A 576,716-nucleotide genomic window follows, 5' to 3' on the forward strand; every position below is an offset into this window, starting at 1 on the left:
GTCAAAGGCAGGTAGAGCATAGGTCAAAGGCTCAAACAATGGCAAATCGCGAGTGGAGGGGGCGGGGGGTCACGCGGGGATGGGGTGGGTGATTCATTTAATTACCAATTTTTTTTTAAATGACCTATTCCTCCAGTGCCTGACTCCCGTGTCTCACCTCCTGCTCTCTGTTCAGAGGAAGCAGAAGCAGGCAGCCTCCCTCTCTTCCCCTAAGACAAGCACCACGCTGCAATGGCATTGTTGTGATTGGCTAGGATGCCATCTTTAGCGGCATCTATGGGGAGGCCATTTTCTTCATGCAGGCTGCGCAGCAGCCTACATGAAGAAAACGGAGAGTGCGATGACTGGTTTGGTCGGCCCTGGGGCCGACCAAACAGTCAGCGCCCATGACATTGGGCTAGCCACTCCTTCCCGACCCGCCCACCCTCAACTAGGCATACCATTCTTCTGCTTTCTCTCAGTGCGAGAAGCAGAAACGTAAAATTGTATTTATACCATTTTACGTTTCTGCTTTTCACACTGCGAGAAAACAGTGGGGCGATGCTCCGACGCCCACATGGAGTAGCCGTCCCTGCTAGGGACTGTCTTCTCTTCTAGCAGGAGGTTTAAAGGAGTGGGAGAGGCGGAAACACTGGTCAGAGTCTGTGGCCTCTTCGTACTACAAAAAATAATAGTTACGCACTTGGCATTCATTTAGATGCAAGTACTTTATTTTCGGAATTTGTTGTAGGCGGACCTGAGAAAATGTCTGGATGGCGTTGTAGAACATGATTTAAATTGAAACATAAGCTCATCTCTGCAATCTGGAAATGTCCTTTCTGTTGTACCAGCCTTTCTTAATATGAAGCTTGTACTAAGTGGATGCCCTGTAGAGGTCTGAGAGCTGGTGGGCAGTCATGGTGGAAGAAGACGATATTGTGTAAAAGATGCGGCAGAGTTTGCAAAGCCAACTTACTAGGAGATCGTGTCCTGAACATGGCTTGCAAGGGATCAAAAATAGTAGATAAATATGTCAAAAATGTAACAAGGTGTGGACGTTATCATCAACTTTGCAGACGATGTTTGGAATTGTTCATCTACTGAACAATAAAGACTATGTAAGATGGTTAAAGCACAACCATATAGCTGCAACTTATCTATTTTCTGTTATGAGTTTTTCTGGAGCGCCACAAACATTACTATTGCTTTATTAGATCTAAATTTCCAAGTAGCTTTCTTTTCAAGAATGACCACTACCTTGGGAGTGACTGCAAACATAAGAATATGTGGACTCTAGGCTTTTCCAAACATACCCTGGATAGAATAGCAAAATAGATGACAGCCTAGGTTTGCAATGGTGGACATCCTCAATGGGTGTACTGAGCAGGTTCACCGTCCAGTGCATGCGCTAACTCTCTAAGTTAGTCCCTGCACTGGAGGTTGCACAGCAGGAAAGCATAGAGGGGGTTTTCCTTAAGGATGACCTTAACCTTTCTTTGGGACCCCAAAGGCCCCACTAGGGTACAACCACTCACAGACCGAGTCTAGGAAAGAGATTGAGACACAAACACTTAAGGTACATTTAAGTAAGCAGTTGGTTTTCCGATTATGAAAATCCACCTTTGTAGAGTAAAATGGAAACCTATGATTTTGGAGATTTCCAAACAGAGCTCTGGGTGTTTGGCAATTTCCAAAAGGTAGTAATATTAAGTAACTCATAAAGTAACTACTTTCTTTTGTGAAAAGCTTACCATGAGTAATTCTAGAGGAATAATATGATGTTCTACACTTCTCCATTCTGAAAAGAATCTGAACATAATCCAGAAAGCCCTGAGATTCACTTTTTGCTACAAACCTTTTGGGTCAGCATGCTCTTAAATATGCTGGAAATGTGTAAATGCTCACACCTAATGTGTCTACTTCTATTCTCTTTGCTGATCTGTGTTTCTAAGAGCTGGAAAAGCGTTTGCGTGTAGCTGACTTGTCCTTCAGCTCTCCAATTCTTCTCCACTTCCACCTCTCTCCCTCTGAATCAGCAACCGCGAGGCCATATTTGAAAACACTTTGTGTTACTTTTTAATGCAAACCTAATGCAAAGTGTTCAGGTGGGATTTATTATTGGATAGGAAGCCAAAGCAACGCAAAGTTGCTCACTGCCATGTGTCACTTTGCGTTGAGGCGTTGTATTGGTGGTGCATGGACACTATGCACTCTGGCACCAGAATGTCTACTGTGGCTCCTGGCTGTCTGAAGTGCACCAGCGCAGGGAGAGAGTGGAACAGCGCCGCATCTTAGTAGATATGACCAGGGCCGGACTGGGACCCTAAACCGGCCCTGGCAAAGTGCTGGGCCAGCTCTCTGGGGCGTTGGGGGAGCGGCGGAGCAGATTGCAAAGGCTGGTTTTGGCCGATTTCGTTACAGCGGCCAATATTACAGCTATGCTGCAAAAATGGCCCTGTAACAACATCGGCCCCAGGGGCTTAAAACCGGCCCCAACCCTGGCTGCCCACCCGGGAAATGACGGGTGCCCGCTATGGCCAGTCCGGCCCTTGATATTACGCTGTTCTGCTCTCCCTTTCACGCAACGCAGCTCAGCAGCTTAACTTGCTGCTTTGTCTTGAATGCCTACTTGATAAATCTGGGGCTTCGTTTGTATGCTTCTTATGTTAGAATGAAAAGAATGGCGTCTCCAACAAAAGCTTTTATCATATGCTTTCATTTTTTTTTTTTACAACAATTCCAGGTTGTCTCGGTGAACAGAACCTTGGGGTGATTGTATACTGGCATTATAGTTGCTGGTTCCGACTATAAATTGGGGGCAATTTCCTTTTTCAGTTTGTCAGCCACCATGGTCGTTTGTAAGGGGTTAAATTAGGTAAAACACCACATTCAAATTTGAGTCTTTGGTGCCTGTTGACTTTGATGGCTTCATTATCAATGTCTACAGAGGTTTGGCACATTTAGACTAAAATGAGATGGATGGCGTTTGTTCTGAAGAGTTACGGGTTGGGTGCAGACCAAAAAACTAGTAAGCATTTGTACCTATCAACTTACATAACATAATTCATCATAATCAGTTATCCAGATGCATAAGACTTGTGCTTCTGAAACATTACTTCCTGATTATCACCTTCCCCTTCATAGGCAGCTGAACACCTTCTGTTTCTTTGGTTTCTGTCATGAAGCCCATGGGGTTTTTATCAGCACATTAAAAATACATGTAAGCAAATAATTGCATTTATGAATATTTCACAACTTCTGAAAGTTGAGTGTCATCGGCCATAGAAAGGCAAATGACAAACATGGTAAAAAATGATGTCACCAATAACTTGCTGCTGATTGGACTTCTGCATTTCCAGGGGATATTTTATAGACACAATGTAAACATTAAAGACCACAATGCATAAGAAAGTAACATGTAGAAATGTAACATAATGATGTGGTCTTTTGCTTAGAATGCACTTTCTTTTGTTCAAACCCTCATACTGTGTTTACTCATAGTTTTCCTTATATGTGAATGTTCTTTAGCCTGTGGGCTCGTATAAGGAGTCCGCCCCCCCTTTGTGCGATTGTTTATCAGAGACAGGAGAGGTTTGCCTTTTGGATTTGATCGTCCCTCAGGGATGGGATCAGATGACAGAACTCCATTAGGTTTAGCCATACGCCCCTATTAAAAGGATTCACAAATTGTCCATTTTCGTCCTTGAGGTAGCTGTATCTGGGGTAGTTCATACGCTCATTGGTTGTTATATTGCATGCTGCCATGTATACCTGCAATCAAAGCAATCAAAGAACATTAGATCAGATAAATCAAAGGACATTAGATCAGATAAATCAAAAGACATTAGAACAGATGAGCTGACCGTTTTCCTAAAAAAGGAATCTTCAAAACAAAGTCTTACAACTTCCAGGAAAGTGAATACGTCTGTGTCAAATATTTTTTTCTTTCTCTTTTGGCCTGTGGCGGCTCCTCCACTAAGGCGGAGGAGCGTTGCCCCACTGCGCAAAAAGTAAAAGTAAAATGACAATCATGTGCCGTTATTGGTATTTTATTTCTCCTATTGCATGCAGTCAGCGGCCTGTGTGAGGCGGAGCTGGCCAGAGTGGTTTGCACAGCAAAAGTGCGCATGAACTGTTTGGTCGTCCATCTTGGGGCGACCAAACAGTTCATGCGCACTTTGCATGTTCCTACCAGGCTGCTCTACACAGCCTGGGCAGGAACATGCACAGGCCCCCTATTCCAGTCTGCTGGTGACCCTACCTGCTTCATTGAGGTGTTCACTGTTGATAGGCTTCAATGCTGCAGCCACCCAATATAATCTTGCATGATGTTGTCACTATTACAACGCTAATAATACTAGTAGCTCAGGAAGATTTCCAGCAAATATAAGTAGCTCTTACTACAGCAAAGGTTGGAGACTCCTGGTTTACTCCCATGTCTGATAGGCAATACTCCAGAATCCCAGAACCTTGCAATAGTATTTTTATGGTAATTTAGAGTGACTGCATTAGTATCAGAGGTGGCAATACCAGCTTAGTTTAGCATGCAGCCCAAGTGAGAATATAAGCATTGTGGATGCGGTCTAGGAGTTTTATGTTCTGCACAGTCAGTCTTGAGATATCTGGTTAGTTTTCTGTAAATAGGTATGCGAAGGCCGCTAGATGTCACGGGGATGAGAATGAGATGCCGGCGGCTGCAACTGTGCACACAGTTCGCTAGTGGTGTCACAAAAAGTTAGGCTTTTAAGCCACTGTGCCGTGGTAGGCGCCAGCATATCACAATCTCATGCTTTACGAAGAGAAGGGCAATCCTTTGGGACATTGTGTATGTAGCCCAGCAGGGCCAATAGAGGGTCAGGTGCAAATGCTATTTCAATCATCTGGGAGATTAAGGAGAACATATCCACCCAATATCGGCCTATATGGGGGAAAATCCAAGCAAAGCGCATAAAGTCTGCATCCTTCAAATTAATTAACTTTTAAAGCATAGTAAATGACCTGATAGTGCACCAGGATATTCAGTCACACCCACAGACATTCTTGCAGAGAATACAAAAAATAAGATAGACCAGTCTCCATATGGTGGGTGGGGAGTGAGTGAGCAGTTAGCAAGCCATACCACTGCATGGGGGTCCGTGGGGCTCTCCCCAACACGTTTTTTTTAATGGCATAAATAGTGCACTTTGCAACACATTTCTAATTATATATTCAAATGTAGTACATTTCAAAGCATAGTGAATGATGACCTTATGGTGCACCAGGCTGTCCAGTCATAGCCATAGACATTCTTGCAGAGAGCACAAAAGAAAGACAGCGGGGAGGTGAGATCAACTCCAACATAATTGCATCACTTATGGGCTATTTAACACGCATACCAGTTTTACTTCTTCTAAAAGTAAGTATATTTTTCAATGTTGTGCAATGACCTTACACAAGATTTGGTGATCCAACAGATTGAGAGAAATGCAACAAAGCACCAGGGGCGGCTCTAGGCTCATGGCATCCCTGGGCAGGGAGCGTAGGTAGGGGGCCCCCTGAGGAACACAGGCGCGGAGGCCAGTGAAGGGGGGGGGTTAGTGTGTTTGGAAGTGGAACAGAGCCGGAGGGCGCCAAATCCCTGCCAGGGGCCGCCACGCAAATATGTACCCATCCTCAGAGGATTATTATATTAAGGATATATATTGGTGTTGTGGCCCCTGGGGTCTGGCGGCCTTGTGCAGGTGCACAGCTTGCACATGCCTAAGGCCGCCTATGAAAACACCTCCCACTTCCCACCTTCCAAAACCAAAAACAACTCAAACAATGACCAATATATTCAACAGGTGCCAAGGGCTGGCCAGTAACTATCACCAATTGAACCCTGCTACATATTTGTAATGGCGAATACAAAACTAGCTCTACTTATAATGTCTCCGATTGCTGCACTCAGGCATTAAATGGGGGTGATGATGCTCCTTGGATAGCTTCAGACATTGCATTTGTGAAATATTAATATCTACGAAAGTTCAGCATATTTTTTTTTTGTGGCACAGCTTGCCAGTTCTGATACATCTTTTGGACCTCAATTGCCATATAATTCCAGTGGCCCAGATAATAATGCACCAAGACTGTAGAAGTAAACCTAGACATATCGAAATGTATTGATATTTGTAATGGCATTTCATACTTGCCAAGGCAACAGGATGATTGTGGAGGCACTGTGATTGGTTCCCCGTGAAAATGTCATAAGGGGCTCCCGATTCTCCCCTACCTTTCGAGTGTGAAAAGAATGCTGGCAGGGAAGGGGCTCAAAGGATTTGCAGGGGCTTTAACTACACTTCTTGGAGATTCAGCATGTCAAATAGACACATGATGCCTCTGTACAGGAGACGATGCCCAAGATGGCAGAGCCCTCTTTTCTTAGCTGTGTCTCACGGATCAGGTATGCCATGAATATTAAAACAGAGAAATTAAAAGTAAAGACAGGCATACTAAGCATTCAGGAAACATAAAGCAACTAGCAAAAACAGCAAATAGAAAATAACGGAAAAAGGGATATTACAAAGTAGAATCAGGTTAATAAAAAGTAACATATGACGTAAAATGACAAATGGAAAGGAGTAAATGCAAAAATTGCAAAGGAGATCATAGGAACTAAACAACTGTAAATGGGAATGCAAAAAACCAAATGTTGTATAAAAAAAATCTAAGGACGTTAAATGAATGTAGAGTAAATAAAAAATGTTGTAAAAAGCTAAGAGATAAATGGAAATACAATCAAAATAATATATAAAATAGGGAAAAAATGTGCAAAGGGAAAACGAAAAAAAAAAGAAAAGGATGTGAAGAAAGATGGCAAAATATGGCACCAAGAAGCAAAATGAAAATAACAAAACACAGTGATCACTGAAGGAATTTAACTATGGAAATAAGCAAAATGCTGAGCATTAAATTGGGCAGTTAGGTTTAACAGACATGGCATAAAATAAAAGACGGAAATAACCAGATGACAAATAAAGAGGTGGAAGCAAGGGCTAGGAGGAATACAGGACAATAAAACAGTAAACAGCAATAAATTGAGAAATATTTAGGTAAATTAAATAAAAACGAGAAACTAATATTAGGAGAGATGAAAAGGGTACTGGAATCCTGGTTGCCCAAATTCATTTCATGGTGGGGAAGGATAGACACTATAAAGATGATGATCACTCCAGTGGTCAACTACCTGGCGGTAATGCTCCCCCTCACACTCACAGACGAATTCCATCGCAAGACAGACCAAATGATAAACAAGTTCCTATGGCAAGACAAGAAACCAAGAATAAGCCTCAAAAAAACAAAAACTAGTGAAGAGACTAGGAGGTCTAAACCTGGCAGATTTCAGGACATTCCAGACGGCTTTCATAGTAAGACAGGGAATGTACAGCTCAGCATTGAGAATGCCATACTAGGCAATATCGACCCAATAACACTTCTCACCGCGAACAAACAGACACAAAAGAATAGCCCTATGCTTAAAAACACTAGATACGCACTGCTTAAAGTAGACCAAAAACTGGAACACAGCATTAAAAACTCTAGCTGGGAATCTCTGTGGGCAAATTCCAAGATAAAATATGGGGGGAAACCCCTAGCCATAGAATCCTGGAAAAGACTAGGGTTCTCATACCCAGCCCAGCTGGAAGACGGGGGTAAACCATTCACCTTCAAAATGTAAAACCATCAGAAGCAACCTTTCCCTCCTGAGGCGGAAGCCGGGAGGTCTCTGTCTTTACTTTTGCACATTTTAATCATTTCCTCTGTAATTTTACCTCGTGTGTTTGACTGCGCTTGATTAAGAAGCGCTAGAGATTAGAGACTCCCTCAGCGCTCCTAAGCGCTTTTTGCTCCTCCCCCCCCACCCCCCCACCTCCGGACCGCCCTCGGCCGAGCATCGACGCCGAGGGCTGGGAATTCGATCTTGGCGGCCATATTGGGTGTGGGCCAGGCGGATCACGCGCTCTAGCAGCGCTATAAAAAGGAAATAGGGCACTTTCCTAGTGATAACCATCAGAAGCAACCTTTCCCTCCTGAGGCGGAAGCCGGGAGGTCTGTGTCTGTTACTTTTGCACATTTTAATCATTTCCTCTGTAATTTTACCTCGTGTGTTTGACTGCGCTTGATTAAGAAGCGCTAGAGATTAGAGACTCCCTCAGCGCTCCTAAGCGCTTTTTGCTCCCCCCCCCCCTACCTCCGGACCGCCCTCGGCCGAGCATCGACGCCGAGGGCTGGGAATTCGATCTTGGCGGCCATATTGGGTGTGGGCCAGGCGGATCACGGGCTCTAGCAGCGCTATAAAAAGGAAATAGGGCACTTTCCTAGTGATAACCATCAGAAGCAACCTTTCCCTCCTGAGGCGGAAGCCGGGAGGTCTTTGTCTTTACTTTTGCACATTTTAATAATTTCCTCTGTAATTTTACCTCGTGTGTTTGACTGCGCTTGATTAAGAAGCGCTAGAGATTAGAGACTCCCTCAGCGCTCCTAAGCGCTTTTTGCTCCTCCCCCCCCGCCCCCCCTACCTCCGGACCGCCCTCGGCCGAGCATCGACGCCGAGGGCTGGGAATTCGATCTTGGCGGCCATATTGGGTGTGGGCCAGGCGGATCACGCGCTCTAGCAGCGCTATAAAAAGGAAATAGGGCAATTTCCTAGTGATAACCATCAGAAGCAACCTTTCCCTCCTGAGGCGGAAGCCGGGAGGTCTCTGTCTTTACTTTTGCACATTTTAATCATTTCCTCTGTGATTTTACCTCGTGTGTTTGACTGCGCTTGATTAAGAAGCGCTAGAGATTAGAGACTCCCTCAGCGCTCCTAAGCGCTTTTTGCTCCTCCCCCCCCCTACCTCCGGACCGCCCTCGGCCGAGCATCGACGCCGAGGGCTGGGAATTCGATCTTGGCGGCCATATTGGGTGTGGGCCAGGCGGATCACGTGCTCTAGCAGCGCTATAAAAAGAATGGTCATGACTCCGCGCAGCGGACGCGTACTGCGGACGTTGCGGATCTGCGCCGGAGTCGCGCCAGAGTCCTGCCCGTCTGCGCCCGTCCGCGACAGGACGGGGCAAGGGGCCAGGCATTCTGGCCGACGTCAGGTCTTTACTTCCAAGGATTTGCGTGACATGGATACGGGCAGGCAGTTGTTGGATCCCATTATTGTGACTAGATTAAATGATCTAAATATTCTTCTACCTGACAAGGGTCCATCTGAATCAGTTCCACCTCCTCTGAAATTAACCTGTTTAAATACTAGGTCCCTCCAGAAACACCACCTTGAGGTTTTTACTCTCCTCCAAGATGATGTCATTGACATTCTAACACTCACGGAGACTTGGCTGGGAGATAATTCCCTGCCAGATATCATAGCTGCTCTTCCTAGCAACTATGACGCGGTATTGCACAACCGCGCTGGAAATGCTCGAGGCGGGGGAGTAGCAATTTTGTTTAAGAAAAACTTAAAAGTTGTCAAAATAATTGCTGAAACTATAGAACTAGCTGATATATTGGGAGTAAAGATTATGTTGAATAATGTATGTTTAGTGATCTTAACTGTGTATCGTCCCCCAAGTTCCACGTCAATCTTTAATGATTTGTTTGCGCCAATTATGTCGGATTTAGGTACCAGATATCAAAAAATTGTGGTGACAGGAGATTTTAACCTGCATTGGGATAAAGCTGATAAAGATCTGCTATCCAGACATCTAGAAATCACCATGTCCTCTCTGGGGATTAGACAGTTGGTGGACGCCCCTACCCATATTAAGGGGCATACCCTAGATCTCATCTGGACATCAGACCCAAGGGTAAACCTTGTGGACATTACACCTTGTATTTGGTTAGACCATTATTTGGTGAATTGTGAGATTCCGGTTGAAAGCTACGGCTCTCAAAAACCCTCTAAATTTAAAAAAGTCTGGCAGTGGACAAAAGTTGATTTACAAGCTTTGACCTGTAGGCTTCCAGATCGTATTTTAACACTAGCTTTAAAAGGAGACCTGGATCAGGACTATAAAGATCTAATGCAGAATCTGAGTCAAGTTATTGACCAGATAGCTCCGGAGAAATTACAAAAAGTAAAAGGAACAGAAAAAGGCGCCCCATGGTTTACCCCGCTTTTGAGGGACCATAAAAAGAAACTCCGGTGCTCAGAAAGATCATGGAGGAGAACTAAGGATGGGATAGATAGGGAACACTATAGAACTGCACTTAAGCTATATAAGAAATTGATCATCACAACAAAAGCAGATTTCTACGAAAGTCGTATAAGTCAAGCAGTTAATGTGCAGAAGGAAACTTTTAAAATCCTAACTGAGTTAAGTAAAAAATCAGAAACATCGGAAACAACAATAACTGCCGATACCTTTCAAAGTTTCTTTCTTGAGAAGGTGGATACCATCCTCTCTGAAATCAAGAGCAGTACTTTGAAGGGCCCCTGCCCTTCACAGGAGGCTCAATTCTCCCCTGAAGCATATATTTCTAAGCTTCCTGTACTAGACTCGCTAAGTCTTGAACAGATTATGAATAATATTAAATCAGGCTCCCCAGCAGATCCATGTCCCCCTAAGGTATTTCGTTTAGCATGCCCTATTTTGGAAAATCACATTATCTCCATTCTTAACAACTCAATGGAGACTGGCCAACTACCATCAAGCCTCAAGGAGGCGCGGGTGAGGCCTTTGTTAAAGAAACCTGGAGCCGATCCGGCCAATTTAAAGAACTACAGGCCGATCTCCCAGCTGCCCTTTCTGTCCAAAATTTTAGAGCAACATGTGCTGAAATCCCTTTCCTCTTTCCTGGAGTCTCACCATCTTCTCCAGGAGCGGCAGGCGGGATTTCGGGCACATCACAGCACTGAGTTGGTGATGCTCTCGGTGCTGGATGAGCTAAGAGGAATGGCTGACAGGAAGAAACCGAGCGCCCTGATACTTTTAGATCTATCAGCGGCGTTCGATACTGTCAGCCACTCCCTGCTATTGGACAGATTGGGTGCGTTTGGGATAAGGGGCCAAGTCCATCTGTGGCTCCAATCCTTTCTGACGGGTAGGACCCAGAGAATACAACTGGGGGATGTTACTTCCAGAGTGGGCTTTCTGGAGTGCGGAGTCCCGCAGGGCTCTGCACTATCCCCACTCCTTTTTAATTTGTACCTTCAGCCATTGATTGACTCGCTAGTTAAAATGGGTTGCCGTGTATTTAACTACGCGGACGACACCCAGTTATTGCTGAGTATTGATAATACAATCTCTGCACAAATTAGTGCCCAGAACATACTCAGACACACGGTTGGCTGGATGACGGCCAATCTGCTGAAAATAAACCCGGAAAAAACTGAGGTATTAGTGATCTCTACTCTAGTCTCGCCGTGGAGTGACCTCTACTGGCCTCAGGAACTAGGTCCCTCACCGATACCGAGTGACAATGTAAAAAGCCTCGGAATTAAGATTGACAACGAATTGTCTATGACTAGTCAGATTTCATCAGTGGTAGGGATGTGTACTGGCCTGATTCGACAGCTACGGAAGCTGGCCCCTCTGCTCGCCTCTTCCGCACTCCGTATGGTAGTCTCGGCTACTATTGTGTCGAGACTAGATTACGGGAATGCCCTCTACCTTGGTCTACCTAAATTTTTGATTAACCAACTACAGGTGGTCCTAAATGACGCGGCCTGTTTGATCTTCAAGGTACCTAGAAGATCTCATGCCTCTGCCCTACTACTCAAATTACATTGGCTCCCCATTGAACAGAGGGTGGAGTTCAAGAGCCTGTGTACTGCCCATAAGGCCATCTATGGACAAGCTCCTGCGTACATCAAAGAACGCTTGGAGCTATATACTCCCAAACGAGCTCTACGGTCCGCAGAATCCCAGCTTTTGGTATGCCCCCGCTATAAGTTAAAAACCAAAGGTGGTAGATCCTTTTCGCTTTTGGTCCCACAGATCTGGAACAACCTTCCAGAGTCACTCCGGAAAGAAGCAAATCTTTTGAGGTTTAGGAAGCAGTTAAAAACTCTGTTATTCAAGAAGGCACTAGATCTAGTTAAATAAATTTATCTTAAGTTTCGGATCATCTTAGTTTCACGTATTGTTGCTCTGTTTGTTTCAAGCGCCTAGAGACCTGGTGGTGAGTTGGCGCTATAAAAGACTAAGTTAACAATAGCAATAACAACAATAAAAAATACGACATAACCTACCAGACATAGAACTTTACAACTTCCTCATAGTCAAAACAGCCCTAACCAAATCAAAAATAACAAGACACAAACCCTAAATTATTCAGTATATGGAGAAGCTGAACAAAGTGGGCCACCAGGTGTCCCACTTATACAAACTACTCCGCCTCAGCTCCTCTAAGCTTACCAACAAGACAACCAGTTACTGGGAATCACAACTAGACTCCACACTCAGCGAGCAGGAGAGACACACCCTCTGGTTGCCCATCGAAAAATATGATCTCCCCGGCGACAGCTCAGACAAAATTCTGCTACTGCACAAGACATACTGGACCCCAGCGTGTTTAGCGACCCTAGGACTGAGTGAAAACACCTCATCTTCCACTGTATAAAGGTCAAAACATTCTGGAAAAAAGTCTTTACCTTCGTAAATTAAGCCTTAGGCTGCACACTAAAAGAAGAGTTTGCCTCACTCACCACTGCATTCATAACAGCGGATATTGACACACAACACAACAGAAACAGTACTCACCAAGTGGAAAGACACCTCCAAAGCCACCTTCAGGGGTTGGATGAACTGGGTGACATATATGAGGGGAGCGACATCATGGTCCTAAGAAACACGCCATGGAGAAATCCCAACAGGGGGATGTGGGCAACCTTGGAAAAATTCCTAGGACCCTACGAGCCCCCATGAAAAGGATCAGCCAGAGATAACCAGAGGGCACACCTCTGCAAGAACCACTAGCACAGGACACCCCCCCACCTCTTAACTCTTCTCTCTTCCCTCTATATCTTCTCATGTCAGAGTAGACAACTAGACAGGGGGGCCGGTCAGGCATTCGACTTGTTTCACTCCTGCCAGGCTGACGGTTACCCCTAGCACGAGCACCAATGGATATATGTTTTGTGTTATATGTTGTACGGTAGAGAGGCAGGGACGTTCAGGCATATATGCCCTACAAAAAAACTGTACAACCAGCAGCTAAGCCACATGGGCTGGGACCCCTGTATGAGCAAACGCGATGAGGATTACTTGTTACATGTCATATGTTGTAAGTGTGAAAAACACCAATACAAATATTTTTTTTTTTTAAAAGAAAGAGAGAAAAAAGGGGAATGCTAAAGAAACCTGAGAAAAATCAGAATATAGAAAGAATCTCAGATATTGTTTTTAAAAACAAGGAAGTGTGAACACGAGAGAATGTAAAACATAAATAAAGGGTGAAAAAGAACTAAAGAAGATCCAAAGAGAAAGGAGGAAAAAGAGGAGGACTGAGGAAAACAGAGAGTGTTAAAGAGAGTGGAAAAGAGGGATGGAATACGAGAAAGAAAATGAGAAACACAGATAAAGTAATGAAAGAGACAACAAAAGAAAAAAACGCAGAGGAAGGACACTTGAAACTAGAATGTTTAAGGTAACGGCAATGAGATGAGGAAAATGAATGTAAAAGAAAAAATACAAATACGTTGCCACTCTTGGCAAAAGGAGCTACATTTTTCTCTCAGAAAATATGCTTATGGGAAGCTGCGTGTGAGCCCTCTGCCTCGTTTCACCGAGAATACACCAGAATACAGCAAAGTGGCGACACCTGTGGGTCGATGTTGTGAACATGGAAACAGTCCTAAACAGTGCTTGAAAAGGAAATATCGAAGTGCAGGTACTTCTTTTCCCATAGTACCTGTTTACTGCTGAGAATTACTAGTACTTTCCAATTAAAAGTATTGGAGCAATGCTGAGAATTGCTGCTACTCTTTGAGAACGCAACACAAGCATTTCATTCAAATCTGAATGATAAAAGGCTGAGTGAACCAGCATAAACTTGAAAGCGAACCAGTGACGTGTAGGTTGTTGCACGGATTTCCGCCCTGCAGACTCCTGTCATTGGATCATTTAACGTGCTCATGTAGGTGTGTTCCTCATCATGGTAGCCAGGAGCGCATGTGGAGGTGGGTGTTGTGTGGTAGGCCTGGGGTCAAGAAATGGGTATTTTAATCACACAACAGAACAGTCCTTTTGCCTTCAATTTAAAAGATCGCTAACTCGGCCAAGATTCCGATTAGCTTCACCTCCGGGGAGCCATCACGCAGTGTGTCAGATGGAGCTCCATTGGCCATGAGTAGGAAGCCTTGATGGACTCTTCATTTAGATATTGTCTCACGTATTTCTTGACATAAGACGTTGCCTCAAAGAGATTGGTGACACACATGAACACATGAGTTAGCGATCTTTTAAATTGAAGGGAAAAGGACTGTTCTGTTTTGTAATCAAAATACCCATTTCTTGTCATCAGACATGTTATACAACAAATTGGAGAATGCTGAGAGTTCACTAAAAAATAAAACTGGTGGTACAGCGGATCATATCAAAAGGGTGTCAGTGAAGAAGGATTGTGAGTCTCCCCTGGGTGGAGCAACCTTGGTCTGATATCTGGCAGATCCTGAGGAAGGTGGTTCCTATTTACACTCCAAGCCACCGAAACGTGTCGACCAATGCTATTCAGATCCTGCTGTATGCAGTAGCCTCAAATGGTTGGAGACCAAAAAACAATCTATTGTCTCCTACTTTCCAGATGTATGTAGTTATGAGTGTGATGTAGCGGAAGGGGTGTGAATGCACGAAAGTCTGTTGAAATGGTGGTTTCTGTCTCTCTACCTGGGGGTATTTATTGTGGATGTATGAAACGTCATTATTCTGTAATAATATACATAGATGTCAATCAGAATAATTTTATGTGTAAAGTGGATAAAAGAAATGACAAAAACAATTTTGATAAAAGGAATAAAATAATAAAAAAACAATGTTAAGACAGATGAAGATGTTGATGTTTTTGCACTTTGTTGCTATTTAAATTTCATATTTAGCCCATGTTGAATTTGTGCTGAATTTGTGAAAAGTACTGTAGGTCCCGAGGGAGCTCCTTCCTTTGTATTGATGATTTTCTCCTCTTCTCCCTGACCTTGAAAGTACCTTCTTAGAGGGGGTCCCCTTCTTTTTGCACAACCTTGGAAGTTATCCTTAGAATTACATGCAACACACTACAGTTCAGAAAAAAATCTTTCAGTATTAACCTCAAAAGACACATTACCAGAATCCCCCTCAGAACCTTTGCTGTTATCGGATGATGTGATTCTTCCCAGTTCTCCCTTCTACTCCCTCCTTACCTCCTCTAACCTTCCTTCATCTTCCTACTGTTATGGACCCCATTTTGTCTGGCTTGGTTTCTTAGAAAAGTGAAACAAATTACTGAATGGAAGTGAAGGAACATACACAAATTGCAGTCATTCCTCCTGAAATGACAACGATGACACAGAGAAATAGGAATCCCATTCCAAGGAAGAGGCTGCGTCCAACTATATCAAACCAGTCCCAGCACATGTATGCCCCAATCGTGCCGTTCATGCACATAGTAGCCAGAAATGCAACAAAGCAGGCCCTGCAAAATAAACAAACAACTAAAAATGATGATAGTTATAGAGTACATCAAATACGTTTACATTAAAGCGAGCTTTGTCAAACTTTAAGTTCAACTGTGAAACCTCAAGTTTGTGAGAAGCAAGCAAAAATGGCTGCATGTGAATATTCTGAATAGCAGACATGGCAAATTCATTTACAATATAAGGAGAACACAAAAAATTGATGTAGGTGACACAGTAAATTTGATTTCCCTTTCTTCCATGCAGCATCTATCTACCCTTAAAAAGACAAGAGCCCGGTTCCCAACAAAGAATCAAGTAGTAATGGAACATAGTACCACATAGTGCTACGAAGACAGAGAATTTCTCTGAAAGACTACAATAATATTGGCTACATGCTAGCAAGTTGTCGATGAAATCCACAGATATATATAATTTCCTACCTACATATTCTGGCATTGAAGAAGCAAAGCAACAATTCACTTCGCTCTATTACAACGGTAATATTCAATTAAGCATGTAGGTTTAGAATATAATTTATTGTAGAACAATGCACTTACAGTAAGCTAATACATTGAAAACTTTTGGCATAAGTATATTTTACTTGGTATTCTACAAAGAGAATATGATCTTAAGCAGCTTAGTGAATAACAGTAGTATCAATGCTATCCGATATTAGGTAATAAGCATTACCACATCTGAAACTGCCCTTGCATAGATGATAACAAAACTACTTCTCATTATATATACACCTTATGTCTAGGAAGGTAATACAACATTACGATTGTGATAAAATTAATACGGTTCCATAAATTGATTTAAATATTTAAACATGTGATACTAGAAGGAGGGCATAAGAAAACTGAAGAGCTAGTTTAGGATTATTAGCACTAATTCCTAAAAACATAGGTCCTTATATATCAAAGCATTTCCCTAGAATGTGACCATTGCCTTTTTAAAGTATGTTTAACTACATTTCTTTCATTTATGGTTTATAACATACTAAAAACACCAATGGCTGGATGCTGATTAGCATCAGACAACACATGGAAGGGGGGGTGGGCTCTCAGCAGGATGGAAAAGTTAATTTAGACCAAATGCTTGGTGGAGGATGTAGGCCTTCTGTAATTTGAAAACATGATCTGATGTTAATTATGGTGATGAGGCAATGGGATATAATTCCAATGAAAGGAGCCTTGGTGGTGCATAGGCCTGCCCACAACCTGCCTGTATCTCAATGGGAATTTTGTTAGAGAATGTTTGGTGTCCATTCTTAGCCAACTGTATGGTCTGTATGTGTTTCCCCTGAGGCCAACGAGGCCCTCTCCCCAAACTACTGAACTTTGGACTTTGCATCATACAGAGATTTCTGAGAAGGTTATATCAATGATTTCCTATTTGTTTCAAGTTCATAGAGGAAGAGATTTGAATTTTTTATATATCAGAATCACATTTCAAGTAGTCATAGATATAAAAGGATTAGTTGTAATGGCCAATAGGATAGGTAAGCAGTGTGCAAAGTGGAAGGAGCTGCTGCTCAAGTATCCCAAGTTATATACACCTGACTCAAAATACCAATATGAATGTGGAGAATGACACTGAACTCAACCAACTGAAACCTGACTCATTTTTGTAAGGATTCAAATGTGGAAGTGGTTGGGCGAGGAAGAGACCTTTAAGGTGAGGTACATGGGCGAGATGGATCATCTTTTGCTTACCCACACTGAATTTACAACAAAAGTATTTTTGTTTTCCAAACAAGCACAAACTCAGGATGCTGCTACTGAAATCTATCTGTTGAAAGAAGCTGCAGAATCCTGACTATTATGGATTCTGGCTGACCTGAGTATTTTTTCTGTTATAATATTTAGTCTGCTCTCGCACTTTTACTAAGGGCGATGTACTCAATTTTCAAGAAAACGTGTTGCCTACAGCACCAGCGGACGGTCAGCAAATCTGAGTTGGTGCCTCTATTCGATCAACCCAGCTTGGGAATACTGGAAGCAACTTTGGCTATTTCCAGGACTTGAAGCGACTAAAAGGGCGCACAGTCACAAGCAAATAAATGGCCCGCAACAGCAAGCAGCACTGCACGTATAGTTCGCTGCATAACTAGAGGTGGCAGATAGTAGGTTTTGTTTTGTAACCCTAATTAAATGGCTCTCATTGAAAGATCTTTGAAGATGATTCTGAAGACTTAAGGTTAGATTCCATCAAATCCCTGATAGTCTTAAGGTATTCTGATTACCTTATACCTTACAGTGGTGCCCACAAAGTGCCGTCTTCTCCTGACAAAAGTTTGTCCTCGTGAAAAATCCCTTAAAGAATGTCTATCTACCAAGAAAAGAAGTCGCTTCTCACAACCCAGACTTGACATTGCAAACCATTGTAAGCCTGCATGCTATACGTACGCGTGAACTCCTATGCACAAATGTAGCTAAATCCCTATTAAGTGGATTTGTGAGTGCCTGTGTACAGAAATGGCCCTATAGAATGTATATATGTTGTGTCTGTACACTCTTCCTCTCAGACTCTGCCATAAATGTAATGCTTTTAGTGGCACTCATTTTGAACATCAGGTAAAACTTTAGCATTATGTCACCACAACCAAATCCTTTGTTAAGTGTAAGGTTCGTTGCCTTTTGTTCAAGGCAATATTCAAATGGCGCAAGAGTACAAGCAGTGTACATTCAGGAAATATAGCATTTTTCCATCACTTAAATTAAATGAAAGGTGAAAGATACTGAGACTTGACAAGCAGACAGTGATTTTAATTACATCACAATCTCCTAAACAACACAGTGAAGGGCTGCCAGAGAGTTGTCACAGGTACAACGAGGAAATTATTAAAGTATGGGAGGGAAGCAAAGCAACAGAGTGAAAGATAAAAATGTATGGAAGGAAAAGTAAAGGGGGAGTAAGTAAGATGGAAAGAAAGAGAGAAATAGGAGAAGAAATGGAAGAAAGGAAAAAGAAAGAAACAGAGGAGGAAACAAAGTAAGAAAAGGGAGAAAAGAACAAAAGAATAAAAGAATAAAAGAGCGACTGAAGCAATAAAGGAGAATGGAACAAAGGATAGAAATATTAAAAGAGAAAGAAAAAGGGGAAAAGAAACAAATTCAAAATTCATAGTAACAATAGAATAAGGGAGAATAATAAAAGCAATAAATGGGAAGAAAAAATGGTAAAGAACAGAGATTAAACAAAAAAAGCAGGCAAGAAAAAGGGAAACGATGAACTAAAGAAGAAACAATGGAAATAGTGCAAAGAAAGAAGTAAGAAGTAAGAAACTGAGAAAAGGGAAAGGAGAAAGAAAAATAAAGTGCAAATCGGAGGAAAGAAATGCAAAGAAGCCAGCAAATAGGGAAAACAGAGTGATTGATGGAAACAGTAGAAACAAAGAGTAGAAAGAAATATGAAACAGAAACAAAGGCAGAAATTATGTAAGAGGTGAAGAAATAAGAAAAATTTAAAAAACAGAATATAACAAAAAAAAAGGAATCCGGGTAGCTGAAAATAATGTATTGGCACACAAGCCCCTTCATTATTTATTTTATGTCTAGAGCCCTTTTTGGAAAAAAATAACATAACTACTTAAATGAGGGTTTTAAATTTTAAAATGGGAGTGCTCAGATTTCAGCATACCCTAAGGATATATTACTATATATGTCTGACCCAACAGCTTCTCTTGTTTTATCCTTTTCTTAATGACTGTCATTATTATTCACAAGTTTCTGGATATAGACTAAATTTTAACAAACTCGGGGCCATATTATCAAGAAAGGGCGATACATTATCGCCGCTTTTATCGGCAGGAAACTGCCGCTAAAGCGACGATAACGGGCTTGATAATATGCCCTTGTGAATTCCCATAAAAGCCCAGGTTAACACCAGAACCCATCAAGCCCATTATCGCCACTTTAGCGGCAGTTTCCTGCCGATAAAAGCGGCGATAATGTATCGCCCTTTCTTGATAATATGGGCCGAGAACTCTTCCTATAATTAAACACTGTATGAGTTACAAGTTTGAATGTTCTTATTTTCAATGAACAAGAGACACATCACCACTATCACCCCATATATTTGTTGAAACTTTAGAGATCTGGTACCTGTTTCTGTAACCAACATTATTGTAGACATAAGGGCAGTAGTGATCAAAACAGGCGACACATCTGTTGGTGACGCGGCAGTGCTTGGAACGAAGAGGCTTGACAAGGTGGCAGGTGTGACACAGTCCACTCAGTGGGCTCTTGCCCTTTTTCCAATCATTAAAATTGCTCACCTAAAATGAAAACCATTCAAGAATTATTTAGGTTCTGTCGTTTCAAAGCAAAGTTGATTATTAATTTTTTTCATATAAAAATATTTTAATGAATTCCACCCTAACTGGGGAAACAAAATATTGGGCAACAATAAATACAGTTCTCCTCATTTAGTTAGTAGAATACAAAGGCGAGGACAGCAAAAAACACTCAAAACCACCCTGGACAATTGCTCCTTGCTCCTCTACTCTTTTCTGATTGATGACTGAAGGAACAATCCATCAAATTAACTGAATGAACTGGATGCCATTATGAATAGCTAACCATCAACAAGAGGCATTGGCAACTTTTCAAACATCAAATATAACTATAAGGCATGGAGAACCGTAAGATTAGCTGTATCCCCTCATATTTCACTGCTACCTTCAGTCTCTGGAGGCCCTACTTAATGATTATCATATGATAATGTGTATGTTTAATGACGACATACAAGCTTTCTTAATGAATTTTAAGCCTTCTTAATGTGTCATCGGCTGAGCAAATATTGGGGTCGATAGCTGCTTTGTGGTCAATCAGCTCTTTGATGTTAAACGCAGGGAAATGATAGATTTATATCATCAATCCCAAATCCCTATTCTGGGTTTCTTGTCTTTGGCTAATTACCATGGGTCACTGGCCATAACCTACAATGGTTGTTAGCAACTTGAGCAGAATCACTGACTCAGATTGACTTGGAACACCACTACAGAAGCTGTTTATGGCAGAAAATTGTTTTCTTATGTATCCTTAACTATGTCTAGTACCTGCGTACTGTCAGCAGTGTGTCTGACTTCCGAAATATGATCATAGCTCCATTAACTACCAGTGGGCTATCTCATAAAACTCATTAAATTCAAGGCACTTTGTTTGACTTATTGGCCTTTTGTTTTTTTAAATCAAGGCACAGGTTTTCTCTCGCACATCTTTTCCACAATACGTTGATGATACCTAAATGTAAAAGCTCTCACATTCATGGTAGAACCTTCTGGCCACAAGCAGCAAAGCTTTGGAATTCCATGCTAAAAGTTTAGAAACATTTAAAGACAATAATCTGAAATTCTGCAAGATACTATGAACTTCTATGCTAATCCTGTGAGCAGTTTGAGCAGTTCTCTGGACACGCATCTCTATAGCAATAGTGGCAAAAAGCCTTTTTGTGTTGGATGCACTATATGAATTTCTTCCAAAAATACAAGTACAAATAATGTTATGTCCACTCAGCAGTAATATCATTTTCTTTGTACTTGACGAGCAAGTCAGGCCGACTACTAAGTAGCGTTGGACATAACTTAACAATGTATGTCTTCATTCATGTAATTTATAAGACACTTATGAGTTTTATATCAGTCAAATGACAAACTTAATTGTCTTTGGAAATGGAGAAAGAATTGCAAGCCAAGAAAGAAAGAACAAAGTGACTGAGATCTTCTTGAATTACAGCAGAAGTCGAAGGGTCACAATATGAAGAGGGAGCTAGTTCCAGATCTTTACAGCCACTTCAGAGGAAAGATGATCAATGGTTCATGAGCTGTCAGACCATAAACTGGTGGGGGCAAGGGGGTTGGGGTTTTCGGCAAAAGATAATAGGCTATTTTGGAGAATGAACCAAATATGTCTGTGTAGAATTCAGAGCAAACCTTTGGGTTGAAGATTGTAGGGTACGTAATAAGAAGTGGGAGATTAAATGATAGTATTGTACTTAGGCCAGGGTGGAGAGCCCTCCACCTTGGCTATGAGGGTAGAGAGGTATGTCGGGTATGGATAGGTCCTCCTGAATTAAATCACTAACCACTAAAGGTATCCCACCCAATGTATTCAGGGCTCAGCGCTAAACTCTTGTGGCGTAACCCGCTCAGCGCGGTAAAGGTAGCAATTCCTTTTTGTCTAGTAACCCTCACACACCGTAGTGGTGTCATGCTTCATCATCGGGTACACCCTGAGTGGTGGATTGCATGTATCTCGTGGCGCCGTGAAAGCCGGGAGATGCGGACCCAAGTAGGTGGAATTGAGGGGCAGGACCTTTGAGGAAAGTGTGACTAAAAGGCTACCCCTACTACCGCTCCCCTTGATATACATGCAATCCACCACAATTGGGCGGATATAAGACATAAGAAAAAAACGAAAGGGAGATAAGTATACCTTCCATATCAATGTTGTGTATGCAGCTTTCTGTACCCTCCAAATAAAAAAATAGGTAATACCTATTTGTATAACCAGGGAGGGAACTTCTATTTGCCCTGAAGAAAGCCCAAGACCCAAGAGGGCATTCCTAAGGGCTGAAACATGTTGGCAAGATACTAGGCAAAGACACTAGGGTCATAGGATCATCACCTCCCGAAGACCCCTTGTATATATCATTTTAATATCCTCTACGCCTCCGCATATAAAGGGATACCTGGAGACGGAGGAGGATTTTTACTGTAAGACCCCCCCGGCCTATCTCTCCAAAGAGCTCCCTGGAATATGGTTGAACCCACCCTGACCTTTAGGAGTCAGGGTGAACCCGATGATGAAGCATGACACCACTAGGGTGTGTGAGGATTACTAAACAAAAAGGAATTGCTTCCTTTCCCGCGCTGACATTTGGTGGGATACCTTTAGTAGTTAGTAGATTAAATGACAGCCCAATATATTCGAGGCAGATTTTAAATTTTACCCTCAATCGGACTGGATGTCTATGAGAAAAGGGGCCCAATGGGCCTCTTTTCACCAATCGGATATCAGCCCACAAGTTACATTAGACTTTCGGCAAGCAGTTATTCCGAAAGGCGAGGATAATCAGTGTTGACTTAGCTGATTGTGTGGCTAGAGTGCAAGATACTGCAAGAGGATTGCAGGAAGGGAGTACTTGTAGGGGATATCTAAGATTGTGGAGCAAAATACATACTCCTTAGGTGACTACATTTTTCCGATAATCAACTCTCAGTTGAAGGCCAAGCAAAAATGTAACTTTTTATTTTCAACAGCATGTCACTGTACAGTTTCTAACAACCCCCTGCACTTTGCCTTTTTGGAATCACTTATCTACCTATCCATTACAGGATGATCAAACCCTAAATTCAAAAATTTCTGTTGAGGAACATTTTCCCTCAATTCCTCTAACAGGATTGGTCAATGGTTTGGGAGTCTGAGAGGTTTTAATTGCTGTTGGTCAACTCTTGTTTGTGCACGCAGACAAGGACTTTGGCAGAAAATTGATTTCAGTAACACTATTGCAGTCCTTCTTGTCTTGTACACCTCCCCTCAGGTACTGCTTTGAACAGGTGAGGTAAACAGGTGAGATAATAGTGAATTTATTGCTCTTTTATATGTAGGTCATGTGCCCTGACTATCAGCTCAGGAGGAACCAGGAACACTTTGAGGACAGGAAGTTCTGTTCCACACAGATCATCACAAACATAGGGCAGTAAAGAGTGGATAAGGGCAATCAAACCCCAAATACAACGTCTACAACTGTATCCTAGTAAAACATATGTTGAGACATAACGCTAAGGATTTGGAAATACAACGGATTGTCAAGCCAAGACTGTACAGACAACCTGTACCTGCTATCGTTTGCAACGCCCCATAATGAAGGCCTCAAGTATACATTCTGGTTTAAGTTTACTACTTCTAGGGTAAAATGAACTGCTGCTTTTCCATGCATCGATGTCTCAAAGCAGTGTGGGAAATACTTGTTCTGTGTGTAACATTCAATATGAATCAAAGTCTGCAGAGGGGCAGGTGTGCTGAAAAGGGTAATCATTCCAGGACCACTGTCCAATCAGCTATAGCAGTACACAGAAATCAAGGCACTGCTATGGAAAATATACACCTAGTGATTAAGCAGGGGCTGAAACTTTAGAAAAGGGGCTGCTAAAGGTCCAGATAAAAAGGACCCTATTAATCTGTGTTACTGATACATTGTCTTCACTTTAGTAGATCAGTGCTGGGCCAAAATAGATGGCTATACCTAACATTGAAGCTGGAGCACAATCTCTTCTGCCCCAGCTGACAAAGAAAGTCAGAGTTATGTTTCCTGTGACGTGTCTCCACAGAATCACTTAAACGTGTATTTGGTGATGAAAACTAGGAGCAAAGTTCGCAATGATCAGTCTTACCACCAGTCGTTAATTTGTAAAAAAAATAAGTCCCAGGGCCCTCGTCAGGATCTACTCACTGCAGCTTGCACCACCCATTGTCCCTGCCGGCGTTGCCAATGAAAGAAACCAACACAACTACTAACCTTCATACCCAACAAGTGTTACAGTTCAAACTATTCCATGCCCCCAAAGCTATAGGAATGACTTGGGTGGTAAGCATTAGTCATGTTTAATGTATATTGAATTAATAAACTACTATTGTTGTATTATTGTCTACTTTGGACAAACACCACCACCATGTGACAGGCTGTCATACGTACCGGTACTGACAAATAAGTGCCGGCAAAGCACCGGAAACCACCGGCTCAAATTAAGCGTTGCCTACTGCACATATTTCGGAGCAAAACAAAGTTGAAAAGCACGGTTTCAAGCATTCAACAAGCTACTGAATTTAGAGAGGGCTCTCTTACCCTTTCACAGTAATAGGGCATTAGGTAGAATGCTTCCCAAACACAAAATATTATTTGTGAAATATATCTTGAATTATAATTAGCAAACCTCTTGCACCTAAGTCGACCCAAAAGGAAATCAAGGATATTTTCTTATAATGTACACACATTGATTGGTATGTCGATGTCGTGCCCTGGACAAGGGCACTAGGACCCTGGGCAGAGGGCAGAGGGCAGAGGCCAAGGGACACTGGACACCACGTCCGGTATAGGGGAGGGGCCAGGAGGGGACAAGGCAGAACGGGGCGTGACCTCGGGGCAAGAGGTCATAGGACAATGCAGCTGTAACCAAGAGATAATAAATGCTTACCTGAAACCATTATCGTGTCCAGCGTATTTGTGGGCAGGAGAACACGACAACTGGCGACCAAGGGTGTGTGATCGTGAACCCGAAATCATAGAGAAAAGGAGCTACGGTGCGTCGCGAGAGACGACGACGACACCATCGAGACCAGGAGCCCACCCTGTCTCGAGGATACAGGAAGAAGCGGCGCGGGAGCCCAACCCAACCGCCATGGAGGAAAACAGCACGTCTGCATTCACCGGGTAAGCAGACTAAAAGGGGAGAGAAAGCGCGAGCTAGAAACAAAGAAAACGGGAGATATCGCGAGAAGAGCGGCGGCCATCTTAGAATCAGGCGGCCAGAACCAATCACAGCGAAGGAAACGCCGGTGGCCATTTTGGAACCAGACAGAGCGCTGATTGGCTGCGAAGTCTCGCGAGACACCGGCGGCCATTTTAAGGTCAGGCGAATCAGCCAATAGCAAGAGAGAATAGCGAGGCGGCCATTTTGGAGTCAGGCAAACACGAGGAAAGACAAAAAGTGCCGATTTAAGCAGAGAAAAGAATAACAAGCACAGGCAAAGGCAACAATAAGGCCTGAAAGCAACCTAAAAGAGAAAGAATAAGAAAAAGAGGACATAAATAAAAGAAAAATAGAGAAAATAACAAAAGAGTGCCAGGAAGAGCACAGGAAAAAAGAAATGGCAGACCCCAAGCCAGAAAGACAAAGTGCACAATACAGACAACCACTACCATTCAACTTGTCTGAACCGCAAGTAGGAATTAGATGGGAAAAGTGGATCAGACGTTTTGAGAGGTACATGGAAGCGACCGACGTGATAGATGCAAAGCGACTGGGCCTGTTCCTAAATCTGGTAGGGGATGATATTGAAGACCTTCTAGTAACACTGCCAAATGAGGAAACGGCCACCTATGCCAGACTAAAAAAATGCTTAACAGCAAAGTTTGACCCGCAGAGAAATGTTGATTTTGAACGATACACGTTCACAATCGCGTTTCAACAACTGGATGAAACGCTAGATGACTTTGCGACAAGATTGAGAAAGCTAGTGACTCACTGTGAGTTTAATAAATTGGACAACGAACAAGCAATCAGGCTGCGCATCATTGAGGGCTGCCGCGACACGGAGTTCCGTGCAAGGATCTTGAAAGAGCCAACATCATTAGAGAATATCTTGTCACTAGCAAGAGCGGAGGCAAGAGTGGCAGCACACGCAAAGGAAATGGAACGAGGAAAAGACAAGCGAGTGGAACAGGCTCACTGCATAACAAACAACAATTGAGCAGGCGGCTGGAAAAAAGACAGAAGTGAACAGGCAGTGAGGAAGCAACCTGAGGGAACCTGCTACAGGTGTGGACTTGAATTTCCACATCGAGGCCCATGCCCAGCATTTGGCCAGACGTGCAGGAAATGCCATGGGAGAAATCACTACGCCAGTGTATGTCAAGGAGTGCAGTTCTGGAACGACAGGGGAAGAACAGGAAGACCACGAATGTCGACAACCAGGCATGTCAGACATGTTGAAACAGGAACAAGAAGCTCATCACTAGAATCAGGCGAGGAAGAGGAAGAAGAAAAGACTGGACGACTATATCTTATGTCGGATGTCACCACCGAATATACTGATGAAGATGACAAAGAAGAAAGGATATGCCTGGTAGACAAAAGCAAGGTGAAGAAGACAGAGTCTGTGACCATAGGAGTAGGACCACACAAAACAAAGTTTGTCCTAGACAGCGGTGCAACATGTAACATCATGTGCGTATCAGAATATGAAATGATGAAGACAAAGCCCACATTGAGGCCGTCCAGAGTTGAGGTTTTCACCTGGGGGTCACGGAAACCAGTGACAAACATGGGGAAATTTACAGAAGAACTGTTGTACAAAGACCAAAGGATCAAAGAAGACATCCATGTGCTGAAGGGCGACATCCCAGCACCATGCCTATTGAGCAACATCTCAGCTCAGATAATGGGTCTCATGGCCATGACATACAACATGTCAGAAAAAAGAAGCATTCTGAAGGAGTTCCCCAAGCTGTTACAGGGACTAGGGAAATTGAAAGGACCGCAAATAATGCTACACATTGACGAAACAGTCAGACCAATAGCGCAACACCATCGGAGAGTACCAATACACCTGCAGCCACAAGTAGAGGAAGAACTTGAAGCACTTCTCAAGCAAGACATCATAGAACCAGCAGAAGGACCAACACCATGGGTGTCACCGATCGTGGCCGTACCAAAGAAGGACACAACAAAGATAAGAATATGTGTCGACATGAGGATACTAAACAAGGCAATTGAACGTGAAAGACATCCCGGACCACATCTCGATGATATGATCAGCTGCCTAACAGGCACAAGACGGTTTTCAAAACTAGACTTATGCAAGGGATACCACCAGCTAGAACTAGATCCCCAGTCACGATACATAACAACGTTTTCCACGCACCTAGGTCTCTTCAGGTATAAACGGTTGAGTTTTGGAATCTCGTCCACAGCAGAAATATTTCAGGAAACTATAAGACAGATAATAAGACCAGTGAAAAACAGTCTCAACTACAGTGATGACATTCTAGTTTTTGGAAAATCAGACGAGGAACATGACAAAGCACTGAGGGATGTATGCTCGCACCTAGAGCAGGCAGGTCTGACACTAAAAGAGGACAAATGTGAGCTGGAGAGGGACGAACTAGTATTCTTTGGCCACATCTTCTCCAAGAAAGGAATGCGGCCCGATCGCAACAAAGTCAGGACACTGGAAAAGGCGAACAAACCGAGGGACGTGGCAGAAGTCAGGTCATTCCTCGGCCTTGCAAGCTACTGCGCAAGATATATCCAAGACTTTGCCACTGTAAGCGCACCACTGAGGGAGCTGACAAAACAAGGAAAAAGCTTCACCTGGAACGAAGTCTGCAGCAAAGCCTTCAAAGAGATTAGATATGCCGTGACGGCCGTAGAGCACCTGGCATACTTCGACCCGAGGCTATGCACTGAACTGACTGTAGATGCCAGCCCAGTGGGGCTAGGAGCAATATTAGCACAACATCAACCAGGAAAAGACTCCCCAAGACAGGTAGTGGCATATGGAAGCAAAAGCCTATCGGACATAGAAAAAGGATACTCCCAGCCGGAAAAAGAGAGTTTGGCGGTAGTATGGGCGTGTGAACACTACCACATGTTCATCTACAGAAAGCCATTCACAATAATAACGGATCACCAAGCACTGATAACGATATATGGAAACGCAAATGCAAAAATACCGCCCAGGATAGAAAGGTGGGGGATAAGACTGATGGACTACAACTTCAAGATAATACACAAGCCCGGGAAGGAACACAATCCCGCGGACTATGTGTCAAGGCACCCCCTACCAATAGCATCCCAAATGACAACTATGGCAGAGGAATATCTAAATTTTGCACTCAAACACAAAACACCGGCAACCATAACGATGGAAGAGCTAGAACAAGAGACAAAACAAGACCTCACCATGCAAACAATAATGAGAGTGACCAAGCAGCAAAGGTGGAGGCACGTAAACAGCAACAGCAACTGGGAAGACGGAGTACTGAAGGAAGAGCTGTTAGCATTTAAAAAAATCAGTGAGGAACTGTCAGAAAGCGAGAACGGAATAGTGATGAGAGGCACCCGAATAGTAATGCCCAGAACACTGAGAAGAAGGACAGTAGAACTAGCACATGAATCACATCGAGGGATTGTAGTGACAAAAAAAATGCTACGTGAAAAAATATGGTTCCGGGACTAGACAACATGGTAGAGGAAGTGGTGATACACTGTCACATCTGCCAAATAACAGGGCCACCATCAAAACCAGAGCCACTGCAAATGTCCACCCTTCCAAAAGCAGTGTGGACAGAATTGGCAGCAGATTTCTATGGGCCTTTGGAAACCGGAAATTACCTACTGGTAATAATAGATGAATTCTCCAGATTCCCGATAGTGAGACAAGTAGCGTCAACATCAGCAAACGCAACTCTACCAGTTCTGGATGACATTTTCGCAGCATGGGGCTCACCGCAGACACTGAAGACCGACAATGGCCCACCATTTTCTGGGGAAGAATTCAAAAGGTTCATGGGAACAATCAAGAAGGCAATACAGAGAGCAAAGCTAACACAGATCTCGATTGGGCAAGCACTATGCCAAGTGCTGAGAGATTATAGGAACACACTTGACTGCTCCACGGGAAAGTGCCCTGCAGAACTGGTGCTGGGGCGATCAAGCAGAACGAGGTTGCCGCAAGTGAAAGAAGCAGAAAGGGTGGATCAAAAAGACATAGCCAAGAGGGACAAGGAAGCAAAAGCAAAAATGAAGGCGTATGCTGATCGGAGGAGATATGCAACAGACGCGAAAGTGAAAGAAGGAGACTCTGTGGTAGTACGACAAAGACAACTACGAAAGTCAGACAGTGTTTTCTCAAAAGACCTATTGACGGTGACAGAAGTGAAGGGGCCAATGATAACAGCATCAGCGGGACAATATTGAATCACCAGAAACAGCTCACACTTCAGAGAACTGAAAACCAAAGAAGAAGAGCTACCGACACATGGGCTGAAGGAAGACGCCCAAGAGAAAGCAGCACAAGAGGACCTCAGAGAACAACGACCAAGTAGAGAATGCAAGAAGACCAAAAGACTGATTGAAGAGATGTAAAGAGTGGGAGGCCGTGGAATATCTCTCTCTCTCTCTCTCTCTCTCTCTCTCTCTCTATAGCTATAAATCTATCAACGACCATAAGCAACGTAAAGCAAAATGTTTGTTTCGTAACAAGGGGGGAGATGTCGTGCCCTGGACAAGGGCACTAGGACCCTGGGCAGAGGCCAAGGGACACTGGACACCACGTCCAGTGTAGGGGAGGGGCCAGGAGGGGACAAGGCAGATCGGAGGAGGACCTCGGGGCAAGGGGTCATAGGACAATGCAGCTGTAACCAAGAGATAATAAATGCCTACCAGAACCCATTATCGTGTCCAGCGTATTTGTGGGCAGGAGAACACGACAGTCAACTTAAGATAAACCTGATTTGTGTGACTTATAAAGGGGCAACACGTCAACAGACCCAAAAACAAAAGCCTGCAAAATATTGCACTTAATGTCTTTTGAACAACATAATATACCGTCTTCATTGCTCGGACACAAGAACAGGGTAACTAACCAAGGAATTTTTTTTTCAGAAAAGCACAACCATTTCAGACAGTCACCTCTGCTAGAGCTGACCCGGCGGACTGGTGAGAGAGATCCACTTTAGATGCAATCCTAAATATTCTGGAGAATAATTATTGAATTCGATTGGATATCATTTCTCTATCACACCAAAAACCAGCCTGTGTGAGGTAATCAAAAGCGATGGGAAGTAAACACGAAAGACTTCCTACAGGAGAAAGAGACTTTAGTGCTGGAGTCTCATAAAGCCTTATAGCAGCTACTCTGTGAGCTGCTGGTAAATGGAGGATAGTGGCCTTTATATGTGGCCTGCCTACTAGCAAAGTCTGAGATTATATGCATTCCAATGTCATCACAGAAGGTCCTTTTGTACTCTTCTGCTGATAATGTACAGAAAAATTCTTTCATAAAAAGTCAAGCATCAGAGAGGTTAGAATGTCCTAGTGAGAAATTAATTTTGTCAATTTTGGAATGCATTCTAGGAGATTACAAATCCAGCTGCCCCCGACTAATACCAGGTCTGATTCTTGGAACTCCTTCTAAATACAGTGTGTGCTTTAAACCAGGCTAATCTGAAATAACATTATAAAATAATCTCAACCAATGAAAAATATTAATGCTGCTGCATTAGGGAATACCATTCAGTTAGAAATCGGGAGCTCACCAGTGCTGGGTACCGACAAATCTTCAACGGTAAAACCACGGGGCATATTATCAAGGACCAGTGTTAAAATTATCGCCGTTTTATCGGCAGGAAACTGCCAATAAAAGGGCGATAATGGGCTTGATAACATGCCCTTGTTAATTCCCATAGAAACCCATGTTAACACCAGAACATGGGCTTCTATGGGAATTAACAAGGGCGTATTATCAAGCCCATTATCGCTGTTTTATCGGCAGTTTCCTGCCGATAACACAGCGATAATTTTAACACCGGTCCTTGATAATAGGCCCCTGCATTGTATACAATTAGCACTGAATATACTGGGTTTAGAGACTGTGTGCAACATATTCTTGGTATCTAAAGAGTGCAATGGGCACTGAAGAGTGCCTGCTCTGAAAACAGTCATCCAGTACACAGACACCATACTAGCCCACTCCCCCTACACGTTCAGAACTTCCCACGCCCATGGGTGACCGCAAATATTACCAGAATCCATTTTAGGAAGATAGAAATAACATATATTGCCCCTAACTGTTAAAGCAGGATTACACACTTCTTCCATCGTGTACATATTTTTAAGATTTAACTGAGCAGAAAAGAAACAAATGTGATATATTAATAGTCGAGTTACGATTTTAATCTGCAGTTTTGGTGAGAATATGCGCAACACGTTTGCAATCTTGCCTTCCAGTTGTCAGGTAGGGTTACACTTACTTCGACCTTAACATGAAATGTTTTCCCTAAATCATCCACCCTGCTGCGCTGCAATTAACATTGTACCCTTGACATGCTGAAGGTCTGTTCTTGGCCACTCTGTAGCTAAGTTCCTGTAGTGCATGACTGTCCAGTAGAGTGCAGCAGAGAGCGGACTGCGGACTGCGGAGACCAGCAAACGCCACAAGCAAGCTGCCACGCCACGCCAAGGGCGAGCAGCCGCGAGTAGCGAGGAAAGGGAGCCTACGACGGTCGGCGGTAGATTCACGGCGGAACCGAGAGCTTTGACCCGTGGAGCCTCAGAGCTGCAGAGCCGTAGAACCGGAGCCGGAGACAAGAAGAGGTGAGAGGCGGCCCTGAGGCATTACGGGGAGGGAGCTGACAAGCTGACAAGCTGTGTTACCGCTGGCCCCGAGCACGGCAGTGAAAAGCAGGGAAGCAGCGACCCTGGTTGCACTGAGCACCACGGATAAAACCTGTAACCTGTAAAAACGGCCTCCAAAACTGTGTGTGGCTGACACGAGTGGCTGACACTGCCTGCACCGGGATTGCTACTAGTACTGTGAGAGGGGGAGCAAGAGAGCAGGCAGACAGCAGCGGCGGAGGTGGTGGAGGAGAAGGCGAAGCAAAGGTAGCGGATTTTCGCCGGCGGCCACCTGGGGTTTCTTTCCACCATTCCGGCGATTCCGGCGCCCATAGCCAGCGTGAAGAGGAGATTGCATCCCCCCTTGCACACCTGCCTGTCTGACCAGTAGAAGTGACAAACGGAGGCACACGGAGGTGAGGTCGCGTAAAACCACCCAAAGCGTGGTGGACAGGGACAGAGAGAGAGACGCGACGCGAGCGCGGCTGCCGGTAGAGGTGGCCGCGAAGTAAGAGCCCGGGGAGCTGATCGAAAGGCAGATCGTCTAGGTCCGATTTGCCCGCGGTCACCCCCGTGAGTTCCGCTCGCAGCTAGTCCCTTCGCAAGCCCCTTCGCAAATTCACCTGCCAGTGAAGACCCAGAGGCTTGGAGCCTAGAGCTCATAATTAACTAGCTCCATCTCTAGCTCCATCTCACCCCAGCACGCCCGCGAGAAGGTGCAATTCGGACCCACCCGGGACCTGCTCTCTGGGTGGAAACACAGTGATGAGAACAAGAAATTCTACTCTCCTACAGCGCCAAGAGAATCCTCGCCCCCATAAGACAGCAAAGCGCCTGAAGGAAAAAATGCTTTACCCCTCTAGCGGAGGGGTCTCTAACATGGGGCCAGACTATAGAGAAGAGCCAGCGGAAGAGGAGGCGGAGGCAGAGGCAGAGGTGAACTACAATAGAGGCATCCTAAGAGCACAACATCATGGAAACAAGCCCCAACAAGATCAGACTACACCTCTACACGGGTCAACGTCAGCGCCAGACAAGGGCTCACTTTTAAATAGCCATAGAAAAACAACAATCAACATTGCTAGTATTAGAGACATACGGGAATTCTTCCCCAATAAAATCTCTAATTGCACACTCCTGTACGTAGACCAAGAGAGTGTCGTAGCTAGCTCAGACACAGCCGTTAATCCCTCAGGAGACCACATTCTTTTCAGCCCAGCGACCCCGCTATCGCCAAAAATAAATATTGTTCCGGGTGGCCTACTAGCTCACACAAAAACTACTCCGACTTCGCCTAACAACATAGCCGGCCTAGTTAGCCCCCATGCTTTAGCAATCCAAGCAATTCAAGCAACTCAACAAACCGGGGACACCCCAAGGGCTTTACCAGCCAACGGCGTGATTAAAGTACACCAGGCAACAGGGCTGACGGACACAATAGGGGCCAGCGAAATCAGCACTTCAGCACTCAGTGCCCACGCTGAGCCATTTAAAATCTCTGCAATACCCCACTCACCCCTAACTAGCCCTGGTTTGGACCATAATGGCACTAGATACAATCAACAAGACCAGGGGGCGGATCATACAATGGGGAGACAGCCGGCTAAACTGGACCATCACCTTGTACTGATCAACGACGTCTTGTCCTCAATCGTAAACGCAGCTATAATGCACGCCGACAAGCTAGACGTCCAGATAAGCCTTCTAAACACAGTCGCAGGCCTGATATCAGGCATAGACTCTAAACTTGAAGCCCTGAACTCTTTAATCCAACGTGCTCAGGCAAACACCACAGTCACAACCAAGCCACAGGACTGTGGATGTAGCCCGGTGTTGCTCTGCCTGGAAAAACTGCCAGTAATAATGAACACACTGATCGAAGATCTAAAAACAGAATCCAGCAGGCAAAGGAGCAACGAAACTTTGAAGCCGTTAAATACTGACAGTATCCCATCTGGGACACAGACGTCTGCCGATTTTAATGGCAAAGAAGCACACCAGGACCTCACAAAGACGTCGGCAGCTGAACCAAGCAGGATATCACAAACAACTACAGACGAATGCAGAATCACGGCAAGAGAACAAGCAAACTCAAACAGCTTGCAGAAGACAAGTCCTGATACTGGCCATTTATCCCGGAAAAATAAGAAAAAATTAAAAAAGTTAAACAAACAAAGAAAAAGTAATCATAACCAAAACGGCTCAATGAGGCTGTGGCTATTATCAGAAACCAAAGAAATTCCCACGCATAGTAAGAACGACGTTGCGTCTATCACACATCAAATTCCATCAACCCTAGACGGAAAAGTTATTTTGCCGAATAACCCAGGTAAACTTAACCTTGATCCAACCCCCGGTATTACATACGAAGGTGAAGGTCAACACCCAAAAAACTGGGAAGGAAGAGCCGCAATATTCAGCGGACATCCTAATGCACATGAGGATCAAACAACTCGGGCAGGCAGTCAGGCTCTGCCAGAACTACAGGCACCACACCGAGACAGCTCCCCGCTGGTCACCGCGACGGATAAAGCCTTATATAGCAAAACCAGAATCTCAGCAAAGGAAACCAACCAGAGAATATGCTGGAAGGACTCCCACAAATCCAACAAGATAGTAGTAAATGAAACAAACGAGGTTTTGCCGCCGACAATAAGAACGGGCACTACAACCTATGTAAACGATGTAGCCAATGCTGTGGCATTGAAATCCCGACAGGATTTAATGAATCAAGACCAATCCACAATAGGGACATATAAGACCCAGACCCCTCACATACAGGATGATCTGAGACTATGTCTTTACCCAGAATACGCCTCACAGGGCAAATGGGACATACTCAATCGCAGCAACTTACTAAAACTTTTTGCGAACATCCCAGGCCTGGAAAATATAAAGTCATCCGACATCGACACTGTCTCCTTTTTTATGCAAGGACCAGAAGACATTAATGAATCCACAGAATTGCTTTTTTCGAACCCAGATATAGTCCATATACTAAAAAGAAACAATCAATTACTGGAAGACTGGGGCATAAAAATCACCAGTGGCCCGACAGCAAAATACCCTATGCTGCTGAAACATGCCCACTTGAAGAATCAAAATGGTTCTAGAACACTGGACACACAAAGAGAGACCCCGACAGTAGAGCTACCACTCCCACCCTTAAAAAGACTCTCCATAATCCACGGGAGCGACAGTGGAAGAAATAAAAAATTGATAAGTGATGGGATAATCAAGGTCACTACAAACCTGGGCAAGGGTACCCGGAGTTGCTTAATTCAAAATAACTCTACTGAAGACTGGTCTTGGGTGCCACGTGCCTTAGCTCATAACTCCTAAACTGCGCACTGCTGCAATTAAGCCCACAGCACAACACTGGCAGGCAGATTTACCAGGCATAAAGCAGAAAAAGGCGACAGTTGGCAAACAGAACGTATCCATTATGTCTTGGAACGTAGCTGGGATACTAAAACTAATACAATATCCCGCAACACCCCCGTTTTATTCAGGAATGGACATAATCTGCATGCAAGAAACGTGGGCCATCAAACCAGTCTCTATCGGGATTTGCGGATTATCACAAACCAGCCGTTAAGGAGAACATCTTTGGCAGACCGTCTGGAGGCATCTCCATTTATATCAGGCTCTCCCGGAAGATACAATTTAGGGAAATTATAACAACGACAAACTTGTACATGGCCGGCATTCTGAAATGCCTTTCATCAAGTAAGGGCACATTGTCTATACTGCTGATCAACGTTTACTATAACCCTAATGGACGGGGAATAAAGGAAAAGCTCCCAGAGTTATTAGCAGGCATTGAAAACCTCCTCTTACAATATGCCCACATGGACGCAATAATTCTTGGGGATTTCAATACACACAACGTTGGAGATAAATCAGCAGAAAGCCACAGTTCGCCCGCGACGGAAGCATTCAACGCCCTCTTGCGCGCCTATCAGCTGGTTTCAGCCCACTCCCTATTCTTAAAGGAGTTCCCAGGAAATCTTTGTCCGCCAACATACAACAATCTCACTACAATTGACTATATTTTTCTAAGTACCCGGCTACATAGCCTAATAACAGGGTACAAAGTTGTACAGCGGAAGGAAAGTGACCATGCGGCCTTAATAACAACCTTAGACTTGACAGCAGATAACCACTACACACTAAAACAAGTGGGATCAACAACTTGCATTGAACACCATACATTGATAAGAAGGATTAAATGGGGCGCAGGCCCTATGCACAAGTTTGAGGAATGGAAAAAAGCTTGGGCAGATGGCACATTAAAGGTCAAAAACAGGGTCATAATCAAAGATTGGGACCAACTTGCTCATAATCTAGTAATACATCTTCAAGGAGGGAAAACAAGCACAACTATCTCTTACCCTAGTCATAACCTTGGTGATATCCTTGCAATCCGAGAAGGCGCGAAACTATTGCGCACTAAACGAAGGACTTACCTGAAAACCGGTTCACCCAAAGACAAGAAACTCCTGCAGGAAACAGCAAAATTACACTCAAAACAAGTTTGGGCGGAAAAACTGAAACAAACGGAGGCAAAGTGGTTAAAGATCTTTGGATTGCTGAGTCCCAGCAAAACGCAAGAGTTCTGGCAATACCTTAATACACTAAATCAAGGGAGTACGCAGAGAGAGAAATCAATTGACTCTGACACCTGGATAGCCCATGTGACTTCTCTATATAAAGAGGAAGGCATCTCAAATTATTCACTCACAGAACTAGACAATGTATCAAAACTAACTAACCCGAAAAATTTATACACAGCAGAAAAAAAGCTAGTCAACACAATATTAAAGAAAATCAGACCCAATGGAGCGCCAGGACTCAACGGCCTGCCGGGCTCTCTCTTTAGGCAAGACACAGACTTTTGGACCGAAAATGTGTCCGTGCTATATGCCGAATGTCGATTGGCAGGAACGTACCGGATTCTTGGCGAGGGTCGCTACTGCATCCCATCTACAAGAAAGGCCCAAAATCAAATCCACAAAACTACCGCATGATTGCTCTCCTTGACATCGAGGGAAAGGCCTATGCAAGTACCCTATTAATGGAGCTTTCAAGCTGGGTTAGTAAGGAGGGCCTCCTGCCATTTTACCAAACTGGGTTCAGACCAGGAGCCTCAACAGTGGATAACATCATAGCGCTTTCATACCTAACACACAAGGCAGTGGCACGTAACTCTCTTCCTATCTTTGCCTGCTTCATTGACTATACTGCGGCCTTTAATGGTGTCGACCGCTCCATTCTTTGGCAGAAACTGGTAACCTGGAACATCGACCCACATTTATTAAAAGCAATTATATCTCTATACACAAACACGTGGGTCAGAATTAAACTGTCAAATACGTCAGCTTCAGAGAAAATTGACACCAACCGCGGCTTGAAGCAAGGATGCGTACTTGCCCCGATGTTATTCAACTTATACACCGCAGACATGGGCAAAGCCTTAATGGGAGCATCATTAGCAACACCCCGCCTTGGGCATACCAAGATTCAATTACTGCAGTACGCAGACGATCTGGTACTATTAGACCACACCAAAATTGGGCTTCAAAAAGCCTTAACGGCCTTGGACATTTATAATGCAAAAAATAAATTGATCGTGAATGCAGCTAAATCCAAAATAATAATATTTGGACCCTATCCGAAAAAAAAAACGATAAAATGGAGGATAGGACAGCTGACGTTGAACTGCACACGACAATACAATTATTTGGGAGTCTGGCTTTGTGAGACAGGGCGCCCTGGAGTACATCTCGATAAAATACGGGCAAAAGGGAAAAGCATCTCATACGCCCTGGGGAAGCTGCACGCAACTCTATATAGCCCTACGATAACAGCAATTCAAAGAGTATTAAGGGCGAAGTTAATACCGTCATTAAATTATGCTCAGCAGGCCTTCCCAGGTAAACTATCAAACACCCTGGAAAAAATCCACTGCTCGGCCTACAAAAAACTATTCCATCTACCCTCCAGCACCAGAAACACGCTAGTGCGACTGGAATTCGGCTTGACACAACAAAAACTTGAGGAACTGGCCGCAATTAGTAAATATTTTTATCTTACAACCGCGGCTCCAGAAAACTCGCTGAAATTCAGTATAAAGAAAATTTTCCTGGAAGAAAGGAATCCGTGGTCAAATATTCTGTCCCTTGCTAAAGATACTCTGAACCTTGCTGTGGACAACTGGGACCCCGAGCTAATCAATTACGCAGCCATTAAAAACGCAACAAAACGACAAGTTCGGCTCTGTTCACGCACTACTGACCTAGAAGCATTGGAACTAAGAGGCTTCCACGAGTCCCTAATATTCCCGCAGCTGGCACAGACCTCGAAATTGCACCTTACCCAAGCCGTGGGCAAGGCGGCAATTAACAGGATCCTAGCGTTCCGACTACACCCCCTGCCTCTCAAAGAGCTTTACCCCACGAGGAGACTTGAGATAATGCACTCTGAGTGCCGCTTATGCAAGTACAAACAAGAGAGCTTTGCCCACACCCTGCTTTGCTGCCCGGGGTTGTCTGGTGAGCGTAATCGCTATCTAAAGCCAATTTTACTCAGACAAGGAATTAGAACAATAAAGGAGGCGGTCCACTATCTATTCACAATGGAAACAGTGAAAGATATGGCGGCGTTCGGCAAATTCATCGAACAGACACGCCGGAAGCTGATGGCCCCGCATGATTAGGCCAGTGGCAGTTAACTGAAAAATTAATGAGATATATTAGCCTACGAAGAATCGGACTAATGTAATTAGTTTTTAAATCATGTTTTCACTTATTTTTAAGGCTTTCCTTTTATTTTACTCTTGATATGATAAAAATGTTTATTTTTAAAGCGTGATGTTTCTTTTAATGGTTTTGAGTAACCAAAAAATAAAGTTTTATTCATTCATTCATTCATTCATTCATTCATTGGCGCTGTGCCCATGATGTCAATTGGGGCCTGATTGAAATATTGGATGATGGCACCAGGATTAGTGCCAGTCTAGCGTGCATTAATGCTCTCGAATCTGCCTGGGGTAAGTGGCCTGTGCAATTTGTACTTTGCTTCTATTTTGACAACAACACAAAAGTCAAAAGGACAAATGGGGAGACAAGGCATGCGAATGTTCACCTTTGGTTACGGGTTCCAGTACCTGCTTAATAGCCCGATTATATTCCTCTGTGTGGCAAGGAAGGAATCCCGGGTCCATCAGGGAAGCATTGAGGAAGAAAAACCACATCAGAGCGTTGCCAACAAGGAAAGTGATGTGCAGGTCCCAGAGTACGTAAAAGGAAACTGGGACAATCTGTGGAACGAAAAACAAAACAGTGTTAAATGGGAATGCCAGTAGAGTCATCCAGCCAAATGCAATATGTACATAATTCCAATCTTGAATTATGATTGAAGAACATTACCAACTAGCATTTGCAAAGCCAATCAGTCTGTGCAAAAAATAATTGCATGCACATGCCACAACATTTTGAAAAAATACCTCCACTAAACGTGGCAGCCATATGCTCACAAATCAATTTTTTTTTATAAACAGGCCATTGAATATAATTTTAACAGCACGGTATGAGTCTTTCCTAGCAGGCAGGTGTTCTTGTAATAGGTATAGAAACTTTCCAGCATTATAGCGTATTTCAGGAAAATATGATTGCTATTAGCAGCCACGGCCGGCAGTGGGAGTACCTGGGAGTACCTGCAGGGTGGTGACGTGGGGAGGGGGAGGGGCAGGGTGCGAGGTAGTAATGTATGGATTATAGAGCTTCCCAGGTAAGTAAACATTTAAATAAATAACACGAATTTCGTTGAATGCACTGCATCCCCAAATGCGATGCAGTGCGCGCAACGAAATTCGTTTTATTTATTTAAATGTTTACTTACCTGGGAAGCTCTATAATCCCCACGTCACCGCCCTGCAGGTACTCCCACTGCCGGCCGTGGCTGGTTATTAGTACTATGAAATGGTACTCTTGGCGTTCAAGTTTGTTAACCTGGAGACATTGTTTAAACACAAATATGACAAAAAAGCATAAAGAATGGAAAGAATTAGCTTCATCAAAAAGTCAAGTGTTGGCCTAGGAGGACTGCCGTGTGCTTCTTTTTAGATCAATTTGCACAAGTGATGAAGCAATATGCTGTCAATCAATGTGCAAGAAAATGAATGGCTGAAGTGAGTTGAGGTACTGCACCATGATTGTGGAAGAGGTGTGGCGCAGCGGCCAGGGGGACTGACGCTGGACACTGGGGATCACGGTTCGATCCCCGGCTCTGGCAGCAGGGGGCTGTCCAGCACCATGTGACTCTGGGCAGTAGCTCGCTTAATCTTCCCGACTGCCCTCAGCGCCTTGACACCTTCGGGTAATTGTTTGCGCTTTACAAATACTGGACATGTACATTTACTAGACATGTACACTTAGGGGGCAGGAGGCAAATTGTGAATGAGAGTTGAAGAGAGCAAAGGATGAAGATGGCTTACCCCAAACCCTTTATGTATGTATATACTTATGCATTTTTTAGTTATTTTTTTATTGGGCTGTCCTTGGCCACCAACCCATGCATCTACAAGACTAGAACAGGTGGAAAGTCCTTCTCCTACCTCGCAGCCAAGACCTGGAACGACCTCCCCCTCCACTTCCGACAAAACCCTACACTGCTCCAGTTTAGGAAGGACCTTAAGATCTGGCTCTTCAGATGATCCCAGCACCCAATGGAGCCCCCCACCCCTAGTGACTTGAGACCCTCACGGATGAGTAGCTGTACTTCACAAACCCCTGATTGATCTACTGATTGATTGGGCGGCAAGACAACTAAAACTGTCTCTGGGCCAGACCTATAAAAGATATCCGAACTCTTATCATGAAAGTGACCAAATGGATAATACGGTAATAGCATACTCTTGTGAATACAAAATCCTAGTACAACTAGCAAAATAAAACAAGTATGGCCCTTGCAAGCTACAATGTTTCAATAAAGCCTTAGCTAACAACAAAAAAACAAAGGGCAAAAGGAAGGGCAGACTTTAATGAAAAGGGGCAATAAACAGACTACAGAGTACTTTCAGAGAGTCCAAGTATGTGTCTCAGATGTGATCATGTATTGTTTTAAGTCCATACTTTTTGGGAAGGTGGGTATCCATAACACTCTTAAGTTGGGTGCCTCAGTACTGCTCTTCGCATTTTCAATCTTACGAGAGAATGATGAAACTTTTTGTACATCTGATGTTTTGTTTCAATTCAAGTCATTCTGGAGCCAGTGTCTTCATCCCTGTTTCTTCTGTGTTCACATAGCAAATGAGGGCTTCTACTTTAATTTCATTTGATATAAGCAATTGTTATGCCTGGTGACCCGCCCTCCCGGCTCCTAACTTATGTCACCCACTCCCACGCGCAGCGTTGACGCGCAGCGGGCGCGCCGATTGTGCGCCGAAGGCGCGCCAAAGGCAAGCCCGTCTGCGCCCGTCCGCGCCTGGACCACACCCAGCGCCAGGACCCCTGGTCCCAACCGCCGATGCAAGACCACACGACGAACCTACGACGCCGCCACCCTCAACGCACTCAATGCCGGCCGGACCCATGACTGCTACCGAGCCACCCCGAGACGCACCCACGGACCCTTCGCCTGCCAAGCCTGCCATTTCACCTGCTACCGGACCTGCCCCACCCCCGCCAAGCCCAGCACCAGCAGCAACCACCTGAAGTGCATCCTGCTCAATACCCGCTCCGTCCACAGGCACGCCGTAGAACTCTGGGACCTGCTCGACACGACAGCACCGGACGTCGCCTTCCTCACCGAAACCTGGATGAACGCCTCCTCGGCGCCCGACATCGCCATAGCCATCCCGGACGGATACAAGATCACCCGGAAGGACCGCGTCAACCAGACGGGAGGAGGCATCGCTATCATACACAAGAACACCATCCGCATCTCAACTAACTCCGACGAAACCTTCACAGTCGCCGAACACCTGCACTTCCAGATACACACTGACCCCAAGACCACCCTCCGCGGCACCCTCATCTACAGACCACCGGGACCATGCACACAATTCAGCGAAGACATCGCAGACTTCATCAGCCCGCACGCCCTTCCCTCCGCCGACTACATCCTCCTAGGGGACCTCAACTTTCACCTGGAGAACAACAACGACAGAAACACCACCGCCCTGCTGGACAACCTCGCCAACCTCGGACTCAAGCAACTGGTGAACACCCCCACCCACTACGCCAGCCACACGCTTGACCCCGTCTTCTCATCCAGCAAGCACATCTCCTTCAGCCACGCCACCGGACTCCACTGGACCGACCACAGCTGCGTCCACTTCAGCTTCAGAAGAACCACGACTCACCACCACCCGCAACAGGTCCCCTGCCGAAGCTGGAGCAAGATCACCTCCGAGCACCTCACCGCTTCCCTCAGCCAGAACACTCCGACCAGCACAACGGACCCCAACGAAGCAGCCAGCAACCTCACCAAGTGGCTGACCGCCTGCGCCGATGACCTCGCACCACTAAAGAACCCTCCCAGCAGACCCGGCAGCAGGAAAACCCCCTGGTTCACCGACGAACTCAAGGAATCCAAGAAGAACTGCCGCACCCTCGAGAAAGCCTGGCGGCTCGACCACACCACAGACAACAGGACCGCCCTCAAGCACGCCATCCGCAAACACCATCAGCTGATCCGCGCCACCAAGAAGACGGCACTCAAAGAACGACTGGACAACAACACCCACGACAGCAAGGAACTCTTCAGCATCGTCAAAGAGTTCTCCAACCCCAGCGCCGGAAACAACAACATCACTCCCTCGCAAGACCTCTGCAACTCACTCGCCTCGTTCTTCCACTGCAAGATCGCCAACATACACAACAGCTTCAACGCACTGACCACGCACCCTACCACCGAACCAGCACCCGCCACCACCACCCTCTGCAACTGGACCCCAATCAGCACCGAAGACACCACCCGCACGATGAACTCCATCCACTCCGGATCACCAACCGACCTGTGCCCACACCACGTCTTCAACAAAGCCGACACCACCATCGCACCCCATCTCCGAGACACCATCAACTCCTCCTTCCACACCGCCACCTTCCCGGAGAGCTGGAAGCACGCCGAGCTGACCGCCCTCCTGAAGAAACCAACGGCGGACCCCACCGACCTCAAGAACTACCGTCCCATCTCGCTTTTTCCTTTTCCGGCCAAAGTCATCGAGAAGACCGTCAACAAACAGCTTGCCGCCTTCCTCAAAACGAACGGATCCCTCGACCCCTCGCAGTCCGGGTTTCGGGCCAACCACAGCACCGAGACCGCCCTAATCGCAGCCACCGACGACATCAGAACCCTGATCGACAACGGGGAGACAGCGGCCCTCATCCTCCTGGACCTCTCTGCAGCATTCAACACCGTCTGCCACCGCACCCTAGTGAAGCGCCTCAGCAACGTTGGAATCCGAGAGAAAGCGCTGGAGTGGATCATCTCGTTCCTCACCGGAAGAACCCAGAGAGTCCGCCTCCCTCCGTTCAGATCTGAGGCCACCGAAGTCATCTGCGGCGTACCACAAGGATCTTCACTCAGCCCAACCCTCTTCAACGTCTACATGAGCCCCCTTGCAGCCATCGCACGCCAGCACAACCTCAACATCATCTCCTACGCCGACGACACCCAGCTCATCCTCTCCCTCACCAACGACCCCACCACCACCAGAGCCAACCTACACGAAGGGATGAAAGACGTCGCCGACTGGTTGAGAAACAGCCACCTTAAACTGAACTCAGACAAGACGGAAGTCCTCATCCTGGGATCATCATCCTCCGCTTGGGACGACTCCTGGTGGCCCCCGGCCCTGGGCACCGCTCCCAAACCAACCGACCACGCACGAAACCTGGGCTTCATCCTGGACTCCTCCCTGTCAATGACCAGACAAGTCAACGCCGTCTCATCCTCGTGCTTCAACACCCTGCGAATGCTCCGCAAGATCTTCAGATGGATCCCCACGGAAACCAGGAAGACCGTCACCCAGGCACTCGTCACCAGCCGACTAGACTACGGGAACACCCTCTACGCCGGAACCACAGCCAAACTTCAAAAAAGACTCCAACGCATTCAGAACGCCTCCGCACGACTCATCCTCGACATCCCCGGACACAGCCACATCACCGGACACCTGAGAGACCTGCACTGGCTCCCCGTCAGCAAGAGAATCACGTTCAGACTCCTCACCCACGCACACAAGGCTCTCCACAACCTGGGCCCCAAGTACCTCAACGACCGCATGACCTTCTACACGCCCACCCGCCAGCTACGATCGACCAGCCACGCACTCGCCACCGTACCACGCATCCGCAGAGCCACCGCCGGAGGAAGATCCTTCTCCTACCTGGCAGCCAAGACTTGGAACTCCCTCCCCACCCACCTTCGGCGAACCCAAGACCATCTCTCCTTCAGGAAGCAGCTCAAGACCTGGCTGTTCGAGCAGTAACTTACCCCTCCCCCAGCGCCTTGAGACCCACCCGGGTGAGTAGCGCGCTTTACAAATGCCGTGATTGATTGATTGATTGATTGATATCCTTGGCGTGGTTTTTCCCCTAACTTTTTGCCTTCATACCGCCTGTTTTGCTGACCTGTTTTTTTTTTAGCTTTAGGATTTTGCACACTTTACAACTGCTAACCAATTCAAAGGTGCTTGTGTTTTCCCTTGAATTATACCAATTGGCTTATTTAATTTACCAGTAAGTCCCTAGTAAAGTGGCACTACCTGTGCTCAGGGTGGGTAACGTTAATGCTACTACTGGGCCACAGCAGTGATTGTGCCACCCACTTAAGTTGCACTTTAAACACATCTCAGGCCTGCCATTGCAGTCTGTGGGTGCTGTTCTAAAATGCATTTCGACATGGCAAAATAAAGCTTTTCAGTCCCAAACCTTCCTTTTGAAAACATGTACACCCCTGGGATAGGGCCGGAACAGGCAAGATGGCAGGGGGCAGTGTATGTAAAATGTTGGACATGTACTTTTTAGTTTTCACTACTGCAAGGCCTACCGCTGGAGTTAACTTATTACAATTAATAAGCTGTAACTTCCACATTGGAAAAGGTCGCTTATTCATGTTTGGCATCTTTGAAATTGTAATGAAAAATCTTAACTAATACTGAAGTCGGATTTTAAATTACGATTTTGAAAATACCCCTTTGAGAAAGTTGTGTTATTTCTGCCTTAGCCATTTGGTGCCTGCAGCCTGTCTTTGGGTCCCATAACTGGGTGTAGTTGACAGTTGGGCTTATAGGGAGCTTATGTTTTCCTGGATGGGCCATCATTGCAGGATGGGAGGGCAGAGCTGGGCACAGTAGGCTGTGTCCTACCTCCACACAAAGGGCTGCAGACCCCCTGTAGTTAGTCTGAAGTCAGGACAGGGAAGGCATGATGCCTGGGGACTTCAAAGTTAAACCTCTTGAAGCTTCCCCCCTTCAAAGGAAGGCGCAGGTAAAATAAATAAGCCCCAGACACCCACACCTCAGTACACTTCTGGACCTGTGGATACTGTGCCAGTAGGAAGGACTGCTGTGCTGCTGAAAGGACTGACAAGTTGAGACTTGACAGTGTTGAGTCTTTGCAAGGTCTTGAAGGTATTTGAAAGAGACATTTTTGTTGCACAGAGAGCAAGACTTGATGCCTAGGCCCTTTGAGAAGACATTTGACAATGTTGCTGTCAAAAGCTAAAAATGTAATCGCTGAGACACTGAGAAAGAGCTCCAGACCACATTGATAAGGCACAGAAAGACAGGAACCAATGACATGCACCATTTGGCACCTAGTATACCCCACTGATGTCAGATCCAGAGATGGTGTCACGGCAGGAGCCATGTGGCACCACCGGGTGCCAATTTAGTGTCAGGATGGAGAAAATGTTTTCTGCACCAGTCTGATGCCTGGAAGGACCAGTCATCCTTCAGTCATACTTTTTGTTCTTTAGAACATTACAGTACCTGTATTACAGTCAGGAAGGCGGAATGTTTCTCTCTCGCCTTGTTGGTTTACATTGTACTTTTTCTTGCCAAATATTGAGGACATATAATGATAGGAAAATATTGATGCGGTGCTGATGACAAATCTTGGGTATTGACAGCCTGCACCCAAAATAGATGGGAAAAACATACTTTCGTTTTTGGGAAGTTTAGCATTGAGTAGCACATAGAAAACATGTTATGGGCCTGCTCTGAAGATTACTAAGTATTTTATGAGGCAAGTGTAGCCAACAGATTTTTTACCACTATTAAAATGTGCACCCCAATATCGTGCTTGGTGTCCTCCACTTCCCAAAATTGTTAAACCTAAACACCTCAAAGAAGGAAGTACAGCTTCTAATCAATCAGGGGACTGGTCATCCAATTCATGTCCATTTATTCAGTTTCCCTACAGTATTAAACGGAGTTATTGCTTTCAAGTGCTGATGCATAATAATCAAACTGTATAAAAGCACCAAAGTGAACACAGCTGTATAGACAGAGCCACCAAGTGGAGGCACCCACCATGTAGGTAGATGGACACCATCACACATGTCTGTCCCCTCCCTTACAACATGAAAAGACAGATGATGGCAATCAGACAGCCAATAATGATAATATTAATAATCTGATATATTATTGTGTTCCTCCCTTCAATGGTATGGCCAAACAACAAGTAAAAGGACGGCATGCTATCGAAGTTTGATGCAAAAAAATTGCTATTTTATTTTGATGTCATATTTTCTCTATACTTAGGTTCCATTTTACCTCTGTTCCAATCATGTGACCTTGTACTACAGCCACCATGATCGAGTCCTCCGGATCTGTTCTTCGCTTTGGAGAGAGATTGTCCAAGACTGCTGGTGAGATGCTGGAATATGTTGATGTTACTCAGTATACCGTTACTCTACAGGTATTTACTTTGAAGTTTTTACTTCGCAAATACCATTACTACATATGATTTTAGTGCACATGCTTTTACTTCGCAAATATATTCAAATACATTAAAAATGCTTTTTACTTCACAGTTATTTATTACGCATAGTTACAACGCGTTATTGGTACTTTAAAACAAAACAATTATTGTAATAGTTACCTATCCCCTGGCAAGCACCCTGAACCCTAAAAATACTCCCTACACCCCAAACCCTTATCTGACCCTGACCCCTAAAAATATCCCAGCACCCCAAAACCTAAATACACCCTGAACCCCAAAAATACCCCAAAATCTTAAATGCACCCTGAACCTTACAAATACCCCCTACACCCCAAAACCCTAACCCACCCTGACCCCTAAAAATACCCTGTACTGCAAATCCTAAACACACCCTGAACCCCAAAAATACCCCAGCATCCCAAAACCTTCAACACAGCCCTGAACCCTCAAAATACCTGATGCACCCCAAAACCCTAACCCACCCTAACCCCTAAAAACACCCCAGTACCCCAAATCCTAAAGGCACCCTGAACCCTAAAATTACCCTCTACACCCCAAAACCCTAACCAACCCTGACCCCTAAAATTACCCCAGCACCCCAAAATCTAAACGCACCCTAAACCCCAAATATACCCCAGCACCCCAAAACCTTAATACACCCTGAACCCTGAGAATACCCCCTACACCCCAAAACCCTAACCCACCCTAACCCCTAAAAATACCCCTGTACTCCAAAACTTTAATTTGCACAGTAACTCCATTATGCATAGTAAGTGCATGCTAAGTAATAGAACATGTGTAGTAAATGAGTGCTAAGTAAATGCATGCTAAGTAATGGCATCTGCGAATTAAAATATGCGTAGTAATGGTAATACGAAGTAATGACCGCGTAGTAAAGGTAGAATACCGAAGCAAGTCCCCTGTTTTCACAGTTTAAGTAGTGTCAATTGCGCCAACACGTTTCGGTGGACTGGACTTCTAGGTCCCCACCTTCCTCAGGACAAACAAAATGATTCTCCCACAAAATGTACATAAAACATTGGGATTGCAGTTTGAAGCCTACACCTAGGGCGGTGAGCTCATGACTTTCTGGAATCTTCAACTTCATAGGGAAAATACTCTTAATGTGGTTAACAAAAATCCACATGAAACATGGCCGATTCCATGACTTCAGCCAATCTTATACGCTTTCAGGGGTTCTCCCTCTTTGTGGACAGATACTCCCATCTGAGATTGGAAAAATTCTGCACTTTGTTCTCCACCACAAGGTTCAGGGGCCAGGTTTCTTAGCTCTTCTTATTAGGCCTCTTACCATTTAGAGCGGTGTTTAACTTGAACAGAGTTGCCTCTCCAGTGTGATGTAAATACCACACAAATTATTTGATACCGTAGATTGAACGGGTCAGTTTCTGAATATTGACAAATGTGTCTGTTTTTTCTTTCTTTGTTATGTTGATATGTTTTTTTATGAATTGTGTTGCGCCGTACTGTGAAAATTATACAGAGTTTTATAAATTATTGTGAAAACACTCTTATTTTTAACTTCTATTTCTACTTTTGTGGGGTAGTGAAATGATCAATCTGAATTTGGGTTGGCACACATTATAATGTACTTTTATGAAGGATAACATTAAACCTTTTGTAATTTCGCTAGTGTTGTGGTGCTGAATTGGGACTTTGAGACGACTGAGTGATGATTAGGAACTAGATGTATGACTTTAATGTTATTATCATTTTGAGTCTTATGAATGAATTACATATATATTGTTCGGATCTCTCATCAGCTGCTGGGGGGGTTCCAGGGTGGGGAAAAAAAGATAAAATGGACATATCATTGGGAAGATTTTGATCTTTTCTTCTCTTTTGTATCAAAATGTTTGCTTCTAACTGTCGAAATTGTGGGTGCCATTTTGGATATGAAATAATGTGCAATAAAAATTATATATATATATATATATATATATATATATTTTTTATGTAATGCTGTTCCCACTTGAGATTGTATACCATATCCATTGAATCAATGAGGTGTAAAGCTAAGGGCTCAGAGTGACAGTTAAGTGCAATCTTGCATTTTGACTTGCCGACTTATCGCTTTTCAATATCGAATTAATAAAGATTAAAATACTTTTGTGTAATGTTGACATTTTCACTGGCAGGCTCCAGAAAACATTATAAGTTTTGGCTGTCTGAATCGGATCACAGTACCTATTGACTTTTCTTTGCTTTATATCACAATCTAAATACATTTATGTATGAAATTACAACAAACGAATTGGAACTTGTCATATGAATGAAGGACTTCACAGATTTCTGAGCACAATCATGGGTTTGCATTAAAAAATAGATAAAAAACACAGCACAAAAAAGCAGAATATACAAAAATATTGAAAAAGTACTGAAAATGTGTGCAGGATAGGGTTGACATAAGTATGGGATTAAGGACAGATTCAGGGTTAGAGTTAGGTTGCGTTTAGGGGTTAAGAAGGGTTTCTGAAGCAATGGAGGCTGTAAGATAAGGTGGATAGGTTAGGGTAGAGGTTATAGTTAAAACGGGATTAAGAATGGGGTTATGGTTAGTATTGGGGAAATAATTAAGGGTGCTGTAAGGGACAGGGCTACGATTAGACTAGCTTTAGGAGTTCAGTTATGATTAGAGCAAGGGCGGTGTAACTGCAGGATGTAGGAAGGTGTTATAGTTAGGGTTGGGATAAGATATATTTTAAGAATTGTGGTAACATTCAGTTTGGGGGTTGCGTTAGACTAATGGAAGGTGTAAGTGATGGTGTAGAAAACTTCTGAAAACCTGGCTGTTCATCTTTAACCTTGGTATTGCTTTGCAAACTGTTTTCTGTGGCGCCGAGAGATCCCCTCGGGGATGATTTGTTGCTTCTATCAAAAAATACTAAGTAAAAAGGAATGGTAAAAGAACTATCTGAGGGATAAGGGTGGAAGAGCAGGTGGTGTGGAGCAAAGACAGATATAACATAGAGTAACATACAAATGCTTACGGTAAGTACCATGTAAGGGTTAGGGTACGGTTCAGGGAAAGGTTGAACGTTCATCTATGTACAAACACAAATATAGTGGCAAACAAATGTTGGTATGAGTAAAAGTAACACTGATTTTGCACTGCAAGGTAAGGCATGATCACTACCTTCGCTTACTGGAGAAGAAATTTCTTATTTACATACCTGGTAAAAATACGTTGGGTAGCCCCATAAAAATAGGCTTCCATAAAAGAATAGAACAGGTGCTTTTGTTTTCTCAGGTCGTCCAATAACCCAGGTTCTGAAAAGGGAAAAAAGACACAAGGCAATCAGGATCTATTCTGCAATAAAGGTAGAACATGGTATAAAACACAGCATAATCACAAAAGCAAATGAGGAGTTGTGGATATCAAAGATGTTTTTACAAGGTAGAAGTATATCAAACCTGAATGTTTCAATATTCATTTGTTTAGAGATTGTGCCCTCCCGTTCACTGCACTCCTATGCCTACAGACGAATGAATGTGAGAGCAAACGTACTAATGTACGAGAGTACAACTGACTGGAAAGAAAACTAATAAACTCTAAGTATAATTGAAAATATAGGCATCATGATAAGGAGCACAGGTATGCTGGGTGTTTGGCAATAGCTTTTTGCTCCATAGACTTATTTGTGTGAAAGAAGAAAATTGCCTTTTCGTCATGTACTCAAGTGGAGAGGGTGTCATAAATGTAAAACAGACATCTGATGAGCATGATAAAATTCAGAAAAACACGCCTATCACTCATTTACACAACAGATGTATGTGCAGTCAGATAGGCAGCTCTGAAGTTCTACTTAGGGCCTGATTCTGATGCGGGTTGGAAAGCTTCCCGACCGAATCGGTTTGGAAATGGTTTCCAACCTACTCGGATTGGGAGAGTCTGACCGACAGAGTACGATGCATCCGGATGCTTCCCGATCCAATTTGGTTGGACTCCCATTGACTTTAATGGGAGCATATGTTCCTAAATGCATCATAATTGGGCCATTAGTCGGTAAGACATGTTCCCGATCCGATTTGGAAGGAGCAAATGGCGTTAGGAAGCCTTCCTAACCGCATCAGACTCTGGCCCTAGGTAAGAATGCTTTCCTAACCGCATCATAATCAGGCCCTATGTGTAACAGTACAGAATGGCACTGGTAGGTAAGTTCTTTTGATAAGACCATACACAAAATGAATGGCTCGCTAACATATTTTTGAAGGCTGGGAATCCCCTCTCCACAGATTTCTTCTGATGTAACAAGTAGATTTCGAACTTGTTTGAGATTCTAACAATTCCCCAGGAGTATTTGTGAAAATCTAGCACATTCATAAGTTTTCAATGGCACTACTGCTACCCAAAGATTACTTCTAAGGATAATCTGCAAAATCAAGTGCGCTGTTAAAATGCATTATCAGGCCGCATACTTTTTTCTCCAGCAGAAAGAGATTTTTCCAGGTTGAAAAATGACCTCCTCCGTGCATGTATGGAAGTAAGTGGGTGATTTTCACACTCGATGTGCACACTTACGCTAGACATTTGAGTGACTAAGTACTAGTGCACAAATTGTTTATGAGAAGGCATTGTGTACATTTTCTAAAAAAGTTGCACATTTGTAGTGTTCACTGTTCACTACCTTCTCAATGACCACCCCATGCTCTTCCTCCCAGGATACGTATAATCTTGCCTCTATGCAACTATTTAGCACTTAGTAAAACCCATGGTGGATTTTTTGTAGTAGTACCTTCCGTCAGCAGGTACTGATTCTATGAACTAGGGCCTGCTGATTGCATTACAACCCTTAGTTAGTGAACGTTAGTTGGGCTCTTGCACAATACAACCAAATGTAGTGCTGCCAAAGGCATGGATGTTGATTCCTGACTTGCCCTTTGACCACCCCGACTTACATCACAGGAAGTAACCTAATACGAACGTTCACCTAATATATTACGAAGTGATGTCACAGGACATGTTGCTGTGATGACAGCATGAAAAGGGACATCACTGCATTACAAATCATGCAAGGCTGATAAAGAGGTTAGGTACTGCCTTTATGATCTCCCTCTTATCTGCTTCCCTCTCATCCAGCTGTTTCTTTCTCATCCATCTGCTTCTTTATCAAGGCACCCACATCTTCCCCTCAGCTGTCGTTCCATTTCTGTTTCTGTTCTCTCCTCCCTTCCCTCTCCACGAACATCTTTTAAGGCCCACCAGAGGCTGCATTTGCGATTCCTAGCTTGCCCCTTGAGACCCCTGGCCCTACCCCTGAGAATCCTTTCCTAGTAGATCACTAAAGTAGTGTCAGGAATGCTAAACTGGGCTTTCCTGAGTTTTTTTCTTGTAATTATGTTTACTTTGCAACATAATTTATTGTTGCTGTTTAAGAAGGGCCAGCAAATGGCACCTTCTTGTCTCTTGCTGTCGCTGGACATATCAGGGGAGAGGGGAAATACAGCAGAGAGTAGAGAGAAAAGAAGTGTTAAGAGAGGAACGAGGGAGCAGCAGTGGGACCAGAAAAGAGGAAGGAGACACAACAGATAGGTGAGATGCAGAAGCAAAAGTGAGAGTGTGTATGTGCGTGTGTGAGAGAGGGAGAACTACTGAGAGAATAAAAAACAAAGAAACAACTGAGATAAATGAAAGGTTTCAGAGATACATGTTGGAGAGATAGAGACAGAGAGGAGTGTGAGAGAGACAAAAGAGAAGTTTAAGACAGGCAGAGAAAGGGATGTGACAGACAGAGGAGAATATTACAGTAGAGCCCAAGATATAAGTTAGAGCAGGGGTACTCATAGTACAGCCCGCCGGCCTCCAGCAGCCCGGCAAGCCTTCCTCGGCGACCCGCGGACCTTGCAGACATCCTACCTGTGTTTAAAAAAAAAAAAAGATTAACAGTGTCCGCCAACACTGCCGGTTGCAGCAGCGCTCTATGGGGGCTGGGCGATTCCAGCGAAGGTCAGAGTGGAGCTGCAGGGGCACTGAGAAGAGGTGAAATAAAGCCTCATTAACAAGTAAGTGGTCTTTTAAAGACCTGTGAAGCACTCGGGTGCGGTCGGGAAGCTGTCTCAGCCCCGGCTGACACACACGCACGCCAGGTGAGGTGACAGAGGGAGAGGGAGGGAGGCAAAGGGGGGGAGGGAGAGGAAGAGAACCAGACAGAGGGAGGGAGACAGAGGGTGACAGAGACAGGGAGACAGAGAGAGGGAGACAGAGAGGGAAGGAGACAGAGGGAGGGAGACAGAGGGTGACAGACAGAGGGAGACAGAGAGAGGGAGGGAGAGAGAGGGAGGGAGACAGAGAGAGGGAGGGAGGGAGGGAGGGAGAGGGTGACACGGAGGGAGGGAGAGGGATGGAAGCAGAGATAGAGGGAGGCAGTGGGAGACAGAGAGGGAGGGAGACAGAGAGGGAGGGAGAGGGAGACAGACGGAGGGAGACAGGTGGAGGGAGACAGAGGGACGGAGGCAGAGAGAGAGGGAGACAGAGAGGGAAGGAGGGAGAGGGAGACAGAGGGAGGGAGAGGGAGACAGACGGAGGGAGACAAGCAAAGGGAGACAGGTGGAGGGAGACAGGTGGAGGGAGACAGGTGGAGGGAGACAGAGGGAGACAGAGGGAGACACAGAGGGAGGGAGAGGGAGACAGAGGGAGGGAGAGGGAGACAGACGGAGGGAAACAGAGGGAGGGAGACAGAGAGAGAGGGAGACAGAGAGGGAAGGAGGGAGAGAGGGAAGGAGGGAGAGGGAGACAGAGGGAGGGAGAGGGAGACAGACGGAGGGAGACAGGCAAAGGGAGACAGGTGGAGGGAGACAGGTGGAGGGAGACAGGTGGAGGGAGACAGAGGGAGACAGAGAGAGACACAGAGGGAGGGAGAGGGAGACAGAGGGAGGGAGAGGGAGACAGACGGAGGGAGACAGGCAAAGGGAGACAGGCAACGGGAGACAGGCGGAGGGAGACAGGCGGAAAGGGAGACAGAGGGAGACATAGGGAGGGAGACAGAGGGAGGGAGACAGCAGGAGGGAGACAGAAGGAGGGAGACAGAGGGAGGGAGACAGAGGGAGGGAGACAGGGGAAGGAGACAGAGGGAAGGAGACAGAGGGAAGGATACAGAAGGAGGGAGACAGAGGGAGGGAGAAAGAGGGTGACAGACAGAGGGAGGTTGAAAGAGGGTGACAGAGGGAGGTTGAAAGAGGGTGACAGAGGGAGTCAGAGAGAGGAAGACAGAGAGAGGGAGGGAGACAGAAGGAGGGAGACAGACAGAGACAGAGGGAGGGAAACACTTGATTGTCTCTCTAACTGTTAGAGAGACAATCAGGTGTTAGACAAAAAGAGACAAAAGTTTAAACCAGTGGCTACAAATCGACAGCTGGCAGGCAGAGGGAAAGAAAGAGATGTGACATACATATAGATGAAAAAGGTGCAACAGATCTATAGAGGGCAGACAGGTGTGAGAAAATAGATAAAAAAAGAGAGAGGCCTGAAAAACATTGCAGAGAGGGGACCGGGTAAAAAAGAGGCATGTAGAAGATAGGTGAGAGACATGTGGGTAAGACGCAGTTTAAAGAAACAGAGGCGGAGAGTAGGAGGCAGGTGTAAGAAAGGTGATATAGAAATGCTGGTGTGAGAGAGCTCAGACAGAGACAGAAAGAAAGAGGGGGTACATGTGAGAGAGCGCGGATAGAAACAAGCGGAGAGCGAATGAACAGGTGGGAAATAATTCATAAAGAGACTGCAGAGAGAGGGGCAAATAATCTAGAGATGTGATAGAGAGGTCACAGGCAGATGAGAGAGAGTTTTGTAACAGGACTGGTGCAAGGCAGATAACAGAGAGTGTGGTGAGAAAGGGAAAGAGATAATTGACGGACTGAGAGGTGGAAGAAGTAAAAAGGAGTCAGGTAAAAGAGACAGGTGAAAAAGACAATTCAGAGAAGGGGAGAGACAGGTGGGAAATACTTTTTAAAGAAAGATAGTATAAGGTAGGTGAAGGAGGAAAGAGAAACTTATGTGATACCTTAGAGAGAGGGAGACAGGTCACAGAGAGAGAGCTAATACAAATAGCTGAGAGATTTAGGGAGGATAGACAGGTGAGATGTAGGTGACAGACAGCTGCAAGGTACGGGGAGGGGGGATGGTTATTAAACTGAGACTGCCTTTTGCATGGACTAGAGTCAAGGGTGCGCCCAGCAAAGCATTAGTGAATAAGGACCAAAATGCACAAAATAAGATGTGAACCCGACCGAAGGATACTACGTCAAAGCAGGCTCTTTCTTTAATAAAAATATTTCGTAAAATATTTTACTGGAAATTATATTTGAAGGTCTGAATTACTACATCGCTCAACTGTTCTTTTCTACTAAGGAACACATGACATACAAGCGAAACACGAGCTGTTAAAAAAACTGCCAAACAGCAAATCTGAATGTATGATCTATTTTTAGATCACATTGAAAAGTCTTTTTCGATCCTTTGATGATATAGCGTATAGAGTTTCTCTGCGGCCCGTCGTCAGCAGAATTACGGTACTGAAAATAAAAATAACGGCCATGCTGCATCTTTCCAAAGAACTGTTTCCCTGCAGGTACGCCGGGAGCATTACAGTTCACAGTAGATCTCTTCTAACGGGACCGGGCCTTCTTGCGTTGACCGTAGTTCTCTGCTGGGCTCTTCAATACGTTGTTACCTATCAAAATGTGTGACTCCTCCTCAGTGCTGATTTTGTTACAGAAATAAAATTCCAGTCATTTAATAAAAAATACAAATGCATCCTCACCCACTTCTCTGGACTAGTGTGGATGGAAATGTCATGCAACAGAGCCAGTGGTTGACCCAGAGAGGAATGCGGATGCTGCGGAGAGTAGTAGCCCCTTTGGACTGGTCCATATTGCGCTGGATTCAGAAATCCTGGTATGCAACTAAATCTTGCAACTTAGTGGATAATACTATTCCCATCTAAAACGGAGAAGACATCTGACTTGACGACAGCCCTCAATCATAGGTTTTGGTCTGACAGTAGTACCTTAACCGTGTTCAGAAACTACATATGTCAGATGCTTAGGTCATCATTTTCCAATTTTTAAAACTCACCCCAATTGTTTTAAATATTTTTCATATTAGGTGCCAACTGCCGATCCAACAGACCTGAAAAACTACCAGCCCATCTCTCTCCTCCTGTTTGTAGCCAGTCACCGAGAGACTCGTAAAAGCCCAGCTGACTGCCTTCATCGAAGAGAACTCCATCCTGGATGCCTCCCAGTCAGGATTCCGAAGCAACCACAGCACCAAGACCGACCTCCTGGCTGCCACTGACGACATAGGCATGCTACTGGATCAGGGACACACTGCGGCCTTCATCCTCCTAGACCTCTCCGCAGCCTTCGACACCGATTCACATTGCACGCTCATGGACAGACTTCACGATGCGGGAATACAAGTAGCCGCCCTCGACTGGATCCATTCCTTCCTCTCCGGCAGAACACAGAGGATTCGACTTCCTCCCTTCCTCTCCAAACCCACGGATATCAACTGCAGAGTACCCCAGGGATCATAACTGAGCCCCACGCTCTTCAACATCTACATGGACCCCCTCGCTGCCTTCGTCAGACAGCATGGGCTCAGTATCGTATCCTCCGCCGACGACGACACCCAGCTAATCCTGTCACTCACGAAGAACCCCGAAGACACCAGACTCTGCTTCCAGGAAGGAATGAAGAACATAGCAGCCTGGATGAAGGACAGCTGCCTGAAGCTAAACTCAGAGAAGACCGAGGTCCTAATCCTAGGACCCACCCCCACAGACCATCCTCGGAACCTCTGCATCATCCTAAACTCCTCCCTCTCCATTAGCCGCCATTTCGGCACCGTTGCCTCCACTAGCTTCAACTGCCTTTGCATCCTCCGTAAAACCTTCAAATGGATCCTCCCTGACTGCAGAAGGACCGTCACCCACACAGTCATAACCAGCAGACTGGACTACGGCAACGCCCTCTGCACTGGAATCAACAAAACTCTTCTACACAGACTCCAAACCATCCAGAACACCACAGTCAGACTCATCCTCGAGACACCACGCCACAAGCACATGACCCAACACCTATGAGGCCTTCACTGGCTCCCCGTCGAGAAGAGGGTCACTTTCAAACTCCTCACCCATGCCTACAAATCCCTCAACAACATCGGACCCAAATACCTCAACGAGAGAGCATCCTTCCACATACCCAATAGGAGCCTCTGCTCCGCCGACCTTGCCCTGGCAGATGCCCCTCGCATCCACCGAAACCGATCTGGCGGTAGAGCTTTCTTCTAAATCACAGCCAAAACCTGGAACGAGCTCCCTGTGAACATCAGGCGCTCCCTGGCCCTGCACATGTTCAGGAAGTACCTCAAGATATGGCTCTTCGACTGATCCGGAGCCAACCCCCTCCCCTAAGCGCCTTGAGACCCTCATGGGTGAGTAGCGCGCTTTATAAACCCCTGATTGATTGATTGATATTTCCCATTGCGTAGTTCACTAGCAAACCTGAACACTCCAAAATATTTTTTCTATTGAGACTCTATGAGTACAAAAAAGTGCAGTCACATACACCATGACTATGAGAGCGGGCAGGTTCCATTGTGCACACTAAATAACAATGATCACAGAATAAGCATTATCAGAATCCTAGGAGAAGGACAGAAACTTATTGTAAGAGAACAGGAAGAGGAAGGCAGCAGAAAAATACAAAATGGAGAACTGGGAGAAGTGTAGAAGGAGGATGGAGATTTCAAGTACGGACATGGCAACACCATCCACCATAGACTATGGAACAGGCTGTGCTTGAGTTAAGTTAGAAAGAAGTGCTGGTGAGAATTACTAGTAGTAATCAGGAGAAAATGTGATATGTCTGGAACTGATGGAGAAAAAAGAAAAGTAGAGGGATATGAAGAGCAGACTGCGTGCACATTAGCATAGGAAGTCCCACAAATGTGGTTAAGGAAGCTCTGGTTATTGCTTTTGGTCTTTAACCGGCTTTTATAACAGGATGGGTGTAGTAAGTAAACAATTTCTTGTTGCATGTGCATTGTTATTGTGGGGAAATGTTGATATTACCACTGCAAAAAGAACAATTGATGGACAGAATGCAGAACAATGTCATACATTCACCCCAGTACAGAGATCTGGGCCTAAATCCATTGTTTTTTTGCTCACCATGCCAATCCAGTTTGGACCCTGCCATATGGAAATCAGTCATCGACCATGCACCCAATGGGAACAGTCCAGCCCGAACTGCCATGCCAGGTCCTCCCTGGACTGGAAACAAACATCCTAGGACCGGTTTCGGGTTTTCAGCCCTCATCAGCCAGGATAGCTTGACTCCAGTGGCATGGAGAGCACGGGACCCATGTCTGGGCATCCCCATCCCACTCGGGGTGACAAATGCAAAAAGAACAATTGATGGACAGAATGCCGAACAATGTCATACATTCATACCAGTACAGAGATCTGGGCCTAAATCCATCGTTCTTTTGCTCACCATGCCATTCCAGTTTGGACCCAGCCATATGCAAATCATTCTTGACCCTGCGCCCAATGGGAACAGTCCAGCCCGGAGTGGCGTAGTGGGCAAAAGAACGATGGATTTAACCCAGATCTTTTGACTGGGGGAGAATGTTTGCATTGTCAGCATTCCGTCCATCATTTGTTTGCTGAGATATTACCACTGGACACACAGACTAGTTACAAAGTGAAGTTACAACATGAAACTGTTAACAATGGCCAGACCTTAGAAGGTCTGCACCAAGAGGGCAGAGATTCCACAAGCTGCAGTTTTTCCTGTTAGCCCAACAAGGAAGTAACTTTAGAATGACAGAAGGGACCCACACATTCAAAAAGGAGAATAACTTGACTAATGTAGAGTAGGAAAAGTTGTCTTGACATGGCTCAGGTGGCAACTATAGAAATATTTCTGGGATCAACGTCTGCAGAACTGAAACAGGTAGATTACTGTGAAAGGTGTTAAGTATCATTTAGTAGTAAAACGTTACTGCACAAAAGAGGTTTAGTGGTCCGAGACACATCATAAGATTATGGTTGATCCCGCATCAGTCTGGGAAAGATAAGCCCTTCTCAGACTTTGCCAGCATATGGCCCCAGTTCAATCAGGCAGCAGCAGAAAGCAGTGATGGGCAGGGCACTTTAAGTTTAAAGTGCGCATGTCTTTTTGGCCAGCCATTTTGCAACGCCAGCCAGACATGAACATTTTAAACCTCTCTAACCCAGCTGTCCTAGACAACTGGGTTAGAGACAGCATAGGGATCCAGTGTACTCAAGAGCACAGGAGGAGTCCACTCCCTCCAATCCTGGTGCTTCTTTCATCCTGCATGAGAGCAGAGCTAGGATTGGTTACTGCAGTTTCCTGGGTCCCACATTGGAGCCTGCCTACCTGCCTGCCTACCAGTAGTAGACTGGAGCGAGGAGGATGTTGCTCCAGGAAGGTAAGTGGAATATTATTATTCTTTACTTTTATTTTTGTCCCCCTGCCCAACCACCCTCTTTACATGCCAGCCGCCACTGTTGAACTCCCAAAATGTTTTCCTCTGACTCAGCAATAAATCCTGTATTTATGCCTAAGCTTCGTGGGCTTCTGTAAAACGACCAAAACCTCTTATTCTAGTCCAGCCACAGCAGAAGAAAGAGTGAGGCCTGAGATTATTCAGCCACGGTGCTACTGTTTTTATTAAAAATGTACCATAGAAAGTTTTTTATATATGCTTAAAGGGACTTGCATACCACTGTCCCTCTATTAGAGTAGGCCAGGGAGAAGTGTTCATTTCATTCTATGTGCCTCTATCTGCAATCTTGCTATGCCCTCCAGCACCTGGTTTTACACACTCCTACAAGACTTTGGGCTAGATAGATTTAAAGTTTGCAGGTGGCCCGCTGTCTCTCTAGGTGGAATCCTGATGGACTGCTGCCCACCATACTTACAGATCACCGGCGGTTCAGCAGTGACACAAAAACACTAATAGCGCCCAAACCCTGGAAGTTCTCTCCATGGGTGTGGGGGTCAATCAATCAATCACTTTATTTCGTACAAAAGAATGGCATAAAAAGTATTCTGTGTACAATATACAATCATAAAAGGATTAAAAAGCAAAATGATGTACAATTTCATAAGAAAATCCTTAAAAATATGAAATTAAAAAAAACAAAATTGAAAGAGTATTAAAATCTTACGAGTACTGCTAAAATCTTACGAGTATGGGTGTGGGGGTCATTTTGCTTTTTTTCTGTCTGGTACTGACATGTTTTTCCTGGCAGTGAGGGACATAAAAAGCATCAGACCATCTGCCCTAAATAGTCTAATATCCTTATTTTGATGGGCTCTACGCTGTCGGCCCGCAGGAGTAAGATTCTTAAGAGCAGAGGCAGCTGGGGCACCATCATCAGAAAGATGATGTGAGTTTGGTGTACTGGGTACTTCATCACATCTGTGATGGAGTACCATGTCCACCAAACTCCAAATTACGCGTTGATTGCTTAAACCTTCGTCTTTCAGGAAAAGTAAAGTGTCAAATGTGTCTGGTGGCAGTTGCAGCACACATGAAAATGCAATAATGTACCTTTTAAATTAAACTTATTTTTCTGAAACTCATTTGGTGAAATTTTCTTTCTAAATTATGCGTTTCTTTGAGATTAAAAATCGTTCCCTGAATGCACTGTAGGAGAGTAGGATCTGCTTCTTATAGTTACCCCCACTTTTTGCTGATGTTTCACTGTTTTTCGAATTTAGTCTGGCGGTGGCCCTGCTATCCAGGACCCCAGCCTAGCTGCTTCCTCTCTAAAATGATTCCATGTACTTTAGGTACACTCCAGTTTGGTTACAGGGGTACCCTTATAAGTCCCTTGTATATGGTACACCATGTACCCAGGGCATAGGTACCCAAGAGGCCTACCAGTGGCTGCAGCATGTATTATGCCACCCCTGGGCAGCCTTCCAAAAGACACCACCGGTCTGCTACAGCAGCCTGTGTAAGGTGGTGTATGCACCCCTTACTTAGATATAGGTTCCCTATATCTACCTTATATCACTACACATATAAAATTATCAGTCACCCCTATGGCAGGCCTTATCAATCCTGAAGGCAGGGTGCTGGGTTTTGTGTGAGAGGGTGCCCATGCATGAGCAGGGCCCCTCTGCAGCCTTCGGAATCTATTCTCCGGGGTTGTTCTGTGATGCAGCCAGACCATATACTCTTAAGTGCATTATAACCTTGCTGTAACTGCTAACTTTGGAATGGCTGCAAGGAAACATGTCGTGTTTGGTGTAAAACACTTTGAATCATACCCCCCGCCAGTCCTGGTGGCGTGGGTATGATTCCACCCTTCTAGAGGGAACGACATGTACACACTGGTACACCCTGTACCAGTTTAAAAGAGCCCTGGCATCACAAAATGGATGCCACTGCCACAGACATGAGGCTGGCTTCCTGATGCTGGACGAAACTCCGGCAGGGGAGGCCTGGACAATTGGTTTCCTGTCACAGGGAGGTGTCACCATCTCCCAGACAGGCTTTAGTGTATTGGGGTGGGTGGGTGCACTCCAAGAGTGCTTTGAAGTCAGCACTGGGGGCACATTTGGTGTCCCTGTGCATAGCCCAGTTCAAACCGGTTGCAGGGGCTACCAGCCCCTGCTCTGGCGTGAAACTGTACAAAGGAAATGGGTGTAGCCACCCCTCTTTCCAAACACTCCCATAGGTGGGTTCCCAGTGTTTGTCCCACCCCTTCCTTGGGTATAAGATAGGAACCCCTGGCAACAGGACTTTAGATTACACCTGGACGAAACTCCGATACTGAATCCTGGAACTTCGACAATCTACAAGGCGCTAGATGACTGCAGGATCTCCCTTGGAGTAAAAGCAGGCACCAAAGACGCATCTGACCAGTTTGCATCTCTGAAGTTCCCGCTAGACGCCAAAGTATTTGCAACACAGGAGGTGGGTTTCCAGACTTTATAGAGGCTGACCCGAGTCCCCAGTAAAGCTGAGACCCGTAGCCCTCGTGGGTACCGTGGAACCGGAACCACTGGACACTGTGCACATTTGCAAGTGCATTAGCTTCTCGACGTTCCTTGAGGCTGTGCATTGGGTTACTTGTAGCCCAGACCTCAAGCACCTTTTCCACTGAAGATTGCTGGCTCACACTCCACGAGTGTTCCGTGAGCCGGCCCTTTGTGTTTTCGCTTGAGGTACCTTCGCGATCCCTGGTCCGTCGACCGGTGGGTCCCTGAGAAGGCAACTTTGACTTTCCTTGGGCGCCCTGGTTGCTCCAGATGTGCCCTGACTCTCCACCACTTGGGGAGTCCCCTTGACCTTGTTGGTCTACACCAAAGCATCTTTTCTCTTTCTGTGTGGGTTGCTGTTGCCAAGGCTTGTTGGGTCCAATCAGGGCACCAATACTGCAACACTCGACATCCTTTGTGGGACAGCTGGAATCCAGCTCCTGGTCATCATCGACGCCACCTGGTCCTCGTGGCTGCAGAGTCAAGCTTCACCTCTTCGCAGCTGAAATACCCAACATCGGTGGGCATTCGTCTGCTGAGCCCCTGGTCACTGGCAAGTGACCCAGACTCTGTCCCCTCTGCTTTCAGGTCCTTCACATGGTCCAGGCTTGGATCACACTGAACACTTTTCTTGTCCACGGCAGCAGCACTTTGCAGCAGATCTCCATTGAAATCAACGACGATTCCCAACACCGTTTGACACCTATGCACCCGGCTTCCCTGGGTGAGGTAACTCTTGTGCTTCCGTGGGTGTTGGCCCTGGAACCCCTTAAGTCTAAAGGGATTTGCTCAAAGTCCTCTTCTAAATGTCCTTTTTCTTTAAAATTCCAACCGCGACTTTCCCCATAGAAGCTAACAGCATCTCGCGGCTGTGTTCTCACACTGCAAGCGTCCCCCGTGGGTCCCCTGTGTCACTACCTTGGGTGGTTCCTTGTAGTCCCAGCGATTCTACAGGCTTTAGGCCTTGTGTCTAGTCAAGTCGTGGTTCTTATGCCACTTTCTTAATATATGGTTTGGTTCCCCTCGGGGCCCAGTGTATATTGTGCTACTTACTGTAGTTCTATTGCATTTAAAGTGTGTACTCTGCTCTGTAATCTCATAAAGGGATTAGTAGAGTGTGTTTAGTAATAAATAAATATATTTTATATATATACCTTGTGTGGTTCTCCTTTCATTTAGACATTCAAGAGGTTATGATCTGGTAAACCAAGCTGCTTTACACTCCTTCAAGACTTAGCCTGAAGGCTGCTCTCCACAGCTACCACTAGGATAGCTTTCAATAAAGGTTGTCTTAAACCTATCATCAATAAGGGTTGTTTCGACTGGTGCAAGGTGCCCACTATAACTAGTGGACAGCATATGCCAGGCCAACTTCTCACATGCACTAAGAATTGCACAGGTCATAAATTAAGAGGATTATGACTTTACAGTTTTGACTTGCTAAGCATTGGACCATGCTGCGCTTCCCAATTAGTAACATCACGTTGAGGATCCCTCCCTCTCTTTAGTCACTGCTAATGCTATTCATACCTCCAATCAAACCCTGAGTTCCCGTTATTTATCCGTGAAATGATGCTTTGTAGGTAGGAAACGATATTGCTTTCATTAAGTCCCTTGGCGAGTTTCAATGGCGTGTTCCCTTTGTTGTCTTTAGTTTTCAAGTCAACTCCATCCTGCATCAGAAAAAAAGACAGAGGGTAATTTTCTACCATACATCAGCAGCATGAAAACCTTTTGGGGTATTTTTTGAGAGGTTGGGTCCTCACTTTTATGAAACATATTGAATGGTGCAATTGTTTTACAAGCAAAGAAGTGGAATGTATTGTATAATGTAAAGTAGTAAAATACGACTCATCAAGCCCATGCAGACTAAATTGTGGTCTGCCTAAAACCATGAGTGAAAGTGCATGTCTTCTTCGCTAATACCAACCTGTGCCTGTAGTGCATGGTGACCACAGGGCATAATATAGTTCCGTAGACCAGTTTGTAATGTCTGTACCCTCATGCAAGAGCGCTGAAGAACCTTTTTCTGCAGGGTGCATAGATTAAAATTCCACAAGGAACAACATCTTAGTCTTGGCTCATTTGCATTGGGGTGTGGCCCAGGACATGCTCCAAAATACTGAAGCATATACATGGGAGGGGCGGGCATACAAAATGTGCAACATTGAGGAAGTGGGGCACATTTAGCATGCAACTCAGACAAGCTCCAGGGGCATTCAAGTGAAGCCCTCATGTCCCAAGGGAGACGTCATGGATGCTACTGCATAGACACCAATAGCCTGGCGGGACTCAGGCTGTCTTACTTGGCACTGAGCTCTTAGGAGGATGAGTGCAACCTGGGCATGCGGCCATCCTTGTGTGGTTCCTCGTGGTCCCACTCAAGTGTACACAGAAAGAACCATGGTTGGGTGTGGCATCATACCTGTCTACTTCCTATCTTAGCATAGGAGCTCACAATGTTTGTATATGCATTGCCAAATGCGATGTAGCGCGCGCAACGAAATTCGTATTTTTTATTTAATTGTTAACGTACCTACATTCATCCATATTCCGGTGTTTACTACCCCCCACCCTACCCCCGCCCCACATCACCCCCTGGTAGCACTCCCACCAGTACCCGCTACTGCCCAATACATTTAAAAAGCACTGACAGTGACAAAGGCAAAAACAGCAATGGGCCATCTTTAAATCTTGAAAACCTATTTCTAATACTTTCAAAATAGCCAACACATTATGTAATCCAACATGGTGTAACAGCATGCAGTAGCCGTAATGAAATTCTAGAAAATATTGTTTTCATATATTTAAGATAGCTGCCTCATTGAGTGACACAATGTGACGGAATTAGGCGGCCATCTTATATGTAAAAAAACATTTTCAATACTTTTAAGATGGCCGCCAGGTTATGTCACATCACGTAGCATCAAGCAACATGAAGTCACCTTGAAAGCATTACAACTTTATTTTCTATACTTTCAAGAAGGCTGCCTCATTGTGTCACACCACGTTGCAACAAGCAATCTGGTGGCCATCATGAAAGTAAAATAACTAGACTCTCATGATGGCTGGTCACTGCTAGTGACTTGGCCAATGCCAGCACATGTTAAAAGCAGCCAGCACTGGCAAAGCCAATAGCAGAGACCACAACGTACTGGCAAAGATCTATTGATTGGCTTTGCCAATCTTTGTTGCTGCTGTCATGAAAATGATGCACTGTTTGGACTTTGCGCCCTCAAATATTGGACTGGATGGGGAGTATGAAGTAATTACAGGTGTCACAACCAACCACGACTTTGGAAGAATGTATGCAACCCTTAAAATGATGAGCTACATTAAAACTTACACCCACACACACACACACACTTGCACACAGACAAAGCCACAGATAAGCTTCCTCCAGCACAGTGTAGGAAATTTCGCAAAACTTCCAACAGGCAGATCCAGCTCAATAATCCGGCTCAACGGCATGCATGCAGTCCATCATCCCTACAGCCCCATGTCAAGAAGCACGAACTGAAAACACAGGCATGGACCTATTGATATGTACCTGGAGGAGGGAAATGGGACTTACTGGAACCATCCACTGCTGCAGGCAAACACCGACTGCCCTTTAGACTAGGGCATCTGCAGCTCTTAGACATCTCTTGGACATTCCCGTTTGTTAGGTAAATCAATAGAATCCATTCATCATTTGCTATTTGTATGCACGGTTTTTAGTGACCTGAGACCACGAACAATAGGACGGCTAATTGAAAATATTGGAAGCGGTTTAATAGAAGAATGGATTTATTATTTAATGCATTTAGGATTTTTATAAATATAGAGATGAGTACATTTTATTTTTTAAGCAAATGTAGAATGTTAGCAATTGATTTGATCTCAGTCTATATTTTTTATATTTCAGGTAGTATATTTCCGTATGTAACCAAAACAAAATATAAATAAACCAAGTAAAACATGCTCCTTGTGAGTATCAGAGGTTTAGAATATTCCTTCATAGGCTAGAAAGCAAAAATGCTGTGTGGCAAACAGTGGCATCTAACAGCATCTGATGTAACAGCATAATGAGTACCTTGTGCAGAATAGGCAACAGCAGCAGAAAAAGCTGAGTCACATCCCAAATCACTGATGCACCATTACTGCATCAGAGTTTTATAATGCAGACCTTTGCCACCAGCCACCACCCTATATCATTGGAAGACCTGAGCATTCCATTGCAGGATCCCACCATCTAAACCTTCATCCCATAGCTTCTAACCCTACAGAGGACAGCACTTGATTGCCAATGGTTGGAAGGTCAGATCACAGCAATTTTCTCATCCCAGCCACCACATACATAGCACTAGTCAGGGTCGGAGTGAGATCACAATTAGGACCGGGCACTCCCAAAAATAGGTGTCCCACTTTCCCGGATCGTTCCCTTCATGGATCACCATTTAGATACTCTCATTGGATTCATTTATTACAGAAATGTTTCGTGAAATAAATAAAGCACTGCATCCGGCTAAGCGGGTGAGGAGAAATAAATGGTCCAAGGGCCACAACAATTGATCTGGCTAGGTTTTTGGCGCCTATATGGTTTTTTATTGCATGGCCGGTATTTTTATGTCCTGGATGCTACAAAACTGAAGAAAATCACAAAAAGTCGCGATTTGTAGCTCTCACTCTTATGTACTTTAAAAAGTAAACATAAATTAAAAGCCCTTTAAAATGTGTTCTAAAGATCTTTAATGTTCAGTGACTGATAGTTAAACAAAGATAGAAAAACCATCTTAAAAAGGAATAGAGACGTTTTAATAGAGTTCTCTTTAATTATCATATTCCGGCCTTTGCAGAATCTGGTCGGTTACTTTTTTGTTTGTTTTTTGTAGGTCTAAATAGTGTGAACTCGGACCATAGCATTGGAGAAATTCACATAAGAACCAGTTACATTATGCAAGATCAAATTAATTTTTATTTTAGGTAGGGAGGTTAAGTGATTTGCCCAGAAACACAGGATGTTGAGCTGATGCATGAACTTGAACCTGATTCTCCAGTTTCAACGTGAGCAGCTCTGACCATATCACTACATCCTATTTTTTTCTCTAGGAAAGGTGGCCTCACAGCGAGGCCTATGGAAAGTCCCCCTCCCCCACCAAGGCCTAAAACACACTGGGCCGAGCTGACAACACCTGGTCCCTAGCGAGGTCTGCTTTTCTTACTCATCCCCTCCCCAGCACACCACATCCTCATGGCGATGACCTGCCAGTGAAGGGGGTCAAGAAAAGCATACAGCTGCTGCTCGGGGGGGGGGATTAGGTGAGAATGGCCCAATGGCCACAAAATCACCTGGCCCCTGCATATTCCCACCCACCCCACACCCACTATGGCCTGAACGTGATGGCCTGGCAGGGGATGACACTACTTCTGGGCAGGGCCCACCACACAAGGTAAGGGGGCCAAGATGAGAATGCCCCAATGGCCAGAGCACCACCTGGTCCCCTGCCTCAGTTGACAGCATGGCAGAGGAGTGCCCATGATGCTGTTGCACCATTACAGTAGCCTGATGGTGACTGGGGAAGACAAAAAGGCTCTGTGAGCTGGTTCACAGAGGCCCTAAAAATGGGCAACTGCTGAGGTTAAGGCTGAGCCACAGCCCATCGCCTAATGACCGACAGGGCCTTCCCAATCTAACCCTGGCTCCAGTCATCCTAGTAACTTTAAAATGTATAGCGTGTTGCATTGGTTACACTGCCACGTCACAGTACTTACTTGTTCACACAGAAGCTGAACTGTCGGAAGGTCTCTGCTTAAAACTGCTAAGTGCAGTGGAGTCTGTGGAAAGTAACAGCCAGAGTTATCATCGTAGAAATGCCAATACAACAGTAACAACAATGTTTTACAGTACAGATAAATAAAATATTAACTGTGTGCATCAGAGAAGCACGATCCACCTCCCACCATGACCAACAAGAACTCTGCATCCAACATACTACACTGATGGATCACCAACTGCGCAGACAAGCTCGTCCCCCTCTGCAACTCTGAAAGACAGCGCCCCATGAAAGCCACCTGGTTCAGTGCGACCTCCGAGATTCCAGAAGCACATGCAGACGTGTCGAGAAAGCATGGAGAAACTCTAAAACCCCATAAGCTCGGACCACTTAGAAGAACGCCATGACAGAATAACACCAACACATCAGATCCACCAAAAGGAACTTCATGCAGAACAAAATCCTCGCCAACTCCACCAACTCAAAGGAACTCTTCAGCATCATTCAGGAATTTACCAAACCCCCCAGCGAAGCCTCAGATGTCACTCCTTCCCAGGAACTCTGCAACAAACTCTGCTCCTACTTCCATCTCAAGATCAAGTTCCTCTATGGCAACTTCAACAAACAGACATCAGACACTGAAATCACACCTACCTCCAGCAACGCAACCGTCCTACGATCTCTGCTTGGATCCCGGTCACCACCGAAGACACCACCACAACCATGAAGAGCATTAACTCAGGAGCCCCACGGACCCCTGCCCAGTGCACATCTTCCACAGAGCTACCACTGCCATAGCACCCGAGCTACAACGCACCATTACCACCACCTTCGAATCCGGCACATTCCCCGATGACTGGAAACATGCAGAAGTCAAGCCCCTCCTGAAGAAGCCCTCAACAGATCCTACGGACCTCAAAAACTACAGACCCATCTCCCTTCTCCCTTTCGCGGCTAAAGTCACTGAGAAGATTGTCAACGTCCAGCTCACGAACCCCTGCCCGCTGCACATCTTCCACAGAGCCATCGCTGCCATAGCACCCGAGCTACAACGCACCATCAACGCCACCTTTGAATCCGGGTCATTCCCCGATGACTGGAAACATGCAGAAGTCAAGCCCCTCCTCAAGAAGCCCTCTGCATATCCTACGGACCTCAAAAACTACAGACCCATCTCCCTACTCCCCTTTGCGGCCAAAGTCACTGAGAAGATTGTGAATATCCAGCTCACGAACTTCATTGAAGCCTCCTAACCGACACAGATGACATCCGCACTCTACTTGACTAGGGTCACATGGCGGCCCTCATCCTACTAGACCTCTACGCATCCTTCGGCACCGTCTTCCACCACATTCTCACCGCCAGACGCCACGCCGCTGGCATACAGAGAACTGCCTTCAACTGGATCTGCTCTTTTCTCACTGGCCGAAGCCAAAGAATCAGACTCCCACCTTCCCTCTCCAAACCCACAGAGATCAACTGCGGAGTACCCCAAGGATCATCACTCAGCCCCACACTCTTCAACAGCTACATGGCCCCCCTCACCACCATCGTCAGACAGGATGGACTCTGTATAGTATCCTACGCCGACGACACCCAGCTCATCCTCTCCCTCACAAAGCAACCCGACAACACCAGACTCAGCTTCCAGGAAGGAATGAAAGACATTGCATCCTGGAAGAGCAGCAGCTGTCAGAGGCTCAACTCAGAGAAGACAGAAGTCCTCAGACCCAACCCCTCAGCATGGGACAACACCTGGTGGCCCACAGCCCTTGCAACCCCCCACTCCCACAGACCACGCCCGGAATCTTGACATCATACTCGACTCCTCCCTCACCATCACCCGACAGATCAACGATGTCTCCTCCACGTGCTTCAACACCCTTCGCATCCTTCCCAAGACCTTCAAATGGATCCCCACCCCGAATCCAGAAAGGCAGTCATCCACACACTCATAAAAAGTAGACTGGACTACGGAAATGCCCTCTATGCCGGAATCAAAAAAACCCTGCTCCAAAAACTCCAGACCATCCAGACCACCACCTCCTCAGCATCCCATGTCATGAACACATCACCCACCACCTACGAGACCTTTACTGGCTCCCCGTTGAGAAGAGAGTAGCCTTCAAGCTATTCACTCACACCTACAAATCCCTCCACAACACTGGACCCCTAAACCTCAATGAAAGAATCTCCATCCACATACCCAAGAGTAAACTCCGCTCTGCGGACCTCACTGAAACCCTGTGCATCCTCAGAGCAGGCAGAAGAGCCTTCTCCTACATGCAGCAAAGACTTGGAACAAGCTACTGCTCAACATCAGACGTTCCCCCACTCTGCACACCTTCAGGAGCAGCCTCAAGACCTGGTTCTTTGGCTGAATCTGAGCTGCATGCCCTCCCTCCCCAGCGCCTTGAGACCCTCACGGGTGAGTAGCGCACTTCACAAATCCCTGATTGATTAATTGCGTTTGCTTTTGCTGTGAACTATTAAAGAGGTACAGATGAGCAGAAGAATATTATACTAAAAAAAGGTCAGAGGCAGCAAAGTGTTACTAAGAGGTGAGTGGGATTGGATGAACCATCAACTGTCTGCCTATTAGTAATGTCGGCTTCTGGCCACGTAGAACACATACTCATTCATAAAGAAATGGGTTATTGCATTTTACAGTGGCAAACTAAATTCTAGGTCAACCCTTCGAACATTGTGATGTCGGCCCACCTAACTGTTATACTATATCCACCCACAAATGTATGTGTGCTGGTCGTAATTTCTAAAAGATACAAAACACTGGAAAAGCCAACAATAAATAGGCCTCACCTTTGGGTCTATTTGCTTTGCCAGTGCTTTTTTGTGCTGTTGTACAGCATGGTTAAAAAAAGACAAGCAGAACAGAACATGCACATAGCATGCATGACTCTACTCACCCACATCATTCAGTTCGCTCGTGCATGAATAATGATGTATGCAGGCGCAAGCGTACCTAGTAAGTAGCCGGGCCACCAATTTTTTAATGTTTTTTGTTTACCGATCCAAGATGGCAGACAGCATGTGGATTGTGAGTTTAAAAAAATAGTTTTCCTGTGCAACAGTGCATTTTGAAACGTGGGGCGCCTTGGAAGCAATTGTTAATTTCTTCGCACTCCAATTTTTCTTTTTTTTTATTATTGTAAGGAGAGGGGGAACAAGAAGGGAGAGTAGGGACAGGAGAGAAGCAATGGGGTATGGGGGAGCAAGAGGCAAGTGGATCAATGGAGGGGGAGTAAGAAGTTATACAGCTTTAACAAAAGCCAAGTAGGAAAAAGCTGTGGATAGGGCAGGGGTGGAGGAAGCAACATGGAGTGTGTGGGGTTGGGACAGGTGGAAAAAAAGCAGCACACAAGGGGGAGAGCAAGCAGGGGAACGAGGGAGCAACATGAAGCACTAAAGTAGGCGGCAAGGGGAATTGGGGGGAGGAAGCTGCACACGAGAGCGAGATCCTGAAAACACACCCACACTCATGGAGTGTTTAAGGAAAAAAAGAAAAAAGTAGTTTCCTAAATGTGAGCAGTGAAAGGATACATGTAAGCCAATCAAATGTGGGTAAAGAGGCTACGCTCCCGGGGAGGGACAAACACAAGAAAAGGAAGGCAAGTTGTCTGTACGGCAGACATAAAAATGTAAGCATTGACAAAGCCAGTAACTTGCAATTGAGTTCTGAATAGGCCTGGGCAGAATTTCAATTATGCTGGAGTATTTTGGGTAATTTTATACTACTCTTTGGCACGGAATTAGAGATAATTATGTGATAACTAGTCCTTGCAGAATTTGGGAGGAAAAAATCCTACAGCAAGAGAGAACACATTTAGCGAGCGCAAACGGCCACTCGAATTCACTAGTTGTGTTCTGCGGCATTTAGGGCTGTTTCTTAGCGCAAAATGCATCCGCGCATCTATTTTGGATGCAAGAGTGCATTTGGTGCTAAGAAAATAGTGCTAAATTTCAAAAGTTAGCGGAATATTGTACAAAAGGAGCACATTTAGCAAGCGCAAGTGGTTGATCGCTATTTTTGTTCTGTTGCATTAGCCGCCATTTCTTTAGTGCAAAATGCATCGTGCTGTCCATTTTGGACGCAAGGAGACATTTTTGCGCAAAGAAATAGTGGTGAATGCAGAATTAGTGTTCTCATGTAATTCTGCATAATCTTGTGGAATTCCTTGGTAATTCGGAGTGATTACTCTACATAGAATTAAGAGAGTTACGCCCACCCCCTAGTTCTGATAAAAGCAATAAAAAATGCCTGCTGGAGTGTAGTACAGAAAAAAAATATTGAATGGTATAAACAATGCATGGTTAAATTAAATAAGTAAATGTGTACTGTCAGAGTGTAATATTTAGATGTAAAATGTCCCTGTAGCAGTCCAATTTTCATTCCATCATTATACGTCACAATTATGCAATATACACATATAATTGACATTATATTCTCTGTGTTTTAACTTTATTAACGTGTGCAAAACTGTTAAATGATTTCATTAAATGGAATCACAATAGAGACTAGAGATTTGTACACTTATACACCACTGTTCAGTTAAAACATGTATGCATGTATTCTTTATTCACATTTTACACTTACGCTTTAAGTTATACATATATATGCAAATATGTACACTTCTACTCACGCTTTACATTTACTCTTCAAGTTTACATGTGTGCATGTATAAGCAAGTATTCAAGTTCATATCACCTACTAACTAAAAATTAACCTGACGAATGGCCTCAGTTGAAATGCATTTGCTTTGCCAGCATGTTCTCCCCTTTCCTTGCAGGTGAATTATCATGATTCGCGTTAGTGAGAGAAAGGCTTATTGTTTGTATTAGATTGCTGATAGCGAGGCCCGGAGGAAGAACTTGGCAGTGAATGGGGAGAATTAATGATTGAAGGAGGCCTTCTGTTTATCATGTACCAGGATGGCAAAATGTTCAAGGTTGAGAACTACAGTCTGGGTCCGATGTGATTGGAAACTGAAGGGATGTTGCAGATGCACTTGAGTAATGATGTGATTGGTTCTTGGTGGTGTGAAAGCGGATAAGGTAATTTCTGAATCTCTTGTTACCTTGAAATTGGTGTTCTCATAGTTGGATGTTGAGAGATTTCTTTTAGACTTCGAGAGATAAAGACCTCTCTGTTTGCCTTATTTTTGCAAGTGTGAAGCTTTATGCTAAACACTTATTTCCCTCTTCCCAAGACTTCTGCTAAAGTCGGATCATGCCGACACCTTCTATGCTCCAGAATTAGAGACCCTTAATAGATGCTCCTAAACTTGCTGTATGTTTAGAAGAGAGAGGGGAAGTTCCTTTATGGGGCACATGTTTGCCTTAATCTGTTTCTTTATTGTTGTGGTTATCACAATTCGACATCTATTCTATTGCATCTCAAAATATTGAGATATGCCAGTTTACCTATTTTATTTCTGCATTTACTGATCTTTTTTGTGATTTGCATATATTCTGGATTGATTGGTAATCCAAAATAAAACCCTTTAAGCATATCTAGTGATTCTTGGTTTTTATTATGGAGTCACCTTGGCTTCACAAGTTAGAAGTGTATTGTTGATTTTTTCTACCTTTCTGTGCTTCACATCAACTAACAATGGTCCATATATCCAATAGGGAAAGATCTTTAACATCCTGACCAAGAGATTATGTTGTGAGACCCAGTGATCTTTCATCTCTCGTGTCTTCCAATGGCTGTGGAAAGATCGGTGTAAAAGAATTACAGCCAGATTCATCAACGGAAAATCGGCTCGCAAAGGGCCAGATTCTGAGAATCTGGCCCTTTGCGAGCGCAATTTTTGCTTTTGGGATTCATCATCCCAAATGCAAAAATCGCAAATTGCGAAATCACTAAATTGCAAGGAATTGCATTTAAGGAATCTCTATTTCAGTTTCCTTAAATGCAATTCATGAACCATTTTAGAATTGCGAAATCGCAATTTTTTGCCGCTATTTACCCCGAAGTCTGACTTCGGGGTAAATAGCGAAAACTTACAAAAATGCACTTTAGTGCATTTTTCTAAGTTGTATGTTACATACACACATGTCCTTTGGACATGTGTGTGCGCAACATCAGTCTACATTTTCATTTCTGGGGAGCTACAGGGTGTCCTTTGGACACCCCTGGCACCCTTGAAATCGCATCCTTATTTGCGATTAGCAAATTGCTAATCGCAAATAAGGAATGACTCCCCATTCATTCCTATGGGCCTTTAGGGAATGGGGAGTCATTCCTTATTTGCGATTAGCAATTTGCTAATCGCAAATAAGGAAGCTGTAGAAATCACAAATAATATTGCGATTTCTACATGAATCCCGTTTTGCGAGTCTTTAATAGCGATTCCTTAATAATCGCTATTAAGGACTCGCAAAACAGGACAATGATGAATCTGGGGGTTAGTGCTGTGGGACAAAGTTTTGTTCACAAGCGTGCTGTCAGCCCTCTTGAATGTTGGAGTGCCGAAGTCCACGGCTGCAAGGTTTTGATTCCATCTCAGCCTCTTTGATCCACCACCAGACCCTCCCAGCCTCTTTATTTCATTATTTCAGGTTGTTTTTCACCCCTGCTTTCTTTCTTTGTCACTGTTTTTCTGTCTTTCTCATCCTCCTCCTTTGCCCTTTCTGCGTTCTTCTCTCTTCCTCTTTGTCAAAGTCTGCTGAGGAAAAATAAGTGCTGGTCTCAAGAAATGAGTGCCAGTTGCCCCCCACCTACAACCATCGGCTCAAAGTAAGGACTGAGACGGATACACACAATCAACCAACTGAAAGAAGGTGAGACTAAAATGCTCCTTTGGGCTGATCCAAGATGTGATTGACAATGTATCAAGCCAATGGACCTGAGTTAAGCTTTTGAATGAGTTAATCATTCCAAGCTTTGGCAAATGCTTATCTCACAAGGACTAGCCAAAGCACTAGTGCACTTTATGCCACATTTACACAAAGACATGAATGCAAGGGTGAGAATTAGCACACAGGGTGAGGTTTCTGGAGACATAGATATTAATTACAGCGTAAGACACGGTTGTGTGCTGGCCCCCCTTTATGTTTATTTTATATGAATGAGCTTTATCCGTTTTTAATTAATATTACCCAAAATGTATCCAAAATCAAAGATTTATTGCTATCCACACTTCCTATGTGGACAACGTGGTCCTTATGGCATACACCAAAGGCTCTGCGTCCATTGGTGCTCGCCTTTATGGACTTCATGGCTCCTTTGGATTTACGTAAAAACTTTACAAAGTCTCATATAATGGCTTGTGGTCCAAGGCGCAATCAGCTCTTGATCCTATCTGTTGGCACCAACTCTTTGAGCAGCATAAACACTTTTTCTTACTTGGGTGTCATTTTTACTGCTGCAGGTTCTTGGACATCAAATATTACACAGCGCAGGACAAAATTGTCAGGGGCAATAGACTCCTGATACAGTCTCCCGCAACCACTCATTTCTCTTTTGCAAATATATGTCACAATGCATTGCTGTTGTAGCGTATGGGGCCGAGGTGTGGAGTATGCCGCATTGTGATGCTATCCAAGCTGAAGAAAACAGGTTCCTTTTAGCACCTACATCAACGCTGCACTAAATTTGCCACAAAGAGTTGGGCATTCCCTAAATAGAAGAGTGCATTAGAGTTGGCCTGTGCTATTGTGGTTGGCTAGCTGGAAGAATGATGATGCGGGCCTGTTAAGAGACATCATACTGTATTGCCTATCATGCGATAGAGGTCACCAAATTCCCTGGTTGGCGTATGTTGAAGCTGGATATGGAAAACTTGGTTTGCAGGAGGCTTATTTAGAACCAGAAATCTGTATTAAGAACCAAAAAGCATTTATGACAATTATTTTATAATCATGAGTGTACGAGATTTACTAAAGAAAAAGAGAAGTCCAGCATTGTCTCTTACTTAACTCGGACTACACCGCACTGCCCAAATAACGACTTACGCCGTGCTCAGGAGCGTTGGGAAAGGTCCCTATTATTCTGTTTTAGAGCTAAAACTGTCAAATATTTGGTATACTTTCTCTTGTGAAGAATCTAGATGTTAGCCCATGTCCCTATCAAGGCTAGTCCAGCAAGTCTATGCTGCATTTTAAATTTTTTGTAAATATTATGAAAGATATACAAAACTCTCTTTAATCCCCTTTGTAAAAAGGAAATGTTATAATATCAGAGAACATAGACCAGCTTCTAGCTTTTTTATTGCAACTACCAGATGTTGAAGCTGTTTTGCACATTGGTTCTTTCTTTAAATCTGCTGTGAGGGCCCATAACTCTATGCTTTATTAAGCTCCTGCTAACGTCGTCTTAGAGTGAGTGTGTGTGTGAGTGTGTGCGTGTGTACATATTTATAGCCTTCTTGCTGCTATATAGTACTGTTTTAACTTATCTCTTTTATGTGTTTTAATAGATTATGGAAGCGCTATGATACTTTTATGGACGTGTATAGCGCCCGAATAAAGGGGCACATTATCAAGAACAGCATTAAAATTATCGCCACTTTAGCGGCGGAAAATTGACGCTAAAAAAGCAATAATGGGCTTGATAATATGCCCTTGAGAATTCCAATAGAAACCCATGTTCACACCAGAACATGGGCTTCTATGTGAATTCACAAGGGCATATTATCAAGCCCATTATCGCCGCTTTAGCGGCAGTTTCAGCAGCAAAAATTCTAATATGATAATATGCCCCAAAGTTTGCTTGATTGATTGATTGATTGTTTGTATCAAGCCAATGAATGAAAGCTTCTAATTCAACAAAGCCAATGGCTGAAGGACGCTAAATAAAAGCAACTTAGAACATGCATAGAATATATGTTCAGCATGAATGGCGAAAACATAATTAAACGTCAAGTGTACCAATCGTGTTCTTTTAATTCATGATATGCGCATGCTATTCTTGATGATTTCCGACGTTCCTTTTTGAATTGTCACGGTTTCTTTGTCATCCGCAGATTTATATTCTCGTCAAATACAGGCCGGATGAATTTCTTAAGAGAAATTAATGAATTCTCTATGCACCCGGGAAGAGCTGCAGTATTTCCGTCTCAACTGGCCTAACTAATACTGCAAGCGAGCAGATTAAAATAGGAATTAGTAAACCATTCCTTTCACTTTCTGTAAATGAATCCAGTGGTTGACCTTTTTCACTGAACAGATTGACTTTAATGGTTTATCCTTGTGTGAGCTGTACTGATGCAAAGTGAAAGTTCATTTTTTTTTTTTTGCATCGATCCCTCTAAGTAGGTACAGTTGCTTTTTTTATGACAGACTAAAGCCATCACAGTTACAGTCTCGAGATCAGGTTTAGGCTCGTTAGAGAAGGCGGGTATACAGGAAGTGTCTGACACGTTGGTTATTTAGACGCTGACTGCAGATGGCACGCGCACCGCCAACATTCCTGTGAGGTAAGTAGACACCTCGGAACGACGTCCCATAAGCCTCATTTAGTACACTGTACAAACTGGGCACGCGCCGTTACATTAGTACTTCCGAGTATCATGTTCCTGATGTCAGCAGAAGCAGCCAGGTCCTCGACAGTAAAACAGGACATCCGTTTAATATCATACCCGAGTATCTCGCATCACGAGCTACGTGGCCGATTAAAAAAAGTTGCAGCTATTATGGGCTTTGTTTTCAAATTATTTGCTCCATACCAACAGGGAAAAAGGTCTAAAAGCACCACTAGATTGTGCAATCAGTGTTTGGCAATATATATTTTCGAGTTGGCTTGTAACTTGGGGTGAAATTGCAGCGTGTTCACATATGAGATAACTCAAGCTAACTGACCTCGCAACAGAACAGTGAAAAAATGAATAACTTGTATGCATCTTTGTTTATTGAATTGGTTTTCAGTTTTTGCGGGAATCCCTTGCTGATCTTTAAGGTAAAACCCTGCTCCCGGTTTTATGGTGTTTATCTTTTTAACATTTCCGTCTGTATTTATCCATATTTATTTTTTGGCCATTTTATCTGTATTTATCCATATTTATTTTGTGTTTTGCATATAAATGAAGGTGTAAAACGGTACATTTCCATATTTATTTAACTGTAGACGAGCACTCATTCTTTGATGTCTGTCGTGTTTTAGCTATTTAAGCTGCCAAATATTACTTAACAGTACATCCACTGGTAAATACTAGCATTATACCACAAATGTATATTGACACATGCCATTACTTAAAGCAATTTCATTCTGTTTTTTAATTTATCATGCTGTCTGTCCATCTGCTTAGTTGTTGGGCTATAATTCATGAGACAACACAATCACTTAAAAGCAGCACAATTTTCTGTATTTATCCACTTTTAAAAATAAATGCAGACACATTGTTTTCTATCTGTATTATCTGTAAAAATCCATGAAAACGGAAAACAGGGAGCCTTAATTATAATGTACATGACTTTTATTATGTACAGTTAGAAAACGTACTGTTAACCAGGGGTGTTCTGATGCTGAGGGGTATCGATTGGCAAGTGGAGGGCAAAATGTGAGAGAAACTTTTTTGTGCGCCCCCCTAATGACCTCATTCTCCACAGAATACCTCACTACCACCATGCCATAAGACCCCTCATCCGTCTGGGACTGGGAACTCAAAGCAGCCCACGCAAATATTGTCCGACCAGCCCCTGTAAAGCGCATAACGAGTGCACCGAGCGAGCCTGACTATTGCAAAGAGGGGATTTGGGGGTGGAGGGGATTCTCCCCCCAAGAAAATGTGGGGGAAAATTGTGCATTCCACAGCACATTTGTCATTATATATTCATTTGTATGAGCTTTTAACGCATAGTAATCCTAACTGTGCATCAGGAAACAGCAATCTTTATTGGGGCCCTTCAATGATTCCCTCACTATCACCCTCCAGCAGGGCCTCTCATGTCTCCATAGCCCCTCTCTCACATGTTTTTCATTTATTTTATAGCACCTCTCACACCAGTATAGGGTTTCGGAACACTTTACATCACACACACATACAGAGGCAATGCATCATACGTGTGTAAATCAGCATAAAGTAAATGTTACATAAGGCAAAAAGGACTACAAGGTGTAGGATTCACGTCATCTATACTGGTAGGTATTACTTAGAGTGCTTTGTCTGAAGATGCACACATTCAGGAATCAGAACATAACACAGTGGTTAGGGTTGACTTTAATAATAAGAATGTATGTCTACCCAAACCTTTTTCAGCAGCATCAGGATAATGATAGACTGGGGAAAAACATAACTTTCTAACCTAAACCATGCAGTTTGCATGCACCTCTTTGATAGCATTTCATAACTCACTGTGCTCGACTAAGAGTCTAACTTATGAACTGCACAGTATCAAAAGAATCTCTGTGACAAAAGCAGTAACCCACTAAGCTAGGCACACAAAATATTGCGCTTTGATATGCACGGTACATGCTCTTTGCAGAAGGCATATTAATTCTCTGGACTGCCTTAAATGAGTGAAAACTGCCACTAAACAAAACTCCCATCTCTCTCCAGCAGATACATTAATCATCAGAGTTATCTTGACACATTTATTGTTTTCCAAAAACTGCTGGATAGACAAGAACTTTGGAGTGCTTTTTTTTTAAAACTGCTGCACTGCTACTAAACCGGCCCCCACTAACAAAACCAACCCCCACCTTTCCAGCCTCCCAGGAAATGCGTGATGCCCAGTTCGGCCTTGTCCCTCATCTCTCCATAGCCCCTCTCTCACATGCATTTGATTTGTTTTATAGCTCCACTCATACCAGTGTAGGGTGTCAGAACACTTTACATCACACACACATTATAAAGAAATTACAAATCATAATACAGGTGCAAATAAGTCTATCAGAAATGTTCCATAAAACAATGAAGATTACAAGGTGTAGGAATCACGTGCCAACCATACTGGTAGATACTAGATTTTAACAGTGTTTGGTCTGGAGAAGCACAAAACCGGAATTTAAAAGGCATCACAGTAGTTGGGGATTGGCTTTACTAATGACAACGCATTTCTACCCCAGAAAAAACATTTTAGCAACATTAGGCTAATGAAGCACTGGAACAAATATAACTTTCTAGCCTATATCATGTAGTTTGCATGAAGCTCTCTCATGACAGTTCATAGGTCTCTGTATTATATTAGGATTGTAACTTATGAATGACAAGTAGCAAAAGGATCACCTTATGCCTCTTTAATCCACCACTAGATACTCTCTGTGTCCTTATCTCACTCTTACAGGCACTTTTTATTCCTGCTTTATAGATTTGTCACTGTTTTCCCCCTTTCTGTTCCTTCTTCTTTCCCTTATTTTTCTTTCTCTCTTGCTGTGTCTGGATTAAAGTCTGTTGAGGAAAAACCTGCAGTACTGCACTTTTATTTCCTTGCCTTGGATAGTATCTTTGTCAGTTTCAGCTTACAGTATTTTAAATTCTCTCTCTATAATTAATCTCATTCCTTGGGTGTCTATCAATGACTTTCAAAAACGTATAACTGACTATTGCACTAAGGGAACTGGTAATGCCCAGTAGCCCACGTGTGTTATGCTACTTCGAATACTACTTTTGCTTCAGACTAGTATCCTACACTATCCCACTTTTACTACCATGCCTTGCGTTTTATCTATGTCTGTTTTATCTTTCAGAATTTTAAAATGTTTTTTTCTGTAATCAATGTTATCCTTTAATGGCAGCTGTACCCATAATGATAAATGTAAACACTTTGGGGCCCATTAGGATCTTGGGTGGATCGCCACCGCCGGCATGACGATGGCGATCCGCCCAAGATCCGTCCCCACCCGCCACCCATTTCCCCTGCCATATTACTATGGCGGGGGGGGATACCGCGGCGGACAGAAAGACTGTCCGCCGCTTTTCCGCCCGGTCAACAAGTCGCCGGGCTGAAAAGAGTTTAATATGGTTGCGGTGTCTGTTAGACACTGCCAGCCATATTACTATGAGAGCGGAAACATGCCTTTCCATGGCGGCATTGCTGCCACAGAAAGGCATGCGGGAATTGCTTGCGGGGGCCAGTTGCGGGCCCCCAGGGACTCTGGGGGGTGCACATGGGAGGTACCTATGGTACCTCCTGCTGTTCAATGCACAACTTGGCAGGCACGGCGCAGTGCCTGCCATTTGTTTTGTTTTTTTGTCCTCATTCCCCTTTAACCCTCTTGAGAGAAAACCAACCGCCATACGTAGCCTTACTGATTGAGCTCAGGAGTCTTTGGCATTTTTATGTTGACTCAAGCAAGGGTACGTTTAGTAGGCAGGAAGAATGTCAAGGGGTGAGGTTACGTTTTTTACTCCAACTCGGTCTTTTCAGACCTGATGGACCATATAGATGTCCTGGGAGGATACAATAGTCCAAGGAGTAACCAAGAAGAGGCATAATCATAGGACCCAGGAAAAAAAACAATAAAACACACGGGCTCTCTATCTCACCTGAATCAGTAAGTCCCAAAACGCGATTTGTTTCTTACTACAGGATCTAGCCATGTCCATCTTGGATACTTCATATAGTGAGGTCAGCCATTATGAGTGGGTTGGTGCAACTGGATCCACCCAATACTTGCAGATTTGTCTCCTAGCCATTAGGATTGCATAGAATAGTAAAGATCTAGCAGGTCCAGTGATATCATTGAGGCCGAAGATAATGAGGTGCATGATACTTTCATGATGGACTCAGGAGTATTCTTCACATTTTCCCAAAAGGGCCGGATGGAAGGACAATCCTTAAACATATGAACGTCTGATGCTTCAGGCATCCCACGTTTGTTGCATACTTTCCCTTTCAAAAATGTCGATAACTTAAGAGGGGAAAAATACGCTCTATGGACCGTAAACAAGTGATCCGCTTCAACCAAGCAGGTTTAACTATTTTTTGAAGGGTTTTAAATGAGTCCAGCCATACGAGATCACACTGTGCATCCATCTGCTCTCCCCATTGCTCATCTGCAAGTTTAAAAACGCCATCCACTTCCTCAAGTGCCCAATACCACACTGAGACCTCCCTTTTACCCACCGGTCTCGCCACTAGCTGTTCTTCCAGTTTACTAACCTTCCCAAATGATGATTTATAACTAGCCTGGGCTTGATCCCAGCTTTTCATCTGGATATACATAAATCTGGAAAGGCCTGTCCCTACTCTCTCACATAGATCTTCCCAGGAGAGAAAAGAACCATCATTCAATAGCTCTCCCCACGCTATGATCCCAGAATCTCTCACTGATTTAATCAAACTATCCTGGAAGCATACGGGTGTACCTGGGGAGTCCCACAGTGGCGTTAAATTTGAGAAGTAGTTGAGCCCCACTTTGTTTCTTACTATGGTAATTTTTTTACCATCGAGTGGAGAACTTTTAAAAAAAATGTTGGGTCTCCGAACTTAAACATAAAACCTTCCTCCGGTAACCCTGCCCCCCTTAACATAGCCCGAAACATCTCTCCTCCCCCTGTACTAGTGGGCATTTTCAACAGCATTCTTGAATGTGAGAGCTGAAATGCCCAGGCATAATATTGCAAGTCGGGCAGCACCAATCCTCCCTTATCCCTCTTCCGCCTAAGCTTCTTCCATGCCAACCTGGTAGCTCTGTACTTCCAGATAAAGGAATTTACCTCTCGTTGAGATTTTTCTATCTGATGTTTGTCAAAAAACAGCGGGATGGTATTAAAAAGAAATGTGAGCTTAGGCAGGATTGACATTTTTACTAAATTAATCCTCCCCAAGATGGATAAAGGGAGGTGAGCCCACGATTTCATCTGCTTTTGACATTCTTTAAAGACTCGATCGAGGTTATATTCTGCAATTTTCCCTACCTCCTGTATAATTCTAATCCCCAGATATCCCATAGTAGACCCTACTTGGAGTTGTGTGTCTCTTATATTCCATGCCATTATATTGGTTTTGCTGGCATTAATTTCATATCCCGAAACATGGCCAAATTCCTCCGCACGTTTAATAACTGTAGGAAAAGCTGTGTTCAAGTCAGCTGTTAGAATCAGGATATCGTCTGCGTACATGGCCACCCTCCTCTCCCACTCTCCAAATTTAAAGGAAGTGATGTTATGATCTTCCCTAAGTACCTGGGCAAATGGTTCTATGTACTAGTTGAAGAGCAACAGGGAGAGAGGGCAGCCCTGTCTCGTACCCCTGGAGATCTTTAAAACATCTGTCAAGGTTCCATTCACTAGTAATCTATCTGTCGGGCCTGCTATATCAGTTTTATGGTACAGCAAAATTTGTCTCCCAGGTTAAATTTTCTCATTACCTCAGACAGGTATCCGCAGTTAACCCTGTCAAAGGCCTTGGTTGCGTCTAAGGTTAGAACTGCCAGTGGGAGTGTAAAAGTGGAGGCAGTATCAATTGCGCCAACCAGGTCATAGGTGAGATCCGCTAACTGGCGCCCTTTAACAAAGCCCTTTTGATCTGGGTGGAGAATACTATCAGCCACCACCCCCAACCTATTTGACAAGATGGTGGCAAAAAATGTATAATCACTGTTCAGGAGTGAGATTGGTCGATAAGACCCACAGTTAGTTGGGTCTTTACCGGGTTTCAAGATCAATACGACTGTTGCCTCACTCCACGAACTGGGGGGGGGGGGGGGGGTTTCTCACTTCAAAAGTATGTTGTTGTATACTTTGACTAGTACTGGGATGATAATCTCTTTTAAGGATCAAAATAGCTCCCCTGGAAACCCATCTGGGCCAGCTGCCTTCCCTCTTATGGACTGATCTATGACCCTCCTTACTTCCTGTTCTGTTATTTCCTGTTCTAGATCTGTTTTTTGATCGTTCGTGATAGTTGGTAGGATGACTTTCTCCAGCCACCTTTTTCTTTTATCGCTGTCTTCAATGATAGACTCATTGTATATATCTTGGAAAAAGTCACGGAAGGCCATGCCGATATCTTTGTTTGAGGAACGACAGGATTGCTCGTCTTCTACTCTTATCTTATCTCTTTATGTGATTGCGCACCTGATCTGTTTTAGCTTCAAGGCAAGTAGTTTCCCTGCCCCTTCCCCAAATGCAAAATGGGAAATTGTGCTTGCTTCCCATCTACGAGTTATTCTCTCTTGGAGAATGCACTCCAACTGTTTTTTAAGCAAGTCTAGTTTGTCCAGATCCTCCTTTGAACTAATTCCTGTTTGGCTATTCAGTTTATACTCAATTGCCTTCATCTCTGCTTCTAAGCCCATGGTGGCTTCCCTAAATTTCCGTTTTCTAAAACTTGCTCTATTGGTGATACAGCCTCTCCAAACAGCTTTCAAAGTATCCCAGACCACGGAAATATTGGCTGTATCCAAATTATTGTCAAGGAAATGTTTAGTTTCCAAAAGGAGAAAAGTAATTTCATCTTCCTCAAGCAGTATGGTTCGATCGAAGGACCAGTATCTAGTCTGCTGTTGTTGTGTAAAATCTAAGCTTAAAAGAATTGCAGAATGGTCAGAGAGATGCAACGGAAGATATTCAATATCTTTGACTAGATCTTTAAGATTATAACTAATCAAGGCATAGTCAATTCTGGACTTATGTTTATATTTCAAGTTTCTAAACGAGACTCCCAGTTGATCACCCACCCGTTCCCTCCATATATCAGATAAGCCCAATTGGTCCATGGTTGTCAGGAGCAGCTGCTGAGATTTAGAAGGGGCTACTGCCCTGCAATTTAGTGATTTGTCCAGCTTAGGATTTAACACTATGTTAAAATCACCTACCCAGATTACTGGATCTGGAAAATCGATAAGATGGAGACGGATGGCATTGAGATATGAGACATCGTACTGATTGGGACCATAATAACCCACTAAGGTGAAGAATATGCCCCCTAAAGAAATCCTCAGAATAAGCCATCTACCACTATGGTCTTCCCTATATTCCAATATTTGGGCCTCGGCTTGCTTTTAAAATAAAAACAACACCCCTCTGATACTTGCCATCTGATCGGTGCAGATAAAAACATCCACCCATTTCTGACTTTTTAGCATTTCTTTTGTCTCAGTCTAGATGGAAGACAATGACCTGTGCCGGAGAGTCTCTTAGATATTGTAGAATTCTGGTTCTTCTACCCTTCGTGTGCAGGCCATTGACATTCCAAGACGAAATCTGCAGAGAGGTCATGTTATTTCTTCCTTTGCCTTGGCAGATGTCCCCCTAACCTTCCGACCCCCACGGACTAGCCCTAACCGTTCCTGAGCAAAAACAGCCGTATGCATTCCATCTTACAGATCGCTCCTGAACTTTGACATAAGTAGCACTGGCAGGGTCTTGATGAATGAGGATTTTTTTCCCTTTGCCCCTCTGTGCACCCCCATCCAATCACCCCCCACCCCTTGGGAAACCCTTCCCCTTTTAGTCTGGTCTGGTGTATGAACAGGTTTACGTCCTGCAGCCTCTCTATCCCCTCCCCTTTTCCCATATGTTGTGTCTGTGCCATTATGTTTATGAAGAGAAAAAAAAAGAAAGAAAAACAGACCAACCAACCACACAGTGTATTTTAGATGTGTTTTCTCGCTATATTTTTTCAAGAATGTTTTTTTCCCTTTCTTTTCCTTCTTTCCCCTTTTTTCCCCGTTATCTTTAACCTCATTTACATTTTCTCATTTTTTTGTTATTTAACGCTATTTGACGCTTTCTAGCTTTCTCCTTTCCCCTTTCTCTTTTTCTTATGGCATAGTTCTTAGCTAATAAATTTCAATCTATTTTATTGTATGCCTTCAAAAATTTAATTTTCTCATGCAAATACCAATCCTGAGACACGTATTAAAAATACACATTAGGGAATTGAGAAGGGATTAAAGGAAGCTCAATCCTGCATAGCAGCCTACTCTGGATGCAATAACTTATACAGAAAGTGCCGGGATGCCCCTTCGCTGGGGCAGCCAAGCGCTATCTAAGCACATATAACATTAACATATAACATTAACATAATGCAAAGGACCCAATAGGAAGAAAGCTCAGAACAGACCAACCATACCCTAATCATTCCTTCCCAGGAGAAGCATTGCTTAGGGATTGTAGTTACTCATCTGCCTCATATGGAGATCTGATATTATACATCTTGTTATTAAACATTATTTTTAGGAAAGCGGGGAATTTTAGTTGGACTGTAGCACTGACTTTCCTAAATGTTTCCATCCTTTGACCCAGTTCCCACTGGCGCTTAAGTGTAACTTTAGAAAGATCCGAGCGCACCTCAAAAGAAAAGTCATTGCCTCTTAAAGATTTAACCTTCAGAGCCAAATTCAAAATCTTCTCCTTAACCGCATAGGTAAGGAAATTGATAAGAATCTTCCTAGGTTTACATCTACTAGGATTCAGGCGAAAAGGGTCCCTATGGATTCTCTGTATATCCTTTTCCAGAAAGTCCTCCGACTCCTCGAGTTTAAAAGACTCCTTAACCTGTTCCATGCTCATGACAAGGTCAGCTCGTCATGTAGTGCACTGATCCTGTGCTAATGACGAGCTGACCTTGTCATGAACAATGTGGTTTTCCATAAATCAGCACAGGAGGGGAAAAGTCTTAGCAGCCAAGGTGATAAGCAGTGTGACAACAAATGTCTTAATGTCTGCCCTTTCCTTACCCTCTGGGATCTTCAAAAGTTGTAGGTTGTTTCTACGAGAATTGTTTTCGAGTGACTTCACTCTATCCCGTAGAGCATCTCCATCTCTACGTAAGGTTTGATTTTTTTTCTCTGCTGACCCCAGATTCGCCTTAAGCTTGTCAACCGAGTTCTCCAAAGATTCAGTCCTTGAGTTTAATAAATCCACTTTTTTTTCAAGGATTTCGCATGCCGCGCTGATCTCAGTCTGGTTATCTGCAGAAAATGCAAAACCATTGTCTTCTTTTAGGGATGCAAATAGAACTTCTATTGAGCTCCCAGCTGACCGGGAACTTTCTGTAGCTGCTCTTTGGATCTCTTCGGTCTGTCCCTATTGCTTAATCTGCAGTTCCAGGGTTGCCTCAGAGACCTCAGAGACCTCCGATGGCCTAGGTGCTAAGGCTAGTGTGGAGGGTAGCGTAGAGGTTTCAGGAGTGATAGAACTAATGTTCTTGAGAATGGGCATACTACTAGAGGTTGCGGGGAGCTCTTTGGGATCCATGGTGGCAGAGATTTTATCAGAAGTGACAGGACCATGAAATTTGGGGGTGTCCCGCTGTTTTGAAATAGTCAGGATCTGAGGCTGTACCCTGAAGAAAGAGCGTAGAGATGGTGTGACTCTAACAGTGTTATGTAGGGTAGATCCTTTATTTCTAACTTCCTTTATGCTCCTTCCCTTCACCTGACAATTCTGGAAGGCTGTATTGTGGGCAGAGGAAGTTTACCCCTTAACTATTCCTTCCTGGTATTGAACCCCCAATAGCTCTTTTGTCTCTTTTATGTCTTTAGGGGCGCACCGCTCTTTATCCTGCCCCACAAGACTGCCTGCTTGTCCAGCTTGTGCAAGTATACCCTTTTCACGTTTCCCCCTCCTCTTACCGCCTCTCCTATCAGCACTTACTTTGGGGCAGACTGTTTCTATGCCCTCCTCCTGAACTACAGATCGGGACCCCTCTTGTAAAGAGGGGATCTCACTCTTACCACCTCCACTACCACCACCACCATCGCCGCTGCTCTCCTCGTTGTTCTCTGCCCGGGTCCCCTCTCCACCGACCACTCGAACAAAGAAGTCGCCGATACCGCCGTCGGCGCTTGTTCTGCCTCAGCCGCTGTTCACCCGGAGGAGACCACGGGCCGAAGCACTGCGACCGCATCTCAGCTCCAGGGTGGCTCCGGACAGCGCGGCAGGAGGAGTAGACGCGAGAAACCAGGAGGTATGGCTGGGACGCCAAAACACATCGGAAAGGACTCCTCACTCAAAAGACTTTGACCGGTAAGGAAAATGAGGCAGTTCTTCTGATCTCGGCACCCGACACTGATGAATATCTCCAAACCGGGGAGGGAGAGAGCGCTGCCTCAGGACGTGCACTACCGCTCAGCTACCGGGTTCCATGTTTCCCCAATAGCCCACCTGTGTTATGCTGCTTCGAATACTACTTTTGCCTCAGACTAGTATCCTACACTACCCCACTTTTACTACCATGCCTTGAGTTTTATCTTTGTCTGTTTTATCTTTCAGAATTTTAAAATGTTTATTTCTGTAATCAATGTTATCCTTTAATGGCAGCTGTACCCATTTTTTTTTTTTTAATTTTTAAGAAGATCTTTATGATACAATATGCGGTTATCATACAATTCACAATCCACATCCCGATAAAGGCTGCATGGGCAGACGTTAGTTAGTCAGGTACTGAGCAGGATGACACAGCCATTTAGCCGACAACCCGGGGGTCCGGCGGCAAGTTACATGTGTTAATTGGTATGATCATTTGTTGACTAGCGACTTGAATGGTAGATCCCATGTTTTTACATTTTTCCCCCTCAATATTCATATCGCAATGATCACCCAGCATTTGCCTCCCGTATGTGTCTCCCCAAAGTCCCATAGGTCGTGCACTAATCATCTGTGGGTAGTCAGAAAGGGGGAGGGGGGTCAATTATGTGCGTGGTTTCGATGCTGAGTCAGTATTGCTGCTCCTGTATTGATGATGTATGCTTTAGTATAGCTCACTGAGGCATAGGAGTGCGCAGTTGGAGTCAGCAGGGTTAGTCCGCAGCCAAGTTGGGTTGGGGTCAGAGTACTCAGTAGTAGTGTGCCTACGTGTGCTCCCAGGCTTATCACTGAGAGGGCGCTAGGGGCATGACAGCAACCAATAAGCTGTGTGTCTGATCCACGTACCACGCATTTGTAATCGGGTGTCTGGATGTACCTCCTGTGGTATGTGAGTGGTGTCACGCCCCTGCGCCTCGCAGATGGCATGTGGCCCCAAGGGATTGTCTCTTGGTAGTAACATAGTCTCTCCTGTATCTTCATTAAAAAAAGAAAAGAAAACTAGGTAATTGAGTCTAGTCCGGGAACTGGACCAGTAAACAAACTGTTCCCTATGCCCGTATATCGGCTGGGAGAACCGGGGGTTGGGAAAGGAGTAAAAGGCAGGGGTGGAGGGGGGGGGGGAGATCACTGCCGGTTTCAATGCAAGGCGTCTATTGCAGGAAGGGGCCCAGCGAGGCCACATGTAAGGTATGGGGACAGTCGAGAAGGGGGGGGGGAGGAAGCACGGCGGGGGTGGGGGGGGCGCAAGGCTCCTATCTCCTTCAAATGCATGTGTGCGACGTCTGTAGTGTAGGGTCAGGGCTTAAGCCGGCAACGTGCGGGGCGGCGGCGCAGGTCAGCTATGTGGTGAGCCGTCTCCTGCCGGTGAACAGGCGGACGGGGGGGGGGGGGCGTCAGCGCCTTCCTCAGCGATGATGTCTGTCGTTGTCGCAGGCGCGCCAGGGCCAGGGCGGTAGCACGCTGTCAGTGTCTCAAAGGCGTCCAGTGCGTGGTGAGGGAGCGGTAGCATCTCCCCTCAGGGTCGCGTGTCGAGTGTGTGAGGGAGGGGCAGGGTGGGAGGGGGAGGGGACAGGCCTGGATCCTCTCCCAGTATCAGCCTGTAGCACCATGATTATGTCGTCGCTTAGCTCATGTAACACCCCGTTCCCGGCAAGCGCGGTGGAACGCCTTTAGGAGGTCGTTCCAGAGCTGGGCGATGGGGAATTTGCGGAGTCCCGCTGTTTCTTCCCGGAGAAGTACCGTGCCCTCTGCACGTGCCCAGTTAGTGAAAGAGGCACGCCAATGCCGAACATGGGGGGAGGTCGCCGCCTATGGCAGCTGTACCCATAAGGATAAATGTAAACACTTTGGGGCCCATTAGGAACTTGGGCGGATCACCAGCGCCCGCATAGCGGTGGCGATCCGGCCGAGATCCGTCCCCACCCGCCACCCATTTCCCCTGCCATATTACTATGGCGGGGGGACCGCGGCGGACAGAAAGACCGTCCGCTGCTTTTCTGCCCGGTCAACAAGTCGACCGGGCGGAAAAGAGTTTAATATGGTGGCCGTGTCTGTTAGACACCTCCAGCCATATTACTATGGGGGCGGAAACATGCCTTTCCGTGGCGGCATTGCTGTCACAGAAAGGCATGCGGGAATTGCTTGCGGGGGCCAGTTGCGGGCCCCCAGGGACTCAGGGGGGTGCACATGGGAGGTACCTATGGTACCCCCCCGCAGTTCCATGCACAACTTGGCAGGCACCGCGCAGTGCCTGCCATGTTGTGCATGGAAGTGCACGACATGCCTTCCTGGTATTGTGGTGGGCGGTGCTGAGTGCACCACCCTCCACAATGTCAGGAATGCAGGAGGCACCCGCCACTTTGGCGGGCGCATCCTAATGGCCCCCAAGGGACCCCCGCCTTTATCACGATAGGATGGTGGGCGGACAAAGTTCGCCAGCCATCCTAATGAGCCACCAAATGTTATACTTTTTATTAACTAAGCAATAAAATTGGCATTTACATAGTATATATGGATATAAAATGTCATGAATTTAATACAACTATAGTAAAAAAAAGGGCCTCAGATAGTCCATTGCATTATGGATCTTAGTCCAGTTGTTTATTGCTTGGTAAAAGAGGCTTTGTTGTCTTATTGTTCGTTTACGTTTTTAAGTTGCTTGTTTCACATTCGTAAATTATTTTTAAATTAATTAGAAAGCATCTTGATTACACTAACTTGGGGTAGAAGGTGCAGTAGGTTGTCCCTAGACACCCTCAAATGATCACCAGGAAGTTATATTACATTTAGAGCAGTTCTGTGCAGTGCGTGCACGGTGAGTCATATACAGGGTTTACATGTAAATGTACATAAAGGATTTAGCGCTCGACCATGGGCCTAAGGTGAGATGCTGTTACATTTTCCTGTTTTCCCACAAGAGGAAGGCCCAGTGGATCAGGCTACGGGAGGTCTCCCACCTATACGTGGTTCCCCTGAGGTCATCTGCACATCTCTTGCTAGCGCTGCTGTTTAGTTACCCCCCTCCATAACAATTCTTTCTATCTTTTCCCCTACTATATGTTAGAGGTTAACATACTTCATTACCAAGAACTGAGGCCCCGGTAATATCGGATACAGTCTCAACACACATAATCAACACTAACATTTGCGCTGTCTCAATGCAGGATGTGACTGACTGTCTCAATATTTACCTTCGAATGTTGGCCATGTTGCAATTTGCAGTATAGAGCCTGACTTCCAGCGAAATGTATCTTGACTGTGACAATGTCTCAGCAGTAACAAAAACCTCAGTAAAAAGTGTTTGCAAAAAAAAAAGATGAGGGATGTAGTGCTGTGCAGTGCGTGCATGGTGAAAGCTTGTACTAGGTGTATGTGTACCTACGAGGAACACAATACATGAAGGGTGTAGCGTTATGCAGCGCACACATGGTGAACATTGTGCTGACTGCATGTGTTCTTACAAGTAGCAACACAGAAAGGCTACAGTACTTATCAGTGAGCGCAGAGTGAATGTGTGCGCTAAATGTATGTGTTATTAGTACTGGAAGGTGTATTTATTGTGTACATACACTACATGCTAGTGTCTGTGTGACCCTGGGTTACATTTTGGGAGGCCTGGCCTGCCTTGTGAAGACATGAAAAGGTAGAGGAATCCCCCTAGACAGATTTGTGTACTGGTGCATTCCTGTGAGCTGGGTGGGACACATTACAGAAGGGAGAGAGACTTCCTGTATTTACTTCAAAGGGTACTCAGTGATTCAGCACGCAAGCTCAAGGAAGGGGCCTGACCACATCTCAGAAAATAGATGCGGCTGATAATGGAAATCATAAAGAGTAGGGCTGGGAGCCTGGGATTTAACTTTTGATGCACATATCACTATGGCTGACATTCAGGCGTGAACTCTAGTCACTCCCGTTGTCTGTGTTATGGGACTATCGGCTCTGGAGGCTCTGCTACTGTGACAAATGGCTTTTCAAGAGGGAGGGGTGAAGTATGTACTTTAAAAGAAGCTGAATTGCAAAAGAAAACTTCAAAGATCCTGACCCTAAATCACATTAGTTGTCTGAAAAATGGACTATAGGAAGGGGTGCTTGAGTCACCTAAAATGGTATCTCACCAAGCAACCAGACTGGCTGTGTAAGGAGGGTAAGTTCTGCAAAACTTCTTCTTGTGAGCAGGACATGGGCACCAAGGCCAGCTAGTCTTCCATTTGAGTGAGGGGCCAACATTTTTCTTTATGTACAAAGTAACAGGCTAGTTGAATCTTTTGTTGTTTATTGGGAAATCAAAGGGCACACAGCGTTTGAATGGAGACACTGAATAATACATGTGGATGGTATTACATTGTTAACTCTTATTAATTAGATCTCTCACTTTACCTTGACTAGAGGATGACTTGAGCTATTTTTTTAAATATCCTTTTACAACTATGAGGAAAGACTGTACCATTATGTTCTCCCTCCACTCTGTCCATCTCTCCTGCAGTAGGAGCTGATTGGCAACCTGCTTGCTTGGGACCGAAGATGTTCTGGTCAGATCAAGAGTGGCAACTGCTTTGATGCCCTAGATTCTCTCTTTCTGGGGGAAAGGTCAGTCGACATGCTTCAAATTTGTACATTTTCCTAATGTTATGCAGTAAAATGGGGCTAAAATGGGGGATAAATATCCAATGTAATTGAATACTACACACCTTAACACATTAGGAAAGAAATGTGATCGATTGACTGAAGCTTTGGGTTTTGAAACCTAAGGAGCGGGAGTCTAATGTGGGTTCGGCCCTTGACGAAAACATCTGAGATCCTGCGTCAATCACGTAATTGCTCAGTGCCTAAAAATTGCAAATGTATATGGATATATATATATATATATATATATATATAAGAGCCCATACTACAAGATGTTGATTCCTACAAAATATTTAATCATCTGGCTGACGTGTTTGACTGGATTGTCTTTGTCAAAGCCACACATTATGTGACCATCAGGTCGAAACGCGTCAGCCAGCTGATTAAATCTTTTGTGGAAATTGACATCTTGCCGTGCAGACTCTTTTCTTGTGGTCATTGCGAGCACCTTCCATTTTCGAATCCTCTTTCATTATTCTATCTCTACCCAAAACACTACCAAATGCACAAGAACTCAAGAGCACTTACGTAACAAATTTACCACAAGTAATATAGAAGGGAAAAAAGAAGCCCATATTACTAATATTACAAATTTACTAACTATGTAAATCTTATCTTGGGTACCGAAGTAGCATGCTACTCACTGCGAAGCACTTCAATGCTTTGTCAGGTGTTGTAAGCGCTATAAAAATACAATGTACAATTACCTTAAATAAGCTTGATGTGGCCATGCCATATTGAGTGTACTGATGGCAGTGTGGCTCCCATTTGTGGCACAGTGCTGGTCATCCCAGGCATAAGGGTGATTTTTCCTGACATAATAGTTGTCATCACTTACATAATGTATCAAAATGTAGGTTGCTTGTAGGTAATTAAACAGTGGCTCTGTGAAAATATCTTTCATGTTCTCAACCCACTAAATATGGGCTGAAGACCTTTTTAACAACCCTGACATAGGCTCTCATCACAATCCATTTTGTATTTGATCAAAACAAACTGAAACTGGAACATACCCCTAGGGAAGATTTCAAACCTCTGATCATACCTGCATGGAACTACTCAACCGGACACACATATATTTGTTTAAGAGGTGCACAACTGCAGAACAGGCATTAGTGTGATGCTCATTCCGTTGCCAAAGTGTCCACCAGGATATGTTGTTAACACTTGCCAGTTTAATATCATGACTCTTAAAACAAAAACACTAGTGAGTTGCCACTTCACACAAGGCAGAGCACACTATACAAGAAATATGAGTCATGACTCTGAAGGGAAACGGGCAGTACAACGCGACCGTTTCCACGAGTAACCATAACCACGCATGCATTACAACGCATGCGTGGTTCCACGAAAAGCCTTTACCACGCATACCTTTACTACGAGATACGTAGTAAAGGCATGTGTGCAAAAGGAAACCAAAAATCGGGGGGGGGCTTGGGGGGTCTCCCCCCACCACCAAAAAAACCGTAGGTTAAATAAAGGGGGGTTGGGGGGGTCTCCCCCCCCCCAAAAAAAGAAACTCACCTGATTCAGCAAGATGAACAATTATGGAGGCAATCGGCATTGTTAGAGGAAAAGGAATGACATTTCCGTTTCCTCTAAACGGCGTGAAACGTCACCTCGGAAGGGCTTGAAGTGGAGAGGACGTGGAGAGGTAAGGAGGAATGAGGGGGTGGTTTCAAAGGGGAAAAATATACGGGTTAATTTAAAGTGATAGGAGATATCCTTTAACATTAAAATGTCAATAACATGCATATTTTAACAACGAAAAACGTTGTAAAAATATGCGTGTTAAAGGCATTTTCCTGGTAAAGGAGATGCGTGGGAAAGGAATTCCGTTGTAACGCATGCCTGGTAAAGGCATGCGTTGCAACGGAATTCGTTGTAACATCATACAACCACTCTGAAAGGGAGAAATTTGCAAACACGCAACACCAACGAATTTGGGAGTTCCTGTACTTGAATAAGCTAGACCTAAAAAGTACCTAGGCATTAATGGGCTGTGTGTTTCATGTTACAGTATGATGGACTAGTACTTTCATAACAACCACTACAAATATCTTTAATACACCTTCTCTCAAAACCCTTAAGTCCATGACTACGAGTCATAAAGGTATGCATGTGGTATGTTTGGTAATCTTGGGCACTGTAATGAATTAACATGTACATTTAAAGTGTACTCTAGCGACAACCATACTTACTGTTGATCACTTTGTGTGACCAACAAAGTTGACATAACATACCTTAGTGAAACAGGGCACGGTGTGGGATGATGTATATGTTATATCTAGATAGTAACTAAGGGTGGAAGTTGCATAATTCTGTGTAATGTAATCATGCAGAAATACCTACAAATTCTGCAAGATTGCACAGAATTACGATAGAAGAGTGATTCTACATTTACAAAATTTCCCCGTTGCATCCAAAATGGACTCCAGGATGCATTTTGCGCTACGAAATAGTACTAAATGCAACAGAGCATGAACATCGGCTGCTCGCCCTTTCTAAATCAGCTCTTGGGATAGGAATTCTCCCCAACTTGCAGCCGGCATTTAGCATTAGTTCATTCGAGCAAAATAATGCATTTGCTTTAGGAAAATAGCACTAAATGCAAAACAACATGAACAGCAGTGTGAACGGCCACTCGTGCTTGCTAAATTCGATGTTTCTGAGATAATTTTCCCCCTAAGTTACTCTTAAGTATGCGAGTGCAGGTAACCAAGTAATTATTGGTAATTCCGGGTCACAGAGTAATGCAGAATTGCTGACATTACTCTGATTACATCAGAGTAATCAAAATGACTCCCAGGCTTAATAGGAACTAGCCAATAAGACCTACTCAGGACAATATGATTTACACTGACACTGCAAGGATTTGGGTATTTTACTGTGAAACTGATTTCCAGAAAGGGAAAGCCAAAAAAGGACGGTAAAATGCCATCAATGATATATATAACTGTGGAGGACTACAGTCATCGCCAAAGATGTTTCCCACTGAGTGTGCCAGTTTGATGTCAGAATATCATGTACAGAAATATCATATAACATAAAAATTGTGTCCTAAATATAGTCTACATATGTATCATCCTATTGGATGTAGATTTTCTAATACTGACTCCAATTGGGAAATATTTTTTTTAGATGATATCTAGGACACAATATTTATGTCATATGTTACTCAGACTACAATCTTCTGGTACTGCGCTCTGTGTGTCAGAGGCATGGGTTGTCATTCTGGGCGTAGTGAGACTGCAAATGCTGGGATGGAGGTCCGGTGTCTTATGTAGACTTCTGAGAGGCACAGACAAAAATAACAAATGGGCAGATTTTCAAACAATTCACGCATTGCAGTGCAGCACCAAAAGATGCTGCATTGCTTGACAGGGAGGGAGCAGGGGAGCGCCATATCTTCAGAAATATGGCCCTTTTTCCGCCCCTCACCCTAGGGCCGGCGCTGATTTCAGGTGCCAAGCATCATGTATGCACACTTAGCCCCATAGTGCTAGAGTGTGTGCGTGAGTCATTGACATTTTTTTGTCACTATGTACAGTGGACAGACAATTGTTTTTTTGTAAAATTGTTTGTTGTTTGGCATAGGTTACTTGGTCTATAGAGAAAAAAATAAGGTTTTGTTTACCAAGGATGGGATATGTTAGTGGAGTGATTGTGGGATATGATCAGTATTGAGTGTGGTATGTTCATTGTGTGAATATTGAAAAGTGAGAGTGGGGAGGTAAGCCTAGATGGCGGCCAGTCATTGTTGTTCTTTTTGCCATTGTCATTGTTGTTCTATTTTGGCTGAGTCTTGGGACTTTTGCACAGAAAAGATTTGCTATACAAAAAAGAAAACAATTTAACTGAATCATTTATTTAAATATAAACTATTGATTAGTTGTTGCTGTCATTGATAATTTGTGCATGCGCCGTTTTTTATTTTTTGCAGAGTTTTATATAGCGCGAACTAGAACCGAACCGAATCAGTTATCAGAGCGCTTTACATAGAACCAGTTACATTACACTTTAATTTTAGGCACGGGGAGATTAAGTGATTTGCCCAGAATCACAGGGGGTTTTTGGCATCGTTACCGAGACTCGAACCAAGTTCCCCAGGTCCGAGGTCGAGCGCCTTAGCGGTTAGGCCAACCCCTCTCCCCTAGTTTGACTTTATTCGGATTGAGCATCAGTATTGGCAGTTTTGTTGTTTTTCCTAGACAAGTTTTAAAGCTTTTCCTACTTTGTATATTTACTGCACAGTGCAGCAAGCATTCAAAGTCGGAAAAGAAAGGAGAAATAAAAACATTTCTCCTGTTAGAGCCTCCTTTGAAGTGGTGTTAACTTTTGGCACAAAACCCTGCCTACAATTGTTTGTAGATAGGGATTTTCAACCAAAGGCATAGGTGGTTGCATGGGAATGCCCATGTACCACCCATGTAATGCCCCCTTTGGTGCTAAGTAACACAAAAGCAGTACTTCGCGCTGCTTTGCGCTATGTTTAGGGTACTTTCTGGAGCAAACAATGTTTGTGCTGGAAAGTAAATTCCCCCAAAAACATTTGGTGCTGGTTAGCATCACTTTTATGTGACGAAAAACCAGCGCAAAATGTTTGAAAATCTACCCCTAGGAATATTAATGTGGCTGGCACTGTGCCATTAACTACCCAGAGCGGTACCTGCAAACACAACAATGATGGACAGAAAGTGGATCAATGTCACACATTCACCCCAGTCTAAAGATCTGGGCCCAAATCCATCGTTTTTCCACTCCACACCACCCTGGGTTAGACAATGGCGATATGCAAATCAGCGCTGACCCTGTGCCCCATGGGAACAGTCCAGTCCGAACTACAAAAGCCATGTCCTTCCCAGAACGGAAACAAGCATCCGAGGACCGGCCCGGTTTCGAGGTAACACCTCTCATCAGCCCGGCTAGCTTGATTCCAGTGGTGTGGAGTGCCTGGGACTCACGTCTGAGCATCCCCAGTACACTTAGAGCGGTACCTGCAAACACAACAATGATGGACAGAAAGTGGATCAATGTCACACATTCAACCCAGTCCAAAGATCTGGGCCCAAATCCATCGTTTTTCCACTCCACACCACCCTGGGTTAGACAATGGCGATATGCAAATCAGCGCTGACCCTGTGCCCCATGGGAACAGTCCAGTCCGAACTACAAAAGCCATGTCCTTCCCAGAACGGAAACAAGCATCCGAGGACCGGCCCGGTTTCGAGGTAACACCTCTCATCAGCCCGGCTAGCTTGATTCCAGTGGTGTGGAGTGCCTGGGACTCACGTCTGAGCATCCCCAGTACACTTAGAGCGGTACCTGCAAACACAACAATGATGGACAGAAAGTGGATCAATGTCACACATTCACCCCAGTCCAAAGATCTGGGCCCAAATCCATCGTTTTTCCACTCCACACCACCCTGGGTTAGACAATGGCGATATGCAAATCAGCGCTGACCCTGTGCCCCATGGGAACAGTCCAGTCCGAACTACAAAAGCCATGTCCTTCCCAGAACGGAAACAAGCATCCGAGGACCGGCCCGGTTTCGAGGTAACACCTCTCATCAGCCCGGCTAGCTTGATTCCAGTGGTGTGGAGTGCCTGGGACTCACGTCTGAGCATCCCCAGTACACTTAGAGCGGTACCTGCAAACACAACAATGATGGACAGAAAGTGGATCAATGTCACACATTCACCCCAGTCCAAAGATCTGGGCCCAAATCCATCGTTTTTCCACTCCACACCACCCTGGGTTAGACAATGGCGATATGCAAATCAGCGCTGACCCTGTGCCCCATGGGAACAGTCCAGTCCGAACTACAAAAGCCATGTCCTTCCCAGAACGGAAACAAGCATCCGAGGACCGGCCCGGTTTCGAGGTAACACCTCTCATCAGCCCGGCTAGCTTGATTCCAGTGGTGTGGAGTGCCTGGGACTCACGTCTGAGCATCCCCAGTACACTTAGAGCGGTACCTGCAAACACAACAATGATGGACAGAAAGTGGATCAATGTCACACATTCACCCCAGTCCAAAGATCTGGGCCCAAATCCATCGTTTTTCCACTCCACACCACCCTGGGTTAGACAATGGCGATATGCAAATCAGCGCTGACCCTGTGCCCCATGGGAACAGTCCAGTCCGAACTACAAAAGCCATGTCCTTCCCAGAACGGAAACAAGCATCCGAGGACCGGCCCGGTTTCGAGGTAACACCTCTCATCAGCCCGGCTAGCTTGATTCCAGTGGTGTGGAGTGCCTGGGACTCACGTCTGAGCATCCCCAGTACACTTAGAGCGGTACCTGCAAACACAACAATGATGGACAGAAAGTGGATCAATGTCACACATTCACCCCAGTCCAAAGATCTGGGCCCAAATCCATCGTTTTTCCACTCCACACCACCCTGGGTTAGACAATGGCGATATGCAAATCAGCGCTGACCCTGTGCCCCATGGGAACAGTCCAGTCCGAACTACAAAAGCCATGTCCTTCCCAGAACGGAAACAAGCATCCGAGGACCGGCCCGGTTTCGAGGTAACACCTCTCATCAGCCCGGCTAGCTTGATTCCAGTGGTGTGGAGTGCCTGGGACTCACGTCTGAGCATCCCCAGTACACTTAGAGCGGTACCTGCAAACACAACAATGATGGACAGAAAGTGGATCAATGTCACACATTCACCCCAGTCCAAAGATCTGGGCCCAAATCCATCGTACACAGCAGGGCCAACGCTTGAGTGTGAGTTTTTGCAAAATGCCATCAAGTTCTTAGCAAATGCTCTTTTAACCATCTCACAATTGATCCTCTGTGTGAAAAAGAGCTCACTTAATTATCTTTGGTCTTGAAATTTGGAATACAGAACATAATTTAAGTATATTTGGAGGTACGCTGGGGAAAGTCATTCTGGACATACCACGGGCAGGTTCAGTATGTATTTCACCCACAAGCAACAATCACTTCCAGCACAACTGTAATTGTCACAAGAGTACATTTCATTCTTAGGCTTGTGTGGCAGATAAAGGATTATTGTTGTATTCTAAAGATGATGGCCCATGTCAAAGTACAAAAAAAGTCTAACTAACTAAAATATGTAAAGAGGATGCTGAATCATCTGATTTGGATGCGAATGATGCTTCACAATAGACATATTTTCCAAATTTAAAAGCTGAAATTCAGAGAAAAAAAAATAGAGTAGGAGGCGGGATACTTGTACTTTACCTCGTAACATCTTTTTATGGGAAAAATTGAACTGTAGGCGATTAAATACTTCTTTCTTCAGCCACAGTGGAATTTAATATTTGCATTACGAGCGTGTTGTGTATTTGCAAAGATTAGTTGGCTGTCGCTATCGCAGCAAGAAGAAAAAAAAAGACTTGCGAAATAAACATAAAAATCTTTATCAGAAGAGGTCCCGTCTCCCTTAGCTGTAGTATCATGACACCTAAAAGAGATAAGCCTCTAAATCAAAATATGTGTGCGGTAATAACCTATCTTATCCGTTTTTGCACTTTGATTCAGTAAATGATTTGTATAAGTAATTAGACTATTGCAAATCAGTTATTAGACTAAAAAACGGGAATAATTTGTATCAGACATAAAGCGCATCTGTGTATAATGTTTTGTTCTCTGTGATCTGTTTTTAAAATGTTCTGCTTTAATAGATCGAGACAGGTTTTCTGGATATCCACAATACAAAAGAATGACACAAATTTACAAATGATACTTTTCATTCGAGATTATGCTCATATTTGTTGTCTTTTTGAAAAGCGAACTGGATTTTAATTTTACACGAATCTGCAAGCCTGGCTTTGGAAAAAGTACATTGCTACGTTTGTGCATTCTCCTGTGAGTTTGTTTGGTTTTTAAATGTAAACCTCATAGCAAAAAAATATAAAAAGAACTGAGCTGAACTAGTTCCACTAGACTTTAATTATATCTTTTCAAAGGCTTTGGCTTCGGAAGGAGGAAACAGACAAAGGTGGGTGTGGCCTGCCAGCTACAGCTTCAGGCTCTCATTACATGTCGCTCATACACCCACAGACAGGCACCATACAGATTCATAAAGAGACAGCTGCACAACATAATACCGAGGTTAAAGACATGTCCTTGCTTTAAATACAATAGGTATGATTTGGTATCTATGGCAACAAGCAAACAATTTTAGCACAAACAATAGCTTACCTGTCCATAGCTATCCGGAAGTTTAGCATCGCAACCAGAGTATAGCAACAGGTGGGTTAACTCACAGTACCCTGCACAAGCAAAATTATTACATAATTAAACTGTTGTCATTAAAGCGAAGCCTGCGAACCAATGTTGTATTTGTGGAGCAACATGTCACAAGTTAGATTCATAGTGATGAGTGTTCTCCTTGTATTAACAGTCATAAGACAGCTGAGAACCAATTCTTATTGCTTGCACATGTACAAACACTCGTGTTGAGAAAAAACAAGTTAAAGCTCTGTTGTGTGCCTTGAAAAGTGCAGCTTTTCATTTTAGATTTTAAAATCATACAGTCAAACTTTGCTTATGATTTGCAACATATTAGTCCATTGCACCTTTTTTTATTGTAGGCCTTTGTGAAAGTGTTAGAGGGAGAGTTAGGGAGCTAGCTATATGTGCTTTACCTCACTGTTAGCCCAAAGTTTGAATGTACCTTAAACTCTCAAAGTTTGCCTTATTTTTGTAGTATTTGTAAAAAAACACAAATCTTTATCTGTTTCTACAAGAGGTTCTTTCTTTCTTGGTTCTCAATAGAGGTTTTATAATAAACTATAAACTATTATTATTATTATTATTATTAATAATTACATTTGTAAGGCGCGGCAGCTACCCAAAAAGGGTTTCCCGGCGCCGGAGCAGATCAATAGAATGTACCGTAGTTTAGTAAGTTACTGGTTAAAAAGCCAGGTCTTGGGGCGTGGCTTGAGCGCCGCACAAGATGGCGGCTTAACTGCGGAGCTCCGGGCATCGGGCGCCGACACCAGCGGCTTTCTCCTCTCCTGCTGCACCATTCTGGGCGCCGACTGCATTTTCAGACGTCGGAACATGAGGTGAGCGGACTGATACCGCTTGCGACCCTCTGCTCCGTTTCAATGCAGTTTCTCCGTGACTGACGCGGCGCGCTTTCCAGCGGCCGCCATTTTCTCTCAACTCTGCCGCGTATCCGGACTCTGTCAGCGGAAAACCTGCGCCACAGCGCGGTGACTTCCAGGTGAAACGCGCTTAATGCAGCAATGCCAAACTACGCACTGTTCCTATTCCTTGTTGGCTGACTCTTCCTGCTGGCGCTTTTTCAGCCTGTGGTATATCCTTCTCCTCTAGCTTTCTTCACGCTAGTGATATGTTCAAGCTGTTTTCCTCATTTGGACGCCGCTCTTCAATGACATTCACCGAATAGCATACCATTTGTTTCTGGCTACCCTCAATAATTTCTATCTGTTCCTACGCAGAATGCAGACGATTTCCCTGCTCACGTTCACCGTATGCAGTGTAATTTCAGCTATGTGTGCACTTTTATTTTACTGATGTCTTCTGTGTGACGCATTTTCTTTCATTTGCGCACCTGGTCCTGACATCACTGTGTTGAACTCTACCTTCCACAACACTGCTATTTTGTCAGTTTGAGGGGCGCCAACTTATTTCTACGGAGTATATAGGTACATTATTATTATTATTATTTATCTCCCTTACCATATATGGGGAAACTGCGCACTCTCAAGCTCACGGCTTCCAAAACCAAACTGCCTCTCTCCTCTGATTCTGACTCAGCGTCGCACGTTATGGAAGACATTATTCCTTCTAAAACGGATATCACTCGTGGGGCAATACCTAAGGCTACTGTCACCAGCAAACTTCCACAACCAGGCTCCACAAAACGTCACAAGAAAGATCCTCCATCTCCAGGTTCTGAGACACCTTCCGCATCCATGGATCTCATTCTTGAAGAACTTCGAGCACTTAAACCCTTTATGGCTGAAACTACTAAAACACTGCAATTTCTTCATGATAAATGGTCCACTCTCGAATCCAGAGTCCTGTTAGTGGAACAATCAACGGAAGCTCTACAATCTTCTTGTTCTAGAATTTCTATATTGGAGAAGGATGTCTCTCTTTTAAGGCGGCAGACTGAGGAGTTGGAAAATAGAAATCGTCGCAATAACCTACGCCTTTACAATCTTCCAGAGCTCACAGAAGGGTCCAATCCAACCTCCTTCTTCCAAACCTTTTTACCGAAAATTCTAGATCTTCCACCTTCTGTCACTCTTAACATTCAACGAGCTCATAGACTGGGTCCGAGAGTTTCCTCCAAACCACGCGGAGTCATCATGCTTTTCCTACAATATACCGATTTACTTCAAGTACTTTCGGCAGCCAAAGCAAAGAAACAGATCATCTGGGAAGGTCATCGTCTGTATCTGTCTCAAGATGTAGCCAAAGTGACAGCTGACCGAAGGAAACAATTTCTGGATCTACGACCACGATTGCGAGACCTTGGTGCCAGATTCGGTCTCCTTCATCCTTGCCTCTTCAAGGTTACATATAAAGAAAAGACAACGACTTTTGAAGATCCACGAGTCCTTGAAGAATTCCTCCGTCGACATGAAACCATCAACATGGACACTGCCAGACCAGTTTAATAATTCATGTGTTTTCTTGATTAATTCAGTATTTCTCCTTTTGTTTCCCTACTGTGCCTAGTATCGACTTCCCTTATCCTACTGTTCACACATACCCCTTGTATATTTTATATATATATTTTGTTATAATGTTACGTAGTTCCTACATTTGGCGTTCTTATGTACTCCTAACCTCTCTTCTCCATTTTTGTCTCATCACAGATTCTCTCCTTCTGTTCCCCATCCCGGTGTAGTTTTCTGCTCCCTTCAATTGATCCTAAGCTGGTTCCTCCGGTGTTCGATGACGTGAGTTTCTGTTGTTGATGTCGTCCTCTTCTGGCGTCGTCACCCCCCAGTTCTCATTTGTATTTGTTGTTATGTCTCTTCTCTTGCTCTGTTCTCTTATCTTCCTTTATACTCTTTTCTCTCTCTCATATTTTTCTTACTCTCACCTTTTCTCTCTATCTCTCTCATACGTCGGTTCTTGCAATCTTACTACTTCTCTCAACACTGCTCAACTACTTTTTTCTTTCACCTTATCTTTTCTTTTATATCATTCTCCTGCTAATGTACATTCCGAGTAGTCACCTGGAATGTTAAGGGGTTAAATAACCCCATTAAACGTCAACGAGTTTTAACGCATTTAACCAGACTTAAAGCGGATGTAGCCCTCCTTCAAGAATCCCACCTTACAGATTTAGAGGCTACTAAACTTAACCGATGTTGGGTGGGTCATGTTCTCTATTCACCTGCTGTAGGTAAGAAAAACGGTACAGTTATACTATGTCATAAAAGGTTAAATGTTTCAATCGTATCTCAAGAATGTGATGATGATGGTCGTTGGGTAATTGTTAATCTTCTTATAGATAAAATACCTCTAGTTATTTTCAATGTTTATGCCCCAACTGGTGTTGATAAACTGTTCTGGCCTGCTATTTCGGACAAACTTGTTACCCTCAATGAACAATACGTTATTCTTGGAGGTGACTGTAACCAAGTTTATGACCCCTTTATTGATAGAAATTCGAAAGTTAAATTTGTTCCTTCCAAGATGCACAACCAGTTTGTCTCCTCTATACAGAATAATGCATTAGTTGACATCTGGAGGCTTTGTCACCCTGACCTCAGAGAATACTCTTTTTACTCCCCTACACATCACTCCCAATCACGTATTGATTACCTTTTTCTCAGCAAACCATTAGCTCAACTTGCCATTCATTCAGATATAGGCTCCATCCTAATTTCGGACCACGCTCCCGTATTTGTGGACATTGATCTTATTCCCTATTCCCCTCATTCAGGCCGTTGGAGATTTAATAATTCCCTACTTCTTGATTCTAAGTTTTGCACCCAATTTAAGCAATTTTCCACTGAATTTTTTACACACAACCATCTTCCTGAATCCCCCTTTGTTATGATTTGGGACTCGTTTAAGGCAGCTGCACGAGGTTTTATCATAAATTTTGTTTCCCAAAAGAAAAAACAATCAATCTCTAAGTCAACTCAACTCTTGGATAAAATTAAGAAGTTGGAATATGCATATTATAACTCAAATTCTGAATCTTCTCTACGTGAATTAATCGCAGCCAAATTTGACTTCAATAAATTCACCACCAACGCCGCCTCTAACTCTCTTTTAAAATGCAATTCCCGTTACTACGGCGGACAAAACAAGATGGGCAAGCTCCTGGCTAACTACCTTAAGATACGTAAAGAACGTACAAAAATTGAATCCTTGCAAAACCCAAATGGAATATCTTTCTTTAAAGATAAAGACATACTTGATCAATTTGTTTCCTTTTACCAAACTCTCTACACCCCAGAATCCATTCCCGATCCTCAGGATCTCCTTTCATATTTTCAAAACATCCCTCCTCCACAAGCTTCCCATCTTGACTTTCACTCATTGGACATGGACATTAGCCAATCGGAAATTTCTCATGCAATTTCTATTCTTCGTCGAGGTAAAGCCCCAGGGCCCGATGGTTTTACCATTGAATTCTATAATCACTTCTCCTCCCTTCTTCTCCCAAAATTGCACTCCCTATTCCAATCTTTTGCGGTCTCCGGATCCTCTCAAGGAACCTTTCAAGAAGCATTGATTTGCTTAATACCTAAACCAGATAAAGATCACACCCTTTGTAAGAACTATCGCCCCATATCACTAGTCAACACTGACTATAAAATTTTCGCTAAAATTATAGCTCTCCGACTAGATCCCTTATTACCAGATCTTATAGGTCCTGAACAATCCGGTTTCGTTAAGGGTCGCCTATCCTCAGATAATTCCCGTGTCTTCTTTAATATCTTGAATAAAGCTCCATCCCTTTCCTCCCCCCTTGCTGCTATCTCCCTTGACGCTGAAAAAGCATTCGACAGAATTGGTTGGGACTTTATGTTCCAAGCTCTCCATTGGTTTGGCTTCCCCCCTAAATTCATATCTTTAATTTCTCTACTATATTCAAGCCCCCATGCTTCAATTTTTGCAAATGGTATGATTTCCGATTACTTTCCTCTCCAAAGAGGAGTTCGTCAAGGATGCCCTCTATCTCCTTTATTGTTTATTATAGCCTTAGAACCCTTTTTAACAAAGATTAGACTTGATGACACAATTACTGGTTTCCAATATGGTACTCACCAACAAGCTAAACTATCTGTATACGCAGATGACATTTTATTTTATTGCTCAAATCCTCAAACTACTCTTCCTTCCTTCCTTAGTCAAGTTTCTTCCTTCTCTTCCGTTTCCGGATATCGTCTTAACATTGATAAATGCGAAATCTTACCTTTAAACCCCTTATGCCTCAAACATCTTTTTGACTCTTCTGGTTTTTCCTGGCAACCCATAAAGATTAAATACTTAGGTATCTGGTTTGCCCCCCGTATTCCGGACACTCTTAAATTTAATTTCGATTCTCTTTCTAACAAAATCAGTACATCTATAACACGATGGAATCCTCTCTTCCTTTCCTGGTGGGGTCGACTTGATTCCATTAAAATGATGTTAGCACCCCTAGTCCTCTATTCTATTTCCATGATTCCCATCCGTATTCCAGATCATTACTTTAAAACGATAGACTCCCTTCTATTAAAATTTTTATGGAAAGGCAAAAAATCTCGGATTGCACTCTCTTCCCTGAAAAAAGACAAATCCCTTGGTGGTGTCAAGTTCCCCCACTTTAAGTCATATCATAACGCATTTTCATTAAAACAATCTATGAAATGGCTCTCTTCAGATCTTCCTCCAATTCCACCGTTATGGCTCACATTAGAATCTTCTCTTCTACATCCTTACGATTTTCGAGAAGTCCTATCCTTTACCTCTAAGGTGTCCTCCATAGGTTCCCCCATCTTTTCTCACTCTTGCTCTCTTCTTCGTCCATACTTAATATCCACCTACCCATCTGCCTCCTCCACCCACGCTCAACCTATCTGGCATAATAAATTCCTCAAAATTCGCAATCGTTCCATATATTGGAAATCCTGGCATTCCCTTGGTCTAAAATGGATCTCACAACTCCTCTCGGATAATCAGCCTCTTTCATTCCAAGATCTTCAAACTCAATTCTTGTTACCTGCCTCATCTCGTAAACAATATTTATCGATACTTCCATCCCTTACTCAATATATTTCTTCCCTCCCAGCCTCTAATTTTATTCCTACCACACATCTTTCGATTTCTAATGCTATCGATCAATCTCTTTCTGCGTCATTTATTTATAAATCTTTACAATCCTCTGCTGATCGTTCCAAATCTAAGGTTGAGTTGGCATGGGAAGAAGATTTATCTTACACATGGTCCATTATTTTATGGGACAAAATCTGGTCCAAGGTTCACAGTACGTCCCGAGCTGCAAATACCACACAAACCTTATTCTTCATTTATAATCGTGCATTATTCACTCCATTGCTCCTGTCCTCCTTTTCCCCAGACACTCCATCTACTTGTTGGTCCTGCACATCCCTTTCAGCTGATTTGAAACACATGCTATTTGAATGTCCCCCTATATTACATTTTTGGCACTTAGTTTGGTCCCAGTTACAAAAATTTTTCAAATTTACGGTTTCATTCTCCATTTCACACATTTTCTTAGGTTCCCTATCCCCTACCTTTGTTGACTCCGACTCCAACCACAAATTACTTGACTTATGCATAGCCATTGCTTTCCACCATATCACATCGCATTGGAAGCAAGCTAAGGATGTTTCTTTTACTGCATGGTGGAATGCAGTTTGCTTTAATCACCGACTTGACACTAACTTTGTCTCCCCTATCTCCTTAGCAATCAAACGAGATCTCTTATGGCTTCCCCTCACTGACTATCTCTCCTCAGTGGCTAAACCTCCTCCACCACTTCCACTACGTACGGTTGAAGTTTGTAAACCTCCATGAATGCATTACCTTAATTTATTCGATTATCATATTATTATTTACAGCAAATGTTTTATCATATTTTTAATCTGTTTTCGTATTTTAAGGTGTCTTCTCATCCTCCTATGTTCCTCATACTCATTGCCTGCATTTTCATATTTTATGTTTCAATATCCTAAATGTATTTCGCTAATATGTAAGATTACTCTCATTTTTTCGCATAACTTTTGATTGTTTCTTCATTTTCTGTCTTTGATTCTTTATATTTCAATAAACTTCAAACTTAAAAAAAAAAAAAGCCAGGTCTTTATGGAGTTGCGAAATAGTGTGTATACTATTGTTACGGATGGCTGATTTCCATAATGAGGGGGCTAGGTATCAGCCGCGGTCGGTAGTGGGTGTACCTGCAGGGCGGTGACGTGGGGAGGGGGAGGGACAGGGTGGGTGGTAGTAATCTATGGATTACAGACCTTTACAGGTAAATAATCATATAAATAAATAAAACAATTTTTTATGCGTGCACTGCATCCCCAAATGCGTGGCAGTGCGCGCAACGAAATTTGTTTTATTTATTTATATGTTTACTTACCTGTAAAGCTCCGTAATCCATAGATTACTACCCACCAGCCTGACCCTCCCCACGTCACCGCCCTGCAGGTATAACCACTACCAACTGCGGCTGCTAGGTATGCAAACGATCTGCCTCCCATCCGGGATAATTTGATTCTGGGCACAGAGAATTTCTCTTGAGTGAAAGAGCGAAGGCATAGGGAAGGCACATAAGGGCTGACCAGGGACTGCAGATATTGAGGGGCAGTCCCAGTTTTGATTTTGAACATATAGCTCAGGGCTTTGAACTTGATTCGGTTCTCCACCCTGAGCCAGAGTAGGTCCCGCAGATGACTAGAGACAGAGGTAGCTCTAGGGACTCTGCAGAGTAGTCTTGCCACAGAGTTCTCCACCATCTGCAGTCTGTGAGTCTCTTCCTGGTTGGATCCGAGGTAGAGAACGTTTCCATAATCCAGTCTAGAGGTGATAGGAGCCTGGACTACAGTTCTCTGAGTGGACTCGGGCAGCATCCAGATGATCTTTTTTAGCCACTTCAGGATGGTAAAGCACGTGGCGTTTACCTTGACAGCCTTATGGTGCATAGTGAGCGAGTCATCAATGATGAAACCTAAGTTGCGGACTTGACTAGAGGGCTGAAGGAGCACTCCCATTTCGCTGGGCCAGTGTTGTGGGCCCCAGAGGTCTTTGTTTTTTCCAAGAAGCAGGACCTCCGTTTTCTCTCCGTTAACCTTAAGGTAGTTAGTCTGCATCCATGATGCTATTTTACCTAGGTCGCGCTGCAGGTGGGATGGCCCAGCCGCACTCCCCGTGGAGAGAGAAAAAATTATCTGGGAGTCATCAGCGTAGGAAAACAGGAACAGCCCTGCCGCCTCGGAGACGTCGGCTAGGGGTCTCACGTATAAGTTGAAGAGTAGTGGGCTAAGGATGGAGCCCTGAGGTACCCCAGAAGGTGAGGGATGGATATCAGAGCTGGATGTGGGGGAAAAGATTTGAAAGTACGGTTGGTGATAAAGGAAATGAGCCAGTTCAACGCCTGGCCGCTGATGCCTAGGGTTCCTAACGTTTTTACACGTATGGGTGCGCTTAGGTCTAATAGAATGAGGGTGACTGTATCACCAGCATCTAAATGACGCCGCAGCCTTTCCGTTAGCCCCAGTAAAGTTGCTTCTGTGAAAAAAACAGCTCTGAAGCCAGACTGTGATGGGTGGAGGAGCTTATTAGTTTAGTTTCGATGGAATTTGAGAGCTGAGAGTGGATGTGTTTCTCTAAGATTTTGGAAAAAGTTGGTAGTAAGGAGAAAGGCTGATAATTGGAGGGTAAATCGGGGTCGGCATTGGGCTTTTTTCGGAGAGTGATCACCATGGCATCCTTCCAGTCTTGTGGAACTGTAGCTTCCATTAGGGAGGTATTTAAAAGGTCCATAATGGCAAGCAAGGATGGTACCTCAAGCTGCTTGAGCACTGAGATAGGCAGGGGGCCTTAAGTGAACCAGATTTGACGCTATCTAGGAGTTTTGAAAAGGAGGTTGCATTTAGTAGGGGTCAAGAGTCCAAGATGTTGGAGTGGGCACAGAATGTTAAGTCCTGGTCAGAATGGGTAGAGTCTGCTATGGGTGGTCCAGATGCGATTTGTGGGGAGCTAGCAAGTTGCACAGGACAGGGAAGGTTGCAGCGTGAGCTCGCAATATCCATGTACATTTTTTCGACTTTCTGGACGAAAAAGGATGCAAGATCCTCGCATTGCCGCTTATTCAGTGGGGGGGGGGCTAGCTAGGGTGGCAGAACCAGCGAGCTCCTTTACCATACAAAAAAGTGTTTTTGAGCAGTTTAGGGCATCGGAGATAGTTATAGAAACATACTCAGCATGGGCAGTTTTGCAGAGATTATGGTGAACTTTTTGGGCTTTTTTGTACATGATTTTAGACTCAGGAGCATAATTCCATCTCCATCTACGTTCTAGCGTTTTACATTTGGCTTTCTCTGTTTTGAGAGTGTCAGTAAACCAGGGCGCTGGGGGGTGATGATTATTGACCCTCTTTTTGGAAATAGGAAGACAGGTGTCTAGGGCATCGAGGAGCCATTTTTGCACAATGTCCAAAAGCATATTTACCCTATGTTTGGTGATGGGCATGTTGGAGCACAGGATTTTGTTTAAAAGCGTCATATCAAGATTTTTCCGATTTCTTGTTAATGTCCTTACGGTAGGAGTAGCGAATACAGAGTTGTCAGGGGGTACTAGATTGAACCTGGTGATAAAATGGTCCGGCCAACATAGGGGGATAGACGGGGAGCAGCAGATGCTGGGTAGATTGGAGAAAATAGGATCTAGTAAGTGGCCTGCCTCATGCATGGGGCTAGAATTAAGTAAATGTATGTTTAATCCTGCCAAATCCGAGATGAACTTTGTACTGGTTTTACATGCAGGGTCGAAAAGGTGTAAGCTTAGATCACCCAGAATAGAGAAATTGGCTGAGTTCATGAGTAGGGTGGTGATAAGGCTCAGAAAGGATGAGGCCCAAGGAGCGGGGAGCAGTATACAAGTAGTCCAGATAGGGTAAAATTCGGGGTTAAGGCCACTTTGAATAAAGCTGCCTCACAATTTGTAAATGTTAGGGGTTCCAATTTACATTGAAAAACTTTTTTATAGATGATGGCTATGCCCTCACCTGTTTTGTGGTCTCTATCCTTCCTAACTATAGCGTAGCTAGGGGGCAGGGCAGCCTCTATATCTGGCCCAGAACTTTCATGCAGCCATCTTTCCGTGAGGAATAAGGTGTCTGGCTTGTCATTTACCAGAAGTTCGAATATGTCGGTTTTATGCTTCGGGAGGGACCGGCAATTAGTACTGAGGAAGGAGAATTCCGTTAAGGTAGGTGCCGCAGATGTATTATTAATTATATTGTCCTTTAAAAAGGTTGAGAGTCTATGGGATGTGTTGAAAGAGAAGCCACAACATAGGCCGATTTCCTTCCTGTTGCCTAGATGTAGTAATTTGCAGTCATGGAGGGGGGGCGATAAGTAATTAGTTGGCTTGATGAATAGACAAGTCTGTGCGTCTCATTCAGACCAGGGGTCGTGGCCTCTGGACCCAGTCGGGCGCAGACAGGCTTGCCTTTAGTGCACCTACGGCGCGCCCCCTGTGCGCGTCCGCTGCGCGAGAGGGAAAGCATTGGTTTATGTAGGCTGCTAGCTTTGTGGAAATGACCGTCCAAACTCCGCCCCGCAACCTCCACCAATCAGAGAGGCAGAAAGATCTGATACGCCAGCACCCTCCATAGCAAACGGGGAAACACCGCGGTGGACCGAGGTGTGGGTGTGGTCAAGAATGAGGAAGGGACAGAGTTCAAGTAGCAGCAGGTGAGTAAAAACAAATAGGCAAAATTGTATTACTACATATTAATAGCAAAAAGGCTACTAACCCTATTGAGCCATAGTTCCCTGTCCCTTTAGAAAAAAACCTACCCGCTTCTGTTTTTTGCTGCTCTCTGCAATTTTTTGGTGACATTCAATTTTAATCGTTTTGTATTATGTTTAAAAAAAAAAAATTGTCTGTTCATTTTAATTATAGAATTTCACAGTGTTGTTCTGTCTCATACCTCAGAATTTACAGTTTTGGATGCAAAATGATACCTCCCAAGTCCCAGGCCCATAACCCCTTTTCCTTAGTCTTGCTTGTGAGTCTTTCTTCCCTAGAGTCTGTCTGTCTAATGTAGCAGTGGGCACAGAAGCCATGTTTCCCTTCTTGTCGTTTGGGCCTTGTGTTAAGTCTATATAAAGAATACTTATTTTTTCTAAATCTGTGTGGTGTCCATCTGTAGTGTTTTTATTGTATTACTGTATATGTTTACATACTGCCTATAAGATAAGCCTTCCTGCTCGTGCCAAGCTACCACAGGGTTGAGCAGGGGTTATTTTAGGAGTGTAGCCCCCTTACCCTGACTAGAAGTAAGGGTCCCTATTTGGACAAAGATGCAAACCATTGCCAACTACAGACCTCCAGTTCTAACAGCTACCCATTGATTCAGCACCCACATTAAGGTCACAAATAGGTATGCCATCTGTTTTTGGGGCATCTCATATGTAGCACTTGTGCATTCACTGTGGTGGCAAACTTTTTTGAGCAGGATTGTGTCAAAATAAATACCTTTACAATCAGATACAACTTTCTGCTCCCAAAATGTGACTTAAGCAGTGTGGTGCACCCGTTAGAAAGTGTGTATTGGACCAACATCGCAAAAGGTAAAAGCCCAAATCTTACAACATCTTAGCAGAATAAGATGCCGTTCTCCAGGCACACCACTAGTGGAACACTGTGAAGTTTTTCCCTGATAATATGAGCTGGCAGGGCATTGAGCAAATATTGGATAATCCCCAGAGAGTTGATCTCTCAGGTATTCTACCCCAAACTCTGCACACAGACACTGTTAATCAAGGCCTCCTCTTTATTAATTTGGCACCTGCTTGAAAGCAGAATTGACTGAAGGTACTAAAAGCAAACGTGTGAGCTAGTTTCTCTTTTGTTACAGCAGAAGTACCCCTATTATTAAGTCTGACGTCAGCCAAGACCTTTTGATATTACTTGGGGTTGACGGTAATTGCGGAGTTTAACTCCACGGAATTCAACAGAGTTACATAAAACTCTGTGAAATTCTGCGGGGTTCACGCGCATCAATTTAATGCTGGTAGCATGAGCAGCACTGAAAAATCCGCACAAAGGACACCATGCATTGCACAAGAGCGTGCAATCATTCAAGTTGATTTTGCTGCCGCTTGAGTAGAAAATCCCCTGTGCAGCAGAAAATCTACTCAAGTGGCAGCCCTCTGACAGTGACCGCTCACAATTTTCTGGAGCCTCGTAGAAGAAAAATTTGGTCATGTGGCGATTAGCGGAATTTGGCCGGAACTCTGTGTTAAAGAGTAACACGGAGTGACCAAAATGTTACCAATTCCATGGCCGGAATGAAACATTCTGCCCTCTATTAGGTTTTACTAAAATATGGATAATATACTCACAATGGTGTGGAGTGGTGTGGCTCACTGGTTAGAGGCGGCAGACCCAGAAGCAGAGAATGGCCCGGGACCAGGGTTCAATTCCTGACGCGGCAGGGTCGTGGACCAGGGTCAATGGACTTGAAAATTCACGCCTCGGTGCCTACTCTAACCAGGGATCACACTCGGCAACTCTGGGCATTAGCTTGCCTCATCTCTACAACAGCCCCCCACATTCGCCGGGGATGCCTGGTTTCACCTTGGAGATACCCAGTAGGGACCATCTCACAGGGATAGCCAGGACGGGTTCCCCAATGGTTTACAGCGCCACGACACCTCAGGGCAGCAGTGCGCTTTACAAGACACATACACACACACACACAATTAGCACCTTTCAGCTACCTCTCTTCATCCATTGGTCTGTTGTTTAGTCATTCACATTTTCCTTCTGCCCACTGCAGCATACAATAGGCAATATTGGGTAATGGGTCGGCTTACTTCGGTCACTGGTTAACATCACTTTGAGTGACTGCATTTTGCCCTTTCACAATGAGCACACCTTCGCACAAGCTTGACCCGTTGAGTGCCAGTTTGTTTTGTTTTTACTTTAAAAATACTTTAGGGTTTGTGTTTTTAGAGTCTGATGTGATAGCAGGAAGTTTCTGAAGCACAATCCATCTTTATCAGACCATATCTCCTGCCAATGCAGTTACATATTCCTTTTGGAGGGTTTTTACTGTTCTAACTGCTGCTATTTCCCAGCATACCAGATTGTGCCTAATTGAAACAGTTCCTCCTTTCTTTATATCCCTCCATCTTTCTTTCTCTTTCCTTCTTTCTTTTTCCATTTTTCATTATTTTTTTCGCTTTCTTTCTTTCTTTCTTTCCTTTATTCTTTCTATGTTGTTTTTCTCTGTTACTTTCTTTTTATCTCAGTTTCTTTCACTGTCTCTCTTTTCTCTACCTTGCCTTCTTTTATTTGCTTTCTTTTCTCTTTATATTTCTATTGCCTTCTTTTATTCTTGCCTTCTTTCATTCCTTCTGTCCATGTTCCTGTTCTCTTTCCTTCTTTTCTTTTCTTCCTTTCTCTTGCCTTCTTTCATTTTTGCCTTTCTTTCGTTCATTCTTTCCTTTTTCATTCTCTCTTTCTGTCTTTCTCTTTCCTTCTATTTCTGTCTTTCACTTTTCTTCTCTCTTTATTTCTTTCTCTTTACTTCTTTCATTATTGTCTTCTCTTTTTCCTTCTCGTTCCTTCTCTTGTTCTTTCTTTCTTTCATTCTTTCTTTCTTTCTTTCTGTCTTTCCTTCTCTTTCTTTCTTTTCATTCTCTCTTTCTTGCCTTCTCTTTCCTTCCCTAATTCCTCCTCTCTTTATATCCTTCCCTTTTCATCTTTATTTCTTTTTTGTCTCTTTCTTTCTTGTCTTGCCTTCTTTCTTACCTACTTTCTTTCTTTCTTTGGTAAAGGCAAAATGCAGGGCGCGCCACAATATTTGTTTTATTTATTAAATTGTATACTTATCTCCAATTATCCATATTCGGTGTTTTGCACCCCCCCATCCTGCCCCTCCCCCGCCCTGCCTTTCTGCCCTACGGAACTCCCTGGTACAAAGTAGTTCCCTTCAATGCCAGGGAGTATTATGATAATGTGTGTGCTTTTTTAAACCAAAATAATGTTTTTGCCAGGAGCAAAGGAACCTCATTTTGCCACGTTAGGAGGGTTGCTGCTCATTTGGACTTCGCCGTTTGTTTTGGCCTGTCCGGCCACTCTGCCACCTCTCGCGGCCCCCGCTTCGCGGGAGCCGCTCGCGGGTCACTCAACATTGTCCTTGTGACCTAGCTGGGACCCAGAGGACCCTGGACCACCTTGGATCCATCTGCTCGACTGACGGACAGAGGCGGGACTGCGAGGACCAGCCTGCCCAGCGGTGCTGATCGGCCGCAGCTGGTCCTCTTCCCGCCCCATCCTGCATTAAAGATCTTTCAGCGAGTGCACCAAAGTGGGAACCTCCTTTTGCCACGTTAGGAGGGTTGCTGCTCATTTGGACTTCGCCGTTTGTTTTGGCCTGTCCGGCCACTCTGCCACCTCTTGCGACCCCCGCTTCGCGGGCGCCGCTCGCGGGTCACTGAACTTTGTCCTTGGGACCTAGCTGGGACCCAGAGGACCGTGGACCACCTTGGAACCATCTGCTCGACTGACGGACAGAGGCGGGACTGTGAGGACCAGCCTGCCCAGCGGCGCTGATCGGCCGCAGCTGGTCCTCTTCCCGCCCCTTCCTGTACCTTCCGCTTAATAGGAGAATCTACAACGCGCACGCGGGACGCGCGCGGGACCAAGCTCGGGGCTAAGCCCGGGCAAAGGGCGGGCCCTCTTAGGCCCTCAGAGGCCGGAGGAGCCCGGTCCGGGCCCCCCCTCTGAGCTGTGCATTCCTAGGCAAGGTAGGAAGGACCTCTGTCCCGCGTTCTTGCCTGTTAGCCGTCTGATTTGCTTAAGACTTGGATAAGATATTGCTTAACAATCGGACTCGTGGATTGTGAGACTTCAGTGAGGTCCCCACTCTTATGACTGTTATCGAGTGAACTTAACTCATAGTGCTAAGTTGATATAATGTCCTCTCCAGTGCCAATTACAACGTCCTTAGTGGGAGGAGGAGTAAAACAAGGGACTCTAGATAACTATTTCATTAGGGCCATAGGGGGTAGGGACAGGAATAGTGCTCTTGCAGAACGACGGGCTGAGCGACGTCGCTCGATAGAGCTAATGAAGAACAAACGTTCCTCGTTGGGCCCGTTACAGCTTGCCTTGTCTCCCATCCCCAGTATTAACAGCGATAGTAAGGACACTGATGATTCCCCCGAAGATAGTATTCTTTTACTTCTACAAGATATTACTTCTCCTCTTCTTGCTACAAATAATGACCTGCCTATAAATCTTTCTGTATCTTCAGGCAATAAGACGCAAGAGGCGGAAGTTTTGGTAGCTTTACCATCTCCAGTGATGAAGTCTACTAAAAAACGCAATAAACCCCCAAAGAAAAAAGTACGCATGTATGGTCCTTCCCCGAAAAGAAGGAAAAGGGGGGCTAGTAGTGTACAGACGAATAAAACTAGCCAAATAGATTGTGGGAATCTTACGACCCCTGTCTTAGTTATACCAACTACACCTATACCACCTATAGAATCTCCCTCCCTTTTATTGGATTCAACTGGTACTGCTTTATTGAGAAGTATTGAGAAATTAGTTAGGTCTCTCACATTACCCCTGGTAGAGAGATTACAAATAATAGGGCAACAACTTGGAAATTTAGAACAGGCAATTAAAGAACTTAAAGAAGGAACTAGGAGTGTCTCAGTTCCTCCACCATTGACCACAACTGTTATATTGCCCCCAAATATTACCGATCAAAAGGTGAATAAAATTACCACCAGACAAATATGCAAAATTTAAACCCAGTACTTCCCAAAACATTGAGACCAAAGGGGAAAAACAGTGATAAGTTGGTACAGGTGGACCGAAAGACTAATACCCTGGGCAATTCCCACAAACCCTCTAGTAAGGATATCCCAGTGAAGCCTTCCGCTTCTAAAAGGTCAAACGTGGAACTACCTCCAGAAGCAGTCCCGCTAGTGGTGGTGCTCACTGGAATTCCGGTAATGGAGGAAGGTAATCTTAGCAAAAACGAAAACCAAATTCAATTAAAAAATAAAGTTTTATTTTGGCTTAGAAAAAAATCGTCCTCTTCCCCCTAATGTGAATGGTGAAATCCTACATGTTAGGCGCCTTCCTTGGTTAGGGACCAGCAAAAAGAACATCACGGGAGATGTCATTATAATAAACTTTAGAGATACAAAGGCAGTTAGCTACATTTTAGATTGGTTTCCCCTCACTGACAGTAATCTGATTATCCCTCGCAACCTGACCTATTTTTATCCTAGAAATGTGACAACCCTTTCAAATTCCAGGCCGCAGGACTACTATCAGGATGATATCATTAGACCCTTATTATATCGAGAGCCCAACTATTTTAGGCCTCATCTGGAGTCACGTGCAAAACAACAGGTGACGGACAGAATGCAGAACAATGTCATACATTCACCCCAGTACAGAGATCTGGGCCTAAATCCATCGTTTTTTTGCTCACCATGCCTTTCCTGTTTGAACCCAGCTATATGCAAATCAGTCTTGACCCTGTGCCCCATGGGAACAGTCCAGCCCGAACTGCTAAGCCAGGTCCTCCCTGGACTGGAAACAAGCATCCAAGGACCGGTTTCGTGCTTTCAGCCCTCTTCAGCCTGGATAGCTTGATTCCAGTGGCATGGAGAGCACGGGACTCACGTCTGAGCATACCCGTCCCACTCGGGGTGACAGATGCAAAACAACAGGTGATGGACAGAATGCAGAACAATGTCATACATTCACCCCAGTACAGAGATCTGGGCCTAAATTCATCGTTTTTTTGCTCACCATGCCTTTCCAGTTTGAACCCAGCTATATGCAAATCAGTCTTGACCCTGTGCCCCATGGGAACTGTCCAGCCGGAACTGCTAAGCCAGGTCCTCCCTGGACTGGAAACAAGCATCCAAGGACCGGTTTCGGGCTTTCAGCCCTGTTCAGCCTGGATAGCTTGATTCCAGTGGCATGGAGAGCACAGGACTCACGTCTGAGCATACCCGTCCCACTCGGGGTGACAAATTCAAAACAACAGGTGATGGACAGAATGCAGAACAATGTCATACATTCACCCCAGTACAGAGATCTTGGCCTAAATCCATCGTTTTTTTGCTCACCATGCCTTTCTAGTTTGAACCCAGCTATATGCAAATCAGTCTTGACCCTGTGCCCCATGGGAACAGTCCAGCCCGAACTGCTAAGCCAGGTCCTCCCTGGACTGGAAACAAGCATCCAAGGACCGGTTTTGGGCTTTGAGCCCTGTTCAGCCTGGATAGCTTGATTCCAGTGGCATGGAGAGCAGGGGACTCACGTCTGAGCATACCCGTCCCACTCGGGTGACAAATGCAAAACAACAGGTGATGGACAGAATGCAGAACAATGTCATACATTCACCCCAGTACAGAGATCTGGGCCTAAATCCATCGTTTTTTTGCTCACCATGCCTTTCCAGTTTGAACCCAGCTATATGCAAATCAGTCTTGACCCTTTGCCCCATGGGAACAGTCCAGCCCGAACTGCTAAGCTAGGTCCTCCCTGGACTGGAAACAAGCATCCAAGGACCGGTTTCGGGCTTTCAGCCCTCTTCAGCCTGGATAGCTTGATTTCAGTGGCATGGAGAGCACGGGACTCACGTCTGAGCATACCCGTCCCTCTATATATTTTAATGAACCTACGCTTTTAACTGATATTACAAGAAAGACCCTGAGATTATCTTGCTTGTCACATTTAAGAGAGCTACGTATAGCCCAAGAATCTAATAAAGTTTCAAACCGACACATGTTAAGTATTCAATGTAATCAGGGCATTCAACCGTATCTAACGTATTGTTTGAACAACTATGAAAAATATATGTTGACACGGTTCAGATTCAACACTTTCTTTCATCTGATTACATTCCCGAGGAGACAAGACTGGTCTTCCTCAATTATCCGGTGTCCATGCGATGGTATCTCTGAACAGTCTAACATTCATGTAGTACTGTTCTGCAAGTTCTACAACCTACCACGTAAACGCTGGTTAATTCCAATACTGTTGTCCCAAGGTCTGAGGAGATGCCGCCCCGCTTTTCTGGCTTTACAACACCTAGAAACAGTATCAAATGCCAAAAGTATTGCTATGTTCCTTAAAAATTGTTTTAAAATCCGATGTACTTATGATTAATTATAGCTTCAATATTTGCACTATAATATTTTTTCTTGGAAATTTGAACTGCCTATATGCACTTGGTTTGATAACAAACAATTAATTGGTTGCACTCAAACTTTTTATCTTATTAATTGTAGTTACAAAAGTCTCTATTCGGCAATCGTAATTCAATTGTTTAATGTTAATTTTAGCATATTTTTATGCCTGTATGATGAAACTGTATAACATGTTGTCGCTTTTATGATTTTATTTTGTTCTAAAATCGAATAAAGCTTTTTACTACTACTACAAAGGATTTATTTTTAGATTGAAGAGGACCCAGCACATTTCCAAGCAACAACGTGTTGCAAACACATGACAAAATTAAAGAAGAATTGCCAGAAGGCAGTGGTCCAACGCCAGGCCTTTTTGACTTCGCCAAAGCATTTATTTTATTTGTTTGCATCAGTCAAATTCCTCAATAGCAAAATACATAAGCAAATAAGATCAAATTGAGGAACTATAATGTTATCCCCTTTTAAAATGAATGTCTTTATTAAATCAATAACTCACCTTTGAAAGCTGCCCAGTGCAAAGCATTATCTCCATCAGAGTCACATGCGTGCAGTTTTGCACCTTTACTTATTAAATAGCAGCAGAGTGCTGTTTGTCCATACTGTGCTGCTGTAATCAAGGGAGTACATCCTTTCTGGTCTTCCACCTCTAGAGACACCCCAGCCTTCAGCAATAGGTCTGTTGCAGAAATGTCACCACTGACAGCTGCCCAGTGAATAGGTTTTTGTCCCAGTTCGGCCCGGCTTGGTTCATCCACAGGTCCTTCACAGTTCAGAAAATACTGTAGTATTTCTGTTGCTCCTGCTAGGGCAGCCCAGTGTGCTGGTGTATGTCCTTTCTCATCATAACTTCCCAGAACATTAGTTCCTTCCATCTCGATTATTTGCTGGCATTTCTTCATGTCTCTGTGGAAGAAAAATGAAAGAACAGTTTGAGGTTGCCAAACATAAAGAGCAGGAGTAACAGATGAAATAATACTCTATGGTAGCTATGTTTTTTGGGTTCTCTCTGTGTCCTGTATAGTTTTAAAGACAAATGCAGAGAACCTTAATAACTCAAATAAAAATAATAACTCCTATATAAATTAACAAGCAAAATGTTAATTTATTTAACTCAATAAATGGAAAATATAAATTGGTTTGGCCAGATAATCTTCCTATGGTTGTCTTCAGATTAGAAGGTGCAGTTTCCCTAGATTATCTAATTTTTACTGCTATATGTATTTTTTAATTAGGTATCTTTTGTTTTTATTCTGTAACACGGCAGATTTTATTTATTCTCAATATTTAAATACTTTACATTTCCCAAGACTTACAAAACAATGACTGTTTTCTTTAGTGGCCTAACATCAGCTATCATTACAGCTGTTACATTGTGAAACCTCAGCACAAATAGTGAAGTTTTCTGGACATTGTTGTAGGTAAATGGCGATAGTCTCTCAAATAATTCAGGACTCTATTTTTAGGCAAATGGAACTCTGGCAAAAAAAGGTATGAAAACAACTACTGACAAAAACCCCCAAATTATATTGGATGGTAACCTCTGCTGACTCCTAAAATATAAAAAGTGATCAGCACAATGGGCACTTTGGGTGTAAACAGTGTGTTGTTGAAGGTCCACACAATTTATGTGGCAAAACAAATCTGGTGGCCGCACCTCACTTTGAGGACAGGGTTGAGTGTCTTTCTGGAAAGTTTAACACAATGAATAAAACCCATATAAAGGTGTGCTTATCAGGAATGAACATGGTGTGCAAAAACAAGACCTGCTGTGAGAAGAAGACATAGCAGAGGCAGCATTAGAATCCTTGGGACTGTGGACGGCAGTAGGGCACTAGGACATCTAGCCTGGAGGTAAGGGGGTGGGGCTGTCAGGTCATTAGGGGCAGCATAATTTATAAACTGTTCACTTCCCTTGGGAAGGTGCCTGGTAATGTCGTGTGTTGTATGGGCTCCTTCATTCTTGCTATAGGTTGTTCGCCATATCACCTGCCATTCACGTTTGTTTTATTTTTCCTTGTTTCAGTTTCCTCTGCTTCCTGACCTTTGGCCTGAAGCTGGAATTGCTTCAGGATTATTAATTGGCTTGGTTTGCTGTCTTCTGTCCCTTGCTTTTTAGGTCTCGGCTAGCCGCACGAAGCGCGTCTCCGCCGAGAACCTTATGTCGGCGTATGAGCTTCCCAGGAGACAATCCTGGCCGCGCGCATCGCCTTGGAGGCGATTCCAAACTGACACGCGCACACGAACGAGCGCTGCGGCCAGGCGCTGTCTCCTGGGAAGCACACACGCATGCGCATACACACACACAAGCGCCCACGCACATACATACAGACACCCCCCCCGCTCACATACACACACACGCGCGCACACACACACGAGTGCACCCCCCCTCTCCCCCGCCGTCGCACACATGCATACACACATCCAAACACACAACGAGGGAACCGAGCGCCCCCCAGCCCTTTTCAACTTACCAGGTGAATTCTGAGGGACTCCGCTCTCCTTCTGGCGTCGCGAGACGCTTTCACTCCGCCTTCTCTTCCGGCCTGGACGAAGCCCCGCCCCCGGCACAGGCGACTTTGCCTGACTTCCGGTGAGGCTGCTGGGCTCGTGACGATTTTTGTTGTTAACTGTTAGGAATATGTGGGTATAACTTTTGCAGCGTGTAACACAGTACCTTACATGTTGGTAATAAGCGGCATGAAGGGCGCTCGGATGTTTTTTGTATAGATGATCAATTTTGCAGCATGTAACAATACCTTAAATGTTGTTTTGAAGCGGCATGCAGAGCGCTCGGAAGGTTTTTGTAAAAATTATCACCCTCCGTTATTTCGAGAAATTATGTAAAACTTAGCCCTGTTTTCGAGATGGCGCTCCTTGAACGTGCTTTTCACATCACCAATAAACTAGACAGTTTAATAATTTCCTTCAAAATAGCTGCTGGAGCGTTGGCGTGATTATGTTGTCTGTGTTGCTTGATGCTTCAGCTGATGATGACGACAGAGGCTGCTGATGGTTGGTTGCATCCGTTAAAGGTATTGTAGTTCGTTTAACCGACACTGCAGAAGAACCGTTGGTGTTATAGAGTGCTGCGGAGCTTGTCTTTTAATTTAGCTGACTGAAATGTCAAACGTCGCTTGTTTTTGAAGCTTGTAACTATACTCTAGGATTTTCTTATATATAATGCGCAGCGTTTACGTTGATGTTATTCCAGTCGCACAATAGCTCCGGTAGATATTTTTTGTTAAGTAGAGGCTTCTGCGTTGTAATCAATAAGATACAAGATTGTCCCAGATTAACGCACTGTGCACACAATACTGGCTATACGTTCCAGTTTAAAAAGAACAATCGCATACTCCCACGGTCACTTGATTGTATAGCGCCAAATCGTTACCTGGTACGAGAGAAGCGCTAGATATAAATGATATCAGACAGGCCAGGCTTTCTCGACAGTGGCGGACATGGGTGCCTGGTCGCTGGTGGGGCGCCAGGCTTACTGTTAGTTGGTTTTGTGCCTACTGCCACCCAAGGTTTTGCACACACGAGGCATACACGCTCTCAAGCCAACACACACATTCAAACGTGCACACATGGATCCGTGCACAATGTGTCACACACACACATGCATTGCAAATGCTTGTTCTTAATTGTTTTCCAAGTTGCTTTCAACCTGGTGCTCACCATTTCCAATACTGACGTCCTCCATGTAGGCTTAGCCTCACTCCGGTCCACCAAGATCAGGATAACAATGAAAAACACCTTTGTTATTCCATTGCTTCTGAGTGTGAACTTTAATATTTGTTTATTTCTTGCATTTACTGTAAATGTTTAAAGTCATGCTTGACATTAGTCTGCCTGTAAGAACAGTGCTGTGAGTACCCTGAGCTCTGAGAGAACATACATCAAACAAAGTGATACCCCAGCTGTCTCTTTTCTCTCTTATTTCTATTTTACCTTCTCTCCAGAGTTTTGTTCTGATATTTGTGCTATGTCTTGGGGAGTGAGGCAGATCAGACTCTGCTAACCAAGTGGTAAATCTCATGAAACATGCAACACCCATGGACAAGCAAGGCAGACTACTCACAACAGAGAAAGAGAAGGAAGCATGCTGGGCTGAGCACTTCAAAGAAGTCTTGAACAGATCAATACCAACGGGCAAAGCGGACATCCAAGAAGCCTAGACAGACTTGAATATCAACATTGCTCCAACACAGAAAAAAGAAATCATCACTGTCATCCTATTTTCCAAGAACAGAAAAGCTCCCGGACAAGACAACCTGAATGCAGAATGTTCAAGGCAAACCCTGAAACATCAGAAAAGATCCTCCAACTACTGTTTACAATGATTTGGGTGGGAAAGAAAGAACCAGATGACTTCAATCAAGAAGTAATCATAAGATTCCACAGAAGAGAGCATTAACCACCTGTAACAATGGGAATGGAATCACCTCTGTCAATCCCGAGTACAATTCTGGCAAAAATCAATATACAGCTCATTCCTGATGCTGTAGACAAACATTTTAGAAAAGAACAATCTGGGTTCCGCAAGTTCAGAGAGTGTGTTGATCAGACCCTTATTCTACACAACATTATAGAGAAGTGCACTGAGTGGCACAGACAACTATACATCAACTTCATTGATTTTGAGAATGTGTTTGAGAGTATACACCATGATAGCCTCTGGTGTATACTGAGAGCCTATGGCATACAGCAACAGATAGTTCTCCTCATCAGAAGCTTGTTTAATCTTTGTAAATGCAAGCTGAGAGTATAGCTTCGAAGTCTAGACTGGTGTGAGAGAGGGATGCATAATATTAGCTGGGAGATGCAACATATGACAGAAAACCAAGCCAAAGGCATTGGATGGACCTTATTTACTACACAGGAGGACCTTGACTATGCGGATTACTTAACCTTGCTGTCACACCCACACACCAGCATATACACCTATTAACAACAAGTGGGCCTGAAGAGTAACATGAAGAAATTAGTAGTCATGCCACTCAACACCCCAAACCCTTCACCTGTCAAGGTGAATGGAAAAAACTTAGCCATGACTGAAAGGTTCACCTACCTAGGCATTACTATTAGACATGATAGAAAGCAGTGATATCAAGAGCAGACTGAACAAGGCCAAGAATGCCTTCAGAATGCTGAACAATGTGTGAAAGTTATCTCAGTCCAGCACCAACATCAAGCTGACGGTCAACCAGAGCTGTCCACACTCTTGAATGAGTGAGAATGCTAGTAAATAACAAAAAGCATCATCACAAACATTTTAGCCTTTCACACCAGTAGCCTGGGAAAAGTCACATTTTCTGGCCATGGATCATCTCCAACCAGGAACTTCTCACCAAATGCAAGCAAGAGAGCATGGACACCATCATTATGAGACAACAATAGAGATAGATAAAATGAACACTGTCAGAAGAGAACAAGAGTCCAACACAAGAACAGCTCTCCACTGGGCCCCAGAAGGCAAATGAAAGAGAGGCAATCCAAATAATAACTGGAGGCATATTGTGGAAACAGACATGAAAATCCTGAACCACCTCTGGGGCACCGTACAGAAACTTGTCAAAGACAGACAGAAGTGGAAGTCCTTTGTTGCTGCACTATGTGCCAGTCATCACAAAGGACAGCAAGTAAGTGACATAGTGCCTACAGGGAGGGTGGGGACACTTACCCGATTTGGGATAGTGCATGACATTTGATTGCTGAGTCCCATGATCAGTAGGGCTCACCCAGATTTGCACACAACAAATGGTAAAATGTTGTATTCATAGATAATAAAATTAAGCGAGGGAGAGTGAGAAGTCTATGGAAGAACACAAGGAGTGCATAAAGGATAATGTTTTGTCTTCGTGCCTCTGAAATGAGACTTGTTAACCTTGGCAGGTATGAATTCTAGACTCTATCTTGCTCAGCCAAAAACCATGCACATTCTTAATGTTTATGAAATTCTTCTACAAGTGCTCTCTCTTCTATGGAACTGGTTCTGTTCTTGATGAAAATGTAACCATGTGATTGATACTAGAAATAGGGTATCTATTCGCATCTTGCCTCGGGAGCTTGTTTACATTGCCGGTGTAGGGGATTCTCTTGTCTGCAATTTCTATAACTAATAGACTATTACGTTTTTCGGTAAGAGCTTTTCAGAGTCAATCAAAATGTGAGATGGAATTTTCTTTGACAACAATCAACATCTGAGTCTGAATTTCATGTCCAAAACATATTATTGTCTGTGCTGACTACACCAATCTCAACCAGTAACATGGCAAAGTTTTGTATTGCCTTCTTAACTGCTTGGCTTCTTTTAGCAAGAGATACTTTTACCAGAGAGAGCCCCAATTTTTCTCAGCTGGGCATTCAGATGCCTTTGTTTAAACAGCATACCATCCCAAATGAGACACACTACAGCTAGTTTCATTCTGAGGTATATTGTTTGAAATATCAATTATAAACGTGTGACTGCAGTAGAGAAAAACTAATGTTACAACATATGTGGCCTGTGGGGTTGGAAAGAGTTTGTGAATTCCAAAACAAAAGGAGCTCAGAGGGTAAAGCTAGTCATAGGTCGCCCTCCACTCAAATTGCAACATATACAAACAAGACCTAGACTTTATGGGCACTCCTTTAACAATCGCCCGTTCCAAACTCAGTAAAATTCAATTGTGAGACAACATACATATACACTTTAGTGTCAAACCGTGATACATAGACAGAAAAAGGGAATGAAAGCGAGAAGGCACCTCGCGGGCGCACCACCAACGGGAACCTGGCAGGTACTCACCAGGATTGCCCTGTTCTCATCATTGGCGCCTTCAAGCTTAGGAAAAGATAAGGTGTCCGAAAAACCACAAAGGAATTGTGTAAAGATATGCAGTGAAAAGGAGGGAAACAACATATAAAAACACACACGATAACACAGATATACACCTTTATTCTGTTTCTTGTGTTGGGTGTTGAAGTTTTAAAAATAGTAGAAGTGGTTACTAACTATCCAACCACCACTACTATACTTGCCGACATGTTTCATTGCCATCAAGAATTTCTGGCAATTTCTTCAGGGCGTCATGTACATTAAAGCCACTGCATATGGACAGAATAGTCTTCACAACCTCACTCGGCCAATCACACTCGTACCGGCCGGGGGGTTCAAATTCTCATGAAGCTGCAACTGCAACCATGGTAAAAATCCTTCCCCTTCAGTTTACGACTTGGTGGAAGGCATCCGGCATTGCCTCAGCAACACGGGCTGAGTCAATGCCGGATGCCTTCCATGACGCCCTGAAGAAATTGCCAGAAATTCTTGATGGCAATGAAACATGTCGGCAAGTATAGTAGTGGTTGTTGGATAGTTGTCGTGTGTGTTTTTATATGTTGTTTCCCTCCTTTTCACTGCATATCTTTACACAATTCCTTTGTGGTTTTTCGCACACCTTACTTTTCCTAAGCTTGAAGGCGCCAATGATGAGAACAGGGCAATCCTGGTGAGTACCTGCCAGGTTCCCGTTGGTGGTGCGCCCGTGAGGTGCCTTCTCGCTTTCATTCACTTTTTCTGTCTATGTATCACGGTTTGACACTAAAGTGTATATGTATGTTGTCTCACAATTGAATTTTACTGAGTTTGGAATGGGCGATTGTTAAAGGAGGCACTATCCAGGGCTATACCGACTACCCCAAGAACTAATGATAGGGGAGTCATTTTTTTGCAACAGTATTGCAATAACTGGTATCCCCTTAATAGAAGGATAAAATGTATAAGTGCCCATAAAGTCTAGGTCTTGTTTGTATATGTTGCAAAAGGGTTTGTGAATGCCTGTGTGGGAGTGGCAGTGTGCGTATAAAGATTCTATAGGGGTGTGAGTCAGTGTGTCAGAGTGGCTGTGGATGATGCCATCCCTGATGTCATCAGTGATGTCATTTGAGGTGTCATGAGTGATGTCACTGACCATGTCATGAGTGATGTAATATATGAGTAAAATATGACTCTAAAGAGAATGTCCCTGTAACAATAGTTATTTTAGTGAATTTCTCAGTTTTTTTTAATTCTATTGGCCAACTAAAATGTGCTTGTAATCATTGTTTTTTTCAGTGGATTTCTAAGGTTTTTTAAATGCTAATTACTAACTATATTGTCCCTGTAACGTGTACGTCTAAGGTTTTTTAACTAGCAGTCGCGTTTGCAGTGTGATGGAGAAAGGGTGCTGGGCCTATGACGATTCTCAGGAATTCCGCTGTGTAGGACTTACAAGAGGTACCGGGAGGCTACTTGGCCCCCAAGGTCCCTCTGGAGCCAAGGGGACTTTATCCTCCTACTAGTAGTGCGCCAGGAGGCACATTTGAAGAGCGGTGAAGAAAGGGTGTGTGGCCTCTGACAACTTCTCAGCAATCCTGCTGTGTGGGACTTACTGGAGGTAACAGGAGGGCCAAATGTGCGCTATATAAAACTGCTTAAAGTAAAATCCTGTCCTGAAGTGAAGAAACTGCTGAAAGTCTAACCATAAAAGTTATAGTGACTGTAGTGATCTGCTGGCAAAGCAATGCCGATGCCCCTCCCTGGAGGTTGCCTTAACATCCACCCCACACTCATCCATCACAGGCATTAACAGTCAGGTGACCCTAAGAATAAAAGGGGCCAGGCACGAGTGCCTGATGCCAGTTCCACACGCAGACTACCTGTGTCTCAGTCATTATTTCACAAGCATGTGGGTCTAGTACCCATAACTCTACAACCCCCACGAGGATGGGTGCTCCCACTGTGCCCTGACACCTTCTCTCCACTGGTTCCAGGACTGCCAGTGAGGGTGTGCCCTGTGATGTCTCACTTGACAGAGGGCAGCTGGGGCCACCACAACATGCTGTGAGACACCCCAGGCCTGCTGAGAAGGAGCGGCACCATCTCTGTGAAGCAAGCGAGGGGGCCATCTGATCAAGGTAAGGAGTTGCCACTAGTAAGGCCACATGGAGCACTGCCATGGCTGTTTGGGGACCCGTCCAGTGTGATCAAGAGCCGGCGGAGCTGCCCGCACAGTAAGGAGATTTCATTAAGCAGCATTGCGCACATAAGACACGAGGCGCCTGGGCACTGCAAGCCCATTGCAAGAAAAGGCAAACAGCTGGGGTCTACCCTCAGCACCTCCCAAATCTGCCCTACGATCAGGCTCTTGAGAACAGAAAAAGGCAGAGGCGATTCGGCGTCTGCAGCTGGCCGGTAGATTGCTCTCATGCCTCTCTTAATTAAATTAAAAGAGAGCAAATTTTCAGATGTCACCAGAATGGGCCACTTTGCATCAATGAGGGCTGTGTGCTGCTACCTATGCCCCACCACCTCTGACAATACAGGATTGGATAGATAAAAGGTGAGTACTGCAGCCCAGACACAAAAGGGGGACCCCCAACAAAAGAGCACCTGACACACCTGGAGCAGGAGGACAAAGCAGGCTCCAACGGTGCACCACTGCCACCCCTATTACAACATATCCTCCACGGCCTGCAGCAAAGAGAAGTATGAGGGGAGATTGAACAACAGGAGGCCGAGGTCCAGCTCCAGGCTCCTCACATGCATCAGCATCCTGCTGATCTGTTAGAGTTGCTACCCAGCCACCCAATGAGAGAGCCTACATGTAAGTGAGGAAAAAGCACAATAAAGAACAGACTGCCACGCATAACAGGTAATGGCTGCAACCAAAAGAAAATAAACAAGAAAAGAGAGGTTAAAGTCTCAAAAAAGCCACATGGACGGAGCGAAGCAACTAGGGGAACTCATACTCTATTTGGGTGGAAAGGAAAGCCCTCACACACCGACCTAGTCAGTGTCATGCTTCATCATTGGGCCCCACCAAAGAGGCCGAATGCCTCTTTGGTGTGCTACGACGCCAGAAGACTGCGGAGCTGGTTGTGTGGAATGGGCGTGTTGTGAGGTTTAAATTAAAGATAAAAAGTGTCTAAAGGGTATCTACAAAAAATGTAATGATTGATCCCTAGGACACGGGTAAAAGGTGTATGTGTCTGAATTTAGTGCCTAAGGTAATGGATTAGTTAATTCAGAATCTACATTAGTCAGTCAACATGTTTCAGCCTTAAGGGTGGTTTAAATTTACCTAGGCATTCATCAGGACAGAATTAAACCCCGGCGGTATGGACTCTCTAATCGTCCACCCTGACCTGGGGGCGTGAAAGTGAAAAAAATTAAAAAAGGTGATAAAGTGCATAAAAAAGGGGGAAGAGCGGAATGCTCATTCCAAAGATACTCCTAATTGCGGAGTGTCTCTGCACCTGTGGAGCAAAAAACAAACAAACACAGAAGACATACAAACAGTTAGTTGTAAATATGGGTCATTGCGTTTCGTCCAGGGTGCTCCATAGTTGTGGCATAAAATGTGTTCCCAAATAAACACTAAATTAACACCATCCATATAGCCCTATAGAGATGATACCACTAGCTCTGGGAAGTGAAGTGGAAAAAGGGTGTTTAAAACGCACAAAGTAGCTAGATAGGGGGTTAAAAACACGAAACACGTACTCCATAGGAGGGATCAATGGACCAAAGGTCTGTGACCCCACGGAAAGGTTCATAAATTCAAAACATATCTCACTTTAAAATATGGCGCTAACTGCACCATGGGTCTCGGGAGGGGGGTTGGAGCGTATCTGGCACATCCTGAAATTAGAAAGCAGAGGCTAGAAATGCACAGAAACGGGTTTAACTTACCTCGATCTTGTAGAAGTGGGCCGATCGTAGTGGTGGAGTCACTCACGTCCTCAATGCTCTCAGCCGGCTTGTGCACCTTGCATAGCCTCAAAACCGGACCCCGACGATGGAGAGCGGAGCCGGTGAACGGGTTTAAAAGCTTTTCTCCCTTCTTTCGCACTCTTCCGGGTGGGCGTGGCCACGTAGGAACGAGTCCTGGAGCGCGCCGGCCCTGGTGGAAGGGGCGCGGCGTGTCTTCACAAAGAGGCTTGAATCTTATAACCAATAGGAAAGCGGACTCGAGGAAACAAGCTTTTAACATAAATAATGCAACAAACGATGCGTGCGTGAAGTCAGCCATAGAGGCGATGTTCCGACACAACGCATGTTTAGATTTGTTTGAGTTAAAATAGTGGGATGCACTGAGTCCAGAGGTGCAGACCTATTGAAAATTAACGGGTGAGTATAACCCTGGTGTCAAACATGATAAAAGCTCAACCAGAGCCCGAATAAATCTATGGAGTGCAAATGATGTGCAGGACTTGGGATGATCAAATTCCGAAGGGGAGTTGTTGCAACTATTAGATGCCAAAGTGCCTGATACCGTACATACAACGTGGGGCACGATGTCTAGGCATATGAGCAATGGAAAAACTTGTTCGCTAAGATACTCCTACTATGAGGGTATGAAAGGTAGTGTTCTAAGCTGTGCACACATTATTAAAGGAGGGATTTGAGTATACATGCAATTTTTATTTAACTGGGGATATATTAGTCATTTAATGGGAGAGTGATCATTAGGAGAGAGAAGTGGAGGACTCAGTTTCAGTAAGCAGATATAGCATGTGCAAGAGCACAGCTAGAGACTCTGGGGTAGTTGAAACCAACTTGTTAACCCAGAACCGTATTCCACGGGATATCATCATTGAGCCCAATGATGTTGGTACCTAAACGGTACACCCAGCGCTGCTCCTTTTCAAAAAGCCTGCTTGAGACATTCATGGTACCAGTGATTGCCTCGATAATTGTCCATTTCATATCATTGGTAGTATGATTAGAATCCAAAAAATGACAGCTCAATTTTGTTGTTGCTTTTTTGCACCTGATATTACTACGGTGTTCACAAATACGCTGTTTCACTTTGCGTGTAGTCATGCCAACATAGCGTAAGGAACAGGGGCATGTGATTAGATACACCACATTAATTGAGTTGCAGTTGGTATGTGCAATCTGTGTCCAGGTTTTCCCTTGTTCCAACGAGAGTGTTTTTGAAGCCTCCGTTAGATGGCATACGCTACAATCTGAACAGGGGTAGTGCCCTATAACTGGAGGCAGACCCCATGCCGCCGTGACTGTAGGGATTTTGTGGGTTGTCTTTTCTTTTGGATGGGTGTGGACTAAGGCATCCTTCAGACTATGACCCTTTTTGAAGGGAAAGAGAGGCTTTTCACAATCCTCTTTCGCTGATGTTATAATACTCCAATGTTTATTTATTGTTTTCTTCATGAGGTTAGACAGACTGTTGAATGTGGTTACACACGTGAGTGGTACTGCTTCTTGGTTGTTGGTTTTTTCTTCGAGCAGGGCTTCCCTCGGCTGGTTTCTTGCTCTCTCGAAACCCTTACTGAGGGTTGATAGTGGGTAACCCCTATCTCTCAGTTTGTCAGTTAGACCAGAGGCTTGTTCCTTGAAGTCTGTTACTGTGCTGCAATTTCTTCTCAGCCTCAGGTACTGCCCATAAGGAAGATTCTCCTTTATGGGGCGGGGATGGAAGCTGCTGAACTCTAGTAAATTATTCTTAGCTGTTGGCTTGTGGTGAGTTTTCGTAGTTAAACAGGTGCCAACCACAGAAATTACTACATCGAGAAAGACAATGTCAATTTTGCTGGTAGTGTTAGTAAACCTAAGGTTATGGTCAAGGGTATTGATCCACACCAGGAATGACTCAAGGTCACTATCATTGCCTGTCCATAGGAGCAAAATATCATCAATAGCGCTTCCATAAAAGCATGGAAGGCCTAAATTCTGCGGTTGGCGGCAAGATGTATTTGGCTTCAAAGTCTGCCACATAGAGTCCGGCCACACTAGGGGCAAAAGTACTGCTCATAGATGTCCATGAGCATTGAAGGAACAGTTTGTTCTTGAAGGAGAAAAAATTCTCTTTGAGTGCTATAGTAGCACACTCGATGATGAACTCCTTGGGTGTTTGATATCTCCATTCAATTGAGTTGAGTGACTCACCCAGGACTTTGATGGTATCGTCCTGGGGGATGCTGGTGTAGAGACTTTCGACATCCAGTGTCACCAGAGTGACTGAGTTTTCTTCAAAGGTGATATCTGCGAGGAGCCGTAATAGGCTTTTCGTGTCTTTTAGACAGGTCGGGGTTGACTGCACCAATGGCTTCAAGAATTGGTCGCAGAAACGCGACAGAGGCTCCAAAAGGGAGCCTATCCCTGACACTATGGGACGACCAGGTGGTGGCAAACGATTTTTATGCATCTTCGGCAATGTGTAAAAATATGGGATGACATTGCTGTTGCTGTTCAGAAATTCTGCTTCATTTTTGGAGAGGTGTCCTCTTTCTGCAGCCTGTCTTACCAGGGTAGTGATCTTTTTGGTAAGGACAGCAGTAGGATCAATCGTCAGTGGAGTGTAGTTCCTATTGTCTCTTAAAAGATCCTCACAGGTTTTATCATAGTCAGTGGTACTTTGTATGGCAATCCCTCCACCTTTATCCGCCGGCTTGATGGTTATTGTGGTGTCGCTCTGAAATTGTTGGAGTGCTTGATATTCAGCTGTGGTGAAATTGCCAAACGTTTTAGGGTTTTGGCAGGACTCTAGGTCTTTAAACACTGCCTGTTCAAAGGCGGTGATAGCTGCTGGTACAGTGTGAGGAGGCGGGGTGAAAGTCGAGTTGGGCCTCAGCCCGGTATCACCCTTCCTAATGGATTCATTGGGGTCTGTTTTCCCTTCGAAGAAAGCTTTCAGCTTTAGCTTGCGGAAGAAACCCGCAAGTTCACAATGAAGTTTAAACTTGTCCGGTCTTGCTGTGGGGACAAACCCTAGGCCTTTTTCTAAGACCTGGGTCTCAATTGGTGATAGTACTCTTTCGGACAGGTTAGTAACCAGGCTCACATTCCGCTCGTCCCTGGTTGTTGGATGCTGCTGCGAGTGTGGTTCGATACAGAGTCGTCCTCTGCCCAGGAGACCCTGTTGTTGCCTCTCCTCTTGGCCCTTCCTCTCCGGCCGCTCTCTAAAAAAGGCGGTATGTATTGGTTGTGGAAGTGGACCGGGGGCATAAAACCTGGGTTCCAACCCATGAAGGGATACTGAGGTTGTTGATAAGGGTAGGAGTGGGGGCCCATATGCATTTGCGGTGGCTGCCATTGCTGATGGTGATTCTGGTTGCCCGGTCTCCCTCTGTTGTTCCTGTTGCCGCGATTACCTCTTCTTCTGGTTTGTTGGAAGGAGCCATTACTTGACCCACTACTATTAGAGGAGTCATCATCTGATTGATCTGATTTGCTAGCGTTTCTAACTGGGGGGGTGAATGTTGCAGCGGAATAAGGATATACTGTTTCAAAAGCAAATTTCTTTTGATCCTTTTGGAATTTCGTTGCTTTTGATTGCATTAGATTATCCTTATACTCATTTATTTCTTTGTTAAGTTCATCCAACCTTTTCTTATACCCAGTTATCGTGGCCTTAAAGTGAAACTCTGTCTCTCTGATTTCGATCATCAGTGCCTCAGAGAGTCTGAGCGCTGTTTTAATGATTAGAACAAGCCAATCTCGCGTGCAGTGTCACGCGATCATGGCCCAGTCCTTTCTAAAAGTTGCATCATTGAGGAAAATGCGGGGGGCGTTGGTGACTAGTAGGCCCCTTGGTGCTGTATTCGAAAGGAGATATTGTTTTAGGATGGTACCATGTAGGATAGTGCGGATGTGCTCACGTTTTTTCTCTGTGAGATTTTCCCACTCTGTGGTATTAGCTATGGCTTGGGATATATGAGGGTCTGCGAATAATGTAGGATCAGACATAAGAGCCTCTACTTCAGATTCAGAGTATGTCAGGCCCAAGTTCGCCATGGTGAGACCAAAAGAGGAGATAGGAGTACGTAAATAAGACAGGCAATGGTACGAAAATGTTACCTTGCCTGGAGTAAAATCAGACTCTCACAGCTGTGCGCTGCTAAGATACAGAATGACAATGGGAGAGACAGGGAAATTCAGGAACACTCTCTTAGTCCCCGGTTAAATGTAAATAAACAAGAAAAGAGAGGTTAAAGACCTGGGTCTCAATTGGTGATAGTACTCTTTCGGACAGGTTAGTAACCAGGCTCACATTCCGCTCGTCCCTGGTTGTTGGATGCTGCTGCGAGTGTGGTTCGATACAGAGTCGTCCTCTGCCCAGGAGACCCTGTTGTTGCCTCTCCTCTTGCCCCTTCCTCTCCGGCCACTCTCTAAAAAAGGCGGTCTGTATTGGTTGTGGAAGTGGACCGGGGGCATAAAACCTGGGTTCCAACCCATGAAGGGATACTGAGGTTGTTGATAAGGGTAGGAGTGGGGGCCCATATCCATTTGCGGTGGCTGCCATTGCTGATGGTGATTCTGGTTGCCCGGTCTCCCTCTGTTGTTCCTGTTGCCACAATTACCTTTTCTTCTGGTTTGTTGGAAGGAGCCATTACTTGACCCACTACTATTAGAGGAGTCATCATCTGATTGATCTGATTTGCTAGCGTTTCTAACTGGGGGCGTGAATGTTGCAGCCGAATAAGGATATAGTGTTTCAAAAGCAAATTTCTTTTGATCCATTTGGAATTTCGTTGCTTTTGATTGCATTAGATTATCCTTATACTCATTGATTTCTTTGTTAAGTTCATCCAACCTTTTCTTATACCCAGTTATCGTGGCCTTAAAGTGAAACTCTGTCTCTCTGATTTCGATCATCAGTGCCTCAGAGAGTCTGAGCGGTTTTAATGATTAGAACGAGCCAATCTCGCGTGCAGTGCCACGCGATCATGGCCCAGTCCTTTCTAAAAGTTGCATCATTGAGGAAAATGCGGGGGGCGTTGGTGACTAGTAGGCCCCTCGGTGCTGTATTCGAAAGGAGATATTGTTTTAGGATGGTACCATGTAGGATAGTGCGGATGTGCTCACGTTTTTTCTCTGTGAGATTTTCCCACTCTGTGGTATTAGCTATGGCTTGGGATATATGAGGGTCTGCGAATAATGTAGGATCAGACATAAGAGCCTCTACTTCATATTCAGAGTATGTCAGGCCCAAGTTCGCCATGGTGAGACCAAAAGAGGAGATAGGAGTACGTAAATAAGACAGGCAATGGTACGAAAATGTTACCTTGCCTGGAGTAAAATCAGACTCTCACAGCTGTGCGCTGCTAAGATACAGAATAACAATGGGAGAGACAGGGAAATTCAGGAACACTCTCTTAGTCCCCGGTTAAATGTAAATAAACAAGAAAAGAGAGGTTAAAGTCTCAAAAAAGCCACATGGACGGAGCAGACCTATTGAATCAATCATTAAACTTTTTTGTAGATACCCGTTAGACACTTTTTATCTTTAATTTAAACCTCACAACACGCCCATTCCACACAACCAGCTCCGCAGTCTTCTGGCGTCGTAGCACACCAAAGAGGCATTCGGCCTCTTTGGTGGGGCCCAATGATGAAGCAGGTCGGTGTGTGAGGGCTTTGCTTTCCACCCAAAGAGGGAATGAGTTCCCCTAGTTGCTCCGCTCCGTCCATGTGGCTTTTTTGAGACTTTAACCTCTCTTTTCTTGTTTATTTACATTTAACCGGGGACTAAGAGAGTGTTCCTGAATTTCCCTGTCTCTCCCATTGTTATTCTGCAACCAAAAAAACACATCAATAGGTGCATAGAATAGCACCATTCAACCAGTGCACTGCACATTTAATAAACTCCCTGTGCCAGCTGCGACTCGGTTATAGAGGCAGTGTGGTGCTAAAAGTCAACTGGTAAAGGCACATTTGTTTCTGCACGAATAAAAATCCTTCAATATCTGTATGGGTCGGTCTACAGCACTGGTGCTGTGGACTGACACCAAAAGAGAGGCAAACACTTAACACAAGGGGCACAGGGCCCTGCAGAAAAGACAGCAGAACAACTCAAACACTGCAAGTCATCACTGTGGCCTGAAGATGACGCAAGTGTGGTACTGATAGATTGTGCTCCCTGCAGGTCACGACCAGGGGAAGTAAGATGCCAACAGCCCAGGGCCAACAAACAGGTTGTATTACCCAATTCATCAAGTCCAACAGCTGCAGTAACATATATTATATCTACTACTGAGCTGTAGTACTGCACCAGGTCATCACCAGCTAAATGCAGTAACAAAAGTAGGGACACTGCCAAAGATAGACAGTAACAGTGAATCTGGGTGGCAAAGCCTGCAATGCCCCCAGCTTAGAGCTGACAGCAGAAGTCGGCCTCGGAGGCTCCCAGATTCGGTCTGACAAGCCAGAAGGAGAGGCTGCTACTGTATTTCCAAACTGCCAGGGTGCTGGTTTCAGAGAGGAAGCAGACAGAAGCCTGTCTTCATAATGAGGTGAGAAGATCATTAGAGACGCTTAGCAGTGAAATGAGGAGAGTGCTCCGACCCTGACATTTGTGCAACAAACAAGAGGAGGCATCACAAGAGGACACCCAGAGCATGAGGTGCAACCTACAAGGTGCCACCTGTTAAAGAGTCTGAGAACCCCAAAGACACTACACTGGATGTCCATGCCTGCCAGATGGACACAGCCCCAGGCAAGAGAAAGCCCAAGGAAAGTGAAGCTGGACCTGAAGGTGGGCATAAACACACAATGGCACGACTGAGGTGCAGCACTAGGACTACATTGTCCTGCACCCTCAAGGCACACCATATCACACCTCACCAACCTGGCTTGATGGCAGTTCTTGCGCCACCAGGGAAAGTGGGTCAGACCCACAGCTCCCTACTGTCTGCGGAATAAGGTCCCAGAAGAGAAAACACCCCGGATTAAGAGCTCCAAGAAATTCTATGAGGGGGGAATGTGCAACATATGGTATAATGCCACACCGACCCAGAGAAGAAGAAGGTCAGGCAGCAGGAAGACCCTCGAAGCAAAGGGATAGCCACACATATTCACCTACAGAGTAGTAGCTCCAAGAAGGTCCCTGAAGTGGAGACACGTGGCTGGACGCCACACTACACTCAAGAAGAAGCGGAGAACCAGGACAGTGACTTCCTGATCATGACCAAGCCAGAGCCCAACACCAGAGGCCGGACTACGGAGACAGTCGACCACTGAGAGGTCATGTTGGTTGGCCATGAAGAAGGTGCATGCCACTGCACCCAGAAGATACTTGAAACAAGAAGTCTAAACTGCATCATTATAAAGAAGTTGCATGCCGAAGCACCAAGGAGAAAGAGGAGGAGGAAGTGTAAGAGTGATCTGCCGGGTTACGCTGGGAAACCTGACGACCAACCAAGCCCAACAGGGAATATCAAGAGGGGTCAGGCCTGAAAGGAATGCTCAAGAATACTCAAGCTGCTGACAGAGCGCATCTTGACACACAACCAGCAATCCACCAAGGTGAAACGAGGATGACCTGGCAACAGTACAGCGGGAAACCAAGAGTAAGCTGAAACTACATGCAAACTGTGTCTCTGCCCAATGGCTCCCAGAGTCTCTATCTAGACATAGTCACTGACAGCTCAGCAACCCAAGACATCAAGGCAAAAGAGATGCAGATGCCTCCACAAAGAAAGAGTGGAAACACTTGGCCATCATCACTTCCAGTTGTTGATTTCCCAAGAACGAAGGCCTGTAACCATCAAGGCAAGTCGTTGCCACCTGTCGCACTGGTTCACCACATGACTGGCAACCCCATCATGCAAGCCCCTGTCTAGTGCGTAATCACAACTACAATTCTTGAAGCAAGGAACATCTCGAGTGGAGTCCAACACTGCTATCAGAACTACAAACAGAAGCACCAGTGATATTCAGAAGAACCAGTCAACCAGAGACTGCCTGCTCACTCTGCCTGCACAATGATCCTGGTGGCGAGAGCGAATCTTGACCAAGACTCACCTACCCCTGTGGCTGCACAAGCGACTAGGCAGTGGCTCCTCTGTGCTCTTGCAGCAGCTTAGAGACAGCCCCAGCACATATCAAATGCAGTCCCATGGCAACCCATCCAAGTGGCCTTCACAAGCATGATAGATGGACTTGTCTCTGCCCCGCTGTCAGATACCAGGAGGTGGCAAGGCCTTGCAGAGGGGACCTCAATAGGTTGCAGCACGGCAAACTGGTCTTCGATAGGCCAAGCAACATCACCAAAGTATGTTTTGTGATTGATGCTTTACGATGGACTCTGACAATGCTCCTGATGCACTGTTTTGAATTGTTAACACCAACCATCCAGAGTATCAGCAGAGTGGACCAAATCCACACAATGGACAATGTTCCATCTTGTATGCTAAGAGAAGGTCCCTAACTTCTCTGAGCCAGTGTTCATGCCCTGAACCCCTCAGGTTAAATCATAGATGTGAGCGGAAATGTCCTATTGCAGCCAGCTTTATCAGTCAATGTGTCCACTGTTGTCCTGCTGATTGACTCTAGACAATGATGGACTTACTACGTGGTATCCATTTTATGTTTAGGTCGAGCCTAGACAGCGAATGTTCTGCTCTGCGATGCATGCTGTATCTGGAATAAGGACTTCTAGCACCTCCTATCTTTTCCATTAGCTCATTTTCCTGCCCTTCATAAATGCCTGCATTTGTTTAGCCAGTATGCTAATTAGCCCCATCTTTGGGTCTTTCCAAAATTCCGAGGAGACTGCCCCTGTTACTTGAGCATAGTCTTTTTTTTAATTTAGGCTCCTTTGGGCACACTCTTTTATTTATTGTTTGCCTCAGCTAAGGCATTCTGTCTCAGCCTTTTGGGCTTGCATTTTTTAGTAACATTTGGCTTTCCTGAAAAATGGTGGACTGGCACGCAGTGATTTTAAGGCTCTTGTGGCACCCGATTTACGAGCTCCACACTTTAACTACTTGATTTATGCTGCAAAATGCCGGCGCAGCACGCCACGCTTTCCAGGCTCTTGCGGCTCAGCTCGGACATCCTCCACATTCTAGTGCTTTCCCGAGACTCCCTCCTCTGCTTGAGCAGTGCTAGAAAGAGGCTAAAAAAGGCAGGGCCGGCATCGGACACGTCGAGAATATGACAGTCCTGCCGGCCCCTGACAACTTGGGGGGGGCAGGGCTGTAGTGCACAGCAGTGTCACGACAGGCGCCCCCATGCACGATAGTCGTAGGGCCAGGGGTCGAGACCCGTAAGTGACAGGAATCACTTCCGGGTCCCACAATTTGCCAGCACCAGGCCGGTTAGAACCGGTCTGGTGGAAACTTAGGGATAAAAGGCTGGGGAGCTGAGGAATCTTGCTCTTTGCCACCTGCGCTCCCCAGCAAATCAGACTCGCTAGGAGGCTGTTATTTAATTTGTTTTTGTATTACAGATCACCCCTGTTATACGGATCACGGAGTGCGGGCAGCAGATCCTGATTGGAGCGGCGTGTTTTATTTCCTTTTCTGCAGGTACACCGCGTCGCTGTGGGGCTGCTGGCGGAAGGGCATCATAGCAAAAGCTGGTGTGGCTGGGACGAATCATGGCTTGTCGGCGGAAGCAGGGACAGGCAAGAGAGCTGGTGCGGTCGAGGTCGAGATCGAGGGATCGGATGAGAAGCTGGACGGGCGCACTTTCTAGCGGGCGTGGAGTGGCGATCACCGGGAGCCCTTCCGTTCTGCAGTTAGAACCCCGCATTGTGGCAGAGAAATGGGTATGCAGATATTATTGAGAAGCGTAGTGTGTCAGAGAAGCGGGGCGTCCAATTTTATTGCTGTTAGTGCCAATCAGTTTAAATCTTGAAGTGCGGGCGGGGGAGCGGTGATTAGCAAGAGTGCTCTGTTTTTCTGTGCCTATAACCCCTCATTGTGGACAGCGCCCCGGCTGTGGCCAACTTTGTAAATTATCCCCGGGTGGTAATACGTTTTTAATAAGGATTGTGGGGAGCGCACACATCTGTCCACCATTTGCGCTACTTAACAGCACAGACATACGGTGGGGGCATTAACTTATTGTCTAAATCAAGCTGTATTTCGGACACTGTGCAACAAGGAGCTATAGCTAGAGCGCACACATCTGTTAATTATTTGCACATACAAATTATTTAAGGTGAACAGCACAGACATAAGGTGTGGACCTTAGTTTTGGACTAAATACAGCTGTATTTAGGACACTGTGCAGCAAGAAGCTATAGCGCAAAGTGAATCATTTGTCACCAATTTGTGGGTCACGCATGGGCGTGGTATTACTCAGTGGTGCGGGAGGGTCTGCAAGTAATTCTGTTAGTTGTATTACAGTGGACTCCAACATACCCAATGAAACTGACACGTTCGGAGGCAGTCCATTCAACGAAGAGAGTAACACAGGAGGATCTGGGGCGCAATAGAAGGTGACACGGACAGGCCTGCATTCTAAGCTTCTGTGAGCAGCACGGGCTGAGATTACGAGCCTAACCCGCCGGACTAGCTGGTGTGGGGCAGGTCTAGTTGCGTGGGTGCTTACGGCCGGTTGTGTACCTCCAACAACATAAGGTAAGGGCCTGGATAGTAGTACCATGCCTGGAAGCAGTGTGGGGGTATTGTTGCTGTTGTGTGCCATTACAAGAGTGAACATGTTTATTTAGGGCTAGCATTGTAAACGTGGTGTTGGTGTAAAGCACTGTCAAAGTAATCTGCAAACGGTTGAGCAACAATGGCCAGTAAAGTGAAGCGGGTGAAAAGCGCTCTCGCATGGAATATATGATGGAGACAATGATACGTAAGATGGTCACCATGGGCAAGAGATGGAAAAAAGTAGATAAGCTAGGGCAGAACCTTGCAGATCTAAGAGAGAGGGTGGAAGGGGGGGTTTTGGAGAAGCCCAAGCGAACTATAGTTCCTCCCAAGCCCAGAGGGGAATTAGATCCTCTTCTTAAGTGGGTTAGGCCCAAGAAAGGAGGTACAAAACCAAAAACACTGGGGCCAGTTTCGCAGCCCAGGGATGATGGGGAGGTGCCCGGTCCATCCGGAGTAGTGCCACTAGGGGGGGACCCACTAGATGCCCCATTCCAGCCTGCCCCCACTGGGGTGGTCCCTCTGGGAGGTCCATTGGGAGTGGTTCCTTTGGGAGACGTTCCTTTGGTTGCCCCGGTACCGGTCGTTCCGGCAGGAGAATCCCCTCAGGAGATATGTCTGGAGGGGTGGTTCTGGTGGGCAGCGGCGCACAGGTCCCATTGACTACTGTGGGGTGGTACCCAGGGATGCCCCCACCAGCGCTAACCCGGTCCCATCTGATTTGGTGGCACATTTAGTGGCAGTTCTCCTTTGGTTAGGGAGAGAAGGGATATTGTCAGCATCAGTGGGAGCAAAAGGAAACACCACCACCATAGGGGTGGACCCAGTGACTGAAGCAAGAAGGATGGTAGCTCAGTTTGTATCACAACCGGGGGGATCGCTAAGTGGGGGACAAGGTACTCCTTCTCTTCCCAACCCAAACAGTAGGGTTTCTTCGTCTGAAGTCAACAAGAGCAGGCCGGTGGTCAGCCAGGCAACGGAAAAGTTGATGGAGCCCACTGGTGCGAGTTCAGCAGGTAAGCAGGTAAGCAGGTAAGCAGGTGACACTGCCAATGTTAGGTGTGGGTGAATCCCGCACCGGTAGAGAGAATGTGACTAGGCAAGGGACACACGAGGTAAAAGAACTCATATGGTCAGGTAGTTTTGTTAGCATGTTTTCTTTGCTCTTGGATGAGAGGGAAAGAGAGGAAGTCAAGAAGCAGAATGACTGGATGCTCCCTAGAGAATGGGCAAAGGAGTGTTTAAAATTCAGGGTGGAAGAGAGTTTGAATAGCTGGGTCATGGGTTTCTCAGTATTCATGGCAGTAATGGCAGAAAGATTTCCTAACATACAGGCACAGATGGCTTGTTATCAGAACCGCATTACTATGGCCCACGCCAAATATGGGGGGGGGACTGGAAGCAGTATGACATTGACTTCAGGAGGGCTAAGTCAGCTGACCCAGCCCTCTCCCGGGACCAGGTAGACACAATATCCTAGTTGGATCAGTTTGGGGCAACACAGTCCAATTATCAGTTTGGTACAGTGCAATCTAATAATAGGGGACAGGCAGTGCAAACTTTTCAACCCCTTCAGCCTTTTCAGCCCCCTCAAAACACAGGCCCGGCCCATAGTCGAAGTAATGGGTGAGGACAGAAAGGGACATGTTAGGATTTTAATAGGCGGACATGTACCAGGACGCCGGGCACGTGTAAATTCAAACACGCCTGCTCAATCTGCGCTAACCCATCACACCCTGAGTCCAAAGGTCTCAAGAAATCTAGACATAAGGGAGGGAGGAAACAGGAATAAAGGTGGGGTACACAAAGTGGCACACTCACCCATTGACATAATGGCTATGACTCCTTGGCTAAACAGGTACCACTGTCATTCTACTGTTAGGACTCTGCAAGAAGGTTTCATGTATGGGTTTAGGATCCCTGCACCTGACTATGTGGGGGCACCTGAATGCAAAAACCATCTTTCAGTTAGGACTAACCCAGGCGTGGCAGCGAAGAAGATTACTAAAGAACTACGCCTTGGCAGAATAATAGGGCCGTTTGACTGCATTCCGGTAACCAATTTTGTCTGCTCCCCTTTGGGGGTAGTCGCCAAAAAAGAACAAGTGCAGGGTTAATTCACAATTTATCTGCACCTAGGGGTAACTCATTGAATGACGCCATCCATGATGAGAAGTGTAGTGTGAAATATGCGTAATTTGACCAAGCTGTGGACATGCTTAGGGGTCTGGGACCTGGTGCATTTCTTGCAAAGTCAGATATTGTGTCTGCTTTTCGTTTGTTGCCAGTTCACCCAGCGGATTTTCACTTGCTAGGATTTAAGTTTCAGGATAAACTCTACATGGATATGTGTATGCCAATGGGGTGCTCGGTCTCCTGTGCTTACTTTGAAAAATTCAGTTCATTTTTGGAATGGGTTTTTAGATAGGTGACCGGGCATCAGTTTGTCATGCACTATCTGGATTACTTTCTTATCCTGGGGCCGGTGGGTTCACGGAAGTGTGCGTGGGCACTGCAGGAATTCTGCGCACTCATGTGGGCTTTTGGGGTCCCCCTGGCACCCGGAAAGACAATGGGACCAGCAACCACGATAGAGTTCCTAGGCATTGAGTTAGATTCAGTCAAAGGGTGTTTCCGCTTACCTGCAGACAAGATTAAAAAATTCAGGACAGCATTGCAGCAATGCCTCACCAAGGATGAGGTTACCTTACATCAGTTACAACAGACAGTAGGACAGTTGAACTTTGCTCTCAGAGTGATTCCAATGGCACGACCATTCTCCCGTTCCATCTTCCAGGCCATGGCCGGCTTAAAGGAAAAACACCAGGCTGTCGGCTGAGGTTAGGCAGGACATGCAGATTTGGATGGCATTCCTGCAGGACTTCAACAGCAGGGTAGTGTGGCCCGGTCCACCCACTACCTCTGCAGAATTGGGTTTATGGACTGACGCTGTAGGTAGGTCTCAACAAGAGAATCACCTTCCGTCTCCTCACCCACGCACACAAAGACCTACACGACCAAGGCCCGAGCTACCTCAACAACCGGATCAACTTCTACACTCCCAAGCGCCTCCTCAGATCAACCAGCCACGCCCTCGCCGCCGTCCCCCGCATCCGAAGAGCGACAACAGGAGGAAGGTCCTTCTCCTACCTGGCCGCCAAGACCTGGAACTCACTCCCGACCGACCTACGCCTGACCCAAGACCACCTCTCCTTCAGGAAGAAGCTCAAGACCTGGCTGTTCGAGCAGTAACGGCAACCCCCCCCCAACCCAGCGCCTTGAGACCCTACGGGTGAGTAGTGCGCTCTACAAATGACCTGATTGATTGATTGATTGGATTTGGCGCCATACTAGGGAATGAGTGAGTGGCACAGCAGTGGCCAGCATCATGTGTACAGAATGGTTTAACAACTAACATTGGTTTCTTGGAATTGTTCCCTATTTGGGTGACCTTGACAGTTTGGCCTGAAAGACTGCGTAATCAGATTGTGGTGTTTTGGTCTGACAACATGACTGTGGTCGAATGCATCAACCAACAGGCAGGAAGATGTAAAATGATTTTCCCCTGTTAAAAGTGATAGTGCTGTTGTGTATGAAAGAGAACATACTGTTTAGGGCTAAACATGTATCAGGGGTGTTGAATCATGCTGGCTGATGCACTCTCTCGCTTCAAGGTGGAGGTCTTCAGAGCACACCTTCCCACTGCAGCAGCGAATCCAACATCCTTCCCAGAAGTTCTTTGGCTGATTGGTGCCCCCAACTACCGAACCTCGTGGCAGCTAGCCGAGCTCCCAGGACCAGGAAAGCTTATGAAGGGCCTTTTGGGCATATTGTGCATTCTTGGGAAAAGATTGGGCGGAGGAGTGGCATGACAGAGGGGCCCTCCTGCGTTACTTAGGTGCTCCACATGAGGAGGGGTGCTCAGCAGCAGCAGCTAGGCACCACGTAGCAGCAATATCTTTCTTTGTCCGAACCAGAGGCAGGAGGGATCCCACTAATAACTTCACAGTCAGGAAGACTTCAAAGGTTGACAACGCATGCAAGGGGCAGCACCGGATTCAAGACGCCCAATAGGAGTAGAATTGCTGGGGACATTAGACGCTGTTTGCAACAGAAAGGGGGAAGCCCTGCTATTCAGGGAGGCTTTTTCATTATCCTTTTATGGTGCTGTGCAAGACCTAGTGTGGGAGACGGGCAGTGTTTTCCTGGAGAGAGCGCGAAGGTCAAATTCCCAAACCGCATGATTCACATCATTAAGACTGTTAGGCTTCATTTTGCGTTTGTTTCTCACTGATATAGTCTCAGCTTGCTGATGTGTTACCTTTCCTAGTAGTTCAAGTGGCATACTTCATGACAAACCAAAAGCACATTAATAAAGACACAGGGCCCAATTCACAAAAGTAATCTGAGACAAAATCCTAACTTTATGACTTTCAGTATTCACAAAAGGCATTTAGGAGTAGTAAAGTTAGGATTCCTATCTTTACTATCGTTCCGGGTCTTGCACAGCAGGCCCGGAATTGGTGGCCCAGATGCACGTACACTGTTACCCGACATTTTTGACGATGTGGCACCGGAAGTTGCCGTCCACTTCACTGCCACTGTCCTGAGTTTAGCACGCATCAGACCAAGACCAAATGCCTTTTGTGAATACGGAAAGTCGTAAAGTTAGGATTTTGTCTTTGTTTAGGACTAGTAAAGTTAGGAATCCTAATTTTACTACTACTAAGTGCATTTTGTGAATACTGAAAGTCGTAAAGTTAGGCTTTTGTCTCAGTTTATGATAAGTAAAGTTAGGAATCCTAACTTTACTTCTCCTAAATGCCTTTTGTGAATAGCAAAAGTCGTAAAGTTAGGATTTTGTCTCAGATTACTTTTGTGAATTTGGCCCATATTGTTAAATTCTGAGAATATCACCTTCTTGCAACTTGAGTATCTAAGAAGGTCCCAGAAATATTGCTAAGCTTGAGAGTAGGGTAATCAAATATTTGCTGTATAGGAAGGAGGAGAGGGTATGGAGTTATGGACAGGACTGCCAACTTTGAAACTGGAGAACGATGTTGGATTCTCGTCAGTGTACTTAACTTCTTGTTATTCTGGGCAAATCACTTAATCGTTCAGTGCTTCAATGAGGGGGGGGGGGAATTTGTCCTTGTGAAATGCAAAACACATAATTTAAAGCGCTCCAATACCTTAACCCTGACATAATCCTTATTACAAAGCGCACTCCAAGGTTAATGGATTTTTTTTTTCTCCATTTTTCACTTGCCGTGTTCTGCATGCGGCTAGTCTGCTATACCTACATTTTTTTACGCGTCCAACACACGCTCACGTCATAGTGCGTCAAGCCATTATCACCTGCATTTAGTTTTCAGGGGCACGCTATTGTCCTTCAGCATCCCACTGTTTCAGCTGCAGTGCCTGTGTTTCATCAGTAAGCTTGGTTTGCTTTGCCACGCGTCTGTTACCCACGGAGGGCATTGTTAAAGCACTGACAGTTACTTTAGTTCAGGGCTTTAAGTGCGAAGAAAAAAATGGGGGGTCTCTCAAACAGGCGTGGCCATTGTAATTACGGGCGTGGCTTAAAAAGACCTAAGCTAAAAATCTGGGCTTAGGATAGTGTGCCACCCGTCTTGTATTTTGCTGTCTCTGTCATTGCATCCAGATATATGATACAACAAGTAACATCATACCTACAACAAAGCAGGACTATTGGCTTTATCAATGGTTATTAGTTGCACAAGATAAATAAGCAGCAACTATGGCTTGTTGTATATAATATTGAAAAAGTTTTGACTTAAAGCCCTGGTGACTCCACCACAATGTTGCTGCTCCTGAGTTTCAAAAAGAGAAGGCAAATCCAGGGAGAAAATGACTCTCTTTAATGGATTTCCCTTCTCCTACAACGCTCTACTGGCATGATGTCATGCCGTAACTTCTCCACTAGTAAGAAGAGAGTGTGAGCAGGCTCACATCAATGTGCCTGCGGTCACTGTAGTCCGGAAAAAAACGGACTGCATGTGCCAGGGCACAAAACAGAGCCCGATAGAGACCTGTTTCGAGGCCGCCTTAAAAAACACTGCTGATGCTCAGACCTGGTGAGACCCGGCCCACTTAAAGCCCTGACTTTAGTACTTTCCTTATTTTGCAGATACATACATCCACAACACAAAATGGCATTCCACAAAATGACACCATATAACACCAAATACCCCTCCACATAATTCCTGTACACTCAATACCACATAATTACTATCCACATATTTCCACTGCACACCATGCCACATAATCCCACTACACAAATCCACTCCACAGCACACACAATTCAACAACTAACAATTCCAATCCAACCCACATAATTCCACTCCACACCACATACATCCACTCCACTCCAATCCAACCACATGGGTAAAAGACATTGTCATTTACAGCGCCAATACCTCTACCTCTCACAAATGCAAGACCAATTTGCATTGCAAATAGTTGTTATTTTGTTTTCACAGGTTGGATGTGTTGTCCTTTCATTTGGATTTTGGGAGGAATGTGTTGTACTGCCAGACACGTAAAACACCCACCCCACACCCATCCATCACAGTCATCACCAGTCAGGTGAACCTATGAATAAAAGGGCCCAGGCACTATAGTGAACAGGGCCAGTTCCACACTCTAACTACCAGTTTGGTTTCATCATTTCACTAGCATGTGGCCTAGACCCCAAAATCTGCAGTAACCCAGGCCCTAACCATAACGTTCCTTAGACTCCTCAACACCAGAAAAAGAATCATAATTGTCATTCAAAAAGCTTCTCAGTAATACGAAACGAAAGGAATAATCGAAGATATTTTTAAAAGCGGAAAGCAACTTGAAAGCGTGCAATATTACTGTCCCGAGAGAGAATGCAGATTGAACCAGGCAAAATGCTTCCATAAAATATTAATAATAAATGTAAAGCTGTTGTTTCAAGTCATTCGTCAACCAGTAGGATATGCCCCTGAACATGTGGAAATGTTAAAGCTAGATTTGACTCACCCTTGCCGGGCAGCAAAGAAGATATCTGATGCTTTGCTGCAGTCTGTCGTGCAGGCACCGAAGGAGAGTCCGGGGTCAGCACCCTGCGGTGCCACCCCCTCTGCCGTCACATTTCGGCCATCCCCGGCCCCGGACAGCCTGCTCCACTTGGACCTCTCCCGGATCACAGCCTCCGAAACTCCCCCTGGCGGGGCAGGACGAAGCGGTGCCATCTTGACCCCCGGGAAGATGCCCACACAGCCTCACGGTTTCCTCCTTGACAGTCCAAGCAGATTCGGGCACTGACCGGTGACTCCTGCAGGCAAGGGAAAGACGACACCCTTCTCAGATACATTTATCGTCTGCGCTGATCACCGCGACACTGAACGTTCACTCGGCGCTGTAGGACAAGCAGCGCTGTAACAGAGGCCGCTCTTTGTGACGCACCGGCCCCGGTTTCACCCTGCCACAATACTTACTGAACTTTACGCGATGTAGTTAGGAAAGTATTTGATTGCATTTACATTTATAAAAGAATTTAAAAATATAGCATGTTATCAGTATCTACTCTGACTTTAATAACTTGCGCTGAATTTTAGAATAACGTCATGTTTCAATACAATTCAATAAGGAGGTATTCTAAGTAATAAAACATTTGCTACAGACTTTTCAAAAAACATAAAAAAAACTCACCTTTTCTGCAGCGCCCACCGTCCGTGTGGCACTGAAGGTGAACCAAGCGTCTTCTACACGTTTCACTTTCCAGAGCCCGCATTTCCTCGGTCAGGAACAGTTTTCTGCCGGGCGCTGTATTACATAGCAACACTTCGCGGCAGGGCAACCGCACCGACCTCACCGCAGGGCAGCCACCTCTCTCCTTCCAGGTCCTGTGTATTTTGGCTTCTTCCTTGAGTGTGGCCTGAGTCTGTTTTCTAGCTGAAACTGTAAAACACAGACAGAACGCCACATCATCAGGTGACAACCGATGTGGGGAGAATGTTTAAAGTTTACAGAACTGAACTTGCAGCCGCTGCTTTCCAAGCTACGTGTGGTGGTGTGGAGGGCAACGTGTCTGCTTTCTAGCGTGCAACGCATTCCAACCTGACAGCCCAGTTTAACCCTTAGGTGCATTAGCCTAAAGATCAGACGAGGCTAAACCGCACGCTTGAAAATTAATTCCATGTAATGTTAACCGTGCCTTATTTACAAAGCGCTTAGCGCGGCATGTAACAGGTTTGCACACGTTCTGAAAGTGCCACATGGTGCTATGATCCCAACGTAATGTGTCAGGCTATATTTACCTGAGGAAAATAAACTACCGGTTTACACGCTATCATGCGACATGCTGGCTGCAAACCAGCAGCAGGCAGACAACCGACCAAGCTATCTTGTTCGCTCAGTGTATGAACCACATGTTTGACCAGTCAATTGGCAGTTACATATTTTTCGGGTCTTCTTTGTGAGGGAAGCAAACCCTTAAAATGCACTTTAAAGTTGTGAAAAAGGTTCTTTGTTTCAGAGGTGGTATAACACTAACAGCAACAATCCTTGCCTTCGATGCAACGATAGCCCTAAACATCAAACTAATGCATTAATACCCAGGGTCACTGGAATTACCTCTAAATGGAAGAGCAAATCACGTGACATCAGTTATACCTGCTGTTAGAAATGGAGGTCTCTAGTTGGCAAGGGCTTGCACCTTTGTCCAAGTAGGGACCCTTCTTCCCAGTCAGGATAAGGGAGTTACACTCCTAAAATAACCCCTGCTCACCCCCTTGGTAGCTTGGCACGAGCAGTCAGGCTTATCTCAGAGGCAGCGTGTAAAGCATTTGCACATAATCAACAGTAATACAGTGTACGCACTACTAAAAGACACCACACCAGTTTAGAAAAATATCCAATATTTTGATATGCTTAAAACAAGACCAAATACGATAAAAATCCACCATACAGGACTTTAAAAATAGTTAATTCGCAAGATTTCTTTTTGCAAAAATAAGTTGAAAACACAGTTCGTACGAGTCGGTAGCTCAGTCCGAGCCTCCACGATGCTGAAAACAACAGTCTCGCAATTCCAGCTGACCGCGTCGGTACGGGCCAGCAACAGCGTGAACAGACTTGTTAACAGTACCTTTCTTAGTGCGGCTCACATGGCGGTGCAAGTCGGTCTTGGCATCCGTCGCGATGCAAAGTGGAAGCGGTGCACTGTGCGGTGTCCTCTCGATGCAGTGCGAGCAGCGGCTTGGTGACGATCATCCAGACGGCATCGGTGAGACCAAGGCTTGCGGTGCAAGGCGAGACGGTGCTCGATGCGGTGCTGGCAGGTTGCGTTGCATGTGATAGTGCAGATCGTGGCGTCCGTCGTGGTTACGGTGCAAAGTGGAAGTGGTGCTGTGTCCTCTCGATGCGGTGCAGGCAGCGGCTCGATGACGATCGTGCAGACGGCGTCTGTGAGACCAAGGCGTGTGGTGCAAGGCGAGACGGTGCTCAATGCGGTGCTGGCAGGTTGCGATGCAAGCAACAGAGCTGGTTGGTGGGAATTAACGTTGGCGGAGCCGGACAGCTGTGTGTGACGAGGCAGTCACAGGTGTCAAGCCAGCGGCGATCGTGTCGACGAGACCAGGCCAACGAAGTGAAGCGAGGCGTGCTGGCTGTGGTGCTTCTTGATGCGGTGCAGGCAGCGGCTAGGTGACGATCACGCAGACGGCGTCGGTGAGACCAAGGCATTCGGTGCAAGGCGAGACGGTGTGGCCTGCGGTGCCTTTAGGGCACAAGGCCAACCTCGGAGTTGGTGACTGAGTCGGTCGCGGTTCCCTCTTCTCTGTGGCAACTGAAACAGCGGTTCCAGGAGCGGTACCAAGAGGTTGGTGAAGTCTTTGCAGACCCTGAGACTTCTTAACAGGAGGCCTTCTCGGTTTCAGGCCCTTGGAGACACTTAGCACAAGTAGAAAAAGTTCAGTCCAGTCCTTTCACTGCGCGCAAGCAGCAGCTGCAGGCCAACCCAACAAAGCAACAGCACAGCAAAAGGGCAGTACTCCTCCTGGCAGCTCTTCCAGCTCTTCTTCTTGGCAGGTTCCTTGATTATAGCGAGTACTAAAGTCTTGTGGTCTGGGCCCCAATATTTATTCCAGCAATTCCTTTGTCCTCTGAGGGCAGAGGGGCCTGTACCTAGTCCAAACCAGTTCTGGTCAGTCTTGGAGCACTTTGTTTACAAGACTCCTGCTTTTCCTTTGACAGTGTAGGCCAGGGACATCAGATACCCACAGGAGGTGAAGCCAGCATTGTGGGAGGCGGGCACAGCCCTCTTCAGACCCAGGTGCTACTCCTCCCACTCATCTATGTGCAGATAGGTCTATTCAGCCCTGTGCTGACTCACCCTGTGTCCTGGAGTCTCCCCCAGCACCTGTCACTCACAAACCAGACAGACAATATACAAACTCGCAGAGGCAGGCTGGATGGTTAGGCAAGAAAATACCTACTTTCTAAAAGTTGTATTTTCAAACACAGAATGTTAAAACCAACTTCACTAAAAGATGTATTTTATCATTCTGAGTTCAGGCATACTAAACTCGAATTTCTACCATGTTCCCTGAGTCAGTTAGGATTATAGGACGTTATAATAAAACTGCCCACTCTGGCCTATGGGGAATAGGTAGCCTTGCAATAGTGAAAAACGAAGTAGGCTGTAATTCACTATCAGGACATGCCACACACACCAGGGCATGTCCAACCTTTCTTATACAATCACCCTGGCCATGGGGGTACCTTGGGCCTACCTTAGGGGTGACTCACATGTAGAGAAGGGAAGGTTTATGGACTTGCAAGTGTGTGCACTTGCCAAGTCGACATGGCAGCACCAGACTGCACACAAGCTCTGCAATGGCAGGCCAGAGTTACACTTTACGGGCTGTTTATCTGGGTGGCGCAATCCAGTGCTGCAGCCCACCAACAGCATTTGATTTATAGGCCCCGGCATTCGCAGTGCACTTTACTAGGGACTGACACATAAATCAAATAAGCCAATCAGGGAAATACCAATCCATTACACATTTTCCAACAGGAGCACTTGCACTTTACCACTGATCAGCAGTGAGGAAAGTGCGCATAATCATTACACCAGTAAAAACAGTGTCAAAACCGGGAGCTCAGAAAGTAAACACTCAGAGAAAACACGCCAAAAGATGCCAAGTCTAACACCTGCCAACTCACACGGCGCCTCTGTGTGACACAGGATATCGACTCCCATCACATGGTCTCGCGTGAGGAGCCGATATCACTGGGTGGCAGGGAAAACAAGCAGAAACCACTGTAAATAGTGTTTTTCAGCTCTTTTTCTGAGGCTTGTAACTTCCGACATCCATTAAAGGGCGTGAAAACACCCCAGGACATTGGCATCAGCTTCAGCAAGCTTTTTTTGGGCGGAGAGGGCTTGGGAACGGGTGGGGTTCTAAAGTGCCTCCTAGGTACTTCTCAGAACTAGGCCCCGCCACTTCAAGCCCCCACCCTCTCCTCACAAAGTGAGATTGTACTCCAAGTTGTCAGGTATGCATCTTTGATAAAATGATGTAGCAAGGGAAAGCAAATAATGCTGTATATTTTGTGGCTGTATTAACATACTCTCTTCTAACCCATCGTGTAAAATAGTTTGACTAGAACATAGAACATTGCACTCAGCCGAAGACTAGCTTATGTGTGCACATCTTTTGTAATAGCAGTGTGCCTATAATCTTCTGTTTTTCCCAGTTATATTTTAGAACAGATATTTTGTTTTGTGGTTACTCCAGGTCGATGCTATGAGTCCACAGAAGCATTTCATTCTGTTAGGAAAAAGCCCTGCAGAGGACCGGGCTGCCTATTGGTAGCCCAGTTATAAACTCTTCAGGGATGTGTACTTTGAGGAGGACAGAGCAAGATTTTCTTAGCGAGTTGGGATAGCCTTTTAAAATAATCTTACATTTGTTGTGTGCATACAGCGACATTGGGCAGGACCCTGACTTCTGGGCACAGTGCATTTCAAAGTGGAGCATTCCACATCTGGATTAACCTCACTAAATCTTCCTTGAGATCAATTACGTTGCAAGGGTACCCATGAGTCCTGGTGCACACAAGGCAAATGGGCGGTCTTACTGCTGAACTGCTAGTAAAATATTCAAAAGTAAACAGGGTTCAATGGGCCACCTAAGGCCTTGCTTCCCGGTGCCACTGCACCTGCTGCACCATTGCTAGCTACTCGTTGGTTGCAAATGTATCTGGGTTGTACATTCTTGTTTGACATGTACGATTGCAGGATGTGGTTGGGTGTATACAGTAATTGGTTCCATTGAGGGGGTCCAAAGATTTTCTTAGGAGCCTGCACTGGTGCTACCCAATGCTAGAGCAGCCAAGTCTTAATTATACCTGTAAAATCTTGGGGTGAAGGGGGGTGATGACCCACCGTAAGCAATAACCACAATCATTCTCAGGGTGAACAGTCACTAAATTAACCTGAGCTCAATCCCCTGGTATTGGTGGCATTTTTCACTCTGAAAATGTGGTGTGTCCACGTTGTGTTTTGGGCTGTTCCAGTAGCGGGCACTAGGCCTACCCACACAAGTGAGGTACTATTTTTCTCTGAAGACTTTGGGAAATGCAGGGTGGATGGAATTTTGTGGAACCACGCAGATTCCAGAACTTTCCACCACAGAAATGTGAAGAAAATGTGTTTCTTTTGAACATTTATTTTGAGCTTTACAAGGTATTCTGGGTAACAGAACCTGGTGAAAGCCAAACAAGTGACCCCATTCTTAATTCCCCTGGTTGTCTAGTTTTTAAACATGTATAGGTTTGGTAGGTTTCACTAGGTGCCGGCAGAGCTAGAGTTCAAAATCTACAGCTAGGCACTTTGCAAAAAAAGGGTCCTTTTTCACTGTGAAAATGTGGTGTGTCCACGTTGCGTTTTGGGGCGTTTCATGTCGAGGTCACTAGGCCTACCCACACAGTGAGGTACCATTTTTCTCAGAAGATTTTGGGAAATGCGGGGTGGGTGGAATTTTGTGGATCCACGCAGGTTCCAGAACTTTCCACCACAATGTGAGTAAAATGTGTTTTTTTTTTACAAATTCTGAGGCTTGCAAGGGATTCTGGCTAACAGAACCTGGTGAGAGCCAGTCAAGTCACCCCATCCTGAATTCCTCTAGGTTTCTAGTTTTTAAAAATGTATAGCTTTGCAAGGTTTCCCTAGGTGCCGACAGAGCTAGGGTTCACAAACTATAACTATGCACTTTACAAAAAAAGGGTCATTTTAAACTCTGAAAACGTGGTGTGTCCACGTTGTGTTTCGGGCCGTTTCCTTTTGCGGGCACTAGGCCTATACCCACAAGTGAGGTACCATTTTTCTCTGAAGACTTTGGGGAACGTGGGGTGGGTGGAATTTTGTGGATCCACACAGATTCCGAAACTTTCCCCCACAGAAATTTGAGCAAAATGTGTTTTTTGGACAATTTTTCATGTTTGCAAGGGATTCTGTGGAACAGAACCTGGTGAGAGTCAGTCAAGTCACCCCATCCTGGATTTCCCTGGGTGTCTAGTTTTAAAAAATGTATATGTTTGCTAGGTGTACCTAGGTGCCGGAAGAGCTAGGGTTAAAAAACGATAGCTAGGCACTTTGCAAAAAAAGAGTAATTTTTCACTCTGAAAATGTGGTGTGTCCACATTGTGTTTTGGGCTGTTTCCTGTCGCAGGCACTACCCACACAAGTGATGTACCATTTTTCTCAGAAGACTTTGGGAAACACGGGGTGGATGGAATTTTGTGGATCCACGCAGATTCCAGAACTTTCCACCCCAGAAATGTGAGGAAAATGTGTTTCTTTTGAAAAATTTTGAGGTTTGCAAGGGATTTAGGGTAAAAGAACCTAGTGAGAGCCAGACAAGTCACCGCATCCTAGATTCCCCTGGTTGTATAGTTTTCAAAAATGTATAGGTGTGCTAGGTTTCCCGAGGTGCCCGCAGAGCTAGGGTTCAAAATCTACATCTAGGCACTTTGTAAATAAACGGTCAGTTTATGTGTCCACATTGCGTTTTGAGCTATTTCCTGTCACCGGCACTAGGCCTGCCTACACATGTGAGGTACCATTTTTATTGGGAGACTTAAGGTAACACAGAATTGTAGAGCAATTGTTATTACCTATTGACTTTCATTGCATATCTGCCTTCCAAATGAAAGACGATGTGTAAAAAAGAAGTCACTTTGAAAAATGCCCTATAATTCTCATGCTAGTATAGGTACTCACAATTTTCGGAAATATGCAAATATCTACTGTTTCTAAACTCTATATTTTGTTCCAATTCCAGAAATACATAGGTGTCTTTTAAACTGATTTTTCCATATATATTTTCCAAAATCAGTTGCTATATACCTAGAACATAATAAAACATTATTGCAAGACACTGCTCCGTTATTGTCTCTGGGAACATTGGGTTCTTGGTGAACCTACAAGTCCTATATATCCCCACAATCAGAAAGCTCCATTGGATGCAACAGTATATTGCTTTCAAACAGCAGTCATAATTAGATGAAGTTACTGGTGAAAACGTAGGCACAAATTGCTGCTTTTTTCAACTAATTTTCAATTTTTCCTATATTCAACTGTTAGATTCTATAAAGAAAGCTTGAAGGATCTACACTAATGACACCTTGCTGAATTCAGACTTTTGTCTACTTTTCTAAAATGTATAGCTTTATTGCTTTCATACCCATTTCTACCATTAACTGGAAGAAGGTTGAAAGCACAAAAAATAACAAAAATAGGTTATGTCCCAGTAAAATGCCAAAACTGTGTAAAAAATGTTGGTTTCTGACGAAGTCTGTCAGTCTATAAAAGCTGGTAAAATTGTAATTTCAGCCCCACAAACCCTTTGTTGATACCATTTGCAGGGAAAAAAACAGACGCTTTCATTTTCAGCACTTTTTTCCCATTTTTCCCCAAAAACACAAAATGTAGCTGTATTTTGGCTAATTTCTAGGTTCCTTCCAGGGGGACCCACAAACCCTGGGTACCTTTAGAATCCCCATGATGTTGGAAGAAAATGACATACATTTGGTGTGGATACCTTATGTGGTCAAAATGTTAAAGCGAACTACCCCAAGCACAGGAGGGGGAAAAGGCCTAGCAGCGAAGGGTTTAATAAAGAAGAAGCGTAACATATCGGAGTCTTCAGTGCCGTGTCTCCTCATCAGATTCCTGGGACGGAGACGGTGAAGTGTGTATATATATATATATCTATATCTATATATCTATATCTGTGCCCTGAAACGCGTTGGCCACATTAACCAGGTGACAGGGCAGACGAACAGGCTGCATAACACTGCTGGATTGCGGAGCAATGTGAGTGCTCTTCCGAATGCTTCAGGGCAATTTGTGTAACTCATTCCTGTGCACGGCAGCCTGGCCGTGGGGAGAGCACCATCGGCAGTTGGAGAGAACTACAGTCACCAGCTGGGTGAGGCTGCATTTCTGAACTTTTCAGGAGTAAAACAGCACATTGCTCAAAATGCGAAATTAGCTTGTTTAAATGCTCCGTGACTCACTTAGAGGAAAAATGAACTTATAATTGGAAACACACGCATGAACTTACTCAAAGGAAACTACTTACCTGCATTAAGGACTCCAAGCCCCAGAATTCACCGCGGGAGAGTGCAATGATAACACGCCCACGGGAGGCAGGCTTGTGATGAAAAAAAAACGAAAAGATGAATGCAGGCATTTTGTGTGTGTTTTTGCCCAGGAAGAAGGGGCCTTGTGCCCTGAAACGCGTTGGCCACATTAACCAGATGACAGGGCAGACGAACAGGCTGCATAACACTGCTGGATGGCGGTGCAATGTGAGTGCTCTTCCGAATGCTTCAGGGCAATTTGTGTAACTCATTCCTGCGCACGGCAGCCTGGCCGTGGGGAGAGCACCATTGGCAGTTGGAGAGAACTACAGTCAACAGCTGGGTGAGGCTGCATTTCTGAACTTTTCAGGAGTAAAACAGCACATTGCTCAAAATGCGAAATTAGCTTGTTTAAATGCTCCATGACTCACTTAGAGGAAAACTGAACTTATAATTGGAAACACACGCATGAACTTACTCAAAGGAAACTACTTACCTGCATTAAGGACTCCAAGCCCCAGAGTTCACAGAGGGAGAGTGCAATGATAACACGCCCATGGGAGGCAGGCTTGTGATGAAATAAAACCGGAAAAATGAATGCAGGCATTGTGTGTGTGTTTTTGCCCAGGAAGAAGGGGCCTTGTGCCCTGAAACGCGTTGGCCACATTAACCAGATGACAGGGCAGACGAACAGGCTGCATAACACTGCTGAATGGCGGAGCAATGTGAGTGCTCTTCCGAATGCTTCAGGGCAATTTGTGTAACTCATTCCTGCGCACGGCAGCCTGGCCGTGGGGAGAGCACCATCGGCAGTTGGAGAGAACTACAGTCACCAGCTGGGTGAGGCTGCATTTCTGAACTTTTCAGGAGTAAAACAGCACATTGCTCAAAATGAGAAATTAGCTTGTTTAAATGCTCCGTGACTCACTTAGAGGAAAAATGAACTTATAATTGGAAACACACGCATGAACTTACTCAAAGGAAACTACTTACCTGCATTAAGGACTCCAAGGCCCAGAGTTCACCGAGGGAGAGTGCAATGATAACACGCCCACGGGAGGCAGGCTTGTGATGAAATAAAACCAGAAAGATGAATGCAGGCATTGTGTGTGTGTTTTTGCCCAGGAAGAAGGGGCCTTGTGCCCTGAAACGCGTTGGCCACATTAACCAGATGACAGGGCAGACGAACAGGCTGCATAACACTGCTGGATGGCGGAGCAATGTGAGTGCTCTTCCAAATGCTTCAGGGCAATTTGTGTAACTCATATCTATATCTATCTATCTATATATATATCTATATATATATATATATATATTACCTACTGGCGGTCGCCAGTAGGTATATATAGTTAGGATTTTTTCCCTATGGGATTTTTGAAAATTCTATGTCTAATAACTTTGGTGTTTGTGGACGGAATTGGCTGAAATTTTCTGGAAAATGGAACATATTGTTTCTGAGCAGCCCTTGAAAATTTGGGGGGGGTTCGTCAAGGGGGGGCCGAGAAAAAAGGGGGGTCCCAAAACGTTTTTTTAACATTGAGTTTTCCATAGGGCGGTTGGCCTCACTTTTAGCCCGAACGGCTGAATGGATTTGCACGAAACTTGGCAAAATTGTAGGGACTGGTAGCCCGATGTGCCTTTTGTAGGTCTCAATATATGTGCTCCAGTGGATTTTGAGAAATTAACGTTTAAAAAAAGATATATATCTGTAAGCGCGCTCCGGTCCGCGCCCCGGTTCGCGGACCGGGGCGCGTACCGGAACTTCGCGTAGCGAAGCTGATTGGCTCTCCGGTGTCTGTCAACATTCTAAACAGTCCGTAGCGGCCGCCATCTTGTCTCTCGGTAGGATTGAGAGACAAGAGGAGGCCAAAACAAAGGGGGAAATGACCATAAGGGGGCATAGTAGATCCTCCCTGACCCCCTAGGTTTAATGTGGAGGCTTTAAAAGGGCCCCGCGGGGCAAAAAAAAATAATATTTTTTTTGTTTTTTTTGCGTGGGTAGCGCCCGGTACGCGAACCGGGAAGCGTTCTGGGCAGCGTACTACAATGAAAAAAGAATGAGAGACTTTTCAAATGCAGTATGTTAATTGATTGTTGGTTTTGTTGATTATTTTTTATTTTCTTTATTTTTTAAGCATTTTTTTTATTGTGATTGTGTTTCATAATTTATTAAACTTTCTAACATTTCATTGTCAGAAATTTCATAATTATCATGGAATATACATTGTAGTCTCTGAGGGTGTAAAATGTCCTCATTTGCAAGGAGGTTATCTACTGCTTGTACACATTGCAGTAGTTCATTGTCCCAAGTTTCATCGAAAAATTAAATGTCAATTTGATCAATTGTATCAATCAATTCTTGGCTGCTCTCTTGCAGGTCCATTTCAAAAGAAACTTGGTTTTCGCCTTCCATTTTGCCTGAAATTTGGATTAAAAAAAAATATATTAGTAGAGATAGGGCAATGTTGGGAATAATTTTAGATAGGCATTTTTTATCAGTGAATTTATCTTTGGGCAGTGTATAGTATCAGAGTGGAAGTAGGAATTTAAAAAAGTGTATGTGATTTAACGTAAGTAAATTCATAATTATACAAGAGAAGCCTAACTCCATCCATAACTATAACAGAGAAGTCTCTCTAAATCTATAACTACTACAGAGGGATAGTATATATCTATCAGAAAAAGTTTACCATATTAACTTATAGTGCACACTATACTTCAGTTTTAAAAATAAAAACTTACCTTTAGAAAGAAGTTGAAGGAATTAGTGAAAATACTATTGAAATGTATAGCAAGAAGTAGTAGTCAAAATGGCTGTGTTTTCTTCTCTTCCTTTATATATATTCAGGTATATAACCAATGAAATGTCAGGTAAAAAAAGTAGAAAATGAAAGTAACATTTTCATTGGTTGTCAATTCCAACACTTCAGATGTGTTTTGTGAAGTAATTTACCTCAGGGTATTTGGAGAGGTCTACAGGCTAAATGACTAAATGGAATTCCAATCAAATTTGTGAAAATGGTAGGGATTGGTATGTAGTATGAGCTAATCTATATTTGGTGAAGTTGTCTCCAGTGGCTTTTCTGTGAACTACTTTCCCACCTTTTTTGATGGTGCGCTTCCCAGGGAGCGACCCGGTACGCGAACCGGTGAGCGCCCCGGTACGCGAACCTTAAGCGTTACGGGAGTCCACCATTTTGTGTTTCGGTCGAATTAAGATACAAAATGGAGGGCAAATAATGTTCAGAATGGGTAGAAGGGGGCACGGTAGACTTATCTTGACACCCTAGGTTTTGTGAGGGTGGCTGAGGAGGCTTATATGTGCGGAAAAAAACCATTTTTAAAAAAAATTTCGCGAGGTTAGCTCCCGGTTCGCGTACCGGGTAGCGCCCCGGGGAGCGTACTTTGTTGAAAATTAGTGAAAAATGTTAGAGTAAAATAATAATTGTGAGTGATTAGATGTAGGGTAGCTCTGAGAAGAGCTTTTGGGTTTATGGTACATTTAGGTACTTATAAGTAGGTACCAATGCACATTCTTAAATTCAGAGTGAAAACTCTGTTGCCCTCATCTGAGAAGTGAACTCCATCTCCTCTGTAGATATCTTGCATGTAGTAACGCAAGTTATTGTTGTACAGGGAGCCCATTCCATGGTCTCTCATGTAAGCTGAAACAGATTTGTTTACATGCTTCCTCGACTTCTCAATTTGTGGACAAAATTGGTTTGACCACCTCCATTTCTGTCTTTGGCATATATTTGAATATACCAAGGCAGTCTGAGGAAAAAGTGCCATCAATTGCTCAAAGGTGTCCTTTAAAAGCATTTCCAGACCTACCCCAGTCAAAGTGCCCAAGTCATTACCTCCACAGTGCACAATTAACAGGTCAGGTTTGGGCAAATGCATAAAGGTTTTCACCAATGGTATCAATTGGTGACATTTTAATCCTCTGTGGCCAAACCACTTAATTTCCACATCTTGTAAATTGAGGTTAGGTAAATTCCTGTTTTCAACGTACCTTTGAGCCCAGTGAATATAACTATGTCCAACAATCCAGACAGAAAACATGGTGAGAGAAGGTTCTCCTGCAGTCAGATGAAGTGTGGCAATGAAATGGCAGTTGAAAAAATGAGAGTTTAAAATGAAAAAAACTGTGGAGTTTCTGTGTTCATGAAGCAGTAACAGTGATTGGTGGATTTTGATTGCTGAAAACAGAAAGTTAGGGTGCACGGATGTGTTCTTTGAAAGATGTATTTTGAATGGTCAATAAAAAATCATTAAATGAAAGAATGCACTGGATATGCAGGTGCACTGAGAGTTCAGAGTTCAATTGCAACAAAGTTGTGTGAACTTGCAAACACCAGAAGTCTTCCAATGAGGTGGTTGCCATGCAGAAAAGGCATGAAATGGCAGAGGGGGGAAGGGTTTTCATTTGAAAAAAAGTGAGGGAAGAGTTTTGATTGGGTGACATGAGAGATATGTGTGAAGATTTACAGCATTTCTGTGCTTTTGATAGCTGCAGACTCTGGAGTGCATACCTTTTGCTCTGCTGAAGACAAATTGGTGTGTTTCTGAGACTGTTTTCAAACTCAAAGTATTTGCTAAGGTGAGAAAATATTTCTTTAATTTAGATAGAGAATAGTGTGCTTTAAGGAGAAAATTATGAATTATGTGGCGCAAATTGCTTGTAAATATGATCCCACATGTGCATGGAAAATTTAGATTTTGAATGTTTGTGTTACATAGCCATGTTAAAAGTGATACAAACATGCTGCAAAGGCAATCAAAAAACGCTTTTATGTGTCTTAAGGACATTTTAAGTAATTTTCCCATGTGCAGTGTTTTGAAATTATGATTTGAAAATCGTTTTTGGGGAAAAGGAATTGTTTTTAAATTTATGACAAGGACATAATGGTGTATGCTTCTTTATACGGCAATTGACTGTCCCTGATGTTATTTTTCCCATTTTAATGTAAGACCTTTCTCTGTGGCGCAAGTTGCTTGTAAATATGCTCCGACCTGTGCATGGGAAATTTAGATTTTAAATGTTTGTGTTACATAGCCATGTTAAAAGTGACCCAACCATGCTGGAAAGGCAATAAAAAAACACTTTCATGTGTCTCAAGGACATTTTAAGTATTTTCCCTGTGGGCAGTGTTTTCAAATTATGAATTGAAAATCGTTTTTGAGGTAAAGGAATGTTGTTAAAATTTATGTGCGCCATATGCCCACAAATTTCGTTTTCAGGGGTGCAGCAGGGTGTTCTTGAGACACCCCTGCACCTTTGGAAAAATTCCTAATTTGCGATGAGCTAATTGCTAATCGCAAATTGCACCTTCATTCCTATGGGCCTCCTGCTCCATGGAAATGAATGGGTAATTTGCAATTAGCAATTTGCTCATCGCAAATTAGGAATGGTAAAGAATCGCTATTTATTCCTTAAAATTCGCTATTTTGGAAATGCAAAATAGTTATATGATACATATGGCGGTTAATGTCTAACAAGATAAGAAGCTTAGGGATACATTTATGATGACTGGCGCAATGAAGTGGACATCACTTACTTCATTGGTAGAGCTTTACATGTATTATGTCCTCTGTATTCTTCATCAAGCGTAACTTTAATCTGCAATCCTGAGTAGGCCTCACCTTAAACAAACCTCTGGATAGGCCACACCTTATCGTCATCCTGAATTAATCATTTAAAATGCTAGGGACAGATTTATGATAGGTGTATGCCTCTTTTGTGCCACTTACAAAACACTGTCCACGGGGAAATGACTTAAAATGTCCTTAAGACACATGAATGTGTTTTTTTAAAGCGTTTGCAATTTTTTGGGGTGACTTTTAACATGGCTATGTGACTCAAACAGTCAAAATCTAAATTCACCATGCACAGGTGGGAGCATATTTACAAGGAATGTGCTCTATGGGGAAAGGTCTTATAATGTAATATGGGAAAAATGACATCAGAGACACTGAAATGCCTTATAGAGAAGCATACACCATTATGTCCTTGTCATAAATTTTTAACCATTACTTTTCCCCAAAAACGATTTTCAAATCATAATTTGAAAACACTGCACATGTGGAAATTACTTAAAATGTCCTTAATTCAAAATTTGCTATTCCTTATTTTGCGATTGCACTGAAGGATTTGCAAATTTTGCGATTCCTTAAATGCAATGTATCAAACAAAAAATATGTAAAAAATGATATTAAGGATTTGGAAACTACCACCAACTTCTAGTTTGTGGTAATTTGCGAATTCTTTTCAAAAAGCATTTTTTTCCAAAAAACAAAAGGTGCCATATGACGCCTATACATGTCCTTAGGGCATGTATGTGTGCCATATGCCCCCAAATTTCTTTTTCAGGGGTGTAGCAGGGTGTTCTTGAGATACCCCTGCACGCTTGAAAAATTTCCTATTTTGTGATTAGCTAATTGCTAATCGCAAATTGCAACCTTCATTCCTATGAGCCTCCTAGCCCATGGAAATGAATGGGTAACTTGCAATTAGCAATTTGCTCATTGCAAATTAGGAATGGTAAAGAATTGCTATTTATTCCTTAAAATTTGCTATTTAGGAAATGCAAAATAGTTTGATGGTACATATGGTGGTTCATCTGTAACAAGATAAGAAGCTTAGGGATACATTTATGATGACTGGCGCAATAAAGTGGACATTACTTACTTCATTGGTAGGCCTTTACATGTATTATCTCCTCTGTATTCTTCATCAAGCGTAACTTTAATCTGCAATCCTGAGTAGGCCTCACCTTAAACAAACTTCTGGATAGGCCACACCTTATCGTCATCCTGGATTAATCATTTAAAATGCTAGTGACAGATTTATGATAGGTGTATGCCTCTTTTGTGCCACTGTGCGACACTTTTATGATGCAGCGGCGGTGCTAATTTGCAATTAGCAATTTGCTCATTGCAAATTAGGAATGGTAAAGAATTGCTATTTATTCCTTAAAATTTGCTATTTAGGAAATGCAAAATAGTTTGATGGTACATATGGTGGTTCATCTGTAACAAGATAAGAAGCTTAGGGATACATTTATGATGACTGGCGCAATGAAGTGGACATCACTTACTTCATTGGTAGAGCTTTACATGTATTATGTCCTCTGTATTCTTCATCAAGCGTAACTTTAATCTGCAATCCTGAGTAGGCCTCACCTTAAACAAACCTCTGGATAGGCCACACCTTATCGTCATCCTGAATTCATCATTTAAAATGGTAGAGACAGATTTATGATAGGTGTATGCCTCTTTTGCACCACTGTGCGTCACTTTTATGATGCAGCGGCGGTGCAAAAGATTTGCTATGAGGCGACAACATTACAAATTGATGCATTTAGGCAGATATGTCATGGTGTAAAAAAAACGTACCACATGAAACCGATGCAGCAGTGATGCAAAAGATGCACCATGTCGCAAGACAGGCCTCACTTGGGGCCATATGTATCAAGCTAATTAGCATTCGCAAAGATCAAAATTCTACGAATTTCGGCCTTTGCGAATGTTAATTAGACAAATGGTATGTATCAAACAAGTTTGATGCAAAATAAGGAGTAGCAAAATTTGCTATTCCTTATTTTGCAATTGCACTGAAGGATTTGCAAATTTTGTGACTACTTAAATGCAATGTATCAAACAAAAAATATGTAAAAAATGACATTAAGGATTTGGAAACTATTGTGGTAAATTGGTGGTAATTTGTGAATTCTTTTCAAAAAGCTTTTTTTCAAAAAAACAAAAGGTGCCATATGACGCCAACACATGCCCTTAGGGCATGTATGTGTGCCATATGCCCCCACATTTCTTTTTCAGGGGTGCAGCAGGGTGTTCTTGAGACACCCCTGCACCCTTGGAAAAATTCCTAATTTGTGATGAGCAAATTGCTAATCGCAAATTAAACCTTCATTCCTATGAGCCTCCTAGCCCATGGAAATGAATGGGTAACTTGCAATTAGCAATTTGCTCATTGCAAATTAGGAATGGTAAAGAATTGCTATTTATTCCTTAAAATTCGCTATTTAGGAAATGCAAAATAGTTTCATGCTACATATGGCGGTTCATCTGTAACAAGATAAGAAGCTTAGGGATAGATTTATGATGACTGGTGCATCACCAGGGATGTGTCAGTCATCCTGCGCCGCTGTTCCGCCACCCATGGTGTGCTGCATTTAGGATGCGGGGCATCATGGGGCAAAAATGGCACAGATGCGTGACGTATCTGTGCTGTAAAGGTAGTGATTGCTGGAGTTGTATCGCAAGTGCGATGCAGCTCAAGCAAGGCTCAGGGGTGCCCCATCTCCACAATGTTGCGTCAAGACCTATGCCTGCTTAAAGCAGGCGCAGGGTTTTGACGAAGCTTTCTCCTATCTGATTGTAAATACGGCACACCATGGGTGGCAGAGTAGTGGTGCACGTTAACTGGTGCATGCCTGGGGATGTGCCATTTAACATAAATCTGCCCCTTTACATTTAAGTATGTGCAGGACACACAGAGTCGGTGAGGCTTATCCAAGGTTAAGAAGAGATGAGTCCTGTTCACTGAAAATTTAGACATAGTCTTCACCTGCTCAGCATTGATGGACATGGCTAAATAATAGCTGCAAAATATTACTCTTGTTAAACAATTTTACTATTATAATCTCTGAGATTTGTCTCTTACTCTGCAACATCTCATTGTTGTTATCTTTCTTTAAAGATAAAGACAACCTCAACATGAGCGACAATCTGCAATCAGTTGATTTTGACCTCATCATTGAACTTGTAAGTGAAACATCAGTGGATGTTGATCCCTTGGATGATTTAAATCCTGAGGATGAAGAAGAGCGTGATGAGGATGCAGATTTGTCCGAATTATATGACATAGGATGGGAAGCTGACCTGCTTGAGCCTATGGAAATATAAACATTTATTTTTAAAATTTATAATTAATAAAAAGTAAAAAGGTAAACCGTTTAATTTAAAAATAAAGACACCTTCAAAAGCAGGTTATGTGTAGTGTCTTCAATAAAGTATTAAAATATGCTCATAAAATTAGATCAGATTCACATATAAAATAGCACAGGTAACATAAATATAAATGTCATTTCTTTTCTGCTATTTCTGTATTGTAAATTTGCAAGGACTAAAAAATCTTCTATTTAAAATGTCAAGTAGTGTGTTAAGTTTTTGATCACTGTTATTGTTTTACTGTTTGGTAATAATGGTTAATAACATTTTTTATTATATTTTACCACAGATTCAACTGCAGATCATTTCAAGATTTCACCATGCCAACAATAGAAAGACAGAGAAAGGCTGCAAAACGTCAAAGACAGCAGGTGAAAGAAAATAAGCAGCAGTCCTCTAACAAAAAGATTTGTCAAGTCACGAAGAAAGCACCGGGTAAGAGCACAAAATATTTCATAAGAAATATGTGTAGTAAAAAAAATATTACTACAGAAAATGTTTCAGTCCATAAAACGAGAAGGAATTCAAATGGAAAGGAAAGGCCAATGAAAAATGTTACTGCTAGAGCAAGAGATAACTCTGTGCATGATAGTAGAAGGAAACAACAGTTTAGGGAGATTCGTAAACGAATGTTCCGCAACAGGATAATTGGCAATTTGTTAAAAAATATTAAGAAAGGTCAACAGAAACTGGTTTTTTATAAGAGAAAAAAAAAAGTTGAGAAAGTTATTGATCAGGCATTTGAAATTAAACGTAAGTTATTTATTTTGATAATCAATAGAATTAGGAAGCTAAACAAGGCAATTTATGATTTCAAAAGAAATAGTAGATGGAAGAGAATAGTTAATCGTAGTAATTTTTGTGAAGTTTTTTCTGGAGAATGGATGCATAGTTCAAGCTGTGAGGCATTTTTTAATGAGGAGAGTTATTTCCAGGATAATGATTTGGTGCATGCAGTTGACACCAGTGGTCGTGCTTATGAAGTGAAAGATGGTTGTCCAGTTGAAAAAGAAAAACTTGTGACAACAGAGGCAGAAGAGGTGTTAGGTAATGAGGTTTTAGGAAGACGTGCTAAGGGTCCTGTGTACACCTGGAAGTGTAGTAGTATTTGCAGTGTGCGACAGGATTCCATCAATTTGCTTTGTGATTTTGTACGGTCATTTAATAAGAAAAGTTTGAAGCAGAAAATAAGGTTGTTGCAAGAATTAGATCCTTGCAGAGTAAGAGAAGTGACAGGTTTGCATGGTCATTCACTGGCTTGTCTTTCCAGGAGAGTATGCCAGAGTGTTTTTCATCATTTCAGGATGCTAGCAGTGCATCATAATAAAGTGAGGAAATTAGTTAGAATGTTGTATTATGCTAAGAGTCCAGCAATTATGCTTAAACAATTATGCGCTGCTCTTTTGCATGGTTCTGAAATAGATGTGAAGAATATATGTGAAGAAATTGAGTTTTGTTACTTTGGAAGTAAAGAGGAGAATGTTGAAATTGAGCAAGAAGAAGAGGGTCATGTGGAAGATAGTGTACAGGTTTCCAGTACAGATAATTTCCAGAGGGAAATTGCGACGTTTGAGGTGAAATCAAGTGAGAGGCCTAATTTCACTTGTGTGTGTTGTCGACGCACTTATTATAAGAATCAGACTAAGTTAGTGGATTTATATGCAAAAAGTGAAAGGGAAAATAATAGTGAATGGAAGGATTTCGCAACATACTTGATGGTAGAAAATTGTTTTGATTTGGGATTGGATCAACGTGTGTGTAGTTATTGTTGTTGCAAATTAAATCAAAACCAGATGCCTGCTAGAGCAGTTCATAATAATCTGGAATTGGTTGAGATTCCTTCTGAATTGAAGGATTTAAATACTTATGAATCTATTTTGATTCAAAGTATCCATCCCTTTCAGGCTATTGTAAGAATGGAGCCAAAGACAGGGAAATTGCCTCCATCAGATTTACAGAGAGGATTAAAGGGAAGAGTTGTTTATTTGCCTCTAGATTTGAAGAAAAACATTAACACAATTGGAGTAGAAAAAGTGGAAGAGGAACCTCTGGTTATCTTAGTTAATGGGGTTCCGACAAAGAATAAGAAAATATGGCAAGATTTAGTAGATGTTAGGAAAGTTAAAAAGGCAACATTGTATTTGAAAAAAAATAATAAATACTATAAGAATGTATATGTTGCAGAAGAGGAAGTAAGTGAGGAAGAGGATAGCGATTTGTGTGCTGGTCAAATTGAGAAAGTAGAACCCTCTACTAGTGAAGAAATATATTAACATTATAGTGTTCATCCTTTGCATTCCAAGGAAGTCATGGGGAATGCTATTGAGTTGTTTCAAATGAAACAAGCCAAAGGGAGTCCCATTAGTGTTTGGGAGGAAAGTTTGGAAGCTCGGTGTTTCCCACAGCTTTTTCCAACAGGTCAGGGAGGAAGATATGATGAGCGACCTCATCAAATTCCTGCTTCTGAATACCGGACTTTGCGATTGTATGCAGGAGATGCTAGGTTTCGACAATGCATTCCTTATTTGTTTCATCTCCTGTTTGAAAGCGATCTGTCTGGACTGTCATATGCAGTGAACCACATCTTGAAAAGTGGTATACACATGCAAAACATCTCGGCAAGTGACTTTATGGATAAAGTCAATGTCCAAGACAGTATTTTGGATTCGGAAACAAGGACAAGTTCTACACTAAATGTCGTTTCGGCTTTCCACGACCGGTGATTTCTAAAGGAAGAGTAAACAGTTTGATGTCTTCGCTGCGACACAATGTCATGAAGAAATCACCTAAAAACACTTACAATTTGAAGAGGAACGAAGAGTCCAAGTACATCAACGACTACAACCCGGTGATTTTGTCCATGTGGAATGCTAACATGGATATACAGTTTGTGGCTGATAACTGTATGGCTGTGGCTCGGTATGTGACGTCTTACATCACCAAAAAAGAGAAGACAGAATTGAAGGATATGTGGGAGGACATTTCCCATGAAAAGAGCCTCAGCAAGAAGTTGTACAGTTTCAGTCTGAAGATGTTGTCGCATCGAGAAATCGGAGCGTACGAATGTTCTGACCGGTTGTCTTCAGCAAGTCTCTATGCCAAGTCCAGGAGTATCGTTTGGGCGAGTCTTGGTCTTGCAGCAACGCGTAATCGAGTTCTCAAACCTGTGCGGGAAATTGAGTATTTGGCGGAAAAAGAGCCAAACAGTACCGACATTTTGAAGACAAACATGTTGGATACATATTATCCAAATCGAAGCAGTCACCTCGAGAAAGTTTGTCTGTATGAGGTTCTGCAAAATTACATATTCAAGAGGAACATCAAAGAAGATACTGAGAAAGGAGTGTATGCTGTAATAGGAAGTGAGGGATGTCTGGTCAAGCAAAGAAAATGCCACTTGGTAAACCATCGAAAATTGAGTGCCGAATCTCCTGAAAAAAAGGAGTTTTTCTATTTAGCACTTTTGCAACTTTTCAAGCCTTGGCGTGCAGAAGAGGAACTGCTTGGAGATTTCCTCTGTTACGAAGACTCTTTCAATGCCGCCAAGGAGACCATAGAATGTCCTGCTTTTCCCAAATATGTAGAAATGTTGAATGCGGAAATTGAGCAGGAAGCAACGATTGCAGCCGAGATTGCCAGAGACAGTTCTCAGGACAGTCAGAGTTCTGCTTCATTGAGTCAGGATCCACTAGGAGGTCCTGTTATCGAAAATGAAGCTGCCACTGCCATGAATGAAGTGGAAAGAGCCATGGCACATGCTCAGGAGGATGCGGTTAACTTAGAAGAGTTGGAAAGACAACTCAACGTTGAGCAGAGGAAAATATATGACGAAGTTACCATGCAAATTAATCATGGATTAAGTCATGATAAGAAAGAGTGCTCATGTACGTCGTTGAAGCCTGTCCGACTGTACGTGAGTGGAGAAGCGGGAACTGGAAAAAGTTTCCTCATTAAAGCAATTTCATGCTATTTGCAGGAAAGGACAGAGTCATCGCTGTCTTGTGTTGTCACTGCTCCAACTGGACTGGCAGCACATAATATTAAAGGGATTACTTTACATCGTTTACTGATGCTGCCAGTGGAGCATGACAACAAATTACAATATCACAAGCTATCTGGAGATGCTTGTTTTGAAGTTTCAAGAATCTTGAGGAAAATGAAACTTCTTATCATTGACGAAGTAAGCATGGTTTCCAATGTCATGCTTGCCTTTGTGCATTTGAGGATGCAAGAAGTTCTCAAAACAGAGTATGATGTGTTATTTGGTGGCAAACACATCATTGTTTTCGGAGATCTTCTGCAGCTGACACCAGTGAAAGGGCAACCTGTGTTCAAAATGCTCACGCATGAAGATACCAGGAAGTGCCTAGGCAGCATTGGCAACGTCAATATATGGTTAAACTTCAATTATGCTGAACTGCATGAAAATATGCGTCAGGCGAAGGATGAAGTTTACAAGACTATTCTACAAGATGTTAGAATTGGAAAAGTGACCGAGCATGGGAAAGAAGCTTTACATGCACGATTACTGTCAAATTTATATCCAGAACAAGATGTTGTGCCTGAGAATATTTTTCAGAAAATTACTGAGAAGAAATCTGGAATATGTTTGATGCCAACTCTTGCAGAATGTGCCAAATTTAACAACAAAATGTTGCATTTAGAAAAGCAAGAGATTGTGAAACTGGAAGCTATTGATAGAGTAGAGCATATGGGATCAACAATTATTTTGTCTGAGAATCTAAAAACAAAATTGGATTCATTAGAGAAGAGTATATCTAAAACTGCAGGTTTTGAAAAGACTCTGAATGTGTGCTTGAACTGCCGTATAATTTTAAGAAGGAATTTACATGTTGAAAGAGGTCTGGTAAATGGATCAATGGGTAATGTTGTTGATTTTGTGAAATACAGAAATAGAGATGGAATTGAATTTTTAAAAATTAAATTTGATGGCATTGAGGAAGTACAGCTAATTGCTCGTTGTTCTGCTAGATTTTTGCTTGTAAAAGACTTATATGTTCGCCGTAAGCAGTTTCCTGTTTGCTTGGCATATGCGGTGACAATCCATAAATCGCAAGGTTTAAGTGTAGACAGTGCATTGGTGAATATTGGCAGTTCTGTGTTCAAGGAGGGTATGGCATATGTGGCATTGTCACGAGTTAGAACTTTATCGGGATTGTACTTGATTGAGTGTGATGTCACAAACATTTGTGCGGATCTAGATTGTGTTAAGGAATACAATAGGTTAAGAAGAGAGTATGCGCCACATTTGCCTCAGTATCCTTTGTTTGAGAAACGTGTGGTAGGCCGGAAACGAAGAAATGAGAACAATACTGGGGAGGTTGTAGCAAAAAGACAAAAAGTCAATGAACCTAAAATTACAAGCAGAAACAAAAAGGATTCTGTTGAAGATGTTGTTGGTTTTCAGTTTGAAAACAGTTCTGGTGTCAACTGCTATGCTAATGTAGTGGTTAATGTTTTGTTTTCTCTAAAAAATGTAAAAGAAGAGATTGTGGTGAATTCTGATCAAAGATTTTGCAGTTTGTTAAATTCTGTGTTAGAGAAATGTAGCACTGATAGAAGAAACATAGAAAGTGTGTCTGAAATTCGAAATCTGTTAGACAGATGTTCAGGCCAAACACAATTCTCTCAAAATATTCAGCAAGATTGTCAGGAGTTTTTAATGTATATGCTTGATGTATTACATGCTGAAGGTGTAGATGTAGATCAGCTGTTTGGGCTTTCTTATCAATGGCAGCATGACTGCGAGAACTGTATGGTATCAAGTACTACTAGTGTAGACTTATATATTTAACTTTGCCAGACAGTAAAACAGTCTCCTTTAATAAGCTAGTAAAAGCAGCTGATCACAACATGGAGTGTAGCCAATGTAAATCTGAAATGATGTCCACATTATTTATACGAACATATGGCCAGTATGTCATTTTAATGTTCCAACGATGTAGGCCTGATGGAACAAAATTGACAACTTTAATAAAAAAAATTGTAGCTTCGCAGTTGTCAATATCAGGAAGGACTTTTGTAACTGCAGCAATTATATATCATGACGGCCCTTCAATAACATCAGGACATTACACAGCTTATTTAAAGTCTAGAAATGGCTGGTCATTCTGCAATGATTCTGTTTTAATTTTCAAAAAAAAATTGCCGTATGACCTTAAAAACTCTTACCTGGTGTTTTTAAAACCAAAATTTTAGGGAAATAATCTCGGGATGTGCTCTGTGGAATTTCAAGAAGTTCTAATGGCTCCTACACAATTTGGCCTTGAGGATAAGTGTAGTTCAGAGACATAACTTCTAACCATAGGACTGGACGTCATGGAGAAATACGTGCACTTTCAATGAGTTCAGAAAAACTGTTTCTTTTTATAAGCTAATTGAAGCAGCCAATCAAAACATGGAGTAGAGGGAATGTAAGTCTGCAATGCTGTCTACTGTTTTACATTGCTTTGTGATTAAAAGTGATGTAGAGAATTAAATAATTGTAGTAGTCATAGAGGTAGTGTAAGTCTGCTTCATAGTAAGCAGTATCAGTGTCATAGGAAATGTAGAACATGACTGAGCAAGAAGGGGAAGATATTACTATTCCAGGATTGTGAAAATGATCTTCAACATTTTAATTCTGAAAGTTGCGGAAATGCCAAATGACGGGATTGGCTTACAAGAAATCCAAGAGTTATAAATGGCTCTGACCAGATTTGGCCTTGTGGAAAATTGTGGTAGAGAGCAAGAAGTCATTTATTGCATGTAACGTGTTTTTAAAAACGATGGAGATTTTCTTTCAGAAAGTGGCGGGCTGAAAGTAATAACAGCACAAAAGAGTGTAAGCTGTTCATAGGACATCCTTGGACGTCATGGAAAGTAAGTTAACTTTAAGGAGTTCTGAATTTTGATTTCTGATGTTGTATGGGTTTTTTAAACACAATCATTTTGATTGTGTTTTTTTTTCCCCGCTGTTACATGATGAATACCTTCAAGTCACTGTTTTTAGTGAAATTTGATACATTCTGAGAACAGCAAAAATAAACCATTTAACATGTATAATTAATGTTCTACTTTTTGTACTTATGATATACATTTAGAAATGTGAGGTAGATATGGAGAAACTGAGGCTTCTGTAAGTGTCAAAGTTAATGCTTACAGTGCTGCACTTCTGGGTACTGTTTTTTTTTGAAAACTGAATAGGCCTCACCTTAAAGAAACCTCTTGAAAGGACACATCTTATTTGTATCCTGAAAGAATCATTTAAAATGTTAGACACAATTTTATGATGGCTTTACATCTTTTTTGCGCTGCTATTGCATCACTATTGTGAGACATCAGCAGTGCAAAAGATGCACCATGTTCCAAAATAGGCCTCACTTCATCAGCATCAAGATACTGTTTGTTTAAAATATATATCTTTAGGATTGTGTAGGGGACGTATAGCAGCAGAGGCTTCTGTAAATCTCAAAGTTCTTGAAAAACTGTTTCTTCTTGAACCTTTTCCCTTGTCTTTTCAAATTTTTAAATACATGTTTTAATATTTTTGAAATGTTTCTTCTCTCTTTTACAGATTGAAAGTATGAAAAAATATTTGAAAAAGTTAACAAGAATTATAAGGTAAATGTTTTCTACTCTTTTAACCCGCAATCCACTGCTGATGATGTCATTGACTATGTCATGAATGATGTAATAAGTGGACATGACTTACTTCATTGGTAGGCCTTCACATGTATTAATGCATACACTGCTGCACTTCTGCGTACTGTTTCATATGCTGAACTACATCTGCACTATGAGATACCTAAGCAAAGGCAACACAGGTGATGTGATTTTGAAATGAGCAAAAGAAACTCCACGTTTTTCAATTACATTACTTGTGTTTTCTAAGTTTCGGATGACATTGTGCAGATGAACTTTAGGTCTGTCTATGGACACAGAAGAGGTCTGGCCGTTGTTCAAGAGTGAAGTGGACATGTTTTACTTCAATGGTAGGCCTTCACATGTATTATCTCCTCTGTATTCTTCAACAAGCATAAATTTGATATGCAACCCTAAGTAGGCCTCATCTTAAACAAAATTTTGGAGAGGACACACCTTATCGTCATCCTGAATCAATCATTTAATCTATCACATTTAACATCTATTAGTTCTACTGCTTCATTTCTTTAATCCTTACTTTCCTGCGTTTGCTACTTCTCTCATTCCTTTCTCTACTACTTAATTATTCTACTCCTTCCAGTATTTTTCTCAGTCCCTCTCTTCTCATACTTCTTCATTATTATTCACTCATTCTGTCTCTATTAATGTTACTGTTTCTGAATGATCTCAATTTTTTTTTAAAACAAGAACAGTAAGTATAAGGATAGGAAACAGACATTTATGTTACAAGAAAGACAGCTATAGGAAGTAAACAAAAGATACTGTTACTCGCAATCCACTGCTGATGATGTCACTGACCATGTCAAGAATGATATAATATGTGACATGATCAGAAGTGGATTGCGGGTAACAGTATGTTTTCTTTACTCCCTGTAGCTGTCTTTCTTTTAACATAACTGTCTGTTTCCTTCCCTTATACTTACTGTTCTTTTTTAAAAAAAATGTTTTTGGTTCGCTCCTGGTTCGCGTACCGGAGTGCGAACTGGAAGCGAACTAAAAGAAATAGAGATTGGCAGAGTTTCAAAAATTCTACCAATTTTTTTTATAATGGGGAGGTAGTTCTGAAAAGAACTTTTTTTTTGTTTTTGTTGTTTTAAATTTTTTTTATTATTTTTCTGAACATTTTTTATATTTTTTTTGTTTTTTCTGAACATTTTGTAATTTTTTTGTTTTTTTGGGGGGAGGGGGGGAAACAAAAATGATTCATTGAGAAGGGCTCAACAGGAGCAACGAAAAAAAGAAGAATTTATTTTTTGGGGCGTTTCGGGCAAACATGATTTTTGATAGCTCTCATTATAAGAGTAATGCTACTTTCTCGGTAGCAAAGTGTTTGGCTGCACCACACGCACACTTGCTTTACTTCCCCCATGTCCATTTGAATGTTCGGGATCACCTCCCTCGCCTCTGGTCCCGATACTTCTTTGACAGCATATGTTCTCACCATTGCCAGGGGATTTTGCTGTTCATCACGAAGCTGGGCAGCACTATAATTATTTGGGTGCCACCTACTCATATGCCTGTGCATCGTATAATTGCCGAAGCTGTATTTCTTGTCAGTGCCCCTTGACAGTCGATCGTTGCAAATACGGCAAAACACATATCTGGCATTGACTTTTTTTGCCCTGCTGGAAATTTAAAAAATTGCCAGATGTAGTTTTCTTTTCTATTGTACCTCCTGGGCTCCTCTGGCAAAAACTCAGGCTCTTCCTCCTCTTCCTCCTCTTCTTGATCTTCCTCTTCTTCAAACATTGGTTGAGCAGGTGGTCCTTTCTTCCCTTGAGGAGGTGGGGGTGGTGGTGGGGGAACATTAGCTGAAGCAACAATGGAAGCCATTTCTCTATAAAGTAAAAGGGTCTTTCTCTCACCAAGATGAAAGTCAGAGTGAGGAAAGAAGGAGGGGTTTTCATCATTTGGGAAAAACAATACTTCTCAACCAATGAAAAGTGTTATTTTTAGGTCACCTGACCTAGCCTTACATCATTATGAAACCAAAATTGAAATGAACCAATGAAAAGTTTTATTAACAAGTCACATGACCTCTCACGCTCATGTTACGCGCTGCGGAACGCGCCCCGGTTAGCTTCCGGGTCGCTAAGCTTCGCGCCCCGGTCCGCGCCCCGGGACACTTCCGGGTGCGCTAACGCGGTACGTCACAAGACGCATTACGCGGCAACGCGATACGTCGCGCTTTCGCAACGCGCCCCGGTTAGCTTCCGGGTCGCTGAGCTTTGCGCCTCGGTCCGCGCCCCGGGGCACTTCCGGGTGCGCTAACGCAGTACGTCATAAGACGCATTACGCGGCAACGCGATACCGTCACTAAGTTGATTTTTTACCGGTTCGCGGACCGGGTCGCGGCATCAAATTGAGCTAACGGGAAGCTTCCCGGTTCGCGGACCGGGAGCGAAACAAAAAAAATATTAACATTTTTTTATTAATAAACATATAAAATATATTTTTGGATTTAAATAAGAATACATTTTATAGCTATAGATATTTGCTATTAAAAAACCATTGAAATTCACTGAAAAAACCATAGGTTATAAACCATATATAGTTAGGAATTAGCATTTAAAAAACCTTGAAAATTCACTGAAAAAACCATAGGTTATAGACCATATATAGTTAGGAATTAGCATTTAAAAAACCTTATTTTACTCACACAAAACCAATGAAATTCCATATATAGTTAGTTGTACTAACTATATATCACGCACCCGCAATCCACTGCTGATGATGTCACATATTACATCATTCATGACATGGTCAGTGACATCACTGATGACATCACTGATGACATCTCAAATGACATCACTGATGACATCACTGATGACATCTCAAATGACATCACTGATGACATCACTGATGACATCTCAAATGACATTACTGATGACATCACTGATGACATCTCAAATGACATCACTGATGACATCACTGATGACATCTCATTTGACATTACTGATCACATCACTGATGACATCACTCATGTGATAATACGATGAACCTGTTAAGACTCTAATATAACCTTAGATACACTCAGTGTAAACAGACACTCACAGACTGTCACTCATCCATGGAGTTACTTACACACCTAGTCAGTCATGCAAAGAATCAATCACACCTCCATTTTCACAACTATACAGTTATACACATCTTACTTATTCAAACATATACTAAAACATATTTACTCACTTATACAATCCTGGATACAAGAGCACAATGATCCATACAGCCACTCACACATTCACTGGCTCTTATGCACAGTTATTTATATATGTCAACTCTCACATGTACTGTATTTTACATATGTACTTACTTTGACATGTAGCACTGAGATATCCATTCACTCACCAATACAGTCATGCACACAGTCAACCGCCCATACAGCTGTTTCCACATGCACTTTTGAACCCATACATCTATGCACAGAGTCATACACCTCCCAGCCACCCACACACACACTCAGTCTCCCATACAAATGCTTGGGCAACCAATCAATAACCCATATAGTTACTCATATAGCTACTGATCAACACATGCAGCAGTTTACAGAACAACAGACATAATGATGCACAAATTAAGACAGTTTAGTCACTAACCCATGCACTCAGTGAGACACATTTAACCACTCACTCATACAGTCAGTCATGCACCTACTAAATCCTTCATCCAGACACTTATACATCCACTCATTCTTAAATATGTAAGACATATTTTAACTTTACAGAAAAATACAGTCACTGTATGATGTCATCAATGATGTCATCAGTGATGTCATTTGAGATGTCATCAGTGATGTCATCAGTGATGTCATTTGAGATGTCATCAGTGATGTCATCAGTGATGTCACTGACCATGTCATGAATGATGTAATATGTGACATCATCAGCAGTGGATTGCGGGTGCGTGATATATAGTTAGTACAACTAACTATATATGGAATTTCATTGGTTTTGTGTGAGTAAAATAAGGTTTTTTAAATGCTAATTCCTAACTATATATGGTCTATAACCTATGGTTTTTTCAGTGAATATATATATATATATATATATATATATATATATATATATATATATATATATATATATATATATATATATATATATATATATATATATATATATTACCTACTGGCGGTCGCCAGTAGGTATATATAGTTAGGATTTTTTCTCTATGGGATTTTTGAAAATTCTATGTCTAATAACTTTGGCGTTTGTGGACGGAATTGGCTGAAATTTTCTGGAAAATGGCACATTTTGTTTCTGAGCAGCCCCTGAAAATTGGGGTTCGTCAAGGGGGGGCCGAGAAAAAAGGGGGGTCCCAAAACGTGTTTTTAACATTGAGTTTTCCATAGGGCGGTTGGCCTCACTTTTAGCCCGAACGGCTGAATGGATTTGCACGAAACTTGGCAAAATTGTAGGGACTGGTAGCCCGATGTTCCTTTTGTAGGTCTCAATATATGTGCTTCAGTGGATTTTGAGAAATTAACGTTCAAAAAAAGATATATATCTGTAACAGCGGACCGGGCAGCGCTCCAGTTCGCGGACTTTACGCGGTACGGAGCTTTGTGAAGCGAAGCTGATTGGTTCTCCGGCGTCTGTAAACATTCCAAACAGTCCGTAGCGGCCGCCATCTTGTCTCTCGGTAGGATCGAGAGACAAGCGGAGGCCAAACCGAAGGGGCAAATGACCATAAGGGGGCATAGTAGATCCTCCCTGACCCTCTAGGTTTGATGTGGCGGTTTTAAAAGGGCCCCGCGGGGCAAAAAAAATAATAATAATAATAATGGAACGGCTGAATGGATTTGCACGAAACTTGGCAAAATTGTAGGGACTGGTCGCCCGATGTGCCTTTGCTAGGTCTCAATATATGTGCTCCAGTGGATTTTGAGAAATTAATGTTCAAAAAAAGATATATATCTGTAACAGCGCTCCGCTTCGCGTACTTTTCGCGTTACGGAGCTTTGCGAAGCTGATTGGTTCTTCGGCGTCTGTAAACATTCCAAACAGTCCGTAGCGGCCGCCATCTTGTCTCTCGGTAGGATCGAGAGACAAGAGGAGGCCAAAGCGAAGGGGCAAATGACCATAAGGGGGCATAGTAGATCCTCCCTGACCCCCTAGGTTTGATGTGGAGGCTTTAAAAGGGTCTCGCAGGGCAAAAAAAAAAAAAATCATTTTTTTAGTTTTTTTGCGTGGAGTGTGCCCGGTTCGCGAACCGGGAAGCGTTCTGGGGAGCGTTCTTTCTTGAAAATTAGTGAAAAAAGTTAGAGTAAAATAATAATTGTGAGTGATCAGATGTAGGGTAGCTCTGAGAAGAGCTTTTGGGTTTATGGTACATTTAGGTACTTATAAGTAGGTACCAATGCACAGTCTTAAATTCAGAGTGAAAATTCTGTTGCCCTCATCTGAGAAGTGAACTCCATCTCCTCTGTAGATATCTTGCATGTAGTAACGCAAGTTATTGTTGTACAGGGAGCCCATTCCATGGTCTCTCATGTAAGCTGAAACAGATTTGTTTACATGCTTCCTCGATTTCTCAATTTGTGGACAAAATTGGTTCGACCACCTCCATTTTTGTCTTTGGCATATATTTGAATATACCAAGGCAGTCTGAGGAAAAAGTGCCATCAATTGCTCAAAGGTGTCCTTTAAAAGCATTTCCAGACCTACCCCAGTCAAAGTGCCCAAATCATTACCTCCACAGTGCACAATTAACAGGTCAGGTTTTGGCAAATGCATAAAGGTTTTCACCAATGGTATCAATTGGTGACATTTTAATCCTCTGTGGCCAAACCACTTAATTTCCACATCTTGTAAATTGAGGTTAGGTAAATTCCTGTTTTCAGCGTACCTCTGAGCCCAATAGATGTAACTATGTCCAACAATCCAGACAGAAAACATGGCGAGAGAAGGTTCTCCTGCAGTCAGATGAAGTGTGGCAATGAAATGGCAGTTGAAAAAATGAGAGTGTAAAATGAAAAAAACTGAGGAGTTTCTGTGTTAATGAAGCAGTAAGAGTGATTGGTGGATTTTGATTGCTGAAAACAGAAAGTTAGGGTGCATGGATGAGTTCGTTGAAAGATGTATTTTGAGTGGCGAAGAAAAAATCATTAAATGAAAGATTGCACTGGATATGCAGGTGCACTGAGAGTTCAGAGTTCAATTGCAACATTGTTGTGTGAACTTGGAAACACCAGAGGTCTTGCAAGAGGTGGTTGCTATGCAGAAAAAGCAGAGAGGGGGCAGAGGGGGGAAGGGTTTTGATTTGAAAAAAAGTGAGGGAAGAGTTTTGATTGGGTGACATGAGAGATATGTGTGAAGAATTACAGCATTTCTGTGCTTTTGATAGCTGCAGACTCTGGAGTGCATACCTTTTGCTCTGCTGAAGACAAATTGGTGTGTTTCTGAGACTGTTTTGAAACTCAAAGTATTTGCTAAGGTGAGAAAAGATTTCTTTAATTTAGATAGAAAATAGTGTGCTTTAAGGAGAAAATTATGAAGAAAGTTGTGTTTTTCAAATGTTGGTTTGTCTCAAGTGTTTTACAAATAGATTTTGTTTCTTTGAGAAATTGTAATTGGAGAAAATGTGAAGTATTAGTACTGACAGGGTTTTTATGTGCATAGGAGCTGTGGAGTGTTTTCAAATTATGACTTGTAAATCGTTTTTGAGGAAAAGCAATGGTTTTAATATTGATGACAAGGACATAATGGTGTCTGCTTCTTTATAAGGTAATTGAGAGTCTCTGATGTTATTTTTCCCATTTCAATGTAAGAAGTTTGTCTGTGGAGGAAATTGCTTGTAAATATGCTCCCACCTGTGCATGGCAAATTTAGATTTTGAATGTTTGCGTTACATAGGCATGTTAAAGGTGACTGAAACATGCTGCAAAGGCAATCAAAAACGCTTTTATGTGTCTTAAGGACATTTTAAGTCATTTCCCCATGTGCAGTGTTTTCAAATTATGAGTTGAAAATCGTTTTTGAGGTAAAGGAATGTTTTCAAAATTTATGTGCGCCATATGCCCCCAAATTTCTTTTTCAGGGGTGCAGCAGGGTGTTCTTGAGACACCCCTGCACCCTCGGAAAAATTCGTAATTTGCGATGAGGTAATTGCTAATCGCAAATTGCACCTTCATTCCTATGGGCCTCCTGCTGCATGGAAATGAATGGGTAATTTGTAATTAACAAATAGCTCATCGCAAACTAGGAATGGTAAAGAATCGCTATTTATTCCTTAAAGTTCGCTATTTAGGAAATGCAAAAAACTTTGATGATACATATGGCGGTTCATCTCTAACAAGATAAGAAGAATAGGGATAGATTTATGATGACTGGCGCATCACCAGGGATGTGTTAGTCATTCTGTGCCGCTGTTCCGCCACCTATGGTGTGCTGCATTTACAATGCGGCGCATCATGGGGCAAAAACAGCACAGATGCGTGACGTATCTGTGCCGTAAAGGTGGCGCATTGCTGGAGTTGTATCGCAAGTGTGATGAAGCTCCAGCAAGGCTCAGGGGTGCCCCTGTCGCAGGGTTTCTGTTCTCACACAGAACTGTGGACAGAGGATTGGAACCTCGGCGAATTAGGGTGTCCCAAAACTCACCTTAGTAATCAAAAACCCCTTAGCAAGCTAGGTACAGTGTCACATTGGATATAACAAACTCTCAATGTTTAGACAATCCAGAATATGAACTTATAGTACCTCAGGATACGTGGAACTCATGAACACTCGGTCGTTATATATTTCTTAGAAACCAGAACATGGAGTTAAGAAGAACACATGTGTATTTGAAATGTTTATTTACTAATGCCGTCTTCTCAGGCGTAGTATCTTAGATAATACAAGTACACATATTATCAGTAGCAAAATTACCAGCATAGTTACTAGTACATAAAAAGCGAATGGTGACAGTATGTTAACATGCTGTAAATGAATAAGAGTTAGCAACACTTATAAGCAGCCGCGGGCCGTGGAGGGAGTTACGGTGGGGCAGGGAGGCGGGGAGGGGGAGGGGCAGGGTGGAGAGGGCTCCACCCTGCCCCTCCCCCTCCCCGCCTCCCTGCCCCACCGTAACTCCCTCCACGGCCCACGGCTGCTTATATCTCACCCTCCCTAATACACATACTATATTATTTGCTAAGAAGGTCTCTTTGTGTTGGTTTAGGGCGTGCCCATACTTTAGTGTCTTAGATTTGAAGGAATCACATCAGCATACACCAGCTCTCTCTTCATGTGAACCGCATCAAGTGTTGTGTATGTGTGTTCGGCAAAGCAATATAAAACCCGCCTCATGCCCAGAATTGGCAGAAGCTGCACTTATGTTATGAGTATGAAGTCGTGGAGATCAGACCTCATAACAATTCTGTATCGTGTTGTTCTTGAAACTTCAGCACTCGCTGTACAGATATAGTTTAACAAGTAAAGCAGATAGTAGAGCAATAACATATTATTCTCATGTAAATCACGATGAACTATTAGGTTGAAAGCTAAAGCAACAACTAAGTGTTGTGTGCAGAAGTTGCAAAAAAGGAAAAATGGCGTTTAAACCGGTAATGAGCCCATGCTAACTTAACACGGTGTAAAGATATCCAGGATCTAGATGATACCTCCCCATGATCCGGAAACGAACTGAATAAGATAATAGAAGTGCCATCTCATGAGAGCAGATTGCAACTTTATATGTGGACGGTCCGCAAGGTAAAACATTAAAAACTAGGAAAATGTAATGCTAAAGAAAAATAAAACAGCCAACTACTTTATCGAGGCTTAAGCCAATAGGCAAGCTAAATAATAAAAACTTGACAAATAAGTCAATGAATTGTCAATGAAATGCTAGTACTCAGCATATCAAACATGAAAAAGGTCTATTACATAACTGTGTATGCAAAATAAGCTGCAACAGCCTCTAATAGGAAGTCACCGTCTTCATCCGAAAAGAGTTCAGCCATCCAATTTAAAAGCGGAAAAGAACATACGTGCTCTCCCAGCACCGGATCCTCTATCACCATCAGAGGACAGCTCGGTGGGTTTTCAAGAAAGCTCTGTTCCAAGAAAGACTGTGTTGCCGCCAGTAAATTCCAGGGACCAATTAGTCCATGCATCAATGCCACAGCCATAATCCTTTCGCCAGGACAAACCAACTCGTGAGTAATGATAGGACTCATCAGCTGATTAAAGTCGACGTCAGGAGAAACCGGTCCGCAGAGACACAAATCAATGGCCCAATCGAAATCACAGGTCAGGCAGTGAAATACAGGCTGGACACAGGTGAAGTAGGAGAATCGAAAAGATAATCCATATGCCGTGCTTAATATCGCCAACGGCATTGTGCCATAATATTCAAGCATGCGATTGCGGAACAGCGTCAGCAGCTGCAGGGCGGGAGCTTGCACAGGAGGGACATCCATATTTAAAAATGTAAAAAAGCACAAGAGCGTCCGCTGGTAATGCAAGTAAAAATGGGAATCCACCAAGCACAGTGGAAAAAATAGAATGAAAGAAAGCAGGGATGACTCCAAAGATTTTCTCAAATGAAGTCACGAGACCACTGGTAACAACTTTAAAAAAGTGCGCCAGGCCCTTTGTGGAGGACGCGTTAAAGATAGTCCGAACCATGTCGCTGAAATGCAAAGGCGAATCAGTATTTAAAAGGGTCTGCACCTCTGTACCGGTGTTCGCTATGTGAAGCACGAAAGTTTGACGGGCCGAACTCAAGGCCACCTCTCTCTGAGACAAAAGAGCTCTTATTCTTGTCATGCCGTTGAAATCTGCTCCCAAGGTTGGTATTTGTGGCCAGATTGAAAACTCCCTATGTTCATGTGTGGGAGGAAATAGAACATCTCTGCAGCAAATAACCCGTTCACTTACTGTTACGATAAAAGGAATACTTTTAATTAACCCAGAACAATCTTCATTATTGAGCATCAAATAACTACCATTTTCCAACAACTTGAACGTGGGGATGATAGCAGGAACTGGCGTGCCTTGCAACACGCAAGCCATATTTGGTCGGTGTTTGTTGCATGAACCGTGTAACTGTATGTGCCTACACATTAGTGAATGATCTGGCGTCTTAGTGCATTCCTCTCCATTCAGATAAACTTCTTGATCATCTTTGAAACATCTGTATGTGTATGGAAGCGGCCAGACCTCATGAAGAAAACCACTACCTAAAGGTTCATAACGACCTATTGGTATATATTTCATACAATTTGAAAACTTATATAAAGCAAAAGGCAGCGTTATTAAACCGTGGATAAGGCACGTTGCCAAAGCAGCCAACCTTTTGGATTTATACTGGAAATGTTAAAGGAAGAATTACGGAGTAGGGCCTGTAAATCTTTAATGGACAACCGAGTAAAATTACTCCAACCATCATATTCCTCTAACTCCGGGATAGTAGGGGTGTTTAATTTTTTAGAAGTAGCCAATCCAAAGCATTTGGTCTGGGAAATTGTTTCATTCACAAACAACATATGATTTGGGATGAGACATGCACGGTGCAAAGCCTCAGTGCCTTGTACCTGCCAGGTTCGTGAACCCCAAACTGATGTAGATCCTGGATATCTTTACACTGTGTTAAGTTAGCATGGGCTCATTACTGGTTTAAACGCCATTTTTCCTTTTTTGCAACTTCTGCACACGACACTTAGTTGTTGCTTTAGCTTTCAGCCTACCTGCGTCAAGATCTATGCCTGCTTCAAGCAGGCGCAGGGTTTTGATGCAGCTTTGTCCTATCTGATTGTAAATGCGGCACACCGTGGGTGGCAGAGCAGCGGTGCACGTTAACTGGTGCATCCCTGGGGATGTGCTAGTTAATATAAATCTGCCCCTTTACATTTAATTATGTGCAGGGGACACAGAGTCGGTGAGGTTTATCCAAGGTTAAGAAGAGATGAGTCCTGTTCAGTGAAAAATTGGAGATAGGCTTCACCTCCTCTCAGCATCGTTGGACATGGTTAAATAATAGCTGCAAAATGTTACTCTTGTTAAACAATTTTACTATTATAATCTCTGAGATTTGTCTCTTACTCTGCAACATCTCATTGTTGTTATCTTTCTTTAAAGATAAAGACAACATCAACATGTGCGACAATCAGCAATCAGTTGATTTCGACCTCATCATTGAACTCGTAATTGAAACATCAGTGGATGTTGATCCCTTGGATGATTTCAATCCTGAGGATGAAGAAGAACGTGATGAGGATGCAGATTTGTCAGAATTGTATGACATAGGATGGGAAGCTGACGTGCTTGAGCCTATGGAACTATAAACATTTATTTTATAAATTTATAATAAATAAAAAGTAAATATTTAAACCGTTTAATTTAAAAATAAAGACACCTTCAAAAACAGGTTATGTGTAGTGTCTTCAATAAAATATTAAAATATGGTCATAAAATTAGATCAGATTCATATATAAAACAGCACAGGTAAAATGAATATAAATTCCATTTCTTTTCTGCTATTTCTGTATTCTAAATTTGCCATGTACAAAAAAATGTTCTATGTAAAAATGTTAAGTAATGTGTTAAGTTTTTGATGACTGTTATTAATTTACTGTTGGGTAATAGTGGTTAATAACATTTTTTATTATATTTTACCACAGATTCAACTGCAGATTATTTCAAGATTTTAGGATGCCAAGCAAAGAAAGAGTGAGAAAGGCTGCAAAACGTCAAAAACAGCAGGTGAATGAAAAAAAGCAGCAGTCCTCTAACAAAAAGATTTGTCAAGTCACCAAGAAAGCACCGGGTAAGAGTACAAAAACATTCATAAGAAATATCTGTAGTAAAAAAAATATTACTACAGAAAATGTTTCAGTCCAGAAAAGGAGAAGCAATTCAAACGGTAAGGAAAGGCCAATGAAAAATGTTACTGCTAGAGTAAGAGATAACTCTATGCATGAAAGTAGAAGGAAACAACAGTTTAGGGACATTCGTAAACGAATGTTCCGCAACAGGATAATTGGCAATTTGTTAAAAAATATTAAGAAAGGTCAACAGAAAGTGGTTTTTTATAAGAGAAAAAAAATAGTTGAGAAAGTTATTGATCAGGCATTTGAAATTAAACGTAAGTTATTTATTTTGACAATCAATAGAATTAGGAAGCTAAACAAGGCAATTTATGATTTCAAAAGAAATAGTAGATGGAAGAGAATAGTTAATCGTAGTAATTTTTCTGAAGTTTTTTCTGGAGAATGGATGCATAGTTCAAGCTCTGAGGCATTTTTTAATGAGGAGAGTTATTTCCAGGATAATGATTTGGTGCATGCAGTTGACACCAGTGGTCGAGCTTATGAAGTGAAAGATGGTTGTCCAGTTGAAAAAGAAAAACTTGTGACAACAGAGATAGAAGAGGTGTTAGGTAATGAGGTTTTAGGGAGACGTCCTAAGGGTCCTGTGTACACCTGGAAGTGTAGTAGTATTTGCAGTGTACGACAGGATTCCATCAATTTGCTTTGTGATTTTATACGATCATTTAATAAGAAAAGTTTGAAGCAGAAAATGAAGTTGTTGCAAGAATTAGATCCTTGCAGAGTGAGAGAAGTGATAGGTTTGCATGGTCATTCACTGGCTTGTCTTTCCAGGAGAGTATGCCAGAGTGTTTTTCATCATTTCAGGATGCTAGCAGTGCATCATAATAAAGTGAGGAAATTAGTTAGAATGTTGTATTATGCTAAGAGTCCAGCAATTATGCTTAAACAATTATGCGCTGCTCTTTTGCATGGTTCTGAAATAGATGTGAAGAATATATGTGAAGAAATTGAGTTTCGTTACTTTGGAAGTAAAGAGGAGAATGTTGAAATTGACCAAGAAGAAGAGAGTAATGTGGAAGATAGTGTACAGGTTTCCAGTACAGATAATTTCCAGAGGGAAATTGCGACGTTTGAGGTGAAATCAAGTGAGAGGCCAAATTTCACTTGTGTGTGTTGTCGACGCACTTATTATAAGAATCAGACTAAGTTAGTGGATTTATATGGAAAAAGTGAAAGGGAAAATAATAGTGAATGGAAGGATTTTACAACATACTTGATGGTAGAAAATTGTTTTGATTTGGGATTGGATCAACGTGTGTGTACTTATTGTTGTAACAAATTAAATCAAAACCAGATGCCTGCTAGAGCAGTTCATAATAATCTGGAATTGGTTGAGATTCCTTCTGAATTGAAGGATTTAAATACTTATGAATCTATTTTGATTCAAAGTATCCATCCCTTTCAGGCTATTGTAAGAATGGAGCCAAAGACAGGGAAATTGCCTCCATCAGATTTACAGAGAGGATTAAAGGGAAGAGTTGTTTATTTGCCTCTAGATTTGAAGAAAAACATTAACACAATTGGAGTAGAAAAAGTGGAAGAGGAACCTCTTGTTATCTTAGTTAATGGGGTTCCGACAAAGAATAAGAAAATATGGCAAGATTTAGTAGATGTTAGGAAAGTCAAAAGGGCAACATTGTATTTGAAAAAATATAATAAATACTATAAAAATGTATATGTTGCAGAAGAGGAAGTAAGTGAGGAAGAGGATAGCGATTTGTGTGCTGGTCAAATTGAGAAAGTAGAACCCTGTACTAGTGAAGAAATATATGAACATTATAGTGTTCATCCTTTGCATTCCAAGGAAGTCATGGGGAATGCTATTGAGTTGTTTCAAATGAAACAAGCGAAAGGGAGTCCCATTAGTGTTTGGGAGGAAAGTTTGGAAGCTCGGTGTTTCCCACAGCTTTTTCCAACAGGTCAGGGAGGAAGATATGATGAGCGACCTCATCAAATTCCTGCTTCTGAATACCGGACTTTGCGATTGTATGCAGGAGATCCTAGGTTTCGACAATGCATTCCTTATTTGTTTCATCTCCTGTTTGAAAGCGATCTGTCTGGACTGTCATATGCAGTGAACCACATCTTGAAAAGTGGTATACACATGCAAAACATCTCGGCAAGTGACTTTATGGATAAAGTCAATGTCCAAGACAGTATTTTGGATTCTCACCTGATTAATCTCATGGCGTGTCAGCGTGGTACTAATGAGTACTGGTACCGTCGTCATGGTGATTTAAAATGTATGCTGAGGAACTTATGAACTCCCACATGGTTCCTCACTTTGAGCTGTGCTGAGTATGGCTGGGAAGACTTACTTGAATTTCTACGAGAGGCAAATGCTAACGTAGAAAACATCGAATTCAAGACACCCGGAGAACTGTGCTCTTTGGATCCAGTCAATGTATGTAGGTACTTCAATCATAGATTTGACGGTATGATGTCTTTCATCATGATTAAGAAGAATCCACCTCTTGGAGAGGTGTTGGATTTCTTCTGGAGGAAGGAGTACCAAGCAAGAGGTGCTCCTCATATACATATGTTGCTGTGGATCAAGGATGCACCTAAATTTGGAACGGATGCAGAAGACTCAGTGATGAGTTTCATAGAACAGTATTCTACGTGTGCTGTTCCAAACGCAAAGGAGAAAAAAAGCCTAAGAGAAAAAGTTCTACGTTTCCAAAGCCATCGATGTGGAAAGTACTGTCGTCGTAAATTCCGGAACAAAGACAAGTTCTACACCAAATGTCGTTTCGGCTTTCCACGACCGGTGATTTCTAAAGGAAGAGTGAACAGTTTGATGTCTTCGCTGCGACATAATGTGATGAAGAAATCACCTAAAAACACATACAATTTGAAGAGGAACGAAGAGTCTAAGTACATCAACGACTACAACCCGGTGATTTTGTCCATGTGGAATGCTAACATGGATATACAGTTTGTGGCTGATAACTGTATGGCTGTGGCTCGGTATGTGACATCTTACATCACCAAAAAAGAGAAGACAGAATTGAAGAATATGTGGGAGGACATTTCCCATGAAAAGAGCCTCAGCAAGAAGTTGTACAGTTTCAGTCTGAAGATGTTGTCGCATCGAGAAATTGGAGCTTACGAATGTTCTGACCGGTTGTCTTCAGCAAGTCTCTATGCCAAGTCCAGGAGTATCGTTTGGGCGAGTGTTGGTCTTGCTGCAACGCGTAATCGAGTTCTCAAACCTGTGCGGGAAATTGAGTATTTGGCGGAAAAGGAGCCAAACAGTACCGACATTTTGAAGAGCAACATGTTGGATACATATTATCCAAATCGAAGCAGTCACCTCGAGAATGTTTGTCTGTATGAGGTTCTGCAAAATTACATATTCAAGAGGAACATCAAAGAAGATACTGAGAAAGGAGTGTATGCTGTAATAGGAAGTGTGGGATGTCTGGTCAAGCAAAGAAAATGCCACTTGATAAACCATCGAAAATTGAGTGGCGAATCTCCTGAAAAAAAGGAGTTTTTCTATTTAGCACTTTTGCAACTTTTTAAGCCTTGGCGTGCAGAAGAGGAACTGCTTGGAGATTTCCTTTGTTACGAAGACTCATTCAATGCTGCCAAGGAGACCATAGAATGTCCTGCTTTTCCCAAATATGTAGAAATGTTGAATGTGGAAATTGAGCAGGAAGCAACGATTGCAGCCGAGATTGCCAGAGACAGTTCTCAGGACAGTCAGAGTTCTGCTTCATTGAGTCAGGATCCACTAGGAGGACCTCTTATCGAAAATGAAGCTGCCACTGCTATGAATGAAGTGGAAAGAGCCATGGCACATGCTCAGGAGGATGCGGTTAACTTAGAAGAGTTGGAAAGACAACTCAACGTTGAGCAGAGGAAAATATATGACGAACTTACCATGCAAATTGATCATGGATTAAGTCATGACAAGAAAGAGTGCTCATGTACGTCGTTGAAGCCTGTCCGACTGTACGTGAGTGGAGAAGCGGGAACTGGAAAAAGTTTCCTTATTAAAGCAATTTCATGTTATTTGCAGGAAAGGACAGAGTCATCGCTGTCTTGTGTTGTCATCGCTCCAACTGGACTGGCAGCACATAACATTAAAGGGATTACTTTACATCGTTTACTGATGCTGCCAGTGGAGCATGACAACAAATTAGAATATCACAAGCTATCTGGAGATGCTTGTTTTGAAGTTTCAAGAGTCTTGAGGAAAATGAAACTTCTTATCATTGACGAAGTAAGCATAGTTTCCAATGTCATGCTTGAAAAACAGAGTATGATGTGTTATTAGGTGGCAAACACATCATTGTTTTCGGAGATCTTCTGCAGCTGACACCAGTGAAAGGGCAACCTGTGTTCAAAATGCTCACGCATGAAGATACCAGGAAGTGCTTAGGGAGCATTGGCAACGTCAATATATGGTTAAACTTCAATTATGCTGAACTGCATGAAAATATGCGTCAGGCAAAGGATGAAGTTTACAAGACTATTCTACAAGATGTTAGAATTGGAAAAGTGACCGAGCATGGGAAAGAAGCTTTACATGCACGATTACTGACAAATTTATATCCAGACGAAGATGTTGTGCCTGAGAATATTTTTCAGAAAATTACTGAGAAAAAATCTGGAATATGTTTGATGCCAACTCTTGCAGAATGTGCCAAATTCAACAACAAAACATTGCATTTAGAAAAGCAAGAGATTGTGAAACTGGAAGCTATTGACAGAGTAGAGCATATGGGATCAACAATTATTTTGTCTGAGAATCTGAAAACAAAATTGGATTCATTAGAGAAGAGTATATCTAAAACTGCGGGTTTTGAAAAGACTCTGAATGTGTGCTTGAACTGCCGTATAATTTTAAGAAGGAATTTACATGTTGAAAGAGGTCTGGTAAATGGATCAATGGGTAATGTTGTTGATTTTGTGAAATACAGAAATAGAGATGGAATTGAATTTTTAAAAATTAAATTTGATGGCATTGAGGAAGTACAGCTAATTGGTCGTTGTTCTGCTAGATTTTTGCTTGTAAAAGACTTATATGTTCGTCGTAAGCAGTTTCCTGTTTGCTTGGCATATGCGGTGACAATCCATAAATCGCAAGGTTTAAGTGTAGACTGTGCATTGGTGAATATTGGCAGTTCTGTGTTCAAGGAGGGTATGGCATATGTGGCATTGTCACGAGTTAGAACTTTATCGGGATTGTACTTGATTGAGTGTGATGTCACAAACATTTGTGCGGATCTAGATTGTGTTAAGGAATACAATAGGTTAAGAAGAGAGTATACGCCACATTTGCCTCAGTATCCTTTGTTTGAGAAACGTGTGGTAGGCCGGAAACGAAGAAATGTGACCAATACTGGGGAGGTTGTAGCAAAAAGACGAAAAGTCGATGAACCTGAAATTATAAGCAGAAACAAAAAGGATTCTGTTGAAGATGTTGTTGGTTTTCAATTTGAAAACAGTTCTGGTGTCAACTGCTATGCTAATGTAGTGGTTAATGTTTTGTTTTCTCTAGAAAATATAAAAGAAGAGATTGTGGTCAATTCTGATCAAAGATTTTGCAGTTTGTTAAATTCTGTGTTAGAGAAATGTAGCACTGATAGAAGAAACATAGAAAGTGTGTCTGAAATTCGAAATCTGTTAGACAGATGTTCAGGCCAAACACAATTCTCTCAAAATAGTCAGCAAGATTGTCAGGAGTTTTTAATGTATATGCTTGATGTATTGCATGATGAAGGTGTAGATGTAGATCACCTGTTTGGGCTTTCTTATCAATGGCAGCATGACTGCGAGAACTGTAGGGTATCAAGTACTACTAGTGTAGACTCAGAAAGATTTATATATTTAACTTTGCCAGACAGTAAATCAGTCTCTTTTAATAAGCTAGTAAAAGCGGTTGATCACAACATGGAGTGTAGCCAATGTAAATCTGAAATGATGTCCACATTATTTATACGAACATATGGCCAGTATGTCATTTTAATGTTCCAACGATGTAGGCCTGATGGAACAAAATTGACAACTTTAATTAAAAATTTTGTGGCTTCACAGTTGTCAATATCAGGAAGGACTTTTGTAACTGTAGCAATTATATATCATGATGGTCCTTCAATAACATCAGGACATTATACAGCTTATTTAAAGTGTAGAAATGGCTGGTCATTCTGCAATGATTCTGTTTTAATTTTCAAAAAAAAATTGCCGTATGACCTTAAAAACTCTTACCTGGTGTTTTTAAAACCAAAATTTTAGGGAAAGAATCTCGGGATGTGCTCTGAGGAATTTCAAGAAGTTCTAATGGCTCCTACACGATTTGGCCTTGAGGATAAGTGTAGTACAGAGACATAACTTCTTACCATAACACTGGACGTCATGGAGAAATACGTGCACTTTGAATGAGTTCAGAAAAACTGTTTCTTTTTATAAGCTAATTGAAGCAGCCAATCAAAACATGGAGTAGAGGGAATGTAAGTCTGCAATGCTGTCTACTGTTTTACATTGCTTTGTGATTAAAAGTGATGTAGAGAATTAAATAATTGTACTAGTCATAAAGGTAGTGTAAGTCTGCTTCATAGTAAGCAGTATCAGTGTGATAGGAAATGTAGAACATGATTGAGCAAGAAGGGGAAGATATTAGTAGTCCAGGATTGTGAAAATGATCTTCAACATTTTAATTGTGAAAGTTGCGGAAATACAACATGACGGGATTGGCTTAAAAGAATTCTAAGAGTTATAAATGGCTCAGACACGATTTGGCCTTGTGGAACGTGTGGTAGAGAGCGAGAAGTCATTTATTGTATGTAACATGTTTTTGAAAACGATGGAGGTTTTCTTTCAGAAAGTGGCGGGTTGAAAGTAATAACAGCACAACAGAGTGTAAGCTGTTCATAGGACATCCTTGGCCGTCATGGAAAGTAAGTTAACTTTAAGGAGTTCTGAATTCTGATTTGTTATGTTGTATGGGTTTTTTAAACACAATCATTTTGATTGTGTTTTTTTTTCCCCGCTGTTATATGATGAATACCTTCAAGTCACTGTTTTAGTGAAATTTGATACATTCTGAGAACAGCAAAAATAAACCATTTAACGTGTATAATTAATTCTGTTCTGTTTGCATTCATGATGTACATGTAGAACTGTGTAGGAGGCATGGAGAAGGTGAGGCTTCTGTAAGTGTCAAAGTTGTTGCATACAGTGCTCATATTCTACGTAGTCTTTTATATTTCATTACTTTCACTGTTTCTGACTGATCTAAAATTTTTTTTAAAAAAAGAACAGTAAGTATAAGGGAAGGAAACAGACAGTTATGTTAAAAGAAAGACAGCTATAGGGAATAAACTAGGGATACTGTTACCCGCAATCCTCTGCTGATGATGTCACTGAGCATGTCATGAATGATGTAATATGTGACATCATCAGCAGTGGATTACGGGTAATAGTATCTCTAGTTTACTCCTCTATAGCTGTCTTTCTTTTAACATAACTGTCTGTTTCCTTCCCTTATACTTACTGTTCTTTTTTTAAAAAAACAATTTTTTGGTTCGCTTCCGGTTCGCGTACCGGCGAGCAAACTGGGAAGCGAACTAAGAGAAATAGAGGTTGGCACAGTTTCAAATATTGTACCAATTTTTTAATAACGGGGAGGTAGTTCTGAAAAGAACTTTTTTTTAAATTGTTTTTGTTGTTTTATATTTTGTTTATTATTTTTCTGAACATTTTTTTACTTTTTTTGAATTTTTCTGAACAGTTTTATCTTTTTTTGGTTTTTTTTCGGAGGGGGCAACGAAAACGATTCATTGTAAAGGGCTCAACAGGAGCAACAAAAAAAAAAAAGAATTTATTATTTGGGGCGTTTCGTACAAACTTGCATATGATAGTCAATAGCTCTGTTGATCAGAGTGATGCTACTTTCTCCGTAGCAAATGAATCCACTGCAATGTACGCAGACTTGTTTTACTTCACGAAATCTCGTTTGTATATTTGGCACCATCTCCCTGCCCTCTGGTCCCGTTACTTCCGGTACAACAGATCTTCTGGCCATAATAGGGAGATTATCTAGGTCGTTACGAAACTGTGCAGCACTGTAGTTGTTAGGATGCCACCTAGTCATATGGCGATGCATTGTGTAGTTTCCGAAACTGTATTTTTTGTCGGTCCCTCTGGACAGTCTATCTTGACATATAAGGCAAGTTACGTATCTTGCATTTACTTTTTTCTGACCTTTGGGAATTTTAAAAAATTGCCAAATGAAGTTTTCTTTCCGGTGAGACGTCCTGGGCTCCTCAGGCAAAAAGTGCCTCTCTTCGTGCTCTTCCTCCTGTTCCTCTTCTTCCTCTTCTTGCTGAATTATAACTTCAGCGGGTGGTCCACTCTTCCTTGGATGTGGTGGAGGTGGTGGGGAAGCACCAGCTGAAGCTACTAAAGAAGCCATTGCTCACTGGTAACAAAGGGTCTTTCTCTCACAATGATGAAAGTCAGAGTGAGGAAAGAAGGAGGGATTTTCATCATTTGGGAAAAACAATAGTTCTCAACCAATGAAAAGTGTTCATTTTAGATTATATGACCTAGTCTTACATCATTAGGAAACCAAAAGTGAAATGAACCAATGAAAAGTGTTATTACCAAGTCACATGACCTGCTGTGTTTACGTTACGCGCTTTGCAGGGCCTCCCGGTTTGCTTCCAGAAACCTGCGCTTTGCGCCTCGGTAAGCGGACCAGTTCGCTAACGTAGCACGTCATATGACGTATCACGCGACAACGCGAAACGTCATGCGGACGGGAGACGTCACGATGTTGTTTTCTAACGCGGCAGTTGCGGTAAAGGAACGTTTACCGGCTCGCGGTCTATTTCGCGGCATCAAGGTCAGCTAACGGGAAGCATCCCGATTCGCGAAGCGGGAACGAAGAAAAAAAATATATAAAAAAAAAAAATATTAATAAACATATAAAATATATTTTTGGATTTAAAGAAGAATACATTTTACAGCTACAGATATTAGCTGTTAAAAAAACAATGAAATTCACTGAAAAAACCATAGGTTATAGACCATATATAGTTAGGAATTAGCATTTACAAAACCTTGAAAATTCACTGAAAAAACCATAGGTTATAGACCATATATAGTTAGGAATTAGCATTTAAAAAACCTTATTTTACTCACACAAAACCATTGAAATTCCATATATAGTTAGTTGCACTAACTATATATCGCGCACCCGCAATCCACTGCTGATGATGTCACATATTACATCATTCATGACATGGTCAGTGACATCACTGATGACATCACTGATGACATCTCAAATGACATCACTGATGACATCACTGATGACATCTCAAATGACATCACTGATGACATCATGACACACCAATACCAGTTACTACATACGCACTCACTGATTCCTACGTCTACACACACATTCACTCATTCACCCATACAATCACTCATACATACAGTCACTCATTATTACAACACTATCATATGCACTCATACACCTATGCAGACAGTCACACACTGCCACTCATCCATGGAGTTACTCACACACCAAGTCAGTCCTGTAAAGAATCAATCACACTTCCATTTCCTCATCTATACAGTTAAACACAGAACACCATACTTCAGTGACATCACTGATGACATCACTGATGACATCTCAAATGACATCACTGATGACATCTCAAATGACATCACTGATGACATCATGACACACCAATACCAGTTACTACATACGCACTCACTGATTCCTACGTCTACACACACATTCACTCATTCACCCATACAATCACTCATACATACAGTCACTCATTATTACAACACTATCATATGCACTCATACACCTAGTCAGTCCTGTGAAGAATCAATCACACTTCGATTTCCTCATCTATAGTTAAACACAGAACACCATACTTTTCACACATATACTAACACATACTTACTCTCTTATACAATCACTGATACAAGTACACATTGATATGCACAGAGTCACACACCTCCCAGCCAGCCACACACACACTCAGTCTTCCATACATCCACTCATTCTTCAATATGTAAAACGTATTTAAACTTTACAAAAACACACAGACACTAGATGATGTCATCAGTGATGTCATTTGAGATGTCATCAGTGATGTCATCAGTGATGTCACTGACAATGTCATGAATGATGTAATATGTGACATCATCAGCAGTGGATTGCGGGTGCGCGATATATAGTTAGTGCAACTAACTATATATGGAATTTCAATGGTTTTGTGTGAGTAAAATAAGGTTTTTTAAATGCTAATTCCTAACTATATATGGTCTATAATCTATGGTTTTTTCAGTGAATTTTCAAGGTTTTGTAAATGCTAATTCCTAACTATATATGGTCTATAACCTATGGTTTTTTCAGTGAATATATATATATATATATATATATATATATATATATATATATATATATATATATATATATATATATATATATATATATATGTATTTATATATATATATATATATATATATATATATATATATATATATATATATATTTATATTCAGGGAAAAAAGATAGGTTACACCCACGTTATAGTTATGAATTAGTATTTAAAAAACCTTAGAAATTCACTGAAAAAACCATAGGTTTCACACATGTTGTAGTTAGCTGGAAATTTCACTCATACAAAACCATTGAAATTCCCCCGTAATAGTTAGTTCAGCTAACTATAACTCGCGCGCCCGCAATGCACTGCTGATGACGTCACATATTACATCACTCATGACATGGTCAGTGACATGACTCATGAGATCACCGATTACATCTCAAATGACATCACTGATGACATAACTGATAACATCATCCAGTGAATGTGTGTTTTTCGGAAAATTAAATATGTTTTATATATGTACATTTCAAGGTCGATGGAAGAATAAATGGGTATGTAAATGTGTTGGACTTGTAAAGCGCACAGCTGCCCGTAAGCGTCCCGGCGCTTGCTTAGGGAACCCGTCCTGTTATTCCCCTGTGAGAAACCCCGGCAGGGTGTCCACAAGGTGAAAGCCAGGCATCCCGCCGCGAGGGGCCGTAGTGGAGATTAAGCAAGCTATTGCCCAGAGTCGCAGAGTGTGACCCCGTGAGTTGAGTAGGCACCAGAGCGAGAATTGTCGAGTCCGTGGAATTTTTGAGCCCAAGACCCGCCGAGGCGGGGAATCGAACCCTGGTCCACGGTCAATCTCAGCTTCCGGGTCTGCCGCCTCTAACCACTGAGCCACGCTTCTCCACTACGTATATCAGTGTCTAAATGGATCCGCTGACGGACGATTTCAACAGACACTCTTTCTTGCGGATCACACGTGTCATAGGAGGCTCTGCCACACCTGAAAACGCTGATGAGTGCCAGCTTAGCGCTGTGACGTTGAGTTCACATACGATATGAGAAATAAAAAAGAAAAAAAGCCCACAGACCGGTACTTTTTACAGCACCGAATGATAGTGTGATTGTGCGATATTGTTGCAAATTGATATACGCTGCCGAACCCCAGGGTTGTCGGCCTTAAGGCTGTGTTCCTCTGATACGCTTTATGCAATACTCTTTACTCGCGGCTGGCCCGGCTGGGTTGTAAGCTGAATGCTGTGTACAATGCATGTTGAGTAATAAAGGTCTTTTAAAAATAAAAAAATATAATAAATAAATAAAAAATCAGTGTCTAAATGGATGATTTTGTTTGTAAAATTGATTGTATAAAGGACTGATTACGTGTATCTTAGTGAATACATGGGGTAGTGAGTAATATTTAAATATGTAAATATCTGTATAAGTCTCTCACTTTGTGTATAAGTGACTGCATGGGTTAGTGAGTAGCTACATGACTGTCTATATGGGTTATTACATGCTTTCGAGTATCAGTATGAGTGTCTGAATGTCTGTATGGTTCGGTGGGGGATATTACTTAGCGGATAGATGCATGAATGAGTGACTCACTGTTTGTATGTGTTTTGAAGATAGCATGTGTGCAGGACTGTATGGGTGGATGAGTTTGTGTATGGGTGTGTTAGTGAGTGAATGATTGTGTCAATAGTGTCTTTATGAGTAAGTACATATGTTTTAAACTAGTATATGTGAGTATTGATGTATATAAGTGAGTATATATGAGAGTGAGAGATTGGAAGAGTTCCTGTATAAATAAGTATTTGTTTCTATAAGTGATTGTTTAAGAGAGTAAGTATGTGTATGTTTCTGTAGAAGTAAGTGTAATGGTGTGTGTATAGCTGTATATGCAAGTAAATGGATGTTTGATAGTTTATTTGCATGTGTGAGTATGTGTGTGAGTAACTCCATGTATGAGTGTCGGTGTGTAACAGGATGTATAGGTGTATGAGTACATATGATGAGTGAGTACATATATGAGTGACTGTATAGAACTGTTGGTGAATGAGTAGATGTGTATGTAGATGTTGGAATTACTGAATAGGTTGTTGTAACTGGCATTGGTATCTCCATTTTTAAAAAAATTGTATTTTCTATTTATGAATGTGTGAATCAAAGGTTAGATTAGGGTGAGAGGAAGTCTGCCACTCTTTCACAAGGATGATGTTATCAGTGATGTCATCAGTGATGTCATGAGTGATGTCACTGACCATGTCATAAGTGATGCAGTGCATTGCGGGTGTGCGAGTTATAGTTAGCTGAACTAACTATAACAGGGGAATTTCAATGGTTTTGTATGAATGAAATGTTTAGCTAACTATAACGTGTGAAACCTATGTTTTTTTCAGTGAATTTCTAAGGTTTTTTAAATGCTAATTCCTAATTATAATGTGTGTGAAACCTATGGTTTTTTCAGTGAATTCCAAAGCGTTTGTAAATGATAATTTTAAAATGTATTAATTATTATATTTCTTTCTTTTTATAGTAATTTCCTACATTTTTATAATAAATATTTTATTTTATTTTATTTTTTAAGTTATATTTCATACTAATGTAAAATAATAACAAAACAAAATAATAATATATTTTTTTTAATATATCAAAATTAAATTCCATGTAACTCCTTTTCATTGTTTTTTGGTAATCGTACCGTACGCGTACGGTGATTGCACCATACTTTGTACTGCTAATTGCACTCAGCACGTACCCGCACATACGCTACGAATACCCTTTGACGTTACGCATCGCATCAACGCTTCCGTGTGACGTCATGTACGGCACCCCGTACGCGAAAGACGCAAACGTTTTTAATTGTTTAAAAACATATATTTATGTATTTATTGTACATACTAAGAGAAGACATTATCTGGGATAATTATGAAAATAGTTTTTTAAAACTTTTAATAAGAATATATTACTTTTAAAAGCAATTATGCAAATCGCGGCGGGACGTCATACGTACTCCCATCGTATGAGCACCGTGAGCACACCGTAAGCGTACGCAAAGCCATGTGACATTCAAAGAACAGATGTAATTGGTTCATAATACTTCCTATTTTAACTGTTGAAAGACCCCACCCATTTTAATCATTCTTCTTTGACTTTCATTGAAGGACCACCTTTTTCTGAAGCAGCTGTGTTTTCATTGTTTTATCATGGCTGCCCAGCAAGAAGACACTTCACAACACTCTTCTGAGGAAGAATTTGTGGCAGAAGATCCACCCACAAAAAGAAAAGAGACAGTGATATGGAATTCTTTTTCATTTCCAGCAGGTGAAAAAAAGGTAAATGCTGCAAAAGTAACATGCAAAATTTGCTCTGTTGTACTATCTAGAGGGAATCCGAACAAACATTATTCCTTCGGGACTGCAAGCATGGTGAGGCATGTCAAGAAACAGCACCCTTTAAATGATGCCCGTGCTGCGTGCACCAGAGTCAGGGAGGACATTCCACAAGCAGAGCCAAGTACTTCAACAGGATCTGCAAGTCCACATCCAGACATCCGTCCGGATTTCGCCGATTTAATAATTCAATGTAAATTTTGTAAACAACTATTATGCTACGGCGAACAGTCAATCAATTTAATTTGCAGGAGGAAACAGCAGCACCAGTGCGGTCACCGTTAATTTTTTTTTATTTGTTCCTGTTAAAAGCTTTTTTGTTTGCAGTACCTTTTTTCCTAACAAAATAAAAACTGTTCAAAAAACACAAAAAAACTACAAAACAACAAAACAAAAAATTTTTATTTTCGGAACTACCTACTCTGGTTAAAAAAAGAGCTAAACCTGTATGCTAGTGTGTGAAAGTTTAGATGTATGTATGTGTAGTGCATAATTGACTGAAAGAATACATTACTAGTGTGCCCCCACTTCACAAATCACCCCCAAACTTTCAGGGAAGGAGCGGAGCAGGCCATTTTCTTGGAGAAATTCACGAAGATTCGTCCACCAGCGCCAAAGTTATTCCAAATAGAATGTTGTGGATTTCCTATGGAAAGTAGGTCCTAACTATAAGGTAATATATATATATATATATATATATATATATAATTTTTTTTTGGGGGGGAGAGGCTAAGCACCAAATAAAGCATCCTTGCTTTGACAAAACTTCGTGTGTGCCTTTCATCTGTGAACCAGAAGAGGTGTTCGTTGGTGTAAGAAAATATATATATATATATATATATATATATATATATATATATATATATATTTTATATATATTTTATATATATATATATACAAATCACCAAAGGACCTTTGTCCGCTTGTAGTGTCGTACACGCTTATTCAGCCACCAAGGAACGACGAACCACAAACTGCAGGCAAATTAATTATTTATTGTTGCTGTTTTCCTCCTGATGAAGTGTTTCGGGCACCACTTGCCCTTGTTCACCTACATGGAGAGCTTAACCCACGTGATAGAACACCATTGATAAACATAGAAAAAATATATAGACATATCCATCGGCATACATAGTCTTTTTTCTTGTTTCTTTGTTTGTTTCTTTTTTTTAAACTTTTTTGTTGCTTTCTTTCTCTCAATCACTGTTCTGTCCGTAAACATATATAATTCAAATCCTCATAATTTCTTTTGTCCTTGAATGGATAGTAGGTCCAAATGGATTCTTTGGCTGTTTCAATACGTTGTTTCAGTCAATATTTCCATTTCCGTCTAAAATACCGAAGGGTATAAATATGATATAAATAGATAAGTAAAATATATACATATTTAAATATAATAAAATATATTACTCAATTCATTATAGTATAATATGTTCAAAATATTGCCATTATATCACATGCTACCCTCCAAATCTGTGTAAAAATATTTACAAAAGAAATGAATATTGATAATAAAAAATGCCTGCTGAAATGCACTGTCAATCTCAACCATTAGTAAAAACTACTACATCTCTCATATCCGAAATTTAGAGAACACAACAGTACTATCCATAAGACTGTGCCAAAAAGTGCAACCGATGTATAAAGTGCATATTAAATGTGCAGATCCGCAATAATGTTAAAGTGCAAATACTATAACTTGACTAATTCATCACTATTCATGAAACGTTTTAAAATAAAGGCCACTGGACATAAAGTGCACACAAAACTGAATAAAATTCAACCTTGACTACATCTAAATATCAAAGGCCGCTGCTCAAATAAATGCCCATTTACAACTGGGAAAAATATACCCGGCACACTTAGGGGTCGATTCCGATTCGGGATTAAAATCGGTGTTACGATTCGTATTCGTACCCGTTTACGTACGAATTCAAAAAACCCGTCCGATTTGCGTAGTACGATTCGAAATCCGCTAATATGTACGAAAATCTGCGATCCGTACGAACCGCGATCGAAAACCTGTACGAAATGTCGTCGGAACTTCAACCTTACGATTTGTAAACATGCCGTACCAACTAACAAGTACGATCCGGACCAGGAACAAAGTACGCGATTTGTACGGGCAAACGGTGTCCCGCATGAAGCACGATTCGTACGGAAAACATCGCGTATGAGCGAGCCACACTAACAAATACGAGGCACACACACCACTATCAAGCGTACACGTAACCCCGGTGACGAAACACGAGCCTAACTGACAGACGCACTGACATATACGAGGCGCACACCCCACTATCAAGCGTACACGTACCCCCGGTGACGAAAGACGAGCCTAACTGACAGACGCAATAACAAATATGAGGCGCATACCCCACTATCAAGCGTACACGTACCCCCGGTGACGAAACACGAGCCTAACTGACAGACACACTAACAAATACAAGGCGCACACCCCACTATCAAGCGTACACGTACCCCCGGTGATGAAGACGAGTCTAACTGACAGACTCAATAACAAATACGAGGTGCACACCCCACTATCAAGCGTACACGTACCCCCGGTGACGATACACGAGCCTAAATGACAGACGCGGTAACAAATACGAGGCGCACACCCCACTATCAAGCGTACACGTACCCCCGGTGACGAAACACGAGCCTAACTGACAGACGCAATAACAAATACGAGGCGCACACCCCACTATCAAGCGTACACATACCCCCGGTGACGAAACACGAGCCTAACTGACAGACGCACTAACAAATACGAGGCGCACACCCCACTATCAAGCGTACACGTACCCCCGGTGACGATACACGAGCCTAACTGACAGACGCAATAACAAATATGAGGCGCACACCCCACTATCAAGCGTACACGTACCCCCAGTGACGATACACGAGCCTAACTGACAGACGCAATAACAAATACGAGGCGCACACCCCACTATCAAGCGTACACGTACCCCCGGTGACGATACACGAGCCTAACTGACAGACGCAATAACAAATACGAGGCACACACCCCACTATCAAGCGTACACGTACCCCCGGTGACGATACACGAGCCTAACTGACAGACACAATAACAAATACGAGGCGCACAGCCCAATAAAGAAAGCTACAGTCTACACAGCATAGGAAAACAATGTCCTTGGAACAAACAAACAAACAAACAGAGTGCCCAACTCACAAACACCCTTTATGACACACCCACCAGAAATTAGAAAAAAGCCACACCCACAAATGGACCAATAAAAGGGCCCACACATACAACCCATCATCCTTTGCAACATACCTATCCTTGCGAAGACACAACCATCACACCAACAACTGCAGCCACACACCTTCACACATACACCCTATCGTATTCACACACACCACCCCTTCACAATCAGACCCACACACCCTCATCCATACACACCATCACCCCCCCAATCACATACACCCCACTCCATGACCACACCAAAGGGTCCAAAGTTCACTAACCTGGAGCTGGAGATCCTTACAGATGAGGTCATCCGAGTCTATCCACAGCTGTTTGGTGCATTGGTCAGACAGACCAGCATAGCTGATAAGACACGCTTGTGGGAGAGGATAGTTGAGAAGGTGAATGCTGTTGCACCCATCAGGCGCACCAAGGCGGTTTGCCAGAACAGGTGGTACGATCTGCGGAGGATGGTCAAGCGCAAGATGGATGAGGACTATGCCAACGCTCATCACACTGGAGGTGGACCTCCCCGCAGACCTGCACAATACCAGCCCTGGGAGGAGAAAGTCGTGGCCATGCTACCACCGGTGGGAGTTCACGGAATTGAAGGAGCAGTTGAGCCTGGTGAGTATCCAAACAACTCATGTAACATGTGTGGACTCCCAGCAGTGTGGGGGAGTGTTGGGGGGGGTGGGGCCATGACTCCCAGCAGTGCCCACCAGTAGGGGGGTGTAGGGGGGATGGGGCCATGACTCACAGCAGTGCCCACCAGTCGGGGTGTGTGGGGGGGATGGGGCCATGATTCACAGCAGTGCCCACCAGTTGGTGGTATGGGGGGGATGGGGCCATGACTCCCAGCAGTGCCCACCAGTAGGGGAGGTGTGGGGGGAATGGGGCCATGACTCACAGCAGTGCCCACCAGTAGGAGTATGTGGGGGGATGGGGCCATGACTCCCAGCAGTGCCCACCAGTAGGGGGGTGTGGGGGGTCTTGGAGGGTGGGGCCATGTCTCCCAGCAGTGCCCACCAGTAGGGGTGTGTGGGGGATGGGGCCATGACTCCCAGCAGTTCCCACCAGTAGGGGGGTGTGGGGGGGTGTGGGGGTGTGTTGGGGGGTGGGGCCATGACTCCCAGCAGTGCCTACCAGTAGGGGGGTGTGGGCGGTGTGGGGCCATGACAACCAGCAGTGCCCACCAGTAGAGGGGTGTGGGGGGAGTTGGGGGGTGGGGCCATGACTCCCAGCAGTGCCCACCAGTAGGGGGGTGTGGGGGGGTTGGGGCCATGACTCCCAGCAGTTCCCACCAGTAGGGGGGTATGGGGGGTGTGGGGGGGTGTTGGGGGGTGGGGCCATGACTCCCAGCAGTGCCCACCAGTAGGGGGTGTGGGGGGGGGGGGCCATGACTCCCAGCAGTGCCCACCAGTAGGGGGGTGTGGGGGAGATAGGGCCATGACTCCCAGCAGTGCCCACCAGTAGGGGGGTGTGGGGGGTGGTGGGGGGTGGGGCCATGACTCCCAGCAGTGCCCACCAGTAGGGGGGTGTGGGGGGGATGTGGCCATGACTCCCAGCAGTGCCCACCAGTAGGGGGTGTGGGGGGGTGGGGGGGTGGAGCCATGACTCCCAGCAGTGCCCACCAGTAGGGGGGTGTGGGGGATGTTGGAGGGTGGGGCCATGTCTCCCAGCAGTGCCCACCAGTAGGGGTGTGTGGGGGATGGGGCCATGACTCCCAGCAGTTCCCACCAGTAGGGGGGTGTGGGGGTGTGTGGGGGTATGTTGGGGGGTGGGGCCATGACTCCCAGCAGTGCCTACCAGTAGGGAGGTGTGGGGGGTGTGGGGCCATGACAACCAGCAGTGCCCACCAGTAGAGGGGTGTGGGGGGGCGTGGGGGGGGTGTTGGGGGGTGGGGCCATGACTCCCAGCAGTGCCCACCAGTAGGGGTGTGTGGGGGGGGGGGTTGGGGCCATGACTCCCAGCAGTTCCCACCTGTAGGGGGGTATGGGGGGTGTGGGGGGGTGTTGGGGGGTGGGGCCATGACTCCCAGCAGTGCCCACCAGTAGGGGGGTATGGGGGGATGGGGCCATGACTCCCAGCAGTGCCCACCAGTAGGGGGTGTGGGGGGGGGGGTGGGGGGGTGGAGCCATGACTCCCTGCGATGGCCAAGAGTAGAGAGGGTGTAAGGGGAGTTGCAGAAGGCTACAAGGGGGAGGGTGAGAGAGTGCAAGAAGTATGGTAGGAGGCAGCACTCAACCCATATGGGCCAGGTACACACCCATGCACCATGTTCAATGCACAGGGAGTGTGAAAGTACTGACAAGATAGCTGACCCTTGGCCCTGTTGTAGGCAGCACATGGGCCTCCTGTGACCAGTGCAAACACTAACACCAGGACAAGTGAAGATATCTTGCACAGGAACTCACAAACACCATAATGGCAGCATGCTACATGTTATGTTATGTTATGTTATTTGTACACTTCTATAGCGCACGGCCACTCCACTGGAGTATCCCGGCGCTTTGACGAAGACTCCCAACCGAAGATGGGGAGAGAAAAAAACATAACACCAAAAGAGCATACAGACATAAAAACAGCCTCAAAGATTACGGGAAGAGCCAAGTCTTAAGGGCCTTGCGGAAAGACAGAAGACTGGAAGTCTGTCTTAAAGAGATTGGAAGATCATTCCATGCATGAGGGGCTAAGTGCCGAAAAGACCGTCCTCCTACTCTTGTCCGTTTGATAGTGGGAACACTCATTTTTGATAAGGACGAGGATCTAAGAGATCTGAGAGGGGTATACCAAGACAGGGGGGACAGACACACCACGAGGGAGGCCCACTTGTCAATCACACTCAAACTACTACCAAGGCCTGTCAAACACACCCCTTACAGAAACTGAGTCCCTGGGGACAGACAATGGAGTGCACCACTGACACAATTGTCATGTGACAAAACCCCCAAAATACTGATCTGATGACGTATGCTAACAAAAAAAGCACAGTGCATAATCACAAGTCCATTGTACCTCTCACACAGTGCTGTTGCCATAGCTTGGTGATGCTGTGGATGCACCCAAGTAGCACCATGGACATGTGTATTGACAAGGTAATGCGTCATAGAGAAGTGGCACGTCCTAAAGCCCTGTGCCTGAAGAGGGTGTACTGCTCCTAGGGGGTTGGCAGTGGGAGTCTGTCTTGGCCCTGAAAACCCTCTCTAAAGTAGCATGATGACATCAGCTAAAATCAACTCATTTGCCATCATAAACATGCAGCACAAAAACACTGTGCATGCTTGCACCAGCAAAAATTATTCAGACTGCGTTGTGCAGATTGGGCCACACCGAGCACATCTTGAACTGTGTGGTGCTGGGCACACAAGCCACAGCAATGTCTGTGACATTCATCAAAAGACAGTACCCAACATGCCAAGCACCCCTGATCACATGTCAATCTCAGCCCACAACATACACATACACAAGTGAACAACTACGATAATACAAAGCAGGGGGAACATTGATAACGACTATGTATATTACATTTGGATGTTGCATGATAGTGCATTAACACTGTTCCTCTCTCACACCCACAGGGGAACGTGCGGAAAATACCCCCAAACAGGGGGAGAAGGATCCCAGTCCCAGGCTCAGCATAGCAGTGACCCCACCGTAACAGAAGCCTCTCAACACACCGTGGATGACCCCAACCAACCAGGCCCCTCTGGATCCCAAACCCCTGCAGCAGCTGGGACAGATACACCTGTGCCAACCACCACACCCGTTCCCGTCACATCCCAGCAGACAGCTCGGAGCCCTGCCCATGATACACAACAGAGCCTGTCTGACAATGAGGGACATCGTTCGCCGGGCACCCATGAGGTGGCAGACGACACCTCCACTGCCAGCACTCATGGGTCCCGTCGACATGATGTGCCCACAAGCGTCGGACCGGCTCGTGTGGGCAGGGGTGGTGGGAGTGGCGCGAGACGGAGGCGAGAACCTGACCAGCCAGCTGCAGGGCCCGGTATGTCCGAACTACGAGACATCATGGATGAATACCGACGGGACACCAGGGAGTTCAGTCTGGTAGTGGAGGCCCTCAACAAAATGACAGAGCAGCAGGCCCAGCTACATGCCAGTCAAGAACGACACCAGGGACGGATGGAGGCAAGACTGGAGCAGCTAGTAACGGCGCATCGGGAAATTAACCAATCGCTCCGTCTGATCGTTGGCAACATGCAGCACCCTTCCTGTGTCACGAGGCCAGAAACATCTAGGCAAAGACCAACAACAGGCACAGGGAGGGAGGAGGAGGCGGAATTGTCAGATGGAGATTCCCATGCGTCGCCAAGGCCTGCACGTGAGGGTCCCCCAAGAAAATTTGGTCGTCCACGGTCAAGACGTTGAGAGGCATAGGGCCATGAACAACTCCCAGGTCACCTGGTCTGGCATGTAGCCTTTTTGTGCAACAGCATCACCCTATTGACTTTAACTCTCTCCCACATGGACTTGCTGGTCGCAGTGTGGCCAATGATGCCAAGCACTGTGGCTGGACTCTGTTGACCCATACTGTAAGCATCACATCTCCCGCTGTGAACTTTGGATTCCCCCCTTCTTGTACAGCACCTACTCATGTTACACGCACAGGACCAAAAACAAAATCTCACTTGCACTAAAAGCATTGATGTCTTTGTATGTACTCTGATACTAATACATTTGTGAGGTGAAATGTCTTCAAATGCCACCCTCTCCTGCAAACTATTGCCATCAACACTCATGGATTTTAGTTAGGCAGTGGAAATACATAGGTCACAAGATAGCCGAAATTGCATACATGGATAGCAAGACTCACCCGTGATGGTTACTAACTGCAGAAGATGGGGTCAGCTTGAAATACTGCACTGACAGACAGTCATACAAGAGTGTGTGAGGTGTCCAGAGCATGGCAAATATGCTTGGTCTCCACAGAGGGGGCACCAGGATCGGTCTAATGAGGAATGAGAACTAGCAGCCACATGCTGTTGTACTGTGGATGTGAAGATTGATGGCCTGGCCGAGGGTGCCAACAGGGACTCTGGCCAATAGGTTGTTAGATGACAGACGTCCATATAATTTATTTTGCATGGATCTGTGGAGTGCCGACTGAGTGTGGCTGATGAGTATGAAGGTGAAAGTGCATTTGACTGTGGGACCATTGTAGGTATCTCATGCGGATGGTCATGTGGCAGCAGCTGGGGATGTTGGGGATGAGGTGTGTGCATGCACCCTGCATTTTCACAAGTACTCTGTAAGTCACGTTCTTGGTCCTGTGTAGAGGTAGTTGCTGTAGTAGGGCTGGCTGGTGTTGTGGACGGTAACCAGGCAGAACACCACCTTGCCAACATACATCACCATAGATATACCTGAAGGAAATTAGAAATCCCGCTAACACCAGACCGACAGAGTGGTAGGAGGACTTCTCATCATCCACATTAATAATCCAAGGCTCACAACCAACAACGACGACACCCTCCACATTGCATAAAACATGCTTTTACTGATCCACACAAACAACACCCTCTGAGGAACACTCATCTAAAGAACACCTGGAGTCCCAACACTATTCACCAACTCCATCGCTCACCTCATAAGTACGCAAGCCCTCGCATACACGGACTACATCCTCCTTGTGGAAATTTACTGTCATCGTAATGACAAATATGACGTAAACTCCACTGCCCTGATGGACAACCTTGCCAAGCTTGGATTACAACAACAAGTGACAACCCACACCCACAACGCTAGACACACACAGGACCCCATCTTAGCTGAAACTCCACACATCTAATCCAACAACAACACCTCACAACACTGGAAAGACCACAGAAGCCTACACTTCACCTTCAGGAAAGCAAACACAATCCCCCTGCACACAGACCATGCCACGCAGCTGCAGGTGCAAGCTCAACAAGGACTAAGTGACAGCCACCCTTACCTTGGGCCCACAAGCCAACACCACCAACCCCCACACCGCTGCCGTCTTCCTCAAACAGTGGGTCACCGACTGCGCATACACCTTCATCCCAATCAAGTCCTCCGCCACCAAACACAACAACCAAACTCCGGAGCCTGCTGCAACGCACCTGTAACACATCGGCACGTATGATCCTCATTTACCACAACTCGCCACATCACACAACACCCCAGAGGCCTGCACAGACTCCCTGACAACAACCAAATCAGCTTCTAAATCCACATCCACGCACACAAATCTCTACACCACGCAGGACCACCATACCACTACCACACACTCACCTTCTACACACCCACCCGCAGCCTCTGCTCTACCAACCATGCTCTTGCCACTGTCCCTCACATCCCGAATAACACGGACAGTGACAGATCAATCTCCTACCTCGACTCCAAGACCTGGTACACCCTCCCTAAAAGTCAACTACAGAACCAGGACCTGCTGCCCTTAACAACAATTGTCCAGGCCAGTGTCTTTAGATCAGTACCGGCACCCCCAGCGCATTGAGACCGTCATGGGTAGGTAGTGCATCAAACTAACCAATCTACTGATTGTAGATGGCTGAGGCAAAATCTGTGTGTAGTGTGGGCGAGCTGGAGATGATAGTTACAATTATGCTGGTCAGGATGCTGGTGTGAAACAGGCTGTGCAGATGTTTGACAATGCAGAGTGTGTCCATGGTGTTGGATGTGACTCAGAAGGTATAGGGCGTTAAGTCTGACCAATCATAATCCTGGATAGGGTGTGTGATACCTGTGGGGTTTAGAAAAAGCGTCTGTGATCTCCCGGCATGAGTGGCGCTATTAGGTTGCGTACAACCACGTTACAGCATTTTAGTCATTGTGTGGTGGTGTTGTGCCAACGAGGAAATACACCACAATGTGGTGCTACTGGAAGTAGTGTGTGTGCAGTACGAGGCACATGACCTGGTTGTACGGACACGCACTGTTAAGTGTGTCTGCGTTGAGTTGTCAGTATGAGTTACACACACAGCCTGAGAGCCTGTCATGGGTGTGTTTGTGTTAGGGTGTGACCAGGTTGATGATTGTCTGCTGTTCACTGTGTGGAGGTTGGCTTGGGCATGAGTCTGTTGTGTCACATGTGTCATTCAATCAAAATAAGCCTAAGTGGATACAAAGGCAAAATGCAGAACCCCATTCAGACACTGTTCAACCACAAAAAGGCCAAACCCAACTCTCAAGAAATCCCTAACAAGCAATGTCAGAGTTACATGGACAATCAAAAATACTGCCTCAGAGGTCTACCTTTACACTAACCCTTAGGGTCATGTTGTGTTTTACGTTTACACAACATTGACACCAAGGTCTGAAACCACTCACTAACGTTAAAATGAAGAGAGATAAGAGAGAGTGCCTCACGGTAGCAGCACCCGAGGGGGTTCCTGACAGACAATTGCCAGTTTACCCACTTCTCATCATCGGCCACTCTGTCTTTGTCTGAGCAAGGTACAAAGAGCCAAATACAAACATTGATTCAGTAACTAATGATAATAGTGTGATAACATAATCAACCACTATGTCCCCTCATGTTAATTATGGTTAATATCATGTGTGTCTGCACCTAGTACCCCTATGAGAGCCAAGGACAATCGACTACCACTGTTGAGAAGGGGGGGAAACTTGCTAGCTACACAACTTCCTACAGATGTGGTCACATGTGTCATGAAATGAGCTGAGTGTCTAGCAGTGTGCATGTTGCAGGTGCTGAGGGACGGGCCTTTGTCATGGCGGTTGTGCAACAGTGGCACAGACAAGGTGCGGCATGCTCCAATGATGGCTTGATGGATGAGTATCTCATAGGTGTGTGTGGCTTGATTGGGGCATGCGGTGCAGCGTTGTGGCTGTGGATGCTGCAGCCAGGAGGAGTGAACACATGAGGGCAGAAGGGGCATTTGAACATGCCAACCAGCCACACAACCCAAGGCTTCCTGCTAGGCAAAAATTGAATATTGTATGTGAACCTGGAGTGGCTGGTTACCCATGGGTCAGTCCCAGCAAATGTGTGAACATTGAATACACATCACGGCCACAGGACCAGGCACAACAATGCCAATCAGGGCACACGACACACTGCGTCAGCATCAGTAGCCTGCACGTTGTGTGTATCAAACAACAGAACACATATGCAACCATGTTAATCATGCACAATATGGTCCATCAGCCATTAAGAACAGCATGCTTGTTGTGAGTGTACACATACCCACATATGATCACTCACTGTAAAGAATGACATATTCAATGCATGCAGTCTGGAAAGATACTGGCGGTGACAGCAATGAGGCACAATGTACATTTTGAAACACAGTTTCTACACATTAGTTTGAACTTACTTGCAAGGACATGCTGCATCTGCCTAATTACATGTCCAGTGGCATTACTCAGACGATTATAACACTCATGCAATGATGTTACCTGTAATGGTGTTGATACACTCTCCACACAACTGCCAGGGACTGTCCGTACCTGTGACCATCAGAGTAGTGGGATGCTGGAAGGTTTCCATCCACCCAATATCCCCTTGGTCTGACTACTAATGACAGACACATTAGGGCGATCAGGCGAGGGAAGGTGAGGATGGGAACTGCAGGGAGGGAGATCTGAAAAAGAGCAAAACATGCATGAGTATTCCATACTTTAAGTTACAGAATCTCAGAGTATCTTGGCATCTACACTGTACCTCTCACACCTGTGTAGTGCAAACACTGCCACTGTGTCTTATTAGTGATCACAGATCTTGCAATGGCCCAAGATCAGATCCCTCTACAGGGACACATGAGAGTTGGTAGCGGTTCTCACCATATTGGAGTATGTATGACGCTCACTAGGCTGCTACAATGGAATTAGATCCATGCAGTGATGAACGACGTCCCAGTGTAAGATTGATGCACACAATCTCGGTAATTGTAACGTATATCAGTGCAAATTACACAAAGCCAACTATACGTACTCAGCCCTGTGAATAAGTGAGGGTCATGACAGGAAAGTTGACATCACCTGCAGGAGCCGTAAGCAGCTCCTCAAATTAGAACGAAAATACACAAAACATCATTAATGCCCATAGGGCCCACTCATTACCTCTTGCAACTGTGCCTTACTATGCTAGACAGGAAAAGCATGTGTAAACAAACTCAACTGTGAGTACACAGGCAGAATGCTAATAGATACAACCCTACCGTGACCAGGATATGCTGCATGGCAGAAGAGATTCCAGACATTTACCTCAACGGACTGTTCCCATGTATGTGTGAACATTAGGCCCAGGCCAACGTTGTGATGTAATCTGCGCAACATACCTGGCATCATAAGAAAGGAAAGTTAACATCAACTTACTGAGAAGGCTAGCAATGCAGTGTTGTCCACCGGAACTGAGGTAACGATCTGACAGTGACATGACATACTGCCACAAGGGGCAATGCATCCATGCTAACAGACTCACAAGAGAATTGACAGAAAATGTGGAACATACACTGGCCCACACCGGCACTACATGGTTCACAGAAAAACAAACTGTACTGGCCCACAAGGTTGAGTGGATGATTTGGACACATCCTGCTGCACACAGGGAGGCAGCAATTCTCCACAGTGCCTGTGTTTGTGATGTCACACACAATGGCAAGCCGTGGCATCTGCAATGTGTCAGGGTCAATGTAAACACACATTGATGCATTCACCAAATTATGAACTCTACTACAGATGACTGTCAGGTTAGGTGACTGTCTTGTCATGGGAGTGGCGCTACATGCAATTTGATACATGGCAACGTTACATCTATGTATGGGCCTACAACATGCGCAGGAACAGTTGCTACCCCCAAAAAAACCATTACACCAATTAAATGCCGGTTTGGAATCCTTACCCAAAATGAGATTTCGACATGTCTCTGCAGGGTACGCTGATTCAGCCACGGTTGCTATCATCAAGAGGGATTGCAGGAGGACCAAGATGACACAAACGGACAACAGGCCGGGCAACCTGGAAAGGACAGGCACACAAGTGGTCACGTACTGTATAGATTCATTTAGACATGGTCACGTACAATACACTGACAACATAGTACACTTGTACATTTGAACTAGAATCATTGTGCTCATGTGTGTGGCATAACATCTTTACTTGTGTGACACAGCACCACCAACCACAAAGTGATATTGTGTACATTCTGCTGGACACACATTATGCTACAAATGTCAGTCTATGGTGAAAGATTGCACACTATCATACAGGTACTCACTGTTATGCGAAGAAGTTGCGTATGAGTTGACTCCGCATATCCCCATCCTCCTCCTCATCGCTAGCATCCTGGCCAAGGCCTTCGTCCTCAACGGGCAGATGGTCCTCTTCATCAGGATCCAAGATGAGTGGCACTTCCCCCTCCACTGCCATGTTGTGCAGCATGCAGCACACGGTGAAGATGTCACACACCTTGAGCGGGGAGTATGGTAGTGATCCGCCTGTCTTGTCAAGACACCTGAATCGGCCCTTCAGGAGTCCAAACGTACGCTCTATCACACGCCGTGTCTGGCCATGTGCATTATTGTAACGCTGGTCTGCGGCAGTTCGGGGGTTGCGTAGTGGAGTCATGAGCCACGGCATGTTTGGGTATCAGGCATCTCCTACAACAATACATCATGTCAATGACTGCGCAATGAGTAGCCATGAGAGAGATGCTTGACATAGAGACATACATGAGTAACAGTGTATACCCACCAACTAGACATGCCCGATGGTTGCGCAGCTGCAGCATCATCTGTGGTACCCTGCTCCGCCTCATGATGAATGCATTGTGGCATGATCCTGGAAAACGTGCACAAACATGGGAAATCATCATGTTAGCAAGACACACCACCAGGGCATTTATGGAGTGGCAATGTTTCCGGTTGCGGAAGGCCTGCTCTTGAGCCTGTGGTGGCACCAGTCCAACATGTGTCCCATCAATGGACCCAATTACATGTGGCATGCGTCCCAGGGCATAGAATGCACCCTTGACATTGTTCAACTCTTGTGGAGTGGGGAACTTGATGAAATGATCAATGTGCAGCAACATAGCCGCTAAGGCATCACGGAGGACCCGACTAAACATGGTCTGGGACATCCCCCCCACATCACCTATGGTGAATTGGAACGTACCTGTGGCAAAGAAATGTAGGGCTGCCATCACCTTTACCTTGGGTGTCAGCGCAGTTGGATACCTGTGCCGCAGTTGTAGGTGTGGTTCCAGTCTGTCAGTCAAATCCTCTATCATTTTCTGTGGAAATCTGTAGCGCCGGATGCAATCCCGTTCCCTCATGGCATCCAAGTCAGGCAACGGCCTTGGCAGAGGGGGTGCCCTGCACGACATGTGTGGAGAGAAAAGTGTACCACTATCAGGCAAGACATTTTACAATGTACATATCACAATCAACAGTGATTACACACATGAAATCACTTATGAACATGCGATGGGCTATACGTAATGGACAGTTAAGCAAGCTACTTGTCTCTCTTGACACATAACTGATTGCCCTGTTGTCTGTGAAATGTACATGACATGCACACAAAAGATAATCTGGCCATGTCAGAGTTGGCAGAGCAATATATAGCGTCAGTGACACACGTCACGTGACCTGCATGAGAAGGTGGTCGACACATCCAGACAGCAGACTGCACGGAACACACACACGTCACATGTGCTCCATATATTGCTTTTCAGTTATATTGTGCATGGGTTTAGCATTTTACAATACTAGACCACAGACATCCCCTGAATGCAGAAGGGTATGTCTGTGGCCAAATGCTGTATGATGCGATCACACACATGAGCTGTAGAAATGCTCCTGTGGCATGTTGTGCGTACATGTGTGACACTTGCTATCACGACACAGACCCATCATAGATGCACCTATAGAGGCTGACTGCACCTATAGAGGCTGACGTATACCCATTACAAATAGCATGTACAATGGATTACATGGCACACACATTACACTGTCACACAGGGTCATGCATATCCCAAATTGATACTGTGAGACAGTGCCCCTGTCCCTGGCATCATGTGACAGATATCCGTAATGAAGAGTGTTCCTTCACAGTGTTAATGTGAATGACTACATGTCCATTATGTTACTCATGTGGCAAGTGTGAAGGTAATGTAAACCACATAGTGTCCCGTCACATATGTCATGTCTCCACAGCCCATCAGTCATCATTTATGCCACTAGTTCACATGCCCTCTGCTATTACAGTGTGTGCCACACCGGGGTTCGTGCTAATGTAGGTCAGCCATGTAACTACATACAAGGACATCCTCATGATGAACTCAAACCCACATCCCTGCCAAGTGTTTTCCTGTTGTCACTATAGTAATGGTGCCATGCATGTGCCTGTGGAACGCACTGTACACATGCATTGACTGGAGCATGTGATACGCACACTAGCCCACTGGTGCGTGCGGGTGTACGGGTCGTCTCACCAATGCATTGTGTCTATACGCGTGTGCAGCGTACCCCACTGGTGCGTGCGGGTGTACGGCTCGTCCCACCAATGCATAGTGCCTATACGCGATACACGTCAGGAGCGTACCCCACTGGTGCGTGCAGGTGTACGGCTCGTCCCACCAATGCATTGTGCCTATACGCGATACACGTCAGGAGCGTACCCCACTGGTGCGTGTGGGTGTACGGGTCCTCTCACCAATGCATTGTGTCTATACGCGTGTGCAGCGTACCCCACTGGTGCGTGCGGGTGTATGGGTCATCTCACCAATGCATTGTGTCTATACGCGTGTGCAGCGTACCCCACTGGTGCGTGCGGATGTACGGGTCGTCGCACCAATGCATTGTGCCTATACGCGATACATGTCAGGAGCGTACCCCACTGGTGCGTGCAGGTGTACTTGTCGTATCACTGTCGAAACATGGCGTATGCAACGATTCACGCACCGTACTTGTGTGTGGATGCCTGAAAATACATAGGGAATACCTAGGGGACGAGTTGGATGCACTGAATGCAAGCTGGTTGTCAAGGAAACTGATGTTTGAATGTGCTACAGGTGTCCTGCAAAATTCAGTTGGCCAAAATTATACAATGTTGCTATATTTGTTGTGTAGCTGGAGCTAAAAATTCAAACCATGCAAATATGCGTCAGGGCCTTATGTGTAATGGGATTGGATGAAACATAGGATGCACAGTGATGTGCCCTATCACACTGTCTTCCTGAGAATGACAGCCCCTCAGCAGCAGAGATTTAAGGCTGCATGTGGCTGTGAGAGGGCACTTGCCTGGACAATCTTTGAGTGGACAACACTGCTGCTGTCTCTGCATTCCCTGGACCCTGATTAGCTGGACATGGAGAGGGCACATGTATTCAGTGAGGGGGAAACCAGGCACTGCTAGATGCCCTCCTACCCAACTACAGCAAGCTGTATGGGAAACCAGGGGATCAGGTGAGTGCTTAATGTGTGAGTGTGACTACACCCATTGTTTATTTATGGGACACAGAGAGATGCAATGTACTTCAGAGTGAGTGCCTGGTGTGTACATTAAAATATCTACCATGCAGTGAATAATGTATCTAAATCTTGTGTACTGCTTACCGCCATTGTGCTAAGTACATTCACTTGAGAGTGTGTGGTCTGCTTAGAGTTCTTAGGTGTTGTGGGATATGTACCAGCATGTCACGTGCTGGACACCACCATGAAAAAGCATAGCTTGTTCAGTGTTAGCCATGCTCAGTGAGTGTTTAGAAAGCCCTAGGGCATCATTTGACTTTCACAGGCATGTAGTGCATTGGTGTTTGCTCACAGGCCACATTCACCTGAACACTGATACTAGTCCTGTCTGCATCCTCTGCCCTATTGTTTTCATCAATGTGGGGCAAGTGTGGGTCTTTGGGACATGGAGCAGGTGTACTGATGTACTTTCACTTTTAATTCGTGACAGGTATCTGCCTATGAGAAGGGTGAAATCTGGCAGGACATCGCCAGGGCTGTCAGGAGTGAGGGGGGCCTCGCAGGAAGCTGAGTAACATCAGGAAGAGGTGACAGGACATCCGGTGCTGGACCCGCCACATTGCCAGGGTGCAGCTCAAGCTGGAAGCTCCACGCCGGCATGGCAGCAGCTGCCACCTCAACCCCACATTCCTATGTGGCACAGGGTGATAGCAAAACAAACATGACCAGGTCTGGATTTGGGTGGCAGGGTGGGCGAATGAACTGTGATTCATCATCAGCTATCCTGTTGTCAGGCAGTGGCTCATAATTGTGTCTCTCATACAAGTGTTTGCCTTGCCTGTTACTTGTATCGTACTATAGATTTTGCGTTGTGTCTCTTACAATTGCCAAAGACTAGACTTAGCATTGTGCATAGTTCTGTGCAATGTGACTCATTATGCATGCCATGTTTAGAAAGGTCCCCAAATGATTTGTATGTGGTATGTCTGATGTGTACAGGTGACTGATATGTTTTTCTTCTTCTCCTTGCCAACAGCATCATCATCACAATCTGAAGGAGACACAGGCGCGGACCAGGCAGAGGGACCCAGCGACAGTGCCACCTGCTTTGAGGAGTCAGAGGGAGGCAGTGGCACGGAGGGTGATAAGAGTCAGACAGCCGTCCATCATGTGCATGACACCTCCTACAATGCGGACGGCTCAGAATCAGACTCTCCGGCGGAGGGGGAATATGCAGCGATGCCATCTTCAACATCTTTGGCTGTCCCCTCCTCCTCCATTACCATCTCCACCCTTCCAGTTGTTAGGGTCCCTATGGTCCGTGCTAGCCCCCGTGTCTCCTTTGTTCGCGGCACCGCAGCCCTTGCCCCTGTCTCCCCTGCAGCCCTCAGTGCTGAGTCTGTGGTCCTACTCCGGCAGATTACAGCAGGTCAGACATCCATGTTGACTGTCTCCATGAACATACACGAATAATGACACAGTTGTTGTCGTTCATGGAAGGCATGTCATCTGCCATGTCTGATCTACGTCGGAGTGTGGCTACCATAGAGTCATCACTGACGGCAGCAATGTCCACCCAGCAGCATCTCCTCCCCCACCCTCATTCAGACCCAACCACCTCCGCCTCTCCCATACCTACCCAACATACACGCAGACGCTACAGATCAGGCACAACAACAGACACACCCAGCACACCCACACGCCAGAAGAAGTGCAAATCTCCACACACCCAATCTCAAGGGGATGTAGGCACACCCACAGGGAGAGGGGACACATGTCACACACGCATCCACAAACCCACGAGAACAGACTCACAGCCCTCTACCTCCACCCCCAATGTGTCCCCGGGTTCAGGTGGTAGTTTGTGTGAACTGGCTGCAGTGTGCAGCGAAGTCTATGAAGCCACATTCGGCGACGCACAGGCCATTGTGGAGGGATCCACACCACCTGCACCCACTACACCTGTCCTTCCCTCTCCTGTCCCTGCGGTGCCAGTGGATTCCACAGATGATGCCCCCACTGCTTCCAAAGACAATTGAACTGTATGTGCAGGCAAGTGTGGGTGTGACAACATCCAGGATGCCACAACCTTGTTTGGACTTTATTTGGACTGGCAATTGGCCTACTATGAAAATGGACTTCAATTTATTTTTTCTCTTTGGATGCGGCTGAATAAAGCTTTTTATTTTTGGTTCATGACTTTTGGTTTCTGATAATGGCTTTGACTGCTGTGTGCCTGGGAGCTGGTGTGATGTTCACATTTGTGTATTGTTACATGGGTCTATTTCCTGATAGTAATAAGGTCAAGCATGGTATGTTTCTACCTACACTGCTGACCACTGCTGGGGGTCTTGGCCACACACACCCTCTAATGCTGCGCACTGCTGGGGGTCTTAGCCACACACACCCTCTAATGCTGGGCACTGCTGGGGGTCTTAGCCACACACACCCTCTAATGCTGGGCACTACTGGGGGTCTTAGCCACACACACCCTCTAATGCTGGGCACTGCTGGGGGTCTTAGCCACACACACCTTCTAATGCTGGGCACTGCTGGGGGTCTTAGCCACACAAACTGTAATGCTGGGCACTGCTGGGAACTGCTGGGGGTCTTAGCCACACACACCCTCTAATGCTGGGCACTGCTGGGGGTCTTAGCCACACACACCCTCTAATGCTGGGCACTGCTGGGGGTCTTAGCCACACACACCCTCTAATGCTGGGCTCTTCTGGGGGTCTTAGTCACACACACCCTCTAATGCTGGGCACTGCTGGGGGTCTTAGTCACACAAACTGTAATGCTGGGCACTGCTTGGCACTGCTGGGGGTCTTAGCCACACACACCCTCTAATGCTGGGCACTGCTGGGGGTCTTAGCCACACACACCCTCTAATGCTGGGCACTGCTGGGGGTCTTAGCCACACAAACTGTAATGCTGGGCACTGCTGGGCACTGCTGGGGGTCTTAGCCACACACACCCTCTAATGCTGGGCACTGCTGGGGGTCTTAGCCACACACACCCTCTAATGCTGGGCACTGCTGGGGGTCTTTACCAACCACACCTCAGATGTGACGCACCGTACCCCGGGCTTTCTGAGGTGTGTACGGCGCATATCACAATTGCAATGGTGATATGCGCTAGCGTGTGACGCACCGTACCCCGAGATTAATGACGTGTGTGCTGCACGTATCACAATTGCAATGGTGATATGCGCTAGCGTGTGACGCACCGTACCCCGAGATTAATGATGTGTGTGCGGCACGTATCACAATTGCAATGGTGATATGCGCTAGCGTGTGACGCACCGTACCCCGGGCTTTCTGAGGTGTGTGCGCCACGTATCACAACTGCAATGGTGATATGCGCTAGCGTGTGACGCACCGTACCCTGAGATTAATGACATGTGTGCTGTGCGGCACGTATCACAATTGCAATGGTGATATGCGCTAGCGTGTGAGGCACCGTACCCCGAGATTAATGACGTGTGTGGGGCACGTATCACAATTGCAATGGTGATATGCGCTAGCGTGTGACCCACCGTACCCCGAGATTAATGACGTGTGTGCAGCGCGTATCACAATTGCAATGCGCTAGCGTGTGATGCAGCGTACAGGTATATTTCCGTTGTTGCGGTGGGTTGTACTCACCGTCTGGGCCGTCATCGGTTTCTATGTACGAGGTCGTAGGCGTACAGGGCTCGGATGACACGGTCGATGGGGTTCATGTCGTGTATGTCGCGTACCGGGGTTCAGTTCGTGGCGGACTCTGGATTTACGGCAGTTTGCAGCTCTCGTAGGAAAAGTGCCGTACGGAGTGTCGTCAACACGGATCGTACTTCCTGGTTCGGAAATGTCTGCCGATTTACGTACGGACGTGGCGTACAGCGTCGGTCGGAGTGAATCCGTAAGTAGTTTGTAGTTGTACGGTGTTTTGTACGAGTCGTACGGAGTGGAGCTTTGGGTTGGGATCATACTTGCTAGTTCGTACGGGGACATTGTTTGAGTACGAATCGTACGGGAAAAACGCTCCGTACAGCTAATCGGAGTGCTTTTTACCGGATCGGAATCGACCCCTTAGAGTGAGAAAGTAAAAGACACACAGACGATGGACAGAATGCAGAGCAAATGAAACATTCACCCTCCCCCCCCCCCCCCTCCCGGTCAAGAGATCTGGGTTCAATTCATTGTTCTTTTGCTCACCATGCCACCCCAGTTTAGACCCAGCCATAGGTCCTCCCTCGACCGGAAACAAGCATCCTAGGACCGGTTTAGGGGCATCACCCCTCATCAGCCAGGCTAGCTTGAATCCATTGGCACAGTGAGGACCCATGTCTGGGCATACCTGGCGCACTTAGGCAGGAAAGCAAACGACACACAAATGGATGGAATGCAGAGGAACTCAAATATTCACTCCCAGTCAAGAGAACTGCTTCTAGTCCTGCGTCCTTTTGGGCCCTCTCCCATAACAGCAGCCCGAGGTGGCTTAGAGCTTTGTGTCACCCAACAAGACACTTTTACAAGGGCCTCGACGAGAGCTTCCAACCTTTTTCAGCACTGCCATGCTCATAGAGGACATTACAATTAACAATGGCAAAGAATAGAGTCCTCCCACATACTCTCCCACAGTGGCAGGGAATAAGGTGAAATCAGTAAAATCCTTTGCATTGTCCGCATCGGAATTTCAAGGCATTGCAGAGCTAAAAAAACAAGATGTTCTGTGGCGATACCTTGTTGCTGTTTCAAGATGTCTCCCTTTACACTCTAGATAAACGACTAGAGTTTAAAGATGTAACCGCCTACCTACTGAGAGAAACAATGCCCACCAGCTGATGGTACCCTTTCTGCCTACACTTCACCCTCGAGGGCCATTAAATGGCCATTAACAACATCAAAGACATCTGTGTGGTGCTAGGCCAGGATACAGCCTCTGCAACATCAGAAACAGACACAGGTCGGCTCGATAGCACAGAGACCAGTAATGAATGACCGGTTTCCCAAACTTCCAATTCACACATAGGAGAGCGACTCTGAGGATTGCTGGAGAAAGAGGCTCATCCTCCATTATTCGATGAAAACAGACCGCCCATGGGGTATCTCACCTAGGTGTATCAGAGTGTTGATCATGGTGACCGAGTGTTTTCCATTCATCTCCTGGCATGGCTCCCATAGATTTCCGTTGGGCAAGGGTGGTGGGGACCCTACATGTTTAACAGCGGTAGCCACAATTTTTGACTTGACTGCTGAATGTGGTTCTTATCTCATTTATTATTGGATGGCCACCTTCATTCAGACTAGTTGGTCTCTCTTCAAAGGAACCTTCTCCGTATGCCTCCTAGTTTAATAAGCATGCAAAGGCAACCACTACCGGTATGGATGCCCTATTCTGCTGCCGTGCACCATGTCATAAAATGTGGTATCTATCTTCTGCCCAACAGTCTGGCAATTTCTCAATGCACTGCAACCAATCCTAAATCCCTAAAAACTTGACATAAATCAAGGCAGGATTCTAAGCATTCGACATCCCAAACAACATTACCCCAGTATGTGAAGGCACAGAAACGTCAATGATGCTAAGGAGGCATTCCGCAACCTCCTTCCAAAACACACGTAACTATGGCATTACAAATAAAGAAAAAGGTATGAGGTTGGCTGCATCCTCTCAAACATGGTTATTAGTTTTACCAAACCATAACCTCTGTATTTGAGTGTAGTAGCTACAGGCCCTCATTATGAGCTGGCCTTAAAATTTCAATATTTACAATAACTCCAAATCCTGCACACATATGTAGCAGCAGTATTAAGTAGTGAAATAAAAATCACATTCTCTGGATACATTTCAGCAGGTCAAAACTATGGATATTACTTGGTAGGGAGTGATGCCCGGTAAATACCATTATCGGGGACTCATAATTGAGGGATATTTTTGTTACACAATAAATTGCTACTCAGTGGAGTTGGATTTTATTTGGAGGAATAAATGTTGCACCAATTACTTGTAATCAGAGCCTCTATGTCAAATTTGATATTGTACCTGCCTGAAGCTCGGCAATTTCTCACCTCTTTAGGTTACACCATTTATTCCTAAACAACTTTCTCAATATGGCCTAGATCAGCCAGCCATCGAGCCTGGATACATTTCATATTACATGGTTGTTGTACATAGGTTTGTAGATCATGGATACCATTTTGTATGAAAAGATGAATTTAAAATGTTATACTATATGGGTGAGGTGTCCTGTGCCTCATTCGCAAGAACCACAAATGTTTTAGGGCATGGTGCAGATGCAGGTAACAAAAAGCCTCAGTATCTGCTATCTCATATTCAATTTTTAGTTGGTGAAATTCTTTTAGACTCTTCGGTCTACAAACATCACTCAGGGTAGCTATCCACATAGCATTCCATCTCCTGTTCTGAGAAAGGTCTGCATGATCAGAATGTGTCTCTAAGTACAACATTTGACATTATGGGAGCACTTAAAAATTGACATTTTTCACCTTCACTAATGAATTTAGTGATGTTATGTTCTTAAAGGAAATACACTGTTCGTTGTTCTCTTAAGTTAAGACAATGAAATGTTTGCTAAAACATTAGTTCAAACACTTGTCTCTCTTTGTAATAGATAAAAATAGTTTTATACTTCCACAAAGGACATGTAAGTATTGTGAAACTAAACTTAATAATTAAGGCTTGATTGTGGGAGGTTTTGGCACAATTTATTCGGAATGGATTTGAATAACAAATCATATAAAATCAATTGCAGTATGAAGGACAATAAACAGATGTGTTAATTTACTTATAAAGATGGTCATGGAAGCCAAGGTACAGGAGGATCAACTCACAGGACATGCACATTACATATACTTAAACACATTAACACTTTTATATTTTCCCTGGCTGATGGTGAGCAGACAGATGGCTGGATGCAGGCTTTAGACCATGGTGGTGATACTTCTGGTCAGTGAGGTGTTTTGAAGCTCGCTTTAATAGTGGATTGTTTGGAAATAATATTGAGCTCTCTGGGTAGGTGGGGTAGGGGGTACAAAGTAGGGAAAAATAGCACAAGTGAGACTGGGAGCAGGTGTGCATTAGCAGATTGCAGTGATCAAGTTGAGGTGTGAAGGGTGAAGGTCCAGGCCATAAATTGATTTGAAGATTAGGATAAAGATGTCATGCTGGCCTTTGCCATTGGCTGCAATTCAAACATCCCAAAAGCAGGAGCGAGAGATGTTTTTTTAAGTGAAAGGGAGAAGAATGTTTGGTTGAAAAGCTGATAACATTGTCAATGGGAGAGAATGCATACTTGTTGAGTTCCATGAAAAGCTGTTGCAGTAATCTAGATTACTTATGACAGGTGTACAAAGGAGATTTGTAGTGGATTGGCAAGGGAGGTGATGCTGGATTTTTCTAATGCTTGGGAGCTGATGCTCTGTCCCTATCCTGTGGAAGTGATGATTCCTCAATTGTGAATCATGATCCTCAATTATCATTTCCTCGTTTCCCCTTGTGGAGGATGGAATGATGGTCTCTGAGATGGGAAGGAGACAAGAAGGGTGGTGGAGATTTTCGATTTTACAGCATTAAGTAGAAGAAAGTCAATGGTGACGTAGTAGCAGGTAGTTAGGAAACAGGTAAGTGAAAGGTAGAGATGTAGGAATTTACCTTTTATGGTGAAAGAGGGTAAAGAGAAGAGGTGTGTGTCATCCACATATATGTGTACAATAATGGAAGAAAAAAAGAAATGTTACATTTGTCTCTAAGGGAGTGAGTAGTGACATACAGTATTCTACAGTGGAGATGGAGGTATTTGAATATTACTGGTCAGTCATTCAATTTAAAACTAAGCTGACCACAAACCTTTTTCATATATCTTTGAGTATTTGACGGATGTGTAGCTCCCAGAATCCAAGTGTGGATCATGGAGTATAATTTTGAGGTACAATAAATTAAAAGTTTGCAACGTTTAGTAGCTTGCTGACTACTGAGTTTCCTGAGCATCCAAGGAGTTAAAATGGAGGACAAAAGCAGAGTAAGAGTTGGTGGTCATGATGGTGGGAGAGGGACTGTTGGAACTGGGGTAGCCTGGCCTAGGGCAAGACTAGCATATCAGAGGCACAGTGTAAAGGTTGCAGGCCACCCAGGAGTAATTCCACGCAATAGCACACAAAAGAAAACGCTACACCAAAAAAATGTGGAAAAATAAGTACTGTTTTATAAAAATAATGTTCTCTTTGTTCTCAAAATTTATATAGCATATAACATTACAGGTTACTTTAGAATCAGCAGTTATATCATTTGAATTACTAGCAACGTATCAATTAATTTCTTCAGTGCACAACATTCAGTTCTCCTCCAATCAATATTCCACTTCCTGAGATGTTACTCTGTTCATCAATACAATACACTTGTCAATGAATCAATAAAGGCACTTTCAAAAGTATCAAATCATCACATTTACAGAATTAGCTGAACGCCTCATTAAGCTCTATGCCTAGTTAAACTTTGCTGATACAGCTTCCCTCTAGGATGGTGAAAATTCAATTCAATATGGTCAGGCAGTTGCTACAGATCCGGCAGGACTGCTAACTAAAATTATCAGCTTCACAACTCTAGTACCTTTACCTCAGATCCTCATATTTAATTAAGTGTAGGAACGATGTGGTGCTCTAACCCTCCTATACACAACTGAAGGCACTGTTTAGAGAAAACTATCCCCACGTTCTACAGAACTGAGGGCAATGGTCAGAGTGAAACTACCCCCACGTTCTCCTTACTGTAGCGTGGAGACGATGCCTTCCCAGTCTCCACGCATCGCTGCTGTTTTGGGGCTCCTTAAGTGTTCAACTTGCCGATCTCACCACTCCACGCCCAGCACACTGCTGACTCGGCGCTGGCGTGGGGAAACTTCAATTATCAACAATCCTCGGTCTAGGGACGCGGCGCTGGCGTGGAGTAATCTTCGATTTCCAAACAATCCCTGGTCAAGGGACGACTCCGCTGTTGGCGCCTAGCCCCTCGCTCGCGTTCCCGGGGTTTCCTCAGACGAGGCTGGGCTGCGCAGGCAAGCGCTGGGTTACTCACGCCTCCACCGCCGGCTTCTCCTCACCCCGCCCGGCGGCTCCACTGGGCATGCGTGTCGAGAGAGTGTCTCTCCACCGGAGATCGCGCTGTGCAGGGGACGCCTCTTCTTGTCTCCGCCCACCCGGAAACAGTCCGGGGACTCCGCTCCTCACCTTAGGATCTTCAGGCTTTATTCTGTCACGGCGCCACTCGCCTCACGCCGTAATGGGCAGAACGGCCTGTCAGCTTGCCGCCTCCGCTCCTCAGCTCTCACACGCCGGCTCCTAAGCAGAGCGACTCCTTGCTCCACTGCCACAGGTACCAAGAGGGCACGGTGAGGGTGTAGCGCAGAGGGGGGTTCCCAGAAGTCGGTCAGCTACCGATTAACAGCTGAGCAAAGGGGAGGGGGCACCAGGATTAGCCCCACTTCAGTTGGGACTCGTGCTGAACAGTCTCTTTAGGATCCTTATGCTGGACCAATCTCTTTAGGATCCTTTTGCTGGGCAGAGGACTACACTCTTCAGGGCTGCAGTCTCCTTCTCCTGGTCACTTCCCTACTCTTCCAGTCAAGGGATTAGACAGGCGCCCAGGGTCTCCAGTATCCTTCAACAACGGGGTCAGGACAGATAACCCAGAGGGGATATTGAGGTGATTCAGTAAGGCAGCTTCCCTATCCAGGAGGTCAACCCTAAGTCTAACCTCTTCCCACCCTCAGCTACAGCCTGTCCTCCAGCTGACTCTCTAAGGTAGACAAAATGGCTGCCCCGCATTCCGCCTTATATAGGCTGCCCTTCAGTGGTTCAGAATGGACCAGCAGGTTCTGGAATGCCCTATGTTAGGCTATGGCCAAGTTCTGTGTGTGACAGTTAGGGCAGTTGGTGGCCACCATTTTAGGTGGTGCCAACTTTCCTGTCAGAACAGGCCTCTGGGCCTGAGGTAAAAGATTATGAGGGGGGAGAAAGAACACCCATCCCCCTGGCCAACACCTACCAAAAGTCAGTAGACACAAAAATACTAAGGGGATGAGGGGCAAAAAGGGGACAAAATAAATAATAATGAGGAGGGACTGCGCAAAAAATCCAGACAGGTCTAACAGGGACTAGTCCAGAGTAATGGAAAATGAGATGAAGTGATAAAGAAGGACCCTTCATGAATTACATAAAAAAGAAATTAGTGAATGGTTTGACTGATGGAGATCAATTCCCAGAAGCAAAGAAGTTTCTGTTTTATGTTTGCATGTGAGTAAACTTCTGAAGAGGACTCCGGTTGTACCATTTCTAGTCGTAAGAAATTGAATAATGCTGTAAAGGTGATTCGATTCAAAAACTTTATTCGGTATGTAAACAACCATAAAAGTAGTTGACAATAAAATAATAATACATGAGGGGAACGCCCATGATTACCACGCAATGCCATTACAACGCGGGGATTACAACGAAAGTCGTTACAACGACTTTCGCTGGAGGGCGCTGTTGGATAGGGAATAGTTTAATTTTCTATCCAACACCTTCCCTACTGTCAACGTGGGCTGGAGTTAGAATAGAAAATTAAACTATTCCACTATCCAGCGCCCTCCAGCGTAAGTCATTGTAAAGACTTTCGTTGTAATCCCCGCGTTGTAATGACACGCGTGGTAATACCACGCGTTGTCATGACCTACAACCATACATGATTACACCAAGAGTAGAAACAGGAACACTTACAAATAGCTTTATTTATCAATAACAGTAGCAAAAGTACATGACAAAATATTTTGAGGACTTCCGTCCAGTATCCATAAAATTCATCATGACTTCATAAAACAATACTTTTATGTATATTGATTGCTTCGGTGATTAAATGTTCAACTGTAAAGGCATCCTTAGCGTTCTATGGCTTACAGGAGCATGAGCCAATGATTCTGATTTTGTCACACAAATAAAATTAAAATTAAAAGAGTGCTGTGCATGTGCCAGTAGTGGTGGTAAAAACTGTAAGTCAACCACCTTTGTCGCTAACAGAAGTTATTGGGACATCATGGTTGAAGTTAGCTTTGGATTTCCTTACCCCTGGGCATGTCTTGTGAAAAATATGTTTGGATTTAGGTGAAATATCAATATATACTATTACTGGTATATCCCGTTTAAGTCACTAAAACATAGAGAGGCTGCCTGCAGAATTATGTCTATGTGGTTAGGTATTGGAGGGCTGGGATGTGTGGGCACGAGTGCAGTAAAGTATCCCATATAAAGAAGTTAAGAGAAATATAAGAATAACTATGACAGGTGATTTTGTTTGAAGAGAATTGAACAAAAAGCTGGTGACTGGCTCATCTCAGAGTGAAGTAGATTGTTGAATGTAGCAGTGTGGCCATCATGCACATTTTTTAGCTAAATTATTCAACAGCTTCACTAGCAATTAGTGCAGAGGGTGTGACAGATACGTGTAGTCGGGGAGCAGTAATGTTAAGGCAAGAGATAAAGGTTTTGATTAGGCTGGAATGACAATGAGATTCTGGTATTAGTATGATTATGTTTTAGGTGAGCAGTGTTGAGGGCAAAAAGCTGTTTTTTTAAGATTTCATGACATTAACATTTTTTTCAGCGGCGCATCTGGGATTGCACTTTAGTTTTTAAAGATTCAATACTGACAAAGATCCAGGGTAGTGTGCTGTGAGGTTACTGAAGGAGTTGGGATCAGGTGAAATAATGAGATTGTTGTGTAGTGTTGTGGTGATTCAGGGATGTCTGAGATGAGTGAATTAGATGATTACTGGGTGGAGGTACTGTAAGGAACAAGCGGATGCAGATGTGGTCCAAGGAGGATTAGCACAAGGTGATTTGAGAGTGGGTGATGTGATGAGAGACCTGTATGCAGTCAAGAGGATTGCAGTGTGATAGAATGGAAAAAGTAATGTTTAGCGTACGGTCAACAAGCAGTTGTGAGAAGAGTGTGTTTCTTTTGTCGTTCGTTAGTTGAGTAGTCTCTAAATATAACCAGAGGCAAAGGGGTTTAGTTGATCTAGGATGTTGTCCTAGATTCTTGAATGTCTGGTGGATGGCAGATGACAGTGTGCCTGAAATGGGACAATGATGCTAATGGTCAGTTGTTCAAGTGTCACCAAGTTGAAGTATGGCCAGGTAGCTTTCAATTATTTGTTGAGAAGAAAGCCTATGCTGAAGTCTGTTATGCATGATTGAGGTGAGTGTGTGAATGGCTTATAATGTTGGATTGCTCTTTAAGTTGAGAGTATGCCTTGAGGCAGAGGCAGAGGCTGTGCAATAGTTCTAGTTGTACGAGTTTGGGGTGAAGAAGAGAGTTAAGGGTATTGCACACAGAGAGGCCAGTGTGCTCCTGATTTTAATGTTCAAGTTAAAATATTTATCAAAATCGGTGGCTGCAAGAGTTTCGGAGGTGACAGATATGGGATTTTGGAGGACAGTGAATGTAAGGAATGAGGCAGACATGTTGGATGACCCTGGAGCGAAGATAATAATTTGTGATTGAAAAATATTCTGGTTTTGTCAAGTTATGGCAAGGACAAGGAGTGTACTTATGTAAGTTTCCAAGTATTTAGGGGTACAGGGTTGATTCCAGCACTGCAATTGGGATTGTAGCTTGGCTTACAGAGATTGGTCATCAAACAGTATCCATTGCTCTGCATGTGGTGCTGGACAGTTAAAGGTTCTACGATGCAAGTGTGGATCTAAGAGTGAGGGAAGTGTGTTACTGAGGTCATAGAAAATGTTGGGACTGTGTGAAATAGAGATATTGTTGTGCACTGTGGTACAGGAAGCAGGGATAAGGTACAGCATTTTATATGTAGAGATGGATGAGCTGACAGTGAATCGTCGCGGATGTAGAGTAACTGGTATGTGATTCAGGCATGATCAGAGGGATATGGACACAGAGGGCCAGAAGTAGAATCTGTGTCCAGAGGTCAGTATGAGGTTGTCATGTTGTGAGTGGAGCAAGCGTGAATATTAATAAGTATCTGGTCAGCATGAAGTAGAGAGGAGATAGTATTCGGTATGTGGGTGTTTGTGTATCGGATACAAACCCCAAGTATGTTCAGAGGAACCAGAGTGTAAAGGTGATCTAGAATGTTGTCAAGATCTTAAAATAAAGCTTTTGGGGGTTCAGGTGCATTGTAAATAGAATCCACATGAAATGGGGTGGTGACAGTGTCAATCAGTTGGGCAAGTGTTCGTGAGGTATTGTTTTGGAGTATGGTTGTGAAAGCTGTCAGTGATGTTGTCACGTAAAGTCTCGGTTTGCCAACTTTACATGATGATTGTGGGAAATAATTGAAGTTTGCATGGTGAGTCACTAATGCAGTGTATATTCAGAAGACTAGGCTTGCCACTGACTTGCAAGAGGGTCTGGACTTATGCTGGTCCTGGACTTCAAGGGGCGCACCATTCAAAATCTAAATGTTGACAGCTGGACTACTGTCCCTGTCAGGTGCTTCACACGTGTGGCACAGTGGTGGCAGCATTAGTGTTCTGCTGGTCACTGTGATCTTGGGTCGTAGCACCAAGATCCAATGCACTTAACCATGAGTGTGTATGCTAGTGTGGTGGTGTGCAGTGAATGAGTAAATAGAGTGACACAGGTCTGTGATTTCTTTTTTAGAAGCCCTTGACTGTTCATATACACAACATGGCTATGAGGATGCTTTGCCAGTGGAAATTTATTGCTGACATTCCTGAGATTGGAGGAAGGGAACCAAGACACTGAAGTGGGAAAAGTTGAGACAAGCCTCCCCCTTATAAATTCGATTAAATTTCTAATATAGAGGGCTGCTGATGGAACAGTCATTTGATGGGCTGTAGGGTTGTGGAACTGCAGTATCGGTTTGTTCTGGTTCCCAACACACTCTAATTCCAACCTAAATGAAACCTTTTCCAATATTTAGTCGCATTGGGCTGGTAGGCCTTCTGTCCACAAGCCTTAAAAACATGCCAAACGGTCAAGTGGAATGTATTTGTTTTGGTACTCATGTATCAGGCTTCCTCAGCTGAGAATAGTTATGCTTTGTATTTCAGAAATATAAGATCATCTCCCCTGAAGGACAGTTTGTCCGAAATGCATTGGTAGGAGGTTTATAAGTTTTTTTTTAGATAATGTAATATACTTGGAAAACAGTTAAAAAGATTTGTAAATAGTTGCCATAAATAAAGCATTGGATAAACTTGGATTCACTGATAAATAATTGAAATTGGGTGCAGCCTATCTCACACAATGAAGTCTAGGACTGTGGTATCTGTTGTCAGGTTGTAAAAGTTCCTTAGAAGGTGAACAGTCCATTGTCTCTCTTCCTGAATTACTATCAGATTTGGCTGTTTATAGTGAAGGTGCAGACTGTTCACACCTCCTTTGTGCATCTGTTGTGTGTGCTTCAGCCGAGAGCTAATCCTGCTGTAAGGGGCATCACTCAAGACAAAGGCTTAGGGGGGGTGAGTTATATTGGGGCGGATGACCCGTTGTTCTGCCAGAGGAACGCAGAGTAGATTACTCCTCCCCCTGATGGAGGGGCTGACTGACAAATGTATAAATCACCACCAAGCTGACACCCCTCACTGGACTCCCATGGTGTCTAGTTTTCAGATGTGGCAGCCATTTAGCATGGTAGTATGTCAAGAAAAATGAAATTTTATTTTAACCCACTCTACCCGTCCATATCTGAAGTTTGCACCCCGACCAATTTAAATTTCCTCTCACTTGCCATGGGGATGGGGATGCTCAGTGCACCATGAATGCAGAAAGACTGTTGGGGCTTTAGAAGCTTTAGGGACGGGCTAAGCCCAATGAGAGGGCGGGCTGCCCACACTTCATATTTTGTCCTGGGGGGCCTCTCACCCCCAAAACATTAACTCTGCAATTCACTTTTGATTTAGTAGGCGTTTTATCCCCTGGGGAGTGGATTAGAAGCATTATTGGCCTTACATCCCAGCACCAGCTGTGAATGGGGAAATCTGTGCTGAACTAAATTAGGAGTCTGTCAAGTAAGCACTCTGCCTGTACTCTGCAGGGCCGTTACCTGCCTGCCTGGACTCAACAATTTCTTGGAAAACTATGTGAACATTGTATGAAAATGCCCCTTTTGCATGGTTACCCCCTACTGTTTTGCCACATACATGTTGCCAACTTGACTGAGTGTGCCCTGGGTCCCTGCCAATCAGACTCCCAGGGCCTGTGTTCTTTCCCAATACTGTACCTTTTTCTCCACAATTGGCACACCTCTGGGCCCCATGCAAGTCCCTTGCAAAAGGTACCATAGACCTTGTGACCAGAAAGGGCGTCTGAGGGCTGCAGCATGTATGATGCCAATCACAGAGACCCCTCACCTTAACACCAACACACTGCCAGTACAGGCTGTGTGTTTTGGTGCAGCCCAAACTGAAGAGTAGAGATGGCATACATCCCTGTGTGCCATGCCCACCCACACTGCTTGTGGCATAGGTAAGTCACCCCTCTAGCAGGTCTTACAACCGTAAAGGTAGGGTGCAGCCTACCACAGGTGAGGGTATAGTTGCATGAGCAATATGTCCCAACAGTGTCTGTGTAATTCACAGACTTTGTAAGTGCAGGAAAACCATTTTGAGTACATGGGCTAGGAGTTTGTTAGCACAAACTCCGCAGCTCCATGATGGCTTTACTGAAGACTGGGAAGTTTGGTACCAAACTTCTCAGCACTTTCAACCCACAATGATGCCAGTGTTGGATTTAATGTAAAATGCACTCAGAAGGCATCTTAGAGATTCACCCTGGAAAAAACGCCATCCCAGGAATGGTTCCTGAATGGCTACCTGCCATCTGCCACCTCTCTGGGTTCTGAAACAAAGCACATCCTGGGCAGAGGTGTCATGCCTCCTCTCCCAGGATGGGCAGGTTCTACAAAGGGAATAGTTCAAAGGCTTGCTGCCTTTGTTAGCTAGCCCCAGCCTCTGCTGCTTTCAGCTGCTGGCTCCCACTGGTTCTGACCCCCTTTTTGGGCAGGAGAATCAGCTGAAAAACCTATAGAGAAAGGGAGGTGTGCCAACCCTTGCCAACCCCCCCCCCTCAGGTGGGGGAGGCAAAGCGGAGCATACATCTCAGTCCCCTCCATCTTGAAGATGAGGGGACTTTCCCAATGAGGACGAGGCAAGTGCCCCCGCCCCACTGGAGGGTGGCATAAGAGGGGGCTGTAGAGACACCTGGCAAGAGACCCATTGGTCGCAACCTGCACCCCCCTGTAAAACCCCTAAATCTAGGTATTTAGGGGCACCCCTGAACCTTGCGCCTTAGATACGAAAACCTAAGAAGAACAACTGAAGACCTGTGCTGCAGTGAAGATGACAACAACAACTGCTTTGGACCCATCCCTGCCAGCCTGTCTTCGACGTCAGAGAACCTGCCAGCTGAAACCAGCAAGTCATGCTACTAAGCAGCCCCCAAGAACCCTGGAGACCTGCCCTGGACTTTGAAAAAGACTATTGTCTTCCGAGGACATGGATTGTCCAACAAAGAAATTCCAACTTCAAGGACTCCCGATCCAGGCTGATCCGCGTCCCCAGCTCACTCTGCACCCGACGCCAACGGCCCGAGTTTGAGTGATTTACCTATCCTGTTAAATCTCCCCGGCGATCCTGACCTCGTCTGCATCAGTAGCTGCCCTATCCAGGACCCCATCTCCCCCTCAACGCCTGCTGCCCGACTGCGACTGGAACCAGTTGAGAAACCCCGACACCAAAAGGTACCCCAGCATCTTCCACCCCCTGACATTAGGGAGCCTAGCTGAAGGTGTTCTTCAGCTATCCAACTTACCTGCCTAACCGTTAGTCGCATTCATCCAGCCTCCTGGTCCTAGCCTGCAGCCTCTTTCCGAAAACGACGTCCTCTGTTAGAAAGCAATGGTTGCCCGACACTGATTTGAACCCTACATGCGTCCCTCCCTGTGCTGCTGGGGGTGTAGCTTTGGTGCTGCCTTGTAGCCACCCTGTGCTCAATTTAATCCCCGGGGCAATTGCCCTAATACCGTGGGTACCTACCTGCACACCGTGTCTCTTCGAGGTACCCCCAGGCTCTATTGGATAACATTGTGCCCAGGGACCTCTTCATCCGGCCGCCTAATGCCGCTGGTGGTGCAGTACCTACCTGGTCTTGAATCTTGCCCTGTGTTGTCCTAAACCCACACAGCCTGGGGAAGTAAATTGAGTACTTACCTACAAACTGTTTAACATTGTGGGTACCTACCTTAAAAATGTGCCTCATGAGGTAGCCCCCGGCTCCATTGGATAACATTAGGCCCAGTGACCTCTGCATCCCGCTGTCGTGTATTTCTATAGGTTCTGAATCGATCCCCCTATTCCTGACCCTATTCTGGTTAAACTACCTAGCTAGTTAACTAACAGTCAGCCCATGAGGCAAGAAATCCCCCATGATGCAGATACCGTTATCTGACGCAGTCACACTACGGCACAGGAACGTGTTATCTGATTAGGTCATAACGCTTGAGATCTAATTAGACAAGCGACATTCCTCCAGCCCCTGATAAGGCATACGACGTTCTCATAACAAATCAAACCTATGACAACCTGGATAATCCGTGCGGCCATTGTTTTGATTTCACAGAGAACTTTAGTAAAGAATGTGCTAACGAGCAAGTCGTATGACATCTTTATTGACGTACCTATGTCCATCCTTACGTCAATCCCGGCACCTTTAAGGTATAAATATTGCCGACCTTGCCCTATGCAAACACACGCGTGGTGACAAGACGGAGCAGCCATACTTGCCGAAGCCAAGAGCAGAAGCAGACCCCGCAGGCAGCAGCCCCGCCTTCCTGACGCGCTGAGAGACGCGCTGCTATCTCAAGCCGAGAGACCCAGCACCGGCGCTTCCGGGTAGCCCTCGCAGGCAGCCTGGAATATCGAGAGCAGAGAAAGAGATACCATTCCTCATTCATCCTAAATTCCAGGTACAGAACTGAATAACCCCTCCTAGAGAATTCTTTAGTTATTCACTTGGCAAAAACAAACTTAACTTAAACTGTAACTTTCTATTCCCGCCCACGCATTAGACTTAGGTCAGGTATACGGGGTAAGCGTATTTAGAAACACCAGTTGAGTACGTTTAGTCAAATGTATATGTGTATGTAAATATATTTTAATCATTTTAAACATCATATGGCTCAGAAACCATATCAATGTTTTTACAGTATTATTTTATACTATTGCTTTTAATGTATGCACTTTACTTAACTATAAGTATTGCAATAATATCGATCCATTTCTCTTGTACGAGAAAAGAGACTGATCAATAAATAACATCTTTTATTGAACACGCCCGTCTCTTCCTTTTCTCTACATTCTGATGAGACTAAGAATGCACGTACTGACTGAGTAAAATAATTGCCTTGTGCTCACACGACTCTTGAGATTGACTCTTGATTAGGGGAGAGCAAAGTTGTCATGTTCTATGGTTGTCAGAAACTAAATCACTTCTTGTCTAATCAGGGGAGGTAATTCTTTCCTGAACATTCGAGAAAGTTTCTAGCGAACTCTGAGCTTAGCTGGCAAACCCAAAAATTAAGTCTAGTATCGACAGTAGTAGACCTAGTTAACGTCTGGCCTAGGCCTTTACTGCTGTAGGTACTATTCCAATGCGCAGAGCCTATTGGGAAGATAGGAACTACACTACACCGCCGCCTTAGTGCTGCTACTGGTGCAGTACCTACCTGGTCTTGAACCTTACCCTGTGTTGTCCTAAACCCCCAAAGCCTGGGGAAGTAAGTTGCGTATTTACCTGCAAAATGTTTAAAATTGTTTTCCTTTGTAGGATTGCATTGTAGTCCTATCTATTGCACAGAACTGTCTAACCTTATCACTGCAAAAACATACCATAGTACTTAATTGACATCTACAGAAAACATTGTTAATACTGTGAAGTATATAACTGCATTTACAAAATATTATGGCACTCTTGAAATGTGTTGCTACTTTTAAACCACTGTGAAACATACCTACACAACCTAATGGTCTGAATTCAGTCTTTGGGTGCCCCTTTTTGCATGGTTACCCCTTGCCAGATACATGATGGCAACTTGACTGAGTGGGCACAATCCCTGCTAATCAGACTTACAGGACATATGTTCTTTCCCAAAACGGTATCTTTTTCTCAACAATTTGCACATGTCTGGGCCACATGCAAATCCTTTCCAAACGGTACCCCTGATACCAAGGGCCTTGTGACCAGAGAGGCCTTGCCACCCTTAGAGACACCTCACCTTAACACCCACACACTGCCACTGCAGGCTGTATGTTTTGGTGCAGACCAAACTAAATAGTTTACACGGCCCACATCTCTGTGTGCAATATCCACTCACACTGCCTGCAGCATGGGTAAGTTACCCCTCTAGCAGGCATTGCATCACTTAGGTCAGGGTACACCATACCACAGGTGAGGGCATCACAGCATGAGCAATATGCCCCTACAGTGTCTGTGCCATTCACAGACATTGTAAGTGCAGTGAAGCCATTTAGAGTACATGGGCTGGGGGTTTGTCAGCACAAACTCCACAGCTGTATGATGGCTTTCGTAAAGACTGAAATGTTTTGCACCAAACTTCTCAGTACATTAAACCCACAATGATGCCAGTGTTGGATTTAATGTAAAATGCACTCAGAAGGCATCTTAGAGATTCACCCTGGAAAAAACGCCATCCCAGGAATGGTTCCTGAATGGCTACCTGCCATCTGCCACCTCTCTGGGTCCTGAAACAAAGCACATCCTGGGCAGAGGTGTCATGCCTCCTCTCCCAGGATGGGCAGGTTCTACAAATAGTTCAAAGGCTTGCTGCCTTTGTTAGCTAGCCCCAGCCTCTGCTGCTTTCAGCTGCTGGCTCCCACTGGTTCTGACCCCCTTTTTGGGCAGGAGAATCAGCTGAAAAACCTATAGAGAAAGGGAGGTGTGCCAACCCTTGCCAACCCCACCCCTCATGTGGGGGAGGCAAAGTGAAGCATACATCTCAGTCCCCTCCATCTTGAAGATGAGGGGACTCCCCCAATGAGGACGAGGCAAGTGCCCCCGCCCCACTGGAGGGTGGCATAAGAGGGGGCTGTAGAGACACCTGGCAAGAGACCCATTGGTCGCAACCTGCACCCCCCTGTAAAACCCCTAAATCTAGGTATTAGGGGCACCCCTGAACCTTGCTCCTTAGATACGAAAACCTAGGAAGAACAACTGAAGAGCCGTGCTGCAGTGAAGATGACAACAACAACTGCTTTGGACCCATCCCTGCCAGCCTGTCTTCAGCGTCAGAGAACCTGCGAGCTGAAACCAGCGAGTCATGCAGCTAAGCAGCCCCGAAGAACCCTGGAGACCTGCCCTGCCTTCGAAAAAGACTCTTGTCTTCCGAGGACATGGATTGTCCAACACAGAAACTCCAACTTCAAGGACTCCTGATCCTGGCTGATCCTCTTCCCCAGCACACACTTCACCAGACGCCCACGGCCCGATTTCGAGTGCCTCAAATATCCTGTGAAGTCTCCCTAGCAATCCTGACCTTGTTTGTATCAGTTGCTAACCTATGCAGGAACACCTCTCCCCCTCGATGCCTGAAGCCAGACTGTGACTGGAACCAGTTGTGAAACCCCAATACCAAAAAGGCACCCCTGCATCTTCCGCCCCCTGATGTCATGGAGCCCAGCTGATGGTGTCCGCCAGCTATACAACTTACCTGCAAAGCCATAGGTCGCCTTCATCCAGCCGACTGGTCCAAGCCTGCAGTCTCTTTCCCAAAATGACGACTGGTTGCCCGACACTGATTTGAACCCTACACCCAGCCATACCTGTGCTGCTGGTGGTGTAGCTTTGGTGCTGCTTTGTGGCTACCCTGTTCTCACTTTAATCCCGGGGACGTTTGCTCTAAGACCGTGAGTACCTACCTGCACACCGTGCCTCTTCGAAGTACCCCCAGGCTCTATTGGATAACATTGTGTGCAGGGACCTCTGCATCCGGCCGCTAGAGCCACTGGTGGTGCAGTACATACCTGGTCTTGAACCTTACCTTGTGTTGTCCATACCCCTAAAGCCTGGGAAAGTAAGTTGAGTACTTACCCGCAAACTGTTTAACATTGTGGGTACCTACCTTCAAACTGTGCCTCTTCAAGGTACCCCCCGGCTCCAATGGATAACATTAGGCTCAGTGACCTCTGTACTCAGCAGCCCAAGGGCCCTGTTAGTTCAGTACCTACCTGGTCTTAAACCTTGCCTTGTGTTGTCCTAAAACCCTAAAGCCTGGGGAAATACGTTTAGGTACTTACCTGTAAACTGTTTAACAATGTTTTCCTCTATAGAATTGCATTGTAGTTTTATCTAGTGCATGGAACTGTCAAACCTTATCACTGCAAAAGCATACAACTGCACTTGATTGACATCTACAGAAAACATTTTTAATATGATAAAGTATATAACTGCGTTTACAAAACATTACTGCATTCTTGAAAAGTACTGCTACTGTTAAACCACTGTGAATTGTACCTGCACTAGTGATTTTTAGTTCTAGAAATAATTAACAAAATAACAACGTTTTGTACAACCTAATGGTCTGAATTTAGTCTTTGAGTGTCCCTTTTTGCATGGTTACCCCCTTACCTTTTTGCCAGATACATGATGCCAACTTGACTGAGTGTGCCCTGGGTACCTGCCAATCAGAATTACAGGTCCCTATGCTCTTTCCCAAAACTGTACCTTTGTCTCCACAATTGGCACACCTCTGGGCCACATGCAAGTACCTTGTACAAAGTACCCCTAGTACCAAAGACCTTGTGACCAGAGAGGGCCCTCTGAGGGCATGCCATCCTCAGAGACCCCTCACCTTAACTCCCACAGGCTTCGTGTTTTGATGCAGACCAAACTAAAGAGTTGACATGGCCCACATCCCTGTGTACAATGCCCACCCACATTTCCTGCAGCATGGCTAAGTCAACCCTCTAGCAGGCATTACAGCCCTAAAGGCAGGTACACCATACCACAGGTGAGGGCATAGCTGCATGGCATGAGCAATATGCCCCTACAGTGTCTGTGCCATTCACAGACATTGTAAGTGCAGTGAAGCCATTTTGAGTAAGTGGGCTGAGAGTTTGTCAGAACGAACTCCGGAGCTCCATGGTGGCTTTACTGAAGTCTGAGAAGTTTGATACTAAATCTTTCAGCACATTAAACCCACTCTGATGCCAGTGTTGGAGTTAATGTAAAATGCACTCATAGGGCTTCTTAGAGCTTACCCCTGGAAAACAACAAGCCCCTTGTGTGGTTCCTGAATGGCTATCCACCATCTTCCACCTCTAGACAGGTTTCTGGCCCCTGCATAGAGAGCCTCCACTCTCTGGGTCCTGAAACAAAGCGCATCCTGGGTAGAGGTGTCATGCCTGCTCCCCTATGATGGGCAAGGTCCACAAAGGGGAAGCTTCAAAGGCCAGCTGCCTTTGTTAGCTACCCCCGCTGCTATCAGCAACTGGCTCCCACTGGCTCTGATTCCCACTTTGAGCAGGAGAATCGGCAGGAAACCCTAGAGGGAAAGAGAGGTGTGCCTACATTTGTCAACCCCACCCCTCAGATAGGGGAGGTGAAACAAAACACACTTCTCAGTTCCCTCCAACTTGAAGATGAGGTGTCTCCCCAATAAGGATGAGGCATACCCCCCCCCCTCATTGGAGGGTGGCATAAGAGGGGGTGTTGACGCCCCAGGAAAGGGACCCTGTAGCGTCACTAAATCTAGGTATTTAGGGGCGGTAAATGGTCAAAATATCGAATCCTAAATATAGACAAACCAAAATATCGAGTCCAAAATATAGAATGGACAAAATATCGAATGGACAGAATATAGACATCAAAAATATTGTTTTGAAGGTAAGTAATGTAATATTCAAATAAAAAATGTAGACAGTCAAAATATTGAAGTACATAATATAGTTTTATTAAAAATATCGATTTTTTATTTTAAGTAATTAATTTTATGTTATTTAATTATTGTGTAATTTAATTCTGTAGCGGGTTGTGGGTTTATAGGGGAATGGGGTGGGAAGTAATTTAATTATAATTAATTAAATATGTTAATTAATTAATTGATATTTATTTAGAATACATTGTTAATTAATTTTTAATTGGTAATTAATTATTTCTTAATTGATAAATATTTTTTATTCATTGATTCATTGATAATTATGTGAATTAAATTAATTTATTTTCTGTAGCGGGTTGTGGGATTATAGGGGAATATGGTGGGAAGTAATTTAATTATAATTAATAAATATGTTAATTAATTAATTGGTGTTTATTTTTAATAAATTGTTAATTAATTTTTAATTGGTAATTAATTAATTCTTAATTGATAAATAATTTGTATTAATTGATTAATTGATGATTATGTGAATTATATTAATTTATTTTCACTAGAGTGGGAATAGTAAAATTTACCCCTATGCTATCCAACGCTTTCCCTCCTGTTGCACTCTCTGGAGTAGGAATAGTAATTTTTACCCCTACGCTATCCAACGCTTTCTCTACTGTTGCACTCTCTAGAGTGGGAATAGTAAATTTAACCCCTACGCTATCCAACGCTTTCCCTACTGTTGCACTGTCTGGAGTGGGAATAGTAATTTTTACCCCTACGCTATCCAACGCTTTCCCTACTGTTGCACTCTCTGGAGTGGGAATAGTAATTTTTACCCCTACGCTATCCAACGCTTTCCCTACTGTTGCACTCTCTGGAGTGGGAATAGTAATTTTTACCCCTACGCTATCCAACGTTTTCCCTACTATTGCACTCTCTGGAGTAGGAATAGTAATTTTTACCCCCACGCTATCCAACGCTTTCCCTACTACTGCACTCTCTGGAATGGGAATAGTAATTTTTACCCCTATGCTATCCAATGCTTTCCCTACTGTTGCACCCTCTGGGGTGGGAATAGTAAATTTTACCCCTACGCTATCCAACACTTTCCCTACTGTTGCACTCTCTGGAGTGGGAATAGTAATTTTTACCCCTACGCTATCCAACGCTTTCCCTACTGTTGCTCTCTCTGGAGTGGGAATAGTAATTTTTACCCCTACGCTATCCAACGCTTTCCCTACTGTTGCACTCTCTGGAGTGGGAATAGTCATTTTTACCCCTACGCTATCCAATGCTTTCCCTTCTGTTGCACTCTCTGGAGTGGGAATAGTAATTTTTACTCCTACGCTATTCAACGCTTTCCCCACTGTTGCACTGTGTGGAGTAGGAATAGTAATTTTTACCCCTACGCTATCCAACGCTTTCCCTACTGTTGCACTCTCTGGAGTGGGAATAGTAATTTTTACTCCTACGCTATCCAACGCTTTCCCTACTGTTGCACTCTCTGGAGTGGGAATAGTAATTTTTACCCCTACGCTATCCAACGCTTTCCCTACTGTTGCACTGTGTGGAGTAGGAATAGTAATTTTTACCCCTACGCTATCTAACGCTTTCCCTACTGTTGCACTCTATGGAGTGGGAATAGTAATTTTTACCCCTACGCTATCCAACACTTTCCATACTGTTGCCCTTCCAGGAGTGGGAATAGTAATTTTTACACCTCCGCTATCCTACGGTAATAATATTGTGTATTTTTTATTTATATTATGTTAATATATATATATGTTTTAACAGATATGATTGTATTTTTTTATATACGTTAAATTAGTTATTTAATAATTTTAAGGTAATTTAACTATTTTTAAGTATATTTTAGCTATTTTTTTTATTTTTTATTTTACATTAATTTTAGGAAATTCGATATTTTTATAATGTATATATATAAACGATATTTTGGGGTCGATATTTTGGTACTTACCTGTTTGGAGATAGGAATTCGATATTTTGTCTGTCGATATTTTGGAATCTATATTTTGGGTAGTCTATATTTTGTCCCTCGATATTTAGTCAGTGATCCTTTAGGGGCATCCGTAACCTTGTTCCTTAGAGACGACAACCTAAGAAAAAGAAGGCTTGAAGAGCCGTGCTGCAGAGAAGTGGCTAACAATACTGTTTGGCTTCATCTCTACCAGCCTGTCTCCTGCTTCAGAGACTATGTGAGCTTAAACTGGTGAGTCCTGCAGCCAGCAGCCTCCAAGAACACCAGAAACCAGCCCTGCCTTCGAAAAGACTCTTGTATCCTGAGGACACGAATTGTCAAACAAAGAAACTCCAAATTCAAGGACTCCATATCAGGCAGAGCCGTGTCTCCGGTACTCTTCACCTGATGCAAATACCCTGAGATCGATTGACTTGCCTATCCTGTGAAGTCTCCCCAGCTATCCTGACCTTGTCTGCATCAGTGGCTGACCTCTCGAGGACCCCCCTCAACTCCTGCAGCCTCTGTTCAAAGGGTCCACCATACAGCAACAAGAACCAGATTAGAAAACCCCGACACCAAAAAGCACCCCGCATCCTCTGTCCCCGACTTTGGAGAGCCCAGCTGACGGTGCTCCAGGTGTGCCCCAGCTATCCAATTTACCTACCCAGTTGTTGATCGCCTTCGTGCAGCTTCATGGTCCAAGGCTGCAGCCTCTTTCTGAAACCGATGACCTCCATTGGAGAACATTGGGCATCAGATGCTGATTTGCGTCCAGTACCCGACTGCCCTGTGCCGCTGGTGGTGTAGCTTTGGAGCTGCATTGTAGCCCCTCCCTGTGTCCACTTTAACCCCCAGGGCATTTACCCTAATACAGTGGGTACCTACCTGCAAACCGTGCCTCTTCGAGGTACCCACAGGCTCTATTGGATTACATTGTGCCCAGCGACCTTTGCATCCGGCCGCCCTAGTGCCGCTAGTGGTGCAGTACCTACCTGGTCTTGAACCTTGCCCTGTATTGTCCTAAACCCCCAAAGCCTGGGGAAGTAAGTTCAGTACTTACCTGCAGACTGTTTAACATTGTTTTCCTCTATTGGATTGGATTGTAGTTCTATCTATTGCACTGAACTGTCTAACCTTATCACTGCAAAAGCATAAAACTGTACTTAATTGACTTATACAGAAAATGTTCCTAATACTGTAAAGTATATAAATGCTGCATTTACAAAACATTACTGCATTCTTGAAAAGTATTGCTACTTTTAAACCACTGTGAAACTTACATGCACTTGATTTTTGGTACTAGAAATAAAATAACAAAATAACGGTTTGTACAACCTAAAGGTTTAAATTCAGTCTTTGAGTGCCCCTTTTTGCATGGTTACCCCTCACCTTTTTGCCAGATACATGATGCCAACTTGACTGAGTGTGCCAGAGTCCCTGCCAATCAGGCTTACAGGACCTATGTTCTTTCTCAAAACAGTACCTTGGTCTCCACAATTGGCACACCTCTGGTCCGCATGCAAGTCCCCTGTAAATGGTACCCCTGATACAAAGGGCCTTTTGACCAGAGAGGTCCCTCTGTGGGCATGCCACTCTCAGACACTCCTCACCTTAACACCCACATACTGCCACTGCAGGCTGCATGTTTGGTGCAGACCAAACTAAAGAGTTGACATGGCTCACATCCCTGTGTGCAAGTCCACCCACACTGCCTGCAGCATGGCTAAGTCACCCCTCTAGCAGGCATTACAAACCTAAAGGCAGGTACACCATACGACAGGTGAGAGCATAGCTGCATGAGCAATAGGTGAGAGGAGTTGGCCTAAAGGCTAGGGCGGTTGACCTCGAATCTGGGGAACCGGTTTCGAGTTTCGGCAATGACGCGGAACATCCTGCGATTCTGGGCAAATCACTTAATCTCTCTGTGCCTCACAAAAATTAACGTGTCCTCATGTAACACAACTGGTGCTATGTAAAGCGCTCTGATACCCGAAACTGGGTCAAGTTTACACTATATAAAACTCTGTGAAAAGAAAAATTGCCGCTACAGTGTATGTGTCATTCACAGACATTGTAAGTAGAGTGAAGCCATTTTCAGTAAATGGCCTGGGAATTTGTCAGCACGAACTCCACAGCTCCATGGTGGTTTTACTGAAGACTGAGAAGTTTGGTACCAAAGTTCACAGCACAGTAAACCCACAGTGATGCCAGTATTGAATTTAATGTAAAATGCACTCAGGGGACATCTTAAAGAAGCCCCCTGGAAAACGCCCATCCCTGCAGTGGTTTCTGAATGACTACCCTTCATCTGCAACCTCTCTGGGTCCTGTAACAAAGCTCATCCTGTGCAGAGGTGTCATACCTCCCCCCCCCAGGGTGGGCAGGTTTCACAAACTGGAAGCTTCAAAGGTTTGCTTCCTTTGGAAGCTAGACAAAGCCGCTGCTGCTATCAGGAGCTGGCTCACACGGTTCTCACCACTAGGAGAATTGGCCTGAAAACCTAGAGAGAAAGGGAGGTGTGCCCAGCTTTGCGAGGGGTGGGAGAGGCGAAGTGAACACACATCTCAGTCCCCTCCACCTTGAAGATGAGGGGACTACCCCAATGAGGACGAGGCATATGCCCCCCCACTGGAGGGTAGCATAAGGGGGGTATAGAAACCCCAGGGAAAGGAGCCATTGGTCCCAACCTGCATCCCCCTGTAGCGCTCCTAAATTTAGGTATTTAGGGGCACCCCTGAACCTTGCTCCTTAGATACGACAACCTAAGATGAAGAAGAACCAAAGAGCCGTGCTGCAGAGAAGATGACGACAACAACTGCTTTGACCCCATCCCTGCCAGCCTGTCATCTGCTTCAGAGAACCTGCGAGCTGAAGGCAGTGAGTTCTGCAGCTAAGCAGCCTCCAAGAACCCTGGAGACCTGCCCTGCCCTGCCTTCAAAAAGGACTCTTGTCTTCCGAGGACACGGATTGTCCAACAAAGAAACTCCACCTTCAAGGACTCCCAATCCAGGAGGATCCGTGTCCCCAGCTCACTCTGCACCCGACGCCCACGGCCTCAGGTTGAGTGACTCACCTATCCTGTGAAGTCTCTCCGGCGATCCTTACCTCATCTGCATCAGTAGCTGACTTATCCAGGACCCCATCTCCCCCTCGATGCCTGCAGCCCGACTGCAACTGGTACCAGTTGAGAAACCTCAAAACCAAAAGACACCCCTACATCCTTTGCCCCCTGACTTTAGGGAGCCCAGCTGATAGTGTTCCCCAGCTATCCAACTTACCTGCCCAACTGTTGGTCGCCTTCATCCAGCCTTCTGGTCCGAGCCTGCAGCCTCTTTCCGAAAATGACAAACTCCGTTGGAAAGCCTGACACTGATTTGCATCCTAGACCCGGCCACCCCTGTGCCACTATTGGTGTAGCTGAGGTGCTGTTTTGTGCCACCCTGGGCTCACTTCAACCCCAGGGTATTTTCCTTAGATCATGGGTACCTACCTTCAAACCATGCCACTTTGAGTTACCCCCGGCTCCATTGGATAACATTGGGCCCAGTGACCTCTGCACTCTGTCGCCCCAGTGCCACTCGTGGTGCAGTACCTACACCTGGTCTTGAACCTTGCCTTGTGTTGTCTAAATCCCCGAAGCCTGGGGAAGTAATTTCAGGTACTTACCTGCAAACTGTTCAACATTGTTTTCCTCCATAGATTTGCATTGTAGTTCTATCTATTGCATTGAATTGTCAAACTTTATCACTGCAAAAGCATACAACTGTACTTGATTGACATCTACTGAAAACATTCTTAATACTGTAAAGTATATAACTGTATTTACAAAACATTACTGCATTCTTGAAAAGTATTGCTACTTTTAAACCACTGTGAAACGTACCTGCAGTAAATCATTCTTAGTTTGAGAAATAAAACAACAAAGTAACAACTTTTTGTACAACCCATTGGTCTGAATTCAGTCTTTGAGTGTGAGACATCATTTCTTGCCTGAGAGTGTACAATAAATGCGTAACACTACCCTCTGATAAGCCTGGCTGCTCAGCCCAGCTACCACTAAATTGAGAGTAAGCTATTATCTACTTTTACCTCTTCCATACTTTTGGGGACTCACTGGAATCTGCGCATACTATAGCTCTTTTCGGTACAGTATATCCAGCTTCCTACAAACATCCACACCCAAATTACAAAATGCAAGTGCAAGCCAAAGCCTTTAGCACCCTCGCATTCTAAAGACATTCCTGACAGTGTACATTCCATATGATACAGGTAAGAAAAACAGAACTCCTGAGGAGCTCTTGATAGTGAAGGTCCTCAGTGCAACATGCAGACAGGTTATCACATCAGCCTAAGTACAGTACTATACCATCACCATCAATGAATCCACCAAAAGATTCAGAATGTTCTTCAAGACAATCAAGAACTGCATCCCTCCTGTCAGATTCACCTATTTCTCACTCCACAGAAAAGTGCATTGCCATCAACCTCTTCTTCAGTGAAAAAAATGCAGAAGATCCGAGAACACATTGATGGCCCTAAACCTACTTCATCTCGTGAAGAACCTGGCCTGGTAGTTCAAATTGGTCTGTTTCCATTGGAGCAGGGTCAGAACAGATTTTCATATGTCTAGGTCCAAGCTAAGATGGCATGGTGTGCAGAATAATGGAATGGGATGTGGACTGAGTAATTATCAATTACCAGTGACTGGGATTAATTCAAACATTCTATACATCACAGTTGTGTATACTTTAGTGTTGTCCTAAATACTGTGGGCATACAAAAACATGAATAGCTGGCTAACTGATCAGTGGTTGAAATGGGCTGTCCCACTGCCCTGTGTTGTATGTTGTGCTAGGCGGAAGTAAAATGTGAATGGCACAAAAACTAATCAGTAGCTGAAGTAGGCTGACACTGCTGCCCAAGCAGGAGACACCATAAAAGCCCTGAGGCAGCAGCAGACACAAACAACCATGGACAAAGTCAATAGTTTATGCCTATGCATGACCTATTCGTTTTACCATTCTTTTAGCCATATAGATCAGCGGCGTGGCAGCTGTTCAGCATGGCGAAAAGTTAGTGGCATGGCATAAGTGGCATAGGGGAGAGTGGTGTAGTGGACAGTGGCATGGAGTAGCTTAGAGTAGTGTATAGTAGAGTAGAGTGGCATGGAGTAGAGTGACATCGAGTAGAGAGCAGTGCCTTAGAATGGAATGACGTTGAGTAGAGTGGAGTGGAATAGTGTGGCATAGAGTAGAGTGGGAATAGAGTGAAGTGATAGAGTATAGTGGCATAGATTGGAGTGGAGTTGAATGAATGGAGTGGAGTGGCGTAGATTGGAGTGGTTAAAGTGGAGTGGAGTAGCGGAGAGGTGTAGAGTAGAGTGGCTTAGACTTGTGTAGAGTTAAATGGAGTGGTGTGCAGTGGAATGGCATAGAGTAGAGTGGAGTGCTGTAGAGTAGAATGGCAGTAGGGTGAAGTAGAGTAGAATTCAATTGTGTGGAGTGGTGTTGAGTGGAGTGGAGTGGCGTAGAGTGGAGTGGCGTAAAGTGGAGGGGCATAGAGTAGTACAATTGTGGGTGTAAGTAACTCAAACAAGGAACCAACATTAAAATGAGTGCAAAGGTATGAGGCATGAAAAGGATGAAAGGAATGAATGTCTGAACGGCAGCAATGATAGTTGTACGTTGGCGGCAAGCATTATGAGAGTGTAATCTGTTGTTAGTGTGATATTTTACATTGGAATGGCTTAAACCAAACCACATAGAATAGCAAAGGATGATCTAATAGTAGAGATTTTGGGTAAGAAGGTTCAACTTCCAAGGCAGTACATTTGGAATGGGTTGGTGTTTTCTTGGGAGAGAGAACACAGCTCTTGTTTGCTCCCTAGTCTGTTCAGGCTAAGTTGATTTCTGTTCAGAGATTTTGATTTTCCATTGTGGATCAATTGCTTCTTTCTTGGCTGTTGCACCAGCACTATGCTCTTCCTTCTAGGCACTTTATGCTTTGATGGACTGTACCTCCCTCTTTTGCTGCTTTTGAGATTTTCTTGTTTAGAGCCTAACAGCTCACATAATTTCTGCTTGCGATGGGCACTTGCCAAATAAATTGTAGCTGCTCTTTAAGAAACTGCCCAAGGCCCCTCATCTCAGCTCATCACTGCCCACATTAGTGGGGATTACTAGGATCTATAGACTTCATTCTCTCGACTGTTCTCCAACACTTCAGCTTCATTGTTTGATGTTGTAGATTAGTCGCAAGTAGCACACTCATGGATACATTTGAAAGTATCTGGAGTGGGTGTCCTTTTTTTCACGGACCTCAGTATGAAACCCCATGAAAGAGGCATCAAATGCTGCCAATGCCGTGTTTCGTAAAATTGACATTTACACCTTTGTCCAGAAGTCTGTTAAGATACGGGTAAACCATAAGGTAGTCCATGAGATGAATATAGTCATGTTTTACAAGATGGGAGCACAGCTCCAGCGTTTCTGCAGGAGAGAAAAGAAACATAAATGTCAGCAGTTGATTGGATTCTTCACACAAGAGATTACTATGGAAGTTATAAGGAACAGATTGACTAGTCTGTGTTTCATGCTGTGCCTAAATCTTATTTTTCACGCACACATACACAGAACAATTAAAGCAATGTATTCACTCACATGCACACACACACACACATAAACACATTCATTCACCACACTCTTCACCAAATATTCATACATACATACACGCAATCACGCACCAAACAATTTAAAACAAAAACAAACACTTACCTGCAGCCAGCTCTGCCTCGGAGGTCCCAGAAGGCTTAGGACTGCTGCCTTCCCTCATTAAGGTCAGCCAATGAGGGAAGGCTGCAGTCCCAACGTCATCACAAAGTGAGATGGGGTCAGTGAGAATGCTGACCCCACCCTACTCTGTGATGAAGTGTCACTGATTGACACTCGACCCTGGTCACTTTGGCTCTTAAAACTGAAGCGCCCAGATGCGAGGCAATCAGTGATACTAGCCCCTCTTCACTGAGGGGAGGGCCTCAGGGACCTTTGCTAAGCTGAGGACGTCAAGCCCACAGGAGCTGCTACTTCCTCAGCCCAGCAAAGTTCAGCTCAGGCAGCCAGGAGCCTGCGCTAAATGCGCATATCTGGCTTCTGGCAGCTTGAACTGAAAGTGAACAGTGTCTGTCAGGTGATCTTTGTGCAGCCTGACAGGCACTGTCATGAGGGATGTACGTCATGACAATGTGGGCTTTTACACCGCGCTGCCATTACAACGCAAGTCGTTACAACGACTTGCGTTGTAGGTGCTGGATTTTGGAATAGTATGATTTACCATCCATCTCCAGCCTACGCAACAGTAGGGAAGGAGTTGGAATAGTAAATCTACTATTCCTTAGTCTCTAGCGCCATCCAGCGCAAGTCGTTGTAACGACTTGCGTTGTTATGGCAGTGTCGTAATGGCAGCGCGGTGTAAAGCCCGAGTTGTCATGGCTGTCTCCCATCATGAGGGGCGAAAGGAGGAGGGGCGTGGCCCCTCAGCCCCAATGGACCTGTCACTCCCCATTTTAAACTGGATAAGATGAGGTCAAATAAAAAGCAAATGTATGGACTGACATACATTCACCATCATTTTAAGCAAAGGATTAGCTCAGTTGGCTTCCATGCGAAATTAGAAAAATGGCAAAAGGGATTATTTAGAGATTGGTGGATGTGGGAGATCTACCAAAAGATTATGAATGTTCTGTGTGCACTCTTAAGAGAGCATGTCCAGGATTAAACTCTAACTAGTATTGACAGTAATTCATCAGTTATTTGCCGATGTACCACATCCACCATGCACTGAATAACCCCCAAAGTATTTTGTCATTTTTCACCAGTTGTTAAGCACTCAATAATTTATGGGGCATATTTACAAGCCCCTATCACCACAGAAACGTCACTTTTAGTGACGTTCCTGGGCTATATCGGCTTCGCCTTAGTTACAAGGCATGTTTAAGCTACTTAACGTGTCTTAATGCTGCCTTGTGAAAAAAAAAGCTCCTCTTTCCCGCTATACTTAGCGTGAAAGGGGCGGGCAATGGGTGTTGTGGTGGGCATTCCTCGGCAACACCCATTGGTTTTGACGCTGCTCCATATTTACAAGGGCAGCGTAAATATGGGGCAGCACTAAAATTAAGACCAGGGAAAACCTGGTCTTAAACAGGCGCAAAGAGTAGAAATGTTTCATTTCTCCTCGTTTTTGCTGTTTCTATGTGTGCAACACACAGAAACAGCAAAAGACCACTGATTGTTTATGTGCAGGAAGGTGACTCTTCCTTCACATAAACAATCAATTAAAAGAATTGACGTTTTGCAGCTTCAATGTGTGCTGTATTAAGCAGCACACATAGAAGTTTCAGAATGCCATTTCAGATTGTTTATGTGCAGGAAGGGACACCTTTGTGTGCAGGAAGGGACACCGTACTGCACATAAACAGTCTTTCCCTACAATGCAGGCACCCTTGCTCTATGTGCAAGGGTGTCTGCATTGGCATTAAGCAGCAAAAATTAGCACCAGTGCAGGGGGAAATTCAGGGCTGCACCGTATCCTTGTAAACACGGTGTACCCAGCGTTTTGGAAGTGACGGAGCGTGACGTTAAGCCAAGGTGGCTAACGCTGCCCTCCACCACTTTCTAGTAAATCGGACTGAAAGTGTCAAATATAAATGTAATTAATTATAGTGTGATTATTCAAGAAAGTTACTATATCCCAATGTAATAATTAGTTACATTTATAAATTAAATATTTTCCCATTTTCTAAATGTTTGTATATATTGTATTTGTTTTAAAGAAGCATTTGCTTATACATTAAAACATCAACCTATTTTTCAATCAACATATCACAAAGAAGATGGAAACGGCCTGAATATAGCATAGAGCTGCTATTATTATAAACCACTTTCATTGGCCCAATGATGATTGGTTCAATTACTTTTGCACCATTAGAAAAATATTGCTCTTTTTGTAGTTGATGTCCTTGGGAACCATTCTTGTTTGTAGTGGCCCGTATCATCTTTAAGACCTGCTGCATCAACTACAGATCTCTTACAGAAGGCTGATTATCATACCTAGCAGAAAAGAGTCCATCTTTGGTGGTCACTGCAATACCAGAAGCCACAGCATTGAGAGGCTCGAACCTGCGAGAAGAAAAATAATGTTACCCTCTTCAGTCAAGGCTCCAGGGAACACCCACAATTGTACCAGACAAACCTTCATCCTCCCCTAGTAGCTTTTCCATCCTTCTTCTCAAATTGCGGTTCCGCATGGAAACAAAAACTCCCAAAAACATAATTTGCAGAGAGATAAACTCCATAATATATAGATTGGCTTAATATCGACCCTACTTAAATATCTCCCTACAAAAATGTAATTGTGTATTTAATTCCTAAATTCAGCCAAACTCACTCCCTATGTTAGTGGGTAAATGTAGTGTTTGGGCTCCAGACGTGACATCATTCCCCGCTGGTGCTCCATAAAGAATAAGTCCAATATTTTGTTAACACATTTTACAAAAATTTGGGTGATTGGGGTTTACAAAATATTTTGGGGAAATCAATGGCGTTTTCACAAATGCCACAGAATTACGGCGTAGTAAAAATCTATCCAGGGTAATTCAATTAACAGTGTTTTGCGCCGACGATTCCAGTTCCGCATTCAGAGTAAATGAGGTCGGAATAGGAAATGACGTGCAAATGCGGGTTTGCCACACCCAAAATCTGCACTTTTCCCGCTGTTATGCCTAACAACCGAAAGTGCAGCAATTTCACACTACTCCGAATTCGAGATTAGGCTCAAACAGTGCTTATGCACAATTTCCGATGTAACCCAAACTTCTAATGATAATGGAGAAGTGGAATTGTTGGAAAATTGGGCACAGGTGGGGTTCGAGTAAATTAAGGTTTGGGACAAGTGAAGTGTTTTGAAGTAAGGAGTCAAGGTTTGGAAGGTTGGCAAATAATGGAGTGTGCAAAATTGGAGACGAATTGAAGTGGGTGGCAGTCAGAAGGATTTTTTTTTTTGAGTTTTATATAGCGCGAACTAGACCCGAAGATATCAGGTAGCTTTACATGAGCACCAGTTTCGTTCAGATGAACATACTCTTTTTTGTGAGACACAGGGAGATTAAAGTGATTTTCCCAGAATCACAGGATGCTGAGCGTCGTTGCCGACACTCGAACCCGGTGCCCCAGCTACGAGGTCGCCAGCTCCTAGCCGTAAGGCCACGTCCACTAGAAATGGCGTTCGAGTTATAGGGGTGATGGGCGTAATGTATAGGAGTAGAATTAAACGGACTGGGCTTAAGGGAGGGACTGAAATATGATTTGGGCAGAATGTGTTGCAAATTGAGGTGATTGAAGGTAACAAGAGTAAGGTTTGGTGATTGAAGAGAGTAAGTTATGGGAGTTGCGGAAGTATAAATTGGAAATAGGAAAGCAGATTGTAATAAGGCATGTTTTGATAATGGACACAGATTAGGGAAGGGCAGGGATTGAACAAATTGGAAGAAAAATAGGTGGCTTTGCAGGTTTTGGGTGTAGAAGGCCTCTTTTTTTTAACACAAACTTTATTGCATTTTTTCTTAACACATGTATAATTACATTTGTTTCTTAGCAATAATTTTATCTAATTCTACAAGTATAGGCTAGCACCGGGATTCTGGATTATATAATTACAATTCTCAAATCGGGTTTCAAGCCTGTTTTGAGCTTTATTGCTTCACTGACTCACATTCTCTCTTTGTGCCAGGCAGGTAACCCTCTCTTCTTCCATGAGGGAGTCTGTGTAGTTCAGTCAAGGACTCCCTCTTCTCATTGGCCTCTGGCTCCAGCAGAGGTTGCCTCCTGACCATGTCTGGGTCTTCAGCGCGGCGGCTCCATAGTAACTGACCTTTATATACACCCAGAATATGTCACAATGAGTTCCTCATCACAATTGGGAAATACCATGTGCCTCGAGGCTGTGTGGGGGTGGAACCGATATTCACAGCAGCAGCAGCAGTTGTGTCTTCCAAGTAATCTTTTTACCTGTTTAATTCATTTAACCAGTAACGTGGACAGATCGTCGAGTAGTCTTTGAGGTGATTGCTGATTTTACGATGTCCTTTCCTTGCTTCTGCTACAGCAGAGTTGTCCCCGTTCGAATATGTTGTTTTCATGTTCCTCTAGCCTGGTGACATCACAGTGCAGATAGTGTGATGTCATCAGGGGGTTTATGCTGCTGCTATGGAGATATGCAAAACCCATAATAGGGTTAGGCAAACCTCATCGGTGTATTACTGTACTTTGCCCTCATTCTCCATGGCAATTTAGTAAACATTCTGAAGGGGTGAGGGGGGGGGGTCACACATCACCTTTCAGTTTCCACATATGCTCAGAAACCCCTTTTTCTGGATCTCGGTAACACTTCGAATTATATTCTTTACTTATTTCGTTTTTCATGTATGTATTTACTTGGTGCTTTCTACAAACCTGATAATCACTCAGCGCATCCCCGGAAAGGAATAAAAGAATGGAAGACTGAATAGACAATGACCTCTGAACCGCGTTAATTAGAGAAGAAATACTTTTGGATGGCTTTTTTTGAACCAGTAGGAGATGGTTTTGTTTATACCTAATTAAAGTCGTTCCATTTGATTTCTCAACGCATGTACATTACAACACGACCACCAGCAGTGATCAAGAACTGAATGTTACTTCCTTTTCAGAGTCAGCAGTCTGTCTTATTTAAAAAGGAAAGGCATCTGATTTAAAGGCAGCAATATTGAACGCCCACAAAATAAAAATGTCGTGTGGCAAGAAAAGTGTAATTTTAACAGATTATCAGACTGCAGTGATATTTTACATTCCCTTAATTAACTATACCCATAACTTGAACTATTCAGGTATTTCTTTATTTTTGTAGTGAAGGGTGAAAGAATGGGCATCTCTACAGATGGTGCATAAACTAATATTTGAAGGAAATATGTAAAAACTGCACTTCTTTTTGAAATACAAATATCTAATTGCATAGTGGAGCACTCTAACCCCGCGCGATTAGTTCTAGTCATTCAGTCCAGTCTTAAACGTCTTGTTCATTGCATGGGAGGTGATCCAGCGCCCCTAAGAAAAAACGGTCTCACCAACGCTACCCAACTCCACAATACTCACCATTTATCATAAATTACTCACAAGGCCCATATACTAACGAGACAATTTTTGGGCGACTGAATCATGTGACCTAATTAAACAGATCTATTCACAAACTATTTACAATTTTATATACAACTGCAGTTTATCATTTCTTACCATGGTTTAAACTAATATCATTATAATTAGATCACTTAGGTAAATGGATCAGCTGATGGTAACTAGACCATGAATAAACAAGACCAGCTTGTCTTTTCAAAAATCTAATTTTATTAACTTTATTATTCAAGAAAGAGCATTTCTTTAAGAACCTTTATTTTATTAGCAAAAATGTAAGCAGAGAAAGCATTTTAGACCAACACTTCAAAGGCACATCAGTTAGCATGAATTAAAGAAAATAACAGTTTCCATTCCCTAAATTCTATTTCCCTGTCTAAATCTCACTTCACCTAAAGAAAAGTCATTTAAGCCTGTTATCCTTACGTGCGCCAAAGAGTCCAACAGCACGACACGCCCTTCAGGATTCGGAAAGCGAGAAGACACCCTCCTGTCAATGGGGCCAAGTTTTATACCTTTCTGCCTAGCTAATCTCACTAAATTGTATATTTTTCTCTGCCATCCAGTGTCCTCATTGGCTGACTGATGTCAGCTCATATGGTGTCATCACCTTTCTCCAAGCCTAGATCGGGCTTTTCTTAGAGTCCATTGTCTCTTATCCTCAAGTCACGCAGCTTCCTTAAAATGATACTTTCATTTGAGCCACAGTACATGACTTCCTTGGCTTGGCAAACGTTTCCGCTTCCTGTCCTTGAATCTGTCTTTCCAAGAGCCCGTTTAACACAGTTTTCATTTGCAAGTACTTTTCAACGTGGTAAAAGTTTCCACTTCCAAGCAGGGCTCTTGCTCTTTCTGGACAGGACTTGACAACGCCATCTTTTCAATGTACCCTTTAGGCCTCACTCGAAAACTATTATTTAAACAAACACAAGACATCAATTAATTAAAGAATTGAAACCCTTTCTGTTACCCACCCCCTTTGCTAAATATTAACACATTAATTTATGTTACCTAGCTGTGCACACAAAGCTGCATTTCATATTAACCTTCTTCTTATAGGCCGCAGGATTCTCCACGAACTAATGCCACATAAAAGACGTAAAGACATAACTTAAGCACACAAATAAGCACATGCCATTAATTAAACAGCTGCATTTAATACTGACAAAGACAATAGACAAAGTTAGTTTATTATATTATACGCACTTGCTTTTGCAACAAAGAGCACATAAGTTAGTCCCTCGTGTTGTGTAAATGCATTTTAAACTAGGTTGGTTAATAATTCATCACAAATCAATTAATACGGTTATATTATTATGGAAGTTTAACTTTACGAGCCAGAACAAAATGTTATTCTGAATCTCGCTCCATCAACTCCCTCATCTGGTGATTTCAAAATCACCAAACTACGCCCAAAATTTTAAGCAAAATTTTAATACCCTTGAACATGTTTTGGACAATCACAGTATTAGTGTTTCTAAACTTTCTATTCTGCTGTTTGTTTGTAACTCTCATATTGTGACCTACGAAACTCTTCTAATTCTATCTCTTTCTCCTGTTCTTTTCTGAGCTTATAAATCATCTTCTTTTCTCTAAGATACTTCTTTCTTTTGTGTAACATGCAACTAATTTTTAGCAGAAATATCACAAAAACTATAGCTAATAAAGGACACAGTATTTTGCCTAAAATTGAACTACCAATCTCTTGAAACCAGTTTTTGATTGCTGCAAATCTTTTGCTCAAGCGTTCTGAAAAATCTTCATCTTCTAAAGGTACAATTTCTGAATGTAATTCTGTAAAATTTTAATATACATCTCAATGTTTTGACTCTTGTCTGGAATATATGTACAGCAATGCTGGACATATAATATTCCACAAACTCCTCCCTCTTTAGCTAAAAGAATGTCAAGAGCAAGACGGTTCTGCATAACCATCGATCTCATGGCAATAAGTTCAGTATCAACTAATTGGAATCCACTAGCTGTATCACTAGACAATCTGTCAACAATTGTAGACATTTTTCTGATTTTAACTGCATTCAGGGTTATACCCACCAAAGGTATTACTGCACCAAAAATATCTCCCAAAATTTCTGAAAAACTTTCCCTTTTAAATTTATTCAGATGATCGCTAATTTCAAATGAACCCTTTACATTTCTATCTACATGGAAAATCTTTGGGAAACTAAACCAACATAACAGGTCCCATACCAGTGGTCTGGGAGATTATAGTAGGCCTTGTTTCCGCACACAAAATACATTCCAGGAAAAATTGGATCTTTACCACCTTTAAATCCCCAACCACCCAAGATTTGATAAGTGTCTTCACATTGACTAGCTCCTACAAAATAATTATCGAATAGAGTATTATCTCTCCGAATACAAAGCTTTCCACTAACAGGTTTATCTATGTGAATAGCAACATTTTCAGTTCTACCATTTAGATTTTTATCCTCAATTTGCCAAAACTTCGATTTGGTTTGTTTCAGCATTTCGTTTCGCTTATAAATCGCCCTTCTCTCTTCAACCAAGTTTAAGAAAGATTTCTTTTCAGCTCTCAATATACATGTTAAATTATTTCTAAAAGCATACTCATAAGTAAGTTCATTAGTTACAATGAAAAATTCCCTCATCTGGTTAGCATGTTTATGTTAATTCAAGCTTTTGTCGACTTTTAAATTTGCAAAGATTTCGTCATAGTTAGAATAATAGTACTCCAAGCGACCTGTCTGATAAAATAGACAAGCTATAACACTGCAAGGTATTCCATAAGTAAGGGGAAGCATATTATATGTGACCCCCTTGGAAACAGAAGCGGGTAGTTCTACACAAATGTAACAATCTTTAACATCCATAACCTTAACATATTCAGATAAAAATCTTGAAAAAGTATTACTAGAAAAATCACCAACAGATATATCTTGATGGATCTCTGGTTTGTGCTCAATAACTCTGTTAGACTTGCCTACTACATCATGGTTATCTTGTTTAGTCACAACTTTACTTGTCATATTAATCTTATACTCTTCCTTATCGATGCCAAAAGGAAAAATGACAGCTAAAATTAACCAAACCAAAACTATTAGAATCACACATATAGAACATCTCCTTAAGATGGAACATCTTGAGTTATTGTTAGTCGAAGGCATCTTTACTCTGAAACAAGAGCCTTACAAAAAAAAATCAAAAATCAAAAATTTACAATTTCTAAATATACACCCCCCTGTTTTTAAATTTAAAAAAAAAAAGAAAACCCTTCTTTCTAACAGCTTTACTTCGACCTTGCGTCTTACATCAATGTGTTTTTCCAGCTAACACAATTTCTTCGACCTTGTGTCACCTAACACATTTTCTTCAGCCTTATGCCAAGTACAAATTTCAACTCTATATGGAAACAAAAACAATCATTGTCACAAATGTCATCTAAGTCTTCCAGACTACTACTACTACTTACTTCTATTACTGGTGGAATCAAAATGTATGACCATTCAGGCGACTTGTACTTCTGATTAGGTCTAATCACCCTTTTTGCCCTTCTGCTAATCACCTCTATTTTCTTTCCTGCTTGATTTTTCTTATCAAAGTCTCCTTTTTGACTTGAGACTTCGTTAACCTGCTCTTTTGATCTGTTTACTAATTAAAAATTTAAACTCTCATTTTCATTTGGCCAGTTATCACCTTTTCTTGATAATTTCTTTTTTGGTTCAGTCAGATTACACTCTGCTCTCCAAGCTCTTTTCCTTGAACTTCTTAGTTTGGATTCATCATCACTTTCATCTGTTTCACTATCCGTGATGTCAGCTTTAGATTCAGGCACTTCTTTATCCGGCAACTTCACTCTGTTAGGAACATCATCCTTATAGCTGGTACTCGGAATTTCGTCTTCTTCTTCTTCTTCTTCAATTACTTCCAACTTCCCAGTTTCAGAATTTTCGTTCCTGCCTTCAGAGCTTCCAATCTGCTTTTCAATACTCTCCTGATCTTGAATCACCACTTGATCAGACTCTTTTTCTGCTTCTTTTTCTAGAAGATCTTCATCATCTTCAGAGTCCTGTATTACAATTTCTTCAATATCTTCATTCAACGCCTCATTCGCAATTGAATTTTCCAGATGTCGACCTTCTTGTCGATCTTCAGAATCTGGATCTCCTTCAGGTTCTTCTTTAGAATCTGAATCAGCTGTAGTATCACCTTCGTCAGGATTTTCAGGTGGAGCTACACGAATGGTGTGACTTGCATGAATCCACCTTTTTAAACCTCTACACTTTACTGCATCTGTTGTGACAAGTATCACTTGTCTTGCCTTTTGCCACCTGGGTACTAAGCAGTTTCTTCTACGGTGAACTTTTGTCCTCACCCAGTCTCCAGGTAACAGATCATGAGCTTGTTCCTTCTCTCTCGTTAACACTTCAGTTCCCACGTGATGGAACACAGAAGTCACGACGTCAGAAAGGCTCTTGCAGTATTCCAAAATGACGCTATCATTAATACTCATTACTTTACCAACTGGTACAAAAGCTTGTCTCATGACTCTGCCCATAAGTATCTCATGTGGGCTTAAACCTGTCTTTTTATCTGGAGTACTTCTCAAAGACATCAAAACAAGTGGAAGTGCATCAGTCCACTTCATTCCCGTAGCTAGACACATTTTAGCTATTCTATTCTTGATTGTGCCATTCACTTGCTCAACAACCCCTGATGCTTCTGGCCTGTAAGCACAATGGAGCTTTTGCTTTATATTCAGTGCTTCACAAACCAATTTTAACAATCTGTTTTCAAAATGTGTTCCAGGATCAGTCTCGACCGTCACTGGAAAACGGTACCTTGGTATGATTTCCCTTAAAAGCAATTTTGCCACAGTAACTGAATCATTGTGACATGTTGGGAACGCTTCCACCCATCTTGAAAACAGACAGATAATCACTAGGACGTATCTCAACTTGTTATGGGGTGGCATGTCAATGAAATCCATTTTTAATCTGGTAAAAGGACCACCCTCCCGTCCTATGGTTCCCATGCTCACAACTGTTTTTCTGTTTGGGGTGATCTGCTGGCAGATCAGACATCTTTGACAAAAAGATTCTGCAATTAGTCTGAACTTTGGATTATACCATGTTTGCCTAAATAACCTAATCATTGAATCTCTTCCAATATGTCCTGGACCATGATACATTCTAGCCATGTCAGCAATCATGCTATCTGGCATAACTGGTCTGTCATATTTGTAAACCCAAATTTCATCTTCCTCTCGCTGTCTGCAAACCTGCTTTTAACCATGTGTCTTTTTCCTCATCACTTGCCTCATCTTGTAAATCTTTTACTCCTTGCCATGTCTCAACTACAGATGTTAACATAAGTGAGTTCAAAACATGTTCATTGTTTATTTCTCGATTGATTGACATATTATTCTTCGCGCAGAATTTCGCGATCTCATCAGCATATGCATTTCCTTTTGTAATATAGTCATTGCCCCTTTTATGCGCTGTACATTTCACGACAGCAATTTTCTCTGGTAGCTGAATTCCGTCAATTAACCTTTTTATCAATTCAGCGTTTCTTATTGGAGTTCCCGCAGAAGTTAAATAACCTCTTTGAGACCAGAGCTGGCCATAGTCATGGACTACGCCATATCCATACTGACTATCAGTCACTATGGTAACTTTCAATTCTTTTGCTCTTTCACATGCATGAATCAAAGCAATCAATTCTGCTACTTGGAGAAGTGTGGCTCAGTGGTTAGAGGCGGCAGACCCGGAAGCTGAGATCAGCCGTGGACCAGGGTTCGATTCGCCGCCTCGGTGGGTCTCGGGCTCAAAATTTCCACGGACTCGACAATTCTCGCTCCGGTGCCTACTCGACTCACGGGGTCACACTCTGCGACTCTGGGCAATAGCTTGCTTAATCTCCACTACGGCCCCTCGCGGCGGGATGCCTGGCTTTCACCTTGTGAATACCCTGCCGGGGTATCTCACAGGGGAATACCAGGACGGGTTCCCTAAGCAAGCGCCTTGAGACCCCTGGGTGATTCGTGCGCTATATAAATCAAAATACATTTACATTTACATTTCCTTGAGCTGAACGAATTCCTTTGAGACAGGAGGCTTCAACTACATCTGCAACTGTGCAAACAGAATATGCTGCTCTCAGAACACCTTCATCTGTTCTTAAGCATGAACCATCAACAAAATAAACAAAATCTGATTCAGCTAAAGGAACATCTTTAATGTCCTGTCTGGGTTTAGTACAATATTCTAAAACATCCAAGCATTCATGATCAATGTCATTCTCATTTCTGATTTCTGTTACAGTACCATCAGGCAATAATGTGGAAGGATTTAAATTCACACATCTTGCAATTGAAACGTTATCTGATCCCAGAATAACTTTTTCATATTTAGTTAACCTGTTACTTGTCAAATGCTGAGTTTTGCTTCTGGTAAGAAGAATTTCAACTGAATGGGGTACATACACTTTTACAGGGAATCCCATTATTATTCCTTCGCTCTGTTCAAGGCTTACACTTGTTGCAGCTACTGCTTTTAAGCAACCAGGTAATGCTTTTGCAACAGGATCAAGAACAGCCGAAAAATAAGCTATTGGCTTTCTCAGTTTTCCATGTCTTTGAATCAAAACTGATAATGCACATCCTTCCCTTTCACTGCAATACAGTTCAAACTCCTTTTCGTAATCTGGCATACCTAAAGCAGGTGCTTCACATAAAATTCTTTTTAACTGTTCATAAGCTTCTAACTCAGTTTCTGTTAGGGTAATCGGGTCTTTTATGTCTGCTTTTGTCAGTCTCTGCAGTGGTTTCGCAATTACTGAAAATCCACTAATCCATTGATGACAATAACCAACCATTCCTAGAAACATTCTGACCTGTCTCTGTGTTTTTGGAGGTTGCATTCCCTGAATCATTTTAATTCTCTCAATTGTCACTTGCCTGATTCCTTTTGCAATTCTGTGACCAAGATATTTCACTTCTTGTTTGCAGAACTGTAATTTTGCAGGAGACACTTTATGTCCCTCATCTGCCAAATGATTTAAAAGAGTAATGGTATCTGTTACACAGTTATCTCGTGTTTTTGCAGCCACAAGGAGATCATCAATATACTGCACTAACGTTGATTTTCCAGGTAAATCTAGATTTTCCAAGGATTTCTTTAGCAACTGATTAAAAATAGATGGACTCTCTGTATACCCCTGAGGGATACAACACCATGCTAGGATACGGTCCTGGAACCTAAACGCACACATTTGCTGGCTTTCTGGATGCAATGGAACAGTAAAGAATGCGTTACAAAGGTCTATAACTGTGTACCATTCTGCATCATGCGGAATCTGATAAAGAATTACCGCTGGGTTTGGTACAACCGAGCAACATGGAACAACTATCTGATTAACCTTTCTCAGGTCTTGAACAATCCTGAAAGTTCCGTTTGGCTTTTTAATTCCCATAATCGGTGAATTGCATGGAATACTCTCAATTTCTTTTAGAACACCTTGTTTTATGAATTTTTCAATTACAGGTATAACACCCTCAATAGTTTCTGCCTTCATTTTATACTGAGGTATGTTTGGAAAATCTACTCCTTGTTTCACTGTTATTTTAACTGGGTCCACATTTTTCATCAAACCCATTTCATCACCGGTTAAATCCCAAATTTTAGCATTGACTGTCTCTTTTAATTCTTCAGGAAGATTATTTTTAACAAATGCAGGAAATAATTTACTTTCCTCTGCTACAACCATTAACATCGTTAATCTGTAAAGCCCATCTTCTTCTTGAGTTTGGAGCTCTATACCATCCGGTGAGCAATATATTTTGCAATTCATCTTACAGAGTATGTCCCTTCCTAACAGGTTTACAGGACTGCTGTTACAAACTACAAATCTATGCTTGTCTTTAAATTTGCCAATTTCAACTTTAACTGGTTCTGTTAAATCTGTTTTAATTTGTTGATTAGCTACTCCAACTACTTGGATTTTCTCACCCGAGAGAGGCAGGTTTTCTATTTCTACTGATCTAACAGTAGAACGGGTAGCACCAGTGTCCACTAGAAAAGTGATTTCTACATCATTCACCTTTCCATTTACAAATGGACCAGACTGATCGACCTCAAGAGTGGCTCCAAGCACACACTCTTCCTCCTCTCTCAGGCACCGTCATAAGTAATCATCAGAATCACTCCCTCCATTTTCGTTCAACAAATACTGTTGAGAAACATTTGACACATTCACTCTTGGCGATCTGTTTACCTGTTCACCTCCGCAGAATCCCGTTTCCGAATTGTACCTCTGCACATTTACACAATTTGGAAGTGGCGGTTGTGGAATCTGACTCTGCTGATTCACTACCTGTCGCTGTAGCTGTTGCTGCAAATTTATCTCATTCTGCATCTGTGGATTTAATGATGCATTTTTAAAATTTCTAGGCGGATTCTTACATTTGCGCTTCCAGTGTCCAATTTCGCCACAATTAAAACATGGGAGTTTTTGCTTTAACTCTTCAATATTTCCCATCAATTTTTGCTTATTAAAATTACCTTTAAATTTACCTTGATTCTGATGAACATTTTTATTTTCTAAAGTTGCTATTTGCTGTTCAGCTACCTTCAGCTGTGCCCACATAGCCTTTTCTTTTAGCTTTTTATGTTTTGCATCTATTTCATCACTGCAATATTTTGCTTTTCTTAAAATGTCATCAACCGAAAGTGATTGCCAGCCAACTATTCCAGACCTTATCATTTCACCAATTTCAGGTCTTAATCCATAAACAAATCTGTAAATAAAGTGGCTCATATCCTTCTCACTCAATTTTTCATAACCACTGTATTGTTTGAATACTAGCAGTAATCTTTCATAGAATGAATGTACTGATTCTTTTGGCTCTTGATTTGTTCTATCTATTTTAACCCAATCAACTTCTTTCGGAGGAATCTTGTTTTTCAACCAGAAAATTACTTTATCATACAGATTGCTAACATCTGCTGAAGGAGCACCTGTTACCTTATCTCGAGCAGGTTCTTCTTTGGGCCAATCTATAGAAATTTTACATTCTGTCCAAAGATCTGACGGGACAACAATGTCAAAGAATCCATCAAGATCAATCCACAGAACTTTTGAAACCTTAACAAATCTGTCTACCTGTCGATACCATTCCACCGGTTTTTCTCTCAGCCGAGGAAAATCATTTGTAAACAGTAAAATGTCCTGTCTTGACCAAGGAACATGCACATATCCACCACCTGCAATTTCTCTCATTGGAAATTAATTTGCTACTTCTTCTCGTCTGTCTTCCCCTCTTTTCTTTGTCCATTTTACTCTCCACTTACTTTATTCACCCAATCTTTTTAGAAACACAATTAATTCTTTTACATGAATAATTCTACCTGTGGTATTCATATTCTCAATGTCTTTTTCAGAGAAATCCACTCTGTAATGTTTCTGAAAATTTTCTGTCTGCTTAAATCTATTTCTAATTTAGCACCCATTTCCTCTAATTAATCATACTTGGTTTTCGTTTTCCATTGTATGCTTTTGCAAATTAACAATAATTCATCATCCTGATATAGCTTTGAACTGTCAGGTCCAATTGTGCCAATAATGAATTCTTCTAAATCTGCTTTCAGTTTTGCAACATCAAGTAGTTTAAATTCTGAGCTTTGTGGGGTATGCATTACATCTATTTTATTTATGCTCTTTTCCGGAGTTCTAAAATCAGATTCTGCACCAGATGGAGTTTTATTCGAAAAGCTTTGATTAAAAGTTAAGTCAGGCATCATTGTTTTCTCTCGGTGAATTTCTGATAAATCTGAATACAAATTTTCAGCCACTTTCTGAATTTTTGCATTTAATGGAATAGTTAAAGCTGAGTGTCTAATTTCCCTTTGATCAAACACTGATTAAACAGGTCCAATTGTTACTGGTACCGGTACTGCTTCCATGCTTTTAGTGAACTGCTGTATTGATTCATCTTTTGATCGGAAATATTCTGAAGTGTTTGGCATTTCCTGACATCTTTCTGTTCTCATTACGACTCTCGGGGTATCATTTCTGTGAACTGGGGTTTCAGCATAATTTCTGTTTTCAGCAGACATACTGAAGTTAGATCTTGTTTCTACTCTTTCAGGAGTGTTTGCATTATTTGGATTTAATCTGGGTGATGCCTCATCAATAATCTGCCTAGGAGGAGCACTTGGTGAAGTTCCTGGAGGAACCATCGGGGAAGACCATGTACAAGCTGGTTGATAAGGAGGAGGCTTTTTCGGTTTTGTAATATAAATCTCTTCTAAAACTGAATCTTCTAATTCACTTTCTTCAGCATTATTATTTTTCTTTTGGGCATTGCTTTGACTAGTTACCTCTCCAATTCTTGCTGGATACAGACCCTCACATGCATTACATCTCCATCGACGCATTCTATCCTCATGAGTTTCTCTATTTATGTCCAATCTGGTACCTCTTGTTATGTCTTTATTCTCTCGTTCCAATTCAAACATCTCATCCTCCCATTCAGCTAAAGCCTCAAATTGTGTAGGTCTAGGCTTTGGTTCAAGAGTCATCATTTTTTCTCTCAAGTTTTTCATAACTTTAATGTTAAATGACCCATCTTCCGGCCATGCTAATACACCATCATTTTTGGTATATTCCATCCAATTCTCAATCCACAAACAAGTATGATAACCATATTCACCTGACATATAAGCTGCGGGTGTTTTGTACTTATGAAGTAATCTTCCACCTCGCGTTTCAATTTTCTTGTCAGCTTTGAATTTATTTTTCAATTTCTGAAACCAAGAAAGCTTCTTTTTCTCTTTCAAGTAATAATAATCCATGTTTTAAAACAATTGCGCTTACTTTAGAATAAATCGTAAATATTTCCTGGTTGTTCCGCAAAACCAACCAATCCGTGTGCAAAACTCACCAACAAGCCAATCAGGTTAAGCTACATCACTGCTTTGCTCAACCAATAGAATTGCTGCTTTTCAGGGAGAGCCAATCAGCTGTCAGCTCGTCTTGGTCATGTGAACCAATCAGTGCGCTTACTGTGACGTATGTCAGCCAATCACAGCGCGGACCCTGTGACGTACACTGCCGCTGCAGCTTCTCGTCTCTCACTCCTTGAGCTCACCCCTCCTTTACAAAATATTTTCACAGCGCCATTTTTTTACAAATCTTTTCAATGAAATTCAGTTAGTAACTCCAGAAAAACAAACCATTTGTCTGTTTCGCTAAAATAAAGTGATAGCTTTTACAGTCATTCAGGTATTCTTTTGCGTGGACTAGACAACGCTATTCTCACAGAATATTTAAATTCGTTGATAAAGTAAGGCTACTCTACCCTTCTAGCAGGTAATAACGAACTTGTCACTCTCTGAATGTATATGTAGTAACAATTCAAAGTTTGACTCGATCGATATTACAAAATCATTTACGCTCATACAAACGGATAAATCCCTAACCATACATACATGAATCTTGGTAGGACTTTAACCAACCAAAGAAAACCTCACTCGCCAGTAAGATAGACAACGCTTCCTTACCCTTCACTCAAGCTTGGATAAATTCTATTACTCTTTTCACAGTGAGTTTTAAAACAGGCTCCAAGTCCCCATACTCGAAAGCTAAAATTTCATAGACAATCCTCACTATACATTTTACCTTACACACCTAGAATCCCTAAACTTGTGCTGTACGACCACAACACTAGTGATATATGACAATACCACTATTTTTAAACAGAACAAATGCACTGTGCAACTTCACCTGTCACACTACTCTTGCCGGCACAACTAGGAATTTTCACACTGCTGGAAAAAACCTTTCGACTACATATAACAACTAAACAAACTCAACAAACTTAACATGTGTTAAACATTGATCCTATGTAATTACCATGTAGCATGACAGTTACCATAGCAACTGTAACTCTGCTACCAAGGAATTGATGCAGCGCCCCTAAGAAAAAACTGTCTCACCAACGCTACCCAACTCCACAATACTCACCATTTATCATAAATTACTCACAAGGCCCATATACTAACGAGACAATTTTTGGGCGACTGAATCATGTGACCTAATTAAACAGATCTATTCACAAACTATTTACAATTTTATACACAACTGCAGTTTATCATTTCTTACCATGGTTTAAACTAATATCATTATAATTAGATCACTTAGGTAAATGGATCAGCTGATGGTAACTAGACCATGAATAAACAAGACCAGCTTGTCGTTTCAAAAATCTAATTTTATTAACTTTATTATTCAAGAAAGAGCATTTCTTTAAGAACCTTTATTTTATTAGCAAAAATGTAAGCAGAGAAAGCATTTTAGACCAACACTTCAAAGGCACATCAGTTAGCATGAATTAAAGAAAATAACAGTTTCCATTCCCTAAATTCTATTTCCCTGTCTAAATCTCACTTCACCTAAAGAAAAGTCATTTAAGCCTGTTATCCTTACGTGCGCCAAAGAGTCCAACAGCACGACACGCCCTTCAGGATTCGGAAAGCGAGAAGACACCCTCCTGTCAATGGGGCCAAGTTTTATACCTTTCTGCCTAGCTAATCTCACTAAATTGTATATTTTTCTCTGCCATCCAGTGTCCTCATTGGCTGACTGATGTCAGCTCATATGGTGTCATCACCTTTCTCCAAGCCTAGATCGGGCTTTTCTTAGAGTCCATTGTCTCTTATTCTCAAGTCACGCAGCAACACTACCTGAGCCCTCCTAGATTGCAACCAATAACGCCTAACAGAGCAGCTGCTAATGCAGCCTTGGGTCAGTCTTGAAACTCTGTAAGCTTACGCCGATCAGTAGCCCTGGGCTTGGAGAGTGCCATGGCCTGCCCTTCACCACCCTAGAGAAGATATCTGACTTGACGCCTGATGTCTCTGATCTCTCTGAAGCCCTTCCTACTCCTTATTGCTTCATCCTACTCAATCTTCAAGTGCTGCCTCTGCACATCAAAGTCTCAATTAGGATTGTAGAGAAGAAGTAAGATCTGTATCTGCCATCAAACATTGACCAAGAGAATGGGAAGAGTGGAGTTAACTATTTTCCTGGAATCTTTGTCCTGTCCTAGTGCTTTTCCTACCCACTGTTCTCACTGATCTCTAACTCACTGTCATACCAGGATCCCTCTCAGTGGTGTATGAAGCGGGGGGCGTGAGAGTCTCTCCACCCTGGGCGGCACAAGTTTTGAGGGTGTCACAGCATTTACCAGCCCGCACTCACCCCCGCTCACACATGCAGTCCCAGGGCGGGAAACTCAGAGACCGCCATGGGTGGCAGTAAGGGCTAGCTACACCACTGATCCCTCCTGTCCCTGATTTCTATTTAAGACCTGGATCTGTCCCGCGACCAACTGCTTTGTAGTACACCCTCACTCCTTGCTATCTATCCCCTCTTGAGATCAATGCTTATAGACGTTTCAGTCTATGTGTGTGTGTGTTACTAGCAACCAACATGACTTGAAAGGACTGCATTAAGCAGGTTACATGCCATATACTGGGACATTATTCCATTGAACTAGTGATGAGACATCTTTGCTGTTCTTTATGGTTCTGTATTAAATGATTGTGTGGGTTCTCCCAGTCCTTGGTGAACAAGGCATTACACAGTGTTCATTCATCTTCATGGCACAGAGAGCCTTCCCTGGGCCTTCTTCAGCACTGCATTAATGTGGTGGTGTCCCTTCTTCTGAGCAGTAGTGCCATCTCCTGCATCCTAGACAGCAATACATTAAAGTGAAGTTGTACCATCTCCCCTGTCTTAGGCAATCATTTTATCTTTCTTACCTTCTTGGTTCCCTCTTACCTTTAAAGTCAAATGCTTCCCTCTTCTGTGCCCTCAAATATTTGAGGTGCTAAGTGTGCTATACAAGTAATCAACAGAACATTACATTCATCCTGTCCACCATTACCTGTTCCCACTGTGAATCAGACTTAGGGGCCATTTATATATTGACAGAGCGAGTCAGATACCATAAATTGACAGTTTACCTCCCCAACCAAACTTGCTTTTCTGCCCCACACAATTAGAGGTGGGGAAACTGCAAAGTTAGCCCTGCCACACCCTCAGCGAGCTCGGTACGCACAAACCCATGACCTTGCGGACTGTCCGTCACTGGAGTGCAAGGCAGCCTTGGACAGGGAAATAAATTAGTAACCTAGCACACAAGTAAAGAGATCAATGCACCTCAGGTTGATTGATTGTTCATCAATAACACATTTACACTTGTACGTTTGTGTTTGATAAAAGAAACAGAGGTTCTGAGCTGCCCCAAAACAACATGGCAGCCTCTCAACATATCCCGCAGCCTACCGTGTAGCCACCTGTGTGGTATCTCCTCTGTAGACTTAGAGATCCCTGCCAGATATCAGAGAATCTCTAATTATGGAAAGAGGGTTCCTTCTGTGTGGGCGGGAGTCGTGGGGGGGGAGAAACATAACCTCTGCTGGCCTGGTTGGCCATTCCTCTGCCCATTGAGGGCAAAAGGAGACCCATAGCCACCAGTCTCGTCTTTTGTTTTGAAGGTGAAACCCACCAGGTCCACCTCCTGGATTTGATCAATTTGTATGGTCTTTTACTCCCTTTTTATTTAAAGATAACAGTCACTTCCCCCTCCTCTGTTCTCAGCCCACGGTTGATGGATTAGCAAGTTATTCCTAGATTCACCTCCGCGTCTGGGAGAATCCAGGTTTCTGTAATGAAAAGGATCTCCCATTCTTTGATTCCAGTAGGACATTAAGTTCTATGGCATGTTTCACCAAAGAGCAGGCTTTTAGAAGGCCACATTTAATTCCCTCCCCTCCTGATATTATGCTGACAAGGGTCGTGGTATTAATCTTCACATGTTCAGTGGCAAATGGTGGATAAAGTAGTGGATCGTTGGCTGGGGCGAGGCAAATTATGTGGTGGAAGTGATACTTTGGCAACATTTTGTGTGGTTCAGTCCTTGCCTGTGGATCTTTCTGAAGGGCCTTGGTGGAAATTTGGAATTGATTTGAAAGGACCCTTTCAGGCTTTGACAAGGAGGGAAGTTTAGGCTATTGTGGTTGTAAATTATTATGATAAATGTCCAGAGTTGAATGTTGATGAAAGTGTGATTTTGAATACTGTAATCAATTTTTATAGGATGCCTTTTGTAAAGAGGGCGTTACTCAGCACTTGGTTACTGATATTAGGCCACAGGTTGACCTACATTAGGATTTCAAATGATCTTGTCAGGTGTGATGTGGAGCATAAAAAGATTACTACTTACCACCTTAATCCAATGGGCAAGTTGAGCATTTCGCTTATGTTGTTAAGGAAGCTGTCCAACTAGCAGCAATTGGTGAAATAAATGGGAACAGAGCATTCCAATCTACATTGCTTACATGGCCATGCTTAATTCCATTATGGGTTTCACCATTTGCATTGTAGAGCGGATGGAAATGAGGTCCCGTCTAGCACCATGGTGGTTGAAGGAGATTGTCAAGGATCCTACACAGGCAGATACTTTTTTGGGGTAATACATAGAGTTGAAGAATATAAAAAGAGAAATATAGTTTATTTGGATGGAAAGAGAGGGACCCCTCTGAGAATCTGCCTGGAGTGTATGATTATGTAAGAAGCAGACATTATAGGAGTTATAATAAATTACAATCTAAACTGTCTAGTTCTGTCTCCGTCACAAAGAATGAGCAGTTTAGGTTGAAAGGGATAATGTGTGGAATAGGAGGAAAATATCTGTGTATAGAGGGAACGAGTAATTTTGTACTTTCCCCCCGTTCCTGGCATCATCTTACCATGTTTGCTAATGGATAAATATTCTTTTTCTTCCTATGTCCAAACGGAGTAGGTTTAGGTGATGGCAGAGTTAGGCTAGTAGTAGAGCTAGGAAGCTTTCTGCCAAATTTATGGATTACAATATGTTTTAGAAGTTTAGATTATGGTAGCTTTATATATTTTTGCCTTCTGTTTATGGTAGGTGATCCGCATGTGTGTTCCTATTGTTATGTTTCTGTAATGGGGATAGCATCTGTTATGTGTCCTTAGAATCTGTGTATAGGAATGTGTGATGCTGGTGATGTGCCCTAGTAAATTGCCCTCCCGGTCTCATGACAATGAGTAACGGGGCAGGGGCTGAAGCACCCAAGCTGGAGGGGATTGGCAAAACCACAGGTAGTTGCACAATGGTCGAGAGCAAGAAAGATCCTATAAAAAACAGTGAGGACCAGGGAACAATAACCATTGTTGAACAGGGAGCACCACTCCTTATCAGTCCCCCCCCCATTAGGGCAGTGCACCCACACAATGGATCCACACTGCAAACAATCTTAGATATGTCGACATTAGATGCCCCAACTCCAGACTTGTTGCTACCAAATGATTATACGCTGCATGCAACTCTGGAGAAGTCCACCAGTGCTGGCAACCTTAAAGTAAAAACCACTCAGCATCTACACATGATGTGTAACAGCTATTAGATATAATGAAACCTAAATGGGGATAACGGGATAGTAGCAGAAAATCATATTTTAGAGGCCGCCGTGTGACCCTTACCATCCAATGGGGAAAAGAACACAAAGTTAGAATCCTCAAGGCACGAAAAAAAGCGCCATGAAATTGCAGTGCTGCCTGGTGAAAATGACCAGGCATTACTAAATAGTACAGTGCTGGACACTGAATGGGAACAAAAGGAAGCCATAATAGAAGTAAACCAGCCAGAAGGGAAGGAAAACCATCAAAGCAAAATAGCTCCACAATTGAAACAGGAGAGCTATTTGGAGAGCAAGAGGAACGCAACAAAGACAATATGCAACGGTATCCAGTTTTTATTTAAAAACCCTGTACCTCAACTGCCCCCCCCTCATTGCAGAGCCATGTGCTAAGTCCACCTCCTAGCCAAAAGTAAAGTGCAAAAAGAAGAAGAAAGTTAAAAGAATGAAGAAAGCTATATTGGCTCTGAAGCGCACAAAAAAAAGTAGAATATGGGGTTTAACCCCGGTTCATTACCATTAAATCAAGCATGCCAACTAGAAGTGTGTTGGGCTATTCATGCTTTTAGCTTGCTAGCCTTGCAGGATATTAAATTAATTAATCCCTGTGAGCGTGCTAGCCCTAGATCCCAGGCTGGCTAGGGTGTGGTATATAATGACATGGAGTTTTATGCACCTGTTACTGTGAATCTGATCAAAGATAACATGGATCATCTGCATGTGAGTGGCCTAGAAATTATGTCCCAAAGTAGCGATTGGAGCATAGCATTGCAGCGAGAATGCCTGATGGAGTTGGGACAGGAGAACTCAGAGCAACACGATACCCTCCTCCTCAGAAGAAGAAGACCGGAGGCACTTAACAAATTGACTCCCAGTGTCCTAAGGGAAGCAAAAAATATGACAGTTACCAGGGGAGAAATAGAGCTGTTATTATCAATCAGAAGAGGAGCCTTAAACCTGCAGCAGTTGGTGGCATTAAATGGCACTGTCTGCCAGCAGTACTGAACAGCCCTAATACAGCAGGTTACAAAACTTATTACACCTCTGCCGCCTCAATTTAGCTAAAAGGGCACCCAGTTTCCTGTCCGAAATTGTACCACTAGACCTGGAGAGATGTGAAGCATAACGCCAGCGGGATAACCATTATGTCCAGGAATATAGCTGGCCTACAACCACAGTTTGAGGATGAGGACTGAGTGGCATTTGTTAGTACCAAGAAGATTTCCTGGTTTCAGGAGACTTTGGCTGCGAATGGTACTGTAGCTGAATCAGTGCCAGGCAAAATGGGTTTTCCAACCAAAGCAAATAGATCCAGTAAGGGCGGGGATGGGGGGTCTCTCCTGGAGCTCAACAAAACTAGCTTACATGGTATCAAAAGTTTCTTTATTCACAACTCAATTATGTTTGTTGCACGTACCAAGGCCCACAAGAAACCATCAGCCATAGTAGTTGTTGCCAATGTCTATTTGAAGCCCAACCAGTGTGGTAAACCTGAGGATCAATAAGCAAGACTACGGGAAGTCATCCATGGAATAAAGGCCACGGTGAAACCTGGTGACATTCATTATCTGATAGTATGTGGAGATTTTAATATTCACCCACCCAAATGTACATGAAACGAGGCAGTAAGCAAAGAGGAAGCAAGCTGGGGTATCCCATTGCCAGATATTGCCTGCTCTATTCCAATCAGCAGGCATAGTAAAGGGAGATCCCCGCTAACTTCCTCTCCAATCTGGAGCTAAGCTTCCGAAATGGCCGAATCACCTGGGGCTCCTATGTTCCAAAGCAATAAGAGAAGTGGTATCCTATTTCCAAACAACCAAAGAGAACTGGTAATTAAATGCAAGTAATTCAGTGGCCTAAGGGTGATCACGACCCTCTGTGCTTCAAGCATGGAATAGTGACAGGGTTTGAAAGTCCTCCATGTTATATTGCTAGTATCTTCCCAGATAACAGTTGTTGAGATGCAAAATGGATTGTGGATAGCCACTCATTCGACAAGAACATGCTGATGGCATTCATAGAGGAATATCTTCTGAATATTCAAGGTGTGGAAAATGGAGACCATATTATGATAATAGAAAATTATAGGACTTTGTCAAGTGAGCTTACACGCAAATGGTCTACATCGAGAGTGGCCAACTAGAATGGTCCGTTAAAGAATTACTCTGGGTGGTACCATAAGGAGTGTAGACTTGCCAAGTCAAAGGTCTCTAACGCATATAGGTACCGGCATCATTCGTTAATCAATGATCAAATGTTTAAGAGCGATAGCAGCAAGTGCAAAGTCCTACTAAGGAAGAAGAAATCAAATTACCAACAAGGAGTGTGGAGCGACCTGACTGAGGCAGCAGAAGAGAAAAATAGTAAATCATTTTCGGGGAAAATTGCTACAGTGTTCAGGGATAGTCCAAATAGTCATGGCCAACAGATTTGCTCACACACCTAGGTGGACCGGACCACTAAAAGGCAGTATATAATAGCAGTGGTGGTTTGACACATTTGGGAGAACTTGCCAACCATAGACCAAATGGAGAACTAAGCATTCTACACCTGGAGGTAGAAGGAGCAGTCATAGAGCAAAAGGCCAATGAAGCCCTTAGCCTTGATCGTGTCCCAGTGGACATGTTTGGCTCTGACCTGAAGGTCTGGTCAATGGTCCTATCGAAGATGTTTAGCTCAGCAATTGGGGAAAAATGCATCCCCTCTTCGTGGCTAACTACTAGCAAGGTGCCCTTCCACAAAAAAGGAAGTAAGATGCTCCCAATAATTACAGGACTATTTCATTATCAGAGAGCACCTGAAAAATCTTTGGCTGTGTGCTTTCAAATAGGCTGCGAGGGTGGATGGACAATAATAATGTTCTAATTGATGCATAGGCTAGATTCTGTACAAGCATCAGCACTATCGATCAAGCTGTCAAACCATATATGGTTTGTGCTAAATACAGAAGGGTGATTAAATTGTCTCTATTTCTATCATTTATAGATTTAAAATTGGCAATTGCTCTAGTTAACAGATCCAAATCACTAGAAAAATGGGGGTGGAAAACAACCCTCCTTCAAGCTCTTAAAACAAGCGCTTCTGTTCACGACGGAAGCTCTGGGGAATACACCACCCATTTTACAATCTGCTCTGGTGTAAAGCAAGACTGTCTACTTGCCCCGCTGTTTTATTTTGAAACAAATGCAAAGAATTTGTATCCAGAGAGAGCCTTGGATGCCCCGAGGTTGTGCAGTAAAAACAAATACTCATTCTTCTTTTTGCATATGACGCAGTTCTATTGAAGCTATTGATGTGTACACAAAACGCAATGCATACATCTTTGGAGAACTTTAAGAGCATCTGTAGTCAGAAAGATTTTTGTATTAACACACAAAAAAAAAATATTGCCAATTTCAGTAGCTCCGCCTTGAAGGAAATCCGCAAGCATAACAGGCCAGAGGCCAGATGTAGGTAGGCTTTTACCGGTCGGTAACGGCCGATTTCGGCCGTTACCGACCGGTAAATGGATTTTGAGATGTAGGGGGCAGAATCGGTAAATTTACCGATCGGTAAATTTACCGATTCTGTAAATTACCGAATCGGTATTTTTACCGATTCGGTAATTTTGAGATGTAGGTGGGACTCTTCTGAGTCCCACAAGCCTTTCCGAATCGGTATTTTACCATCAAATTCAATTTGATGGTAAAATACGGATTCCGGTGTGCATGCACATGTGTGCATGCACACCTGTGCCATATGACAGGCAGACCTGCCCTTAGGGCATGTATGCCTGCCACATGGCACACAAACCAGTTTTGGGGGTGCTAGAGGGTGTCAAAGTGACACCCCCTGCACCCTTGTGAAATTCGGTATTTACCGATTCGGTAAATACCGAATCGGTAATGCCCATTCATTCCTATGGGCTTCAAAGCCCATAGGAATGAATGGGCATTACCGGTCGGTATTTACCGAACCGGTAAATACCGAATATTACCGATTCGGTAAATGCACATCTGTATTTACCTACATATCAGTACTTCTATTTTACCGATTCATAAATACCGAATCGGTAAAATTCGGTATTTATGAGTCGGTAAAATAGATTTACCTACATCTGGCCCCAGGTGCTTGAAACAATTAAGAGCTATGACTACTTGGGCATTCGCTTAATTTACAGACTGAACTGGTGTGACCATATTGAAAAGGCTACCAATTCCTTGCAGCGTCAAGCAAACGCCATCTTTCAGACTAGAAAAAATTGGTTGCCACATCCTGAGCATTATCTTACAAGTTTACAGACAAAAAGCGGTAGTAGCAGCTACTCTGGTTATACAGTGACTGCATGCCATCGCAAATAAATGAAAATTAATTCCTGCTATCCCCTTTTGAATTTAAGTAAGTCGCAGCCACCATGGGCATCATATCTGAGAGTGGGTATGGAAGCATAGACCCTAGGAAATTTCCAGTACAATCCCTGGCTAATCTATGTTAAGAGATGCCTGAATGAAATTGGACTCTGTCATCTTTGGTCCAGTCCAGCTCTTGTACATCACACCACAATTGGCTTGATAAAAGACACCTTCATGAGCTGGAAACTTCTCGCCTTGGACAGGCCTGTTCCTCACATTTTGACTTTTAACTATTTTGCAAGAACAACATACATTAGGTATTTAGCTAACTGAAATTGCCACTGTTGCATGCCGCACTTAATCTTCTGCTTGGGTACTCTACCTACCAGAGGGTATTTGACCAAGTTTGCTGTTTTGGGACCAATTGTTGGGATTGTTAGTTTGGAGAGTGGGAGACACACTCACTTTTTGTTGTTTTGCACTAAAACCAATCACTTACGCTCCAAATGGCTTGTACCACTGTTTTAATCAGTTCTCGATCGTAGCTCGACTAAAGCACTTGCACTTTGCCTCAGAACGGTTAATCCAGCAGTCTGTATGGCAGTGGCCAGTTATATTCTGCCTGCTGGCCAGTTACAATAAGGCGCTTGATAGCCCAGGCTCAAGCTAACGAGTAATTATGTTGGTGTTCCTTTGTATAATCGTCAATGTTGTTGCTCTTTTGGTATAACAAAGCATTGTTGGCCTAAGTATAGGACAAATGTCCCATAGTTTTTCACCTAACCAATGAAAACTTTGTCTCGGTGTAGTTTACAGCCTTTATACGGGGCTGAATATGTAGAGTGATGGAAGCTGGTGATTTTAAAGGGATGGGAGTGCTGCTATTTGTTTTTAAAGATCTTTTATTGGTTGTATATTTATTATTTTATTATTTAGTTTGATATACAATGGCATATTTATGCTCCTAAAGGGAGATTGGCTCACAATTGCTATTGCTCCTTTACGCTTACTGTTGAACTGCTGAGAGACGGTATCTTGATGTGATCTGAAGAGGGTGGAGAATGAGCTGCCTGGATGAAGGGATGCAGGAAACAGAGGGGGTGATGGGGCCTCTTACTTGCATAGTCCAGCTGTAGATTCTCTTTACCATTTAGACAGTTCCCTGGCTCAGGGGATTTTAACTTCCCGACTGACTGGTGAACCAGCTTGCAGACAGATTACCAAGAGTTTGAAACTGATCTACTTCTGGTTTGAGGACTTCGGCCTCTGCAGAGATCCTCATGTTTGGACATATGAAGAGTAACTACACACCCTCAATCACCACAAACCTTTGTGTCACTCTACACACCATTTTCAAATACTTATGTCCATGAGCATTATGTTTAATGCACATAGGGAATGCTAGGTGCTGAGCAGAATATTGTACACACACCTCCCCACTCTGTAGGTAAGGCTGTCATCAGGGGCACGAACATTTAGCCTGTAATGCTCAGTAAGAGAACTGTCGACATTTTAGAGGATTGAAAATTAGTTTCGCTTTCTAAGTTAAATGAGGGGCATCATCATCAGGACAAAATTATAGTCATTGTTGTCTTTAAATATTACACTGCCTTTTAACGCAATTGCGTATCGCATCAGGCAATTCAACGGATCAGCAGATACCATGAACAATGGAGGAATCGGTACTGCGGTTTCCAGCGTGGAAAGTCGTCTGGATTGGGAGCACAATAGCTCGATATGCAGAAGGCGGCAGCGCTGTGGCGGACGGTGGGGTTCTGGTGTTCCTGATGATGATGCCCCTCATTTAACTTAGGCATCGAAACGTCGTCGACCAAAAAACCCCGTATGCAATATGACATTTAAAATATTGTGAAATGCAATGGTGTGGTTATAACAATCTCTGTCTGTAACACTGACTACAAGTACACATACATATTTTTGCTTTGCTCCTTTTACCATTCTGTTCGTTGTTTTGTCTGAATGTTGTGGGTCACGGCTGTGCCCACTTGTTATTAATGTGTTCATTCAGTTTTTATTAAGAAAATTGTTAAATAAATTCCTTGTCCGGCTGGACAAAAGACATAACACTTATCAGATGTGTGATTATCAGCTCAGTATACCATTGTGTCCACGAGTAGGGACCACTGTTTTTTGTAACATGATACTGCCCAAGGTCCCTATGGCATACCTTTTGGGTTCCCTTGTCTTTCTTAAACAACATAAGTTCATCTGTAGCCATCAAAAGTTTAAAATGGAAGCTCGTGTTGAGCTGTTAGCAGTACAAATGTGCTTCATGGACTTGTGGTTCCCAATATACCCTCAGCCACAGATGTGTCAGAGGACTAGCACAGTTTGCTATCCTCACCTTTAAGAATGCAAGAAATTCGAAGGGCATCACTAATGGATCATTGATGCAATGTCTCTTGCCCACTGGACTGCGTTATGTACAATCGGGACTTGATCTGTATTGTGAGCCCTGCTGTCCGCAGTGTAGACTGCCATTCAGTGTTCGTTTGCACTTGCAAGATGAATTTGGTCATTGTAGTAAAGCTATAACTGATATAAAACAAGGTCTTGAAGCAAGGATACTAAAAGGATATTGTGTAGATTTGAGGGACGTTATACGTAGTTGCCTACTGCACTCTGTAATTAATGAATGAAGAGTCAATTTTAATTGTGAGCCCTGATGACCGCAGTATAGGCAGGAGGCAGCGGTCAGTAAGGGTCCACAGCCGCGTGACGTTGAGTTGAGCCGCACAGTTAGTAGAAATTCAGCGTGTGGGCAGCCAGCAATGATAAGTGGTGCACTGAGTTAGGGGCACCTAAAGCAACCAGCTTCTGCGCCCCCTGCGATAATACGTGGTCTGGGTGGGACGCCCTGGTAGCAATGTCTTTTGTCTACTTAATTCTGCCTTAATAAGGCCACATGGCATTGACTTGTAGTGCACTGAGTTAGTGGTACCTTTGGCGCTCAGCATGTGCGAACCCTGCGATGATGCGGACTCTGGGGGGGCCGCACTGGGAGGAATGTGTCTTGCATACCGGACTGCTTCATCTGCAATCGCCACTCCATCTGAATTGTGAGGCCTGCTGTCCGCAGTGTAGATCGAAGGCAGTAGTCTGTACAAACATAAGTCAATATATAGAGATGGAGACCCATTCACATAGGAGCTTATCTAACCTGTTAATCGGGAGTCCTCTTTGACATTTATCCTGAGTTGTATCGTTTTAAATCATGGACATCTAACCTATCTCCTTGGTTTTATTACTTCTCATGACTATTATGTAGATTTGACCGAATACTATATGCACTGTCACTTTATTATTTTATTCGATATATCACTTTTACTTTCAATATCACTCACACCAAGACATTCAGTATGAGGCACAGTGGACTATTAGGTATTGCAGTGTGTACCGCAATGGAATTAGTCATGCTAAGATGCTATATTTGATGTATTTATAGTGTTATGATATATATTTGCGATTTTTAATGTCATTTTAATGTCATGATATTTGTTTGTGTATTTATACGATGATTTTAATTGCAAATAGCTGGGTTACTATATTAGACACAGCACAACTGTGGCCGATAGTCTGTCCGCTATGTCTTTTGTTGAGCACTAGCACATGAGCACTAATTATTAGCACTTGCTTGATTCCGGTCCAGGGAAGACATGGCTTGGCAGTTCGGGCTGGACTGTTCCCATGAGGCACAGGGTCAAGACAGATTTGCATATGGCCATGTCTGAACTGGGGTGGCTTGGTGAACAAAATAACGATGGATTAAACCCAGATCTGTGACTGGGGGTGAATGTTTTGCCATTGTCTAACAGTCCGTCCATCATCTTGTGTGTTTTGCTGTTCACCCTATGTGGGAAGGGTATGCCCAGACGTGGGTCCCGTGCTCACTACGCCACTGGAGTCAAGCTATCCTGGCTGAAGACGGCTGATAGCTAGAAACCGGTCCTAGGATGCTTGATTCCGGTCCAGGGAAGACATGGCTTGGCAGTTCGGGCTGGACTGTTCCCATGAGGCACAGGGTCTAGACTAATTTGCATATGGCCATGTCTGAACTGGGGTGGCTTGGTGAGCAAAATAACGATGGATAACGATGGATTAAACCCAGATCTGTGACTGGGGTTGAATGTTTTACCATTGTGCAACATTCCGTCCATCATCTTGTGTGTTTTGATGTTCTCCCAAACTGGATTAGGCACCTCCTGGCAGGTCAGAACTCTCAGCAGCAGTGTTTGGGGGAGCAGTGGGTGAAGTCTTTGTGTCCCTGAGACCTCAGAACAGGAGGCCAGCACACAGAGGCCCTTGGAGATTCTTCTTCAAACAGGTTCATAGCAAAGTTCCAGTCTTTGTCCTTTCCTTGGCAGAAACAGCAACGGCAGGCCAACCCCACACAGCACACAAGGGGCCTCCTCCTCAAATCTCTTCAGCTCTTCTCCTTGGCAATTGTTCCTCTTGAGTCCAGACATGATCTAAAGTTCTGGGATTTAAGATCTACTGCTTATATCCCATTTTGTCTTTGTTCTCTTTGTGCAAGGGTCTCTGCACCCAATCCAAACCTGTTCTGTAGTTACTGATGCGGTATGATCACAGGGGGTAGCGACAGCATTGTGTAAGGGAGACAGGCACTACTTAGGTGCAAGGAAATCTCCTCCCACTACTCCAAAGGCAGCCAAGTCACATTCAGCTCAGCTCTGAGTCATCCATGAAGGGCCAGGCACACTTCAACCCCCCAGTGACTGTGTAAAGTAAACGCACATCCACAGCCCCTTTCACTCCAAAACCAGATAGTCAATCCACAAACAGTCAGAGGCACACGGAATGGTTAAACGAGAAAATGCCTACTTTCTAAAAGTAGCATGTTCAAGCACAACATTAAAAACCATCTTTACTAAAAGATGTGTTATTAAATTCTTAGTTCAAAGAGCATAATCTTTATTTCTCTATCTTGTCCCAGTGGAAAGTTATACTTGTAAGATGTTACAAAGTATCTCCCTTTTTATCTTTAGGGGTAGATAGCTTTTCAATAGTGAAAAACGAAATTGGCAGTATTTCACTATCAGGACATGTCACATAAATCAGTACATATCCTACCTTTCACATACACTGCACCCTGCCCATGGGGGTACCTTGGGACTACCATAGGGGTGCCTTACATGTAAATAAAAGGAAGGTTAGGACTTGGCAAGTGAGTGCACTTGCCAGGTTGACATGGCAGTTTAAAACTGCCAGTGCACAGACACTGCAGTGGCAGGTCTGAGATACCTTTTCAGGGCTACTTGTGTGAGTGGCACAATCAGTGCTGAAGGCCCACTGATTTAAAGGCCCTGAAACACTTAGCGCACTTTACTAGGGACTTATCAGTAAATTAAATATGCCAATTAGGGAGAGCCATTTGTGATAACAATTTACACAGGGAGCGCTTGCACTTTGACACTGATCAGCAGGGGCAAAGTGCCCAAAGCATCTAAGCCAGCAAAAACGAAATCCAGCACAGCATCAAAAATACAGGAGGTAGAAGCAAAAGGTCAGGGAAAACCACGCCATAGATGACAAGTCTAACGGTGATCTTCTGACCCTTGAAGGACACCATCCCTGTGATGACCACCAATTGGAGTGAATTGAAATGTGTGACCTACCTCTTTAATATTTATGAAGAAAGGCAGATGGTGACCCATTTTGATTGTGAATTTAACACACCAAACATAGTGCAAAGGTCACTTCAAAAAATTATTTACTGGTATCAAAAATAAATGTCACAAATTTCGACTAGATTTGCCAGCTGCATTTTATAACACTTCACCAGCAGATAGTGTCTCTAGTATAGAAACATTGAAAACCCAATCACTGTGTGGGTGTCTCAAACAACCAGTGGCAGTGATTGGGCTTTCAAAACCTAAGGGCCCCTTTGTACATCATCTGCACCTTGCAGAGTAACTGATATCACATAATTCTATATCATCATCATACACAGGCATGCCATTTCTGACTAAAGCAGTCCCTATGTAGTAAGGTACCTGGGCCTTTTCCCATCTGCAGGTTATAATTGTTTAGCAATGGGGGCAGCTCCAGGTGATCCCTGCCTGGTACCCACTGCTAGCCAAATCATTGGGATCAGTGATGTGGCTTTCTAAGGTCACTTAGGGGTTCCCATTCGGCAGCATCACGACTCTCCTGAGTAACTGACATTATGTACTTCCCAGGCATAAACAAGGGCTGCTGGGGGTCATGGGTGGGCCCTCAGGTCTGTGTGGAGCCTAGCACTGTAATGGGGGTGCAGTAGAAGAGCTGCAGGTGCTGGAATTGGAAGGCTTGTGCAGGTCGGGAATTAAGCATCAGAGATATGAGTGGGCCCTAGAACTGGAACCGGGCTACTGCATGTCAGGATTGAGGTGCATCGGAAGAACTGTCAGTGCAGGCAGAGCAGAAGGATGCTACAGGTTAGAGATTGGGCAGTGGATGTGCTTGTTGCCACAGAACTAGACCAGTTAAGGGTTGGGGTAAGAACAAGGCCACTGGAATTATCCGATAGAGGAAGACCATATTATGCGGCAGGGTTGACTAAATTATGCAGCAGGAAAAGGCTAATTGTGAGGCATAATGTGGCACATTTTGTGATTGTTTTACTTTATTATTTTGTCATTATTACACCTGGTAAGAGTGTCAGGAAAAAGAGATCACCCTATTAGTACCAAATTAAAACCAACTACAGCAATAAGCTACTGAAAGATGACCCGTCAACCTTTGCACAACGCCTTTCGGTCTGCAAGAAACAAAGCTTTTTTTGTTAAAATCAAGAGATTATGCAGTAGATCGTGGATTATGTGGCAAATTCAGGACACCCATAATTATGCGAAAATAGCCGCGCCCACAGAGTTACATAATTCCAGTGGACCTAGGTAAAATAGATAAGAGTGAGTATTAAACATGAATAGGGGAGCTTCAGATTAGGATTGGGGTGACTCAATAGAGCTGTGGGTGCTTGCATAGCAAGGACGTTGCATGTCAGGGTTGGAGGAACAGAGATGTGTGTTGGACATAGAGTTGAAACAGAGGTGCATCGGCAGAGCCTTTTGTCCTGGCCTGGAGGGGTCGCTCAATGTGTGGGCTGGAGCAGCAGAGATGTGTAGGCCCAAGCAGGGATTTAAGTGGGATGAAAAAAATGGAGGGTCTCTCAAAGGGGCGTGGCCAATGTAATTAAGGGCGTGGCTTAAAACATGTAAGCTAAAAATTTGTGCTTAGCGTAGTGTGCCGCCTGCCTTGTATTTTACTGTATCTGTCATTGCATCGAGATATGATTCAACAAATAACATCATACTTACAAGTCAGGACTATTGGCTTTGGCAATGGTCGTTGGTTGCATAAGATAAATAAGCAGCAACTATGATTTGTATATAATATTGAAGAAGGTTCCACTTAAAGCCCTGGTGATGCCACGACAATGTTGCTGCTCCTTAGTTTAAAAAAGAGAAGGGAAATCTGAAAGAAAAAAACTCTCTTTAAAGGATTTCCCTTCCCCTACAACACTCACCTGTCCTGCCGTAACTTCTCCACTGGTGAGAAGTGAGCAGTGTGAGCAGGCACACATCGCTGTGCCTGCTGTCACTGCATTCCGGAAAAAAACAGACCGCCTGTGCCAGGGCACAAAACAGAGACCGATAGAGACCCGTTTCGAGATCCCCTTTAAAAAACTGCCTGTGCTCAGACCCAGTGAGACCCGGCCCACTTAAAGCCCTGGGCCTAAGGATTGGAATACCTGTCTCGGCAGGTAGAAAGGCTGAGCCAGTCTGACTAGTGATGGCAAACTGAAACTATGTGAAAATGCTGCATGCGTGCATAGACGAGAAGCATTTATACCAAGCAAGTCAGCCTACAGCTCGAGTAGGCCGATCAACCAGTTCTACACAGACAGTTGTGCAATGTTTGTTTGTGAATCAGCCTTTAGCTGCAGGGGTTTGCTGTGCAACGGGGACTCAGGCAACGCATTTAGCAAACAGTCCATACAATACGATGTGCACATTATTAGCAGTTTGGGCCTTCAGAGCTGGACATTTCTGGGCTACATCGGTGAGGCCAGCAGGGCTTGGCAGAAGTCAGTCACATTTGTTTGGTGCACGATGAACTCTTCTCCAACCGGCAGATATGACGATAACATTTTCCCATAGGTTAGTACGAAGTGACCAACTCTTATTTCAATGCTGGAAACGCCCTACATAAACCTCAGGGCCATATTATTAAGAACGATGATAACATTATCGCCGCTTTAGCGGCAGGAAACTGCAGCTAAAGCGGAGATAAAGGGCTTGATAATATGCCCTTGTGAATTCCCATAGAAGCCCAGGTTCTGGTGTGCAGGACATCAAACCTGGGCTTCTATGGGAGTTCACAAGAGCATATTTTTAAGCACCTTATTGCCACTTTAGCTGCAGTTTCCTGCCGGTAAAGCAGGGATAATGGTATAGCTGTTCTTGATAATATGGCCCTGGATGTTCTACAGGAAGCTCTGCGTTCAAGCACTCCCAAATATGGCAACTAACGCTTGCAGTCTTATAAACATATGAAGCATGTGCGTGAGGCTCAGAGGCTGTCCGAGAAGCAATGGAAAAAGCTAGGCACAGACAGCTGTTTGCATCTCTGTGAATGCAAAGCGCACCCCAGTGGATACTTTTTAAAATTGCGTTTATATGATTATTTGTATTTTCAGGTTGACCGTTTTTTGTCATTTAAAAATATTAAGTGTGTACGTACATAAATGAAAAGTAATTTATGTGCACGGTAAGGGCTTCATACAAAATGCAAAGCGCACAAAATCATTTCTGCTTGGGGCCAGTGTGTTATGGTCCAAGGGGCAGATTTATGTTAACTGGCGCATCCCCAGGGATGCGCCAGTTAATGTGCGCCACAGTGCGCCACAGCTCCGCCACCAATGGTGCGCCGCATTTACAATGCGGCGCACTATGGGGCAAAAACGGCACAGATGTGTGATGCATCTGTGCCGTAAAGGCGGCGCATTGCTGGAGTTGCGTCGCAAGCGCGACGCAGCTCCAGCAAGGCTCGGGGGTGCCCTATCTGACCAATGCTGCATCAAGACCTACGCCTGCTTCAAGCAGGCGCAGACTTTTGACGCAGCATTGGCCTGAAAGTGACTGAGTGAAATCTTATAGATTTCACTCAGCCACTTTTGCGAGGCGCACCTGCCCCGGAACGCCCACCCTGCGCCGGAACGCCCACAAGCGGCGCAGGGCTTTACAACGTGACGCATCTGCCTAGATGCGTCACATTGTAAATCGTTCGTAGGGATGCGCCACGTTTACGCCGCCTTGCGTGACGCAACAGCGGCGTAAACGTGGCGCAAGGCCTTCATAAATCTGCCCCTAATATCCTGGGTTTTTTTTAAGTCGTTTTGCTAAAATACGAATGCGTTTGATTTTTTTTCCTATCACCCATAATTCATAGTCTTTTCACAAACAGTTCACTCATAGAGCAGAACAAGAAAATTATGTTTTTGCAATGCCACAAAGTCTGTAGGTTTGTAACCTCTGTGACAGTGATTCTTAACATTTTGACTTCTGTAGACACCCAGTGTATCAATACTGGAATCCGGAGACCCCAGCCTAATACATTTTTATAATTCGACCCACAAACCAATACACAAAAATACAGAAACAAATATACATGGAACAAATACACAAATGCTGAAATATTTTATTTAATTTAAAAACCAAAACAATGTGAAAATGGAAGTTTTACTGGGAAAGTTTGGGGCTCTTTAAACGTTTACTTTTGTTCCCGAAAGACAAAGCAATATACTATTCTATATATAGTTTTGCATTTCAGTTTGTTTTTTGTGCTCCAAATGCATCCTCTCTTTTTGTCAGCGCATGGCTAGTTCTGTCTCAATTGAGGCCACCAATGGCCCATACTAGATTCCATTTGTTGTAGTTGTGCGGCTCTAAGGAATCTAGGGGCATATTACCAAGGGCAAGTATCGCCGCTTTCTCGGCGAATTGTGCCGAGAAAGCGGCGATACTGCCAGAGCCCTATTCACAAGGGCATTTTAAAGCCTGCCCCAAGTCCACTTTGCATGTCGGCGATAAACATCGCTAATGACATGAAAAGTGGGCGTTCCCACGTCCAACCACATGATAAATGTGGTTGGAGGTGGGAACACCCTATTACCAAGGAAGGCGATGGGAGGAAAAAAACCTGCGATAAACTCATTTATCGCAGGTCTCCCAACGCCTGCTCTGACCAGGCGTTAGGCATTGATAACATGGGGGTGTGGAACATAAAGCTGAATCCCCCCCCCCATATTATCAAGGCCCACATTAGCGCATGAAAACAACGTTTGTTTTCATGCGCTAATGTGTCATATCGCCGACTATTGCCGGATTTCTATTTGCCTGCTTGATGCGCATTGATAATTGTGCGCTAAAAAGGTGATGAAATCCGGCGATAGCCGGCGATACGGGAATGTGCGTTGTGCGTTTTCCAACGCATTCCTTGGTAATATGCCCCCTAGACCTCCAGGGGTCCACAGAGCACAGGTTATCCACTGTTCTATGGGATTAGAGAGGCCTGCATAGTTACACACGTCAGTCTCAAAGTTCTGTCTCCAGATTCAAGGAGTAACTGGAAAAGTGCACTTTTCTAATTTTCATGTTCATCAATGTGTTTCTATTTGGTAAATTTGAGGAAAGGAGCATCACATTTACAATTTTAGTATTTTTGGAAAATTTGGAAATATACTACAGTTCCAACAGTTCGTGGCTGTCTCATGCTTCAGAACTGGTTTGGTTATTTTCAAGTGCCCTTCTCAGGCGCCCTGCCTTTGTGTAGAGTTCTGCTTCTCCCAGCAGGTAGCAGTGGGATGGGCTTCAGGCAGGAGTACCCTGAACATGAGTGCAATGAAGTGTGAGAGCTCTGTGCCTGCTTGTAATTCACTTGTCTGAAGCAGCAACTGGGGAGAGACAAAGGGCAGGCCTGGTCTTGAAACATCTTCACATTGAATAACAGAAACTATAATCCCATCCTTTACCACCCCCATCTTCCAAATAGCAGAGCCAAGGAAGGACTAATCAGCACAACCTTGCTAGCAATGCTCCTGAAATTATTAAATGTAGCCCCTCAAATATTCTACCCACGCCATTTTCTTCATCTCCAAACCCCCAGCTGCAGGAATGCAGGCAATATACTTCCAATGTCTGGGGAAGCTAGCTCCAACCCCACCATGAGCCATGCTAAACAAGGAGCATTCAAAATGGAACACTTTTGAAATGAATACTGTCAGCCAAAATTTCAGGGATAAAATCAGAAGACATCTGCTCCAGCATTTGCAGAATCTCCTTTTTGATGTTTGCATTATTTTCTCTTTATACTCTCTCACATTGCTATGATAATGAGGTTACTGCTGGCTTTGAGTGCATCCGAAACCTCACTATATTTCCATTTATGTGCATCCAGTCATTACTTTATGATTCCAGTCCTTGATCTGATCAGCTGTTCTTGCTAAAATGATGGTCTTGCAACAGTTTTTTAGGTGATAGACTGTTCACCCGATTCTAATGCTTATCAAAAGTACCTAATCTGGCACTATTTCAAATGCAAATAATGTTTATTTCTACAGTTTTGAATCCTAAGATTGCATGCAATCCTAACAGCCGCCTCTGCATTCCCATGAAAATAGACCTTGACTTAAAACATCCAATTGTTGCTTCTACTTTTTTCCTTCAAATGAACGTCCCCTTACTTTCCATCCTCTGCCTGCTTGCTCTCTCAGAGCACAGCCTACTTTAATTCATGTGCTTGATCACCTTAATTCCTATTACTGTATTTCCTGCAAATTGTCCACACCTCATCTGAAAGATCACAACCTCTCTTTTAAAAGTCAATCCCCTGAAACCTAACAATATCTGATCTCCTGTAGCTCATCTATTAATATAGGCAACTATTTGCACGAATTCACATGGTTCGTGCACTAAAGATCACACCTAACTCCAATGAATGGAATCTACCACATAGAAACTGGAGTAAACACATGGATCAGTTTCTTTAACAGCACAATATGTATCCCAATTACCAACTATAACTAAAGCAAAACACTAACCTTGGGTTCTGGAGAAGTGTGCTGCCCTGTGAAAAGCACTTCTATGAGTTACTGGGTTAGTAAACACTATGGGGTATATTCACAAGAACGTGTGATAACTACCGCAAGAGCAGCATAATGCAACTTTCAACATCGCAGCCCATCGCGGAAAAATAACCCTGTGACAACGTGGTATTCACAACACGGCTGTAGCAAGCGAAAGCCTGCCGCCTCCGCGGACAATGTCCGTAACAAAACCTGCGATGGTCACAAGCGCGATAAGAAAACAGTGACAACCAGCGCGAGTGCAGCAATACTCACACACAATGCGGGAAAATAGTACAAGACAGCACACAGAAAATGCCACTGAACAAAAATCATCAACAACAGAGTACGACGAATGCACCCTGGCCAACTGCAGAGGACAACATATACACCACAACATCCAAGCACCGTGGAAGAACAGAACCAACAGGCACACTGCACGAGAGAGACCAGTGGCAGACAGAGCAGAGCCGCAGGAGCGACACACCCACCGTGCAGCATACGCACACAATCAGGAGTGCACCCTGGCAGTGACAACATCCCGGGTCAAACAGCACACCCACCACATTTGAACATAGAACAGAAAAGGTTCTGCCAATGTGCCCAACCTGCCAGATCACATTTGGAACGCCGGGAAACGTAAAATCAAAATGTACAAGTACAAGCTGAGACCAGCAAAGAAATGTTTTATTCACACATGCGGTGCGTTCCGACATTTTCTACTGTAGCTTGATTGCCATGGGCGGTCACAGTGTGATGTAGTCATGAGAAGTAAGTGTCAATGATGGTACTCCTATGGGCCATTCCTGCCGCTGCTCAGTGGGATGTGAGCCACCTGCCCCTTCACCACCGTCATCGGCCGGTACATCTGGAACTGGGATCCATGTGGCCCTGATGCGAACACAGATGTTGTGCAACATGCAACAATCAGCTTGCACACGATGTCCGGGCTGTAGAGGAGCATCCCACCTGTGCCTTCCAGGCACCTGAAACGTGACTTCAACACGCCAAATGTGTGTTCAACTATGCCCCTGGTACGTATGTGGGCCACATTGTACTGCCTCTGGGCGGGTGTGTTCAGATCTAGGATGAGTGTCATCATCCAAGGGCAGAGTGCATGACCTTGATCACCTGTGGCAGTGCAAGGAGAAAAGAGTCAATACTGGGTTCTGCAGTATGTGATGGCATGTCCACCAATCCAGTGACGCCTGTGCGGGCTGTGTGTGAGGTGAGTGTTGGCCAGCCCGCAGGGAGGTGCTGATGCTGGCAAATATAACACCAGTCTGTATTGGGTGCAGGGGTAGGCCAGGATGACCATGGAGTGTTGTGTTCGTGTCTGATAGGTGTACATGTAGTTTGACATATTGAATATGGTTTGGTCACATGTGCATCCCCACAGTTGTGCATTGTGCTGGGGAGGCATTGGGATGTGTGGTGTGTTGACTTGGTACTTACCAATGAGCAGTTCCGTTCCATATGTGCCATCCTGGAAGCGCTGGTTGATGATGGACTGTCGGAAGATGAAGGAATCATGCACACTGCCTGGGTAGTTGGCGATGACATTGGTGAAGAGTCCCTTGTGGTCCAGTATTGCCTGCACATTGATGGAATGCGTGTGCTTTATTATGTTATGTTATGTTATGTACTAGTCCTTTTGTATAGCACATGACTCACCCATGGGCATCTCAGCTCTTACTAAGGTAAATGGAACCAGAGAGGAAAATGAGTATCAAAAGACTGAAAGAGGTTAAAATAAAAAGGCTTTGAGTTGTTTTCTGAAAGTCAAATAGGAAGGACATTTACGTAGGGGCTCTGGTATTGAGTTCCAGTATTTAGGAGCAATATATGAAAAAGCTCTGCCTCCCGAGCGAGTGCGTCGAATGCGAGGGATCTTTAACAAAGCCATATATAAAGTTTTTGAATAAGAAGTGAAATGAAGAATAACACGTTTTAAGAGGTAAGGTGGGTTTATTAAAACCTCATCCTAAAACAGCCAACAGCAACTGACCAAGTACAGAATTCTCATCAGAATTACATTCCAAGATCTAAGAACACAGTTACCTCTTAAAACGTGTTATTCTTCATTTCACTTCTTATTCAACAACTTTATATTGGCGACGATCGGAAATCACCTCAACTAAACAACTTAGCAAAGCAATCTGACATTGTCTCTCCTCCGGCGGCTGTTCTTCGATTTATGAAGCAAGTGTTGACTTCACAGCGGCTGAAATTGAGTCTGATTCACTGGTGAGGAGAGCGGGAGGCATAATTAAAGAAAAACGATACTAGGACTTAAAAAACTAATTTATTCTGAAGTTAGGAAAGGATCCTAGTCTGCGCATAAAGTAAACGTTTTTTTTTTGTGCTCGCGCTGCTTTCCTAGCTGGGCTGCTCGCGCTGGCAAAAAAAACGTATTACGCGCTGGATTCCTCACGTTCCTCTATAACGCTGGGCTTCAAAGAACTCTGCGCTGCGTTCCAGCATCACGTCCTTCTGTTTAACTCTGTGTTTTGAAGAACTCTCCGCTGCGTTCCAATATCACGTTCTCAATAATTGTATTAGAACGTCTTCAATTGTACTACATTCTAAAAGAACGTCCTTATTATTCAATTGTTCCTCACGGCGGTGTACATTTAACAAAGGACAATACAAGATGAATAAATCAGGAGTGTCTTAAAAAAAAAAAAAAAGAAGCTAACAATAAGAAACACTCCATATTATAAATCAAGAGGAATTCTATTTATGAAAAGGAGATTTATAATGAAATCAAACATTTTTCTTTAATTTAAAAGAGGAAAATAATATAAACACTATAAATAAGTGATTATTTACATATATCTTTACTTACCACTTAAAAAAAATGCAAAATGTAACTCAGCCAGCATTTTTTCTCACGAGTCCAGGTGAACCAAATATGAAATGGAAAAAGTGGAAAAAATTGTTTGCAAATTACGCAAGAGTTTGTGGAACAAACTTGAGTGCGGAAAGAAAACATTCACTTCTCCTACATTGTCTGGGAGGTGAAGGGCAAGATGTTCTTGAACATTTACCAGACCTATCGGCTGCCGAACAAAGAAATCTAAATGAATATGAGATAGCAATTCTACAACTTGATAGACACTACTTACCTAGACTCAGTACTATTATGGAAAGCTACCATTTTGGACTGAGAGAACAAAAGAAAGATGAGTCAGTAAAAGATTATGTATCTTCTTTAAGGAAACTCGCATCGTCTTGTAACTTTGGACAAACCCTCGATGAAAGGATTCGAGATCAATTTGTGTTAAGATGTGCACAAAATGGGTTCAGACCAGGCCATAGCACTGAGTCTGCTCTCTTAGCCACCACAGAGCACCTCCGTACGATCTTAGATGCCGGTCAAAGTGCTGCGCTGATCCTTCTGGATCTCAGCGCGGCATTTGACACGGTATCCCATGTCATCCTTCTTAAACGTCTGGAGACCTTTGGAGTAACCGGTCATGCCTTGGAGTGGCTTAGATCCTTCCTCGAGAACAGGTCTTTTCGAGTTTCTGCCCCCCCCCTTTCTATCTAAGCCCCACCCTATTGAACAGGGAGTCCCGCAGGGCTCTGCGTTAAGCCCCTCTCTTTTTAATCTTTATGTTCAGCCTCTGGCGGCAGTGGCCAAAGAATGGGGCTTGACATTAGTATCGTACGCTGACGATACACAACTGGCCATCGCTCTCTCAGATGGTCCTTCCAACTTTTCCTCTAATTTCAAAAACGGACTCTCTGCGGTCGCCCAATGGATGACAACGAACTGTTTACAACTTAATGGCGGAAAAACAGAGGTGCTCCTCCTTGGCAAAAACACCAGCCTTTGGAACGAGCACTGGTGGCCGTCCTCCCTCGGTACCATCCCTCCCCCCAAGACTCTAGTGAAAAATTTAGGTGTCTGGATGGACGACTCACTCAACTTTCGAGCCCACACCAAAAAAGTTGCCGGCACCTGTATTGGCCTACTGAGAAGCCTCAGCCACATACTAGGCTTCTTTGACGCAAAGACCCGCCAACTCATCATCCAAGCCACCATCCTCTCGCGCCTAGACTATGCCAATGTGCTCCTTCTTGGTGCCAACAAATGTGAGTTAGCACGACTCCAACGCGTGCAGAACTCTGCGGCTAGAACTCTGGTCGGCCTCCCCCGCAGATGCTCAGCCAGAACGACCATCAGAAAACTGCACTGGCTCCCTGTAGACTCCAGAATCAAGTTCAAGACCCTCATCATGACCTTCAAAATCCTCAAACTCAACACCCCCCCTCTGCTTCAACCCCTTCTTACTCCCTACGCGCCGTCACGGAACCTAAGGTCGTCCAACCAAAACCTTCTATGCGTCCCACGCATAAAACTCTGTCGCATGGGCGGCCGCTCCTTTAGGTTCCTGGGAGCCAAGATGTGGAATGAACTACCACATCACATTCGCTCGATAGACAACTTATCAGCTTTCCGGAAAGCAGTGAAAACTTTTCTATTCCCTTGCCTGTAATCCTTCCTCTATCCATGGACTCTCCACGCTTAGGATCTGATCCGGGTTCCAGCGCCGGGACGCCTCATTGCCGGGGCAGCTGTAGCGCTTTACCAAAACAATAAGATAAGATAAGATAAGACATGATGAAATTAGAAAAGAACTTTGGTTGAAGGATGAACCTCCTCTTTAAGAAGTTTTAGTAATAGCTAAGCAAGTTGAACATATGACAAGATGTGTTGGAGAATTAAAAAAAGAGAAAGAGAAACCTTCTACTTCTGAGTCGAAAGATAAAATAAAAGTTGATGAGACTGTTTGTCAATTAAAAAAGACAGAAAGTGTGAATCTTGAAGATAAGCAAATTAGGTCATCAAATTACAAATTTTCTTGTTTTAGATGTGGTCAAATTAATCATTTGGCTAATTCTCCTATTTGTCCTGCTTTAAAGGTAACCTGTAATTTATGTAATAAAAAAGGACACTATGCTAAATTTTGCAGGACAAAAACACATAACGGAGATAACTCAAGGAGAAGATGGTCTCAACCTCAAGTAAGATCTATTTGTTTTGAGGTACATGATGATAATTCAGATCATCCATCGTTCATGGTTAAGGTAGAAAATTCAATGGTAAATTTTAAATTTGATTCTTGCTCTAAGATAACGATAATTGATGAAAAACTGTTTAATGAGTTGTTTTCAAAAAATGTGAAAATGTTCAAATGTGATATTTTGCCTTTAGGTTATAGTGAGAAGCCTATTTCCATGTTAGGATATTTCATGGCTGAGATAGAACTTGGATCTCGCATTATTGTGGGAAAAGTTTATGTGTCAAAAAAAGGGGATGCGTTATTAGGTTGGTTGCATCAACGTCAATTGGGTGTTACACTTGATCCCCAATGCCTCTCCTCAAGTTCAGATTCAAGAGATATTTAATACTGTATGTAACATAAGTGACGAAAACTTGTCATTGAGTATGGCAAAACAGTTTCCAAATGTTTTTAAAGAGGATTTGGGATGTTTACGTGGTTACAAACATCACACCATAGTATTTGGTCTCAGATTGCGGCAGGAGGACTGCATACAGAGTTTCTTTTGTAAGTAAACAGGACCTGCACCCTTGATGGCTTTGAAAGTGAAACAGCAGATCTTAAAAAATGATCTCTTTTTCACTGACAGCCAGTGGAGTTCTCTGAGCAGTGGGAGAGATGGAGATCCTGGCGGATGGTTCAAAACCATCCTTGCCGCAGTGTTTTGGATGACTTGAAGTTTCATTATCAGAGTTTCACCCACTTCTGCCAATAGGGCGTTCCCGTAGTCCATGCGACTCATCACCATCGCCTGTACCACAGTTCTGCGATGTTTCACTGGCAGATATGGGATAATTCTGCGAAGGAGGCGAAGACTATAATAGCAGGAGCCAATGATGTTTTTGACATTATCCTTCATGGTTAGTTTGTCATCCAATTGTATTCCCAGACTCCTCCCTGAAGGTGAGGGTGTGGGAGCCTGCCCCAGCTGATCAGGCCACCAGTCTGCCATATTGATGTTATTCGTTCTTCCCAGAAGCATAAGCTCCGTTTTTCTTGGGTTGAGCTGGAGAAAACTTTCTGTCATCCATCTTGAGATAGCCATCATATCAGCCAAAAAACGCAATCTCTCCTCATTCAGGTTTGATCCTATAGGGAAAATCAGCTGGGTGTCGTCAGCATATGATATAATCTCTAACCCAAAGGGACGAACAATTTTGGCCAAAGGAGCCACATATACGTTGAAAAGAGTGGGGCTCAAGCAGGAGCCCTGTGGAACCCCCTTATCTAACCGGAACTTTTTTGACCTATAGGGGCCCAACATAACCGTTTGCCCTTTATCTGTCAAAAAGCTTATTAGCCACTTCCGGGCGATGTCCTCCACTCCGCAATCCCGTAGCCTCTCCAACAGCAGTCGATGGGAGACAGTGTCGAATGCTGCGACGAGGTCTAAGAGGATGAGAAGTACAGATCCCCCCAGTATGGCGGTCTCAGTGCTAAAGCCCGGCCGGAAGCCTGACTGCGAAGGATCCAGAATGTTATTTATCTCTAAATACTTTCTGTTGCAGTAGTGGTGTTCAGTTTCCGCAGAGGCTACAAGTGGGACATGTGTGCAGTCGATTGCCCCAACACGGCCGGGAATACAGCTATGGCATAGAAGCCTTGCTTGGTCTCCAGCTGTTCCTGCGCAGTGTTGGGGAAGTGAAGGTACTGTGGTATGAAGCTGAGGATGGCATCCAGGACAGGTGTGATGAACTTTGATAGGGCTGGCTGTGAGACCCCTCCGACTCTAACAGTTATTGGTTGGAAGGTACCAGAGGTCAACAGGTGCAGCACAGCCAGCAGCTTTGTCTCCGGAGGGATGTTGGTTCTCCGCTGTGTTGGGACCGTCAGCCTGTGGGCAATGTGGGTCAGGATGCGGTGAATGTTTGTTCTTTTGAGCCTGTAGTGGGCAATGACTTCCTTGGGCGTTAGGTCTGTGAGAGTGGTGCGTTTTCGGTATGTCCACTGTCATACTCTGCGCTGCCTCTGTCGTGGTCCGGGGCGGGGGGTCCGGGTCCAGGGTTGGTGGCGGTCCTGGGGTGGTGTGGTCCTGTTGGGGCGCCGAGCTGCATGATGAGTAGCTCCATGACGCTGTTCGTTCGTTCTTTGAGTTTTGCTGTGTGCGGGGCTCCGTTGCCTACTGCAGGTAGTTGTCCGGCTTTACACCTGCTTGAGGCAGGTGTTAAATACCTGCTGCTAATGCGCCTTATCGCATGTTTTGTGTTCTTATCGCCAATCTGTCTGGTCGTTGTGAATGTTGAAGTGTGGTGTTGTCGCGGCTTTAGTCACGGGAACGCCTACTCTGCATCTCATTAGAGATAGTTGCGGGTGTCCTCTGTGGTGATGTTTTTTGCGGCTGCTATCACGGAAAAAGTGGTGCTGTGGGCTGTCAGCACCTGCTTGTGAATGGTGGGGTAAATATATCACGACTTTGGCTGCGATAAAGTGCAGTTCATTCTGTGATAGCTCCTTGTGAATATGCCCCTATGTAATTTAAATTACAATATATATCAGTACAATATCTAACCTTCCTGACTCCTTGCTGAACTTTTATTAAACTATAACTATTTTTGGAATATATACTTGTATGTTAGCTTTAAGCACATTAAGGTATATTGAATTGCACTGCATATTTATAGCTTAGAAACAGCATTATGAATCAGGCACACATCTCAGGTATTTGATTGCATGATTTACAGCAAGTGAAACCGCAGCAGTAATAGCCCATATTAGTTGTTTGTGCAACTCAGACTAGAGTGAGATATTGTCATGCTATTCTCTCTTCTGAGGTATCAAACTCAGAAGTGGGTACAAGTTGCACACCTTCTAAATTGTACATCCAATGGTAGTGCAAATAAATATGTGCACCATGTGCACCCACACTTTACGACCACAATATGACTTATAACTGGAACACAATTGCTATCATCCTGATTGGTCTGCATCATATAATTGCAGAACAACTGGAGAAGCTAAATGGTTTGCAATTCACCAGACAGAGCAGTATATCTACAGACATTCATGCACATTTAGACAGACACACTTAGAGCACCCACGCACCTAGGCGAGCAAACAGACATCCATTCACAGGACCTACAGGCACCCACTCAAACAACGTCTGACCCTTTATCATCTGTACACATAGACTGAGAGACATACAGGTCTCGAGTCGGGATACCAAGCGGGTGGACGGCGTCCTGAGGTTATGTGGTTTCGGCTTCGCTTCGTATCTAGCCGCCATTTTGTGCTTAGCCACCATTTTGTGTTGCCTCACTCAGGCAGCACGGCGAACGCGGTCTTTTTGCTTTTTCAGCTGCTACGTGTCCCTCTGTTAAAGAGTAACCCCTGTCCTTGTTTACGAAACCGATGTCAGGGCCTGGCCGAGTTTGCTAAATCCATGTCTAGACTCATTAATCCTTATTATACTCCACTGTTTGGGTCCCACCATTCTTCCTGACTTTATCTTATTTGACTGACCTTCGCTATTCTCTCTGTGTATTCTCTTGTTACATAAACTATCCTTTGAAGCATTCAAACATGTTCTACCACCTGCAAATTGAATTACGGGTCTGAAAGAAAGGTGTGTTTTGGACATCCGATAGCTTGTTTTCGAACTATTCCTATTTGTCAGTTTTGTATGTTTTGGGAGTGGGTATTGTAAATGTATATACTATATAAGATTGTGCGCCACGGATTGAAGTGGCAGTCTCCTGAGAATATACCCTTAGGGTACTTCTTGGACAACTGTGCTTAGCTGCAGCTAATAAATCTGTTTTCTATGCCCAACAGAGTGTCTCGTGTCTCTGTTCGACAAGGCAGGTGAACCCGGAGATTATAGGCGTGCCCTGTGCCGCTTGGCCCATAAGATCAGGTTCTCCAATTGGCGCCCAGCGTGGGGCGACTTCAGCGGTAGTGGTTCAGCCCGAGGGTCGTGAGGAGCTTCGCAAGAAAATTCTGGAGGATTTGCGCACCACGTGAGCGACCCCTGTATGTCGAAGTGGACCGAAAGTCTTTTGAAGCGCGGCTACTCCTTTCCGACGGCTGCTGACGACTGCTGACCTGACTGTCGCCCTGCCTTGGCCCTCTGGTGATGACTGGTATCGCGAGACGTTAGACAAACATCTGTTGGCGTGTGAAAACATCTAGTTAAGTATTCGTGGGTAGCGCCCACTCTTTGTTTTGGTTTTTGTTATTCGATTAGTGCAGTTATCGAAGCCGAGGGGTAAGTACGTTTGTGCTGTGACTATATTGTCCTAAAACCTCTCGACGTTTGAAGAATCCAGTCCATTACAAAATGCCTGGATTTGGTAAGTTTAGGAAATTCTGTTGTTTTGGTTGCTCGAGAGATTCCCGGCTAGAGGATTCTTGTCCGATTCATCCGGTTGGAACTCCCACTTACGAGCTCTATTCGAAACATGGTCTTGGTCCTATTATTTTTAACGAAACATGGATCCGATATACGAAAAAAAGATGGTGTTTTGCCGTAGCCACAAAATGGTAGCTTTGAGCCTGATATATTAAATAATTTGGAAACGATTCTATTTAAAAGAAAAGCCCGGCCGGCAATGTTGAAATCTTTTCGCCTATGGCGTAAGGAAGCCAAACAGAAAGAAATTAAGCAAATGAAGAAAGATAAAAAGGAGCAAAGTATGACAATTTTACAGGCTGCCCAACAGTTTAAAAATGATGAGACTGACCAGATAATTGAAGTTTCAGAGAGACAGCATCGTATGGCATTAGATAGATGTTATCCCGTGTTGCCTACTTCCTCAAAGAGTAAGGGCCCTGGTGAAGATCCTTTCATGTCCCATCTATTGACATTACCTCCACCTTATGTATTAGGCGCTAACGCACCCCCATTACAACCTGCTGCTAATCCAGTTATTCCAGTTCCTGCACATTTGCCTCTTCAAGTAATTCCACCTCCGCCTCCTTTGCCACCGACTTCTGTACCTCAACCTTCTGTGCTTCAGTTTCCTTTATCTTCAGTCTCTGGCTACTAGTTCTTCTCCTGTTTTACAGAATACGTTATCTCCTGTTCTAGTGTCAGATTCCCCTACAGCTCGACAACGATTAGTTAACACTGTTTCCAGCCTCTTGTCACCTTTTCTTGGACCTCTTACTTTTTCCCCTGCTTCATCTCGAAGGCAATCTCGTAGTCAGATTCCAGATTTAGAAGAGCAGATTAAATTAGATTCTCTCGCTCATAAGTGGATCATGAGTAAATTACAGTATAGTGTGTGTTAGACCTGTCAGCCTTAGGGTGGTCTTTCCCTGTGATTTTTTGCCCTTGCCTCATTTTTCCCACCTACTTTTTGCTGGCCCTTAGGTCTTCGGGCACCTTTTCATAGCTAATCTGTGTTAGGGTGCAGGTGCTCTCTACTTTCAACATAGCTGCCACTGGCCCCTGCTACTGCAGCGTGGTCTTTTTAGTGTAGCACCCTAGTTGGCAGGAGCAGGCTGGGTCCCCATACAATGTTGCAACACCAGCCACCCAGCCCCTGTCCATAGTTAGAGTGGGGAAGCTCCTGGAACCTTCCAGAAGGAAGGCGGACCTGACTTTTCCCGCCTTAGAGAGTGGTCACCTGACCTGGGCATATATAAGCAAGGGAGGGAACTTTTTCTGGTCAGTTGGGGCATCACTGACCTGGGGAGCCCACGCAGGAGTTTTAGGCGGGAGGGCCTAGTGAGGAATCTATGCTACTGGGAGTGACAGGATCTAGGTACTGCCTCTTAAGCTGGGTGAGGTGTCCAAAGCTAGCCCCCTGATCTGGCCCAGTGGTAGGGAACCCCAGGGCCCATCTGCAGTGACTGAGGAGAAATTCTTCAAGCCCTCAACTCATTACCCCCCCCCCTCTTCAACTTTAAGAAACAAGCAACTAAGGGCGCAGAACCATCCAAGCGCCTAGAAACCTGCTTCCTGGGACCAGGTACTGGACTAAGCTGCCGTGCGCATCCCCTGCCTACAGCTGGGCCTACCTGTCTCCCCCTGACTGAACTGTGTGACAGCGCTATAATTTGTTCCCATCCTGCCTGCAGTTCTGGCTGGCCCCATGAGTCTGCGTCTTAGGGTTCAAAACATCGGTTTAGTGACCGCTGGCGGGTTATCGCCTTATTCCTACCCTAGCGCAGCTCCGCGGGTTCTGGTCCTGATGAATAAGCAGCAGGGGTCTGCTTATGAAACATGTCATGTCGACCAAGTAGTTAACAGAGTCTGTTCTACTTCCTTCGAACCCCTTTTTATTGTTCCCAGCGAGAGAAGCGAATAAATATTTTTTTCTACTGGCCAGGGAATTTTTTACTTTTAGTATTATCACTACATCACAGTAGGTCCCCACCTTGACCAGTCCACTATCCCCATCACACCACACATAGCCTAACATCACCATTTCAGTCAGGGCCGGACTGGGAACCAAAACCGGCCCTGGCAAAGTGCTCGGCCGCCCCCCCCGCACCCTGGGCGGGAGGGGGGCGAGCACTTTGCCAGGGCCGCTTTTCAGCCGATTTTGTTACAGGGCCAATTTTGCAGCTATGCTGCAAAAACGGCTCTGCAACAAAAACAGCCCCCAGGGCCCAAAACCGGCCCCCACCCTTGCGGCCGACCGGGGGATTGCCCGTTGCCCACAACGGCCAGTCCGGGCCGGTTTTCAGTGCTCCCGCGAAGTTCGTAGGTCGCAGCACGCCCCGCCCCGTGGAGGGACGGGAAGACCCCTATGATGAAGCATGACACTATGGGATTCATAGTGTGTGAGGGGTATTTTAAAAGCACATAGTGCTTTCCTTCGACAACCTGCGAAGAGAGCACACACTAGTATTTTTAGTATTTTCACTGCAACATAAAAACAAATAAATCTAGCCACTCTCTCACATTGATAGAATCTCTTTGGTTATCTATAACGTACAGGAGGGTGATTCTATCATCACTACCTCTATTCTTCCTCAATTGTTTTTTTGGGTGTTCAGTCAGCACCTAGGGGTAGAGGGCGAGGTGCGTTGTCTCAAGAACAGTGTCCCTTACCACCGCAGAATACTATGAACTATTTTGATCAACAGAATTCTAAGTCTGCGCAATATTATAATGACGATTACTATGCAGAGAGTGAAAGTCCCTATTTTCACACTAGCTAGGACAGCCATAGACAAAGTAAGGGAGTCGTATCAGTTCCAGTGGATCAGAATGGACCTTATGTTGATGTTGTAGCATTGGGTGTTATGGAACCATTTCTTTTGGATACTGGTGCAATGGGAGGTTCTATTATACATTCCAAACTCCCTGGGGCCCCTTTGTCAGGCTTAACAAATGTTTCTGTAGGATTCTCTGGCGCCCCAGTTAGTAACCCTATTTCTTTTCCTTTGCCTCTTTCCATTGGTCCGTATGATTTAGAAGCTCCACTTCATTTGACGACGGGTTGCGGAGAGAATTTATTGGGTTTGGATTTATTAAAACGCTTGCATGCTACATTGTATTGTTCCCCCTCTGGTGTACACCTTACTTTGGGTGATAAATTGACTTCTCCGATGTATGTGTCTCAAGACCAACTGCCACTTGAACTGCGTTCACTTCCTGCCACACTTTGGGCTACGGGTCCGAATGATGTTGGTTTGCTTTAAATTCCGCCTTATGTGATTACTGTTAAGCCTGATGTTAAGTTGCCACGCATTCCTCAATACAAGATTTCTAATGATGGTGAGAGAGCTTTGTTAGCTATTGTTTATGACTTGGTTCAGAAGGGTGTGGTCGAAGAGACCAGAGGAAATGTTTCAATAGCCCTGTTCTGCCTGTTCTTAAGCGTACTGATCCTTCCAAGCCTCCCGTGTATCGTTTTGTGATTGATCTCCGAGAGGTCAACAAAATTGTTGTCCCTCAGTTTCCTGTTGTCCCGGATATCACTGCTCTACTTACTATGGTTCCTGCTACGGCAGCTTGGTTTTCGGTCATCGATCTCAAAAATGCTTTCTTTAGCATTCCTATTGCTAAAGAGAGCAGGGATCTCTTTGGTTTCTCTCTCAGGGGTCAAAGCTTCCGATTTAAACGTGCACCCCAAGGCTATTGTGAGAGTCCCTCCATCTATAGTCAGGCTTTGAAATCTCAGCTTGATACTTTCTCCTTCCCTTCAGGTGCTACTCTCATTCAATATATGGATGATTTGCTAGTGGCTGCCGATTCGGAAGATGTTTGTAAACATTCGACTGTGTTGCTCTTGCAACATTTGTCTGATTTACATCATAAGGTGTCACCTTCTAAATTACAATATTGCCGCCAAGAGGTTACCTATTTAGGTCATCTCTTGTCAAAGGAGGGAAGGCAATTGACCCCAGAACATATCCATTCGATTGCACGAATGTCTGTACCATCCACACAAAGAGAGGTGCATGCTTTCTTAGGCATTACCTCTTATTGTAGGAAATGGATCCCAAATTTTTCCCTTTTGGCCAAACCTTTGTTGGTGCTCACTCTGAAAGATACACCCCAACCTCTTCCTTGGACTGATGAATGTCAGAAGAGTTTTTCTGATTTACGCACTGCTTTGTGTTCTGCTCCTGTGTTGGGTACTCCGGATTATAGCAAGCCTTTCACACTTTATGTTCATGAGAGAGAAGGTTGCGCGTTGTCAGTCTTGACACAACAACTCGGGGACAAACAGAGGCCTTGTGCCTATTTTTCGGCTACATTGGATCCAGTAGCCAAGGCATTACCTAGTTGTCTCAGAGCAACAGCAGCAGCGGCGATCTCTATTCGTCAATCTGCTGGTTTGGTGTTAGATCATCCTCTTAATGTCATGGTGCCACATGCAGTAGATACCCTTTTGAACAAAACAAAGACGCAGCATTTAACAAGTGCTCATTTGTCTGGATATGAGTTGAAGCTTTTAGCTAGTCACATACATATCAAGAGATGTAATGTTCTGAATCCAGCAACTTTGTTACCTGTTTTGGATGATAAAAAGGTACAAGATCAACATGATTGTTTTCTTCGCACAGAAGAAGAAACTAAAGGTCGAATTGAATTAAAAGATACGCCATTTGCGGATCCGGATGGAATCCTGTGAGTGGATGGGTCTTGCTTTAAGCTTCCTAATGTCGAGACAACAGCAGCCTATGCTGTTACTACTCTGCACACAGTAGTAGAAACTGCACGCATTGCACAAAATTCAGCTCAAGCTGCAGAGTTAATTGCATTAACAAGAGCATGTGTGTTGGCAAAAGGAAAGAGAGTGACTGTTTATACAGATAGCCAATATGCTTTTGGTGTCGCCCATAGTTTTGGCCGTTTGTGGAAGGAAAGAGGATTTGTTGAACCCGGCCCTTTTGGCAGGTTCACCCCGAGACTTTTTGCTCTCTTTTTCACTGTGGTACAGTGTAAAGTGCGTGAGCTCTCTGTGTATGTGTGGTGAGTGACCTGCCATCCCATAGGAATGGAGGGGGAATATGTATGCCCATGGTAGTTCCTGATGTGTGGGGAGTGCAGGGTCGAGTTTGGTATGTACGAACTCGTGAGATTGAATGCTGCGTAATGGTATATGCGGCATGAGTGTGTCTAGTGTAGAAGTGCCACTTCTAGAAGTTGGCATATTTGTGTAATTTGTGCCTGGCGTGTGATTGGCTGGTGAGCCTGGCCCAAGAGTGCCTGGGCCTGCTTGTGGATTCACTGTCTGGTTTGAGGGTGGCAGGGGCTGGGGAGCCCCAGGAGGTTGTCTGAGTCAGCCCATGGATGAAAGGCTGCATCTGCTGCCAGGGAAGTGGGAGGAGATAGCACCTGGGAGTGAAGAGGGCTGTGCCTGCCTGCCACAATGCTGGCTCCACCTCCTGCTGGGCGACTGTTGCCTCTGCCCCTCACACTGAAAGGAGTTCCCTATAACCAGTTCTAGCTGGTTCTCACACTGCCTGCACCCTTTAGACAAAGGATTTTGGGTATAAAAAGGGTGCTGTGACACTCTAAAAATGTTCTTGTTTCTGACTTGAATCCTACCAGGGGCGTGCTGCTGCTTGGGCCCAGGGGAATCCCTGGGCCCTGCCCAGCCCCTTGATTCCTTATGGATGCCTGGAGGACTTCTGGGGGACCCCTCTGCCTTGCCTGGGCTGATTGGGGGACTTTGCTTTGCCCTGGGATCCTTCTGACCTTCTTCCTATCCCCCCAGGATTTTGCTGCATCCCCTGAAGGACTCTGCTGGACTTGTTGCTCCTAGCGCTGGGGAGCGCTGTATTTGCCCTTAAGCGATTGAGAGCGCTTTATTTTGTGTCCATAGCGCTGGGGGCGCTTGATTCCTGCCCCTAGCGCTTACGAGCGCTGTACTGTTGCTGCTAGCGCTAGAGGCACTCTGATTGCCGATTTTGTTTTAAGTCCCCTGGCAGGTGCCCACCCCGCCAGGGACCTTGCTGTTATTTCTGGGCCCGATCGAGTGCCCACCTCGATCTATTATTTGCTTAAACGCCAGTGCCCACCCGGCATTTGCTGCTTCATTCCCCCCCCCCCGCCGGGCCGCCGCGCTGCCTGCGGCGACCCGGAAGCATTGTCAGCCCAACCGGAAGTCCCGCCTGCCGCCGCGCTGGGATTGGAGGAGAGTCCCGGGTGAGAAAGGAAGGCGGGGGCGGCGGCTGAACGCAGCGCGAGGCTCCCAGGTTGGACAGGGAAACCCCGCGCCAGGAAGGGAGTGTTGCCGCCAGAGTCTGCCCGGGTTCGGAATGGCACCAGAGCGACGTCCAATGCGAGGAGTGCTGCGGGGCTCCCGAGAGTGAGGGAGAGCCCCGCGGTGATGATGGTGTACTCCGCATTCCGAGGAGTCGAGGGCAGCGCTGCGCTGCTACCCCCGGGGACAGAGTCCTGCTGTCGCCCCGCCCTCGATGGGCTGCCCGGTGAGTGAGCAAGTGCTGGTGCGGGGGGGCCCTGTGGCCGAGGGCTGGTGCTTGATTTAGAGCCCCGTGTGATTGTGCCTTAGGGCGGCCCCAGATGGCAGTGGGCCGCCCCACCATTTCAACAGAGCCAGATGGCTCCAACGACCATGGGGGCATGATTATTTAAAGCGCCTGTGTGGCTATCCCCCTGGCCCCATTTCTACGCGCTAGTGTTTGGGGACATGGTGATTGGTTAAGGAGCCAGTGTGCTCCCTGGGGGCATATTAATTAGAGGGGGCGTCGGGGCACATTGCCGGTGCCCGCCCCCTCCTGCCTGCGAGGGATTTGTTCAGAGCCTCGAGGGCTCCATGGGACACGAGTGTTTTAAGATCCTGTGTGGCTCCAACGTTCTGCGCAGTGTGGTGTAAGATTGAGCGCAGTTCTGTCCTAGGGTCAGTGAGGACCCTGTCGCAGTTTTATTTCCCAGCTGCCCAGCAATTAGTGGGCAGCTGCACCGTTTAGGTCTTGTGATTGTTCCCAGGTGCCCAGCAAGTAGTGGGCACCTGCAACGTTTAGGTTTTGCGCCAGTGGGGCACCCCTGACTGGCGCTGCATTGACAGCGCGCCCTGACATTCTGGACACAGGGCTCTTTAGTCCCTTTATTAGATGGGGGCTGGTATGTGATTTTATTTAGGTGCAATGTGATTATCTATGTGATGGTATTTGCCTAATTTGAGTTTTGCGCAATGTGATGTGGTGCTAGGAAATGTAATGCATTTAATATGATTACGCACCTTGATCTTACACCTCTGAATGTTTTCAGGCATCATGTGTTTTTGCGCTATTGAGTTATGGTCTGGCACCTCTGAATGTTTTTATGCATCATGTGTCTTCCTTGATTTTACACCTCTGAATGTGTTGTTTTATGCATCATGTGTTTTTCCTTCCCTGCACCTCTGAATGTATTTTTGATGCATCATGTGCCTTGTTCTTACACCGCTGAATGTGGTTTTGATGCATCATGTGTAATGTGTTCTTGCTGATACCCCTAAATGTATTTTATTCTTAGGTGGTTGTTCCTTCCAGTACAGGGGGTCCTAGTGAGGTCCTGGTCCCCTGCGTGACATTCTCCTATGGTGTTTAGGGTTGCGTAGGTGGTACTTACCTGTTACCAGTAGTTACTGGTTGTGATTTATAACTGTTATTTTGTGCTATACTTATGCTAAGTTCTAAAAGTGCTATTTCTAAAAGAATTCATCCTGACAGTGGCCCATGTGGCCCTGTCTTGTGAATAATCCCTTGTGAATATTGCCTGTGCCAGTTGGCACAATGTACATGTGTGATTTCTATCTGATGTGATTTTGACAATACAGAAGTTATTTTTATATAACCTTGTGTGGAGTTCCTTTTGTGGTGTGCCTAGGATGTTGTTGCTGTTGTGTGCTTGCGCAAATGCTTTACACATTGCCTCCGAGTTTAGCCTTACTGCTCGTGCCAAGCTACCAAGGGGGTGAGCAGGGGTTATCTTGGCGTGTGACTCCCTTGCCCTGACTAGAATGGTGGTTTCTGCCTGGCTTTGGCGTTAGCCTTAGCCTACCAGAAATAGCCAGTTCTAACAGGATTCTTTACCTCCCACGGCACTAAAATACAGCATGGTCAGTGGGTAACTGATCTTCTTGAATCACTTGCTTTGCCTGCTCAAGTGGCGATTGTGAAGTGCAGCGCGCATAAAAAGGTCACTGATGATGTGGGTCGAGGGAATGCATTTGCGGATGAAGTAGCGAGGGAAACAGCGAAGGATGTTGAAAGTCACATGTATTTCGCAGGCCCTGCGAGATGGGTCGCAGAAGGAGGTATGTGTGAAGACACAGTAGAGAGTGTGAAAATGATTCAAAAGGAAGCGACTGAGAAAGAATTTAGTAAGTGGAAAGAAAGTACGGGAATGTTGGATACGACAGGATGTTGGACGGAATTATCAGAGCACCAGCGATGGTTGTTACCAGATGCGTATGTACTACCTGTAGTTACTATGGCTCATGGACCAGCCCATATTATTGCAAGGGGTATATGTAAACTTCTAGCTCCAGTATGGCAAAATGAAGGTATTCCTAAATGTGCAGAAAATGTGGTGAAACATTGCATTGTTTGTTTGATGCATAATCCAGGAAAGGGAACTCCAACTCCAGCAGGTCACTTTGCTCCCCCTACGTATCCCTTCGAGGTACTGCAAACAGATTATATTCACATGGAACGTTTTAACAATCTCAAGTATGTCCTAGTGGTGGTTTGTGCCTTTTCCAGATGGATAGAGGCCTACCCCCTAAAGGACAATACTGCCTTGTCCAGTGCTAAGGTCCTTTTGGTTTGCCGCGCATTGTCTGGAGTGACAATGGGAGTGAATTCGTAGGTCAAATTATGCAGAAGGTGTGTGTGGGTCTTGGTATTATTCCATGCGCCAAACCATCCTCAGTCAGCGGGTCTGATAGTGCTATAATGGCACTCTCAAACTTAAGTTAGCAAAGATTCAGGCCAGCACAGGCCTTTCTTGGCCTGATGCCTTGCCTTTGGCACTTCTCTCAACAAGAACGACTGTTCATTCTCGTTTGGGGCTTAGCCCATACGAGATTGTTTTTGGACGCCCAGCTAATGTTTGGGGAGTCCCCAGACCCAAGAAATATTCGGACATTCCGTATCCATTGTTGGTTGACTACTTGTATGACCTCACCACTAAATTGCGTGTTATTCGTCAACAGGTCCAAAATGTTTTGCCGGAGGCCTCCTCAGATCCAGGACACTCCATCCAACCTGGGGATTGGGTGTGTCTGAAGAATTTTCAGAGGAAAAAGAACCTGGAACCTCGCTGGGGGCTGCCGAGACAAGTCTTGCTGGTCACTCGTACAGCAGTGAAGGTTGTTGGGAAGAAAAACTGGATCCACGGCGTGCACTGTAAGAGGGTACCATTGCCTTTACCTTATGACCCATGGGTCCGAGAAGGTGTTGGTGACAGTGAATGCGAGAAGGTACCCAGATTTGTACCATTCAGTAGTGCACGCCAGGATTGGACAAGTTCCGAGAAAGAAGACGACGACGTTTTACAGGAAGCTGTACCTTCACGCTTGCGACTAAATACATCGGATCCAGAACTTTTGTTTAAGGACCAAACTATATCTGGCAAAACGCGGTACAACCTACGACCAAGGTTGACCAAGGACATTTGAGACTCGCGTTTTATAAATTTTGTTTTTTTTCTTTTCTCCCTTTTCCACTATCCATCAAGTTGCAGGGTCACGGTAGGAGTCTTAGGCTGTGACATGAATAGTGACTAGGTCAACAGGACTTGCAGTGTCATAGGACGGCTAACAATCACAGCCAAGTGATTAAGGAAGATTATCGTGAGCAACACCTTTAGAGTAATGGATAAAGTAATGGAAGAGGGTGATATTAAAATGATGAAAAGAAACCATTATAAAAATCGAATGGCTATGTTCTCTAATGCATTCCAGAATCAACTTAGATATCCTCCGGGTGGGTCCTATAATGGTGGAGTAGATTTTAGTCACAGTCCTTTGATAAAGGGAATAGTGACGATGGCAAAAATTGCGGACATTAGTAAAATTCCCAAAGATGAGAAGCAGGCATATGACGGGTGGAATGTGACTCGCTATATCACTAGCCTCACTGACAATATTAAACAGAAAAGGTCTTCACCGATCTGGACTATACCTCATAAAGGTAATTTGTATTTACAAATAAATGGTCAGAACACTAAAATCCAACAGGGAAAGAGTAATTGTTCCCATACATACGTTTACACACCCTTGGTTTCTTTACCGTTGGTATCATCTCAAGGTACATATTTTATCTGCACCATAAAGCCTATACATGGCTTCCTACATACTTCTCGGGAACATGTTATATAGCTTTTCTTCTTCCTCCAATATATACTGCTCCTGCAGATCACCATAGGAAGAGATATGGTAGAGGGGTTATTGATTCTGAAGACACAGCTGGACAAGAGGGAGGAGATTTCTTGAAAGGATTCCTTCCCTTCTGGGGTCCAATAGTTAACAGCCGAAACATCAGACGTCTGATCCGAGTAGTCGATGCTACCATAAACGTGACTTCTGGAGCATTGAATAATTTGACAGCTGAACTTCAGGCGGATCGTCTTATGACTCTACAAAACCGAATGGTTTTGGATATTGTCCTTGCAGATAGAGGAGGAGTTGTCATGTATTCCTATCGGTTCTGAATCGATCCCCCTATTCCTGACCCTATTCTAGTTAAACAAACCAACAAGTTAACTAGCAGTCAGCCCATGAGGCAGAAAACCCCCATGATGCAGATACCGTTATCTGACGCAGTCACACTACGGCACAGGAACGTGTTATCTGATTAGGTCATAATGCCTGCGATCTAATTAGACAAGCGATATTCCTCCAGCCCCTGATAAGGCATACGGAGTTCTCATAACAAATCAAACCTATGACAACCTGGGCAAAACCCTGCGGCCATTGTTTTGATTTCACTGAGAACTTTAGTAAAAGAATGTGCTAACGAGCAAGTCGTATGACATCTTTATTGACGTATCTATATCCATCCTTACGTCAATCTCGGCACCTTAAAGGTATAAATATTACCGATCTTGCCATATGCAAACACACGCGTGGTGACGAGACGGAGCAGCCATACTTGCCGAAGCCGACAGCAGAGCAGACCCCGCTGGCAGCAGCCCCGCCTTTCTGACGCGCTGAGAGACGCGCTGCTTTCTCCTGCCGAGAATCCAGCACCGGCGTTTCCGGGTAGCCCTCGCAGGCAGCCTGGAATATCGAGACCAGAGAGAGAGATACCATTCCTCATTCATCCTTAATTCCAGGTACAGAACTGAATAACCCCTCACAGAGAATTCTTTAGTTATTCACTTGGCAAAAACAAACTTAACTTAAACTGTAACTTTCTATTCCCGCCCACGTATTAGACTTAGGTCAGGTACACGGGGTAGGCGTATCTAGAAACACCAGTTGAGTACGTTTAGTCAAATGTATATGTGTATGTAATATATTTTATTCATTTTAAAACATCATATGGCTTAGAAACCATATCAATGTTTTTACAGTATTATTTTATACTATTGCTTTTAATGTATGCACTTTACTTAACTATAAGTATTGCAATAATATCGATCCATTTCTCTTGTATGAGAAAAGAGACTGATCAATAAATAACACCTTTTTATTGAACACGCCCGTCTCTTCCTTTTCTCTACATTCTGATGAGACTAAGAATGCACGTACTGACTGAGTAAAATAATTTGCCTTTTGTTCACACGACTCTCGAGATTGACTCTTGATTAGGGGAGAGCAAAGTTGTCATGTTCTATGGTTGTCAGAAACTAAATCCCTTCTTGTCTAATCAGGGAAGTTAAGTCCTCCTTGAACATTCGAGAAAGTTTCTAGCGAACTCTGAGCTACGCTGGCAAACCCAAAACTTTAAGTCTAGTATCGACAGTAGTAGACCTAGTTAACGTCTGGCCTAGGCCTTTACTGCTGTAGGTATTATTCCAATGCGCAGAGCCTATTGGGAAGATAGGAACTACACTACATGGCGCCCAACGCGTTTGGAAAGGGCGATAAAACTAACGTAAGACATTTAGAGTAACTCAGTCGTGCTTTCTCACTCAGACCCCTTTTCCCAAATACTCAAAAGACGTCTGGAGTGGGTGAAAGGTTATATCCGCCAGACCTCGCAGGAGGGAACTCCTATGTATGGTTCTTGGTATAGTCAACGTTGAAGGATAAACAGTTCCAAAATATTGTGCATCTAATCTTTGTTCCATAAGAAACCTGATCTGCAAACAAAAGACATAAGTTTCCTGTCGGTAAAATGGCAGAGAGTGATGATGAAAGAGAGGCAGTTAGATTAGCAACTGAACTCGCAAATGCTGATGCTACCATGCAAGCAGCAGACGCGGATATAATACTCATTCCGGTCATCAAAAGGAGATCTATAACCTTAAAACTTATAGAAAATGGACTGACACCTAGAGGTGGCACAGTCATATTCGTAATTGAGGCACACGAATATCGGCAGACAGAGGTATACTATTCATGGATACATTTTCCAGCAGCAAATCCTGTAACAAAGTACTTCCACTATTACAAAATAGAGGAACCTCCTGAAACGTACACTCCTTTCGAGGAGGTGGAAGTACCACTCAAATTCCAAGAGCATTTGCTCTTATTTGATGGCGCCCTAAAACATAATAATCACATCACCAGGCTCGGTCCTTTAGGTAGACCAGGAGCAACGTGGCCGGTCTTAGCCGGATACACACCACACCCAGACATCGAAGGGATGTCTACAGGAGAGCTGTTAATACAGCTAAAACAATTACTAAAAATTCATAGACAATTAGTCCAATATGTAATGCGGACTTCAACAATTCAGCCAGCGATTAAACTTCCACAGCTGACCCCTCACCAGGGGAACACAAATAAAATTACACCACAGAACATCCAATCCTGCCTAGGTAAAGTACCGGCTAAACGGGAACAAATACCATTCTGGTTGGCACAGAAAATTACCCAAATAGAGGCTGTGTTTCCTGACACCACCCCGCTAGAAAAACACAGGATTCTGACTATCTGTCTTCCAATGGGAATCGCACCACACATAGAGGACTGTGACACTTGGGGTACAGTCTTTGCTTCCATCTACACAAAAACGCACGGTGTTCCATCCATTTCGGTGATACCAGATGTGCTAAAACAAATTCAAGACGAATACGGTCCAGAACCTGCTTTAACTCTTGGTATGAAATTACTAAAAGACTTCAAGCAGGTCTCGGCTATATTATTAGCCAATATAAAAGGTGAAGCAGCAAACGTGGCGATCCGCCAGAGGTTAAAAGAGACAGATATAGCAGACCAACCAGCTGAAATTGCCAGAATCATAGAAAAATCCTATGAGGAACTAGGTAGAGATAGTTTAGGTGGAATACCAGTAAAACCGCAACTGACTGAAAGTCCAGAAAAAATATTTTTTAATAACAATTCACCAAAAAAGAACTGGGATGGAAACAAACAATCCAATCCTAAAGAAAAGAAATTCCAGTCCAGAGGAAGGTCTCCTAGGCGAAGAGAAAAATCTCCAAACCGAAGACAGAGGTCACCGCAGAGTGACCCCTCTGGGAATAGATATAACCTTAGAAATAGGGATAATATTAAAAAACCTGATAGATATCAAGACATTGATACACGTCCCTCTCAATCTTTTCAGAATTCCTCGCAGAAATCGGAAAGAAGAGGACGATCAGAACAAAGAGAAGAGCACGCCAAGTCCAAAGACAAGGAACATGCTCAGCTAAAAAAGAAATTACAATTTCCAAAAAGAAGGTAGCCAGTATCAAGGTAGTTAACAATGCCGAGAATACTGAGTACACAACTGAAAAACGGAGAGTGGGCTCAGACAATGCTAGACAGTGCAGCAGAAGTGAGCATAGCTCGCAAAGTCCTTATGAATCATCTGGAGACAGTGGACACAAATGAATATCTTCAAGTGGAAACTGCAGACACCAGGGTTAGCAAACCTCACAAGATATACGAGATAACATTACGTATAGAGGGAGATAAGACTAGGAAAATAAGGGGACTATTTTGGGATAACCTCTCCAAGGGTTATGACATCCTTCTAGCTGAAAAAGACTGGCCACCAGAGTTTGTCAGGGAGTGCCCTCATGGCGAAGAAGTAATTATGCCTGCCTTCTCAAATCAAATTCCAATTCATAAAAAATTACACACTTGCTAGAAAGTGGGCAGTGGCTCTAGCACCTGCTTTATATAAAAATCATGTAGGATGGGATGAGGATTCTCCTCCTCACAAAATCCAGTTAAAATCACAACCTACTGCACAAAGGCAGTACCCAATTAAGCAAGAAGCTAAAAAACAGGTAAATGAAATACTAGATCAGCTAGAATACCAGTGGGTGATTGAAACTTGCACCTCAAATGAACAATCCTTTGTTTCCGGTCTCCAAACCAGACAATTCATATCGTCTAGTTTTGGATTACCGACACCTTAACACATGTTGCAAAACGTTTGCAGTGCAAAACTCACACAGTGCTGCACTAATGAATAACATAGTGCGCAAAAAATACAAAACAACCTTGGACATCTCCAATGGATTCTTTTGTCAAAACATAGCACCAGAGAGCAGATATTTAACTGCATTCTCAGTAAATGGCACTCAAAAACAATTCTGTCGGTTAGCCCAGGGGTACAAGAACAGCCCGGGGGTATTCTCAGCGAGAGTAACAGAATTACTTCAACTATATGATGATGAAGCATTATCTTATGTCGATGACATTTACTTAACAGATGATGACTTGGAGACTCACTTGAAAAGAGTGAACACCATAATACTTGGGTTCGCAGCAGAGGGTTACAAATTCAACTTTAAAAAGTCCAGAATTGCCCATCTGACGGTCCTATTCTTAGGATATGAGTTATCAAGTGAAGGCAAAAGCCTGGCTGACAATTTCCTAGAGAAATGTGCCGTACTCCAAGCACCTAGAACACTAAAAAACTTACAGTCGGTTCTAGGCTTCCTAAATTTCGGAAGAACATACATTGCAAATTACGCAGAAAGGGTCAAACCCCTTTATGATCTAATTAAACCAGACTTTAAAAGATCCAGTTGGACTCAAATACACACAGAAATTTTGAGATCCTTACAAACAGACATGCTAATTAAAACAAAATTAGAAACACGTGATAACACACGCAATCTTGTGATTCGAGTCATCCCAGGGAGATGCGGATTCACATACCTAACCTCTAATGAGGGGGAAAAGGTACCAATTGCATTCAAATCACACTTGTACACAGAAGCTGAACAGAAATTCAGCAACAAAGAAATAATTGTTCATGCAGTTCAAACCGCAATAGCTAGAGAAAAAGATCAAGCGGACGGTAGACATATCACAGTCAGAACAGCAAAATCAGCCTTTGAGGCATTAACAACACCGTGGAATTTACCAACAACAGCATTGAATCCGGAATGGATACAATGGGTGAATTCAATCACAACGGACAAAGTGTACTACTACTTTGATCCAGAACTAGAAGAATTAAAAAATCTAGAATATGAAGAAACATATCCTCTGCCAATCGACATTCTGCCTTTACGACATTACGCCTGTGTAATCTATACAGACGGACATGCTCAACCCTCCGTTTGGGGAGAACAAGCATACAACCCCACATGTGAGATTACAAAAGAAGTGTGGCGCGGAGGTAAACTAAAACCTCTATTAACAAAGACACACTCAGTAGAAAGTAATTCAGAACAACAAACTGAAATAATAGCATTGAAAATGGCGCTAGATAATGCGGATCGCGAATTCCCGACACTTATAGTGTCAGATTCGTATTACTGTGTCAAATCATATAACAGCGATTTGCAGACATGGATTCAAAACGGTTACAAAGATGACACAGATGCACCAATAAAGCAGAAACTGCTCTGGGAACAAATAGCTCTTTTACAAAAAGAACTACCAAAGACTCACGTGACTCACTCACTGAGTCATCAGCGTGATGGCGTTCACGTTGTAGGGAATTCATTGGCTGAAACAGCCGCAGCGGCAGCCACTAAATCGGCTCCCGTAGTTCGAAAAAAGCGTACATTAAAATACATTGACGGTGAAACAGTGCTGGCGGTGAAAACGTCATCAAAAGGCGACTGCTCAGCGTTACCGATCAACTATCCACTCAATTATACATACATAATCGATGCAAACTCCGTCCCTTTTGCTCGAATCCCTGGAGTGGGGGATAGAGTGATTCCAAACATGGACAGGAGAAACTTGTTAATCGCAGACGCACATATGGGCGAGGGTCTCAGACACCTTAAACTAAAAGATTCTCTGGAAGAATTACAATCAAGGTACTGGTGGCCAGGCATGAGCCTGCATCACACCATGTTTGTAAAACGCTGCCCAAACTGCAATAGACATCGCAGTGGGGAGAGAAACAGTTTGATACCTCGTCGTATTACGGCAGATAATATTACCAGTAAAAAGAATGGCTTGCGATTAACATATACAGGCTAGTTTCCACTTATAATGTAGATCACCAGCACTCGGCTGACGTCCGGACTGTTATACAAAGATTTGCGAGTCTAAATGGCATATACGCTAAGAGCATGCTACGTTCGACCATTGTTTTCACTCAAGCCCACCAGCCTGGGGGGAAACATGGCCGAATGAGCACAGTCCAGCGGGAATCTTCTCACTTCCTTCCTGAGGGTACAGGATGGTGTAAAGAAAAAACCAAGGCATAAAGCAATCTATAGCGGAAAGGATATTAGGTTCGGGAGCTGGGTGGGTCAAACATCTAATAAGTGTCCAACGTAGTCTCAATAACTTGCCAAGAAATTCTCTGAAGGGATTCAGTGCGTACGAATTATTATTTGGAACTAGGATGATGATCTCTGACATTGATAGTCAGACTTCAGTGGTGAAAGAAAAAAGCTTTGATATCAAAGACCGTTTGGCTATTTTGCAGGACTTAAACAAAACAAGAAAAGACCTGAGCAACATAAAGTTGAAACAACAGCCAACAACCACTGAAGAACCACCACCTGTCCCAGCAAGACCTGTCTGGATTCCAAAAGTCGGGGATCTAGTCAGGGAAAAGATCGCGGTAAAGAAGGAATTTGGGCCTTCTTACAGAAAAGCAGTTCCTGTCTTGTCTGTCAACGGGACAAGATCAGTTGTACTACCGCCACTTGCTGGTAAAAAGGAGAACAGAGTTGTATCCATCGACCTGGTAAAACCACAACATGTGGCCGATAACAAACAGTAGGCCAAGTGGACTCCCAATAAGTAGCAGAACACCAAGGTTTGCTACCCGTACAGAGGTCCTAACGAAGAGGCTCATCACATTCGAAACGCCTACAGAAGAACAACAAGGACTATGCAACAATGCAATAGAACTCAGACCTCTGAAAACCCAAATAAAAACATTTAGCAGAGACACACCTATCTATAATGAAGTACCAAGTGAAAATGCAAGAAACAGAAATCCTGAACCAATTGGAACAATTGACAGAACTGCATCCGGCTACTTCATTAACTTCGATGATTCCTTTGAGGGCTTCAGCGAATCAAAGATACAGCCATCATCAAAATCCTTTAAAGACAAAGCTAAGGAACTTTTGAAACAACTGAAAGAAACATATCTGATTTCTCCATGGATTGAATTTTGGGTGGGTTTTGGTGCATTTATCCTCATACTTTGGCTCATCATGGTACTTACTTTGGGACGCTTCATTGAGGGAAAATATGCCAAAATGGACACAGCAAGTCAGAAAATCAACTTGATCCTCAAACCACACACATCTTCACACGTCGAGAAAAGAGAACTTTCTTCAGCCAACTTCACAGCCAATCCGATACCTGGTGGGGTAGCCTGGGACAACACTGACTATGAAATTTATGGTCCGGTCGAAATCCTGAAATATCCACACCAAATTAAGATCTCATTGAGTGACTTTGTAAAACCAAACTCATTTGCTGATGATTGGGACTTCGAAAGCATTAATAATATGATGTCTGACTTAGTAATGTCTGCTAAATTTACCAAACATGATTATTTGCAGGGTTCTACAAATTATGACAGTATGTATTGCTATAACCACTATGGTAACCACTTTTTACATAGATCTGCACAACCTAGAAATGTTTTAAATTATAATCAATGGGAACATTGTGCAACACCTCCAAAAGGGAGCTCAAGAACCGTTTACGACAAATATTCATATTTTTCAGGTTTTAACACAAGTAATGCTGAAACATTTTATTTTAAATTGTCAAACAAGACAGGAACCAAAACCATGATAACCAACACAAAATTGTTATATTCAGACTCATTTTTTGAACAAATGAATACTTTTGGATTTGATTATTGGGACAAAAATGTTGAATTGAAAAGTGTTTGGGGCACAAAAGAATGGCAAGTACAGGGTATAGAAGCTTTGTTTAGAGCCTGCATGATCCCAGAACAAATGATATTTTTAAATGACACTGTTCAACAGACCACCTGTCTTGGCTTAGCCAAAATCAAAGATTTAAATAAACCGTCTATTCCAAAACCAACAATGTTTAGCAATAACTCTGATACAGATGAAGAGATAGACGTAAACCATATATTAAACCAAAACAGAACACATCCTGATTGGAAACAGTGGTTGATCTGGCCCACAGATACTAATAACTGTCAAGACAGATTCCTGAACAAAACACAGGGTTTCAAAATGAACAGGCCAGACCCTAGATATCCTCAAAGACATCACCCAGGGATAGTAACCACCTACAGTGTGGGCAAATTATGCCTTCAATGGCTACAAACTTCCACACTGGCAGAAATTAAGCAACACCTAACTTTACTTACTGATGGTGCTGACTTGCGTGATTTCACTTTGGGACCACGCAAACAGCGTCAAAAGCGTTTCATAGCAGCCTCTGTATATGCAGCATACAATGAGGCCTGGAAGGTTACTCAAATTGAAACAGCAGAGAGAATACGGGAAATTGACCGTATTAATTTGGAAAAATCACTTTCTGTAGTGGACAATGGGTTAATGACTCTGTCCTCCAGAATTTTTTCTTTGGACAGCATTGTGTCGTCAGCAATTGATATATTATCGCAAGACTTACTGTTATTACAACATGGTCAGTCACAATTGCGTTCTATTGTACAGCTTGGCTGGACGTTACAAAATCTGCGTTCAGGCTATGTGCCTTGGCGTTTAATCAACACAACGTCACTATTCCAAATCTTTAACCTTACTGATAGACAAATCGGTATGGCGCAAAAGGGTGCTGATTATACAATCTTGAGCATTGAAAAACTAGAAAGATTACCAATGACAATGTCAGAACGACCTGTCAGTGAATGGATAATACACAGAATCATAAATATTCCAATCTCAACCTTCAGGTTTCAGTACTGCCAAAAATATATACAGGCTGGCATGTACGAGAAATTGGGAAAGGGGTACCTTAAAACAACATGGAACCTGCCCTATTCACATGCATGTGTCAGTAATAAAGGACAGAAAGTGTTTCTTAGTGGCAACAATTGTGCGATGTCACTGAGTGGCACACTTCTGTGTAACGGAATTAGTTTGCATGGAGCCTGTGAAGGGAATTCATACAACCTTTCATGTCACCAGCAAGGCGCACCTGCAACTGAAATAGAACCATTCTTTCAAAGACTCTATAATGGGAGTTACATTCTTATTGTAGACCGCAGATGTTGTAGTCTTATGCCCGGGACTCCTTATCTAGTAACTACTACTGCGAAGGTCAAGTGCTGTGGACGCACATTGTTCCCCAGCTCCTTCCCAGACAGGGAGGCAAGGGCATGGCCCGATTTGAAAATTACTTCTATTCGAATAGATACTTTAAGCAGAATTAAAACAGTCCTTCTTCAGACGCCTACCAGGCTCTCGTCATCAAAAGAAACGTATGATATACAAGTCGCAAGGACGACTGCAGAGATACATACATTATTATCAACTAATTCCCCCGTACATTTCGCGGAAATCCTGAATGAAATCTTAAATATTTCTGATACCAATGGGGTCTCAAAGGTATTTAAGACAGTATTTTCGATGGCATTAACACCATTCAAAGCCATACTGGGTATTTTTCCAGATTTCGTCCATTCGATTTTTGGCGGACTTCCCCTGATCCTGGGACTAATTGCAGGAATCCTATTCTTAGTCCTTATTTTTCGTTATGGCAACCCATGTCACAGACAAAACTCTTGCGACAAGGGAAGAAACAATCCTAGCCATTGGATACCGGGACCGGATATCAAAAATCCTGGGACTCTCCCGGCTTAGAGACCTGAACATGACTTGGTTTCTATCATTTCGACCAATGTGGCAAAGATGTGTTTTACCTGTATTGAGGTGTCTGCTATGCGGAGAAGAATGCGTGTTAGACACCTGTCTGACGCTACAATCGGATGCGCCGATGGATGCAGAAACATTGTTGAGCCCGATCAAGGTTCATGTTTTGTGCTGCCCTCAAAGGCTACCAATCCTGATGACGGCATTCGTGGAAGCTTCACCACTGCGATTGATGGGTAGTGAAGTTCAAGATGAAAGCAGCATCGAACAGGTACGACCTTCTGTCAGTAATGCAAATCAGAATGTCAATGGAGACAATCATGCGCAAGAATGCATGATTACACCTATTTCCGAGTTAGTGGAACTTTCCCAGGAAGCTGTTGAGAGTTTTTTCGAAAGCCTAAATGATATGATGTTCTCACCCGAACAGAAATAGAGACTTTTGAGCAAGCTCGCACACGGCGTTCCCTGAATTCGGCCTTCAACTTTAAAAATAAAGTCACATGAACATTTTCGCTCCAGTTCACGGACAGCAGTTTTTTCAGCAGCCCCAAATATTTTTGCATATTTTTCGGGACACCATCTTCTGCTTAAAGTAAGAACTATTCTTAGAGAACTAAGGTTTCTACATTTTAGATAGCTTATAGACATTAGCTGCCCGCTGGCATGTTCATAAAGATATTTCATTCTGTGATGGAATGGTCTCGAAACTTTTTTCTGTCAGAAACCATTTCATGTGTAATTCTCATATACCAAATAAGCAATAATGTATACAAATGCGATTACTTTGGCATTTTTTCTACAGCTTGAGTGCATACCATATATATATGTCTGCAATTTCTTTCAGTATATTTGAAAATTTCAAAATGCATTTATGTATTTTGGGGTGGTAAGGTATACACACTACTCTATAGTATGTTGTACTATGTTATACTATGCCTAGATTAGTAAATATGTCCATAGTTAGCGTGGAGTGGGTGTCATGTATTCCTATCGGTTCTGAATCGATCCCCCTATTCCTGACCCTATTCTAGTTAAACAAACCAACAAGTTAACTAGCAGTCAGCCCATGAGGCAGAAAACCCCATGATGCAGATACCGTTATCTGACGCAGTCACACTACGGCACAGGAACGTGTTATCTGATTAGGTCATAACGCTTGCGATCTAATTAGACAAGCGATATTCCTCCAGCCCCTGATAAGGCATACGGAGTTCTCATAACAAATCAAACCTATGACAACCTGGGCAAAACCCTGCGGCCATTGTTTTGATTTCACCGAGAACTTTAGTAAAAGAATGTGCTATCGAGCAAGTCGTATGACATCTTTATTGACGTATCTATGTCCATCCTTACGTCAATCTCGGCACCTTAAAGGTATAAATATTACCGATCTTGCCATATGCAAACACACGCGTGGTGACGAGACGGAGCAGCCATACTTGCCGAAGCCGACAGCAGAGCAGACCCCGCTGGCAGCAGCCCCGCCTTTCTGACGCGCTGAGAGACGCGCTGCTTTCTCCTGCCGAGAATCCAGCACCGGCGTTTCCGGGTAGCCCTCGCAGGCAGCCTGGAATATCGAGACCAGAGAGAGAGATACCATTCCTCATTCATCCTTAATTCCAGGTACAGAACTGAATAACCCCTCACAGAGAATTCTTTAGTTATTCACTTGGCAAAAACAAACTTAACTTAAACTGTAACTTTCTATTCCCGCCCACGTATTAGACTTAGGTCAGGTACACGGGGTAGGCGTATCTAGAAACACCAGTTGAGTACGTTTAGTCAAATGTATATGTGTATGTAATATATTTTATTCATTTTAAAACATCATATGGCTTAGAAACCATATCAATGTTTTTACAGTATTATTTTATACTATTGCTTTTAATGTATGCACTTTACTTAACTATAAGTATTGCAATAATATCGATCCATTTCTCTTGTATGAGAAAAGAGACTGATCAATAAATAACACCTTTTTATTGAACACGCCCGTCTCTTCCTTTTCTCTACATTCTGATGAGACTAAGAATGCACGTACTGACTGAGTAAAATAATTTGCCTTTTGTTCACACGACTCTCGAGATTGACTCTTGATTAGGGGAGAGCAAAGTTGTCATGTTCTATGGTTGTCAGAAACTAAATCCCTTCTTGTCTAATCAGGGAAGTTAAGTCCTCCTTGAACATTCGAGAAAGTTTCTAGCGAACTCTGAGCTACGCTGGCAAACCCAAAACTTTAAGTCTAGTATCGACAGTAGTAGACCTAGTTAACGTCTGGCCTAGGCCTTTACTGCTGTAGGTATTATTCCAATGCGCAGAGCCTATTGGGAAGATAGGAACTACACTACATGGCGCCCAACGCGTTTGGAAAGGGCGATAAAACTAACGTAAGACATTTAGAGTAACTCAGTCGTGCTTTCTCACTCAGACCCCTTTTCCCAAATACTCAAAAGACGTCTGGAGTGGGTGAAAGGTTATATCCGCCAGACCTCGCAGGAGGGAACTCCTATGTATGGTTCTTGGTATAGTCAACGTTGAAGGATAAACAGTTCCAAAATATTGTGCATCTAATCTTTGTTCCATAAGAAACCTGATCTGCAAACAAAAGACATAAGTTTCCTGTCGGTAAAATGGCAGAGAGTGATGATGAAAGAGAGGCAGTTAGATTAGCAACTGAACTCGCAAATGCTGATGCTACCATGCAAGCAGCAGACGCGGATATAATACTCATTCCGGTCATCAAAAGGAGATCTATAACCTTAAAACTTATAGAAAATGGACTGACACCTAGAGGTGGCACAGTCATATTCGTAATTGAGGCACACGAATATCGGCAGACAGAGGTATACTATTCATGGATACATTTTCCAGCAGCAAATCCTGTAACAAAGTACTTCCACTATTACAAAATAGAGGAACCTCCTGAAACGTACACTCCTTTCGAGGAGGTGGAAGTACCACTCAAATTCCAAGAGCATTTGCTCTTATTTGATGGCGCCCTAAAACATAATAATCACATCACCAGGCTCGGTCCTTTAGGTAGACCAGGAGCAACGTGGCCGGTCTTAGCCGGATACACACCACACCCAGACATCGAAGGGATGTCTACAGGAGAGCTGTTAATACAGCTAAAACAATTACTAAAAATTCATAGACAATTAGTCCAATATGTAATGCGGACTTCAACAATTCAGCCAGCGATTAAACTTCCACAGCTGACCCCTCACCAGGGGAACACAAATAAAATTACACCACAGAACATCCAATCCTGCCTAGGTAAAGTACCGGCTAAACGGGAACAAATACCATTCTGGTTGGCACAGAAAATTACCCAAATAGAGGCTGTGTTTCCTGACACCACCCCGCTAGAAAAACACAGGATTCTGACTATCTGTCTTCCAATGGGAATCGCACCACACATAGAGGACTGTGACACTTGGGGTACAGTCTTTGCTTCCATCTACACAAAAACGCACGGTGTTCCATCCATTTCGGTGATACCAGATGTGCTAAAACAAATTCAAGACGAATACGGTCCAGAACCTGCTTTAACTCTTGGTATGAAATTACTAAAAGACTTCAAGCAGGTCTCGGCTATATTATTAGCCAATATAAAAGGTGAAGCAGCAAACGTGGCGATCCGCCAGAGGTTAAAAGAGACAGATATAGCAGACCAACCAGCTGAAATTGCCAGAATCATAGAAAAATCCTATGAGGAACTAGGTAGAGATAGTTTAGGTGGAATACCAGTAAAACCGCAACTGACTGAAAGTCCAGAAAAAATATTTTTTAATAACAATTCACCAAAAAAGAACTGGGATGGAAACAAACAATCCAATCCTAAAGAAAAGAAATTCCAGTCCAGAGGAAGGTCTCCTAGGCGAAGAGAAAAATCTCCAAACCGAAGACAGAGGTCACCGCAGAGTGACCCCTCTGGGAATAGATATAACCTTAGAAATAGGGATAATATTAAAAAACCTGATAGATATCAAGACATTGATACACGTCCCTCTCAATCTTTTCAGAATTCCTCGCAGAAATCGGAAAGAAGAGGACGATCAGAACAAAGAGAAGAGCACGCCAAGTCCAAAGACAAGGAACATGCTCAGCTAAAAAAGAAATTACAATTTCCAAAAAGAAGGTAGCCAGTATCAAGGTAGTTAACAATGCCGAGAATACTGAGTACACAACTGAAAAACGGAGAGTGGGCTCAGACAATGCTAGACAGTGCAGCAGAAGTGAGCATAGCTCGCAAAGTCCTTATGAATCATCTGGAGACAGTGGACACGAATGAATATCTTCAAGTGGAAACTGCAGACACCAGGGTTAGCAAACCTCACAAGATATACGAGATAACATTACGTATAGAGGGAGATAAGACTAGGAAAATAAGGGGACTATTTTGGGATAACCTCTCCAAGGGTTATGACATCCTTCTAGCTGAAAAAGACTGGCCACCAGAGTTTGTCAGGGAGTGCCCTCATGGCGAAGAAGTAATTATGCCTGCCTTCTCAAATCAAATTCCAATTCATAAAAAATACACACTTGCTAGAAAGTGGGCAGTGGCTCTAGCACCTGCTTTATATAAAAATCATGTAGGATGGGATGAGGATTCTCCTCCTCACAAAATCCAGTTAAAATCACAACCTACTGCACAAAGGCAGTACCCAATTAAGCAAGAAGCTAAAAAACAGGTAAATGAAATACTAGATCAGCTAGAATACCAGGGGGTGATTGAAACTTGCACCTCACAAATGAACAATCCTTTGTTTCCGGTCTCCAAACCAGACAATTCATATCGTCTAGTTTTGGATTACCGACACCTTAACACATGTTGCAAAATGTTTGCAGTGCAAAACTCACACAGTGCTGCACTAATGAATAACATAGTGCGCAAAAAATACAAAACAACCTTGGACATCTCCAATGGATTCTTTTGTCAAAACATAGCACCAGAGAGCAGATATTTAACTGCATTCTCAGTAAATGGCACTCAAAAACAATTCTGTCGGTTAGCCCAGGGGTACAAGAACAGCCCGGGGGTATTCTCAGCGAGAGTAACAGAATTACTTCAACTATATGATGATGAAGCATTATCTTATGTCGATGACATTTACTTAACAGATGATGACTTGGAGACTCACTTGAAAAGAGTGAACACCATAATACTTGGGTTCGCAGCAGAGGGTTACAAATTCAACTTTAAAAAGTCCAGAATTGCCCATCTGACGGTCCTATTCTTAGGATATGAGTTATCAAGTGAAGGCAAAAGCCTGGCTGACAATTTCCTAGAGAAATGTGCCGTACTCCAAGCACCTAGAACACTAAAAAACTTACAGTCGGTTCTAGGCTTCCTAAATTTCGGAAGAACATACATTGCAAATTACGCAGAAAGGGTCAAACCCCTTTATGATCTAATTAAACCAGACTTTAAAAGATCCAGTTGGACTCAAATACACACAGAAATTTTGAGATCCTTACAAACAGACATGCTAATTAAAACAAAATTAGAAACACGTGATAACACACGCAATCTTGTGATTCGAGTCATCCCAGGGAGATGCGGATTCACATACCTAACCTCTAATGAGGGGGAAAAGGTACCAATTGCATTCAAATCACACTTGTACACAGAAGCTGAACAGAAATTCAGCAACAAAGAAATAATTGTTCATGCAGTTCAAACCGCAATAGCTAGAGAAAAAGATCAAGCGGACGGTAGACATATCACAGTCAGAACAGCAAAATCAGCCTTTGAGGCATTAACAACACCGTGGAATTTACCAACAACAGCATTGAATCCGGAATGGATACAATGGGTGAATTCAATCACAACGGACAAAGTGTACTACTACTTTGATCCAGAACTAGAAGAATTAAAAAATCTAGAATATGAAGAAACATATCCTCTGCCAATCGACATTCTGCCTTTACGACATTACGCCTGTGTAATCTATACAGACGGACATGCTCAACCCTCCGTTTGGGGAGAACAAGCATACAACCCCACATGTGAGATTACAAAAGAAGTGTGGCGCGGAGGTAAACTAAAACCTCTATTAACAAAGACACACTCAGTAGAAAGTAATTCAGAACAACAAACTGAAATAATAGCATTGAAAATGGCGCTAGATAATGCGGATCGCGAATTCCCGACACTTATAGTGTCAGATTCGTATTACTGTGTCAAATCATATAACAGCGATTTGCAGACATGGATTCAAAACGGTTACAAAGATGACACAGATGCACCAATAAAGCAGAAACTGCTCTGGGAACAAATAGCTCTTTTACAAAAAGAACTACCAAAGACTCACGTGACTCACTCACTGAGTCATCAGCGTGATGGCGTTCACGTTGTAGGGAATTCATTGGCTGAAACAGCCGCAGCGGCAGCCACTAAATCGGCTCCCGTAGTTCGAAAAAAGCGTACATTAAAATACATTGACGGTGAAACAGTGCTGGCGGTGAAAACGTCATCAAAAGGCGACTGCTCAGCGTTACCGATCAACTATCCACTCAATTATACATACATAATCGATGCAAACTCCGTCCCTTTTGCTCGAATCCCTGGAGTGGGGGATAGAGTGATTCCAAACATGGACAGGAGAAACTTGTTAATCGCAGACGCACATATGGGCGAGGGTCTCAGACACCTTAAACTAAAAGATTCTCTGGAAGAATTACAATCAAGGTACTGGTGGCCAGGCATGAGCCTGCATCACACCATGTTTGTAAAACGCTGCCCAAACTGCAATAGACATCGCAGTGGGGAGAGAAACAGTTTGATACCTCGTCGTATTACGGCAGATAATATTACCAGTAAAAAGAATGGCTTGCGATTAACATATACAGGCTAGTTTCCACTTATAATGTAGATCACCAGCACTCGGCTGACGTCCGGACTGTTATACAAAGATTTGCGAGTCTAAATGGCATATACGCTAAGAGCATGCTACGTTCGACCATTGTTTTCACTCAAGCCCACCAGCCTGGGGGGAAACATGGCCGAATGAGCACAGTCCAGCGGGAATCTTCTCACTTCCTTCCTGAGGGTACAGGATGGTGTAAAGAAAAAACCAAGGCATAAAGCAATCTATAGCGGAAAGGATATTAGGTTCGGGAGCTGGGTGGGTCAAACATCTAATAAGTGTCCAACGTAGTCTCAATAACTTGCCAAGAAATTCTCTGAAGGGATTCAGTGCGTACGAATTATTATTTGGAACTAGGATGATGATCTCTGACATTGATAGTCAGACTTCAGTGGTGAAAGAAAAAAGCTTTGATATCAAAGACCGTTTGGCTATTTTGCAGGACTTAAACAAAACAAGAAAAGACCTGAGCAACATAAAGTTGAAACAACAGCCAACAACCACTGAAGAACCACCACCTGTCCCAGCAAGACCTGTCTGGATTCCAAAAGTCGGGGATCTAGTCAGGGAAAAGATCGCGGTAAAGAAGGAATTTGGGCCTTCTTACAGAAAAGCAGTTCCTGTCTTGTCTGTCAACGGGACAAGATCAGTTGTACTACCGCCACTTGCTGGTAAAAAGGAGAACAGAGTTGTATCCATCGACCTGGTAAAACCACAACATGTGGCCGATAACAAACAGTAGGCCAAGTGGACTCCCAATAAGTAGCAGAACACCAAGGTTTGCTACCCGTACAGAGGTCCTAACGAAGAGGCTCATCACATTCGAAACGCCTACAGAAGAACAACAAGGACTATGCAACAATGCAATAGAACTCAGACCTCTGAAAACCCAAATAAAAACATTTAGCAGAGACACACCTATCTATAATGAAGTACCAAGTGAAAATGCAAGAAACAGAAATCCTGAACCAATTGGAACAATTGACAGAACTGCATCCGGCTACTTCATTAACTTCGATGATTCCTTTGAGGGCTTCAGCGAATCAAAGACACAGCCATCATCAAAATCCTTTAAAGACAAAGCTAAGGAACTTTTGAAACAACTGAAAGAAACATATCTGATTTCTCCATGGATTGAATTTTGGGTGGGTTTTGGTGCATTTATCCTCATACTTTGGCTCATCATGGTACTTACTTTGGGACGCTTCATTGAGGGAAAATATGCCAAAATGGACACAGCAAGTCAGAAAATCAACTTGATCCTCAAACCACACACATCTTCACACGTCGAGAAAAGAGAACTTTCTTCAGCCAACTTCACAGCCAATCCGATACCTGGTGGGGTAGCCTGGGACAACACTGACTATGAAATTTATGGTCCGGTCGAAATCCTGAAATATCCACACCAAATTAAGATCTCATTGAGTGACTTTGTAAAACCAAACTCATTTGCTGATGATTGGGACTTCGAAAGCATTAATAATATGATGTCTGACTTAGTAATGTCTGCTAAATTTACCAAACATGATTATTTGCAGGGTTCTACAAATTATGACAGTATGTATTGCTATAACCACTATGGTAACCACTTTTTACATAGATCTGCACAACCTAGAAATGTTTTAAATTATAATCAATGGGAACATTGTGCAACACCTCCAAAAGGGAGCTCAAGAACCGTTTACGACAAATATTCATATTTTTCAGGTTTTAACACAAGTAATGCTGAAACATTTTATTTTAAATTGTCAAACAAGACAGGAACCAAAACCATGATAACCAACACAAAATTGTTATATTCAGACTCATTTTTTGAACAAATGAATACTTTTGGATTTGATTATTGGGACAAAAATGTTGAATTGAAAAGTGTTTGGGGCACAAAAGAATGGCAAGTACAGGGTATAGAAGCTTTGTTTAGAGCCTGCATGATCCCAGAACAAATGATATTTTTAAATGACACTGTTCAACAGACCACCTGTCTTGGCTTAGCCAAAATCAAAGATTTAAATAAACCGTCTATTCCAAAACCAACAATGTTTAGCAATAACTCTGATACAGATGAAGAGATAGACGTAAACCATATATTAAACCAAAACAGAACACATCCTGATTGGAAACAGTGGTTGATCTGGCCCACAGATACTAATAACTGTCAAGACAGATTCCTGAACAAAACACAGGGTTTCAAAATGAACAGGCCAGACCCTAGATATCCTCAAAGACATCACCCAGGGATAGTAACCACCTACAGTGTGGGCAAATTATGCCTTCAATGGCTACAAACTTCCACACTGGCAGAAATTAAGCAACACCTAACTTTACTTACTGATGGTGCTGACTTGCGTGATTTCACTTTGGGACCACGCAAACAGCGTCAAAAGCGTTTCATAGCAGCCTCTGTATATGCAGCATACAATGAGGCCTGGAAGGTTACTCAAATTGAAACAGCAGAGAGAATACGGGAAATTGACCGTATTAATTTGGAAAAATCACTTTCTGTAGTGGACAATGGGTTAATGACTCTGTCCTCCAGAATTTTTTCTTTGGACAGCATTGTGTCGTCAGCAATTGATATATTATCGCAAGACTTACTGTTATTACAACATGGTCAGTCACAATTGCGTTCTATTGTACAGCTTGGCTGGACGTTACAAAATCTGCGTTCAGGCTATGTGCCTTGGCGTTTAATCAACACAACGTCACTATTCCAAATCTTTAACCTTACTGATAGACAAATCGGTATGGCGCAAAAGGGTGCTGATTATACAATCTTGAGCATTGAAAAACTAGAAAGATTACCAATGACAATGTCAGAACGACCTGTCAGTGAATGGATAATACACAGAATCATAAATATTCCAATCTCAACCTTCAGGTTTCAGTACTGCCAAAAATATATACAGGCTGGCATGTACGAGAAATTGGGAAAGGGGTACCTTAAAACAACATGGAACCTGCCCTATTCACATGCATGTGTCAGTAATAAAGGACAGAAAGTGTTTCTTAGTGGCAACAATTGTGCGATGTCACTGAGTGGCACACTTCTGTGTAACGGAATTAGTTTGCATGGAGCCTGTGAAGGGAATTCATACAACCTTTCATGTCACCAGCAAGGCGCACCTGCAACTGAAATAGAACCATTCTTTCAAAGACTCTATAATGGGAGTTACATTCTTATTGTAGACCGCAGATGTTGTAGTCTTATGCCCGGGACTCCTTATCTAGTAACTACTACTGCGAAGGTCAAGTGCTGTGGACGCACATTGTTCCCCAGCTCCTTCCCAGACAGGGAGGCAAGGGCATGGCCCGATTTGAAAATTACTTCTATTCGAATAGATACTTTAAGCAGAATGAAAACAGTCCTTCTTCAGACGCCTACCAGGCTCTCGTCATCAAAAGAAACGTATGATATACAAGTCGCAAGGATGACTGCAGAGATACATACATTATTATCAACTAATTCCCCCGTACATTTCGCGGAAATCCTGAATGAAATCTTAAATATTTCTGATACCAATGGGGTCTCAAAGGTATTTAAGACAGTATTTTCGATGGCATTAACACCATTCAAAGCCATACTGGGTATTTTTCCAGATTTCGTCCATTCGATTTTTGGCGGACTTCCCCTGATCCTGGGACTAATTGCAGGAATCCTATTCTTAGTCCTTATTTTTCGTTATGGCAACCCATGTCACAGACAAAACTCTTGCGACAAGGGAAGAAACAATCCTAGCCATTGGATACCGGGACCGGATATCAAAAATCCTGGGACTCTCCCGGCTTAGAGACCTGAACATGACTTGGTTTCTATCATTTCGACCAATGTGGCAAAGATGTGTTTTACCTGTATTGAGGTGTCTGCTATGCGGAGAAGAATGCGTGTTAGACACCTGTCTGACGCTACAATCGGATGCGCCGATGGATGCAGAAACATTGTTGAGCCCGATCAAGGTTCATGCTTTGTGCTGCCCTCAAAGGCTACCAATCCTGATGACGGCATTCGTGGAAGCTTCACCACTGCGATTGATGGGTAGTGAAGTTCAAGATGAAAGCAGCATCGAACAGGTACGACCTTCTGTCAGTAATGCAAATCAGAATGTCAATGGAGACAATCATGCGCAAGAATGCATGATTACACCTATTTCCGAGTTAGTGGAACTTTCCCAGGAAGCTGTTGAGAGTTTTTTCGAAAGCCTAAATGATATGATGTTCTCACCCGAACAGAAATAGAGACTTTTGAGCAAGCTCGCACACGGCGTTCCCTGAATTCGGCCTTCAACTTTAAAAATAAAGTCACATGAACATTTTCGCTCCAGTTCACGGACAGCAGTTTTTTCAGCAGCCCCAAATATTTTTGCATATTTTTCGGGACACCATCTTCTGCTTAAAGTAAGAACTATTCTTAGAGAACTAAGGTTTCTACATTTTAGATAGCTTATAGACATTAGCTGCCCGCTGGCATGTTCATAAAGATATTTCATTCTGTGATGGAATGGTCTCGAAACTTTTTTCTGTCAGAAACCATTTCATGTGTAATTCTCATATACCAAATAAGCAATAATGTATACAAATGCGATTACTTTGGCATTTTTTCTACAGCTTGAGTGCATACCATATATATATGTCTGCAATTTCTTTCAGTATATTTGAAAATTTCAAAATGCATTTATGTATTTTGGGGTGGTAAGGTATACACACTACTCTATAGTATGTTGTACTATGTTATACTATGCCTAGATTAGTAAATATGTCCATAGTTAGCGTGGAGTGGGTGTCATGTATTCCTATCGGTTCTGAATCGATCCCCCTATTCCTGACCCTATTCTAGTTAAACAAACCAACAAGTTAACTAGCAGTCAGCCCATGAGGCAGAAAACCCCATGATGCAGATACCGTTATCTGACGCAGTCACACTACGGCACAGGAACGTGTTATCTGATTAGGTCATAACGCTTGCGATCTAATTAGACAAGCGATATTCCTCCAGCCCCTGATAAGGCATACGGAGTTCTCATAACAAATCAAACCTATGACAACCTGGGCAAAACCCTGCGGCCATTGTTTTGATTTCACCGAGAACTTTAGTAAAAGAATGTGCTATCGAGCAAGTCGTATGACATCTTTATTGACGTATCTATGTCCATCCTTACGTCAATCTCGGCACCTTAAAGGTATAAATATTACCGATCTTGCCATATGCAAACACACGCGTGGTGACGAGACGGAGCAGCCATACTTGCCGAAGCCGACAGCAGAGCAGACCCCGCTGGCAGCAGCCCCGCCTTTCTGACGCGCTGAGAGACGCGCTGCTTTCTCCTGCCGAGAATCCAGCACCGGCGTTTCCGGGTAGCCCTCGCAGGCAGCCTGGAATATCGAGACCAGAGAGAGAGATACCATTCCTCATTCATCCTTAATTCCAGGTACAGAACTGAATAACCCCTCACAGAGAATTCTTTAGTTATTCACTTGGCAAAAACAAACTTAACTTAAACTGTAACTTTCTATTCCCGCCCACGTATTAGACTTAGGTCAGGTACACGGGGTAGGCGTATCTAGAAACACCAGTTGAGTACGTTTAGTCAAATGTATATGTGTATGTAATATATTTTATTCATTTTAAAACATCATATGGCTTAGAAACCATATCAATGTTTTTACAGTATTATTTTATACTATTGCTTTTAATGTATGCACTTTACTTAACTATAAGTATTGCAATAATATCGATCCATTTCTCTTGTATGAGAAAAGAGACTGATCAATAAATAACACCTTTTTATTGAACACGCCCGTCTCTTCCTTTTCTCTACATTCTGATGAGACTAAGAATGCACGTACTGACTGAGTAAAATAATTTGCCTTTTGTTCACACGACTCTCGAGATTGACTCTTGATTAGGGGAGAGCAAAGTTGTCATGTTCTATGGTTGTCAGAAACTAAATCCCTTCTTGTCTAATCAGGGAAGTTAAGTCCTCCTTGAACATTCGAGAAAGTTTCTAGCGAACTCTGAGCTACGCTGGCAAACCCAAAACTTTAAGTCTAGTATCGACAGTAGTAGACCTAGTTAACGTCTGGCCTAGGCCTTTACTGCTGTAGGTATTATTCCAATGCGCAGAGCCTATTGGGAAGATAGGAACTACACTACAGAGTCTGTAAACTGATTGGGTCTAGTTGCTGTGTTTACATTCCTGATAACGCCCCTACAGTATACCAAGCCATCTCTAAGCTACATGTCATTTCCGAGTCCATTCATCAGGACACCGGAGATTGGTCTGTGATGGGATGGTTTTGGGGACTACTGTCCACATGGGGATGGAAAGTGTTAACTTTCCTTGGAGCGGTTCTAGCAATTATCTTTTCTTGTTGCCTCTGTTTGCAGTGTGGCCCACCCATCTGTGGACTTTGTGCCACTGTATGCGTTCCAAAACCAGTGTCACAGAAAACAGAGAATATTAGAATGATGTTGCAGCAACAACTCAATGACCTCATGACCATTGATATCGACTCAGACTAACATGGGTCCCTATGTGCTTTGCCTGAGTATGGCAAAAGGAGGGTCTGAGGTTACATGGTTTCGGCTTCGCTTCGTATCTAGCCTCCATTTTGTGCTTAGCCGCCATTTTGTGTTGCCTCACTCAGGCAGCACGGCGAACGCGGTCTTTTTGCTTTTTTCCAGCTGCTACGTGTCCCTCTGTTAAAGGGTAACCCCTGTCCTTGTTTACGAAACCGATGTCAGGGCCTGGCCGAGTTTGCTAAATCCATGTCTAGACTCATTAATCCTTATTATACTCCACTGTTTGGGTCCCACCATTCTTCCTGACTTTATCTTATTTGACTGACCTTCGCTATTCTCTCTGTGTATTCTCTTGTTACATAAACTATCCTTTGAAGCATTCAAACATGTTCTACCACCTGCAAATTGAATTACGGGCACTAGTGTTGATTAATTTGAGGGGAGGAGAGCACACGGGGTCTGAAAGAAAGGTGTGTTTTGGACATCCGATAGCTTGTTTTCGAACTATTCCTATTTGTCAGTTTTGTATGTTTTGGGAGTGGGTATTGTAAATGTATATACTATATAAGATTGTGCGCCACAGATTGAAGTGGCAGTCTCCTGAGAATATACCCTTAGGGTACTTCGTGGACAACTGTGCTTAGCTGCAGCTAATAAATCTGTTTTCTACACCCAACAGAGTGTCTCGTGTCTCTGTTCGACAAGGCAGGTGAACCCGGAGATTATAGGCGTGCCCTGCTCCGTTTGGCCCATAAGGTCAGGTTCTCCAGTCCCCCCACTTATTTTACCGGATGGACGCTGTCCCCCCTGCCCAAAAGCTGGCCGCATTGAGGGCTTCACCAATGTGAAGGAGCTGTATGGAAAGATTACCAAGGCTTTCAAGATTCCCCTCTCGGAGGTACGTATACTTTTACAACTAAGTATGGTGGGTAATGGATTGCACTGGGAAGGAGGATGGCAGCTGCCAGGGGGCACATGGTGGTAGCAGGTGTACTAGGCTACAATAAGGCCCCTTAGGAAAGAGTGAACTGTGGCCAATGGCCAGCGCCTGATCTGTACTGTAGATTTTGGGAGAGCTGAATTGTAGCTGAATTGTACCTGCCCCCATTGCCGTGTAACCTTGCTGGGTCGATTCTCAGAGATTTTCACAGAATTGCTCTCAAAAACACACAGAGAATGACGCTACATTCCAAAGTGTGTTAACATGGCCCCCCAAGTGAAGCGGTCTCCCTGTAACTCTAGGGGACTACCTTTCGTGACGTCACTCCCTGTCGTGACGTCAGTTCCTGTGACACCACCTAACTTGGAGCGTCCCCCGACTTCTTTTTTTATGACTTGTGCCCTGGAGACACATGGTATGTTATGTTGGTTACATGTTTCACACTATATGCTCAAAGTGCTAGGATAGTGTAAAAAGAGAGAAAAAAGAGATGGAATGGGACAAAAGCATTGTGAGCAGATTGATCATCCCTACAACAGAGAGGTAGTCAGTAGCCAGCATTAGGCAAAAAAAAATAGGTATACATACAGTCCTAATTAATATCAACACTGTCATACAGCGTACAAGCAGACACACGTACAGGGATTAAGGGACAAAAAGAGGGCTGGAGAGATATATGGATGATGCATTATTAATCCTTGGCCTCTTCTCAGGTAATTCTCTAATAAGAGGCAATAGAATACTTCAATCACTGCCCTATTTGGAGTGATCACCTCTCTGCAACAATGAAATGCTCCCCACATGCCTATTTGGTTGCGAATAGGAACTTGAGCCCAAAACAGGATAATAGCCCACTGTGATTGAGCGGTTGGACGCAAATGGAAGTGTGCACCCAAAATTGGGTTTGTAGCTCTATCATAAAAAGTGGCCACCATTTTGAGTGAACCAGGGTTCGGTCGGGAGGATGTACCCCCTGGAGTTATCAATACTGGGTCACCAGCGACTCCAGGGGAGACAACAGAGTGTCTGGATATTGCATGCGCGAGGGTCTGCTAAGAAAGGAGGAATTACTGGGAGTATGGTAGTTCCAGTCCTGATTCCTCTGACTACCCCTCATTTCACCCTGTCAGTTACCCACACACGTAATTAGATTTCAGTAGGTGGCATCTCCTGGTGAGAGATATTAACTCTGCAGACCTACCTAAAATCTCTGATTGCTTTTGGGGCCAGTAACTCCAATTTCTGGCGCCATCAAAATTAAAACTGATTTTGCCGTGGTAATTCCACCCTAACTTAATTACCATTACAAAAGGTACACTCCTCACAAAGAAAGAGGAGCGAGATGGCCATGCCTTTAACAAATAGACACAACTGACCAGTTAGGACGAAATCCTTGTCAAAGGAGGAAACTCTTGCCTTACTCCTAACATATGAACCTTCAGACTGTGTGAGGGAGGAGAGAATCAAAACAGTACCAATCGACTCTAATCGAACATCCTGAAAGAATGATAGAAAACCCAACCTTCACAACTTACAACACATCCAGCTAACAACAATCGATTCCAAAAATGAGAACCTTAGTAACTCAGGGAAATCTTTGACTTGTCTTCTACTCAATTGTCGATCGGCGACCAAACATGCATCAAACATAGCAGCCCTCATCATCAACAAGGAAATTGATCTGGCAATCCTTACAGAAACTTGGCTATCGGAATCGTCATCTCCAACCATGGATCTCTTAGTACCACCTCAATATAACATTGTGAGACTAGATAGACTAAGAAAGTTAGGAGGAGGTATAGCCTGCATTCACCGATCAAATATAGAGGTCAACCAAATTCAAGCTGACCCTCTAGAATCTTGCGAATACCTAGGTCTTAATATAAGATCAGCAAACAAACAAAGATGCAACCTGCATGCGATTTATCACCCACCAGGAGATAACGAAAAGTTCACTGAGCAGTTAATGGAGATCATAACGGCCAACTCTAACTCTGATACCAATAACATATATCTAGGCGACTTCAATTTACATTGGGATGACTGCAAAGACAAACTGGTTAACACGCTTAAAGATTTCCTCGTCGAGCTAAACCCCACCCAAGCCTGCACACAACCTACACACTCGAAAGGAGCGACGTTAGACTGGATTATCTTTAGAAACAAAGACACTTCAAACCTCACTATAACCCCATGTGATTGGTCTGATCATCATGCTATAACTTTCGGGATACCCATAGTGAAAAAGGGCACGACTGTGCAACCCTCCAGGTCCAAAAAATGGACTCGAGACACAAAGGAGGCTAATATTGAGCTACTGGTCGAAAGCTGTGAGAGAGACCTAAAGCCATCTAGCAACCTGCAGAATGTAAATGAGTTGACCGATCACTACATAACATCAATCGGAAATATCGTCAACAACACCATGCCATTAAAACTGAAAAGAGTCACGGAGAAGACGAAAAGTCCTTGGTTTAATGGGTCACTGAATGAAGGCAGGCGCAAATTGAGAATGGCCAAAAGAAAATGGAGACAACACCCTTCATCCCCCGAGCTGAAAGCCCTCAGAATTATTAGAAATCAATATAACAAAAAGATCATAAATTCCAAAAAGGAATTTATAAGATCAGAACTGGACAATGCTAAAAATAGACCACGAAAACTCTTCGAAATACTAAAGCAACAATCAAACAAACTAGCCAAATCCTCTCAAGAGAACGCAAAAACACCCTTAAGCTGCGAAGAATTTTCCACATTTTTCACAGAAAAGGCCAAATAGCTTGAAATAGAGCTCAGGAGTGCCGCGGCCAACCTTAGGATCCAACCTTCGCTGCCTACGAGCGATGCCAACTCGACAACAGAGTGTATTAAGACTAAAAACAAGGCAAAGTGGGACACATTCGAATTATATGACCCGGACAAGATCAACAAAACGCTCTCTGAAATCAAACCTAACAACCACTATCATGACCCACTTCCCGCAAAATGCCTTCGAGAAATCAGCCACATTGTGGTTCCAATCTGGACCAAAATAATAAATGCATCATTATCACAAGGGATCCTCCCTGATTGTCTAAAAACAGGTCAAGTTGTTCCCATAATCAAAAAACCTACAGCAGATGCTACAGATCCGAATAACTATCGCCCAGTGACCAACATCCCTTTACTGGCCAAACTAATTGAGAAATGCGTGCAAGGCCAACTGAGTCAACACATCACCAAGTTTTCCCTACTAGATGAATGCCAATCAGGATTCAGAGCAGGGCATAGCACGGAAACAGCGATCCTCCATATTGTTGATGACGCGTTACAAGCCCTCGATCAAAATCAAGCATGTCTACTGATTCTACTGGACCTATCATCGGCGTTTGACACGGTAAATCACGAAGCATTATTGACCAGGCTGCAGGACAGGATGGGATTGTCTGGAAATGTGCTGAAATGGTTCGAATTCTTCCTACAGAACAGAACACAACGATTCCTGGTCAACCAATCGATTTCACCTCCATGCCCTAACTCAATAGGAGTCCCTCAAGGATCGACGTTATCCCCAGATCTGTTTAACTTGTATGTTGAACCTCTCACAGAAATTCTCCGAAAATCACAGATATCCTACCACATGTATGCAGATGACATGCAAATATACATAAAGATCGCCTCCCTTGATGACATTGAAATAATGAATGAGACATTAAAAATGGCATTGCAATGGTTAACCACCAATCATCTGAAGCTAAATGCACACAAAACAGAGTTCCTATTAATTTCACCACCAAGGAGCCATACGGAAATAAAGGAATGGACCAAATTGGTGACTGCGCTAAACTGCACCCCAACCCTAGTCAACTCAGCTAAATCGCTAGGAATCACCTTAGATGAGAACCTCGACATGAAAGCCCACATTAATTCATTGGCGAAAAGTGCCCGCTTCCACCTGAACTACTTAAGGAAATTGAAACCTTTCATCTCTGAAGCGGATCTTAAACTGGCAATCCAATCCTTAGTCATCTCTAGGATTGAATATGGTTGCACCACCTTAGCTGGATTACCAAAAACGCACACAGCACCACTAAAAGCTTGCCTCAATGCAGCGGCAAGACTCATCACTGGATCAAGGAAATTTGATCATATATCTCCCCACCTGAAAGCACTAAACTGGCTACCTTATGAAGCCAGAATCCAAATGAAGATAGTATGTATCACTCATAAAGCGGTCCATTGCAACACTCCAAGATACTTAGCCAAGAAAATCGAGCTATCTGGAGGTAACAGACCAGCTAGGAGCGCCAAGAAGTTGCTGTTGCGACCAGCCCTCTTCCGAAAGAAAAGGACCTTTGACAGAGCGTTCACAGGAGTGGCCCCCAGAATCTGGAACTCACTGCCCCCTAACATCAGGAAGATTCAAAATATTGTAAGATTTAAGCAGGAAGTGAAGAGCCTTTTGATGAGTAGATTCCTTGCATAGGAAAGCCTATTGATCACTGTTATGATCCATTGCTGTCCTAACACTGAACAGTTATGTCTTCAGAAGGGGAAGACTCGACATAAGTAGTAGGAAGGCTAATTTGAGGACACCAGATTGACGCCTCATATAAGACTAAGCTGTATCCTACCGTTACCCCATGCCAATGTGAACTTATGACTGTATCTCACATCCAAAACTATTTAATCCTCTACCTCATTTATGTTTGTATATAGGGCTTACGATATAAGTTAAGTCTAACCTACCTCTTAATATAAACTGCACATGCATGAGTAACATATATTATCTACCTCATTTATGCTTGTTTTTTGTAGTATTGTTAGTATATATGTTACATCTCCAATTCACTTTCTATGTTAAGCGCTTTGATACCCAAGGGTCTTGTTCGCGCTATACAAAACATTATAATAAATAAATAAATAAATAAATAAATAAAATAAAAGGTACTGATTAGTCTGAGGAAGAAGAGGGTAAGGGCTTTATGAGTTGGACCCTCATGGTACCTCTAGAAACAAAGAATAACTAGCAGAATTGGAAATATCAGAAGTGATTCTGTGGGTTAGATCCTCATTATGATTGACCTGATCATTGGGATCTAGTCACCTCTACATTACTGTTATTGGGTTTCCCGGTAATTCTGGGGTTTAGTAAATAACTGAGAGGATCAGATTTTGGGGAAAAGCATGCTCAAATTGCATGGACGTCGTTTCACCAGAATGCCAGGCGTAGTGAAAATGACACTACACACCCTTTGCCCTTAAAGAACTCACAGGAAGTGACCTCCTATAACCTATGACTCCAATTCTGCCAAGGGAATGGTCACATGATCTTAACCATGATGACATCACAATAATTTACATTGCTTAATTTCTGTAGTAAATGCATGATTGATATAACAACACGGAGAAGGGTCCATTTTAGATGTCATCTATATTAGTGGGGTGACATGATCTTTGAAAGTAGGGGAACATGTTACTTGCCCTGAATTGTAACAAATGAGCAAAGCTTGTGAGCCAGAACTCTTCTAGAGGAACTAGGGGTGGGATCCCCCAAGAACATTTACAAACATGGGATAAAATTCTTACATTTTAAAGCACAATTCTGACCGAAATCTGGTTTTAAAAACGCATAGGCTGTGAAATGACACCTTTCATGAGGTGACAAGCCAACTAAACCTAAGGATCCCAAGGGGTGGGGCCCATTTTTCAAAAATGTGCAATGGGAGCCCCCATACGTCGAAATGACCTCTATTGCGCTTGATTCAGCATTTTTTCAAGGGGGCTGCCATAAGCCATGGGGGGCCTGTTAGACCAAGAAATGCATACAAAAAGTGAGTACCAGAATGTTGCTTTTAATGCTGTCCATATACCACGAGCGAACCTTATATCAAAATGCACATCTAGTGTGTTGGTTAGCATTTTTTATCATGGCTGCCATCCCCCATATGTTACAGCTGTTCTCTCTTTTGAAAAGGGCCAACTCCAATGTGCTACCACCAATTTGCCAAACATTTCCTAAAGTCAAACATTTTCAGCTGCAGCATTGTTTTCACAGGATCCTCTTTTGTCAAACACTGCTTCGCCTCTAGTATGCCAGTACCAGTATTTTACCATACTGCCCATTATGCCCAGAAATATGTTCACTATGTAGGTGCCTGTATTTTCCCACAGACACCTGCCATGCTAAGAATTGCATCCAGGATGCCAGTATTTTGCCGTTACTGCTCCAATAAGCCAGGATTTACCTTCAGTTTGCCAGGACCAAAGACAAACTCGTAAGCATAATACCAAATTCATACCCACACTAACCTACATTCACTCACTCAAACTCATTCTCACTCAACCTCGCTCATTCATTCTCAATCACTTTTACTAATTCACTCTCTCTTGTGCACTCTCTTACTTTCACTCACTCAGTCTTGCTCATTCACTCATTATCACTCATATTATTACTCTGACTCTTTCATAGTTCCCCACTCACTCACACTCATTTGTACTCACTCTTACTCTCGATCCCTCATTCTATATGTCACTTATTCTCACTGACTCTGACTCACTCAGCCATTCAAACTTAGTTTGAGTGAGTATTTTCCAACTTACACTTGCTTCTACTAACTCTTACTCACTTATTTTCACTCTCCCTGACGCACTCATTCTCACTAAATTTCATTCACTTGCTCTCACTGATTTTCACTCGCTCTCTAACATTCCCTCACACTCGTTCATTCTTGCTCACCCACGCTCACTCACTTGCAGCAATTCATGCTTGTAGCATCCTGCTACAAATAACCACAAACACAATTCTTTCTGGTACTGGAGCTTTATTCTCTTGCAACCAGCTTCTCCCCTGTCCCTACTCTATCTGCCTCTTCCCTTGTCCGTCCCCTCCTCTTCCTGTCCACCCCTGGGCTCCACCCACAACCACTAGCCTGCTAACTTCATAACATCTCCCCCTTTTGTAACAAGACAAACAAACACACTGACTTCTCAGTCCATTTCTTCAATAAGTCTTTTGGGTGGACGTGTGTCGCGATGAGGCCGTGGCGACCTGGCTCTCGGACTAGTATTGTTCAGTGTCTCATTGACCGGACCAGTGTTCTCGCGACCAACTGAATGTGGTTCTTCTGAACTGGGAGTGTCCACTTCACTCATCATGGTTCCGGTGGTATCTCGTGACAATTTCTTAAAGTGCGAGATGTTTCTCGTGACCCGCCGCTGCTCCGATTCCGCGGTCAGCATAGTTCCTTTCCTTTTCGTGATCAGCAAAGGTTCATCCTTGAACAGGCAGTCAGTCTTCTTCTGCTGCTCTTGCTTGACGAGAACATGGTCCCCTTCATGTAAGGACAGTGACCTCGCTCTTCTCCGGTGATCTGCATATGACTTCATTTTGTCTTTACTGCGCTTGTCTGTTATCATCATCTCTTGATGGTCTCGTGCGGATGATGATGCTCGCAAAGCCCCTTCCCACGTTGGAATGCGATTCCTCATGGGACGTCCCAGCATGAGTGTCGCCGGGCACTGCCCAGTCGTTGCGTGAGGAGTTGTCCTGTAAGCTCGGAGGACCTCATTGAGTGCCACTTGTAAATCTTTTCCTTCCGCGGTAGCATGTTGAAAAGTCTTTTTGAGTGTGGCCATGAATCTTTCGATTGTTCCATTTGCCTGTGGCCAGAGGGGTGTAATCCTGCGATGATGAAAATCCAGGTGTTTCGCAAATGCTGCAAAGTCTTGCCCATTGAAAGGGGGTCCGTTGTCCGTTTTCACCTTTGTGGGAACTCCCCATGTTGCAAAGACTTCATCAAGTACTTTGAGAGTACTAGAGGCGTTTGTAGACGGTACGAAGTATGCCATGGGATATCGTGAATGCTCATCAATGATGGGCAGCACATATTTGCCCGATGACAGGGGTCCATAGAAGTCAATGGCGATCTCTTGCCACACTCCAGGTGGCAGGGTGGTCATGTGCAGTGGTGCTGGAGGATCACTTTTGCTTGTGAGCTGACAGAGGTGACAGTCCTTCAAGGTGGCTTCTACCAGTTGATCGAGATACGGAAACCATACTCGTTCCCTTAGCGCACGTTTAGTCGACACAATCCCCCGATGCCCTTCATGTGCAAGGGCAACCACTCCTTGCCTCAGTTGAGTGGGGATTACGATCCGCTGGTCTCGCAGTAGTATGCCATCAGTGGTGGCTGACAGTTCACCACAGACATGCCGGAAGGCTTGCATTTCTTGTTTGATAATGGGATCGGTCTCTTCATCCTGAGGATCATGTCTCCAACTGTTGTTTCGAACCCTGCGAAGGACTTTCTGCAGGATGACGTCTTGGGCCGTACTCTCTCGGATGGTATCCATGGGGATAGCTGGAGGTAGGGCTTGGTCGGTCACAAAATGTATGTACTCTTCCGCGATGGATGAATTAGAGACTGACGATGCAAGTGGGTGCCGGGACATGTAGTCAGCCGGGTTTTCCGACTTCCCAGGCTTGTGAATAATGGTGAATGTGTATTCCTGTAGCCTTAGGCCCCACCTTTCAATCCTCGGGGGCATCTTGGATCGTGGGTTTCCATAAATGGTGACGAGGGCTTGATGGTCTGTGATTAAAGTGAAGTGTTTACCGTATATGAAAACATGAAAATGTTCACATGCCCACACTACGGCAAGGCTTTCTTTCTCGGGCTGCGAGTATGCCCGTTCCGTGTCAGTCAGGCTACGACTCGCATATGCAATGTTACGACGTTGATCTGAGTCATTGTTATACTGTGCTAGGATGGCTCCAAGCCCGACGGGACTGGCATCCACAGTTATCTCAGTCTTTCTTTTTGGGTTAAAATATGACAGGTGATCCGCAGATTCCACCGCCCTCTTGATCTCCTTGAAGGATTGCTCGCATTGAGGAGTCCACTCAAACGGTTGACCTTGTTTGGTCAAGATGCGGAGGGGATGACTGATTGTCGCGTAGTCCCTGATATAGCGAGCACAGTAACTGGCCATGCCGAGGAACGATCTGAGTTCACTGACGTCCTGGGGACTCTTGGTGTTGTTCAGAGTCACAATCTTGTCAGGATCAGGTTTCATGCCAGCACCTGAGAAAATATGGCCAAAGAATTTCAGTGTGTCCTGGTGGAACTCGCACTTCTCTTTGTTTAGGGTCAGGTTTGCCTCCAGTAAGGCGTGGCAGACACGATTGAGTGCGATATCGTGTTCTCGTAGATCAGAACCATATACGAGGATGTCATCGCTATAGTTGAGCGTGTTGGGAATGTTTTGGATGACTTGCCGAATTGCTTCCTGAAATATTTCGGCCGCTGAGGAAACTCCAAAACTCAGTCTCTTATATCTGAACAACCCCAGATGGGTTGCGAAAGTGGTGATATATCTTGACCTTACATCTAGTTCTAGCTGATGGTAGCCTTTATTTAAATCCAACTTGGAAAACACCGTTGCCCCATTGAGAGCTGAGATCATATCGCTCAAATGTGGTCCCGGATGTCGTTCTCTTTCGATTGCAGTATTGGGCAGGCGCATGTCCACACAGAGTCTGACTTTGTTGGCCGTGCCCTTCTTGGGTACGATAACTACTGGTGACACCCACGGTGTTGGACCATCTGTGCGCTCGATGATGTCAGCAGCTAGCAGATCCTGGAGTTCTTCCTCAACAGCGGTCTGGAGATGGAACGGTACCCGTTGAGGGTGTTGAGCGACGGGTCTGACTTGTTCATTGATACGTAACCGCACTTGGCAGCCTTTCAATTTGCCTAATCCTTGAAATAGTCTGGGAAACTGACGGGTCACATCTTTGTTGCCGCTGACCTTGAAAGGGATTTCCACCAGGTGAAGACGTTCAGCTGTCGGAAGGCTCAGTAGGCAGTCTGCTTCTGGGCCCTTGATAACATGGATGACCGCTGATATGGTTGTGTTGTCATGTTTGAGGGTCGTCGAAAACTTCCCAAGGCAGGGAAGTGGCTTCTTAGCCATCCACGTGAAGACTCTAACTGGTGCAAATGTCAGAGGAGGACACGGACTCATTCTTTCATATTCCGTGACCGGAATGTAGTTCAGGGATGCACCGGAGTCTAATACGAACTTTGTGTCATGATTGCCAACTTTGATGTCCAGCCGAGGATATGTCTTAAGTTGGTCCGGATCTGCCGCTAGGTTCAGGTATTCAATGGTGTATGTTGAGTCTCTGGATGACGGTCTAGATTCCTTGGATGGTGACCTCCGTTCCCACCCGGACCGACGTGACTCTCTGCTAGACTGTGACGACCCAGAGGACTGCTCAGTCTGTTCTTGGACAGCTCGCGCATGGTGTCTTCGAGTGTCGGATCGGGACATTCTCGGAGTACTGCTTCGTGCGTCAGACTGGGATGTCCTTGTGGCACCACTTCGTCTCTCCTTGTTGTATTCCCCACACATCACTTCGAAGTGATTAGTTCGACCGCACTTCCGACATCTCTGACCCATGGCAGGGCAGCTATCCACATGGGGGTAATCATACCCACATCTGTAACATTTCCTCACTCTCTCAGGTTTTCTCTCGCCGCTGATATTTTGACTGTTCTTGACGAGAGGACGGGCGTGACCTCCATTGTCTGTCTCTCGAACTCCTTCGACTGTCACTTTTGGCGTGCACACGTCGCCCTTGTTCGCGACTTCCTTTGTGCCCCGTTTCGATATCAGCTGCATACTCCTCTGCCTGATCATAGACTCGTGTCATCTCCTCTATATCGTCTAGGCTATGATCTTTTCTCAATAGTCGCCTCCTCAGTTGGTCGGAGTGACATCCATCTATTATTTGTGACTTTATTGCAGCATCTGTTGAGAAATTATCAAATTCACAATGCTTGGCTAGTCTCCGCAGGCGCATCATGAAGGCACTCATGGGTTCTTCCTTCCCTTGACGAGCCGAGTGGAATGTATGGCGTTCGTAGTCTACGTTTTTTTTGTGAAGAAATCTTTTATACAATGCGTCACGCACTTTGTCATAGGTATCCGCCTCAGCAGCAGGAAGGTCCTTGATTATTTTGACTATCTCCCGCCCCGCCAGGTTGCGCAGGGCAATCAACTTCTTTTTGTCCACAGTCACTTCCGATCCTTCGATGTAGTCTTCAAACTCTTCCAGCCATTCTTGCCATCTGGGACCCATGCTTCCCCCAGTGGTCACTTTGAGAGGTTCGGGTGCTCGCAGGTGCGACCCACCTGCAGCCTTGGGCTTGACATCGTCTGGTTGCGGCGGATTACCTTCGTCATCGGACACCATTTTGTCGTATGCGTCTCCCGCTTCCTATTTGCCTCTATGTAATGTTTGTTTAGACATTGAGTCCAGTGCTTGTTTGTTTGCCAATGCTTGTTTACTTGCCAATGCTTATTTATCTGCCAATGCTTGTTTATTTGCCAATGCTTGTTTATTTTCTGGTGCCAATGCTCGTTTCTTTGCCAATGCTTGTTTATTTGCCAATGCTTGTTTATTTGCCAATGCTTGTTTATTTTCTGGTGCCAATGCTTGTTTCTTTGCCATTGCTTGTTTATTTTCTGGTACCAATGCTTGTTTCTTTGCCGAGTGCCTGACTTCAAAATGGCCGCCTTCACACTACACAGGGATGTCCTTCCCAGATGCCTGACTTCAAGATGGCCGACACCAGTCATCCACGAGGCTTGCTCTCCTCAGTCACAGCTCTTCACCAGGCACTTTCTAGGGACAGCACTCCCCAGGATTCGCTTTCCTCTGCTTGCCACAGCCACCAGGTGAGGTTTGGGTGGGCTCCCGCCTTACACTGCACTCTTCGCGCGCCTCGGCACCGACACCATGCCAAATCTCACGCATCGGGTGTGAGGTTTTTTTCCGATCACGGGCATTCGAGCCCCGGTTCTCCGGCGCTCAGTCGCGCTCCTCAGCCGGTCCTTCAGGGACAGATTCTCCCACCGCTGGGCACTTATTCCAAGTCTCTGGGGGCATAACAGGGTCGGATTGGGCTCCCGACTCCTGTCTTCATGAGGGCCACTCACTTTACACGCTTCCGGCGTGATTCGCGTTTTTAAGCGCGAAGTACTTTTCTTTGGCACCGAGCGTTTCAGCGCTCTTCTCAGTCACTCTTCTCGGCTCCCTCACGGTCTGCAGAGGGGCCGGGTCGCCTGCTGATGGCCTCTTCAGTTTGGGCGGCAGCTCAGTCGCATTCGACAGCTCGATCTCGACTGCTGCTCGGGACAGGGTGTTTTCACGACGTGCTGTGGGTTGTGGGTTTTTGCTTATCCCACCCTCGTCGCCAGTTGTAGCATCCTGCTACAAATAACCACAGACACAATTCTTTCTGGTACTGGAGCTTTATTCTCTTGCAACCAGCTTCTCCCCTGTCCCTACTCTATCTGCCTCTTCTCTTTCCGTCCCCTCCTTTTCCTGTCCACCCCTGGGCTCCACCCACAACCACTAGCCTGCTAACTTCATAACAATTCTCTCACTCAGTCACTCACTCATTCTCACTCAATCATGCTCACTTACAGCCACCTAATCTCACTCATTCTCACTTACTACCTGTCACTGAGCCTCACTCATGCACACGTGCTCAGGCATACAGACACACAAGGTTACACATTTGCACTCCTGTATTACTCACACAAGCGCACTCTTATCCGCAAGCATGTGCCTTCCTGCACAAAAACAATCTTGACTGCAACGCAGGAAGCCTTGCACCATGGCGCATTTGGAGTTACCGTAATTCCAACTAGCCGGTAACTTTTTATAAACAGAAATAAAGATCAACTGCAAATGCGGCCCTTTAAGTGATGTGAGGCAACCGAGAGAGAGAACAATGCAAAAATCCAAAAGAAATAAAACACTGCCATCTACTGTAAATAGAGAAAACAGCACTCTCTGTGAAACAAATCACTCTAAAATTAATTTCCATTTTGCTTTCAAAGGCAACCTCTTAAAATGTATTTTCAATAAAATACTTTGAATTAAAACACGAGTGCCGCTTGTATCTAAAGATAAATAAATTAGACAATGTTACAGTAAGTTCTTTAAACTGGTTTAATTTTAAATAGGAACATTGGGGCATATTTGCAAGAACCTTGTTAAAATTATCGCAGTTTTAGCGGCAGGAAACTAGGACATCTGCAGGACATCTAACCTGGGCTTCTATTGGAATTCTATAACGCATATTAGCAAGCCCATTATCGCCGTTTTAGTGGCAGGTTCCTGCCGCTAACACGGCGATAATTTTACAGAGGTTCTTGCTAATATGCCCCTCTGTTTCCTCGCTTGTTTCTAATTTTTGAAGCACATTGTTAACCGGAGAATTTAGGCTAGCAAGAAGAGAGATGTGTGCAGCAGGTTATATAAGGCAGGGGTTTGTGGAGGTAGATTTACTAGGAGAAGAGAGAGTAGATTAAAGCCACGCATAATATTTTTGCCTTGTATTGAAAACCATATATGTACAATTCAAGGTTTGTTCTAGGCAGTTTACGGTGTACATGATGTTTCATACATATTTTACGAATGCATTTAGTTAATGTTGGTGGATGCGACTGAGGGGTAGCACCAGAGTTAAAGAATGTAGCTAGCTTTGGGAAAAGTTTTTATAGAGACTATGGGGCATATTAACAAGGTGGTGATAAATACATTATCGCCGCTTTAGCGTCTGTTTTCGGACGCTAAGCGACGATAATTATATCGCCGTATCAACAAGGCCACTTAGCGTTGGTTTTCAATGCTTAGCGACCGGATTTTTTATCGCCTAGCCTTGCATCGCTAATGAGATGCAATGTAGGCATGTGGTAGGCGTGTCTGGAAATACTTCAGGGAAAACTAGCGATATTTCATTGAAAACTGCGATAATCCCCGCTAGCCGGCGATAGATTTCCTCACGCTAACAGCAGTCAGCGATAATTATCGCTGCCGCTTGTTAATATGCCCCTATCGGCCCAATGCATCATTCTTGACCTGCAGAGTGTTTCGTTTCTATGCCCAGCAACTGGTTTAGGACTCGAGAATGTTTTGTGCTGGGATGCACGTACTAATGCGTCCCAGTGCACAAATGACTCTTTGGTAGTATTCTCGGCATCCTGCCAATTAATATTAATGAGGTGGGATTCTGTGTGCAAACCCTGCAGAAAGGCCTGCAAATGTGGGAACGGAGGACTGCAAGGTAGCAGATCTTCATCCTTGCATTCACATGTGTAGTACACAGACTTTTTAAAAATTGGATTATAGATCCTTGTCCCTTAGGAGGACAGCAGCTGCAATCAAAAAAAGGACACTGGCAAAAGGCAGTAGGGGGAGCAAGCACTATGGTCACCTTGGTATCAGGGTGCTCCCATCAAAGCACACTGCCCAGATTCACTAAATGGAATCTGTGGTGCATAGATAGCTGCCACTTTGTGACTGAATACCTCCCTCGGATGTATGACGGTACAACGCATGGTATTTCCACGCGTACCGTTACAACGCAGGTTTGTCAACGCAAGTCGTTACAACGACTTGCGTTGGGGGGCGCTGGATAGTGAATAGTTTAATTTACTATTCCAACTCCAGTCCCCGTGGATAGTAGGGAAGGTGTTGGATAGTAAATTAAACTATTCCCTATCCTAGAGCGCCCTCCAGCGAAAGTCGTTGTAACGACTTTTGTTCTAAAACCTGCGTTGTAATGGTACCGCGTTGTTAGGGTTTCGTTGTAAAGGTTGTTCCCCCCTCCCTCCATTAGGAAGGTGATATGCAGCTATTGCCATGTCAACTATAATAGTGTTAACAACCATTGATGCACCGCAGTAGGAATCACTAGGAAGGTGAGGGGCACCCCCTTCTCACTCCCTTTGCCTAACGATTCAGAATGAGTTACAAAGTGAACACTACAAGTCGAACCGACATTTGCAACCCGGAGTGTGCATTTGATACATTGTGAAACCATGAAATTGTTAGAATTCGGGGCTTTGAGATCACAAAACTGGTTTTAAAATCCAACCTATATGTCTCTTTGCCTGTTCCTAAAGTACTTCATGTTATGTTATGTTGTGAACTTATATCGCGCACGAATCACCGGGGGTCATCTCGGCGCTTTCATCTGTTCCTGGGTTAAAGAGTAACCCACCAGATAAGGACTGATGTTTGTATTCTCTCAAGTGTCATCATGGGGCAGGACTCAATGTGAGCCAATCATCCCGTTTTAGGTAGCAGTCAGGACCCATTGAGTGGATAATTTATGTACCGAAGGTACGCCAGGCAAGCTAGCATATGGCTAGTGATGAGGGCACAACTCTTTTCCTCCTGTTTTTATTATACTGCACTTTGGATTCCTCTGAACCAATCATCTATTTACAGGCAGACCTTCCGTCATTTCACCCAACCCAGGTTACCATGTTGTTCGGTTGGGGTGCAGGGATATCTAATATATGTAAAACAAATGTCAGGTCTCCCAACTTTCTTTTCCAGACCAAGTTTCATTTGAAGTATTAGATATTTCCTGCTTTTCCATTTTTGCCACATATTTTCTGGATGCATGCAACTTTTAGGCATATGCCTGTAACTGATCACTTGACTCTGACGCAGTAGATTGGCAACAGTCCCCCTTTTGCCTTTATGCACTAATCACATATAAAGAGTCCTATCTGGTAAACAGGTGAAGGGTTCGCACTTTCCTGTCAAGTGGCAATAAGTGACTTCAATTCTTTTAGCTCAAAACTCTTATGTGCCAGTGGAAAGTATTACTGATCTCATCCTGTAAAGATGTGATTTCCTACTCTTAGACCATCATGGTGGCCCTACTAAGTTACTCTTATATAAAAATACTTGTTAGAAATAGGGTCTCTAGTTGGCAAAGTTATGCACCCGGTCCAAGTAGGGACCAAAATCCTAGTCAGGGTACGCGAGATGCACACTAAAAGATAACCTGTGCCCACCCTCTGGTAGCTTGGCACAGAGCAGTCAGGCTTATCTAAAGAGGCAATGTGTAAAGTATTTGTGCAACACATTCACACACAGATTTTTTTTTGTAGAGTTTTATATAACACAAACTAGACCCAAGACATCGGGTATCAGAGCGCTTTACATGAGCACCAGTTTCGTTACAAAAGGACAGATTCATTTTTTTGTTAGGCACAGGGAGATGAAGTGATTTTCCCCAAATCACAGGATGTTGAGCGTCGTTGCCGAGACTCGAACCCGGTTACCCAGCTTCAAGGTTGACCGCTCTAGCCATAAGGCAACAATCTCTCCCCTAATACAAGTAATACAAAGAAGACACCACAAAAAGACTCCACACAGGTGGAAAACAGAGAATATTTATTTGAGTAAAATAAGATCAAAACAACAAAAATCAAATAAGTAGAACCGTCGTTTTGAATTTTCAAAGAATAAACCAAAAATTCAATAGTGCTAAAAAGTTACTTGAGGTTGCGCTAGACCAGGGTATATCCAAAGCTCAGCCCGACCGAAATCAAGGGCAGGCTGGCTATACAACCAAGGCAGGTCCCTCTGACAAAGTACCTTTGATGGATCAAAACGTTGACGTCGAGGACTTGAAGCAAGGAGTCACCGCATTGTCATCGATCCCGTGGATGGAGGTAAGCATTGTCGCCGATCCGTACAGTCAATGGAAGCTTTGTCGATGAACCGCTGTACAATGCAGGCACTGCGTGGTCACAGAGATTTGCTGTCCATTGTCGTCTAGCGCCCCAGCTGTAGAGTCGCTTTAGATGAACAGTCACTGTATCGAGGTTGAAAGGCAATGCGTCAGTACCAATCAGTGCAAAGTTGCTACAGCATTAATGTCAAGGATTAAAACCAGCTGCAGAAGCCACTTCTGATGCCTAGGACTGGAGGGTACACATCGGTCAAGGGTAGGACTCACAGATGGCAGAGTCCAGCAGCACCAGCAGAATTGAAGGAAGTCTTTTATGATCCTTAGTCTTTAGAAAATAGGAGGGAAGCCAGCAAGCCCTTGGAATTGCTCTGGTTTGAAGTGAGATGGGTCTTGTCCTTGTCCTCAGCAGGGCAGAAATCAGCAAGCAGCAAGGGCAGCTCAGCACAGCAGTGAAGCAGTTCCTTAGAACAGTCAGTCCAGCAGAGTAGCAATCTTTGTAGTACAGCAGTCCTCACTCCTGGCAGAGTTCTTCGCAGATTTAGAAGTGTAGTGTCTTAGCAGGGTCAGAACCCCAGTACTTATACCAAAGTGTTCCTTTTGACATGGGGGCGACATCATAGTTGCTTCTTGAAGTGCACAGGTTGCCTTTCATCATAGCCCTGTCTGCCAGGCTATCTGTGGGAGTAATCAGTCCTTTTATGTGGGGACACGACACAGTATATTCAGATGTAAGTGTCACCTCCCTCTAACCCTTCCTGCCCAGAAAGGTTGTCAGAATGCAGATGAATGCAGATAAGTCCACAGTCACCCCAACTTGAAGAACCGGGTTTTCTTAGAATCCAGCGGCGTCAGGGACGCGCCCGAAGTCTTCGAGTTCCCCTGTCCTGGCAAACAGAGACACGGAATACTTCTAGGTGGCGTCAGAGATCAAATTTATTAGCTGCAGCTAGTAACAGTAAACCAAGCAATACAACACGGTGTACAACTCAGGAAACTGCTCAATTTTTGTAGAGCAAGACATCACCTTATATTCACAATTTCAGTTCATTACGAATGCACACCCACTGCGGAAAATTCTGACAAATCAAGTACATTTTACACACATTATTACATTCCAAAAAGCTCACTTTACATTGTACCAACCCACAAGTTAATTATTAGGACTGTCCCAAATGCGATTACCACAAGCTGGACAAACCCATAATTGAAAAGCACTACCCATGTAATGAAAAGTCGTAAGGAAAGAAACAATTCAGATGTTGAGTAGGATAAGATATGTGCAAGAAACTAAAAGTTAACGATATCCTGAAAATTGATTGGCAATTCAGACAACGATCGACTAGAGAAAACTGGCTTCGCAAAGGGTCAGTTTCAGGTGACGGGATCAGCATCTTTGCAATTCACTCACAAGTCGAAAAGGGCCTGTTAATGCTTACATGAACAACAAGGCCCATGCAACTTCGTTCGTTCGTTTACCACCCAGGCCTACGTGAGGGCAACACAAAATGGCGTCTTCGGACGACGCAAACAAAATGGAGTCCGGTCCCGAAAACCACGGAACCTTAGACCCTCCTTTTGCCATTACGTAGGCAAAAACCCAAACTCACGTCAATCTGAATCCAGGTCTATATCTATTCTCATCAGGTCATCAAGGTGTTGCTGTAACATCATCTTATTATCCTTCACTTCTCTCGGGACAGGTCTTCTCACACAGATCGCAGCACAAAGGCCACAAATGGCGGGACCACACTGGATGCATAAGCAACACGAGAAAAGGATCGCTAAAGCCATGCCAAAAAACATTAGAATCTTCCATCCCCATTTGGACAGCAGTTCCCAAAACCATCCTATCAACTACCAGTTCCCTTCGTCTACATTTATCGACTCAGCAGACTTATGCAACTTCAAGATGGCTTGGTACACTGTCGGGCGTTATCTGGTATGAAAACGCAGCAACTAGATCCGATCAATTTGCATACTCCACCTCTATCTGCAAGTATAATATCTAGAACAAAACGGTTCTGTAATGTCATAAGGCGATCCGCTTGAAGCTCAGCTGTAATATTGCTAAGGGCACCTGCAGTCTCATTTATAGTGGCCTCGACCACTCTCGTAAGCTGACGAATATTCCTACTATTAGCCGTAGGACCCCAAAAGGGCAGGAAACCCTTACAGAAGTCTCCAACTTTTTGTGCGACAGTATCTTTCGCATCGGTAACACCTCTACCATATCTTGTCTTATGGTAGTTGAAAGCAGCTGTGTATGTAGGGGGAAGCAAAAATGCCACATAACATGTGCCTGAAAAATCAGAAGGCAACCATGTATATGCTCTATCGTAACAAACAAAATACGTGCCTTTAGCTAGCACGAACGGTGGAGATTTCTGGGATGTATAGACATAGGTGTGAACACACACACTCTTACCAAGCTGAGCTCTCAGATTCTGACCATTACCTTGCAGACAAAAATGACCTCGGTGGGGTACAATCCAAAGAGGAGGAGACCTTTTCTGTCTCTCTTTCTCTGTCAGACTAATGCTATATCCCGTCTTGTTCCAACCAACATATGCTCGTACCTCATCTTTAGGGCAGTAGCGGTCCGCAGTAGGAGTTACTGCAGGGCGAGGGGCAGGGTGGGGGCTAGTAATGTATGGATTATGGAGTTTTACAGGTAAGTAAGCATTTAAATAAATAAAACGAATTTTGTTGCGCGCACTGCATCACATTTGGTGATGAAGTGCGCACAACGAAAATCGTTTTATTTATTTAAATGTTTACCTACCTGTAAAACTCCGTAATCCATACATTACTACCCCCCATCCTGCCCCTCCCCTGCCCACGTCACCTCCCTTCAGTAACTCCTACTGCAGACCGCTACTGCTTTAGGGATAGCATTATACGCATCAATATCTCTGACCATATCTACTATTCCCTGTATCAAGGCATTATTATTCGCATTATCTTTGACAGAACGTACAGGAGATGCTTCATTCGCATAGATAAACATTGATTGGAGTGCCCATACTGACCTATTAGGCGAAAAAGGCAAAACCAAATATGGCATTCCCTTATCTGTCGTATGTGGCATAAGACCACAAACCCAACAATTCGTGGAATTTATGACTAGCTGATGCTGATGCAACATCTGTATAAACAAATTATTCACAAATTCTGATCTTCGTGTCTGTTCATGTTCAGGCAACGTATGAAACTCATGTGAAGAAAGAGTAGGAAAAGAAAGAGTAGGTTGGAACGTAGATGCAAGCGTCTGTTGTGTGACATAGAAAATCCAACCCACACAAGCTAACGTAATATTCAAAAGCATTAGAAAACACAGTATTAAAAAACATTTGCTACGAATCAATATACATATTTGCAATTTAAAACCAACTCTCTTAACACCCTTATCAGACTCAAAAAACTCCATCCTCTAACGTGCTGCTCACGGCTATTACCTTCTTCACTTAAGTGTGCGTCAAGATCGTACTAACGACCATGAACCACAGACCTTATGTCAATACGCGGCTCACCCCTTAAGGCTGTACCGCGACCCTGCAGCGGAGTCCGGATGGTGACTCGAAAAAAGCAAAAAGCAAAAAAAAAGTTTCTTGATCTGACAAGGTGTAATTTCACTATATAAAAAAATTCAAACTTTATTTGTCCATTCTTATGCAATCTTTCGTGGTCTTAGATCGTAGCGTTCTTTACCAGGGACAGTCTGGTCTTGAAAAAGGAGTTCTGGATTCTTCGTGTCGATTCTCATGTGGGGCGGCACAGCAGCTTGAAGAATGTCATCATCTGCACGTTCTGACTGAGTCCATATCAAATGAGCATCACTAAAAGGTACGAATCTAGGAACTCTTTCACAATCAGAATCAGCTATTCCCTCCCTCACCCACTGATCATACAGTAAGGGCAAAGGATCTTTTTTACAATGGGTGGCATGCACCCAGTTCTTTTTGCCAGCTACTCTAACAACAGTCCGAGTTACCAGCAAAGCTAAATGCGGGCCGGTCCACCTCGGCTCCAAATTCTTTGTTCGTTGAAAATTCTTCGTAAGAACATAATTTCCAGGTTGAATCGTATGGCCTGGATCTGCAGTAGCTGTCGGCAAACGGTCATAGACCTGTTGGTGGAGAACACGCAATTTAGCAGTCAAGTCATGCAAATAATCCACCAACATAGGGTACTCAATATCGCTATACTTCTTGGGACGAGGCACACTCCAAACATTCGCCGGACGCCCCAAAAATATTTCGTATGGGCTAAGTCCCACACCAGAATGCACTGTCGTCCTTGTTGACAAAAGAGCCAACGGCAAGGCATCTGGCCATGTAAGACCAGTGCTCGCTTGTATCTTAGCTAGCTTCAGCTTCAACGTGCCGTTATAGCACTCGGCCAGACCAGCTGACTGGGGGTGATTCGCAGCATGAAATTTCTGATTTATTCCCAAACCAGCACATACTTTCTTCATGACTGGCCCACAAATTCACTACCATTGTCCGACCATACAATTCTTGGCAAACCAAATCTGGGGAAATACTCTTTGAGCAAAACCTTGGCTATAGACAAGGCAGTATTATCCTTTAGTTGGTAAGCCTCTATCCATCTGGAAAAGGCGCAAACAACCACAAGGACATACTTCAAGTTATTGCATCTCTCCATGTGAATATAATCTAACTGTATCACTTCAAACGGATACGTCAGAGGAGCAAAATGACCAGCTGGAGTTGGAGTTCCCTTTCCATGATTATACTTCAGACAAATCATACAATGCTTCACCACATTCTCAGCACATTTCGGAATTCCAGCATTCTGCCATACTGAAGCCAACAACTTGCATATTCCCTTCGAACTAATGTGAGCCTTTCCATGAGCCATAGTAACCACTGGGAGCACATACGCATCTGGCAACAACCATCGCTGGTGCTCCGACAACTCAACCCAACAACCCGTCGAATCCAACATACCCGTCCTTTCTCTCCATGTACTCACTTCTTTCTCAGTAGCTTCAGCCTGAATCATCTTCACACTTTCTATTATGTCTTCACACATTCCACCTGCCATGACCCATCTTGCAGGGCCTGCAACATACATACGGCTCATCATGTCTTTCGCCGTTTCCTTCGCAACTTCATCCGCAAACGCATTTCCTCGACCTACATCATCCACAACTTTCTTATGTGCACTACACTTCACAATCGCAATCTGCTTTGGGAGAGTAAGTGATTCCAAAAGTTCATTCACTAACTGCCCATGTTGAATTTTCGTGCCATGGGAAGTAAGAAATCCTCTCTCTCTCCACAAACGTCCAAAACTATGGGCAACACCGAACGCATACTGGCTATCAGTATAGACATTCACTCGCTTTCCCTCTGACAACACACACACTCTAGTCAATGCAATCAACTCTGCTGCTAGCGCAGAATTCTGTGCTATGCGTGCTGTTTCAATAACTGTATGCAAAGTTGTGACAGCATATGCTGCAGTCGTCTCACCATTCGGAAGCTTAAAACATGAACCATCTACCCATAGGGTACCATCAACATTCGTAAGAGGAGTATCTTTTAAATCAACTCTAGCCTTCGTTTCTTCTTCTGTCCGAAGAAAGCAATCATGCTGTTCTTGAGCATCTGACTCTACAGAAATCGGCAACAACGTAGCTGGATTCAACACATTGCATCTTTTAATGTGCACATGGCTAGCTAAAAGAGTCAACTCATAACCTGACAGACGTGCACTAGTAAGGTGCTGTGTCTTGGTCCTGTTTAATAAGGTATCCACTGCATGTGGGACCATTACAATCAACGTATTATCCAATACCAAACCAGCAGACTGTCGGATAGAAACAGCCGCTGCCGCTGTAGCTCTCAAACAGCTCGGCAATGCTTTAGCTACCGGGTCTAACGTTGCTGAAGAATACGCACATGGACATTGCTTGTCCCCAAATCTCTGTGTCAATACTGACAATGCACAACCTTCTCTCTCGTGCACATACAACGTGAAAGGCTTACTGTAATCCGGAGTACCCAACACCGGAGCCGAACACAATGCATCACGTAATTTAGAAAAACTTTTCTGACATTCGTCAGACCAAGGAAGAGGATGCGGAGTATCTTTAAGAGTCAATGCCAACAGAGGTTTCGCTAGAATGGAAAAAATTGGAATCGATTGTCTACAATACGAAGTAATACCTAAAAAGGCACGTACTTCTCTCTGTGTGGACGGCACACTCATTTGCGCAATCGCTTGAATTTGTTCTGGGGTCAATCGTCGTCCCTCCTTCGACAAGAGATGACCTAAGTAGGTCACTTCTTGGCGGCAATACTGTAACTTCAAAGGTGACACTTTATGATGAAGGTCAGACAAATGTCGTAACAAAGAAAGAGTAGCCTCTTTACTAATCTCTTCATCGTCAGCAGCAACCAGAAGATCGTCAACATACTGGATAAGAGTCGCACCAGAAGGCAACACAAAACCATCAAGCTGAGTTTTCAACGCCTGACTATAGATTGAGGGACTTTCACAATAACCTTGGGGAGCTCTCTTAAACCGGAAGCTTCGTCCTCCTAAAGAGAATCCAAAAATATCTCTACTCTCCTCGGCAATCGGAATGCTGAAGAAAGCATTCTTCAAGTCAATGACAGAAAACCAAGCTGCCGAAGCAGGAATCAGAGTCAACAAAGCAGTGATATCAGGAACAACAGAAAACTGTGGCACCACAATCTTATTAACCTCTCGAAGGTCGATCAGAAACCGATACACAGGCGGCTTAGAAGCATCAGTACGCTTAAGGACAGGCAAAACAGGACTATTACACACATTTCCTCTCATTTCTTCAACTACACCCTTCTCAACCAAATCATAGATAATCGCTAAAAGAGCTCACTCGCCATCACTAGATATCTTATATTGTGGAATATGAGGTAGCCTAGCATTCGACTTGAGGGTAACAACATAGGGTGGAATCTGCAAAAGACCAACATCATTGGGACCTGTAGCCCAAAGCGTATCAGGAAGAGAACGCAATTCCAGTGGAAGACAATCTTTAGACAAATACATCGGAGAAATCACCCTCTTACCTAGGGTAAGATGTACTCCCGAAGGAGAACCATGTAATTTTATTTATTTATTTATTTATATTTCTTGTAAAGCGCAGGAATTCGATCTCCAAGGAGATATCTCCGCGCTGTGTTGTTCCGAAGATAGGTAATGACAGCAAGTTTATATGACATATCATAGGATTACTAGACAGGAAACAAGTACGTCTTCAAGTATTTTCTGAAGGTAACAAGATTGGAATTTTGTCTTAGGAAGGGGGGTAAAGAATTCCATAAGGTAGGACCTCTAAATGCAAGGTCCCGGCCTCCTTGTCTTTCTCTTTTGATCCTAGGGATCTGTAGCAGAGCTTGATTTTCAGATCTTAAAGTTCTTCCAGGTTGGTAGAGTTGGAAGATTTCAGTCAGATACCTAGGGCCAGTACCGTATAAGCACTTGTGAATGGTACAACATATCTTAAATTGTACTCTCTGACGTATGGGGAGCCAGTGTAGCTTGTTCAGTAGGGGATGTGAAGGGGATCTGGCAGGGACATTCAGGATCAATCTGGCAGCAGTATTCTGAACAACCTGTAATCTCTTCAGCTGTTCTGTATTAGCGGATATAAGTATTCCGTTACAGTAGTCAAGCCTACTCATAACTAAAGTTTGTACTAGTGTTCTCCGATGATGGTCCGCTAAATAAGGGAAAACCCTTCTGAGTAGGCCAATGACTCTCATACAGGTTCCCGTAACCTGTGTGGCATGATCTTTTAACACCAGGGATTGATCTAATTTGACACCCAGATTTTTCATACTTTCCTTGGGACAAGGAGCTGTACCTAATTCCGGCGGCCACCACTCAGGCGACCAAAGGAGAGGGGCATTTCCAAAGAGCATGACCTCCGTCTTGCCCACATTACACTGTAGGCAATTGGAGGTCATCCATCCAGCTATGGCTCTCATTCCAGCAGCAAAGGAATTCCTTACTGCAGAAGTCATGTTTTGGAATGGAAACAACAGCTGGGTGTCGTCTGCATAGGATATTGGTATAAACCCAAATTTCCTAGCGACCTTCGCCAGGGGGGCCACATACACATTAAATAATGTGGGGCTTAGGCATGAGCCCTGTGGAACCCCCTTGGTGAGCTCCCTTGAGGTGGAATAGTGGGAGCCCAGGCGAACATTTTGTGATCTGTTGGAAATGAAGCTTTTCAGCCAAGATAGAGCGGTTCCCTCCACACCTGCTCCCTCTAGACGACTGATCAGGGTGTCATGAGACACTGTGTCGAAGGCAGCGGACAAATCTAATAGCACTAGAATCATAGAGTCTCCTCTATCCTGTGCCATTCGGATGGTATTGGTCACGGAGAGGAGAGCTGATTCTGTGCTATGATTTGGTCTGAACCCAGATTGAGAAGGGTCCAGACCGTCCACTGCCTCGATGAATTTAGACAGATAGGTGTTAACATGTCTCTCCGTCATCTTACTGATGTACGGTAGGAGGGAAATAGGACGTAGGTTATTAAGGTCAGACCATGGTAGCGTGGTGTTTTTACGAATGGGGTTAACTACCGCCATCTTCCAGTCATTAGAGATCCTTCCTTCCTTTAGGGAGATATTGATCAGAGTTCTAAGACTTGGAGCCAGAATGCTGGCCAAAGGTGCAATCATCATGGCTGGTAATAGGTCAATCGGTGATCCAGATTTAATTAAATTAAGAAGCAAGTCTACTTCAGTGGGACTGATCTCTGGAATCGAAGTTAGAGTGAGTCTACATGTTCCATTATTAGTGGACTCATCCCTGGGACTATCTATGATATCTCTGTTATTGTATGGTGTTTTGGTGATTTTGTCATAGATTAATTCTATCTTTTTCTCAAAGAATATCGAGATCTCATCACATAGATTTTGGTTAAAATCATCTGGACTCTCACAAACTGTAGGTTTGACAAAGGATTGTAGCACTTTGAACAGTTCCCTAGTGGAATTTCCTGCCTCTGTGATTTGTGAGTCAAGTTTGTGCCTCCGAGCTTTCTTTATATTTTTAAGGTAGTTGGAGGGAGCTTCTATATAAAGAGTTTTGCTCATAGGAGTGTGAGTTTTCCTCCATTTTTTCTCCAAACTCCTGCATTTTTGTTTTTCGGCTCTTAGTTCCTCTGTATACCATATTTCAGTTTTGGACCTAATACATTGTTTATGTAATTCTAGTGGAGCAATTTGATCAATGGCCTCTAATAATGCTTTATTGAATTTGGCCAATCCTGTTTCAATATTATCCTCTTCAAGGAAAGTGGGTTCTTTCCATGTTTGTTGTAGTACTTCTGGTGTTATTTTGTGCCATCTCCTTTTCCATATAGGTGGAAGGGGTTTTTGGGACCGTGTGTACGAACCAAGTAATTGGAAGGATAGTAGATGATGATCTGACCAATGAATAGGAATGGGTGAGCAACATTTTATTTTAGGACAGTTAGTTAAAATTAAATCTAGTGTATGACCTCCTATGTGTGTTGAACCATAGTTTTGAATTTCAAGTCCTAAACTGGATAGGTCATCAAGTAAAGTTCTGGTATCAGGATTATTTGGTATATCTACATGAATATTAAAATCTCCAAGGAGAATAAAGTTTTCATTGGCTCTAAAATATGGGGCTAATAGTTCTATGAGATTTAAGGAAAAATCCAGACAAGAACCAGGGGGGCGATATAAAAATGCCCCTTTCCATTGTGATTTGGGAGAGGAGGTAAATCTAAAAATCATTATTTCCATCTGGTCGTTGCTACACTGGTCAAGTATTGAGACCTTTAAATTATCTTTGTAGACAACAGCCACACCACCTCCGATTTTAATCTGTCGATCTAGGTGTAGAATCTTATATCCGGCAGGTATTGCTAACATAATTGTGGGGATGGTATGAGGTTTAAGCCATGTTTCGGTAAGAAAACAGATATCTGGCAATTTGGAGTAAATGAGATCCCACAGTTGTTGGTGGTGTTTGGCTAATGAGCGTACATTCAATAGAAAGCATTTGAGTCCTGGGGGTCCTTTCCTGACAGCATGATTAATATTGTCTGTGCTATCAGCTCCGATTGGAGGAGGGGTCCGAGCGAGCTGTTGTGTTCCAGTTATGGAGTCCACATCAGTGGGGATATCTCTAGGTAGGCATATGTTTGTGGTCTGAAAATGGCAGTTGGCACAGGAAAAGGGGCCTTCGAAGTTAGGCCAAGTGTCACGTATGCATATCCCATCAGGGGTAGCATTTAAGCTGAGAAGCGTTTCTCTAGGGTAACATAAAATGGGGCTAACCTGAGTATTAAAAGATCCAGGGATCCGCGCCATGTCCCTTGTCCCGTCCTGTCGCGGACGGGCGCAGACGGGCTTTTCTTCGGGGCTTCTTAGGCGTGCTCGAAGGCGCGCAACCGCTGCACGCTAGTTAGGAAGGACGTTGCTAAATAGCCCTGAGGGCGGTGACAGCTAGAGCGCTGACCTCCGCTCTAGCGGAAGTATGAATTTGGTAATGCCTGGTTCTTACCTGGCCGCCCTCCGCTCTACGGCAATAATTGCCGAGTCGGACCGGGCGGACAGGCTTCAGTATCGAACCAAGGAATGCGGACAATGCGGGGGAGAGTATCAGGAATTTAGGCAATTGTAGTAATAAAAGTGGATTCTTAAATCAATTCCAACAAATATTTAAAATCACGATATTCACTATTAAAAAATGCCTTGCGTGCCGTTCTCCTTCCCAACTCCTCGCAGCCCTCGCAGTCAGGACAAGCAAGCAGTCAGTTTACCTTCGTATGCAACAGCGGGTCGGGGGATGCTGCCACCACCTCCCTACCGCAGCGCTTCCGGGGTCTGGCCAATCTAAATAGCCCTGAGGGCGGTGACAGCTAGAGCGCTGACCTCCGCTCTAGCGGAAGTATGAATTTGGTAATGCCTGGTTCTTACCTGGCCGCCCTCCGCTCTACGGCAATAATTGCCGAGTCGGACCGGGGCGGACAGGCTTCAGTATCGAACCAGGGAATGCGGACAATGCGGGGGAGAGTATCAGGAATTTAGGCAATTGTAGTAATAAAAGTGGATTCTTAAATCAATTCCAACAAATATTTAAAATCACGATATTCACTATTAAAAAATGCCTTGCGTGTCGTTCTCCTTCCCAACTCCTCGCAGCCCTCGCAGTCAGGACAAGCAAGCAGTCAGTTTACCTTCGTATGCAACAGCGGGTCGGGGGATGCTGCCACCACCTCCCTACCTAATGTCACATACAATCTTTTCAGCAAGTCCAAACCCAACAGATTCTCACCACAACCAGTCGTTAGAATAAGTGGAGCTTCCAATTCACAAGGGCCAATGGAAAGGGACATAGGACTAGAAACCGGATTACGAACTGGGGCGCCTGAAAATCCTACTGAAACATTGGTCAAGCCAGACAAAGGTGCTCCAGGAAGTTTAGAGTGCATAATAGAACTCTTCATCGCACCAGTATCCAAAAGAAAAGGTTCTACCACACCTGATGTGATCACTTCAACATAAGGTCCACTCTGGTCTACTGGAACTGACACTACTCCCTCACTTTGGGCCCGATTCACAGAATGAACTTAAGACTAAATCCTAAACTTACTACTATTTGGTATTCACAGAATGCACTTACTACTTTTGGGATTCACAGAGTGAACTTACTACTTTCGGTATTCACAGAATAGATTTAAGACTACTAACTCTAAGTCCGAACTCGGGCCGGAAATTCTAGCCTGGAGGCGGAGCTTCTGGCTTGGGGGCGGAGCTTGCGGCCTAGAGGTGGAGCTTCCGGCCCGGAGGCGGAGCTTCCGGCCCGGTGTCGGAGCTTGAGGCCCAGAGGTGGAGATTTCAGCATGGCTAAAATCCCCACCTCCGAGCCGGAATCTCCGCCTCCAAGCCGCAAGCTCCGCCTCCGGGCCACAAGCTCCGCCTCCGGGCCGCAAGCCCCGCCTCCGGGCTGCAAGCTCCGCCTCTGGGCCGGAATTTCCGGCCCGAGTTCGGACTTAGAGTTAGTAGTCTTAAATCTATTCTGTGAATACCGAAAGTAGTACGTTTATTGTGGAGAAGTGTGGCTCACTGGTTAGAGGCGGCAGACCCGTAAGCAGAGAACGGCCCGGGACCAGGGTTCGATTCCCGACGCGGCAGGGTCGTGGACCAGGGTCAGCGGACTCGATAATTCTCGCCTCGGTGCCTACTCTAGTCAGAAACCACACTCGGCAACTCTGGGCATCAGCTTGCCTCATCTTCACAACGGCCCCCCCAGACCGCCGGGGATGCTTGGTCGCACCTTAGAGATACCCATCAGGGACCATCTCTCAGGGTGAGCCAGGACGGGTTCCCCAGCGGTCGAAGCGTGGAGATACTCCTCCGGGAGTCGATTCCTAGCGCTATATAAACCCACAAATAAATAAATAAATTCTGTGAATCCCGAAAGTAGTAAGTTCACTCTGTGAATCCCGAAAGTAGTAAGTGCATTCTGTGAATACCAAATAGTAGTAAGTTTAGGATTTAGGCTTAAATTCATTCTGTGAATCGGGCCCTTTGTCCTTGGCTGTCCTAGTTATCATTATAACCAGCACTCTCACCTTCAACACAGTAATCCTCAACATAGTACTGGGCAGACTGACCACTCGGAACATTCTGTCTATCAAAATAATTCGCAAAATTCTGAGGGGGAAAGGAACGCTCATTCTGGGGAAACACACCACGTCCCCTACCCATAGGAGCTTGCTGAAAACCACCACGACTTCTCTGACCAGATACACCATTCGCACACTGTAGCAAAGCCGGGCAACTATTCTTGAAATGACCTTCCTCTCTGCAGTAAGCACACTGATTAGGACCAGGAAAGAATCGCGGAGCATAGGGCTCAGGCTTCTGTAACAATCTCTGAAATTGTGGTGGTTGCTGGAACTGAGGCTGATTCGTACGAGGCGGATAAGCTTGCTGCAAAAGAACTTTCGTCTTTAAATCTTTAGTTTTCTTCTCTACTTTATCCTTCTCATCTTTATCCCTATTCTCGTAATACTGTGCAGTAGCCAATATCTGAGCCGACGAAGAAACAGCCCATGAACTCTCAGAGTCCTTCAACTTATTAGAAAGCTCGGGAAGCAAATTAAAGACAAATTTGTCCACGAACAACCTTTGACCACCTTCCGTACTCATGTCCTGACCACTATGATCGATAAACGTCTCTTCAAACCTTGTGAAGAAATCAGACACACTCTCGTCTTTCTTTTGTTTGCATGCTGACAACTTATCCCAATTCACTCGTAAGGCAGGCATCATAGTTTTCATTAAATTAATAATTCTACCTGGTAATTCTGCAACTAAAGGCTCAGGTTTGGCACCTCCAACCTGCGACCATCTGCAGCAACAATATTAGCCCATGTATCGCCCAATTCTGCCGCATGATTCTCATGACGAATCTTCGCCCACAAAGGTTGCGGAACTACATTACCCATCAACTTATCTATGTCAGCTAAATTCATAATACATGCTTCAACTGTCTGGGACAACTCCTTATAATAACCAGCAGGATTTTTATGAGGGTCAGGTAAGGTCTGCTTAAGAGCCAAGACCTCTGCTCTTTTCCAAGGAACATGTTCCCATACTCGCTGAAAATGAGCCTCTGCAGCTTGAATACCCTGATTAACATTAGCAGCAACTGCCTCTCTCCATACAGGAGGAACTTCTCTCATGGGATACTGCTTCACTTTTCTCCTAACGGAGGAATCAGGTTCGTGCACTGTCTGAGGCGGAAGTCTAGATCTGAAAGCAAGTATCGTCTCTACGGCATCTGTAACATCAGATTCCACTATCGTCACTTTAGCAAACTCTGATTGAACATTGAGCACATCCTGTGGAATTGGACCCAACTCATTATCTTCCCATTCCTGACGCAAAAAGGTACACATTACATCGAAAACATACCTTTGCTTGGGCGGTTCCCACTGAAAGAAAACATCCATAACCGCTGGCAAATCATACCTCGGAGCATTTAAAATCCATCTACGAGCCAATAAATCCAACACTGCCCGCTCTTCGGGACCAGGAAACTGACTACGACTCTGCTTTTGTTCTGAAACAGGGGTCATATTCAGTGTCCCAAAAAGTGGTGACAACAAATTAGCAACAGTCTCAGTCATTCAATTTCGAGCAGAAGGAGAAGAAGTAGGCGTAAAAACAGGAAAATGAATATCTTGAGGCAAAGTAGGAACAAGAGCAGTAAGAGTCTGAGATGTAAAAGTAGAAGGCAAAGGAGTTTGAGACAAAGCTGGTAGCAAAGCTTGCGACCCTAGAGTGGGTTGCGCAGTAGGAGGCAAAACCATCTGTGGAGCACCGGGTGGCTGAACAACAGCAGGAGGTTGAACAACAAAGGGTGGAACAACCGGGGGTAATGGAGGCGCAGTAGCACCCTGCACATAAGGGGGTGGCAATCTCAGTAAATGAAAGATCAAAGGATCTTTTTCAAGATCTTCAATTACTTTCGGAGGAGAAGACGGCAAGGCCGGATAACATTTATCTATGGCCATGCAACGCTGTCTATCTGAAACTTCACTCGCACGCTCTTCTCCATCTTCCCTAAACTGACTAGCAGCTTGTAGTATTGACATATTCTTATCTTTCCTATCTCTTTTTGCTTGCTTAATTTCTCGCTGTTTGGCTTCCTTTCGCCAAAGGCGGAAAGAGTCAAACATTGCCGGCCGGGCTTTCTTCCTAAATAACGCAACTTCTAGATTATCTAAAATATTTAATTCGAAACTACCATGTTGGAGCCATCGTAAAACACCATCTTTCTTCGTATAGCGGACCCACACTTCATTATAAGCGATAGGACCCACTCCGTGTTTTGAATGGAGCTCATAAGTCGGAGTTCCAACAGGAGGTATCGGACACGAATCCTCCAATCGGGAATCCCTGTTGCAACCACAACTAAACCATTTCCTAATTTTGCTAAGACCAGGCATCTTATAGCTCACTAATCTAGCTTCAAACTTCAAGGGGTTATCAACTATCGATACACTCGTAAATATACGAGCCCCTCGGCTTCGGCTATTGCAACATCTGAATCAAAACCAAGAACCAAAACAAAGTCGTGGGAGCGACCCACTTATACTTAACCAAAATATCTGTCACGCCACCAGAAGACCGTCTATCGTCTTGCTCTACAAAGAATCAATCGAGGGTCCAAGACAGGGCGACAGTCAGGGCAGCAGTCCTTCGTAGCCATCGGAAAGCAGGAAGCCTCGCAGCAAAAACCTTCGGTCCACGTCGACATACAGGGGTCGATGAAGTGGCGGCCTTCCTCCAGAATTTTCTCACGTGGCTCCTCACAATCCTCGGGCTTGGTCCGGTACCGCTGAAGTCGCCCCACGTTGGGCGCCAACTGAAGAACCGGGTTTTCTTAGAACCCAGCGGCGTCAGGGACACGCCCGAAGTCTTCGAGTTCCCCTGTCCTGGCAAACAGAGACACGGAATACTTCTAGGTGGCGTCAGAGATCAAATTTATTAGCTGCAGCTAGTAACAGTAAACCAAGCAATACAACACGGTGTACAACTCAGGAAACTGCTCAATTTTTGTAGAGCAAGACATCACCTTATATTCACAATTTCAGTTCATTACGAATGCACACCCACTGCGGCAAATTCTGACGAATCAAGTACATTTTACACACAATATTACATTCCAAAAAGCTCACTTTACATTGTACCAACCCACAAGTTAATTATTAGGACTGTCCCAAATTTGATTACCACAAAGCCAGACAAACCCATAATTGAAAAGCACTACCAATGTAATGAAAAGTCGTAAGGAAAGAAACAATTCAGATGTTGAGTAGGATAAGATATGTGCAAGAAACTAAAAGTTAATGATATCCTGAACATTGATTGGCAATTCAGACAACGATTGACTAGAGAAAACTGGCTTTTCAAAGGGTCAGTTTCAGGTGACGGGGTCAGCATCTTTGCAATTCACTCACAAGTCGAAAAGGGCCTGTTAATGCTTACATGAACAACGAGGCCCATGCAACTTCGTTAGTTCGTTTACCACCCAGGCCTACGTGAGGGCAACACAAAATGGCGTCTTCGGACGATGCAAACAAAATGGAGTCCGGTCCCGAAAACCACGGAATCTCAAACTCTTCTTGTGTTCGTGGCTGTCCAGATGGAATGCACAAAGTGTAGCTGTCAACCAGCCCAGACGTATACAGGAGGCAGGTTGCAGAGCTAATTTAACCCCTCCCATGCTTGTGACGGAACCGCTCCGTCACGTACCTCGGGTGGGCTGTGCTGGTGACGGAGCGGTTCCGTCACAGCCCGCTCGCCGCACCTACGTGGCGCTGATTACGCGCTTGCGCGGCGCGTACTATTGAGCGGGCGGGGCCGTGACGGAACCGCTCCTTCACAAGTACAGTCCACCCGAGGGGCATGACGGAGCGGTTCCGTCACAAGCGTCGGAGCGCCGCACGGCCCCCCCCCCGCCCCTTAGCACTGCGGCGGAATTGCCGCCGCAGCAAAAGGGTTAAGAACAGAGAAATGTCTATATTCTAAAAGTGTGAAGAAAGTATAGGGGGCCCCCTCAGGTACAAATTGGGACCGGGGGAAATGACAAAAAAACGTATTGCAATGTCCCCACGTTGGAGAATGACAGAAAAATGGGTACCTACAAGGTTGGCTGCCCACTAAGCAAATTCATTTACTGGACACAACCACTAGAGCTCACACTCAGTGTTGCAAATGAGTAAGTTCTCACAACATCAAACTATTGTATCAATAATGGACATATTAGCATATCAGTATATGTGTTCCTTTGAACATTTGTAAAAATTTTTGTGTACAATTATTATGTATCTGTAGTATTTGTTGTGTACAATATATCTGTTTTTAAAAATTCAAGACAAATGTGTAATAAACGTATGTTTATTTTTTATAAATACAAAATTTTGATGTGGAGTGCTTCTTGTCACATGAAATCATTAATATACTGATATGCTAATATGTCCATTATTGATACAATAGTTTGATGTTGTGAGAACTTACTCATTTGCAACACTGAGTGTGAGCTCTAGTGGTTGTGTCCAGTAAATGAATTTGCTTAGTGGGCAGCCAACCTTGTAGGTACCCATTTTTCTGTCATTCTCCAACGTGGGGACATTGCAATACGTTTTTTTGTTATATTCTAAAAGTGGCATTTCTAAAATAGTAAGGTTAAATTAAACTTTGCCACTAAAGAGGATTTATCACTACCCCATTCCAACGATATGAAACATGTTGTAACACCTCCTTTCTAATCAGGAATTAAAGTTTAAACGTGCATTAAGGAATTCCCATTATGAGACTATGAGAGGAGTAGGCCTCACAGTAGTGAAAAACAAATGTAGGTGTTTGTCACTACCAGGACTTGTGAAACTTAAAAGTACATGTCCAAAGGCTAGGGGTGTGTGTCACAGCCAGTGCTGCAGGCCCACTAATGGCATTTAGATAAGAAGCGCTGGGTGTATAGTATACAACTTTACAAGGGACATGTAAGTAAACTAAATATGCCAATCAGGTAGATACCAATGTCACCACGTTGTAGGGGAGAAGAACATGCACTTTAGCACTGGTTAGCAATGGTAAAGTGCTCAGAGTCCAGAAGCCAACAAAAACGAGTTCAGAAAAATAAGAGGAGGAGGAAGGCAAAAGGTTTGGCGTGAACCTTCAGAGAGGGGCATTTTCCAACAAATACTCTTACGTGCATTAATGATTATTAAAGTGATGTATAGAATTAAATACAATTAATGCAACTATTTGCAATAACATTAAAAGTTGCAATATGTTTTACATTAAAACTAAGTTATTACATATGTTATAATTAAAAAATAAATATGTACTATTTTTACATGTTTTAACATTCATTTATATTTGTTTATATTTAATCTAATTTAATGTAACATTATTTCTTATGAGGTTTTATTTACATGTGCAAGTTACTCGAAAGTATAAGCTACCACATAAGTGTCAGTTACTATAAAAGTTCAGGTTGTGAATCCCAAAAAGTAATAAACTTACTCAAAAGGTTAAACGTACCCAAAAAAGCTTGCAAAAAAATTGTGAATCAGGCCCTTAGTTTGTACAAGTATGGACGATATGTGACTCTTACACTCATACTTATTGTCTTAAGTCACATTTCCTGTACATTGATCCTCACACATGTATGATTTATTATCTGTCTGTGCGTCATGTAAAGTGTTCTGACACCCTACACTAGGATGAGTAGCTCTATGGAAGAATTATAAATAAATGAACAAATGCCATTTAAAACCTTATTTGTGCAATTTTTCATACACACATATACATTTGCCATTCTTACAATGCAAGTGCATCTCTTACATAGGGGGGGTTGAACAAAGTTAAAAACCTGCCTCCAAATTGTAGTTGTTCTTTAGTACTTGTGAAGGGACAACAATCTGTGTGTCTTTATTTCCTTCTATTGCATTGACATCAGTGTGTTCCAGATAGCTCCAAGTCAGGATGATACTGAAACAAAAAGAGAGCTGATAATTATATTAATCATGCCTTTGTTTTGGCCCTGCTGGAAGAGAAAATAAGAAACATGCCTACTGGTTGCTGCTCCGGTCACAAAGCAGATAACGTGCAGGTGCTGCTGAAATGTGTCCAAGCTCAAATAGCTGTCAGAAATGGGATCCAGTTGGATCCCCCTCATTTTATGCAGTGGAAACAATAGGATAATTGTTGAGCAAAACCGCACCTATTTCTGTTAGGGTTACTTTTCCTAGGTCTCCTTCGGCTCAAGCCAGTGTGTCATTCACCTCAGCCACCTGGTGCAATACTCTTTCGAATTTTTTCTTGGAAAAGATCAGCACTATACAGGCGTCTCTTTCATCTGGTGGCAATGGGACAGAGGCAGCTGGTTCGTCCCCTCCGGCCGGCGCTGAACACCGTCTGGATGCTTTTAAGCCAGTGAACTTGTCTGATGCTCTTAAAATTCTTAAGAGTTTAAAATCTGGCTCGCCCTCTGATCCTTGCCCTGCTAGATTGCTAGCAGCAGCAGCAGCAGAGACGATTATTTTAATGTAGAGGTGAACGGCGTTATCAACTTGTCTCTCCAGACAGCTAGTGTCACAGCAGTCTGAAAGCAAGCCGAGATTCTGCCTCTTCTAAAAAAACATCTCTAGACCCACTCAATCCAGGGAACTACCGACCCATTTCTCTGCTGCCTGGTCTGGCCAAGGTGTGCGAGAAGGTTGTTAACAAACAACTCACAGCGTTCATTGAGAGGGAGAGTATTCTGCATCCAGCACAGTCTGGGTTCCAGGACGCCCACAGCACCGAATCGGTCCTGGTGGAGGTCGTCGAGGCCATTCAGGAGTGTCGGGTTGCTGGGGGAAGGGCTGCATTTATTCTCCTCAACCTTCCAGCGGCATTCGATATGGTTCCGCACTCTCCTCTTCTCTCGTGACTCACCAGGATTGGTGTGTCAGGTGCTATATGAAACTGGCTTAGATCCTTCCTAGAAGGGCGGGCCCAGCAGATTTGAATTCCGTCATCCTCCCCCTCTCTACAGTCTGTGTCCACGGGAGTTCGCCGGGAATAGTCCCTTAGTCCCCTTCTCTTTAACATCTATATGACACCTTTGATCTATCTGGCCGAGAGTTTGGGGGCTAAGCTGATGGCTTATGCCAATGACACCCAGCTGCTATTTACGTGGGACAATAGTGATGAGTCAGTTTCCTCGGTTCATCACTGTCTCTCATCTATTTTTAAATGGCTTGCGGCTGCACAGTTAAAATGTAATGAGGAGAAGTCAGAGATCCTTCTTTACGGAAAATATCCTCCCAACCTCCGGGAATCTCTCTGGCCTCCTGAGTTTCCCTTGCCCACTTCTGCTGGGAAGCCGGCCAAGAACTTGGGGGGTATGGTTCGACAAGAGTTTTTCTTTCTCATACCGTATCAAGAAATTGGCCGGCAACTGATTTGGTCTTCTCAAGACTCTGAGGAAGTTTTTTCTCTCCTTCCCCAGGCAGCAAGAGAAATGGTCACCTGTGCAATTATTTTGACCCGGCTAGATTATGCCAATGCTCTTTAAATGGGCATTCCGGGATATTTGTTGAAAAAGCATCAGGTGGTCCAAAACGCGGCAGCCAGACTTCTTTTGGGCATCTCCGCCAGGACCAGCATGCGTTATCATCTGCGATCTCTGCATTGGCTGCCCGTGGCAGAACGGGTGAAGTTCAAATTACTGGTTTTGGCCCACTGAGCTTTGCATGGTCTCGTCCCATCCTAACTTCTTTCTATGTACCTTCTAGACAGCTCCGCTCTTCCTCCCTTTGCCTTGTTCAGGTTCTCCACAATTCCAATACCAGAGGCTAGGGGGCAGTTTACTGGCAAGGAAGGCTGCTGTTGCTTGGAATGCACTACTCCTTGCCTTACGTAACATTCAAGACCCCGCAATTTTTAAGAAAAACTTGAAAACACATCTTTTCGCATAAACAGACTTTCTCACCCTTTTTTTGTTAGGCATCGGGCCAGGACATTCGTGAGTATCTGTGCGCGCTATAAATTAAAATAACATAACATAACTTTTGTTATAGTAATGTTTTCTTTAAATTTAAATCCCTGTTTACTGCATTACATTGGATAATGATGGAATGAAATTCTTGGATGATCTGGACATGATCATCATGTCCATAGCACTACTTATCGTGCTCTGGATGTGGATGTGGAAATAACTCAGCAGTCATAACACAAATCACATACCTTTTCAAAGCAAATGTGATGCCTTTCCCATGGTCATGTTTTAGACCTTTCCTGTCCTGAGTGATAAGCTTACCCATACCGTTGGAGTAGTCTTCTTTATTGGGAGAGCATTGGAAATGCAGGGTGAAATTACTTTTTGCAATTCCCTACCAATTCTAGAGCCTTCCCTAACAGAAATCAAGGAAGTTATGTTTTTATAACCAAAGTTTTACATTTTCAAAAATGTCAGAGTTTGCTATTTTTCTCTGAGTACCCACTGATCACTGGTCCAAACACAGCAGCTTTTGGCATTCTAAAAAATAAGCTTCTATGAAGAAAATTAAATGACCTTCCCATGGTTGTGTTTTTGGCTTTCCTACCCCAGGCAATAGGCCTACCCAGACATGTGGGGTAATCTTTTTATCATAAGTAGTGTAAAAATGTTGGGTGGTAAGACTTTTACCATTCTCCACAAATTCACAGAATTCATTTTTTTAATGTTCAGTTGGCAGGGCATTGTATGTAAGACAAAGTGGCACTATCTACACAAGCCACTTACTTCTGAGTACCTGGGGATTCTAGGTTTCCGAAATGTCTGGGCTTGGTATGTCTCCCTGGGTTCCCACTGATCATGTGCTCAAATACTGCAGCTATTCAAATCCCAAAATACAATATTTTTCCACAGCAAATTTGCACCTTTTTCATGATTTAGCTATGGACCTTTTTTGTCCCAGGTGTTAAGCCCATCTACACATGTAGGGAACGGCTTTTATCAGGTGAAGTGTGGGAACTTTGAATGGGAGGGCGGTAGTACTTGTCAGGCTAGAAATTTCCATCACTGTAATGGGAGGACATTTGTTCTCCCATCCCAGGTTGGTGTTTGCAGGACATTCTGGGTAAGAAAAACAGTGGGGTCTACACCCTGAACCTCCAAGGTTCTGTAGTTTTCAGAGAGGGCTGGGATTGGCAGGTTGCATTGTATGCCCTTCAACCAAAGGCCCAAACAAGTAGCAAGCTACGAAACAAAAATACAAGCTTTCTGTTCTTGCTGCTGTTGTCTATTAAATTCCCCCATATGTTTTGCTTCCCACAGTAAATAGATGCCCATAAAATTTACTTTTTAGAAAAATTCCCTCAAAATTACTTGACATTATGGGTAATCCAGAATTAGGGGTGATTTGATTAAACACTCTCCCTAAATTCATATTCTCGAGCACATTTCAGAAGTGCATGGATTTCCAAAAGACCCAAATGATGCATGGTCAATACACAATGAAAAATGATAGCTTGATTGTTGGCTCTGAACATCGCTGACTTTTGGACAAACTACAAATAGAATAATTTTCTGCAACCAGAAGAGTTTGGCAGATGTAACAGTAATACTTTTGTACATCACCCTTTAATGCAAAGGTTTACAGATGAAGGCCTTGACACCTTTCTCTTTTTTCACATTTGTAATCATTAGTTCTATTTCAATGGTCAGTTTTGTCGGAAAAGACTTGAGCCAGGTATACAAATAATTCCTTGATAAATTTAGGAATTGGAATTTTGTCTACTTTATGAAAATGTAAAGCTTTACAGGTTTACCCATGAATTTCACAGAATTCCCCCATAAATACAATTAGGTATAATAAACCATAACATTTGGAAATATTGACCACCACATAGAAAAGCTGCTTAAAAATCCTTTGCCTGCTTTTGAATGCTGGGAAGAGGGCAATGATAGCACAAAAAAACACTTTTGTGAATGTCGTTTTTAGGAAAAAAATTGCTTTCTTGCAGAGCCCAAATTGTACAATATTTTAGATCGCTTCTGATGGTTCTTTAAAGTTATTCACAAAGCCTGGGTACCTTTCAATGCCAGAAAGTGGGAAAAAGGACATAAATTGCTCTGCCACTGAATTAAAAAAGTGGCATATACCAGAAAAACTGTACTCATGCCTGGATTCCCAATGTTATATTTGTTGTCATAGGTAAACATAGAACGTGTATATGCACCATGACTTAGGCCTGTGTCTGGAATTGCGGTTTTGCTGAACAGGGGTGGGCACCCAAAGCGCTACCCTTATAGTGGTGAAAGGCTGCTACTTTACCAGTGCAGTGGTGGCAGCACACCATGTAGTGACTAGTAGGAGTAAAGAGGTCCTTTTTACATGTGTCACTGGAGTGAAGTTACAGGCTCACTCGCCTTTTTTAAAGTTCTGCTTCTCTGTAGTGTGTAGTGCTGTGCAGTGCATGTGTGGTGTACATGTGATGGATGGATGTGTGCCTGTGAATGGTACAATACAGGTTAATGCAGTACTGTGCAGTGTGTGAATATTATATGCATGTGATAGGTGTATGTGTGCCTGTGAGTGATACAATATGTGAAGAATGTAATGATGTGCATTATAACTATAGTACATGTATGTGCTGGGTGTATGTGAGCCTGTGAGTTGTACAATACATTAAGGATGTAGTGCAGTGTCTGTATGCAGTATACATGTGCTGGGTGTATGTGTGCCTGTGAATGGTACAGAAAATAGCTGACTTTGGGTTCCATTTTGGTAGAGCCAGGGCTGCATGGTGCAACATAAGGAGGTAGAGGAAGCCCTCCAGCCAGATTTGTGTATTGCTGCATTCCTGCAAACTGAGTGGGTTACACTGGAGAGAGGAAGAGCCAAGCTCCTTTCAGACAATTCAAAGGGTGCTCTTTGTTACGAGAAAGGGGTCTGGGCACATCTGAGAACAGAGATGGGGCTGACAAGAGAATCTCAAAGAGTAGGGCTGAGACCTTGGGCTAACCTTTTGATACACATATCACTCTGGCTTACATCCATGTGTGAACTCCTAGTCACTCCTAGTAACTCCTAGTCACTACCATGGCCTGTATTGTGGGGCTATCAGCTTCAGAGTCACTCTGTCTGTGATAGACTGCCTTCTAGAGAAGAGGGGTCAGAAGAGAGGGCACTTGAAAAAGAAACAGGCTCCCAAAATATTCTTGAAAGACTGATCACTCGCCGTATTACAAGATCCATTATATCAAATGGAACATAATGGAACTTGTAATAAGGTGGATTGGATATCTGTAACATTTGTGATGAAGTAACTTGTCCGCCAAACTCGCAATCAGGCCCTAAGTGTCTGGAAATTGTCTATAAGAAGGGAAGCTTGAGACCCCAAAAATTGTCAACTGATAAGCAGCCAACTGAGCAAGGAGCAGAACACTCCTGGCTATGACCAGGTGGTCAATACCTGCTAGTCTTCCAGCTGGGTGAGAGGACATCACCAAGGAATCCAAGGCCACCTGCCCTGAAGCCTGGATCTGCAGTGCCTGCCAGTTTGCAAAGACCAGTGTGCCCTGTGAGGAAGAAGAGAGCCTTGGAGGGAGCGAGGTTCAGTGAAGAATCCTGCCCAGTGAATTCTCTTAGTGAGGTGTGATAAGATGACTGCTGCACTGATCTGCTTGTTGCCCATATGCAGGGAAAGTTGGTGACTCTCGTATGCAAGAGGAGGGCCACAGTAATGTTAGCCACGATCATTGCTGTGCCGAATGGGTAATTGCCCATGTTCAGTGAGGATTCGGTGACCCCTTATGCCAGGAGGGGCTGTGTTGAAGAGATTGCCATATGAAGTGGGCCGTCTCCAGTGTGCAGTGGAAAGTCAGCAACCCTGTACGCCAGGAGGGGCTGCTTTGAAAAGAGATTGCAGTGCTGAGAGAGCTGTAGACCTCGTGTGGTGGTAAGCTGGTGACCCTGTATGCCAGGAGGAGGTGCCTTACGGAAATCTACTCTGCCAGTAGGGTCCGAGCCCGTGTGCAGAAAGTGTGACCCTGTAAGCCAGAAGGGGTCATTTGGCCAAAGCAAGAAGTATGACCTGGTTTGGATCTTTAACGGAGGAGGGAGGCCATTGTGGGAATCTCTACAGACCTGCACCGTGACTGACCACCAGTGTTGGGACCTTCACACTGCTCCCCCCCACCCCCCACTCACCATGGGAAAGACCCAAGAACTTACAAATTAGGAGGAGACACAAAGAAGCTCCAGTTCCTGTGGCTGTGCAACCGTGTGTCAGGAACCTGAGGACCACTGAGCACAACCCGCTTAGGGTGCATGCATAGATCTTGCTAGAGACAGCCGCTGCAGCTCCTGTGCCACAGAGGGTGTGCGCTCAGAGACTTCAGTCACTCCAGTCCTGCAGGTGCGTGTAAGACTGATTTGGAGCCAGTCAGCTCTGATGGAACTTGCTTGCCATATGGCGCTTTGGAGCTGGAACACTTTTGACTTCAAATGCAGAGTCAGAGTGGGACTCCTGCGACTCAGACTTCTAGTGAAGCTTCACCTGAATGTCGCCTATAGTGAATGGGGGAATAACCACTATCACTAGAGCAAGGAGGGATTGGGATTTAGGAACCAGCCTAAAGAAACACTATGGCCCTGACCTCAGGGAACTGTGGATGTTGTTTGTGAATGTTGTATTTTCCTTTGTGTTGATAGCAGGAAAATAAAATACTTATTTTTCATAAAAGCAAGTATATGACTGAACAATAATTTATTGCTGCTATACATATTTTAAGTTGTGAGCCTGTTTTTACTCCCTGTATTCAACTCCCCTCCACCCCCCCTCCCCGAAGCCATTGGCTGCTCGACTTGCACTACTACAAGTCAAGTGCTGATGGGGTACTAGGCCCACTTGCTCAGTACACATAGTAGGTCGGGCCCTGGGACATTAGGAGTAAAAGACCTCAGCCACCACAGCTCGGCTCAGTAGCTCCTGCTTGCCTTGTGGCCCTCTGAACATGGGTTCTCACACATTTGTTCTTTTGTTGTTTTCTTGACATGTCAATTTTTCACAAGTACACTAGACTGAAAAATGACAGATTTATATGAACAAGATGTTACACTTTTCCATGCCACCGTGGTACAGCATCCCTTGATGTTTTGCACCACCCAAATATGTTGATCGCATATTAAGGGACATGTAGAAAAACTGGTCACAGTTTGAGAAGACTCCTATTTCACATGTTAACATTTTGGTAATTTATTTCTTATTTAAAAGTGTTTTTAAATACCTTGATTAGGTCCAGTCAGGGCCTAATGTACTGCACCTCTTCTGTTTACTTTAGAGAAAGCTCCAGTAACAACTGAAGGTACTGCACCTTTTCTACTCATCTTATTTGTTTTGCAAACACATTTTATTAAGTTTATGAGGTTTCACAACACATGGTATTATACATCCCATCAACCTTTCTCAATAGATGATCATAGTAGTCCATACTCATTATGATTATCGAAAGTCCAGTGCTCCACCATTCAACCTGCAGTAACTGTAACCTCCCCCTCCTCCCATGAGTTGCATCTGAATGCGCTCCAATTGCTATGCCAGTATCTCTTGTTCAGTCGGCCTGAAGACAATGTGAAGATCCCGAAAGAGATCTATGGGCTGCCCCTCATATCAGAGCAGAGGGTGTATGTACCCCTCAAGGCATTCACTGAGGGACTGTAACTGTTATGGACTCACAGGTGCAGGTGTTCCCACAGGTGAGGGTTCAAATGAGCAGAATTCTGGGTCCTTCATGCTGTCAACTAGCATCTCTCAGGCCCTAACTACCTTCAGTGAACCGATCCCTCTTCTAGCTTCTCTTAACAGTACTCCCCCTTCGCATCCCGCCCACCTAAACAACTCCCTCCTCCATGCAGTTACTCGGGTCCCCCTGGCCTTCCAGTGACTCGTAATTCCCCTTTTTACTAAAAGAAAGGTTACATCTTGACATTTACTGGTAATCTACATCTTGGATGTATGGGGGATCCAGCTCAGCAGACAATGGGCTGTGGAGCAGGAAATTACCTTTTCTGTCACTTCAACAACCACCTTAGTTATCGCCTCCAATTAGCTGTTCAACACATGGAAAATCTAGAGCTTGTGTAGGATTTCTGCTCCAACCCCCCCACAACGCGGGCAAGCTGCATCTACTGTGTGAAAGAATTTATTAATCCACCCAGGGGTAAGGTACGCCCTATGCAATATGTAGAAATTAATCAATTTAAATCCGGCATTTCTAGTCACCTTGGGTGCTCTCTCGAGTATATTCACCCGGGGCCTTATTTATGAAAGCCTTGCGCCACCGGTGCGTCACTTTTTCCCATGTTAAAAGTGACGCACCTGCGGCGCAATGCCTTCATAAATAAGGCCCCCAGTTTCTATTGCTATGGGGATTCCTAGATCCTCTTCTTCTCAACTTACCCTCAGAGTAGCCAGTGGCTGAAGCATGTCCCCCCGCATTGTTCTGTAGAGGCATGTGACAGCTTTAACCGTGCTCCCGGATAGACTAATATATTAGCAAGCTTTATGGTTTCTTGGTTCTGATGTACCTTCCAGTGATGGCACCATGTGGAGCAAAAGATGGCCCTGAGGGAGGTCGAATTCTGAGCAGAAGTCGTCAAAGGGGAGAAGCTCCCCCTCTTTGAATAGATTCCCAACTTTCGTCACTCCTGCAGCTACCCATTCCTCCACCCCCTCCACTGTGGGGTAGCACTTTCAGCATGGGCATGGACAGGTCAGGTGAGTATGGAAATTGGCTGCGTGTCTCCTGGAGACATCTGTTCCATCAGCGTCGCATTACTTGGAGCTCCCTGGTGGCATCCATTACAGGACGGTCGGTCGGCCTTCGATAATACCCTCGTCCGCACACCAGTTCTGGGACAAAAGGCCCCACTATGCGGTCCTGTGTCTGTCTGCCCGCAAGCCATTGTGTCTACCAATGCAGCTGCCCTGCCAAATAATAGGTCTCACAGTCTGGGACACTGCCAGGTCCCTGTCAAGTGTCATGCATTTTAACATGGACAAGGCCACTCTCTTTTCGCCTGACACCCAGATCAATGCTGTGATCAGGGAGTCCAACTCATCAAATCGCGCTATAGGAATCCAAATGTGCCTTTTTTCCATGTTTTCAAATGGAATGTGGTATTTTTACTGAATGATGGATGGTGTAAATCTGAACATTTATGGAAGATTAGTGTGTGATGGGGACAGTTCAAACCTTCATGAATTATAGTGAAAATCTAAACATGTGCTGGGAGAAGAAGCAAATGTACCCATGTAGTCAAGTCTTCTAAATAATGGTGCAAATCCACTCTGACACTCTAGACTGCTGCATGCCGATCTGAACACGCTATAACATGTTGAGTGTATAAGGGATGGACCCCGGATTTCTGATCTATTGGCCAAATTCAAACATGAACTAATGATTGTGAAATAATAGGATAAATGTAAATATGCAATTGGGAGTAATCCATGATCTTGCAAATCTGAGCATGTGTTAAGGATTATTATTATCATCAAAGCTTTATTCGATATTGAAATATCTTAAAAGCACAGAACAATAAAAATACAATTCATGTTATTAATTAAAACACTTAATAAATAATTAAAAGACAAGATAACACAGCATTAAACAATTTACAGCTTTGGGATAGTTAGGAAAAAAATAACAGGGGATTGCCAGAGAAAAATTCATCACATAGCTTTGAATCTAATCACCTACGCCCAGCTAAGGAATTTTGCTACCCCACAGGCCAGTACCGTGTTGGGATCTTATTGTAAGATTCTTAACGCTGGAGCATAGCCTCTGGTCTCAAGTAGGCGACAGACTGGTTTTAGCCATTTGGATCTAGGCTTATTATTGGCACTGCAGACAAAAAAGACATGTGCGATGGTTTCCAGTTCAGCGCTGCAGTGTGGGCAGGTGCCAGATGTCTGATGGGGGGGTTCCCATTTAGAGGTGCGTTCACGGACTGATAGAGTTCCCATTCTAAACTGAATATATAAGGCCCTATCTTTGGGTTTTCTAATGAAGTCCATATAGGGTTCGAGCAAGGGTACTGTCTTGTGCAGACGAAACTCGTGTGTGAGTCTACCTAGATTATCCGCTCTAGATTCTTGGGCATCGACCCACAACCAGTTTGCCCGCTTGACCTCCAGTTTAGATATTAAAGCACCGGATTCCCATATAACCCACAGGCCAATGGCCATTAGGAGCTCCTTCACTTTGGAAAGCCAAACAATTTTGTGAGACCCCTGCAAGTTCATGACTTCTTTAAGGCCGTCTGCGTAACTCTTTAGCTCTGGTGTACGCCACAGGCGGGCCCAATAAAGAAGCGGACGCAGAGTTATAAGATCTTTGATAGATCTGCGTCCAAGATCGTATTGGATGGGTTTGCTGGGATTATTAAATAACATGACAAATCTTAACATACATAATTGTGTTAATGGTAATTCTTAACTTATGTGGGTAATCTTGGCATGATTGTGCCCACTTTTGGTGTAACGCTGGCTCTGGCGTGATGCTGGTAATTCTAGGATATTATAATACTATTATAGCTGCTTCCTGAGGCCTGAGCCTGTACGAATGTTGAAACTTATATACATATATGTATACACTCACTGATTATTTCATTAATGTACTCATCAAGCTGTCCATCCATCAATGCACCCCCTTATTCAACTATTCATCTACCCCCATGAACTCTTTCTAGATTTACCCATACACTTACTAGTTTATTCATTCACTCACTCACAACCACTGGTTTATTATCACATTCACCAATTCACCCTTCCACCCGACCATATACAGAAACTTGCCAACCAGAGAAGAATTACTTTAAAATTAAAAATAGCGAGGCCTGCTGACTCGGACAATTCTTATTTCAACATGTTCTTGGCAGAACACCCCTCTTTCAGCCTCCTTGGGGGAACTTTGAATGTCAGAGGAACCTGAGATGCTCACTTTGTCCCACTCACGGTGCACGGAGAGGCAGGTACTTACACCCCACCACTTCAAAGATCACCAGCTGCCACTCTGAGCAACAGTGAAACGGATTAGGTCCTTCTGCATGAACTCTGGTCCAGGCATTCCCTTCAAGCCAGCGGCCAGGGCTGGACTGGCAGTAATGGACACTGGGAAAAGCCCTGATAGTTTGGAGCGTACGGGTTTATCTTTGGGCCGTATAGACTGACAGATCTCCGGCCCAACCAGCCCCATAGCATGATAGCACCCCTGACGGTGCAGCATACATAACCCTAAGGTGCTCATCAATTATTTCCTGCTGCAAAAACATGCTGCTGGAATATTTCATGAGTTTATCTTCAGAGATGCTTAGTAAATAGCAGATTTTTTGGCCCATTATTCTGGACAATTGTGCTGTACAATTAATCCGTTGGTCTATTTAAAAAAATATCGGGGCTTATTTAAAAGCCCCTTGCGTCTCTGTTGCGTCACTTTTACCATGGGAAAAAGTGGCGGCGCAAGGATCTTGTAAATAAGCCCCATCGTGGCAGGTGAGCCCTCCCAAGCCCGTGGAAGGGGGCTGTGCGTGTTGCTTGTGTACGTGAAATATGGGGCTGGAATAAAATATTCTCCAGGGCTGCTTTTAGATTCTAGTCCATTCCTGCCAGCTGTCCATGATTTTGTCACCCATGTGGGAGCTGAGCTTAGCTCCCGAGGCCAGCGCTGTGATTGGCTCACGCGCTTGCAGGCTGTGAGGTGTGTGTGCTCGTGAAGTATGCACCCCTGCAGGGCACGCGGGGGTATGCATGCACCGTAGACGCCACTGAGGTTACATAACTAGACCAGACTTGCATAGGCGCTGAATCGGTATGTGTTTGTGTATATCGTGCAGCAGTTAATAAAAAAGACCTTATACACCTTTAAAAAGTTGTGCCAAGTCATCTGCGGGGTCGAGAGTTGTTTCGAGGACTTTCCACTGTGTTATCTCAGCAGGAGGGAAAGGCGCCGAAGAGCTGATTCCTCACACATGTAAGTAGCTTTTTATAATTTACACATTAAACACTCGGAGTTAAATGCTGTTAGAAGGTTTTAGGCATGAATAGTAGGAGGGATTTTACAGTGTCATGGCGAAGGACGGGTCTCTTCTGTGAGCAAGTGTTCCCCATCTCGGTCCAAACGTCTCTGTATAATTGGCTGTGTCTCAGTTGGACGCTGTCACTTCTATTACACTGTTTGTTTCTCCCTCTATCTCTCTCTAGCCCTTTCTCTCTAGCTGTCTTACTGTTTTAGGGCATCTTTCTTTCTCCGACTCAATGGTGCCGATCCAAAAAAGCATTTATGAGTATGGGAAATAGTCCCACAGGTGTACACTTTAGCGCACTCTTACATGTCTGTGAATTGATAATTATCGGATACATTAAATAACACAACATGCCTTAAATTTCAACTGGTCGAATCTGCTGAAATTTAACAAGAGTAAACATGCAGTATTTACTGTATCATGCAGATTTTGGTGTTACACATCAATTTTCGCATGTTATTCCTTATAAACTCATAATAGGTGTTATTTATCGCACCCGATAAATAACATACCCCATGGCATCGTTATTTATTGTGGCGATAAATAATGCCTCAATTAGTCATCAGGTCTCCTTTACGTACTAATTGTATATGAATATCCATTGAATATTGACATTTTACTCCCATTTTAGATGTTTCAGGGCCAATATGCAAATGCATGAAAGATTATATAAAACAGTGCTACAGGAGTAATGATTTACTAACTCCCAAATCCTATGTGAATAGGCCCCTATCTCTTTTGTTCTGCTATCCGTGTCCCTTCATTATTCCGCCAGCCTGTCCACTTTCCTGCTTTCAAACCCCTCTTGCTTCTGCCTTCTTACTTTGTTCTTTCCATGTCTCACCCCCTCTTCCTCACCTCTTTATCTCACCCCTTCCTCTCTCTGCACTTACCACCCCATCCGAATATCTTGATGTTGTCATAAGTTTCATTACTAAAACGTGAGTCACAGGATCATTTATAGTTTACAAAACTGACAGCTTTTGATGTTAAGCGTACATATTCCCATTGAATATTGAAGCAAGTATTTCTGAATTCTCTATAATAAAATATAAGCCTTTGACGGTTTGTGTCAAATACGACCTGCTAGTTACAGTCCCTTGTTTTTATCAAATGTTGCTCTTTTGTCATTTTCTTTTTCAATGGGTGATTAATTTCCAATGAGAGTTCAGTTACAATAAAGGGGTTTACAATTGGGTTTAGAACATCAGGAGGATGTAAGTGAAGTGGAATGTAAACGTTCATTTTGATCAATTATGAGGAATGAAATACATCTTTCTATATTGAATTTCAAAAGGTGCACTTACTGCATTAAAAAGTGTCTGATGTGAATTAGAAATATGGATGGGGTTGAGAATCCTGTTAAATTCTCCAATGATTTTTCACTCGTTACCCGGATTTTCCCAGCTGAACCTGGGAAAATGTGTGCGTTAATTCTGGTTAAGTTCACCCGTGCCCAGTTTTGAAGTAAATAATTGACTCTGACGCACTTGAATGCTTTTGATACTTAACAGTGACTGCACGTGGTCCAAGATGGCCGCCATGTAACTTAGTTTGTTCTGGCTATTTTGTTAAGGAAGCTCGTGTGAGGAACCATCATCATGATGCACAGATCCTTCCGCTCGCTTGGGAGACAGGAGACAGAGAAGATAAAAGTTCTCACAGAAAGATGCAGCCGCCTGGAAAAGGAAAAAGGTACTGAATAGGGAATGTTGTTATCTTATGTGTTCTGCAACATATACGAACGCACAAAGGAAACTTTAGGATATTTAGGCGAAAACAGCATGAAGACTCCACGAGGTTGATGTAATGAAGCTATTATACCCCTCAGCTGAATTAATCACGAGGCTCCAGATGTGGGTGGAACTGTATTTATTTAGATAAATCTTCTCGGGAGAGCGCCGAGCGCCCGGTGTCTCCGACACTTTCACTTTTCCCCATGCTCATGCGCAGACGCTCTTTCCACGTTCTCGCGTGCTACGTCATCACGTGCGCACGTGAGAACGGGCGCAACACTACATATCTCCCTCTTTTTGTTCACAAAGAAATGTGTCTTTGAAAAGTCTCTCAGGATGTATAGTTCCCACCCATTACAAAGTCTCGGAAGCGATCAGGACTTACCACCGCTCTGCCTGCCCGTGTGCGTCTTACCGGAGTGGAGAGGGCTTCCCCAGGGCCATTCTCTGCAGGACTCCCCTCTTGGTCTCTCCTGGCTTCCGGCTCTTCTCTCCTCGGGGTCACACCCCCCCTTTCCATTTGTCTCCTCATCTCTGGCTGTCCCTGGTCTCCCAACTCCTCTCCGTTATCTTCTACTCCTTGATCTCCTTCTTCAACTGGGGTGTTTCCTTCATCCTCTCTTTGCACTTGGTCAGGTACTGTCCTTTCATTGTCCTCCGCGGACCATCTTAGGATCTTGTTGCATTTGGCCATGCGATCTTGAGACCACATATTCCCATCACTGAGCAGTGCTGCCCTATCGTATACTTCTTTCACTTGAAGTGTTGACTGTACTCGCTGTCTCCTTTTCTTTTCAACACCGCTAATTTAACTCTCACCCATTCTCCTCTCTCAATGGCGGTTTCCTTCACCTTTCTCCGTTGGTTGTAATGCTCAGTGTATATCCGCTGGGCTTTCTCCAAATTGTGCTGCACCACTGCAGGGGACCACTTGCTGGTGATGGTCTTTTCTCTCCATGCTACATTGTCCTTGGTGAAGGGGTGTCTTCCTCTCAAGATTTGGAATGGGCTGTACCCTGTGCTGGTAGGGGTAAAGTGGTAGGCCCACAACATGCTTTGTACTTCTTTCTCCCAGTATTTACCTATCGAGATGGCAGCTTGGATGGATCCCATTATGACCCTATTGAACCGCTCTACCTGCCCATTGCTCGATGGATGGTAGATAGAGGTATTTTTGATTTTAATTCCGTTTCTCTCTGCATACTTGCACCACTTCTCTGAGGTGAATTGCGGTCCATTGTCACTCAGAATGGTTCTTGGAATGCCTTCCCTGAGGAAAACAGAAGTTAAGAACTTAAGCACGGTTTCAGTGTCCATCTCTTCCTGTATGATCACCTCCGGCCATTTCGTAAATACTTATCCACGAGGACACACAGATACTTGGGTGTTCCTTGGTCGTCAAGCACGGGCCCCAGAATGTCTACAGACACTTCTTCCCAGGGGTTGCTTGGTTGGGCAAACTTCCCCAATGCTGGCCTCAAAGGTTTCAGAATGTTATCAGCTCCTAGGCATTGGTCACATTCCCTTACATGTCTCTCCACTTGGATGTCCACTCCCGGCCACCAGTACATCTGTTTTGCCCTCATCTTGGTCTTCACGATCCCAAGATGCCCTTCATGTAATAGCTCTAACAGGCGTGGGACCAACCTTGTCGGGGCACTATTTTATCGCCTCTGTACAGGAAAATTCAATTGTCACCCACAGATAATTCCTCTCTGACTTCAAAGAATTTCCGGAGTGTCTCTCGCAAATGTTTCTTCTCTGGCCATCCATGTATTATTCGCTCCTTGACTTCTCGCATGTCACCGTCCTCTTCGTATGCTTTGGTCCACTCTTGGTTGCTTTTCACCCGTTCGGCATTTTCCATTACTGCTATCATTTCCTCATTTTCTGCCATCTGGTTGGGGGCTCTTTCCATGGCTGACGCTCTGCTGAGATAGTCTGCTACCTTGTTTCGTGTCCCTAGTATGTATTCCACGTCATACCTGTACTCAAGCAGCTTCAATGTCATTTTGGCAATGCGTGGCACTCGCATGCCCACTCGAGGTGAGCACTTTGACCAACGGTTTGTGGTCTGTCTTTAGTTTGAATCTCGTCCCCCATAAGAATTGGCAGAACTTCCCCATGGCCCACACTGCCGCCAGCATCTCTTTTTCAATCACACTGAATTTCTGTTCCGTGGGCGATAGTGCTCTTGAGGCAAAACTGAGGGTCTCTATCGTCCCATCTTTCCTCTCCTGCATGAGAACTGCTCCTAGTCCTTTCTCGCTGGCGTTCGTTGTTAGTATCGACTGTCCCAGAGAATCATATCCCTGTAGTGGTACAGCTTGACTGATCTCATTCTTTAAAGTCTCAAATTCCTTCTGAGTCTCCTCTGTCCACTTAAATACAGTTTTTCTCTTATCAGTTGTCTCAGGTGGTGCGTCTTGGTGGCAAAGTGTTGCACACATTTGCTGTAATATTCAGCCATCCCTAGGAATGATCTCACTTCCTCTTTGTTGGCTGGAGCTGCAGCATCACATATTGCTTTCACATTAGCCCTTTTTGGTGTGATTCTGTGTTCTCTTATCTCGTGCCCCAAGTATGTGACTGACGTCATTCCCAGTCTACATTTCTCCCACTCTGCTGTCAGGCCATTGTTCTCCCAAACTCCAAGCACTTTGTCTAGCTTCTTATCATTATCCTTCCGGTCTGTCCCCATCACCAGTATGTCATCCTGGAAATACTGGATACCCTCGATGTCCTTGAAAAGGCGGTGCATTAGTTTCTGGAACACCGCGGCTGCTGAGGCAAGGCCAAAGGGCATTCTGCGGAATTTATAGCATCCAAACGGTGTTATGAAGGATGTCAATTTCTGGCTTGTAGGATGTAGATCTATCTGGTGATATGCGGAAGTAAGGTCAATGGTGGAGAACCACTTCACCCCTTTCGTCTTGGCCAGCATTTCTTCAATGCGAGGCAACAGGAATTTCTCCACTACCAGGCACTTGTTCAGTTCTCGAAGATCCACACAGAGGCGGACGTTGCCATTCGGTTTCATCGCTACCACCAAGGGCGTCAGCCACTCCGAGCTGTCTATTGGCTCAATGATATCATTTTCTTCTAATCTGTGCAGTTCCTGCTGTACCGCTTCTCTCACTGCTAGGGGTACGTTCCTGACCTTGTAGGATACTGGTTTGGAGTTCTCCCTGAGTACTATCTTATGTGTGAACTTCTCTAGCTTGCCGACCTTTCCACCGAACACCTTCGGGTAGTCGTCCTTCATCCTCTCTCTGTCCGGCCAGTTCTCAGGGGCTGTCGTCAGCACTTGTATGTCTCCACCTGGATCCAATTTTATCCCTAAATCGCCTTGGTCCCTCCATCCTAAGACTGATGGGCCTTTCTCGGCTACATATAATTTGCACACCGCACTCCTTCCACTGAATTCGAATTTTAGGGTTCTGTATCCGACCATGGGGATGAGCTCACCAGTGTATGACACCGGTCGTATATCAGGTGGTTCCAGTCTTGGGCCCAAGCTGGGCTTGAACTCTTCGTCCCATACCGCTCTCTGGACAATGGTGTACGGGGATCCCGAATCTGCTACGATCTTGATAGTCACCCCTCCTATTATCACATCACATTGTGGCTTGCGGGACCGCCTACAGTCAATGCCCAATACTTATAAACAATGAAACAGGTAACGAGGTCTAGAGGGCGCACTGCACAATATTAAGGCAATTTTACAAGAACATCAATCAATTCCGGTACTCTAGGCAAGAAAGGGAAGGTTACCTCACTCCCCCAAGATTACCAAAGAAGGCTCTGGATGAAAACAGTTCAGAATTTCTCGCCGAGCACTCAACAAGTAATGTCTTAATTTCACTAGATTAATAGTAATAAATTTAACAGTTCCAATTCAATCCAGTTCACTAAACACCAGGATCTTCGTGACGCTTTCAATCCATCAAACAAGCACAAGGGTTCGAAATGTTGATCCTTTTTATTTTCAAATCAAAAGACACACGCTGCAGCCAACACGTGTTTCGTTGTGGCAATATCAAATGCCAAATCAACTTCGTCAGGGCTGCAAGCCAAAACGATAAAGATATATATAATAAAATACTATCAACACCAAATTAGTCACAATGTAAAAATCTGTTCAAAGTAGATTTATCATTTGCATTTAAACTATAATCACCACCTAAGTGTCGTGAAAACAAAGAACCCTCAATAAGTGACATATAGAGACAAAATAAGTATAACTACCTCGTGAATCCCGGTGATCATCATTATATCCAACAAAACACTCAGATTTAAAGCCAATTTCAAAACGATTCTATTAGTAAATACCTTTTTTAAAGTATATCTTGATAATCAGAAGTTGAGATCATAGACAGTAACCAAATCTGAAATGATATAAGGGAGCCTTAAGCCATTGATCCCGCAACTCACGTCCAACGGAGAAAGGAACCTTACATTCACTACTGCAGTTTAAAGTAGTCACTGGCTAAAGTATAATAACGATAGTAACAAACATTATCGTCTGCCTATCCATGTAAAGTTATCATTAAAATTAAAGGGAAGCGTATTACCTGGTTAATTTTCCAGTATACGAATCGCAGGTTCAAAATCAGTAGTTCGTTAATCCAAAGTAATTTCGGGTAGCATAATCTGAATAAAGAATAAACGTGTAAATATCTCCCTCCTTGTTAGGTGCCCAAACCGCCGTTCTTGTATATTATTACTTACCCAATATCTAAGTATAAGCCCAACGTATTTGGGTTCTAGCACAGTCCGTCCGTGTTCGGGTGACTGGCGTGCACAACGGCCGCCATGTTGGTTAAATACACGAGGTTTGGTCGCTTCCAGTTATAAAGTTTTGATCAAATTATCATTGTAAGGCGGTCTTTACGTGCTAAATTAAAAAGACTCGTGAAGCAATTTTAAATAGCAATTCTCTGACACAAAAACGGTTTTACGTAATTACATTTATATATGTCAATCAGAGAGACTAAAATTACGAGAGTATTTTAGCGTGGGTAAGTAATTGAAAATCAGTCGCAAAGAAGTAATATTACGCTTGTTAATGCCATTATAAGTTTCACTAAGTTACATTAACGTCGCCATTTTGGAATGGGCTCGATCTTAGACGATATTATTATATAGATCAATAAATGAATTGTAGGATATCGAAAATTATCAGTAATAAAAATTCATAAGCATATATGTATATATAATAAGAATTTCGAACCCTTGTGCTTGTTTGATGGATTGAAAGCGTCACGAAGATCCTGGTGTTTAGTGAACTGGATTGAATTGAACTGTTAAATTTATTACTATTAATCTAGTGAAATTAAGACATTACTTGTTGAGTGCTCGGCGAAAAATTCTGAAATGCCCAATACTTGTTCTTTCACACATAATACATTGTCCTCTTCCTCCCGTTCTTCTTCTTCCTCCTGCTGACCTTGCACCACGTACTACACCATGGGCCTCTTCATTTTCCGGCGACACACTTTCTCGTAGTGGCCTACTATGCCACAAAACATGCATTTCGCCCTAAACGCTGGACACCGTTTGTCTTGGGCTGCATGCGTCATGCTTCCGCACCTGTAGCACGCCGTTTTGCTTTCCTTGTTCTGTTTCCACGGTTGTCCAGGTTTCCCCATCCACTTACTCGGTCCTTTTCCTTCTCCCATCGTGGCCTTACTCCTTCCTGATGGCTCTGCGTTATCCACTTTGTTCACCATGGTCCTCTGGGCGGTTTCTCTCTTGGCCGCGTCATCACACCGTTTCGATAACTCCGCCTTTTTTACCATAGCTATCACTTCCTTAACAGATGCTTCTCCGTTCACCCACAATTTGTCTTGTATCGTCTTGTTGGTGGTGTGCATTACTATTTGATCTTTTATGAACTCATCATGTAGGGCCCCGTACTTGCACGTTACCGCCAACTTCCTCAACGCCGCGACGTAATCGTCTATGGATTCACCGGCCTCTTGTTTCCTCTGCTGGAAATTGTAACAGTCGATTGAAACGCACACAGCTGGGCGGTAATGGTTGTCGAGATCTTCTAAGGCATGCCTAAATACGTCATCATCCGCCTGTGGTCTGGGTGTTGGTACCAGATTTTGAAAGACTCGTATTCCCTCTGGGCCTAGGTTGTGCAGGAGTATCCTTCTCTTTCTCGCGCTGGTGAAGGCCTCGCCATTTTCATCTTCTAGAGCTTCTATATAGTTCTTGAAGTACTCTCTCCAGTCTTCCCACTTCATTTGGGGTTCTCCTGGCTTCGTTAAGAACGGGATCGGTGTCATGAGTGAAGACGCTTGCGCGCTCATTGTGGCGCGTCTTTCTGGTTCCGTCCCTAGACCTCTTGGGCTGCCTGGCGCGTTCGCGCTTTCGCCTTGTGCCTGGTTTGGTCGGGGCTCTTCTGTTACTCCTTCCCTGCGTCTAGCTTGCTCCGCCAGGGTCCTAGTGGGTTATCGCTGCACTTTCGCCGTGCTTTCTGCGTGCACGCCCCTAGCGTCAGGTCCCTTACTTGTGGATGGTGTTCTCCTTTCTCTGCGCGCTTCTGCCACGCTCTCCCGCAGTTCTGGGCTGCTGCGACGCTGTCCTCCTGCCTGCAGCTCCTCACAGTGGCCTCTGGTCTGGTGTCGTCTGTCCAGCTGTTCCACGTGATAGTCTCTGGCTAGCCTGTGTCTTCTGTGCTGGTGCTGGGTACTCTCCACCTCTTCCTCTTCACTCCGTTTTTTTTTCTTGGTCTGAATCCCAGACCTCGTCGCCACTGTAATGAAGCTATTATACCCCTCAGCTGAAATAATCACGAGGCTCCAGATGTTGGTGGAACTGTATTTATTTAGATAAATCTTCTTGGGAGAGCGCCGAGCGCCTGGTGTCTCCGACACTTTCACTTCTCCCCATGCGCATGCGCAGACGCTCTCTCCACGTTCTCGCGCGCTACATCATCACGTGCGCACGCGAGAACGGGCGCAACACTACAGTTGACAAATGGTATCTTATTATTAAGGCAATCGTTTTTCTCAGCCCCATTGGCGTCACAGACTGATATGGCCCTAACAAGTTTAACTAGCACCCATCCCCTCCTTAGACCCTTCAACGCTCCATGTGTTTCTTTCTACTTCCATCAACATCTCAGAATTCAATGCCATTAGCTGTTTCCTGACCTACGCCCTTTTAGACAGGTTTACAAACCCCCTTTATTCTCACAGATCTATAATCCCTTCTTCTACTTAAACTTACCAGTCCCTCCGAGAGCCAAACCGAAGCCCTCCTGTATCTGCAAAGTTATCAGTATTGCAGCTCCACTATTACTAAACCAAAACGTAGCTAACTCTAATTATTATGGCTCTTTAGCCACCCTCAAAAAACCTCTCTTGATGCTGCTATTCTTGCCATTGCCTCCCTCCCTAAAATCTGCTCCAAAACTGTCAAAACAGGCATTAGGGACGTTTCCGTTCCCAGGTACAAAAGGTGCGCCCCATTCAGTCTCAACAAAGATGGGTGTTTGCAGGCAACATTCTCATGGTCCACCCACACAAAGTCATTCAATGTGCAATCTCCAGTCACCTCTTTGCTGACCTCTTTGCATATCCTACTTATGGCTGCAGGTTTCCCTGCTCTCCCCAATACTCTAAGAGGAAGCAATTGTGTCCCAATAATGTCCCTCTCAGGTGTCCCTTTTTGCTGCTCCATAAGCTCTTTTCTAACTGTTTTAAGTTCTAACTTGTCACGTGTTCTTGATTGTTCGTTCCCAGGCATCAAAACAATTTGAGGTCATAGTCTTTTCTGGCCCTGATCAATAAGTATGGGCAAAGAATGGAACCATCACTTACCCTCATGGCCTGAGCACTGACCTCCCATCTTGACACATGACACACCCACACACCTTCCATATTTCTTTATCTTTGCATGTATACCAAACCGTATAGCAACAGAATAGCTTCAAGGCGAGGTTTATATTATAGCCTTAGAACCCTTCGCAGCGGGCACTACTGGTAATAAGGGCCCTCTCCAGCATTAAAGAGACCTTTAAGAAGGGAGCAGGACTTTAATGTTTATTAGAACATTGGAATGTTGGGAGCTCCATTGAAAACAATGGAGTGCTCTGGGCTTATAATGGCTGGTATAAGCCTGGATCTCCAACATTCCAATAATTCTTTGTTCACAGCTCTGGCTGTGAACAAAGGCTTCAAGGACCCTGAGGGGATTCCAATCCCCTCCCGCTCCCATAAGGCTTTGTTCTTTTTTGTTAGAACATTCTGCCCTCTAGTGGCAGAATGTTCTAATAGCCTTATACCCCTTTGTAGCTGGGCTATATCGGCCATTAAAGTCCCTCTCCCTTGTTAAAGGCCCTCGCTCTTTAACGCTGGAGAGGGCCTTTAATAGCCGGTATAGCCCTCTACGGCGGGCTATAGGGCTATAGTAGAGCCCACTACAGAGGGCTCTAAAGCTAAGAGAACATTCCACCCCTACAGGGAAGAATGTTCTAATTTGTAAAAGAAATGCCTCATGGAGTGCAAGGGGGTTGAAATCCCCTTGGGCTCTGTGATGTCTTTGTTAAACATTGAAATGTTTATTCTTGGAGCTTCTACTGGCCATTAGAAGCCTGGAGCACTCCATTGCTTTCAATGGAGCGCTCAAAATTCCAATATTCACATAAAGTTTTACTAGGTCGACCGTCTTGGCCCTGAATGATGACACAAAGACTAAATTGATTATTGCCATCTATTCTCCTGTGTTGTCCTTTTGGTATGTCCCAAGGTAATACTTAGCAAGCAGGATAATGTTTACACAGCTGATCATGAGAGAAGTTTCTGCTGCTCTTATTCTGAGCACGTCGGTCCGATAGTTGTTTGGGCTGTGACTGGTGCCAAAACTCTTTGCAGAGCAGTGCTGGTAACCGTTTCTATATCACAGGAAAACAAACTTCTCTACTCCCTTCATGTTCCTTTACTTCTCAGGTGCCCTCAGTGGGCACAGTGCTAAATTCCAAGGCTTGAGAAGCACATCCTACTTACCATTAAGCTTTGCTCTTTTTCATTTATATTCTGATGAAATCATACATCTTTTTTTTTTACATTCGTTTTATTAACATATGCTCAGCAAGTAATACAATCGGGAGACAGTTACATCGAATTACAGTATTTCCTGTTCTCACGTCATCAATGCTACATAAATCATTACAATAGCAACTCATTCCATGACTCAACTTACCCTACACTGCTACCGTCATAGGCCTCTGTAGGTCTGCCAGGCTCTCTCCCACAAACCATACATCTTATTGCAATCCTGCAAAAGTAAAAAGAAAAACGCTATAAGGTTCCCTTAGAGAGAGTAAGAATCTTGCAAACCGTGCCATCTACAAAGCGCTAACCAATTTCATAAAATATATTTTTCACACGTCTGTGAAATGTTTAAGTTCAGAGTAAGCTAGCGTAGGACACTGAATACTAGCGCTCTACGTCGAACACATGCATGCCAATGTGAAGGTTGGATCTCCAGGATGTGAAGAGGGGTGAGATGTGTGATTTGGCAGGATATATATTTGTTCCTTATACGATTCTTTTTTTCGGTTGAATAGTGAGTACCTAATCTATATTTTATAGGTTAATTTGGAAGTAGAGCAAATTTTGAGCTCATTCTGAACTTACAATTTTTCCAGAATGTGAAGAATATTTGTTATGAAATTGGTAAGCGCTTTGTGAGCAACGTGGTGTGCATGATGCTTACTCCCACTATGACAGGGTTAATTATACTTCTGCAGGTACTTTGTTTTGGAGATATAGAATCAGACATTTGAAGATTAGGATTCTTTTAGATTTTGAAAGGCTCTATTTTGTATATTGGGGAGGTGAAGATATTACACGAATGTTGATAATTGGGGAGCAAGACGATTCTGGGTTATTAGGATGCATGATTTCACTACATGTACACTTTGGAGAATATTGTGGTGTTTTGGTTGTTACAACACATTTAGGATTATTTGTAATGTACAAGTAAGCATGAAAATGTAACTGGAAAATTAGCAGATGGGTTATATTTAGTATTCTGAATGATGTTATTCTTCATATTATATTAGCACCAACTTGTTTTTATTTGTTTTGGATACTGTTGGACTTGGCCCTTTCTGCAGGGTTATCCCCAAACATTTTGCCTCCTATTTTACTGACCCTGTTTTTCATTGGCTATAGGATTCCGGGCAATTTACCACTGCTGATCAGTCTAAATTGTGAAATGATTGGTTATCCGTGATTGGTATATTCTATTTTACTGGTAAGTCCCTAGTAAAGTGCACTGAGTGTGCCAGGGCCTGTAAATCAAATCATACTAGTGGGCATGCAACACTAATTGTGCCACCCACAGGAGTAGCCCTGTAAATGGGTCTCAGACCTACCACTGTAGTGTCTGCGTGCGCAGTTGTAAACTCCCATGTTGCCCTGACAAGTGCACCCACTTGCCAGGCCCAAGACTTCCCTTAACTTACAGGTAAGGCATCCCCAAGGTAGGGCCTAGGTACTGCTATGGGCAGGGTGCAGTGCAGGGCCCGACTGGCTATGGGCAGTTTGGAATGCTGCTGAGCTGGGGGCTGATTTCATTCATGGAGACCTGCGTGTGCTAAACAAAATTCGTTTTGCTTTAATTATTTCGAAGCACACGCAGGTCTCCATGAACTAAATCTGCCCCCACCGCAGTGAAATCAGCCCCCAGCTCGGCAGCATTCCAAGCTGCCCGGTAGTCAGTCCGGCCCTTGGGCAGTGTATGTGAAAGGTAGGACATGTACTGGTGTGTGCGACAAGTCCTAATAGTGAAATACTTCCAATTTTGGTTTTTCACTATTGAAAGGCTATCTGTCCCATTGGCTAACATGGGAGTTGCTTTGTAAAACCTTACAAGTATAACTTTCCATAGGGACAAGATAGAAAGATGAAGTTTAGGCTCTCTGAACTCAGAATTTATTAATTCACCTTTTGGTAAAGGTGTTTTTAAATTGTGTGTTTGAATATGCCACTTTTAGAAAGTAGGCATTTTCTTACTTTACCATCCTGTGTGCCTCTCTCTGTTTGTTAGAGTGCGGGGAACCGAATCTTCGATGGAGGTGCAGCTCGGCCCCATCGCTCAAATATACCCCAACATTCCAATACCTGGCTGGTGGCCTGCAACCAGAACCACAGTACCACCCTGGGGACGGGGTGCTAAAAAAACGTTATCACCATAGTGCTGACCGCGAGGTGGGGATCGGAGCAGTTTCTCCCCCCACTATCTTGCCCAAAATCCAATTGAGGCTATTTGATCTGCTTCTGCTGAGCCCGGCGGAACCTGGCTCTGGGTAGCAGGAGCATGTTCTCAATATAGGTGACATAACCACATATTCTCTGCCTTGCCTCACCCTTGAGTACACGCGCTCTATATTATCAAGGTTATTCCCAGTAGGTAGTTTTCTCATGATGGGTTCTTTTCTTTTTGAAATGTGCAGCTGATAACTATTGAGGTAATGCTTTTCTTTTTGACATGTGCAGCAGATAACTATTGAGGTAATGCTTTTCTTTTTGACATGTGTAGCAGATAACCATTGATGTAATGCACTACGTGTTAGGCTCATGACAATTGCCCACTCAGCAAATTTTCTATGATTTTTGTGATTTGGGGATCTAATGTGCTTTATATATGATACACTTTCTGGTGGTCTAATGGACTTTGTCCATACTCCCAAGGGATTTATGATCTACGTAGTCTGATGACAATTGCCTGGTTGGCAAAGTGATTGATGAACTATGTGTCTTATATGCATTTTTTATGACATGTGCCTAGCGGCACAGTGATTCCTTGTAACTGTGGTCTATGTGTTTTTATAATACAAAGGATATTTTTAGATACCCTTGTGTTGAGTCTCTTTGTGGTGTTCCTAGTGTGCCACTGGTGTGTGTGTGTTGCTCAAATGCTTTACACATTGCCTCTGGGATAAGCCTGACTGTTCTGCCACACTACCAAGGGGGTGAGCAGGGGTTATCTTGTGTATGTAACTCCCTTATCCTGACTACAGTGGTGGGTTCTGCCTGGGTTAGGTGCATACCATAGCCAACCAAAAACCCAATTTCTAACAGATACAACAACACTTTTTATGTATAAGGACGATTGGCTATGAGGTGTAAAGGTTCCTTGTTTTGCTAAGGTGAAGAAGGATAATAGTATTGTATTATATGATTTCTAGCCCTGGTGAAGTCGGTTGACGAAACACATGTTGACTGGGATGTGATTAACTAGAATGAAACAATTGCATGGCTAAGACGAATAAAGAAGACTTGGATTAATAATTGGGCTTTGGGTTTGGTTGGAATACCTGTACTTAAGATATAACGTTGTGCTCAAGTGAAACAGTCTTCAATGCCATGTGGCTCCTGCTTGTCTGACCACTTTGATTCAGTGATCTTTTTTTGCCCCTCTTATTGATGTTATTATTTTCCAAAATATACCCTACCAGGACCACCACACTGCACATATTATTATCAATTCTCACATTTTGGACCAAGTCTCTCAATGTCTTGAGTTTTTACCAGTGTTAGAATGGACTCCATCATAGCCGAATCCAGTTCAGTCCCTAGAAAACTCAATGTTACTACAATTTTTTTTGTATACCTGGATACCTGAAGCAAAAGAAACAGTGGATGAATGGAATGCTGAACAATGCAAACATTCACCCCCAGTCACAAAGATCTGGGTTTAATCCGTCGTTATTTTGCTCACCAAACCACCCGAGTTTGGACCCAGCCTTATGCAGATCAGTCTTGACACTGCTCCTCATAGGATCACTCTAGCTCCAACTGCCAAGCCAGGTCCTCCCTGGACCAGAAATAAGCATCCTGGGACCGGTTTCTTGGCATCATCCCGCATCAGCCAGGCTAGCTTGAATCCAGTGGCGCAGTGAGCATGGAACCCATGTAATGGCATACCCTTCCCACTTAGAGCAACAAAAGCAAAAGGAACAATTGATGGACAGAATCCCAAACAATGCAAACATTCACCCCTAATATTAAATATCTGGGTTCGATCCATTGTTCTTTTCCACACTACGCTACCCTGACAAGTGCATTTGTCACCCCGAGTGGGACGGGTATGTCCAGACATGGGTCCCGTGCGCTCCATTCCAATGGAGTCAAGCTAGCCTGGCTGATGAAGGGTATTACTCTGAAACCGGTCCTAGGATACTTCTTTTCCAGTCCAGAGAGGACCTGGCCTGGCACATCAGGCTGGACTGTTCCCATGGGGAACAGGGTCAAGAATGATTTGCATATGGCTGGGTTTGAACTGAAATGGCATGAGGAGCAAAAAAAATGGACTTAGGCCCAGATCTATGTAGTTGGGTGAATGTCTGACATTGTTCAGCATTCTGTTCACCAATTGTTCTTTTTACATTTGTAACCCCCAGTGGGGGGGGGGGGGTATGCCCAGATGTAGGTCCCCTGTTCTCCGTGCCACTGGAGTCAAGCTAGCCTAGGTGATGAGTGGTCTTACCCCGTAACCGGTCCCAGGATGCTTTTTTCCGTTCCAGGGAAGATCTGGCCTGGCTGTTCGGGCTGGACTGTTCTCATGGGGAACAGGGTCAAGACTGATTTACATATGACAGGATTTGAACTGGAATGGCATGGGGAGCAAAAAGACGATGGATTTAGGCCCAGATCTTTATACTGGGATGAATGTCTGACATTATTCAGCATCCTGTCAATTAATTGTTCTCTTTGCATTTGCGATGGATACCTGGTCAGTAGTGGACGCAGATGGGACTGAGACTCAGGAAAAACAATAGGCACCAGGCTTTATGCGGATCAGAACCATACCCTCCGACCAGCAGGTGAGCAGTGTATGGAGTGAGAGAAAACTTTCCTGGTATATAGAGACACCACCTTCCCTTGTCACCAGTCTGCAAGGCAGTGAAAGCTGATTTGCATGGGGACACGACCCAAGTAAATGAGTCCCATACATTTAACCACCAGTGCTGTGAAACCCTTTTGGGATTACAGCAACAGCTGTAGAAAAGTAAACACCGCCTAGAATTGGCCCAGCATGTCAGGGACTACTGTCACATTAAAGAAACATTAGGACACTTTCTCCCTGAGGGAGACCACACGTCCTCTGAACTCATTTCTACCTGGTATCTTCACTACGTAGGTGGACGCAAAAACAGGTCAAACCACGGTCATGCAAGATTGATCATGATGCACAATGGATTGCCACGGTTTGTCAATTAACATAAACACTGTGTTTTTTACCTGTAGTTAAAGTAACTATATGCAAATAAACATGTATGTTGAGGCAGTAAAAAACACACTGCAAAGATGGTCCTAAACAGGAAAGGAGAGTTTACAGGTGCTGCATCCCAAGTCAGAGCATACACTTTAGAGGTCTCTCTGACCACTTGCTTGCAGGAATGGCACATATCTCCTTACTCAGGACAGTTCTGCACTTTTGTAATGCTGTGCTGCATCATATATTTACATACTTGAGTGCCACCTCCCACTGATGCTTCTTAGCGACACGGAGGAAGAGGATGACCCACTCCCCATCAGGCCAGAGTGCTGTTGTACAACAATCTTGAGGTTTTAATATAAATCTGCAGCATTAATGAATCCATAGTATCGACTACCACTACATCATTAAGGTAAGTATAAATAGGTAAGTTTAGATTTACTATTCTTAATTCCACATCTACTTACCTTGGCAATATGTATATCATCACTAAATTGTCACAGTAGGTAAAGTGTGGAGTTAAGAACAGTAAATCTAGCCTTACTTGCACATACTTTCCTTGGTGAAATAGTGGCAGTCAATAAGGTGAAGTCGATGGTGTTGCTGGTCAATATTTTTCGCCTCAGTGTTTTGGCATGCACCCTCCTTGATAAAAGAATGCTCTTCCAGAAAAGTTTAAATGTTTCGCTGAGAGGAGTGGTTTCCAAGTTTGACTCACTCTATGTGAAAGTTCAAGTGAAGGTCAACGCGTTGTTTGTTAAAAGTCATATTTACAGTCAGCTCTTGTTTCCTTACTGTGGACTGGTATCACAAACGTGCGGCTGGATTCCACATCTGTTGACACAGCACACCCTGAAGCTACTCCTGAAAATACATGTTGTGGTTGGCTGGTAGTTTACTTTTCCGGCCACATCTAAACATACGCTGTGGCTTTAAACTAAACATCACACCGTGAAGAGCAATATATTACACACAAACGCACACATACCAACACACACACATGCGGACACACACACACAAACACAGAAGCTTCATTGGTTCTATAGTAAAATTAAAAACAGATGCATGTAAGAAATGCATAAAAAGAATATATTTGGCATTCGTGGTATCCTTTGCTAAGTTTGTCTCTGTTGTTTGCCAGTGTTGACTTTAAAATTAGTTATTTTAAAGGATCCTCCTTTGGAAAGCATTTGAATGGGATTATGCCAAATTCCAGTTTTTGTATTTTGGACGGCGTCGAATTATTTCACTTTTAAAGTATGACAAATTGCAGACATCATCCTGAAAACTGGTACTTTGGTTGAAACCTCCGGAGTGATTTGTAGTGTCTATAATTGTTCTCTAGCACACTTTTACCAAACTGTTGGTCACACAGCAGTAGTTCTCTTCCAGAGAAGTTGGTGCAGGAAATCAAGGAAGCCACAGAGAGAGAGCAGTGCCTTAAATGTGAACTGGCAGCCACATCCAGAAAGCTTCAACTGCAGACAGAAGCCAACATGGAAACCAAGACCGTATTCGAACAGCATGCGTACGACATCTGGCTGACAAAGGTAACCTGCATTTCTGATGCTGCCATCTTTGGAAATAATATCTAGCTTTCTTAGTGTGCCATATGCTCATTTTTTTGGTTTCTGGTGAGTGTTGGTGAGGAGACCATAGTGTTGATGAAGGAGCTTAGATGAAACTCTAAGGTTTGACACTTTTAGGTGGTTGTAAAATAATATTGTTGTAAGAATAGATTGGATTGCATAGTTGGAATTTACCTCGGATGTTCTTTTACTACTCAGGTTACAAATATTCAGTCTCATAGCCAAAGTACTAACTATATTTGACTTCATAACCATCTCCTGAGGGACAGTCATGATCAAGTTATGCATAAACAAATAAGAAAGGAATGCAGCGATAAATATGCAAGGGGCAAAGGTAATGGTCCCTGTGGAAACTTTCTCTGATCTCTACAATGTGTCACATTAGAGTGAGGGCCAAGGCATGTAGGCAGAGTGGGAAGAAACCTTAGGCTTCATGCAGGTAGGACACGCGAAAAAATGTAATAGGCAAACCCAGAGCCTCTCCGGTCCCCAGACTTAGCTATTTGTGGACAGAGAAGAATCACCATCTCTCAGAGATACCATAGGCGTACTCTTTGGGTCTTGGCCAAGCACAAGGTTTAGCCCTGTGCAAGGTAATGAAGTGTGAAAGCCACACAATACACATTTCATATCAGCTCAGGATACCAAGAAAATGATGACTGAAACAAACTAATTGTACAAATTACAAATAAAAGAAGCTTATTGGTATGAAATATTTAGGATAACTAATAATAATAATAATGGAATATAATATGGATAATGCTCCCAAAAGCTCAAGGTTGAGGTTCTGCTATAAACATTTACTTTATGGGTTCCTCAAATTGTATGGTGTTTCAAAAATGGAAAGGGAAGAAATTTGTTAGCAAAAGTCTTCATTGGGTTAAGGTCCCAAGACTGAGCCGGACCAAGGTAGAACTTAGTTGTCCTGCAAAGAGGTTGGACTGGACAACCATTTGAAATCTCTCAAAGTGGCAAGAGAAGGTTCCATGTCCCCAGATCAATGTGGTTTAATTTTCCTTGAGGGTGTAGTGATGACTTGGGAAATAGCTCTTACCAATGAAGGTAGTATCCATTCTGAGGTTACTGCTGGCTACTTCTTATGAACCAAGGTACGACCTTTTGGCGAGGCTCAAATAGGCTGAAATTGGTCTGGGGTTGCTTGTGATCCAGTTCAGAAAGATACCAGGCCTGGCAATTAGGGCTGCAGTATTTTTATTGGAGAAGTGTGGCTCAATGGTTAGAGCGGCAGACCCTGATGCAGAGGTCTAGCCCGGGACCAGGGTTCAATTCCCCGCCTCGGCGGGTCTTGGGCTCAAAATTCCACGGACCTGATAATTCTCGCCTCGGTGCCTATTCCAATCATGGAGTCCCACTCTGCAACTCTGGGCAATAGCTTGCTTAATCTCCACAACGGCCCCCACAACGCTAAGGATGCCTGGCCTCCACCTTGGGGGTGCCCAGGAGTGGACACCTCACAGGGAAAGCCAGGATGGGTTCCACAGCGGTATTCGTACAAGCGCCTTGAGACCCTTGCGGGTGAGTAGTGCGCTATACAAGTATCAATTTACATTTTATTCGAGCAAGCCCAAGGCTGATTTCCATATGGCTGGTTCCTCTTTTAGGTAGCATAGTAGGCAAACAATTGATGGATTGAAATGCGGCCCGAATGATTATCAGTGATTTAGAATAATTCAAGCAATTCTCTTTTTTGTTTTCCTCTGTTCCTTTGAGAGCACAGAATGGTTGATGCTGGACAATGTCTTGACAACCTGTTCTTGGTTCCAGAAGGTGCTTTTGCCTATGTATTTAGACTTAGGCAAGTGATGTGTTGCTCTAGAGTATGATTCCTAGTGATGCGGTTTGTCAAAGTTACTTCAAGTGATATGGAACGTTCCTCACTTTTTCTTGAAAAATTTTTGCATTGGTTCTGTAAGAAACACCGACAAAATCACTCTCTTTACCATGCACTTTATCCAGAATGATGAGGTATCTGCTTAGCATCACATGGCTCACAGAGAGCAAATTATGTGGCTTCAAAGCAACAAGGTCTTAAATTAGAGTTGCCTTAACCCAAGTTAGAGTGTGCCTCCAATTTCTGCTTGATGCTTTAAGCTGTTAATTTCAAGACTAGACTTCAAGTAACTTACGGTGGGGTCTGTTATAATAGTTCTAGCCACAGCCTTGCAGGTCATTAAGAACACTGGGGCATATTAGCAAGGTCCTGCGATAATTATCGCTCAGCGCTTTTAGCGCAAGGATAATTATCGCAGGCTAACGCTGGATTCCATCGCGGAGATAGCGTGCTATCACCAACGCTTATCTCCCAAGCGATAGGAATCCAGCGTTACCTGGTAAACAGTCTGATTATCGCTGGAAATCCAGCGATAATCACACTGCAATCTCATTAGAGATGCAAAGGGAAGTGTATTGGAAAAGGGTGCTAACATGCGATTTTGCAGGTTAGCACCCTGTTGTTGATAGGGCGATATTTCTATCTCCGCTTCTTTGGCTTTTAAAGCCAAAAAAGTGGAGATAAAGCCCTTGATAATATGCCCCATTATTTCTAGTCGTAGACATTTGTGTGAGAACCTGATGCATTTGGGTTTTGGAGTATTATTTTCCTTCTATTGAACTTATTAGACTAACACACCTGAAATCAATGATTTGTCAGTGAAAAGTACAGGAGTGGAGACCGTGTCCATAATGACCTGAAGTGAGGTGGTCAGAGTATTTATGAATGGGGTATGTTTTGGGATGTGACATTTTCACACCATCTCAAAAAGATGTGATGCTTTTCAGGTTGGTGCCAAAGTCTGCTCCCTAATTTCTGACTTTTGGTTAGTTTATAGATAGACAATCATTGATTTGGAGTTTGGTTGAAAATCATAACCAGACAGGTCCTGCTTTTCTTCGAAAAGCACAGGGCCTGAGGTAGAATGCCACCTCTGCCCACCCATCCTTTTAATGGGCTTGTAGCTCAGTAGGTTAACGCCGCCCAGCAAGTCTAACTCAGCTTTTCAAACTTTTGAGTTAAACTTCTGAGCTGAACAAAATCAATACCCTTGATTTGGCCATTAGGAACATCTGTAAGTAACATTTCTAATAAAAATGAAGACTATGGCGGAAAATTCTAAATAAATATATCATTGTATGTCCTACTTACAACGTTTTGCATTGGAATATACAAATCGAACTGAAAGAAATAGTCAGAATCCAACTGCATTTTATATTATTTCTTGGCTGGTTGTTTGCTTCAATGATGTCGTCCTGCTTAGTCCCTCATTACGAGTGGCTCTTAATTCAGATGGACATCAACTGGGTACATGGGAATTATGAGGTCTGTGAAAACTCTGCAGACCTGGCAAGTTTCCCCCAGAGCTTTCGGCCGTTCAAAGAAGAAGAAAATTCTGGGAGAAACAGATCAGAGGAATGGGGAATTACCAGGTTTATTGTGCCTGGAATTACTGAATTACACTTTAACCCCCCATTTATCAGTGGACCCTCATGCTTCCTCGTAGAATACGTGCCAACTCTACCCCTACCCTGCAGAGGTAGTGGAACATTTGTGATGTTAACTCCTGGCGTGCGTCCTGAGTGGATGTAGCTGGAGGGCACTTGTAATGAGGCCCAAAGTGTCCCCTCAGGGCCGGCTCTAGGCTCACGGAGGCCCTGAGCAGGGAGTGTAGGTAGGGGGCCCGAGGGCGCCAAATCCCTGCCAGGGGCCGCCACGCAAATATGTATCTAAGGATATATATTGGCGTGGCGGCCCCTGGGGTTTGGCGGCCCTGTGCAGGTGCACAGTTTGCACATGCCTTAGGCCGGCCCTGGTCCCCTTCAGAGCAATTCAGCCTTATTTTGTGAGTACTGCAAAAGTGCAGTTATTACATGTGAGATGGAATGTTACTCATATCCTTAAGGAAGACCATTATTTAGAGTAGATGCACATGGTACATGAATTTGGGCCATAATCAGTACTTAATTTGAGTCAGTATTTGCAAGTGACAATCATTTTTGTGCACCTAAACTTATTTTTCCTCATCAGACATTTCCCAGCAGCACAAGAGGGAAAATCACACACAGGAAGAAGAGTAAGAAGGAAAACCATCCCCAAGGGAGAAAGCAGGAAACTGCAAGAATGAGCTAAAGGGGCAGAGAGTGTCTAGTAGTGGATTAACGAGGCCTGTGGTGCATTCAGCACTAACAGCTTCTCAGTATTTGGCATGCTGACATCTAATAGCGCTGGGCGGGCTTCTGAGCTGCTCTTTTGGGCACCGACACACTTTATTTTACAAATTAAGCACTGGCCACAACTATAAAATTAACAAGAGGACTGGTGACCAGGGACTGTCCTCATTTGCACCTAACTACAGGTATGCTAATACCTTAGGAAAGCCTCTCTCCTGCCCCCAAATGTTCTTAGTGAGGGCCAGGAAACAGCCCAAGGCTCTTGGTCACCAGGTTGCAGCCTTTGTCTCCTACCTGATAGAATACCTGTGTTTTGTTAGTGAGAAAGGCCCTGTGGAATAAGGGCTGGGTGTTTTAAACAGGAAGTCCCAGATTTTATAACATTCGGCACAACCTAATGCAGAAAGACAACTTGCTGCGCTGCGTCAAATGGGGAGAGCAGGAATGTGCTATATTCATTAAGATATGGTGCATTCTTGCTCTCTCTCTGTGCTGGTGCACTGAGTGCTGCCTAGCGCTAACACAGGCACCCTTGTGCATGGTGCAAGGGTGCCTGCATTACAGGTAGGATTGTTTTTGTGCAGGAAGGGGCATCTTCCTGCACAGAGACAATCCTCAGAGAATGTACCTAACATACAAAGAGGAAATAACAAGGATAAATGAATATATTTCTCCTTGTGAAGCCTCTGTTCGGATGGCATAGCATTTTAATACATTCCCAGGTTTATTATTCTTAGTAAATCTGGGATTGCACCAAAATCCTTGGGTGAATGTGTGGGAACGACCACACGCCACTCACTGAACGCCTACCCAAAGCAGTTACCCTAGATTTACTGAACCCCACATAGCTATGCAAGGTGTCTTTGTGTGGCTTAGTAAATCTGACTCAAGGGGTTGCGTTGCCAAGGGCAACAAAAGCCCTTAGTAGGACTGGGCCAAAGTGTCTGGCCCCACAATGATTTGTGAGAGGCGGGCAGTTGCTACCAAGCCTCTAGCCCATACCACCCATGTTTTTTCAATGAATCAACGACTTAGTTAAATTTTTGCCATGGTTTTTGTGCGCACTTGAGGGCGCTTTTGTAATGGATGGTAAATTGATGCTACACTTTGCATTAAGTTGCTCCATGCAAGCGTCCACCCAAAACGTTAGTGAATACATCTATTTGTGTTGTGGCAAAAAAAGTGTATCCTTTGCCCACATTTGTTCTGAAACTTCTTCACAGTGCCACATATCTTGTGACATCTCCAGAGGTGGCTGCCACAAATAAGAGCGGTGTGGCAGGCGGGACGGGGGCAGGGTGGGGGTTCTGCGAAATCGATATATGACGGGCAAAGTTAAATAAAAATAAAAAATAAAAGCACTTACCTTGCGCTTGCAGCATTGTCGATTTGGCAGTGCAGCGAGTGCAATAATAAAAAAAAATGTTAATTGAACTTATCCCGTCATATGTTGACTACCCCGACCCCCATCCGGCCCCACTGCTCTTACCTGTGCTGGCCGCTACTGGACATCACTGCTGGCTGTGTCATCTCGTTTATGTTGTGCCCTACGACAGTTGTTCTTCGGTATACACACGAAGCTCCCACCATTAGAAAAATAGGAAATAAATGGTTTTTGTTATAATTCAATTATTCCAAGCTTCCTATTTCTTGCAGAGACGAGTTAATTCTCAAGAGCGGCTGTTTGATGCATTTGAACAGTCTTTTCTAGAAAATTACTTTCTGAAGGAGGAAATTGATGAGGTGCTAAAGGCCCTGAGACACTTGAACAAGTCCGAGTCCCGGCTGGAAAAAATGGTGGAAGATCTGCAGCGAAGCAATCAAGTCAAAGCCACGGAAATTGAAAATCTGAAGACACTGCTGGAGAGGTAACTAACCACACCACAACCATTCTTAGCGATGACCAACTTTAAATCAGTGCTCAGCAAGTGACCTTTTTTCATACTATGTTAGGGGCATATTATCAAGAAACGGCATTAAAATTATCGCCGCTGTAGCAGCAGAAAGCTGCCGCTAAAGCGGCAATAATGGGCTTGCTAACATGCCCTTAAGAATTCCAATGGAAGCTCATGTTCTGGTGTCAACATGGGCTTCTATTGGAATTCTCAAGGGCATATTATCAAGCCCATTATCGCCGCTTTAGCAGCAGTTTTCTGCCGCTAAAGCAGCGATAATTTTAACTCCGTGCTTGATAATATGCCCCCCAGTTCGGTGAGTTTCCAAAAAGTTTGGGTTAGAGAGCTGGAGCAGCCCAATACGTCGGGCACTGAAAGGCCACCGCTTCGTAAGCTTCCCAGCAATCACGGAAGAGACTGTAGAGAGGGAGGATGTTGGTTGATCATACTTAGTAGTGAATGTACGAGGGTGATTTCCTTGAAGAAGCATTTTAGACCAGGGTTTACCAGAATAAATTAATCTTATTAACTTTTTTTTGTGTAGGAAGACCATGTTTCTATGGAATATTGTAAGGACATTTAATTGGAAATAGGGACAGTAAGGGCTTTCATTTCCAAACACAAATTGAGGCAGAAATGAATTTATCTGTTGGAATTTTGTACCAGCACTTGAGGCTCTTGAGCCATGCACCTGACCATAAAATGGATATGTGGGTGCTCAAGAGTGGGGGCAACAATGCTGGTCAGCGCAAACCTTTAGCATGTAGTTTTACACCACTGAGCACAGTCTTACATTTATTCCTGTGAAGATTAGGAGTAAATCCTTTTTTGGGAACACTTATTCCCATCAAGGTTGGAAGTAAATCCTTTTTCAGGATGGGAAAGCGGGATAGCTACAAAATTGGAGGGGTGCAGGGAAAGAAAGGGGAGAAATGAAAAAAAAACGTTCAAAAGCACAAATGCACTTTACTATGGCATTTGTACATGCAGAAAGGTGCACGTCTATATTTCCAGATGCAAAAATGTCTGTGGATGTAGGAACTCTATAGAATTGGTGATGTGGGAGGCTCCTAGGAATACTATTGGGTTTATATGAAAATTTCAAAAAGATGGACGGTTCCTGCACAAAATCAATCCTGCATGCAACACAGGCACCCATGCACCATGGTGAAAGAATGTCTGCATTGGCGCTAGGTTGCCAAAAGGGCGCCAGCGCAGGGAAAAGGCAGTAATGCACAGTACTGCCTGAAATATGGCACATTCCTGCCCTTTCCCTGTGATGCAGTTCAGCACAGCAAAGTGACTTGCTGCATGCACTGCATGAGTTTTTCATAAATCTGCTTCTCATTCTTTTACAAGTTAAGCACTGTCAATAGAGAATGTAGAACTCAAGGCCAAAATAATTCAACCAAATGTATGGAATTCTGATAAGAGCTGTTTGAATAAATTCATTCTACATTTTAATCTCTGTCAGAATTTGTGTAGAATTACCTGGAAAGTGTATTTGTTGCTGTTTAAATTCAGCCTTCCACTAACAAAAATTGTGAACTACACACTGATTGATTCTACCAAGACTAGCCACAAACAAAGCAACTTTCTAAACACCACTTCTACTGAGAAATAAAATGGATACCAATAATGATTATTGTTTGGTCAGTGGTCAGTCCACAGACTAGGCACATTGTCCTAAGCTGATGGGCAATGCTGTCATTCCCAGTAAAGAGAGGGATATTAGCTATAGCTGTGGCACTCACGGACTGGTAGAGGGTATCTGATGGTACAATTCTCACTCTCAGTGTCGCACTCAAAATTAGGTTGTCTGTCAGGCTCATGTGCACCACATTCCATTTATCATCTAAAGAAACAAGGCATAGCTGCTATGGAATGAGTGCTTTTTGAGAACAAATTCTTTTTTTTTGCCTTTAAGCAATTTTTCAAAATATTGGTAAGGGGCCTATAGCACCGCCAGTAAAGGATTGCTACAAAAGCCATGACAAAACAGTCATTTAAAAGGCCAAAAGCTGGCAGTCAATGCCAGACTAATTGGTTTTGCCGATGCATGTTTTATATATGTCAATTCCACACATGTACGTATTAGCACACATGTAAATTACTGTTAGATCTGGGGGTCTCTAGCTGGCAGATGTAGGTACCAATGTCCAAATAGGGACTCTTGCTTCTAGTCAGGGTAATGGGGGATACACTCTTTAAATAACCCCTGCTCACCCCCTTGGTAGCTTGGCACGAGCAGACAGGCTTATCAAAGGAAATGTGTAAAGTATTTGTACCAACACTCACCAGTAACACAGTGAAAACACCACAAATGGACTTCACACCAGTTTAGAAGAATAAAGTATTTAATCTAAACTACACAAGACCAATACGACAAAAATCCAACATACACAGTTCAAGAATATGAGTTTAAAAGAGTTCTAGGGTTTGCGTCAAAATAATCCACAGTTGCGTCACTTTTAGCCCAAGTACCTGCAGATGCAACAAAACTTCCAAGTGGAAGCTGCAACGTTGAAAAACAAGCAATGCGTCACTCTTGAGACCCTGGGGAGGCGATGTGACAATCCTGCTGCACGCAGCGGGCGTGTTGCGACGAATCCGGTCTTTATGGGGAGGGATGCGATACCTTTTATGAATTCTGGTGCGCAGGTTCGTTAGAAAGCATCTCGCACAGGCATGATGCGACAATCTTTGGGACGGCGACGATCTCCGGTGCGGCGCAGCATTGATCTTCTCCTCTCCCGGCCCCTCAATGCGTTGGCTCTGCGACGATGTTCGCAACGACGGGATGCGATCCGCAAGCAAGTGATGCAACGGTTTCTCACAGCGAGGACAGGCTTTGCGATGATACTCGCAGCGACAGCAATCTTCACGCACCGGGGCGATGCGCTCTGCAGGCGAACGATGCGTCGGGTCTTGCAGTGGCAACAGGCGCTGCAACGATCTTCGCGGCAAGGGGAATTCTCTCGCACTGTTGACGATGCTCTCCGCAAGCGAGTGATGCGTGCAAATTGTAGATCTTCTGTTCTTCTTCTTTTCCAGCTCCCCAAACAGAAGGCAACAACTTCCAGAGGCCCCACAAATGGATCAATCACTCTAGGAAGGGCAGTACTCACACAGCAGAGTTCAGGGGGAAGCTGGGGTGAAGTCCTTTTGTTCTTGGTACTTCTTAACAGGAGGCCAGCTCTTCTCAGGCCCTTGGAGATCTCTTCAAGCAAGGGGACACAGCAACAGCAAAGTCCTTCCACTCTCCTTGGCAGCAAAGCAACTGCAGGTCAGCCCACAAACACACAGCAGGACAGGCCTTCCTCTTCAGTCTTCCAGGTTTCTCCTTGGCAGAGGTTCCTTCTTGATTCCAGGAAGATCTAATTTTCTGAAGTCTGGGTAGCCCTTATTATACCAATATTCCCTTTGTTCTCTGAGGGCAGGGAGGCCTTGGCCTAGTCAGAACCAGTTCTGGTCAGTCCTGGAGAACTTTGTTTACTTGACTTCTTCTTTCCTTTGAGAGAGAGGAGCAGTATTGTCAGCCGCCCAGCAAGAGGTGGAGCCAGCATTGTGGAAGGCAGGCACAGCCCTATTCAGGCCCAGGTGCTATCCCCTCCCAGCACTCAAGATGCAGATGGAGCTATTCAGCCTAGGGATGACTCACTCTGCCTCTGGGAGCCACCCCAACCCCTGTCACTCACAAACCAGACAGTCAATTCACAAACAGGCCAAGGCACACAGAAAGATCGGACAAGAAAACAGCCACTTTCTAAAAGTGCTGTTTTCAAACGCAGGATTTAAAAACCATCCTTCCTAAAATATGTGTTATCAAATTCTGAGTTCAGGGATACCAGACTTTAATTTTCTATCTTGCTCCTATGGGAAGATATGCAGGTAAACATTATACACAGCATTTCCCATTATAGCCTATGGGCAAGATAGCCTTTCCATAGTGAAAAACGGAAATGGCTGTAATTCACTACCAGAGCATGTCACCCACACTAGTACATGCTCTACCTTTCACATACACTGCACCCTGCCCAGGGGGGTACCTAGGGCCTTCCATAGGGGTGTCCAATGTGTACAGAAAGGGAACGGTTAGGCCTGGCCAGTGTGGACACTGGTCAGATCAGCATGGCAGTTAGCAACTGCACACAGGCACTGCGGTGGCAGGCCTGAGACACCATTCTGGGGCTACTCCTGTGGGTGGCACAATCAGTGCTGCAGGCCCACTAGTAGCATTTGAATCACCAGCCCTGGCACACTTAGTGCACTTTACTAGGGACCTACTGATAAAACAAATATGCCAATCATGGATAACCAATCACAATAACAATTTACCAAGGGAGCACTTGCACTTTGACACTGATCACCAGTGGCAAAGTGCCCAAAGCATCTAAACCAGCAAAAACGAAATCCAGCACAGCGTCAAAAATACAGGTGGTAGAGGCAAAAAGTCAGGGGAAACCACTCTAAAGATGCCAGGTCTAACAATTACACATACACAATTAAAGGCATAGGGAGGTAAAACGATTTGCTCACACTCCTGGCTGTTCTTACATATCCTGGTTAGCTCTGCCCCAAGAATATGATTACCTGGGGTAAAAAGGTGCGCCAAATGCAAATGGTGATAATGTACCCCATTATGGTGTATGCGCTGCCCCCTAGGGCAGCCGTGACCTTGCCCTGCCCTGGGGGCAGCGCATTCATGTGAAAACTGGGAGCAGCCACTCCGTGTTTTCACAGTGCATGCAGCAATTAAGGGGTTTAGAGATCCTCTTGCAAGCGGGTGCAGGTTGTGACTTCACCCACCTGCAAGGGGATGTCTGGGCCCCCTGCAGAGGGCTGCTGTCAGGAGGCTCACTTTTATTTTTTTTGTTGTAACTTTTTTATTATAATAAAAACATAGAAAAACAAACAAGGCAATATAACAGTAGTACATCAATCGGGCGAGTGCTCAAGGAGGACGGGAGATACACAGTAGTATGATACAGGAGTTGTTGTATACAGGTGAGGGGGCCGGAAGCAGGAAATGCAAAATCAAGAACAAAACACGCTACACTACGGCAGGAATGTCGGGTCAGGGAGACTGCAGGGGGGCTAGAGATCTCTGTGAAAGGGGGCGTACATATATCTCCCCGGTACGAGTTCCATTGATTCCAAATTTCCCCCCATTTTCTGGGTCTGCCTCTCGCCACATACACAGTCTTCTCTCTAAACATGCACCAGTCCATATTCTCTTTCCAGGAGGTCACTGTGGGGGGCCTCTGAGACCCCCATAGCTGTGCAATGTCTCTCTTAGCAATCATATTACCAAGGGTCGTCCATCGTAGCTGCGACACATCATAGTCATTTGACCCCCACACATTCAACAAACATCGTCGAGCCTCTGGCAACATCACAACACCTGTTACTTCATTCATCACCTCATGTATACGGTTCCAGAAAAGCACCATCTCAGGACCTTCCCAAATTATGTGGAGAAAGGTACCAAGCAGACCACAACCACGCCTACATAAGCCATCCGTCGAATAGCCCATATGGATCAGGCGGGGGCCGGTAACATAAATCCGATGGAGGATCTTAAGCTGGACCAGGCGGAGGCGGGCCGGGATTGCGACCTCCCTGGGAGAGGAGATCGCAGATTGCCAGTCCTCGTCGTCCAATTCAATACCATCCGCAATCCAGGTCGCCCTGAGGTGTTCGAGCGAGCTCGAGCGATCATTGATCATCTTTTTATAAATCAAAGAAATAGTGCTATCCGGCACGTGACCATCTAATATACGATCTTCGAGGGGGGAGGATTCCGGAACGTCACTACCCACGGGGAAAACCGAATTCAATGCGTGGCGTACTTGAGCATAGCGGAATAATTCCCTATCACCCAGCTGATATTCCGCCTGTAGTTCTGAGAAAGTCTTTACCCTGCCTTTAACCCAGAGATCACACACTTTACTGATGCCAATCATATCCCATTTCTCGAATCCTTTCGTTCTCCACAGGCAACCCAGTTTCGCAGAAGCATAAAGCGGAGTCGCGCGGGTCAATCGATCCCTCCAGCCCATAGCCGCGGTTGCACTATGCTACACTCGTACGGCTATCTCGGTGGGACCCGAAAGTTGCAAGCGAGAGGATCCAGAATAGAGCGCCCTGTTGTAGTCTCCCCCGGGTAACAGCCATCTATCCATTTCAAACGCTGGATTCAACGCCGGGCCATACATCCCGTGGTTAATTGCAGCAAGCTGGGAATCCCAATAATACCACCTGATATCCGAAAGTGCTATACCGCCGTCATACCAGGGAAGCGTTAACTTTGGAAGAGCGATACGCGAATGCCCGCCCCATATCAATTGCCTCTGTAAAGATTCTACCTCTCGGAAGTACCTCGACGGAATCCCATCAAAAGTATTCTGGAGTGCATATAAAAACCTTGTCATTTTAAAAAGAGCCGTTCGCCCTTGTGGAGACAGCGGTAATTTACGCCAGCTCACTACGTCCGATCGTAAACGTTGAAGCGGAGGAAGTAGATTACGCTCGTAGCGGACCGCAGGGTCCAATGAGATAAATACTCCCAGATATTTAAAACCAGACTGCGACACCTGGATAGGACATCCACGCGGCAGGAGGGGGACGCCACCAGCGAGCACGTATATATGGGACTTGGTCCAGTTAATGACAAGGCCTGAGTTTTTCCGGAACGAGTTAAGCACGTCGAACAATACATTTAGCGATTTTTGAGGCGACGTGAGGTACAGCAAAATATCGTCCGCATATAGCGATATGCGGTCCTCAAAGCTCGGAGTCCAGTGTATACCTCTCATCGAGGGCTCCCACCGTAGCCAGGCAGCGAGAGGTTCCAAAGTGAGGGTAAAGAGAAGCGGAGACAGTGGACAACCCTGCCGTGTGCCTCTCCCAAGAACAAAGGGCCCAGAGACCCGGACATTTACCACAACCTGTGCTAGTGGTGTCTCATACAGAAGTTTTACCCAACTAATAAAGCCAGTGCCAAAACCAAACTTCGCAAGTGCAGCCCAAAGATACGGCCATTCGATTGTATCAAAGGCCATCGTGGCATCCAGGGACGCCAAGATGGCCGGTTCACACAGTGACGTTGCCCTCGCGAGAACACCATGCAAGCGCCGCAAATTCAATGCAGTATAACGATTTGGGATAAAGCCCGACTGATCCGGGTGGATCAGCTCACTGACCACTTTTATCAGGCGGTTTGCGAGAAGCTTTGCAAGAATCTTGGGCTCAGCATTAAGGAGTGAGATAGGCCTGTAGGACGCACAGCGGTCCCGTGGCTTCCCCTCCTTGTGGATCACCACAATGGTCGCAAGAAGCTGATCACGAGGAAGGGAGCCAGTTTCCCGCGCTGCCAAAAACATATCTCGGAGATATGGCGCTAGCGTGTCAGGGCACAGCCTATACAGTTCGATGGGAAGACCATTAGGGCCCAGAGCCTTTCCGGAACGAATAGAGCGCACTGCGAGAGCTACCTCGTCAACTGAGGGTGCAGCATCCAACCAGTCCCTATCGGACTCAGACAAACAAGGCAACGCGATATCCCTTAGCAACAAATGAGAATCCTCCTCGGGCCTGTCAGATACCGGAGTATAAACTTCTCGGAAATAATCAGCAAAACATTCAACAATGTCAACCGGGTCAGTCACTCGCACACCATCAGGTCTCTCAATCACTGGAATCACACGGCTCGCCCTCTCCTTTCTATCCAGCCAAGCAATCAATTTCCCTGCCTTATCTCCCACATCATACAGTCGTCCCTGCTGTTCCCTACTCATCATCTTAGCTGCGTCGGTAACCAAATTCTTATATTCGAGTTGCTTGAGACTGAGGACGTGAAGCGTGTCTCGGGTAACATTCCGCTCCAATGCACTCTCCAACTCAGTAATTTCAGTCTCTAGACGGACAACTGCCTCATTTCTACTTTTCTTAGCACACCCAATTAACGACAATGCTTGTCCCCGGATGACTGTCTTAAACGCTTCCCACAGTGAGACAGGCGAAGACACAGACCCCACGTTCTCAGCAAAATACAGATCCAATGACCTAATCAGTTCAGTGTGGGTTTTGGGGTTGTGAAGATACCATGGATTAATCGGGGCCACCCTCCCTTCAGCGCCTATATTCATATTTAACTGAAACCATAGAGGGGAGTGGTCGGATATACCCCGAGCTAGATGTCTAATCTGCCCAATTGACGAAGACTGGGCCGCCGGTATCAGGATATAATCCAGTCTAGAAAGACTACCATGAGCGCCTGAGTGGAAAGTGTACTGTGCCTGTTCTGGATGCATCAACCTCCAACAATCCACGAGCCCCAACGCTTCTAAAAATTAACCCAACCAAGATTGTGCACTCGTGAGGTCTCTGGGGGGATAGCGATCCTCCCTTCCGGAGACAACTGAATTAAAGTCACCACCCAGTATCAGGACACCTTCTGGGAGACCCAAAACAACTCATCCCAAGTCTGCAAATGTAGTGGTTTGTAAGCCAGGTGGGACGTACACCGATATCAGTGAGATAGTCTTCCCCTCCCACCTGCCTGTGAGTGCAACATATCGCCCCCTGGCGTCCAGAACTATGTCATCGATATCCAGGGGAAGAGAGGTCCTGAACAAGATACCCACCCCTCTAGAACTAGAAGTGAACCCAGAATGAGCAGCGAGACGATATCCCCGCCTGTTCAGAGCGTAGCAAGCATTTCCAATCAAATGAGTCTCTTGTAGCAGCGCGACATCAGGGGAAAGGCGTCGCAACATCTGCAAGACCACCCCCCTCTTTATCCAGTCTCCCAACCCATTCACATTCCAGCACAGTAGCTTCAACCCCCTACCCCCATCCGAACCCACGATGATCTCCCATCTCATAACGAGCACCACACCAAAGTCCGAAGTCGTAACAGTTCGTTGCCTTGAAGAAGAAGGAAAATGAAACACTCCCAACATACTTCCCCCTCCCCCCAACAATGCCCAGCACAACTCCCCCCACCCTGCACCCCTGCATAGACTCAAAAGCCACCCCAACTTGCAGTGTGCCTGTCGCCCTAGCAAAAAAACTAATCTACGCAAAGAAACCCAGATGAGGAAAGGGTCCCTCTTTCCCCGCCGCCTCCGGGGATGCACTTAAAAGCAGACGATCAGAGAAGTCAGCAAGCCACAGTTGTCTATTGTGTTCATTGTTCGGGACTCGGGCGCCATTGTTCAATCTTGTTCCAATAGGCCCCCTTCAGCACCACCTGTTTAGTTCCTGCGATCGCGACGGGCAGGCAACGTATCTAGCCAGTCACTCACTCCCTCCGGGCGATCAAAAAAGAGTGTCCGCTCCTCATATTCCACACGCAGCCGGGCTGGGAACAGCATCGCATACTTCAAGTCCATATCCCTGAGACGCCTTTTCACCCCCTGAAATCCCATTCTTTGCTTCTGGACGGACTGGGAAAAATCCGGATAAAAGTTCACCGTGGTGTTTTCGAACTGTGTAGTACCACTTGTCTGCGCAGCCTGCAAAATGGCGTGCCGGTCTCTGAAGTAAAAAATTCTGGCGATGATCGGCCGCGGGGGGAAACCTGACTTCGCTTGTCCTCCCGGCACTCTGTGTGCGCGTTCCACTGCAAAGAATTTACTCAGTCCCTTGGGTGTGAGGTGATTGAGGATAAGGTCTTCGACACGAAGATCAGTGGACAGTGATCCAGAGTTCTCCGGGACCCCAATAATACGCACGTTATTGCATCTTGCACGGCCCTCAAAATCCTCCAGACGACGAGCAAAGAAATCGTTGGCAGATCTCAAGCTGCGTACTTCCGTTTGCAAGTCAGACATGTCAGTCGTGAGGCTGAAGGTCTTCAAATCTAGAGATTTGACCTCCTCGTTTGTCTTCGCCAAATCCGTTCTGATAAGATTAACGTCGATGGCCACTGTGTCTAGCTTCAGGGCCAGGGCCTCGTATTGCTGGCCGATCGATGTCTTGATGCCAGCAATGGCGCCCATGACATCTTGCAACGTTAGATCCGCCGACACAGTAGGGTCATCAGTCACCTCTTCCCGGACCTTCGGTGTGCCACCGGGGGATCCTTTAGGATGAGTGTAACGGTCCATAACATTCGTCTGGGTTGCACCACCTCGGAAGGTGGTCTTGACTTTCCGTTTGTCTCCCTCGGGCTTGACTGTCATGGCGGGCTGGGTGCCTCGGAGGGGCGCTTGAGATCTGGTCCAAATGGCTCCTCAGAGTTCAACCACGGGATCACCAAAGGCAGATAAGAGCCAATATGAGTCCACAGCCACGCTCTCGCTGGCCCCAGGCCCAGGTGATGAGCACGGGAGCCAGCCGCGCCCAGTGTCTGTCTCGGTGAGGAGGGACGCCAGGCAGCAAAAACAAAAACGAAAGTTAAGTCGGGCCGTGATCTGGACCCCTTTAGTCGGTGTTGTGGAATTACAGCCCGGGTACAGCCGCGACTCAAGGCCCAGGTGACTCCACGGGGTAGGCCACAAAAGTGCAGGATGGCGTAGCTCAGGAACCCGAAGTCCAAATCAATTCCTGAAAGCAGCTGGTACATCAGCTGGGCTGCGTCTTCAATACCCCATCTTTGAAATCAGGATATTATTCAGGATAGATGCGGGAGGCGGCGAGGGTCTCGGGAGCCCTGTGCTCACGCGGCCATCTCGTATGCGCGCGAAGCTCCTCCTCGGAGGCTCACTTTTCAATGGCGCATTGTCAGTGCGCCTCCTGAGGGCTTCTATGACTCTGCACCCCTGTCTGTAATATGGCGCAGGTGCAGATTCAAAGGAATTCCCTCATTTGTACAGGGCACACCTCTAGGCAAATTAGGGAACGCCCTCTGTTGTTAGCGCTAGCGTTTTAAGGGCGCCAGCACTTTCGGTATTATAAATGGGGACGCACAAGCAGTTGCGCCCCCCTTCTATAATACCAAAGAGCCCCAAGGTGCACAAATCAGGCGCAAATGCCTGTTGTGCCCCCGTGATACCATCTGTAATACGGCCCCTGATATTTCAGTGACAGACCCTTCAAAGGCATGCGTTACTGTGGGCTTAGAGGGGGCCAAACTAATCACCAATGGGAGAGAAGCAAAGAATGCTAACGGCCGCATTTAGAGGTAGATGGTGCTTTCATTAATACTTGATAAAGATTCTGTTTGCCCACCTCTGTGTTCCCGTTTGTTAGTAGTGCAAAATAAGGCATCTTTGTCAACAACTCGTTATTGATGGCTACACCATTTGGTAAGCCAATCCTGATAGAAAGCCATCGGGCAGGGGTTACAGTGATGAAAACAACATCTGACTGACTGTCACGCTTGTCATGTTGACCTTTGATGTACAGGTCTGCAAGTGACCTTTAAGTAATGGGAAGAAATAAATATTTATTTACTGGGAAAAAAAACAAAAGTTAATGTGACGTTATAATTAGGTGAAAATTTCAGTGACAATGTAACACTTTAAACTTAAGAAACCACTGAAATTTACCAGCCATAGTTATCTCAAGCAGCTATGACTCATGCCCTAAAGTAGCTATAATTCATGCCATGCCATGCAAAATATATATATACACACACACACACACACACACACGCACACACACACATGCACGCACACACACACACACACACATGTGTATAAATAAATATATACACACACACAGACACATATATATATATTCACTGAAAAAAACATACATGCGTTAGAAAATCAAAATCCGTTCAATCCAACATATGATCAGAAAACATCCCCCAAATGCCTAAACCAATATTTCGTTTCTTGATCCCTTTAACCGAATACAAACTAAACTCTAGCAAAAATAAATTATACATCTTAGTCCTCCATCGTTCAAAGGAGGGAGGTTCAACCTGTTGCCACTCGGCAGCCATACGAAGTCGAGCAACAGTCATTGCAATAAAAATAAAATATCTGTGTTTTTATAGGGTAGTGCCCCTGCCAACTTCCGGTCCTATAGCCAAAAGCATCATGACGGGTGGTATAATAGTAGGAACTCCTATTACTCTAGAGATAAATTGCTCAATGCATCAAATATAATTTGTCAAACAAGCACAAAAAAAATTTGCTGAATATCTGCCTTATCACTCCGGCATCGAGAGCATTTTCCATCTTGCCCAACTCCCCATTTTATCATACGTGCCGGTGTATAATATAAACTGAAAAAGGTTTTGAAACATTGAGCTTTCAAGTTCTCAGACAGCAGAGTCTCCCTAGAAATAATAATAGCATCCTTTAAACTCAGGTTCTCGATGCCCAGAGTCACAGCCCATTTGCTATTAAATTTATCAAGATCATCCTTTTTACAGGATAACAATATTTGATAGACCGCCCCGATTTTAACCTGTTGTTGGACAGCAGTGACTACTGAGCTAACGTCCGACCTAACTTTTTTCCGGATGATAAAGTCTCTAAGCTGAAGAAATAAAAAGAATTGTTTTTTAAGCAAATTATACAATTATAAGGGATAATTCTTCATAAGACATCAGGGAGCCATCGTTACAAAAGAAATCCGCAAGTAGGACAACACCCTTTGCCCTCCACCCTTTAGCAGTGGTATCCCAAAATATAGGAGGAAGAATATTTACTGCATTAAATGGGGTATACAGAGACAATTTTTCCACTAAACAATACTTTCGTATTCTTTTCCACACGTTAAAAGCAGACAAAAGGACCTTAAACCTTGTGCGTTTGTAATAGCTACCATCAATTTGTTTGAGGAAGCATTGACGTGCCTCAGGACCCAACAAAATCTGAAAAAAGGACGGAGCCTCTGCAGTATTGCCCACATCTTCTCCTGTTAATAAAATCCGCATTCTTAACAAAAAACAAGCATAAAAATAAAGGGCAAAGTCAGGAATGGCGAGCCCCACCCGCTCCACAGGTAAGATCAGAAACTTCATGGCTCGTCTGGGTTTACCCGGGGCCCAAAGCAACTTGGAGCAGATAGACTGTAAGTGCTGCAATTGTGTCATAGAAATATCCAACGGAACAGCTTGGAAAATATACATCACCTTAGGTAAAACCTCCATCTTAATAATATTGGTTCTACCAATCAAAGTAAATTGCATTCTGGACCACTTATCTAATGAATCTTGAATACTCCATAATAGCGAATTCCAATTAACATTAACCAATTCCTCCATAGATGATCTAATTTTAATACCCAGATACATCACTTCCTTTACCACTCGTGCATCTTGCATAGTCACTTGGTCAGTAATTAATACCTGTGTCTTAGCGACATTTAGTTTATAGCCAGAAATCTGACCAAACGAATCTGCAAGTCGCTCTATTTCTTGGAGCGCTAGAACAGGGTCAGAGGTAGTTACAGCGATATCGTCTGCGTATGCAAACACTGAATAAGATACATTATAGACCTTGAAGGGCTTGATCAAAGAATTATTGCCTAGTTGTTCTACAAATGGATTTATAAATAACGCAAACAATAATGGGGAACAAGGGCACCCCTGCCTTGTGCCTCGAGTGATTTGTATCCCTTCAGAGAGTAAGCCCATTGAAGCAATCCTAGCGACCGGTGCAGTGTACAAAACTTGTAGGGCATTTATAAATTGTCTACCAAACCCCATCATTGACAACAGTTCCCACAAGTAAGCCCACTCCACACGGTCGAACGCTTTTTCAGCATCCAATAAAATAAGGCCTAACTCCCGCTTCTCCGTCTGTGCTATATCAAACAGCGTCACCACTTTATTAACATGTGTTACTGTGCAGCGCTCAGGAATAAAACCATGTTGATTTTGGGACACTAAAGGAGTAATAACTTGAGAGAGTCGGTTAGCTAACATTTTGCATTATATTTTGCTGTCACAGTTCATTAATGAAATTGGCCTATAAGAGCCCGCCAGTTCTGGATCTTTACCTCTTTTCCCAAAAACCACAAAAGTGGCTTCTGCCCATGTTTTAGGGGCCTGCCCATGTTTTAAGGGCCAGTCCATTCTGTGCAGCCCTAAATGTGCATAACATATCTTCCTTTAATACCCCAAAAAGTAACTTATATATTTCTGCCGGTAATTTGTCGTGTCCAGCCGCTTTCCCCAATGCTAGTCCCTAAACAGCAGCTTCCAACCCTTCCATAGTGATCAGTTCCTCTAACCTCTCCCTTTCACTAGTCTCAAGTTGTGCAATGGGCCAATCCCTGCTAACTAGAGTGGGTTTACTGGGAGGTAGCATCTGCGTATATAATTCTGAATAAAACTGTTGGAAAATAACTAAGATCCCTTTAGGGTCCTGGCACCGTACACCAGCATTATCCCTCATCCCCGCAATACGTCGCCCAGATTCTTTCATACATAGGCGAAGCGCCAAACACCAGTCAACCGATTCGCCAAATTCGTGAATTTGTTTTTTATGGACCAGATATTTCCTGGAATTATCCATATTCCAAATTCCCATGATTTTGGACCTCACTAGCTCCACAGCCTCCTCAAATTCTTGTATATTGTGTATACACGCAGTAACCCCCATAATTAGTTTATTTTCTGCATCCCTCTACTTAGCATATAACTTCAACATCTCCAGCTTTCTCTTCCTATTCTGATAGCTCACAAAACTTAATACCTCCCCTCTAAAGTATGCTTTGAATAAATCCCACACAATTGCAGGTTGTGACGAATACCGATTAATTGAAAAGAAATCCTTAGTACAGTCCAACATATATCTCTGAAAGTCTTCATTCGAACACAATTTCCGGTCGAAAGAAAGTTTAATGTTGGAGGTGAAAAAGCGAGAACAGGAGCCCCAAGCACAATTGGAGAGTGATCGGATGTAATTCTTGGCAAAGTTTGCATTGAAGCCCCGACAAGAAAAAATAGTCTAAACGCACAAACTTTTTGTGAGGGAAAGAATAATAAGTATATCCCAGATCTACAGCGTTTAAATGGCCCCAAGCATCAACTAATCCAAAATCTGCTACCAGATTATATAATGCTTTAAACACTTTTGGCTTACGCCCTTTGTAGTACCGGGGCCCCTTCTTCAATTCGTTTAGGGATAAAGATATATTAATATCTCCACAAACTATGAGAGGTGTCCCCCAGATCGCTAGTTCCACTGCGCCCTCGGCCTGGTCGCCCCCAGGTCGCCCCCACGCTCCTCACCTCTCCTGCTGCCTCCTGAGCCTCCTGCTGCCTGTCTCCTCTGCCGCATAGCGCCGACGCCGATCCGCGCCCCAGCCGCCGCCGCCGCAGGGCCGCCCGCCCAGCCTGCCTGCTCCGGCTTTCCCGCCGCTGCCTGCCTGCGGCCCCGCCCCCATGCCCGCCGATTGGTCAGCTAGCTCCCGCCTCCCAGCGGACCCTCCCTCCCGGCTCCCTTCTTATGACGCCCCCAGAGCGACCGCGCAGCGGACGCGCGCAGCGGGAGCACCGACTGAGCGCCGAAGGTGCGCCAAAGGTAAGCCCGTCTGCGCCCGTCCGCGCCTGGACCGCGCCCAGCGCCAGGACCCCTGGCCCCCGCAGAAACCAGCCCACCCGCAGGACCTACGACGCCACCGAACTCTACGCACTCAACACCGGGAGATCCCCGGCCTGCTACCGAGCCACCCCGAGACGCACCCACGGACCCTTCGACTGCCACTCCTGCAAGTTCACCTGCATCCGGACCTGCACCTCTCCAGCACCGACCAAGACCAAGACGAGCAACAGCAGCAGCCACCTGAAATGCTTCCTGCTCAACACCCGCTCCGTCCACAGACACGTCGTCGAGCTCTGGAACCTGCTCGACACAACTTCACCAGACGTCGCCTTCCTCACGGAAACCTGGATGAACGCCTCTTCAGCGCCCGCCATCGCCATCGCCATCCCAGAGGGCTACAAGATCATCCGTAGGGACCGTATCAACCAGACCGGAGGAGGCATCGCCATCATCCACAAGAACACGATTCGCATCACGACCGACACCGACGACTCCCTCGCACCCGCCGAACACCTGCACTTCCAGGTCCACATCAACCCCAAGACCACCCTCAGAGGCACCCTCATCTACAGACCCCCGGGACCACGCACACAATTCAGCGAGGACATCGCCGACTTCGTCAGCCCTCACGCCCTCCTCTCCGCTGACTACATCCTCCTCGGGGACCTCAACTTCCACCTAGAGAACAACAACGACCGCAACACCGCCACCCTGCTGGACAACCTCGCTAACCTCGGACTCAAGCAACTGGTGACCACCCCCACCCACTACGTCAGACACACACTCGACCCCGTCTTCTCATCCAGCAAGGACATCACCTTCAGCCACGCCACCGGACTCCACTGGACAGACCACAGCTGCGTCCACTTCAGCTTCAAAAGGACCACGATCCACCACCACCAACAACAGGTCCCACGCAGAAGCTGGAACAAGATCACAGCCGACCAGCTCACGTCTTCCCTGAGCAAGAACCGACCCACCAGCGCAACGAACCCCAGCCAAGAGGCCACCAACCTCACCAAGTGGATCAGCGACTGCGCAGACGACCTCACCCCCCTGAGGACCCCGCCCAGCAGACCCGGCAGCAAGAAAGTCCCATGGTTCACCGACGAACTCAAGAGCTCCAAGAAGAACTTCCGAGAGCTCGAGAGAACCTGGCGCAGAGACCCAACACCGGACAACATGACTGCCCTCAAGCTCGCCACCCGAAAACACCACCAACTCATCCGTGCCACCAAGAAAACTGCCTTCAAGGAACGACTGGACTACAACGCACACAACACCAAGGAACTCTTCTACATCGTTAAAGAGCTCTCCAACCCCAACGCCGGAAACAACGACATCACCCCTTCGCAAGACCTCTGCAACTCCCTCGCCACCTACTTCCACAACAAGATCGCGGACATACACAACAGCTTCAGCACTCAACCAACGCACGCCATGACCGAACCACCGCACCCCACCACCACCCTCCGCGCCTGGACCCCGATCAGCACCGAAGACACCGTCCGCACGATGAACTCCATCCACTCCGGATCTCCGACCGACTCCTGCCCCCACCACGTCTTCAACAAGGCCGACACTGTCATCGCACCCCACCTGCGGGACATCATCAACACCTCCTTCGACACCGCTACCTTCCCGGAGAGCTGGAAACACGCCGAACTCAGCGCTCTTCTCAAGAAGCCATCAGCCGACCCCACCGACCTCAAAAACTACCGCCCCATCTCGCTGCTCCCGTTCCCTGCAAAAGTCATCGAGAAGACCGTCAACAAGCAGCTGGCCGCCTTCCTCGAGACGAACGGATCCCTCGACCTCTCGCAGTCTGGCTTCCGGGCCAACCACAGCACCGAGACCGCCCTGATCGCAGCCACCGATGACATCCGAGCACTGCTCGACAATGGAGAAACTGCAGCCCTCATCCTCCTAGACCTCTCCGCGGCCTTCGACACTGTCTGCCACCGTACACTAGTACAGCGTCTCAGCAACGTCGGAATCCAGGAGAAGGCACTGGAGTGGATCACCTCCTTCCTCGCCGGAAGGACACAGAGAGTCCGCCTCCCACCGTTCAGATCTGAAGCCACCGAAGTCATCTGCGGTGTTCCCCAAGGCTCCTCGCTCAGCCCTACCCTCTTCAACGTCTACATGAGCCCCCTCGCAGCCATCGCACGCCAGCACAACCTCAACATCATCTCCTACGCCGATGACACCCAGCTGATCCTCTCCCTCACCAACGACCCCGCCACCGCCAGAGCCAACCTTCACGAAGGGATGAAAGAGGTAGCCGAATGGATGAAGAACAGTCGCCTGAAACTGAACTCGGACAAGACGGAAGTCCTCATCCTGGGAACCTCACCCTCCGCCTGGGACGACTCCTGGTGGCCCCCCACCCTGGGCAGCGCACCCAAACCAACAGACCACGCACGCAACCTGGGATTCATCCTGGACTCCTCCCTCTCCATGACCAGACAAGTCAACGCCGTCTCCTCGTCGTGCTTCAACACCCTGCGCATGCTACGTAAGATCTTCCGGTGCATCCCCACCGAGACCAGGAAGACGGTCACCCGGGCCCTCGTCACCAGCCGCCTGGACTACGGCAACTCCCTCTACGCCGGAACCACCGCCAAACTCCAGAAGAGACTCCAGCGGATCCAGAACGCCTCAGCACGACTCATCCTGGACATCCCCCGTCGCAGCCACATCTCTGGACACCTGAGAGACCTGCACTGGCTCCCGGTCAACAAGCGAATCACCTTCCGTCTCCTCACCCACGCACACAAAGCCCTACACAACCAAGGCCCAGGTTACCTCAACAGTCGCCTCAACTTCTACGCTCCCAAACGCCTGCTCCGATCGACCGGCCACGCCCTCGCTGCCGTCCCCCGCATCCGAAGAGCCACCACAGGGGGACGGTCCTTCTCCTACCTCGCCGCCAAGACATGGAACTCCCTCCCGACCCACCTCCGCCTGACCCAGGACCACCTCACCTTCAGGAAGCAACTCAAAACCTGGCTGTTCGAGCAGTAGCGGACCCCCCTGCCCCAGCGCCTTGAGACCCTCAGAGTGAGTAGTGCGCCATATAAATGCTTTTGATTGATTGATTGATTGATTGATTATTAAGTTCTAATAAAGCCGAAGCATCATCCAAGTTGGAACCATATATTGTACATAAGGTATATTTACTCTCCCCTATCAGACACTCCGCAATAGCCCATCTCCCTCCTTTATCAGCTAAGCTTCGGCCCACAGTAACTACATTAGGTTTGGCAAGGATCACTACCCCCCTAATCAATGATGATTGCTGAGGAGCCACTATTAAAGAAAACCCTAGCGTTTCTAAGATTACACGTTTTGACCAAGGAATATGTGTCTCTTGGAGACAAACCAAATCTGAGAAAAACTGCGCAGCTCTGCAGCAATTCTATTACTTTTGTGCCAATTATTAAGACCACTAACATTTAATGAACAAATCTTAACTCCTTTAGCCATCATAATAAAAATTTAGCTTCATCATATTGACCAAAACTTCATCGCATTTTGGTTTGCAAACCAGCCGGGTAAATCTAGTTTTATTGTCTCCTTGAAATACTGTGATTTTTTTAACCCTTTTCCCTCTCCTCAAGGCTCCCCCCACCCCACCCCCACCCCAACTGTCCAACCCACCCCTCCCCCACCCCCTGAACAAGGCTTTAGGAAACATGGATTTATTCAATCAATGAGTGGCTGTCCCTACTTAGATACACAGAATACTTTGCTATTTCCAGTGTAAAGGGTTTTTTCTTTTTTCAAACCTCATCCACAATTACTACCATTACCATATGGTTATTTTACTGTTGTGTATCCCAATTCACATTAAAAACTACCATCAACCGTCCACCCATATACTAGAAAAAGTGTGGAAAGGAAAAAATGCACCTCACGGTTGCAACACCAAGGGGGGAAAAGCTGACAGGTACTCGCCAGCACACCTCGCTTCTCATCATTGGTTACCTTCTTTCCAAAAACAGAAATGTGTGTGCAAGTTAAGAAGAAACTCGATCCAGTGAAAAAAATATGGTCCTGTAGATGCAGGTGATCGTACTCCCCTATGCCCTAACTCATGGCTATATCAAAACACAAAAATACAGAAATTAGAAATAACAACCAAGATCAGCTAACCATTATAAAGCAAACACGATATTATGTTTTCACTCAAGCATCAGGCCCCTTAAATTGATTTAAAAAATTCATTAGCGGAACTTTCGCTAGAAAAAAAATGTGTACGGTCCTTAAAGATTACTTTCAATTTTGCTGGATTCAACAAGTATGCTTGAGCATTTTTAGCTTGAAATCTCGCAAAGCTGCCATCTAAGTTCAACTGTTTGCCTACAAAAATCTGGCTGCACAATAAACTCGAAATCCCCTTCAGATCTTTTTTTGTTGGGCCGTGCTAAACGATAAATATCCTCTCGTGCCAGTAAGCTATTAAATGCAATTAAAAAAGCTCTCGGGCATTCTTCCCGTTGGGAATTACAGGACCGACCACCAAATGCCTTTTAAACGGAAAGCGATGCGCTCTCTCAATTTCATGGTCCCAGTCCCACTTGGACAGTCCCGGAAAAGATTTCGTAAAGAGTTCAACCATATAGCGCTGTGGATCCTGTCCTTTTTTCCCCTCTGGAATCTGGATCACTCTCAAATTGTTCCGACGAGCACGGTTTTCAATATCGGCCAACTTCCATTGCAGATCATCCTTGACTGATTGTATGGAAGCAGTTTTGGATTTTTTCTGGGCCAGCTCTTCCTCTAAATTGGAAATCTGTGTTTCAGCTTCGCTGACCCTAGAGACAAAATCAGCCTGTGACTTAGACATACGCCGAACAGAATTCTGTAGCTTCTTGCATATGTTCTGGACTCTCTGGCTCTCTTCACGTGTTTCAGCCCGATGAGACATATTGGATTAATAGACCAGAGATAAGGAAATCTCTTCTTGCCCTAGCGGCTGCAGATGTTCCGGAAAATCTGCCACTTTACCTTCATTTAGGTGTAATTTGTTCCGCAAAGTATGACACTGCTCTTCATTGAGACCCACAGCGCCTTCGAGGACTGAGCTGCTGTGCTCACTCATTAAGGTTCATCTGTGTTGCATGTCTTAACTCCAACTTGTCTCCTGATGCATCGGAGTGTTCAGATAGTGAAACAAAATCACCGGACTCTGTGTCAGGCATCACCGTTTGATGTCGGGTGCGGCATGTGAGAGGGTGCCTTGACAGTTTGATATCTCTACTGCTGCAAGTATAACCATCATTCCCTAAATTTCTGCGCCGGCATCCTCCCCCATCCACCATCTCCGTCTGGGTTTAATTCACTGTCTCCCACTCCAGTATCGGTACCAGACCCTACCATCAGGATACTAGAGGGAGCCATAGTCTGTGAACAAGGCATGCAAGTATCAGGTGCTTCTACTTGTGTAAGGTCGTTGATTGTGGGAGGAGGCAGTTTACCTTTACGCTTCTCGCTAGAAGCAGAGAAGATTGCCGGAATTTTTATCTCGGTTCCATCTTTATGTTTAACTGGGGCAGACTCCAAAGCAGCGCCAGAGCCAATATCTTTCACCGTTTTCCTAGAGCTCTTACCTGTGGTATCTCTTGCCTCCATATTGACATTAGTACTCTCTATGTCCGCCATCACTTTGTCCTGACCCCGGGGTCTTCCACGTGTTCCCTTTGGGGGCATACTTGTCAGCGCTATCAACGTTATCAATTTTATCAGTGTTTATGTAAAAGCGGCAGCTCACCCTGCAACTCTCCCTGCTCCCTGTTACGGTGTGCCTCAGAATGCTAGCACCACCAATGAGCCGCCATTATATCAGTTTGTCTGAGCGCTTGTACTCTGATACTCCCAAATGCTTTTGCCCCTTGTTCGCTCCTTTTCTCCCTCATACGAGCCTCTGAAACAGCCTCTGAAGCAGCGGTCTCGTATCAACGCCGCCAGCTGCAGACAAAGCTAATCCGTAGCCGAGTGTCTAAGCTTCCACTGACTACCGCTAGGCTAATCACTCCGAGCCCGGCTAATCAAACGCTGAGCACCGCCTCCAGAGAGCTTTCTACTTACTCGCTCGTCAGCCGCACCGGGAAGCGCCCAGCTTTACGAGTCGCCGCCAAATCCGCCGCCTAAGCCTTTGCGCTGCCGGTCTGAAGGTCAGGAACTCTAGCGTAGGTGAGTAGGCAATGCATTAACGGTTAGCTGAACGATAGCCATAAGCAGGGGCACAGAACGATCCTCCTATGCGTCCGATACGGACGCCATCTTGCCTCTCTCATAGTTTTTTTAATGCTAATTTGTTACTATAATGTCCCAAAAGTATTTTTTCTTATTTTTTTATTGTTATTGTTATATACAAGTAGAAACATACATGGCACAGAACTCCATGCACACCTTAATATTAGACAGAGTCCACCTCCAAATTTAAAGGAACAGCTAAAATTATGCGGTATACTACAAATATACATATCCACACACTAAAACAAAGTACCTTATTCAGTCAGTCAATCAAAAATAGCTTTATTCGATAACAAGTATCGTAAAAGCATTAGCAATCTTACATTCATCAATATATAAAAACAATACGAGTTATCAAGAAGCATCAGTTTAGAAAATAAAAATCCATCAGTTCATTAAATTCTCATTACCCAATGAATGGTAAAAGTAAACTGTAACATCCATATTCAAATCCAAATCCATATTCCAACATACACATAATACTATAAAAAATCTATTTCAAACAACGCTAAACTACATTACAACAAACCATAATAAACATCTCTACATTTATTAATATATTTCATAAAACTAAGTTCATGAATAATTTTTTATTTTAAAAATAAAGCTAACACATAATACACCTCACAAATGTATAACCCACCTTCCAAATTGATTTGTAGAATATGAAATATCAGAAAGTCAGAAAGGATTTTCTTTTGCACACAATCAATGTAATGCACTGCTCTCAGCAAGGCAAACCCAGTAATGTTAAAGTTTCCCTCTCTTTCCCCACACATATACATGTAAGTAACAAATCACATTGCTTCCCAGATTATTTTAAATTCTAAAACACATTTCTATTGGTTAGACATATCAACCCTTATTAACTGACTTCTAAAAGTACCCAAACTGCTTCTGGAATTTTTTGAAGTTGCGACTCCACCGTGCAGCAAAGCGATAGAAGCGAATCCATATGGGAGTTAAAAAATATGTTACAAATAAATGTACCACTATTTTTTAAAAACATACCACTTCTAAAGATAACATTGACTTGGAAAATCTCACTGTAATAACATATTACTTTTATATAAATTTCAAATTCACATTTTAATGCCACAGTTAAGTTTCAACCCCACCCCAATTCTGCTTAATGCCAATTTCTATAGTAACAATTCATGGGCCACTCAACTGAACTCACAGGTTCGCTATATTTTCAAGTTCAGCAAACAATGTTGCAAATACAAATAGCAGGTGTGGTTGACTTTCCAAAATATGAGTTTATCCTATCTAATGTACCTTCCAAATATTTTTTACTAACCAATAAGAAACATGCCTTTTAAAGACAGTAACATGCACCCAATTTTTGAATGTACAATGTTCTTAAACAGCCAATCAATTCTCTACTTTTTTTAAGACAGCATCTTGGCCACCATTTTCCATACCTCTCATTCTACCAACTGACTACCTCAGCTACAGACATCTTTTCATTACTTTCAGACATCCCTTCAAGATGCTTACAGTGTTGATTGTTGGGCACAGCTATGTTTTCTGATGCAATAGGTATGCTGAACGCAGAGGTATTGACAAAGACCTAGCTTTGCAAAATGTGGACATTAAATGGATTGCACAGAGAGGATTAAAGTGGCACCAATTGATGCCTTTGGTTAAAACCTCTTTGCATCTCCAACCCCCTGACCTCATGATTGGGCACTGTGGTGGCAATGACCAAGGCACATTAACTGGGGTAGGTCTGGAAATGCTAATGAAGGACACATTTGCACAACTGATGTTGCTTTTACCTCAAATTGTCTTCGTATACTCTAACATATGCCACAGACAGAAATGGAAGTGGTCAAATCAATTCTGTACGCAGATTGAGAAAGCTATACAAAATTTCAATAAAGCGGTCTCTGCTTATCTTAGCGACCATAGGATGGGCTCCAGATATAACAACAATCTACGCTTTGATATGGAGGGCATCTACAGGAATGATGGAGTGCACTTTACAGATCAGGGAAGCAAAGTCTTTCTCAACGACCTAAAGCTCAGCATCGGCACTTACATGTAGCTACAACAAAGTCACAATGAAAACATGGGCTCTTTTTAGAGCCACCCTATAACATAATACTGATTATAATTTTGTTTTACACAAACTTTTTTTTTTTGTGGATTCCTGCACCCAGCGCGAATTCACCAAACAAAAGCACACACTAAATGCACTTCAATAGCATCACACTTTTCAGCTTTAAATATTAATTTTTAATTTTACATATTATTAACAACTCTATCAATTGTAATCTTGTCATTACCTTCAATCACAGTACCTTTTTAAAACATCTTCACAAATAAAACACTACCTTTTGCATGATAAACTATTTATTTATTTATTTAAGGTGCATTCGCAATTCCATAGTATTTACATGGGTGGGGGGTTGAGAGCTGCACTGGAGTTGCCTCTCCAAACTCGCACCAAAAAAAAGATCTGCTTTAATTATGTCCTATTCAACCTGGGGACCCCATCCCCCGGGGCCTGCCACCGTTTTATCACATAAAAAAGAAGGGGGGCCGCGTGGTGCCCCTCCTCAGACCAATATTGGCCCTGGGACCCCCTCCCCCAGGGTCTGACCTCTCCATTGGGGACCATGGGGGAGCCCAAATGCACCACGGTCCCGCCGGCTCCCCGCCTCCTGCAGGAGTCAGCAGTGCTTTCGGACAAGGGGAGCTGCTGACATGCAGCTCCCCTTGCCCAAAAGCAATCTGCTTTGGTTTTTGGAGGCAAGAGCAGGTGTCCTGCTCTCGCCTCAAAAAACCAAAGCAAGTTTGCTATGAGAATGGCAGTAGCCGCGCTCCCACCCTGACATAGCAAACAGCAATATCCCGGGGGTGGGCACCCCGGGACATTACAGGAGCCGGCCCTGGGGGGTGGTGGCCCCCAGGGCCATGAAGGGCTCCAGGAGGGAGGCCGCATGGACCCCCTCCCTTCATTTCTAATGCCCCGGGGAGGTGGCTGTCCCCGGGGCCGTGGGTCCGCAACGGACCCCCGAATTTGAATATTAAGTGCCCTGGGGAGGTGGTGGTCCCTAGGGGCCTGTAGGGGGACTCAAGCACCCCACACAAATATATTTTTTTTAAAACAGAGCCCCAGGGCGGTGGCGGTCCCCAGGGCTGCAGTGGGGCTGGGTGCCCCCGCGTTTTTTTGGCAAAGCCCCGGGGCGGAGGTGGTCCCTGGGGTGTGTGGGAGGACTCATAGGGCAGGGCAGGCAGCCCTTTGAAGTCAGGAAGAGGGTGGACAATCCCTGAGGCTACTGTTTGAAGCTCAGGTAGCTCTGAGTACAACCACCCAGGGCATACTGCTCAGAAGAGCAACCCCTTGCCCCACTCCCAAGACCCCTTTATCCAAAAGTCTGTAAGGAATCCACAAAACAACACAGGAAATACATTCACTGCCATATGAAACTGGCAGAAAGACGCATTTGGTTTAGGCAGCAAAATACCAACTTTTTAAAAGCAGTATTTTCAGAATCAAAACTTAAAATCCAAATTTACTATTAAAGAGGATTTTAAATTACAATTCATTTGAGTCGAAACAGCATTTCGCCATCTGGTCCCAAACAAAAGTGATCACTTACTAAATGTAATAAGGTAAACCCATGTTAGTCTATGGGAGAGATAGCCTTGTAAGCAGTGTAAATTACTTTAGGAGTTTTTCACTAAAGGACATGTAAATCTTATACCCACATCAAACTCTTTAAATACAATGCACCCAGCCCTAACAAGATTTAACACCTACCTTGGGGGTCACTTATCAGTATTAAAAAGGACGATTTAGGCCTGGTAAAAGGTTTATTCTATGTCAACATGGGAGTTTAATACTGTACTACAGGGTGCAGTGGCAGGCCTGAGACTTGGTTACAGTGCTACTTTAGTGGGTGGCACAGTGAGTGCTGCATGCCACTAGTAGCATTTAATTTACAAGGTGTGGATACATATAGTACCATTTTCTAGGAACTAATAATTAAATTAAAAGTGCCAGTTAGGTGTATGACAATTTCTCCATGCTTAAGAGAGCGAGCACAAACACTTTACCACTGGTTAGCAGGGGAAACTACACAGAGTTCTAATGCCAACAAGAACAAGTTCAGCAACGCAGGCAGGGGTGAAGGCAAAAAGCTTTGGGAGACTACCACACCAAAGATGTCAGGTGTAATTTATCGGATTCAGGGAAACTGCACCTTAGCAGGCATTAGGCTAAAACCCCGCCTTGAATCCAGAACTTCCTATACACCACAACGGGAGACAGAAGATTTAGTTACTGTGTGTAACTTCTTATCCTTTAGGGACTTCAATCTGCCGAAAAATGGTCTCAAGTTTATGATCCTATTGCAAACCATACTAATTCAGCAAGAAGTGGCTCCATCTATTCCCTTCTGTCCAGAGCTTTAGGCATTGAGGACCAAAACCAAGAGGCTGCTTATAAATTCACTCACTCACTCACTCACTCACTCACTCACTTACTCACTCACTCCTGCATTCAAAAAGAAAATGGAGCCTCATTTATTTAGAGAACAGTGGGCAATACCCCATACATGATTATATGAAATAGCTGATTCATTGACAGGCAAGCAGTCATTTAGTCTTATTTATTGCTGCTTTTTTCTATTTAATCTGTCACAATGTTTTATTTTAATGTTGGCTTTGCCACAAAATATGTTGTGCTCTGTGTTGAAATAGTTGTTTATGTCGCCATAGAGACCAGGTCGTTTGTTTGCCTTACATTGTTGGCGTCCCATAAAGCTTGCATGCTTTGCTTAAGTACTTCAATATTTAATCCAGAATAAAGAGACTCCCACTCCCACCACCCGTTGAGATGTGTTGACTCCGGATGAAAAATCTGTCTGTATTTTTATGGAAGAGTTTTATACTAAGATTTGGCTGAAGCTGGGTGTTGTGTTTTATAGTGTTTGGCCATCATACGCTTGTCACAGCGTGTAGCTTTTTCTAATTCAAATGCTCACAAGACCTCAGAATTGCTGGTCGAGTGTGCATAATTTAATACTTTCTTGAAAATATCGCACTGAGGTGAAGATAATATATTGTTCCTAGGAGTAACTTTGAACGAGACGAGCAGAAAAGATGCCATTCCATCACCATGCGGGAGATGAAGCTGGAGCGTGACGTCATCGCAATGAAGCTCCGAGAAACAGCCCTCCAGCTAGAGGAGCTATCCCAGAAGCAGAAAACATGGGTGCTCCACATACCAGGGTAAATCCATTCTGCTTGTATACTACTCAGGCTTTCATGTGCACCTTTCTTGCGTTTAGGTGTGTGCTTCTGTGAACACTTAATGCACCTCAACTCCACCATCTTACCCTTATTTATGTTTTATCATATGTCGTTTATAAATTTCCCCTTTCTATTCGATTTTGTTTGTTTCTCTAACGTCAGGTTGTTTTCTCTATAAATATATATCTTATGCTAAACTTAAAATCACATTTATTTTCAATGCGTAGCAAGTCCGTAAAAACAAAATCAGTTTCTTAGAAAGTGTTGAAATTGACATTTTCCAAAATATTACATTGTCTATCTGATGGTCAACGTGTGGTATGGCTACTTCTCTTTTCATCTTTAGGCTTAGACTGGGGTCCAATGTTTTGTAAGTGGCTTAGAATGGAGTCCAAGGGTCACAAAGGTAACATACACTTTCGACTAAATTACACGTTTGAGTAAGTTTACAAATTTTTTCCTATTCACGAAATCCAAGTAAAAGTTACACTTTTGGAATAAATGTTCACTCTTATTTTGTGAATAGCGAAAAAGCAGTAAACGTACTCGAAAATGTAAGTTACCTTTGTGAATCAGGACCCAGATGTCAGAAGTTCCACGTTTTGCTCCATGAGTGTGTCATGCTGCTTTGTGTAAGATTTACAAGCGAGCACACTCAGCATAGTGATATTGCCTTGTATGCTGCACTATTCTCAAATAAAAAGTCATATTGAAAGTGGTACTTACTTAAATAATCGGTCAGCGAACATTCATATGCAAGAAAGATGAAACACTTTTGCAAGCCAAATAGTTACTTTCAAGTGCCGGGTTCAACAATTTTAAAACACACCTCAATGCATTTCGGGGAATCCCTTCACCTGGGCGCCAATTGATACTGAGGCTCATATTTACTGAGATTTTGCGTCTGGGTAGTGTCACTTTTTGGGTGCAGCTCCAATGCAAAATCTATTTTGGTATTTACAAACCCACATACAGCCTGATTTGCATGACATAAAAAAAAATAAAGAAAGGCAAAGCAGCTCGTGGCGCTTCCTTGCATTACCTTGCATCAGGTAGGTGTAAATTGGGTGGAGCATGGGTGTTCCCGTACATTCACCTATGTATTTTGACACAAACCCATATTTACAGAGCCTTGTAAACATTGTTTGTGCCGAAATGGTGTGCCTACACAAAGCTGGCGTAACAAGAAATATCTTTATTTCTCTTTGCATTCTGCAGCACACATACTGAGGTATAAGCCTCAAAGCATTGTTTTTGCACAGGAAGATATTCCTTCCTGCGCAAAAACTATCCTCACCACCACGCAGGCACCTTTACGCCATGTAGAGCTGGCGCATGTGCCTACGTTGGCACTAGGCACCCAAAGTGCGGCAGCAGTTTAATAGAGCAGAGCTGTGCCACATCATGGTAAATATAGGGCCAGAGGCACGACCATTACATTTTGCAAGTCTCTAATTGCGTTATTTTGTGACTCGTAATTAGGGACTCGCCAAATGCAATGTACTAATGTGTCTCAGATACATCTAGTGATCCCCAATGGGGTCGCATATGACCTACCTCATCAATATTCATGAGGTGGGTCGCAATTTGCGACTCATTGGGAATAGCCTGTAATCACAGGGATGGTGGTCTACTGGGGCCAGCAGGCCACCACGTCTGTGATTGCTTTTTAAATAAATCATTGTTTTCATTGAAATGCAGCCCGTTTTCTCTAAAGGAAAACAGGGTGTATTTTAAAAATAAAAAATGAAAAGCTACCTTTTCATTTTTTTTTTTAGAAATCTTTTTATTTGAACACTTTTCAGGACAAAAGAACAAATAACACAGTCTTTAATCACATATAAAAGCGTTCAAGAGCAACCGTCTAGTACAGCATCTGGAAAGATAGGCCTGCCAATAGCAGATTCAAGCATACGAAAGAACAGACCTAGAGAAAAGCTTAATTTATGTCACTCGTAGGTGTTGGAGAAGCATTATATAACTAGAGGTTGTCATTGAGCTAACAGATAATAATGTCAGGCAGGGGAGGGCTTGGACAAGGCCTCATTAAAGGGGAGTGCCTTGACAGCGAAAGGTGGATGAGAAGGCCTGTACAAAGAGCATCCCCTCCTTGCACATGCAAGGATCAGAGCCATGAGAGGCGTTAATCAATCAGTTGAAGAGCCTTGAGTCTGGATGGGGTAACGCAAAGGTGCTCCATTTGTATTCAATACTCTAGCAGGGGTTTCCAAGTGTGCCATTAATTTATTATCTGTGCGGGCGACCCTGTGGGGTAGAAGTTCCATAGCCATGACATGCCAAAGGTGCTGAACCAGTGGGTAATTGGCAGGGCAGTCAAACTCTTCCAGTGGAGTGCGACAAGCTGTTTAGCAGTATATATGTGTATATGCACAATCAGTCGCCAATCCCTGTGTGTCATTGCCTCCAGTACCAAAAGATGTATGCCTAGTATTACATCTGGGTAAGAGTGTGGGGGTGGAAAGCCCACAACCCCTTTCATGTAGCTTAAGATTTCCTTACTAGATGTATCAATGAGAGGACAGGACCACCATATGTGGAGGAAGTTGCAGGGCGCCGAAGTGCAGTGCTAGCAAAGCTGAGATGCAGAGGGGTTGATAGAGTGTAGGTGTGTTGGAGTGAGGTACCACCTCGTAGTTAGCTTACAGGCAGTCTCCCGCTGGGTATGCTCCTATATAATGTGGGAATGTCATGCCATAATTCCTCCCACTGTTTCTGGGAAATTCCCTAGGTGGAATCTGATTCCCACTGGGATTGTTATGTGTGTGGTCATGCAGGGGTCGAGTGCTGAAGTACCTGTTATGTGCTTGAGCTCAATCCCCTTGTCCAAATATATGATTATATCATATGAGCTGGTAATATTGCAGCCTAGCTGATTCAGGAAGCTGGAAATCCTGTTGTCAAAAGTCTTGATTGTTTACCCCTTAAATAAGTCATGGAGAGTGCAACAGTCACCCTTTCTTCAAGCTGGGAAAGAACAGGGCTGCAAAGCCAGAGTGAACTCCGGATTTCGAGCAAGAGGGGTATTCGAGGAGGGGAAGGTGGTCAGTCCCCTTCTGAGGGCTATTTTGTCTCCTATGTCAAGGGCCGCTGTATACGCTCTCCGTTGTCTGGTATCCCGTGAGAGCCATGCAAAGTTCATAAGGGGGTGGCATGCCACTGCCCGGTCCATATGGAACCAATGCTTTTCACTTTCACTGACGGACCATTCTGAAATGTAATGGGGATGGGTCGCCCAATAATATAAGAGGAGGTTGGGTCACTGCCGATCTCTGGGAAGCATCAGTATTGTGCTTGAAAATCTCAGACGCTTCCCTCCCCAGATAAAATTGCATATGTCCCTTTGGAGGGGAGTAATAGTATCCTGGTGGATTAGGGTGGGTAGGGTCTGCAATAGGTAGAGTACTTTTGACAAAATAGACATTTTGACAGCGTGAAGATGCCCCACTCACTACACATGTAAAGGTTTCCATCTAATTAAATCTTCCAGGACCGAGCGCCGATATTCTGGTCCATTGGCAAGTCTCGATGATGTTAAATTGAGACCTAACTATTTGATTCAGTGCTGGGCCCAGTGGAAGGGGGTGAGGGATGGAAGAGCAGAGAGATCCAATTTAGGAATCATCAAGTTCAGGGCATGAGATTTTGCCAGGTTAATTTTAAAACCTGAGACCTCTGTGTAGGCTGTTAAGACACCTATCAGGGCTGGGCTGAGTGTTTGTTTTGTTTGCAGAGTTTTATATAGCGCAAACTAGACCCGAACCGAATCAGGTATCAGAGCGCTTTACATATTTTCCAGTTACGTTACATGAGGACACACTTTCATTTTTAGGCACGGGGAGATTAAGTGATTTGCCCAGAATCACAGGAGGTTTTGGCGTCGTTACCGAGACTCGAACCCAGATCCCCAGGTCCGAGGTCGAGTGCCCCAGCCGTTAGGCCAACTCCTCTCCCCAGTGTGAACAGAAGGTCATCTGTGAACAGGGCATTCTTATGTTCTTGCCCATCAAAGAGGATGCCCACAATGGCCTCCCCTCTGCGGATAGCAATGGCTAGGGGTTTAACAGCTAGGGCGAAGAGCAGAGGCGAAAGCTAGCAGCCCTATCTGGTGCCACATACCAAGTGGATTGGCTGCAAGGCTTGCCCATTAACGCAGATTGTGGCCGTGGGAGAAGCATAGGATGCCATTATCTTGGATATCATTCCTGGTCCAAGACTGATCTTACTAAGGACGGCCTTTAAGAAGGGCCAGCTGACATGATCAAAGGCCTTCTCCATGCCTAGAGAAAACAGACAAGCGGGGATATTGTAGCAGTGGGTCTTTTCTACCAGGTGGGAGATACAAGGAATGTTGTCTGCTCCCTGTCGCTGGCAAATAAAGCCAACTTGATCCATGTCAGTTGGACCAGGGAAGTATGGCTCCAACCTATTTGCAAGGATCTTTGTATAAATCTTGTCATCTGTATTTGACAGACAGAGCTATTGGGCAATATGATGCACCTAGAGAGGGATGCTTACTTGGTTTTGGAATTAGCGCTATTTCCACTGCCACCATGGCTGAGCCCTGTGTTTGCAATCAACATATTAAATAGGGACAGCATGTGGTCCTGGATCTGAGGGAGGAATTTGTGATAGAATGCCACAGGAACACTATCCAGGCCTGGGGTTTTGCCCACTGGTAACTCTCTAAGGGCTCTTTGGAACTCAGCCAGGGTGATGGGGGATTCCAGGAGTTCCAAGTGTGAAGTGTCCAGGGGCTCCCAGGAGCACTCCTTAAGATAGGAGTCTCTGGTCTTCTGAGGTGTGTTGTCCCCAGTATAAAGGGTTGACAGAACTCGTGAAGCACTTGTTGTTTTGCCCGTTCATTGATAACCCAGGTCCCATACCTAAGTTTGAACTTAGATATGTGTGTACGTACGGTTTGTTGGCGGAGTTTACGTGCAAGTAATGTCCCCACTTTGTCTCTGCCTTCGTAATATCTCTGTTTCAAAGCCAACAATGAGTGTTCAGCCTTGTTTGTAGGTTGGGCTCTCAATTGGCCTCAATAAAGCCAGTTGTCGTCTGTTACATCCAGATGGGTCAGAATGGTCACGGCATTCCAGGGTCTTTAATGTAAGATGTTAGGCCTGACTCAACCAACTTGGCTTCCAGTGTATGGGCAACAGCAATGGAAGAGATGGCCCCCCATATAGTGGCCTTGAAGCCATCCCAGAGTGTGTGCTATGAAATCTCAGGGTGGGCATTGGTAGCGAAGTATGCTGAGATTTCTTTTTGGATCTCCGCGACATCGACTGGGGCTCTCAGTAGTTGTGAGGAAAGACGCCATCGAAAGCAGGTGCAAGCGGGATCCTCTGCTCTGGCCAATGTAATCTCTAAGTGTGCATAGTCTGGGATCGATATATCAGAAATGCAAGCGGAATCTATGTCACGCAACCACATGTGGGTGTAGAAGATGTTGTTGATATGAGAGTAATAAGTGTGCATGTGGGAGTAGAAAGAGTAGTCACAGACCTCGGTGGGCTTGTAAAGCCATTCATCTACCAGGCCCATATCTGCAAAGTCCTGTCAGACATTGCTTCTGGTCCTTAAAATGATGCAGAGTTGCAATCCATGTCTGGGTCCCATACCAGGTTGAAATCCCCCCAACCACCATGTCACCTCCCTCGTGTGCTTACTGGGTATGTTAAATATCTCTGAGATACGTGTCCTGAGCTTGATCGGAGCGTAGAAATTCATAAGGATGAGAGGTAGAGGGCCCAGTTGTACTGTAAGTTTCAGGAAACGACCTCTATCATCCTTCACAGCCTTTAGGACCTGAGAGCAGAAGGCAGCCTTACACGTAATTGCAACTCTGGCTGTCTTAGTTATGGCATGTGCCCAGTAACGCATAGGGTATTTTGGGTCAGACATGTCAGTAGTGTCATGGCTGAGGAGGTCGGTTTCCTGTAAAAAGATAACATCGGGGTCAAGTAGGAGAAAATAGCGCTACACCTGACATTGTTTATTGGGTGTGTTCAGACCCCGTACGTTGAGGGTATAGTAGCTTAACATGTGGGGCTCTAGTCATGATGTTGAGGATCGGGTAGAGGCTTTGCAGAGTGGCTAAAAAGAGCAGTAACCACCCTCAGTATGGGGGAGGGGAATGATTCCCAGAGAACCAGGGGTAAGTAGGGAAGATGGGGAAGCTCAATATACTGGGAGATGGGAGAGATAGGAGCGCTGCCTGGCCCAGTATCTCACCATTGTGATGTGGGAGTACAAAACAATAGGATAAGCAATGAATCATAAGTCCTCCCTGTACGCTAGACAATCTCAGCAGAAACTAAAGAAAACCATAAATACCAACAATGAAAGGCTATCTGGGCCTAACCTTTTCAGTCCAGTCCTGGAACAGGCAGCACGTTCATGTGCAGAACATTCTAGAGAAGTCACTCTTCAAAGGGTTGTATCGAGGGGGGTACGCTGCAACAGTAGGACGTTTTCCCAAGTCCCAGATCCCCGCCACCAGTAGGTGCCAGTATAAAGGACAGCTCAGAGTTATTTGCAAGAATTCTCTAGGCACAGGACCACTAGATCCAGGCAAGTCAACTCCCACAGGGCCAGTGTTAAACATCCTGAGGAAGGGCTTGAGGAGGGATGAAGGAGCACCATGGCAGTATTGGTGGAAATCGTTCATGGGAGCCCTTTAGTGTTTCGAAACATCCAGTTCACAAGGCTTGTATGGTAAGGTAGAGCACAGTTCATGGCAGAGCCGAGGCGAGCTGCGTTGTACGAGTAAGAGTGAGGCATAGATCAACAAAGTGGGGGAGTGGTTCATCCCCAGGTTAGGGAGGTGATGGATAATGTATTTTTCAGCTTCAAAGGAAGCAAGGTTTTCGTCGCAGCTGTTAGGGGTGTTGAATCTTCACTGTGGTCCAGTGAGGTTTCAAGTGTCTGTGCAAGGGGGAGTGAGATGGGGACGAGCTGTTCTCTTGCAAGCCTGACTACAGGTTCCGAATTGCTTGGCTTCCTTCAATGAGTGGATTCCTCACCGTTCGCCCTCACATGTAAAGATGATAGCAAAAGGATGCCCACATTGGTAATGAATGTTGAGGTCTCTCAATTTACTGTTGACAGGCTTGAAGTCTTTGTGCCAGTGTACAGAATGGCTGCGATGTCTTGGAAAGCTGCAGAGTGTCCCCAAAAGACCAGGCCTGCCTTCTTCCTTACGGCTTGAAGAATAGTTTCAATCAGTGAAGAAGTGAACTCACATGAGGATGTCCGGGGTGGCATCTGGGCACCAAAGTGGCGTAACAGAGGCCCCCGCAGCCTCTGCTGTGAACGGGGTCCCCAAGCTCCAGGGGGTTCCCCTCAGCACATTACTCTGGTGGGAGAGCTTATGATTTAGTCTGGGGGGGCCCTCCACGTGCCTTGCAGGGGAGTCCTCAAGTTTCGTTACGCCAGTGGGGCACCCCAGAGGTAGGGGGGCATTTGATAGGCTCTATCCAGAAACGCGGGGAAGCGGTCATCAACCCCCTGCATTGCATGCAGAAGATCTGCAGTGACACATTCTGTTCCTCAAAGAACACCTCTTTTGCAAATGTTATTTCTCCTGCTTCTATTTTCCATGTCCTCCTGTTTCCATTGCAATTTGATTTGTTGCTCCTCCAAGGACTCCATATGGTGCTATAAAGCTTCCTGCTCTTCAGAGGGGGCATAAACGGTGTGTTCCAGGTCGTCAACTCGCCTCCTAGCTCGTTGACTTCATGCTTAAGTTTGTGATGCAGGTCTTGACATCTGAACGAAGAGAACCAAGTTCAGATCTAATTTCCTTCAGAACTTTATCCATCTATGTCTGAGTGATCAGTGCAGCTGAAGGGACTTTAAGGGCAGCCCCTGTGGGAGCATCGGGGGTGTTCATTGTGGAGGGGACAGTCTTCTGCCACAAGGAGGTGACTGAGTTATCCCTGTGCTGACCACCTGATGCAGTCTTTGTTGATTTACCACAGGGCATGGCAGGTGCTGGAGGACTCATAATGCGTGTAGAGTCAGTTAGAGGAAGGAGGAGACCATGAAAGATCTAGAGCCGGAGTGCCAAATAGGCTTAACTGAGCACCCCTCCACTGCGTGCAGGCAGAGGATAGAATATGGAAGGCCTTCAAGGAGTTGCAGGGTAATGGACAAAGCAAAGTAGCCCCTGATTTGCGACAGGAGCTCACAAGCTGGCAGCCCCCCGATGCAAGCCAAATCAACACTCAGTGAACATTTATGTGTTTAAGGATGCTGAGGGGGAAAGCCTGAGAGTGCCAGTGCTAAAGAAACAGATCCCGATAGGTAGTGTGCATCCTGCAGGTCCCTGTTCATCAATGTTTACTCATAGCCAAGTAGCAGAGGACTGCAGGGGCAGGTCTTTTCAAGGGTGATAGGCAGTGGGGCTACTGTGAAAGGCTATATAGCGTTGGACCTCTGGACGGCATTTGGGGATAGGCAGGATGAAGGTCAGCTGCAGGGGTCTAAGTGCCACTCTCCATTTAGTTGTCCCATAGTTCACATGCCATAGAGCAGCAGAACAAGAGATGATGGCTCACCAGGCCGTCAGTACATCCTCTGAGTGCAGATCTCGCAGAAGTGCACCAGTGCACAGTGTCCTGGTAGCAGTGGGGCCTAAGCACTGAAACCACGTGGATGTCAAAGGGTGCAGCACTGTCCCAACATGATCCCCAGAGAGGCGTCAGGAGGGTGGGTGGAGACAAGTCTCTCCCCGATAGGCACTGGAGCTGGTGGCGAGGCAGTAGTCCAGCTCGGCTCGAGGAGCCTGGTGTGCAGTTCCCAGCCCAGCGTTGCATCACAGCCATTATGTTGGCTGGGCAAATATGGCAACTGGATACCTTGCAGATGCCTCAGGCAAGATGCGCCGGGTCCAACAGGTCTCAGGAGAGGAAAGCTACTTCTGGGCTCTCGTGCCCCGCCACTGATGTCCTCAAGTCTCCGTAGCCTGGGCCACGGCCCGCCCCCTGTCCAGAGCGCCGAGATGCACAGAGTGTGTTGCCTCAAGATGGAGGCCGATACAGCAGAGCTCCGGCATACTGGAGCCACGTAGATGCCTGTCAGCCGGAATCAGGCTAACTCTCCTGGTGCTGGAGGCTATCAGAATTCCACAACACCAATTGGTGTTGATTACCCCATCCCGCTGCCAGATGCAGGTTGGAACGACAAGCGAGGATCTGCACCTTTTCATTTTTTGAGAGCTGCAGTGGTCCACTGCCTGCTCTTAAAAAACTGTTGGTGCCCACATTCACAAAGGGAAAGGGGCCACTTGGCAACCCCTTCCCGTTTGCAAATAGATTACCACTTCCTTCATGGAGTCGGCAAAATATGAATATTTTGCGACTGCATTCTGGTCGCAAAACATTCATACATGACTCTGTGACTCTCTATTCGGAAGGGATGCCCTTGACACACCCCTTCCTAATACCAATTTGTGAACCCTATTTTGAGGGTCAGTAATGGGTTACTGACTCGTAAATTAGGGTTGGTGCATACTGACAGTTGTTTGAGCGGCCGCAAACGACCGGGTACTCCATTTGTGACCGATAAAAATGGTCGAACATCTGGTCCATTGTGTAGTTCTCTCTCCCTTTCATGCGATGCAGTGAAGCAATTTCCATTGCTGCGTTGATGAAATCTTACCAAATCTGTCTCTTGATGTTTAGCCAAACTGGTGAAAACAATGGTAGGCAAACATGATACATTACTCAAATGATAAAATTTCACACCATGAAAAATCTTGAATGTTATTACACAGGCAAAGTGTATCACATAATAGTCACTAGAAGATGGTGATGCTGAGAGAACTGTAATCATCTGTACTCCAACTTGGAATATGTCCCAAAACTTGGCTATCTAGATAGCTGTGATTATTACTGTATCGTTATACTGCTTTCCCTGCAACTAGTGAGACAGCCTGTGCCTGGCCCCTTCCACAATAGGGATGCTATTGATAATAAAAAAAATATGGCTCATCACACAGCCCACTCTATAGGATCCTTAGTTCTTTTGCGATACTGAGAACCTAGATAGAAAGACCAGTTTGAGAAGCTATTAATGTAACCTTCCAGCCCGCTGCCAAGGGCTATACCGGTTGTTAATGACCCTGAACGCATGTTATTGGCCCAGACCCACTGAGGGTGGAATGTTCTAAATTAAAATGGGAGAAACAGTAAGACAAACTTTGGAATGTTGAAGCCGAAAGCTTATACCAACCATTAAAAGCTCAGAGCTACTTCATTGTCTTCAATGGAGCTCTCAACATTGCAGTGGATCTCATCCAAGCTATTAAACCAGGTCATGATAAGGATATTTGAGACCAATTCTTCCCACACCTAGACCTGAGCCACTGGACGTAGACATGTAAGCACCTCTCCTTTTTTCAGATTTACATTTCCATATAAGACAGGCACCACAGTAAGCTGGGTGCTCGGCTTTGGGTACACAGGGATTTAATTCAATCTCAATCTCACTTATGTAATAGACATAGCTGTAGCTGTCTTGTCAGCCTAGTTTAATCAGAAAAATACAGAAATAAAAGATGGATACTTATATGCATACATTGAGAGGTTTTTGGTAAGTCCTCTTCATCCACTGATCTTTTCAGTTGTCATTTACACTTTGCTTTAGGTGGAGGCATGTTTCATTTTTGTAGGATGTGCTTGTAGTAAAAATAAATACATAGTTAGCCATTGCACCAGTTTGCCAATGCCAGACGTATCTGTGTTTCCAATGCTTGTTTTTCTTTTATCTGCACCAGTTTTCTTGTGCTCCATTTATATTTTGCAGATTTTTTTTGCGTTTGATGATTCTCTTTTCCCTATGTACTTCTCTCTTCAAATAAGCGTTTCTGCTTGCTAGGAACTGTTTCTTATTGTGTTATTTATGTAAATGTGTTCTGCGATATTATCTATTTAAATTCCTCTGGCAGTACACTGGCATAATGAATACAAACAATACAAAATAGACATACAAATAAATGTATACTCTGATGATCTAATTCATTCATCACCACATCTTTTTCAATTTTTAGGATTAATTCTGTGGACGACAATCTGCTTACTCACCTGCAAGCTGAAGATGATACATGGCGACACCTAAACCAAGATATGCAAGATAAAACTTACCTTCACAGGTACACAGTGTTTCATGACTATTCCTCCCAGTTCAGTCAGTCAGTCAAAAGTACTTTATTCGGTTCATAACCAAAACCATAAAAGTATACTAGACATCAAAGTCAAGACCACAATAAAAAACAATCAGAAAATTATACAAATATACAATCCATAAAATACATTATCATGTTTAAAAAACATACACTAACGAGATAGTTAAGGGATTTCATTACATCTGCAAATATCATGTAAAAAGACTAGTTAAAAAGAATAAAAACAATTTATCTAAAGGAGTGACAAAGTGCTGGATCGCAATTCATAAATTCACCGCTATGTACAATGGGTCCACTTGATTTTCCTCTTAAGTCTCATGGCTATTGTAAGGAAATTTGCTATGTTGAAGATCTCCCAAACGTTAGACAACAGCTGTAGATACAAAAGGGCAGGTTTAACTTGTCTAAAGCCCTTGTCTTTAATAAGAGGCCTAATGAACTTTTTGCGGATGGGGCGAAGGTGTTCACAAAAGAAAATAAAGTGCACAGTGTCCATAATGGAGAATCCGTCACAGGAACAGATCCCCAAATCTATCTCCTTAGTCCAAATTGGGCATTCTGTGAGGAGTAGGTGGAATTTGTTCAATCTAAACTTTGTCAATAAGAATCTGTGGTTAGTATTGTTAACAATTCTTAAGTAGGGTTCCATCTCACTTGAGGTTATTAACAACTGGTGAGCCCTTACTGTTGGTTTACCCAGCTCCTTTTCTTCTCTGGCCAAAGATGCCATCAACTTATGCGTGTCTTTCACCCATTTGACATCCCCCTTCAATAGATTGTTCGGCTGATCAAACAGCTCTGGACGACCCAGTTTAACTTTATTTAACTTTAACTGCCAATTTTTTAACGTTGTTCAGCCAGGGGATGGAGTTGCCATGCTCAAGGGCTAAACAGTCCCTGAGAATCTCATGATTCAACTCCAGCTCGGGGTTCAGCCAGATTGTTATCCATTTCAAGAGCGGGGCTATGACTATATGATCTTCTAAATAATCTACACCACATTCTTGATGCGCGATGTAGCCAGAAGTTGACAGGGGGACGGATAAGATAGATTTCAGAAACTTATCCTCTGCCACCTGCAAGGCCTTTACGTTTTTAAAACCCCACAAATCAGCTCCATACATTACTAATGAAATACATTTAGCGTTGTATATCTTTAACACCGCTTGCAACGGCTTCACCCCCAGTTTGCGGGTGAAACCCAAGACAGCCAGGATGGACCTTGCAAAGGCATTACGTTTTGCAACCAGTTGAAGCAACCATGTGGATTTATCATCAAAAATAATCCCTAAGTATGGGAATCTTGACACCCTAGACAGAACATTCCCTTCACAGTGCAGAGTTTTAATTCTTTTAGGTTTACTGCCCACAATCATTACATGCGATTTAGAAAAATTTACACTAAGATCCAGCACTTTCATAAAAGCAGCAAATGCATTTAAAAGACATTGCAGCCCTACTGCTGTGCGTGCTATAAGAGCGGCATCGTCTGCATAAAGTAATGCCAGGATAAAACGCTTGCCTGCCCTCGGTATGTCTTTGCACGCCTCAGTTAAAACAGTGCCTAGGTCGTTAATGTAGAGGGTAAAAAGTAGGGGGGCTAAAATGCCGCCCTGCCTAACCCCATTTGTAATACCAATCTTGCCTGTACTATTGCCCAAGCGGTCATATCTTACTGTAGCCGAGAGGTCCCTATGCAAATCAGCAAGGAAATATACAAGATTTTTTTCCATACCCAACTTAAGGAGCAACCCCCATAATTTGGACCTATTCACACGGTCAAAGGCCGAGGAAAGGTCCATGAAGGCTTAATATAGAGTGCCCCTGTTGGCAATTGTATATTTCCCAATTATTAATTGTAGATTAAGACTCTGATCTATGGTCCCTCGACCTTTCCTAAACCCATATTGTAGGGCCGAAAGGGTATTTGTTTCAGCCAACCAATCAGTAAGTCTACCTTAGACCACCCGACCTAACACTTTCACTGCGGAATCAATATGAGAGATCGGGCGATAACAACTTGGGTCCCCTTTATCACCTTTCTTGAAAATTGGTACAATGACGGATTTACGACCAGGTGCCCGGAATACCCGATTTACATACCCTATTAAAAACATTTGTTAAAACTCTAGACCAGGTCTTGACATCTGATTTAAAGAGGTCGGCTGGAACGCCATCTGGGCCCGGAGCCTTATCACTTGTCATCTTCCCGATGGCGTCTGCCACCTCTATCTGATTGACCACTAAAGTATAGGGTAACAAATTGGGGGTGAATATAGTCACCTCCCCTGCGTTTCCCCCTTCATAGACTGACTTAAAATGGGAGCACCACACCTGCTCCTGAATACCACAATCCAATTGGCCATTACAAGAATCCTGGAAAAAAGGTTTATTTACAACTGCCCAAAATTTGGAGCTGTTCTTAAGAACATCTATAGAGGTTAATTCTTCCCAGGCCTCTTCCCTAATTTCCCGTCTTCTGACTTCCAGTGTGATTTTATGGGCTTTCCTTAATGAGACCACGATGGCCTTATCCACTGGTTTACATTTCAGGGCAGCCATCAGCTTTTGGTTTGCTGCCGAACAGTTTTGATCAAACCAACCCATCACAGCGGGATCCTTCACTTTACCTGGTCATCTAAGATCGACTGCGACCTGGGTACAGATTTTGGAGTAAGCCTCTAAAACCTCTTCATTCCCTGCTTGCACATTCATACATAGTTATATTAAATAGTACACATATTATCAGAAAACTAAACTAGATAAAGTTGCAAGCTCTTTTTTCATACTAGTCTTTGATGTACATTACATGGTGTTGGACAATGGATGTTGGCTGAAAGAGGGTTTGAATATGTTTATGGTATAAAAAGCATCTTAGCAATAAAGGTACCTTTCTTGGGTATTCAACCAAAACATTGTTTCAAGACTATCCGAGGCACAAATATTGTGTTAAAAATGTTACGTCAGAAATATCTTGGGGCAAAATATAGAAGGTAAGAATAATATTTTGTAAGTCTTTTACATCATTTCTAAAAATACACTTCTGAATATTATCATATTTAAATAATTTTAATGAGATTTTGCCTTATACATTTTTATAATTTAAAATGTAGTTTGTTCCATTCTTTTTTTGTCTGGTTTTGTTTATTCTGATTTGCTATATTGTAAAGCTGTTTTAGGTTAATGTGAATTTCTTTCGCTGGTTGTTGGGTTACTAAGAAACTAGGGTGGTAAGTTTTTTAAAATATTTATTTTTTAATTGAATATATTTATTTATGGGTTTTAATTTGTTGAATAAATAATTCATTATGTACATATTATTTTAGTTATTTAACAGATAGTTTAAAAATATGGGGCATATTATCAAGAACAGCGTTATATATTTAGCGGCAGGAAACTGCAGCTAAAGCAGCGACAATGGGCTTGAAAATATGCCCTTGTGAATTCCCATAGAAGCCCAGGTTCACACCAGAACCTGGGCTTCAATGGTAATTCACAAGGGCGTATTATCAAGCCCATTATCGCCGCTTTAGCGGCAGTTTCTTGCCGCTAAAGCGGCGATAATTTTATCGTCGGCCTTGATAATATGGCCCATGGTGTTTTCGTATTTGGTAGCTGGTTATTTACATTATTGATTGTATTAATTAATTGTTTTTATTATTTTGGATAGTGATTAATTATATCATTTTAATGTTTTTGTATAATATTACGTTTTATGGTGGCATTATTTTTGTGCATTGTGATTTATTTCTATTAATATTTAATTTGTTGTTGTGGTTGTTAGAATTTTCGAGTAATAGGGAGGAAAGTTTAACAAATCTATTCTTTTTAAAGTTTTCAATTTATATCATTTTTAATATAATTTTATGTATAACTAGCCGTACCCTGCCACGCATTGCTGTGGCTCAGTCTGGTTAAATGGAAGAGAAAGAAAAGAGTAAGCGCACGTTTCTAATATGTTTAATTTCACAATGCTTGTGAGCACCCAATATGTTTTTGTGACTATTGTCACGTTGTGTATATATAAACACGCGCTAATGTTGCAAAGTGAACCAACTCCTCCTCGCTCCCTCCACCCACTTCCCGGTTTGCCATCCTGACACCAACTGTCCATCCTAATATATGTAGACTATTGTCTTTATGCGTCCCTTGTAGTTGTTGCGCAGCAACCAAATCGATAGGGTCTGTTCGGCCATTCGATTAAAAACACGCGCGTATTGGACACGCTCGTATTCAAATTTAATGTTGTGTATATATAAACACACGCTAATGTTGCAAAGGGAACCAACTCCTCCCCTCTACCTCCACCTACTTTCCGGTCTGTGGTCCTGACACCAACTGTCCATCCTAATATATGTAGACTATTGTCTCTATGTGTCCTTTCCTAATGTTGCAAAGTGAATCAACTCCTCCCCCCTCCTTCCACCCACTTCCCGGTCTGCCATCCTGACACCAACTGCCAATCCTTATATATGTAGACTATTGTCTGTATGCGTCCCTTGTAGTTTTCGATAGGGTCTGATCGGCCTTTTCGATTAAAAAAACGTGCGTATTGGACATGCGCGTGTTCTAATCCCACGTTGTGTATATACACGCGCTTAATCGAATCCAACGTTGTGTCAAAAATTCCAAATCAATCGGTGAAGAATTTTCAGAGATTTAAGATTTTGAACAAAGGAACATTGCCATTTTTATGTGTCTGTTCGGGCTTTCGATTAAAAACACGCGCGTATTCGACACGCGCGTATTGAAATCCAACGTTGTGTATATAAAAACACCTCCCTATTCAAATCCAACGTTGTGTCAAATAATTTTAATGAGATTTTGCCTTATACATTTTTATAATTTAAAATGTAGTTTGTTCCATTCTTTTTTTGTCTGGTTTTGTTTATTCTGATTTGCTATATTGTAAAGCTGTTTTAGGTTAATGTGAATTTCTTTCGCTGGTTGTTGGGTTACTAAGAAACTAGGGTGGTAAGTTTTTTAAAATATTTATTTTTTAATTGAATATATTTATTTATGGGTTTTAATTTGTTGAATAAATAATTCATTATGTACATATTATTTTAGTTATTTAACAGATAGTTTAAAAAAATGGGGCATATTATCAAGAACAGCGTTATATATTTAGCGGCAGGAAACTGCAGCTAAAGCAGCGACAATGGGCTTGAAAATATGCCCTTGTGAATTCCCATAGAAGCCCAGGTTCACACCAGAACCTGGGCTTCAATGGTAATTCACAAGGGCGTATTTTCAAGCCCATTATCGCCGCTTTAGCGGCAGTTTCTTGCCGCTAAAGCGGCGATAATTTTATCGTCGGCCTTGATAATATGGCCCATGGTGTTTTCGTATTTGGTAGCTGGTTATTTACATTATTGATTGTATTAATTAATTGTTTTTATTATTTTGGATAGTGATTAATTATATCATTTTAATGTTTTTGTATAATATTACGTTTTATGGTGGCATTATTTTTGTGCATTGTGATTTATTTCTATTAATATTTAATTTGTTGTTGTGGTTGTTAGAATTTTCGAGTAATAGGGAGGAAAGTTTAACAAATCTATTCTTTTTAAAGTTTTCAATTTATATCATTTTTAATATAATTTTATGTATAACTAGCCGTACCCTGCCACGCATTGCTGTGGCTCAGTCTGGTTAAATGGAAGAGAAAGAAAAGAGTAAGCGCACGTTTCTAATATGTTTAATTTCACAATGCTTGTGAGCACCCAATATGTTTTTGTGACTATTGTCACGTTGTGTATATATAAACACGCGCTAATGTTGCAAAGTGAACCAACTCCTCCTCGCTCCCTCCACCCACTTCCCGGTTTGCCATCCTGACACCAACTGTCCATCCTAATATATGTAGACTATTGTCTTTATGCGTCCCTTGTAGTTGTTGCGCAGCAACCAAATCGATAGGGTCTGTTCGGCCATTCGATTAAAAACACGCGCGTATTGGACACGCTCGTATTCAAATTTAATGTTGTGTATATATAAACACACGCTAATGTTGCAAAGGGAACCAACTCCTCCCCTCTACCTCCACCTACTTTCCGGTCTGTGGTCCTGACACCAACTGTCCATCCTAATATATGTAGACTATTGTCTCTATGTGTCCTTTCCTAATGTTGCAAAGTGAATCAACTCCTCCCCCCTCCTTCCACCCACTTCCCGGTCTGCCATCCTGACACCAACTGCCAATCCTTATATATGTAGACTATTGTCTGTATGCGTCCCTTGTAGTTTTCGATAGGGTCTGATCGGCCTTTTCGATTAAAAAAACGTGCGTATTGGACATGCGCGTGTTCTAATCCCACGTTGTGTATATACACGCGCTTAATCGAATCCAACGTTGTGTCAAAAATTCCAAATCAATCGGTGAAGAACTTTCAGAGATTTAAGATTTTGAACAAAGGAACATTGCCATTTTTATGTGTCTGTTCGGGCTTTCGATTAAAAACACGCGCGTATTCGACACGCGCGTATTGAAATCCAACGTTGTGTATATAAAAACACCTCCCTATTCAAATCCAACGTTGTGTCAAAATTTCAAAGCAATCGGTGAAGAACATTCGGAGATTTGCGATTTTGAACAAACGAACATTTACATTTTTATTTATATAGATAGATAGATTTATATATGTTAAAATGTTGTATTTTTCACCTTTAATATTTAATATAAATGATATATTATCATTTTTTATATGTTTATGATAATATATGTATTTGTTGTATTATTTTAGGTTACGGAAATAAATCTGAGCTTTCTAAAGGTTAATGTTTTCTATTTTTGCTGATGCTGGAGTGGGAATTGTAGTTCTGACTCCTGAAAAATCCAGCACTTTCCCTACTGTACTTTCCCTAGTTTGAATTAAGTTGGAATGGGAATAGTAAATCTGATCCACCCACCCTACCTTTTTGCTACTATTGATCAAGTTGGAATGGGAGAAGTGAATTTGACTGATCCAAGTCAATTTTTTTATTCTTATTTTTTTTAATGTTTTTATTTTAATATAAATTATTTTTGTATTTTTTGTAGTATCATTTTCCAATAGATTTTTTTAAATATAAATGTTGTTATTGTGTACATATATATTTTTAAATCTAGTGTTTGCAACTATATTTAATTTTTTTAACTTTTTTTACATGTTTACTTGTATTTTGTTTATTTGATAGTAATTTAATGCACTGCTCATTGGAGTCTGGTAATGCAATAGAGTGAACTCCTCATAATTAAAATTGCTCATCTTGAAAAGACATAATTTGACAATCAAAATAAGCCCAAGCCTAATTTTAGAGCGGACTTTATTTGGCCGGATTAAAAAAAAGATTTTATTCTTTATGCTTTAACAAGTACATCAACACTCACAGCATAACATCTGGGACATGCCAATCGCCCTGGAGTTTGGTCACAGCTGATTTACCAAAACATATTCCACTTCTTCACCCCCAGGCCACTCTGTCCCCACAAGTCTCCCTTATTTCCAGTCCTTCATACAAGGGCTTCTAAGTCAGATAAATGCCGCCCCTCCTTCCATGTCTTTGCTCGGTTATACACTCCTCTTGCCCCACTCTCAACCCTCATTTGCATCCCATCCTCCCAAATTTCCTTGGGTGTCCACGCCTTTTATAGATTTTATTTTCCATTAGTGTACAACTTTCCAATCCAAGCTCCCAGTCCCTGTGTCTAGGGAGGACCCCGGAGCCCTATTTCTGCACAATATCCTTTTTTACCACCACAGAAACCAAATTCTCCTACAACTTCTGATAGCAGGAGTGATCTATTGGTCCCCATATTCCAAGAAGCATCAGTCGCAGCTGCATCTCCAGGTACAGCCCCATTACCCCCGTCAGGGACTTTCCAACATCTTCGTTTAGATCTCCTATGTCATGTTCCCATGTAGACTGTAGTCTCAAGAGAGGGGATTTCGTGTTCCTCATCACTGTCCCATGTGTCATCAAGATCAACTTGCTTTCAATACTCTCTTCTAGGAGTCTACCTTCCAGGGGGAGCCTTCTTGTGTCTCCTCCACTAATGATATACATGCCTGAAGTGCATGTCTCAACTGATCATTAGTGCAACTGTTGCAATTCTGTCATTTGATATTCCTGCTTCAGGAAGGTAAAATGAACAACCTTTGTTTGCATCCCACACCTCTGCCAGCGTGGAAATTCCAAAAGTATTCCATCCCTGAAATCCCTTGAAAGCCATGATGGGTAGGAACCTGGAGCCCACCCACAATGGAGTCCTTTGGTTGAGCCTGCTGCCCCATCCTATCTCCCTGGTCAATCTCCTCCAAATGTCTACCACCATTCTTGTCACTGGACTTGCTGTGGGCAACAACATACCCCCATACAACAAGTATAGATAGCTCAAATCCCCATTCCTAGCCTGTCTTGTCAAAACGTAGTATTTGTCCTATCTGCATATACCCATTCAGTGACAATGCTCACTTGTGCTGTTTCATCGTACTTCGTACTTCCACACGTTTGATAGGGCAATACCACCATCATATTTGGATGTCTGCTGGATCCTCGGGGCTATACATGGCTGTACACCCTCCCAGAGTAGCATTCATACTAAAGCATCCACCTTCGCATTAGTGCATCTGAGATCATAAAAGGGCTGTTCTGGAGGACATGCAGAAACCTGGGATGCACCATCATTTTAACCATTGCTGTTTTTCCCTGTAAAGAGAGCGGCATCGACTGCCAGTGTTTCACATTCTGCCCCAGGCATTTGAACAGATTAGCCAGATTTGCTGCATAATATGAATCCAGACCGGTAGTAACCCAGATTCCCAAATCTTTCAATTGTTCTGTCTCTAAGCACAGCTGCATTACCCTCGGCCCCTTCTGGTTCCATTCTCGCAGCAGGAGAAAAAAAGATTTAAAACAGTTAATGTCAAAGCCGGAGTGCATCCCAAAGATACGGAAGATGTCCCACAGTCTGTCTAGCGTGGGGCTCACATTTGTGAGATACAACAAAATATCATCTGCATACAGTGATAAGCGTTCCTCCCATCCATCACCTCCCAGCCATCCTCATATATGAGCTTCCACCCGCACCCATTCCACCAAAACTTCTAAGGTGAGGGCGCACAGCATCGGCGAGAGCGAACATCCCTGACGTGTGTCATTCTGCACTCTGAACTTCCGCAAGGTATGACCATTTTTCTGCACTCTGGCTATGGGCCAATTATAGAGCAGCATGACCCACCTGATGTATCTAGGGCCAAACCCCATCTTCTCAAGCACACCAAAGAGGTGCACTGAGTCTTAGGCCCTATTTGCATCTAACAAGGTAATTGCCCGCCCCACCGCCACGCTATATTATTATAAAGATGTCTTATATTCAGTCTAGTTAAGTGGCTAGGCATTAACCCATTCTGGTCTGGGTGTACCAGCTCTAATACCAACGATCTAAGTCTGGTCTGGCAAGGATCTTGACTTCAGTGTTTAGCAATGATATGGGCCGTTAGGACTCACATCTAATCCTGGGCTTCCCTGCCTCTGGGATAAGTACCACGGTAGCCGACCGCTTGTCATCCGACAGCTCCCCCTCCTGGAAAGCTTTTACAAAAGCTTCATGCAACTGGATCACTGTCTGCCTCTGCCGTTTTCGAAACAATTTGTCCAGGAACCCATTAGGTCATAGGGTTTTCCTGGGTTGCATTTGGCCCACGGCAGAGGAAACTTCCTATACTGAACTATCGGCCTCTAGAGCTCGTGCCTGTTCCCTGTCCAATCGTCTCATAAGACAGTCATTAATGAGGGGAACAGCCATGACAACGCGGGGATTACCCTGCACTGCCATTACAACGTGGGGATTACAACCAAAGTCGTTACAACGACTTTCTCTGGAGGGCGCTGTTGGATAGGGAATAGTTTAATTTTCTATTCAACACCTTCCCTACTGTCAACGTGGCCTGTAGTTGGAATAGAAAATTAAACTATTCCACTATCTAGTGCCCTCCAGCAAAAGTCGTTGTAACGACTTTCGTTGTAATCCCCGCGTTGTAATGGCATGCGGGGTAAATGCCCGCGTTGTAATGCCATACAACCATTAATGAATTCCGGCACTTCCTGGTTAGGGGCCCACAAGTGGGTATTGTTAAAGGCCTCAAAATAGCTAGTGAATCCCTCCGCTATCTCCCCACTGCCTCTCACTGTATCTCCGGAGACCACACGTAGCCATATTTTCCCTTTCATTTGCCCTAATCTATGCTAACAGGTTGCTTGACTTGTTCCCCCCTTCATATATCCTTTTCTGTTTCACAAGATATGACATTTTGGCCTCAGAATTAGCCACTGCTTGAATCTCGGCTCTCTTTAAATCCATGGCTTCCTTGCCATGGGGAGATGAGGCCTCCGCATAGTCCCTCTCTAACTGAGCCTGCCCTCGCTCCAAGGCAGTCAATCTAGCCCGTCTCTCCTGTCTATCCCCTATTTCCCTGGTGATAATGACTTGCCTGATTGCGAACTTATAAGCCTCCCACAATGTGACTGGGCTGCTCACTGAGGTTTTATTTTCCTCAGAGTAATGTTTAGATGCCTTGTCTATGCATGTGACCTCCTGTACATTAGATAAGTACTACATCTCCATTTTCCGCATCCCCCTGGGTCTCTGAATGTGAAAGAACACATCATAGAGTCCTCACTACATAGTACACAAGCACCCATTCACTACAAAGAGATTTGGAAAATAGTACATTTTTGTGTAAAAATAGAAGACTACCCAAGTAGCGCGATTTACTGCTACAACTAATACGGCAGAGAAGCAGCAAATCTTGTACCTTGCACATAAAAACCCATACTTATTACAACACCCGAGAAGCCCTTAGATATTACTCAGGGTTTAATAACTAATTCTATTTAAAAAGTAAATAAAAGGGGCCGATATCTGTTAATGAACCGGGCCCAAACCAAATTCATTTATCAGAATTTAAAGATGCATGCACATCAAAAGTACGTCAGACCTGTTGACGCTGTAAAACTGACCTCTCTATAGCCAGCACCAGAGACTTACCTGTTGTGTGTGGCTCTCTTTTCCTCCCGCCAGTACACAAGCTAGAAATGCCGTCAATAGACTTCCGTTTCTGTGGATGTTAAGATCTGCTTCAAATGGAGGGAAAGCCTATGTCCATCTGACACATCACATTCGGGGCGTGGCCTACCCCTAGCAAGTTCGGTCTACTCTACCGTGCCACCTTTCATGGGTATAGGCACATCAAATCCCGAGTTAACTTTATTGTTCACTCGTTCATAAAGGGCCTGAAACAAAACATATTCAATGCAAAATGAAGTTTAGCACACAAAGTACTGGGTAATACCAGCTCATCTACCATGAAACCATAAAAAAGGCGATTTTCGCCATGTCACACTTTTGAACAAACTTTATTGTTCACTTGTGTATCTAGTTGCACACCAATATGCAAGAGATTTATAAAACAGATGTCAGATCACATTCAATAATTCCCGTATATCCACAGATTCAATTGTGTCAACAACCTAACAGTTTCATTAGCCAGGTACCAAAAATTTTTTCAATTAGAGTACATATCTTAGAGATTCGAAGCACCAAAGGGGAAAAATATAATGCCCCTCTGGGGTGAGGTCAATTATTTCTGGATGAAACAGAAATGTTTTCGCAGCAGGTTATCAGGGAAAATACCTACAACCATTTTAACCTGATTGTAAAAAAAAAAGCAGAGAGGGTGGGAGAGACACAGAGTCAACCAACCACCGTAGGAGAAATGACAGAAACAATAGTACACATGGAAAGTACCTTTCAGAAAAGATTTGCCACACAATATTACACACTTCAATTCCATATTTAAAAATCATACACCCTTAAACACATCAAGTATATGTTCAGATTTCATAGACTTGTATATTAGCAAGTACTGTAAAGTAGAAGTGCCTGCTCAAAAATAGACAGGACAAAAACAAATAACAAACACATCAATAGGAATAGCTCCCTTACAAGGGGGGTTTTGTGGGCATTGATATGAACATCAATTCATTTCAGAAAAAATATAGTACAGTTGTTACAATTTAAAATCCAATTTGGTAAAAGATTTTTGTACCATATAGCTCTAAAAGCATAACAATGATTCAAAATTCTGGTGATTTACATTAGTAGAGTTACTCAGAAACCACAAACAACAAGATGTTAGTTCCTGGTACAGGAAACAACAGGGATCCAAGCATCCAGTAAAGTGTTACCGACACTAGTATTGTTACAAACATTACATACCCTTAAATCAACACAAATACAAGCATCATGATGTTGAAATAGATCAAAGGAAGAAATGCATTTCATTGTCAGTATTGAGGCCTTGGAACACAACCCTCAGTTTACAGATCCGTTGGGCCTCCAGTTGTCGTAGGAGCAATTCTCTATTGCCACCTCTTATATCCTGGTTTACTGTCTCAATGCCATGAAATTTAAAGTTGGCTTTGGGGATGTCTGAATCACAGGTGTGTGCTTCCAAAGCATATGACTGGTCATTCCTGAGACAGGCTTGACGATGTTCCTGAACACGAACCTTTAACTGTCTAGTAGTACTGCCTACATAGATCCTGGAGCAGTTGCATATAATGACATATATCACATAGGTAGACTGACAATCCAAAAATGGATGAATATGGTATGTATGTCTACTGCTGTAGGTAAACACACATGTTCTATTTATACTTAGATAACAAATATTGCATTCACCTCAAGTAAAGAAACCATTTGGACGTTTCAACCAGGTTGCCACATGTTGTCGTCTTGGGGCAGTATAACTTGGACAGAGAAGTTCTCTAAAGGTTTTAGACCTTTTATACAAGATAGATGGTTTGTCCTTCAATAAAGATCCCACCCCTGGGACACCCTTCAGAATCTTCCATTGTTTATGAAGAATTTTAAACACATCTTGATTAAGACTCAAGTGCGTATAAAAGACAGGCAATCCCTGGTTTCTTTTTTAGCCCTTGCTCTTAAAGTGTCTGTTCTTGTGACCTTCTGTACTTGTCTAGTTGCCTGTAGGAGATCATGATGTTTATAACCTCTCCTCTTTAGCTTGTCCAGAGACCCCTGTGCATGCATCTCAAATTGAAGGTTCTCACTACAATTTCTTCAGATTCTAGTAAGCTCCCCATAGGGAATAGCACGTTTATTGCTTGTAGGATGTGCACTTTTATAGTGCAGAATACTATTCACAGCTGTTTCTTTCCTGTAAAGGGTACTGTGCAGCTTATTACCTGATGTATACAATTCTACATCCAAAAATTGGATTCTTGCTGTGGACATGTTTAGGGTAAATTTCACATTATATGGGTTGCTGTTAAGATATTCAAAATAACACTTCATTACGGTTGTTTGTTGATTCAGGCAGTATCCTCCCAGTGTGCACAGTGCCCCCAAACTCAATGCCCCCAGGAGTAAAGGAATCAGTTCATAGTGAGGCATTGGAATTTCAATGGCCTCACTGTAGAAAAGAGTGAGTCGCTCACCTGCAGAGCGTGTTATCAGGCCCAGAGACAGCGGCAATATATCTATAAAATAACCCCCTCACTGTGGTGCCAAACTCTCCATTGCAGCGCGCACCCGTAGATCCAGATAAGGGCTGGCCTGTCCCACGAATGCAACACCAGGTGTAGCAGGTGATGTGGGGCACGTATAGGCTGCAGATCTCCAGGGGCTGGAAGACCCACGCAGGTGCATTTGGACAGGACCGCCAGGACTACGGTCCTGACTGCAGGTTGGTTGGAGAGCGCTCCTCATCCTCTGACATGCCCCACCCATGCCAGGGAGACGCCAATGGCTGGTGTCTGTGTGCGGAGCGGCCGGCGGCCGCCATAGCACCAGACAGCGATGGAACCATGACCCCGCAGGTGATGAGAGACCGCCCCCAATGAAGCGAGGCAAGCTGTGCCGAGGTTGCGACCAGGCCATCTGCAGTCTTCTGAACAGCCCTCCGGGTTCATCGCGACACAGGTAGTCAGTCAACGGCAAGTTGCATGTACATGGTGCAGGGAGAGCAGTATTAACGGCAGGATACAGGGCTATAGGCGCAGAGCTGAGTCAAAGCATGGCTGCCATCTTTGCTGTGTAAGCCACGCCCCTGTTTATTACTTTTTATTATTTGTGTTTAAATAATACTTATATATTATTTTGAAATACTTTAACAAATGTATAGTTATTGTATATTTGTAAGTTATATATTTTAAATATAATTTTATATTTTAAGTGTATTTTTTTAAAGTGCAATATTATTTTTAATGTTAAAGCTAAAATTATGCCTGAGCACCATTCTAATTGTGCCAGAGTAATTGGAGCAATTTAGTTAAGTATACATTACTCTCGTGATGCAAAACTAACAACATTACACGATTTCCCCAGCTTGAATAATTAAGAGTAATTTGTGACAAAGAGAGAGAGAGTGGCTGCTGGCTACTGCTGTTCATGTCCTGTAGCATTTAGTGCTATTTCCTTAGCGTGAAATACATCCTCAAGCCCATTTTAGACACAGGGGTTCATTTTGCTCTGAGAAAATAGATAGTGCAAAATGCTGGATTATGCTTCTCAAATTCTTACACATTATTACAAGTAATTTTGCTGTAATTGCGAGTACTTACACCACAGAGAGAATTATGCCAGTTACACCCACACCTAGTTAATATATGTTTTAAAATTAATATAGAGTATTAATGCTCAAATTTGAGACACTTCGAAATTTGATATGCTTACCATTTTTTGAGGATGTCATGGTCTTCGATAATTATGTTGGCAATATTTTCTACTTAACATACAAAGTGCATTTTCTATCCTCGATATTCTTTTGTGACATTTTAGGTGCCAATATTTTTGTTGGGAATACTTCGTCATTTAGTCCTTTTCTTGTCAGGGTCAATATAGGGCGACTGAGCCATACTTAAAATATGATGTCCTTACTCATTGGGGGGACAGCCGTGGGCCTGATGTGTTATGCTGTCTCAGTTCTGCTTTCTCTCAGTAGCACATGTTGGTAAAATAGCAGAATGAGTTCAGTCTTCGCTGCCATAATCTGTTGAAATCTAGTATGACTGTCTCATTATTTTATCGTTTTAAATGGGGTGGGAGGAATTCTTTTCTTTCTATATACTGCACACAGAGGATTCTGTGGTTAGGCAACGTAATTTCAATCCACTATCACATATCAGATGATTTGGGAGTCCTGCCACAGGGAATAGTGACATGTCTATGCATCCCCAGTCCAAACACTCAGTGGCTTTGTCAGAATGTCAGTGAATGTCCTGATCTTCACCAATTACAATTGGTGTATTTGTAAACTACAATCGTACTTCAATTTCAGCTTATCCAAGAGGCCACATTGCAAACACTCACTTTTGCATCTAGAAAGGCTTAGGGGGGCTGTATGCCGAAATTGGTGAGGACAATTATTTTTATGGAATGGAAATCAAATGCAAAAATGAAATGACAGAGTAAGATTCAAGTGATGCATAATTTCACCTATTAGTTTCAGTATTGTGAAATTAGCAACAGGGGTTGTAGCAATCCGGAACAAAAAATACCTAGTACAAAAAATACCTAGCTGTTATATTTCTTCATTAACATGGAAATTCTAAATACACCTCATATTACTATGTGCCTGCGTTAAGCCTAAAGCCTTATATGCAGTGGTGTAGCATGCAAAGCCCAGATTGACTAAGGCTTTACAACTGCATTAGCGTAATAATGTGTTGTTAAGTCATGGTGGTGCAAATTGGTGTCTCAGAATGGTAGGTGTGGAAGATGGTAAAGTGTACATTTCATCATTGTCTGTACACTATGCAACCATTGGGAGGTAGCAATCAAAATAGCAACTCAGGTGAAATGTGTAACCATTAGTTGGTCATGCACCGGAAAACTGTGATCTGTGGTCTACCCTGGGAACCTCGATGTGACTGTGGTCCAGGGCTGAGGTCTACTTGTAAATCCTAGTGCGTGATGATCTTCCGCAACACGTTAGGCTACAATGATTTAGCACATTAATTTTGGGGAGTACTGGAGCACCTCCCATACGATCAAGACATTTGAAGTGTGACTTATTGATGCCAAAGGTTGCACAAATGTTTGTGCCTGTTTTGTTTCTTTTCTTTTGAGCCTAGGTTGTTGGCTGTTAAACTTGGGTAAGCACAAGAGAGGAGAGAGAGAATATTGGGCATCACCTGCACTAAAAACATGGGGCCTCTTTTATGAAAAGTGACGCATCGCTGCGTGAAAACAGCGATGCGTCACTTTTCACTGCGCCCTACCTGCGACACCAATGATGCGTCATATTTACTGTATGACGCATCATGTTGCAAAGAGTTACAGATACGTTAGTATTTCTGATGTATCCGTAGGCACAAAAATGACGCATTGCTGGAGTGTGCCACAAAAGTGACGCAACTTCAGTAATGGGTGATTACACATGGGCAAGTCCCATGTTGATAGTGCCTGCCTCAGTCTTACGCCTGCCATGAGGCTGGTGTAAGATATTGACGCATTAGCATCCAAGAAATGACACAGTGAAATCTTATAGATTTAACTGCGTCACTTCTACGACCCTTTCTTGCGTCAATACGCCCCCCTTGTATACATTATACCAGGCGCAGGTATAATGTAGCGCAGGGGTTTTCAAAGTGACGCATCTGCCTAGATGCGTCACTTTGTAAATATGGCGCAACAAGTCGCATTTTGTACGCCACTGGTGCGTCACAAAAAGTGACGCACCAGCAGCGCAAAAGTGACACAAGGGATCATAAATAAACCCCATGGTTTTTCTTAAAATGTGGTACCCTTAGAAAGATGCAGGCATTCCCAACATACATGCATGGGTGTTTTGGGTTGGGATAAAGTTATGAGTGACTATGATTGTGAAGCAATTCAATTTGTATACTTGTAGTCTCAGTGTGAGTTAGGTAAACATATTTAGTAGTTACATGTCATTGAATTCCCTAGTAACCAGCTGACAGGCAAATGCCAATTGTCTTAAAATGTAGCTGGTATGTATGCACCCAGGAAAGGCAGAGTACAGGTCAATGAAGCAGGCTCCAGCATCATAGACATCTTGGACATTGATTGAGTGCCAACAGTGCCTGTTGCGAAATTGTGTTCCCTGTGGTGGGATGACTGAAATGCTTCTCTACCTGTAGATCATTTCTCTCAAATAATTGTTCCTCAAAATGAGAGGCAATGCAAAAAACCCATCACCATCATGGAAAAAATTGGCTTGGTAGTGACTTGCTTTCTTATGGGGGCAGACTATGTGTGAGTAGTTTATACAGAAAGTCCAAAGCAACCAACTCAAATAACAAACATCTATCTTCTTATATAAATAAAAATGTAAATGTTCATTTGTTCAAAATCGCAAGTCTCCGAAAGTTCTTCACCGATTGCTTTGAATTTGGATTCGAATACGCGTGTGTTTTGATGTACACAACGTTCGATTCCAATACGCGCGTGTCGAATACGCTCGTGTTTTTAATCGAAAGTCCGAACAGACAAATAAAGATCTAAATGTTCATTCGTTCAAAAGCTTAAATCTCCGAAAGTTACATTGAATACGCGCGTGTTTTTAAATACACAAGGTTGGATTCGAAATGCCTCGCAGAAGATCAAACTTAGGTCGTCGAACTCGTGGAGCGGAAGCAGTGCGATGACTAATTGCAAATCAAACTAAGGAAGAACGGGCATCAACTTACGACGAAACAGGCAAAGAATGGCTAAAATACGTGCCGAGGAAGCGGCAGAGCGACGTGCAGCCAGACTTGAGGATGCACGTCTGCGAGCATGGCGATTTCTTTCTTTTCCATTTAGCCAGACTGAGCCCCAGCAACGCGTGGCCGGGTACATCTATCAGGATGGCAGACCGGGAAGTGGGTGGAGGGAGTGGGAGGAGTTGGTTCACTTTGCAGCATTAAGTAAGGACGCATAGAGTTGCTGCGCAACAACTACAAGGGACGCATAGAGACAATAGTCTACATATATTAGGTTGGACAGTTGGTGTCAGGATGGTAGACCGGGAAGTGGACGCATAGAGACAATAGTCCACATATATTAGGATGGACAGTTGGTGTCAGGATGGCAGACCGGGAGGTGGGTGGAGGGAGGGGGGAGGAGTTGGTTCAATTTGCAACATTAAAAAAGGACGCATAGAGATGCTGCGCAACAACTACAAGGGACGCATAAAGACAATAGACACAAAAACATACTGTATACCCACAAGCATTGACAAATTAAACAAATTTATAAACGTGCGCTTACTCTTTTCTTTCTCTTCCATTTACCCAGACTGAGCCACAGCAACGCATGGCCAGGTACAGCTAGTATGTAATAAAAAGGTTCAAATCTTCTTGATTTCCGGTCGATTTATTCTTTCACTCCATATTCTTTAGTAGTCCTCTGTAGCCAACACGTGTTTCATCACGTCGATGTGTGAACATCACTAACTTCATCAGGGTGTTGTTTCAATCACGCCGGGATGGATAGTCCGAGGTGAACTCTCCTACATGCAGCTTAATGCATCAGCTTAAGAACAGTGGTCCTACAAAAGACACGAATTGGGTACTGAGGTACTACCTCTTAGAAATACTCGTAGCAATACATTTTCATTGCCGTCTGAACCTGAGGTGGTTGTTTTGAAATTGCAGAACTTGTTTTAGATTGTGCCCTTCCGCTACACCAAGCACTCATAGGGCTCTTCTTTAGAATGTTTTGGATTGAATGTAGCCACCATAATCTGCTTCTGACCTCCGTGTTGATTTGACAAGCCAAATGGGACCACAGGGACCATAGCCCTCAAATGTGAGACAGTATTTTGAATACCTCCTCTCACTGAGCAATACTCCAAAGTTCATTGAAAATCTGCTGAAGATACTGATTGAGGAAAACCTAAAGATAAATCAATGATCTTTAAAAGGCTGGCACTTAGGATGGATGTGATAAAAATGATATGTGGTAAAGAATTTCACAACAACCACAAGGTCTACAGATCAATGGAATTATTCCCACCCAGAAACAGATAGTATTTTGAATGGGATGTGTCTGCTTAGGATCTTTTTCTCTTGCCACACTTTAGGAAATTTGTCTTGAGTGCATAACATCTGCTTGACTCAAGGTTCAAGATTTGAGTTCAGATTCATGTTACATTTTAAAAATTTCAACCTGCCTGTCATGTGAAAAGAATCAGGAAAGCTTGGCCTGTGTGTTGTCTTGTGGGTTGCGTGTTGTCTTGCATGGTGTCTTTTGGGTGTCTGTACACCCAGACTAAAATTGAGCCTGAAGGAGTCTTGGCTTGAGGTAGCTTACCACAATAGTGACCTCCCTTGGGGTCTTAGATAGCCCTATTCACCCGATTATCAGGACTAATCTGTAGTAAAGGGGTATACAGTATAGGCCCAGGGGATCTGGATCCATGGCAGATTTTGAGACTATCCTTATAAAACAAATTTACAGACATTGACACTGAATGGAGCTCACCTATATAGTCAGTGGTTATCTAGAAAACACGCATGGATAAGGCTCTTCTGGACATACCACCCCTGCCATATAGCTGGCAGTGTGAGGAAAATCATCACACTTGACATTGAGAATAGTCATTTCCAGACCATTATGAAGAAAGGCTCATCAGAACGTTACTTCATTAGAACATAGGAATGTTTACATTTTGTATGTTTGACAAAGTAAAGTCATCAGAAATATAACATGCTTATCCAATTGTACAATATAGTGTCCTTTCTCTTAATTTGTGTTAGGCAATTCTATAAAAAGTAGAATCATGAAGTAAAATATTTTAAGCAACATATGAAAACAACTCATGTTATGGAAAATAACGCTTGAATCAAACAATCTTTATTTATTTATTTATTTTGCGGGTTTGTAGAGCGCTTGAATAGACTCCCGAGGGAGTATCTCCGCGCTATATGACTGCTGAACCTGCAGGAGATCGAATTCCAAAGCTCCAATCTAGTTCCTAAACTGTGTGGTTAGACCTGGAACAAGAACGTCTTCAGCTTTTTTCTGAAGGCCAAATGATTTTCAAGCTGCCTAAGCTGGAGAGGGAGACCATTCCATATCCTTGGTCCCTTCACAGACAGGGCCTTACCCCCTTGCCTTACCCGCTTGATCCTAGGGATCGTGAGAAGCATTTGATCACTGGACCGTAAAACACGAGAAGGAACATATGGCACAAACTTGTCTGCCAGATAGGAGGGACCCAAACCGTGAAGTCCTTTGTGGACCGTACAACAGATCTTAAAAACAACTCTCTGACGGATGGAAAGCCAATGAAGCCTAGCAAGAAGAGGTTTTGAAGGTGTTCTCGGAGGGGCATTTAGAACCAGCCTGGCTGCGGTGTTCTGCACAACCTGTAACCTGTCCAAATCCTCCTCATTAGCTGACAGCAAGAGACCATTACAATAGTCAAGGCGACTGATAACCAACGCCTGGACCAGGGTCTTTCTGATGGTGTCTGGAAGCAATGGAAAAACTCTGCGCAGCAATCCAATGGTCCGGAAACAAGATCCAACAATGTTGGTGACATGCTGCTTCAAGCTGAGTTCTTGTTCCAGACGGACCCCTAGGTTCTTGACTGTCTGCTTAGGCTCGGGGACCGGTCCTAGATCTAAAGGCCACCAATCAGGAGCCCAGCAGATCTTTGCCTCACCGAAAAGCATAACCTCTGTCTTTGAAACATTGCACTGCAACATATTCAAAGACATCCACTGGGAGACTGCTCTCATCCCCTCCGAGAAAGAATGTAATACCTCTGGAGTAAGATGGTCAAAGGGAAAGAGCAGCTGGGTATCGTCAGCGTATGACACTGGGCAAAAACCAAAGGCTCTCAGGATATTAGCCAGGGGGGCCACATAGATGTTGAATAATGTAGGGCTCAGACAGGAGCCCTGTGGCACCCCTTTAGTAATCCTGGTCTCCTCGGATCGGAAATCGCCCATGGTGACACATTGGGTCCGATCCGAAAGAAAACTCTTTAGCCAAGCCAGTGCCATGCCCCCTAGTCCACTCCCAGTCAGACGCTCGACCAAAATCTCATGAGAGATGGTATCAAAAGCTGCCGATAAATCTAGCAGCACCAGGACAGCTGATGTTCCTTTGTCCTGGAGCATGCGTAGATCATCGGTAATTGACAGCAATGCTGTTTCCGTGCTGTATTTTGGTCTAAAGCCCGACTGAGATGGATCTAGGGCACCAGTATGTTCCAGGTGATTAGACAAATGCTTATTGACGTGCTTTTCTATGAGCTTTCCCATGAATGGTAAAAGGGAAATAGGTCTCAGATTAGTCATGTCAGCCCATGCGGTGCTGGTGTTCTTACGGATGGGTCGCACTTGGGCTCTCTTCCACTCCAGTGGGACACAGCCTGTGTCCAAGGAGAGGTTGACCAAACTTTGTATTTCTGGTGCCAATATGTTCCTCACTGAAACCATCACTCTCGGTGGAAGCTGGTCCACAGGACTTCCACTCTTTATAGTTGTAATAAGTCCCTCCACTTCAGCCAAGGTGATGTTAGAAAAATTCGACATAGTGGAAGTGATGATCTTTTCACTCACTGGGACAACAGTGGAAAGAGTAACATGTCCAATGGAAGCAATGGAGGCATGAATCTTCTCATAGATGGTTTCAATCTTGTTCGTAAAGAAGCGAGAAATATCATTACAAAGTTGTTGAGATGAGGTGTCAACACTCTCACATGCTGCCGGCTTCAGGAAGGAGTTCAGTATTTGGTAAAGCATCCTCGGCGCATTTCCTACCGCCTCTAACTGTGAGGTAATATGATGTTTACGAGCTGTTCGAATAGCTTTGTGATAAAATTTTAACGCCCTCTGATATTCCAATTTATCTGACTCCAAATGAGATGAACAATCATCAGATAGCAGATGTGTATGGTATGCATATGATTTCTAACTTCAACCAATCTTCTTTTTCCAGTCCAGAAACGTCGTACCTTGGTGATGGCTCATACTACAATCAAACACTTGCTACAGGAGAATACTTAGTCCAGCTGGGTGCTTTCGAGGAACCTTGGATCAGTGAACCACCACACAACATAGATGATCATCACGTGCTCCAACCTAAGATTGGAATCTTTCCTTCAGTCAATTGGTAGAAGCTTCTAACATTCCGATAATGCAGGCATCCTTCTTCCATGAACAGTTTAACGTATTGATCTCCTAATATTAAGACATGTGCAATTAGAACAACCAACAAAACCAAACATCTGCAATCAGTGCTGATGGGAATAAGACACCAACACTATGTTACTTCTATCAATTGTTTTACAATAGTAGTATGATGTGAGACATTTGTTCAGCTTGTGGATAACAGTGCTCTAATGACTAATAATTATTTCTCATAATGAAACACCTGGTTATTTGACTGGTTTATCAAAAATAATATTGTTACTACATCATTGTGCTTTAGGAATGGCCCTTCTGCTTTACCATGGCACTACTCCTTTATTAACATCAAACATAAATCCCTTTGACATCTTTTTCACAGCAGTCAGATGCTATAATTTCCCCTCTTTTTCCAATTTTTTTTTCAAGGTGTCTCAGGCAGAATCTTGGGTCCAACTCATAATTATTCTTTGACTAGAGTTGACTTTGTGAAATTGATCACTCGTAAATAAATGCAAGGAAGCATATGCCACAGAGTACTGTATTGCTGGTTCAGTCAACTCCTCTTCTCTTGTTCTACATTTGGAAGTAAATCAATGGCAAGTAGAATGCTCTAGAACAAAACTGTTGTGTTGACAAAGCAGAATGGCGCATTGGACACTTAGGGCCTGAATTTAAGTTTGAAAAATGGTACTCTGTCCATCTGGGTGGCAGAGGACATTCCTCCATCATCCTGACAGACTGCCATACATCAAATTTAGATGCCAACAGCCATCATCAGTTTTGACAGCTATCCATTAAACTTTTAACATCTTTTTGCTTTTCAAAAACAAACTCTCAATGTGGAAGTTTGCCTTTAAATAACAAAAAAATAATGACCCTCACACCCTTGGGGGTTTTCTCTCAGGGCATGAGGATCAATATTTACTCAGAAATTCATCCCATATATTCCCGCAAGAACTCTGAGATCTGGAGACCATGAACTATTATGTGTCCCCAGATTCTGGAAAACACGACAAGGTGGTAGAGCTCTGTCAGTGGCAGGCCCGAAACTTTGGAATGAACTTCCTTTGGAAATCAGAGCTTGCAGGGAACATCTTCCTTTCAGGAAAAAGTTAAAAACTTTTTTATTTAACTACTGATACTGTGGAACATTATTAACACATGACAGGGCTATTTGCTTTCTGATGTTGCCAAAGGCGCGGAGATACTCCCCAGGGAGTCGATTCCCAGCGCGGTATAAGCTTGCAAATAAAATAAATAAAATACATTTCTGTCCCTCACTGCCAGGTTTTTCCTGGCAGTGATGGACAGAAAACATAGATATTACACCATTCCTCCTAAATAGGGCAGGTGTTATAATGCCCTTCTCCTGACCATCACTATTCTGTCTGTCAGAGGAAGCTTTCCATCAACAGAGCCAACAGGGGCTCCATTAACGGAAACCTTACAGTCTGCTTTTTTCTAAATGAGGCAGTTAGACAAAGAGTTTGGCGTACAGGGTACTAGATCATGTTCGCACCTGGGTCCCTTGTCTGTCAAACTCTAAATCAAGCTCGAAGGGTTCAGTTAGATTTTGGTTGATGTGGGGAATCTTACAAAAATAGACTGATGCCCCATTTGGCAAATGTGGTTTTGTCCTGTTTTGTTTGGAGTTGAGGGAAGCACAGGTAGGTTACCCCTTGGAATGCCCTCAATTATACTGTAAAAGATGGGAATATGTGAATTTAATTACAAAATCCGGAGGCTACCATTATGCATTATTCCTTTAATGACACTCCACGCAGCACTTAAAAGTATAATACATTACAAAGAATCCATTCCAAAATAGAATAGTCAGCACACATAAGAAGTCTATGCAGTGAGTAGTCTGCCTCTTTTAAATGCTGCCACTTACAGACACGTAACCTCCATTTGTTACTATTAAGGTTTACTGTTTCTTCTTGAACATTTTTCTGTTTAGAGCATAAGTAATTAGGCAAGCTATGCTTATTACTAGAAGCGCTAAGTGTCCTTATAATTCCTTTTATTCTCACTGTTTTCCAATTTATGAAAACATCTTCCTTTTTATTTACTTAGTTTTCAGTTTATGCAATTTAGTTAATGAGAGTAATAAGGCAAGCGTGCTTCATTATCTGAATTGCAGCCTACCTGATCTTGCAGTGGTGTGACGCCCACTATTTTCCAAGAGGAAACACGACCCGCATGGTCCGGCTGCTGCGCTCTCACTTCGGGGAATACAATGATGGGCTGCAGGGACAGCGAGCAACTACCATCGTCCCTGCGGCACCCAACTTGCTTTGCTTTCAGATGTGGCAGGCCTCCAGCAGCGGTAGTCCACACTCATGTGACGACCTTAGAGGAATGCACACAGCAATGGCCCTGGCACATTTGCTACAGTGGTAATTTTAATCCAAACACTTGACAAAATGTATATATTTATTTACTATCTGTTAAAATTGCACAGACAGCCTCCTGGGAGCTCCTATTTGGCTAATTTAGTTTATTTCTATATTCAAGATTCAAGATTCAAGATTCAAAGATAGCTTTATTCGGTATTTTACAAACACCATATAAGCAAACAGTACACAAATGCGATTAAAAACAGCGTTAATTAAACATTTACATGCTAAAAAGGAGATTTTTACAAAAAAAAATACATACTCATTACCCTAGTCATTCAGTTAATCTTATATTAAAAACCTTGTAAAAAAATGTTCTGGAAAGCGATTTATATATGTATCGTTGCAATTTCATGATAGGAAGGTTGAGGTAAATATGACATATTTATGTATTATATGGTGTTATTAGGCACAGAATAATACTTCTACAAACCCTCAACCTACTAATCGTTGCTCATAGATCCTCTACATTTTATAACGAACGACAGGAATTTTATCATTACTCCAATAGTACATTCGTCTTGAAGCAGATACAATCTGTGGAGGGCTGCTTTACAACTTCTCAGGCCCCACAGTTTTAACAAAGGCAATAGGTGTTTTTTCCTACCCCATTGATAGTACTTGCAAAAGAGTATACAATGTATGTTAGACTGAGTAGCTACTCCGTCACACGGGCAATTAATCATTTTCATTGACCAATCATTCGGGGCAGGGAACGTTATTAACCTGAAAAAACAGTCTGTCCTCAGACGAGCTAGCAGCATTCTATGGTAAGGGGAGATATTTGGCTCCAGATAGGGATGTAAACCATGTTCATGCAAAATCTGGCGGTGGGCTATAATGGTGGACTTATTCCCATCTAGATAATATCTCCTCTCCTCCAATAGGCCAAGACATGTCTCTTTTAATACTTTTTTGGGGATTTGAGCGCATGATAGTGGGTCCGAAAAGAATTCTGGGTTGCCGATGGAGTTCAGGAATTTTTTAACGTAGGCTAGCCAAGGTTGTTTAGCGCCATTTCCTTGCTGCAGGCAATCCTGAATTACCTCCCTATTAAAGGTCGTGTCCTCGCATGTCCAGATCTTATGCCACAACATAACTGGTGCTATCTTTATGATGTCACTAATGTGAGATCTATCCAGTTCGTTGTGGCAGATGGTAGTGGATGTGGAACGTGGGACTCCTAAGAGGTACCTCAGGAAGGCATTTTCCACCCTTTGGATTTCGGAGCTATCTGCAAATCCCCAAATCCCCGCCCCATACACAGCTGTGGACACACATTTAGCTGCGTAGATCTTAAGTAGTGTGTCTACCGGTTTCCCGCCCAATTTTTTAGCAAATTGCTTAACCGCCCCTATTGCGCGGGCAAAGGCCAAGTTTCGGGAGGTAATCGCTGCAGACCATGTCCCCCTGTTATTAAAAATGATGCCCAGGTAAGAAAAAGTTTTCGACATCGCTATCTTTGAATTATTAACAAAGGTTTTGCAGTCTGGTACTTTTTTTCTCGTTGTACATGACATCGTGAAAGTTTTCCCCACATTTATTATGAGACCTCTAGAGCTCATAAAGGTTGCAAAGCCCGTTAGTGCCTTTTGGAGTCCCCGCTGAGTGCGGGCCATAATCACCGCATCGTCAGCGTATAACAATAACGGGACTGCAAGTCCGTTTATCTTGGGGTAATCCACCTCCAGGACATTCATCGAGTCTGCTACCTCGTTTATGTACAGGTTAAATAAAAACGGTGCGAGGATGCAGCCCTGGCGAACGCCCTTTGCAATTGGGAATTTTCTGGTTTGCTCACCGTTTTTCCCATATCTCACCGTGGCACCTGCATCTCTGTAAAGTTCCTGGATAAAAGTTAAGATGTTTTTATCTATCCCCATTTTAGTCAGGGTTTTCCACAGGGTTCCATGATCCAGACAGTCGAAAGCCGACGTTAGGTCGACAAATGTCAGGAACAAGTTCCCTTTTTTTGATCCAATATATTTGTTTATTATAAGGGACAGGTTTAAGCCCTGCTCTATGGTTCCCACCCCCGACTTAAAACCATACTGAAATTTTGAGAGTATCCCGTTAGTCTTGGCCCAAGTTTGCAGTTTAGTTAGTAGTACCCTGCCAGCGACCTTCATTAAATTATCTAACAGAGAAATGGGGCGATAACATTTTGGATCTTGTCTGTCTCCTTTTTTAAATATTGGAATGACTATCGCTTCCTTCCATGTGTTGGGGAAACCTATTTTAGTATAAGCATTTAGGACATTTGCCAGTAAGGGTGCCCAGAGGTCTACGTTCCCTTTAAATAGATCAATGGGTATACCGTCAGGCCCTGGGGCCTTTAGGCTTGCACTCTGAGAAATCGCTTGTTCCAGGTCTGCGGGGGTGAACATTACTTTTAATGGAAAATTTCCATGTGGTTGTAGAAGGATCTCACTTCCCTCGGCCAACTCCTCCTGTGAGGTCAACACAAATGCGTCTTTCTTGTAAAGGGCAGTAAAATGCTTGACCCAGACATCTTCAGCTATGCCAATTTGCATGGTGTCTACCTTCCTATCTAGAAAAAAGGGGGCATTTACCTCTTTCCAGAAGGACGTGTTATCCCTTAGTGCGCTTGCCTTTATCAAGGCTTCCCAAGCTGCATTTTTAAGTTCTTTCTTCCTTGTCAGGAGAGTCAGCTTATAAGCTTGTCTAGCCTCCTTGACTTGGCTGCTATCCCTAGGTATAGTCTTTAATGCCTGTAGAAGTGCTTTATGGGCACTTGTGCAGGCTCGGTTAAACCAGCCATATATTCTCGATTCCTCTCTTGCCTTTAATTTTTTAGTTAGCTTAGAGTTTATTTCGATTTTAATCTCATCGAATGCCTGTAGTATTTGTTCTGGGTTAGTGCTTAGTTCCAGGCAGGTGTTAAATTGTCTAATTTCTTTCTGTAATAGATCTTTCAAAAAGTTCGTGGGTTCAATTTTTGCCCATTTAATGGCATAGCCATTTTTCTTGGCCAGTGCCACTGAACGGCCATGCAATATATCCGTGGTGCTTATTTTTTGAGTGCCAGATTTCCCTAGTTTAAGGGAAATACTAATGGGAAAATGGTCACCTATTGCTAGGGCCTCCGTTTCAAACCCGCCCACCCAACCTTGGTTCCTGTTTGAAACTAGGATAAAGTCTATTACAGTACCTGCCCCATGACCAAAAAAGGTTGTTTGAAACACTACGGGTGGCTGGCAAAGTTCATTTGCGAAAGCCAAATCCCATTCATGCATAAAATGGTTTAGCAGGTTTCCCCCTACGGAGTGTTCAAAATGTGTAGTGGGATCCCCTTGTGAGTCAAAAATGCCACAATTTTTTGTTTGGCTATATGGACATAGGTGGCAATTGAAGTCCCCTGCTATAAGTAAGCAGTCTGCCGCCTGGCCGCCTCTCTTTAGCAGTGAATCCAGTTCCGCTGTTAGAATTTTTACCTCTACTTTTGGCATATTATTGTAAAGGTTTATCAAAAAGAAGGAGCGCCCATTTAATTTAAAAAACAATCCTTGTAGTGAGCTCCCTACACCTGCTTTTGGCCCATTTGCCTGATACATATTCTGTTCTATATTACAGAGGTTAGAGGTGAAGATACAGAGTCCCCCCGAGCCCCTGCCTCGATTACCCTGGATCGAGGGCACGTAGAAAGTGCTAAAACCCTCTACTGATGTCTCATATGGGTCCCAGCACTCCTGTAGGCAGACTATATCCTGCTTTTCCATGAAGGTTAGGAATAGCTGGTCACGCGCTTTTTTCGCAAGCCCGGCAATATTCCAGGAAGATATCTTTAGCAGACAAAACCCCTCAGTGATGGGGCAGGGTTCTTCCTGCCTAAGTTGTGAAACCATGCCCTCTTGCAAGGCTTCAATCTCGTTATCGAGTTGGGTCTTAGTCCTATCTACTATACTCAGATATGATTTTGTGTTGGTAATTTCAATTGTGGACCCAGTACCGTTCTCGGTCCATGACCTGTTAGATCTTTCTGTTAATTGCTGGCTTAGCCGGTTTCCTCCACGCGTGTCTTGTACTAGTGGAATCTCTGCCATCGCGGGATTATTATTTTCTACTAGGGAAGGGACATCATGGATCTTATGTAGGGGAGCAGTGACTTCTAAGACCCCTGTGGTAACCTTTATTGGTCAATCGACCATGTCTAAACAGTCGAATCTGTTCCTCATGGGAACCCCCTCCCAGTAATCGAAATTTGGGTTGCCTCTGCTATGGTACCAGGGGCGGGAATTCCAGCCTCTGTTCCATCCATTATTATTGTTATTCCTATTTGTTTTTCTATTAGTATACCCCACCTGTGTCCAGGGCCAATCCTGAACATCTTCCCATCCAGTTCTGTTTTCATAATTCGGGGTGTTTAACGGAGGATAAAAGAAGGAAAGGCGCTGTACATCCACCCCTCCCCTTTTTTCAAGTGCTGGCCAGGAAGAAATATAGTCAGCCATGGCGGGATCGTCACAGTTGACTATGACACAGTCACCCTGTAAGCTTTTTTTAGTATCCCCAATCCAAAACACTCTTCTAACTGAATTGATTCTGCTATGATGCGATGGCTGTATAGGTCTGTTTTGGCTAAGCCATTGCAGAACTTTATTTCTCAGTGACCACTGGGGCTCATCCGAGCCCTCTGGTAATTCTGAGACCCCTGTTAGGACAACAGTGAACGGGGTGGCCTCAGGTGGCAGATGGAACGGCCGTCTAGGTCTAGATCCCGTCCTCTGTTTCCCCTGAGCTTGAGAGGGCTGAGAGGGGTGAGATTTTTGGAGTTTTTGTGTATTCTCCTTTAGGTTTGCTAGCTGAGTATTTAGGGCTACTAGGGCTGGGGTGGGTTGTGCATTATCACTAATGGCTGGGGTGGGTTGTGCATTATCACTAATGGTGACGAGTTGGCCCTTTCCCTCTACAGTTTGGGGTTTATGAGTATTTTGTGGATTCTGTTTGACATTTTTAGTAGTCTGGATATTCCCTTCTTTATCTGGTCCACCGGGCTTTGGGCAGACAACTGATGTTGTGGAAGGTTGAGTTGGTTTGGCCAATATGGCCGGTTTAGTTGGTTGTGTCGTCTTCCCCGCCCCCGTGTCTAGGGTGCTAAGTGACTTTTGCATGAATGCAGGGGTATTTAGTTTGGCGAGTTGTTTTTCAATTACCCTTATGCTTTTCTCCAGGGGTTTCAGATGGTATTTTAACAGTTCCCCCATGCTGTTTGTGAGAAAGTCGTGTAATGTCACACATGAGGTACAGGGTTTTTGTAAGCCCCCTAATGCGCCTAGTGAATCTAGGTTCCCCAGTGGCGTGATGTTCCGTGGAGGCGTGTTTAGAATCACACTATTTGTTGGTGATGGTGTTTGCAACACTACGGTGTTGTTAGTGTTTATGTTCAGGTTGCTGGGAATCCCACCATTTGGTGGAGCTAATGAATGCACGTGTGGGTTCGACCCCTTGTTTAACCTCTTTGGTATGGCACCCTCCCTGGCCCCCGTGATGTTAGATTCTGTGGCTATTTCATGATTTTGTAGGAGTTGTAAATCTGGTGTTTTTTCCAGATCCTCCCTAGAATCAGAATCGGAACCTAGTGACAGCTGTGTTGCTGACAAATCCACAGTATTTGAAACTGTGTGAACTAATGCACTTGTTGTATTCAGCAGGGGTATGATAGCCCCCTTTTGTATAGGGGTTTGTGCTGAGGCCAGCGGGCCCATAGACGATCTTTTTCTGGCCATCTCCAGTTCATGAGACACCCGTCGATCTAACAATTGGATGGTATTGTCAATGGCTGCATTGGCCTTGTGTAGAAATAGGTCAAGTGGACCCGTTATGTCGGTGGTTTTGTCTGTTTTTTTGCTTCTAGTGACTCTGGACATAATTGGGCGCTCTGCGTTACTGGGGTAATAACTTGTAGATCGCGAGCAAAACTAGTATCGCTGTTACAACTAGAATATGAAGCCCCACTAATATTGACCACACAAAGCAGCAGGTGGGCGGAGAGAAATATAAACACAAAGACAAAAATAGAAATACCGTGGCCCAGTCCAGTCCTGCACAGTCTGGAACGGGCTGAAACGGGCCCGCCCTTGGCCCGGGCTTCGCCTCGCGCTTCTCCACGCGCGCGTCCCGCGTTGCGTAGAGTATGGTTTGATTTAAAGGGAGGGTGAATGGGCGTTACCGCCGGGGGAAGAGGCACCAGGTGGTGGAAGCAAAGGCTTCTGGTCCTCGCAGTCCCCCGGTGCAGGCAGCCAACCAGAGTGGGGTCTAGCGCACGCTGGGAGCTGTTGGACACTCCGTCGATCAAGGAGGAGCTCCCACCATCAGCGCGACCTCAAAGGGTTTCTCCAGGCAATTTGGCGCTAGTCCGCTTCCAAACGTCCTTCAGAGCAGCAGTAGCACGGATTCTGTGAGTGGCACCCGCGAAGCGGGTGTCACGAAAGGTAAATAGGGAACGGCAGGTGATGGGCGTTACCGCCGGGGGAAGAGGCACCAGGTGGTGGAAGCAAAGGCTTCTGGTCCTCGCAGTCCCCCGGTGCAGGCAGCCAACCAGAGTGGGGTCTAGCGCACGCTGGGAGCTGTTGGACACTCCGTCGATCAAGGAGGAGCTCCCACCAGCAGCGCGACCTCAAAGGGTTTCTCCAGGCAATTTGGCGCTAGTCCGCTTCCAAACGTCCTTCAGAGCAGCAGTAGCACGGATTCTGTGAGTGGCACCCGCGAAGCGGGTGTCACGAAAGGTAAATAGGGAACGGCAGGTGATGGGCGTTACCGCCGGGGGAAGAGGCACCAGGTGGTGGAAGCAAAGGCTTCTGGTCCTCGCAGTCCCCCGGTGCAGGCAGCCAACCAGAGTGGGGTCTAGCGCACGCTGGGAGCTGTTGGACACTCCGTCGATCAAGGAGGAGCTCCCACCAGCAGCGCGACCTCAAAGGGTTTCTCCAGGCAATTTGGCGCTAGTCCGCTTCCAAACGTCCTTCAGAGCAGCAGTAGCACGGATTCTGTGAGTGGCACCCGCGAAGCGGGTGTCACGAAAGGTAAATAGGGAACGGCAGGTGATGGGCGTTACCGCCGGGGGAAGAGGCACCAGGTGGTGGAAGCAAAGGCTTCTGGTCCTCGCAGTCCCCCGGTGCAGGCAGCCAACCAGAGTGGGGTCTAGCGCACGCTGGGAGCTGTTGGACACTCCGTCGATCAAGGAGGAGCTCCCACCATCAGCGCGACCTCAAAGGGTTTCTCCAGGCAATTTGGCGCTAGTCCGCTTCCAAACGTCCTTCAGAGCAGCAGTAGCACGGATTCTGTGAGTGGCACTATATTTCTATAGATTCCATCATGTCTGATCAGGGAGAGAGCCTTGACACCCAGCAAGGGAATTTGAAGGAAGACCTGATTAAAAGGGCAATTCAATACGCTCTTGTTTGAGAGAGACCCTTGATCAGGCCATGGCATTAAGAGGTATTCAGAGTGATGAGGAAAGAGAATCATTTTCAGGTTAACGCTTGCCTCATGATGGCAAAGGAGGGAAGAGGAAAAGAAAAAGTAAGCATATTCAAAAGAGGACAATGCCTTCGAAACAAATGGGAGGTCTAAGCACCTCACAGAGTTTGGGTGTCTTACATGACAAGCGGCGTACAGATTTCTGAGGTTGGGGATAAAGGGCCCCTTAATGAGAGCCCCATTGATGAATATGTTCTGGATCGAGATCAAGAAGACCTTGATGAGGACCACCTCTCTATGGAGTCGGATCCCCACCTCTACCGCCAAGGCTACCAGTAAAGACCCAATAGAAGGGGAAATGGTGTCCCACATAGTGCTGAATGTTTTTTCAATTATTTTTTTAACTTTTACACTTTCCCATATAATTTTTCTTAGGGAGATCTCTGGTCTGGTGGGGAGGATCTCTGCCTACCTGTGAAAAGTTAGTAATTTTAAACTATTGTCTTTTTTTTTACATAATTTAAATATATTAAATTAAACAAAAATATTTTTAAAATGTATTTAAAAGCACCTAAGGTAAAAGTTTGTATTGAATTATTTTCTAATGTGTGTGCAAGGGCGAGTGTAGTGGAGTGCAGGTGTTTGGAGGGTTGTTAGAAGTTGAGTCGGTGATATAGGCAGATCCTAGGTCATGGAGGGCTTTATAGGCATGCATGAGGATCTTGAACCGGCATCACTTCTGGATGGGAAGTCAGTGGAGGTCTCTCAGGTGGGGGTGATGTGGGTTTGTTTGGGGAGGTCCAGGATGAGTCTGGCTGCAGTGGTCTGTATGGCATGGAGACTTCTGAGGAGCCTTTCCTGTAATTCTTCTCCTACAAGTCATGATTTTTGTATTCTTCATGTTTATTGTCAGGCCATTCGTGCTTGAATATTCTTGAGTAGCATTCAGAAGACTCTATAGGCTGACCATCGTCCGACTGATCAGTACCATCTCATCAGCATACAGGAGGTTGGATAAAAGCATAGAGCCAAGCTTTGGAACAAGGGAATTGAAGAGGATCAGAGCCGGAGGCAAGCCTGCCAAAAACAGGTTGAAAAGTATTGGACCCAGGACACAACCCTGTTTAAGCCCCCGAGTGGGAGGTATTGCTCTGGGTAAGTTTGGTCCACTGCCCAATTTAATTCTTAGCCATGTGTCTGTGTACAGATTTTCTATTGCTCATAAGAGCACCGGTGGTATGAGCCACCTCCAGAGGCTGCTTGGATTTACGCATTCAATGTAAGCTTTGTAGCCAATGTAACATAGATAATGGGGATGTTTGGAGGCTTTTGAGTCAAGGCCATGATGTTTGTTGTTGTCCCCGTTTTGTTTTAGAACCCATTTTGATTCATCAGTATTATTGAGTTACTTGTGGCCCAATTCAACAGGGGCTCAATTAGTATGCTAAAACAACAGTTAATGGACAGAATGCAGAACAATGTCATACATTCACCCCAGTACAGAGAACTGGGCCTAAATCCATGGGGCCTCATTTATGAAAAGTGACGCATTGCTGTGTGAAAACAGCGATGCGTCACTTTTCACTGCACCCTACCTGCGACACCAATGATGCGTCATATTTACTGTATGACGCATCATGTTGCAAGGAGTTACAGATACGTTAGTATTCCTGACGTATCCGTAGGTGCAAAAATTACGCATTGCTGGAGTGTGTCACAAAAGTGACGCAACTTCAGTAATGGGTCATTCCACATGGGTAAGTCCCATGTTGATAGTGCCTGCGTCAGTCTTACGCCTGCCATGAGACAGGTGTAAGATATTGATGCATTATCATCCAAGAAATGGCGCAGTGAAATCTTATAGATTTTACTGCGTCACTTCTATGACCCTTTCTTGCGTCAATACGCCCCCTTGCATACATTATACCTGGTGCAGGTATAATGTGGCGCAGGGGTATACAAAGTGACGCATCTGCCTAGATGCATCACTTTGTAAATATGGTGCAACAAGGCGCAGTTTTTATGCCTCTGGTGCGTCACAAAAAGTGACGCACCGGTGGTGCAAAAGTTACGCAAGGGCTCATAAATAAACCCCGCCGTTTTTTTGCTCACCATGCCATTCCAGTTTGAACCCAGCCATATGCAAATCAGTCTTGACCCTGTGCCTCATGGGAACAGTCCAGCCCGAATTGCCAAGCCTGGTCCTACCTGGACTGGAAACAAGCATCCTAGGACGGGTTTCGGTGTTTCACCCCTCTTCAGCCAGGATAGGTTGATTCCAGTGGCATGGAGAGCATGGGACCCACATCTGGGCAAACCCGTCCCATTCAGGGTGGCAAATGCAAAAACAACAGTTGATGGACAGAATGCAGAACAATGTAATACATTCACCCCAGTACAGAGATCTGGGCCTAAATCCATCGTTTTTTTGCTCACCATGCCATTCCAGTTTGAACCCAGCCATATGCAAATCAGTCTTGACCCTGTGCCTCATGGGAACAGTCCAGCCCGAACTGCCAAGCCAGGTCCTACCTGGACTGGAAACAAGCATCCTAGGACCGGTTTCGGGGTTTCACCCCTCTTCAGCCAGGATAACTTGATTCCAGTGGCATGGACAGCACAGGAACCATGTCTGGGCATACCCGTCCCACTTGGGGTGACAAATGCAAAAACAACAGTATGCTGGCATATTATTTTGCCCTTATTGTCTATGAGTGCTATGAGTCTATAGCTCTTGGCAGCTGCTCAATCACCCCCTTTCAATATGGGCGATATAATGGGCACTTTCTAGGATGCTGGTTTTAAGGCATCTGTTAAAGAATGATTAAACAGTGGGGCCATATACTCTACCAATTTAGCTGGGTCAGTTTTGAAGAGGGCCTGCGGAATTCCGTTTGGTCCTGAAGCTCCTGTGATTCGACTCTTCATTATCTGCTGTTGCATCACGTTGGCGTCGATTCATGGAGTGCTGTCAGTGTCATCTAAAAGGACAATTGGGGAGTTGTTTCCCTCCTGTGAGTTGCCCCCTGCTACTGTCAGTGTGACCACTGTGCTTGAGTGTGCGTTAAAGTGAGCATTCAGGAAGAAAGCCCAAGATTCCTCTGGGAGATTTGAGTCCAAGCAGTGCTTTAGCAGGTTACTAATTGCATTGACCGTTTTCCAAAGTGCATTGGTCTTATGGTGCTTAATGTCCTTGATTACTTTGGCCCAAAAGGCTTCTAGGGTTTGTTTCTTTACACTTCATATTGCCTGTTTTAAGTCCTCTTTTTGACCGTTTCAATTCCGATATAAGAGTTGCGCTGTTTGAGAAATTCTGCACTGCCCACTGGGCCATGTTAACTTTGTTTTTCAGTTCTTTGGTTACCCCTGCTGTATGACCATTATGGCTGTTTTCTAGGTGAGCTTCTGTGGGAGAACTTGTTGGTTTTACTCAAGGCATATACTTTAGCAAAGGAGTCTGTGAACTCTTCCCAGTTATCGTTTGCAGAGTTGCCATGTCCTTTAAATTTGTAGATGATGTTCTGCATTTTGAGCCAGTTGGTCTATTGTTGTTGAGGACCCCTTTACTCTTTTTATATCTGTCGAATGTAATGAACCTTCAGGATCTGCCGTGCGTTTATTTTCTCTCAGAACGAAGGCCAGTTCTAACTCCTGAGGCAGGTGGTCACTCTCGGATTTTGCACCCATTTTAAATTAGTGGACATGTTTCAGGAAGCTAAATCATAGTCTATTAAGGAGTTTCAGTTAGAAGAATGAAAGGAGAGCGCAGGGGGGGATATCATCTATAAGGCGTCCGTTCAGGACCCAAAGGCACTGATGTTCTTTTTTGCAGAAAAAGTTGAGTCCCCTTGTGTCCTTCCTCCCAAAATCTATTGATGCCTGTATAGGGATGTCCCATTGGCTCTCCGTTGACTCTAAGATTTAATTTTTCATTTTGCAGCCTATCAATTTCATATTGAAATCACCTGTCACCTGTTTTTCGATTGTCTCTGAGTTATCTTTTCTGTTTGGGCACATAGATGTTGCCAGTGTCATCATTTTGACTTCCCTTTTGTTTCTAGTCTTAAGGGCAACATTTATAAGTTGTCAGAATCTGTATTTAAAAAGTACTTTTTAATTGTTTGTCAAAGTGAAAGTGAGCAGTCACTTCTGAAATTTCGAAATACCTTTCCTCTATCTCTTCTTTCACCCCTTGTTTTCATGCTCCTTTCTTTTTTTTTTCCTTTCCTTCTTGAATGTTAAGACAGGTAGGAAATGCACAGAATTATATATGCAAAAGCGTATATAATGTGGAGTCCCCCAGGGCTCAGCGTTATCCCCCCTTCTTTTTAATTTGTATATGCAACCCCTTATGGTCTCCCTCCGTAAATCCTCTGCAACAATTTTCAACTATTCAGATGATTTGCAGCTGATCTTCCCTATTGATACCTCTTCCTCTTCCCACACTGATTTCCAAACCACTATGTTAGACATTTCCGACTGGATGGCGCATAGCCAGCTCAAGCTAAATCCTACAAAGACGGAACTTGTCCTGGTGGGCGGGCTGGCCAACCCATGGAATGATAGCTTTTGGCCCCACTCCCTTGGGGGCCCCCCCCGCCCTGTCAACTCTGTGAAAAGCCTCGGAGTAGTCATCTCTGCTGATTTATCCATGAAATCTCAGATCTCTCCGGTCACATCATCCTGCTTTTTCCATCTACGCAGGATACGCAAGATCTGTAGATTTCTCACCAGAGATGCACTCATTTTAGACATCCTGGCCCTTGTCATCTCCAGGGTTGACTTCGCTAACATCTTATATGTGGGGATCCCCGCCTATCAGCTCCAGAGGCTTCAACTGATACAAAATCAGGCCGCCCGCCTAATCTTCCACCAGCCTAAGCACCAGCACGTCTCGCCATTATTACGGAGCCTTCATTGGCTTCCTGTGGCCAAACGTTGCACATTTAAACTTGGATGCACTATCTTCAAAGCCCACTCCAATCTTGCACCTGCGTTCATCCCTTCCCATCTAAAGCGCTATATACCAACACAAAATGTGCGCTCTTCTGCCGACAATCTCTTGTGCATCCCACAAATCCATCGCAAGAAACATGGTGGCCTTCGTTTTTCTTTTTTAGCCCCCACATTTTGGAATTCCCTTCCCCTTCCGTCACTGCCCTTCTTATGAATGTTTCCGCAGGACATTGAAAACGTTCCTCTTCAAAGCTGCATTTGAGTAAAACTTTGGCCCTTGCTGCCGCATCTGTTATGAGCGCCAAGAAACCGTTTCGGTGAACGTGCGCGTTAAAAGAACTTGTAACATAACATAACATAACAAAAGATGCAAACCCTGTTGCAAAATTGATAATGTGTTCTTGTCTTGAAAATGTAATAAAACATGGTTAAATAAAAAAAAGGAATTTATAATAAAACATTTTTTTTTTTAAATACAATGGATCTAATGCCTTTGTTTGTGTTGGGTTGTGCATGCCTGTGCTTTTTTAAATTGCTCTGCTGTCATAACGGATTCCCCTCATGCTCTCATTTTAATCAAATACAACAATGTCTATTTCGGGTAATAGAGATAATTTTACAACGGGTTCATTGCTCTAAAAAGTTATAAAATAAATCTTTTCATGAGCTGGACTAATATAATTTTTATTTACACATTTAAAAAATGAGCTATTTTCCAATCATAAGTTTGTGGGTGTATAGTATTGTGCAAATATCCTGAATGTATTAAAAGTACCTTCTAACTGGTATATTTTTTTATACAATGTACTGTGAATGAGGCTTAGTCCATTAAATTGAGCACACTTGCTGACAGAGGGAACTGAGATTTAGCATTAAGAGGACAATTAGTAAACCTCAAAGTCGAAGATAGCCTTCCTATCTTCCTATAATGTTACACAACCTGAAGCGATTCACTTGAGAGTCCATCTGTAGATATCAATAACGTGAAAATAAACAATTACCCTCTCTCCTTTCACAACAAGCTTTCAATTAAACTTATCCCAGACATTGAAACATTTTTAGGTCTGCCCAGATGACTGCTTAAGCTGTTTCACCAGCCTCATGTATTAAAAAAGACTTCATAAATAAAAATACAAACATATGTACATTTGATGAGGGGAAAAGGGCTGTTTAATATGACCGCTTGATCTAAAAGAGCCAATCTGTAGCTTAATGAAATGTTGGCCAAAACATGGTATGGAAAGTTCATCTGATGTTCTAAGTAAAGTCCTCTAACCTAGTTAGATCCAATATTTATATTATAGGGGGATTATTTAAAAAAATAATGTTAGACATCAATTGTTGTGATGCATAAGACTTGCTTTAATGAGCATTAGAGAAAAAGTAAAATTATTTCAAGCAACACTGGATTTGTACACAACAATTATTAGCAATCAATGTTCATCTGTTGCAAGTTGCTAGTTGTTCATGCCAACACGTTTCGCCCTATCAAAAGGCACAGGCCTAAGGTTTTCTCAAGGCTTTTAATATAAAAAAAAACATGAGAATGAAGATATCATATACTTTAAATAAAAAAAAATCCTATTATGTAAGCGCACATGGTCGTTCGCGGCACATGTGACATTATCATTCTTATAGCTATATGTGCTACACATATGAAATTGGTAGGGGAAAGGAATAGGTAGATGAGCATGCTAGTGAATATAACAAAAATAAAAACTGCCAAGCCATACCTGGATGATTACTGATTGTCATTATAGTTCAATTTGCTTATGCTAACAATACAATTGATAACAAAATTGGATCTACTAGTAGCTCTCCAGATTTGTAAGATAGTAATAGTTTAAATTACGGATACAGGATTTCAATGAAGGTATAAGGGAACTTTGAAAGGTACCTGTAGAAAAAAAAACTGTACTAACCAAGCTGCTAGTGTGGCCTGATTAATAAATAGGTTTTTATCCCCATAATTATAGAAATGTACCTGAGATGACCAGGTGTCACTTAGCGAAAGGAGTAACTTTAAGAGAAAAAATGACTTTGGAGATTTTTCTTAAAATGTAACTTTAAGTATACATATTCACCTTTTAAATACCATGCACCATGCCCTTTGAGCATTTAGGGTCTTACACAGGAGTGACTTACAAGCATTAAAAAGGAAGGTTTAGGTCTGGCAAAAGGTTTATTTTACAACTGAGGTTCAAGTATGCATGTACCTGAATAACTGTGTGCACATCTGAGTCAATCAACTAAAGTTTTCACAATCTTTACTCAATGATTGCACAAATTTAAAACAACATAATCAAACAAATTCTCATTATTATTGGTTCACATATATGATTGTGATCAATCATTCATGATAATTCCATCAAATTCACTTCAATCTATACAAAAAGCAATCAAGAATACAAAAATAAATAGGAATTAGGAATGCATTTTTATTCTTTTGAGGTCACTCCGTCTTATTCACATGGTGCCCAATGCATTTCGGGACACACACGTGGCCCCTTCTTCAGGGGCCTCTGAAACATAATTAAAATCAAACCAAATCATATGTCAATACCCGAATTGGAACCATCATAAACTAAATACCAAAAAACACACCTTTAGTCTTGTCCATGTGTATTAGATCAATTTATGCAGTTTTTTCCTTATCTCTCTCAAAACTAAGTAAAGTGATAAGTATCACACATCAAGGGGGAAGACATCCCTTAAGGATAAGACCCCTCACTCACCCGAAGGTGACATGCTTCATTATATGGGTCCTCCTTACCAGAATTGAAAACCTAGTCAACACTGGGAGCTACTACTTCAAGTTTTTAAGGAAGGAGCTCAGAGATGTTTTTTTGGAGAAGGATAGTAATCGCATATGTGAGATGATAGGTGTAGTGAGGTTAGCAGCACTGTGTGAGAAAATAGAAGGCGAATTAAAACTGCCTAGGTAGACTCCACTGTTATTCACTTTATTCTAGTGTGCTACCTGACAGATTAAAAAATGAGACAGCACAGTGGTATGATTATATAACCACTGTCACTAATGTGGTCAACATGTTTCAGCCTAATGATCAAAAACCCTTTGTATCAGAGGCTTTCTTCAGGACCAGATGTAATTGTGTAATTGCTGCTGCAAAAAGTGAAAAAATAATAAAGTTTTATACAACACCGGTATTCCTGTTTTTCTTTCTTTATCAGGTTATACCCAGGTTATCCTCATCTGTAGGATTGCCCTGCCTCACCTCTACCAGACGGGCTGCTCTGGAGGGAGGCCCCGCACTGTCCGTCGGTACCTCGTTACTCGAAAGAGCTCGCCCCGGGAGGTCATCATAAACTACCAACAACTTCCTACCACCCCTTTGAGTCTATTGCAAAGCTCTCACATACCCTAAGTTATATTACATAGTTACTCATACTGGTAGGTGCTCACACACCCTGCCATTGTGATGTAAACCATATCACCCTGCACCATCTATCTGTTAGCCAGTGAACCAAGGTGGTCTAAAACACCACTGTGATTTTTCTGAATAAAGCCCAAACATGCTGCCTGTGTAGTACAATTCAACACATTGCCAATGTTCACCGCCCAAACAAAAATGGAGTGGTACAAATACAATCCTCACGGACAAAGGGTCACTCATTTGTTATCTAAAAAATACAGGTGTAAAAAACATTAAGCCTCATAATTAGTTCACCTGCCTGTCCCTCATACGTGTACCTGACACCATCATACCTTTCAAAATCACCTGTGTTTAACATGTTTAGAACACCGATGCTGGACCTGCATAAAGAAACAGTGTATGTTGAACACTTCGATTCGTAACCCCATGCTGTCACGCAACATCATTACCGTGCACAGCGAAATCCATACTGTGCTAGTTCTAAATATCAGATTTTTCATACTCTAAAAAGGTTTATTTTGCCAGGTCTGCCATTTCAGGCCTGAGGCTTGTTTTACAGTATTACGTAAGTGGGTGGCACAATGAATGTTACAGGTAGAGTTCCAAAATCGATCTGAAACCAGGATACCATCAGATCAAACTCCACAAAGGGTCTAGGCACCTTGTGACAATCTCTGCTCATGTCAGTATAAGATGCTATTGACATCTAAACTGCAGCATTTCAAGTGCCACAGTGTTATTCAGAATGGGAGGAGCTAACTAAACTGAGGGGTTTACTCAGTGTGAGTGATGATATCTTGATGTATACCACAAGCGTAGACCAACACAAAAAAAGACTATGAGCTCTACTGCAATGAATCCAAAGCAATTACCTCACACGCCATAAAGCCAAGTGCAGATTCCTAACAGAGAACATCGAGGGGCATTTTTATCAAACTTTCATGCAGCGCAACACAGCAAGCCACCTTGCTGCACTGCATGAAATGGCAGGAATGTGCCGTATTTAACATCACATGGCACATTCCTGTCCTTTCCTTGCGTTGGCACACTTTAGGCTGCTTTGATACAATGCAGGGACCCTTGCATCATGGTGCCAGGGTGCCTGCGTTGTAAGCAGGATTGTTTTTGGGCAGGAAGGGACACCATCCTGCACACAAACAATCCAGAGAGGCATTTTCTTCTTTCTACATGTGCTGCATTCTGTAGTACATGTAGAAAGTGGAAAAACGAGGAGAACTAAAGACAATTCTTCTTGTTACGTGTCCCCTGGGGAGGCATAGCATTTTGATGCATTCCCAGGTCCACCACTAATGTTGAATCTGGGAATGCACTAAAATCCATGGGTGAGCGCATGGTAACACCTACGCTCCACCCATGGACACCTTCCCAGGGTAGAGTAACGCAAGGCAGAGATTTGCTCTTCCTTGTGTTAATCCAAATTTATCAATCTATGCAGGAGCGTGGCTTGATGAATCTGACTTTAGTGTTGTATTGCCCCTGTGCCCCCTTGCGTGGCACAAGGGTGATGCAACACAATGATAAATATGCTCCTCAATGTTTGGGTACTTATTCACTGGAGAAGGTGTCTCCACATACCCACAAAAAATAAGAAACTAATAGAGAGTTAGAAGCTAAATCACATTGAAATGTTATACTCTGACAAAACCAACCGAACTAGTACTGGATGCCAGCCCAACAGGACTCGGGACAATACTGTGCTGAGTCAAGAGAATGACCAGTGGACTCCAGTCGCCTTTGCTCGCAGAGTGCTAACTGACATAGCAGAGGTATCAGCTGCCAGCATTTTCACATTTACCTGTTCGGCAACCATTTGTGTGTCTGCACCGATCACAAACTGCTAGTGCCTTCTAGGATCCAAGTCAAAACTGCCCACAAAAAACGAAAAACGGATCCTACACCTGTAAGAGTACTCTTTGGAATTGGTGTATGAACCGGGTCAGACCAACCCGACTGACTGCCACTCCTGACACCATCGGGCCACCACCCAAGCTGAAGTAAAGCAAGTGCAAGAGACCAAAAAGCATGTCAAATTAATTCTACATGGTGCCAGCCTCTGACCTCTTACCAAAGGGGAAGTGGCATTAGCAATGACAGACAAAGATTGCCTGAAACTGGTTCAAGAAGCACTCCACAACAATAACAGGTGGGCTGTACTAAAAAAAGCACACATCCCAGATGCCTGAGGCAAAAGTGCAAATCCAAGCCCTCTATAATTTCCAGAATGAACTCTCAATAGGTAAAAAGGGTGTCATGTTGAAAAGCAACTGAATTGTTATCCTGGCAAATCTGATACACCACTTAATGAAGACAGCACATTAGAACATCAAGGAATTGCCATATCCTAAATGGGATTAAAGAGAAAGAGTCTGGAACCCAAATCTCTAAGCAACATTGGAACAGACTAATAATGACTGCCCTGTGTGCCAGGCACTAGTAAAGACTGACCCACCGCACCACACCGCACCGCACCATTTAATCAGAGAAATTCCCTCCAACTTTGCAATGCTACCAAACAACCAACATCTACTAGTGGTAGTAGATGAGTATAGCAGATACCCCGAAGTACAAATAGTGTCCACCACCCCGGCAGAAGAAGTCATTCTAAAACAAGAAAAGATATTTAAAGCGCATTCGCTGCAGGAGGTCAGAACAGAGAATGGGCCCTGGTTTCACAAGATATAGTCAATACTTCACAATACTCAACATAAAACACTGCAAGATTACTCCACGGTTCCACAGACCAACGGAAAAGTAGAATTATTTAAGTGGACACTCAATAAAGTACTCTACATCACAGAGCTAGGGGACCATTTAGAATGGACAATTTATAAATTCCTTAATGACAATATGAACACCTCACATGCATCAATAAGAAATTCACACTGCCCTCATGTTTAGGAGAGCTTTGGGTTACATCTTCCCAAGCCATCCTTCAAAATAGTCTTGTTTGAACCAGACAATCACACCCTGGAACAGCAAAAGATGAACAATGAAGCAGGAAGCAAACATCACAAATTCAGAGCTGACCCTTGCTCCAATAGTGCCCAGGGTGGAAAGAAATATACCCCCCTTGCTATTGCTGGAGAATAAAAAACATGTGCCAGCAGCTCCTTTTACAGCCCAGTGCCTAGATGGCTACATCAAAGCAGTAACTTGCCTCTGAATGCACATCTCCTCCCCTCCCCCAACTCACCTGCATTACTGTGGCTCTGTCAGGCTAGTTCCAAGTTGTTTAGAGGAAAGAGAGTGTTCATGTGTTTAGGCAGGGGGTTAGAGATAGATGGAAGGGCAAGGCAGCAGGGGGCTGATAGGGGGCAAAAAACAGGGACCATGGCATGTTAAAAACTGTCTCAAGCACTTTAAATGAACAAACTGGAGCCCTGCTGAAGATTGGCGCCTTGAGCCCAACTCGCCCATGCCTAAAGCGGGCCCTGCACAAAGTGAAATGTTTGACCTGGCACCATTGGCGTGTGTCTCCTTTCCATTTTTGTTGTTGCCTCATGTATTTTTGCTGGTGTTATATGCTTTGGACACTGTGCCACTGCTATTCAGTGCCACATTGCAAGTGCTCCCTATTGTAAATTGATGTATTAATCAGTGGTTCCATGTTTGGCTATTTGGTTTACTTGTCAGATCCTAGTCTAGTGCACTGACTGTGCCCAGGGCGTGTACATCCAAATGCTGATGGTGGGCCTGCAGCACTGGTTGTGCCACCCTCAGAAGCAGCCTTATAAAATGTGTCTAAGGTCTGCCATTGCAGAGCCTGCGTGCAGTCTGGTACTGTCGTGCTGACTGGGCAAGTGCACGCACTTGCCAGTCCCTAAACCTTCCCTTTTTTCATATCAGTCACCCCTATGGTAGGCCCAAGGGCAGGGTGCATTGTAAGTATAAGGTAGGACAAGCCCTGATGTGTGTGGCATGTCCTAATAGTGAATTACAGCCATTTTTGTTTTTCCCTGTTGCAAGGCTACCTGTTCTCCATGGACCAGAATGGACTGTTAGATTATTACTTGTTTATAATCCTAACTGTCTCAGAGAACATGGTAGAAATGCAAGTTTAGTATGCCTGAACTCAGAATGATAAAATATATATTTTAGTGAAGTTGGTTTTAACATTCTGTGTTTGCAAATACCACTTATAGAAAGTAGGTATTTGCTTGTCTAACCATTCAAACCTGCCTCTGCTAGGTTGTGTATTCCTTTGTCTGGTTTTGTGAGTGACAGGGCTGGGGGATTCCCAGAGACAGGCTGAGTCATCCAGTGGTGACTAGAGAGATCTGCATCTAGATGGGGGGGGGAGGAGTTGCACATGAACCTTGAATAGGGCTGTGCTGGCTACACCTCCTGGGGAGTGGCTGATGTCTCTGCCCTGAACACTGAAAGAAGAGAAGGAGTCCTGTAAACAAAGTGCTCCAGGACTGTACTTGCCTTTCACAATGCTGGCTCCACCTCATGTGGGGCGTCTGATGTGCCTGCCCTGCACTGTGAAAGGAAGGAGAAGTCTGGTAAACAGAGTGCTTCAGAACTGGTTTGGATTGGGCTAAGGCCCCTCTCCCCTCAGAGAACAAAGGATTTTGGGGTATAAATATTGGGACCCTGATCCCATGAAATTAGATCACTTTGGACTACAAGAAGAAACCTTTAGTGAGGAGAGGAACCTGAAGAAACTGAGAAGAGACTATTCCCAAGCTGAAGTGCTGCTTGGGGGATTGGCCTGCAGTGGTTGCCTTACTGCCAAAGGAAGGAGAAAGGAACTTTGTGTACTTTGCTTTCCACTTGTGAAGGATCTCCAAGGGCTTGGAAAAGAGCTTGCCTCCTGCTGAAGTCTCAGGGACAACAGACTTCAACCCCCAGCTCCCCAGAGTCTTTTAGAAGTGCCTGCTGCTGTTTTGGTCCTTTGTGAGAAACTGCATGTCGCAAGGAGCTGGAAGTGCAACTCAACGAGAAGAAGCGTGTCGCCGTCGCTGTGCCTGCCGTTGCAACTCTGACGAAGGGTGTCGCCACTGGAACTGTTGCACTGCACCGCATCGGAGAGAAGCGTACCGCAACGAAGAGGAAGCGTGTCACCATCGCTGCTGCTGCTATCGCAACTCCGAAGGAGGGTGTCGCTGTTGTAGCTGTTGCATTGCACCGCATCAAGAGAAGAATCTCGCAACGAGGTTGGAGCGTGTCGCCGTCGCTGAGCCTGCCGTTGCAACTACGAAGGAGGGTGTCCCCGCTGGAACTGTGGCACAGCACCGCATCGAAGAAGAGCACCTCACATACCTGAGAAGCACACCGCCATTGGAGCTGCTGCCGTCGTGTCCTGGATGTCGCAGCTGTAGTTGTCGCATCGTGCGGAAGCTTCACGCATCGTCGGAGAAGAGTGTCACCGCTGGAGCTGCTGCCGTCGCATCGACAGGGTTTTGCCACTGCAGTCCTTGCATCGAACCGAGACCTTCTTGCATCCCTGAGAAGCGTGCCGCATCTGGAAGATCTTCACATCTTTATTTCTTTGTATCTGAACTTTGCCGCATTCCCATCTATGCAACATTGCTTGTCGCGGAAGCGCAACGCGACCTAAGGTACATTGACGCAAAGTGTCGCATCTAAGAACTGAACTGAACTAAGCTAAAATCTACCATCTTAAAGTAACAGTATTGTGTATTTTTGTCGTTTATGGTCTTGTTGTAACTCGATATAAAGTGTACTTATTTTTTATATAAAACCTGTGTGGTGTCCATTTGTAGTGTTGTCACTGGTTCCTGTATGTGGTCACAAATGCTTAACACAACGCTTCTGAGATAAAGCCTGTCTGCTCGTGCCAAGCTACCAAGGGGGTGAGCAGGGGTTATTTTAGGAGTGTAATTCCCTTATCCTGAAAAGAGGCGAGGGTCCCTATTTGTCACAAGTACCTACCTGTGCCAACCAGAGACCCCCAATTCTAACATGAAGCATAAACAATTGAACCCTGGTGACCCAGAACTGCTACTAAGAAGTAACAAATTCAATCCCCGATTTAACCCCTGCTGTGAATAGTTGTGGAGGTAAAGGCGACCAGAAGTGTCAAAATTTGAGTGAAGACAGCATCTCGTTCAATATGCTGGACCCGAAGGAGAATCCACACAACTTCCAGTGCTGAAAACATTGCCAGGAAAGTATTTGCCAGCAACTGTCCTCAGGCCACCTCCAATTGTGACACACTTAGTCTGAAGAACACCTGAGCTGATACTCATCAGTATTACCGGATGTAGTGTCATGTGAGTTTGTAATGACGGGAGCCTTATGGTTCCTGATGGATTCTGTAGAACTGTTACGTAAGCATTGGAGAGTAGTGAAGTGAATGCAGGTTTAGAATGTTGAGTTCAGGGTTACACACAGAAGAGTGTTATACTAAGCTCTGTGTGTTTCGCAGTCAATAGCGAGTACTCGAGCTGGGGAGGACGCTACAGCTGGCGATGATATAGGAGATAAGTAACCCAAAGATTGACAGTGCTCTCCCAGTGAGTTTGCCATGATGTGCCTCCGTCGAATTGCAGAATCAACTTTTTGGTGTATGTGGAGTCAAATCACAGCTCAAGTTCTGTGTAAAGCATTTGAAGAGAATGAAAGCTTCACAAAGATGTTCATGCATCATTGGCCAGGAATCTGCTGGGAAGGCACCAAAGAAAGGTACTGTGCTACTACGCAACTCAAGCCGTACAATCAGAGGAGTAATAATGCTGCAAAGATAAGAGCTGTGAGGGAGTGATCAACCAAATGGCAGGCAATATTAAAAGATTCTTACCAGCAGCAACAAAAATTCAAATACAATAAATGGTAATCTGATTACCAGAACTGAGCAAAGCGAGTCATCGTGTCACAGCACTGAGGTTAAATGACCCCAGAGGAAGCACCCAGGGTTGTGTTTACTGAGCTGTCCATAACGGATGCTGCACACATCACCAAAGCTGCCGGGTTGGAGCTTAGAATAACTCCCCAGATCTCCTGAAGCAAAGGGTTCCTATGGAGACCAAGAGGGAGGCCATATTTCAGAGGGCTTTCCCAGATGACCCAGAGGCCAGCACAGCACTGGGCATTAGTGATGGTCTGATGCGGCAGGTTCTAGTGGACATGAGATGGTTATGGAAAGTACTCCACCCTCAGCGTCAGCCAATCTCAAAATTGTTTCCATGCTGCTGCTTTTTTTAAACCACCACTGTCATTCAATACCCCCAAAAAGCTAAATATTGGCTAGACAACCTGAATAGAGACTTTTGATGATTTTGTTGATGCTGTTAAAGAAGCAGATAAAAAGATTATCAAGAACCTTAGGAATCTTGCTGATGCAGGTGTAAAAGCAGTCATAAAGAAAATACCACAAGCTGACGAAATTACATACAGTCAACTAAAAGCAGTTTGGAATCTTAAATTCAATCCAATGCCAAATGTAGATTACGAAAGCTACATCTTCAGTCAAGAATGACAGAAAGCTGGTGAGATCATCGACAAATTTGTTCAGTGAATTTAATGATGAGGACGCTTTATGTTTCAGAGTGATTGACGGATGCTTGTTAGATTCGTTCAGATGATGAATGCCTTGAGTAACTCTTAGGGGCTCATTAGGATCGCGGACGGACTTGAGTCCGTCCGTGACCCCAGAGTAGGAGGGAACGTCCTGTGCCTGCTCGCTCAGCCCGACCCTCCAGCCAATCACAGGCGCGGAAGGCGGGGCTGAGCCAGAAACAACCTGGGAGGCGAGCGGTTAGCGCTCTAGCTCTCCCGTTCTCGAGGGTATAAAGCACCTCGTCGGCTCAACGCGCAGTGTTGACGCGCAGTGTGGCGCCTATTCCTGCGCCTAAGACGAGCCGAAGACCAGCCCGTCTGCGCCCGTCCGCGACAGGACGGGGCTAGGGGCAGGAGGTCATGGCGTCCATCGGTGTTCCCCCTGTACTGACCCCTCGTCCTGTACATATGTACTCTAGTCAGTCTTTATTGGATCTGGGCAGGTATGTTTCTACACTGTGCCATTATAGGGCTGATTGCTGTTATGAGGGACCTTTTTCCTGCAGGGCTTGCTGTACTCAGTTCACCAGTAGTACAGTCTTAAACCCCTGTTATAAACAACTGATCGCTTCTGAATTCAATGAACACCCGATCTATACTATTGCTAGCCCTCCTAATAACCCCCCTCTAAACTGTAAGAACGTCCTGTGCAATGCACGATCATTGGTGTCTCACGCCATTCAGGTTTGGGACCTTATTACATCTGTGAGCCCACATTTCTGTTTCTTAACGGAGACTTGGCTGAAGCCCCACACTGTTCCAGCCATAACTATGGGTGTGCCGGTGGGATACAAGATAGTGAGGATGGATCGTCCTATTAAAACTGGTGGGGGGCTAGCCATCGTTTTTAAACAGGAAATGGAGGTGGTGGTTATTGAGACTGTATGCAACCCACAAATGGAGCTTATGATTTTTTCCATTAATCCCTGCGCTAAGGAATCTAGGAAAGGAGCACTAGTTTATCGGCCTCCGGGCCCTGCTGGGAACTTCTCTATTCGACTTGTGGAAGCACTTGCCCCCCATATGCAAATGAACACAGATTTCATTCTGGTAGGGGACTTTAATGTCCATTGTGATATTGCGACATGTCTTGAGGCTCAGACCCTCCTGGCTGACCTGTCCACACTTGGCTTTAAGTTGGCAAATCAGGGACCTACACATGTAGCGGGTCATACTCTTGATCTTGTGCTACACAACTCCCCCTACATAAATTGTCTCCCTCCGTACCAGGTAGACTGGACTGACCATGCTATTATCGAATTCCACACTCGCTCCAACTATAAGACAAAAGGTATTCGGAGGAGCATGGCAGATGTCAGAAGACCCTGGCACAAACTTACTCCTGAGGGTTTCAGGGAGAATTATCTAGAACCTAACTGGGCTGGAGTTGGGGATAATGTGACCTTAGCTTTAAATAAATTTAATGAAGCTATAACTACAACCATTGATTGTGTTATTCCTTTGAGGACATATAAACCTCGGCCTGCCTCTAGGCAAGAGGTTTGGTTCACAGAGGACCTGAGACAGTTAAAGCTCACTACAAGGAAGCTAGAGAAACGATGGAGAGCCACTTGGAAAGTTGAGGACAAAGATATTTACAGGGCCTCCCAAAAAAGCTACCATAAAGCTCTCCGGGCTGCGCGAAAACATCATATCGCAGCGCAATTGTCAGCAGCCGGTAAGAACTCTAAAGTTCTCTACCAAATATTACAAACCTTTACTAAGCCCTTGGCCTGTGAAACAGATGGGACTGAGTCTCAAGAACTGTGCAATAATATATCGCAGTTCTTTGTCAGAAAAATTGATGGTATCTATGCTAAGATCTTAGCTTCAAAATCGACTGCTAGTAGCCTTGACTCTGTCGATAATACACCTAGCTTAGTAGGTAATAAGATCAGTGAATTTAATGAATTCCCACCGGTATCTATGGAGGAGATGATCACCTTAATCACTCAGACTAAGAGTGGGTGCCCTTCAGATATCATTCCAGCACGTGTCATGGCACTTTTGAGTGACGAGCTGGGGGTTGGAATCCAACAAGTCGTCAATCTTTCTTTGAGCACAGGGGAAGTCCCCCTTGGTTGGAAGCAGGCTCTGGTAAGACCACTACGGAAAAATAACTCCATTCCGTGGACAGACCTGACAAACCTTAGACCCATCTCTCTCCTCCCTTTTTTAGGGAAGCTTACGGAGAAGTCTGTGAACGGGCATTTGTCTAGATACATCGAGAGTGCAAGGGTGCTTGATCCTTCCCAGTCGGGGTTTAGACCCAGGCACAGTACAGAGACTGCCTTACTGTCCGTCGCTGACGATCTTCGTATGCTACAGGATAAAGGGTTTTCCGTTATCCTGGTGCTCTTAGATCTGTCAGCGGCGTTTGACACTGTCTCTCATGAGATCATGACCTCCAGACTAATTGACATCGGTCTGGGAGGTAAGGCGCTGGCCTGGTTAAAGAGTTTTTTTACCAACCGCACTCAGAGAGTCACACTGGGTCCTTACCAGTCAGAGGAGGTTGAGATCTCAAAGGGGGTGCCACAGGGCTCCTGTTTGAGCCCAACGCTTTTTAACATCTATGTGGCCCCCCTAGCTAACATCATGAGATCTCATGGATTCATCCCTGTATCGTATGCAGACGATACCCAACTCCTCTTTCCTTTTAAAACCTTGACCCCTGAGGTGCGTAACTCCTTTGTACAGGGAATGGATGAGGTGGCGCATTGGATGGCAGCAAATTTCCTTCAGTGTAACGTCTCAAAGACTGAGGTGATGCTCTTTGGGGAAGCCAAACGACTGTGGACTCCTGACTGGTGGCCTCAAGATCTAGGCCCAGTCCCCGTACCTAGAGTCGTTGTGAAAGATCTTGGAGTGAAACTGGATCAGGAGCTTACTCTTAAACATCATACCAACCAGATTGTAAGCTCATGTTTCCATGTTATTGGTCTTCTCCGACGGGTATTTCCCATGTTACCTGATACAACAAGGAAAACACTAGTACAGTCGCTAGTGTTAAGCAGACTGGATTATTGTAACGGTCTGCTGCTGGCCGCCAATGAGGATGTCATGACCAGATTACAGGTCGTGCAAAATACTGCTGCGCGACTTGTCTTCAATGCCCCAGCCCGTACTCCTTCTATGCCACTTCTAAACAAACTCCACTGGCTTACTGTAAAACAGAGGGTGTTGTTTAAAACATGCTGCACCATTCACAAATGCCTCACTGGCAAAGGTCCCGACTATCTGACCAAGAAGTTCCTTCCCTATACCCCCTTGAGGTCCCTCAGATCCGGAGAGCAACAATTGTTATGTGTCCCCAGGTTCTGGAAATCTAGACAAGGGGGAAGGGCTCTGTCAGTAGCTGGACCAAAGCTGTGGAATGATCTTCCCTATGACATCAGAGTGTGTAAGGAACATCTTCCTTTTAGGAAAAAATTAAAAACGTTCCTGTTTAACTATTAGCTTTTTGGGGCATTTGTTACACATTCGGCTGAGTTTTGTTCACAGATGATGCCAAAGGCGCGGAGATACTCCTTAGGGAGTCGAGTTCCTAGCGCGTTACAAGTCTGTAAATAAATAAATAAATAAACGTCCGCATGGGCAGCGGTGTTCCCTCCGTGAAGATTAGGATGTGACCGCCAGGGTGGCGGTCACATCCTCTATCTTTAACATTGCGGCGGGTGCAGCTTCAAGCTGCACCCGCCGCAATGTTAAAAATGCATACATTGCATTTGTATGCAGAAAGCGGCAGGCACCGCGCGGTGCCTGCCGATTTCTGCATACAAATGCAGGGGGGTACCATGGGTACCCCCCATGTGCACCCCCCATCCCACCTTCACCCAGGGGGCCCGCAACGGGCCCCCGAAGTCAAAGTCCGTATGCTTTTCCACGGCGGAAAAGCCGCCGTGGAAAAGCATCTCTTTTACACTATCCTAATATGGCTGGCGGTGTCTGATAGACACCGCCAGCCATGTTACAGCTTTTCCGCCGCGGTTGCGGAAAAGCGGCGGACTGAAACCAGGACCCACCAGCCATCCTAATGTGGCGGTGGGTCTTTGGTGGGTCCGCAGAGGATTTTCCGCATCCTCCGGGCCGGCGGTGGCTTCCGCCGGCCCGGAGGATGCGGAAAATCCTCCATCCTAATGAGCCCCTAAGTCTGAAGCAAGTTCTCATGGCTGCCAGAACTGAAGAGCGTGTTGATCGACAAGCTGCTGACATGGAGGCCAGAGGTACCCACAGTGAGTCGGTCAGAAATGTCAACAGTAAGCCAAAGCACAAGGCCGAGGGACGCCATGTAAATTTTCCACAGAAAAAAAGCTGTGTGGGTGTAGATTTTTGTTTCCACACGAAGGTAAATATTCCACTATTGGGCAAATCTGCAAAGGCTGTGGAAAGGACAACCATTTTGTAAGGGTTTTCAAGGTGAAGGAAAAAGTAAGCGTGTCACAGTGCAAAGACATATTGGCTGCCAGAGAGTTCCAGAAGCGACGTTCGACGCACACCCACAAGGCTTAGCAACCACATCATCTGAGGCAAATCGACACCAAGTTGATCATCATCTAAATCTTCATCAAACAGTTCTTCAATATCAAAGTCAAGTGCAAGTGAAGATGATGGTTGTGCCATGGCGATGTTTCCCTCAGAGAAATGTGCGCATGCTGTACTGGCCGCATGTGAGGAAAAATACTGGTCCAACTGTAGTCGACCTGAAAAAGCACCAAGGTCATTAAACATTATCTAAAAATCAAACTCAAAGTTAACGGTTGTTCAATACCTATCATTATCGATAGTGGTGCATCAATAAATATTATACGTGAGGAGAAATATAATGAACTGTCTCCTTTGCCCCAACCTACGCCAATTTACAACTAAAGTGTATATGTATGCTGCATCGATGCCACTAAAAAGTCATGGTTTATTTGTAGCCATTCATGTACTTCAAGGTACGGCATCAAGCGCCTATTTACTCATCTTCAGCACAGCTGCTGGTATGGGACAGATATCCGTGAACTATAACATGAATGCTCATCACAAACTAGTACATCAATCCCGTTCGTTATTTCATAGGTTGGGAAAACTCAAGACTATAAAAGTCCAATTGAATATTAATTTGGGATGTCTGTCCTAATTCTCAAAGAAACATACAAATTGCATTTCACTTTATAGGTAGCTTTTGAACCAACGCTATATATTAATGAGCTAACAGAAGTGGAGGATGAATCGTGGGGAATTCGCCTACTGACAGGAAATTCTAGGACAAGCCCCTCTGCCACTGCTCTTAAATGAATTCCTTTAACAGTAAGTTTAAGGACTTGTAATGGTCGCACTATTTCAGATTCTGAAATGGCCTCAACATTCAAAAGAGGCCCTTACACAAGTGCTATAGATTTACATGTGAGCCTATGGTCACTCCTAGTGGGTATAAAAGTGGACCCACAAATGGATAGCGACCATAACTCACTACATTTATTATTAACAGGGGAATCCCTGAAAAGGATAAACAGCACAAATTTTGCTGTTATCTGACATGGCCAAATATTGTATCAAACAAAAAATTGCATCTGCAGAAATATACGAGCTGTTCTTAGTATTTTTATCGAAGAATGTAGGGGCAAGTGATGCGGCTATTCCCATATTAAATATACATAATTAATTTTTCATGAGATGTTTAAGATTTTTTTATAAAGACATAGCCCATACAAAACTGATTTTGGCCAAAAAAGATAAGTGATTCAACCACCCCTGTAAACAGGCAAATACACATTTGAGAATAGCCGATATAGGAGGTGATAGGACATAAATTGTTGAAGCCAGGCTCAACTATAAAACAACTATGAATATTGTTAGGAAAAAGTGGGAGGATAAAATTGCCACATTAGCGCCTTCCAGAATAAATGACTCTTGCGGGCTGTAGACAAGGTTAATTCGGGAAGAGCGATAACATACCATTACCATATTCAACCGGACAGATGGGTGTTGCACTTCACAGATCTGTACACTGCAAAGGATCTTAACGATCCATTAATAAGAGGTGATCAGGCAACAGTTACAGATCTACAACCCCTAGCTTGCACAGAACTAGGAAATCCAGTTTATTTTAGCATTGAGGACACAGCCAGAGCAATTGACCTTTTAAAACCAGCCAAGGCACCAGGACCTGACAAAATTGCAATGGATTTATACAAGACAGAGCCACTTGTCTGGACTTCTTATATAAACATTGTCAGATGGAATAGCGACAGGGGGTGAGATACCGGAATCCTGGAGAGGAGCTGTAATCACTTGCATTCACAAAACAGGTGATGCATGCTCCCCCTCTAACTATATGCCAATCAGTTTGATTGACAACCTGCAGAAGTTCATTACACGACAAGTGCTGGAAGAATTGATAGACTGGGCTGAATCTAATAATATTATGACCTCCCTCCAGGCTGGATTCCGCACAAAGATAAGTACCTGCAACCAAATGTTTAGATTTGCTATACTACATTGGAAATATGTCACAATATTTAAACAAAAAATAGATGTGGCCTTTGTTGATCTTAGTGCCACCTTTGATCTCATTCCTCAAAACAATTTGTGACGGGTTTTGTCATCAATGGGTGTCTCCACCAACCTTATTCAGATTATGACCAAGCTCCATACTAAGAACTTTGCTCACGTTCGATGTAGTAGCCAGGGTGAACTAACCGAATGCATCCCTGTTGAGTGTGGTGTTTGCCAGGTATGAGTTCTTCGTCCTACATTATTCACTTTATACATGAATGATGTAGTGGATGTATTGTTAAACTGTAAAAACGATTCCCATGACCTGAGTAGGAGGAATATTCCTATTCCTTTAATTCACAGATGACTCTTTACTTATCTCTAAAACCCTGATGGAGCTTCAAATCGTAATTGACAAGTTCCAAGGGTTCTGCAAGCCAAGGGGATTAGAGCTCAATGTAAATAAAATTAAATATATGGTGTTTGGAATGGGCCTGGTCAAAAACCCTGTCCTTCATATGGGTGGGGAAGCACTAAAGAGGGTGCATAGCTTTAATTATCTTGCGGTCATGCTAATGTAGAGCTTTAAATGGTTAGGGCAAATCACCAGGAGTGCTATGTTAAGAGAACAGAGATCAAATGCTATTAACAGGTTACAAAAGCAAACTAGTTCACACCTTGCTTCTCCAGCCCTTGAGGTCTATCGATCAAAAGCACAGGGCGCTGCACTTTATGGTGCTGTGCTCTGGGGCTTCACAGATGCCCACACACTATCTTTTGCTGAAAACACATTTGTAAGAAAGCTAGTTTCTGTTCCCAACAGCACCCTTTTTATTCCACTATATTTTGATCTGGGATTGGAGAGAATTAATGACCTGGCAGCGCTTAAAACCCTAATGTATTGGGTTGTTCTCTGGTCTACACCTTAGTTAAGTGATTGCAGAGATGCGCTCAAAGATTTTTTTTTATGTAATGGGCTCAAAGGTAGTTCCCTTGCTTAAGTTTGTTTCACATTGGTTCAAGAGGCTTGGTCTTAATAGGTTATTGGATGCACCAAATGCTATATCTCGAGCCAACACCATCAACCTGAAAATTTGCTATTGAGCACACATACATGAATGTTATATAAGACATGGATCAAATGGATCATTAACTAACATGTACCTTGATTTTAAATTGGTCCTGTGTTTTGAAACATTTTTAGATTCATTATCTCCTCCCTGAGCAAAAAGCCTTTATGTCCGTTTTTGTTTAGGAACCCTCCTATTGGGATCCTTCACAGATAAATGGAATAAAGATCTGGTCACAAGCCTTTGTGCTGCTTGTGCCTTGGACAAAGAGACCGAGACGCACATTTTGTTTTTTTGTCCAGTATACCTTGGGTCTCACCGTAAATGGATGTTCCCAATATGTTGGTCCTTGGGCTTGTCAGGATATTTAGTGGTGCATAGAATTCTAAAAAGTGATCCGCCCCCTTCTATTGTTTTTGCTGTCAGCAAATTTTTGCAATCTGTTTGGTATAGGTACAGTAAACTTTTAAAAGAAATAGTGCATTATTCATTTATATACACAACCTCTGGACTATATACTAATGTACAATTCTAACATTTTAAAACTTCCTACGGTTTTAAATTCTTGATAATTAATTATTTGTACTCAGTTTTAAGCTGTTTCTGGATTAAATGATTACTTAAAGAAATTTAGGGCCAGATGTAGGTAAATCCTTTTTTTCGACTCTTAAATACCGACTCATACCGAATCGGTATTTCAGAATCGGAAAACTGGATGTAGGTAAAAAATCGGTAAAAAATACCGATTCGGTATCACTCGGAATTTCAAATCGGTATTTACCGATTTGGTATTTACCGAATCGGTAAATACCGATTCGGAAATACCCATTCATTCCTATGGACCTTCTGGCTCATAGGAATGAATGGGATTTACCGAATCGGTATTTACCGAATCGGGAATTTGAAAAAATGACATGTGAGCCTGTAAACCAATCAGGAGCACCCACCACACCCCACAACAAAGTTACAGAGGAACCAACCAATCAGAATCAAGCACCCCTCCCCAGTACCGGGGAGTGGCCACACCCATGCAGGTGCAGAGCAACTGAACTGTTTGCAGAGCAGGAGGAAACAGAGAGGAGCAGGCTTTCGAGAGCTTACCTGATCCTCAGAATGGAGTCCCAGGATGGCCAGAAGGATGCAGCAGAGCGCAGGAGGAAAATAAAATGCAGCCCAGCAGAACTGCAGGTGCTTGTTGAAGATGTGGTGAAGCACTAAACCCAAATTTTCGGAAAACAGTCCCTGCATGTTGCAGAGTCTGTGAAACGTAATACATGGCTTGACATCCAGACAAAGGTCAATGCCATTGGGGTGACGCAAAGGGAGATTGATGACCTCAAGAAAAGATGGTACGACCTACGCATCATCACAAAGAAGAAAATTGCTGCCCAAAGAAAGGAAGCTGGAGTCACAGGTGGGGGAAAAACAGAGCTCCAAGACTAACAGAGCTTGAGGAGCTTGTTGAATCCACCCTGGAGCCAGAAAGCAACCATGGAATTGGGGACACAGATAGCTCTGCCAGAGCTGCAAAGAAGCAAGGTAAGATGCATGGACAGTAATCCCTACCCATTACCCTGTCCCCCTTCTCCACTGTGTGTGTAAGCATGACACTACAGAACAGGTTTTACTGAAGGCCAGCAATGCATCATGGGAGACGTAGTCATAGGTACATACATCCAATGCATACAATATAGAATCCAGCAAGGCTTGCCACACACCAGTTCGAGCAGCTGATGTAGACTAGGCAATTGTGGATATAAATGTAATTTAATAATGACACGCAGGTGAACGACACCACTGACCCAATGTCCATATCTTTTCACAGGAGAGTCCTCACGCAGTACAGCACCAGAAAGGGAGGAGAGGGCACCAGCACCAAAAAGGAGGGAAAAGGAAAAAGAAAGTGCAGGTCACAGCGCTGTCGAGAAAGAGAACACCATATCCCAGGTAGCCTCAACACCTGAGCGAGCCACAACACCACAGCCTCAGTCACCTCTGCTGTTTGGGACACAAGAGTTGGAACCAGCAGCACTTTCCCCAACACCAACAACACAGTCATCTGTGCAGGGAAGGGCAAGGAGACTTGATGTGCCCCCTCTGAGGATCCTGCAAACCTCAGATGAGGAGGATGAGGAGGGTGAAATGCAGAGAAATCCACCTGTGGCTGACAAGGCTAGGCAGCAGAGTACTGCAGGCGCTGCGCGGGCCAGTGTCCTTGGCAGAAGGGCACGGGAGAGAGGTGAAGGCCAGGAAGGAGAGGGAGGTCTTCTGTGGACTGGAGGCCACCATGGTAAAGGTGCAGCGCCTGCAGGCGAAGGCAATGTTGGCAGTGCACAGGCAGGTGCGCAGCATCAATTGCAAAATATAAAACATTGACCATGGAATTGGCAACATGGCTGGGAGCTTGGAGACAATTGCAAAGGGGATGACAAACATCACACAGTACATGAGTGCTGTGTGTGAGAAATTGGATAGAGACCATTCAGAGCGGCGCAGGGAGCGCCAGTTTATGCGGCAGCAGTCTAAAGCCCTGAACCGCTTTGCAACAGCAACCTCACTGCTGTGCTGGCGTTCTGTAGCAATGCAGGATGCAATTGTGCACTGCTGCACTGATTTACCAAGGGGGATGGGGAGAGTCACCTCTGCCATGGAGCAGATGCTCACGAACCAGGCAGGCACTGCTGATGACACAGTTGTGGATGGAACAGAAGGGTCCACCAGCAGGAGTGGCTCCAGCACTCCTTTCCCTGAGATGCGTAGGAGCGTCAGGCGCAACATATCTGACCCAGGCACCACCGAAAGTGTTGAGACCCAGCCTCGTGCATCCCGCATTGTAGTGCATGGGCGCAAACTTTAAAATTGCCCTCACCCCACAGGACAAGTTACAGTGAGGTGAACTGTGACCACGCAGTCATGGACACAGACATTGTAGGACAATTGTGTTGAATCTGTTACATGCTGTAGTGACAATTAAACTACATACTTCACATACTACACCTGTCTGTGTCTCATTAATTACTTCGACGTGTGATTTCTGCCTGTCTCAATCTCCCATCTGTTGCTGCTGCTCCTGTTGCATGGGGCTCTGCCTGTTCTTGGTCATCATCAATATCCTCGTGATGTGTTAGCTCCACCTCTGTGCCTTCTTTGGTGGCAAGATTGTGCAACATGGCACAGGTCGCTATCATCTTGCAGCACAGGATGGGGGTGTACTGGCGTGCACCTCCACTCTTGTGGAGGCAGCGGAACCTGCTCTTGAGGAGTCCAAATGTGCCCTCCACTACGTTGCGAGTAGACCTGTGAGCCACATTATAATGCCTCTCACTCCTGGTAGTTGAATTGAGGTAGGGTGGAAGCACAAAGGAACGCAGGTCATATGCACTATCGCTTAGGTGGTAAAGAGAGGTTCATTAGATACATACTCATGAAACATACATCTGCCATAACTATCAGGGCGTGTCACACTTATTTACCTAGCAGGTATCTGTCCCCAAACTCTCCAGCAACAATGCGTGTGTATATCCCACTATTCTGGAAAATGTAGGAGTCGTGGGTGCTCCCAGGAAATTTGGCCACAAAGTCTGTAATGATGTTGCCAGCATTGCATATCACCTGCACATTGATGGAGTGCGTTGACTTACGGTTCCTGTAGATGTGTTCAGTGGCTGCAGGTGGACAGAGTGGAATGTGGGTGCCATCTATGCAGCCTATCACATGAGGGAAGTGTGCCAGTTGATAGAAATCAGTTTTTGTTTTGGCAAGTTCAGCAGGTGTGTCAGGGAACCGGATGTAATGTTCCATTCTCTGCGTCATGGCCTCAAGGAACTTGCGGAAAAAATGGGATAGGCAGCTCTGGGGCACACCCCCAACTGCAGCAATCACACTCTGGTAGCTCCCAGAGGCAAGCAGGTGTAGGCTACACAACACCTGCACATGGGGTGGGATGGCGTGCGCCCTTGGTGTTGGGTGATCCAGGTACGGGTGGAGGTCCCTAATCAAGTCCAGGATGGTTCTGGGATGTAGCCTGTACCTCTGCAGTATCTCTGGCTCAGTCAGTTGGAATAGAGTGATCCTCTGCCTGTAGACCTGCTCCTCCCTTCTCCATAGCCTCTCTCCTGCTCCCTGTAGCCGTAGCTGCCTCGCAATCACATAAAATGCCCCCATTCTGGTCAAACTGTTGCATTTTGGGCCCTTTTTTATAGCCTACACCTGGTTACCACCTGCTTTCAATCCATGGTAAATACCGACTCTTAAATACCGAATTTGAAGAAATTCGGTATTTTTTTACTTTCCTACATCTCGATGGACCTTTTTTACCATTTCTTAATTACCGATTCGGTAAATAAGAACTCGGTAAATAAGGATTCGGTAAATACCGATTCGGAATTATACCGACTCTTATTTACCGAATCAGATACTTTTTGGCACCTACATCTCAAATTCCAAATACCGGTCGGTAACGGCCAAAATTACCGAATTTCGGCCGTTACCGACCGGTATTTGGCTACCTACTTCTGGCCCTAAGTATGTATTTATTCAGATTTTACAGTTGTACAGATATGGAAATAATTTTTAAACCGACTTGGGCATGTGCAATCTTATTTATTAATCTACCTTATTTTTAGATATATTTTATGTATTACTGTATGTACGCTTTGATGGTTCATGGTAACCAAAATAAAGTATTCTACTACTACTACTATTACTACAAAAGCTGTTAAAAAAGAACTTGAATGGCTACTCAAACAGGATATCATTGAGCGTTCCACTGGTCCAACTCCATGGGTTTCTCCCTTAGTCTTAGTACCCAAAAAGGACAGTGAAGGAGCTGTACATATCTGCGGGGATATGTGTTAAGCAAACAAGGCAATTGAAACAGAACGACATCCAGGTCCACACATTGCCGACATGATAACACAATTGAATGGTGTGAAGGTATTCTCTCGCTGTAATCTGAATAAAGGATATCAGCGTTTGAAACTTGAGGAGCATTGCAGATACATTACAACCTTTTCTAAACATGTTGGTCTATTCTATTACAAAAGACTAAGACCCTGATTTAGAATTTGGTGGGCAGGGTTAGTCTGTCACAAATGTGACAGATATCCCGTCCGCCGTATTAAGAGTCCATTATATCCTAAGGCACTGGTAATATGGCAGACGGGATATCCGTCACGTTTGTGATCGAGTTGTCGCAGGGATCCTGCTCTCACACAGAACTGTGCATAGAGACTTGGAATCTCAGTGAATTAGGGTGTGCCAAAACTCACCTTAGTACCCAAAATCCCCTACCAGACTAGCAATCAGTGTCTCATTGGTTCTTACAAACTCCCAATGTTTAGACAACCCAGAACATGGACTTAGAACACCTCCGGCAACGTGGAACACATGAACACTCTTTCGATATACCAACATATCAATCCAGAACGAGGAGTAAATGAAGACACGTGCACGTTTGAAATATTTATTTCTAATGCAGTGTTCTCAAGCGCAGTATCTTAGCTAATACAAGCAAACATATTATAAAAAACAAAGTTATCAGCATAGCTACTAGTCCATAAAATACAAAGGGAGAAATGCTAAAGGGAAGAAAGCTAAATGGCACCTAAATCTTACCCTCCCTTGCTAGTATATTATATTATATCTAAAGAAGGTCTCTTTGGGTTTTAGAAGGGTGGCTCCATACCTCTGATCCTAGTGGATAGGGATCACATCATCTTCCACCAGCTCTCTGCATGCGAATATTCATCAAGTGTGTGTGCATGCTCTGCGCAGTGCAATATTAAACGCGCCTAAAGCCAGAGTTGGCCGCAGCTGCATATGTGTTGTGTCTAGAACATGCGCAGATCAGACCTCACAACAACCACTGTGTTGAAATAACCTTGAAGGCCTCGGCACTCACGGTTCAGACATAGTTTACCAAGTAAAGCTGATACAATAGCAAAACATATTATTCTTGTGTGAAGCAAAATATTCTACTAGGCTCAAAGCTCTAATAACAATATGTGGCGTGTGCAGAAGCAGCAGAAAGGTAAAATGGCGTTTAAACTTCTAATAAGCTCATGCTAACTTAACACAGTGTGAAGGCAAAGCATATCTATATGACACCCTCCCTTGATCCGAGCACGGATAAGATAAGATAAGATAAGATAAGGGGCACATTTTTGGAATGCAGAGTTCAAGAACGACAGTCAGCTCAAATTTGCGCAAGTGAAAAAAAGTAAAAAATGTTTCACCTAAAAAAATTCTCATAATCAAGAACATTTTGTCATTGGCCGTAGCAAAGTCAATAGGCCTGGGGCAGAAAAAGTTTTCATATGCTAGAGAGAAAATAATAAAAATAAAAAAAAATGTTCAATGTCCAATAAATGACAATGACACAGCTCATCCTAACATTGAATATGCAAAATATGCAGCAACAGCTTCCAATAGGAAGTCACTGTTCTCATCCGAAAATAGTTCAGCCATTCAAATCAATAGCAGGAAAGAACATACATGCTCATCAATTACCGGAGCCTCTAGCACCATCAGAGGACAACTCAGTGGGTTCTCAAGGAAACTGTGTGCCAAGAAATCTTGCGCCGCTGCGAATACATTCCAACGACCCAATATTCCATGCATCGCTGCAAAGGCCATCATCCCTCCGTCAGAACAAAGCAATTCATGAGTACTTCATACAGCTTTTGAACTCGAACAGAGGAAACAGGAGAGTTATCAATCCGTGGATAAGCCACGTTGCAGTAGTGGCCTCCGCCACAGAAAACGGTAAAGACTCTAACCTCTCAATGTGTAACATGGAAAAAGAGTCATCCTTCATTAAATGTAAACGCTGCTTGTCAGTCAAATTAAAGGGGGCAAACAGGGAAGAGGTATTCATGTAATGCCATGGCACTTTTCCTGCCTTAAGCATCTGCAGGGTCCAAGCAAACTGCATAACAGAACGCAATTAATTTTGATCATGGTACAACACAGACACTTCATCTTGCACAATATCAACAACAGATGACACAATATTATCCAATGTGTAAATGCGGGAAGAAAGCTTGTTAATGCTATTATCTACAACTGCTAGCACTTTTTCTAAATTAGCTTGATCTATATCCCTACGGCGGGTAGCCGCCATAAACAGCATATATCCACCGTTTAGATCTACCTTTAGCCGGGCCTTTTATGAAATCATTCAGATCAACATCGTCGGTCAGTTTAGATAAATGCTGTTTAACTGACGCCAAGGTAGAATGTTTGAGCCACGTCTGACATAATTTGCCTACAGAATAGGCAGTCACAGAATGGTCACTTTCAAAACAGGAATCCACCCTGACCTGTGTAAAGCCTTGAGCTAAACCCAGAAAATGATGCTGACATGAGTCAGCACTTCTGTGCCAGAGCAACCAGCCATTGGGGTCCAAACTGGATATGTTAAAAGAGGAATTTAGCAACAGAGTGTGCAACTCTCTGATCAAAAATTTTGTAGTATTACCCCAACCTGAATATTCTTCCAAATCAGGGAAAGAAGGAGTATTTAATTTTTTAGAAGTAGCCAATCCAAAGCATGTTGTCTGTGAAATTGTAGAATTCAAAAACAACATATGATTCGGGATGAGACATGCACGGTGCAAAGCCTCAGTGCCTTGCACCTGCCAACTTTTAAAACCCCAAACAGATTTAAGGTCAACTGTTTCCTTCCACAACTCGTAGCCTCCAACAGCTAACTGGTCTAGAAAGGACTTCGAGTACAATAATTTAGTATCGGTAAGTCTATCTTTGGGCGTGGACTTTTCGGTCATTTTAAAATAAAATGCATTAAGATTCGACTGATTAAAATCAGTAAAATATGTGAACCTTTTCAAAAAGGAAGCAGAACTACCTTGTATAGGAGCTGGACAATGCTCCCATTGTGTATAATTTAGAGTGTTCCTCCTGGTATTAGTTTTATTCAAGAACGACACTCAGCTCAAATTTGCGCAAGTGAAAAAAAGTAAAAAATGTTTCACCTAAAAAAATTCTCATAATCAAGAAAATGTTGTCATTGGCCATAGCAAAGTCAATAGGCCTGGGGCAGAGAAAGTTTTCATAAGCTAGAGAGAAAATAATAAAAATATAAAAAAATGTTCAATGACCAATAAATGACGATGACACAGCTCATCCTAACATTGAATATGCAAAATATGCAGCAACAGCTTCCAATAGGAAGTCACTGTTCTCATCCGAAAATAGTTCAGCCATCCAATTCAATAGCGGGAAAGAACATACATGCTCTTCAATTACCAGAGCCTCTAGCACCATCAGAGGACAACTCGGTGGGTTCTCAATGAAACTGTGTGCCAAGAAATCTTGCGCCGCTGCGAATACATTTCAACGACCCAGTATTCCATGCATCGCTGCAAAGGCCATAATCCCTCCGTCAGAACAAAGCAATTCATGAGCAACTAAGGGGCTCATAAGCTGGTTATAATCCACATCCGGAGACACCGTAATGCAGAGACACAAATTCAGGGCCCAGTCGAAATCGCAACTCAGGCAATGAAAAACAGTCTGGACACAAGTAAAATAGGAAAACCAAAACGATAATCCATAAGCTGCACTTAATGTTGCATGGGCAGCGCTCCATAGTATTCAAGCATTCTGTTGCTAAACAGTGCCAGTCTTGACAGCTCATCTCGAAACACAGGGTGTGCATCCATTTTGAATGAAACAAAACCGAAAAAGAACGCCTGCAGCCAGTGCCAGTAGAATGGGAAATCCACCAAATAGGCTGGAAAAGATCGAATGAAAGAAAGCAGGAAAGACCCCAAATATAGTTTGAAATGAAGTCACAAGGCCACTGCTAACCACTTTAAAAAAGTGCGTCAGCCCAGTCGTGGAGGATGCATTAAAGATTGTGTGAATTAATTCACCGAAATGCAAGGGCAAGTCAGTAATTAATAAAGCATGCACCTCTGTGCGGGTGTTAGCCACGTGAAGGACAAATGTTTCACGAGCAGATGTGAGGGCAACTTCTTTTTGGGACAATAGAGCTCTTATGCGACTCATCTTATTGAACTCTGCTTTCAAGGTCGGAATCTTGGGCCAGATGGAATCATCAAGTTTGCCATGTGGGGGTGGATACATTACATTCTTACAGCAAACCACACGTTCACTGACGGTAACGACATAAGCAATACCTTTTATTAACCCACAACAATCTTCATTGTTTAATAGTAAATAACTCCCATTTGTCAGTAATGTGGATGTGGGAACGATAGCAGGCACGGGGGTACCTTTCAAAATACAGGCTAAATTTGGCTTGTTCTGATTACAGGAGCCATGTAATTGGATATGTCTGCACATTAATGAGTAATCCGGCTTTTCAGTGCACTCTTCACCATTCAAATAAACTTCTTTGCCCTCCCTAAGGCATCTATATGTAAAAGGAAGCGACCAGGCTTCATGGAGATAAGAACTTCCAAGAGGCTCGTATCTACCAATGGCAAAGTACTTCATACAGCTTTTGAACTCGAACAGAGGAAACAGGAGAGTTATCAATCCATGGATAAGCCACGTTGCAGTAGTGTCCTCCGCCACAGAAAACGGTAAAGACTCTAACCTCTCAATGTGTAACATGGAAAAGAGGCATCCTTCATTGAAAGTAAACGCTGCTTGTCAGTCAAATTAAACGGGGGGAACAGGGAAGAGGTATTCATGTAATGCCATGGCACTTTTCCTGCCTTAAGCATCTGCAGGGTCCAAGCAAACTGCATAATAGAACGCAATTGATTTTGACCATGGTACAACACAGACACTTCATCTTGCACAATATCAACAACGATGACACAATATTATCCAATGTGTAAATGCGGGAAGAAAGCGTGTTAATGCTATTATCTACAACTGCTAGCACTTTTTCAAAATTAGCTTGATCTATAGCCCTAAGGCGGGTAGCCGCCTCAATTTGGGATGTTTTCCAGAATTCGTTATAAAAAGCATTTATCCACCTTTTAGATCTACCTTTAGCCGGGCCTTTTATGAAATCATTCAGATCAACATCATCGGTCAGTTTAGATAAATGCTGTTTAACTGATGCCAAGGTAGAATGTTTGAGCTACGTCTGACATAATTTGCCTACAGAATAGGTAATCACAGAATGGTCACTTTCAAAACGGGGATCCACCCTGACCTGTGTAAAGCCTTGAGCTAAACCCAGAAAACGATGCTGGCATGAGTCAGCACTTCTGTGCCAGAGCAACCAGCCATTGGGATTCAAACTGGATATGTTAAAAGAGGAACTTAGCAACAGAGTTTGCAATTCTCTGATCAAAAATTGTGTAGTATTACCCCAACCTGAATATTCTTCCAAATCAGGGAAAGAAGGAGCATTTAATTTTTTAGAAGTAGCCAATCCAAAGCATGTTGTCTGGGAAATTGTAGAATTCAAAAACAACATATGATTCGGGATGAGACATGCACGGTGCAAAGCCTCAGTGCCTGGATGTATGACGTTACAACGCATACTATTACAACGCATGCTTTTACAACGCATTTTTTAGAAAGCAATTACCTTTACAACGCATTACTTTACAACGCATACCTTTACAATGCGAAATAGTAAAAGTAATGAAAAAGTAGCATTACAACGAAAACACATATAACGCATACCGTTATAACGCATAAAATATAAACGAAAAATATATATATATTTTTGTTTGTAAAATAAAACCTGGCACGGGATGCAGGGAAAATAGGGGTTTTGGGTGGGGAAGCGTATTAAAATGTGGAAAAAAACTGTACGTTAATATTAAGAAATACAATGAATTTTCATCAAATTAATACTCGAGTATGAAAATAAATACTCGAGTATTAAAAAAATTACTAACCTATTCTAAAACGTAATTTTAAAATTAAATAAGCACGATTTTGACATATAACGCATACCATTATAACGCAGAAAATATAAACGAAAATAATAAAAAAAAAAATTTTGTAAAATAAAACCTGGCACGGGTTGCAGGGAAAATAGGGGTTTTGGGTGGGGAAGTGTATTAAAATGTGGAAAAAACTGTACGTTAATATTAAGAAATGCAACGAATTTCCATAAAATTAATACTCGAGTATTAAAATTAATACTCGAGTATTAAAAAATTACTACCATATTCTAAAACGTAAATTTCAAATTAAATAAGCACGATTTTGACATATCATTTAAAAAAAAGTGAATTAAAATTAACTATCCGAAAAAACCAACAAATAACAAACACATATCATCCATTTTACTTAGTGAAAAATTAAAAAATAGTCCTTCCACTGTTTTCATGACTATAACATCAACACACTGAAAACAAAATGGATGCCAAAACGGAATTAGGAACTTAAAATAACACTTTCAAACACGATATTTTAAATTATATCTTTACACTGCAAATCAAATGAAATAAAATTCTTTTAAAAACGCAACCTTTATCAAAAATTAAGAACACACTGACACAAACCTATAAATATGAGCAAGACACCATTTTAAAAACAGTTGATTATCAACTACCAGAGAGAGCAGACGCCAAAAACTGCCCCTCTGACCTTTTTACACAGCGACGACCAGGAGTCATTGTGAAATCGATATATTCATACATACAAGTAAGTTTTAAAAGATAAATAAGTATAACAAGAATTAATCCATAATTACAAAGGATTAATAGTAAATTATCAATAATTTTATTACAGATTTCAACTAATTTGCTGAAAAACTATATTTACGAAAATACAGCGTATTTAGACAGATATGTAAGTAACAATACATTTTAATAAAAAGAATAAAATGAAGGAAAATAGCAGAATAAGTCGATTTCTTTAAAAGTGGTAACATTTTAAAAACACATTGAAATCCAGAATGCATAAGAAATTCAATAAATAAAAACAAGTTCACTAAATGTGAACAGACACAGTGTTCAACATGTTCCGGGGTATTAGAAATGTTGTTTAAAAATTGTTAATAAGCAATCGAACAACTTATATTAAAAAATAAGCAAATATCCAATTTTAATTTTCAACAGCCAAAAAAAAAATTTGCAAAAGCCCTAAAAGACACGAAAAATGAGTTGTCACTAAGGAGTCAAAATCACGATCAACAGTATCTAAAAGGTACAAATTTACAAATATTTTAAAGTATTTAAAAAATTTGGAAAGGTAAATAACCTTTACTGATACAAAAAAAATTATTACCATTTCCACACAGATAAATAACCAATGAAAATAACGAGAAGTTCCTTCTTCGAAAATACCAAGGACGATATTTGAAAAGGTAAATGTACTAATAAACTGCAGTGGTAACATTCACTAGTATTAATCATAAAAGTTGCAGCAGAAGTGAAAGTGAGGGATAGTATAGTGGTGCAAATTCCTATTCTAACTCCAAGAAGGTGCATGATTAGGGAAAGTGAGGGATAGCATAGGGGTGCAAATTACTATTCTAATTCCAGAAAGGTGCAGCAATAGGAAACGTGAAGGATAGTATAGGGGCGCAATTTACTATTCTAACTACAAGAAGGGGCAGCAGTAAGGAAAGTGAGGGATAGTGTAGGTGTGCAATTTACTTTTCAAACTCCAGGAAAGTGCAGTATTAGGGAAAGTGAAAGATAGTATAGGGGTGCAAATTTCTATTCAAAATCCAGGAAGGTGCAGTAGTAGGGAAAGTGAGAGATAGTATAGGGGTGCAATTACTATTCTAACTCCAGGAAGGTGCAGTAGTAAGGAAAGTGAGGGATAGCATAAGGGTGCAAATTACTATTCTAAATCCAGGAAGGTGCAGTAGTAGGGAAAGTGAGGGATAGTATAGGGGTGCAAATTACTATTCTAACTCCAGGAAGGTGCAGTAGTAGGGAAAGTGAGGGATAGTATAGGGGTGCAATTTAGTATTCTAACTCCAAGAAGGTGCAGATTTAGGGAAAGTGAGGGATAGTATAGGGGTACAATTTAGTATTCTAACTCCAAGAAGGTGCAGCATTAGGGAAAGTGAGGGATAGTATAGGGGTTCAAATTAGTATTATAACTCCAGAAATGTGCAGTATTAGGGAAAGTGAGGGATAGTATAGGGGTACAAATTACTATTCTAACTCCTGCAAAGTGTACTAGTAGGGAAAATGTGTGATACTGTAGTATAAAAATAACATATAAGAATTCACATAATACATTTTTTTCATGTTTTTCATTACAGATCATGTCATCTCAAGAAACTGCAACCTATATTAAGTCAAAAAAAGGAAACCGCTTGTTGAAACATTCTGGATATATATATTGTAAAGAAAGGATAAGTGAACTACGTAGACATTGGAGGTGTGTGCAATACTACTCATCCCATTGCAGTGGCAGAGAGGTTACACTTGGTGAAACCATTATTAAAACAACTGATCATAACCACTCTGCTTCTGCAATGGAGATTGAAGTAAGAGAAATAATAAATGAAATGAAAGAAATTGCATGGACCTCTAATGACACTACTGGATCTATCTTAAGAGAGGTTGCACAGCATGTTCCCAGTCATGTTGCTAGTAATATGCCTATTATTCCAAATTTTAGAAGAATTATACAAAGACAAAAGCAGGCAAGTAATACTCAAAGTTCAACTCCCCATACTTTTTCTGACATTCAAATTCCTAATGAACTCACTATTTCTTTTTCTAATGAACCTTTCCTCTTGCACGACAACCAAAACCCTCATAAACGTATTCTTATCTTTAGTACACCCTGTAACCTTGTTAAGTTAGAGAACAGTGAAATTTGGATGATGGATGGGACGTTTAAAAGTACACCCCATCCTTTCACCCAAATTTACACTATTCACGCAAAGATTAACCACAACGTAATTCCCTTAGTATATAGTTTGCTACCTGATAAGCAATATGCAACCTACACTGAACTTTTATCAGTGATTAAAAGTAAAACATCCAATAAAAGTCCTAGGAAGATAATTGTTGATTTTGAATTGGCTATGATCAATGTGATCACTAAAACGTACACGGATACCCAAATTCAGGGATGTTTTTTTCATTTTTCCCAGGTATTCTGGCGTAAACTAAAAAAAACATCCCTGGTTGCAGAGTACTCACCTGATAGCAAACTACAGTTTGAATTAAAAAAACGTACAGTTCTTTGTTTTGTCCCTCCTGAAAGTGTAGACGAGTACTACACAGCAATTACTGAATCAGAATTTTATATCGAAAATGAAGAAAAATTGGCACCCGTACTAAATTATTTTGAGAACACATGGGATTGGACATCTAAGCAGATCGGGTCGCAGGAGGAAGCCACGTTTCCATGTGGAGTGGTGGAACTGCTACACGAGCTGCTTAGAAGGAGAAGGCAAAACAAACAATGCCATAGAGAGATGGCATAACTCCTTCAACCATACAATTGGCAAACCACACCCTAACTTCTATTCATTTTTGGAAACTTTGAAGAAGGAGCAAAGTTTTCAAGAAATGAGAATCTATCAAACATTAACAGGTAGCCTAAACCCACGCATTTCCAAAAAATCAAAAGAAATGTCTGAGAGACTATTGGCTATTCTACAACAGTTTTCGTTGTGTGTGGCTTTAGACTACCTTGATAATGTTGCTAACATACTACATTTCTAATTTCAATGTACACCGTACTTTCCTGCTTTTACCTACATTTTCTAAACATTTCAATTCAATTGGTATTGACATTTTTCTAAAAAAAAATTAAAAATTGAACATCGGGTCAGCTTTACTATCATTTTCATTTTTTTCTTCTTGTTTCTCCAATAGTAATCCATTTGGAGGCAAAATCAAAAATCCCAAACAATCAAACAATCCAATTTCCATTAAATCCATATTTTTAACAAGACAATCTGGAAAAGTATCAAACGTCCAAGTTAATTCTTTTAAAATTCCAAAGTGCATGAAATCCATTCTAAGTGTATCCTTTAAATAAAACAAATACCTAGAATTCTTATTTTTTACAATGTCCACCTTGCAAGTTTCATAACTTTCCGAACTCCAATATGTACAAGAATCTTAAACTCCATATGAAACTCATTTCCAGAATATAAACCTAATTCCAACTACATTACCAAAATAATCCAAAACTCCACGAAATAAGCTGTCTCAAACTCGATTTACAAATTATTTGCGATTACATGTATTACATGCACTTTCAGATTTGTAATTGCAAAGCATTAAACAAAATAACTTTTTAAAATAATAAAAATTCAAAAGTAATAAATAATCATTTTAAAACAACATTTTTTATCAAAATTTATCTATTTCATACATTTTCCTATTTTTTACAGCGACCCGTTAAAGGCATACTATAGTAACATGATCGGCGACATGCTGAAATTACATCGTAACATTACATTATCATATGCAACCTCTCCTTATCCTTTCTTTACAATATATATATTCTATTTAACATTTTTTATGTTTAAAACTAAAGTTTAAAGAGTTTCCTACCTGAGCGCAGATCAGCTTCCTGCTGCTTCCTCCTTAGACGCTGTTCAAAATGGCCGCTTGCATACACGTTTACGCGTCGACGTCATCTGGAGCTACAAAGATGGAAAAAGGACTATTTATATTTCTTTATTAAACATATTATAACATTTTGTTTATAATGTGTCATTACTTTTAAAAATTACAAAAAATCATATTAAAATAAATTAAATTATTTTTATTTTATCCTGGTTTTTAAATAAAAATAAATTATTGAAAAATATTGTGTCTGTGTTTTTAGCAATGTAATTAATCTAAATGTGAATATTTTTTATATAAAATAGCATAGAAAATTTTGTTAAATATTACTTACCTCTATACTTAATCCATTTCCATCCAAAACTTCACAAATGTACCGTTTTAACAGCTTGCAAAGTAGTTCCGGGGGATTCATAACTTCAACTATGGAAATAAATAAAGGACAATACTCTCCATCAAATTCAATAGAAAAGCGTGGGAAAAATCTATTCTTTAATGTAAAAACTAATAATAATAATTTATAAAAACTCTTTACAATATAGATGATTTATATTACAATTGTTCTTATTCTTCAAAAATTTTATTTTCTCAATAATTTTTTTTTAATTTTTAAAAGTATTACTGTATTCTTTAATTAAATTCATTTATAATTCATAAAAAAAGTTAATAATTTTAAAAAATAGAACTTCAAAATCCTTTAAAATTAAAATTAGTATTAACATTCCAATACTTTGTTAAATATATTTTTTATTAAATGAAATTAATATTTATGTTATTGTCATATTTTTAAAAATGTAATAATTTATTAATTAATATTAAACTATACATTTTTTAATACTTCATTTTAAGTAATAATCTTGACCATTTTAAATATATATTTCATAATTTTACTACATAAATATTTTTTAAAATGCATGATTATTTATCAATTTTAAAAACATAAATATATAAACTTGTACTACTATATTTCAAATATATTAATATTTACTTTACTCATACTTTATTTAATAAAAAATGTAATTCATTATTTTTATTCTTATATATATACTTATTAAATAAATGTCAATAAATGTTAAATAACATCTTTTCATTAAATAAAATGTTACTGGAGTATTAATTTAATAAAAACTTCAAATGTATTAATACTTGAGTATTTTATTTTTTAAACTTCCATATATTAAACATATTAAAATAATTATGATCATAATTCATTTTTATCAAAATAATACTTGAGTATTAATTAACAAATAATCCAGTAAATTAACACATATATTTATTTATTGTAAAATAAAATGTATTAAAATAATTAAATTACCTTAACACATACTTACGTTGTAAAGACTTGCGTTGTAATGACATCTGCGTTGTAATGGCATTCGTTGTAAAGTCATTGGTTGTAAAAGCACTTGCGTTGTAAAAGTTGTTGTTGTAATGGTAGTGCGTTGTAAAAGTTGCGTTGTAAAGGATGTTCCCCTCAGTGCCTTGCACCTCCCAACTTTTAGAACCCCAAACAGATTTAAGGTCAACTGTTTCCTTCCACAACTTGTAGCCTCCAACAGCTAGAAAGGTCTAGAAAGGACTTTGAGTACAATAATTTAGTATCGGTAAGTCTAACTTTGGATGTGGACTTTTCGGTCATTTTAAAATAAAATGCATTAAGATTTGACTGATTAAAATCAGTAAAATATGTGAACCTTTTCAAAAAGGAAGCAGAACTGCCTTGTATAGGAGCTGGACAATGCTCCCATTGTGTATAATTTACAGTGTTCCTCCTGGTATTAGTTTTATGCAGGTAGTGATTGCCAAAATGTTGGTAACAATATAAATCACCGTAATTAGCAGATTCTAAATACAAATCTTCAGCATCAAAGGTAGCATAATATTTCAAATCAGAAAACAACGCTTCTACGGTCTGAACATCCCAATCATCAGAACATATATTTTGTTTAACTACATCCCCCATGTTAACTCTAAGCACATTAGGGACATTTATAACCTCAGTGGGGCCATGGATTTGAAATTTAACAGCATCCCATACAATCCCATCTAGGACAGGCCAAGCAGTGATGTTAACAAAGGCCAAGTCTCTCTTTAATCTGTGTGATGAGGAATGGGGTGCCAATGTTCCATTGATATGTCGAATGCATGTTCTCTCCTCGACATAGTGTCCATTGACGAGACGGAAAAAATAAAACACAAAACCAATTGACATAAAAAGATAAATCGAAAAAAGCACCATCCAAATATAGGACCAAGGGGGAATTAAAAAATGTTTTTTTAACAGTCTTACATAAACTGTAATCCTTGAAGGCTTTCTTGATGTGTGTGAAACAGTGTCAAATGAAAATCTGGATTCTGTGGCCAAGCGAGTTGTAAATCAGGCATCGATAAGCCAGTTGGGTAAGTGTAGTCAGTTTCATCAAGTTGAGTACCAGGTAGTGTTCTCAATAAAGGTCTCGAAATTGCAGGCATCTCAAGGGCAACATCAGGCACAGGATTCGAAGCCGAGGCCAAAACAGAATTTCTCACAATCGAAGGACATGAGACCGCCGGTGCCATACTAAGAAGAATCGGCCACTCTGTGTATCTTGACATTGTCAATGGAGATATACCTGTTTTCCTTACGACCTGGAAGTGGTGGTAAAATGACTGTTCTTGTGCCCTTCACACCAAGCACTGGAACAGGTGCTCAATAAGAGGGACCAAATTCTTTCTTGTTTTCGATCTTCTCCCGAACCAGTTCTCTAACTTGGGGTAGCCAGCCAACTACCGGGATCTGCAACGCATCATCCGTGGTGGAGGGCAAATGTTCCTTTGCAAGACTGTCTCTTGTCTCTTGTAGATCCTGCAAAACATTGCAATGTGCTTCTACGTCAAAGGAGGCAGCAACAGCCTTTGAGTCTAGACCGTCAAGGTCCGGTACAAACATCTTGATACCAAAGAGCATTTTGTATGGGGTCCGCCCACCCAGAGACCTTCTAGGGAGATTATTTAGAGCACGCTGCACGCTATTGAGGTGGGCCTGCCAGTTCCTGCCAGTGCCTATAACTCGAGCTGTCAAAGACTGCTTTAAATCTCGGTTCATTTGTTCCATAACACTATTACCCTTGGGTCTAATGGAGACAAAAACTTGACTTGGACCCCCAACGAAGTCATGGCATCCTTATACGCCTAAAAGGCGAAAGCCGCACCCTGATTCGAATGGAAGGTACCACAGGCAAAAATCCCTACAAAGACACGCAAGTCTCTTATTACAGTTCGTGAATCAGCGCTGCGGTGAGGCCATACCCACACAAAGCGTGTGCATGAATCAACTGCTGCTAAGATGTACTTATACGCAGTATCAGAAGAAAAAGGACCGCAGTGATCTAAGTAAACACAACCTAGTGGCTTATTAGATATGTACAACTGTGTCTCGGGCGGACGCACAGCAGTTGAAGGCTTAATCTGCTGGCAAATGTCACATTGAAGGACACAATCACGCGTCTGTTTGTACAGTCCCCGCCACCAGAAACGCTGTGGTAACTGAGTCACAGTAGCTGAAACGCCCGCATGCGCAGACGCAACTCCTTTATGGGCCGCTGTGAGCAATGTGTGCCTGCGATCTGCATTGGGAATCAACCTCTCACCAACGTCAGGTATTTTCACATAAGGAACTTTATCAGGACTTAAGTGGTATGAATACTTCGAAGGGAACCCCTTAGGATATTTACTTCCCTTCTCAGGCGCAGCAACAGCGCCCAAGATATCATCATCAATCTTACTTTTGGACCGTGTAACTGCTGCAACCAAATATAACGATATTGCTCATTTCGCGGCCTCATCGGCCAATGAATTGCCAAAAGCATGGACTCCCACGCGCTGTTGACCTAGAGTATGAATTACAAACACGAGTCGCAATTGCTCTTTAACCTCAGCCACTCGGACCCAGATCATTTTATGTTTTATTGTGCTACCCTTGGAATCACGAAAATCATTCTGAATCCAAAAGAACAGGTTTTCATTGTAAGACTGGACACAGTAGTAAGAATCACTCACAATAAGAGTCGTCACACTAGGATCAGCGTACTCCAATGCAAGCATCAGAGCACGAAGCTCTGCTAATTGTGCAGTGCAGTCCCCTAGAGTCTGCGTGTGCACGACTCTGGACTTGAACTCATCATTCACCATGGGACCTACCACAATGGCGCAAGCTGAAACGTATGCGTGCTTAAACGCGTGCGCAATTTGCGCTGAACCATCAGTGTATATGATGCAATGGAAATCCTCCAAAGACCGCATAGCCAAAGGTGCAGGATGAAAGAATTCATATTGCAAAAACTCCTGCGACTGTAAGGAGGCATCAAAAATAAACGTGACATCCGGAGACGTCAATGATGCAGGCCATTGTATCCACCGTGGGTGCAAAGCTTTTGAATTTGGTGCACTGGCTTTTGTAACTGCCTCTAATGCAGGATACGGGGTAACAACCAACATGCATTTTCCTTGTGACAGCGCACGTTCCTTAAGAATCGCCATCTGGACTGCTGTTAAAACTTTTTCCACAGAGGAAAACAGCATTTCAGCCGAAGTGTACAAGGTGTGACTTGTAAGCAATAGGTACTGTGTCTCCTACATTAAAAGTAAGGTAAGTGAAACCCACCGCCCCAGGGACGATTCTTATCACCAGGTTGGTGTGGTTATCATGAGTCAGTAAGAATTTAGATTCTAGAAGATCAGCCTGCAAAGATTGCAAAATAGCTGAGTGTTCTGGCAGCCAGCACGATTTGGTAAAAGTAGGTTGTATCAAAGCATACAAACGCTTGAGATGCTGGGCATGTTCAGGAATGTATGTACGCCCGAAATTCATAAATCCCAGCAAGGACTGTAATTTTTTCAGAGTTGTAGGAGCGCGCAGTTGTGCGCATTTCTCCAAGCAGTGAGGAGCCAATCCTCGACATTCATTGTTGAGCTCATAGCCCAGGAACAACACTGTGTACTCTGCAATGTGAGACTCTGCAAAGTTAAATTTGTAACCGAAGTCGGCAAAGTTACAAATTATGCGGTCAACGCGACACAGATGCGCCCAAAGCTCTTTAGACAGATGTCATCCACATACGAACACGCATCCGTGTCCACTCTCTCTAAGAGAGAGACTATGTGGGCAGCAAACACGCCTGGACTATTCTTATAGCCCATCGGTAAACGTTTGTATTGGTGCTGTTTGCCGCCACTTGTAAAACTGGTCCATTGGGAACTTAGACCATCTAAATTGTGGGCAAAAAAAACATTGGAAATGTCAAATTGTGGGCAAAAAACCATTGGAAATGTCAAGTGTGGTTTTAAACCGTTTACGCACAAGACCATCCACTAAAGCAGAGTACTCTGTACTGCACAGGCACGACAATGCAAGCTAAGAAGGCGGTAATCCAAACGGAACGAGCCATCTGGGTTGGCCACAGTAAAAAGAGGGTTATTCATCGGTGACACGCAAGTTTCAATCACACCTTGATATTCCAATTGTTCAAGGATTTCCGCAACGGAAGCCTTTGCTTCGCGTCTGATGGGATATTGAGGCTGAGGCTGTGGCATAGACCGTAAGGCAATCTCGTGGTGTGGGGAAGATGTATCCCAACCACAGTGTGTACGGTACAGAGCCGGCGCAAGGGCTTTAGCCCACTCTTCTGCAAAATTCAGCGCATGCTCCTTCGAGACAGTGTGCGCGAAACTTCGGAGGATCACCTCCTCCCCTCTCGGAGCTGCGAGCACAAAAGTTGGGGGCCAGTCAGCCTCCGCTAACAAAATGTCATAGGTAGTCGTAAGATTTTCCCAAAATACCCCTTAAATGGTACGTTGTATGTCACCCTCAACTAAAAGGACTATTTCATAAAGTCTATCAGGGGGAGCTACTCTAGTGTCAGCTGTCTCCACAACAACATATCGGTCAGTCGCTGTCACCTTCAGTAGTGGACGCATGGCCTCTCACACTATGGTAATCTCCGCCGCTCTGTCCAGCAAGGTCAGAGCCCATGTCTGATTCCGAAGCTGCGTTCTCACTATCTGTGGCATATCTCACTGTTAAAACGGCAACTTTCTTTTTCTGAAACTGGGGTCTTCTCGGTGTCGAATCGTCCTGCTTGCCTTTACCGTCTTTCGGGCGGGGCTGGTCTCATCCCTGCAGGCCAGCCCGACCTCTGCGGCCTCCTCCACCACCTGTCGATGAGGCCGATGATTCCTGAAAAGAACGAGGAGAGCGTTGTTCAGAAACCTGAAAACAATCAGGTGATTTTATTGTCGCGCGATCGCGCAAGTCATAAATACGTTCCGTAGTTGCAGGCACTGGAGATGCAGGACGATACTCCTGTTTCTGCTTTTGTTGCTTACCCTGTTTTTGTTGTTTTTTCGGCCAATTTTGCTTCTTAGCCTTGAGCTGTTCGTCAGTTTCTGACTTCTGACCTTAGGGTAGTTTTTTCTTTTTTGTTGAGAAAGGCTTGAGTCCCAAACTATTATGGCCTACGGTCTTATAAGCCACCACAATAATTCGTGCTAACTGTCGGGGTTTGTCGACATTAGGTACAGCCTGCAAAGCATTAGACACCTGAAAGTTCACAGCATCTCCCTTGACATTCGGAAGTACGAGATCGGAAACTTCGTCAAAAGTGCCGGGTAGGCATATACCCAATTCAACCGCCGCCTCGGGTCCGAGTTCATCTTGAACACGCTTAAGGACCGTTGGAAGGACAGTCATTGACGGTGTGCCGAAGCACCTCGTATACACTGCCGCAAAGATCTTACCCCAAGTCACCAGCTTCCGGGATCAAGTCTTTTGGCATGCTAATTGTCAGAATCCTGTGTTTTTCACCAGGAGTGGTGTTAGGAAGTACTGCTTCCAGCTGGTCAAACTTCTTGGCAAGCCAGAAAGGAAAATCATCCTTATTCCGGGGGCGCTTGACCATTACTGTGTTCACCATCACAGGACTGAGCTTCATTCCGCCCTGTCCGCCTGGAAGCGCCGCAACTCCTGGGGCTCCGCCCGGGAGATTGCGGGTAATGTACTGCACTAACGACCTAATCACTCTAATTGCGACTAGATGTAGTCGTCTTAAATCTGCGAGGGGACACGCCCCTTGTTGAGGATGAGGTGTAAAGCCAGCCAAAACAGGCCAAGTTGCGCCTGGAATGGACAAATGACCTAACCTCGGAGTTAACAAAGAGTGGGGTAGGGCGCCATTAAACCAAACTCGGTGCTGCCAAGCATTAATAGGAACGTCCTGTGCCCTACAGGGAACATATTCCTGTGGCATGGCAGTTAGAGGTTATGTGTCGAACACATTAGTATTTTCATTCACATCCGGGAAGGTCACCCACGAGTAAAATAATTAGTATGGGTAAGCCACTTCCGCACTCACCACCATGATCACAGCCATGCCATCCACAGGGATATCATAAGTCTGCAAATGATTGCGAACTGCAATCCGACTATGCAGCGGAATATCAACAGCATTAGCCATAGGGACACAGTGAGAAAGAGGTACAATAAAAACTATGTAGCACAACTGGGTAGTAATTCAAAAAGAAACCGTTTGAAAAGATTCAAGCTTGAAAAGACCTATGTAACTATAGGTAGGTTTGTCCAACACCACTGTCTTCCGGGAACAATAGTGAAGGGGGTTAAGGACTGATAGAAGCACTACTCAAGTGTCATGTAAAAAGACCACCAATGGTTGGGCGCCATGTCGCAGGGATCCTGCTCTCACACAGAACTGTGCATAGAGACTTGGAACCTCAGTGAATTAGGGTGTGCCAAAACTCACCTTAGTACCCAAAATCCCCAACCAGACTAGCAATCAGTGTCTCATTGGTTCTTACAAACTCCCAATGTTTAGACAACCCAGAACATGGACTTAGAACACCTCAGGCAACATGGAACACATGAACACTCTTTCGTTATACCAACATATCAATCCAGAACGAGGAGTAAATGAAGACATGTGCAAGTTAGAAATGTTTATTTCTAATGCAGTGTTCTCAAGCGCAGTATCTTAGCTAATACAAGCAAACATATTATAAGAAACAAAGTTATCAGCATAGTTACTAGTCCATAAAATACAAAGGGAGAAAGCATGTTAAAATGCTAAAGGGAAGAAGGCTAAATGGCACCTAAATCTGACCCTCCCTTGCTAGTATATTATATTATATCTAAAGAAGGTCTCTTTGGGTTTTAGAAGGACGGCCCCATACCTCTGATCCTAGTGGATAGGGATCACATCATCTTCCACCAGCTCTATGCATGCGAATATTCATCAAGTGTGTGTGCATGCTCTGCGCAGTGCAATATTAAACGCGCCTAAAGCCAGAGTTGGCCACAGCTGCATATGTGGTATGTCTAGAACGTGCTCAGATCAGACCTCACAACAACCACTGTGTTGAAATAAACTTGAAGGCCTCTGCACTCACTGTTCAGAAATAGTTTACCAAGCAAAGCTGATACAATAGCAAAACATATTATTCTCGTGTGAAGCAAAACATTCTACTAGGCTCAAAGCTCTAATAGCAATATGTGCCGCGTGCAAAAGCAGCAGAAAGGTAAAATGGCGTTTAAACTTCTAATAAGGTCATGCTAATTTAACACAGTGTGAAGGCAAAGCATATCTATATGACAGAGTAACCCATCCCCCAAACTCTAAATCGGATCCAACGTTTTGCTGTGTCATCAGCTGCAAAGCTATTCCAAGATCTCATTTGACATATCATTCAGCATGTCAAGAATGCTTTCAATTATAATGATGATATATTATTTTCTGGACCTACACAGAAGTAGCAAGAAAAAGCTCTCACGCAAGTGTGTAATTTTTCTCGCTGATTCCGGTTTAACTTTAAATGCAGAGAAATGTGAGTTCTATAAAACAAAGTTAAAATTCTTTGACCAGATCTCTTCCAATGGGGGCATGACACCCGATCCAACTAAAGTGCAAGGGCTGTCAACTGCCAGTCCCCAACAAGATGTTACATTAATTCCTTGGCATGGCCAGTTATTATCATTTAGGTGCAAAGGTGACCCCCTATTTCTTTGAGGCCTAAGAGGAGGGGGAAGGAAATAAATACAAAAAAGGAACCTCTTATCCGGCCTATCCTACTTCTAAAATGGCAGTGACTCTGATCTGAGCATTTACCTTACAGCATAGAAGCTAAACACAAAAATTAATCTTGTATTGAATTTTGGTTGTTTTCAAAAATATTTTTATATTTTTAATTTTCACACTTTTTTTGTTATTATTAGCAAGCATTGTAATACAAAAAACAAATTCACATTATTCTTTCAATGTAGAAGAAAACATCCTTAAGCTTTTCTAAACAGTGATTTGTATTTGAAGAACCCCCAAATTATCTCCATCATTCTTCCATTCTCACCTTTCATTCTATTCTTGAATACCAACTAACATACCACACACACAAAATCACATTTAAAACATTTAAAAACATTTTTTAACGAAGACTCAGTGGTTAAAAATAGCCTAGCTAATCAAGAGGAGGGCAGTATAAACAATCACAATGTTACTATCGAACCTGCATTTAAGACCATTAATCAACATGGCGATCAGCGGGAGGATACAATTCTTCCTATTCTACACCCCGAGAGCAGTTCAAACAATGGGGATGAGCGGGCTAACCAGGGCCCTGTCGTAAACCTTCAAAGTGCCACGGGGATGCATGCAGATCTCTTACCTGAGAGTCTAATAGTCGACGCTCAACTAAACTTAAATCACATTTCACAAGCCGGGATCAGCAACCCCCCTGAGAGAGGGGTAGGGAGCGAGAACTTAAAAACTTCAGAAACACTCAAACCCGATATAGTAGCACCTCAATCCAGCTCTACAATAGACGTGCACCCCACCGATGCTATCGAGACACTAGAGACACTAGAGGCACTAGAGACCGACAAGGACATAACTGATTTTTACTCTTTATCCGAGGATATCAGCTGGTCAGGCGATACGGATGAATTAGATGATGTGCAAAACCCAGAGAATGACTCAGACTCTAACTTAAGCTCGGATGTCGAACCCAATCTACCCAATCTACCAAAGGAACAACGCGAAAAAAAAGAACTATATTAAAAAAGAAAAAAACTGGGCATCACGGCGCAAATGATTTATCGTGGGACTACACTCCAACAGTCCTAGCATTAAGTCAGAGCCATACTCCTGAACCAAGATCGCAAAGATCATCCTCGGAACAAAATTTAAACAAGGATACTCTCGACGCTTCAGGAACTACACTAACACAAGTAATGGAGACAGTCCTGCAGGCCATAGCATCACACCGAGAGGAAACCTCTAAAGACAGTTGCAAAGCCCGAGCAGGGCTACAAAAGGTCCAAGGAGTGGTCCGCAAACTTTCTAAAACCATGGGTGCATTTACAGAAAGGCTAAACGACATTGAGGACCGCATTGTGGTTAATGAGACAGAAGCCACAGCTACAAATGAACGACTTGAAGCCGCCGAAGCACAGGTTCACGATATCAGATGGAAGCTTGAAGATTACGAAAATAGACTGCGCAGGAACAATTTACGAGTGCTGGGAATTCCAGAAAAAATGGAAGGTGAGGACTGCCGCACCTTCATAATACAGTTATTCCGTGATACCCTTCCTGAGCTAAACACCTGGGACTGGGGATACGAGGTACAAAGAGCTCACAGGGTACCTTTAACTTTAAAATCTACGGCACCTACAGGTAAATACCCAAGCGCAGTCCTAGTGTACTTCGGAAACTTCCTGCTTCGTCAGGCCATCGCGGAGAAAGTCACTCCTGATAAACATCGCAAAAAGGACTCAATATCGTATTTCGTGCGCCCCGATTTCTGCCACTGGACTGTCGAAAGGAGGTGGCGACTTAGGCAACTCATCAAACCTTTCCAAGAGAAGAAAGCAGTAGTGTACTTGAACAATCCTGCAAAACTAAAAGTAATACACATGGGACAGACTAAATTTTTTACATCCGAGGTCAAGGCTAAGGAGTACTTAGATAGTTTATGAGAGAACAACTGGACACATTTGAGAGTAGGGTGGGGAGGTATCTAATGAAGGCTCAAGATAGAAACAGACTTAGGCTACTGGTTTTACACATAGCCTAATATATCAGAAATATAAACTGTGGTACCTGAAAATAAGAAAACAAGAAATAAGAAATCAAATGGATTTCATCCTCAATCTTCAATTACTGATCTTTTCGCCTTCCTCTACTTCACTTTTCTTTTTCTGTTTTTTTTTTTATTATTCCTTATTCCTTATCCTTTTTGCTTCAATAAGTCTTACGATATGTTTTACAACTGTCTTCTTGTCTTTGGTAAATGTCATTTCCTGTACACTTTAAATGCATGCTACACTAGTCCTGAACAGAGCAGGCTAATCCATCACTGTAGACTCTGATGGAGTCTCAATGCCATGTCCGGGAGGGCAAGGGGTGGGGAGGGTGGAGAGGAGAAGGGAGGGTGGAGGGTGGGAATCTGGGTGCACCGGGTGCACTTGGGGTAGGGGGGGAACAACAAAAAAATATAAAATGAGCAAACTGATACTTACGAGGGAATTTTGGCTGATGAACTTCGACCTAAAAATAATACAATCAAATGGGTAGATTAAACATAGGATGTTGGAATGTGGCAGGTTTAAATGACAGAGGAAAGAGGGCCCAATTTTGTCAAATAATGGCCCATAGCTCTTGGGATATCATTTGCATACAAGAAACCCATATCCCAATAGGGGAGATTAACCATTTAAAAATACCTGCTACCACATATTAATTACAACAACTCAAACTACAAGAACTAGGGGAGTTACTCTGTTTGCAAGAACAAGATTAGGTAGCCCGTTACGCAAAAAAGCTGACGACCACGGACGATGGGCCATTGTCCAACTAGATTTGGGTATTACAATATGCTCTATTTATGGCCCTAATCTTGACGACCCCGCATTATTTGTTGAACTGGAATCAGAATTGGCATCATGGCCAAGTACCTTGATCCTGTGTAGCGACTTTAATTTAACGTTTAACCAAACCCAGTCCCTTCAGAATCAATATACATACACCGGACGGAAGCCCAGGGTGTTCAGAGCAGTATTAAATCTAATTCAGACCCATAATCTTCAGGATATATGGTTGTTAAAAAAGGGTAAAGACCCAGGGTACACCTTCTTCTCATATCCACATCGGAAATATGTTCGCATAGACTATTTCTTTGCAACCCCTGATATTGCTTTGAATACCCTGATCTTTAAAGACCCGAAGACAATCTCTGACCATAATTCTTTTTACACCACAGTGGAAATACCTGGGTACAATTGAGCACACACACAGTGGACATTCGATAGGAAATTATTAGTTAACCAGGAGTATATAACTCATATAACCCAATGGACGAAAGAATTTTTTGATGCAAACCAATATAGTGCTTCACGATTCACCGTATGGGACAGCTATAAGGCTGCACTAAGGGGGGAAACTGCCACATTTGTCGCCACTCGCAAGAAAGAACGAATGAAAACTCATAATCGACTGATAAACGAATTGACACAACTAGAATACAAACATGCCATCCAAATACAACATGGTGAACAGGCCGAGGATACTCTAAGAAAGATCCAGGTGCTTAAGGCAGAATTAAATAATGAGTTAGCTGTTAAAGCCGCCGAAACTGTCCAAGCTTATCGAAACAAGTCATACGAGGTAGGCGAAAACGTTGGGAGACATCTAGCCTTAAAAACACGACAGACTCAATCCCGTAACACAATACAAAGTATTGAATATTGTGGAAACAAATATACCACCCAGAAAGAAATTGCTAATTGCTTCAAGGAATATTACCAAAAGTTATATCAGAATGAAGATGAACACACGGCTCACGAGATTAAGGTGTTTTTAGATAACTGGCATAGTGAAACGAATATGTTACAACCTGCTGTCGACAACGTAAGGAATGAATTAGAGAAAGAGATCACTAGAACAGAGGTTGAACTGGCAATAGCAGAACTAGCCGCAGGGAAGGCTGCAGGGCCTGATAGGATACCCCTAGACTTATACAAGATACTAGGTAAGATAATAATTCCATTTCTTCACGACTTATTCTTAGGTATCCAATGGCATGGAAAATCCCCAGAGTCATGGAAACAAACAAACATATTAGTTTTCAGGAAAAAGGACAAACCCCCTGAATTAACAATGTCATATAGACCAATCAATCTCTCTGATTAATTCAGATTCTAAAACCTACGCGAAAATTCTTGCCAACCGACTTGGCAAGCACATAGAACAACTAGTGTCAAAAACACCACCGACCATATACGCCGAGTATTAACACTTTTTGATATAATGAAGATAGAGAAAGGTCAAATGTCTTTGGTCTTATTAGACGCCGAAAAGGCTTTTGACCGGGTGTCCTGGCAGTATTTATGGGAGCTCTTAGCTCTTAACAATATCGGTCCGGGGTTTATAAAATCAGTAAAAGCCCTTTATCTAGAACCTAAAGCCAAAATCCTGACCGGAGGTAGCGAGTCCGAAAGTATAAATATCCAGAGAGGGACACGACAAGGGTGTCCGTGTTCACCACTCTTATTCTCACTATACATTAACCCATTAATTATTAAACTATTAACATCACCAGCGATAATTCCAGTAAAAACAAGCATATACAATACCAAAATACTCGCCTATGCCGATGACATAGCGATTCTAACCACCAACCCTACTGAGGCCATAGATGAAATAGAAGTAGTCACTCGAATATTCGGTCTGTATTCAGGCTACTCATTAAATCCAGACAAAACGATGGTAGTCTGTACCAATAACACCCCATACACAGGCCAATATAGAGTAGCAAATGCAAAATACTTAGGGGTTAACATCTCACCTAATACTAATGACATCATTACATTAAACTACGACCCCTTAGTCACAAAAATAAAAAAAGATCTTCTTAGAGTAAACAACCTCCATCTATCCATAATTGGTAGAACCAACTATATCAAAATGGCAATTTTTCCAAAACTATTATATCTATTCCGAGCAATCCCTTTTCTAATCGATAATACCTATATGAAGAAGATTGACCAAGTAATAACATCATTTATTTGGAATTATGGGAAGACAAGAAGGGCCATAACCAAATTGGTGTTGCCTACAGCCCGAGGGGGATTAGCAGTGCCAAATCTAACCTATTACATGTGGGCCGCCATTTTACAACAGATGGCCTTTTTAATCACATCTAAAAATTCAAATCAAAACAGATCTATACATAACATCCCATCTATCTACGAACTGACACTAGGAAACACAGCACGAGGATTATTGTTAAGACAAATTGAGCCATCATATTATAAAAAGATTAAATTTAAAATAGTCACAGATGCATTTAAAATCTGGACCAGAGCTACTAAAATACTTTCAATACCTAAATATACCAAATATACACCCTTATGGCATAGCTTTATAATCCCCCAGTATCTTCATGATAACATTACTAAGCGTTGGGAAAATTTAGGTATTGTTACTATTGGCGATTTCCTAAACTCAGATGGTAGAACAACATTTGATGAGTTACGCCTTAAATATCAGATTCATCCCGCAGACTACCTTAAATGTATTCAAATCTACACATCATTAAGACAACACATCACAAATATCGAGCTACAGTCGCCATCACTACTAAACCTCATGCAGAAATTGTCAATTAGAATTAGCGATATCTATGGGATCCTTATAAACAACCACCCGGATGATCTCGAAAGAATAGAAGATAGCTGGGCTAATAAATTAAATAATCCTAACGTTGACATAGATATGGTGCTACAACTATCCTCTAAAGTCATACTTGCAAGTAATTTAAATGCCCAAATCTATAAAACGGTATGGAATCTATATTACACACCATTTAAATTATTTTCATGGGGTAAGGCTAGTCACGATAAATGCCCTAGATGTGCACTCGGCCCCGCAAATTTAATACATATGTTCTACGACTGTCCGAAACTTAAACAACTAAAAGATAGTATAGGTAAATACTGGACCGAGATTTTTGGTCGGGAGATCCAAACCTCATCAACCTTGTTTATATTAGGCTTCGATAGCTCCCTAGAACTTAATAACGCAGAAATCTATACGATCTATCTATCTACCGCTATATACAGAATTATTTTAGCAGCTCGCTGGAAGGATACAGAGGCCCCTACATTTCAGGGATGGATTAATAGACTCCTGGCAATATATAAACAAGAAATAGCGATATACAAAACCAGAGGGAAAAAATCTAGAGCTAAAGGGGAATTGATCTGGGCCTCCGTAGCTAACTGGTATGAACAACAAAGGACCTGACTGTAAAGCTATTCAAACTAGCTAGAAATAGCGATCACCTCTATTCAGAGGCGTAGAGTCGGAAAATGAGGTTACACTATATGTTTAATGCTATTGTTTATAGGTTTATTGCTTACTCATAGCCAATTATTTCATTAATGTATTATTGTATCTGCCACATATTTACCACATCCAAAATTTCAATGTTCATCAACATCTGTATTTGTATTTAACGTATTATGCTCAGCCTTTCTGCGTTTATATATATATTTTCTTTTTTTCTATTAGAATTTCTACACTATATATGATCATTGCTGTATATCTAAAGAATGCTCAATAAAAAATAAAAAAAATAAAAATAAAAAAAAATAAACTTCTAATAAGGTCATGCTAATTTAACACAGTGTGAAGGCAAAGCATATCTATATGACAGAGTAACCCATCCCCCAAACTATAAATCGGATCCAACGTTTTGCTGTGTCATCAGCTGCAAAGCTATTCCAAGATCTCATTTGACATATCATTCAGCATGTCAAGAATGCTTTCAATTATAATGATGATATATTATTTTCTGGACCTACACAGAAGTAGCAAGAAAAAGCTCTCACGCAAGTGTGTAATTTTTCTCGCTGATTCCGGTTTAACTTTAAATGCAGAGAAATGTGAGTTCTATAAAACAAAGTTAAAATTCTTTGACCAGATCTCTTCCAATGGGGGCATGACACCCGATCCAACTAAAGTGCAAGGGCTGTCAACTGCCAGTCCCCAACAAGATGTTACATTAATTCCTTGGCATGGCCAGTTATTATCATTTAGGTGCAAAGGTGACCCCCTATTTCTTTGAGGCCTAAGAGGAGGGGGAAGGAAATAAATACAAAAAAGGAACCTCTTATCCGGCCTATCCTACTTCTAAAATGGTAGTGACTCTGATCTGAGCATTTACCTTACAGCATAGAAGCTAAACACAAAAATGAATCTTGTATTGAATTTTGTTTTTTTTCAAAAATATTTTTATATTTTTTATTTTCACACTTATTTTTGTTATTATTAGCAAGCATTGTAATACAAAAAACAAATTCACATTATTCTTTCAATGTAGAAGAAAACATCCTTAAGCTTTTCTAAACAGTGATTTGTATTTGAAGAACCCCCAAATTATCTCCATCATTCTTCCATTCTCACCTTTCATTCTATTCTTGAATACCAACTAACATACCACACACACAAAATCACATTTAAAACATTTAAAAATATTTTTGATAAATAAACAAAAATCAATACAAGTTGAATTTTTGTGTTTAGTTTCTATGCTGTAAGGTAAATGCTCAGATGAGAGTCACTACCATTTCAGAAGTAAGATAGGCCGGATAAGAGGTTCCTTTTTTGTATTTATGGCCAGTTATTATTCCTGATACATCCAATACTTTGCCACTGTCCATGCGCCATAAACAGCCTTGACAAAAAATGATGTTTCTTTTCTCTGGTTACATGAATGTGAGCAAAGCTTCCAGAACATCAAACAAGCTATTGAGAATGCTACTGAAATAGCATACTATTCTAAGAGGTTCAAGATGTGCCATTCTGGAGAGTCTGTGATAACAGATAATTGAAGTGGCCCATGAAGGACATTGTGAAATTGTTACAACCAAATGAGCTCTCTGTGACCAAGTATGGTTTCCACAGAGTTGAAAGAGAATTAAAGGCCTGCCATCTCTGCAACTGCCTGTCATCGAATATTAGTCAATACACCTTAAACATGTCAGAGTTGCAAACATGCAAGAGAAAGAATTGCCATTGACTTCTTCGGTCCTCTTGACAATAAACATCACCGAATTGTGATCGTTGATGAATATTCCCATTTTCAACTGATAGAAGATCTCTCATCCAACACTCAAGAATGAGTCACTGAGAGATTAGATGGAATCTCTGCGACATGGGAATTCCTGCGATCTTAAAGTCTGACAACGTCTCACCTTTCAACAGTCGAGAGTTCAGAGACTTTCTCAGTCATCTTAATGTGAAGCATCAGAAGAGTTCACCTCCTTGGCCACAGGCCAATGGCCTTGTTGTACGATTCATGAGCACTCTTAAGGAAACTGTCCAGTGTGCTGTACTTGAAAAGCTCGACTTTAGAACTGTCTTAAATTTGACGATTCGAGCTTACAATTCAACTTCCTCCCTCAACCCTAGTGAAAGCCCTTGATGTTCGGGAGAGCAATGACGACCAAGTTACCTCAATGGACCAACAGAAGATCAAATACTGGGGAACAGTCCTGCACGAATGACTTGGATCGTAAGAGGAAAATGAGACCTGTGCCGACAAGCGTCGGCATGCAAAAGACGCTACGTTTACTAGAGGAGCTCGAGTGTTTGTTTAACAGCATAAGAAATGAAAGTCTGATGCTCTTTTCGATGCTGAACCATTTCATGTTGTGACTACAAAAGGGCACCTGGTGACTGCCCAACATCCTGGGAAGTCCATTACGCATCATTCCTTGCATTTCCAACTTGCGGCTCATCACTTATCAGGCACTGATGTCAATGTAGAAACTGAGTCTGAAAGGACACGTGGAGACCACCTGACTGCTGCTGTTTCTACAGCCCCAATGCCGGTCATGGACACTTCTACTGCCTGTCCCCAGTTTCCGAAGACACATTAGGGACGTGTGAACAAAGTGCTATGAAGGCTCATTGAATAGCGAAGATTGTGTTTATATTTGTATTTTTCCCCATTTTTAACAGAGGGGGAGATGTAGTGTTGTATGAGTTTGCAATGACGGAACCTTTGTGGCTCCTGATGGACTCCGTAAAACTATGACATAAGCATTAGAGCATAGTTAAGTTAATGCAGGTTTAGTTGAGTTTGTGGTTACACACAGAAGAATAAAGAAATGTTATTCTAAAATCCATGTGTGGCGTAGTCATTGGTGAATACCGGGGCTGAGGGGGATGCTACACCGGAGAACGAATCTTCTCAGAGCTACAAAGACTACGAGGTATAATCGATGGGAAGGTCCTGTCATGTGACATAGAGTAAAACTTGTCGTTATTGTTTTTCATTTGCGCCTGTATATTTAGATTGCATTTAAATGTTAAGGGGGTTGTAGAGATCTGTGCCCAGGAAAATGCCCCAGCGCTCAGTTGACACAGACCATGTTGGACGCCATTGAGAAATTAAATAAACCGTGCCATAATAGACATTGTGGCACTCGGACACGCATAAACCTCCATCATGAACTGTTCATTCTCAGCATTCACGTCCAGAACATGTGATAACAACCCACAAGAGATCAGACGTGACCCATTTTACCCATCCTCCAAAAATAAACCTAATATTTTTGAACCATTTGTGAAGTTTCCCCCACCAAATGATCCAACGATATTGTAGGCTAGTACCTTCACCTACTCTATAACTCCCTACTTTTCTTCCTCTCTGCTTTAGTCTTTGCCTCCTCTCTGGTCCGCCATCTTTAGATTCCTTCTCTCTTGATCTCTGCAATACACTCATAAAAGAAATAAAACCTCTATCTTGCTCTCCTTTTTAGGTCTCGTAGAGGCGTGGGCCTGAGCAGCGAAGCTGCTCTGGCCATGCCGTGCGAGAGATTTTGTTCTAAAAAGGGTCCTGTCAGCCCCGCCCTCTTTTCCATTGGGTAGCGTCAGCGTTCATGGTAAACGCTGGCTTCCCATTGGAAAAGATGGGTTTTGGGTGCCACCCTGTCCGCTTATCTCACTGCCCCTCTGGACAAGGTAGCCTGCTTTCTGGCTGGCTGGCGTAAAGACCTTTTATCTGCTTGTTTATTTACCAAGCAGATAAGAATATTCTGTCAGGCACAGAGAGCGGAGGTGCAGGGGGCATGGGGAGTGTAGCTCTCCCCAGGGCAGGGCTCTCCCTCCCAGCGTCTGCCACAGACACTGTAGCAGGGGAGAGTATCTCCCCCACCATCCCACCTTCAGCCTCTTCAGTTGTTATCACTTCCTTTTCTTGTAGTTTATTCCCTTCACTATCTATGGCTCTTAATCCCCCTCTTGTGAACTTAGAATTCGCGTTGTCTGTGCTCTCTACTGTTCTCTGGTCCATGCTTTCTTTCGTGCCCTGGTTGCCCTCTCCGGTGTATACTGCCTTCCATCCTCCAAGATAATAAGCTCTTTCCCTCTGGTCTGTGCTGTCCTCTCCCTCATGCTCAGCTGCCTGTATGTTCTCGGACACACGGACGGTATTATCAGGTGTAGGCGCGTTCCCAGGTACTTCCACCCCTCCATTATCACCAGGGAAGAGCAGCCATCCCTCGGGTTACACAGCCTCTTCCTCCAGTCTTACAGGCTCACAGCAGAGCTATCCTTCGGGTTACACAGCCTCTTCCTCCAGTCTTACAAGCTCACAGCAGAGCAATCTCTCAGTGTTGGACCTGGCCTCGTGGCGTGGTTCCCCCCGTTCCTCAGCACCCCGTTAGCCTAGCTCTGCACCCAGAAGCCCCTGGTCATCCCGTTCCCGGTCCGCCCAAACTCCCTACCCGACCCCACCAACCGACGACCAGCCCCGCATTCCCCCGTCCTCCTTCCCGGTCCCGGGCACCCCGAACCGGCATCACCCCACAGGGCCCGACCGCCATTTCCCTTCCCGAGGTCCCTGACTCCCTAGGCCTTGCCTGACCCCGGCCCCAGAGAAACTTAGGCCCCAGACGTGCCAGTCCCGGCTGGGGGGTAAAGGGCTCCCCGAGTGAGATAAGGCAGGGAGTTTCGATTGCACCTCCGGCCACCCCTGGGAGACTGGATTCCCTCACACCTCTGGCCTTCCCCCTGTGGGCTGGTTTCGATCACACCTTTGGCCTCCCCGAGAGCTGGCTCCAGACCCTGCTGGGTGTCTGGGAATTCCCGGACACCTCTTCAAAGGGATCAAAGGGCCAACCGACGGACCTCTCCAACGACCAGCCGCCAAGGCAGGAGGCCTCTGCCTGCGAGGGTCCGGACAACAAAGGGCCACTGGACTATATCAAGACCCGCCCAACAACTAGCGGTAATTGTATCCTGGACAAGAGAGCCCTGCTGATCTGATTGCGGCTTACCCTTGGGGAAAACTGAACCTTCGAAATCATCAAGCCCTGCTGACGCTGTCGCGGCTCATCTTCGTAACGACGGAACTGGAACCTCGGAGCCCTGCTGACGCTGTCGCGGCTCACCCTCATAAAGAAGGAACTAGAACACCGGAGCTCTGCTGACCTCGTCGCGGCTCGATCCTGAACCCTAAAGACTTCGTGGAACCTCCTGAGCCCTGCTGACGTGATCGCGGCTCCTCACGAACTAACCTCCGGATCGAGCCCTGCTGACCTCGTCGCAGCTTGAGGAGTATTCTGGTCCGGCTGGACCGTCGACGCTACCAACACGACCTGGTTTGTCCTGAAGTGAGTGAAGCAGCCAGTACAATCATCATCTCGTTGTATCCCCTGGCTCGAGGATTTAGAGCTGTGCGCAGGGTACGCGTCGTGCTGGCCTAAAAGATTGAGACTGTCCCTCCTGTCCCTCCTCCCGAATTCCGAATTCCTGAGACTGTACGATCCCTCGATCGCTTGTAAATACGAATGCTGATTCCTTTTACTGTTGATTAAGAACTCGTTTATTGAAATCCACGGTGTGGTGTCCGTTCGTAAGTGTGGTGTGAGTTCAGTGTGTACGATCCTAGACTCGAAGTCCTCCCCGGCGAGGACCTCATGTTAAGACTCGGCATTATTTGTGGAAGAGGTGGGTCACGGAGTGGTCGGGAAGGCATAGCCTGGCCCTCTGGGATCGCCCCTTCTAACATTGGTGGCAAGCGACGGGATAAGAGCCTACGTCTAGAGATGGTACAGTGAAACGACTGACACACTACCTGAACCAAGAACAACCATGAGTCTCACCGGTACAAGCGAGAAGCCCGCATTCCAAAAGGACCGGTTTGAAGATTATACCCACCGAGAACTGAAACAATTCTGCAAAGACTTCCACATCGCTACCACTGGCTTAAGCACCAAAGAAGACTACCAAAAAGCCCTGACAGCCTGGGTAGAGGCCGGGGCCCTCCTCCCCCAACCAGAAGGAGACGGCGGAGAGGGAGGACCGCAGACCGAAACCCGCGGCCAAGAGGGTGAGAGAACAGACTCCCTAACGCGGAGTCCCAGCGCGGAGTGAGGTCTGTCGCCGGAGGAGATGACGGACCGAGAACGCAACCGACGCCACGAACTAGTGCTGGCACGCCTTAAAATGGAAGGAGAACTCAAGTTGGTGGAAAAGAAACTGGCCGTAGAACAATTACGGCTGCAAGGAGAACTGGAGGAAAAGAAGCTCCAGAGGGAGCATGAAGGAAAGAAACTCCAGCTCGAACATGAGCGCAGCTTGAAAGAACTGGAACTCAAAGCCAGAAGCGAAGACTCCCGACCCCCGGGGAACAGAGAAGCCCCTTCCCCGGTGGAGGCCAAGGTGCACATACCCAAGGACGTCGTGAAGGAGTATTACAAGGGGGACGACATCCAGCAATGGTTCAAGGCGTACGAGGTCGCCATGACCTCCCACCGAGTGCCCGAAAAGGATTGGGGGGCCGGATTATGGGGCCGCTTCCTCAGTGAAGGAAGAGACACCATGCTGGACTTGCCCTCCACAGTCATGAACTCTTACCCCGATATGAAGGACGCCCTGCTATCCCGATATGGGCTCACCCCGGAGATGTACCGGCAATGGTTTAGAGACTACAAGAAGATCCCCGGCACCACCTGGGTGGAATATGTGAATTTTTACAGCCGGGCCTTGGAAGGATGGATCAAGGGCAGCAAGGTGACCACTTTTGAAGGACTAATTGACCTCGTCGCATATGAACACTTATCTACCAACTGCTTTGTGGAACTGAGACAGCACTTTCTGGACAGCAAATTGGCAGACCCCCGGAAGCTGGCTGTCAAAGCAGATAGCTGGGTGAGCACCAGAGTCCCACGGGGTCCCGTGGGAGACTATGGCCGAAATGAGCAAGGATCGTCCCGCCAGAGGGGAGGGGGAGGTCAGGGTAGACAGAGGGGGTCCCAGGCCGGGCCCCAACGCAGCCCCCCCAGAAACCAGTCTGGAACCTCTCCTCCCACCGCGAGAGTAGGGTTCCCCCCAGCTAGACAAGGACCCCGAATCAGCACAGCCTGCTACCGATGTCAGCAAACAGGGCATTATGCCAATGACCCCCAGTGCCCACTGCTCAAGAAAACGGCCTCTGCAAGCCCCCCTGTGTGCCAGCTAGCCACAGTAGCCCTGAAAGAGGAAGAGATAGAGGACCCAGAGGGGTGGGAACCAGCAGCCATGACATTAGTCTCCCTAGGGGATAGAGAAATGGTCCCCGGAGCCCCCCTGCCAGACAATACTGAGAAGTACCGACAGCAGGTGACCGTCAACGGGCACCGCATAAGGGCCCTCCAAGACACAGGGGCCAGCATTACTGTAGTAAGGTGTCACCTAGTCACAGAAGACCAAATTATACCCCACGCCTCCTGCAGAGTAATCTCAGCTGACAACTCCTTCCGCACCCACCGAATAGCTCAGGTCCCGTTCGAGTGGGAGGGAGTCTCCGGGGACTTATGAGTAGCGGTTCGCACCGACATGCCCGTGGACTGTCTACTGGGTAACGACCTGGAGAGCTCCCCGTGGAAGCAGGTGGAGCGAAGGACCCACCTGGAGATGGTGGGCCTGCCCGAATGGGCATTGTTTGAGCACACGATCCATGACCGCCCGAGTGTCCACCCCCGGGGGGGTGGAATCCGAGAACCCTCACCCGGTCTCTGACGACCCGGAGGGCAGCGAGCGACCCGAGGTCCCCGAGTAGCCCCCCAGGGATGGCATCGACCCCGACGCAGACCCCCTAGGCCCTGCCATTGAACAGACCCCAAACTGGGACGACCTCCCTGCGTTAGCCCAGTGGCGCCAGGAGGGAGGACCCTCCCGAGAAGAATTCTGCCTAGAACAGACCTCCTGTCCTTCTCTGGTCGGGCCGCGGCAGCAGGCCGCCGCCCAGGCTGCCGGTGACCAGTCCAGCTCCCACCTTGTCTATTGGGAAAACGGCCTCTTATACAGGGAACAGAAGTCTGCCGAACTAGGGTCAGCCCGGGTGCTGGTGGTACCCCTACGTTTCCGCAGCTTCCTCCTGAACCTGGCCCATGACGTGCGCCTGGCGGGACACCTGGGACAGGACAAGACCTACCACCGCCTGGTCACTCACTTTTACTGGCCCCGCATGCGCTCCGATGTGGAGACCCACTGCAAGTCCTGCCCCACGTGTCAGGCCAGCGGGAAGAGCGGAGGGAGGCGCAAGGCTCCCCTCCAACCCTTCCCCATAGTCAGCACCCCCTTTGAACGGGTGGGGGTAGATATCATGGGCCCCTAGACCCCCGGACCTCCTTAGGCCACCGGTTCATCCTCGTCCTGGTGGATCATGCCACCCGGTACCCTGAGGCCATTCCCCTCCGGACGGTGACGGCCCCCGTAGTGGGGCGGGCCCTCATGGGGATCTTCTCCCGGGTGGGATTCCCGCGAGCAGTGGTGAGCGACAGAGGAACGAACTTCATCTCTAAGTACATGAAGTCCCTCTGGCAATAGTGTGGGGTGACGTACAAATTCACCACCCCATACCACCCTCAAGTTAACGGCCTGGTTGAGCGATTCAATCGTACCCACAAGGGAATGATCATGGGTCTCGAGGAGCCCCTGAGACGCAAGTGGGACGTCCTCCTACCCTGCCTCCTGTTCGCTTACCGAGAAGTCCCCCAGAAATCCTTGGGGTTTAGCCCCTTCGAGCTGCTCTACGGGCACCCCGTCAGGGGGCCCCTCAGCCTGGTCAAGGAAGGTTGGGAAACGGCAACCCTGGATCCCCCCCCCCAGATGTGTTCCGTTACATCCTGGCCCTCTGAAATCAGACTCGGAAGTTCCGGGAGCTGGCCGAGGCAAACCTTGAGGCAAGTCAAGAGGAAATGAAACGTTGGTATGACCAGAATGCCACTCTGGTCGAGTTTCAGCCCGGACAGCAGGTATGGGTGATGGCCAAAGTGGAGCCCTGTGCCCTGCAGGACAAGTGGACAGGGCCCATCAAGGTGGTGGAACGCAAGAGCCAGGTGACCTACCTCATAGATGTGCAGTCCCCCAAGAACCCCTTGAGGGTCCTCCATGTGAACCGCCTCAAGCCCCACTTCGTTCGGTCCGAGTTGAGTTTGCTCCTCGCCACCGATGACGGAGCGGAAGAGGACACGGAGCCCCTCCCCGATCTCCTGTGTGCGAAGGAAAAAGATGGCTCCGTGGAGGGAGTGAGTCTCTCCTCCTCCCTCACCCCCGAGCAGCGCGAGGACTGTCGCCAGTTACTGGGGCAGTTCTCTAACCTTTTCTCCCTCGTCCCCGGCGTCACCAGTTGGTGTGTCCACGATGTGGACACCGGGGACAGCCCTCCGGTACGGCACAGAGCCTACCGCGTCCCTGACAGAGTTCGGGCCTGCATCAAGGCCGAAGTCTCCAAGATGCTAGCCCTGGGAGTGGTCGAGGCCTCTGACAGCCCATGGGTCAGCCCCGTGGTCCTGGTTCCGAAGGCGGCCGCCCCCGGCGCTTGTCCCGAGCTGAGGTTCTGTGTGGACTACCGCGGGCTCAACGCAGTCACCCGGACCGACGCTCACCCCATTCCACGAGCAGACGAGCTCATTGACCGCCTAGGGTCTGCTCGCTATCTCAGCACCTTCGACCTGACCTGTGGATACTGGCAAATCGCCCTCACAGAGGGGGCCAGAGAGAGATCCGCCTTCTCCACCCCGGATGGCCACTACCATTTCCGGGTGATGCCCTTCGGAATGAAAAATGCCCCCGCTTCCTTCCAGAGGCTGGTTAACCAGGTACTGGCTGGGTTGGAGGAATTCAGTGCCGCGTATCTCGACGATATCGCGGTATTCAGCTCCCACTGGACCGAGCACCTCCAACACCTCTGGGAGGTGTTGATGGCCCTGCAGCGGGCGGGTCTCACCATCAAAGCCAGTAAATGCCAAATCGGACAAGGGTCCGTAGTCTACCTGGGGCACAAGGTCGGGAGCGGCCTAGTGGCCCCCCTCCAGCCCAAGATCAATGCGATCGTGGCCTGGGAGGCCCCTACAACCCAGACGGAGGTACGGGCATTCCTAGGGCTCACGGGGTACTACCGGAGATTCATAAAAGGGTACGGCAGCCTCGTAGTCCCCCTCACGGAATTGACCTCCAAACACCAGCCGAAGAAAGTTAGTTGGTCCCCCGCCTGCCAAGAGGTGTTCGAAGCATTGAAAGACGCCATGTGTACTGACCCTGTCCTACAGGCCCCCGACTACTCCCGAGAGTTTGTGGTCCAAACGGACGCGTCCGAGCACGGCATCGGAGCGGTCCTGTCCCAGATGAACGAGAAGGGCCTGGACCAACCAGTGGCCTTTATTAGCTGGAGGCTACTCCCTCGAGAGCAAAGGTGGAGCACCATCGAGCGGGAGGCCTTCGCGGTGGTTTGGGCTCTGAAGAAGCTGAGGCCCTACCTGTTCGGTACTCACTTCCGGGTCCAAACCGACCACCGACCACTCCGGTGGCTAATGCAAATGAGAGGGGAAAACCCCAAACTGTTGCGATGGTCCATCTCCCTCCAGGGGATGGATTTCACTGTTGAGCACCGGCCTGGTGTTGACCATGCCAACACGGACGGCCTGTCCCGGTTCTTCCGCCTCAGTGAAGAGAACCCCCAAGGGGATGGGTAGTTCTCTCTGCCTTTCAGCTGGGGGGGGGGGAGTGTGTTGGACCTGGCCTCGTGGTGTGGTTCCCCCCGTTCCTCAGCACCCCGTTAGCCAAGCTCTGCACCCAGAAGCCCCTGGTCATTCCGTTCCCGGTCCGCCCAAACTCCCTACCTGACCCCACCAACCGACGACCAGCCCCGCATTCCCCCGTCCTCCTTCCCGGCCCCGGGCACCCCGAACCGGCATCACCCACAGGGCCCCGACCGACATTTCCCTTCCCGAGGTCCCTGACTCCCTAGTCCTTGCCTGACCCCGGCCCCAGCGAAACAGGCCCCAGACGTGCCAGTCCAGGCTGGGGGGTAAAGGGCTCCCCAAGTGAGATATGGCAGGGAGTTTCAATTGCACCTCCGGCCTCCCCTGGGAGACTGGATTCCCTCACACCTCTGGCCTTCCCCCTGTGGGCCGGTTTCGATCACACCTTTGGCCTCCCCGAGAGCTGGCTCCAGACCCTGCTGGGCATCTGGGAATTCCCGGACACCTCTTCAAAGGGATCAAAGGGCCAACCGACAGACGTCTCCATCGACCAGCCCCCAAGGCAGGAGGCCTCCGCCTGTGAGGGTCCGGACATCAAAGGGCCACTGGACTATATCAAGACCCGCCCAACAACTAGCAGTAGTTGTATCCTGGACAAGAGACCCCTGCTGATCTGATCGCGGCTTACCCTTGGGAAAAACTGAACCTTCGAAATCGTCAAGCCCTGCTGAAGCTGTCGCGGCTCATCTTCGTAACGACGGAACTGGAACCTCGGAGCCCTGCTGACGCTGTCGCGGCTCATCCTCGTAAAGCCGGAACTGGAACACCGGAGCCCTGCTGACCTCGTCGCGGCTCAATCTTGTACCCTAAATACTTCGTGGAACCTCCTGAGCCCTGCTGACGTGATCGCGGCTCCTCAAGAACTAACCTACGGATCGAGCCCTGCTGACCTTGTCGCGGCTTGAGGAGTATTCTGGTCCGGGCTGGACGGTCGACGCTACCAACACGACCTGGTTAGTCCTGAAGTGAGTGAAGCAGCCAGTACGATCATCATCTCATTGTATCCCCCGGCTCGAGGATTGCGAGCTGTGCGCAGGGTACACGTCGTGCTGGCCTAAAAGATTGAGACTGTCCCGCTTCCTCCTCCTGAATTCCTGAGACTGTACGATGCCTCGATCGCTTGTAAATACGAATGCTGATTCCTTTTACTGTTGATAAAGAACTCGTTTATTAATATCCATGGTGTGGTGTCCGTTCGTAAGTGTGGTGTGAGTTTAGTGTGTACGATCCTAGACTCGAAGTCCTGCCCGGCGAGGACCTCACGTTAAGACTCGGCATTATTTGTGGAAGAGGTGGGTCACAGAGTGGTCAGGAAGGCATAGCCTGGCCCTCTGGGATCGCCCCTTCTAACACTCAGGTTACGCAGCACACAGCAGAGCTATCTCTCGGGTTACGCAGCCTCTGCCTCCAGTCTTACAGGCTCAAAGCAGAGCTATCTCTCGGATTACACAGCCTCTTCATCCAGTTTTACGGTCTCACAGCAGAGCTATCTCTCAGGTTATGCAGTCTCTTCCTCCAGCCTTACAGGCTTCCACAGCAGAGCGATCTCTCAGGTTACACAGCCTCTTTCTCCAGTCTTACAGGCCCCCACAGCAGTGCTATCTCTCGGGGTACACAGCCTCTTCCTCCAGTCCTACAGGCTCAAAGTAGAGCTATCTCTCGGATTACACAGCCTCTTCCTCCAAGCTTACAGTCTCAAGGCAGAGCTATCTCTCAGGTTACGCAGTCTTTTCCTCCAGTCTTACAGGCTCCCACAGCAGAGATATCCCTCGGGTTACTCAGCCTCTTCCTCCAGTCTTACAGGCTTCCACAGCAGAGCGATGTCTCAGGTTACACAGCCACTTCCTCCAGTCTTACAGGCTCACAGCAGAACGATCTCTCAGGTTACGCAGCCTCTTCCTCCAGTCTTACAGGCTCCCACAGCAGTGCTATCCCTCGGGTAACACAGCTTCTTCCTCCAGTCTTACAGGCTCACAGCAGAGCAATCTCACAGGGTATGCAGCCTCTTTCTGCAGTCTTACAGGCTCCCACAGCAGTGCTATCTCTCGGGTTACACAGCCTGTTCCTCCAGCCTTACAGGCTCACAGCAGAACAATCTCTCAGGTTACGCAGCACACAGCAGAGCTATCTCTTGGGTTACACATCCTCTTCCTCAGTCTTACAGGCTCACAGCAGAGCTACCTCTCAGGTTACACAGCCTCTTCTTACAGGCTCCCACAGCAGAACTAACCCTCAGGTTTCACAGCCTCTTCCTCCAGTCTTACAGGCTCCCACAGCGGAGCTATCCCTCGAGTTACATAGACTCTTCCTCCAGTCCTACAGGCTCGCACAGCAGAGCTATCTCTCAGGTTTCACAGCCTCTTCCTCCAGTCTTACAGGCTCTCAAAGCAGAGTGGTCTCTCAGGTTACGCAGCCTCAAAGCAGAGCTATCTCTCGGATTACACAGCCTCTTCCTCCAGTCTTACGGTCTCACAGCAGAACTATCTCTCAGGTTACGCAGTCTCTTCCTCCAGTCTTACAGGCTCCCATGGCAGAGCTATCCCTCGGGTTACTCAGCCTCATCCTCCAGTCTTACAGGCTCCCACAGCAGATGGATATCTCAGGTTACACAGCCACTTCCTCCAGTCTTACAGGCTCACACAGCAGAGCTATCCCTCAGGTTACACAGCCTCTTCCTCCAGTCTTACAGGCTCCCACAGCAGTGCTATCCCTCGGGTAACACAGCCTCTTCCTCCAGTCTTACAGGCTCACAGCAGAGCAATCTCTCAGGTTATGCAGCCTCTTTCTCCAATCTTACAGGCTCCCACAGCAGTGCTATCTCTCGAGTTACACAGCCTGTTCCTCCAGTCTTACAGGCTCACAGCAGAGCAATCTCTCAGGTTACGCAGCACACAGCAGAGCTATCTCTCGGGTTACACAGCCTCTTCCTCCAGTCTTACAGGCTCACAGCAGAGCTATCTCTCAGGTTACACAGCCTCTTCTTACAGGCTCCCACAGCAGAGCTAACCCTCGGGTTTCAAAGCCTCTTCCTCCAGTGTTACAGGCTCCCACAGCAGAGCTATCGCTCGAGTTACACAGCCTCTTCCTCCAGTCTTACAGGCTCCCACAGCAGAGCTATCCCTCAGGTTACACAGCCTCTTTCTCCAGTCTTACAGACTCGCACAGCAGAGCTATCTCTCAGATTTCACAGCCTCTTCCTCCAGTCTTACAGGCTCTCAAAGCAGAGCGATCTCTCAGGTTACGCAGCCTCTTCCTCCAGTCTTACAGGCTCCAACAGCAGAGCGATCTCTCAGGTTACACAGCATCTTCTTACAGGCTCCCACAGTATAGCTATCTTTCAGGTTACACAGACTCTTCCTCCAGTATTACAGGCTCACAGCAGAGCTATCACTCGGGTTAGAAAGCCTCTTCCTCCAGTCTTATAGGCTCAGAGCAGAGGTATCTCTCGGGTTACACAGCCTCTTCCTCCAGTCTTACAGGCTCCCACTGCAGAGCTAACCCTTGGGTTACACAGCCTCTTCCTCCAGTCTTACAGGCTCACAGCAGAGATATCTCTCAGGTTACACAGCCTCTTCATCCAGTCTTACAGGCTCCCACAGTAGAGCTATCCCTCGGGTTACACAGCCTCTTCTTCCAGTATTACAGGCTCACAGCAGAGCTATCACTCGGTGAGAAAGCATCTTCCTCTAGTCTTACAGGCTCACAGCAAGGTATCTCTCAGGTTACACAGCCTCTTCCACCAGTCTTACAGGCTCCCACAGCAGATATATCCCTTAGGTTACACAGCCTCTTCCTCCAGGCTTACAGGTTCACAGCAGAGATATCTCTCAGGTTACACAGCCTCTTCCTCCAGTCTTACAGTCTCACAGCAGAGCTATCCCTCGGGTTACACAGCTTCTTCCTCTAGTCTCAGTCTCACAGCAGAGCTATCCCTCAGGTTACACAGCCTCTTCCTCCAGTCTTAGTCTCACAGCAGAGCTATCCATAGGGTTACACAGCCTCTTCCTCCAGTCTTAGTCTCACAGCAGAGCTATCCCTCAGGTTACACAGCCTCTTTCCTCCAGTCTTGCAGGCTCCCACAGCAGAGCTATCCCTCAGGTTACAGAGCCTCTTCCTCCAGTCTTAGTCTCACAGCAGAGCTATCCCTCAGGTTACACAGCCTCTTTCCTCCAGTCTTGCAGGCTCCCACAGCAGAGCTATCCCTCAGGTTACAGAGCCTCTTTCTCCAGTCTTAGTCTCACAGTAGAGCTATCCCTAGGGTTACACAGCCTCTTCCTCCAGTCTTAGTCTCACAGCAGAGCTATTCCTCAGGTTACACAGCCTCTTTCCTCCAGTCTTGCAGGCTCCCACAGCAGAGCTATCTCTCAGGTTACACAGCGTCTTCCTCCAGTCTTGCAGGCTCCCACAGCAGAGCTATCTCTCAGGTTACTTATCCTCAGTATTGTAAAGCGCTCTGATATCCTTCGGGATCAAGTTTGTGCTATATAAAACTTTATAAATAAAATAAATAAAAAAATCTAGTGGAGCAGGCACCCTCCTGGCCCAGCTCCCCTCTCCTGCCTTAGTCTCACAGCAGAGCTATCCCTCAAGTTACACAACACTTCTAATCCGGAAAATATATTTAGGTACTTCACATAATTCAAAACGCATTCATTCATAAATTCATCCCAAGAATCTTGAGTGATGGGTGCTTTGTGCTCTTTTGTGAATGTCACCAGTAACCTATACCCCCTCATTTATCTTAGTTGGTTGTTTGAATGCACCCCACTTGATCGATAATCTTAACCACATAGCCTTTATGCATTCGAAATACTGGTGCCCCCAAACCCCTGTAATTTTGCCTTGCACACCTCTGAAAGAAGCATTTGCAATCCAATAGGTCTCTCAGTTACGGGAGTTTAAGCTATTGGCATTATAAATACCTATTTAAAAAATTGTATTTTGGTATTTGCCCAATGCCCTTTACTTATGTTTTAAAAACAAAAATAAAAGGTATTGTCATTTGCAATGTTAATAGTCAATAGCAAATGCCTTTTGTGTTTTACAGACGATAAACAAAATTAAAAAAACGATGTAATTTACAATGTCAATAGCACAAAAAAATGTAATTGCGAGACCTATTGCATTGTAAATGCTTGTTGATAAGAGCTACTTCTGCTGTCAAGTGCATTCTTGGTTCTTACTTTGAATTGCATCCTTCACTCTGTACAAGGTATGATGGCTTTTACCTTTGTAAAGTGCCCTGGTGTCCATTCAAACTATTTTAATAAATACACAAATGAAATACACATTTTCAGATTGTCCTTCAGCAGCGGCGGTGCGTCCATTGGGGCGTTCGGGCGTTGCCCCACCAACCAATGCGCACCGCCATCAGAAACTTCACCGGCCGCACCAGATAACGGGCTGTTGTGAGCGTGTGTGCTCATGCTGCTCAGCAGTGCTACTGGCGCGCATGTTTGCTTTCGGGCTGGTCATTTTTCTGACCAGCCCGAACATGCGCAGTAGCCTCCCCCTTGGGAGACAGAGGGTTGCCTCATGCCTCAGCCCCCGGTCTCCGAATGGGGCAGGGAGTTACGCTGCTCCACAGCCAATCCTGGATCTTCCGTCGAAGACTGCCTCAGTGCTGGGAGGAATGAGCACAGCAGCATTTTGATGCCTAGCTACTATTAAACAAATTGTGTGACCCTCAGCTGTACCTAGGTTCCCCATTTAGCCAAAATTTGGAGCGCCCAGCAGAGACAACTCTCAGCGCTGATGTACAACAACATTCATTCTGAGATGCTGCATTTTGTTGTTTGCCGTTTATATATCGCACAGTTGCCCATTAATATGGCATCGCAGTGCTAGTTGTACAGTTCTGATCGGAACTGTACTGACCGTTTAGCTCATCCGCTTTCTGGCAACCTGCCAAGTTGCAAGAATAGTAGGTGAAAATTACTGTTATTGCTTTAGAGATACTGCCCCCTCACACCAGGGGGGAGGGAAGAGGGAAGGGGGATGTACCCTGGACAAAGAAACCAGATGTACTTCCTCCTGATCTGAGGAAGGCTTCGACCTGCGAGCATGGCAGACATGTGTGTCTCGGGACTCGTGTCGCTGCCCCCAATGCTGGTGAAATAAACCCCCACAAGCCAGTAACTTGGAAATTATCTTGACTTCGAGTAGATCATTTGCATGAATGTAGAACAGATGTTTCCTAGGGGGTGACGCTTTAATTGTGGATGTTACCCTTATTGCTTGTGGGAAGCTGGACCCTCGGGGAATAATTAGTTGCTACGAACTATGGGTACTAGCAAACGTTTTCCCAGGGGCCACAACATTTGGTCTGTGGTGTCACCGAGTCAGTGGCGGATTCAAGTAAGCTGACCTCAATAAACATCCTAAAGAATACAAAAAAGTGATGGATGGAATTCTTGAATTCATCAGGTGATTACACAGGCTGCATTCCAATTCATTGTTTTTGTGCACAGTGCAAACCATGTCACCTTAATTTGGACCCAGCTATACGCAAAACAGTCTTCACCCTGCTCCAAACGGAACAGTCCAGCACGAACGGCCAAGCCAGTTCATACATAAAGACAATTTTTTCGGGGGGGGGGGGGTTGTTCGGGTACGCGCGCTACGCCACACCACTTTCAAATGTCACCAGCCGCCACTGTCCTTCAGGTTGTTTCGCACCCTACTGAAACATGGTTCTTCAAACGATGTGGTGAGTCGTGTGTAGTTCCGAGCAGCGCATGAGCAGGATAACCAGGTTCAATCAAATCGGAGCAACTTGTAAGGGCGTCTCTCGAGAACCGCTGTCTGTTCATTTTATACAGGGGCGGATTGGCAAGGCGGGCATTCGGGCATGGGCCGAAGGGCCGGTGACTCAGTGCCCTCTGTGGGCCGTTTTTTTCTCCCCTGTCCCAGTCCACAGAGAGTGGACTAAGAAAGGGGAGAAAAAAAACCGGCCCACAGAGTGCACGGAGACAGACAGAGAAAATGAAAGCAGCCTCGCTGTGCGGCCGGACAGCGATTGTCAGCTGTGGCCTCTCCTTCACCCCTGCCCTGCCAACAATCAAGCTAAGGCTGGGCTGGGGAGGGGTGATTGTTTGCAAGAATCGGCCTCCCTGGGGGCCAGGTGTTTCTCAGGCCTTTGAGCCATTTTCACCTCGGCCCCCGTGGGGCCCATGCAGCCCAGAAACGGTGTTAGTCTTAACACCTCGCCCACAGCCCTTCACATTCAGGGCATAGTGGGCGAGGAAGAATGGGTCTTGCTGTGGGGGCCAGGTGATGTTTGGAATTTTTTTATTTTATTTATTTATTTATGCGATTTTATATAGCGCGGACTTTACCCGAAGGTGTCAGAGCGCTTCACACTAGGAACAGCAATAATACATGAGGAGAAAAATTACAAGTGGACAAATTACAAAAGCAAACGTTAAGTTACATGAATCAAATGTGACAATAGTGAGGAACCAAAATACATGAGGTAGCAATCGGTACATTACAGGAGGAAAAAGTGATATGTGTGCAGGTTACAAAAGCGTACAAAGTACAAGTAGAGGTATAATACTGCAATAAATGGCAGACACTCCAGCACAAGAACAAACGTTACGTAGGCAATGGTGGCACTTGTGCAAGTATCTTTATTTATTTATTTGTGCGATTTTATATAGCGCGAACATTACCCGAAGGTGTCAGAGCGCTTTACATAAGAACCAGTTGAAAACATAAGGACTTAGGATTACATGCGTTACATAAAGGATACAAACAGAAAAAAATTGCAAATGTACAAGAGGTAAAGACACACAAGGAGGAGATACAAATGGATATACTCTAAGAGTCACATAGGAATGGTAGATAGTACAAAGGTCTGCTGCATATACTAGTGATTAGAGTTATCTCTATCTACATAGGGAAGGGATACACATGGATATACTCTAAGAGTCACATAAGAATGGTAGAGAGCACAGCGGACTACTGCATATACTAGTGATTAGAGTTATCTCTATATACAAAGGGAAGGGATAAGACTGGATATACTCTAAGAGTCACATAGGAATGGTAGTGAGCATAGCGGACTACTGCATATTCTAGTGATTAGAGTTATCTCTATATACATAGGGAGGGGATATGACTGGATATACTCTAAGAGTCACATAGGAATGATAGATAGTACAAAGGTCTACTACATATACTAGTGATTAGAGTTATCTCTATATACATGGGGAAGGGATACACATGGATATACTCTAAAAGTCACATAGGAGACTAGTCGTTAGAGTTATCTCTATATACATAGGGAGGGGATACACATGGATATACTCTAAAAGTCACATAGGAGACTAGTCGTTAGAGTTATCTCTATATACATAGGGAAGGGATACACATGGATATACTCTAACAGTCACATAGGAGACTAGTCGTTAGAGTTAGCACTATATACATAGGGAAGGGATATGACTGGAAATACTCTAAGAGTCACATAGGAATGGTAGATGGTACAAACGTCTACTGCATATACTAGTGATTAGAGTTATTTCTATATACATCTAAAGCAAACAAAAGTGAGAAGTAGCATACAGTGAGATACCAGAGAAAAGTGACGTGTGCAAGTTACAAAAGGGTACCATACACAGGTACAAGGGTAATACTACAGTAAATGGTAAACACTCAAACTGCCAGAACACACTGGGAAGGCACTTCCCATGCACCAGCTTCACCTCAGCCTCCCCCCTGGCTACCTGGCTACCTTGGATGACCCAGAAAGCTGTGTTTTGTGCTCCCCTGCCAGGACATTTTCCCGAGGCCTGGAGGGCTGATTAATTTACTAATTGCAGGGGCCTTACCTCTGTTCATGTGCTCCTGAGCTGAAGGTCTGGGGAGGGCTAAGTAGGTTAGTAATAGCAGGGGCTTTGCTGCTTTTCAGGTGCTCCTGTGCTGGAGGGCTGGAAGAATTTTGTGACAGAAAGGGGCCTTGCTATTTTTTTTAGTTGCTCAGCATGTAGGCCATTGTCACATTGGCCCTGTGTCCTGTGCAAGAACAGTATCCTCCCACTTTCATTCCTTGTCCGTGCAAATGGTGTTTCATGAAAGGGCACGCCCCTTGAATGTGGGCCACGCCCCTTAAATATGGGCCACGCCTCTTAAATGTGGGCCACTTTTTTCATCAGTGCCCTGGCCGAATTGTGATCCCATTCCGACCCTGATTTTATAGAGTTACTATTAAAACCTTAACACTGCACAGTAGCTGTCTGCTGCTCTCTCACACTTTTACTAGCTAGCTTTTTTGCCGGTGAAAAAACACCTTATGTTTTATTCCTATTCGTTTTCGTGTGGTTAATATTACATTTACGCAGTACCAACTTTTAACCTCTGGAGGGCACTGCGACTCTGGTAATATTTTGTCCTGGAGTTTATTTAGGCACACAAAGTCATTCTGCTACCACTTTCCTCTATTGACATAGAGTGAAATATTTATAAAGGAAAAATGGTGCTGTGCGGCAAAAGCGAGACTGTGTGTTTACTGAACGAATCCATAATGATCTATCAGCACAAACAGCTGGAAGGTACCAACTGTTATTCTGTAACTTCTTTGCACAGTTTTATTAGTAGTTTTAAACTGTGTAAACATGCCAAAACTAAACACTTTTGAAAGTCCCCACTAAGAGGATTTCCCTGATAATGGAGCTCCAGAACACATGTTTAGTGGAATGTTTCAAGAAACACGCTTCCCTCCTTTGTTAATCCGAACGATAATAGTAAAGGGCAGGAACTTTGTGCAGCATTAACTCATTTCACTGGACGATTGAAACATTTTCAGCTTACAGAAGCAAACAGGTTTACTCACACGCACCTAATAATATGTGTCTGAAAGATAAGAACCATTTATGGACCTCCGGGGTTTTTACAAGCTAAATCCAGTTTATAATATTTTCCTTACAAATCTGTTCATACTCTTTCTTGTTGCAATGTCCGTCACCGTAGGCCCTTCAGAGTAAATACAAAAATACAGATTTGTTTTTCTCAAAATTCTCAATCAGTGCTTTAAAAGGGAAAAATAAGTGCAGGTACTCATTAAAATGAGCTAGAGGTGTAGTGAGGGGACGGGGCTAGGGGCAAGACATGAAGATACTTAACAACTTCTATATTAGTTGCAGCACATACCAAAACACATGAGAAATGTGTTTATATATACAAAGCAGGTTAACTCATTACACAAAATGAAAGAGAAATGCGATAATATGTTAACATTTCCTTTTTTTGCAATAGTTGTACCTTCTTAATGCCATACTGTTAATTGCTGTTTGCACAATACTGTATATTTTTGAGCACTTAGAAACAAAGCTCTTATGGCACCAGCAAATGAAGCAACTCTTCATGACCCTCCCCAAAAGAAATCTCTTGTCTCTTCCATCAATCTATCCATTCATTCTTACAACCTACCATTTACCTGCTGATATCCACCATTTAACCTTTACATTCTATTGTCACTTCAGTCTTTCATCAATCATTCTGTTTTTCACCATTCCGTCTATCCACCCTTCATATCCAAACCTATCCATCCATCCATTAATCCATCTCTAAACCTATCCATTCATCCTCTGTCAGCCAAGGCGGATCGCAAATCCCACCTAAACACTTTTCATTGGGTCTGCATTAGAAAAGTAATGTAAACCTGATGCAATGCATTTCTAAACCTGGAGCTCTGTGCCTTTCAAGGACAGCTTGATATACACATCTTTACATTATATCTAGCTAGACTCACTGGCAATATAAACAGGGTGGTCTACAGTGGCGTCTGACGACCTTTAAAAGTGGTGAGACATAATCCTTGGTTTGAATTCCAATGAGTTTCTTCTAGAAGGGTTCTCTCAGACTTTCTTGCACTAAGGGCCTCATTTCCAAAGAGTTGGCATAGGGGGTGCCACAAGTGTTTTTTGCTGTGATGCCCTATGCCAAACTGAAAGGGCAAGAATGCACCCTATCTACGAGATACAGTGCATTACTGTCCTTTCAGCCAGCGCACAATTTGGTGCCTAGCGCCAACACAAGCAGCCTTGTTCTGTGCTGTTTGCAGGATTGCTTTTGTGCAGGAAGGGACACCTTCCTACATAAAAACAATCCATTGAGGCATTGTCCTCATTCTATGTGTGCTGCAAAATGCAGCACACAACATTTCTCCTCATTACACCTGCCCTGGGGAGGCATAATGCTTTGGTGCTGCCCCAGGTTTAGTTGACTTTGTAAATCTGGGGTAATGTCAAAATCCATGGGTGTTGCATGGGATCACCCACCGCAACGCACATGGAACACCTCCTTGATATAGAGTAAGGCATGCCCTGCTTTGTGCTGCCTTATCTTACTCCATATCCATGAGGCCATGCAAAGCCACACAGGGTGGCTTTGTGTCACCTCATAGATATGATTGAGAGGGCTGCACCACCAGAGCATCTAAAAGTGTGGCTATCTGGCTGCACAGGCCTCTTGTAAATAGTCTACTACGTTTACTGTCTCACTTTGACTCACTCTGTCTCACCAATTTATGCACTCACTCATTCTACTCTGACCCACTCTGACTCACTCAGTCACACTCATTCTCACTCATTCTGAATTACTCAGTCTTACTGTGCGTCACACACAATAACACTCAGTTACACTCACTGTCATTCTCCCTCACTCACTCACATTCATTCCCAGACATGCTTGTCCTTACTGTCACTCATTCTCACTCACTCTGACTTACTCCTTCACTGACTCTCTTTCACTTTAACTCACACAAATAGTCACACACACATGCTCAGAGTGCTGTAATGGTGCAGGCACCTTCATGCACATGCGTCAGCAATCAAACAATGCCGCTAGTTGCTTCAGTTTGTTGCTGGACCCAAAGTAGGTATGCATTTGATTTTTATTGTACCAAGAGTGAATATACAAAAAAACATGACCACAAAACGAAGAAGGTGTATGAATGAATGAATGAATGAATGAATGAATGAATGAATGAATGAATAAAACTTTATTTGGTTACTCAAAACCACTAAAATAAAAAAATTAAAAAAAAGACAAACTTTGGTGAGCATTATTTTCATGTCAGAGATTAAAATAGTGAAACAGAAAAAGGGAAAGGAAAGAAAAAAATAAATAAATAATGAGACTTAAAAATGAGTAAAAACATAGTTAAAAAAGCTGAGTTCATTAGGCCGTATCATCATAGGCTGAAATGTCTCATAACAGTTCAAGGCCGCTGGCCTGATTAGGCTGGGCCATCAGCTTGCCACGTGTCTGTTGTATAAATTTGCTGAACACAGCCATATCTTTCACTATATCCTTTGTGAATAGGTAATTCACCACCTCCTTTGTCGTTCTATTTCCTTGTCTGAGTAGGATTGGCTTTAGATAGCGGTTACGCTCGACAGACAGCCCCGGGCAGCAAAACAGGATGTGAGGGAAGCTCTCTTGTTTATACTTGCATAAGCGGCATTCAGAATGTGTTGTCTCAAGTCTATTCGTGGCGTAAAGCTCTTTAAGGGGCAGCGGGTGTAATCGAAACGCTAAGATCCTATTGACTGCCGTCTTGCCCACAGCTTGGATAAGGTGCTGTTTCAGGGACTGTGCCCGCTGCGGGAGTGTTAGCGATTCATATAAGCCTCTTAATTCCAAAGACTCCAGGTCAGTGATGCGCGAGCAAAGCCGGACTTGTCGTTTCGTTGCGCTTTTAATGGTGGCATAATTAAGTAACTTAGGGTCCCAGTTATTCACAGCAAGGTTCAGAGTTTCTTTTGCGGAGGCAAGTATATTTGACCATGGGTTCTCTTTTTCCAGAAAAATACTCTTTATGCTGGATTTCAGAGTGTTTTCTGGGGCTGCAGTTGTGAGATAGAAATATTTACTAATTGCGGCCAGTTCCTCAAGCTTTTGTTGGGTCAAGCCGAATTCGAGCCGTATCAGAGTGTTTCTGGTGCTAGATGGTAGGTGGAATAATTTTTTATAGGTCGAGCAGTGGATTTTTTCCAGGGTGCTTGATAGTTTGCCTGGAAAGGCCTGCTGCGCGTAGTTTAATGATGGTATTAGTTTTGCCCTTAATACTCTTTGTATTGCTGTTGTCGTAGGGCTGTGTAGAGTTGCGTGCAGCTTCCCCAGGGCGTACGAGATACTTTTCCCTTTTGCCCGTATTTTCTCGAGGTGTGTTCCTGGTCGCCCTGTTTCACAAAGCCAAACTCCCAAGTAGTTGTATTGTCGTGTGCGGTCCAACATCAATTGTCCTATCTTCCATTTTAAGGTATTTTTTTTCGGAAAAGGACCAAATATTATTATTTTTGATTTGGTTGCATTCACGATCAATTTGTTTTTTGCATTGTAGGTGCCCAGTGCCATTAACGCTTTTTGCAGGCCAATTTTAGTGTGGTCTAGTAATACCAGGTCGTCAGCGTACTGTAGTAATTGGATCTTGGTATGCCCAAGGCGGGGAGTTGCTAGTGATGCTCCCAACAAGGCTTTGCCCAGGTCTGCGGTGTATAAATTGAATAGCATTGGGGCAAGTACGCATCCTTGCTTCAAGCCACGATTGGTGTCAATTTTCTCTGAGGCTGACATGGTTGACAGTTTGATTCTGACCCATGTATTTGAATATAAAGATATAATTGCTTTTAGTAATTGCGAGTCGATATTCCATGTAGCCAGTTTTTGCCAAAGAATAGAGCGGTCGACACCATCAAAGGCTGCAGTATAGTCGATGAAGCATGCAAAGATGGGGAGAGATTTTCGTGCCACTGCCTTGTGTGTTAGGTATGAGAGGGCTATAATGTTATCCACTGTTGAAGCACCTGGTTTGAACCCTGTTTGATAGAATGGTAGGAGGCCTTCTTCACTGGCCCAAGTTGAGAGTTTTATTAATAGGGTATTGGCGTAGGCTTTTCCCTCGATGTCAAGGAGTGCAATCATCCGGTAATTTTGTGGATTTGATTTCGACCCTTTCTTATAGATGGGATGTAGGAGCGACCCGCGCCAAGAATCTGGTACATTGCCTGCTAATCGACATTCCGCATATAACACGGACAGTTTTTCGGACCAAAAGTCTGTGTCTTGCCTAAGGAGAGAGCCTGGCAAACCGTTGAGTCCTGGCGCTCCATTGGGTCTGATTTTTTTTAGTATTGTGTTAACTAACTTTTTTTCCACTATGTATGAGTTTTTTTGGTTAGACAATTGTGTTACGTTGTCTAATTCTGTTTTTGATTGGTTTTGGATGCCTTCCTCCTTATATAAAGATGTCACGTGGGCTATCCAGGTGTTGGAGTCAATTGAGTTTTCTCTCTGCTTATTCCCTTGATTTAGAGTATTGAGATATTGCCAGAACTCTTGCGTTTTGCTGGGACTCAACAGTCCGAAGATTTTTAGCCATTTTGCTTCAGTTTGTTTCCGTTTTTCCGCCCAAACCAGCTTTGAATGTAGTTTAGCTGTTTCCTGCACGAGTTGTTTATCTTTAATTGAACCAGTTTTCCGGTAAGTCTTTCGGATGTTGCGCACTAATTTCGCGCTTTTTCGGATTGCAGATATGTCACCGAGGTTTAGCCTCGGGTGATGGTTGGTCGTTCTTATTATCCCTTGTTGTAGGTGTGTAACCAGATTGTGGGCAAGCTGGTCCCAGTCTTTAATTATGCCCCTGTTTGTTTCCTTTAAAGTGCCATCCGCCCGAGCTTTTTTCCATTCCTGAAACTTATGTATAGGGCCTGCGTCCCATTTAATCCTTCTTGCCAATGTGTACTGTTCAATACCGGTTGTCGATCCCAGTAATTTAGGTATATAGTGATTGTCCGCTTTCAGATTTAAAGTTGTTATTAGAGCCGCGTGATCACTTTCCTTCCGTTGCACAACTTTGTACCCTGTCATCAGGCTCTGTAACCGAGAACTTAAAAGTATGTAGTCAATTGTTTTGACAACAGGGTTTTCGTTAGTTTCCGTCTGCAACCACAACCTAATTGAACCATTTTGAGTCTGATTGCTTCTTCTTTGTCTGTTTAACTTTTTTAATTTTTTCTTATTTTTCCGGGATAGGTGGCCGGTTTCAGGGCTTGTCACCTTCAAACTGATTAAGTTTGCTTGTTCTTTAACGACTGTGCTGTATTCGTCCGAGGTGGTTTGAAGAGACCTACTTGTAGCCCTGCTCAGTTCAGCTGCCGACGTCTTTGGGATGTCCTGCTGGGGCTTTTTGCCGTTAGAGTCGATAGTCATCTGTGTCCTAAGTGGACTGTTGTCTATATTTGCCGACTTCGTATTTTCATTGCTCCTGTGCCTGCTCGTTTCTGCTTTTAGATCTTCAACCAGTGTATTCATTATTGCCGGCAATTTTTCCAAGCAGAGCAGCACCGGGCTACATCCACAATCCTGTGGATTAAATGTGGTTGTGGTAGATGCCTGGGCGCGTTGTATTAAAGAGTTCAATGCTTCTAGTTTTGAATCTATGCCTGATATCAGGCCGGCGACTGTATGCAGTAGGCTTATCTGGACGTCTAACTTGTCGGCGTGCATTATGGCTGCATTTACCACCGAGGCCAAGACGTCATTGATCAGTGCTAGATGGTGGTCCAATTTAGCCGGCTGCTTCTCTGGTATGTGGTCCAATATGTGTTCCCCCTGGGCTTGCTGACTATGACCAATGCCATTATGATCAGGACCAGGACTAACTAGGATTGTTGTAGAATTTTGGAAAGGCTCTGCGTGTGCACTAAGTGCTGAGGTACGAATTTCGCCCCCCCCTTATTATGGGACAGACCTGCCGACTGTACATTGGTTGCGCCGTCAGCTGGAGAGACCCTTTGGTTGTCCCGGGTCTGTTGAGCTACTATTATATGGGGGCTAGCTAAACCGGCGTTGTTATTAGGCAAGATCGATGCGGGTTTTGTTTGAGCTGGTAGACCGCCCGGTGCTATGATTATTTGTGGAGATAGCGGGATTGCTGGGCACAAAGGAATGTTTTTTCCTGATGAATGAGCGGCTGTGTCCGGATTTGTTGTATCATTGTCTTGGTCTACGTACAAATACGCACTTTTAGAGGTTTTGTGAGGAAAAAAGTCCCGTATGTCTCTGTTGTAATTAGCAGTATTGACGATTATTTTTCTATGACTACTTGATGGTGAGCCCTTGTCTAGTCCTGGCATTGGCCCGCCTGGGGGCGCAAGCTGACACTGTTGGAGCTTGTTTGCCTGTAAAGTTGTTGGTGAAATGTCTCCGTTGTAAATTACTGTTGCCACTGCCTCTGCTTCTGCTTCTCTATAATCCAAGCCCATGTTAGAGGCCCCTCCACTAATGGGGTACAGCATTTTTTCTTTAAGGCGCTTTGCTGTCTTGTGAGGGCGGGGAACCTCTTGGCGCTGTAGGAGCATCGAATTTCTTGTTCTCATTGCTGCACCACCAGCTATTTGCTATTTTGCGCTGGCAGTTTAAAGAGTGTGAGAAACTAGCGAACTCGTAGGTGGTAGATTATGACTAGGAGGCTTGTTGAGCTCTGCAGTAAGGCTCCTGGAACAACTTGAGCCCTGGTTACTGGCTCCTGTAACCTATAATCTGACCTGTAACCTAAGGCAGGAGGTTTTTACCAGATTTGTCCAGTTTTACCAGTTTATAAGACTGCAGTGTCTTTTCCTGAGAGTATTCTATAGCTCTCAGCGTATGCTGTAAATTTTGTGAATTGCAAGTGTTAGTATCCAATGGGGCGGGATGAATCATGAATCAGGCGCGTCGGTGTCTCTGTGTCTCTCTCTGGGGCTGAGGTTGAGTTATGGGCCGGATGAGGCAGCAACAGCCGGAGCCGCGGCAGCAGCAGCTGCAGCAGGGCAGGGCAGCTTACGAGGATCCTGACCAGCGAGCGGAGCACATGAGGGAGACCGCAGGCAAATCAGACCTAGTCAGATTTCCTTCCTGGTCAACCCCCCGGGCTCTTACTTAGCGGCTGCCTCTACCGGCAGCCGCGCTCGCGTCCTGGCTCCTGCGCCTTCAGCTAATTTTGCAGCCTCACCTCTTTGGCCGAGCAGATGGCTGTGCGACACGCGAGGGGGTGCAGCCTCTCCTCCTCGGCAAGAAACGCTAGAAGCTGAAGACACCGGGAACGCTCGGCAGGTCCGCCGCTGCTTTTCTTTCGCCTTCTCCACCGACTGCTCTCTTGCTCCACCTCTGGCACATGATCAGAACCAGCGACACCTCTCTCTACAGCAGTGTGCAGTGCAAGCAAAATGATTTTTGGCAAAGAAGGTGTAGTGTATCTGTGGAGCCCATAAAGGACAGCTGACACAGGTCTAGGGACGGTTAATCAACAGGGAGGGATGAGGATTTATTGTGTCCGTTTCTTTCCCCAAGGTAATATATATTTTTAATCAACAAAATTGGACACTTGTTACACTGCTCAACCTTTGGTTCAGTGTAGATAAGGAAACCCTCAAAGAAGTCAATGTTTTAGATGGAATTGCGGTATATTTGTTTCATCCGCCCCACATTGACATTCACGCAGTTATCATAGGGTTATTCCTATTTGTGTGTACTGCTTGCCTCATCCAGAGGCACCTCCAGTCTCGAGTGCAGTGTCCAGAGACAAAAAGGATTTTCCCACAGAAGAAGGTGAAGAAAAAATATATAAACAATTAGTTAAAAAATGAGAAAAGTGCCAGGTAATTTTATTTCAGGGCAGGTTTCCATTGGTTAAAAAGATTTATTTATACTAGATTTAGGCCAAGTTACTGGGCCATATAGTATTACAAAGAAAGAGTTGTCGACATGTTTCAGCTCTCTGGGCCAGAAGGTCTGTGGAGCTTTTGTCAGGACTTACAAACATAAGATAGACAAAAAGTTTACACATAAAATACTACTCACACAACTTGTGCGGTAATCCCTTTCTCATATTAATTGTATGAGAAGTATGCTCTTCATAATCTAGGAAAGAATGTACATTTTAAAACATCTTAGCTGATTGTTGTAAACATTAGATTTTAAGTTCTCTGTGGGGGTTAGTACAAAATCACAGGTAATAATTTTATTTACGCTGGTCTTACTGGAAAGGAAGAAATAGGGGGGCTATCAATGCAACATAATTGTATGTGGCTGGGCGCTAGGAAATAATTGCCGTATATTCACAATAATGTGTATTCAGGGCGATAAGTCTCTACATTCATTTCAATGTGGTAGGCGCAATCCGAGTAATCTCAGGTCGCACTCTACCACCATTGTTGATCTGCGTTATATTTTACAAGCAAATGGATCCAAAGAATAACGTGTAAAGCGTTAGCGCTCAAAGGTGTTTTGTGTGCTTTGCCCAACTAAACTATGTTAGAATGGGGGAGACAGGAATTGTGCAAACATTTTTTAACTTAAACTTTGCTTATGCTTCTGAAATAATTCGAAGAACTATAACAGCGCTGTTGTAAAAAATGACATAGCGTCTAGGCGTTTGCATATTACTCGAAACAAACAAAACAAACATTCGCCATTGTGAACGCGCATTCAGCTCTTACCTGCTGTGTAAGAGTATACTGCTTCCAACGGGGGACCACTTCTTAAAAGTGCAGAGCTGGGGTAGAGCAGAAAACGTCTATAAGTTTGGAAAAAAGGCAATTTTACGTCTTACCCGTAACCAGATTCGAAGTTTTCATGCCGCCATTACCCGCGTGGAGGCTACGTTCTAGCCTTGTGCTGACTCTGCCCCCGGTGTGCGGAAGTCGCGTTGCTGATTCATTTTTAAAGGGGGTGGGCCGCTATAGTTTAAAGGCGCAGAGTTGTCGGATTGCCTGTGAACTTGATTGTAATTAAAATACAGAGAAGATTTGACTTGAAAGAAAGTTAAAGGAATGCTAATAGAGAAATTGATGATTGTTTGCATCCTGTGTGGTTAAGGACCTATTTCTTCATTTTGGTTCGAGTGGTTTTTAAAGTCATATGCTATGGGCATATTTTCACATTATTTCACTTTTTCTTTTTTTTGTGTTTATTTTGCAAAATGATGCCAAGCGATATTGTCGTTCAGTCCGTATTCAAATGTACGTAAGCGGTCCACCCATCTTTGCTCCTTTTCATATAGTATTTTTTCCACATTACCAGATTTGTTGGTCAGCATCTCAATGACTGTCCACTGCATGTCTTCGTGGGAGTCTAGGGACACCTATCCATCAAAAATCCATCCACTCAATCATCTATCCTTTCACTTATCCAACCCTTTCATCTATCCTTTCACTCATCTAGCCACCCTTTCGCTTATCCACTCACCCTTTCACTCCATCTAGCCATCCTTTCACTCCATCCATTCATCATCTTCCCTTTGGCTCATCTATCTATCCACCCTTTAATTGAGCCATTCATCCTTACACCCATCCATTCACCCTTAGTCCTATTCATCCATCCATCATCCATTTACCCTTTCCATCCTTTGCCTCACTCATCCACCTATTTTTCCATCCATCAATTCGCCTTTCACTCATCCATCACTCCATCCTTTCATCCGGGCATCAATCTACCCTGCCTTTCCCTCAGCCTTCCATTGCTTTACTCGTCCATCTCTACGTACATACTTTAACTCATCAATCCTTTTGCTCATCCATCCATATTTTCATTCCGTCCATTCATCAATGCTTTTATACTTCCATTTATCCAACCATCTTCTCATTCATTATTCCATCCATCCATCCTTGGTCTCATCATCCATCAATCCATCCTTTCACTCCATCCATCCATCCATCCATCCATCCATCCATCCATCCATCCATCCATCCATCCTTCCTTTCACTCACTCACCTTCCCAAGTTCATCATGAGCCTTTTTCTGCCAAGATGCAGACAGAAGAGGCCTCATCAAGAACCCCACTCCCTCTGTAGTTGCTAAAGCAGGGAGGCGTGTGTGTGTGTGGGGGGGGGGGCTGATGATGCCCCTGATGCAGATGTGTATTGCACACTTAGCGCTAAGTCCACTATAGCAATTGTTGTCTGCAGCTGGTTCCTTCCTTCTCTTGGGCCTCTAAGGTCCAGATAAGAAGCACTCTGTGTGCTCAACTCAACTCTGTCATGTTTTATTTTTTCAAAGTGAAACCAAATGCAGTATTAAACACGTGTTACTGGCAGGAGAGCAGAATCCTGCACCCTTCCTACAGCCTGCCCCTCTGTGATAATCAGCAAATTTCTTGCCGCCCACTTCCTCTTTGCCCTTATCGGCGTTCCCCACCCCTGGCCATTGAAGTGCATGGAGTTTTGTAACTCCTCCCAGGGCCACTGTTCATGCACCCCTTAAAGCAATGGGATCCATGCAATTCTAATTCAGAACTCCCTGTCGTGATCTCACTGCTATAGCTTATGCTTGCACTTGCCTCTTTCCTGAGGTTGGCAGGACAACCCCCCTTTTGGCCATGAACACCAGTTATCCCTGGTGATCTAGTATGAATTCTCTTGTGCAAAGGAAGACACTTGCACTGGAGGACCATACATAGGTGCAAATTTTGCTAAGAAACATAAAGACACTGTCACTTGTGCAAACACACACACACACACTTTTAAGGGCTGGGGACTACTCACATTACTAGTCTCAAGTGGAAATTTCCACAGTGATAATTCATTAGCAAAGATAAGCCACCAGGATTCCTTGTGAAGAGTGAATAAGCAAAGACAGGACCACCAATAAATGGTCAAAAGATGGGCACAAAAAAATGGCACTGAGCTAATAGGGACAGGAAAGATTAAGCTAGGGGCACACATATGCAAGCATTGGTATGCCCTGAGGACGGTAAACAACCTTTACCACAAAGTTTTTACCACGCGGTACCTTTACCACGCGGCCGTTACAACGCAAGTCGTTACCACAACTTGCGCTGGAGGGCGCTGTGGGATAAGGAATTTTATAAATTTATATTCCAACACCTTCCCTACTGTTACGGGGACTGGTGTTGGGATATAAAATTATAAAAATCCTAAATCCGCGCCCTCCAACGCAAGTCGTAGTAACGACTTGCGTTGTAGCGGCCGCGTGGTAAAGGTATGCGTTGTTACAACCTACGTTGTAACAACGTACATCCCCTGAGGACCACACAACCTGATGTAAATGTAAAATGTCCAGTTTTTGTAAAGTGCATACAATTACCCGAGGGCGTCAAGGCATTGGCAGCGGTCGGGAAGATTAAGCGAGAAATTGCCCAGAATCACATGGTGCTGGGCTGATCTGCCGCCGGTGCCGGGGATCGAACCATGAGCCCCTGGGGTCCGGAATCAGCAGCCCTGGCCGCTACGCCACACCTCTTCCCTATCACTCACATAATCGCTCTTCACTCTGCCAAATTATCATTATAAGCTCCCCGAAGGGGTATTTGAAAACAGCAGATGTGGATCTATACAAAGCTTTGCAAAATAACTTAATTAATTATTCAAATGTATGGCCTCCTTCCACTTCTGCAAACTCCTGGGTGGGAAGAGCAAGCCCCACCAGAGCCCTGCTGGTCAGCCTCTACTCCTGTCAGATCTGATCGTTAGATCCCACATGTGCATCCAGTCAGTCTCCCTCCCAACACTCAAGCCCACTAAGAGGGAAGGCCAAGGGCATGCAAGCAGCACTAACACTTCTAATCCACACACAGCCACTGTTGGCAAGCATGTGAACACCAGGTAAAGGAGCACTTTGGAAGTGCTGTTGAGACCAGTGGATTTGGGATGTCAGTCCAATAAGCTGACAGTCAGTCCCTGCATAGACAAAAATAGGTAAGCTGTGGTAGGGAATAAAGGATCCATATGACTGACTTTGCTACACCCTTGCCAGGTCCTAGAGCATAAAACCATGACAAAGAGATGGCAGAAGGAACTCTACACACAGGAGCTCACCTACCGGTAGCCAAGTCAGGGACTAGATAAACAATGTCCCGGTCTCACTCAGTCATGGGCATGTCAGCGTGGTATGGGATTTTCTCCAAAATTCATTAGGGCTTCTCCAGCTAGCACACTTTGCAAGTGAGGCATGTTTCACAAACCCCCTTGGTCATAGGCAGGCTGAGCGAGTACCAATAGAACACGTTATAAGAGCATTGCCTCAGAAGCTCGTAACTTCAAATTGCATTTATTCAACATTGACACTTCTAAAATACACAATTCATATGACTTTTTCATGAAGACTTTGCAACGAAGCAGAAGTCAAAGAGGAAGGGGGCACATGGAGGAAAGCGATTATGGGAGTAGAGGCAGTGCAGTGGAAGGCAGTAAAAAGCGTCTGTCCCTGTTAAGAACAAAGCGTGACAGCAGAAGGAAAGAAAAATAAGTGAGAGACAGGTGGTAAGCATGAACAATAAGTCCGACACTGGAACTTGCAAGTACAAGAAAGCACTGACAAAGACAATAGCTCTGGATTTAATGTGGTAGCACATGCAAACACTGGCATGCAGAAACGCTGTCTGAATGAGTTTACCACATTAAAGTTAGACATGTTGGCTTTGCCAATGTTTGTTTTGTTATTAGTAGCACACACACATTGGGCCTAATTCACAAACTGCATTTTGTAGCATGTACATTTGTACTGTAGAAGCACAGCTTAGTTACTAAAATGCAGTTCACAAACTAACACCCACTCATAAAATTGTAAGCACTTTACTATCCACCAAGCAGGCCTCTAAAGTTTTTACAGCCCTGAAGGTGCTAAAACAGTAACAAATGCACTCCAATCAAGCTCAGCCTTGAAGAAAGTCAAAGAGGCAGGGAGTTAAAATAATACCCCTTAGCAAATAAAGTTTATTAATACAATTTCTTCAACTTAAAAACATATATAAACACACACACACATACACACAGACATATATATATATATGTCAGGTCCGAAGATGCACCAACTCTGTGCACTCACAAACAGGTGCTCCTAGGTGGAAGGGGCGTCCGCTATTGTATCAGCTCCCAGCCTTGCCCAAATCACAAACAACACAGAGCACTCACGGGGGTGAGTCCCAACCAAGATTTATATCATGGACTCGGTTACACCAGACACGTTTCGGCAGTCGCCTTTTTCGATGGTGATTGGGCGCGCCGGAAACGGGCACGTTTAAATACACCTTATTTCTGATATCCCAACATGGGTATCGATATAAAGGAGGGCCAACTTTTGTGGACTGACACTACTATCAAGCCCTTTATGGGCAATTAACCTTATCATTCATTTCATCTCGATTTATGCATGTTAAAACCAATTACTTATTAGGCCCCTAAAAAAACTTTTCTTAGTCACAAAGTTTGCCAAAAATTCTCATCCATTGAGAGTCATGTCTTATTCACATTGAATCTATCATACATTTCATATTCTCTTTGATATGACACACCTGACTACTTAGTTATACATCAAGGCAAACAGCAATTTATGTGAATGAACAATTATGGAATCCACAATCAATGGTATACCTTCTAATTATCTTTCTATGTGCCTCTGCCTGTTTGTGGATTGACTGTCTGGTTTGAGAGAGGCAGGAGCTGAGGTGGCTCCAGGAGTCTGGGTGAACAGCACTATGCTGAATAGACCGATCTGCATTTGGAGTGGTGGGAGGAGTAGCACCTGGGCCTGAATAGGGCTGTGCCTGCCTTCCACAATGCAGGCACCACCTCCTGCGGTGCGACTGAAAACCCTGGCCCACAGTCTCAAAGGAAGAAGTTGTGCACTGGCAGAGTGCACCCAGAACTGGTTTGTACAGAGTCCAGGACCCCTTACACCCAGAGAACAAAGAATTTTGTGGTATAAACGTGAGAGCTGAACACCCTGAACTTTAGATCATCCTGGAATTCAAGAGGAATCTTTGCTGAGGAGAAGAGCTGGAAAAACTGAAGAGAAGGACTGCCCTTGCTGTGTGTTCTGGGGTTAACCTGCAGTTACTATTCTGCCAAGGAAAGGAGAAGGACTTTGCTGTGTGCTGTGACCCCTGCTTGAAGAAGATCTCCAAGGGCCTGAGGAGAGCTGGCCTCCTGTTTTGAAGTCCCAGGAACAAAAGGACTTCACCCCCAGCTCCCCCTGAACTCTGCTGAGTAAGTTCTGACTTGCCTAGAGTGCATGATCTAGTTGTGGGGGCCTCTGGAGATGGTTGCTGCTGTTTGGGAGCTGGAAGAAGAGGAAGCGTGAACAGAACTGCAAAACCCGTCGCTCTTCTTGTTGCACGTTTCACCGGCGCATCTCGACGGCGCGAGACTTCCATCGCCTTGCCGTGCCGCGGCAAAGATCGTCGCAGCGCCTGTCGCTGCTGCAAGAACCGATGTATCGAGGGATCGCGGCTGAAGTGGACGGACGCTGTACAACGCCGCCACATCTATCGCTGTCGCATCCCGAAGATCTATGCATCATACCTGTGCGAGACGCTTTCCCATTGCATCACCTGCGAACCGGACCCGGCACGAAGAATTTGACGCATTGCTCCCCCTACAATCGGACTCGACACAACCCGTCCGCTGCGTGCAGCAGGGTTGTTGCAGCACCTCCTCGGGGTCTCAGGAGTGTCTCTTTGTTTTTCGACACTGAAGCTGTTTGGCTTGGGAACTTTTGTCGCATCTCCAGGTACTTTGTTGCAAACTCATGCATCCATAGATTTCTATTGTACAATTTATTTTTATTGTTTTATTTCTTTTTATTAAACATTCATCGACATGAAGTATACAATACAGAGAAATCAAATTACACTTTCTATTAGTAGAGTCATTATCAAACAGAATTGCGCAAAAGTACACGGTAAGGACATTTTTACGGGGTACGGGAATCACCTGAGTCAGTGCTATTCGGTGGGTTTGAAATATTCCTTCAGTAAGTGTTCCAGGGGCTCCATATCTGGCACCACTTCCTAAGGCAGCCCCATGCCACACCGACAGTCTTTTCGCTATACATACACCAACCTAGGTCTTCTTTCAAGGCGTCTACTTTAGGCGGTTACAAGGCTCCCCACATTTGTGCAATATTCCTCTTTGCCAACATTAATCCCAGTGTGTCTCATTGTTTGTTGTGACTATTCAGGTCTGTAGGTTCCCACACATTCAGGAGGCATCGCTGTGCTTCCGGTCGGAGGACAAGTGTGAGCACTTCACTAAGGTTGTCATGTATCTTGCGCCAGTATGATTGTATGTAGTCGCATTCCTTATTATGTGCATGAATGTGCCTTCTTGACCACAATGTAGTCTACAATCTCCTCTCTCAGCCCTACCCATGCGTACCAAACAAGGCCCTGTGACGTACACTCTGTGGAGAATTTTGAGCTGAGCTAACCTAAGTCTGGCCGAGATTGCTACCACCCTTGGGGAGCACACTGCTTCCTGCCACTCTTCATCATGTAGCTCAATGCAATCCCTTACCCATTTTTCTCTTATTGGTTGGAGCGGTTTTGCCAAATTATTGATTAATTTCTTGTATGTCAGAGATATGGCCTTCTTGGGCAGATACCCATCCAGTAGTCTATCCTCAAGTGGAGAGGATTCTGGGGGGGGAGGAGCCTTTCGGGAGATGTGATTGTAAGGCATGGCAGATCTGTGTGTATAAGAAGTGTTCTGAGTCGGCTAACTCATGTTGTTGCTGCAAGGAGGCGAATGCTCTCACTTCACCTTTCACCCATACATCCTTGATTCGTGAGATCCCGATGAGACACTTTCGTCCTCCACAAATTACCCAACTTCTCAGAATCCCATAAAGGGCTTGCCAAAGTGAGCGTTTGCTTCCATCCCAGATGTTTATTTGCAGTGTGCCATATATAGATCAAGTGTTTAGTTGGTCCAGTTAAGGGGTATCGCTTGGGTTTCAAATAGAGTGCCCTGTTGTAGTTCCCTCCCAGTAGGAGCCACCTATCCATGGCATATTCGGGATCGTCCGGGCGACCATAAGTGCCATGATTATAGCAGCGAGATGAGCCGCCCAGTAGTACTTTTTGATATCTGGGAAGCTAATCCCCCATCATACCAATTCAGTATGAGTTTGGCCAGAGCTATTCGGGGTTTCCCGTCACACAGCCAATCCCTCTGCAGACCCTCAATTTCTTTAACGTATGATTCTGGAACTGGGTCTAGAGAGTTCTGTAATGCATACAAAAAGTGGGGCAGCGACATCATTTTGAAGAGTGCTGCTTTGCCCAGTGCTTTAGCCTTTGCAGTGGTGGGAGAAGATTGCGGTTAAAATGGAGTGTCTAATCTAGGGAGATAAAGATACCTAGGTAGTTAAAGCCCACTGTGTTGATTTGGATTGGGCAGCCCTGTGATGGGGTGGGTGGGTCCCCTCTGAGGACGTATAGGAGGGATTTACTGAAAATTAATGGAGAACCCAGAGTATCTCCCGAATATTGCCAAGATGTCCAATACTACCACAAGTGGAGATTTATGGGTGGCTACGCACAGCCGAATATGATCTGTGTACAAAGAGATACGGTACTCCCATTCAGAAGACCAACACAGGCCTCGTATCACTGGGTCCTTACGAATCCACACCACCAGCAGTTCCAGGGCAAGGGCGAACAGGAGAGGGGAGGGCAGAGAGGACATCCCTGACGGGTCCCCCGACTTGGTATGAATTTGTCCGACTTTTTATTGTTGACCACGACTTGGGGGGAATATAAGATCCGCACCCACTGAGTGAAACCTGGACCAAACCCCATTTTTGCAAGGACTGCAAAGAGATATGGCCATTCGATGGTGTTGAATGCCATGTTCACATCTAACGACACGATTATTGCTGCTTCTTCGATCGTGGCTACTCTCCCTAGTACCCCATGTACTCTGTGCAAGTTCAAGGCCGTGTTCCGATGCGCCATGAAACCTGACTGGTTAGGATTGACAAGACCGCAAATCACCTTAGCAAGGCGGTTTGCGAGGAGTTTGGCTAGGATTTGGGGCTCTGCATTGAGTAGGAAAATCGGCCTATAAGAGGCGCAGTCGGTTTTAGGTTTACCCTCCTTATGAATAGTGATCAGTGTAGCCACACTCTTGTCCATTGGTAGTATCCCTAGCTCCTTGATCTCTTTGAACACGGCCCTCAGGTATGGGACTCATTTGTTGGGCCTGAGTTTGTACAATTCAATGGCCAACCTCTGGCCGCCGTTGCTAGAACAGAGGGATGACCATTGTCTCCTATGCCGACAACACACTGTTGGTAGTAGCACTCTCGGACGACTCTACGCCGGACACTCCCAAGTTTCGGAGCGACCTTGAGGCTGTCCCTGAGTGGATGACTGCCAACTGTCTCCAGCTTAACGCCAGCAAGTCGGAGGTGATGTTGGTCGGGAAAGACACTGGGTTATGGATTGAGCGGTGATGGCCTGTTGCCCTCGGCAGTGCCCCCCCAAACAGTGGTAAAAAATCTGGGGGAATGGATGGACTCGGCCCTTAGTTTTCAAGCCCAAACTAAAAAGGTGGCAGGGACATGTTTTGGGTTACTGCGTGGGTTTAGACCTTTACTGAGTTTCTTTGAACCGTTGACCCAGCAAATTATCGTCCAGTCCGCAGTTCTGTTGAGCCTGGACTACACCAGCTCGCTCTATCTGGGGACAAATAAGGCAGAAATTCTGAGACTACAAAGGGTCCAAAATGTGGCTGCTGGGACCCTTCTCGGCCTCCCTAGAGCCTGCTCTGCGGCAGATGCCATCCGCCGGCTTCACTGGTTGCCGGTGACCAGGTGGATAGAGTTTAAGGCTATCTGTATGGCCTTTAAGATTCTGAAATCTGCCTCCCCTTGCTAACCTGCTTTTGCCCTATGTACCTACCCACCAACTCCTCTCTTTGGGGGCCCCACCTATTGGTTGTCCCCTGTGTGAGGAAGATGCATGCTGGGGGTCGCTCCTTATGCACTATGGCGGCAAAACTTTGAAATTCACTCCCGTTACAGGTCCACAGCTTGAGCAATTATCTAACATTCTGAAAGGCAAATAAAACATACCTCTTTCCTTTTCTGTAGGCTCTATTTTCCACCTGGGTCTTTGTTCTTTCGCTGCTGTCAGTGCCGGGACTCCTCTTTGCTGGGGCAGCTGTGCGCTATAAGATCTTTTAAAACATAACATAGCAACCCACAAGGACGCCACCCGCAGGCACCACCAACTCATCAGAACAGCCAAGAGATCCTCCTTCAAAGCCCACCAGATCATATGTTCTACCCAGCTTTTCCCTTGCCAGACTTTTAGCCCTGTTGGTGGCTAGCGCTTTGTAGTTATCTTGCTTGAGTTGTAACATGTGGAGTTTCTCTTGAGTGACCTCAACTTCTAACTCTTCCACCAGCCGGAGGACTTAATTCTCAGCCTCCACAATCTCTTTCTGTCTGTCTTTTTTCATCCCGGCAATGAGTGACAGTGCCTGTCCTCATATTCCTGATTTGAATGCCTCCCACAGGGTCTGACAGGAGTCTACTAACCCCTCATTTTCCCATAAATAGTTATCTATGGCTTTGAGTAGTGCTTTTCGGACACCTGAGTCTCTGTGATACCACAGAATAATGGGAGCAATTTTCTCCACTCTTGCCTGGCTTAGAACTATCTGCGCCCATACCGGGAAATGGTCGGAGATTCCCCTTGCTAAATGTTTGATATCTTGGATATTAGCAACCTGGGATGCGGGGACCAGGATATAATTTATGCGAGAGAGAGTGTGCTGGGCCCCGTAGTGAAAAGTATGCCGGATTATTTCTGGGTTGTATGTTCTCCACCCATTGACTAGCCCCAGTGCCTCCATGAAGTCAGGCAGACATCTATAATGAGACGCAATCTAGTGTGGAGGAAGCTGCTCTAAGGTGCCAGATGCCGCTGCATTGAAGTTGCCCCCAACCACCAGGAGACCTTCTGGAATCGAGAGTAGGATTGAGCCCAGATCTTTAAATGTTTCACTCTGAAGGCCAGGTGGCACATACACCGACATGAGCATCACTGTGTGCCCTTCCCATAGGCCTGTGATTCCTATATATCTGCCCCGGCCATCTGGAATTCACAGAGAGAGGAAAGGAGTTTCTCATCATAATGCCTACTCCTCGTGAGTTGGTCGTGAAACCTATCTATTCGCCTTGTCAATTCAACAACTACAACATTCAACAACTGTGAACCCCCAACCCAACAACCCCCCTCCCTGCTTCCCTGCACTCTGGGTGTGAAACTGCCCATTTATAAACTTTGCAGAGTGCCTGTCGCCCAACGAGTGAACTAATAGAAGAAGTGTGAGGGGCGCGGAGCTCCATCCCCCTGTCCCTCCCTCTAATACCACTATGGTGCGGTCCCCAGAGAAGAGTCGTATCACAAAATTATAACCCATCGTCAGTAGGAGGTGACCCCAATCGGTTCAAGTCTATCATTGTTCCTGTCATAATTAAGTATTCAGCTCGATGGAGGAAAGTCCACGCTGTTCCTTGGGTCTTGCTCATCTCTTTGAGCGGCGGTCCGTCCGGTCCCTGCGACCATGATGATTGTTAACTTGTTCTCTCCCAGCCTCAAGCCATTCGGAAGCTGATCTTGAGTGATAAAAAAAACAGGCCCTTCCCTCCACCTCCACCTGGAGCCGGGCTCGGAACAGCATTGCGTATCTTATACCTCTCTCTCAGAGTTTCTTTTTAATCACAACAAAGGAACGCCTCTGTTTCTGCACTGCTTGTGTAAAGTCTGGGAAAAAGGTTATCTCGGCATTTTCCTAGCAGAGCGGTGGGGGCCACCCCGGTGTTCTGCAGTATCACATCTCTGTCCCAGAAATTGAGTACCCTTGCCAGTATTGGACGGGGGAGCCCCCGGCTTCGGACGACCCCCGGGGACTCTGTGTGTCCTCTCTATTATAAAGAAATTGCCCAGGCCTTTAGGCTGTAGATGGTTAAGGATAAGATCCTCCACAAAGAGGTCCGGCAGCTGCCCTTCCATCTTCACTGGCACCCCCAGTATGCGGATGTTGTTCCGTCTGAGGCGCCCCTCATAACCGTCCAGCTTACTTCCGGCAAACTTTCAGAAGGTTTGTAATTCACGGACGTCACTTTGGAGTTGTGCGGTGCCATCTACCAAACTAGCCATGGTGATCTCAACTTGTTTGACCTTTCCACTGATTTTTTTTTTTTTTTTTTTTTTTAAAAACCTTTATTTGAGCAAGCAAGAAGGTACAAGGATGGGCCTACAACCACACGGGCCAGCCGCTAAAAAGGAGTAGACACATATCATATATGCCCGCAGAGGTAACCGTCAATCAACAATGCAATACTCCACATTATATACAGGACAAAAACAGGTTTTATATATATGAAAGAACAAACATACAAAAAGGCGAGAGTGTATCACTGAAGGTCAGCCCAAGGGACGCAAGGGGGGGACAGCAACGGAAGTGCAGTAGCAATATTCTAAGCACTTAAGGAGTTCGGAGGGGGGGGGGGGGAGGGGCGCAGAGATCAGGAAGAAGAAGGGGGGAGAGCCGGAGATACCAGCTCAGTCCCTATATGAAGATTCCGGGAACGCTAGTCTAAGGAGACAGGGTAATCTCGATAGTGTCCACCAGGGGAGGAGTACAAATGTCGCCACGGTATTCGTTCCATTGACCCCACACCTTCACCCATGCCCTGGGTCTGCCCCTGGCCACATAGACAGTTTTCTCACGGAACATGGACCAATCCATGTTATCCTCCCATTGCGAGAGGGCAGGGGGCCTGGAGGCCCCCCAGAGTTGCGCAATATCTCGCTTCGCAATCATATAGCCCAGGGTGGCCCATCTAGTCTGTGCCACCGAACAGTCCGTGGGCTCCCAAACATTCAAAAGACAGCGACGAGGTTCCGGACGCAAGGATATCCCTGTCACCACAGTCATCAGATCAAGCACAGCCACCCAATAAGCAGCCACCATCGGGCACTCCCAAAGAATATGCAGGAAAGTAGCACGCAAACCACATCCACGCTTACACAGTCCATCGGAGGAAAAGCCCATCACCATCAGTCGCGGTCCCGTCACGTACACCCGATGAAGGATCTTCAATTGGACCAGACGGAGTCGAGCCGGTATAGCCACCTCCTTCGGAGAGGAGAGGGCCGTTTGCCAATCCTCATCATCAAGTTCCAACCCATCTCCCATCCACTGTTCCCGAAGTCGGGCCAATAAGTCAGTCCGATTGTTAATCAACTTTTTATAGATCAGGGAGATAGTGCTATCAGGAAGATGTTCGTCAAGGATACGGTCTTCAAGTGGGGAAGAGTCAGGCGGAATCTCACCAGGAGCAAACACCGAAACCAAAGCGTGCCTGATCTGTAAATAACGAAAGAATTCCCGACTACTCAGGCCGTAGTCAGCCTGGAGGGCCTGAAACGGGCGCACAGAACCCTTAGAGTAGACATCCCCCACTTTAGAGATCCCAATCAAGTCCCAACGGTCAAAACCCTTGGAAGACCAAAGACCGCCCAGACGTTCTGAAGCATAAAGCGGCGTCGCCAACGTCAAGCGATCCTCCCAGCCCAGGCTCACATTCGCAGCACGCCACACCGTCAAAGCAGTCAAAGTAGGTCCCACAAGATGGCGCCCAGCGGAGCGAGAATAGAGCACTCTGTTAAAGTCACCTCCCGGAAGCTGAAGTTTATCCATCTTAAACGCCGGATTACGACCCGGCGAGAACATAGCGTGATTAATAGCGGACAGATGGGAAGCCCAGTAGTATCTCTTAATATCGGGGAGCGCCATGCCCCCATCGTACCACGGGATGGAAAGTTTCGCGAGAGCAATGCGCGGTCGCCCATCCCAAATAAGTTGCCTCTGAAGGCTCTCAATCTCCCGAAAATAGGTCTTAGGGATAGGATCATAATAATTCTGGAGAGCGTAGAGAAACCGCGGTAGTGACATCATCTTAAACAGGGCCGCCCGACCCAGTGGAGACAGGGGAAGTTTGCGCCAACGGGCAACGTCCAAACGGAGCCTAAGCAACGGGGGAAGGAGATTACGATCAAAACGAAGGGACGGGTCCAAGGTAACAAAAACCCCCAAGTATTTGAAACCATCCCGGACCACCTGAAGAGGAAGTCTACTCGGCAACGGAGGCAAGATACCAGATAAAACGTATACACAGGACTTAGACCAGTTGATGACGAGGCCTGAGTTAGCGCCAAAGGACGCAAGAACGTCAAATAAAACAGATAAAGACTTGCGAGGAGAAGTAAGATACAAGAGGATGTCGTCCGCATAAAGCGAGACGCGGTCTTCGAAATCCGGGGCCCAACGAATACCTTTAAGGGACGGTTCCCAACGGAGCCAGGCCGCCAACGGTTCAAGAGCGAGCGCGAACAACAGAGGGGACAAGGGGCAACCCTGACGGGTACCCCTGCCCAAGGAGAAGGGGGCCGACACTCTACCGTTCACTACAACTTGCGCCAGAGGTTCCGCGTACAACAGTCTAACCCAGCTAATAAACTCGCACCCGAATCCAAATTTCTCAAGTGTCGCCCATAAATAGGGCCACTCCACAGTGTCAAAGGCCATGGAGGCATCCAGGGACGCCAAAATGGCCGGTTCAGTCAAAAGCCCCGCCCTCGCCAGCGCGCCGTGGAGGCGACGTAAATTCAGAGCAGTGTTGCGATGCGGGATAAAGCCAGATTGATCTGGATGGACCAACTCCCCGAGAACCGAAAGGAGACGGGTCGCCAAAAGTTTAGCCAACACCTTAGGTTCAACATTTAATAGGGATATGGGCCTATACGAGGAACAGAGGTCGCGCGGTTTACCCTCTTTGGGAATGACGACGATTGTCGCCAGACGCTGATCATAAGGAAGTATGTTCCGCTCACGAGATTCTAGAAACATGGCGCGGAGATACGGCGCCACCTTATCGGGGCGTAACTTGTACAACTCAATAGGCAAACCGTTCGGGCCCAATGCTTTGCCCGAACGGAGCGATCGAACTGCATTGGCTATCTCATCATTCGTAAAAGGGGAGTCCAAAGCAATACGGTCCAAGTCGGTGACACAGGGCAAAGTGATATCACGCAGAAGAAGGCGGGAGTCGGCAACATCCCTCACAGACAAGGGAGCATATACCACACGGAAATATTCCGCAAAACGATCAACAATGGCGGTCGGATCAATCACATTCTCACCACTCGCAGACTGAATCACGGGCACCACACGATTAACTCTTTCTTTCTTGTCCAACCACGCTAGGAGTTTGCCCGCCTTGTCACCCACATCGTACAATCTGCCCTGCTGCTCACGAAACATCACCTTTGCAGCGTCAGTGACCAGAGATTTATATGCAAACTGTTTTAGACCCAGGGCATGGAGTTTCTCAGGCGTGACACCAGATTCCAACTCGTCCTCCAAAGCAGAGATCTCCCCCTCAAGGTCCACCACCTCCCTCCTCCCAGCCCTCTTAGCTTCAACAATCAAGGAAAGGGCCTGTCCACGAATCACAGTTTTAAAGGCTTCCCACAGGGACACAGCCGAAGAGACCGACCCCTCGTTTTCCAGGAAATATGCATCTATGGACTTGAGCAAGAGGGTACGAGTCTCAGGGGAGGAAAGATACCAAGGGTTAATGGGAGCCACTCGGCCCGCCGCCTCTACCCCAACCTCGAAACGAAGCCAGAGCGGCGAGTGATCAGAAATACCCCTCGGCAAATGTAAAATCTCACGAACCGCCGACGATTGGGCTGCGGGCATCAGGAAATAATCCAGCCGAGACAGACTGCCATGAGCCCCAGAATGGAAGGTGTATTGGAGCTGAGTAGGATGCAACAGTCGCCAGCAGTCCACAAGGCCAAAGGTATCTAAAAACCCACCCAACCACTGCTGAGCCTGCGGGGTATCTCTAGGGGGATGGCGATCGTGAAGGCCGGAAAGCACCGAATTAAAATCACCGGCCAGAAAGAGAGTACTATCAGGGAGATCTAACAAAACACGGCCCAAGTCAGTAAAAGTAGAGGCCTGCAAACCCGGGGGAACATAAACATTGAAGAGAGATAGGGTGCGGCCTTCATACCTACCCACCAGGACAGTATATCTCCCACGGTCATCATGAATCACCTCATCGATCGCCAGGGGGAGGGAGGTTCGAACAAGAATACCCACACCCCTAGATCCGGAGGTAAACCCCGAGTGCGCCACAAGGCGGTAGCCCCATCTATTCATTGCATAACAAACATTACCAATCAAATGGGTTTCTTGCATGAAAACAATGTCCGGTGACAAACGTCGTATACATTTTAAGACCACACTGCGCTTAATACGATCTCCCAGGCCATTAACGTTCCAGGAAAGAAATTTCAACCCTCTACCCCCCATCCCAGCCGCCCGAGCCAAGACCCCTCGTCCATGAGCTAGACATCAGAAACAGCAGCAAACACAGGAGCAACTCGCCTTGAAAACAACACACAGAAAAGAAAAAACTTCCCAACCCCCCTCCCCCAAACTGAAGAGAAACACCCCCCACCCTGCACCCCTGCAAAAAGCTAAAGAGCCACCCCAACCTGCAGTGTGCCTGTCGCCCAAGAACCCCTATTCTACACAAAGACCCCGGAGGAGGAAAGGTCTCCGTACCACCCTCCCCCCGACCTCAGCAAGAACAAAAATAACAAACGAAAGACAGAATGATCACAATGTAGAGGGACGCCGGCCAACACTCCTGAGAATGTATTCAAAATAAGACATAAGAGCCGAACAGTTAGATCTCCACACCACCTTCGGCACCACCAGGGTGAGCGGCGGAGTCAGTCTCAGGAGGACGGTCAGGCAATGAGTCCAGCCAGTCATTAACAGCATCTGGCCGATCAAAGAAAAGGGTACGCTCATTGTATTCGACCCGAAGTCTGGTGGGAAAGAGCATGGCGTAACGTAGGCCCCGATCCCGAAGACGTTTCTTGGCACCACGAAACTCCATACGTTGTCTCTGAACCTGTTGGGAAAAGTCCGGGTAAAAGTTCACCGTAGCATTCTCAAAGGCCACCGGGCCCTTCACCCGCGAGGCCTGCAGGATAGCGTCCCGGTCTCTATAATGAAAAAGCTTCGCTACAATGGGTCTCGGCGGGGCTCCCGGCTTGACTTTGCCCCCTGGAACACGATGTGCGCGTTCCACCGTGAAAAATTTTGTGAGACCAGAAGGGGCCAGATGGTTCAAGACCAGATCTTCAACCAGGAGATCCACCGAGTGGGGTTCAGGGTTCTCCGGTACACCAACCAGGCGAACATTGCAGCGACGCGCCCTATTTTCAAAGTCCTCCAGACGACGGGTCATGAAGTCGTTCCCCCGACGGAGATTTCCAATCTCTGTTTGGAGCTCCGAGACGTCATTCGTAAGGCTAGAAGATTTAATATCCAGTGATTGTACCCTCTCATTCGTCTTGCCGAGATCAGCACGAATCAGATTCACCTCAATAGCCACGGTGTCAAGTTTATGGGCCAAGGCCTCGTACTGTAGGCCGATGGATTCCCTCACACCCGAGATGGCGCCCATGATATCCTGTAGGGAGGGCTCCGCCGACTCTTCCAAAACTCGTTCGGACGCTATACTGGAACCAGGCAGGGCAGCTCCGGGGGACCCCTTAGAATGGGTATAACGGTCCATGACATTTGATTGAACTGGAGCTCCGCGCAGAGGTGTTTTCGTCTTGCGCGTCTCTCTGTCCCCTCTGCCCGCCATTTTGAAGATGCGTCACAGGGCAAGCCACCAGGTTCGACGGGCCCGACACTCAAAGTACAGGATCAAAAGTACATGAAAAAGGGGGCACAACTCGGGTAGAGGTCGCCAAGCCAGCAAATAGGTCACATGAAAGCCCAACAGCCGATCTGCCTCCAGGTCTCAGTCGCAACACGACATCCACACCCGTGGCCCAAGTCGGAACGGAATCGAAACCGAAACTTAGGAAGGGGGGACCCACAAGGCCAGGTCTCCTGCCGTTGTTGTTCAATTGCAGGACGGCTACAGAACCGCACCCCGTCCCGGGCGCACCTCAAGGGCGGAGCCCAAAAGTTCAGAGCACCATATCTCAGGAATACGAGATCCAAATCGATTTCTGAAAAGTGCCAGGGTAATCAGCCAAACGTCCCCCACACGAATTCTTGCAAGAAATCAGGATTCAGCCAGGATAAAATGCCGGGAGCGGCGAGGGTCCGGAGAGCGCTGTGCTCAAGCGGCCATCTCGGATGCCCGCCAAGCTCCTCCTCCTTTCCACTGATTTTGGTGAGGTCTGCTCTAATGGGGGTCACCTCAGTTGAGATTGAGTCCATCTTATGCTCCAACGAGGTCTTGAACCCAGCTATCGCCTCCCTTATGTCTTTCAAGGTGAGCTCCAGGCATTCTCCTCCCAGCTCACAGGTAGGTTTGTCTCTGGGTTGTAGGTCTTGCAGCGTTTCCTTTGGGAGAGTATAGCAGTCCAGCTTATTAGTTTGAACTGCTTTAGGGACCCTCGTGGATGGCATTCGGCCCTCTCCAGGCCCACTCCCTCAGGTGGCAGTGTGTGTTGGTCTTAGGCTCCTCTCTTCTCTTACGCTGTTGGCGGGCGATATGGTGCTGAGTTAGATCCCTTCCCTCGGGTACTACAGGTGTGTGGGTGCCGCGGAAGGAGGGGGAGGGAACCCGAGGGTCGCGGCATCCCAGCCGTTTACTCCCTGGGTCGCTTAATGCTCTCAAGTCCTGTTCACAGCCCCCACTGATACTGTCCCAGTTGTCGCTGTCGTTGCTGCCCCACACTTTATAGCGAACACTTATGACCGCCACTCCAGTCTATACTACAGGAAGCTGCAGCCGCTCACCGCTGTTCATACAAAACAAGTCAGCCACAGCCTCTCACCCCAACAGCCCTCAGGCCTAGACCATTTAGTGGGTTCGCCTTTTTCCCATGATCTTCTGCCGGTTCGCAACCGCGGCCAATCCCAGCTCCGCGCTGTATGCCACTTGCACCCTGGAAGTGAGTCCGCTGCCAACGCCGACACGGCGTTAATGCCGGTGGGGGAGAGGGAGGGGAAAAAGAGCCCCGTGCCTTACCTTGGGCTCTGAGCCACCGCCTCACTGCCCTACCAAGGTCTCGGTTCCAGGACACAGCGTCACCACGGCACCACACAGGCTCCCCCACTGCCTGATTGTTAGCACGTCTATCGGTGCTCTTCTACGGGCAGCGCTCCCATTCGCCACTCTGCTAGTCTTCGTGCGGTGCTGTGTAGCAACTGCATGTCGTTTGTCCCGGAGCTGTCACCACCTCGTGTCTAGGCCAAGACCCCGGGTTTGCATCTGATTCTGGCCGCGTCAGGCGGCCACTCCCATGGCCTCAACTTTGACGCCAGGCCCTGGCTTGGGCGCCAGTGTAGGCCGCAGATCGTGTCTTCCGTAACTTTGGCTCTAGAAGGCCGTTGGACTCCATTCTTCCTGGGTGAGGCTCTACACATCTTCCAATCGGATAATCTCCTGTTGGAGGTCAGATTTATGTGGCAGATATTCGGAGGAGAAACAGTTTGAACGGAGCGACTTTATTCAGCAGCCATCTCACTACGCTGCGTAGCCACGCCCCATGGTACAAGTTCTTAAAACCTTTTTAAAGTCATATTTTTTACCTGTGTATGTTGGATTTTTGTCATTTTGGTCTTGTGTAGTTTAGATAAAGATACTTTGGGGGTCATTAGGATCTCGGGCGGATCGCCACCGCCCGCATGGCAGTGGCAATCCGCCCGAGATCCGTCCCCGCCCGCCACCCATTTCCCCCGCCATATTACTATGGCAGGGGGGGACCACGGCGGACGGAAAGACCGTCCGGCGCTTTTCCGCCCGGTCAATAAGTCAACCGGGCGGAAAAGAGTTTAATATGGTGGTGGTGTCTGCTAGACACCGCCATCCATATTATGATGGGGCGGACACATGCCTTTCTGTGGCGGTATTTCCGCCACAGAAAGGCATGCGTGAATCTCTTGCGGGGGCCTGTTGCGGGCCCCCAGGGACTCTCGGGGTGGGGGGTGTACACATGTCAATGTACAACGTGGCAGGCACTGCGCGGTGCCTGTCACGTTGTGCATTTATATGCATGATGTGCATTTTAGCATTGCGGCTGGCGGTGCTTTCAGCACCGCCAGCCGCAATGTTAAATATGTGGGATGCGCCCGCCACAGTGGCGGGCGCATCCTAATGGCCCCCACGGGACCCCCACCCTAAGTCGACCGGGCGGAAAAGAGTTTAATATGGTGGCGGTGTCTGCTAGTAAATAACACATTTAATTTAATGATCAGTTAATCAATTAATAAAAATGTATTACCAATTAATAATTATTTAGCAATAAATTAATTAACAACAACAATAATTAAAAAATAATAATACATTAATTGTAATTAACATATTTATAAATTAATCAATTAATAACAATTAAGGACCAATTAAAAATTAATTAACAATATATTATTAATCAATAACACTAAATAAAAATATTAATTAATTAATTATAATTAAATTACTTCCCACCCTACTCCCCTAGAAACCCACAACCCGCTCTGATACTAAAACGCAAAATGTTGAAAAAGTTATTACTAATTTCTAAACATTTAAAACACATATCTAAAAATAATTAATAATCATTGCAAAAAATGTTAAACACATACATATACAATACATACTAAAATACATAAGAATAATAAATATCAATATTATTAACAATCATATTTTTGCTAACGAAATTACTTACTTCGACATTACTTACTTCGATATCACTTACTTCGATATTACTTACTTCAATATAAAAAAAACGAAATTACATACCTTAAGGTCGAAATTCTGGTCACCAATATTCTTGACATTGATATTCTGTCCCTACGATATTTAAAACTCGATATTTGTGTAGGTCGATAATACAAACTCTATATTATATCTGCATACCTTCCAGAGCTTTGCCAACACCCATTGAAGTGTTAATTCTCTGACTTCCAGGGAACATGCGCTGGAGGCAGACCTCTTGGTGGATTCCAGAGGGTCTAAAGAGGCATTTGGGAGTGATCCTAAAAGGAGTGGCTCAGGTATCTTCCAGACCTGTGTGGTGGGAGAGGTTCACAGTAGCCCAGCTAGGTCCCGGTGTAGTGTGAGGAGTGTAGGGGCTCACGTCCTGTCTCAGCGGAGAAGGAGTTAGTATGGGCTGTGTCCCAAGGTACCCGAAACCCAGTCTCAGGGCCCGGTGGGTACCCTAAGGGAATACCAGGTGGGGAGCCTAGGCTGTACTAGTTGGCCATTTGAGGCGGGTCTCCTAGTGTCAGGAGAACCTGGAGCATCTGTAAACGGAGCTCCAGTGGTTCTGGTGTCTGGCGGGGCCACTCGTAAGTGGGGGGTGCAGAAGTCCAGATGGAGGGGTGAGAGTGGGAGTAAGTTCCCAGTGCAAGAACTAGTGGGTCAGGGGCCAGCCAGAAGGGCTGAGCCTCCTAGGAGTGACCATGGTGATACCACTTCTGTCCTGGGGGATCTTCGCACACTGTCAGGTGGACTGGGGTCAGGAGATCTGTGCCAGGATAGCCTGTCACACAACACATGAGTCATGTGTTACCCTCGGGGGTGCTGTTTGCGCCCCCTGAAGTCCTTGCATGCCAGACAAGTGCTCAGCCTCAGGGTTGTGCCCCTAGCTTGGGAGGCCCGGTTCAGGTTCTGCCTGACCTGGAGGGAAAGACACCTATAATCAGCGTCACTACCGTTGGAGGAGAGAGGTCTTCAATTGGTGGCAGAGTTGTATTCTGGGGTGTCTCTCCAGGTAGGAGAGTGTGGGACCACAGAAGGAGAGGTAGGGGGGGAGAGCCTCGCCCGTAACCTCTGGTCAGCCTGGATTTACAGACCATGGGCTGGCGGGCCAGTGTCAGGATGCCATACCTGACTTGGCAGGAGGGAGAGTGGAGAAAAGGTGCCCGGCACCTGGGGCTACGGCCCCCACTTTCTGATGCCACAGAGGTTAGAGAGGCCTGAAAGGCATGAGGCCTGGCTCTCATCACTGACAGCTGTCAGTGGCCAGTGTGGCTGGTTGTCTTGGTGGACAGAGTTGCCCCTGGGAGGGGGCAGGAGTCACACCCTGGTGGTGGACTAGGCCACACCGCTGTGTTGGCCAGGTGGGTACTGTGTACCAGTGGGGACACATCTGTGAGCAAAGTAAGATTAGGCGCTTCATAGATGGGGTTCCCAGGTGGGAAGAAAGGTCCCCTAAGTTTTAAATTAGTGCACCCTGAGAGTATAGATAGAGGGATCCAACAGGGTTCAGGAAGGCGTAGAACAAGAATAGTCCCCTGCTGTTCGGGCCAGGTTCCATGTTCTGTCTCCCCAAGCAGGGGAGCCCATCAAGGCATTGATTGGTCTAGCCTGGCTTTGGGCTGGAAGGGGGTTGTGTTGTAAATGGCCCTTTTTGCAGGGTTATCCCCAACCTTTTTGCTTCTTTCTCCTTTATTTTTCCTGACCTGTGGTTGTTGGCTTTAGGACTCTGGGCACTTTACCACTGCTGATCAGTGCTAAAGTGCATATGCTCTTTGTGTAAATTGTTATTGTGATTGGTTATCCATGATTGGCATATTTGTCTTACCTGTAGGTCCCTAGTAAAGTGCACTGTCTCTGTCAATGCTGGTAACTCAAATGCTACTAGTAGGCTTGCAGCACTGATTGTGCCACCCATATGAGTAGCCCTAAAAGAGGTCTCAGGCCTGCCACTGCAGTGTCTGTGCACAATTTGTCAACTGCCATTTTGACCTGGCCAGTGTACCCACTTGCCAGGCCTTACCCTTCCCTTTTCTTACACACAGGACACCCCTATGGTACGCCCAAAGTACCTCCCTGGGCAGGATGCAGTGTATGTGAAAGATAGGTCATGTACTGGTGTGTGTAACATCTCCTGATATTGAAATACTGCCAAATTCGTTTTTCACTATTGAAAGGCTATCTTGCCCATAGGACAGAATGGGGAATGCTGTGTAACAGTTTTACAAGCATATCCTCCCATAGACGTGAGATTGAAAATTGGAGTCTGGTATCCCTGAACTCAAAAGTTAATAACACATCTTTTAGTAAGGATGGTTTTTAAATTCTGTGTTTGAAAATAGCACTTTTAGAAAGTGGCTATTTTCTTGTTCATGAAGTAAACAAGACGGACTAGCTACTACGACAATGTACATGTATTGTCTGCACAAGGAACACCAATTGGTTTTTTATGAAGGCCCTCACCCACCAACGTAGTTGGTGGCATGCTTCATCATCGGGCCCTGCCCGAGGTACCGAGTGTACCTCAGGTGTGCTACGATGCCTGACTACAGTGGAGCGGATTTTGTTACGTGAGTGTGGGTGGTAGTGCATTGAGTGAGGTTTTAAAATTCTGTCTAAGGGGTCCCAAACGGTTACTTTATTGGTGGGCTCCTGGCAGGGTTAAAAACAAAGGCTTCCGGACGTGTATGGATAGACTTATGGTCTCCAACGTCCAGTGTGGTCTACTAGTTTCAGCCAGTCCTTTTCTTTAAAACTGACTTTCTTCAGGACCTTTTTATGTGTGGGGGTGATACAGGGGTCTTACATTTTGTCAGTATCCTGTATGTGTAGCACTTGCTAAGGTGCTATAATTGTGAGAGTTGTTTGCTCTCTGTTTGTACCTGTAGGAAAAAGGAGAAAAGGACAGGACAAACACAGACATGTATGGTTAAGGACACGTTGGTCTTTAAGGCACGAAAATATGTGATGCGGCCTAAAGTGTAACACAGTAAATCCGTCAATGCTCAGGCGGGAGTGGCGGCTCGTGGTATTAGGCGAAATGAGGTCTTTATGCGGTAAAAGTGCTACTGCCTGGAAGAGCGGGCTAGTTGTTGTGATAAATGAGAAAGAGAAGATTTTTTACACATGATTCATGCTTACTCCTAACTACGGGGGACAAATTTCCAAGCGTCTCTTCCGGGGGTCCGAAACACCTGTGCGCACTAAGATTGTAAAGGAAAGAGAAAAGAGCATAGTAAAAAACATTAGTACAGGGTCTACGCTACGTGCGGTAAATAGCTGCACACACAGTAGCGACCGGTGGCAGCGCTACTGGTGGCAGTACCGCGAGCATGACCCGAGTCTGTACACTTACTTGGCAATGTCTTTGAGACCACTGCATATCTATGGTCCGGGCAGGAGTTCCGTGGTTACTGTGCTGCGGACCCGGAGTGGTTTTTATGCCGGTTCGTGGTTGCAGCTGGCGCTCG

At 44.2% G+C, this 576,716-nt stretch overlaps 2 protein-coding genes across 9 annotated transcripts; one reads left to right on the forward strand and one right to left on the reverse strand.

Annotated features, from left to right (window-relative positions):
* Nucleotides 1-401: 401 nt before the first annotated feature.
* On the reverse strand, nt 402-147,817 carry LOC144818921 (uncharacterized). Its single transcript, XM_078676801.1, has 11 exons — nt 147,535-147,817; nt 146,863-147,157; nt 118,952-119,358; nt 100,217-100,287; nt 67,458-67,520; nt 63,234-63,376; nt 49,853-49,949; nt 38,870-39,022; nt 19,685-19,857; nt 15,430-15,595; nt 402-3,750 (listed from the first exon to the last, which is right to left on the reverse strand). The coding sequence occupies exons 2-11, from the start codon at nt 147,072-147,074 to the stop codon at nt 3,556-3,558; spliced, it is 1,680 nt and encodes a 559-aa protein (XP_078532927.1). The 5' UTR covers nt 147,075-147,157; nt 147,535-147,817; the 3' UTR covers nt 402-3,555.
* LOC144818922 (uncharacterized) lies at nt 72,453-460,295 on the forward strand. 8 transcript variants are annotated; one of them, XM_078676804.1, is made up of 8 exons: nt 76,839-76,902; nt 91,889-91,992; nt 377,342-377,460; nt 393,138-393,295; nt 399,176-399,387; nt 426,219-426,377; nt 437,476-437,577; nt 459,581-460,295. In XM_078676804.1, the coding sequence occupies exons 3-8, from the start codon at nt 377,367-377,369 to the stop codon at nt 459,756-459,758; spliced, it is 903 nt and encodes a 300-aa protein (XP_078532930.1). In that variant the 5' UTR covers nt 76,839-76,902; nt 91,889-91,992; nt 377,342-377,366; the 3' UTR covers nt 459,759-460,295. The 8 variants fall into 8 exon arrangements, with proteins under 8 accessions (XP_078532935.1, XP_078532929.1, XP_078532931.1 ...); XM_078676809.1 differs by lacking the exons at nt 76,839-76,902; nt 91,889-91,992 and adding an exon at nt 72,453-72,532 and having other exon boundaries at nt 393,121-393,295; XM_078676803.1 differs by lacking the exons at nt 76,839-76,902; nt 91,889-91,992 and adding an exon at nt 72,453-72,532.
* The last annotated feature ends 116,421 nt before the right edge of the window (nt 460,296-576,716 follow it).

Source organism: Lissotriton helveticus, chromosome 2_1 (genome assembly GCF_964261635.1).
Source record: "Lissotriton helveticus chromosome 2_1, aLisHel1.1, whole genome shotgun sequence".
Lineage (NCBI taxonomy): Eukaryota > Metazoa > Chordata > Amphibia > Caudata > Salamandridae > Lissotriton > Lissotriton helveticus.

What these genes read in the sequence shown, in the direction of transcription:
- LOC144818921 (XM_078676801.1), bottom strand. Translation starts at nt 147,074, where the DNA reads ATGGCACCGCTTCGTCCTGCCCCGCCAGGGGGAGTTTCGGAGGCTGTG. An exon ending in TTCAGCTTCTGTGTGAACAA is followed by an intron (nt 63,377 to 67,457) that starts GTAAGTACTGTG and finishes TTTCTGATGCAG; the next exon opens with GATGGAGTTGACTTGAAAAC. An exon ending in ACCCAACGTATTTTTACCAG is followed by an intron (nt 39,023 to 49,852) that starts GTATGTAAATAA and finishes TTCGTTCCACAG; the next exon opens with ATTGTCCCAGTTTCCTTTTA.
- LOC144818922 (XM_078676803.1), top strand. Translation starts at nt 377,367, where the DNA reads ATGATGCACAGATCCTTCCGCTCGCTTGGGAGACAGGAGACAGAGAAG. An exon ending in ACGACATCTGGCTGACAAAG is followed by an intron (nt 393,296 to 399,175) that starts GTAACCTGCATT and finishes TATTTCTTGCAG; the next exon opens with AGACGAGTTAATTCTCAAGA. An exon ending in GATAAAACTTACCTTCACAG is followed by an intron (nt 437,578 to 459,580) that starts GTACACAGTGTT and finishes TTCTTTTTCCAG; the next exon opens with TCCAGAAACGTCGTACCTTG.